The sequence below is a fragment of the Trichosurus vulpecula genome, chromosome 3 (genome assembly GCF_011100635.1).
Source record: "Trichosurus vulpecula isolate mTriVul1 chromosome 3, mTriVul1.pri, whole genome shotgun sequence".
Taxonomy (NCBI): Eukaryota; Metazoa; Chordata; class Mammalia; order Diprotodontia; family Phalangeridae; genus Trichosurus; species Trichosurus vulpecula.
This window is the reverse complement of record NC_050575.1, coordinates 303,225,334-303,802,049: the sequence shown is the minus strand read 5'-3', so window position 1 is coordinate 303,802,049 and position 576,716 is coordinate 303,225,334. Positions and strand designations below refer to the sequence as shown.

General features: G+C 38.5%; 1 protein-coding gene and 1 pseudogene across 1 annotated transcript; one reads left to right on the top strand and one right to left on the bottom strand.

Annotated features, from left to right (window-relative positions):
- Positions 1 to 229,291: 229,291 nt before the first annotated feature.
- On the bottom strand, positions 229,292 to 567,622 carry ZMAT4 (zinc finger matrin-type 4). Its single transcript, XM_036749995.1, has 6 exons — positions 567,517 to 567,622; positions 472,623 to 472,712; positions 379,207 to 379,363; positions 328,451 to 328,513; positions 317,927 to 318,160; positions 229,292 to 229,428 (listed from the first exon to the last, which is right to left on the bottom strand). The coding sequence occupies exons 1-6, from the start codon at positions 567,616 to 567,618 to the stop codon at positions 229,292 to 229,294; spliced, it is 783 nt and encodes a 260-aa protein (XP_036605890.1). The 5' UTR covers positions 567,619 to 567,622.
- Positions 487,777 to 488,987, top strand: LOC118841282 (annotated as a pseudogene).
- Positions 567,623 to 576,716: the final 9,094 nt, after the last annotated feature.

The following is a 576,716-nucleotide window of genomic DNA, read 5'->3' as shown; positions in this document are numbered from 1 at the left end:
AGGGAGGGCTGTGCAAAGTCACCAGACTCACTGTCTCCTCCTGAGCCATCTGGGTCCCATGGCCAGATAGAGATCAAGGCAACTGCAGATGGCCCAGGATACAGTGTGGCCCCTGGGCCTTTTCAAGTTAAGGTCTTTAACAGGTCTTAGTTTGATTGAGGCAACAGCCCATTCAGTGATTAAGGCTTCATAAGAAATGAGGCAAAGGGCTAGTGAAAAAAAATATATCTGAGAGGGGAAGACCCTCTGAGTTTCTGGACAAAACAGAAAGAAATTGCTATTTACATTCATTGTGAGCTAATCAGAGCCCAAACGATGACCAAGTAGGGCTTGATGAGTGCTTCTCTGTTAAACACAAAATATGGAAAGACATAAAGACTGGCCTTGAGCATGTTGGATGGATTTTTTTGTGAAGGATTTATTGGTAAACCTCGACAAAAATCTCATAGAATCAGATAGCATGAACAGGTTGCACTCTGTGTGGATGATATCACAGATTGATTAAGTATAAAAGCGTAACCTATGTGGGGGAAGGTATATATTTACTGACGTGGTGGATATGCAAGTGCTTTGGGAAGTTAAAATAAATGCTAGAGAAATAGCAGTTATTATTCCTTATGCTTATATGAGTCTACAATGAATTCCTATTTAAATTCATCTCTCTGTTTTCCTACCCCCATCCATCTCTCTCGGTATCCTTCTCCATATGATTCTGTGACTCTTTGTGTGTGTCTAAATGGGGATGCAGACTGATACAGGGATGTGGATGTGACTATAGATAGAAATTTATTTTTTAGCGCAGCTTTTTTTCCCTTTGGAGATGGTTGTTTTTACTGCCGCAAATGCTGGAGCTTCTGAAAGAAGGTCTGGATTGAATCATCCAACTCCTGTGTAGGCATAAATACTGTCCACATACCCTGTGCTCAAAGACTGGAGTGTTAGGAGGGACTTCTTGATTGAAAATGAGAACTATGAACATTGTACTTTGGACTCAAGACCAATAATTCTAATATCTGTGGAGAAGAGCACAGAATTTCACATCCGAGATCCTCACAGCAACCTTATTAGGGTGAAATGGCATGAATAACTATATCTTTTGAGGAAAGCAGAGAAAACTGAAACTCAGTTGAAGGGCTTTGCCCAAGGTCACAGAGGTAATGATAATAATAGGTAGCCTTTATTGAGTACTTTAAGGTTGACAAAGTGGTTTACAAATATTACCCCATTTGATGCTCACAACTGCCCTGGGAGGTATGCACTACTATTGTCATCCTCCGTTTACAGAGGAGGAAACTGAGGAAGACAGAAGTTGAGTTGCCCAGGCTCAGTTTCTGAGGCCAGATTTGAACTCAGCTCATGGTGACTCTAGATCTAGTGTTCTATCCACTGTGCTACTTACCTTCTAGGTAGTAAGCAGAAGAACCATGATGAATCCACATCCCTTGTTACCACATTCCCTGTCCTACCCCTATCACTATGCTCCTCTCATCAGTCATTGTTTTTGTACTTCCCTTATGGTGCTTACCAGAGTCTGATTTGTACTAGACTTATTTGTGTCCCTGCCTAAAATAGGATCATAGATTTTGGAGCTGCAAGAGACCTAAGAGATCATGTAGTATAACCCTTTCATTTTCCATAAAAGGAAACTGATGCTTACAGAGTTGTTATTCTTTACCCCTTGCCTCTCCCTCTATTTTAATAATAAGCTTTTTGACAAGGGGCCATTTTATATTCATCTTTGAGTGTACTATAGTACTTAGCACAGTGTCTTTTACTTAGTAAAATTTTAATGAGGAATGAAGGAAAGAAAGGAGGAGGAAGAAATGAGGGAGAGAAGGAAGGAGAGAAGGACAAAAAGGATGGAGGGAAGGAAGAAAAAAGGAAGAAGGAAAGGAAGGAAGAAGAGAAGTAGGGAGAGAAAAAAGGAGAAATGGAAGGAAGGATGTAAGGAAAGAAGGAAGGAGTGAAGGAGGGAGGGAGGGAAGGAGAGAAAGAAGGAGTAAAGGAATGAAGGAAAGATGGAAAGAAGAAGGGAAAAATAGATGTAAGGAAGGATAGAAGGGAAGAAAAGAGTGAAGGAGGGAGGGAAGAATAGAAAGAAGGAAGGAATAAAGGAAGGAAGAAAAAAAGGAAGGAGGGAAGAAGGGAGTGAGGGAAGGAAAGAAGGAAGCAAGGAAGGAAGGAAGAAAAGAAGGAAGGAAGGAAGGAAGGAACCTACTCATTGCAAGTGCTAAGCCCATTTGCTAAATGGGTCCCTAAAAAAGTTACACTCTTGCTTATACTATAGAACAAGGCAGGTGTTTAAAGGGAAGGATCTAAGATGGGGTGGGAAACCTGTGGCCTTGAGGCAGGTTCTGTGTAGTTTGGATTCAGTCAAAAGGCCACTCTTGAGGACCTAACGGGCCACATGTGGCCTTGAGGCTGCAGGTCACCACCCCTGGTCTGAGAGAACAGGTACTATACCTACTGAGTTAGTTTGGAGCATATTTTTTATGGCATATGATTAGTTCCTGTCAGCCAGCAAGCACATTTACAGCCATTGCCCTGAGCACATTTGAATAATGTCCCCATCTCCCAGTATGATGAGGTACAGAATAGCAACTTTGTTCTTTGCATTTTCATTGTTATGAAGACTTTTTTTATGACAGTGTGTGGATCTCAATAAAATAGACACACAAATGAAGAATTTCCAAGTTACTCCACCAGAGGGAACAATGTCCTAAAATAATATCTGGCTTGGAAACTCAGAATCAAAGGCAGGAAGAATGTCTGAGGTAGCCATTGACACTGGGCTAACCCTAGGTCAGGTAAAATTGCCATCTTCAAGTATGTCTTGCACGGTGTCTTATCTATCCATTCATTTAACAAATACTTATGAAGCACCCACTATGTGCTAGGTGTCAGAGTAGATAAAACACTAACACAGACAACTATGATGTACAATAACTCATGAGAAGTGCCTTAGGGAGGAGTAGAAAAAAATGTTATGTGAGATCCAAAGGGAAAGGTTGTTACTAACTGGAAGAGAAGGGAAGGAAAGGAAAGGAAAGTTATACGCTGTTCTAATGGTGTAAAAGCATTGTGTTAGGAACTAGCTTATTCCTAAGACACATTGTACAATGATCACCCAGCAGATTTTTTGAGATACTGTGTTGGAAATGATTCTTTCTCAGAACAGCCATCATTCATCATCATAGCGATATCTTAGGGAGGAAAAGGGGAGTTTCTTGAAGATCTAAGGCAATGGGGAAATGGGTTCAGCATTTGCAACTGGTAGCTTCCTCCCTCTTTTCCTCCTCCCTCCCTTCTTCTTTTGCTTCCTTCCTTCCTTCCTTCCTTCCTTCCTTCCTTCCTTCCTTCCTTCCTTCCTTCTTTCCTTCCTTCCTTCCTTCCATCCTTCCTTCCTCCTGTCCTTCTTTCCTTGTCTCCCTCTTATGTTTCACATGCATTTAGATAAAATGTGCTCCTGTTTTCATGGATCCTATGGCCAAATATGAAAATAAGACAACAATTTAATTACAATGCTTTATAATAAAAGAGAAGTGCATTTGAGAGGCTCAGAAAAAAATTGGGAGGATCAAGGGAGAAGCTTTTTATTAACTGAGAAAATAAGTGAAAGCTTCAGGGAAAATGTGGCTTTTGAATTGGGTGTTTAAGAATGGGCAGGGCTTCAACATATGAAGAGGAAGAGGTGGGACATTCCTCTGTGATCAAAGCATCATAGATTTAGACCTAGAAGGGAGCTTAGAGATCATTTACTCCAATCTCCTTATTTTCCAGATGAGAAAACTGAAGGCCACAGGAGTTAAACATGCTCTATGCCTTGGGTCACACAAACAATTAGTGTCATACCAGTGTTTTAAAGGGATAGAGAAAGGGCTGGGCTTAGATGCAGCCTTTGGCTCAGCTGTTTCACCGAGAATCCTGCTCCAGGGAACATGAGGGACTGATCAAGGGTAGTCTAACGAGAGGTGAGAGGGATGGGAGGTGACAAGAACAACATTTCAAAGGTGAAATCAACAGGACTTCCAAACTCATTGGATTTGCAGGATCAGTGATATGGAAGAGTTAATAACTCCTTTGTGGAGCTGGAATGATACTGGTTCCACCCTTATAAGCTGCTAGAATAGGCAATTAATTATACCCTATTCTAATGATGTGAAAGCTTTGTGTTATGAATCAACTTATTCCTAAGACATTTTATAATGATCACTCAGCAGATTTTTCAAAAAGCTATGTCGGAAACGACCCTTTCTCGGAACAGCTACTATTCATCATAATAAGGGGGTTGAGGGTGCTGGATGTTCACTCATTTTTCAGTTGTGTCCGACTCTTTGTGACTCCATTTTATTGGCAAAGATACTGGAGTGTTTTGCCATTTCCTTCTCCAGCTCATTTTACAGATGCAGAAACTGAGGGAAACAGGGTTAAATGACTTGCCCAGGGTCACACAATTAGTAAGTGTGAGACCAGATTTGAATTCAGAAAAATGGGTCTTTCCGACTCCAAGCCCAACACTCTATCCACTGTGCTACCTAATTGTCTGATGCTAGTGGAGGGAGAGGGTCCTTTGAAGATGTCCAGAAATGGGGCATTCAGAATGCTTGCCTAAGTAGATTACCTAGAAGGACTGGAATTTGAGAATACTTGGAAGGATCAAGCTGCATCAATTCACAGTGAATTTTTTTTATTAATCCAGAAGGCACAGAAAATTAAATAGGGTGAAAATGTTTATTTTAAAATAAAATTATAGTATTTTTGCAGTCCTTCTAGAGTTAACCTACTTTTGAGCAGCTCTCATTTGGGAGAATAACACTATTAAAGCTTCTTTCCAATGACAATCTTTCATATATTTAAAGCCAGTGACCGTGTGCCCTCTAAATCTTCTCTTCTTTAGATGAAACATTCCTGGACTTTTCAAGTGACTTTAATGTGACTGGATTTCAATCTCCTCACTATAATCCTTTTCTGGACAGGTTCTAGTATGGTAATACTCTCCATCAAATGGGGCAGCCATAATGGAACACTGCTTCAGATATGGTCTGACTAGGAAGGGAAGAATAGGACCATTGCACACTTTATTTGTTCTATATCAGTGGTATCGAACAACATAGAAATGGGGGCCACTAAACAATAAATATCTCTTCCCACTGTATATTCACTTGAAAAACCACACATTAACATTATCTCTCTTCTAATGTATTTTTATTTATTTTGTAAAATATTTCCCAATTACATTTTAATTTATTTCAGTGCACTGGGAGTATTGTATTCCTGAATGCAGTCTGAAGCTGTGTGTTTAGGGCCTCTTTTCTAGACAGTTTTTATTAATACAGTTTAGGATGATCTTGGCTTTCTTTGCTACCATGACCCATTGCTCACTTTTATTTAACCTGCAGTAAACTCAAAGGTAGGTGGTACCTTATGAGTTATGGAAACTTTGGGTCAGAAATGATGGAACTTGGAGGATCATAGGATTTAGAAGGAAACTTTAGAAATCTTCTAATGCAGGAGTTTTTAATTTTCTTTTTTTGTGCCATGGACCCCTTTAGCAGTCTGGTAAAGACTATGGACTTCCTCCTCAGAATAATGTTTTTAAATGAATAAAATAAAATACATACAATTGCAAAGGAAACCAATTATGTTGTAATATTATCTATCTGTCTGTCTGTATATCTATCTATCTATCTGTCTGTCTGTCCGTCTGTCCAGGGGCCCCAGGTTAAGAACCTCTCATTAATCCATTCTAGAATGCACATATCCAGTAAGTGGTGGAGCTGGAATAGAGCCTAGATATTCTTTCCCTCATATTAGCTCCTACCATTGAGTACCCCACCTCCCCTTCTAGGCAACAGGCAACAGGGAGTTAAGTCAGCTGGTAAGCAACAGATTGGCAGCTCTTCACTGGCTCTGACTTCTGCTATTGCTTACTCTGATTATTGTGTGCAGGGGCTCTGGAAGAGCACAAGTCATAACTTTGGACTGACAGAATGGTGCCAATTACCAACACGACTGCACAAGAGAAAAGGGCCAGAGTCCAAATATCATCAGCACTGCTTAGGTACCATTTGCCAACCTCACCTGGTCTTTCCCCTGCATTCACTTTCTCCACATACTCTTTCTTACTACTCTTCATAGGTTTGTTTTATATGACATCCCAGACTCTTTTCTATAATCTAGCTCCTCTAAATACCCTGGCATAAATGCCCAGGAAACTAGATGTCACTTCTATCAACTGCACATGGCAGTCGGTCAATATGGCAAGTACCTACTATGAGCCAGGCAATGTACTAAACCCAGTTTGTGAATGTCCTTGGGGATGTTCTCCTGCACAGGCTAAAACATTGCCTAGGAGCTTTTCTATCTCCAGGTGCAGCAGTGTCCTAGTTTCCCTTGGATGCTAGTTCACAGTCCAGTATGGTTTCTAAAGTGCCCTTTCCCCAGATCTCAGGTACTAAGGTTTACTCGAAAAGCCCTTCCAGACCGCTGAGTCACCTAAGTGGTGAAGCTGGTAGAGCTCTGGGCCTGGAGTCAGGAAAACCTGAGTTCAAATCAGGCCTTAGATATTTACTAGCCATGTGACTGGGCAACTCATTTTACTTATGTCTGCCTCAGTTTCCTCATCTGTAAAATAGGGATAATAATAGCACCTCCCAGGGTTGTTGTGAGGATTAAATAATAGTGCCTTCTTCCTAGGAGTATTGTGAGGGTTTAATGATGTAAAGCACATTTCCCTGGTACATGTTGTGTTAAGTCATTTCAATCACGTCTGACTCTTTTTGACTCCATTTGGAATTTTCTTGGCAAAGATACTGGAATGGTTTGCCATTTCCTGCTCCAGCTCATTTTATAGCACATAGTAGGTGCTTAATGAATGCCTGTTTCCTGTGAGAGGACAAAGGAGGAAGAAGAAAGGAGAAAGTCCTATGCCCATGGAACAAATCCTACTTGAAAGTCAATTAAAGCTGTACAAAAAGTGAGAAGGGACAGAAGCCCTGGCTTCCTGCTTCAGTGCCTACAATTATCCAGACAATTTATAAACAATTTCATGCATTTCACCTCATAGTTCAGATCAATGTCTATTTTCTATGGCTTTCCCAGCAGTTGTTAATTTACCCCTCAATTCTGTACTGACTTTGGTTATGTGTTATAGGTTCCATGACACTCAGAGTCGTCCCTGACCCTGCCTGGGACTGAGGCTAGAGGTAGCCCTGGACGGCGGCTGTATTTGTGAGCCCTTTGTGCCCGTGGCTGTGACGTTGGCAGGATGGTCTGGATGGCATAGTTCACTGTGGTAATATCTTAGATGGCACTGAGATTGAAACAAGAGGTTGGGAAGAAACAGTTGGCTAAGAATAATAGCTCACATTTATGAAGAACTTTACATTTTGCAAAATGCTTTACAACAATCCTGTGAGGTAGTTGCTATTAGCAACCTTATTATACAAAACAAACAAAACCAAAAATAAACCCTGAGGCTCAGAGACATTAAGCCCAGGGTCTGACAGCTAATACATATCTGAGGCAAAATTTGAACTCAGGTCTTCCTCAATTCAAATCCAGTGCTCTTTCTGCAACCATGATGCTTCTCTAGCTAGCCATGAGCTCAAGCAAATTAAGGCCAAAGATTGGTGGCTCACCTAGGGTACAGGAGAACAGGCTGGCAATTCACTGGGTCTATAAGAGAAGCCAACTGGCAAATGTGGCCCGAAGTCAGGCAAATATTCCAAAAACAGGTGTCCATACCAAGAGTCCATAAGCAATTTTAATCGAGCAACATTTTAGTGTCCTTTTGGACCTTGTCTGCAGTATTAATTACATCCAGTCACCTGTGGATAGCTCTTACCTGCCAAAAGCCTTATCCACATGGGAACCAGCTGTGTCTGAGTGGTGGCAGACACAGAGAAGGTAACAGACCTGTAGAGATAACCAATATGCTAGGAGAGTCTCATGCTGTCTGTCTCTGGCTGTATTAATGAATGTAGCTGGTGCTGCATTTGCCTGTCTATGGGACACTTATTGTTGCATGTCCCCGCTTACTCCAGAGGCTCCTGATGAATGACAAAGTGGCCTGACCATCTTGGAGGCTTTTGGCCTTCCGTAAGTGAGAAACAGACCTTGCTTTGTTAGGGAAACAGGTACATGGCATGTCCCTTGCTTGCTCTCTCCTGGTAAGAGGGAATGAAGGAACAGTGTCAATTATGTTCATTGATTGTTTTCCTTTTTTAGAGGAAACTGCTTTTTCACTTGTAGCTTTTTAGCTTTGTCAAACCTGTTGGCACATTTAGGATCTGAAAATGTCATGCATGTCTTAAATGCAACTGAATTTCTGGAAACATTGAACATAATAATAATGGTAAAAATTATACTTACATAACTTTTAAGTTTTAAAAAGGTGTCATATGCATTTTTTGATCTGATCCTTATCAATCCTATGACATAGATTATGGAGGAGTATTATCCTTATTTTAAATATGAAAAAAGTAAGGTTTGATTCAATTCATATTGACCTTTATTCAGTGCACATTATGCACAATTTGCTGTTCTTGCAGCTGGGGAGATAAAAAACAAAAACAAAAAAAGTAGTCCCTGCTTTCAAGAAGTTCACATTCCACTGTGGGGTATAAAATATGGACAGAAATAAGGAAATGCAAAGTATATACAAATACATACAAATACAAAGTGTGGGGGGGGTATATATGCATATATATGTATATATATTATATAAAATATATACACATACATACATACACACACACAAATACACACATATTGATGGCACTGAACCTAATTGTTATCTCTTCATTCAGTGAATCAACATATATTTTTCTTCAGAAGAAAAAACATCATCTCTTCCATGGAGTAAAACCTGAACTCCTCATTGCTGTGTAAAATCATAGCAAATACAACTCTTGCTGTATATTTATCTTTATATGCTCAGAGAGTTCAGATGTGTGGGAAGAGAGTTTCTAGAAAGATGCATATACTGGGTTGGCTAATTATCATCTGTCATCCAGAATCGTATTCTTCTTTACTCTGGCAACAACTACATAAGATCCAGGAACAAACTAATGTTAAAATTTCCTGCAGTATTTACAAGTGGTGAATACACTGTTACTGGAAGTACACAGAAGCCCATTAAAAATTGCTTCTAAATAAATTAAAAAAAAATTGCTTCTCAGTCACTCCATGGAAATGACCTGTATTGGGGGAGGAGCCAAGATGGTGGCAAAAAGCCAGGAAGTTGCCTGAGTTCTCCAGAGTTTCCCTTAGAAACAATGTTAAATGGGACCTCTAAACAGATTTTGGAGTGACAGAATCTACAAAAAGATGGAACGAAACAATTTTCCAGTTTAACATAATTTAGAACGACCTTAGGAAAGGTCTGTCTCACTTGGACAAAAGGGGACCATAACCCAGTACAGACGGTGTCCAGGCAAGTTACTGGGAGGCACTTAGCCATAGCACAGATCAGGAACTGAGGACCCTTGGTCCTGGATCAGCAGGCTGGTGGCACAGCAGGTGAGCAGTGAAGGCTCTAGCCTCAGCTGAGAAGGCAAACTGCCAGCCTCAGAACACAGGGCACAATAGATGTGACTAGGCCAGGTCACTCCACTTAAGCCACTGACACCTGAGACTCTGGCACACAAAGCGAGTGACCAGCTCCCTGGCCCCCAGCACAAGAAACTTGAGACAGTGCACCCTGTGCCCCAGGAACAGAGCCCACCTTTAAAAGAAATGAAAAAGGAGCAAAAACAGAAAAGAGCCCTAACCATAGAAAGCTACTGTGGTGACAGGAAGGATCAAAACACAAACTCAAAAGAGGACAACATTGTCAAAATGCCTACATGTGAAGTCTCAAAGGGGAATATAAATTGCTCTCAACCCCCAAAACCCTTCTTGGAAGAGCTCAAAAAGAATTTTAAACATCAAATAAGAGAGGTAGGAGAAAAATTGGGAAAAGAAATGAAAGTTATATAAGAGAGAGTCAACAGCTTGCAAAAGGAAGGACAAAAATTGACTGAAGAAAACAACTCCTTAAAAATAGAATTGGCCAAATGGAAAATGACATACAAAAGCTAACTGAAGAAAGCAATTCCCTAAAAATTAGACTTAGGCAAGTGAAATTTAATGACTCTGTGAGACATCAAGAATGATTCAAACAAAATAAAAAATGTGAAAAAATAGAAGAAAATGTAGAATACCTCATTGGAAAAACAACTGGAAAGTACATCCAGGAGAAATAATTTAAGAATTATTGTACTGTCTGAAAGCTATGATTATAAAAGGAGCCTGGACATCTTCTTTCAAGAAATTATGAAGGAAAATTGTCCTGATATTCTAGAACCAAAGGGTAAAGTAGTCATTGAAAGAATCCACTGATAACCTCCTGAAAGTGATCCCAAAATGAAAGCTCCAAGGAATACTGTAGCCAAATTCCAAAATTATCATGTAAAGGAGAAAATTCTGGAAGCATCCAGAAACAAATTGAATATCAATGAGCCACAGTCAGGATTACACAGGATTTTGTGGCTTCTACATTAAAGAATCAAAGGATTTGGAATATGATATTCTGGAAGACAAAGGAACTTGGGTTACAACCAAGAATCAACTACCCAGCAAAACTGAGCATAATCTTTCAGGGGAAAAGATGGACATTCAATGAAATAGAGGAATTTCAAACTTTCCTTATGAAAAGACCAGAGCTGAACAGTAAATTCAATCTTCAAATATAAGACTCAAGAGAAGCATAAAAATGTAAACATGAAAGAAAGAGAAATGCTATGCTTTATGGCTAAACTCTTTAAATTCCTACACACGAAGATGATACTTGCAACTCTTGAGAACTGTATCTCTATTAGGGCAGTTAGCAGGAGTATTCATAGACAAAGTATGTGAGTATAAGTTGACTTTGATGTGATGATATAAAAAAAACTAAAGGGTGAAAAAAGGGATTTTACTGGGAGAAGAGGAAAGTGAGAGGCAGAATAGGGTAAATGGCATCACATGAAGAGGTAGGAAAGACATAGTACAGTCTAGGGAAAGAAGGGAAGGGTGAGGATTGTTTCAACCTTACTCTCATGAGATTTGGCTAAAACCGGGAATAACCTACACGCTCAGGTATAGAAATTTTCTTACACTGTAGGGAATAGGAGGGGAAAGGGAAAAGAAAAGGGAGAATTAATAGAAGGGAGGGCAGGTTGGGGAAGGCAGTGGTCAGAAGCATAACACTGGTGAGGAGGGAAAGGGTGAAAAGAGAGAGAAAAGTTAAACTGGGAGGAAAATAGGGCACAGGGAATTACAGATAGTAATCATAACTGTGAATATGAACAGTACGAACTCTCCCATAAAATGGAAGCAGATAGTAGAGTGGATCAAAAATCAAAATCCTATAATAAGTTGTTTACAAGAAACACATTTGAAGCAGAGTTGCACAGAGTAAAAGTGAAAGGCTGGAGCATGATATATTATGCTTCATCTGAAGTAAAAAAAAAAGCAAAGGTAGCAATCCTGATCTCAGACAAAGAAAGAGCAAAAATAGATCTAATTAAAAGAGATAAAGAAGGAAACTACATCTTGCTAAAAGGAACCATAGAGAATAAAGCAATATCAATAAGAAACATTTATGTGCCAAGTGGTATAGCATCCAAATTCTTAGAAGAGAAGTTAAGTGAGTTACAGGAAGAAACAGACAACAAAACTACACTGGGGGGGGGACTTCAATCTCCCCCTCTCAGAACTAGATAAATCTAACCACAAAACAAAGAAGAAAGAAATTAAGGAGGTGAATAGAATTTTTAAAAAGTTAGATATGATTGACCTCTGCAGAAAATTGAATGGGGATAGAAAGGAATATACTTTTTTCTTAGTGATACATGGCATCTACACAAATATCAACCATGTATTAGGGCATAAAAAACCTCACAATCAAATGCAGAAAAGCAGAAATATCCTTTTTAGATCATAATGCAATAAAAATTACATGTAATAAAAGGCTATGGAAATATAGATTAAAAACTAATTGGAAAGTAAATAATGTAATCCTAAAAATTGAGTGGGTCAAACAATAAATCATAGAAACTCTCAATAATTTCATCAAAAAGAATAACAATGATGAGGCAACACACCAAAATTTATGGTATGCAGCCAAAGCAGTACTCAGGGGAATTTTTATATCTCTAAATGCTTCCATGAATAAAATAGAGAAAGAAGAGATCAATGAATTGGGCATGCAACTAAAAAAGCTAGAAAGAGGACAAATTAAAATTCCCCAATTAAATACCAAATTAGACATTCTGAAAATCAATGGAGAAACTAATAAAATTGAAATTAAGAAAACTATTGAACTAATAAATGAAACTAAGGACTGGTTTTATGAAAAAAAATTGTAAAATAGATAAAACTTTGATTAATTTGATTAAAAAAAGAGAAAACCAAATTATCAGTATCAAAAATGAAAAGGGTAAATTCAACACCAATAAAGAGGAAATTAAAGCAATTAGGTGTTATTTTGCCCGACTGTATGCCAATAAAACTGACCACCTATGTGAAATGGATGATTATTTACAAAAATAAAAATTACCCAGATTAATTGAAGAGGAACTAAAATACCTAACCCCATTTTAGAAAAAGAAATTGAACAAGCCATCAATGAACTCCCTAAGAAAAAAATCTCCAATCAGATGCATTTACAAGTGAATTGTACCAAACACTCAAAGAACAACTAATTCCAATGCTGTATAAACTATTTGGAAAGATTGGTGGAGTCCTATTAAATTCCTTTTTGACACACTTTTTTTGTGCTGATACCTAAGTAAGGAAGAGCCAAAACAGAGAAAGAAAATTATAGACCCATTTCCCTAATGAACACTGATGCAAAAATTTTAAATAAAACACTGGTGAAGAGATTACAGAAATTTATCATTAGGATAATACATTATGACCAAGTGGGAATTATATCGGAAATTCAAGGCTGGTTTAATATTAGGAAAACTATCCACATAATTGACCATATAAATAACAACACTAACAGAAATAATATGATTATCTCAACAGATCCAGAAAAAAGCTTTTGACAAAATACGGGACGCATTACTATTAAAATACTAGAGAACATAAGAATAAATGAAACTTTCTTTAAAATGACATGTAGTATCTACCTAAAACCATCAGCAAACATAATATAAGCTATGATAATAATAATAATAACAACAACAGTAATAAGCTAGAAGCTTTCCCAGTAAGATCAGGGGTGAAACAATGATGCCCATTATCAGCACTATTACTCAGTATAGTACTGGAAATATTAGGTAGCAATAAGGGAAGAAAAAGAAATTGAAAGAGTTAGAATAAGCAATGAGGAAACAAAATTATCACTCTTTGAAGATGATATGATGGTATACTTAGAGAATTCTAGAGAATCAACTAAAATATTACTTGAAGAATACAACTAACATACTCTAGAATACTAAAGAATCAACTAAAATATAACTAATAATGAAATAATTAACAACTTCAGTAACGTTGTAGGATATAAAATAAACCCACACAAATCATTAGCATTTCTATATATTACCAACAAAGTCCTGCAGCAAGAGATAGAAAGAGAAATTCCATTTAAAATAACTGTAGACAATATAAAATATTTGGGAGTCTACCTACTATGACTAACCCAGGAACCATATGAACACAATTACATTTTTTTTGTATTTTTGTATTTTTTGAACACAAATAAAGTCACATCTAAACAACTGGAAAAATATCAATTGCTCATGGGTAGGCTGAGCTAATATATTAAAAATGAAAATTCTACCTAAATGAATTTATTTATTCAGTGCATTACCAATCAAACTACCAAAAAAATTTACAGAGCTAGGAAAAAAAAACAACAGAATTCATCTGGAAGAACAAAAGGTCCAGAATATCAAAGGAATTAGAGAAAAAAATGCAAAGGAAGGTGGCCTAGACATACCAGATCTAAAACTATATTAAAAAATGGAAATCATCAAAACTATTTTGTACTGACTAAAAAGTGGAGTGGTAGATCAGTGGAATAGATTAGGTACACAAGACACAGTAGTAAATGACTGTAATAATCTACTGTTTGATAAACCCAAAGACTCCAGCTTCTCGGTTAAGAACTCACTATTTGACAAAAACTTCTGGGAAAACTGGAAAATGGCATGTAGTATCTACCTAGGCACAGAACAACATCTTACACCACATACCAAGACAAGGCCAAAATGGATATATGATTTAGACATAAAAGGCAATACAATAAGCAAATTAGGAGAGCAAGGAATATAGTTTACCTGTCATATGTATGGAGAAGAAAAAATTTATGACCAAACAAGAGATAAAGAACATTATGAAAAGCAAAATGGATAATTTTGATTGCATTAAATTAAAGTTTTACACAAGCAAAACCAATGCAATCAAGATTAGAAGGAAAAAAGAAAGATGAGAAACAATTTTTACAGGTAGTGTTTCTGATAAAGGCCTTATTTCTTAAATATATAGAGAACTGAGTTAAATTCTAAGAGTACAAGTCATTCCCCAACTGATAAGTGGTCAAAGAATATGAACAAGCAGTTTTCAGATTTATTTATTAATTTATTCAGATGAATAAATTAAATTTATTTATTCATTTATTTATTTATATTATTTATTTATTTATATTATTTATTTATTAATTTTTTCGGATTACTTCAGATGAATAAATTAAAGCTTTCTGAAGTCATGTAAAAATACTCTAAATCACCATTGATTAGAGAAATGCAAATTAAGATACCATCTCACACCTATCAAATTGGCTAATATAATAACAAAAGGAAAATGATACATGTTGGAGAGGATGGGGGGAAATTGGGACACTAATGCATTGTTGATGGAGTTGTGAACTGATCCAACCATTCTAGAGAACAATTTGGAAGTATGTCCAAAGGGCTATAAAACTGTGTACCTACCCTTTGAACTAGTAATACCACTACTAGGTGTGTATCCCAAAGACATCATAAAAGAGGAAAAGGACCTACATGTGCAAAAATATTTATACCAGCCCCTTCTGTGGTGATATCTCGCATAAAAGTGGCAAGAGGAAGCAGTTCTGTGGGAGGAGAGGAGAGGGCATGTGAGGGGGGAATGAGTGAATCTTGCTCTCATCAAATTTGGCCTGAGGAGCGAATACCATACATACTCAATTGGGTATCTTACCCCACAGGAAAGAAGAGGGAAGAAGATAAAAAAGGGGGAATGATGGAGGGGAGGGCAGATGGGAGTGGAGGTAATAAAAAACAAACACTTTGGAAAGGGGACAAGGTCAAGGGAGAAAATTCAATAAAGGAGGGTGGGTTGGGAAGGAGCAAAATATAGTTAGTCTTTCACAACATGAGTATTGTGGAAGGGTTATACATAATGATACACATGTGGCCTATGTTGAATTGCTTGACTTCTTAGGGAGGGTGGGTGGGAAGGGAAGAGGGGAGAGAATTTGGAACTCAAAGTTTTAAAAACAGATGTTCAAAAACAAACAAAAAAAAGTTTTTGCATGCAACTAGAAAATAAGATACACAGGCAATGGGATGTAGAAATTTATCTTGGCCTACAAGAAAGGAAGGGAAAAGGGGATGGGAGGGGAGTGGGGTGACAGAAGGGAGGGGTGAATGGGGAACAGGGCAACCAGAATATATGTCATCTTGGAGTGGGGGGGGAGGGTAGAAATATGGAGAAAATTTGTAATTCAAACTCTTGTGAAAATCAATGCTGAAAACTAGATATGTTAAATAAATAAATTTTAAAAAAAGAAAAAAAATAAATGGAAAGGATGCCCATTAATTGAACAAACTGTGGGACATGAATGCAATGGAATACTATTGTGCAATAAGAAATGATGAACAACAGATTTCAGGAAAATCTGGAAAGACTTGTATGAACTGAGTGAAATGAGTAGAATCAGGAGAACATTGAGCAGAGAAAGTATCAGCAGCATTGTGTGATGATCAGCTATGAATGACTCAGCTCTTCTCAGCAACACAGTGATCCAAGACACGTACAAAGGACTCAAGAAGGAAAATACTATCCACATCCAGATAAAGAACCCTTGGGCTCTGGATGCAGATTGAAGCATATTCTTTTTCTATTTACTTTGTTCTTTTTTGTGTGTTTTCCTTTTGATCTGTTTCTTCTTTCACAACTGTGACTAATAAGAAAATCTGCTTTACATGATAGTACATATATAACCTATATCAAATTGCCTACCATTTTTGAAAGAAGAGAAGGAATAGAGGGAGGGAGAAAAATTTGGAACTCAAAATCTTGTAAAAATGAATGCTAAAAACTGTTTTGACATGTAATTGGGAAAAATAATATACTATTAAAAATTTTAAAACAAATTAAAAGGTGCTGACCCTGAGGGAAGAACCAATAGGAATACTCCCCTAGAGTAAGCTCACATACCAAACCCATAAAAGTATTTATAGTAGCTCTTTTTGTGGCAGCAAAGAATTGGAAATTGAGGGGATGCCTATTAATTGGGCAATGGCTGAACAAGTTGTGGGATACTAATGTAATGGAATACTATTGTAGTATAAGAAATGATGAGCAGGTGGATTTCAGAAAAACCTAAAAAGACTTACATGAATTGATGCTGAATAAAATGAGCAGAACCAGGAGAACATTGTACGCTGTAACAACAGCACTGTGCGATGATCAACTCTCATAGACTTAGCTATTCTCAGCAATTCAATGATCCAAGACAATTTCAAGACTCATGATGGAAGATGCTATCCACATCCAAAGAAAGAACTATGGAGTCTGAACGCAGATGGGAGCATACTATTTTCACTTTTTTTGGCTTTTTCCCTTTTGTTTTTGATTCTTTTTTCACAATATGATGAATGTGGAAACATGTTTAGCATGATTGTACATGTATGACCTATACCTGATTGCTTGCTGTCTTGAGTAGGGGAAAAGGCAGGGAAGGGATGGGGAGAGGAGAAAAAATTTGAAACTAATCTTTTAAAAATGAATGTTGAAAACTATCTTTCCATGTAATTGGAAAAAAATGAAATACTACCACGTGGGAAAAAAATGACCTGTATTTCTGAAACTACATATTATGGAGTCCAATGTGCGCTCAGTGTCTCAAACCTGGACTGCTTGACCCTGGCCTATACCTTTCCTGAGATTTTTAGCAATTAAAAAAATTTAATTCATTAACATGCATGAATTAAGAGGCAAGTGAGGCCTAATGACTTGAAATTTCTGGTTGTATCTTTCATGAAAATGCTGAAATGGAAGCTAAGAAACACTTCCAGAATACAAACCTAAGATCGTATATGGCCTGACTCAATGTACCTCAGTGTTCTTTGAGAATCCTTCAGGCTGTTCAATTGAAGATTTCTAACTGACTTGATCAAGGTCAATAGTTATTTAAACTAGGTCTTTGTGCATTTTTGTACAAATGAAGTTGCTTAAATGCTTTTAGACTATTTTTCTATTATCATGGGGGAAATCCATATTTCTGAACGGTTAACGGGACATATCTCACCACTGTTATTGCCAAAAAGTTCATGCCACCCACAAATGTGTATTCCTGATCATGGGGCCTATTGGTCATAAAAATGGCTGTTTTATACTGTTCTATATAGACCAAGGCATTCTGCATATAATTCTCTTTGAATACCAAGTTTTCCCCTTGTACAATCTTCCCGGTTTTCCCTTTCCTTTCCTTTCCTCTTTTCTTTCTTTCTCTCTCTTTTCTTCCTTCCTTCCTTTCTTCCTGCCTTTCTTCCTTCCTTCCCTTTCCTCTTTTCTTTCTTTCTTTCCTTCTTTCTTTTTTCTTTCTTTCTTTCTTTCTTTCTTTCTTTCTTTCTTTCTTCCTTCCTTCCTTCCTTCCTTCCTTCCTTTTTGGGACTATGCCACTTTATTTCATTTACCTCATGCTGTATGTCATGGGAATCCTTTATCTGAATGTCTGTGAGTCACACCAAGCTAAGGGAATGGCCTTATGTCTGCAAATCAATCTCCTTTATCAGATGGGATGAGCCTAAATTGAATGTTGAAGCTAGTGGAGCATGAAAACAAGATGCCTTCTGTGGCTTGGCAGTTGTAGGAGGCCTGAGGAATAGTGTACCTCATCTATCTACTCTCCCGGTACTGTCAGGAGATCAGTTTGCTATAGGGCTGGGAGTAGAAGAGAGAGCGGGGGCTGCCATCCACAGCGCTAAGGATAAACTTTTTCCAGCACTCTCTCTGCTGGGGGAGCAGCTAATGGGGGAACAAACAGATGAACTGGCATTTGTGCCAGGGCGCTTAGGCATGACAGTAGTAGGAATGAAGCTGACATATGACTAATTTGGTAGAGAAGAGTAGTTTCGGAGGATTAGAGAAATGTGTGGAGGTAAGGGAAAAGTTGGAGCACAGAAATTTGGGGCAGTGGCACCCCTGGTACTTGGCTTTGGATCTTCTCTCCTTTATTAATGCTGTGTGTGTGTGTGTGTGTGTGTGTGTGTGCGCGTGTAGTGCCATCTTCACAATTGTTTGGGTTCATGATTGATTCTATTCCAGCATAGATCAGATTATATACTGATAGCTGCTGGATCCAGTCTGACATGGACCATTGGAATTCTATCAGCTGAACTTGGTTCTGGTTTCCTTCTCAAGAGAAAGAAAGATGCGGGACATTGGGCTTATGTAGTAACTAACTGATGGACAGATTGAAGATGAGGCCTTATGGTTTAAGCAAAGATTCTTAGGAGGGGCATTATGTCTAGTGAAGAGTTTGATTAAATGAAACAGCATCAAAAATCCAAGGAGTCATAGAGATAGAATAGTTCAAATACAGAATCTCTCTGAATGTAGTTCATATTTCTAAAAGTAGATATTTTTTTGAATGAAAAAGTATAGGTACATGCTGAAATATACTCTGTTGCCATAAAATGTTTCCTGAGAAAATATTTTGTTGTTTTCTTATATTCTTTTTGATTCAAGGGAGCATGACAGAATCATAAAGTGCATCCAAAAGCCATCTAGTTCATATCTGAACAGAAATCTCTTTACAATATGCCTGAAAAGCAGTCATCCAGCCTTTCCTGGAAGACCTCCAGGGAGAGCGAGCATACCACCACCCCATGAAGCTCATTTCATTTCGGGATGACTGATTGTTAGGAAGTTTATCTGTAGATCAAGCTTAAATCTGGTGCCACAAGGAACAAAATGTCTAATCCCCTGGAATTGGTTCAAATTTCACATCTGACACTTCTTCGTTGTGTGATGTTGGGCAAGTCACTTAACTTTCATGGGTTCTCAGTTTCCTAATCTGTGACATGATGTCTTTGGATCAGGTAGCCTCTCAGGTCACTTCTGGCTCTAGAACTATGAACTATGGACATCCCTCTAAACATTTGAAAATAGCTATCATGTCTCCCCTAAATCTTTTTCTTCTCTAGGACAAACATCCCTGGGTTGTTGGGGTTTTTTTTTGGTCTTTTTCAACTGGTCTTATATGGCATAGATAGATTTAAAACCTTTCTCTATCCTAATTGCTCTCCCCTAGATGCCTTCCAGTTCATCAATGTCCTTTCTAAAATGTGGCACCAGAAACTAAACATAATAAACAATGATGATAAAAATAAACAAAAATGAGAATGCAATTGCAGAATACATTTAATGCATTATATCAGCAGACTTGGGGAAAAAATGAGACCTTTATTGGACTAAGCTGGTAGGTACAAAGCCCAGGCTTGATTAAAATCACATTGGCAATATCACATGGGACTTAGACTAATGAAGCATCATTAATTACAATGTAATTTATAATTCAAGATGGAAGCCTCTCAATATGGGGGCACTTGAGTAACCATTCTCTTCGGCCTGATGTTAATGTCTTAGTGAATGTGTGGTTTGAATCTTACAGAACAGCCCCAATGTTAAGAAAATAATGTGTTTTTTAAATAAGGCTTTACAAAATGAATGTTTTGTCAGACCATGTGTCCTGATTTGGGATTCAGAAAGTGTAATTGACATAGGGATGAATCAAGTAAAGGACTTTAGGTTATGGTCCATTTAAGGCAAAATTGTGAAGGTAACAAGAAATCAGGACGCATGGAAATGAACCTCCGCTTTGTGCCTAACTAGCTGTGTGTTCTTAGGCACCTGTTTCCCCTCTCTGAGCTCTGTTTTCTCATCTGTGAAATGAAGGGGTTGAACCAGAAAGTGCCTGAGGCCTCTTCCAACTCTGACTTTCTCTGAATTTTGCCTTTTGTAATACTTCGTACTCCCTTTTCTTCAACCTATGACTAGGTCCTTACTTCCGTGGGTGAGTGACACAGTGGACAGGGTGCTTGGTCTGAAGTCAGAAGACCTGAGATCAAATACAACTTCAGAGACTTAGTAGCTCTATGGCCCAGGACAATTCATTTAAAATCTCTCTGCCTCAGTTGTAAAATGGGCATAACAACAGCACCTGCCTCCCAGGATTCTTGTGAAAACCAAATGAGATAATATTTGTAAAATGATTAGCACGGTGCCTGGCACATAGTAGGTGCTATATAAGTGCTAGTTATTGCTACTATTATTGTTGGTGTCATTAATACTATTATTGCATATGTTCATCATGAAGTTTCCTGGCTCTATGGGGCCCTCAGAAGTGTTGACCCATTTAGGTCTAGTCTCATATTCCAGACTTTTCTGACTGTTCCAGTAAAATGAACCTATCCTACATCCAGTTTAGCAGGACTTTGCTAAGTGACTGAAGCTAAGTAGGTTAAACTCATCTGCGAGAGTATGTTAATGGATCCTAATGGCTTAATATTTCCCTTAAGTACCTCCTCCTTCCAATTGTCTCACATCAATCTGAAGCAATATTTTCAAAGTCTTAGATTAAGGAGTGAGCACTGGAGGAATTTCAGGTCCTGGAGCAAATCCAGGGAGTATTTGTAGGCTGGGGGTGGGATTCTTCCTCCCCATCCCACTTACGGCTGAGCCTGGTGTCACCATTCTAGAATCACGTCTACGCCTCCAGTAGTCATAGTGCAGATCAGAAGTGAGCAGCACTGTAGGAATAAAATGGTAGCTAGGTTGCCAACTTTCAGGGCTGGCTTTGAGAAAACAGAAGAGGAACTATGAGGCTTTGAGGTTAAAGTTCAACCTCACTCTGAGGTTGAAGACTCCAAGGAGAAAATGGCACAAAGGTTGCCATCCTTTTATGCCTATGCCCATGGGAAAGCTGACATGCTACAAAAGGGAAAGCCAGGATTCTTAAGGTTATACCTGGGTTGGGATGAATAAATTGAATCCAAAGGTTTTGCGAGACCAGAAGAGGGCAGCAAAATCCCAAGCAATCAGGGGCAGTAGTCAAGCTGTGGCTGGCCTGGTGACTGCCTCCCAGAAGGGGTCTTGAGGAAACGCAGAAAGAAGTCATCCTAAGACCCAAGATTTAGAGCTGGAAAGGGGCATTTGAGGTCATCGGTACAGCTCCCTCATTTTATAGATGAAGAAAATGACATCTAGAAAGGGAAAGTTACTTATCCAATGACCCACAGATAGTAAGTGGCAAAGCCAGGGTTCAGACTCAGATCCTCTGTGACTCCAGATCTAGTGTTTTTTCCATTGAACCCCATTGGTCTGGATCTCCTTTATCTGATAGGATGAGCCCACACCACTGCTTTGCTGCTCAAGGGGAACTCTAGACAATGTTATCTGTCTCACCTCCAGAATCCTGCCCCTCCCCTCTCTGAGATAGTGCTACCTTTGCTAGGATACTACTTCATTGTCTTGACAATGATGATTCAAAATAAAGTTCCCCTCCTTTCAATTTTGTTTTGTATGTCTCCGTTATTTTATTTTGAAGTTTTGTTGATGCCACTATGATCCCTACTGCCACCACTTTAAAGAGACAGTACAACCAATATCCACAGAGATTTTGACTGAAAAAACTTTCAATATTCCATGCCCATAGTCCCTTACCTCTCAAATGAAAGGAGGCAGCTATATTTTCTCATCTTTTCTCGAAGAACAAGGCTGCTATAATAATTATACAAAATTTGCCTTGGATTATTCTTTTCATTTTCATTTCTGTAATCAATGTGTATATTGTATGTGTCTCACTAGAGACTCTGATCGAGAGAGAAGCATAAAGAGTCAAAAGCTGAATTCCAGCAATGACCTTGGGATATCTGAATGGGAGTGATAATACCTGGAAAGCTAGTTGAGAACTGGGTTAAATAGAATCATGAAGGGTAAACCAGAACTGGGAAAACAAGAGGTCTGAGTCCAATTCCAACAGAGAATGGAGGTGAGTAGGGATATTTTTCATTTTCTCTTTGGATGCCTAGAAACTAGAACACAGTAGATGCTTAATAAATGCTTCTTGGGTTCAGTTGAGATCAGCTAGCACTTACAAAGTGCTTGAAGACTTCCCAAGTGCTTTAAATACAATATCTCATGTTTTTGTTTGCCTGTTTCCTTCACTGTAAAATAGAGATCGTAATAGCACTAGCCTCAAAGGGTCCTTAGGAGGATCAGCTGAGATAACATCTGTATAGCTCTTAGCCCAGTGCCTGGTACATAGTAGAAGCTTAAGAAATGCGTATTCCCTTATTAGATTCTTAAAAAACCCTGGCTGGTAAGTCTATTATGGCATACTTATTTGAGAAACAGAGATTAAGTAACTTGCCTAGGGTCACATAGATTGTAAATATATGAGATAAGACTCAATTCTTCCTGACTTCCTGAGTATACCACTTTATCCAGTCACTGCACCACCTAGCTATCGAATTGAACTGGGATAATTGGCTCCATAATGCCAAATTAGAGGTTCCTGGTAGCACAGTGGATATAGCTCAACATGGAACCAGAAAGACCTGAGTTCAAAACCAGCTTCTGACACTAGCTGTAAGACCACGGGCAAGTCATTTAGCCTCAGTTTTCTGAACTGTAAGATTGGGATAATGATAGCACCCACCCACCTTGCAGGGTTATTGTGAGAATCATAGTACTCATAGTAGGTGCTATATAAATGCTCATTCCTTTCTCTTCTCTTCCTAATTGTTGTGGTTGTTTGTCTCCCAGTCTCCAGTTGTCCCATCCTACTGTGAATGCCAAATCCTTTTCACCAAGCTGGAAAGATCTGTCTACCATATTCTCCTTGATTTCTTAAAGGACTAGCATCTGGTGCTCATCAATTGGGGAATGACTGAACAAGCTGTGATATATGAATGAAATGGAATACTATTGTGCTAGAATACTATTGTGCTATAAGAAATGATGAGCAGGCAGTCTTCAGAAAAACCTGGAATGACTTGTATGAACTGATGCTGAGTGAGGGGAGCAGAACCAGGAGAACACTGCACACAGTTACAGGCACATTGTGTGATGACTAATTTTGATAGACTTGGCTCCACTCAGCAATGCAAGGTTCTAAGACAACTCCAGAAGACTCATGATGGAAAACGCTATCCACATTCAGAGAAAGAATTACGGAGTCTGAATGCAGATTGAAGCATACTATTTGCTTTCTCTCTTTTTTGTTTTGTTTCTTCTTTCTCATAGTTCATTCCATTGGTTCTAATTCTTCTTTACAACATGACTAATATGCACTAATGTGAAAATATGTTTAATGTGAATGTATATGTAGAGCCTGTATCGGATTGCATGCTCTCTTGGGGAGGAGGAAGGGGGGGAGGGAGGAAGGGGGAGAAAATTTGGAACTCAAAAGCTTGTGGAACTAAATGTTATAAACTAAAGATAAATAAATTAAAATTAAAAAAAAAGAACTGTCATCTGAGCAGGCCCAGGACAGGCAAGCAGGAGTCAGGTAGTGGAAGGTTTGGGGCACTGGATTGAGAACTGTATTCTTTATTCCAGAGGCAGTCGGGAGCTACTTTAGGTGGCTTCTGATTATCCTTCCCCTAATGTTGCCATTTCCTCTCCTTTCATTAAAGATGTGGGTATAGTGACTTATTCTGCCACATTACATTCATCATAGCTCTTCCTTTTTCCTCCCAAGGACACTAACGTGTATAGTCCCAACCTGAGAAAGAAGAAGTCATAATGAAAAGGGTTCCCCCTTTGAGGAAGGCTCTGGGGCAAGGTAATGCTATCGATTCCCACATGATGAGAAAATGAAGAAGGATGTAGCACATTTCATTCTATTGATCCAACCTATTAGCAACAGTGGCAGGTCACTTCATCCTCCCCAAATACTTCCTGAGTGCTACATGAGGAGGAAAGTAGGGTCTGTGTGAAGATGCTTCTGACTAGGAGACAGGTAAAGTGGGAGTGAGATACAGAGAGGGGAAATAAATGAAGTAAGAGAGATATACAAATACAGGGGACAGGAAACTCCTTTCTTTCTTGGTTTTCTTTCTTATTTGTTTGCTGGAGTGTTCTCTCATATGTGATGGACTTGGAACTGCTCCCTGGGACCTGGCTCTTCTAACCACTGCTCACCAGGCTTTGCCCTCATTGTTTGATCTGCCCAAAGCAATAGAAAAAAAGGAACAGAGGAGGGAGGTAAGGGATTCAAATAGTTCCTTGAGTCCTATAGGAAAAGAAAAATTTCTTTGGCCTCCCCTGAGAAGCCCATTATGTGATATTTGGGGCCAAGGGAACATGCACTTCTCCTTTACTCCCACCTTCCCCAAATGGTAAGAATAATGGACATTTTTTTTTAATATAAAAAATTAAGAATCAGAGGCATAGTGGATATAGAGCTGAGCCTGGAATCAGGAAGATCCAAGTTCAAATCCAACTTCAGACTCTAACTGTATGACCATGGGCAAGTCATTTAACCATTGCTTTCCTCAGTTTCCTCAACTGTAAGATTAGGATAATAATAGCACCTTCCTCACAGAGTTATTGTGAGGATCAAATGAGATTTAAAAAAAACAGCAACAACAACACAGTCTCAGAGTCTTGTCTCCTATGCTTCAAGTTGGAGAGCTGCTCTCCTGGGAAAGGCCAAATGTCATTTGCTTCAGGAAAGCTGAATTATGGAGAACAATAAGATAATGGTTAAAACCACTTGGGTGAAGATTGCCCTCTGCTGGAGGAGAGCTAAACTGAGAGCAGTGAAGCAGAGAATTGAAGAAGCTGGAGTCATTAAGGATGGAAATAAAGGTGATGAAGATCGCTGGATGCAATTTTGCTATGATAGTGTGTGCTGAAAGCAGGAGAGAGAAGCTGCTAGCAAGTAATGTGGGGATGGCACCTGGATCTTATGAAGGTGAGGGCTGGGCAAAACTTGTCTATTTCTAATGGGACCCCTAGGCAGGATTGTATTGTAAATTGTGGTGCAGGTCTTTGGGGAGGAGTGGATTATCATGGAATTTTGTTATCTTTTTTTGGGGGGGGTAGGGAGGGGATTCAGATGAGAGGTCTCATTTTTTTCTCATTAACTTTTAAATAAAATTATGTATGTTTTTTTTTTCAGATTTCCAGGCTCCCAGGTCAAGGCCCACATTTTTTTTAATAGTATCAACTTGATACGGTCTCAGTACATGTGCTTTCCCTCTCCCTAATGTACTTTCTTTTTTTTTAATCATTTATTTATTTAATATTTTAAGTTTTCAGCATTAATTTTCACAAGAGTTTGAATTACAAATTTTCTCCCCATTTCTACTCTCCCCCCGACTCTAAGATGGCATATATTCTGATTGCCTCATTCCTCAGTCAGCCCTCCCTTCTGTCACCCTACTCCCCCCATCCCTTTTTCCCTTACTTTCTTGTAGGGCAAGATAGATGTTTATGCCCCATTGCCTGTATATCTTATTTCCTAGTTGCATGCAAAAACTTTTTTTTTGAACATCTTCTTTTAAAACTTTGAGTTCCAAATTCTCTCCCCTCTTCTCTCCCCACCCACCCTCCCTAAGAAGGCAAACAATTAAACATAGGCCACATGTGTATCATTATGCAAAACTCTTCCACAATACTCGTGTTGTGAAAGACTAACTATATTTTGCTCCTTCCTATCCTATCCCCCTTTATCCAGTTTTCTCCTTTGACCCTGTCCCTTTTTGAAAGTGTTTGCTTTTGATTACCTCCTCTGCTTATCTGCCTTCCCTTCTATCATCCCCCTTTTTTTATCTCCTTCCTCCTTCTTTCCTGTGGGGTAAGATACCCAATTGAGTGTGTATGTTATTCTCTCCTCAGGTCAAATCTGATGAAAGCAAGATTCACTCATTCCCCTTCACCTGCCCCCTCTTCCCTCCCAACAGAACTGCTTTTTCTTACCACTTTTATGTGAGATAACTTGCTCCATTCTATCTCTCCCTTTCTCCCTGTCTCAATAAATTCCTCTCTCATACCTTACTTTGATTTTATTTTTTTAGATATCATCCCTTCATATTCCACTCACCCTGTCTATATATGTGTATATACATATATGTATAAATATATGTATGTATATATATGTATATGTATACGTATATATATGTGTGTGTGTGTGTGTGTGTATGTATATAGTCCCTTCAGCTACCCTAATACTGAGGTCTCATGAATTATACACATCATCTTTCCATGTAGGAATGTAAACAAAACAGTCCAACTTTAGTAAGTGCCTTGTGATTTCTCTTTCTTGTTTACCTTTTCATGTTTCTCTTGGTTCTTGTATTTGAAAGTCAAATTTTCTATTCAGCTCTGGTCTTTTCCCTGAGAAAGCTTGAAAGTCCTCTATTTTATTGAAAATCCATATTTTTCCTCAGAGCATGATACTCAGTTCTTCTGGGTAGGTGATTCTTGGTTTTAATCCTAGCTCCATTGACCTCTAGAATATCACATTCCAAGCCCTTCAGTCCCTTAAGGTAGAAGCTGCTAGATCTTGGGTTATTCTGATTGTGCTTCCACAATACTCAAATTGTTTCTTTCTGGCTGCTTGCAGTATTTTCTCCTTGATGTGGAATTTGGCAACAATATTTCTAGGATCTTTTTCAGGAGGTGATCTGTGGATTCTTTCGATTTCTATTTTACCTTCTGGCTCTAGAATATCAGGGCAGTTCTCCTTGATAATTTCTTGAAAGATGATATCTAGGCTCTTTTTTTGATCATGGCTTTCAGGTAGTCCAATAATTTTTAAATTATCTCTCCTGGATCCATTTTCCAGGTCAGTGGTTTTTCCAATGAGATATTTCACATTGTCTTCCATTTTTTCATTCCTTTGGTTCTGTTTTATAATATCTTGATTTCTCATAAAGTCACTAGCTTCCACTTGTTCCAATCTAATTTTTAAGTTAGTATTTTCTTCAGTGGTCTTTTGGACCTCCTTTTCCATTTGGCTAATTCTGCCTTTCAAGGCATTCTTCTCCTCATTGGCTTTTTGGAACTCTTTTGCCATTTGAGTTAGTCTATTTTTAAGGTGGTGTTTTCTTCTGTATTTTTGGGGGTCTCCTTTAGTAAGTCATTGACTTGCTTATCCTGGTTTTCTCACATCATTCTCATTTCTTTTCCAAATTTTTCCTCTACTTCTCTAACTTGCTTTTCCAAATTCTTTTTGAGCTCTTCCATGGCCTGAGATCAGTTCATGTTTTTCTTGGAGGCTTTTGATGTAGGCTCTTTGACTTTGTTGACTTCTTCTGGCTATATGTTTTGGTCTTCTTTGTCACCAAAGAAAGATTCCAAAGTCCGAGTCTGAATCTGAGTCCATTTTCATTGCCTGGCCATGTTCCCAGCCCACTACTTGAATCTTGAGTTTTTTGTCAGGGTATGATTACTTGTCGAGTACAGACTACTTTGTTCCGAGCTTGAGGGGCTGTGCTGTTGCTTTCAGAGCTCTTTCTACACAGCAAGCTCTGCCACACTAGTGCTCCTCCTCCCCCAAGAACTGCCAACCCAGACCAGACTCAGATCTTAAGCAGGCTCTGCACTCCTGCTCTGATCGGTCACTTAATTCCTCCCACCAGCTGGGCCTGGGGCCAGAAGCAACTGCAGCTGTAGTTCTGTAGCTGCACCACCTCTGCAGTCCCCAGGGCAGTGGCAGAACCACGAACTCCTTCCACTCTCTCCCCGCAGCTTTTCCCACTAACCTTCTCTGTTTCCTTTAGTGTTTGTGGGTTGAGAAGTCTGGTAACTGCCACACCTCACTGATTCAGGGTGCTAGGGCCTGTTCTCCCCAGCTCCCAGTCTGGTTGGTCTGGGCACAGCCCATGCTGAGCTCTGCTCCGCTCTGCTCCCAGCTCCGTGCATGATAGACCTTACCCAGTGACCATCCAGACTGTCCTGGGCTGGAGCCCTGTTTCACTCTTCTATTTTGTGGGTTCTTCAGTTCTAGAATTTGTTCAGAGCCATTTTTTATTGGTGTTTGGAGGGTCCTGGGCAAGAGAGCCCTAGGCAAGTCCCTGCTTTCCAGCCACCATCTTGGCTCCACCCCCATCAATTACGTATGGTTTTAACCTTGTGTACTTATAAGGAGAGTTGATGAATACTCTTGCGGAGCGCCAATTCCTGAAGTCCTAAAATCACCTGGGCGGGAACAATGATTCAGAGAGAGAAGAGATCCCTAAAGCATATCAAGGTCCTTTGGGTCTGGAGGAAGTCTTTTATATAAGGCTTACATATATAAGAACTTTGGAACACATGACCTGCTTTGTAAGAATAAGCTACAATGATTACACTGATTCTCTGATGTCTCAGCCTGGCATGAAGGTGACCTTGGGTGCCTAAAGTCTGTGCCCATGGAACTCAAATTCCAAGCCAACTAGAAAGGATTAGTACAGGCCCAGTGATAGACTCCACATCTACTGTCCTAGAACATCTTAGCTAAATCTGAAGAGGCTGACTTGTAGGATGGTGAACTTTGACATAGTTACTCCCCAAGACCATCTAATTGCTAAGTTATGGAGGGATTGCAGCAATGATGGAAGGAGTATCCATACCATGAAATTATGGCTCCTTGCTGGACTGAAGTATTATGGGATAGACCGGGATTTCATTGACATAGAGATTCAGCTCAGGAAAGTTGTTCTACCAATCCAGGGCAGTGCCTTATCTGAAACTTAGAGGCTTGCTAAGGATGCTAAAAGGACATGTGATTTGCCCAGGATCCCACAGTCAGTATGTGTGACCATACTGGTTCCTCAGGCTTCTTGGCTCCAAGGCCATCTCTCTATCTACAGTGCTCTCATGGCCTAAATGGAAATCCTGCCTGGTAATTTCTATTTTTATTTGAAGGATCATCCTTTTAACACACCAATTTCTTATCTTCCTACTTGGATTTTTACTTCAGGACCGAAGCTGGACAAGTGGAAAAAATGGGCTGGAGCAGAAGCACCCATCTTGATCAATAATTAAACATTTAGTTGACATAATTAATAGGAAGAAAAGAACTTTGATCCCAGGAAAGGATTTTATAAGATTTTTAAAATCCAAATAGAAATTCTTGACCTTATTTTGAAAACAAACCTTCTTGAAAGGGCTTAAAAATGAGTTAATGGTGATAAAAAGGAGACTTAGGCAGCATTAGCCTCAGGCCATGGAGTATTCCCTGGATGAGCCAGTATTTATGAAATATTGCTAATACCCAAGGATCTAAACACTGGTTAAAAGAATCATGGTAAATTCCCTGCTGAAGAGCTTTTGAAGTTCAGAGAAATCTCTCCTTGTGGGAAGGAGGACATTCCCTGCTTTGTTCTAGAACATTTCAGATATGTGGGACTCTACACCTTACCTTCTCCTTAAGGGAATCACCTGAACACTAAAGCAGAAACTCTCTCCCAGCAAAGAACACTTCTCAGAGGCTTTTTGCTTACAGGTTTAGAAATGACCTCCAGGGAAAGCAGTCAAGTAGCAGGATGCATTATGGAAGACAGAAGATTTCTCATTCCTTCAAGCTCTTTCATCCACTGAGTCTTAGAAGGCCATAGCCCATCTAAAGCTGGGCCTCTGATTTGTGTATATGGGAAGCCACAATTGGCAGAGCCTGTACTCCAACCTCTGTTTTTACCCTGTGACTGTTTGCATTTATAACACTAATTTATATATTCCTTTCAGGTTGGCAAAGTGCTTTATAAATATTAGCATCATAGGATCACAGACAGAGCTAAAATGCAACTTTGAAGGTTTTCTAGTCCAATCCCCAGAGGGCCCAAAATGCAGCCATTAAATGGAGCTTGGGCAGGGACCTATTCATGACCTTCAGGTCAGGGTCTCCCATTGCATCCTGGGCCATCTCCAGTCATCCTGATGAATATCAGGTCCCTGGATCCAGATGGGTCTGGAGGAGAAAGTGAGGATAGTGACCTTGGACAGCCATCTCTCACTCAAATCAAAGTCAGCTGCAAGTCATGTCATCATTTCCCTGATGTCATGGTCCTCTTTGAGAATGAAGGACAAACACAACCAACAACAACAAGTCCAATCCTCTCTTTTCCTTAGGCATACATAACAGCAACCTTGTGAAGAGGGAACTACAGGGTATTAATCCCATTTTCTAGATGAAGAAACTGTGGCTTAGAGACAAGGCAGCATGCTACAGAGAAAGAACATTAGATTTAGAGTTAAAGAACCTGGGTTTGAATCCCATCTTGACTGTTTATTTCCTATGCGACTTAGGGCAAGGATCATTTATTCTACTTCTCAGTTTCTTCATCTGTAAAACTAAGGTGTGGAACAGATGGCTTCTAAGATCCCTTCAGTTCTACATTCTATGGTCATATACCTTATGCAGTATATGCCTTCTACTACTTTCTCCTTCTTTACTTTCATCTCACATAATGAGGTACCTTTACTCCTTACCTGCTCAGGCAACTCCATTCCATCTTGTCTCCTCCAACAGATTGCCCACTCTGTCATTCCCACTCAATCATTTATTTTCTATCTCTCCCTGTCTATTGCCTCATTCACTACTGCCACATGCCCATGTCTCCTCCATCCTGAAAAAAAAATCCTCCTGTGATCTTCCATCACTGCCAATTATTGTCCTACATATCTCTTCAAGCATTTGTGGCTAAACTCCTTGAAAAGGCCATTTATAATAGGTTCCTCTGCTTCCTCTTCTCTCACTCTCTTCATAAACCCTTACCATCCAGCTTCTAACCTTATCATTCCACTGAAACTATTCTCTCCAAAGTTAGCAATGATCTCTCAGTTGCCAAAAACAATGGCTTCTTCTCCAACCTGATGATCTCATCAGCAACTATGGATTTAATTATTGTCTCTATGCTGATGATTCTCAAATCTACCTATCTTGCCCTAATCTCTCTGTTGACCTCCAATCTCATGTTTTTAACATCTTTTAGACAGCTGGCACTGGATGTCCAGAAGACATCTTATACTCAAAATGCCTAAAACCAAACTCATTATCTTTCTCCTAAATCTTCCTTACTTCCTAACTTCTCTGTTACTTTTGAGGGCAACACTGTCCTCCCCGTTCCCCAGCACTATAATCTAGGCATCATCCTTGATTCCTCACTATCTTTCACCATATCGACCCATATCCAATCTGTTGCCAAGGCCTGTTTATTTCACCTTTGCAACATCTCTTGAATATCCTCCTTTCTATCCTCTGACACTACCACCACTCTTGTATAGGCTCTCATCACCTCATGCTTAGACTATTGTGATAGCCTACTGCTGGATCTGCCTGCCTTAAGTATCTCTCTACTCCACTGTATTCATTCAGCCACCAAAGTGATTTTCCTAATACGCAGGTCTGACCATGTTACTCAGCCCTCCCCTCCATCCCACTCAATAAATTTCAGTGGCTCCCTGTCACCTCCAGGATCAAATACAAAATCCTCTGCTCAGTATTCAAAGCCCTTCATAACCTAGTCCTCTTCTACCTTTTCAGATTTCTCAAACCTTACTTACTGCTGGGTACTCTTTGATCCAGTGACGTTGATACTCTGGCTGTTCTACAAACAAAACATTCCATCTCTCCACTCTGGGAATTTTCCCTGCCTGCTCCCATTCCTGGAATGCTCTCTCTCTCCTCATATTTGCCTACTAGCTTTCTTGGCTTCCCTTAAATCTCAACTAAAATCTCATCTCCAGGAAGCCTTTTCTAGTGCCTTCTCTCTTTTAATTATTTTCCATTTACCCTGCATATATATATATAATATATAATATATATATATTATATATATATATATAATGTGTGTGGGTGTGCGTGTGTATGTGTAATGTTTGCTTGTCTCTCTGCTTTAGATCGTGAGCTTCTTGAGGGCAGAGACTGTCTTTTTGCCTCTTTTTTTGTATCCTCAGTGCTTAGCACAGTGTATGGCACATAGTAAGTGCACAATAAATGTTTATTGACTGACTGACTGATTGGTCCTATTTACTAAGGCTCTTACAACTAGTAAATCACAGAGGTAGGGTTCGAACACAGGCTTTCTCCAATACAAAGGTAGCACTCTAGGCATCCTGACTCTTTTTTGCATTAGCTTGGATGAGAGAGGAGTCTATTGTTTTTATGATGCTTAGTTTTTTATATAAGAAACATAATGGCGATGCAAGGATCTAAGACAACTCCAAAGACTCATGATGGAAAATGCTATCCACATCCAGAAAAAGAACTATGAAGTCTGAATGCAGATCAAAGCATACAATTTACTCTCTCTCTTTTTTTTGTTTCTTCTTTCTCATGGTTCCTCTCATTAGTTCTAATTCTTCTTTACAACATGGCTAATGTGAAAATACATTTAATAAGAATGTATATGTAGAGACTATATATCAGATTGCATGCTGTCGTGGGGTGGGGGGAAGAAAAGGAGGAGAGAAAATTTGGAACTCTAAATCTTGTGGAAGTGAATGTTCAAAACTTAAAATAAATAAATTTGTAAAAAGGAAAAAAAGAGCCATAACAATTCTATTCCATTTGCCTGTGTGCTCCCTGAAAGCAAGGACTCTATTTGTTTATTTGCTTTATTGTTTTGTTTTTTTTTCTTTTTGCCTTGTTTGTATCCCAAGTTCTTAGCATAGTTTCTGGCTCATAGTAAGTTCTTAATAAATGCTTGTGAACTGATTGGTAGGTATGATTAATGTGTATGTCTGTAATATCAGTAGTATTTGGATTCCCAAAGTCATTCTAGAAGCGCGATTTCTGAGTATGGTCCGGAAACCCCTGGAAGACCTCAAAATGCTTTCAAAACTATTCAAAACTTATCAAAACCGTACTATGACATTTTAACTCCTGATATGATAAATATCAGTAGATACAACACACATAAACAAATGTTTTTGAGGGCCCTCAGTAATTTTTAATAATGTAAAGGTATCCCAAGATCAAAAAGTTTGAGAATTATTGTCTTAGAATAATTGAAAATAGATGCTAGACCTAAACTCTTCAATCACAGAAGGGAGAAATGAAGGAAGTATTTAATCAGGGAGAGATACAGATGTTATATTATTTTGACTTGTCTGCAAATTGTAAACGTCATTGAGTTACTGAAAGCTATAGTTGTATAGTGGGGAGCAAATGGCACTTTAAGAGACCTAGGTACAAATCCCAACTTGGTTACTGGCTCATTGTCGACCAGGTTTACCTCACTAAGCCTTAAGTTCATCATCATGAAATGTCAGTCAGAAGGAGCCTCAAAATCCATGTAGTTCAACCCGACCCATAGAAAAATATCCCAAACCACATCCCCAACAAGCAGTTTTTATGTGTTTCTTGAATGCTTCCTATGTCAAGGAACCCATTACCTTCTACAATGGAAGCAGCTTATTCCACTTTGGATAAATCTGTTAGAAAATTTTTCTTGACATAAAGTCTAATTTTGCTTCTCTTTAATTTAATTAATTGTTCTCATTTCTGTCCTTTGGAGCCAAACAGAAAATTTTCACTTGATAATCTTTCAAATATTATGTTTCCCTTATGTTTTCTTTTCTGCATGATAAGCATTCCAATTTCTTCCAACCTGACTTTCCATGGCATGGCCCCTAATCCCCTTACCAACCTGGGTACCCTCTTCTTGACACTCTCTAGTTCATTAATGTCTTTCTAAAATATGTTGCCCAGGAGTGAAAATGGAACACTCAGATATGGTCCATACAATATAAAGAGACTATCATCTCATTTGGTTTTGGATTCTATGCCTTTCTTAATGGAGCAAAAGATTACACCAGCTTTTTCAGGGGTTTGAGGGACAGTAGTCATAGCACACTGTTGACTCATACTGAGTTTATAGTCCATTTAAAACCCTCAGATATTTGTCACATAAACTAGCTTCTCCCATTGTATCATGGACTTAGGGAGTCCATTGATTTTAACCCAAGTATAGAATTTTACCTATTAAATTTTACCTATAATTTGGTATAATACTTGTAATTCCTACTTTATAAGGCTATTGCAAAGATCAAATGGGATGATGTATACAAAGTTTTGTAAATTTTAAGTGGAAGAGAAAATATAAGCGATTATTTTTATAATTTCCTTCTGTATTTCATATATATACATGTATATGTATATACATGTATACATATACATATATATATATATATATATTTACATGTATGTGTGTATGTGTGTTCTTTTTTTTTCTCCAGGCACACAGAAATTTTCTTAAGGTAAATCACACCCTTTGTATGAGTCTCGGTTTCTTCATCTATTAAATGAAGGAATTGAACCTTTTTGGGTCTATGATGAAATTCTGTATAGAATCAGAGTTCAAAGAATGCAAAGTAGAAGGAACCTTAGGTCATCAGGCTTATATTTTTTAAAAATTTATTGATAGCTTTTATTTTGATACCACCTGTTTCCTAACATCTTCCTCTCCCAGAGAGCAAATTCTTATAACAAAGAAGAAAAATAAGAAAACAAATAAGTTTAGAAAAACTAATCAAAATATTAAATAAAGTCAGCATATTAGGCAGATGTCCATAGTCCATCATCTCTACAAAGAAGGAAGGAAAGTGAATTCTCATATCTCTTCTTAGGGCCAAGATTGGCCATTATAATTTCACAGCATTAAGTTTTGATGGTTTTATTTTTGTTCTTTCTGCTTACATTGCTGTAATCATTGTGTTTATTGTTTCCCTAGTTCTCCTTTCTTCATTTTGTTGTTGTTTGGTCATTTCAGTCATGTCTGAATGTTTGTGACCCCATTTTGGGATTTTCTTGGCAAAGATACTAGAGTGGTTTGCATTTCCTTCTCCATCTTATTTTGTATAGGTGAGGAACTGAGACAAACAGAATTAAGTGACTTGCCCAGGGTCACACAGCTAGTAAGTGTCTGAGGCTGGATTTGAACTCACAAAGAGGAATCTTTCTGACTCTAGGCCCTGCACTGTATCCAATCTGCCACCGAGCTGCCCTTCTTCACTTTATATCAATTCGTAGAAATTTTCCCATGCTTCTCTGTCTTAATCATATTCATTATTTCTTACATTGAAGTATATTCTATTATACTTATGTACCAGATTTGAGGGGCATCTATAAATATTTTGACAAATATATGGCTTTTCTTATCATTAACTTCTTGGGAATATTTGCCCAACAGTGGGATCTCTAGGTCAAAAGGGGTGGTGGTGGTGTGATTTGAAAACTAGAGAAGGAAAAAAAAAACTTGTCTCAGGTCACATAGTTAATGAATAGTGGATAGGACTGGAATCATACTTTCTGATTACAATGGTATTTCATAGTGTGGGGGAGAAAAAGAGAGCTAGGTGAGAACCCCTTCTGGCTATGTGATTCTGAGGAGTCTGGCTACCTGGATGTCATTTCTGTGTGCTTATGTTTATGTTTGTCTATGTTTTGTATATTTCTGAAGAACTCTATGGCTATGCTCTGAGATTCCCCAGGTTTAGGGTATGAATGAATGAGCAAATGAATGAAAAAGCATTTATTAGCATTTACTATGTGCCTAGCAATGTAAGAAGCACTAGAGATACAAAATGAGTCTCTGCTCTATAAGGGTCCACAATGTAACTGGAGAGACAACACATATAAGAGGGCCCAACTATAAGACAGAGAGAAAGACCTAGAGCTGCTGAGGGTGGTTTGGAGTGTCTGCCTGAGGAATGAATGGTGAGCCTGGAAGGGGCCAGCTTACCACCACTTTTGTAAATTTTAAGTGCAATATAAAATATAAGCTATATTATAAGGGGGTGTGGGCTTAAGGCTCAGAGTGGAGGAGGGGTTCTGGATTCCCTACCATAGATGTGGGGATGGGGGTGGGCTTAGTATTCAATCAGGAGAGGAAAAGGAGGGAGGGAGATAGGCAGGAAGGTTAAGACAGGATTCTAGTCTAGGAGAGGGATAGAACACCTACAGTACAACAAATAGCTGGACAATTATGACTTGTTTTCAAAAGATCAAAAACCATGATCATTGATAGCAGCTTCTGATCAGTTCTCTAATTCTCTTAAGGAGATCTGTATGCCTCCATTAGAGGCACCTAGGTGACACAGTGGATAGAGTGCCAGGCCTGGAGTCTGGAGGATCTGAATTCAAATCCAGCCTCAGAGACTTACTAACTGTGTGACCCTAGGCAAGTCACTTAACCCTATTTGCCTCAGTTTCCTCACCCATAAAATGAGCCAGAGAAAGAAGTGGCAAACCACTACAGCATCTTTGCTAAGGAAACCCCAAATGGAGTCAGGAAGAGTCAGATATGACTAAAACCAACTGAACATGCTAAAGATCTCTTTTGATGAGTAATCAAAGGCTATGGCAGCGTTTGCACAGGGTCCAATGGGCCTTACTGAGTTGGAAAGACTGTGTTTACAGGCTTGATGATAGGACATGTCTTTCAAAAAAGGACAAACTTAACTTCTGTATGATGGGAGAGGTTCATCAGCCAACTGTAAGACCATTTCCTAAGTCTTTATAAAGAGTCAGCACTCTCTGTTGTAGAGAAAATATTTACCAGAGATGTGCATAGACTGTCACTCAGGAAATTCACAACACTCTGAGATGGAAGACTGGTGGAAATACTCCCTCAGAGCATGCTGGTGAGCTCAGCCAATGCTTTACATAGCCCGAAAAAATAAATAAAAAAAATACAACAAATAAGTAAAATAGCCCAGATAAAAATCACAACTCCTTGAACTATTGGTGGGGACCATCCAGTCAGAGGACATTATACTATGACAGGACCACAGAAGTAAAGCCGAAAGAGTCCTGAAAGATCATTTAGTCCAACACAATCGTTTCACATATGAAGAAACATGGCAACAGGCCTCAACTTTTTTTTTCTTCCTTGCACATGCTCAAAATTTCAGAGCAGAAATTTAGAATGACAATAGAAATCAAATTTAAAATCAAGTAATTGGTCAACTGTGTGGTGAAATTACTTTTTTGTGTTGCATTACAGTTCATGCACCACAATTTAATTGCATTTGCCCTAAAGCCTTCCAATTAAAATAGTGCAGAAATAAGCATTTTTTGAGGTAGATGCAGCACTGCTACCAAATTCACACACAAGGGCAGAATTTGATAGTGTTTCTCTAGCCAGAGTATTTATGGCTCCAGAGAAGACATTTCTTTTTTATTGGATTTAAGACAGTCTGGTGCCCATGTTCTACCCATGAAAGCTACCTAATTCTAGCAAAGTTACCCTGGGGAATACAAGCAACTCAGCTGAGAAACAATTGAGTTTCAGGCTGCAGATGAAAACTACCACCAGTTTGTTGTGATCACATGGAACCAAGGCCCTAAGCAGAGAGACAATTTGGCTTTTGTATATGTTGGCTTTATGGAGGTATTCATCATTATCATCCTTTTCCAATTCTGCACTATGGTGTGGAGATTCATATAGTTTCTTGAAAGCAATGCCAGGAGAGAACAGGCTCCATGAGATCCTACCAAGATGGAAGAGCTTTGAGTATGGGCCCAATGATGTTGGTGTTATCCAGTGATTTGGGGGAAAGTGTGGCCAAACCTCAGAATCATTTCCCCTGGTAGCCCAGTGGTCTGCAACCTTTGGAATTTTCCTAATCTCTTGGATCAAAATTGGCCAACCCTGATGGGTCTTATTTATGACTAATTTAAAGTCACTGGTGCTTGAGTTTGATAGGTTCTTAGATCTAGAATTGAAAGTTGAACTTAGAGGCTATTTTGGTCCAACTATCTCATTTTTGTAGAGGAGGAAACAGAATTCCATAGAAATTAAGTGCCTGGCCCAAGGTGCTAAGTGTGGGATTTGTATCCAGGTAGTTTGATGCCAGAGTAGTGTGGTGTCACTAGTAAATATTTAAAAATGGAAATGTACATAAAGTTTAATCTACATTATTATTATTTCTTCCATCACTTTCTTAAGTCTACAAATCAATAAAATAAGGAACCAAGCCCTTATTTATGTTGGGCTCATATCTGAAGTATAAATGCTCGCACCAAAGATTGAACAACTGACTTTCCTCAGAGGGACCAAATTGGCTCCAGCACAGCTCTTCTCCAGAGAACAGCTTTCTTTTCACCGCACCATCTTGCTATAGGTCACAATAAATGAAAACACGTGAGTACTGCCCTAAAGCCTATTAGGTGAGCTTGACGAAGACATGAAAATATAAGCAAAAGGGTAAATGACAAGTACATTGTGCATTATAAATGCAACTCATTTATAGATATTTGTTCTAATTCTGCCTAACTTTCTCCACTGTTATTGTTCAGGCATTTCAGTTGTGTCCAACTCTTTGTGACTCCATTTGGGGTTTTCTTGCCAAAGATACTAGAGTGGTTTGCCATTTCTTTCTCTATCTCATTTTATAAATGAGGAAACTAAAGAAAACAGGGTTAAGTGACTTGCCCAGGGTCACAGAGTCAGTAAGTATCTGAGGTCAGATTTGAACTCATGAAGAAGTTTCTTTTTCCCCCGACTCTGGGCTCAGCGTCCTATCCACTATATAACATCTAGCTGACTCCTGGCTATAACGCTGCACAAATTTTTTAATTAAATTTTTTTTTCATTACTGGGTAAGGTTTAGTAAATCCTATTAACTTGCTGCACACTATAGCTATTCAGTGGATCCTGGATGACCAGAGGACTAGAATCTCAGCTTTGAATGGAACCTAAGAAGCCATCGAATATAAGCTATATCTGGGAAAGAATCGTCTCCATCCATAGTATATATCTGACAAGTAAGTGGTCATCTAATTTATGCTTCAAGCCATCCAGTGAAGATGAATTTACTACGTCCCGAGTCAGTCCATTCTTTTTGGGGATAGTTCAGATTGATCAGTAAGACTTCCTAGTTTCCTAGCCTCTTTTGAAATTTCTGCTCACTCCCACCTATCTAGTTTTTCTTGACACTATTCTCTTCCTACCTGTCTGCCCACTCTTTCTCAGTCTTCTTTGTTGTATCTAGTCTCTGGACCTACAGTCCCACATCACCAGCTATTTCTTGGACATGAACCATATGTCTCACAGATGCCTCAAATTCAACATGTCCAAAACTAAACTCATCTTTCCATGAAAACCATTTCTTCTTTGAAACTTCCCTATTACCTCAATGGCATTACCATCCTCCCAGTCATCTCATTTCATATTCTCAGTGTCCTTCTGTAATCCTCATACTCAGTCACCCTATATATCCAATCTGTTGCCGAGTCTTGTTACTACCTTCATATTGCACACACACACACACACACACACACACACACACAAACATACATACACATACAAGATACATACAGATATAAATACACATACATACATACATATATACATACAGACAGGTGGTATAGCTGTTAGAGTGCTGGGTCTGGAATTAGAAAGTCTCTTATTACTGAGTTCAAATCCAGCCTCAAACACTTACTAGCTATGTGAACCTGGGCAAGTCACTTAACCCTGTTTGCCTTGGTACCTCATCTATAAAAAATGAGCTAGAGAATGAACAAGCAAATTGCTCTCGTATCCCTGCCAAGAAAACCCCTTCAGCAGTCAGAAGCTGGAGTAAGCAGGCCTTTTAAGCTGAAAAATTTTTAAAAATATTAAAAAGTAGCTGAATAAGTTGTGGTGTGTGGTTGTGATGGAATATTACTATGCTGTAAGAGGTGATGAGCTCAGTGATTTTGGAGGGACATGGAGAGACTTGAGCAAGGTAGTGGCTAGTGAAATGAGCAGAACCAAGAAAATACTGCATACAATAACAGTAATATCATTTTAAGAACAATTTTGAGCAAATAAGTTTTTTTCTAATATTATAAATACCCAAATTAATTATAAGGGACATATGAAGAAAGATACTGTCTATCTGAATCCAGAGAAAGAAATGATATAAAGAAGTGTGCATAGAATAATTTCACACACACACACACACGTATATACACATATACCTATTTGGGTCTAATGGTAGCCATCTCTAGGGTGGGGAGGGGAGGGAAGAAAAAAAAGAAATATACATGATAATTTTGTTGCATATTTGAAAGGAACAGCAAGTTGTGCATAGTAGATTTGTGCAATCATCTTTTTTATTGTACTATGTTATATAAATGTTTTATTCATAAATTAAAAATAAAATTTAAATTTAAAAAAAAATTAAAAAAAGAAAGAAAAAGAAAACTGAACAACAAATATGTATAGTTATCTATAGCTATATTTATATCTATCTATCTATCAGTACAACCATCGACTCACATAGCGCACCCTAGTTCAGTCCCACAGAACTTTTACCTAGACTATTATAGTAACCTTCTAATTCATCTCCCTGCCTCAAGTCTTTCCCCAATGTAATACATCCTCCTCTTAGCTACCAAAATAATTTTCCTAAAGCATACAGGTCTGCCATTTTTTACCTCCTACCCAAAAAACTCCAGTGGCTCTCTATTATCTCTAAGAACAAATAAAAATTCCTGTTTAGTATTTAAAACACTCCATGACACTTTTCCTTCTCATCTTTCAAATCTAATACTTTACAATTTTACAATTCTACTTAGTCTTCAATCCAGCTACTCTGTCCTGCTTGCTGCCATTAGTCAAACATGACACTCCTTTTTTTTTTTTTTTTTTTTTTTTGCGTTTGTATTTGTTGTTGCATGCTCTTCCTTCTCACTTCAGTCTTTGTTTCCCTGGATTCCATCAAAGACTCAGTTTAAGTTCAGCCTTCTGCAGGTGGGTCTCTCCTGGTCCTCTTGGCTGCTATTGCCCTCCCTATTGCCATCCAATTACTTTGTAAGTATCTTGTAACTGTCTAGTTATTTACATGTTTCTTCCCCCTTAGGATGTAAAGTCTTTGAGGATCATTTTTTACTCTTCTTTGTGTCCCTATCTTAATAAATGCTTGTTGACTGACTTTTCCTATTTCTTTTTTGAGTCTAAGCAAAAGAAGATGAATCTTTTCACATAACTTAATCAAATATTTGAAAATTGCTATCACTATCTGCCCAAAGTCATTTCTTCTCCAAACAAAATGGCTGTAATAAAAGTCTTCTCACTCCAGTTTCTTCCAGTGGTTTGTATGTATCATGGTTTCTAGTCCCTTTTTGATATATTGATTTCCGCCTCCGGACACCGTCATCTTTCTCCAGAATGCCAATCTCACATCCATAATGGTCTGCCATACATCTATAGTGAGAGTTTGGAATGGATCTTCAGGCTATTGCAGCTGCATTGGCCCCAGCCCATATTTTGCATCACTGTTTGGTTTACTCCCACTTAGTGCTTGGAAGGCTTGATTCTTTGAATTATAAAAGGATTGGCCCAGGGGCAAATAGGGGATCAGAAATGCTTTCCAGAGCTCAAGAGGCCTGCTTCTTCCAGCTCCTGACTGCTGAAGGGGAGTTGTGTTTTTATAACCTTTATGCTTATATCATGCATTTTAAAATTTCCAACCTTAAAGTAATTTTAATTGGATTTTTATGGTTGACAAGTACCTTTGCATTTTAAACAAAACAGAACAAAAACAAAAACCCTTGAACCTGCTGGACTAAGCCAAAATTAGACTTATTCCTGAATGTCTCCACCTGGAAGTCCCTTAGGCATCACAAACTCAATATGTCTAAGATATATTTTCCCTTAAATCCTTCCATCCTCATAACATTCCTAGTTCTGTTGAGGACAGCAGCATTTCCCAGTCTCCCAGGTTCATAACTCATATTGATGAGCTTAGGGAACTATGTTTTTAGAGGTGCTCGAGACCCCAAAATACTGACACTCTGGGTCCTGCTCAAATGAATTCGACTCAAGCCTTCTCACAGCCAAAGAGAAAAACAAAGTTTATTACAGATTCACCATACTGGGTTGTCTTAAGAGATCTCACCATTTGTGATGCTCGTTTTGACAAGCAGGCCAGATTCCATCTGAGGTAGATGGACTCTGAGCATCTTCATGGAGGCAAGATGAAACTTATATACACAAAGATCTTGGGAGGCATCTAAGGTGGTCCTGGGTTGATGGGAGGAGGGGTTTAGGGAGGGTCTTGAGGAGGAGTCTAAGGAGGAGCTTGATAGGACTGGGATGAAGTCAGAGTCCAGGAACCGGAAAAAATGGGATTAAGGGTGGGAAGTAGCTGAAGGCTACTTGGAGATAACAGACAAAGTAGGGCTAGGCTAGTTTAAGGGTAACAGATTCACCCCTTCCCCCCCCCCCCCCATAGGATCAAGGGTGGAAACTAGCCTGACAATGGAGGGCTGGGCTAGGTTAAGAGTAACCTACCCTTGAGATTTGGGCCTAACCATAATGTAAGGCTTATGGCCTCAGGCAAATGCCTCATCTAGTGGGAAGATTCAAGGGGGTTCCCACAGCCTAGACCCCATCATTCCACCCTATCAGTTTCCAAAATTTTCAGCATCTCCTACATTTGTTTATTCTTTACCCAGACCAAAAACATTCTAGTTCAGGTTCCCATCTCCATTCACTTAGACTATTAAAATAGCTTCTTGATTGGTCTCCCTGCATCTAAGTTCTCCTTTCTCCAAACCGTCTTCCAAATAGTGGCCAAATTAATGGAAATTCCTAAAGCATATGTCTGACCATGTTACTCTCCTGCTTAAAAAGCTTGTGTCTAGAGTAAAATAAAATAAAAGCACTTTCATTTTGCATTTAAAGCCCTTTGCTCATTTGCTATCTGCTTTCAGTCTGTCTTTCAGGCAGATTATGCATGACTCCCCATGTAGACCTCAAAGTCAAACTGGCCTACTTACTGTACCTCCTACATGACATTCCATCTCCTATGTTTGTATACAGACTATCCTCCATGATTTGAATGCTCTCCAGCTTCATCTTGGTTCCTTGGAATCAACTTCTTTCAAGGCTCAGATTAAGTGCCACCTTTTCTGATTCCTCCAAATTGTCCTCACTTTATATTTATATTGTATTGTGAAAGGGCCTCTGAACTTGTTTTCTTGAGTTGCCCTATCTTCCAGAGATGAAGTTCCCCTGAACTAACTTAACAATGATCTTTTGCAAGTGAACTCTATTAAACTCTCTGTCCTTGAAGCCAAGTCAGCTATAATCCTTGCTCAGACCAGCCTAACCCAGAGTGATAAACTATTTGGGCAGCTGGGACCTGTTTAGAGAAGCAGAACATCCTCCCTCCAAGGTCTTGCATTCCTAAACCATCTTGTTCCTCCTCCCCTATCATTCCCTTCCTCCTCCCAAGGTGCTCCCATTGCCTTTGGACATTTGGGATTGCCTTTGACTCCTGTTATGTGACCTCCATTTTTTGGTAGTAGCCCATAAATATCCAAGGCATTGTCTATAGGGCAGGCTCCTTGGTATAAGGAGTTCCCCCATGCATGTGCCTTTCTCTTGTAATAAATCACATTACTACCCATATCTTGTGGGTTGTGACTTTTGGTTAACAGTATATATCTTGTTGTTATGTACTCAAGAAACATATTATATCTCCCCATGAAATCTTCTTGAGGTCAGGGACTATCTCAGTTTTCTGTTTATATCGCCAACATTTGATACATTTTTGTTTTTGTTCAATTGTTTCAGCTATGTCTGACTCTGTGTTTTTTAAAAATTTATTATTTTTATTATTATAAGGAAAAGTATTTATTATATTTTTAGATATTTAAATATAAAGTTATTGTATAATAAATAAAATTATATTATAAATAAAATAAAATAAATAAAATGTTTTTATCATTTATTTTTATTTATTAATTATTAAGTAGTTAATAATTGCTTGTTGATTGATTTATCACAAAATTTTAGAGCTATAAAAGAGTTTAAATACTACCTCCTTCATTTTACAGATAAGGAAACTGAGGCCAGAGAGTAAAATTATTTTTCCAAGGTTATAAAAGATAAGAGGCAGAGCTAGAATTTGAATTTAGATTCTTTGACTCTGAATCCCATGTGTTCTCTACTACATCGTGTCTCATTGGTAATAATACTTTAATGTATCAAAGATCCATCATTGTGTTCAGGGCAGGATTCCACCATTGGTGCAGGTTGCCATCCCTCTTTAACTTAGCAGACCATCTTTAAGAGTTGCCTTGACTGAAAAAGTCATGGTCCTGTGGTTATAGCATTTATAAGTTCTCCCAAATTAGCTCTAATGGTTCTTGAACCACAGATAGGCAATCTACCCTTGAGCCAGCCCTCAAAGTCTTTCCAGATTGGTAGCATGTGCCAGATCCTAGTTCTGTTGGCATTATTTCCAAGAATCCAGAGGTCATGTCCACGCCATAATGAGGCTTTAGAGTACAACTTTAATGAAGAGGATGGAGAGGATGATGATGATGATGATGATGAATTGCCATTTTGTAGCACTTTTTACAAAGTACTTTACTCACTTATTTGCCTCAGACCTGTGATTTTTCTGGTTTAAGGAACTTCCAGTGGAGAGATGTTCTTGTTCAATCTTCATTTTTGAAGATCGGTGACATCACTGGGTGCTCTCCTAAGGCAGACTAGCAATTTCTTTGCAGTTTGTAAAGTATTATAAAGTTGCCTGGGGCATTGCAAGATTAAATGACTAACCTAGCATTGCACAGCTAAAAGTGGGAGGTGAGACTTGAACTCATCTTATTTCTGACTTCTAGGCCTATCTGCTATCTACTAAGTCAGGCTACCTCTCATTTCTAAGTCAGAAATGAGGTGACTGAGACTCATAGAGGGTATATGGCTTACCCACTTACTCAGCAGGGCCAGTATCTAAACCCCAGGCTCAAAACTTTTAAGTCTATGCTTGGTACTACACCACACTAGCTTTCTCTATATGACACTGCATCTCCTGATAGAACTCTAACTCTACTATAGCCTCCCCAGTAAGCTTTCCCTCTTCCTCAGGGCTCCAAGCACCAGACCCGCTACAGGATCTTCCCATGTGCTCCCTATATTTTGTTTGCACTCTGGGCCTTTGGGAGAAGGGACCTATTAGAAGGATCACACCAGAGGACAGTACTTCCTCCCAGTTTATCTGACATTGTAAGGGGAAGAGTTTCACTCTTGTCCAATGACGGGGCTGTTATGAAAACTCAAACACCCAGTTTGCAGTAAGGATTATATTGAGAGGGCTATGATTCAGCTTCATCCTAGGACACAATGGGCATACATATGCCTATCCTTCTTCCTATCAGGCCCTGAGGAGTAACACCCAGGCTTGTAGATGTCCTGTCTGAAATGGGACCAATATCAGTGGTATTGTAAGTGTGATCTCTGCTTTCATATGGAGTGGACTAGTGGACTCAGAGAATCTCTGCAGATCTAAGATTCTCTGATAAGGTTACTTAACACCCTCCATATCTTTGGAGGGTACCCTGTCTCATTTAAATAGTCAAGCATCTCTGTGTTACAACTATTCATGTTGACTCACAAATATTAGGAGGTAGCTAGGGATAGAAGAAGGGACCAGGGGCAGGAAGTCAGAAGACCTGGGCTCTAATTGAGTTGGTGGCCAGACCACTAGTATGACTTCTCCCTCCTCTGTCCTCCCCCCAAATGCTTGGGCCCTCAACTTTTTTCCTTTTTGTAAAATGGAGAGGTTAGACTAGATAATGTCTTAGTCCCTTTTAGCTTGGTAATTCTTTGAAGTCCATAAAAATGTGGATTCTTGTTGCCCTATTTTTTGGTCAAATTGGGGTGGTGGTGTTAGGTGACTGAACTATGAGGTGAAGTATGATGTGTAAGGAGTAGCATTTTGCAGCAAAGTCCATTGGTAGATTTGAGGAAAACACAGCCCTCTTTTCCAGTACAGTGAGGAGGGAAGAATTCTTTGGGTCAGAAACCTCTAGGAGGGATGTCAGAGGCCATCTGGTCCAATTTATTTGTTTTATAGTTGAGAAAACTGAGGCCCAGAGAAGTTAAATAGCTTGTTCAAGGTGACAAAGGTAGTAGACATCAGAAGTAGAATTTAATCACAGATCTTCTGACTCCAGTGTTATTTCTCTTTCACTGGTGCCATGTTGTGTCCTTAATGTATCCAGTAACACCCTATTGTCTGAAGTGATTGGGTAGTTTGCCAGGCAGCTGCTGCTATGGATGGATAAATGCACATGACTATGGGAAAGATTCATTTATTCAGAATTTGTAGCATTAGATAAATCTCTTCAAATTTGTGAAACACCTAGCAAAAGGCTTGTAATACAATAGTCCCCTTAATAAATACTTCTTGATTGATTGATTGTGATTTTCCAATTCCTCATCTATAAAATGGATGTGATAATCCCTTCCCTGTCTGTGTCACAGGCTTGTGGTGAAGATCGAAGGAGACAATGAAGTTGAAAACATTTTGTAATTACAAAACCGTACAAATTTCATGTATTATTTATACACTTAAAGAAGAGATGACAAAAGGCACAGTGGAAAGAGCACTGGCCTTGGAGTTAGGAAGACCTGAGTTTAAATCTGCCTTCAGATACTTCTTCACTATGGAATCCTGGGCAAGTAACTTAACTTCTGTTTGCCTCAGTTTCCTCAACTGTAGAATGTGGATAATAATAGCATTTACTTCATGGGGTTGTTGTGAGGATCAAATAAGATAATGTTTGTAATGCATTTAGAATAGTCCCTGTCACATAGTAGGTGCTGTATAAATATTAGCTATTGTAATGGCAGCCATTTCATCAATAAACTTCCTAGATCAGCCTTCTTCTCTTTTTCGTATCCCAGCCTAGTGGAAAGACAACTTGATTTGGGGCCAGAAGCCCCATGTTCAAATCCCAGTTCTATCCCATACTAGCTGGGTTACCTTTGACAAGTAATTTAACCTTCCTTTAACCTCAGTTTCTTCTTCTGTCACATGAGAATAATAATATTACACAGAGCCATAGTCAGGATGAAATAAAATAATGGATAGAGGCCCTTTTTGAACATTAAAGAGCTACACAAATGTAAATTATTATTTTTGTTTTGAAACAACCATGTGTAACAACAACAATGATAATACTATGGCTTTCATTAACATAGTACTAAAAAGGTTTGCAGAACACTTAACATATATTATGTCATTTGATCCTTGTAACAAATCTTTGAAGAAGGAAGTGCTGTTATTAATACTTCTGTTTTACAGATTAAAAAATAGGCTTATGCATTCATTATTTTCTTCTCATTCTTTTGGTTTTGTTCTGTTGCTTCTTGATGTCTGGTGGAGTCGTCAGCTTCTGCTTGTCCAATTCTAATTTTTAAAGAATTATTTTCTTTAAGATTTTGTGCCTCCTTTTCTATTTGACCAATTCTGATTTTTAAGGAGTTCTTCTCTTCACTGAATTTAAATCTATCTATCTATCTATTTATCTTTAAGTGTATAAGTATATCAGCTTTCCCTCTTTCTCTTATCCCTTTCCCTTCCTACTTTCCTGTATGGTAAGATAGATTTATACACCCAACTGAGTGTATATATTATTCCCTCTTTGAGCCAATTCTGATGAGAGTGAGGTTCATGTACTCCCCTCTCCACATCCCCCATTTTTCCTTCCACTGTAAAATCTCTTTCGGACCTCTTTTATGTCAGTTAATTTATCCCATTCTACCTCTCCCTCCCCCTTTCTCCCAGTTCATTCTGCTTTCTCATCCCTTAATTCTATTTTTTGAGATAATCATACCATCACATTCAACTCACACTTCTGCTTTCTGTCTATGTAAACTCTTTCTAACTGTCCTAATAATGAGAAAGCTTTCGGGAGTTATAAATATCATTTTCCATGTAGGGATATAAACAGTTTAACTTTATTGAATCCCTTATGACTTATCTTTCCTGTTTACCTTTTTATGATTCTTTTGAGCCTTGTATTTGAAAGTCAAATTTTCTATTCAACTCCGGTCTTTTCATCAGGAGTGAAAGAAAATCCTCTGTTTCATTGAATATCCATTTTTTCCCTTGAAGGATTATACTCAGTTCCATGGCCTGAGACTAATTCATATTTTTATTAGAGGCTTTCAGTCAGAGATTTTGACTTTGTTGTCTTCTTCTGAGTGTGTGCTTTGATCTTCCCTGTCACCATAGTAACTTTTTGTGGCTAGAATTATTTTTCTGTTGTTTGTTCATTTTCCCTGCCTATTTCTTGACTTTTAACTCTATGCTAAAGTAGAGCTCTGCTTCCCAAGTAGAGGGGTCATGGTCCCAAGTTTCAGTTTCTTTTTCTTGCTGCTATTTTCAGAGGTAATTCTGGGGACCTGTAAGTTTTTGCCTCTTCCAAGGTGATACGTTCTAGTGAGAGGTGTGTTTACTACTCTCCTGTACTATGTATTAGTTTGTGAGTGACCACAAGAACTTTTTTCCACTTTGGAACTATCACCAGCGTCCCTGCTGTGCTGTGGCTGCAAGCTCTGCTGTGCAGCTGTGTTCACAGTCAAAGTGGGCTCTTAGCACTCAGTTCAACCAAGTGCCCTTGAAGAGTTTGGCCTTTGTTTCCTTGATTAGATTGGGAGTCCTTGGTAACTCCTTGCCTCAGGGGAGGGCCTAGTTTATATGGGTTTGGGTGGCATGCTGGGGACATCAGAGACTTTTAGACCACATGGGTTTAAGTTGCCTCTTTGTGATGATTTTAGGTCACATGGGTGAGTCGCATGTGTGACTCACCCTTGACCCTGAAAAAGATATAAAAACAGGGGTTGGCTTTCTCTTTCTCAGAGCTTTGAGCCACAGCTGGTTCATGAACTCAAATGTTGATGCTTTTTGGTAACTATGAATTGGGATTTGGTCTGTTTCTAATGTATCTTTGCATTTGTATTTGCTCTGAAGTTCAGGGTGCTGGCTTTTTCCCCTGAACTAAGTGAATGGTATTTGTATGCTGGATTAAAGTAAACTTGTCAGCCCCTTAACATTGCTTTCCTTAGCAGAGCATATCAAAAGAACCTGGATTTTTGCAGCATTCTGTGAGCTGGTTGTTGTTGATCTTACATCCCCCACAGCAGCTGCTAGACAGATTGTTGAAACAGCAGTGTTCCTCCTTGCACTGCAACTAAGACACAGGACTACAATCCATATCCAAGTATAGACAATGCAACAAAGTCTTTGTCCCTGCTGCCAGTAAAGTGACCCCTGTAAATCTTCTTCTGACTCATTGTCTGATCCCCTTACTATTTATAGGCTAAGAGGTCTGAAACTGCCACTGCTGCCACTGATTCAGTCACCCTGAGGCCTGCTTCTGGTTTGCTGGGACCCAGTCTATGCTGGCTCAGCCTGTGCTGGACTGCACTTCTCTCTCTCTCTGGCACAACAGACCTTTCCTTTCAACCTTCTAAGTTGTCTTGGGTTGGAAAATTGTTTTACTCCATCTTTTTGTGAGTTCGGCCACTCTATAAGTTGTTTAGAGTCATTATTGGAAGGTGTTTGGAGGGGTTTGGGGGACAGCCCAGGTGAGTCCCTGACTTCATTCCACCATCTTAGCTCCACCTCTGCTTCTGGAATATGCCAGTTCTATTTTTTAAGGAATTCTTCCCTTCAGCGAATTTTTCTGTATCTTTTTCCACTTGACCAATTCTGCTTTTTAAGGTGTTCTTTACAGTGAATTTTTGTGCCTCTTTTACCATTTGGTCTATTCTGTTTTTAAGGTATTATTTTCTTCAGCATGTTTTGTGTGTGCCTCCTTTACCAAGCTGGTGACTCTATTTCATGATTTTCTTGCATGACGCATTTCTTTTTGCATTTACTTCTTCTACCTCTCTTATTTGATTTTTAAAATCCTTGTTAAGCTCTTCTAAGAATTCTTTTTAGGACTTTTTGGGCCTTTCCTCTGAGGCTTTGGATGTAGTAGTTTTGACTTTGTTGTCTTCTTCTGATTTTATGTTTTGATCTCTGTAACCAAAGTAACTTTCTATGGTCAGGATCTTTTTGTGGTGGTTGTTGTTGTTTGTTCATTTTCCAGCCTATTTCTTGACTTTTAACTTTATATTTAAGTTGGTCTCTGCTCCTGGGGTGGTGAGGGCACTCTGCAAGGCTTGAGGATTTTTGTGTAGCTGTTTTCATAGCTACTTCTGGTGGAGGGGGGGGGGGCTGTAAGTTTATACTTCTTCTAAAATGATATGATCTAAGGAGAAGTGTGTTTACTATTCTCTTGACCTATGCTGTGGTCTGTGAGTGGCCACAAGCACTCTATTCTGTCTTAGAACTGTGATGAGAGTGCCTGCTACCTTGCAGATACAAGCTTGATTATGCTAGTGCTCCTCTTTGTCCTGGGACTACAACCTAGGACTGTGACTCAAATCTGAGTATGGGTAATACAATAGAGTCCTGCACCCAGTGCTGGCAAAGGGACCCCTCTAATCTCCTGACCAGTTATCTGACTCCCTTACCCTCTGTGGGTGGAGACCTTAGCTGCTGATGGTGCTGATTCAGTCACCCCCAAGGTCTGCTGCTGGTTTCCTGTGGCATGGCCTATGCTGGCACAGCCTGCATTGGGCTATGCTCTACTCTCATCAGAATTCTCTTCTAAGGTGTCTTGGGCTGGAAAATTGTTTCACCACATCCTTTTGTTGGTTCTGCTGGTCCAAAAAATTTTTAAAGTTGTTTGGAGGGGAATTTAGGAGAGGTGAGGCAAGTCCTTGCCTTTTCTCCACCATCTTGGCTCCACTGCCTCTTGCATCATTATGGAGTAGAGAGTGAGAAGAACTTAGCATCCCAAACACCTTAATCATGTACCTGGACATGAAACTGGACACAGATGCTAAGGAAGGCAGACAGTGGCTCTATTCATATCTTTCTTCAACACAATCCTCTCAGCCTTCCCCAGGAGTCTGTCCTTCCCTGGCATTTCTAGATGAGAAAAGATTATTTTGCCACCAGTCTTTAATGAGTCAGGCCTCCACAGTGATTATTAATCAATTACTGTCAAAGTTAGGACCGGTTTCTGTCAACAGAGCCAGCCCCCTTCTGTACTTGCTGCTTCCTTATCCCTTTAAACAAGGAGCTATTATGAGCTAAATATTAGGCTTGAGTGGAAATTTAGACGAGAAAAAAATTAAAAATATCCTAATGCTTGCTTTGATTTTATTGAATTTTAGAGCCAAAGGGATACTTAAAGAAAATTCCATTCACCAGAAAAAGAAACTGAAGTTCCAAAAGGTTGGTGACTCACTGAAGGTTGGGTCAGAGAGCAAGGAGGGGGTGGAGTCTGCCCTTAAAGGTACAGAAATCAGACTGGAGATAATAATCAGTATGGACAACTAAGAAGGTAATAAATAAGGGTGTCCTAAGGCCCTGGTAAGGACTGAAGGAGATGTGGCTTCACTTGTGTCCTAAAAACTGGGGACATATTTGGATGGCCAAAAAATTTTCCATAGGTTTTGAAAGGATACTTAGCCTTAATGTGCTCCTTTACTGTCTCCTCATGGGATAGACATAACCCTGAGTTCCTGAAGTTAAATGCAGTGAGAGATAGGCCTTGATAAGCTCCAGAAAAGTGAAAAGGGATTGGATAGAGATTTGGCAAAGACCTTTCATTCAGGAATTACACTAGCTAAGGTCAACTTAGCTTATGAGACAGAAGACCGACCTCCAAATAATGACTGTTTTGGGCCAGAGTAACACATGAAGACTATTTATTAGTGCCCTGGAGGGTTTGGATCCATAAATGTGGAGAGAGAAGTCAGTCAACAAGAATTAATTAAGTGCTTACTACTATCACTGTACTAAGCACTAGGGATACAATGGAAAATCAAAATAGTCCCTGCCTTCAAGGAACTCACATTCTAAAGAGGGAGATAACATGCAAATAAATAGGTATATATTAGCTATATAAAAAGTAGCAGAAGGTAATCTCAAAGGCAGTAGTATTTGACAGGATCAGGAAATGTCTCCTATAGAAAGTAGGATTTGAGCTGAGTCTTTAAGGAAGCCAAGGAAAATAAAAACAGAGGTGAGGAGTGACAGCATTCTACGTACAGAGAACAGCCAGTGGAAAGGTACAGAGAATAGAGATTGTGCAAGGAGTGGAAAATAGGGCAGTGAAAGGGAATTGTAAAGTACATGGAGGAAGCTAAATTGCAAGAAGATTCAAAAGTTAAGAAGGGGCCAGGTTGTGTGGAGCTTTAAAGAACAAATAAATAACTTTACATTTGATCTTAGAGGTAATTGGGAGCCACCAGAATTTACTGAGTAGCAAGATAACATGGTCAGACTTTAAGAAAATGACGTGGGCAATTGAATGCAGGATATTTGAGGCAGGGAGATCAAAAAAGAAGGCTACAGCAGTAGTCCAGGTGAGAGGAGATGAGGGTCTAAACTAGGATGTTTGTTGTGAGAAAGAGACATACAAGAAATGTGAAGGAAGAAATAAGATTTAACAATAGACAGGATATGCAGGAGGAGGGAAAATTAGAATCAGGGGTGACCCTAAGTTTTAATCCTAGTTGACCAGAAGGATTGTGATTCCCTTGATAATAATAAGGGAGTTCAGAGAAGAGCAAGGTTTTTGGGGAAAGATAAGGAGTTCTCTGAAGTACCACCTCAAACCTATCAGATTGGTTGATATGATAGACTAGGAAAATTATAAATGCTGGAGAAGATGTGGGAATATTGGAACACTAATGCATTGTTGGTGAAGTTGTGAACTGATCCAACCATTCTAAAGAGTAATGTGGAACTATGTGCAAAGGGCAACCAAACTGCATACCTTTTGGTCCAGCAATATCAGTACTAGGTCTATATCCCAAAAAGGTCAGAAAAAAGGGAAAAGGACCCACATGTACAAAAATATTTATAGCAGCTCTTTTTGTGGTGGCAAAGAATTGGAAATTGAGGGGATGCCCATCAATTGGGGAGTGGCTGAACAAGTTGTAGTATATGAATGTAATGGAATACTATTCCGCTATAAGAAATGATAAGCAGGATGCTTTCAGAAAAAAACCTGGAAAGACTTATATGAACTGATGCTGTGTGAAGTGAGCAGAACCAGGAGAACATTGTATACAGCCATAGCAACATTGCACAATGATTACCTATGGTAAACTTAGCTCTTCTCAGTAATACAATGATCCAAGACCATTCCAAAAGACTTGTGATGGAAAATGATATCAACAACCAGAGAAAGAACCATGGAGACTGACTGCAGATCAAAGACTACTATTTTCACTTGTTTTTTGTTTTTCTTTTTCATGGTTTTTCCCTTTTGTTCTAATTCTTCTTTCACAACATGACTAATGTGAAATATGTTTAGCATAATTGTACATGTATAATCTATATCGGATCAGTTGCTATCTTGGAGAGGGGGGAGGAAGGGAAGGAGAAAAATTTGGAACTCAAAATTTTACAAAAATGAATATTGAAAACTATTTTACATGTAATTAGAAAAAATACTATTAAATAAAAAATATTCCAACAAAAACAAAATGTTGAGTCTGAGATGTCTATGCATAAGTTGAGTATGTCCGAAAGGCAACTGGTAATATGATCAGAAGAGAGAGAGACTAGGGATAGACATTTAGTATATATCTTGGAATCATTAGCATAGAGATGATAATTGAACCCACGGGAGCTGATGAAATGATGAGATAGTATTAGATGAAGCCTTATTGGGGGTAGGGTTAGGGGACAGAGATATCGGTATGGAAGAAATTGAAGCTTTTCTAAAGTATTGTTAAAAATATCAAAAAGTACTATTGTATTATGATGGAATGCTACACTTGGAGTCAGGAGACATGAGTTCAAATTCTACCTATGACATATCATCTCTTTGACCATGGACAAATCAGTTCACCCACTGAAGCTATTTTCTTATCTTTAAAATGTTGATAATGACACCTCTATTACCTAACTCACAGGATTGTCACATCTTAAATGTGTTAATACATTTATAAAGTGCCAAATAAATATCAGTTATTAAAATTATTCAAAGACAAAGAAAGTGGCAGTAACTAGCAGACTGATATTATTCTCAAGTTATCAGAAATAAAACTACTTTTCTCCAGTGCCACGAATGTGCCCATTTTGAAGGGAGTTCAGTTGACTCCATATTTTCCATGGTAGAAAGGAAGATTGGACAAACATCTGGAAAACACCAACATGTGACCCTCTTCTGCCCCTACTTTACCACCATGTTTTCTATTGGTTATTCTCTGGAATCGTATTTTGGTTTTGTTATTCTGAGTCATGCCAAGATCACATAATCATCTTCCCTATACATGGTAGTTGCTCAGGAAGTTCATGTTGAATAATAAATGAGTGAATGTGTCTGTGAAAAAGATACGTCACAACTGATTGGGCTCCTGGATGTAGGCATTTAGGAGTAACATGGTTTGTGGAAGGGGGGCAGGTAGCAGACATTGGGAGGGAGGGGTGAGTTATGTGGGGAGAGGATTAATTACTGATGCTAAGGAAAAAGAAGGAAAGAAATTTTTAAAAAGTATCAATGAAACATTTCCTAAAGTATTCAGAAGAGAGCAGAAAGAAGTTCAGAAGAGGATCCATACAAACAGAGTAATGTAGATACCACTAGGTTAATTTAATATATATTTTAAAAATATATGGAACTTGTGACAGATATTGCTACAACTATAATCATCTTTTTTCTTATATGTGGAAATGTTTACATTTGTTAATGTGTGTCAAGTTCATTAAAAATTAAAAAAAGACCTTTCTTTCTGGAAGCAGATGTTTTCCTTAAGGATTCACAATAGCCAACCTCAAAAATCTCCTTCAGTAGCATACAGCTCTTGAGGGGCAGCAGGCCCTGCCCCAGCTTCCAAGAGATATCAGTACCTTGTGAGGTTAAGCTTTCATCAATGCTTTCCATGTGGCTCTGACCCAATAAAATTAAATGCATTTCTAGGCAACAGTGACACATCAGAACACTTCTGAACTGACACATTTCCAAATGCATGTATCATTAAGTAAATAGTACCAAACCCAATAGTACCATGTGCTCCTTTCTCCCACCCCAAATTAAGTTTGCCCCAAACCTGAGAGAAGACTGTACCACACATTCATTAAGAGGATGAAAAAGGCAAAATGAAGAAGAGGAAGAGATCCACGGTGACATAAATGGATAAAGCATCTTTAATTAAATTGAAAGACAGGTCTAACACCATTTAATAATTTATTTCGTACAGTAGTCATATGCAAGTATTTTCAGTGAATATCTCCATCTTTTACTTTTTCTCCCTAAAAAAAAAAAATCTTGCTTGGAATGTACTTATTGCATTTCCACCTACCTAGTATTATGTTCTACATGAGGCCTTCCCATATCCTTCCCCATTAATTTATTACCCACTCCTCTTAATCCTCTTTTCCTTTTGAAATAAGTTTACATTGCTTTCTATGTGCCTTGTCTTTGCTTATCTGTGTTGTACACGTTCCCATAGTCGAGCTAAGGAAGATATTTTTTTTTATCTTGGTATTCTCATACTGCAGTACACAAATACAGAAAAAATATCGAATGGAATAGTATCTTATTTCAGGGGTAAAGCCTACATTTGGGCACAGACTCACGCAGTCTATTCTCAGCCTCATAAAGAAGAATCATTAGCAGACCTGAAGTGATTAGGGAGAATGGCCCTGAGTATTAACCTCCATTCAATAATGTTGCTTGTCAATGATTCTTGCCTATTTTAACAAATTATGATTATCACCTCTGGCTGAATTATATGGCCCATTCCATGAGTGAAGGGATTAACCCATAGTTTAATAATATAATTAATGGAAATTTTTTAAAAAACATGCAAAAATAGCTTGAACTTACAAACTTAGACCTTGCCAGGAGTGAAATAACATGGAATTTATATTCAACTAAACATTTGTAAAATATGTATATACTATGTATATTTATAAAGTATGTATATACTATGTGTATTTATAAAGTATGCATATACTATGTGTATTTATAAAGTATGTATATACTATGTGTATTTATAAAGTATGTACATACTATGTACATACAAGACATTGTGCTCACTACTGGAGATATAAAGATGGAAAACAACACATTGCCTGCCTTCAAGAAGTTTACAGTCTAACATGATTCTGGCACTTAGAACAATACCTAGAATATAGTAAGTGCTTAATAAATGCTTGTTGACTTAGTTTGACTTATTGTTGACATCTAGATAAAGAAGAAGTGATCACAAAGGAGCAGCATGACTTCCCTAAGAACAAGTAATGATGGGCTAAGTTCACGTTCTCCTAAGACAGTGTTCCTAACCCTTTTAATATCTGTGGTGATCAAATAAAATTTTATACACACACATACACACACACACACACACACAAACACACTATATATATATGTATAAGCACATACACACACATAGCACTTTGCATACTCTAAAGATCTTTATAAACATGAGTTACTCCTGTCATTATGAGTAGTGCTAGCAGTGGTATTATTATAATTAGCACTATTATTATTACTATTAGCTAGTGTCTACAAAATGGTGTTGGCAATGGTGAAGCGCATCTAGAGAATGCCCTATGAGTAATGACTAGCAATTAAAGATATTGAGCTAAGAAAAGATTGTGGGGTGGGGGTCATGGGTAGGGCATGTTAGCTATTTTAAAATATATTTACTTGAAGGGCTGTCATGTAAAAGAGAGATTAAGCTCATCCTATTTGGCCCCAGAATGTAGGACTAAGAACAGTGGCCATGACCCCATTTGGATTTTTCTTGGCAAAGACATTGGGATCGTTTGCCATTTCCTTCTCTAGTTCATTTTTCTGATGAGTGACTGAGGTAAACAGGGCTAAGTGACTTGCAAAGGGTCACACAGCTAATAAATGTCTGAGGTCAGATTTGAACTCAGGAAGATGATTCTTCCTAACTTCCAATACTCTATCTATTGCACCAACTAGCTGCCCTTAACAACTGTTGTTGTTAGTCCTTTGTTCTTGAAGAGGACCAATGATATCACAAGGGTGATGTCTTGACTTGTGGATGAATTGGATTTAAGTGAGGCAGAGCTGCACAAGGTCATCAACTGCTCTCTGTCCTCAGAATTCAGTGGCAAGATAAAAGTCAAGGTGACTGACAATACCTCAACCCCACTCTGCAACAATTAGATAGAGCCTTGGGAGAGACTGAGATTAAACATTGGAAAGAAGGAAACATATATTTATTAAGCACCTACTATGTGTCAAGTATTGTGCTAAGAACTTTAAAATATTATCTCATTTGATCTCCACAACAATCCTGGGAATTAGGTACCATTAATATCCACATTTTATAGTTAAGGAAATTGAGACAGAGATTAAGTGACTTGCCAGGATCTCTTGAACCCAGGAACCTGTCTAGAGGCCTAGTCCACCCCTAAAGCTCTTTTCACTATACCACCTTCTCCTCCTATTGCCCTCCTGCCCATTTGAAAATAAGAAGGTTTAACCAAATGTCCTTTGGGGTCAGCTGTGACCCTATGTTGAGAGTGTCATAATTCTCCAAAGGGGGCAAGGGCAATGGTTGCTGCTTCCTTGTTGGGATTGGGGGATGGGGTAAGGGAGGAGAAGAAAAGCAGAAGTGAGTGAAGAAATCTTTCTCCCCAGTTCTTGGTGCTTAGCATATAGTTTCTTCACTCTGTCTCCATCGAAGGAGGAAGAATACTACAGTGGAAAAACACTGGATTTGGAGTCAGATGCTACAATAGAAAGAATTAATTTGGCTTCAGTTTAAGTGCTTGTTCTGTTATTCCCTGGTACTCTGGCCTGAGCAGGTTACCTAACCTTTCTAGGCAGGGGTATGCTGGAGTCAGGTCTCACCGACTCCGCACCATGATTATTAAATGTTCAGTTTGAGCATTTATACCTTGGAAATCTGTAAATGCTACACATGAGGGCTTAATTTATTTTTTTAATTGTCTAGACTTAATACAATGTTAATAAGGCAAATTAAACTTAAAAGTGTGCCATGAATACACCTTCCCTCCCACTCCACACCCCCCACCACCCTCAACAGTTGTTAAACATTTACCATTACACCCCTCTGGGCTTCAGTTTCCTTCTCTGTCAAATGTGATAAAGGGTTAGACTCCACAAACTTTGAGTTCTCTTTCAGCCCAAGCCATCTGCAACTTTAAAATTTCTTGTGGTTTTCTTACCCTTGACATCTTCCTCTAAAATTGGTGTTAAACATCCATCCTCTCAGGCTTCCAGGCACTGCCCCAGGTTTGACATTGTTCTAGCTGTCTCTCAGTCCTCAGAGATCTGCTTAGTGCCTTCTTTCAGAATCAAATGGAATATTTGTTTAGATGCTTTTCTCCTTGTGTCTATTTTAAGAGTTTCCTGGGGAGTCAATTTCGATCTGTCTCCCTTCCTTTTTTTAACACATCGTTCAAAAGCACACCTCTCCAGTTTGTTTAAGAAAAAAAGCCTGATGTGGAAGACTCTCTGTTGGATGGGAAAGCCCATGGATTAAATTATCATTTACCACCTCTTCTACTTCCATATTACTTGCTTCTCACTTTATAGCTACTGTTTGCTTTCCATATTAGTCTGAGGGGAATATATTTTCCTCTCATTTTCCTTCTGTGAAGCAGCAAGGTATAAACTGTCACTTTATTCCACTTGAAGCCCTGGGACAATAATAGCAAAGATATTTTTATCCCTTCATCCCTCATGCTAACCAATGGCTTCTATCACTTCCACACTCATGCCAAACAAGGCCTCAGTTTCTTTCCCATATCCAACTAAACAAGGTATCATAAAAATGGAGATCCCTTGAAATCTTTCCATGTGTACTTTCCCTGCTCACTTTATTTCATTCTCCCTTCCCCTCCCCTCCCCCCCCCCCGCCACTTTTCTCCACTAAAGTCATAACCTCTAACTATACCATGTTAGGGAGGTTACTTTGGGTTTTCAAAGACCATGCCCTAATAGTACAAATTCTCTCAAGTTCTACAATGCTAATGTAATGGGGGTTTGGTGTGTGAGTAGACCCTATCATTTTGCTAAGATGGTGTCTACTGTAAGGAAGATGCTAGGGAGCTACTTCCAGGAAAACCATGATGATGGGAGCATGAGTGAAGATCATGTAATTAATTCTTAATGGCCTGTCACATGGTTGGGAGGAGTTGCATCAGGACTGGAAAAGAATAAATGAAAAGGTTAAAGACCCAGGCATGCTTCTTGGGGGTGGGCATATGGCCTGGGGGAGTGGGAAGAGGACACCCTAATGCCCTCCCACCTTACTGAGCTCATTCACTACCCATCAGTGAAGGAGTCATCTTGCTCTCCCAGACATGAATGCAGAAAAATGTATCTGGAGCTGATTCAGATACTTTCGAAGACATTGACAGTTCTGGCTACTCATCCAATGAAAAAAACACTCCTCCCAACTATGCGGTGGACTCACAGGTATCAGTTATAGAATGTCTACATATACTCTATTCCTAACAATTCTCTTGGAAGCAGCTTCCTAAGATTCCTCATGTGGATAATGCTGTCTTAGCAAATTGTTGAAGTCTGCACATGTACTAGATACCTGTTATAGTTGAAGGGCTTGTGTATGATGCCAAGAACATCTTGACTGTTCTCTCCAAGGACCAGCTAAGTATGGAGAGGCTCATCACTGGAAGTTTGGCCGCTGGGTGATGAATTTTTTGACCAGAGCAACTCATGGAGCACAAATACAAAATGTACCACAGTACTGTGTAGCACTTCTTCCATGTCTCTAGTGCTGGTGGTGGGATATTGGCAAAATGGGCAGAAAACTTTTAGAACCTCTATGAACATTAGCTGTTGATGTGAGATTTTTGTCCAATTACTAGTGGCCGGAACGACTAAAGGAGCTCAACCATATCAGTATTGATATTCTAGCTTTAGATTAAACATGAAGACAGAGAAATCACAACCAAATAGAAAGCTGAATCACAAGGTCTCCCCACAGAGGTGAATGAAGAAGTTGTTGGAGATAATCTCACTATGCTTAAAACATAACATGAGGTATCATTTCCTGAGGGTACTTTATCATCTTGCCTAGCAGTGCTCACGTTGGGCCAAATCAAACCAACCCCATAATGACAATAGCACCTTATGTTCCAGTGTCTGTTACAGTGGCTGAAGAAATTGAGTAATCCTATAAAGGAAGTGGCAAAGGAAGCAAACTGAGTCAACAGGTCCTTTGATACTTGTAAAATACAGTTAAAGAGCAAGACATGAAAAAGGGCAAAAGTCACTGTAGTTTTCAAAAGCCCCATTTCTGTTTTTCATAAATATTTCCTTTCAGAAGAGTTTTTAGAAGGTCATGAATGTGGCAAATTTCATAAAAATTAAATTGTTTATATCTTTATGGACAGAAATTATTTATTTAAGTAGCAGTCATTACTTATTTAAGTAGGAGTCATTACTGAATTAGCTATCTGTGTGTAGTGAGACTGTTGACTAACTAGAGAAAAGATTGAAATGGATACCATGTTAGAAAACAGAATAACAACAAGAAGTCCCCACATACAATCACAAAAACTCTAATCTGGGCTATTTAAATAAGTTGTTGACATTGAAAAATGGGAGATGATGTTAGCTGGGAAAAAATTAAAGTCGCTAACTCTGGTTCCTGCCATTTCTTAGAGGAGTTTAACCAATTTTAAGAACTGCCACAATGAGAAAGTCAAAAGAATTCAAAACTACCTCAAACTGAAGACACTTACTTTTCTTATCAAGCAATAAGACATGATAAGTAACTGGAGAATTGATGCAAGGTCATTGTTAAATCGTTACAGAGGAGGAGGGGTGTAATAGAGGGTGAAATGATCTAGCAAAATACTTTGCTTGAAACTCAACTAAGCCATTTAATTTCCAGAGAATTTGTAGAAAAAAACTTGAGGAAAGACAACAGAAAACACAAAATATAATAGATTTGCTAGTGTTTATAACAATAAAGCCTAGAACATCATTGATGACAGTGAAAACACTCTTGTCCTGCATCGCCATCTGGCTATTAGATATCTCCACTTGGATGCCCCACGTGTAGCTCAAAATCAACATGTCCCCAAGAGAACTCATTATCTTTTCCCCTAAATCTACTCTACACTATGAGTTCTCTGTTACTGTTCATGGTACCAACATCCCTCTAGTCTCCCACATCAAAATTTTAGAGTCATCTTCAACTTTTCCTTCCTCCTCCTCCTGTATATCCATTCATTTGCCAAGTCTTAGCTAGCCTACCAACCCGTCTCTTGCTTCTGACTCTTCTCCCCACTCACATGGCTACTATGCCAGTTCATACCTTATTCACTTTTCACTTGGACCACTGAAATAAGCTCCTATTTGTTTTTCCTTTTTCCAATCTTTCTTGTCTCCAATCCATCCTCCACACAGATGCCACGTTGATATCACTAAAAGTCTGAGTGAATCACTTGCCTGCTCAAGAAACTTTAATGACATTTATATCCTCAAGGATAAGATGCAAACTCCTTTCTTTGTATTTATATCCCTTAAAAATCTAGTTCTAAGCTAATCTTTACATGTTGATTACATATTACTTTCCCTTACACAATCTATGTTCTGCCCAAATTGGCTGGCCTCTGTGGTTTCCTGTATATGGCATTCAATCTCTTGCCTTTGTACTTGTATATTTCCTGTTCCTTGAATATTGTCCCCACTAAGCTCACCCGTACCTTTATAAATCCCTAATTCCTTTCAAAATTCAGCTCAAGTGAAATGTCTTATATAAAGTCTTTCCTGGTTTCCTTAACTAGTTTTTAGTTATCTCCTTGAAATTAATTTGTATTACTTTGTTTTTACCCCTTTGCATGCATGTTGTTTTCTCCCAGGGCAGAGTTCCAGAGCTGAAAGGATTAACTGCCCCAGGGAGAATGGGAGTGGTCTGTGGAAATCTGATCCAAAGGATGGTATTCTGGGTGGGGAGAGGTTGGAGGGTTGTGGCAGGATGGATGTCAAGGTGTCTGGATGGACAGAGAAGCCTGGTCTCTACATAAAGTAGGCAAGGCAAGAAGATGAAGTGTGGAAGGATGACTTCTCTGTACACAGAAGAAACAAGGTAGTAATTTTAAAAGCACTGAGGAATTAATTTTTCGAAATATCTTAAAGAAAGGATAATGCTAAAAAATAAAAAAATAATAATGTGTGATATTACTACCCCAATAAGAAGCCTAATAAGGCTTCAGCAACTACTGACTCAGATGCCTACTTTCTCATATTTATAAAATCTTTATGAGAAGAGTCTATACAGGTATCTAGGGAATCCTCAAAGAAAACAGGAGAATGAAACAGACAAGATGGTTTTCTACAAATCCCATCTTTACAGTTACATGACTGACTGAAAGGTATAGAGAATGAGAAATCCAGCTGTGTTTATTATTTTTGATTACCATAAAAAAGGACATTTGACTCAATAAATCAGAAAGCTGCCTTAAAGGCTCTCCTCCAACAAGGTGTCTCTTATGCATATGTTAAGATCATAGAAAACTTCTTAATGAATTCAATCGCTTGGATAATTTTGTTCAATGAGCCACTATCACTCTCAAGTGAGGCATAATAATGGGAGACCTATGCTCACCAAACATCATTGGCAGCATCATGCATTATATGCTTAGAAGAGTCTGAATAGAAGAAGGATTGCTTAGAGATGGGGAGGTACTCCAGCTGCTTCTCTTTGTAGATAGCATTTGGCTTATTACATCAACCCCTAGAATGCTACAGGGAAATTCAATGAGATTCATGGTTACTCAAAAGAGATTGGCCCATCAATCTACATCGGGGGAAAATAAGTGGATGAAGAATGCCTTATACATATTAGGTACTTAATAACTGGTTGTCAAATTCAATTGAATTGAATGCATACTGCCCAAATTATGACATACATTTATCCAGGTAGTGCACTGAGGTACATCTTTCTTATATAAATATTACAGATAAGACAAACAGGTAGAGTTCAAAATGAATAAGAGAACAAGGGAAGGACAGAATATATTTGAGAAGTTATAAATTGCTTTCAACGATCCCAAATTGTTTGCTCCCTGACACAAAATACCATTTAAAACAATACCAATATTCTTCTGATCATGGCATATTGTATAAGAATTAAATTTATGGATAGTTCTACATGAAATGAAGAGGCACATGGTGGGGAGTATAGTAAATTGAAGTATGATGGTTTGTATATGAGAAGTGGCATCAGTCAATCAATCTCACTTCAGCTACTTCCCAGTTTCAAGATCCTGGATGAGTCACTTAATCACTTTCTGCCTCAGTTTCCTCATCTGTAAAATGGAGATTATAAAAGTACCTGTCTCCCAGGGTTGCTGTGAAGATAAAATGAGATACTTGTAAAGTGCTTTGCAAACTTTAAAGCCCTATATAAATGCTCTAGCTATTACTATAATTATTAATCAATCAACAAATATTTTATTAGGTATTATATGCTGGGCTTTGTGCTAGGCGTTAGGGATACAAGTACAAAAAATGAAACAAACCCCTAATCACAAAGACCTTGTACGTATGCTCAGTGGGGGAGACAAAAAGTATATAGATGTGTGTATATGTATTTGCATATATGTATATATGTGTGTGTATATGTGTGTGTGTGTGTATATATATATATATATATATATATATATATATATATACACATGTATGTTAAGTATTACCATAAAGTGAATAAAAAGAAAGTAGTTAACTACATATTAGTTTAGGAGAGAGGGCATAAAAGATTCAATTCAGGAAATACATGGTCAGAAAAGGAGATGGTTTAGTGACTGAGAAAACATGAAAGATAACAAATAGATGTGTCAACCAAGAGCTACACTGATATCCATCAAATGTTAAAAGACCTAGAGGAAGCCATCAAGCACACTGGGCAGATAGATTCTATAGAAAGGATTTACGAGATGGCCAAGAATTACACAGGATGAAAATATGCAGATAGGATTAGTGCCATTGGTGGAATACTTATGATGAGATGATCACAGATCCTTGGAAGAAATGAAGCACTTGTCAGTGGGACACATGTTCTATCAGCACTCTCTACCAAGTGGCAAAAGTCTTCAGCCTTCTCCATTCAATCAATGCTCAAGATAAACTGGATTATTCTCAGAGCATAACAATGATAACTACCATTTATACAGTGCTTTAAGGTCTGCAAAGCACTTTACAAATATTGTCTCATTTCATCTTTATGATGATCCTCTGTGATAGGTGCTATTATTATTCCATTTTACAGATGGGGAAACTAAAGTCGAGAGGGCTTAAATGATATGCCCAGGGTCATGCAGCTAGTAAGTGTTAAAGACCAGATTTGAACTTAGGTCTTCTTGAGTCCAGATCCAACACTCTGTCTGCTGTGTCAACTAGCTGCCTCCAACCCTCAAAAATAAACTTTAGTCTTACACTAGTGCCCTTCCTCATTTTTTCTACCATGCCAGGCATTCCCTCCTCCTTTCTCTTTACCTTTTGGATTCCTATCCATACTTCAAAGTCCAAATATGTTACCTCCTTCAGGAAGCTTTCCTCAATTCCCCATTAGACCTCGCCTAGTTATTCTTTTTTTTAAACTTCTCTAATGAGCTTAACTTGGTCTCCTTTGAAAATGAAGGATGAGCAATAAGAACAACTTAGAATTGCATTAGCTTTGTAACTGGTCTGCCTGTCTTCATCTTCTCTAACCCATTCTTCACATAGCTGCCAAAGAGGTTTTCCAAGACTGACCATGCCACTCCCCTGCCCAAGAAACTTCTATCTCATATTATCATTAGGATCAATAAGCCAATTAATATTTAAGTACTTATTTATGAGCCAGGTAAGAGACGGAAACAACAAACTTTGGCAACTAGCTAGATATGTGGGATGAATGAAAGAAAGGCATCAAGGATGAAGCTAGAGTTACAAACTTTAGTGATTAAGGAGACGATTGTAGACAACAATAGGAAATTTGAAAGTGGGGTGGGTTTGGGGGAGAGATAGTAAGTTCCATTTCAGACATGCTAAGTTTGAGATTCCTTTAGAATATAAAATTTGAAATTTCAATAGGCAGCTGTTAATATGGGACTGGAGCTCAGGAGAGATACTAGGAATGGATTTATAGACCTGAGAATTATATGAAATCAGAATAATAACTAAGGTCAAATGAGCTGATGGGGTTCCCAAAAGAGATAGTATAGAGGCAAAGGAGAAGACAGTTCGGGGCAGAACCTTGAGAGAAACTCATGATTAGTGAGCGAGAAAATTATGATGAATCATCAAAGGAACAATCAGAATGGTAGGAGGAAAATCAGAAGAATAGATTTGTGAAGAGTGAGACATAGGGAGGTAGAGAATGATGGGAGATTGGGTTCTGGTCACAGAAGCAGAACACTTGTGGGTATGACTGCCTCTGTGGGTAAGATTAAATGCAAGCTTTTCCACTTGCCATTTGAACCAGTTCCCAATCTGTCCAACCTTATGAGACAGTGTTCTCCTTTATATTCTATGGTTTATTCAAACTGTCTTTCTTCCTATTCCTCATTCAGGGAACTCCACCTCGTATCTCACAGCAAACTCTGGCTTTCTTTCATACCTGGAATGTATTCCCTCCTCCTTTGGACTCTTAAGTTCATTAGTTCCCTTCAAAGCTCAGCTTAAGGGCCACCTACCACATAAAACCTCATTCCCCCAGTGTCCAGAACCCTTCAGGAAAATTATTGTGTGTATGTGTGTACATAAGTACATACACATATATGTATATATGTGCACATGTGTATACATGTACATGTATGTATATACATACATACACACATATAAATTCTTTCATAAGAGATGGAATGTACATATATGTACATTATACATTTATGTGTGTATATATGTTATATACATAAACATACACACACACATATATATGTATGTGTATATATATATATATATATACATGCCATTCCTCTGATAGGATATAAATTCCTTAAGGGCAGAGTCTTTTATTTGTGTCTCTATATCAAAGTACCTAGCAAAGTATCCATAAAGTAGTATCATTTAATGAATGCTTGTTGGTGGATTAGTTATAATTATATATATGTATATACACATACATATATATATGTGTGTATATATATATATATGTGTGTGTGTGTGTGTGTGTCTTACCTCCTATAAATATGCTACTTGAGGGCAAGACTTTTGTCTTATTTTTAAAAGTAACTATTTTATATGTTTTATTTTTATAACACCCATCCATTCTATGCCTCCCTCTCCCAGAGACATCCTCTGTAACAAAAAATTAAAACAGGGTAAAAAAAAAATTCCGCACAACTAACCAGTACAACAAACAAGTTTGATCCCATATTCAATGCTCCACATCAAGGTCCTCTTTCTCTTTTAAAATAAATGAGGGAATGTCACAGTATCATCATAAATTTAGTTTTAAGGGACCATAGAAACTGTGAGTCTAAACCCTTCATTTATTAGATGTGGAAACTGAGCCACAGAAAATACATGTGACTTGCATAGGGTTATGTAGTTAGATGGTGCCTGAAGCAGGATGTGAACCCAGATCTTCTTGACTCCATGTTCAGTACCCTAGCCAGTATCCAGTACGCCATGCTGGCTCTCATACCTCTTCTTGATCACTATATTCTATAGCCGTCACTTTTGGTTATTTTATCAATGTGCTTTAATTTACAAGGTTGCAGTCACTGCATATATTGCTTTTTGGTTCTGTTTACTCCACTGTCCAAAGACATACATATGTCTGCATGCTTCTCTGTATTAGCCACATTATTTATTTTAACAGTACACTAATATTCCATTACATGAATGTACCACAATTTGTTTAGCAATTCCTCAATTGTTGAGCATTTATTTTGTTTCTTTGTCACCATAAAAAGTGCTGCCCTAAGTATTTTGGTTGATATCGAACCTTTCTTTTTGTCAGTCATCTCCTTAGGATATGTATGTGCCTAACAGTGGAATCTCTGGGTCAAAGGGTTTGGGCATTTTTGTGACTCTTTTTATAATATATCAAATTATTTTCTAGGGTGGTTAGATCAATGTTGATTATTCCCTTCTTTTGTTACTTCGCCTCCACCTCACCCTCCCCACTCTTCCCACATGGCTGGTACCACTCGGTATCTGATGTCTTTTGTGGGTTGGGGTAGAGGCATGTAGGGAATAAGATGTGGCAGTGAAGTCTCTGCAAAGGGGAATGGATACCAATATGGACCCTTCACCTGGACTCTCTCACTCACAATATGTCAGCTCGGACACCCCTTCTAGGAGCATGGAGGACAGGGAGGGAAGCATGATTGGGGAGCACTTTAATGATGATGTTAATAATGTTAATTCATGCCTTGCCCAGGTTCTCTATTTTGTCCTGCGTATTCAACTCTAAATATGGCATCTGGTTCCTCTTTTGAATTTTTTTGTTGAAAATTGGTGGGGACTGGGGAAAATGTTTATTTGCCATTTTGTTGGTCCTGTAGGGACAGTCTTGCCAAAACTTTGCATCTTCTTCCACTAGCATAGTGTTCTGCTTAATCAGTGGTTAATAAATGAATAAAAATTCATGAAGTACTGTATTCAGAACACAGTTCTGGGTGCTGGAAAAGACAGGATTGTTGGGGTATAAGCACTATAATTAATCAATGGATCAGCCTAGTAACATGTAGAAGATTCATCATATGAAAACTAGGAATCAAGTGAGGTTTTTTTTGGGGTGAGCAGGGTTACAGGACCTTTTGAGGGCCACATAAAAAGAGGCTGTATCTGAATTCGTGCAGGGAGTAACTATACAGAAGACTCATGGATCCTCTATATGAGAAACTCATCTCTGAATCTTATGACTTGGAAGGCCTGACTCAGTAACAATTCTTCTCTGATCATATTAGCCCATAGTTATGTCTGAACTCCTTTATTGCTCTTTTAGACCTCATTTTGTATGAACACATTCCAAGTTCTGAAAAAAGTGAATTGTGCATGACATCCTGTCTTATCTAGTAGGCCATGAGCTCCTAGAACTCACAAAGCAAGAGATAATGTAAAACATTTAACACAGTGCCTGGCACATAGTAGGCATATTTCTTCCCTATCTTCTCCTAGAGAGCAGGGTACTAGATGGCATATATTTTATATTCCACAGTATCCAGTTATATACATTGTAGGGATTCAACAAATATTTGTTAAGAATGAATGAATGAATGCATGGATGGATGGATGGATGGGTGGATGGATGGATGGATAGGTAGATAGATGAATGGATTCTCTTTTCTTGTTCTTAGTTTCCTGTAGAAAAAAATTAATGGAAAAGTACAGAAATGTTTAGATTGTAATTCTTTCATCCTGTGACCCAAGTTTCAGCCTGTTTTATTTCAGGCATGCTTTCCTGGCTTCTGGCTTTCCATCACAGATTCAGGGGCCCTGAGAGAGATTATTGGAGAATCTGAAAGTATTATAAGATTTGAGCTAGAGAAAGGAAGATTACTTCTTTTTCACATCCTCTGTCTCTCTTTTTCTCTGTCTTTCTGTACCTCTGTCTTCTGTCTTTTTGTCTATCTGTCTGTCTGACTGTCTCTCGCACGCGCGCGCGCACACACACACACACACACACACACACACACATTCATATACAGACATATATCCAAGGGAGGAAAATCCACCATAGAAACATCTTTGCCATACCTCTTGAATCACAAAAAACAAACTACATTGTTTCACGAAAATTTGCTGCCCTTTCTCTCAGAAGGTGATATTATTTCTCTTATGTATTTCGACCTATTTACAATCCAGGTGTATCGAATATCTTTCTGTGCTCAGCATATTGCTGGGTGCCATGGGGGATAACAAAAGTATGATCCCTGACCTCAAGTAGCTTATAAGCTATTTAAAGGGCAATATAATACACAATCTTCATTCTTCCACATGCTGAGAATCTTTGCTCACAATATTCCCCTTGTCGGGAATGCAATCTTTTTTCCTCTTCATCTGTTAAATTCCAACTCATGCTCTAGCGCCCAAACAAAATGTCACCGTTTTTATGAAGGCTTTACTGAAAGGTAACTTTTTCTTCCTCAGAATCTTTTGTCTTGCACCTGTCGATGAACTTATTACATATTGTCATACACTTTAGTTATCTGTGAGTGTTTCAGGAATTTATGTCATTTAAGCATTCCATTTGCCACAGTGTTACGATACAATTGCAATGAGTATAATTTTTGTTGAATTGTTATGGAATTTATCTGTGTGGTTGGGTCAATTCTGGAAAACCTTCAAAATTGGTCAAAAGAATTTTAACTGGATGTGACAGGAAATCGGGAGCCACAGAAGGTTTTTGGATTTTTGTTTATTTGCAGGAGAGAGACATGATGAAAGTGCTGCTTAAGAAAGAATAGCTGTCAAGTTCAAGTAGGATGGACTACAGGAGGAAGGGAAAACAGGCAGAGATAACAGGCTGTAATAATTGTTTACAGTTATTGTGCCACCCGATGAGACTAGCCAGAAAGGCTGTTCTGGTTGTACTAAAAACACTGAGGCTAATTGTCCTCTGTAAATGTGAGTTCCCTGAGGTGTGGAGATGTGTGGGTCAGAAATCTCTTGGTGAGAGGATCCTAATCCCCGCTACAAGATGCATGGTCATCATTCCTCATCTTCTGGCAAGGAGGTAATATGGTAAAATAGAGAGTTCACATTCTGGCCCCGAAACTTACCAGGGATGTGACTTGGAGAAGGTCACTTCATATCTCTGTGCCTCAATTTCTTCATTTGGAACAAGATTCAATAATACTTGTCTACCTCTTTTGGCATCCTCCGTAGATGGCTGCTTCTTTTCTCATATTTCTTGCCACAGAAGGTGAGGAGCTGGCATACTCCTTATTCCCTAATACCACTTCCAGACCCTCCTTCTACCCTACCTATCTCAGTGTGTTGTTATGACAAAAGTACTTTGTGAAACTTCTATTCTTAAGGTAGCTAGGTGGCACAGTGGATAGAGTGCTGGACCTGGAGTCAAGAAGTCCCGAGTTCAAATCCAACCTCAGACACTTAGCAGCTATTTGACTTTGGATGAATCATTTAACCTCTGCCTATCTCAATTTTCCTCAATATATAAAATATATTTATTATTAATCATCATTAATATCATTAATGTTTAATATTATTTCATAAGTCTTTAATATTAAATATAGAAATAAATATAGGTATAACATGGGAATAATAACGGTGCCTACTTCACAGGATTGTTGTAAGGCTAAAATGAGATAATATTTGTAAAGTGTTTAGCATACTTTCAGTTGATTTATATGGGGCAGCTAGGTGGTACAGTGGCTAGAACACCAGAAGATATGAATTTAAATCTGGCCTCAGACACTTACTAGCGGTGTGGCCCTGGCCATCTGTTAAATGAGCTGGAGAAGGAAATGGCAGACCACTCCCATTACTTTCCAAGAAATTCCAAATGGCATGACAGAGTTGGACGTGACTGAAACAACTGAACAAAACAACAAGGTGCTATATAAGTGCTGGCTGTTATTATACAAATATGACTCGTTATGCTGCTGCTACTGCCACTTTTGCTTCTGTTCCTGTTGTCATTGTTGCAGTATGTAGTAGTCGCCTGGGAGTCTGAAAGACTTTGTTCAAGTCCCATTTCTAGCACATATTACTGACCGTATGATCCTGGACAAGTCATGGAACATCTCAGTGCTCTAGGATACTCTCCAAGACTCTAAGTTGAAGAGATGATACTGAAGAGAATTGGTAAAGGAAGTTTTATTACCTGAGAGTTTCTTATAGCAAGGAGGTCACAAGACCAGTCTCTGTTCTTTATCTCTGCCTGTTACAATAGCTCTGGGATATTATCCATGGGGGCTACCTTGGAAGACAATTCTCTGCCACCGTATGTGACATTTTTTAAGGCGAAGGCTGGTTAACACTTATTCCTGTTTCAGGTAGGGGATTTATCAAATGCTATCCAAGGTCTTTTTTCAGATATGAGTACTATGATCCCATAGATTTTTTTCTTTCTTTCTTTTTTGGTGTAGATAGTATTTTGTTTTCCAATTACATGTAAAGATAGTTTTCAACATTCATTTTTTATAAGATTTTGAACCACAAAATGTTCTCCATCCATCTCTCCCCTTCCCACTCCTCAAGACAGTAAGAAATCTGATATAGGTTATACATGCACAATCATGTTGAACATACTTCCACCTTAGACATGTTATAAAAGAAGAAACAGAAGAAAAGGAAACAAAAAACATGAAAAACCTCCCAAAAGTGAAAATAGTATGGTTTGATCTGCATTCAGACTCCATCAGTTCTTTCTTTGGATGTGGATAGCATTTTCCATTATGAATCTTTTGGAATTGTCTAGTGATCCTACAGTTTTATGAAACTTTGGGTACAGATGAGGCCCAGAACAATATTAAAATAGACAAATTGTGGTATAATAGAAAGGACACTGGATTTGGAGTCAGAAGACACGGGATCAAATTCTGGCTCTGCCATTTATGCTTTTTATATGACCTTGGACCAATGTCTTAAACATTCTCCTCTTCAGTTTTTTTTATAAAATGAGTTTAGATTAGATGGTCTTCAAGTTTATTCCAATTTCTGAATTCTGTAGTTATACAAAAAGCATCCTTTTACTTTTATCATCTCGCTTTTCTTCTTCCTCTTGGTTTAGGACTCCTGAGTCATTCTCTCTTGGTTCCCCTTCAGGAAATGTGGTCTAGTGTAGTGAGGATGAAATTGACAACAGAATTAGGGCATGTGACCTTATGCTTAATGAAATATGTCTATCCTCTTGCAATCTTGGGGGTTTTGTATATGTCACCTGTGCCCATGCTGCACCCTCTTGTCTTCAAATTATTATTTATACTTGACCTAAGAACAGGAATGATTTAGGGAGAAAGGAATAGTAAATTTAGATACATTCATTCACTAGGAATCTTGGGGAACACAATGGGCAGAAACCCTCATGATAGAGTAGTAGGGGTACGAAATCTGGTTGGTGATATAATAGATCTGGTGTCCTCCTCTGTTACTCTTGAGATCCAAACTTCCTGCTTGCCACCCAGGGAATTGGCTTGACTAGTAGCTACTATTGAAGTCAGGCTTCCTGTTTGCTATGCTTCTCAGACTTCTGGGATTCCCTGAGATAGACAAGAGCAGCTGAGACAGCCTGAGAGGTTATGATGACTGTAGCCTGACCAGCCAGTGGAAATGACCCATTATCCTGGAGTAGAGAGAGAGAGACAAGAGACAGGAGGGAGAGAGGATTCTGAGTCGTTCAACTTGAAGTCTTTGAATGTCTTGTCAGTTGGTGAGCAAGGCATGCATTTTAAAACATATATCTCTCTCCTTCCTCTTGCTGTTTTCACTGGTCTGGATCCAGAGTACTGAATGTGAATCTCTTCCCTCATTTGTTCCCCACAATTCTGAAATCAGAAATGTCCTCCCTGAAGATATGGAAGGCAAGCAGTTGTTTGGGGAGATGATTGGAGGTACATGGCTCCATCTATGAGTCTTTTAACATTTTTTTCTTTCAATTTTTGATATATTTAATAAACTATACAGCCATAGTATTTTGAATATCTGAGTGACTGTGAATCTGTGGGGGGGGGGGAGAGTGAGGAGGAGGGATTAAGGTGGGCTGGCTCATGACAATGGAGGAGAGAGCTATAAATTTCATAATTTTGACATTTTAGGGGATATTCCATTTCATTCCCTAGGTAACATTGCACATGACTAACTCGTTTTAATTGCTCAGCACCCAGGAATAACCTAGGCATTCGTAGGCTCACTATGTGCTAATAGGCAGTGGGGATAAAGCCACCATTAAGAAGTCTATACCATACATGTGCCAGAGAGAAACTCCTGGAGGTTGCTCCTGAGTTGGTAGGCAACTCAGATATTATACTTTTTTACTGGATAACTGACACAGGGTCATGCTGCCTCATGGTAGGCTTATGGAAGGTAGCACCCAAGTTGTTTTGAATTGTATACAATGCTGTGTTACACTAAAGGGCCCTAAATATTACAAATGGGACATAGAACTATCTCAGGAATTTTAATAACAAACATAAGACAGACATAGATTTAGTGAGCAGCTCATAGCTAGAGTGTTTAACTACCACTCATGGCTTATATTCTTCTATTGTCCTTAGACTGTCTGAGACAGCTCCAGTTAAGTTAACATGGTTTGTAAAGAACTTTACAAAATGTTATCCCCTTTGATTCTCAAAACAACTCTAAGAGGTAAGTGCTTTTATTCTCATTTTACAGATGAAGAAACTGAGGCAGAATGAGGCCCAGCACTCCATCTCCTATGCAACCTAGCTGCCTCTCTAGCCACAGTGTCTTGGTTTCTATAATGGTCCATAGTCTCTTCTCAACCATGGGTTTCATATCTCTCATCAGTAAAAGGAAAGGCAGACCTGGATGATCTCAAGATCATTTCCAACTTTCCATCCTTAAATGAGTCACAAAACACATCTACCATGAATCCTCCTACTAGCTTTGGAACAAAAACTTCAAGAATAACTGCGTCTTTAATTTCCCTAGTTCTAATAATACATGCTCTGCTCCAGTCTCAGTGGGTCTGTCACCTGCACTCTAATTAAATCTGCCACAGGCACCATCAGGGTGGTGATGTAACTGATGGCTGTGCCCTCTCATTGCTCTACTGAGAGGTTGGCTATCTGTCAAACTGTGGCTTCCATGCCTAAGGGGTTACCATTTTCCCACTTCCTTTTCCTCCTTATTCTTTTCTTCTTCGCTTTGCTATCCTTTCTCTCTATTTGGCTTCCAGGACCTGAACTCCTATTGTTGAGTTATGCTTTATTCACAACCCTCGCTTTTCCATTGTCTCCTTTCCTTTTTGATTGTTCCTTTGTCAACTGCTCCTCTCTGCCTTCTCCCTCCAGGACTGGAGGTTTTGTTATTTTGCATTCTATAGACTGGGCCCCAGCATTTGGAGCAGAAGTAAATTGCTTTCATAACATTCTTTGTGAGTTCATTGTGGTGGTTTGGGAGGAGGGAGGTGTTTCTGCAACTTATTGTGCATATAAATCCCAGGCATGTTCTCCAGCCTATCAGACTTGTGTGTGGTATGGCTTGTAGGCTCAACAGTAATGTGCTCTTTCTTCTTGCTATGCCATGTGGCAAATTCATCCCTTGCTACATTTACTAACTGGATTGCAGTATCTTCAGCAAGTAGCAGACAGATGGATAACCCTTTTCAACTATATCAGAAAAGTGCAGATAGCAGAGGAAATGCCTTCCTACACATTTTGGGAAATAGAAATAATATGGGGCAGTGTTCTGCACAGAGTAGGTGGTTAATAAATGTTTATTGATTAACTAAATGGATGAAAGGATGAGTCTTGCACTTATTGTCCAAAGGTCTGGGGTCTAAAGGTCTAAATTTATTGTGATGTAATAGTATGACCTTAGGCAAATCATGCCATCTCTGGTATTCAGTCTTATCGTCTGTAAAAGGGAGAGATTGCACTAAGTCAGTGTTTTCTAATGTCTAGAAGACCTTGGAGTTAATGCCTGGGCTTTGCAAATTCAAGCATTATCATTTTGTCGTTGACTATTTTTTTTTTCAGTCAATGAATACTGAGAGTACTCCAAAGTGAAAGGAGTGGAAGCCACTTCTCTGGGTGGTCCCTCAGGTTCTTCCCAGCTCTGATACTCTACGTTCTACATTCTAACATCCCTTCCAACTTAAGATTTCAATGTTTTAAGGTCAGCTACTTCTTTAACATTCAATTTTTTGTATGTCAAGGTCCCACCTAGCTCTGAGATTCTCACAGAAGAGAATCGATGTGGTAGAAAGCTGAAGTTTTTCTATGATCTCCACAAGAACATAAGCTTCAAGCTAGTATCATGGAGAAAAGCTACCAGCTGTTGACGAGTGCTATGAAAAGTCCCTAAGGATCAACATCTATTTATCTGCTACTAGATAATGTCACATAGTTCATTGCTTTAAAAAAAATCAATGAACAATGAATTACTGAGTACCTAATGTTTAAAGGCAGACGATGCAGTGGATAGAATGCTGGGTCTAGAGTCAGGAAGATTCAACTTCATGAACTCAAATCTGGCTTCAGACACTTACTGGCTGCATGACTCTGGGCAACTCACTGTTTCTCTCAGTTTCCTCATCTGTAAAATGAGCTAGGGAAGGAAATGACAAACCATTCTAGTATCTTTGCCAGGAAAACCCCAAAGGGGATCAGGAAGAAACAGATAGGACCGAAATGACTGAACAATAGCAATACCTCATGTTTACACAGAATAGTGAAGGTACAGTGGGGGATAAAAGAAAAACTTTAGACATGATCCACACCCTCAAGATTTCAACATATTAACAAACAGAATACAAGGCAGTACAATCAGGTGCTAAAAATATGTGTTGCTAACTTTATGGGCTCTAAGATTTCAGAAAAGGGATGATAATGTTCCAGAGCTGCAAAGGACTTTAGAGAATACCAGCCCATCCAACTCACAGTAGAAGTTAAATATAGGTAGCATAATATGGTAGAATGGAAAGAAACAGGCAATTTGGGACCCAGATTGGAATGCTGGCTCTGCCACTAAAACACTCTTGGCCTTCTGTGTGATCTAAGACAAATAACTCAACCTTTCTAGGCTTTGGTTTCTTCATTTGGATTGGAGAGGCCTGGATTATTAGTTAGGCAATTGATCTAGATTAACTCTAAGGGCCTCTCCTCCAGCTCTAAATCTCTGATTTAACTATTGGAAAAAGTAAAAGGACTTCTGTGATGTTCAACAAAACCAGTAGTAAAGTTTTCACTCATTAAAGATTCCTTGGTCCCCATGAACAGAAAAGAGAGATGAAGAAAAGATCCTCACTTTATGTTTTTATTGTTATTGTGTGGCCTTCCTTTTTGAAGAAGACCAAAGACATCACTGGTGATGTCTTGACTTGTGCATAAACTGGATGTAAGTGAAGCAGAGTTGTGCAAAGTTGTTAGCCTTACTCTATTTTTCCGAGTCATCAGAGTCCAGTAGCAAGACGTACATCAAGATGACTAGTGATGTCCTGGAATGTAGTCAATGACCTTGGTGTCTTTGCTGTCTGACCGATCTCTAAGTGCTCCACATACCTGCTTCCACCCCCTTCATGGCTATTGGAGCAAGGTGTTCCCATCCACACGTTCTGCCCAGGAAAGTCTTGGAATAGATGTCCCCCTAACTCAGCAACAGGTTTGAGGCCCATCAGTTACCCTCAGCCTTGTTTAGCCTGCCTGCCAAGCTGGTTTAACCAGGTGTGTCCAGCTGCTGCACACGCTACAGCTTCTTGGAGCCACAGGTGAGAGTTGAGTGCCAGCTGGACACTGAAGGTGGAAGAGCAGCACTGAAAAGGGTTCAGCAAGCCCTCACACCAGAGGAGCTAGTCCTCTTGAACATCCCACATACTTTCCCCCTCCCCATTTTATGTACTACAGGGGGAAAAATACTGGCCTGGGAGTCAGAAGTCTTGAGTTCTAAACCTGGTTCTGATTGTGTGATTTGGGGGCTTCATCTGTAAAATGAGTGGGTTTTACTGATATGCCTAAAGTCTCTTCCAGTTCTGAAAAGCCATGATTTAAGGCAAGCAGTCCCCATGTTTTGGTAAATGAGATTTCTCAGACATGTTTTCTTGAGTTCCATCAATGTGTACTTAAACCCTGGGGTACTTCTCCAGACAAACTGACTGGTTTTCTCCTGGTGACACAAAACATTAGTTAAGTGCACACATTTCCCTTACCCCCAGTTTGCTGCTCAGCAGGGGCAGCTGCACTATTAAAAGCCCAGATGGCATTAGTTTCAGATCACTTATCTGTAAAGGATGCACCAGACCTGATAAGAGCCTGACAAAAGGTACCAGCTTTCCTCTCAGTGGGGTTAGCCCATTTGGAAGCCAGAGTAGGGGATCGGGATCCTTAGTGTTAATGGGCTCCAGGCAAATATCACCCAACCTCAGCTGCATCAACAGTGAGTCTCATGTGCACATAAAAGTTTTCTGGTATCTTGTTGTCTTGCTTTGGTTCCTAAAAACCTCTAGCCAGATTCTTTGCACTAGGTGCAACTTTCCTTCAAGCAAAACCATACAAGCAGCGTCCTTTGTTCTCTGCTGGGAAAGCATCAGGGAATTTGTAAACAAATTTAGTCAGTCAGTCAGTCAATAAGCTTTTATTAAGTACTTATTATGTTCCAGGCATGTAACAGTGATGAAAAGGCAAAAACCACTGTTAAATTTTAAGTCCTTGTAAGCAGGGCCTGTTTTTTGCCTCTTTTTGTATCCCCAGCAGTTAGCACAGTACCCGGCACATACTTGGTGTTTAATAGACATCTATTGATTGCCTGATAGTTCCTGCCTTCAAGCAGCTCAATTCTATGGTGAAAGAAAACAGAGAAAGAAATATTCACACGCCGGATAACATACAGAATAGATGGAAGGTGATCTCAGAGGTGAGACACTCGGTATATGTGTCAGGGTGAGGGGATATTCAGGAAAGTCCTTCTGCAGAGGCTGAGATTTGAAGGAAGCCAGAGAATCTAAAATTTAGATGTGAGGAGGAAGAGCATTCCACATTCTAGGCACGGCCAGTTATTAAATGCTTACATGAGACAAGGGCAGATAACATGCTTAAGGAAAACATAGGCCTTCTCTTCAGCCTGGTAGCTCATAGTCTACTAGGGGAATATAATATATATGTATGTGTATATATACGTACATACACAGTATATATATATATATATATATATATATATATATATATATATATACATATACAGATACAATTATGCATACACACATGCATATAGTGCATGTGTGTATGTGTATGAAATACAGACAGCTAGGTGACTCAGTGGATAGAGTGCCAAGCCTGGAGTTCAAATTTGACCTCAGGCACTTGCTAGCTGTGTGACCATGGGCAAATCGCTTAACCCTGTTTACCTCAGTTTCCACATCTGTAAAATGAACTGGAGAAGGAAATGGAAAAACCACCAATATCTTTGCCAAGAAAACTCCAAATGTGGTCAAGAAGAGTCAGACATGACTTAAAAATGACTGAATAGCAAACATTTAATTATATACATATTATATATAATTCACAGGGCCTGTGCATAAGAGACTTACAAAGTGATAAATGAATTAAGGATGGGGACGGGGAGTATATATTTAGAGCACAGAGGGAACTTAAAGACCATGTAGTAGAAGCTCCTCAGTTTACAGAGGAAGAAACTGAAGATGAGAATGATTCAGTGGATTTGTAACCACAATCATAGGAATGTTGGGAATCAGAGGCAGGGTATTTATCTCAGTCTTCTGATTCCTGAGTCAGTTATAGTGCTCTTCTCCCTACATCATTCAGCTTCCTAATGGTGGCAGTATGTGAATAGACCCTAAAATGACAATCAAAGTTCAGTAGAAAAGAAGGACACTTAGGCCTGTGGAGGCAGGATTCGCAATGACACGGGTTCTGAGAAGCATTGGTGGCAAGAGTCCTGAAGACTATGAGGAGGCCATTCCATGGGACAAGAAGAGTGAATGAAATGGAAGTGTATAATTTAAGATGGGAAACAGAGCTATGATTAAGATGAGGCAACTATAGGTTTTCCCTCAGCGTACTAACTTATAAATGTGCTGAATTTTAAGAACTCCCGGCATAGTCTTTCACTGAGATAGAAACAAAAGAAGCACCTAGTTAGTAAGATTAATTAGTTAAAATAGAAAGGAACCAGATGGCAGGCTGGGGCGAGGCTCTCCCCTACCTTACTCTATTCCCCACCTACATAATTCTGAGATTTCTGTCTCCTCTCCTCTATGTTTGCCACAAGTACAGTTTATGGTACTTACCCCAGGCAAATATATTTGTATATGTGCACACATATGTATGTATGTATGTATGTAGGTGTGCATGTGTATATACACACATATACATGCACATACACAGATGTGTATATATATATATATATATACATATACATGCATATATACATACATATTGTAATTATGGTTCTGACTACAAAGCTAAGGTGGCAGCATCTAGCCATCTGATTCCCCAAAGGAAAGAAACCTTGTTTTCCTGATGCCTTGGAGCCTTTATTTGAAAAATAGCCCACATATCCATTAACACACCCACTCCCCAAACTGTCAACCCCATTTGGCCGCTGAAATTCATTTAATACATTTAGTTTTCTGAAATACGAAGGAATGAAATGTCAACATTTGAGAAAAACAAGACTAAACTAAATAAAAAACATATAAATCCAGTTAAAACCAAAACAATAAAGCCCCCAGATGGCCAAGGATGTCAGTCGATGATAACCGAAAGCAGGGGCCTTTGTAAAAGATGTGGTTTTAGAGGCTACAAAGTAAAGGGGTAGAGGAAATAGTAGAGATGCCTGGGTAAAAGTCCTTTGGATGGACAAAGGTTTAGCCAGAAAGAAAGCCAAAGAAAGAAGCATATGTACTTGCAAAAACTGAAAATCGAGAAGCATGGAACATGTCGGAGGGGCCATTACATTTCCTACCTTTGAATCCTTAATCCACAGCTCCTTGTACATTGCATGTAATTCAAAAACTTTGTTCAGTTGAATCGAGTGACTTTTCCACACTCACGTAGAAGGGGCAGGGCAGAAGGTTTGGGAAGAAGTCAGGGCTACTACAATCTCATGGGTATAACACAGGGCATTCCCCCACTGGCGGAGTCAGCTCTCTTGACTCAATTTTATTTTAATCAGCTGGACCATCATTTTGCAAAATGATAACAAAGAATATCATGGATCTCAGGATCAATCGTACCAAGCTAGACTTGAGATTTGTTCATAAATCTTCTCTGTGAATGTACCTTCCATCCCACTACCATATTCCTCCCTTCGCTCCTTCCTTGTTCCTCATTCCCAAACTCCCCTTCCCCCTGCCCATCAGAAAGTTGCTGGGTAAATATGGACAGCTGTAAGGCCTTCCAAAAGCATTGGGCTGGCTGAGTCCAGAAAAAATGGACAAACATGGCAGAGATGCTACTTCTCAATTTGGTCCAAATCACATGCAGGAGAGACAATCCATTCTGGGGTTTTAGGAGACATACGAATAGAGGATTTAGGAAGGGGGAAAAGCTTTTCATGAGGGTCTCCCCTTCAAATAAATGGAATTGGAGGATTCTCTCATAACTAGGAAAGATGGAATGAGAGGGAGGAGGAGGAGGTAAAGAAGAGAGTTGTTTTCCACCCCTGCACCATCCCTATGGATGGAAATAAAATCAGAATTTTAACTCAGTGTCTGGCAATGTTTCTTCCTGCTTATGGTCCCAGACTCTGCTATGACTATTCCATGGCTTGTAAACAGCCTAAATAATTTGTGGAATCTTTACACTCCACCAACTGTAGCCTGTCGTTGGAAAATTGGCCTATAGGTTCACCTGTTTGTGAAGGTTTTTGTCTTCTTTTTTTTTCCCTTTTGAGTAAATATGCAGATAGTTGCCAGTCACAGAGAAGTCACTTAAGTGGGAAAAAAGACACGATTTCTAGCCAGAGGATGTGGCCTCAGATCTCGGCCCTGCCTTTGACTTTGAGCAAATGACTTATCCTCTCTGGACCATCTTCAAAACAAGGGCATTGGACTAGACCAAGGTTCTTGACCTGATGTCCATGAACTTGAAAAAATATAATTTGATTACCATATTTCATATAATGGTTTCCTTTGCAGTCCTAGATATCTTATTTTATGCATTTAAAAACGTTATTTTGATAAGGGTCCATGGGCTCTACCAAGCTGCCAAAGGGGCGCATAACATACAAAAGACTAAAAACCCCTGGACTAGATGTTTTCTTACAGAGGTGACTTGGTGTAATAAATAATAACATCCATTTGGAGTCAAGACCTAAATTTAAATCTGCCTGCACCACCACCTAGCTCTGTCAGGCTAGCCCAGCAACATAATCTGTCTGAGCCTCAATTTTTTCATCTATGAAATGGGTAGAAAAATGCTACCTCACAGGATAGTAGTGAAGTTCAAATGAGATATTGTATCTGTAGTACCTTACAAATCCCAAAACAAGTAAATATCAGCTATTTTTATTCTGAAGTACCTTTCAGCTCTGGTATATTGTGACTCCAGGAAATGTGGGACCTTGGCAAATTACTTAACTTCCCTATGTCTCAGTTTCTTTAATTATACCTGAAGCAGCTGGTGGCTTAATGGATAGAGCCTGGAGTCAAGAAGACCCAAGTTCCAGTCTGGTCTCAAACTCTTGTTGTGGTTGTTATTCAGTCACTTCATTCATGTCTGAACCTTTGTGACTGCATTTGGGTTTTTTGTGAATTTTTTTTGACAGACACTGGAGTGATTTGCCATTTCCTTCACCAGCTCAGTTTTACAGATGAGGAACTGAGGCAAACAGTGTTAAATGACTTGCCCAAGGTCACACAGCTAATAAATGTCTGAGGCCAGATTTGAACTCAAGAGGGTGAGTCTTTCTGACTCTAGGCTCAGCACTCTATTCACTGTACTACCTACCTACCCTTTTATACCATAGCTATTCCTAAAAGAAGGTAACTGTTCCATACTACACTAGGGAAAATACAATCAGGTACGAGTTGGTAAATCCAATTTCCATCACAGACTGTTGCTTTGGAATGAGGGCTCCTAACATAGGACATCATAACTAAGAGGCACTTTGTAATGGCAACCACACTGGCATACACAGGATGGCTGCCAGTGCTGGTTCTTAGATCTGCTTTACTATGGAAAGATAGCCATTTAAGGGATTAAGAATCTTACTTTAATTAAAGATACATATATCATTTGCTTAGCTTAGGGGAAAAAGTCAGCACCCTGAACTTCAAAGCAAATACAAACAGAAATTATGAACAGGAAAAATAACACAAATCAACAGACAGGCTTCTAACTGTCTGACTATAACAATACATACAGTTACCAGAGAGAAAAGCACCAACATCTGGGTTTTCAAAGCCAGAGGTGGGGGGGGCACTCCTTAACAGCTACACAGAGTCTTGTCTGGACAAATCAAAAGAAAAAATAGCAAAAAGTCCAACTTTGTTTGCCATTACAACCTTAAAGAATACCTATTTGAATGCTGTACACCTCCTTGTCCTTTTCTTTGACAGATAACAATTATAAGCATGTTTACATAGGACTTTCAGGATTACAAAGCACTTTAAAAATACTATTTCATTAGATTTTTGCAGCAGTCCTATGACGTAGGTGCTATTATTATCCCCATTTTTACCGAGGAGGCTGAGAAAGGTTAAATGATTTGCTCAGAGTCACACAGTAAGTATCTGAGGCAGGATTTGAATTGGGTTCTTGATTCCAGATCCAGTGTCACCTAGATGCCCTTGGGAAAGAGCCCTGATAGTGTGAGAGCTTCAGGATTGCCCTAGGCAAAGCTGTGAAGGCCAAGATTTTCAGCATCTCCCACTTACTTCTGTTTTATTGTTGCCTTCTTTTTGGCATGGCCCTGGGTAGCTGGGGACCAGTCATAATAGGGGAAAAAAACACCTGATTAGTTAATCCACATTTAATTGTTCGTGGTTTAATGAAAAGAATAAAGTACTATACAAAAAGCAAGAGAAGGAGTTGTATAATCATCAATAACCATTGACATTTATAGAAGCCTTAAGGTTTGCAAAGCCCTTGGTATGCAGTAGTGCTGACGATTCTCACAACACTGAGAAATAACGAATGCAGGCATTTTCTCCTATTTTAACAGATGAAGAAAATAGAGAGCAAAGCATAAATGACATTGCACCCTTGAGAATTAATTCTCAGGAGGCAGACTTTCTGAGTGAGAGGGAGCAAGGAGCAGTGGGGGTCACTGGAGACAAATTCTCACTACTTCTCAGCTTTATCTGAAGTTACCCCAACCCCTGCTCGTCCATCTCATTGTTACATGTCATTGGATCTGAGATTCAGAGCTAGAAGATAGCTCAGAGAGCAACTAATTCAATCTCATCATTCTAAAGGAAGGAAACTGAGACCCAGAGAGAGCAAGTGACTTTTCCAAGGACACTCAAATAGTAAAGCCCAGGACTTTCGCTTACAAATCCAACATCTTGTCTTTCCTCATGTTGCATTTCAGAAAAGCTCATAGGAACTGGAGCTGACATCAGTACTGGACACGAATGAACACAGCAAGATAATAATAATATCAATATATTGATTTATATTACTATATTGTTACTATTATTATGGGGAAAGTAGTAGGTCTGGGAATTCATTCAGGAGGATCAAGATATAATTAGCTTTTTCCTGAAGGAGATCAATAAAGTACTGAGTTCCAATGCAAAAGAATACCTTGAGCCTCATGACTTCATCCAATCAAAGGACTATTGCCAAGCTGCTTTGCTCAGACACATCCTCCAACATCCCTATAGCTATCACTCAAGACCTTGGCTTCATTTGTTTTTCCCTCTCCCTGAATGACTAATTTATACCACACTGAATATTCTAGCAACATGCCAATGGGCAGAGATGTTCAATAATTCAAGTCACTTAATTAATAAATATTTATTAAATGCTTACTATGTGGCAAACACTATGCTAAGCACTGGAGATATAAAGCAAAGAAATGAATAGTCCCTTACCTCAAGGAGCTTTCACACACACGCACACACACATGTATGCATATACATATATGCACATATTATATATGCACATATTTATACATACACATACATGTGTATGTGTGTGTGCATGTGTGTGTGTGTGTGTGCGTGTGGGTGTATATGTGTGTGTATAGAGCAGCTGTGGCACAATGAATAGAGTGTTGGCCCTGGAATCAAGAAGACTCATCTTTGTGAGTTCAAATCTAGCCTTGGACATGTACTAGTTGTGTGACCCTGTATCAGTCACTTAGCCTTATTTGCCTCAGTTCCTCATCTGTAAAACTGGAGAAGGAAATGGCAAACCACTCCAGTATCTTTGCCAAGTAAACCTGAAATGGGGTCACACAGAGTCAGATACAATGGAAAATGACTGAACAACCACAACATATGTAATACACACTTGCATATCTATTATATAATTATACATATTTGTATATGTGTCCATGATATGTATTCAAAGTAATTTGTGATGGGAGAGTACCAGCAATAGCATGGGAAGTAGAAGTGAACAACAGTGGAAAGTGTTGGCTCTTAATTTGGAAGACCTCAGTTTGAATTCTGCCTCTGAACTTATAGCCTTCATGACCCTGGGAAAGTAATTTAACCTCTCTGGACCTTGGTTACCTTTTCTGAAACATGAGGGAGATGGACTAGATGACCTCTATAGTCGTTTCTAGCTCTAAATCTGGGGGATATTTTTGGGTGAAGGAAGGAACTTCCCAGAAGATCTAAAGTTATTCCATGTAGCTAAGCCATAAGTTTTATAAAGTGGCATAGTACAATGGAAAGAGCTTGAACTCTGGCATTGGAAGACCTGAATTCAAATGTCACCTCTGACTCTTACATGTATAACATTGCATGGGTCACTTAATTTCATTTGGGCCTCAGTTTCCCTGTTTGTAAAATAAGTGGATTGGACCAGATCAACCACAGTTGAGCACACTTATCCTGATCCCAACATCATGATATCATTGGTCCTCTTTGAATATGAAAGACAAACAACAACAGTCAGTTAACAAGCACTCATGAAGAGCTTACTATATGTCAGGTGCTATGCAGAGCACTGGGGATTCAGAGAAAGATAAAACACAGTCCCAGCCTTCAAAAAGCACATATTCTAACAGGAGAGACAACATGTAAACAACTTTGTTCATACATACATACATACATATGTACATACAGAGTAGGGGGCATTTTCAAGTAATTTGCTAAAATAGAAATATATTCTATCTATAGCATTCTCCCAATCTACCAGGCTAGAAATCCTGTCTTAACAGGAAATGAATTTGTTCTGACATGACTTGTCCTTGATAAAGCCACATTGGCTTTTTTGTGCTCATCTCTTCCTTATCTAGGTGTCAACCAGTCAAGCACCAAGCATTTATCAAGCAGGTACTCTGTGCAATGTATTGTGCTGGAGGGCTTGGAAGGGGCCAGGTTGAGAAAGGCTATAAAAGTCAAACCGGGGTTCTGGAGGTAGCAAGGACCCACTGGAGTTAATAGAGTCTGGGCGGGGAGTGATATAGTCAGAACTGAGCCTTAGGGAAATGACTTTGGCGGAGAAGACAAGGATGGACTAGAGTTGGGGGAGGCTTAAGACAGGGAGCCCAACAAGAAGGTTATTGTAACAGTCCAGCCATGAGGTGAGGAGGACCACCAGGGTAGTGCAATGTCAGATGAGAGAAGTGGGGTGGACAGGAGAGGTTTGGGAAAAGTAGAAACAATAGGATTTGGCAACAGATTGGATGGGGGTGATGAGTGAGAGTGAGGAATCAATCAAGGATGCCACCCAACTTGTGAGCATGGGGGACTGAGAGGATGGCGATGCTCTCAACAGTAATAGGGACATTCAGAACAGGAGAGAGATTAGGAGGAACGTTCATGAGTTCAGATGTACAACAGGCCATGGGAGACATGAGACTAACTGGAGACTAGAGGTAAAGGGAGAGTGAGGGTTAGTGACTTGCCCAAGGCCGTACAACTCTCCGTCTCTCCTTCTCTTTTTTCTCCTCTCTCTTTTTTCTCCTCTTTCCCTTCTCTCTCCTCTCTCTTACTCTCTCTTTCTCCTCTTTTTCTCCCCTCTATCCTCTCTTTTTTCTTCTCTCTTACTCTCTCTTTCTCTTCTCTCTCTCTCCCTCTCTTTCTGCACCTTCTCACTCCCTCTTTTTCTTTTCTCTCACTTTCTCCTCTCCTCTCTTTTTTTCCTATCTCTTTCTCCTCTCTCTTTTTCTCCCCTCCCACCTCTCTTTTTCTCCTCTCTCTTACTCTCTTTTTCTCCTCTCTCTCATTCCCTCTTTTTCTCCTCTCACTCTCTTTCTCCTCTCTCTCTCTCTCTCTCTCTCTCTCTCTCTCTCTCTCTCTCTCTCCACTTGAATTCATTCCCCCATTTCACTCTATCCCACTTGCTAATGATTGGGATGGAGGGGGTTAGGGGAGGGCACCAAGGACCTTAGAAAAGAATTCTTTCTGATAGAATAAAGGAGTTTGTTGTTTTGTAATGTTTTCCCTTTTTCCTCTTAATCAATATCTTTTGGTTTGTTTGTTTCATCACTGTCACTTTCAAATATATGCCAACTCGTTCCCCCGCCAATCAAATTATCCTTTGAAACAAAGAGGCAAACAAAAACAAAGAAGAAATAAAAAAAGGGAAAAGTCAGGTTTGCAAAACTGACCAAAATATATGACTGAATATGCAATGATCCATCCCCTTAGTCTCCTCTTTCTCCAGTGATGGGAAGAAGGTATGGTTTCTTGTGTCATCTTTGAGGATAAGCTCAGTCATTATAATTGCAGAGTTCAGTGTGTTTTGTCCACAATGCTCACTAGTTTGTTCTGGTCAGGGGAGCTAAGAAGACTCTCCCCAGTTCTCCAACTCTCCCAGTTCTGATTTTTGTTATTTATTTTACAACTAGCTTTTATGCAGCACTTTAAGGCTTGCAGAAGGCCTTTACATACTATTTCATTAAATCCACAACAACTGTGGGAGGTAGGTCATATTATTACCCCCATTTTATAGTAGAGGAAACTAAGTCAAGCTGAGGTTAAGTGACTTGCCCAAGGTGACAACTAATAAGTGTTGGGGGCAAGATTCCAGCTCAGGTCTTCCTGAGTCCTAGACCAACACAATTCACTTGATCACCTAGCTGCCTCTAAATTGTCTTGTCAGGGATAACAGGACCCTTGAAAAATTGCCTTAGCTGTGTGTTTCCATGGCCAGAAGGATAGGCATAATTTCCTAGGAAACTTTGGCAGCAGACAGGAAAGTTACCATGCCTGGATCCTTCAGTAAGGACAGAAGAGAATGTGGGATCCCTTCTGCTGGCTGCATCAGAAGCAGCCTAGAAATTCTGTGATAAATAATAACAATGACAACTGTAACAATTATTGTCGTTGTGGTTATTCAGTCGTTTCAGTTGTATATGATTCTTAGTGACCCCATTTTGGGGTTTTCTTGGCAAAGATTCTGGAGTGTTTGTCGTTTCCTTCTCTAGCTCATTTTACTGACGATAGCTAGCATTTATATAGGGCTTTTACATAGCGCTTAAGGTTTGCAAAGCATGTTACAAATATAATTTCATTTTATAGATAAGATAAGATATAGATAAGAAACTGAGTCAGACAGAGGTTAAGTGATTTAGCCAGGGTCACTCAGCTAATAAGTAAATGAGACCAAATTTTAGCCCAATTTTTTCTGACTCCAGATCCATTTGCTGAATGCCTTCAAGTCCAGGCTTTCGTTGGAACTTGGGCCCTAAATCCATCTATTCCATTCCTTTCCTAAGGCAAGTAAAGGGCCTAAGAAGAACTATTTCAAGGAGACGTTTCTGTATATGTACCACCCAAACTGGCCCTTAATTCGATGTTCTCTTTTATTGTTTGCTATTGCTTCACTCATGTATTAATTATGACTTCTTGACCAGACTTGGAGCTCATTAAAAGGCAAGGACCATTTCTGATACTTTTTACATCTTTCATATCATCTTGTACTCAGGGTTTTGATTTATGGAAATTTTCTGCCTAGGGGGTTGGCCAGACAGTACATGCTCTCCAAACATGTTTTTGTTTTCCATTTTTCTATAGTACTCCTACATGTTTTCTTTAGTGAGACATTCATGAGACTGGAGCCCACCTAATCATAGGCCTAAGACCCTGGAAATCATGGAGGAGATTTGATTAGAGTTCCCCCACCCCCAACATTCTCATCTGGCTTCTTTGAGACTCACTTTCCCTCCAGTTCATTCAGGCCCAGAAGCATCTGCCCCCCTCCCCTTTCTCCAATTCAAGACAGGGCAGTAACAAAACTGTCAGGGAATGATTGGCACTAGACAGATCTCATTATGACTGTTCCCCCTCATCCTTATTATCACATTCTCATCAAAAATGTACTCTAATGAATGCCATAGGAAAAACTTAGCACTTTCGGCAATTGCTATGTGAACTCTTGAAGGATTGCTCGGTGTTAGCTGTCGGTCATGCCATGCTGATGTCTCCATTATCCCATCTTGGCCTGTCTTGTGGTTTGGGGTGGGCGGGGTGGGGAGTATAACATCTCATCCCATAGAGGCTGTGTCTGATTAGATAGCCTCAGGTTTCATGGGAAAACTCAGTGATGTTGCTTGGATGAAGAAACAAAATACAAAGCCAGCTGAATTCCTTCCTCATTTCTCATAGTTCTGTGCCCACTGCACTATGGGACAAGTGCCCCAGCGACAGGTTTTCAAGATTCTTGGAGCCCTTCCTTGCATAATAGCTTGTGTTCATATAAAGTGGAGAAAGATAAACACAGCATCACTGAGGCAAAAATAAAGACATTTTGCTTAGCGTTAATTTAAAGCCCTTATTATTAGATTGCAAGCTCCATAAGGGCAGGAGTCATGTCTATCTTACCTCTGGAATGCTCCTAGTAACTAGTACAGTACTCTACACATAGAAGGTATTTAATAAATGTTTGTTGAATGAATAAAGTACTGACTTCCTATACCCAGCTTAGTGCTAGGGACATAGTATTAGAAGTATAAGATGTGGTCCCTCTCCTCAAGGATTGCAATCCCTCTGGGCTAAGAGTAGAAAGGACTACTCTGAAACTTTGATGGATCTATTATCTCGCACATATGGGGACCCCCTCTAATAGCACAGATCACAAGTTAATAATGCCTTTTCAACTTGTGTGACTCCTGTCTATGCCATCTCATAAATTCTCCATGGCTCCAATGTGTTGGGCAACTTTCTGTAGATATCCTGACATTATGTAGACACCAGTTTAGAATTTGAGCTGCCCATCCAGTTACTCCTTGTTCTCACTACCTTTCTCAACGATGTATTAAGCACCTACTATGCTCCAATTCCTGTGACAGGTGCTGGGGATATAAAGACAACAGAAAAACAATTTGTGCCTCAAGGAGTTTACATCCCAGATAAGGGAGATATACACACAAAATATATACTGAATAAATTCAAGTTATTTGAAGAGGATAATCAGTACTTAAGCTGAACTTAAAGGGAATTATAGAATCACAGAGGTGAAAATGAGGAAGGAAGTGACTGTAGGCATGGGGGATATTCAATGCAAAGGCATGAGGAGCATCATGCAGTAGGAACAGCCAGCAAACCCCTTTTGTTGGATCATAGCAAACATTCAGGATAGTTGCATATAACAAGAACAGAAAGACTGGAGGGGGGTAGGTAATAAAGGCTTTAGAAGCCAAACAGCTGAGTTTATGTTTGATCCTATGGGTAACAGGAAGCCACTAAAGTTCACTGAGTAAGAGGGGAAAGATGGTGGAAATTAGACTCATGTTCTAGAAAATCTATCCTGTGTAGAGGATGAATCAGAAATGAGAGAGAAGCCTGAGGCAGGCAGACATTAAGAAGGCTGAACCTCTTTTCTAGTTATACATGTCTTTAATGACATCCTTTAAGCTCTTTTAATTTCATAATTCTTTGCTGGTAGTATGTTGTAGCCTACTCACATCTACCACACATCTTCTCCATTGTCCTTTGGGTGTTTCATATATTTAATTCTTTAGCAATTTCCAGGATTCACAACAATACATAAATGGAAGAGTAATGATAAAATTGGGTTCTTTGTTTCAGGCAACAGACTGGTATCACTAAAAGTCTTGAACATTTTCCCAAAGCATATCCAACCTCCCTTCCACTTCCAGTTCAGTTTTGTGTTTATCTCATTACCTATATGTGATTTTTTGCTCAAGATATATGTACTGATGAGTTGTCCATTTTATTCATATCATGGTCAGGATCATAGTCTCTCATCAGTAATATGGGAATAACATATATACTCAATTGAATATAGAAATCTATCTTCCCATACAGGAAAGTAAGAGGAGAGGGGGATAAATGAAGGGGATAGGGTGATAGAAGGGAAGGCAAATTGAGGGAGGCGGTAGTCAGAAGCAAAACATTTTTGAGGAGGGTACAGGATGAAAGGAGAGAGAGAGAGAATAGAATAAACAGAGTGGGGGGATAGGATGGAGGGAAATACAGTTAGCAATAGTAACTATGAAAAAAATTTGAAGCAAGTTTGTCTGATAAAGGCCTCATTTCTCAAACATATAGAGAACTGAGTCAAATTTATAAAAATAAGAGCCATTCCCCAATTGATAAATGATAAAAAGATATGAACAGTTTTCAGATAAAGTAATCAAAGCTCTTTATAGCCATATGAAAAAATTGGAGAAATACAAATTAAAACACTTCTGAGATCCTACCTCATGCCTATTAGATTGGATAATAGGACAGAAAAGGAAAATGACAAATGTTGGAAGGGATGTGGGAAAAATGAGACATTAATGCACTATTGGTAGAGTTGTGAACTGATTTAATCATTCCACAGAACAATTTGAACTATGCCCAAAGAGCTATAAAACCATGCATATCCTTTGACCTAGCAATACCACTACTAGGTCTGTGTCCAAAAAGAGATAAAAAAGAAAAAGAAAAAGGACCTACAGGTACAAAAATATTTATAGCAGCTGTTTTCTGATGGCAAAGAACTGGAAATTGAGGGGATGCCCATCAATTGGGGAATGACTGAACAAACTGTAATAGGTGATTATAATGGAATACTATTGTGCTATAAGAAATGATAAGCACATTCTCTCAGAAAAACCTTGAAAGACTTGAATGAGCTGATGCAAAGTGAAATGTACTGTGAACAAAGCACTGACAATATTATAAAATGATCGGCTGCGAATGACTTAGCTATTCTCAGCGATACAAGGACCCAAGAGAACTCTGAAGGACTTATGGCGAAAAATGCTATCCATCCCCAGAGAAAGAGCTGATGGTGTCTGAATATAGATTGAAGTATATATTTTTCACTTTCTTTGTTTTTCTTGAGTTTTTATGGGGGGAGGTCTATGTTTTCTTTTACAACATGACTAATATAGAAATATGTTTTACATGACTACATATGTTTAATCTATATAAAATTGCTTCCCTTCTCTATGAGAGGTGTGGGGAGGGGAAAAGGAAAAGAATTTGGCACTCCAAGTTTTAAAAATCAATGTTAAAATGTTTTTACATGTAATTGGGGGAAGAAAAAATACTAAATAAAAAAAATGTGGTCTAACCTTGATTATTATTTGTAAAATTCTACATGCTCCCTTCTCAAATCAAGGATCTTCTCAATGTCTGATTTTCCTAAATATTTTGTAGAGATGGTAAAGTAACATACAGGTTAGTAGTTTCATATCATCTTTAAAAAAAAACATAATAAAACCTCTTAAGTTTTCCCAAGTTTTTGCTGCCCTCATTTCTGTCAGATACCTTGAGAACTGATCCCTCAGGGGCCTCAAAACCATGTCATCTTTACCTTTGTGACCACCTATGCATTAGCTTTTACTAATTAAACTGTTTTTTCTGTCTTTGTTGTCTTTAGTCGGTGAACAAGCATTTAAGTGCCTACTATGTGTCATGTTTTCGGTGCCATTTCTATTTCTTCATGCTCTCTTCCTCATCTGGGACTGCCATGTTACAGTCCAAATGTAGTAGCCCCGTTGTCATCGATGAAGAAAGGAAATTGTTATAGACAACTTGACAGCACTTTTCCACTTTTGTCTGTTGTCCTCTTTTCATTTCTGTCTTTAATTGCTCTTAATGTGACTTGGTTTAGTTGGATCTTTCACCAAGATTTTGGTAAATCTAGGATCAAAGTTTTAGAGCTATAAGGGTTCTTAGTGGACACCTAGTCCAACTCTCTCATACTACATGTGAGGAAACCGATGCCCAGAGAGGTTAAGAGACATCCAAGGCTACATAGGTAATAAATAGAAAATCCAGGATCTGAACCTTGGTCTTCTGAATTCAAATTTAGCACTTTTTCTCTGTACTCTGCTCTCCTCTAACTTGTTTTTCCCTCCACTGGTTCTTTCATATACATACACAGACACACATATATGTATAGATAGATAGATGTAGATACATCTATATAAAGATAATACCATTTATAATTTTCTGTCACTGCCCTCTGTAAGACTTTGCAAATGAATTTATTTTTTAAAATGTTTTCACCTTTGGCTATCATACTTCTCTTCTTGGCAAGAAGATAACTTATTTGCAGAATGAATCAGTTTCTAGCTCTTTTTGGCCTCTTCATTGTGAAGGTTGATTTATTTTTTTTTAGGAATTTGTGGTAGTTTGTATCAATGTCTGTTAACTTGCCAATTTCCACTTTTTTTGGTATCACTATATCATTTGATTAGAGTTATAGCATTTTGGTGCCATTTCTTCTAATTTTTGTTCTTCCTTTCTAATTTGGTATTGATTTTGACCTTTAATGATTGGTGAGTTTAATAATGAAAATAAGCCCTTTTTTTCCTTTAAAATGTAATAAATTTATTTTTATCATGTTATTTGATAATTATGTCTTATCCATATCAACTATCTTCTTAAATTAAGTATTCAATATGCCTAAGTGTGAAGTTTCTTGATAGTCTCTAATTCTTTTACTGCTCTCACTTTCTATTCCTGAAACATATTTTCCATCTTTTCTACCCTCCCACACACATATAGACATGCATACCTTTGGATTTGTCACTGAGTATTAAGGAATATATTGATGTAGGGTATGCCTTTTTCCCAAATTCTATGGCTTGGTGAAAGTAACAAACACCAAATAAAGGGAGGAATTTGAAACAAAGAATTAAGATGGCAAGTGGTGTCTGAATGGCTCTACCTTTTTTTTCCTCTCCCATTTATTTGCATGGGAGTCCAAAAAGAAATATGGGGTTAAGAAAATTGGGGGTCCTCAGACCAGAATAGCCTTTAGAAGTTTAATGGAAAGAGAACTGCTAAAATGATTATGAGTTGGTGACATATGGCAATGAGTCTTTAAGCTGAAATTATAAGGAATTTCTAAACCTAAGTAGATAGAAGCTTTGAGCAGAGAAACTATCCTGGATGAACAAGAAGTTGAGATTAAAAACAGACTTAATGTACTATTTTTTTTTTCTGGATAGATGCACGGTGTTGAAAAAGAGCTTAGCCTAAGGAAAAGGAATCACTTTTTGAAGAGAAAAAGTCTATTAAAATCAAGGTTCTAAGAACTAATTGATCTCCTTTTTGGGGAGAAGAAGCAGCTAAGGATTTTTTTCCTGGTTCTATGACAGTCTAGAGCTCTCCCTTTCTAAAAGAGCTTAAACTTGAGTTTCTGGGATTTAAGATAAAAGAGACTTGGTAGATTCCACTTTCTTTTTATGAGTGAGAGGTGGCATTTCAGCTGAGGTGTCAAGCTGACCCTAGAAGCATGAAGTAGAAAGAAGGTGTACAATTTTGTTTCCAGTGCAGTCGCCTCTTAGTGACTAACAGAGACAACAGAATAAGTGGGAGATCATCAAACAGCAGCTACACAAAACTCCCTGGGAATAATTCCAGTTAACGACCATACAATACTTTCACACTTTTGCAGAGACTAGATGTCATTCAAGGCCATCAATGAGCAGGATCAGTAGAAGCAGCTCAAATCACCGATGGCCCTGGAGCTTCAGAGATATGAGTTGCTTCTTTGCATATTTATTGTGGACACAAATTCCCAGTGAGTGCGCCCTTGCTGTTTTCACTCTTCCCAATCAGGAGTGGGCAAGTGATATCTGAAAAGCATGCATGGCTGTGCAAAAAATGTGCCCCAGGTTTGAAAAGATTATATTTCTAGTTTTCTTATTATGTGATTTCATTGCATGCCTTTGCTTTGAATTAATTTTGTTCTCTGACTAGTTAAAACAAATATGTCAGTGGGGATACATAAGCTATGTTTATGAGTGGATATAAGTCCATAGAATACCTTGAATCATAGGTAGCTTGTATGGGAAGGCCCATGTGAAAGTTGGGTTGTGTCTCCAGATGCTACATTAATTTAATTAGGAGCTTACTAAGCTGTCTGTGGAATTATTCATTTCTCATTTTATGCCACAAGTGTTGGCACATAGGCTTCAGTTATTTTCGTGGTAGTCTTTTTGCAAATGATAATCATCAGGACTGTGAGTATACTAGGGGTTAGATACAAAGGGGTGTATTCCCAACAATATCTATGCAGTTAGGTGCCCCCAGTTAGGCATTAGGTTGACAGCTAGAACAGAAGCGGTAAAGTTGAGAGCTTGCACAGCCACAGGAGTCCAAAAGTGAGATGAAGAGCGGAGAGTGTTGGATAATAATAAGTGAAGAGGTGGTGTGATTATATGGAGACTAATCCAAGATATCTCTAGGGGAAGTTGAAGTGCAACCAATTATCTCATCCTCCAATTAGGTTGGAGGCCCCAGCTTTGGGGACCATTAGCTTAGGGAACAAGCTGAAATGGCCAATAACAAGGAGACCTCCTTTGTTGCAAACCTCCTCCTACCCACTACCCCCCAGAGCTTACAGAAGGAGCCGGGGTGCAGAGGAGATACTTTGAGGTCATGTTTCTTGATGTCAATTTCAGTCACTGTACAAGAGGAACGGGAAAGGGAACACGAGGGCAAACTTTCAGGTTTTTCATTTCTACTGTAGACAAGAGAGGTCTGACTGTGAATGGTATTTACAAAGTGAGTTACTGGGCTGTAATTAAAAATCTTTGATTCCTAGGGGACAAAGAATGAGCAAATGGACAGAGGTGATGTGGAAGGAGAATGGTGTCATCTACTGGAGTTCTCTTTAATGGTTGACACCAGTTTCCAGGGTATCCAGAACAAAGAGGGATAGCCGGACAGTACAGAGTTGGAAGAAAGAGACATTGTGACTGGGGCCCTGAAGTTTGTCCTTTGTGAACTTCTCTAGGCCCTACTACCCCAATTACTTTTGCTTCTATTGCTGGCATTTGCATGGGTACTGCACCCCATTCCCAATTCCCTCTCTCCTCCACCCCCTTAGTCTGAGAAGACCTTATACTCAACGAACCAGAGCAGAATCTATCCTGGGATGGGGCATGAGCTCCTAGGTGCAACGCCCAGCCTCCATGAGGATCTATTTTGGTGTCTCCTAAAGCATCTCTTTAGGGTGACTGCTCATGTAGATAGGAATCTTATATCCCTAGATAACTTGTAAATTGTATTTACATAGTGCTTCTATAGCCATCTCAGGACACCTCATGCCCTCTTCCTTGCATACCTACTTCAGCTCTTATGACTGATGTCATCAGCTTTTCCCCAACTTCTGAATCCTAGATTTTGGTCCCTCAAGAGTGTGCTGAGCTGAACCTGGCCCTGAAAAGAGACAAGGGGCAAGGGGAAAGGACTTAAATTTACTAGCTAGGCAGGTTCTCTTTCTTTTTAGGGAAATGACCTCTCTGTTTCATGGAGAGAAAGAGGAGAGAGGTTGTTTGGCTTAGTTGGTTTCCATTTTGAGGGTTTCTTAGGGGATGTGAACTTTGGAGATAGGGGTCTTCTTTGGGGGAGTCTGTGGGGATGTCTCTGAGGTGTTCCATGCATTAAACAGTGTTTCACCTGGGTAACTTTGCCATCTGTGATTCTAGTTTGAAAGACTAAAGCAGGGAAGATGATATCATATATTTTCTTGTATGTATGCACATTACTTCCCAATTCAAAAAGCTTCTCACTGGCTCAAAGATAATATACAAACTTGACTGGTATTTGGAGTCCTTCACCATCTGACTCCAAGCTATCTTTCTAGACATATGTCACATTCTCCCCTTCTTAGACTCTACACTCTAGCATACCTGGACTATTGGCTGTTGCCCCTACATAAATGACATTTGGTCTCTCCTTCCTCTGCACTTCTGCCCAGGTTGTACCCCTTCCCTGGAATGTTCTTCCTTTACCTCTTGAAGTCCCTAGTTCTAGTCGGCACACAGCTTCACTGTCACCTTCTAGAGAAGGCATTACCTAATCCCTCCAGTTTTTAGTTGTCAAAAGTATGTATGAGATTACACGTACACATGCCTACAACCAAAAGGGAAGTCTTTTTCTGGTCTACAATAAATTGGCTGTACCTTTTTACTTTCAGGAAATTACATTCACATTGAGATCAACTATTGTAACCTGCTTTGCAGAAAAAAAAAAGCTTTCAGGGAGCTATCTTACATTAATGTTAGCTTTTCCAAAGGGCTTAAAGAAAAAAAGGAAAACAGGAAAACACATATCTTACAAGCAGAACAATTCCCTGAACATGCAGTGTTTTTCAAAGATAAATCACAGACATAGATTTATCCCAAGTATCTAGTATTGGAGGAGAAAAACTGCCTATTTCCTAGCATTTATTACTTACCCAACATGAAAGGATAATACCCCAGTGATGGGAAAATGATGCCCAGGGCCATTGAGTATGGTTGAATTAAGCATTGTAAATATCCCCAACAACATGTTTAATTAACTAGCATACTTGGTTGATATTAAATCTACATCAACTAATATTAAAAACATATATATTGAGGCTAAACAGCTTAAGAAGGTCTCAGTATCTGATTGTGGAAGTGTTCATTTTCGAAGCGCAGGTTCATTGAATCTTTCCAAATTGAGCATTGGGGACTGGAGCATTATAGTTGCTTTGGAAAGAAAACTGGGGCAAATTATATTTTTATGCTTCATTATAAACCCTGGTAAACATAGACGTCTCACCATAACAATACACTAACAAGACATAGAACGGAGGAAAAAAAAGGAAGAGAAGAGTGGAGAGAAAAGAAGAAAGGAGAGCCAGGGAGAAGAGAGCAGAGTAGGGAGAAGAGAAGAAGAAAGGGAAGGAGAGAAAGGAGAAGGGAGGAAAGGGAAGGAGAGGATCTCATTTTACAGATAAATCAATCAGTAAACATTTATTAAGCATCTACTATGTGCCTGGCACTGTGCAAAGTGCTAGAGCTACACAAAATGCCCTGAAGGAGCTCACAATCTAATGTGGGAGGCAACAAACAAACCAATATAAACAAACAAGCTATATACAGAATAAATGGGAAATAATTAATAAATGCAAGGCACCAGAACTAAGAGGGATAGGAAAATCTTCCTGTAAGAGATGGGAATTTCCTATAGATTCTATAGAATTTGAATGGGATTGGCCTTCAGAGGTCATTTACCTTTCCTGTCAACAGAACACTGCCTTAAGTAGATATGGTTTAAAACATCCCTAGCATGTCTTATGTGATGACCTATAATGATGATGTACTCACTACTTCTTGAAGCCCAGTATGCTTTGGGATAATTAATTGTTAGAAAATTTACCTAGAAAATGGAGATGGTGTCTTCTTTTTAAAAATTTACAAACTTTACTCCTACTTTTGCCTTTGAAGTAAAATAGAACAAGTCAAATTCTCTTTCTTTCCTCTTCTTTTTGGATTTAGGATCAATTCTCTAAGAATGCCAAGATGATTATTCTCTTTCTATAAGTAATAAGGATTCAAGAATTGTCTGGCATCTTGGGATCTGTAGTTTAGTAGGTCTTGAGGCTTCTCAGACTTGAGAATTATCTTTGAGACAGAAAGCTGAATTGAGTCATGCCCTGGAATTCTTAAAGAGATGCACACTATCTGTGAGAGGCATAGGGTTGAAGAACGGGGACTCCCAGAACTTAGCTGGAATGAATCAGTGGTATAGGGGTATGAGACATAGAGGGTTGAGATGCAGCAGAGAAGGGAGAGATTGGAGAGGGTAATTATCCCTATGTTTGTTACAGAGTAGAACATTTGAGATGAAGTTCTTGATAAAATCCACCTCTTAAAGGACTAAGGGAATTACCAAGAAAAGGTCTTCCTTTCCTCCAAATTCCCCTTTAGGGGACTGCCCATTAATAATCATTGTAACATAGCATAGGGTAGATAGGTGGTGCAGTGAATATAGTCCTGGGCCTGGAGTCAGGAAGATGAGTCTTCCTAAGTTCAAATCTGGCTTCAGACACTTACTGGCTATGTGACCCTGGGCAAGTCACTTAACCCTCTTTGCTTCAATTTCCTCATCTTTAAAATGGGCTGGAGAAGGAAATGGCAAACCACTCTTGTATCTTTGCCAAGAAAACCCCAAATGGAGTCATGAGGAGCTGAACACGACTGAAAATTACTCAGTAGCAACAAAAATAGTAAAAAGAGCCCTGAAAGATTTGAAGCCTTCTTCTGACACTCATAAATTCTTTGACCCTGTGAGCCCATCTGTAAGGCCAATCAGTAAGTGAAAGATCTTTCCACACCCTTTTGCTAGTTAAGGAGATGTGCGCCTCAAACCATCAGGGCCCTAAGGGGAGTTGCTAAGACCAGAGCAAATGGTATGTGCACTGAGTTCTAGTCAATCACATGCCTACTAGGACTGTACAAAAAGAGAGCCCAGAACTGAGAGCAGCAGAACGGAAATTAGCAGAGCAGCAGAACTGAGAGCGAAAGGATTCAGAAGCAGACATCAACTGAGAGCTACGGGAATCAGAATTCACCCCAAGGAGAAGGAGCAGGAACTTGGAGTCTACAGAGCTACAGAAGAGGGCGCTGAGCAGAGAGTTAGCATTTGTGAGTGATTGTTTATAGGAAGGCCCTAGAAGGGGGGAAAGTTACAGGATGACTAGGCTCCTTGCTATAATATAGTCTGTTATAATTTCCTTTTTGCTACATTGAGGTGGGTTTGCTGGCTTTGGAATATTATCGCTACTATATGGAATAGGAATTACTGGTCCTGGGATTGGATTCTCTTGTGTCTAAATAAATATTATATTTCCTCTGCCTTCTATCTAGAGAATTTCTTACACTTCGAGATTCTGAGCCATTCAGTCATGTTCATGATCATCTTCAAGGTCATGAATCTTGCCTTACTGACATACCACCTCCAGTTTAAACCTCAGCTTTTTAATATTTTAGAATAATGATACATTTGCACTACCTACCTCAAAGTATTGTTGTGAGGAAAATATTTTATAAATCATAAAACATTATAGGGTTGCCATGATGATCACATGAAATAATTAATGCAGAGTCCTTTGTGGGCCATAAAAAGTGATATCAATATTATATCATCAGGTACAATTCAAGTTTGTGAGAGGAGACCCATAGTAGAAAATTAGCTGTTTGCTTGAAATTGAGAAGGATTCTGAGAGAGAAGGAACTCAAAAAATTGATTTGAAAAGCTCCAGTTAAGAAAGAATTTGTTAAAGGTAAGTCCCAATGGCTACTGAGTCAGATAAATCTCACATACTTAGAGATTAATCAATCAATGAACATTTATTAAGCATCTACTATGTGCCAGGCATTGTTCTAAGTTTGGGGGATAGAAAAAGAGGCAAAAACAGTCCCTGGCCTCAAGGAACTTACAATCTAATGGGAAAGAAAACAAGTATATATATATGTATATATATATATATACACATACATATATATATACATGTATACATATATATATAATGATAAAAAAGGAAATAATTAACAACAAGAAGGCACTAGAATTAAGATGGGTTGGGAAAGGCTTCCTACAGAAGGTGAGACTTTATCTGGGACTTAAGGGAAGCTAAAGACATCAGTAACTTCAGGAACAAGATACCTCTCCCAGGCTAAACTCATCACCTTCAATCTCATCATCACAGCTTTGCTAACTCAAGCCTTAACTGACACCCCTCCCTCAACCTTCCTACCCCTTGGTTTGAAAGACTTCCTTTATGGAGGGCAGAAACTGGAATTTTGCTCACTCCACTCTTTATATGCTGCTCTGCCTGGTTTTCCTTCCAAGAAACAAGGTACTCTTTCATTTTCCCCAACACCTTGGTTTCCTCTTTTTGTGTTGTTTCTTCTCCACCTCCCATATTGTAAACTACTTGAGGGCAGAGTCTATCTTATTATTATTATTAACTGTATACCCAGCACTTAGCACAGTGCCTGGCATGATATAAAGGTTTATTGGATTGGGGGGAAAGGTGGTTGAAGGAGAGGAGAAGAGCTTTATAGGCATGAGAAAGTCAAGAGAGTGTCTTGTTTGTAGATCATTGGCCACTGGCATTTATGGAAGAGTATATATTGGAGAGTAAGATGTAAGAAGACTGGAAAAGTAAGAGAGGCCTAGGTTATGAAGGGCTTTGAATGCCAAACAGAACATTTTTTAAATTTGTTCCTAGAGGCAATAGGGAGTCATTGGAGTTTATTGAGGAGAGGTGCAGAGTAACATGGTCATACCTGTGTTTTAGGGAAATCAATTTAGTAGATAAATGGAGGATGGATTGGAGTTGGGAGAGACTGGAGATAGGCAAACACATTAGCCTGCTGTTCAGTCTTTTCAGTTATGTCCAAGTCTTTGTAGCCCCATTTGGGGTTTTCTTGGCAAAGATATTGCAGTAGTTTGCCATTTCCTTCTCCAGCTCATTTTACAGGTAAGGAAACTGAAACAAACAGGGTTAAGTGACTCGCTCAGTGTGACACAAATAGTAAATGTCCAAGCACAGATTTGAATTCAGGTGTTCCTGACTCCTGGCCTGGTGCTCTATCCACTGTGCCACCTAGCTGCCCCAGTCCCACTAGCAGACTACTAAATGGTCTGCAAGAGATCAGTTGCCTAAGCAAGCAAAGAGCATGGTAGTTTCCTACAATTAAAGGATAAAGGAACAGAAGCTTAGGCTGTGGCAAGAAGTCAGGTACTCTAATATATGTATGGGGAAAGCACATACATATATTGTGGCACTATACAAAAGCAAGCTGCTACTAGTCAGTAATTCAGGGGTGAAAACAGGACCCCTTTACAGGGTCAGTCCCAGCCTCTGCAAAAAAAAATAGGAAGAGGGTCAAATTTACCTCTACCACTTTATCCTCTTTTCTAAACTCTCTTTTTTGTCCCCTCACTATTTTCTTAGAGCATCCAGTATAAATTAGTTTTGTCAGCTGGCTTTCCAGAGACCTGGAAGGATGAAAGGCATAAGTACATGGTGACTAAATGCTCTGTCTTTCCAATAGGATTTTATATTTGAAAAGCAGATTGTGTGCAAAGGGTGATGATTAACATTAAGAATGAAATGCCAATAGCAGAAAGCCAGGCATAAGTGGAAAATAATTTAGGACACTGGAAGGCTTTACTCCTAAAATCACTGGAAATGCTCCCATATAAGGACTGTCTTGACCATTTCAAGTGTAGAGGGGTGACCATTGGAATTTCCTGAGCTTCCTGGGAGATGAGCCTTTGTTTGAGACTGCTGATAACTACTCGCTATGTGGGTTGTATGTGGATATGCCTATTGGCTCCTTCTTAAAAGGACTAATGACATCTCTTTGTTAAGTGTCAGTTACAGCACCTAGGATGGTTGGCTCCTCTAACTAGGTGCCTGCATTGCAGAATCAAGCATCCCAGGAAATCCTCCCTCCTTTATTCAGGAGACTGAGGTTCAAGAACTTTCGCCATTTGGCCACATCTTCCCTCTCTACAGCTGCCTTCTCTCAGGCTGAGGTTAGTCTACTATCTCATCAAGGCTTGAAGCCAGCAACTTAGGCTCTAGAGACTCTCGTCTTGGTCTATGTGTGCCTTAATGCTTGTTGGCTCTGCCTTGAATCTCTGCCCCCAGATCATTATTAGGCTGCACCTATGGCCCCAGGATCACCTTGGACCAAGGTCCATTCTTAATTCTGCTTCTCTTTCAGCCTCTCTCCTGAAGAAAGACAAAAGGGAAAAGCACAAAAGCATCTTCCAGATCCTTTTTATAGGCTGGTGAAAAAGAGTAGCTCTTTTCACATAATCCATCTCACAAAAAATAGGAGCTAATCAATTCATCTTGGGTACAGCCCAAATTACTGAGATTTAATCAGGAGACTGTGATCAATGAAGTGCCACTGGGTCTATCCATATCCTTCATAGGGAGCAGCTCTCAGAAGTAATAAATAAAAGTTTACCTTCTGGTAATCTCTTTTAGTTGATCAAAGATTGCCCTTGACCAACTCTCTGAGAGGATCATAAGAATTATAATTAAGAGAGACTATAGGGATTATATAGCGGGTGCCATCATTCTCGTAGTTACCTAGGTTTTCAACCTCTAACTTATTCTTGATTCTCTTTAGACTTGAATCTTCCTTATGCTATAATCAAATCAGTTGTCAAGCTTTGTTGATCCCACCTTCATAATAACACTCGCCTCTGTTTTTTCTTCATTCACATGACTACCACTCTAGTTCACAAACTTTGTCACCTTTCACTTTGACTATTGTAATAGTCTTCTAATTGAACCCCCTATTTCTAGTGTCTCCTTTACTCAATCCATCCTGCAGGCAGTTGCTGTATTAGTATTACCAAGACACAAATTCTGACCATGTTACTCTTTCATGTGAAGATCTTCAATGGCTCCCTATCATCTCTAGCATAAAATAAAAACTCTGTAGCTTGGCATTTAAGGTACTCCGCAATGTTCTTTCTTTCACCTTTCCAAACTTGGTTCCTATTACTTCCACCCAAGCACTTTATGTTCCTGTCAAAATAACCTAGTTACTCCCTAAACTCAACTTTTCATTTCCCATATCTGCTTCTTTGTCACATGTCAGACATGTACTCCCTCCTCAACTCTGACTCTTAGCAATCCGAGCTTTTTTTTAAGGATCAGATTTGATAACTTCTCTTACTTAAGCCTTTTCTAATTCCAATTGTCATTGCTTACTCTCACCTTAAATTTTCTTGTATTTACTTATCTTTGGTATACCTTGTATACCTTATTAAAACATAAGCTCCTTAAGGACAGGGGCAGTCATTCTTTGTCCTCATATCATTAGTACTCAGGATAGTGCTGTGCAACTGGCACGTAGTTAATAAATGTTGGCAGAGAAGGGTGTGGGAAGACTGGATGGAAAGTCTCCTGGGTGAGGAGACTATTGATAAAAATCAGAGCCTTCTCTGTAAATGATAGTTTTAGAGATTGGCCTAGATTAATGAAAGATTAAGCGACTTCTTCTGGGTCACACAGTCAATATTTGTCCGAATCAGGAGTTGAACCCCTATTTTCCTGCTTCCTAAGTGAGTTCTCTATTGGCTCTGCCATACTATTTCCTAATAAATGCTTAAGAAACTTAAAAGCTATTTTAAGAATTGGTGCCTCCCACCTGGGACTTCTAGCTCATGTTCCTTCAAAGATATTATTTTGATTTTAAAACCAAGGATAGCATCAAGAAGCAGATGACTTAACCATCCTTCCTACTTAAGCGGGCAAACAGTTGAGATCACACATGTTCTGGAAGCCTTCAGTCCTGCATCAATTCTGGTCCCCTACAACTCTCTAATTGAACTTAAAATCAGAAAACACCTTTTAAGTGTCTGTAAGACACTAACTCTGCAGATAGCACAGAGGGCAGATACATCAAAAAGATTTTTTTTTATCCTCATGGAGTTTACATTCCTGTAGGGAGATGTGACACATGTACAGATAGCTATGATACAAACAGACAGGCACTAAGTATATAAGAGAGAGGCATGTTACTTAAGCTCCAAAGAAGAAAAGGTCTAGCCAACTTGCGGTGATCAGAGGCCATGTGGAAATTAGGGAAGAATTGATATTTAATCAGGGATTTAAAGGATAAGTGGGGATTCAAGAGACAGGAAGGAAGAGCATTATAGACCTAGGGAATGGCATGACCAACGGATAGAAGAGGGTTAGCACAGGGAATGTAGAAACTAATTATTCAGGCTTGGCTGTAGCATAACATTACATAAAATAATGCTAATAGCTAATGCTTGCATAACACTTGATGCTTTACAAAACACTTTACATACAGAATATCCTTTGGTAAAAATAGTTAACATTTCAATTTTTATAAATTGTTTTACATATATTATTTCATTCTACCTTCACAATAACCCCAGAGGGGAAACAATAGGGTGTGAGTGGCACGATCATATCAAAGCTCTGGACCTCAGTTTCCCCACCTATAAAATTTTAAGGGGATTGAACTAGACAGAAATATGCTGAGAAACAAATGTCATGCACTGGTAGATTCTCTGCTGTGGAGGTGTCCTGTTTCTACCCAATTGTAACTGTACGTATTTTTCACATTTTGCAAAAACCAGGCAGCCAGCATCATTGAGGTTCCCCAAGTTGGGATTTAAGCTTGATATATATTATTCCTTGAAGGAAATCTCAGTCGAAAACTTAAGTTCTCAATCTTTGTCCAGAAAAAACTTGCTTATTTTTTCATCACTCTAGGGCTATATTATTCAGCGACACCCAAGGCAGTGATTGAAGGGAATTTATGACCTTCCTTCCCCTTCTTCCTCCCAAAAATGAATGCTGAAAGTGAGGAGGTGGGGTCATCCCCAGGGTTTTCAAGAAGAGGTAGCCAGCCAGGGGCTGACTCACCCTCCTGAGCTTCCCCCCTCATTAGGTTGCCATCTCAAAGAACTGATGTGTACTGCCATTTCCCTCAGGAGTGGCCAAATCCTGCAAAATGAAATATCTCCAGGGCAGCGTGTCCTGCTCATACTGATGAAATTTTGTGCTGAAGGGGCAGCCACTCACCAATTGGTTGCTGTGTGGCAATCAATGCTGCTGAGGCCCCTGGCAGAGAACTTCTCCTGACTCTTTCCCAGAGGCCTCACCTGCCTCTCTCAGTGGAGTGACAAACAAGAAGCCTAGGTCCTGCATACTGAAAGGAATTGTGCCTGTGCCTCCCTGGTGTTAAACTAAAGACCTTAGCTTTAAAAGGCCGAGGTCTTCCACTGCATCTGGGGCCATCTCCAGAGATGAATCAACATAAATCTACTAGGCAGAGGAAAAACCCAAATGTGGTTATCCTAATGGCAAGTCAGGGGTGAGCCACACTGGATCAGAAGAAAGCCTTTTACTGCTATCTCTGCTGCCCAGGCCTAATGTTTTCCACAAATTTGGATGGGCACCATCCTGGCAGCTGCTGGTTGGAAATAACATCTGGCGGTTATGCCTGGAAGCAGGTGGGAAGCTACAGCCACGGAGTTGCTGATTGCTATAAGCACAGCCTGTTTTCCTCGTGTTCCAGGGAGACCAGGAGGGGAATGGGAGCAGGGTCCCAGCTGCAAATTTAATAGCCCTGGGTCAACTCATTCCCTCTTACTCTGTATAGAGCTTTGGGCCTTCTCAGGACTGTCCCCAAACAGGCCTTGGGCATAGCTGCATATTAAGAGGCAGCTGGGGTAGTGATAGGAAGAAAAATGCTGAACTGGAAAACAGAAGACATGGGTTTGAGAACCAGCTCAACATTTACTAGTTGTGTGGCCAAAGGACAAATCTTTTTAACTTTCTAAGCCTCTAGTCTTAATATAGGGGTCACAGTATTTTTTTTTAATTTAAATTTATTTATTTAACATATTTGGTTTTCAGCATTGATTTTCACAACAGTTTGAATTACAAATTTTCTCCCCATTTCTACCCTCCCCCCCACTCCAAGATGGCTTATATTCTGGTTGCCCTGTTCCCCAGTCAGCCCTCCCCTCTATCACCCCCCTCCCCTCTCATCCCCTTTTCCCTTCCTTTCTTGTAGGGCAAGATAAATTTCTACGCCCCATTGCCTGTGTATCTTTTTTTTTAGTTGCATGCAAAAACTTTTTTTGTTTTTGAACATCTGATTTTAAAACTTTGAGTTCCAAATGCTCTCCCCTCTTCCTTTCCCACCCACCCTCCCTAAGAAGTCGAGCAATTCAACCTAGGCCACACATGTATCATTATAAGTATAACCCTTCCACAATACTCATGTTGTGAAAGGCTAACTACATTTTGCTCCTTCCCAACCCATCCCGCTTTATTGAATTTTCTCCCTTGACCCTGTCCCCTTTCCAAAGTGTTTGTTTTGATTACCACCACCCCCATCTGCCCTCCATCATCCCCCCCTTTTATTTGTTTTATCTTCCTCTTCTTTCCTGTGGGGTAAGATACCCAACTGAGTATGTATGGTATTCCCCCTCAGGCCAAATCTGATGAGAGCAAGGTTCACTCATTCCCCCCTCACCTGCCCTCTCCCCTCCTCCCACAGAACTGCTTCCTCTTGCCACCTTTATGCGAGATAATGCACCCCATTCTATCTCTCCCTATCTCCCTCTCTCAGTATGTTGCTCTCTCATCCCTTAATTTCATTTGATTTCTTTTAGATATCTTCCCTTCATCTTCAACTCACCCTGTGTCTGCTCTCTCTCTTTTACATATATATACACACATATATATATATACATACATATATAAAAACACACATATATATACACATACATACATATACACATAGATATATACATACACACACATTCACTTATATATATATATACATAAACACACACACACACACACATATATATATATATATATATATATATATATATATATATATATATATGCATATTCCCTTCAACTACCTTAATACTGAGGTCTCATGAATCATACACATCATCTTTCCATGTAGGAATGTAAACAAAACAGTTCAACTTTAGTAAGTCCCTTGCAATTTCTTTTTCTTGTTCTTTTTCTTGATTACCTTTTCATGCTTCTCTTGATTCTTGTGTTTGAAAGTCAAATTTTCTATTCAGTTCTGGTCTTTTCACTGAGAAAGCTTGAAAGTCCTCTATTTTATTGAAAATCCATATTTTGCCTTGGAACATGATACTCAGTTTTGCTGGGTAGGTGATTCTAGGTTTTAATCCTAGCTCCATTGACCTCCGGAATATCACATTCCAAGCCCTTCAATCTCTTAATGTAGAAGCTGCCAGATCTTGGGTTATTCTGATTGGGTTTTCACAATACTCAAATTGTTTCTTTCTGGCTGCTTGCAGTACTTTCTCCTTGATCTGGGAGCTCTGGAGTTTGGCGACAATATTCCTAGGAGATTTCTTTTTGGGATCTATTTGAGGAGGCGATCGATGGATTCTTTCAATTTCTATTTTGCCCTGTGGCTCTAGAATATCAGGGCAGTTCTCCTTGATAATTTCTTGAAAGATGATGTCTAGGCTCTTTTTTGATCATGGCTTTCAGGTAGTCCAATAATTTTTAAATTCTCTCTCCTGGATCTATTTTCCAGGTCAGTGGTTTTTCCAAGGAGATATTTCACATTGTCTTCCATTTTTTCATTCCTTTGGTTCTGTTTTATAATATCCTGATTTCTCATCAAGTCACTAGCTTCCACTTGCTCCAATCTAATTTTTAAAGTAGTATTTTCTTCAGTGGTCTTTTGGACCTCCTTTTCCATTTGGCTAATTCTGCCTTTCAAGGCATTCTTCTCCTCATGGGCTTTTTGGAGCTCTTTTGCCATTTGAGTTAGTCTGTTTTTTAAGGTGTTGTTTTCTTCAGTGTATTTTTCAGTATTTTTTTGGGTCTCCTTTAGCAAGTCATTGACTTGTTTTTCATGGTTTTCTCGCATCCTCTCATTTCTCTTCCCAATTTTTCCTCTACTTCTCTAACTTGCTTTTCCAAATCCTTTTTGAGTTCTTCTATGGCCTGGGGCCAGTTCATGTTTTTCTTGGAGGCTTTTGTTGTAGGCTCTATGACTTTGTTGTCTTCTTTAGGCTGTATGTTTTGGTCTTCTTTGTCACCAAAGAAAGAATCCAAAGACTGAGACTGAATCTGGGCGCGTTTTCACTGCCTGGCCATATTCCCAACCCACTAACTTGACCCTTGAGTTTTTCAGTGGGGTATGACTGCTTGTAGACTAACGAGTTCTATGTTCCACGTTTGGGGGGGAGGTGCCAGCTCTGTCAGACCCGCACTACTCCTTCCCCAAGAACCCCCAGTCCAGACTGGGCTTAGATCTTCAGCAGGCTGTTGCACTCCTGCTCTGATCCGCCACTTAATTCCTCCCACCAGGTGGGCCTGGAGCCGGAAGTAACAACAGCTGTAGCTGCCCCACCTCCGCTGCCCCCAGGGCTGGAAGCCAAACCACGAACTCCTTCCACTCCCGCAGCTTTTCCCACTAACCTTCTCTGAAGTCTTTGGTGTTTGTGGGTCAAGGGGGTCTGGTAACTGCCGCAGCTCACATATTCAGGGCGCTAGGGCCCCCTCCGCCCGGCTTCTGGTCTGGATGGTCCACGCCGCTCAGGCTGGGCTCTGCTCCACTCCATTCCCAGCTCCCAGCTCCCAGCTCCGTGTGGAATAGACCTCACCCAGAGACCATCCAGGCTGTCCTGGGCTGTAGCCCTGCTTCCCTCTGCTGTTCTGTGGGTTCTGCCGTTCTAGAATTGGTTCAGAGCCATTTTTTATAGGTTTTTGGAGGGACTCGAGTACGGAGCTCACTCTAGTCCCTGCTTACCAGCCGCCATCTTGGCTCCACCTCTCGGGGTCACAGTATTTACTCTACCTATCTCGTACTTTGTATATCTTGGAGGCTAATAGAACTAGGAGATATTATTAAAGAACAAGTTGAGGAAAATGGATTGCTTTTCCTGAAATCAACCAGTTTGTATGTTCTAAATTATTTTTGCCCCTTACCTAAGAGTGGAAAGGAAAGAATATAGACTTAGGTTATAAATATAGTAGAATCATGGATTTAGAAGTGGAAGGGATGTCAAGTTCATTTAGTCCAATTCTCTCATTTTCCAGAGGAGAAAATTGAAGCCTAAGGTGATATAAGGTCACCCAAGTGGCTTAATCAAGGTTTTAATCCAGGTAATCTGGATTCTCCAAGTCAAACAATTTTCCCTGGATGATGCTACCTCCATGGTAAGCTTTCATATTATATATTGGCTCTGATTACTCCTAGTATGAAAATGGTGAGTAGCCAGGTAGTTAATAGCCAGTCAGCAAGCATTTATTAGATGCTTACTATGTGCCAATTGCTGTGCTTAGTGCTAGTCATACAAAGAAAAGCAGGAGCTGAAGGGAAGCTCCTGAAGCAAGGAGGATGTAGGTGTAAAACATCTCTTAATTAGTTAGCTAGAAAGGGACTAGCTTAAAATAACGTTCAAAGCATTCCAACTGGCCAACCCCCATTCTGCTGGGGCTCTTGGGGATGAATTACAAAAATGTTGGACAGTCACCTAGAAAAGCACTGAAATGCTTCCCAGCTTGAGGGGCTGACATTTCAAAAGGTACACTGATCTGATTGGCCTTCTCTCCTTTGCTCTCAGAGGATGGACTTACTCACTCCTATAGCCCCTTTACACTTACTAAATGGTTAGGATCATATTTGTACAAAAATATTTGTAGTAGCTCTTTTTGTGGTGGCTAAGAATTGGAAATAGAGGGAATGTCTATCAATTGGGGAATGGCTAAACAAGCTGTGCTATGTGATTGTGATGGAATATTATTATGGTATAAGAAATGACAAGTAGGATGATTTCAGAAGAACCTAGGAAGACTTACAAGAACTGATGCAAAGTGAAGTGAGCAGAACCAGGAGAATGTCAGGTACAACAACAGTAATATTGTATGATGAAGAATTGTGAATGACAGCTATTCTCAACAATATAATGATCCAAAATAATCCCAAAGGACTCTTGAGGAAGCATGCTCTCCACCTCCAGAGAAGGAATTGTTACTGTCTGAATGTAGACTGAAGTATGATATTTTTAATTTTCTTTCTTGTATTCTTTTCAAAAATTTGAGTCTTTTTGTACAAAATGACTAATATGGAAATGTTTTACATGATTGCATGCATATAAACTATATTGGATTACTTATTTCAAGGAGGGTGGAGGAATGGATGGAAGAATAGAATTTGGGACTCAAAACTTAAAAAAAATGTTAAAAATTGCTTTAACATGTAATCGGGGGAAAATAGAATATATCAAAAAAAGGCTAGGATCAATTGTGAAAGGCTAGAAATATTTATTTAGTGGAAGGGAATAGAAGTAGGGGAAGGGGAATGATAATGACAGTTAACACATCATGGAAACTACTTTTGTGTAGTGTAGAAGATTTAATTAAATGCAACCAATATTTATTAATCAGCTCCCATGCATGAACAGAGCACTCTGCTAGACACTGGGGATACAAGGTGAAAAGTGGCACCACTACCATCAAGGGTATATGGAAGTGGAGTGTATTAATACATAAGATTAAAGTTCTAATGAGATAAGGATATAGGAAAGAACCAATTAAAGTGCTATGAGAAATTTTGAGGAAGGAGAGAGAGATTTGAGCTGGTGAGTGCGGTGTTAGCAATCAAGGAAAGCCTCAAAGAGGAGGTAGTACTTGAATTAGAAATTCAAGTATGAGGAAAATGTTGCTAACTGGAGATGAAGAGGGAGAGCAAGTGTTAAGCAATGCAAGGAACCTTAAGTGCCTTCTCCATGTGCAAAATATTAAATAGCAACTGAGGATATACGATTAAATAGCCTCTATCTCCAAGAAACTTATATTCTACTAGATGCAAGGTAAGGATCAGAGACACATAATATTTACAGATTAAAAAATGCAAAGGACTTTGAGAAAGGGGATAATACAAATAATTAAGGGAGATCAGGGAAAGCTTTGCAGAAGATGTCTCACTCGGGTAAAAGGGGAGCACACCCCAGAGCAGGCAGTGTTTGAGCAAGCCAGCAGGAGACTGTTAGACACAACACAGTTCAGCATCTGAGGCCCCATGATTCTGGCTCAGCAGGCCAGCTGTGAGGCCTCCAGCCCTGGCACAGCAGGCAAACTTTTAGCTGAAGAATCTAGAGTGCAACAGGCAGGACTAGGCTGGGCCAAGCTAGTACATCAGGCATGCTGCTAGCCTCATAGGCCCTGGCACAGAAAGCCAGTGACCAGAGCCTTGGACTCCAGTAAAAGAAACTTGAGATAGTACCTCCTGTGTCCTAGGAGCAGAGCTCAATTTTTAAAAGTGAGTAAAAAACAAAAAAGAGACCTGACCATAGGAAGTTACTATGGTGACAGGGAAGATAAAATATGAACTCAAGAGGACAACAATGTAAAAATGCCTACATGTGAAGCCTCAAAGGGAAATGTTAATTGGTCAAGAGCCAACAAGTCCTCTTGGAAGAAATCAAAAAGGATTTTAGGAATCAAGTAAGAGAGAGAGAAGAAAAACTGGGAAAAGAAATGAGAGTTACATAAGAGAATTATGAGAAAAGAGTTAACAAGTTGGAAAAGGAAGCACAAAAAGTGACTAAAGAAAACAAATCCTTAAAAAATAGAATTGTCCAAATGGGGAAAAATCTACTGAAGAAAACAATAAAAGTAGAATTGGCCAAATGGAAAAGGAGGTGCAAAAGCCAACTGAAGAAACTGATTCCTTAAAAATTAGAATGAGGCAAGTGGGAGCTGATGACTATGGAACATCAATCATCAGTCAAATGAAATCAAAAGAATGAAAAAAATAGAAGACAAAGAAACAATAATTTCATCAGAAAGAAAGACAGCAATGAGACAACATACCAAAATTTAGGGTATGCAGCCAAAGCAGTAATTAGGGGAAAATGCTTCCACAAACAATATAGAGAAAGAGCAGATCAATAAATTAGGCATACAATTTAAAAAGCTGGAAAAAACATTAAACCCCCCCAAATAAATACCAAATTAGAAATACTGAAAATCAAAGGAGAGATTAATAAAATTAAAAGATAATGAACTAATAATTTATACTAAGATCCGATTTTATGCAAAAAACCCAATAAAGTCGATAAACCATTGGTTAATTTAATTTTAAAAAGAAGAAAACCAAATTACCAGTATCAAAAATGAAAAGGGTGAATTCACCACCAATGAAGAGGAAATTAAATTAACAAATAGGAGTTATTTTGCCCAACCGTATGCCGAAAAAATCTGGCAATCTAAGTGAAATGGATGAATATTTATAAAAATATAAATTGTCCAGATTAGCAGAAGAGGAAATAAAATATTTAAATATCCCCATTTTAGAAAAAGAAATTGAATAAGCCATCAATAAACTCTCTAAAGAAAATTCTCCAGGGACAGATGGATTTAGAAGTGAATTTTACCAAATATGGAAAGAAAATATTTTATAAAATATTTGGGAAAAAAAAGTGAAGAAGGAGTTCAACCAAATTCCTTTTATGATACAAATATTTTGCTGGTACCTAAACCAGAAAGAGCCAAAATAGAGAAAGAAAGTTATAGACCAATTTCCCTAATGAATATTGATGCAAAAATTTTAAATAAAAATATTAGCAAAGAGATACAGCAATTTATTATGAGGATAATACACTATCACCAGGTAGGATTTATACCAGGAAAACAGAGCTGGCTCAATATTAGGAAAACTATTAACACAATTGACCATATCAATAACAAAACCAACAAAAATCATACATAATCTCAATAGATGCAGAGAAAGCTTTGACAAAATACAGCATTCATTCCTATTAAAAACACTAGACAGTTACAGGGATAAATGGAGCTCTCCTTAAAATTATAAGCAGTATCTATCTAAAACCACCATCAAGCAATATCGGTAATGGGGATAAACTAGAAGCCTTTCCAATATGATCAGGAGTGAAACAAGAATGCCCATTATCATCACTATTATTCAATATTGTACTAGAAATTTTAGCTTTAGCAATAAAAGGAGAAAAAAATTGAAGGAATTAGACTAGGCAATGAAGAAATAAAACTATCACTCTTTGCAGATGAAAGAGAATCCTAGAGAATGAGCTAAAAAACTACTTGGAATAATTAACAAACTTAGCAAAGTCGCAGGATATAAAATAAACCCACATAAATCATCAGAATTTCTATATTTTACCAACAAAGCTCAGCAAGAAGTGATAGAGAAATTCCACTTAAAATAACAGTAGACAATATAAAATATTTGGGAGTCTACTTGCCAAGACAAACCCAGGAACTATATGAACACAGTTACAAAACTCTTTTCACACAAATAAAGTCAGATCTAAAGAACTGGGAAAATGTCAATTGCTCATGGGTAGGCTGAGCTAATATAAGAAAAATGACAATTCTACCTAAATTAAGTTGCTTATTCAGTGCCATACCAATCAAACTACCAAAAATATTTTATTGAGCTAGAAAAAATAATAACAGAATTCATCTGGAAGAACAAAAGTTTAAGAATATCAAGGGAAAAGAAGATGGCCTAGCCACAGCAGATCTAAAACTGCAGCAATCATCAAAACTATTTGGTATAAAGATTTGTTTTGTGAAGTTTGGATTCAGTCAAAGGGCCTCACTTGAGGACCTAGAGGGCTACACGTGGTATTGAGGCACCAGGTTCCCCATCCTGTTAGGTACGTAAGACACAGTAGTAAATGATTTTATAGTAATCTACTGTTTGATAAATCCAAAGACTTTAGCTTCTGGGAAAATAACTCGCTTTGACAAAAAATTGCTGAGAAAACTGGAAAACCTATGGTAGAAACTAGGCATAAATCAACATCTTGTGCTGTATACCAAAATATGGTCAAAATGGGTACAGGATTTAGCCATACAGGGTGATACAATAAGTAAATTAGGAGAGCAAGGAATATTTTACCTGTCAGTTTGATTGCCCTTTGGGCATAGTTGGTGGAGTTGTGAACTGATCTAACCATTCTGGAGAGCAATTTGGAACTATGCCCAAAGGGCAATCAAACTGTGAAGACCCTTTGATTCAGCAATACCACTATAACATTTGTATTCCAAAGAGATTATAAAAAAGGCAGAAAGAGCTGCGTTTTGTTTTACCAATTGGGCTAGCAGCTGCTGTGGGGGTGGAAAACCAACACAAGCCCAACAACAAGAACACTGCAAGCATGGGTTCTTTTGATCTGCTTTACTAAGAAAAGCAACATTAAGGGGATTAACAATCTTATTTTAATCGAACATACAAATATCATTCACTTGGTTCAGGGGAAAAAGCAAGCACCCTGAACTTCAGAGCAAATACAAACAAATTACAAATATTAACAGACAGACCTTGTCTGATTCAAATATCAATGCATAGTTACCAGGGTTTAACAAAGTCCCAGCATCTGGGTTTACAAGCTGGAGGGCTCTTAACTACAGCTGCCCAATCTCCACATCAACACACCTCCAAGAGTGAGAGCCCTAAGCAAATAGCTCTGTTCTCTTTTTATACACTCTTTTGCCATCATCGTCATCTGAGGGACCAAAACTTCAGGCTCCTACTATTGGCTCTGGTCTTAGCAGCTCCCCTTAGGACCCTGAGGGCTTCACACCCACATAGGCTTAGCACCTAGTTGATAGGGATTTGGGCCTGGGGCTTTGCACCTAGTAAGGCTCAATCAAAGACACTTAATTAATCATTCTAAAACAGTAAGAAAGTCCCAACTTAATTGCCAATACATGTGTATAAAAATATCGGTAGCCCTTTTTGTAGCAGAAAGAAGTTGGAAATTGAGGAACTGTCCACCAATTGGGGAATGACTGAACAAGTTGTGGTGTATGAATGTAATGGAATACTATTGTGCTATAAGAAATGATGAGCAGGCAGATTTCAGAAAAACCTGAATGAACCGATGCTGAATGAAATGAGCAGAACCAGGAGAACATCGTATACAGTAACAACAACATTGTGCTGGGAGCGAAGGAAAGGAAAAGATCTAGAACTTAAGCATTGCCAGCATGAAGAAGGACAATAGGAAAATCTTGAAGTGTGTAGAGGTAGGGAGGGAAAAGATTAAGGGCATCCCAGGATGAGAGGTAAAGGACAAAGACAAACTGAGCCAATTGTGACACTTTTTTCCTTCGGCTATACTTGCAGGTATTGCTAGGTGCAGTATTTCCAGTAGAAAAAGTTGTTTATTTGTTTGTTTTCCTATCAGCAAAGGCAATCAACTTGAGGCAGAAAAGGATAACATCAAGGGGATGAATTTTTTTCTTTTTAATTTAGAGATTTCTATCAACCCAGAATAATTACACTGACAATACACTCTGAGCGAATCTCAAGATGGTCTTAAAATCAGAATCGACTGGGTGAAATGGTCTTATTCAACGGCATGAAGGGGGAAAGGAGAGAACTATTTTCATTTACAAGATGAATTCATAGAAGGACAATATTAAACTCCCAAATACTTTCTACTGAGATTTTGCTGTGTTGTGACTAACTTTCTGATTGGATTACAAACTCCTTGGGGGCAGGAACCATGTTTCATTTCTATATTCTTTGCTTTGTATCTCTACCATTGTCTAGCAGACTTGTCTCACACCTGGTGGGTGTTCAATATGTGCTTATTGTATTGAACGTCACAGGCAGGATAACATAATAACAGATCTCAGGACTTGGCAGCAGAAGATTTGAGATGGAAAACTGGTTCTCCTGGTCTCTAGTTGTCTGACTTTTGAGAAGTCTATTTCTGTCTCTGGGCCTCAGTTTCCTCAACTTTCAGATGAGTATCAGATGGTCTTTAATATTCCTTCTACCTGTAAATCCTGTGAACTGCAAACCTCATTGTGATTAGTTATGGTGGCCACCCAGGAATTTCTAATTCTGGTGTCACGGCCTCTCTCTGCTGCTTTGGGATGAGGATGAAGTTTAGTCGTGCACAAACATAAAGTGGGATTGACGTATCTTCCCTCCCTCTCAGGAGCAGCCTGCATTTTCCTGATGGGCTGGGAGGTACAGTAACAAGAACTAAGCTGTATTACCAGAAAGAAGGTTGATATTGCACATTGGCAGGGAAACAGAAGGGCTCTAGTCTGCCAAATTCTGAGTGTTATTGAAAGGTGTAAAACACTCTATGACTTTGATGATGTGAAGAAATTGCTTGTTGGAAACTCACACTGCCAGCCAAGCAGAGGGAGGGAGGGGCAGTTCTGTTAGGCATTCTCAGTTTCCAGACGTGTGGGTTCTGCTTGATCCCCTGTGGTTTATCCTCATTTTGGCCCAAAGTGCTAATTTGCAGTCTGTGAAAGGCTTTGTGAACTTTGATAAATGCAACTTAACTTATTTTTTCCCCTTCAAATGCCCTGCTGCCTTACGGTTTAGGTTTTATTTTTTATTAAATCTGACAAATATGGTACGTTTTTAAAAGCTCTGCAGTCACTTCCTCTAGCTACTCCTACGGCAACATGGCATAATGAAAAACAATGTTGGATTTGGAACCAACAGAGCTGGGACTGAATCCTGGATCTGCTGCTTATTAGCTGTGTGGCCCTTAGCAAGTGCCTTCCCTCCCTTCTCTCTTACTCAGTTTTCCCATCTATAAAATGAGGTGGTTGGACTGAATGCATTTCTCAGGTCCCTTAGGTGATACAGTAGACAGAGTGCTGGGCCTAGGGTCAGGAAGAACTGAGTTGAAATGAGGTTTCAGACACTTACCAACTGTGTGACCCTGAGAAAGTCAGTTAATATCTGTTTGCCTCAGTTTCCTCACCTATAAAATGGGGATAGTAAAAGTACTTACTTTTCAGTAGTGATTGTTGTTGTAAGGATCAAATGAGATAATGATTGCAAAGCACTTAACACAGTGCTTGGCATATAAGTGCTATATAAATATATATTACTATTAATATCATCATCATTGTCATCATAATCTACCTCCAATGCCATTATCTAGCTGTTGCTTATAATAACAACATTTGAAAGATACCAACTGAGAGAGCTCCACATGCTTCAGTGTACCCCTGGCAAATCAGTATCCTCCAACAGACAGACCTCCACTTCAGCACAGCCCAGAGTAAATGGGCATCCTTCAGCAGAATGAGAAAGTAGGCCAGGGCTCCACATGCTTCATTGTAGCCCTGGGCAAACAGGCATCCTCCAGTGGCCAGACTTCCATGTGCTTCAGTGTAGCCCATCAGGAAAAACAAAAACACCCTGTTGGTCTGAGGACATGCCAGACACCCCCACTAGGACCCTAGCTCAGCACCAGGTAACCTGCCAGACCCCTATGGCCTCCAGCAGTGCCAGCCACCCCCAACCCCACCCCCTTAGCACAGCACCAGAGACAAGGGTCCCCTGGAGGCCTCAGGGCAATATCATTACAAATGGCCAAGGCTTGTAGCCCCTGGCAGAAGAAGCCTGAAACAGTGCCCCTTCCACTCTGGGTGCAGAGCTCAAGTTTCAAAGAAAGGAAAAAGCCCCCTCTCCCTCCAAAAATTGATGAGCAAAAAACAAAAATAAAAATAATCTGACAATAGAAAGTTATTATGGTGATAGGAAAAACCAAGACACAAACTCAGAAGAGAACAACAATGTCAAAACACCTATGTGCAAAACCCCAAAGAAAAATGGTAAGTCATCTCAAACCCAGAAAAAACTCATGAAAGAGCTCAAAAAAGAGCTTAAAATCATATAACAGAAGTAGAAGAAAAATGGGAAAAGAAATGAGACTTGGTGCAAGAGAAATATGAAAAAAAAGAGTAAACAGCTTGGAAAAATGCTTAAAAATTAGAATTGACCAAATGGACAGAGAAAAAATCCACTTAAGAAAACAACTCTTTAAAGAGTATAATTGGCCAAATAGATAAGAAAGTACAAAAGCTAATTGAAGAAAACAGTACCTTAAAAGTTAGAATTGGGCAAGTGGAAGCTAATGATGATGAGACATCAAGAATCAATCAAATTCAAAAAAATGAAAAAAACGGATGAAAATATAAAATACCTCATGGGAAAAATACCTGACCTTGAAAATAGACCCAGGAGAGACAATATCAGAATCATTGGACTACCTGAAAGTCATAATCAAAAGGAGGAGCTGGACAGCATCTTTGAAGAAATTATCAAGGAAAACTGCCCAGATATCTTGGAATCAGAGGGCAAAGTAGGCTTTGAAAGAATCCATTGAACACCTTGGGAAACAGAACCCAAAATAAAACTCCAAGGAACATTATAGACAAATTTCAAAACTACCAGATCAAGGAAAAATTACCACCAGTGGTCAGTAAAAAAAACAAACAAACAAACAAAAAAAAACCAAACAAAACAAAAAAAAAACCAGTTCAAATATTGGGAACCCACATTGAAAATTACACAGGACTTGGCAGCTGCAACGTTAAAGGAGCAGTGGTCATGGAACATGATATTTCAGAAAGCAAAGGAGTAGGACTACAATCAAGAATCACTTACCCAGTAAAATTAAGCATAATACATGAGGGGGAAATGGTCATTTAATGAAATAGAAGGATTTTAAGCTTTCATAAGCAGAAGACCCGAATTAAACCAAAAATTTGACTTCCAATATCAAGACCCAAGAGAAATATAAACAGGTGAAAAAGAGAGAGAAACCATAAGGGATTCAATAGAGCTAAACTCTTTATATCCCTATACTAGAAGATGATGCTGGTAATTCTATTTTTAATTAAGACTTTTTATTTTTTAGTTACAACACTCAGTTCTGCATGATTTTGAGTTCTAAATTTTCTTCCCCCTTTCTCCACTCCCTCCCTAAGATGGCATGGAATCCAATATATCTTCTACATATAACTTTGCATTAAACTAATTTACACAATAGTTAAGTTGTAATGAAGAATTATGACTAATGGAATGAATCATGAGAAAGAAGAAACAAAACCAAAAAAGAAAAAAACAAAAGAGAAAAAATAGGACAGCAAATAGTTTGCCTCAATCTGCATTCAGACTCCATAGTTATTTCTCTGGATGTAGTTAGCTCTCTGCATCATGAGTCCTTTGGAGTTGTCTTTGAACTTTGTATTGCTGAGAAGAGCCAAGTCTGTCAAGGTTAATCATCAAAAATTCAAAATATCTGTGATTGTGTACAATGTTCTCCTGGTTCTGCTCTGCTCACTCAGCATGCCCGCTCACTCAGCAGATACTTGTAATTCTTAAAAAAATTGTATCACTAATAGTACAGCTAGAAGAAATATACATAGATAAAAGGTATGGGTATAAGACCAATTTTGGGGAATGACATGAAAAAAATTAAGGGATGAGAAAGAAGACTACAATGGGTGCAGAAGGAAGGGAGAGGAAGAATGGGGTAAATTATTGCACGTGAAGAGGTGGAAAACTCCTATTACAGTGGAGGGGAAGATGGGAGGGTGGGCAAGGAGCATCACTTGAACTTTACTCTCATCAGTATTGTCTCAAAGAGGGAATCATATGCACAATCAGTTGAATGTAGAAATCTATCTTACCTGACAGTGAAGTAGGAGGTGGGGTGGGGACTGACAAAAAGGAGGGAAGATCAGGGACAAAATACTGGTGAGGAGGGAAAGGATAAAAAGAGAGAGGAGACAGGCAGGATGAAGAAAAGGATGGAGGCAAATACACAGATACTAATCATAATATGTTGTAATGTGAATGGGATGAACTCTCCCATAAAATGGAAATGGATAGTAGTGTGGATCAAAAACCAGAATCCTACAATACACTGTTTACAAGAAACACACTTGAAGCAGAGAGATACACACAGATTAAAGGTAAAGCACTGGAGCATAATCTATTATGCCTCAGCTGAAGTAAAAAAAAAAAAAAAGCAGGGGTAGCAATCCTGACCTCAAACAAAGTAAAAGCAAAAATAGACCTAATTAAAAGAGATAAGGAAAAAAACCACATCTTGCTAAAAGGTACCATAAACAATGAAGCAATATCAATACTAAACATATATCCACCAAGTAGTATAACATCCAGATTTTTGAAGGAGAAGTTAAGAGAGTTAAGGAAGAAATAGACAGCAAAATTATACTACTGGGGGGCTTCAACTGTCCCCTCTTAGAACTCAATAAATCTGACCAAAAAATAAACAAGAAAGAAACTAAGGACACAAATAGAATATTAGAAAAGTTAGATATGACAGACTTTTTGTATTACAGACATAAAGGGTGACATCACAAGCAAATTAGAAGAGCAAGGAATGGTCTACCTGTCGGATCTATGCACAGGGGAAGAATTCATGACCAAATGAGAGAGAGAGAGAGAGAGAGAGAGAGAGAGAGAGAGAGAGAGAGAGAGACAGACAGACAGACAGAGACAGAGAGACAGACAGTCAGACAGACAGACAGAGACAGAGAGACAGAGAGAGACAGAGACAGAGAGACAGAGAGAGCATTGAAAAACATAAAATAGATAATTTTGATTGTATTAACAAACACTTTGGAAAGGGGACAGGGTCAAGGGAGAAAATTCAATAAAGGAGGATGGGTTGGGAAGGAGCAAAATATAAGTTAGTCTTTCACAACATGAGTATTGTGGAAGGGTTATACATAATGATACACATGTGGCCTATGTTGAATTGCTTGACTTCATAGGGAGGGTGGGTGGGAAGGGAAGAGGGGAGAGAATTTGGAACTCAAAGTTTTAAAAACAGATGTTCAAAAACAAAAAAAAAATTGCATGCAACTAGAAAATGAGATACACAGGCAATGGGGCATAGAAATTTATCTTGCCTACAAGAAAGGAAGGGAAAAGGGGATGGGAGGGGAGTGGGGTGACAGAAGGGAGGGATGAATGGGGATCAGAGCAACCAGAATATACGTCATCTTGGAGTGGGGGGGGAGGGTAGAAATGGGGAGAAAATTTGTAATTCAAACTCTTGTGAAAATCAATGCTGAAAACTAAATATGTTAAATAAATAAATTTAAAAAATTTTAAAAAATTTTAAAAAAATAAAAAGCTTTTGTACAAACAAAAATAATACAACCAAGACTAGAAAGAAAGCAGAAAGATGAGAAATATTCTTCACAGCAAGTGTCGCTGATAAAGGCCTCATTTCCAAGAACACCCAATTGATAAATGGTCAAAGGATATGAACAGGCAGTTTTCAGATGAAGAAATCAAAGCTATCTTTAGGTAAATGAAGATGTACTCTGACTCACTTTTGATTAGAGACATGTAAATTAAAAGAACTCTGTGGTACCACCTCACACCTATCAGACTAACTAATGACAGAAAAGGAAAATGATAAGTACTAGAGAAGATGTAGGAAAATTGGGACACAAGTGCATTGATGGTGGAGTTGTGAATTCATCCAAGCATTCTGGAGAGCAATTTGTAAATATGCCTAAAGGACAACCAAACTATGCATATGCTTTGATCCAACAATACCACTTCTAGGTCTATATTTAAAGAGATCATAAAAAAGGGAAAAGGACCTACATCTGCAGAAATATTTATAGCAGCCCTTTTTTGTGGTGGCAAAATAATGGAAATTAAGGGGATGTTCATCAATTGGGGAATGATTGAACAAACTGTGGTATATGAATGTAATGGAATACTATTGTGCAATAAAAAGTGATGAACATCAGATTTCAGAAAAACTTGGAAAGACTTGTATGAACTGATGCGAAGTGAAATGAATAGAACCAGGAGAGCATTGTATATAGAGAATATCAGCAACATTGTGTGAAGATTGGCTATGAGTGACTCAGCTCTTCTCAGCAACACAATGATTCAAGACAAGTACGAAGGACTCATGAAGGAAAATGCTATCCACATCCAGAAAAAGAACTGATTGACTCTGAATTCAGTTTGAAGCATTTTTTCGCTTTATTCTTTCTCATATTTTTTTCCTTTTGATCTGTTTCTTTCACAACCGTGACTAATATGGAAATATTTTTACATGATACCACATGTATAAATTATATCAAACTGCCTGCCATTTTTGGAAGAGGAGAGGGAGGGAGAAAAATTTGGAACTCAAAACCTTGTAAAAATGAATGCTAACATTTTTCTTGATATGTGACTAGGGAAAAAGAATAAAATACTATTTAAATAAGAACAAAGAAAGGTATCAATGGAGCTATGGTGAGAGGTACAAGGATGCATTAATTCAGAATACCTACTGGTAAGAAGTCCAGGAATATAGCTTAAATTATCTTGGAAGTTATCTTGTGAGCATTTCAACACTGGAGTCAATTGAAGCAGTGGCTATAGAATGGTGGGACCATGCTTTAGGGTGGGATTGGACAGTATGCCTTCAAAAATCCCTACAATTCTATGACTCTACCTCGGTGAGTAATTAAGGATCTTATGGGCCATTAACCATCTTTTATGTGGGTAACATAGAAGCATAGTAAAATTGTCTTTTTTGGTGGAAGAGAGAGTTAAAAAAAGGATACTTTGATAATACCTTGAGAGATCCCTGGTCTTATTAATGTGGACACTCTTTCCATGATTATGGTTTACAATTCATCTGCTCCAGAGAAGAAGACTCAGGCAGGAAGGATCAAACTCAATTCATTCTTTACTTAGGATCATTCTTTGAATTGCTTATCTCTTTCTCCATGCCTTTCTTGGGTACTATGTCACTACCTCTCCTGTCCTAGTTTGGTGTCACAGGTGAAAATAGGATCTTTGGCCCTTTTCAAGGTGTTTCATTGTTTGACCAACACATAAGATTCCTATTTGGCTTTCTCCACTATCTTCCCCGCCCTGGTTGCAGTATGTTGTATTATAGTTTCCACATTGTATGGTGGATTATCATTCAGGAGGTAAGAGAGAAGGGAGAAATGAAAAAGAAGGAAGTATATGAAACTAGGAAGGAGAGTAGACTTTGAATTGTATCTGACTTTTGGATCAGCCTTCTGGTTTCATGGAATTTTTCTTTCTCCCGGGATAGACTAGTGAGGCTAAAAGTTTATGAGATACACCTCTGATCCCTTCTGACGTCCCTCTCTGTAGCCCTGGCTTGATATGCAACCATTACATTCTTTTTTTTTGAGGGGGGAAGGCAATTGGGGTCAAGTGACTTGCCCAAGGTCACACAGCTAGTAAGTGTGTCAAGTGTCTGATGCCAGATTTGAACTCAGGTCCTCCTGACTCCAGGGCTGGTGTTCTACTCAATGTGCCACCTAGCTGTCCCTAATCATTACATTCTTGATAAATACTGAAGGATATCATAGGATTCTTTGTCCCATTCCATACTGAATCCATAAAAACTCCATAAGGATAAGGGAAAATAATTAGCATTTTCCCATTTTACATAAGACATATATTTAAGAAAAATGAAAGGAAGAGTAATCCATTAAATTAAACTATTAATACATGTATCTTGGACAAGTATTGCTAATAGACAATTCAATGTCCAGAACAGAATAGGAGGAGGAGATAGGTTTGGACAACATTCAGCGAAAAGTGTAGCGATTATGAACATCTCAAGTTGCCCATTGCCACAGAAGGTCTATCCCTCTACCACACTTTCCATTTCTGTTGCTAGCACAACCATCCTTGTGGCCCAGGCCACAATCTTAGGCTCCTCCTTCACTCTTCCCACTCCCTGAATCCCCATATCTGTCTGCCAATTCCTGTAATTTCAACTTGTAGTTATCTTCAGTGTCTACCCCATTTTCTCTACCCCTACTTTAATTTAGAACCTCTAAATTTTTAACCTGCTAATTTCCAGTGTGTGAAGGGTTTTGTGAACTTTGATAAATGCAACTCAACTTTTTTTCTTAAATTGTCCCACTCCCTTATGCAGTAGGTTTTCTTTTTACTAAACATAACCGAAATGATACATTTTCTATGAGCTCTGCAGTCACTTCCTCTAGCTATTCCTACAGCAACATGGCATGAGAAACAGTGTTACGTTTGGAACTAGTAGAGCTGGGATTGAATCCTGGAAGTGCTGTTTTCTAGCCAAGTGACCCTTTACAAAAATATTTATAGCACCTCCTTTTGTGGTGATAAAGAAAAAATAAGTCCAGAAATTAAAGGGATACCAATAACTTGAAGAATGGCTGAATCAATTGTGGTCTATAAATGTCATGGGATATTATTATTATCATTATTATTATTATTATTATTATTATTATTATTATTATTATTATCTAAGAAATGAGGAAATAGATGAATTCAAAGAGACATAGAAAGATTTATATGAATTTATGCCTGGTGAAATGAGCAGATGTTGTTCACTCGTGTCTGACTTTGTGTGACTCCATGGACGTTGTCTGTGGGGTTTTCTTAGAAAAGAAACTGGAGTGATTTGCCATCTCCTTCTCCAGTTTGTCCCCATTTTACAGATGAGGAACTGAGGCAAATAGGGGTTAAATGACTTGCCCAGGGCCACACCACTAGTAAGTGTTTGGCGCTGGATTTGAACTCAGATCTTCCTGACTCCAGGTGCACTGCACCACTAGCTACCCTGAATGAGCAGAAATGAGGAGTACCATAATAATGCTAAAACAAACATCTTTGAAAGATCTAGAGTTAGGATCAATACAATTATCATCCTTGATACCAAAAAACTGGCGATGAAGTAAGTCCTTTTCTTGACAGAGTGGTGGTGGATTTGGAGTACAGAATGAGACATCTATCTATCTCTATCTATCTATCTAACTATCATCTATCTATATTTTGCATACAGGGAAAGAATTTGTTTTTCTTGACTCTGCACATTTGTTACAAGGATTTTATTTTTTTTCCCAATGGAATGAAAGGTGACAGGAAGATTTCTGTTAGTTAAAAAAAAAAACAAAAATAGAAAGGTAGAGGGAGATAGATGGTTAATGCAGCATGCACCTTTGTTTGAAGTTACCATATTATTAGTTTTACCTAATTATTTTGTTACAAGAAACCTCTCAAAAAGTGGGCATAATATATAGAAAATGAAACACATTAATAAGACTTAAAAAATACTCGCCACCCAAAACGAACCAAAAAAAGAATCTCACTACTTCTTGTCTGGATTAGTACAATAGCCTCCTAATTAGCATCCTTGTCTCAATTCTCTTCCTTATAAAATGCTTATTCCACACATTAGCCAAATTTATATTCCTATGAAATAGATCGGACCATGTCATTACCTGTCCTCTCCTTCTACAAAAGTCTATCTTAATTTCTTTTTGTTTCTAGGATAACATAAAATACCAAATCCTCAGCCTAGCATTTAAATCTTCCACAATCTGACTCCCACTCACTTTTCAACTGCATTTATATTTTCCTCACTTATGCATTCTCTCTGGCCAAAGGATATTCTCTGTACAGAGCAATTCACATCTTACCTATTAACCTTTGTGCAAGTTGCTGCCCATATCTATAATACATTTCCTCTTCAACTCCTTTTAGAATTCAGCTTTCTTCAAATGAACCTATTATATCACCTCCTCCTCCATAGACCTATCATGATTCCCCAAATTATTGGTACTCTCTCCCCGCGAAATTACTTTGTATTTAATTACTCATGTCTATACTGTACATACTCTCCCTACCCCCATAGAATATAAGTTCCTAAAGGGCAGAGGTGATTTGATTTTCACTGTTATAGCCTCAACACTGATCCTTGCATGTGGTAAGTATTTTATATATGTTTGATTAATTGTATTTTAATACTGATTTCTTCTCATTCTTCTATTAGGTAGGGTATATTAGGTATATAGAAAACTTCCTGGTGCGCTAACTCCCTCTACCAATGTAGGTTGCACTTTTTGTTCAATTTCTTTTCAAATTAGAAAGGAAAGAAGCAAGGATTTCTATTATGTGCCAGGCACTTTACTAAACACTTTATAAATATTACATCATTTGGTCCTCCCAACAACTATGGGAGGTAAGTGCTATTATTATCCTTATTTTACAGTTTAGGAAACTGAGGCAAACAGAGGTTAAGTGTTATCTAGGGTCACACAGCTGATAAGGTTTTGAAGCTGGATTTGAACTTAGGTCATACTGTCTCCAGTGTCAGCTCTCTGCCCACTGTGCCCCTAGCTGCCTCAACTTAGAGACCTGACCAGGGCATTGAAAGATTAAATGGAAACACATGTCAAAGGCATGATTTTAATCAGGTCAACCTATCTTCAAAGCTGGTTTTCTAGCCTCTATACCACATTGCCTCTGTTTCTATGTGCTTCTCCATGGTTCTGAGTCTTTGGACATGATGAGCTCTTATGAATCACCACTGTTGGTGAACAAAAGGACAATGGAAAGATACATGGTCACTGCTGTATTATTGTTCAGTCATGTTTGACTCTGTGACCCCATCTGAGGTTTTCTTGGCATCTAAGATTCTGGAATGGTTTGCACTTTCCTTCTCCAGCTCATTTTACAGATATGGAAATGGAGGCAAACAGGGTGAAGTGACTTTCTCAGGCTCACACAGCTAGTAAGCGTCTGAGCTCAGATTTGAACTCAGGTCTATTCTAATTCCGGGCCTGGCATCCTATCCTCTGTGGAGTCAGGAAGATCTGAATTCCAATCCAGCCTTGTGAGCTGTTTGATCCTGTGCAAGTCGCATAGCCTCTGTTTACCTTGGTTGCCTCATTTGTAAAAAGCAGTTAAGAATTGCACCTACCTCACAGTGTTGTTGTGAGGATAAAATGAGATAATAATTGTAAAGTGCATAGTAAAATGCTTAGCCCATAGGAAGCACTATTTAAATGTTAGCTATGATTACTAACATTTCACAAAAATTTCAAGGAAAAGACACCAAAAGTACTGGAGACCACCTTTATTTCTATTAATATTTGTGAGTTTCATTGCAATACTCAGGATATGCCTCTATTATCCCTTATTCCTCTATTCTTGTCACATGACGTTTTTCTTGGCCATATATGTCTTTGTCAATACATCTCAAAGGCATGGCATCATTGATAACATGTGGCAGGCTGATGACAGCAGCTAGGTGGTGCAGCGAATAGAGCACTGAGCTTGGTATCAGGAAGATTTATCTTCATGAGTTCAAATCCTAAGGCCTCAGATACTTACTAGTTATGTGACCCTGGGCAAGTCATTTAACCCTATTTGCCTCCATTTCCATATCTGTAAAATGAGCTAGAGAAGGAAATTGCAAACCATTTCAGAATCTTTGCTAAGAAAACCCCAAATGGGGTCATGAAGAGTCAGACATTATTGAAACAACTGCACAACTTGCTGACTCCAGGCCATGCACTCTATCCACTACACAACCTACCAGCCATGCTTAACAACTGTAGCTGAAAGAGTGGATGAATTGCAATCTATGCTGGTAGAGGGAATACCTGCATCAACCTCATGGATCAATTGAAGTATGAATGTGAGAGGAAGTGCTTCTTTATGCAGCATTGAGCTATGATGTGAAGGCAGCTGGTGTCAACAACAGAGAGATAGAGAAGTATAGTAGCTCCTACATAGTAACTCTAGAGCTACAAGTTCCTCTCTGAGTGAAACAATAACGTTCAATTTAAGAAGTGATACAGGTGGAAAGTAAAAATGGTGACAAGTCAGAGTCTATGAATGTTTAGAATAACATTATGTCACAAGAAACAATCATGGGGATAGTTTTAAAGTGACTGGGCAACATGTGTAAGAGTTGACACAGAATAAAGTGAATAGAACCGGGAAGAAAAAATTATACAATAAGAACATTCTAAACAATTTTGATTTAAGAAGATTTAAGAAAGGTGATCAGTGAAATGACAAACCATGATTTCAGAGGACCCCTGATGAAGCATGTTACTCACATCTTGACAGAGAGGTGACATTTGGCAGAATGATATATGCATTTTCAGTGCTGGAGAGTTTATGCCTGACTGTGCATTTTTTTAAAATAAATGTTTTGTTTTTTTCTCGGAAGAGAAGAGGAACACTAGGATTTAAGGTTCCCATAAAAGAAAGAAAAAAACTTTTTTAAACATACAGGAGAAAACAGAAGGAACGCCAGAAGGAATCACCAATAATCAGAATAGTTTTGAAAGCTTTATGTTGAATGTATTACATATTTAAAAAGAAAAACAAGCTGTAGAGAGTAGTAGCTTTGTGTACAATCCTCTCTGTTCCACCGTGTATATGGAAGTGCTCATCTAGCTGACGTCTGTTAAGGTTAGAATTTTGTAAAATAAAAAAGAATAAATAAAAATTATTTCAAAAATATTTAGATATATACATTACTGACATCTCTCCCTCTACTGGGCTATTTAGGGAAGTGAGGATGTTTGGAGCACATCAACATTTTAGGTTGACATCATAAGGGACAACCTATGCCACCACCATCACCACCCCACCATCACCCATTATGTTTCTTGGTGGTACAGAGACAGAATATATGTTTGGATGGAATGTGGGTCCTTGTAAGGATTTTTTTATTATATTCTAAAGCTTAAAAATGAGGAAAAATCTATGCCAAAATTCTCACAGAAAATGTAATTGATGTGCCCACTTTAGAATTCGTTGACCTACTTGGGTAGTAAGGCTCCTTGTCACCCTGTAAGTGACATATTTTATCCATATCCCAATGAAAAAGCACCATTTGAAAATTTTTATTTATTTTATTTTTAATTTATGAAAGAAAACAGGAATTTCCATAATATAGTAGAATTTAAAAAAAAAGATAATTGCACATGACCTGCAAATCTATTGTATTTAGCTTGCTATTCCTTTTAAATATATAATAAGGTTACGTAACTTTCTTTTCCCCCTTTTTTATTCCCTTCCCTCACCCTAGAAATGGCTACTATTAGACACAGATACGTATGGAAATATGGATATTTATGTAAAATTATTCTATAAGTACTTCTATCTATCACTTCTTTCTCTGGATGCAGATAGTGTATCCATTACAATAGTCACTCAACATTGTTCTTAAAACAATATTACTGTTATTGTATACAATAGGAAGATATTTAGTGATCTAGCCTCCATTTTTGCCCAGAGCAAAAGAAAGAGAAAAAGGACGATAAATAACTCAATGGTTTTTTCATCTGTTCCCATTTCCTACTCTTAGTAGAGTAAAGATGATAATGTCTTGTGTTTCTATAGGAGTTTAAATGTTTCAAACTGCTTCTTGTAAATTCTCTTACTTGATCTTCAAAATACCACTGTGATGAAGCAAAGAATTATTGAATCAAAGAACCTTATGTTGGCAGGGATTATAATAATTATAACACTGTAATAGCTAGCATCTATATAGTACTTTAAGGTTTGCCAATCACTTTACAAATATTATCTCACTTTGCATATCTTATTTCTATTTGTCTCTGCCTCTGATACCTAGCCCAGTTCTCTACAACCAGTAGGTATTTAATCAATTTTTGTTGAATTGAATTGGATGGGGCCTTAGAGTCATTTAGTCCAACCCCCTACCTGATAGATGAATTCCCTCTACAATATCTTGTTATGAGTCTGCTTGCTCAGCCATCCTTGGCAATATTGTAGTTAACAACTGACAGCAAATTACCTTCTAGCTGTTTGGAACGAAAGAAAGATAGGATAATATGTCACCCCACCTCCCATCCCCCTTTCCCTGAGTTCTAGTTAGGTAGAAGCTCTTAGGACTTTGTGGTCTTCAGGGGGTCATGGACTGACCATATTGGGAGGGTTTTCTGTTTATTACTAAGGCAGGACCCCCTTGATTTAAAACTATGGCCCTCAATCGGTTCTGCAGACTAGATTGAAGAGACCTTTTTCTATTTATCTATGGGGAAGGACTCTCTTGATTCAAAACTGACTCCTTCCTTGGAAAAGATATGTCATCTCCACATCTCCACTGACTTCTGGGGATGGCAGAGCTTAGAATGTAAAAAAAAAATAGATATTGCCTCACATTCAAGGGAGGAGCTGAGAATCCAGCCTAGATCCCAGCAAGCAGGAATACCAACAGGAGCATTCAGACTGACTTGAAAGAGAGCGATAAGTAGGACTTTGAGATAATACATTTCTTATATCTTGACTTTGCACTCTTTTCTCTCTTCGAGCTGAGCAGGGAAGCAGTTTGACTTTAACTTTAGGAAGTCTCTGTCTTGAGGGGGGCCTCTCCCTCCCTCCCCCCCCCCCCTCTCTCTCTCTCTGCCTCTCTCTCTCTATCCCCTCTACTTTCTCTTTCCCTCCCTCCTGTCTCCTTTTCTCTTTTGCTAGTGGACCAAGTAACATTCCTTGTCTTTTCCATTCCTCTCAGGTGACTGCATGCCATATCCTGCTAGGCACAGCACCATATCAATTGGTGATACACTGTCATCCTCTTTTCAAGAATAATCGTGTATCTTATATTTTAGGATTGATGTTAAGAATTCTGTTTTCATTATACAGGAGTCATTTTTGATAGATTTCTATGTTTGTTCCGAGCAGGGTATTTCCCCTGATAGTCCATTTGATGGATAAGTCTCAATTGCTACTGGATCTGTACACTCATTGTTGAAGAGAGAATTTCTCTTATGTTCTATCTGCCTGATAAATGACATCAGACATTTTTCTCTTTCTGTGGAGCACAATGGTAACTTTAATTAGTGGGGTCAGCTTTCAGATACTTTAGTGACCATCCCTAGAATACTGACCCCCAACATATTCTGGGTAGACTTGCAGAAGACTTGATAGGAGATAGCATGCAGTGTGGGCATAGAGTTTATGAAATATCAACTCTATATAAATATAAATATATCCGCCTTCTGTGGATAACAATTTCTGACAAATTTCCATCTAGCTTCTGTGGGAAGACCTCCAGTGACAAGGATTTCTCTCTTTTGGGGGCTCATTCCATTTTCAGACAGCTCTAATTCAGAGGACTTCTGCTATGCATTGAGTGAAAATCTATCCCCCTGCAAATGGCATTGATTTGTCATAGTTCTGTTCTCTGGGTCCAAGTAGAACAATCTAATCCCTCTTCTACAGGTCACACCGCCCTTTCAAATATTTGAATATAAAAAGATCATGATCTTCTTACATGTTTTTCTTTCCCCAGGTTAAACATACACAATTACCACAAACATTCCTCATAGCACATGGGTCCTAGTTGGACCAAACAAGGTTAAAGGCCTGACCCTGAATCACGTTTCTAGGTTGTGATGGATTTACCTAATTAGTTGACAATCTTTGGGTGAGACCTTTTGATAATTTAGTATATATATTATTGTATTATACATCAGTCCACACTTCTTGATTTTGTCCACCTGGTTAATGGAAAGAAAGGTGGCCAAATATCTTGCTGATTTTCCTGGTATGTATATGTATATATTCTATAACATTCCCCTTATCTACCAACCTTATCATAGCCACTCTAGAAAATAAAATGAAGTTACTCTACAATGACTTATTCTTGGTGAATCCATGTTGCCTTCTAGTCATAACCATTTATCTTTCTAAGTACTCATCAACCATCCTTAAAGTAATCCATTAAAGAATTTGGATGATATCTATTATTATCACTAATAATAACTCATATTTATGTAGAATTTTGTTTTAGAAAGTGCTTTATGTATGTTATCTCATTTTATTCTTACAGTTATCTGTGAGTTGGTGCTTTTTTATTATTCTCACATTACAAAGAAACTGAAGCTCAGAAAGGTTAAATTTGCCCAGGGTGACACAGCTAATGAGCATCTAAGACAGGATTCAAATTCATGACTTTCTGACTTCAAATCCAGAGCTCTACCTGCTATGTCACCTCACAAACTCTAGTTTAATTATAATCAAATTTACTGGTCTATTATTTTTATATCTACCTTTCCTTGTTATTTGAGATTGATGAGATTTAACTCTGCTTCCTCCATAATTCTGCAGGCCAGAATCTAAATGCCCTGTTAAGTGAATCAGTTTAGGGATACCACGAGTATGTGTTCATTATCTAGCCACACAATACTTTCATGCCTCACTCTCATGTTGAATAAAAGAGGGACCAAAAAACCAGAGATTTTGAGTTGAAAGTGAAAATAGGGGGCATCTAATCCAAGCCCCTTATTTTATGGACTGAGATCTAGGCTGACTTGTTCAAATTCACCCATGTATATGTGGCAGACCTGGGATTCAAACCTTGTCTTCAGATTCCATACTATCACAGTATGAAGGGTTGGGCTAGTAAAGGCAGTAGGGAGAGAGAGGAAGTAGAGGGGCCTTGCCTGGATAGTGTACAGTGTTAAGGAGGGTATCATGGTCATTGATTAGATGTCCATTTTGGGGCAGATAGATTTGTGTAGGGATAAATGATATTCTGCAGCCATAGTCAGGGCTGCTTTTTAAATACACAGTCTGAACCCAGATATGTTTGGAAGAAACCCAGAGAGAGAACATAGACATGTAACACTAGTGATTCAGCTGTAGTGGGGAGTGGCAAGGTATCTGCCCAAACTGTAGGACAGAGAAGTCTAGATTACATACTGGAAGGTCTGCAATCATAGCAGGCAGATGAAGCAGGTTTGATGTCAGAAGAAAGCTGAAGAAGACGTTAGGATTTAAAGGTGGAAGGGACATTAGAGAGCACTTAGTTTAAACCACTTATTTTACAGAAGCGAAAACAGACAGACAAGTTCAGTGACTTTCCCCAAGTCACAATGCAATTCAGTACCTGAAACAGGATTCAAAACCATGTATTTGAACTCCAATTCCGGGTTTCTTTCCGTTACATCAGTAATTCAAGGCACAGAAAAGTGTTTGGAATCAAGGTGGTCGGACAGGTAGATACATGAATAAAGGCAGAACAGTAAATTGCAAGAAATATTTAAATGAAAGACTTATAGGGATCTGTGGAAATGAGTCCAGCCCAGCCCAGACTGTCTCTCTACCTCTGGTTCTTAAAGAGATACTTCCCCTACAGACCCTGCTAGCTGATGGGAACATGACCCTTGTGGGTTTGATCAGTGAACCTGCAAATGCATGCTGTTAATAGCCATAGAGGATGCAGTGAGAGTATAGCTGAGTTCCAAAAAAAATTATTCTGCTAAAGGAAAAAATAACTGAAATGAAAATCTCATGAAATAAGTTGGTAGCATCATAATAGTATATAAAAGTTTGAGCAACATACATATGTAAGGATTGAAATTAAAGGTAGAAGCATGAAGTAATGGTTTTTATATTTAAACCAGTGGAAGCAAAAGCAAAGAAAGAAAACTATAGACTGATTTTCCTCATGAATATTGATATAAAATTTGTAAATAAAATATTAGTGAGGAGATAACAGGAGATTATATCACAAAGATAAAACACTATGACCAGGTTGGATTTATACTTTGAATGCAGGGCTGGTTCTTAGGAAAACTATAAGCATAGCTGATTCTTTTTTTGCTTGTTTTTTGTTTTGTTTTTTGGAGGGGGGAGGGCAGGGCAATTGGGGTTAAGTGACTTGCCCAAGGTCACACAGCTAGTAAGTGTGTCAAGTGTCTGAGGCTGGATATGAACTCAGGTCCTCCTGACTCCAGGGCTGGTGCTTTACTCAGTGGGCCACCTAGCTGCCCCCACCATAAGCATAATTGACCATATCAATAAGTAAAACAAGGATATCCATATGTTTATATCAATAGAAACAAAAAAAGCTTCTGATAAATTACAACCGCTGTTTTGATTAAAAACACTAGAAGACACAGAATAAATGGAGCCATTCTTAAAATGATAAGTAGTATCTATCTAAAATCAAGAGCAAGCATTAACTGTAATGGGGGTAAGCTAGAATTCTTTCCAATAAGACCAGGGGTGAAGCTAGGTTGTCCATTATCACAACTATTTTATTAGAATTGCCAGCTATAATTATAAGATAAGAAAAAGAAAATGAAGGAAAAAGTAGGCAATGAAGAAATAAAAATATCACTCTTTGCAGATAATATGATGCTATACTTACAGAATCCTAGAGTCAACTAAAAAACTGGTTGAAACAATTAAAAGCTTTAGCAAAGTTGTAGGATATAAAATAAGCCCACATGAAAAAATCAGCTTTTCTTTACATTATCAACAAACCTCAGCGAAAAGAGATAGAAACAGAAATTATATTTAAAGTAATTTCAGGCAGTATAAATCACTAGGGAGTTAATCTGGCAAGGCACACATGCGAACAATATGAACATAATTTACAAAACACTTTTCATACAAATAAAGACAGATTTAAGTAATTGAAGAATTATTAATTGCTCATGAGCAAGCCAAGCCAACATAATAAAAATAACATTACTACCTAAATTAACTTTACTTATTCATTGCCATTCCAGTCAAACAACCAAAGAATTGCTTTATAGAGCTAGAAAAAATAACAAAATTCATCTGGAAGAACAAAAGCTCACTAAAATGAGGGAAATAAATGGGGGAAAATGAAGGAAGGCCACCTTCCTTGTGCTGTATCAGATCTCAAACAAACTACAAAGTGGTAATTATCAAAACAATTTATTACTCAACAAGAAACAGACTGGTTGATCACTAGACTAGATTAAGTACACTTTAAACAGAAGCAAATGAGCATAGCAACCTAGTGTTTGACAAACCCAAAGATCCCAGCTATTTGAATAAGAACTCACTAATTGACAAAAACCAGAAAAAACTGGGAAAATTAGAAAGCAGTCCGGCAGAAATTAGGCATTAACCAATATCTCACACCTTATACCAAAATAAGCTCAAAATGGGTATGTGAGTTAGACATAAAGGGTGATAACATAAGTAATTTAGGGGAACACAGGAAAAAAAACTGATAGATCCATGGATAGGGGAAGAGTTCTTGACAAAATAAGAAATAGAGAGGATCACTAGAGGTAAAATGGATGCATGATTATATTAAATTAACAAAGTTTTGCAAAAACAAAACTAATTCAGTTGAAATTAAAAAGAAAAGATGAAACTGAAGAGAACATTTAGCAAATCTCTCTGATAAAGATTTCATTTTTCAAATATATAGGCAACTGAGCCAAATCAGTTGAAAATAAGAACTATTTCCTATTGATAAATGATTGAAAGATATTGACAGGTGGTTTTCAGAAGAAGAAATGAAAGCCATCAGTAGTCATAAGAAAAATCTTCTAAATCACTAATAATTAGAGAAATGAAAATTAAAACAACTCTGAGGATACCACCTCATATCCATCAGGTTGAGTAACATGACAGAAAAAAAATGACAAATACTAAATGGGATGTGGGAAAATAGATACATTATTACGGTGTTGGTGGAGCTGTGAATAGTCTGACTATTCTGGACAACAGTTTGGAACTATGTGGAAAGATCTGTAAAACTATGCATACCTTTTGATGCAGCAATATTATTACTAGGTCTATATCCCAAAGACACCAGAGAAAAAGGAAAAAGGCTCATATGGCCAAGAATATTTACAGCAGCTCTTTTTGTGGTGGCAAAGAAGAGGAAATTGAATGCCCATCAATTGGGGAATGGCTGAACAAATTACAGTATATGATTTTGATGGAATACTATTTGCTGTAAGAAATGACAAAGGGAATGGTTTCTTAAAAACTTGGGAAGACTTACATGACCTGATACAAAGTGAAGTAGGAAGAACCAGGGGAACAATGTACATGGTAACAACAGTGTTTGAACAATTAATTGTGAAAGATTTAGCTACTCTAATCAACACAATGATCCAAGTCAATTCCAAAGGATTCATGATGAAAGTGCTATCTACTTCTGGAGAGAGAACTGATAGACCCTGAGTGCAGAATAAAGCATAATTTTGCCTCTTTATTTTTCTTGCCTTTTTTTTGCAATATGGCTAGTGAGGAAATATGTTTTGCATAACTTCATATGTATAATGGGCATCATATTTCTTGACTTCTCAATGGGTGGAGAAGGGGATGGGGGAAGGGGGAGAATTTGGAACTGAAAGTAAAAGTTCAAAAAAAATTGGAAAATTAATAAATTCTTGTTGAATGACTAAAAAAAAATGAAGAAGTATGTGGTAGTGGAAAGATCCCCGGACTTGGAGCCAAGAGCCCTGGGTTGTAGTCCCAACTTTGCCCTTTACTTATTGTAAGACCTTGGGGAAGTCACTTCATCTCTGGCCTTTAATGTCATCATCTCCACATCAACAATCAGTGAGAGGTTGGCATGGGAGCTCATTTCATCATCATAAAAGGCAACCCAATATATGTTTCAAGAGTTGCCTGAAGATCAAAGACATTAAGTAACTTTGTCCATGCTCACATCACCAATCAGTGTCTAAGGCAGAATTTGAACATGGGGCTTCAAGTTCAACACTTGGTTGCTGTGTACTGCCTCTTTATTTATAAAATAGAGATAATAGGATTTGCCCTAACTACCTCACATGGTTGTTTCCAGGAAAGCCCTTGGCAAACTTCAAAGCACTATAGAAATAGGCATTATTATTATTAGCTAGGATTTTCATGACCAAGCAGCAGAAGAGAGAGAAGAGATCAGACATTCATTCACTGACTTTATTGAACAACTGCTATGTATTAGCCACTTTGATAGTGCTTTGGGAGATGCAAAGAAGAATAGGACTTGCTCACTATCCTTAAGATTACTGACTAGCATCAGTTTCCTCTTCTATACAATGAAGATATTGGTCTATTTGATCCCAATTCTATCATGATCATGTGAGAGTTTGGTGAGTGGAGTTGGCTTCAAATCCTAGTTCAATCTTTGCTCCCCAAATATCTGCTGCTGTGGTGGTTACCATTCCACTATCACATCTAAATGATCAAGCATCTTAGCTACCAGGAGTGAAGAAATAACTGGTTTTAGTTATCAAGAGTAATTCATTACTTGGTAAGTAACCAGATACATGCCATTACAATAGCCTCACATTTTCTCAGATCTCTCTCTGCACCTAAGGACTAGTAACTACCTCTTCACACACACACACACACACACACACACACACACACACACACACACACAACCACTGTCATTGATGGGTACCATTTATGGTGCTTGCCCTATATACAAACATCCCTACTTAAGCTCTGAGCCTGAGTGATTAAGAGAATGACACAAAGAAAGAACTAGCAAAGAAGACTGAGGAGAAATAATTGGCTAGGTTGGAGGAGAACTAAGAGAGCATAGGGTCCTCAAAACCTGGAAAGAGAATATTTAGGAAGAGAAGGTGATTGCCAATGGCAAGGATGGGGATTAAGAAAAGAGCATTAAATTTGGCATTTAAGAAACAATAACATTGGAGAAAATAGTTTAGGTTGAATGATGAGGTCAGGAGCCCAATTACAGTGAAGAGAGAGGAAATGGAGGCACCAAACAGAGATTTCTTTTTTTAATTTTAGGTGAGAAAGGGAGGGGTGGATTTTGGATAATTACTAATAAGGATGATAAATCATTTGAAGATTTTTTTTAAAGGACAAAGGAAAAAGAGGCATTTTTGTAGGTAGCAGGGAAGGAGCTAGTGGATAGAAAAACAATGAAGTTAAGTGACCTGGGTTGACATTGAAGATAAGAGACTCCACCTCCTTCTTCACTCCCCTTCCCCCCAGAATGTGTTTCATTTTGTGGAAGGACTTGTTTCGTTCTCCAGATTTTGCTTTCAACTGCCTTCTCCTTCCATGCATGTGGCCTTCTTTTCCCTTTGGTGAGCTTTTACTAGAACCTTCATTTTGAGGAAGGGTTGGTCGTTCTCTGGAATTTGTGACCATGCCACCTTACCTTTTAATGGGTACCTCTCCCTACTTCCTGCAGCTTCTCACACTTTTCAGCTCCCTCCTGTGTGCTATCTTCCTCCACTAGAATAGAAGGTCCTTGAGGGCAGGAATGATCTTTCTTTTTGCTTGTATTTGTACCTGTTGTATCACAGTATCTGTCACTGCGCTTAATAATTACTTATTGACTAGATTTGACTTAAAAAGGGAGAGGATGATAGTGAGGATGATATACTGGAAAAAGACATGAAGGAATAGGGTTATATGGTACATGTGAAGGAGCTGGCTTTGGTAAGGAGAAGGGTTATCTCTTCGTCTGAAACCAGAGTAAAAGAGAAGATAGTAGAAAAAGGTGTCTGTCTGAGTGGTGAGAAATGAAGGTGAAGGGTAAGAGGGAATTCTCATCAAATGGCCTCAATTTTTCTGGTGAAGTATGAAGTGAAAGAGGTTGTGCTTAAGGAGAGATGTGAAGGTTTGGAAAAGCCATTTTGGAGAGTGGGATAGGGAAAATTGGAATGGATGCCTTCCTGCAGTAAGGATCCAGTTGCGATTAGACGGCATAAATTTGTACTGAAGGAAGAGAATTTTTCCAAGAAGACATTAAGTGAGTAGTCAAAAGAATATTGTCATTTCACATATACAAAGAGGTGGATTTCAAAAAGAAAGTGATCGTCAACACAATCAAACGTGTCAGAGACGACAAGGATGGGACAAAGAATAGACCGTTGGATTTGCTAATAAGGAAGTCACTGCTTACGTCCAAGCTTGTTCAGGACCAATCTGGGACTGAGCAGGACTTTATGGCTCGTCTGTAGATTGGTGGAAAGCAGGGAATTTCGAATATTTCTGTCAGCCTACGATGAGAATTCTTTTAGCTTTAAAACAAAGTAAACTGGTAGAAATGGAATTCCCTTTTCTCCCTGTCTGACTTGCAAAGACGTGCAATGCCAAGAAAAGGGAAGAATTGTAGTTGGGGTAGGGAAAACAGTCCAGGCTGATAGATAAAAAACAATAAGACTTCAGCTGCTCTTGCATAGCTATCTACAAGTAACATATCTGAAGGAGAAGGCCGTCTAGGATTGGCAATGGTACACATGGACATAACTGAGTGAAGTAAGAGGATGGTAGCATCCATTACTAAGTCTATCAACATTTGGTTGCCTGTCTCCAAAGAATCTTGAAAACATACCCAATTTAATATCTAATGCAAATACATAAGAGCCCAAAGTCTACAGATTTTCTGTGTCTATCCTGTTTTCCACCCATTCCATCCCTAACCCCCTAAATTTAACCAGCTAGAATTCTTTTAAAAGTGCCATCCTATTCAACCTTTGAGATGAAGGATTTGCCTTTTAATGAGAAAGCTGCTTTTTTATCATAACCATAGAACAGCATGTCCTTAGCTCTGTTATTTTTCAGAGAAGCTGGTTCCTTTCTGATAATACAAAATGCTCCCCACAGAATTAAAATGACACAAAAACTCAGAGGGTAACAGACCAACACATGGTGAACATAAATAGGTCATAGCAAATTACCAATGAGAATTTGAGTGGAAAAAGCAGTGTGAAAGTCATTATCAAGAATGTAATGACCAGAAGAGGAGGTGGGTCAATCACAAATGAGCATGTAAGGCAACAGTTTTTCACCTGTCTGGTCCATCCTTCACTCAAGTGATGAGATAATTTTCCTACAGTACAGGCTTGACTCTGTCAACCTTCTGAGGCTCTGCATTGCCTATAGGATAAAATATAGAGTGTATATACTTTGGTAGACACCTCAGCCAGAAATTTAAGGTGCTCTTCTCTCTGACTCCTACCTAATTTTCTGGTTTATATCTCATTTTGCCCTTCATATCTTTTATATGTAACCAAATTGCACTACTAGCTATTCTATCACTCCTTCATGCATTGATGATGAAGGCTGTCCCCCACACCTGGAAGTTATTGTCTTATTATCTTCACTGTTCATACTTTCCTTCAAGGTTCAGCTCAGGTCCCAACTCCTCCAAGTAGCCTTCCCTGATCTCTTTTAGATAAAGGTGTTCTTTTGTTATTCTAATTTTCCTAGCCTGCCTTGGAGCTCCCTTTTGCTACCTTCATACCCTATCTTGTAGTAAATTTATTTGTATAGATACTGCATCATCTCTCAAAGAAGGGAGGAGTGAGACTGTCATTTTTCCTTCCTTCCTTCCTTCCTTCCTTCCTTCCTTCCTTCCTTCCTTCCTTCCTTCCTTCCTTCCTCCCTCTCTTCCTCTCTCCCTCCCTCCCTCTCTCTCTTTCTTCCTTTCTTTTTCTTTTCTTTCTTTCTTTCTTTCTTTCTTTCTTTCTTTCTTTCTTTCTTTCTTTCTTCCTTCCTTCCTCCCTCCCTCCCTTCCTTCCTTCCTTCCTTCCTACCTTCCTTCTTTCTTTCCTTCCTCCCTCTCTTCCTCTCTCCCTCCCTCTCTCTCTCTTTCTTCCTTTCTTTTTAACTTCCTTCCTTTCTTTCTTTCTTTCTTTCTTTCTTTCTTTCTTTCTTTCTTTCTTTCTTTCTTTCTTCCTTCCTTCCTTCTTTCCTTCCTTCCCTCCTTCCTTCCTCTTCCCTCTCTCCCTCTTTCCTCCCTCCCTCCCTCTCTTTCTTTCTTTCTTTCTTCCTTCCTTCCTTCCTTCCTACCTTCCTTCTTTCTATATTTTACTCAGGCTAGAAGTAGAGAGGGCACTAATAGATTCAATCCCAATAGTAGTTAGCACAGGAGCTTTGACTTTCTCTATTTCTCTTCTCCTTGAGCAATTTGGTAGGCCCTTGCTCCTAGGGATTATTGCTTTGATGCAAGGCTTTGTACAGACCCCCATTCAGCTTAGCCCACTGCAACTCAGAACTCCCATGTTCAAGAGATCCACATATGCCACTAAGCCTAGCTAAGTTAATCTTTCTATTTCTAACACTCAAATGTAGTGACATAAAAGGTGCATAATAAATGTCTTTTGAATCAAACTGAAAAGATGGACAGTGCAAGTGGTATATTAGGACCCTAGAAATGCTGAAGTATTAAACAGGAGTCTCAGTAGCTTATCTGTACAGATTTCTTTGGAGGAAACATGGACAAAAATCCCATGAGGATGAGATAGCATTGATTGATTGTGATTTCCGTCAGTGATAGCAGTAGACATGCTCATGAAATTGTGCCTCTACCAAAGCCTCAAAGTTTACACTGAACAGGACTATAAGAAGTGCGATTACTATAACGTCTGCTCCCAGGGCACCGAACATCATACAGAACACTCATTAGGGATGACATCAGGAATAGCTTGATTCAGAACTAGTTTGGACGTAACCTTCCAAAAATAACCCAATTCAAGAGCAAAGAAAAGTCTTAGAGAAAGCTTTTTGCACTAATCAAAGGTCTAGGTGTCCAGGAGTAAAAACTTTAATAGAAACCCTTAGCAATACAGCTGTGACCTGGGGTTATAGAGGGTCTTTCTGATCTTGTATGAGTTGGAAAATTGACCTTTGAAGTCCATTCTAACTCTGGCATCCCATGTTCCCATCAGAGACAGAACTAGTACATGGGTGTTGAGGCTATGCCATAGATGTCAATAGGGTGGGGTGGGTCTATGCTTCCCAGGGGTACACATTGCACTCCCACTCTCAGGTGGCTTACTGTCTTGCTGTCTACCTCAGGCCCCCAGAGCCCTATGGCTATCATACCTGAGGTAGCTCTTCCATTAGGGTGGGGAAGACTGCACCTCCCGGCCCCATCCCCCATTGCCTTGCTATCTGATCTGGGTACCAGTGATATTCAGGATCTCTGGGTTCAGCACAATGTTAGCTAATAGCTGGAGTGTGTGTGTAGGTGGGGAGTGGCAGCACGCCACACTGAGGGCTATGAGCTCTGGATATACCAGCTGATACCCCTATCGCATTCCCTACCTCATACCCAACTGTCTTCTTTCCTACTTCCTATTCATCTTTGACCTCTACTTCCATTGTACCCACGACACCCATCTTTTTATGTGGTATGACCAGATTTAGAAGCAAAGGACCTGAGTTTAATTGAATCAAAGCTCTGTTATTTTCCATTTCTGTGGTTTTAGGTGAGTGACTTATCTCTCTTGGCCTCAATTTCCCTATCTGGAAAATAAATGCGTATCTATGGACCTTCCACTTTCTCCCCTTATCTCCCCTTGATATTACCCTTTCCCCACAACCCCATATCTACAACCATGAACCATAATCAAATCAACTCTCCCATTGTTCCTGAATGGATTGTGTCAAATTGGGGCCAAGAATGTCTTTGGGTCAGGAACTTTCCTGACCAAAGATCTCTTCCCTGGTCTCCTCCATTAGAATGTAACCTCACTGAGGACAGGGACTATCATTGCTTTTGGTAATTGTATTCCCAGAACCTAGCATAGTACTTAGCACATAGTAAACATTTGCTATTTTTTTCTATTTTATTATCATTATAAATAAGTTCTCCATGTGGTTCAAAGTCTTCTTTGCTATGTAAATCCTTAGCACTTTCAAAGACTCTGGACTTCAATTTCTCAACTTCCTCAATTATAGCTAGCATTTATAAGACACTCTAAGGTTTGCAAAGTACTTTACCTAAGTTAGGCATCTAGGTAGCCCAGTGGATACAGTATTAGATCTTGAAACAAACAAAAAAATCTGAGTTCAAATCCAGCCTCAGTTCCTCGTTGTGTGACCCTGGTTGAGTCATATAAAATCAGTTTCCTCATCTGTAAAATGAGGATTAAAAATAGCACCTAACTCCCAGGATTGTTGTGGGGATCAAATGAGATAACATTTGTGGTACACTTCGAAAATCTTCTAGTGCTATATAAATGAAAATCATTACCTCATTTAATCTTCACAACAACTCTTGGAGGCCGGTGATAGACTGTTTCCACTTTATAGGTAAGGAAACTGAGGCAGATATAGGTTAAGTGACTTGCCCAAGGTCACACAGCTAAGAGTCTGAGTATAGGTTCAAAGTCAGGTTTTCCTGCCTCCCACTCTAGAATTTTCATCACTTCACCACTTAGCTATCTATGACTCCTTAAGTCCGCTCTGACCCAAAACTGAATTTGTCCCACGTGCCGGAGTGCCTAGTCATTGCACAGCATTTGGTACTAGATGGAATATATTGGTACAGCTATGATTCGAACAACTTTTTCAGTGTTAGAGGGACCATGAAAGGGAGATGTCAACCCAGGGTCACTAGAGAGAGTATTCTTTATGAAGCATGGCTAGAGTGATAGCCCAGGATTTAGATGTAAGACCTTGATTAAGTAAATAACCAAAAAAAAAAAGTTCTGGAGGAAGAAGGGCTCAACCATCTCTCATGGCTAAAACAACAGGGATCTCCATTATTGATTTTATTGTCAGGTTAATTAAGAACTCAGTCAGTAAAGATGTTAAGAAAGCTGGCACGTTTTTAATTCACATTGACATTACTCAGGGTGTTGGCATAACTGATATTTGCTCAATAGCTCTAAAGCACTTCAGCCAATCAGAGGGGAAAAAAGCTGATCTCTAGGAAACAAAGTTAAGTTCTGGGAAGAAGCTCAATTAAGCTTAAATTAGATTTTTCTGAAATCTCATCTAGGATGCTCAGCTAATAGTGGAACATCCTAGGTAAAGGGGCAGCTTTGTGGGCCTTGTGCCCTGGTCTACAGAACAATCAGAGGCAAGTTTTGATTATATCTATACTATCAACAATTGTGGGTGACATCGCCTGAATCAACTGCCCACGCCAAAACCAAACCAAAACAATAACAAAAAAAATCTTTGCGAAATTTGATGAAACCTTCAAAAACAGGGTCATATATAAGGTCTACCATATCAGCAGTTAGAAAGATAGCTTCCCATCCTTCCATATTTTCGAAAAAAAAATTAATGTAATCTTTTTCAATGAACAAACATTTGTTCTCACCCTCTCACCCTACCCCCATTGAAATAAAGAAGAAAGAAGAAGAAAAAAAATCCTTTTGATGAATATGCATAGTCATCCAAAATAAATTCTGGCCTTGGCTCAGCCACGTTTTTGAAATCCAAAATCCAAAAGACTTTGGGGAAGGATAGCATGGGTCATTTTGGCCTTATAGCCACTAGTGAGACCAGGCTCAGATACTAAATTCTGTCTTATTCAACATTTTAATGGATAAATTGAATGAATGCAAGTTTAGAATTTTATATATTCATCACTATTAATTTGCTTATTAGATGTTCCAGGTTCTCTCACCCATGTAAGCCATCTCTCCCAACTGCTTATCATTTTTCAACTTCACAAGACTGATAAAAATGTTAATACAATATTGAGAGCCAAAGTCTGAGCCCTGTGGTACTCCACTGGAGAGCTCCTTTTAGGTTGAAATTGATCCATTAATCGACCTTGGGCAACCTGCATTACGATGTCTGGGGATGGAAGGCAGAGGTTGGAAATGAAAAATGGTGGTTCTCTCTAGATAAAGTGAAAAGCTTACTGGACAAGAATAAGCATTTACGTAGCACCTTCTATAGAACCTCGCAACAGCCCTGTGAGGTAGGTGTTATGATTATCTTTACAGTTGTGGAAGCCAAAGCAACCAGCTGTTAAATGACTTGGTCAAGGTTATTTAGCTAGTAAGTGTCTGAGGTCAGATTTGAACTCAGGGTTTCCTGACCTCTAATTTTAAACTAAAACCAAAACAGTTAAGCTATTTGTATGTACAAAACTATTTTACATTTTAAACAGGAACTTCAATGAACAAATTGAACATATGTGATCCCCTCTGTGGCCTCTTTGCCCTGTCATTGCAATATGGATATATACAGTCTTCTTTTTTATGTTATCATAGCTAGGTGATACAGTGCATAGAGTGCTGGGCCTGGAGTCAGGAAGATTCATCTTCCTAAGTTCAAATTTGGCCTCAGACACTACTAGCTGTGTGACCCTGGGCAAGTCACTTAACCCTGTTCGCCTGTTTCCTTATAGGTAAAATGATCTGGAAAAGGAAATGGCAAACCATTCCAGCATCTTTGCCAAGAAAACCTCAATTGTGGTCATGAAGAGTCAGATACAACTGAAGAACACCTAAATAATAACAAAATTCTTATATCGATGGAAATTTTGGTTCTCTCTTTTTTTTTATCTTATGTCATTCTATGCAAGTCTTGAACACTGCTGTGTGTGTCCTATTTGTCATTCCCCAATGAAAGAATAAAGGAAACTATATTGAGTAGTTGCTTACTATGGTCTCAGACACTCTATACAGAATTCTTTTGCACTGTGATGGTAGAAAGAACATTGGTCTAAGAATCAGTAGACCTGGGTTCAAGTCCAAATTCTGCCACCAAATAAATGTGTGACCTAAGCCAGATCACTTAATTTCTGTGTGTCTCAGTTTCCTCCTTGTTTGATCTGATATTCTCTAAGGTCATTTTCTGCTCCAGTAGTTTAATTTTTTGTCCAAGGCCTCTTTTAACTATGACAGATTATCTTAGAGGTATTATGGATAAAATGGGATAGTTGCAAAGTGCTTTGCAAACCTTAAAATGCTGTATAAATGTATCATCATCATTGTCATGATCACCATCATCACTATCATCACATCATCACCATTAACATCACCACCACCATCATCATCATCATCCCCCCCACGAACCACCACCACCACTACCACCACCACCACCACCCCTACTATCCCACCTACCACCACCACCACCATCACCACCATCATCATCATCACTATCATCACCACCATTGCCACCACCACCACGAACTACCACCACCACCTCTACCCCCAAAACCCCCTCCATCATCACTATGATCATCATCATCATCATCATCATCAATATGTTCTAAGGAAAAGCACACTGAATTTGGAGTCTGAAAGCCTGGGTTCAAATCCTGCCTTGCCCCTGACTTTCTGTATGATGTTAGAGAAGTCATTTCACCTCCAGACCTCAGTTGCCTCAAATGTTTAATAAGAAGGTTAGATTGGATGATCTGCAAGGTTTGTAAAGCAGGTAGGTGACACAGTGGATAGAGCACTGCGTCTAGAGTCAAGACATCTTGACTCTATCTTCCTGAGTTCAAACCCAGCCTCAGACACTTACTATCTGTGTGACCCTGGGCAAATTACTTAAACCTGTTCACCTCAGTTTCCTCACCTGTAAAATGAGCTGGAGAAGGAAATTGCAAACTACTCCAGTATTCTGCCAAAAAAAACCCAAATGGGGTCACAAAGATTTGGACATGACTGAAAACAACTGAACAACAAGGCCTCGTGCAGATCGGACATTTTGTTTCTTCCATGTTATGGGGCCTCTTCTAGCCCTTATATACTGTAAACTACATGCCTGCTTTCCATTCTAAGGTACCTCTTACCTCTAATCTCCTATGATCCTATGACAGAGTGCTTATAAAGAAGTATGATTATACCTGGAAAGAGGATCTCTCCAGAAGAAAGTGCCTCTTTTCTCTGATTCTTATTAAGTAGAGTTTAATCTGGCTGAGGAAGCTGTCCAAGTCTTATTAATCCATACTATACTCTTAAAGTTTTGCTAGTTTGTTCCTACTTATTTATCATGTACATTCCCTGCATGATGGACACGATCAATTTCTTTAAAAAATACCCCAGGCCAACCTTGAATCAAACTGACCAGCAATCCTCTACCTACTTCTGATCCCTTGCTAGAAATCTCACTGACTTTCTTAAAATGGGACTTAATCATATTTATTGCATTCTCTTTTGTGTGACTGTATTTATTGAACTGCCCTGCTTAACAGGTGCACAGTCAAACGAGGGTTCACTATGGATGTCTCACTGTGTGCTGAATCAGAACAGACATTTCCTTCTGACTGCTTGATCAGAAGTTTGGGTGAAAAGCAGAAGAGAGAGTGGGTGTTATAATCAGGGGCAAACATGAAGCTTTCTAGGTACAAGGTTTGAATTGGAAACTTTTCCTGTGGTGATAGATTGTTTCTAGAACTAAACTGGCCTTCAGAAATTACACAGGCTTAGAAAGATGCATGGTGTAAAGGTAATCTTGATGACTGGCAGGGTGGTTGGTCCCAGTGTCAGGAAGGGATCCATGTTCACTATGGTCTCTAAAGGCTTCCCGTGCATATACTCTGTGCAGTTCTGCCAGAGGAGTGTTTAGACCAGGGGTGGGGTACCTGCAGCCTCGAGGTCACACATGCCCTTCTAGGTCCTTGGGTGCAGCCTTTTGACTGAGTCCAAGTTTTACAGAACAAATCCTTTTATTAAGGGGATTTGTTCTGTGAAGTTTGGATTCAGTCAAAGGGCCACACTTGAGGACCTAGAGGGCCACATGTTCCTCATCCCTGGTTTATACTGTTTCCTTCTTACTCCCAATTATAGCAGCACAATTACCATGTTGTTCGTTAATTGTTTTTCAGTTGTGTCTGACTCTTCTTGATACCATTTGAGGTTTTCTTGGCAAAGATACTGAAGTGGTTCGCCTAGATTATTTTACAGATGAGGTAACTGAGGTAAACAGAGTTAAGTGACTTGCTCTGGGTCACACAGCTAGTGTCTGAGATTGGATTTGAACTCAGGAAGATGAGTCATCCTGACTTCAGACCCAGCATTCTATCTACCTTGCCACCTAGCTGCCCAACAATTACCACATACTTCCACAATTATAGAGTGATATGCCAATTATGTGATTAGTAAAGGTGCTTTAATTACATAATGAGGTCTCTAAGTTTATGACTGTCACAAACCAGATTCCCTTTGGTTATGAACAAGCATAAAATCTGGATGTGCTGTTGCTCAAAAGTTGTATCACTTTCCTCCAAGCTCAGTGCCATTCTTACCTGCTAGAGTGCCACATTAAGCTGATGAGAGTTGCCCTATATAAAATTCTTCATTGTAGAAGAAAGGAAACTAAAATCAACCAAAGTGAGATTTGCTCAAGTCACTCAGATAGTAATTGGCAGGAGCAAAATTTGAAACCAGCTCCTCTGGTTTTGAAGTAAACTACCTGTTCCCCAGTCTTCAATTGAAGAACGGGTAACATTTTGTGGACATGTTTATAATGATTCTTGCTTAGGTAAGCAGAAGGTAATTACCATGGCCTTTGATGTCCCTTCCAAGTTAAAGATTCTATGTTTTGTGTTAGTTGGTGCCCGGAGAGAATGCTAGATTTGGAAAGAGAAAGATCTGAGTTTGAATCCCACAACAGACACCTACTAACTACATGTGATTGACTGAGATAATCAGACACACACATCGGCCAATGGAGAGAACAGAAAACCAGTTTAGAATCACATGGTTCAACAGTTTACCAGCCTAGTGATGGAGGAGCTCTAGCCGAGCCCAGAAAAGGGCTGTATTCTGTGGGAGGAAAAAGACTTTATCTCTATTTCTTCCTACCCTCACCAGAGGGAACTCTGTAAGTTCAAGAGAGGAGGTCCTGAGGTCCCATAAAAAGTCTCCCTTGTACCCAGAGTTGGTAGCTGGGTCCACTGAAGCCAGGAGCAGCCGCCGCTATACTGGCTGATGAGAGAAGAAACACCTGGAGATGGATATGAAAAGACATTTGCCTAAGGATCGTGGGAGCTGCAGAAATTGTTTCTGCTCATAACAGAGAATAGTGCTGGTTATGGATTCTACAAGAGCACTGTCAGAGCCTTGTTCACGAGGACTCTACAAAGGGAAAAAAATATTTTTAATAACCAGAAGCCGTTACCCCTTTCCTACGTGTTCTCTAAATTTGTACCTCACTACCATTTTTATTATGTGTGAATTCTCTTTAAGAATCTTGAGTTTGTAAGGAGAGAGTATGTCCTCCTTTGGGGGGAATGTTTTCTGCCAAATGTTTTTACTATACTTTCTCAGTAATTGCCATTCGCTGCTGGGTGATTGAGGCTACTGGGTACATTGTTGGGGCTCATGGCTGACAGGACTAAAATAACCAGACCCTCACACTGACTCTGAGAAGCAGTACCAACTGAACAGAAGTTAGGGAAGTGAGGGCATGCTATATGAGTATGATCAATAAAATTTAAAACCAAAGCAAACCAAGATCCCTTAATTCAAAATTCTAGTGGCAGGAGGAGAGTTGAAGAAATGTTTCCTACAGTGAGTATAATACCAGTTAGAGCATGATTAATTGCATGAAAGAACTCAGAGTCATCAGAAGGATTTAGGGGGGAGGGGACACTTTTAGTTAGGAAAAGCAGGAAAGACTTTGTAGAATAGGTGGTACTTGAACTTGACCTTCAAGGAAGTGAAGTTAAACAAAGATATGTAGGGTGAGCACTGAAACATGGCACATAGCATGAACAAAATCTAGAGACAAGAGAAGGCCAGATTAGATTGGGGAATGGTGACTACTATGGTTTGGCTGAAACAGAGAGGGTATTAAGGGGAACACAGCAATATAAGATTGGTAAGCCAGATTGCGAAGGGCCCCAAAAGTCCTTCAGTTTGTTTCCTTTCTGGGTCGAATGAAGGAAGAGACAAAGACATCTCTTCTCCCTTTATTATTATTACTATTTTCATCTACAGGGGACTCAAGGTGGTCTGTGTTTCCATTGTCCAAAAATCAGGAAGCTTCTCACAGCTTAGCTGTCAAATGTACAGTCACGGAAGGTTAGCTCTGATGTGGATCTCCCTCCCTCATCCTTAGAGAACAGAATGCAGCTCTGTCATTTCCCCTAGAACATTCATGCTTTTAGATAAGCCAGTGCCATCATGGGAAGTTTGCCAAAGTTGTCATTTTGGAGGAAAATTGGCTCAAGTAATCACCTAAAACATCATTACTCCATGTTCCCCCCCGCCTTTTTTTGGAAGGGAGTTATTTTTTCCTTTTCTTTTCTTTTGCCCAAGAGATCACACCTATTATTTCCAACTACGAGGAATAGAGAAAACATTTTCCCAACTATTTGATTTAGGGGATCGTTGGAAGTGTTTTCCCATCTCCCAACAAAAGGAAGCCCCCACCCTTCCCCCTTCTTTTTTTTTTGAGCAAAAATTCAGGGCACGTTTTTCAGGTTTCAGTGTTGTCAAATATTCAATTTAAACTCTCCCTGTTATTTACATTCCCGATCCAAACAGCTATTATTATATAAATGTATTTTTCTCTTGGAGTGAGACATTCATCCTCTGTGGGGCTCTGTGTTCCTCCCTTCCCTGCTCAATCTCGATGCAGCGCTTGTAGCCTGGCTTTGCTATTGTCTCCTTTGTCCTGTACAGGAGTGCGGGGGTGTTTTCCAGAACAGCACACTGTGATTTCACATAGTCAATCATCAGTCTGGGTCAAATAGGAATGATTCAATGGAATGAAAGGCTATAATCTGCTGGGGGTCCTGGGCTCATGGAGTTATGATAAGTCATCCTTCTTTCCCTATTAATTGTTGCTTTTTCTATTTACACATAGACAAAACCAATGGGATACCCAGTTGCTCTGTGTTGCTGCTTTTTCTTCTTCTGCTTTTATTTTCCTGAGCACCATTTTATTTTCATCCTAGGGAAGTTCAGGGTAAAGAACCTTGCTCTGTGTTTTTAAAAGGATGCTTGGTGTGTACTGTTTATAACCCTTTTGGTGATGCGGTAGGGTGTGAAGTAGTAATTTGGTGATTTGTTTGGGCTAGAAATACAGCAGTTTGCACATCATGGAGCTAGCCTTGGAAATGACTGATGTTTTCTCTCATGTGCTTTTGTCTGGAGCATGTGCATGAGCTAAGACCTAGGGTTGAATGTGGCCCTGGGAGATTCATCAGCATAGGGAGTCAGAAAAGCTTTTGTTCCACATGGACTTTACCCACTGGCTGATTTGAAACTATATGAAATACATGTTCAAAATCATGTCACCCTTGTTGGAAGCATTTGGGTTAGAGAATGAAAGATTTTTTTTTCTTTCTGACTTTATCTAACAACATCAAAGATGCTTCCTCCTGATGTTTCAAACCTTGCCCTATCGTTGATTCTTCCTTTTCCTTCACTTCTCATATTCAATCAGTTGCCAACCAATTCCTGTAGATTCTACCACTGCAGCATCTCCCCACACCCACACACACCCTTGCTCTCCTTTCAATGTTTGTTCCATCCATTCATTTAGTCAGAATTTGTTAAGTGTATGCTACATGAAAGGCATTATGCTAGGGGCCAGGGATACAAGGGAAAAAAAAAGGAAAAACAACTCTTATCCCAAGAGAGCTTATATCACCTGACACGCCAGGCATTTTTACCAGTTGTCCCCATGCCTGAAATGCTCTGCCTTCTCGCCTCCACCTCCTGCCTTCCACGGTTTCATTCAAATCTCAAATTTACCTCCTATATATCTTGTTTGTACGTAGGTGTTTGGATATTGTTTCCTCCGTTAGACTGTAAGCTCTTTGAAGGTAAGGACTGATTTTTATTTCTGTTTTGCTTGCCTTTATATGCCCAGTGCTTAACACAACAATGGGTACTGGGGCACAACTTTTGCACAGTGCCTGGGAAACACTTAGGCAATGGATGCTTGTTGATTTGACATTCTATTAAAACATAACAACATCTTGTGCATAATCATGTCAAAAGTAATTTCGGGAGGGAGCCAACACTATGCATTAGGAAGATTAGAAACGCTACCTGGTACAAAGTAGCATCAGAACGGAGGTAAGTCTAATACTTCTACCTTGAAGGAAGCCAAGGTCCTTAGGAGGGGGAGGGAAAGAGAGAAGGTGATCTAGTTCTGTGGCGAAGCCTGTACAAAGACCTTGAGTGGGGGATGGAATATAGAGTTCAGTGAATAGCAAGTAAATTAGTTTTATCAGAAATGTAGAGTGGGTGAAGGGGAGTTATGGGAAATAAGTCTGGTAAAATAAAGCTAGAACCTGGCTGTCAAGATTGAAATGCCAAGGTGAGAGATTTTTCTTCTATCTTAGAGGCAATAGGGAACTATAAAAGATTCTTCTGATGGGGAGTGGCATAGTCACACCTGTGCTTTAGGGAGATGATTTTGTCGGCCTGTGGAGAATGGAGGGGAGAGAGGGGACAGAAAGGAAGCAGGGGAGAGAGGGGAGAGAAAGGAAGCAGTGGAGAGAGGGGAGAGAAAGGAAGCAGGGGAGAGAGAGGAACAGGAGAGAGAATGGAGGCATAGGGAACAATTAGGAGGCTATTGCAAATATATGTGCAGGAAACAATGATGGCTGTGTGCATGGAAAATGATGGTTGCAGAAGAAAATGTCAGGGTAGAACTGTCAAGACCTGGCAATTGATTGAATATATGAGGTGAGGGGCAGAGTTGAGGACAGCATGGTGATTGTGAACTGGGGTTTTTAGAAGGATGGGGGTGTCCTCAACAGAAGCAGGGAAGTTAGGAAGAGGGGTGGGTTTGGCTGAAAGGAGAATGAGTTCTCTTTGAGATATTTGGAATTTGAGATGCAAGACATTTAGGGCTATGGACTTTTACAACATTTCGCTTTGAAACTATGTGTGAAAATGGCTACACGCTTTGTCACCATACTAGTGTTAAGACTTTCATTACCATCTGCTTAAACTGTAGTATTGTAGTCACCTCCTAAGGGCCCCTAGTCCAGTGCTCACTTTCTCTATTCAGGAGGCAATGGGGAACTACTAAAATTTCTTCAACAAAATTAAAACTCCTTTCACTAGTGTATAAGACCCCTCACTACCCCAACACACACACACACACACACACACACACATACACACACACACACACACACACAATTTGACATCACTCTATCTTACTAACCTTAACTCATATTACTCTTTTCCAGTCCCACTAAGTTCCTGCTGAACTAACTTCCTTTCTTTCCCCTGAAAATGCCCTTTATTTTTCCAACTCGGTATTTGTTTATGCTGTTCCCTAAGCCTGGGCTGTCCTTCATTTTTCCCTCTTTTCACTTGATGAATTCATGTCCAAATTTTAAAGCTTAAATTAAATTCCTCTTTTACAATGAAATTTTCCCTGATCCCCAAGGTAATAATGATCTTCCAGCTTTGAGTTATCATCGAACTTTGCTTTCTGAAATGTGTTTCTAATGCAATTAACTTTAATCTCTACATTGTTTCAATTTGAATCAGTGTCTTAAACAAGTACTAGACTTTAAGCTTCATGAGGGTAGGGACTGTGTGTGTAGATTACACATCACCCTTGGCACAGAGCTCTGCACAAAGTAGATAATGTCTGCAAAATTTAAATCTATCTTACTTGAAGCCTTCTGTCCTACTTTTCCAGTTTTATCTTTCCTTGAATAAATAAATATATAGAAAAGGAATTTATTTATTAAGTGATTACTAGGTGCAAAACACCGGTGATACAAATAGAAGAGTCATTCAATTCCTGCTCTGAAAGACCTCAAGTTCCAATAGGGAAAGACAAGATAGATATCTATAGGGGTCTCAGCTTCAAGTCAGATGGAAATACCCATTGGTCCTTGACAAGAGCAAGGCAGATAGTAATGCATTTTCATTAATATCACTTCATTCCTGGCTATCCTTCTCATTCTCTGGACATCTCTACCTACTTGCTAGTAGCCTTCCTACCTTGGCTTTACCTCCCCCATGGCCTTCTTTTCTGATCATCGATTCTATGGCCTGACCACCATTTAATGAGCTGTCCAGGCCGTACTCACTTGACTCCTATCTACATTCATCACTGCTTACATTTCTTACTTCCTCACCAGGAACATTGCCCCCATGTGGGTGTCCTCACCTTCCATCTCCACAATTTTCCTTCTCCCTTTTACGTGCTATCTTTCCCCAGTGGTATATAACACCTGAAAGTAGGGACTGTCTTGTTTACTTGCATTTGTGTCCCAGCACTTAGCAAAGTGCATGGCAAATAGTAAGCTCTTAATAAATCCTGTATCCATCATCTATCTATCTCCACTAACAAAAACTACATCTGTTTTTGATGTTGAACCATTTGGTAGTTCCAATGATTTTGGTGATGAGAATTTTCTTTTCCGGGTCTTTAGTAACTGTGGCTATTGAGGTGGGAGCTAGAATACCTACAGTGGCAATTACCACTTCAACACCGTGATTCAGCTGCCCTCATATCCTGGAACTTCAGTATCTGGGGCCTTCTCATTGTCAGAACATCCCTCTATCATGCTGGTCTCTTCCTTACATTGGTGAGTTCCTCCCAGGGCCTCCATTTTAGAGAATTGGCCTCTAATCATTCATCCCTCCCCAGCTCTACTTCTGACTTTCCAAACTTTAACACCATGCTCCAGCACTCCCAGCCCCAGTCTGCTCCATTCCACACGTTTTCTTTCTCCATTAGGATGAGGGGAAGGGCTGCCTTTATTTTTTGCTTATGTTTGTTGTATCTCTAGCACTTAACACAGTGCCTAGCACTTAACAAATATTTTGCCCTGCCTTGCCTTACCAAGTTGCATCTTTGAAAGGGTTGCTTCCCTGTATGATAGGTATAGAGTGCAGCCTGGAGGCAAGGTTGGTGGTCTGGGGGTAGTGGCCCTTTGTGTACTTTACTACTCTAGCTATACCAAGCAGCTCTTCTACCCAGCATGATATGCTATTTCTCCATGAGTTTTTGTTTATTTTATTCCCTACCTTCAGAATAGCTTCCCCCTTCCCTCACCTCTATCTGCGGAATTCTTGCAAGATGTAGCTCCAGTTCTTCCCCCATCAAAAAGCCCCACCTGATTCTAGGATTATATGGTTTCCTTCTTTCTTGGACTACAAAGCATTGTATCCTTTTTTCTTTACTCAGGGTTATAGCATAATAAACCTAGAGCTGGTTTCAGAGGCTATCTAATCTAACCCTTTCATTTAAAAATAAATGAACTCTAATTTTTCTATCACACTCATTGCCAAATACATATTTTCCCCCCATCCACAAAGCTATTCCTTCTTGCAAAGAATGAAAATCAAAAAAGAAAAAGAAACAGTTCAGCAAAACTAAGTCAGCTGAGTCTGACAGTAGATACAATGTTGTTCATTCATTTTCACCTCACTAAAAAGGGAAGGAGGTGCCTATTTTCATCTCTTTAGAGCCATGCTTGCCAACTCCTTAATTACACAGATGAGGAAAATGAGTTCCATGAAAGTTGTGACTTGCCCAAAGTCACATAGATAATGAATGTCAGAGGTAGGATTTGAATCCAAGCCCCATGACTTCAGAGCTAGTGGCCATTATTTTTTTTAAATTGTGCTATGTTGCTTATCATTTTCTATTTTTATTACTTTGTACTCATGTTTTATCTCTTCCAGAAGATGGCAAACTGTATGAGGGCAAGAGCTATGCGTTGTTTTCCTTTGTATCTCCTGTGGTTAAAAAAAATCTGATTTTCCTAGGCATCATTTAAGAGGGCATGATATCCAGAAGGAGGGGAAAAATACGTCCACTGCCCTCTGACCTGGTCAGGTCATATCTAGAATATTGTGTTTGTTTCTGTGGGCCACATGTTTTAGGAAGGATATCAACAAACAGGAAACCATCCAGAGGAAGGCATTGAAGATGATAAGGATCCTTGATATCATGCCACATGGGGATTGGTTGAAGGAAGCAATCACATGTTTAACCTGTATGTGGGGATGGGAAGAGAATGGGAAGGAGACAGGGAGAGGGGGAATGAAAATAGTCTTCAACTATTTGAAAGTCTATCATGTAGAAGAAAAATTTTATCTCTTCTCCATAAACCTAAGGAGCAGAGATAAAAACGGTGGCAAATTTAAGCTTGATGTAAGGAAAACCTTCTCAATACTGCTAGCTATTCTCAACAACGGAAGTTATCTAAAAGTAGACAATACTGTCCCGGGAGGGAGTGAGTACCCCATCACTGCAAATGGATGACCAACTAGCAGAGATCAGAGGATCCACAGATCCAGAGCTGGAGTAGCACCTTTAGAGACATTCCAGGGTTAGGTTGAGGCAATCCAATTAAAGTTGGTTCTAGATTAAATGACATCTGATATTCTTTTCAGCCCCGAGTTCTTAATTGTGCTATTTCAACACAGCACATTGCATTGCACATAATAAAAACTTGGTAAATGTTTGCTGAATTGGATTGAATTCAGAAAGTGAAATGAGCCCAGATCATGAAAACCATCAGATTATAGATATTAAATATCTGATGCCAGTGATAATTCTAATGGTCTTTTCTCTTTTATTAGTTAGTGGTTTTAGCTCAGCCAAGAGCATCTGGATATCACCGTGTTTTTTAGGGGTGTGTGTATGTGTGTGTGTGTGTGTGTGTGTGTGTGTGTGTGTGTGTGTGCATGCCTGTGCGCATACTAAAAGTAAGTATTCTTTAAGCTTTCTAGTTTAATGATATTTGGCACTAAGCATATTCTCTCAGGATCTGGGCTTATTTACTCTTCTCTGTGACTCATCTTTATATTCCCTTAATGCAAGAAGGAGCTACAAGTAGGGAAGAGGATTTTTGATGCTTTTGTATAATATAATGAGAAAAACCTATTTGCAAATTTTTGAATATTCCATCTCTTCTTATTTCATTAAATTACATAATTTTGAAATGAGGAAGGACCTTCAGGCTTATGTTTGGGGCAACAACAATACATTTAAAAGAACACTGGACTTGGAGTCACCGAATCCTTGCCAATCTATTTGACTGCAAAGCTTAGGAAGATTACTACCACCTCTCTCAGCCTCAATTTCCTCTTCTATAAAATGGGGACAAATATTCTCATTCTAACTTCCTTTATGACTAATGCATGTTTAAAAAGAGGTTTCCTATATACTTCCTTACAGTTACTGTTCTGAGCCTTTTCCTTTCTTAAACCCCAACCACACTCTTAGCTCCCATACTTATGTGACATAATTCAGCTTCTAACTTCGTTGAGAATATTGAGGTTATCCACCTCTCTAAATCTATGATCTTATCATCCTATGACCCGTAACCCCAAAGTTCTTTGGATCATTTCTCACACTCTCTTCTATTCTTCTGGTCACAGAAGTTCTTATTCGTGGGCTAAGTCCATTACTGGTCCCTTTTATCCCATTCTCTGCCACCTCATTCTGGATCATTCTAGGGCAATCTTCTCATCTCTCATCTCATCTCATCTCATCTCATCTCATCTCATCTCATCTCATCTCATCTCTTACCTCCTCTCACCTTTTTTAGCTTCTCTTCTGCCTACAAACATGCATAAAATGGCTTGATTCTTAACAGCAACAAAATTCTGTTCTTGTTATGGTTCAGTCAATCAGTTATATCCAAGTCTTCATGACCCCTACTGTCCATTGGGTTTTCTTGTCAAAGATACTAGAGTGGTTCACCATTTCTTTCTCCAGTGAATTAAGGCAAATGGAGGTTAAGTGACTTGCCCAGGGTCACACAGCTAGTAAGTATAGGGGACCACATTAATGAAATCTTATTTTATGGCATTTAATCCATCTAGTACCTTTATATCACTCTCTTATCTTAAACTTTGAGGAAAAAATTCACATCACTCAGCATCTTCATTTCCTCAACAGCTACTTTCTCCTTTATCCCATGTAATCTGGCTTCTGTTCCACCACTGAACTGAAACTATTCTCTATAAGAGACATAATATAATATAATATAATATAATATAATATAATATAATAATATAAGAGACCTCTATAAATGACCTAATTTCTGAATCAAATTGCCCTTTTCTTATTCCTCCTATTCCTCGACTTCTCTACAATTCTTTTAGTAACTGGAAAACCCAGCAGAAGGAGGGAGTGAGAAGAAAATACCTATTCCTCATGACTGATGTTGATTGCTGTGGCACCCAGGGCTCTATTCTAGGAATAAGAATAACTTAATAACAATAATTATTATCATTACTAGCATTTCTTTGGTACTTTATACAGTTTTCAAAGTGTTTTTCATACATCATCTTCAGGGACCAAATCTAGACAGAGCAGAAGTTTAATATCAGGCCACACAGAACTTCCAAATGTCACATAGGTTGTCCTCTTTTTGATGTTCATGTCCATTTTGCTTTCTCTTTTCTAAGTACAAATGTGTAAAATGAGGGAGGTTAAGCAAAATTATTTCTAAGCCCCCTTGCGGCTATAACATTCTCTGTTTCAGCTAACATTCTAACACCTAAGGATGAAGTCAGTGTCATCCAGTAGGATGTTAGATACACTGACAAGTATATATTACACTACAAAGTTAGATACACCAACAACCTACATAAGTGAAAAGAGGGGAGCTGATATGTTGCAGGGGTAGGAGCCCTTGACTTTGGATCAGGACATCTGGATTTAAGTCACAACTCTACCATTTACTGGCTAGACTCAGGGTGCCACTTCAACTCTCTCAGCCTCAATGTCCTCATCTATAAAATGGGGGTGGGAGGAGGGTTTGACAGAATGTTCTGAAGGTCCCTAGTTGATTGAGTTCACTGTTATTCTGCTTTTGGACAGAACATCAGGCCAGGCATCACTACAACTCTGAGGACAAGCACTAAACATCTTATTCTCTCTACTTTATAGATGAGAAAATTGAAACTCAGATAAATTATGTGATTAAGTACCCCTATTTTATAGAATAGAATAAGAAAGCAGAGATAAGTTGCCTGAAGTGATAAGTTGCCCTTGTGATAAGTATATCACAAGGGATTTGAGTGTCTGTTGTAAAATGTAATAGTTACTGGACTGCGAGGTTGGAACCCAGGTTCTAGACTCAACCCTTCCTCTAAATAGCTGTGTGACTTTGGTAAATCTGAAATTTTCACCCTCTGGGCATCAGTATCCTAATCTATAAAATAAGGTGATTGGATTAGTTGACCATTGAAGCCCCTTCCGTCTCTACCATTCTAGAGTTCTTCAGTTGTTAATTTTAACTCTTTCTCATCTTGGAATAGTTCTTGGCCTGTTTATGTTTGTTTGTTTGTTTTAAATGGGGAATTTTATAGCTTTGGAAAAGCATTTGCCAAGGGAAATAATACCCTATTGATTTCATGTACACAAATATTTTGATCTCTGTTGGCACAGGCATTAAATCAGAAAATGCCAAATCCTTGCCAAGAGTAGGTGGAGTACCCATTATCAACCTGTATTGGGCTCTGCATGACACAAGAAAGCCCTAAAACATGTCAACAGATTTACTACTGCATAAAAACTAACAAAAATTAAAACATGCTAAAGTAGGAAAGGTGTTATTTTAAACTGAACAAAACACTGGTCTTGGTACCAAAGCTTTTTCTTGAAGATCTTAAAAAGAGTGAACACACAACTGCTTAATGTAACCCATTCCACTTTCGATAGTTCTTATGGTTAGGATGTTTATTGTTTTCCTCTGACATTAAGCCTAAGGATGTTTCCATACAACTTCCATCCATTGTTCCTAGTCCCTCCTCTACCCCCCAACCCTGGAGATAAGCATGTGACAGGATCATGGGTCATCAAGTCTAATCGTTTTTCCACATAATAGCCCTTCCAAAACTCAAGGAGATTTATAATGCCTCTCCCCTACCAAAGTCTTTTCTTTCTAGGATAAATGTCCCTGGTTCTTTCAACCAATCTTAATGCAGTATGCTCAGAATAAACTTGGCCATCTAATTCATCTAACTTTACGGTCTAATAGAAGCCTTCCTAAAATGTGTCGTCTAGAACTGAATCTAGAACAGTGCTACAAATATGGAGTATTTGGCATAAGGTTCCAAAAGCCGAAATTATTCTTCACAATGAAGTGGAAATTCTAAATTATTGACCAAAGGATGAGTAGCCTAGAGTTGGGAGACACCTCGGTGTCCATCGTTCAACTCCTTTATTTTACAGATGAGAAAACTGAGGCCCAGGATGATTAAGTGACTTCAAATTGTCAAAGTCACACAGGTAGGAAACCTCAGAGTTGAGATTCGAGCCAATGTAGACAAATATCACATGTTTCTTTAAAATAGCCCACAGACTAAGAAAAAACCCTTCCAGGAGTATAAAAGCTATGACTTTAAAGTCCTTGCAGAATGGCATAGTACCCAGGGGAGGCCTCTTTAGGAAGCATAAGGGCCAGGAAGTTAAGTATATTCTTCAAGCCAGAAAGATAACACCCTCATGGGCATTATTACTGTATTAAAGAATGTTAAGAGTCATCTTGTGGAAGAGGGGTTATATTTGTTCTCCTTTGCTCCAGAGAGCAGAATTAAGAATAATGGGTGGGATCTGCAAAATGGCAAATGTTAGCTCAACATAAAGAATGATTTACTAACAAATCAAGCTGTCCAGAAGTGAGATGGGATACTTCAGGGGATAATGCATTTTTCATCATTGTAGGGCTTCAATCAAAGCTTTTATGACCAGATGTCAGTGACTTTGCAGAAGACATTCATACCCAAATACAAACTGGAAAGGGTGACCCAAAGGTCTCTTCCAACATTTGTTTTCTACGAAATAGGGAAACAGTGTCGTATCATGGAAAGATGAGTGGGTTGAGAACCTTGGGACCTGAGTTTTAGTCCCTGCTCCACTACTAATTTGTTGTATTACTGCCACTCTCTTGGGCTTTGCTTTCCTCCTAAGAAAAACATGGGAGTTTGACTAAACAATAATTAAATCCTATATGGGTAAGGATCCCTATGATTGCCTACATCTGTATGTAAGTCAGACCCTGAGGTCAGGACCAACTACAGGATTCTACAGCACACATGATCCTTCATACCTATCAGAAAGAAAGGAATGGTCTGCTGCCTTCCCTCTGAGGTTACCTCTAGATTATCCTGTATATAACATGCATGTACCTGGTTGTTTACATGCTGTCTCCTCCATTAGAATTGGAGCTTCTTGACAGCAGGGGACTGTCTTTGCCTTTCTTTGTATTCCCAGTGTTTAGCATGGAGTAAGCTCTTAACAAATAGATGTTTGTTGATTTTTCTTGACTTGGATTAACCATGAATCTGATCTAGCTTCATAGATGACAATGATTTCCTTTTAAAAAACAATTTTAAAGAAAGCTGGATGGATGGCTTTTGTTTTTATATCAATCATTTATACAGATCTTCTCCCCTACTTCCTCCCTATCCAGTGAGTCTTCCCTTGTAACAAAGAAAAACAATAAAGGAAAACCAAGGTACATACACACATATCTATATGTATGTATATATGTATGTATGTATGTATATAGATATATGTATATGTAAATATATACATAAACACATATATTCTATGAGTATATACACATACGTATATACATATGCATGTGTGCATGTACGTGCACGCGTTTCTGTGTGCGTGTGTGTGTGTAAAACATTGACCGAGTTTGACAGTATATGCAACATTCCACACCCTCTTTCCTAAGGAAAAGCAGGAAGTAGGTTCCAGGATGACAGTTCTTTGGCCCACTCAACACTTTCCAGCCTTCTGTTATCCAAGCCATTGCCAGCAACAAAACCATTAATATTGAAGTCACATAGCCCCCTGATTAGCACTTTCTTGCCTTATGAACAATGTCAAAAAACCGGAGATGTGATTTAAAACATATATTCTTTAAATTCAAAGAAGAATCTTCTGTAGCTAATGAGACAAGTGAAGCAAAGACCCATAGTCAGGAAGACCCATCTTCCTGAGTTCAAATCTGGCCTCCCTCAGACGCTTACAGCTGTATGACACTGAGCAAGTCACTTAACATTGTTTGCCTCAGTTTCCTCACTTGTCAAATGAGCTGGAGAAGGAAATGGCAAACTACTTCAGTCTCTTTGTCAAGAAAACCCCAAAAGGGGTCGCGAACAGTCAGACACAACTGAACAACAACAGCAACAACAACAAAAGTATACTTAGGTCAGCACAGATAACTTTTGTGTTCAAGACATCACATCATTTGAAGGGTGAAAATAAAATGAGAAGTATTGATATGGAAGTATTGAATTAGAATAGACTTGTGATATAGTGAAGATGGTGCTAGTTTTGTAATTAAAGGGACCTGGTTCAAATCCCAGCTCTGTTACCTCATACAGTTATGACACTCAGTAAACCACCATAGCTCTATGGGCTTCAGTCTTCTTATTGATAAAATGGGAAAGAGAGGAGAAGTGGTACTAGAAAAGCTTCAAAGTCCCTTTAGTTTCTAAATGAATAATTCTGAATTCTTAAAAATTATGTCAGGTCCTCCAGAACTGGAAGGACTTTAGGATGTGTGACCATCAGCTGGTGGCCATTTTGGCCCCTGTAACTCAGGAAGCCATCTTCTAAGACATGGGAGAGCGATGACCTACACACATAGCAAGGATACCCAAACCAAAGGAATCACAGGTTTTCTGAAATATTCAAGTACAATGAAAAACAAGGCAATGTTTACCACTCAAGTAGGTGATTTGAGGTGTTACACTGTGCAAATGACAAAGGCCTTGCCAATAATGATGACCTCCTGTTCGGCTGGACATTAACAACTGGTGAGGAAGTTTGAATTAGCACAAGGGAGCTGTTTAGGCAAACCTTACAGAAACAATGAAAACTGCTGGCTGTGGCCAGAAGAAAAAGGCAAAATTAGATTTTTTTCCCCCTCACATAATGTGCAGATTATAGAAGTAGGAACTGCTAATTAAGCAGAGGCAATATGAAATCAGCAAATAAAAGTGCTACGCAGAGGAGTGACTAAAGAGCAATTAATCATAGGAAGAAATGGCAGCAAAGGAGAACTAAAAGTAAAATGCCTTTTAATCCAGTTGCCATAGAGCCTTCTTTATCTTAGCAGTGAGAGGTCAGCTGTTAGAAATATTTTTTTTGTTGAATTTGTGCTATAAATGTGAAAACATTGTGGAAAAACAGGAGTATGACCCAGCGGAAAGGACACTAAATTTGGTGTCAGAGAGTCTAGCTTTAAATCTAAGCTCAAGTGTCTCTTCACCTCTCTGGGCCTTGGTTTCTTCATCTGTAAAACAAGAGTGTTAGACTAGGTGACCTCTAAAGTTGATGTTTTATTCTCTCAAATCACACTTCATAAGATTAAGAGAAGGCAGAGCTATTAGGGATCAACTAATTCAATTTCATCATTTTACAAATGATGTTTTAGAGAGAAAATTACTTGCCCAAGGACAATTGTTATTGTTGGTCATTTTTCAGTCATGTCCAACTCTTTATGACCCCTTTTAGGGTTTTCTTGGCACAGACGGTGGAGTGGTTTCCTTCTCCAGCTCATTTTCCAGATGAAGAAACTGAGATAAACAAGGTTAAGTGACTTGCCCAAGGTCACATAGCTACTAAGCATCTGAGACTGAATTTGAACTTGGGAAAAGGAGTCTTCCTGACTCCAGGACCAGTGCTCTATCCACTGCATCACCTAGCTTCCCCAAAGGCACACAGATACAGAACCAAGATGTGAACTCATTTCCTTTGGTTCCAAATATGAATTTTTCACTTGTACCGTGCTGCTTCCAAGGAGATTCCTTGACCAACAGCATTTAATTTCTCATCTTCCCTATGTCTTTATTTTAATTTCATTCTGAACTTAAGAAATGAAACAAGCATTTCCATAACATAGAATAGTAGAGAAAAAGATGATTGTACATGACATTGAAAATCTATTATGTACAAGAGACCCATGTTTCTTCTATTCACCTAAGTCCTTAGCCTTGGAGTCCTCCCTCTAATTCAGATATTCATCATTTTTTCATCAGCCCCCATTTGAAGAGTTTCCTAACTGTTCTGCCCCACCTCCCTTCTCCAATCCATCCTGGCATTCGAGACCTTCTATAAACACTTCAACCTACCTTTTCACCCATTTCCCACCATTCGCCTTCATAGTCAATGATTCCATCTAGACTAGATAAGTAATTATACTCGCATCTTGACATTTCATCTCCAGACCTCCTTTCCTTCACGTAAGTCACTCCACATGCCTGTAGTGCATTCACTACTCATTTGTCCTTAATCAAAATGAATGTTTTCTTTCGAGATTCACCTTAGGTGGCATATTCTCTATAAAGCCTCTTTTAAGCCTTCTATTTAATTGGCTCTCCTCAAATTACTGTGCGTTTGTTTCTCTGAATGTTTTCCCACTCAACAGCATACAGGCAAACACAGCTTTATTTTGGTCATCGTGTCCCCAGGATCTGGCAGAGTACCTTGCAGATGAAAGTTTATTGAACTGAAAGTTGTGATGAGGAATGTGACAAATACATATAGAGACTATTGACTTATTTTGTAATCCTATTCTAGAAAAGGAGGCTAAGGGAATGTTTCTATGAAGTTGTATATTTTTGAAGCACTTGGCTTTTATTAATTAGCTTATGCACAGCATATTCCTGTGAGGTGGCTCTGTATGATTCTAGTAGGGACTAAGAAAAAGAAAGAATAAGTGGCTTATTCACTTATATTATCAACATCAAAACTATGAATATATATTTGATGTCTTGTTGTGTTGGCTTCCTCCCTCTACTCCCACCCTCCCCCCATCATTGTGGCCACTGAAGAACAAACATAAAGGTAGACTTTTTTTTAATTGTGAAAGATATATTAGATTGAAATACTGCTTCACATTGATCAGGTTGATGTTGGAGGGGAGTTGGGAAAATTGGGACACTAACGCACTGTTGGTGGAGTGGTGGACTGATCCAACCATTCTGAAGAGCAATTCGGAACTATTCCCAAAGGGCTATAATAATCTGCATACCCTTTGATCCAGCAATACCACTAATAGTTCTGTATCCCAAAGAGATCATAAAAAAAGGGAGAAGGACCTACATGTACAAAAATATTTATAGCAGCTCTTTTTGTGGTGGCCAAGAATTGGAAATTGTGGAGATGCCCATTAATTGGGGAATGGCTGAATGTATTGGAATACTAGTCTGCTATAAGAAATGACAACCAGGAAGATTTCAGAAAAACCTGGAAAGACTTACATGAATTGACAAGGTTCAGAAATGTTAAATGGCCTACCAATTATCACACAACTAGTAAGTTGCAGAAGTAGGATTTAGACCCTAGTCTTCCTGATCACAATTGACCACATTACCTCTAGCAGTGAGTATGTCGATAGCCCTTGTACTTTGCTGATTAATTGATGACCATGTTTGTTAGTGAACTAAGCATCTAAGGCAGTACATAGTAAAACATCATTAATTTCTTTATTGTTAGGGCATTTGCCATTATTGGACAGGGCCTTTTAATAGGGGCCGTTTTGGATTTACCAGGCAGGACTTTAGAGGATCTAAAGTAAACCTCTTATTTCAGAAATCAGCCAATCTCAGCCTATGGAGATTAAGTGTATGCCTAAAATCATAAAAATAATAAACACTTGAGTCCAGGTTCTCAGACTCCAAATCTACCATTCCCTTTATAAACTATCAAAGAAAAGGGATTGTAGGAGATTATTTATCTACTTACAAATCTTTTGGTTCCTAAACATTTTAGAAGTACGCATTTGTGTGACCATGATGAAGACAGAAGCCACCACTGCTTAGAACACAGTTTGGATAAGTTGATTGCAAATTATTCTCATGTACTCGCTAAGGAATAGAAAAGGATGCAGTGTTTCCATCATCAACTGTGTAACTGGCCCATATGTTTTCTGCCATTCATGACTCCTCTTCCCTTGGGCTCAGTGATGATTCTTAGGAGATCAGTGGACCAGAACCAGAATCAGTAGGACAGAGCTTGCTTAGGTGTTAGAGAGAGTAGGGTACATGGAGAAGGCAAGGAAAAGGAGGAGTCAGTAGAATAAAAGTATGTGTGGGGCAGCTAGGTGGAGCAGTGGATAGAACACTGACCCTGGAGTTAGGAGGACCTGAATTCAAATTCAGCTCCAGACACTTACTAGCTGTGTGACACTGTGTCATTTAACCCTGATTGTCTCCAAAAAATGAAACAAAGGTAAGTGCACTGTTTTGGTGCATTTCACCTCATCACCTCATGCCTAAACTGTTGATATAGCTTCTTGATTGACTCGTCTCGCTGCCTCAAGTCTCTCCATATTCCAGTTTATCATCCGTTCAACTGACAAATTAATTTTCTTAAAGTGCAAATAGGACTATATCACTAACCACCCTCCCTCCACAACCCCATTCAATAAATTCCAATGGTTCCCTCTCATCTCTGGGATCAAATATAAAATCCTCTGTTTGGCTGTTAAAGCCTTTTGTAACCTAGCCCCCCCCCCCCCCCACCGTTTCAATCTTCCTATATATTATTCCCTCAACATGCTCTGCAGTCTAATGATGTTGGTCTCTGCTTTTTCTTACCTGAGACATTCCATCTCCTTATTCTGTACATGGTTGTCTCCCATGTCTAGAAATTTTTTTTTCCCTTCAGCTTGACTTCCTGGCTTCTTTGAAGATTTAGCAAAAATTCTACCTTCTACAAGCCGTCTCACCCCTTTAAGATTAAAGTCTTCCCTCCACTGATTATCTATCTATCTATCTATCTATCCATTATCTCTATATCTTTTTTGTAGATTATTGTTTGAATGTTGTCTTCTTCATTACACTGCAAGTTACTTGAAGGCATACTCCAGGCTTTGAGTTTTTTTGCCTTTCTTTTATTCCCAGGGCTTAGCACAGTTCCTGGCACATAGTAAACACTTAATGCATACTTATTGACTTTATTTGGCATTTAAAATAAGTTTTAAGAAGAGAAGCAAATATCTTTGATAAATCAAGTTTTATATACCAGATAAAATTTTACTGTGGGCTTGGAAAATAATATTTCTACTAGGTATTATTCAAATTACCTGATCATAGTTGCTGTATGAATTTGAAAATAATTAAATTTCTCTTTAAATGTTTCGTAATTCAGTCTTTTTTTTTGCTCCTTAATATGAGATCTTTCCCCAATTAGTTAATAGTAAGTGTGGTTTTTCTATAAATGTGTTCCCCTCTTATTCTCCTGTCCAGTATTCTTTGTTGGAATCAGATGGTACTGTGCAAAACTTGCTTCTGCTCTCTAAGGCAGATGTTTCAAACTCCCAGAGCAAACCTTCTTGAGTGCAGCCAATCCAGATTAAATTATAATTGGGAAATATTTAACAAAATAAGTAAAAAATATGATACAACATGTATAATGTTAATTTGTAATGTTCTAAGTCAAGCCTGTGGGATATATTTCTATTGGAATTCAACACCACTGCTCTAAGGCATTATGTAGAAAATGGTAAAAATGAGTATCTCCCTAAGAGTCTCTGACTTGGTTCTCTCATGTGTTAAAAGATTCCCAGTTCACCTTGTTTTTATATCTCTGCTGTCTACCGGATGATTCACATATTTCTATTTCATTTTCTTTTTTTCTTTTTTGTGAGTGAAAGGGGGAAAGGATCCCAAACTGTGATTTCATCTGTATATAGAATTCCCAGTGTAGAAACTTCCTCTACTAATAAAGATCTGTAACAACATCTTATAAAGTTACCTGAGAGCATTGAGGAGTTAATCATTAGCCCAAGATGACAGAGCCAGTATTTGAGAGGCTTAATAAAAACTCGGATTGAGTTGATTTATAAAATCTCAAACAGAAAGATAGGAAGGCTGTTTGTTTGTTTTTTTTAATCAAATATGTTCTTGCTATAATTTCAAAGTAAATATTCCTTTGTAAAACTAAGGGACGTTAAAGGGCTTTAATGGTACTGGGGGTGCTAACCAATGGGCCCTAGAAGAAGGGGGAAAACAAAGCCAGTGGAGGCTCAAGTCATGGTATTAGAGAAGAGACACCCCCCAACCCCTCAGGATGCCCTCCATGTAGATGGCCTGGCTCTGAGGGAGTGAGACAGAATGTGCTCATTACAGAGATAAATAATAAAAAGCACACAATATTATCCCTCTTCCCAGTCCAAATACCCAGACTATCTTCCCTAATTTCCCCCCATTCCTGACCCATGAAGTGGTAGCCTGAATGAGAGAAAAAAAAGGACAAGTCCAGCTCTGGCCCCGACTCTGGTTTTCCTGATACCATTGGAGAGGAAACTGTAATTGACTGGTTCTTTCTTGGGCAAAGCTGAATACTTCATCCTATATGCATGCGTTTGTGGATGTTAAAGCCCACCTCCTCCTGTGTCCCAATCATTGAGGGAAAAACTACTCTCTTTCACTTGGCAGTCAGACAGATGAAATATGGTGATATCCTTATGTAAGAGCATCCTGAAATAAATATGCCTAGGTACAAATTGGAAGACTTATCAGCGAAAGGCTTGGTGCGACTTCAACATGAAACTAGAGAATTCCGTGTTGACAGTTAATAAAATCATATGCTATATTAGGTTGTTTGAAAAAAAACAACAACACTTCAGGGTTCCAGCTCATCGACTGCACAGCTCACTCACTGCACACATAAAGAAACAAACACTATTTAATATATTTATATACATATACATATACAGACTTTGCTTACTTTATAGCAAAATTGACAAAGTGTATTTTACACAGCCAAAGGAAACCACCTTTGTGGGATGGGAGGCTGTTGGGTGTTCTGAAGCATTTACACCAGCCTTTTTCAACAGGAACATGGTTCTTTTGTTCATGTTGGACAGCCCTTGCTTGGCTATTGCTGTTTCTAAGCTTTGCACCCCTCCTTGGCTTTCATTGGTCAGTCTGTGGACAGCAGAGGCTCCTCTTCAAAAGACAGGCATCATGTTTAAGTCCAAAATGGTGTTATTAAGATGGTCATTTGCCTTCTTTTGAGATACATTTTCTCTATTTCTCACTGAGTTTCAGCATCTCCATTCTCTACAAAAATAGTGATCACAATCCAGAAAATCCAGATTCTTTTTGGGAGTCAGAAAAGGGACTCCCTGCTCTCACCACGTCCTTTGTGAACTCTACCTGGGCACCAGCTGTAGCACTGATGCATAATTAATATGAGTTAAGTGTTCATCTTTGTGGGAGCCTCCAGGAAACCCAGGACAGTGACATTAGAAAGGAATAATGAAGCATACGGAGGATTTCCACCCCAGTGCTCTGGCCAAACTGACATCTCTTCTCTTACCTTTCATTTAAATTCACTTCTGTAGGTATAACCAGAATCCCCTCCCAAATTAAAAGGTCATAACTCAAGTTCATGTCAAAGGAAACACCTGTTTACTTTCATTCTATTTAAAGGATTCTTTTCTTTATCTGGTGCCTTGGGAAAAAAATGAACTGGAGCCAACTGTTTGGGGGGTGGTGGTAAAGAGGGTGGAATCATCCCATGGGCATGCCTTTCCCTTCCTGCTTTAGATTTAACATTCTTTTATGGTCTCCTAGGGGAAAACCCTTGTTTTAATCTTGAGAAGCTGTACTTGAATGACAGAGAAAGGAGTTGGTGATTTCACTTTTTATCTCTAAACTCTCCTAGTTCAGTTGGCATAATCCATCCACATTTCTAAAGGCAGTATGAGGAGGCATGGAATTCATCCATTATACATCTCCTATTGATTGAGTTTCAGTCTGGTTCTCTGCCCGTTGACACCAATCATGCTGAACATGGTGGAGGAATAATGTTTGTTCTGGTGGAAGATGGTTTTACATCACAATCATCAATAATTTAACAGAATAATTATGCTCTGAAGAAATCTAGAATAAATACCCCAAAAGTTTTCTTTTGTGGGGTTGCTTTTGTTCTAAATCTCTGCAGTCTTTGAGGCTGAATGATATTCTTCCTCAGCCATTTGCTATAGCATTATATTTGAGAATGTGTGTGGAATCTGTTCTCTGAGAATTTTTTTTAATCCATCCAATGTCTTAACTTACCACAAAGAATTTTTTTTAAGAAAGAAAATCCAGTTGTTTCCCCACACTAAAATTACTATGTTAATTTTTGAATCCATTTAAGAAATGTTCATTGTCCAAGAAAGACTCCTCCTCCACTGGTTGGTAAGTGATTCTCCTTGGCAGAAGCAATCCTGCTTTTTTTTCCTCATCCCTTGTTTTCTCATCCCAGGTGTTTTCACTACTGATTCTTCAGGCTGTAATACAGAAGGGGAAAAAAGGCTTACCCTTCTCTCCAGAGTTATCTATTCCAACATCTCTCATGACATTTGACTATGATAAAAGAGTTTCTCAGCTATTGTGAAAAGAATCCTAAACTAGGTATCATAGGATCTTGGTTCAAATTTGGCTTTACTATTTCTTGTCTTTGCAGCCAAAAACACTGGCTTCAATTGGGAAAATTGTATTTGAACTCTGACTCTGCCATTAACTGACTGCCTTACCTTGGGCAAATCACTTTTTACCTTGGAGCTTCAACGTTCTCAGCAGTAAAAAGAGAAGGTTGGGATGGATGTTCTCTAAAATCCCTTTTACTTCTAAAACCTGTCTTCCTAATTCTAAACAATCCAAGTTTTGCAGGTGAATCATTAGGGAATAGAACTATCCGACACCAAAGAGGAATCTTGCCAGTGCAGTTGGTGTATTATAGAGAATTTCAGTTTGCTAAGCTATGACTCCAAGCACTAAATTAATTTAAGTGTCCTTAGAAGAAAACAAGAATAAACAAAATTGAATTTCTTTTGTCAGGGATGTAGAGTTAATAGTATGCCAGTGACACTGCTCAGAGAAATGAGCACATGTGGTGTAAACACCCATCTTCTAAAGAGGTAACCTTGATGACATACAATGAACATACCCTGTTGTTAGGGTAAGAATGATGTTAGAAGATTCAGGCTATAGTCAATAATAAATCTTGCAATCCATGCAACCAGATTTTCCCAAGCTAGCCATGTGGGAAGAATTGTTTTTAGCTTACCTTTCAAAGGGCATTAGTTCAAGTCAAATGGGGATCTAGAAAAACACCTGCCAGTTCAAAACAATGAACCTTTCTCAAGCTGCCATTTAATCTGATCTTTGGTGGGAGGATAGCAGGTTGGGGGGTGTGGGAAAGTAGGCTCTGCCTCGTTAGAGGCCTCTTATTTAATTTTAGAACAAGAAGCAAAACTCAGGGAGAGTTTTTAATAGGAAGATGATGAATACATCGGCTGTCCTGATTCTTCAGTGCTAGGTCTACTTAGCAAGACTGGTGATAATTCATCACTCAGCAATCAGAATCATCAGTCTCCTGAGCAAGCATACATCCTCACTCTAGGTGATACCTGTACTTTGAGCAGAAATGTTGACCACCCTTCAGTTATGAACTATTTCCAGATATTCTTTAGATTCAATTCAAGAAATGGCTGAAATTAAGAAAGTTATCTTTTACTCAAATAAAAAGGATCTTTGAACCTTGTAATATTTGGATATTTTTTTACTTAGAATCCACCTTATATTGCTGACATTAAAGAAAAAAAGAAAGATGAGTATGTCATAATACATAGAATTGGGAAGTCTTAGGGTTCAAAATCGATCTCTTTATACACACTGTGTGACCATGAGAAAGTCACTTAAGGTCTCAGTGAGCCCCAGGCAACACTCTAAGACTATAAGTCATGGGGTGAGGGTGAAGAAGGGGGAGTGTTCATGAACTGCATCAGAGGAGGGAATTTCCACATTGAGAGTTACCTACACTGATGAACTCACATGTCCCCCAATTCTAACGTAAGCAAGTTATAAATAATTGCAAATGGTAAATAATTAAAATTTTATTTTGCTTAAAAATAGGTTTCAATACTACTGTTTAAATATTTATAATGTCCATGTATTGTGAGAATTTGTCCAATTCAACTCATTAGACATTTAATGAATCCCTACTATGTGGAAGGTGCTATGCTAGGTACTGCCTATAAAGATATGCAGATCTTGTGCCAGATTATGGCAGGGTGAGCCATGTATATCTTTTCATTTGGATCTTTTCTTTATTCTCTTGAATCCTCTCTTTAACTCACATGAAAAAAACATCTTTGAGCCTTGGTATATTTGGAGAGTTTGACCCAGAATCTACTATATTACTGAATTAAGAAAGGAATTAATGTATTACTCACATTAAAGAATAAAAAAAAGAGATAGTGTGACATTGTAGAGTTGGAAAGGCTTGGGGTTCAAATTCTGTCTCTTGTTTCTTTTTCAGTTTCTGTCTCTAAGTGAAAAGCTGTGAAAGGTTTGAGGAAAGGACAATCCCATCTACTTGGTGGGGTCAGAGAAGTTTCACAAAGGATATGATGTTTGATCTGAGCTTTGAAGAAAGGAAAAGTTTGGACAGATGAAGATGGGGAATAAGGAGTTATACAGTTTAACATGTGGGAGTCCAAGGCATGAAATTTTACATATATACACATATATGTATATGCATATATATATATATATGTGAATAATATAAAATGAAACTAGGAAATAAATTTCAAACCAGACTATGGAAGGCCTGGAATGACAGGATAAGACATTATCCATTGCTTGGTAGTTTATGTGAAACTACTAAGAGTTTTTAAGTAGTGCAATGCCATTAGAGAACATTAATCTGGGGTAGGGGGATGGGGGAGTAAATATATGACATGATGGAAACAGCACTAGCCTTGGAGTCTGACAGGGTCTACTGCCAGACTTACAACTCTGTATCTTTGGGCAAATCATAGGCTCTGTGGGCCTCAGTTTCTTCCTCTTGGTGTATTCAGAGGATAAAATGAGAAACTTGGGCTAGATAATACTAACAGTCTCTTTCAACCTGAATCTATAAACATAATGAAGTTCCAAGGTGGAGACTTATTTCGGGAGAAGCTATGCAAAGGCCAAGTTTTATGATGCTGTCCCCCTGCTCAGGGACTTTCTATAACCTACTTCACGTGGAATATTCAGTATCTCTAAGAATGATGGATATATTGCCCTTTTACAGAATTTCCCTGGAGGAAGGTAGACACTTAAATGTTTGAGATGCAAAGACCTTCGCTCTGCAGAGTGAACAGAAAGGGTTCAGGTGTTGACAAACTGCCAATTCAACCAATTATTCAACTGACTCCAAAGGGGAGGCCAAGCCCATTGCTTCACTATGATTTGAAGAAGCAGAGGAGAATTCACTGAGCTATGAGGATGATGACCTGGTCCAAGGTCAGAATGAAAGCCAGAAGCATCTAGAACTGCAGATCAGAAAGAAAATTGACTTCTGGGGCAGCCAGAATCTTACCCAGTATGACTGTCCACAAATACTCATTAAGCACCTACTGTGTGCCAAGTACTGCGCTAAGCACTGAGGACACCAAGAAAGGGGGAAAAAACCTGGCCCAAGCTTCAAGAAGCTTGCAGTTTAATGGGGAAGACAATATACATACAACTATGTACAAACAATATATAGATGGGGTCCATTGGAGATAATTAGTGGTGGAAAGGTGCTGTGATTGAGGAAGTCTACAAAAGGCTTTTGAAAGCGGGCCTTAAGCTGAGGCTTGAAAACACCCAGGGAAGTCTGGAGACAGAGGTGAGGACAGAGCTCCAAACCCGAGGACAGCAAGGGAAAGTGCCCAGTTAGGAGATGGAGCATTATGTGGGAAAAATGACAAACAGGCCAATGACACTGGATCCCAAAGTACGTGAACATGGTAGGCAATTTTGCTTTTATTAAATGACTTAACATAGTAAAGCCCTTTGCAAACATTAAAATGCTGTATAAATGCTAAATGTGACTACTGCTACTATGACTACTACTACTACTACTACTACTACTACTACTACAGCAACTACTACTACTACTACTACTACTACAGCAACTACTACTACTACTACTACAATTACTACTACTATTACTACTGCTGCTGCTACTGCTACTACTACTACTACAGCAACTACTACTACTACTCAGGCCCCAGCCCAGGAGTCAGTAAGGAGCCTAGACCAACTATCAGGTTCCATTGCCTGGTTCCAATACTTAGCAGTCATGAAGGACATAAGGGTAATAACTTGTGCCTCCCACCAAGAAGTAGCCAGTCACTCACCTAAACATATATAGCTTTCCTCTAGAATTTTGTCTTCTGAAAATAATGTTGGAAGACATTCTTAAAAGGTAACCAGACCATATTTGAGCATGTAGTCATTGCAATATGGTCAAGAAGGGAATGGAAAATTTATGCATAAAATATATTTTATTGGAGAACAGAGTTTTGAAATCTTGCCTCTGTGTGCCCCCTGGGTTCCCAGAGCTTCATTTTTTTTTACAGTTATTATCATAAAGCCTCATTTGTAAAATTTCTCAACATCCTTCACTATTCAATCTATGACTTGAGGACAATCTTACAGTAGTTCCTGGCTTTGCAAATGAATGCGGCAGAAAGGTCGAAAGTCCTCAAAACACAAACAAGTAAAATCCCATCTGTATAAACTGCTGAGGCACACTAACGAATGTTCGCTTTCTCCCATTCAAACAAGCTTGCAAGGCAGCATTCTCCATGTAAGTGAGAAGACCTAATGTGTCAGCAGCTGAACAGTTTTCAAGGCATGATTACATCATTAGAGGAAGCTGGAGAAATCTTTATTTTAACTTATAGTAAAAAGGGGTGCCTTGAGAATTTAATCTCATAATGAGGGAAAATATCACACACTCCCTTTTTTTAGAGTCAGCGTAATTATCCAGAGCCTTTCAGAACATAGAGAAGTAATGACAAATTAAAATGCCTTTCAATTCCATCTCACTTTTATAATTATTCATCTGCTGCTGTTATTATTGCCATAAAGGCATCTCCATACTTTAGTCAGCCTTGCCTTTGATACAAAAGCACATGGAAATTTTTACTGTTATTAATAAGCATTCAGCCTCTTGATCTATAAAAAGAATTCTTTTTATTTGAGATGGATAAGTCACGTAATTCATATATTTTAGGAACTTTCCTTAAATAGAAAATGGAAGGGAGGGAGCAATAATCTCATTTTCTCAGCAGAAGGAGCAGTATGTGGTATGAGGCAGACAGGGCCCTCAGAGGGGTTATAAGATCAGTGAGGGGCAAGGGGAAAAAAGGAAGGGGTGTTTTCACTTACATTGTACATGCACAGACTCACACATAATCCTCCAACATATACTATATTCATTTTAGCATATCACGTACAGACCGGAAAAATTGCAAAAAGCATCAGGATCTCTGTATGACCTGAGCTGAATTGATAAAGGCATGTGATGCCAATAGCAGACCTGGCCTGCTTGGCAAGGTGAAGTTGGCTGGGGAAAAGAAGAAGAAAAACAAATGAGACATAAACACAAAAATACGAAGATATAACCAGAATGCATAAAGAGGGAGAAGATGGTGTTTGACCCAGCTCAATCCTGACCATCAAGTGAATTAAGGTTATAAGATAGGTTGGATACAGACCTGTTGTATACAGTTGTGCTCTATGGCATGCAACAGAGAACTTTCTGAAACAATACTAGAAACGATTTCCAGTTCCCTTCTACCTCATCAAACGTAAGAAATACCATAAAGAGAAATGTGAAATGTTAACAAAAACTAGAACATATATTGCAATTAGCATAGTGATAATCATAGATCTAGGCAGCTAGGTGGTGCAGTGGACAGACTGCTGAGGCTGGAGTCTGGAAGACTCATCTCCTTGAGTTCAAATCTGGCCTCAGACTCTTACTAGTTAAGTGATCCCAGGCAAGTCACTTAACCCTATTTTCTTCAAAACGTTCCAGTATCTTTGCCAAGAAAACCCAAAATGGGGTAATGAAGAGTTGAATGTGACTGAAAAATGAATGAACAACAGAGGTACATCAAATTTAGAAAATATAAACTCCCCCCAAATATTATTCTAGACCAAGAAGGGTTTCATGTGTAAAGAACATGCTGAGACACACAATCTCTAAGGTCAGTAGGGCATAGTAGAAAAGGTACTAGATTGTACCGGTAGTTGGGTAATCTGGATTTGGACTGTGGATGTGCTGCTTTCTGCTTGCATTACCCTGGGTAAGTCATTTAACATCTCTGGGCATCAGTTTCCTACCCACTAAATGAGAGTTGTGGATTAAGTTGCCTTTAAGGATGCTTCTAGCTCTCAATCTATAATCCTGAGATACCGTAATTCTTTGGGATCAGTGGTCCATCTTACTGAAATAAACGGCTCACCAGTATCATTCACTGTACCTGGGCAGTGATGACGAGGGATTTCTTCATAGAATTACAGGTTGGAGGGGAACTTGGCGACATTTGGTCCAATACTCTCATTTTATATGGGAGAGAAATTGAGGCCTATATAGAGGAAGGGGCTTGTTCAATATTACAGAAGCTTCTCATTGGCCATGTTGTACTGGTGTCATTCTGACCCTGAAGTCCAGAACACTGAAGCTCCTTGCGGGCAGGGAATGTTTTTCCTCTTATTTTTCTCTACCCTGTGTCTAGCAAGTAACCTAATGCAGAGTAGATGCTTAATAAATATTTGTTCTATTAAATTGTTAAAGTAGACCGAAATGCCCAGGGAGTTTTCATAGAAACTGTGGTTTAGTCGCATCTTTCCCAACTTGTGATTGTACAATCAATTTTTTTTAATTTAAGTGTAGGATTTTGCATTGGAGTATTTGAACAAAATTATTATATAACCACTAAGGTAAAAATGCCAACTTGTCAGGAATGACATCCTTAAAACATTGGCAATGACCAGAGCAATAAAATGAGGAATCTCTCTCTCTCTCTCTCTCTCTCTCTCTCTCTCTCTCTCTCTCTCTCTCTCTCTCTCTTTCTCTCTCCCTCTCTCCCTCTCTCTTTCTCTCTCTCTCCCTCCCCGCCCCCGCTTCCCTCTCTCTCCCTCAAAATATATGAGGGAATGGGGTCCAGGGCTCAGTTAGACAGATTAGAGGAAATATATATATATATACATATATATATATGTGTGTGTGTGTGTGTGTGTGTGTGTGTGTGTGTGTGTAAAATATAATATATATATGTTTGCCTTGGTTTCCTCATCTGTAAAATGCGCTGGAGAAGGACATGGCAAACCCCTGCAATATCATTGCCAAGAAAACCCCAAATGGGGTCACAAAGAGTCAGACATGACTGAAAAATGACTTAATAACAATATATAAATACATCCATATATACATATGCATGCATATACATACATATACACAATGTATGCAAACATACACACATACTTTTACCATGAAGAAGACTGTATACTGGTCTTTTCAAATGTGAATGTGTGTGTATACACATATATACACTCACAAATATATATACACACACACACACACACACACACACACACACATGCACACATACATATATGCACACAAATATACTGATTATATATTTCATATTTTATTATTTATTCATGTGTTTCTGGATCTGAATTGTAAAATAGAGGAAGCTAATACCTTCTATGGATTAATCTACTTCTCCTCATTAATCTCCATGTAGGTAATAGCAATATCTGCCAAGCTGTTCTTCCCATCTCTAGTCTCTTTTCTCTTTAAACCACTCTTCACAGTGCTGCCAGATGAATCTTTCTGCTACATAGATCTGGGCATGTCATCCCACTGCTCAAAATTCTGCAATGACTCCCTCTTGGCTAATGAATAAAGTTCAAAGTTTTTTGTCCACCGTAAGTCTCTTTAGTTACCTTTCACATTCCTCAAAAACTCCCCTAATCCCTCTACCTGAGCCCTGGACCCCACTCCCTCATTCCTCTGCCTGAATCACATATTGTTCTCTATCCTGCATGATTTAATTAAATCCTTTCCTCTGGTTCCTTCCCATCTGCTTACAAATATGTTCTGTTCTCCCACGTCCTAAAGAAGTCTTCCCCTTGACCCTTCTATACCATCCCTATAGCATTGTTCCATCCCTCTTCTCCCTTTCATTGTGAATTGTTTTGGGAAAAATCCTCTGCTGCAAAGAAGGTTGTTATACTTATTAGTGGTAGTTGATATTTATAAAGTACCTCCAGGTTTGCAAAATGCTTTAGATAAATGACCCCTTTTGATCTTCACAACAAGCCTGGGAAGGAAATACTATTACTGTCCCTTCTGTATAGATTTACAGTCACATCCACTTGAGGTAAATGTGAAATTGGGCAGTATTGTTTCCAAGAAGATTTCTGGCTTTGCTTTTACCAGTTGCAAGGCTGAAAAAGAGAGTTGCCTTCTTCCCTTGTGAACTTGCCCAGAGCCACAAAGCTTGATAATGTCTCTGCCTCCCTGGAGGTAGACCTTGGAGAAGTCACTTAACCCCTCTGATACTGAGGTTCTTTCTTTACAAAATGGGGACAGTAATACTTCTAGGTCTTACTTCACAGGGGAAAAATATATGTTAAACTTTGCAGACCATATAAATGTGAGTTGTTTTCATCATCTTTATCATTGTTTTGTTGCTAGACTGGGATCTCACATTTAGAGCAGCAGTTGTTCAATTAATTTTTACAGGATCCTGTATGTTATACTTCTAGCTAGTACAACCCAAGACAGAAGAGAACATGGTATAGTAGCTGCAGAGCCTGTAAGCTCCCTGTGGGAAGAGACAGTATCATTTTACACATTTATTCCCAGAACTAAGCATGACATTTTGCATAAAGACAAGCCTTTATGCAACTTGTTTTTGGAATTGATTTGTGCACATGATGGTTTCCTAAACACATTACTATTTGACTGATTGACAGATTTGACAACAGGGAAACTGGAAGAATTTCAGTAATACACAAATAGACAGAGAGAGAGAGAGAGAGAGAGAGAGAGAGAGAGAGAGAGAGAGAGAGAGAGAGGGTGGAGGAGGAGGAGGTGGTAAATAAATTATAATGTGCTCTAGTGCTCACAATCCTTCTGGAATGCCCTACTATTCCCTCAGCAGGGTCCCAGTTGAGAAACAGTGGCCTATAAGATGGTATGTATATATGTTTATCTGCATTATGTACATCACCTTGTTTTTGTGGAAGAAGAAAGAAGGAGACATTTTAAAAGTCATTTTAAAAATTTAAAATGTCATTTAAAATCATTTAAAATTTACATTTAAGAAAAAAACCAAACAGCACAAAAATGGTTTTTTTAGAGAGAAAAGAGTAGGGAATTAAGAGATATGGCTATGTATTTAGAGCTGGGAGGGACTGAGGAAACAGGCTCATAGAGATGACTTATGACTTGCCCAAGGTCATAGAGATAACAAGTGTCAGGGCTGGGATTTAAACCCAGGCTAAGCATCAAACCAAGATCCTTCCATGCTACATACAGCTCTGTTCCACTGAGCTAGAGTAAAGTGAGTGTCTTCTGATACCTGCATAAATGTGTTCCTGAAAGCCAAGCAAAAATTAATTTCTCCAAATCAAATACTATTTCAGACACACAGAAAGAGTTGTTTATTTAAAGGAACCTGGTGGTGAATCCTTTAATAAAGGAAACATCCACTCTCTTCCCCCTCCCCTTTAATTCATCCATACCTCTGATTTATCTTTTTTTTTAAGTTTTCTTAAAGTGAGGCATACTTATACTTATGCCCAGGAAGAAAAATACTAAGAATGTCTCAGATGTGAAAGGCACTTTGCTAGGCACCGAAGTAAACCAAGAAGGTATAAGGTCAAGTCCTCAGAAACCCAAGTTATTTACTTTCTTTTCATGGAGAAAAAAGATTGATCTTGGGATTCAGGGTGGAAAGCTGACTTGGTGATTGAAACCCAAGCCTACTAGCATCCTTGGCAAGCCCTGGTGCTATAATCCTCTTTGCTGACTTGGATAATACTGTAGAAAATAAAGTGAAGGCATGACTTGGATTCCAAGACTCCTCCGAGGAAAAAGTTTGATTCCTGCCAACCCATAATGATCCACTTCCAGTCGGTGACCTTTCCTACTTTGCAGCTGACCCAGAAGAAAGAGGGGTAAGGAGAGAATGCCCTCCACTGCTCCATATTCAGAGCAAATGCCACGGAATTGCCCAGCTCTGTTTCTCACTGCAGAAATGTAGGTTATGTGTGACATAAAAATGTACCACGAGTTATTGCCATGCTCTGCTGTAACTGGACCTTCTGAGCACACGCTCAGCCAGACACATTCTTCTATCAGGAACTCATCAGTGGACTATAATTCTTTAATAGTTTGCTTTTTTATTGTTTAAAAGGAAACTAACACTGAAAGAATGTAGACATGAAATCATAACAAAGAGTAATGCTAATCGAGGTATGTTTCTTGCACAATTTTTAACTCCCACTTCTGGATTATTGAGATTAAATCTTTGCTAGCCCCAAACTCTGATTAGATAGTCAAGTTCATAACTTAAATAAAACCCTTAGCTTGTATGTGTGTGTGATACATTCTTCAGCAACCTTTAAAGTAACACTGTATGAAGCGTGCTACCCATCTCTGGTGAACACTCAGGCTTTTATTCCCTGGCATTCTGCACACAATTCATATTAACCATGATTTTCTGACCTATATGTGAGACATCAAGTTGAAGTAAACCCACAGAGGTAAGCCACTATTGGAAATTTGCCTTGGGTTGGTGGCCACCATCTGACCACCTTCCAAAGCCAAGTTCCAGAGAACTATGCTTGGGAAGAACAAAGTCAGTGACAAATGTAAAGTCCTACACCTGAGTTGTTTGTTGTTTTTTAATCAAATATACAAAGATGGAGAAGATGGAAGTAAAAGAACAATTAATGTAAGAATGTGAACTCTTTGGGAGCAGGGTTGTTGTTTTTTTGCTTTTTCTGTATCACCAGTGCTTGACACAGTGTATGGCACATAGTAGGTGCTGGGTGCTAATGGTAGGTGAGAAATTGATTGACTGAAATGATCTGGAGGTTTCACTGCAGTACCCCATAATTTGGACTTGGATTTCCATTGGTGTAAGGAACTCGAAGTAAGGAAACTGTCTTTATCAATGGAAGTCAACAGCTGTTTTCTAACTTTGAGTTTTAGAGAGTTATCTGGGGCAGTGAGCAGCAGAGTGACTTGTTCTCATTCACGTGGCCAGTGTGTGTCAGAGGCAGGATGGGAAATCTTGTTCTGCTGACTGTGAGACTGGCTCTCTAGCTACTATATCATGTTCTCTTCCATCCTGGGTTATACTAGATAAAGGTACAACATACGGGATATTCTAAAAACAAATCGATCCATTGATACTCTAAATGTGAGATCCTGGTCTCGCAACAAAATGATGATGATGATGATGAAAAAAACCTCACATTTATATATCACCTGAAGGTCTGAAAAGTTTAACACATATTTTTACTCTGTGAAATAAGACCTAGAAGTATGATTGTCCCCATTTGGTAAAGGAAAAACCTCAGTATCAGAGGTTTAGTGAGTTGTCCAAGGTCATATAGCTGGTCAGTATCAGAGATGGAATTCAAACCCAAGTTTCACCTGACTCCCAGTCCAGCAGTCTATCTGTTATACCACACTGCCTATCCTCAATAATGAACGGATACACTAGAGTTGGGGGACAGTACCAATATCAGTATAGATGAAACAAGAAGACATAGAGAAGCATCTCAGCTAAATGGAAGTATGATTCATGGGTTTTCCTTGGAGAGGTGAAAAGAGATGTTGGCGGAGTTGATTTTGTCATACTCACAAAAGGCATACAATCAAATATTTCATGGGCTACTTGGCAGTCTCACCTTGCATGATAAGCATAATCAAAATACTACCATGAAAATAATTGTGTACTCATGTGCCAACATCTGTCGCCAAGAACAAAGTAAATAAAGTTCTATGAAGAATTTGTCAATATCCTCTCAATCATCTGAACACATATCTTAATACTTTGTGACTTTACTTCAAATGTGTATGGGGGAAAGGCAACAAAACATACATCAGAAAATAGGGCCCAGATTAAAAAATAAAAGTGACCAAATTTATAGACTATGCTAAAGCCACAGTATTGTGTAGCATGATTTTTTTTCAAAAACTAGAATTGAAAGACAACACAAAATTTGAAATTAACTCAATCTTAAGAAAAAGAAAATCACTTGATATTATTATAAGAGTCATTTCTGAATCAGCTCTCTATGCATAGTCAAACTGTTGACTAAGTAGAACAAAAGTCAAAATCAATACCAAGTTAGAAGAAAGGATGAAGGATTAGTATAGGAATATCTTACATGAATTTCTAGAGCTCTATCCTGATATACCTATTTGACTCTGAAAAATAAAAAAAAATGGATAAAAAGTAATCAATTAATTCCTAAAATCATTATTTTTAAAGCAATTTAACTGATATTGCCACGAGTAGGCCAAATAGCCCAGAAATCATCTCAACTAGAAAATCCTTGTCTTCTTGTCTTGACATAGCAGTCAGCTTAAGAGTATGAGCTCATTTATAAAATATTACACACGAGGATGGAGAGGATTATATGCAACCTCACTTCACAAGGCAGTGGAAAGGGAAGGGAGAAAGGAGTAAGCATTTATTAAGTGCCTACTATGTGCCAGGCATTGTGCTAAGTACTTTACAAATATTACCTCATCTGAAAAGCACAGAAAGGGAAACAAAAAAAAGGCTGCCAAAAGACCAGCATGACCCATGAATAAATCAAATCATCCAAGAGTTAATTTATAAGCAAAACTAGAAACAGGTCTACCAGTACACACAAAATGGAATTGATTTCCTGATGATTTTATAGAGATCTAATCTTATCACCAATGACGGTGGACCCACATTTAGGCTCTATGATCTTGGGAAAGCTAGGTGGCACAGTGGATAAAGCCCTGGGCCTGGAGTCAGAAAGACTCATCTGAGTTCAAATCCAGCCTCAAACACTTACTATGTGTGTGACTTTGGACAAGTCAATTAATCCTGCTTCCCTCAGTTTCCTCATTTGTAAAATGAGCTTTAAAAGTAAATGGCCAACCATTCCAGTATCTTTTCCAAGAAAATCCCAAATGGTGTCATGAAGGGTCAGACAGAACCGAAACAATGAACAATACCACCTTGGTACCTGACGTACGACATAAGAAACTGCTAGTGTACTCAGGGAGATGATTTGGAAAGAATGACTGGATTAATATATGTTGAAGGTTGCACACTTTTGAAAGCACTTGGGGATGAATTTTCAAGTTGTTTCAAAGAAGGGAAGATTCCAAGGGAATAGAAAAGATTGACAGGAATTGAGGAAAGGACATTGGTGGGCTATAAGCTGTACTAGTGGTTGGAGTCTCACCCCACCCCCACCCCCAACCCCAACCCCAGGATCAGAGATCTGTTGAAGCATCTAAATAAGTATATTTAGATCAGCTTAATAATGAGCTGTGTTACGCTGGTGTTCTACTGTATTTGAATTGCGTGAGGTAGATTCACAACTTGGAATTTTGGAACATGAAATCCTTTATTGAATCCTCTCTTGTAAATACTTCTACTTTACACATTGACTGCAATCTGCCCCCATTCCTACTGTTTATACACACCTCACCCACCCTCCTAGCACTGTCACTAAATAGATCTGCTCCATCTCATATGTTTGACTGAATCAGCCAGAGATTTTCCCCCATATTTTTCCTGTTCCTTCTGCCATTCATTCCAATACTTGTTGGCATATGGCTTTTTAGAGGTCATGATCATTCATTCAGACTTCCAGGCTGGCCTTGGGCAACATTTTGAAAAAAAGCAGTTTGTTTTCATTGCTCCCCATTTCCTCTTTTTTTTTTTATCTTTTTGTATCACCTCCTGGCACTCTCATCTCCTCCTCTCTACTTAACGAATCAAACCTCTTCACCCTATGGGTCTTTTTGTTCTCTCCTTTTTTCTCCATCGGAAATAATCTGATTAGGATTGTAAACACTAATAGTTTACACTGAGACAAAATGCTTTCAAGCTCATTCTCGGGAACTACAACTCTCAGTTAAGACTTGCTAAGTTACTCCTTAGCAAAATTTTCATTTTAACCAAAACAATGCCATATCCCTAGTCAAAGCAGTACCAACACTTGTGGAAATTTAAGCAGACCCCTGGAAAGAGAAATGAAATAGGAGGTGGGATTTTAGTAGGGAGAAAGGCATAATAAATGAATGAATGAACGAATAAATAAATAGATAAATAAAACTAGTCCAAATGGCTACCAAGGTGTCTGTAGAGTGCTGAAATCCATAGGACTGGGATGAGCAGGGTTGTGGGAGCAAAGATTCAGATCCAGAGATCTGTAAAAGATTGAGGGAGAAAGGAATAAACACTTATATAGCACCTACTTACTATATGGCTGGCGTGATGTTAAATGCTTTACAAACATTACCTTCTTTGATCCTCACAATAACTCTGGGAGGTAGGTGCGATTATTATCTCTGTTTTATTGATGAGGAAACTCAGGCAGAGGTTAAGTGACCTGCCCATGGTCACACAGCTAGGGAGTGTCTGAGGCCAGATTTAAACTTAGGTCTTCTTAAGTGAACTTGCAAGGAATATCAGGCAGTTAACTGGTGTGACCTTTCTCTTGAGAGCCTTGTTGTTTTCTTTTTAATAGTAGTAGCATTACACAGCACCACTAATCCCAGAGCGTATGTATAGGCATCCACAGGGACCCGCTTCACTAATCTATTCCTAATTTAGCTATGGGATCATATAGGCAATAGGTACAATCAAAGAACTGAATCTCTAATGGTGGAAATACAAGCATCAACTAGCTGGGGTTGTATAATTTGTGGGACAGTATCTTTTTGGTACTTTCAAACCATCCCACCATGTTGGCATCCATCCGCCTGCCTCTGCCTAACTATTTTGTAGGGTTCAACGCAACTCTGATGCAGTACATCAATGCAACATAAAGCAAGGCTTGAACTTTGTATTGGTGGGTGTTGTGGTATTAGAAATATTAAAGACCTCCGGGGCTGTCTCATCATGGTGTATGTGATCCTGGGTTCTTTAGGGCCTTAGTAGAAGAACATAAGCTCTGAAATGTTCTATAAAGAACATGAAGAACAAATCTCAAGCAATAAGAGAAAAGGCTTTTCCACCTGTTTTGAAAAAGGAAGGACCTTACTTAGATTATCAGGGATCTCATGAGGGAGGTGGTGGTGCTGGGAGGAGGGCACTACTCTCCATAAAACAGAGTGCAATCACTTTGCTTTTTCTTCCTAAGTTATTCTTGTATAGTGTTTCCATAAAACCCCACAAGATGATTCACCTATGTATTAGAGACTTCCTTCTGATTATTTTAATATATTGGTTGGTTATTATCATAGTACTTGGGTTGTCTTTTATCTTTTATGTTTGCAACATGACTGGTCCAACACCTTTGTCAGCCATGAATGTTCTTAATGTTAATTTTCTGCTCCTTGTATACAAATTATTACTGGTAACACATTGTAGGCTATTTACTCCCACCAGGTAGCTTTTTATGGACCTTTGGGTCACCTGAAATTGGTTGTTATGAAATGATGTTGATCCATCATATATGCGTTTAGAGAGATATGCATATATGTATTACACACTTGTGTTTATATAGGTACATATATTTAGATCTCTAATTTGCATATGTGTGGATGTGTACATACGTGTGGATATACACATGTGGAAAGAGAGACAGACAAACTAACCCAATAGGATATCCATCCAGTGGCATATCATCATCTGTGCTTTTCATCTATTTAGATCCTGCCAGTTCAGGATAGGTTCTAACAGTTCTTATCAATATGGGAGGATTTTGAGTATGGGACAGGCACTATGTATCTCTATCATTGATAGTATCCCTATATTACTGGTGGCCTAGTAAAGTGCAGAAAGTCTCATGATCAGGCTGACCTCAGGATGATGCTTTTTCTTCTCGTGACAATTCATGGAGATTGTCTACTAAGGCATGGAGGATCATGATCTTTGTCTGTGTGCACCACTAAAATCACAAGATGTTTGAACTAAGTATTAATACATTATCATTATAATTGAACTACTAAGGTAAAAAGAGTGAAGTATATCTAGGTTTGAGTTAGATGACTAATTTTTAAGACCCTCATTCTTGGTCCTTAGCAAACCAGGAATTGGTTTGGAGAATAGGGGAGTACTTTTGTTAGCTGTGTATTTGCATATAGCTGACAGATCAGCTGATATTTATCTTGATTGACTTCAGTCTATCTACTCTTTTGGGGATATCATATGAAAGCCTTTGTTTTGAGGCCTATAGCTATTTCATATCCATATACCTTAAGCTCTGAGACTCAATAGGCTCAAAGGGCAATCCTTTATACAAAGAGGGCCATCTGGGATGGTTTGTATTTAAACTTACTTATGTTATTCTTCCATTTTCCTATTATTTTGTGGATTCATTTTCAGTTAAAATGAGGAATAGGAAACATCCTTATAAGGGGAAAAACCCAAGTGAATAGCAACGGCTCAAATAAGGACAACTGATTTTTTTTACTTAGGTAACAAAGCAAGAAAGGACCTTTCTCTTGTTCTACTCCTAGATGATTTCCCTAGGCTTCAGACCTTCTTGTGCTAACTTGCAAGAGTCCAATTAAACCACCCCCATCCCCTCCCAGAGGTTATGATAGCTCTAGCCCCTGAAAATGCTAATTCACACTTAAAGCAGTTTGGACAAAGAAGACTTTTTTGCAGGTGACTTGCTAAGAATAAAAATAATAATAGATAGATAGACAGACAGATGTTATACAGAAAGAATGTTTATTACACACTTATGGCATGCCAACACTGTCCTTTTTATTTGCTCCTTTCTTTTTGGTTGAGGGGGGAAGGCAGGGCAATTGGGGTTAAGTGACTTGCCCAAGGTCACACAGCTAGTAAGTGTGTCAAGTGTCTGAGGCCAGATTTGAACTCAGGTCCTCCTGATTCCAGGACCAGTGCTCTACTCACTGTGCGACCTAGCTGCACCATGCCAACACTATTCTAAGTGGTTGGAACACATTGTTCTCATCTGTACATTCTGCTAGGGGAAGTCTTCAAATGTTTTGGTATATATCTTCTTACTCACCAAAGGGTTTGAGACCTGTAGGTTACTCTCATTGTGGCTTAGCTTGTCTGCTGAGACAGTTTAACAGGGTGTGGCCACTGAACATGGAGCCACAGGTGAGAGCTGAGTGCCAGGTAGATACTAAAAGTAAATAAGCAACTTTCTCTAGAATTCTACTGTGTAGGTGAAGCCATACTCTTTCTTGTTCAAAATTGGCCCCTGGATCAAGAGGTCATTTGTTCAACTTGCCATGAAACCTAGGCCACTATTAGTGAGGCTCCCTTCCACCCATCCTTTTAATCATGATGGTCCTGAGCAGATTGAACTGCCATTCTGGGTCAAAGTTGGTGACCCTTGCTGAGCATCCTGCAAAGTTCTCATTTCTTTCTTAGGGAGAGGGTACCTCTAGTCCTCAGCTCAAAGACAGAGTGAATGATTGACACTCAAGTAACATGCTTCATGTACTTCACAGCTCATCTGTTGATGATTCATCCCTTAGGCATCTTCCTTCTTCTCCCCCTTCTCATCCCACCCCCACCTCCAGGAAATTATTTTATGAATCCTATTTGTTATAGTTTAATGCCTTACACATACAGAAATAAAAGCACCACTTCCCACCACTAGGAAGAGAAAGGTCATTTTTTTTGTCCTGCCCACACCTAAAATCACAGCTCCTAACAGCTTGGTATAATAATATGTTTTACCACGAAAGTAAAATAAAAATTTCAGGGGCAAGAATAGTTCATGTGAGGCTATCCTTAGAAGGTAATACTGGATTAGAGGAAAAACATGGTCGAGTTGATAGTCGCTGCTGAGGTTTGGCTCACAAAAACTTGGCCACCAGTAATATAGGGATACTATCAATGATCTTATCTTTACTTGACAATTGGAAGTACTAAAATAAGTAACCAACCAAGAAGGTACTCATATTGAAATTTGTTTGTAAGTTTACTTTTATGGGGAAAAAAGCTGGACCTAAACTTTTCCATAAAGCTTTTTATAGTGAGGGATACCAAAGGAGACTTTAATAAGTTATTAGAATGTTCTTTTAAGCAAGCATTTATTAAGTACTTACTTTGTGCCAGGCATTGTGCTAAATGCTTTATAAATAGTACTTCATTTCATCCTCACAAAATTCTGGGAAGCAAGTGCTATTATTCTCCCCATTTTACAGATAAACAGATGCTGACAGAGGTAAAGTGATTTGCCCAAGGACACACAGTTAGTTAATGTCTGAGGTCAGATTTGAACTCAGGTGAGAATCCTTCTTATACCAACCCGCCTTTAGGATCAATGAATATGCCAGGTAGTACTTTCCAAGGCTTCTCCTACTGTCTAGTACTTCCCAGCACTCTTTTTTTTGTTCAGTGTAAAAATTAAGTGGGTATTGGCTATGTTTGGCATCATTTCCCATAGGATATTCAGGATGGAAAAGATTATTAGGTTATCTGTCTTCCAAAGACAGCACCCCAAATCTCCATTGGATCTCTGACTGCAATTCCCTTAAAAATACGTTATATACACACAGTCCACCCATGCTAAGTTCTAGCTAGGTTCTAGCCATTAAAGAGATTCTAGAGTATATGGAGGCGTTTGTGAAATATTTGTCAAAACTTCAAAAGGCTAAATAGGTTTTAGGTGGTCCCAGAGACCTTCTCTTCCATTCTGCCACTCTCACTGCAGAACCTAAAGGGGATCAAACACAAAAACCATAAACATTGGTGGGGAACCCAGAATCTCTGGGCTAACTTATCAAGCTCGTACATCTCAAAGGGAATTCAAATGAAGTCACCCAAGACTTACTTGTTTCAACTTTCTTGAAAATGTTACCCTCACAGAGAACATAAACTACATCTGTAATAGGTTTGATGAGCTCAGACATTATAGGCAATGACAACGTAGGTTGAATTTTTTAATGTTTTGTATGCCCACCACAAGGTTGAAAACTTCATAGGAAGGCAGGCAGCTATAAGACTCATGACGTTGACCACAGTTTGTAATTCCTCCCCAGTAGTAAGATGATCCTAAAGCTCTGGAGATTGGTGATGGAACATTGTTGGCATAGCCATGTGAGATCCAGCCCCTAGGTGCATGGAGACAGAATATGTGGCTATTGAGTGAGTGAAGTAAAACAAGAAGAGAAGATACAGATAGAATATAGTATGGTTCATATGTGGGGTAACTAGGTGGAATAGTGGATAGAGCACTGGCCCTGGAGTCAGGAAGACCTGATTTCAAATCTGGCCTCAGATACTTACCAGCAGTCACTGAACCCTGGGCAAGTCACTTAACCCTGTTGTCCTCAGTTTCCTCATCTATAAAATGAGAAGAAAATGGCAAACCATTCCTGTCTTTGCCAAGAAAACTCCAAATGGGGTCATGAAGAGTTGAATGTGACTAAGATGACTGAAAACAACAACCAATTGATTCATATTCTGACAATCTAAGAAGAGTACATTGGAGTAAGTACATGGGAAGAAGAAAATCAGAGCATGAATTCTTAGAGACAATTTTGTATTGGTTATATGGAAAGTGGGATCCAAGACCGAGCTAATAACAAGGACAGTAACAGTAACAACAGCTAACATTTATATACTTCTTTAAGGTTTCCAAAGTGCTTTATAAATATAATTTCATTTTATCTTCACAACACCTCTGGGAGATAGGTGTTATTTTTAGCCCCCTTTTACGGATGAGGAAACTGAGTCAGAGAGCAGTTAAAGTGACTTACTCAGGGTCACACAGTTAGTAAATGTCTGAAGCCAGATTTGAACTTATGCCTTTCTGACTCCAGATTTAGTACCCTATTTACCTGTGCTCCCAGGCTGTAAAGGCAGATATGATCTGGCCACAGAGATTGCAAAGACTAGGTTTTTAGGAGCAATCTCCATGGATTGTCATCAGCATTTTGGGAGCTGATTATCAAATCCTGGAAGTTTCTGAACAACTAGTCCTATCCAAATAAGAAAAAAGATCCCTTAAGTGTGGATGTGGGCCTAATTACCAACAAGTGGCAAGTACTTGTGATCACATGTAGGAGTGGTTCTGTGTCACATGATATAGCTTCAACACAAGAAATTACAAATAAATAAATCATTACTTGTGCCTAGATAGGTTGTTTCAATTGCCTTTACAATCCTATCACAATCTCTCTACATTTGAAGGCTCCGAGGTCCTTCCTAGCTGGAATCCTACAACTACATCTATCCACAAACATCTCATCCATCAACTAAAGGTGAAAGCTCCTGAGAAGTAAACCTGCTGCTATCAAAATTCCCTAATTCGGTTCCAAATCAGGGATGGTTCTACCAAACTATTTACACCTATTTATTTCTGCAGGCATTCTCAACTATGGGTGGGCTCAAAGCATAGTCTACACTATCTTCTATTTCCTCTCAAAAGAAAAAAAAACTAGCTGACCATCCTCTCAAGTGCACATCAGCTTTTTTTTTTTCCGCCAGCTCCAAGAGTGGTTTCTGTTAGAGAGTCTATGTGAAGAACAAGCAAGTTTAAGGCACTGCCCTTTGAAAACTGAGCACTGCTAAATCTTGTTTTATCTCATTGATAAGACAGTTAGGAACAATTTAAGTCTTTTCCAGTATCCATTGATCTTTCAAGCAGGCTTTGACTTCACAGAAAGGCTCCAAATTGAATATTCTCAAGGTAGATTCTGGGACTGGTGCTTTTGTCAAAGCCTGCTTCATAATTCTTGCTTTTAATGCTTAAAAGAAAGAGAACATTAAGATTTGTAAAGTGCTTTATAAATAGAAATTATCTCCTTTGGTTCTTACAACAACACTAAGAGGTAGATACTATTATTTCCCTCATTTTACAAAAGAGGAAACTGAGGCAGATGGCAGTTAAGTGATTTGCCCAGAGTCACACAGCTAGTTAGTATTTGAGACTGGATTTGAACTCAGGTCTTCCTGAATCTAGGTCCAGTGCTCTATCTACTGTGCCACCTACCTACCTCAGGGTTCTGTGCTTTTCATTAGTATGGATATTATACACACTGACACAGATCACAGCCCCTATACATCTTAGTAGAAAGACTTGATGAGTTGCTGGGACAAATAAAACATTAAATTAAATTAACCAGGATCTCAAAGGTTATGGCAATAGAACAGAAGGTCTAACAGGTCCTACCAAGCTGAAAAGGATTCGCATAATGGCCTAGAGACTAATGGTATGTCTGTGTCGCTTGTGACCATCGAATATGGCCTTGCCTTCCCCATGCCCTTTCCTTGACCAAGGTACCTGCATGTAGCTGCTCATTCTTGACCCTTAACTTTCTAAAACTCATAAAGGATGCAGTACACATAGAATTGGCACTGTTCCTTTTCTGCCCTGGTCCTAGGCAGGATGGCTCCCACAAAGAAAGGTGAAAAAGAAAAAAAAGACACTCTGATATCAGTGATGTGGTGACCAGAGGTTATATCATTAACATTCACAAGTGGATCCATGGAATAAATTTCAGAAAGCACATCCCTCAGGCACTAAAGGAAATCTGTAAATTTGTCACAAAATAGATGGGAACTCTAGATGTACACAATGACTTAATAAAGCCATCTGGGTTGTTGGAATAAGGAATATCCAATGTTTTCCCCAGGTGCATTTTTCCAAGAAACACAATGAGGATGAAGATTCACCAAAAAGCTGTATATATTGGATACTTGAGTACATGTCACCACTTTTCAAAAGTTTGTAGGCAGGAAATATAGAGGAAAACTATAGAGAATTTCATTCAAATAAGTTATGAAATAGATGCTAAAAAGAAAAAAAAACTAATACCTACAAGTATTACTTTCTGATCAAAGCCTTTAACATACAAGAATCTAAGATGCTGTATTTTCAGCAGTGGTGGGTAAACTTTGGGGTCCTGAGATATCTTTGATATCTTTGACTATCCCTACTACCCAGCAGTAGACTGGCAGGCAAAGTTTGTTTGAAAGCTTTCTTTAACTTATCCCCCTTGAACAATAATCATCTTTCAACACTACTCCCTTCTTTCCTCGATTCAATATTCTCCATGGAGCTCTTCCTGACACAGTGGAAAATAATATTATGTACTCATTAACACAAAAACTTTATGATATTCTTAACCCTGACAGAAGAATTTCTGTTTGAAAGAGAGTGCTTAGAAAAGACTACTTAACTCAAAGGAGTGAATCTCTAATGGAGAGGTTTCATGTTCCTTGACACCTGATTGGGCTGGACATTCTAGGGCAGAGGACTTTCCAAGAAGCACTCCAATCACATCAGATAGGGAATACCTTTTCCTTAGAACAAGATCAGAATCTTTTCTTGAAATAATTTTCTTTTTTTAATTAAGATTTTTTATTTTTAGTTTACAATACTCAGTACCGCATGATTTTGAGTTCCAGATTTTCTTCCCCTCCCTCCCCAAGACGGCATGGAATCCGATATATCTTCTACATATGACTTCACATGGAACTTATTTACACAATAGTCAAGTTGTAAAGAGGAATTATGACCAATGGAATGAATCATGAGAAAGAAGAAACAAAACCAAAAAAAAAGACAGAAAAAAAACCAAAAGAAAAAAAAAAAGGAGAGCAAACATTTTGCCTCAATCTGCATTCAGTCTCCGTAGTTCTCTGAAATAATTTTTTAAAAGGGGGAAACACGTGTGCTGAAAATTGAAATTGTTTAACATTATTTTTATTTTAGAATGTCACAATACACTCTGGGATAAACTGAAACAAACTGGGATGTCACAAAATCCAACTGTGTATCACTGTTAACTTTGCACTAGTGAGCCAGATGTCTGGAGACTGCTTCTTTCAGCAACCATAGTGTCCAGGCTCTGAGAAACTGATCAACTTGAGAATTGTTGGTGCTACTCAGCCAGTGATATGGCCATCTGTGTTCTCATGGCGCTTTTAAAAATTTGCTCTCATGCACTTATCACAGTCTATTTTAGCTTGTAGCATTTAGATTTGAAAGGGGACTTAGATATCTCGTCCAATCCCATCATTTTACAAACAAGGAAACTGAGACAGAAAAAGAGGAATTAACACCCAAAATTATACAATTAAAAAGTGACAGAGGCAGAATTGGAACCCAGGCCTCCTGACTTCAAACCCAGTGGGGTTTTTTTGCTCTGTTTGTTTTTATCATACCACACTGCCTCTCACTAATCTCCTGACTACAATGTAAACTGCCAGGAGGAAAAGATTGTGACTTTTTTTTCATTGAAACCCATAAATACCCATCTAAAATCCATCTTTTGTGCCTCTGTAATTTTTATGGGTGTGGGTTCATGCACTGACAGAGATCACAGCCCCTCTGCACCTTAGCAGAAGATCTTCATAAGTTGCTGTGACCAACAAAAAAAATAAAATTAACCTCGGATTTCAAAGGTTATGCCAATAGAATGCATGGTCTAGTAGGTCCTACCAACCTGGAGAGGATTAGCATATGGGCCTAGGGACTAATGGCACGTCTGTGTGTGCTTGTGACCATCAAGCATGGCATCACCCTCCTCACTACCCTCCCGTCATCCCAGGACCTTCCTGCAGTTGCTCATCCTTGACAATTGAATTTCAACCACCCAGAAGTGATGCAGGACATAAAGAATTGATATTTTCTCAACTGGTTCCTTAATGCAGTGGAAATGATTCGGGTTCTTGAAGGCTATGCACCTGGAGTTCGACCTCATGGGTTCTTATCAAGCTGGAGAAGCTTTGGGTATGGGCTCTGTGATAGACTGTACACCTTCTAGCCAAAGACTGGACAAGAAGATGAGAGAGCTCCTTAGGTTAGAAAGGCTCATTACCAGATCGACTGCAGCATGAAGAAAGATTAGCTCACAGCAATTCATGAAGAATATCCACTAAGTCATGAAGGGGTAGGAATGTGCACTGGTAGGACTGCCAGAAACTACAGATGTTTAAAGTATTACACTAAGTAACTCTTCCCAGTGATGCAGTGACTAAGATACTACCCTGAATAGAGTAGACCCTCAGTCTACTGGACTGCAATGATGTCGGTGATGTAGCTAGCACTCAACAGGGCTTTAAGATTTACAAAGGACTTTATAAACATTAACTCACATACTCTCACAACAACCTCCATAGATAAATGATATAATTATCCTCATTTTACAGATGAAGAAAATGAGGCAGACATAGGTTAAGTAATTTGCCAAGGTTCACACAGCTAGCAAATGTCTGAGGCTGGATTGGTACTCAGTCTTCCCATCTCTGGGTCTAGCACCGAGCCACATAGCTGTCCTTGAATGAATGAATGAATGAATGAATGAATGAATGAATGAATAAATGGTTAATATTTAGCACTCTGATAACCACCCCCACCCCAGTAAATCTGGAATATACCTAAGCCATTAATTGAGTAACTTTAGAAACACTGACTTTATCTTTGTTAAATGGAGACTCAAAAACTCTTACTGGAAAAGTAACTCAAGGAACTTGCCTTAATTATAAGAATGTGATTCTAATAGAGGGAAGCTTATGATTGGTTGATGTTATGATTGAACTAAATTAAATGTGGTTAATTTCAATTAAATTAAAGACATTTGTTAAGATCTTGCTATGTAAAATGAACTATGCTAGGTACTATTGGGTACAAAGATGGATAAGGCATTGTCCCTGCCCTCAAGAAGCTTATATTCTACTTTACCTTGACATGTTGAAAAAAAGCTAGATATAAATAAAGGCCCCCAGAACTGTGTCATAGAATTAAAAGATAATCAGGAGATTGAAAATACTTACAGTCTTTCAGCAGCACAGAAACACGATATAAACACCAGTTTAGTAGTAATGATAAGAAGCCAGCAGATGCCACACTTCCCTTTCTGGTGGCCATGCCACAGGTGCCTTCTCTGATAGTTTACCATCTCATTTCCTACCCAAGCCCCGTTAGCCTCCTCAACAGAGTTTGAGAGTATATTTCCTGTCACTTGCCCTGGGAGAGCAGCATACAACTTGCCTCAGGTGCAAAGCTTCCTAGCTAGGCCTCTGGCCAAATATCTATGATTTCATTAATCTGATTACAATTCCAGAACACAAATAATAATGAGTTGTTTTCCCTGGCTAGCTTCTGGTAAGGACCAGCTTCTCTCTTAACTAACCTGGTCCTGGGATAACAGACATAGCTGGTTTCTGTGTCCTTTCTAAAATCTTTCCAACTTGCTTGGGCCTACCAGAATTTCCATTCCATAGGCATGGACTTTAAGTGGCCAGAGTCATCTCCACAATGTTATGAGGCACTAAAGGAGGACTTTAATGGAGAAATTTTTATATTGCTTTCTAAAAATAAAACTGAGTCAGCACAGGGATATGAGCTATCTCCTGAAACCATGCAAGGGGCTATGCACCTGCTGGGCCTAATTTTGGAAATTAATGTATTAACACAGCATAAAAATACTGCACCCAACAGAGAAAAATAATTGCTGGTTGATGTCCATTCAGCCTTATCCCATGTTCTAGTCAGGTTCTGGGAACAAGAGATTGCTACATTACTTATTTACATCTATGCTTTTTATCATTCCATGTTTTATTTGTCATCCTCCCCCCTTTCAGGGATGTTGTCATGGAGATTTGGTGGGATGAGAATGCTGGTGTGCAGACATTGGCCAGAGTTCCTTAAGTTCCTGGTATTTTTTGACCTTAAGGAAACTTGCTTTACTCTAATACCATGCTGAAAGAAGGAACAAAAGAAAGACCATGAACCTAAATTGTTCCCCACACTTCTCCTACCAAGTCAACAGGGAAGATGGAAGCAACTGGGTGCTGCCCCTATTACAGAATGTAGGGAAAACAAGTGGAACTGAGACCATGTGGCATTATGGAGCAAGCCCTGAGGTAGGAGAGGACGAGGGTGGAAGCTAGAAAACTGGAGCAGAGAGCAGGCCAGGCTGAGACAATTGAAAACCAGCCCTTAGTCCTTTGCCTCAAACTCTGCCTCCCTAGAAGCTATGTTGGTGAATTTCCTCAGTATATCTGACCAATTCAATTCATTTCAATTATCTGACCAGTGGGGAGGGCCACTCTCCTACCCATTGCCTTGCAGACTTCAACTGGACTCATTTTATATTCATGTTTCTATACTATTTGAAATTGATCCTTTAGCATATAGCCTTTTACAATTATTTTAGTACAAGTAAATAGGTACTCATGATTTGGAAGCAAAAATTATTAGTCTGGGAATCAAGAAACATTGGTTCAAGTTCTGGCTCCCCCATTAATTTGCAATGTGAATTTTGTTAAGTTTCTTCTTCATTCTGGGTCTAAGTTTCCTCATTTGTAAAACAAATGGGCTAGACCACAGTGTCTGCAAGGTCCTTTCTAGCTCTGACAGTAGACATTTATTTTTTAAATCCCTTAAAATGAATTTGATTATGCAGATGAAACCATAGCTTCTAAAGATGACCAAAAATTATAATTCCTTACATATGCCCTGGGTGTATTACTTCCTTGGAGAAGTTATTTTTTTTTTTCTTTGCCACACTTAAATAAAGCAATGGAATATATCTCCATCTATGGGGATATGTTCAAGGTGAAAGAAAGGATATATCTCAACTTCCTTGCATGTACATAATGTAAAGAGGTTGGGAATGTCATTCACTATTGGAACTCCTTTTTTTGTTAATGAAGGTGAAAAAAATCTCATGCCACAATGCATTTGGATCACTTAAATTAAGACGCATTTAGAAGATGAACTTTTGGAATGTGAGCTGTCTTTGTGAAAGCACGGGTGACATTGAATCAGTGCCATGGCTAGAGCTCTCAGCAGTTCAGTTGTAGATGGACTGCTCTCTGTGATGGTTAATCATAGATCTATGATGTATTAGATTATGACAGTAATAATAGCTAGCATTTATATAGTGATTTAAGCTTTGCAGAGCAGCACATATCCGTTTATCTCAGCTGATCCTCACAACAACCCTCGGAAGCAGGTGCTCTTTGTACCCAGATTTTGCAGAGGAAAAAAGTAAGGTTCAGTGACTTTCCCAGGCACACACAATTAATGAAGGTCTCAATTAGTGTTTGAACTCAGGTCTTCCTGAGTCCAGGACTATTGCCCACTTAGCTGCCTTTCTTAGCTGTCAAGGTTATAGCTAGAAGGAACCTGAGAAATCATCTAGTTCAACCCTCTCATTTCACTGGTGACATAAGGAAGACCTTGAGAGGGGAAACAATTTACCTAAAATATTTCAGTCCTTTCTACCTTCAATTAAAATTAAGCCAATGTGTGACTTCTCTTTGGGGTATTTATACTTTAACCTCTCTCTGATTGTAGAATTTCAATTAGCTGAAAAGGAGCTCTCACTCATAAGCCCCTGAGAACATTCTTTACCACTCCCTGTCAATTCAGCTTTAATATAAGTTTGGCCTTGACTCATGCTATATCAAGTCCCTTGTGGGTATAAAGAAATCAGAATCTAGTTAACACTGAAGAGAGAAAAGAGTAGTTCTGGTTTGCCTGAGGTTAATGAGATAAGCCCTATTCTCCTCAAAACTGGCATCAACATATTGACTGCTTTCCTTCTCATAACTGTGAGGTACATAGTGAAGACATTATTTTTCTAATTTTATAAAGGATGTGGTGAAGTTTTTTGGTGTTCCTACCTCTACAACTTCTCATATCTCTTCTCTTCTCTCCAATCCCACAGCCACCACTATAGTTCAGGCCTTCATCCCCTCAGACACAGACTCCTGTAATCATCTCTTCCACATTCTAATTCATCTTTCACATGCCTCTCAAAATGATTTTCCTAAATCGGAAGCCTGAATATGTTAATCTCCTACTCTATAAACCCCAGGGGCTCCCTATGACATCTAGAGCAAAATATATGCCCCTCTATTTGTCACCAGAAGCACTTCACAGTCTTCACAATGTATTTTTGTACCTCCAATTTCTGCACATTTTCACTGGTTCCCCTTTCCTCCCTGCCCCTGGCATGGAATGCACACCTTTTTCACCTCTGCTTCTTACCATCTCTCATTTCCTCCAAGACTCAACTCAGGTGCCACCTACTTATATAGATGCTTTCCTGATCCATCCTAGCATCCGGCACTGGGGGCCAGTTTTGTATAAATCTACTCGAACACATGCTGTCTCCCCTTGCTTGAATGTAAGCTCCTTAAGGACATCTTTTTTACCTTTGTCTTCATATTACTAGTATCTATCACAGTGTATACATAGCACATAGTAGGTACTTTAAGATTCCTGCAGATTGATACATCAGAGAGGTCCTGTGGCTTTCTCCAAATAACAAAGCTCATAAATGAGCAAGAAAGGGCTCAAACTGAATTATTCCAAACCAAAGACATTTTCCATTGCATTATAGCTATTAGGAAGTGCATTGAGATTGTAATCAGAAAGATTGGTGTTTTAGTTTCAGAATCACTACTTTCTAGTCATGTAATTTTGGGCAAGTTATATAGGACCATACATAGTATCAGAGATTCGGAGCTGGAACAGACTTTTCAGATCGTCTAGTTCAGCTCATCATTTGAGAAAACTGAGGGTCAGAGAGTTGAAGTTATTTGCCTTAAAGGGTCACACAGAAAGTTAGTAGCAGATGTGAGACTTGATCTGAGGTTCTCTGATGCTAAATGTGGAATATTTTCCACTGCACTATGATGACTGACTGACTCTGACTCTCTCTCTCTCTCTCTCTCTCTCAATACTTTACTATGTACCCCATGGGATGGTTGGAGGAGCATCACATGTATGTAAAGAATGTTGTAAATATTACTGTTCAATACAGATGAGCACTCTTATCAGAGTAGTAGGGAAGAGAAAGACTATTCATTGCTGAAGATCCATTGTGCACATGGGCAAGATATTTTAATCAAGAGATTAATCCTGTTTCAAAGGTACAATAAAAGTATTCACAAGGAAAATTGAAAGAGCTCCTCAGAACAATTAAGATGTTCATTTTGTAACAATCTGACCTGTTAATCTTATTCCCTTTTGTCTATGAGTTATGCTGTAGGAGTTAATAATTCTTTATCCATCCACTGAATCACAGACTGAATGAAGGACTTCAAGAAGAAATGGAGGAAGTAGAACAATTAAGATACTTTTCAACGGAAGTTGGTCAGATGTGGGACTGTAGTCATCATTCTTTTATAATACCTGTCACACCATTTGGGTCTCATTTTCATAGTAGATTTCTGCCTCTAGTTAATGTGTATGCATTGTGTATGTATATATATATATGTATATATATGTATATATACATATATATGTATATATATACATATATACTATTAATATATTGTAACTATAAGTACAAAGCCTAACTATATAGACATATTATCCATTCCTCATATACTATACAATAAAATTTAAATTATTACAAATAACCAATGAGGTTTTTATTTAGAAGACAACAGAGAGATCGTTGTTCCACAGCAAATTCTAAGAGCAAGTGTTCTTTACTTAAAGCCCAAGTATCCTAGGCATCCTCACTGACAGGGTCCTGCAACCACTGATTGCCAGAGGCCTACAACCTATAATGTAGACATGACCCAGAAAATAAGGAAGGAAGCAGATGGGGTTGTGGAAAGTGTATCTGTCTGTTGCTGACTTTGCAAAGAAGAATCATAACTTCAATTTATCCTTATTTGTATTTTGTGCCTCAGGAAACTTGAAACAAAAGTTTTGTTTGTCTCCTAGAGATGCTTGACATGGAAGAATGCACCCACAGAAAGCTGGGGGAACAGCCCAGGCAATGGGTGGCTACTCAAGAAACCCTAAGTCTCACTGTTATGTGGAGCGAGAAATAAGGTATCCCTTAGTTTTCTTGCTGCCCATCCCTCCAACATAATCAGCTTCATAACCCTGGAATAAGGGCCAGCTAAGACAAAACTATCCATCATCAACAAACACAAACATTTCAATTTGCAGAAAGCAATATTGAGGATTGCATAGGAAACTGTGAATTTCTGTCATGACAAATTTGTATATGTCCAGGATGAGGTGGGTAAAAGTTGCAACCCATCTGTACCTCACTAGATGGTGTGACTTTTGTTTGTCCTCAATATTTTCCCCAGCATTGTTTTCTGCATACTGAATGTCTATGCTTGTTGATGAGTTCTTAATAAAAATAAAGCAAAAGTCTTAGGTTTAACATCAAATTAGGCACATACTCCAATGCATATGTACACAAAGTTACACAAAATCCATCCCAGAGAGCCTACCAAGAAAGTGAGGGCCCATCCTCCAGCTCTCTCGACATTGTGTTTACACCAAGAAAGGACACAGACTGTTCGGAAGTTATTCCTTCCTCTTTTTATGCGACGAGTTCATTTTGTTCTAGTTAAACATTTCTGTGATTATATCCCTTATTCCACATGTCCTGTATAATTTCTAATTAATTATACATTGCAGCTTACTCATACCAGCCATATGAATTTCCATGCTTCTTTAGATAGTTTAAAACTTCTATTTGTCTCTGTCTCTATTGCTATCTCTCTCTGTACACTACACACGTATGCAGATAGATATAGATATAAACATAAATATGCACGTGTATAATGTATATATGTACATACATATGAATCCTACATACAATACATACATACATACAATCCTAGACTGTATCTACTTTGCTATACTATCTACAGAGAGTTTCTGAGTTGGAGAGAGGCAGATGCCCTAATTAGGACTACTGTCAACAACACCTATCTTCTGGCTTCAACTGTTCATATTCCCTGCCTCCTAGAGGTGGCAATTTCCAAAGTCCTCTTCTTGTCTTGTCACTGGGTCCTTCTATACCTTCTCGAATGCCAATATTCATACTCAGTGATTTCTGAAACATGAGCACTGGTATCACTGGTTAAAGGGGTAGGAGATGCACCAGGCACAACTCTGGGAGAAGGGTGCTAAGATATAGTGTAAGACACAGATGAATGCACTCGAGTCCTGCCCTATATCCTGCCTTCTTCCCTGACAACTGGACCCCATCCCCCTTCTAACCCTTTCCTTATAAAAACAGTCCATAGTGACATCATGATGTCATATGCATCAGCATTATCATTTTCTGTATCTGAGGCTCAGGAAGGTAATTTATGGAGCTCAAGGGCTCCAAAAGATACCTTCCCCAGGTAGGAGATTTGCTGGTATTTCCAGAAGGTTTTCTAAAATCATTGATCTGATGAATCTTTTATATGGACTTTGTCTGTTCTTTCCAGTTGCAATGCTTGAAGGATTACAAGGTTGCCATTTTCAGCAGTCTTCAAATAGAAATCATAGAAATAGAGACCATTTATATTCTTAATTTTAGGAAAAAGTGGGAAATAGAGGTTGATGGCTTAATTAATAGGTTATATTTATAGTAGGGAAACTAGGTGATGCAGTGGCCTAGAGGCAGGAGGACCTGAGTTCAAATCCAACCTCAAACACTAGCTGAGTAACTCTGGGCAAGTCACTTTACCCTATTTGCCTCAGTTTCCTCATCTGTAAAATGAGCTGGAGAAGGAAATGGCAAACCATTCCAGCATCTTTGCCATGAAAACCTCAAATGGGGTCACGAAGAGTCAGACACAACTGAAAATGTTTATAGTGTTCTATGATTAGAGTAGTTTCCTTACATCCATTATCTCATTTCGTCCTGACTGATTTCATCACTCATGCCTTGTGAGAAAGGGAATTAATAAAAGTATCATTATACCCATTTATAGGCAAAAATAAATGAGGCTCAAGGAGTTAATAAGTCACACAGCTAAGAAGTAGCAAAGTTAGTACTGACATTTACATCTTCTAATTCTAATCAATTGTTTGATTTTTTTCCTCTCACTTTCTGGGGCTTGAGTACTCTGAACTAAAGAAAAGAAAACTAGTCACCTGAATCTCTCCTACACCTAATAGTATTACAAAATTCCTTTATTGGAACAGAAATGAATTCAGAGGCGACGGTTTTGGAAATCAAGTTAGAATAAATAGAACATGGGATCCTGCTAGTTGTCTTTGCAAGGAACAGCATTTAAAGAAGGAGAGAAAAGAGTGCTCTATATCCCTAGAGACTAAAGATAATAGCACCAGGGGCTACCAAAGGGACTTGGAGCTAATTTGGTCTCTGAGCTTAAAATATCGCCAACATTTATGTAAGATGACTTTCTAGATTTGGATTTGTACTTGACCACTCAGCATGAAATGGACTGAGATTTTTTTGAACCTGTAAGCCCTAGAAAACCTTACATTTCCTCTGCTGTGAAGACCTATTTAGGGCAATTGATATATTTTGGTGCCCACTGTTCATTTTATAAAATATGTTCTGGCTGAAACGAGAACTTTGACGATTTTTTGTCCATTCTTAACATTAGACCTGGATAAATTTAAGTCTGGAGAGTATTGTCTAGTGAAAATAGCACAGGATATGGAGTCAGGGTTCAAAGTTTGGTTTCAACACCTTCTAGTTATGTAATCACAAGTGACTATATCTCTTTAAACAACAGTTTCCTTATTTGTTATACGGGGACAATAATATTTCATTTTAGCTACCTCGCAGAGCAGTTGTGAGGAAATTATATATAAGAGAAATACTATGTAAATGAGTTATTATTGATCTCTGAAAAGGAAAAAGTTTACAAAATTGTTATCACTCAATTAGTACTGTAAAAGAACAGTAATTATTAACATTTTAGGAATTGGCTATAGGGGGAGTGAGGGGTCATGGGAGTGAGGCATTTGTACAACCTCATTACTGAATGAGCTTTCTACTTTGTAAAGTCTAACATTAGTTAGTTCTTTCTAGCTTAATGTTATGTTTAGCTAGCTAGGGCTGAAATTATGAAGAGTCTAGACTTCAAAAATAACAGAGAAGACAGAAGATTTATGGGTTAAATGCCTGGGGAAATTCATAAAATACAATGGAGAGAGTATAAATAAGCACCATATAATCAAAATGTAACAAAAAAAAATTCTACCTTGCTCATAGCATACAATGTTAGGAGAAATAATTTAAAAAACTGAATTGGAGATGCTGCTGAATTCATCTTCCCAGGATGCTTTATTTTAATCCATGGTTTTCAGGGTACATGGTGCATCCTGCAGATGATTGACGAAATGCAATCATTCATCTCAGAGCTGAAGAAAGTGGGTATCCTGGGGGGGGGCGATGTGAGCTGAAGACGTGAGGGTCATATATAATTGGTGGCATTTAGAATGTCTTCTTCCTGATGCTGCAGAGATTACAGGCTCCTTTCTTCAGGGTCCCCCTAATGCGCTGCCCAATTTGTTTCAAATTACATCCATAAGGCTGTTCCAGAGAGAAAATGATTTTCTTCTGCTATTAAAAAATAAATTAAGGAAAAAAATTAAGCCGACTGAAAATAGAATCATTTTCTCCTTTCTTCAGCATTCTGGCATGGAACAGACCTGCCATTTTTGGGAAATTCCCAAAGTGGACTTCCTGGGGACCCTTCACCATATTTTTCCCATTAGAGTGTTAGGCAGAATGCACAAGTTGGCGGAGATACAGGTCCAGAGCAACGTTCCAGGGAATACATCCTTTTTCCAAGGGCAAAGAGGAGGAATCAAGCTCATGCCAGGATAATTGTTAGTCTTCTCTCTTCCCTGAACATCCTCAAGTATCACCACGTCCTTGAGACTCATGAGGACCCCAACTCATAATGTTCATTCCCTTTTCTAGTTTCTTTGGCCTAGATTATTTATTAGGCTGTATAATTAATAACTGGCTATTCACTATTAAGAAGGTAGTATACTGGTGTGGAAGAAATGCTGTAAGGGTCAGGAGACTCAGGTTCCAGTTCTAATTCTCCTGGTAATTAGTTATGGTGTTGTTCATTCATTTTTTCAGTCGTGTCCAACTCTTCATGACCCCATTTGAGCTTTTCTTGGCAAAGATACTAGAGTGGTTTGTCATTTCCTTCTCCAGCTCATTTTACGGATGAGGAAACAGAGGCAAACAGGGTGAAGGTCACACAGCTAGTAGGTGTCTGAGGCTGGGTTTGAATTCAGAAGGATGTCTTCCTGACTTCAGACCCAGCACTCTATCCAGTGTACCACATAGCTATGCTATTTCATACTTATATACTACTTTAAGTTTGCAAATAATTTTCTTCAAAGAATTCTGTTGGGGGGAGGTAGTACAAGCATATCCCCTCCATCTTGCAGATCAAGAAACTGAGCTTGAAAAAGCTATGTTATTTGCTCAGGGTTACACAGCTAGTATACTGCTCTTAATAGCAAATCCTTGATTCCCAGTCTCTCCATCTTACCTCAGAGTAGCTTGTGACTTAGTTGTGCCTCAAATTTCAACTCAACTTCCTTTTGGGACATTGCTATTGCTTCAAACCCATCCCACTATCCAATGGGAAATTTCAGACATTGACTCTGACTATTAATTAAGAACAGCGACCTTTCTTTGCTTAGATTAGGATTCTGCCCCCATTCTCACTTCCAAGTCTCCACTAGAATGTCTCAACAATAACATTATATGATTTTCTGCAAGGCAATAAGTCTTTTGTAAATACTATGGTAAATATAGTAAATATAGCTAGGTGATACAGTGGGTAGAGTGCACAGTCTGGAGTCAGGAGGACCTGAATTAAAATACTTCAGACACTTACTTGCTGTGTGGCCCCGGGCAAGTCAACCCTGTTTGCCTCAGTTTCCTCATCTGTAAAGTAAGCTGGAGAAGGAAATGGCAAACCACTCCAGTACCTTTGTCAAGAAAACCCCAAATGGGGTCATGACTGAAAATAAGAAAACAATAACATGGAACTTATTCAAGTGACAGACCCTTTTGGGACCCTATCATGATTCAGTGGATTCCGTGATTCTAGCAGTGGAATCATGGGAATGATACATAGATAATATGATATCTCCTCTATCTCTAGATTTTGATGCTCTGATTCAATTAAACAATTCATCAAATATTTATTTAGTGCCTAGTGTGTTTAAAGCCTTGTACTAAGAATCGGGCATACACATTAAACAAAAACAAAAGACAACCACTTCCCTCAAGGAAGTTGTTACTGGCAGGATATAACATGCACACAAATAAAGTAAAATGAAAATTTGAATGTGACAGTCCAGCTTAATTCAGGAAGACTTATCAATAGAACACTGGGCAATAAGGTGATGTTTTTTTCCCCATCATAGCAACTTTCATTACTACTAAGGCCTGAAAGAGTTGAATTCTTTCTAAGTGGGAGGATCTTTGAAGATGTATTTAAAGAGAAGAAAAAAATGGATACTATTTCTAGTAAGGCCGGCTACCACATTCCTGCCTTTCAATAACATTGGTTTAGCAGTGAAGAGAGGGACTGAACCAAGAAAGCTCTTAGCATGTGGGAAAGGGCACTGCTGCTGTTATGTGGATGCCCTTTCCTTTAACAGGTGATCTGTGTGCTCTGTCAGACCTGCCAGGTCTTCCCTAGACCATACCCTTGATGGTGATGTTAGAAAATGTGGTGAGAGAAATTACTAGACCCTGGGAGAGTGGAATAAGAAGAATGAATCTATGAATAGGAGAGGAAGTGAGAGATAACGATTTAGTAAAAGTAGTGTGTCTGAGAGAGTGCCTGGACATTTGAACTTCTGTGGCATCTGTGTGGATATGGAGCAGGTAGAGAGAAACTATGTGTTAAAACTTAGCAAATCAGAGTATTGAGCTAAGACCTGCAGCCCTAGAGGGGACAGGGGACTTTTTGCCGGTGCATATGGTGGGGGCTGTAAAATGCCCTAGGTCCTTGGTGCCTCTCCTGCATGCTCATGTGATGATGCCACCATCAGGGAGCCAAGATGAGAACCTTATCAGATTCTCTCTCACATAGCAAATTTGAATGGCAAATTTCTGAGCTCCCTGCAGTTTCAAAACATTCAGCTCAACTAATATATATTAAGTGCCCACTAAATTCGAGACATTGTTCAGGGAGATGGGGGCTCAAAAACAAGAAGCAATTGGTTTTTTTTGTTTTTTTTTTTGCCTCCAAGGTGTTTACATTATATTAGGGAGCTAGAACACAAACAGTTAAGGAATCAATGAACATGGATTTCTTAAGTACCTACTATGTGTCAGGCACTGGGCTAGGTGCTAGAAATAAAAAGCCAAAGAATTAAATAATTCCTGCTTTCAGCAAAGATGATGTACACATACACAAATATATACAAAGTAAACACGGGCAGGATAAATATGAAGTAAATACAAGGTGGGTGGTAAAAGTGGGCACGAGCAATTGCGAATTTCAGGAAAAGCCACATGTAAAATGGTTGTGCTTGAGCTGTGTCTTGAAGAAGGGAGCCAGAGGCAGCTAGGAGATGCAGTGGATAGAGTACCAGGACTGGAGCCAGGAAGACCTGAGTTCAAATCTGGCCTCTGACCCTGGGTCAGTCACTTAACCTTGTTGGTCTCATCTATAAAATAAGCTAGAGATAGAAATAGCAAACTACTCCAATATCTTTGCCAAGAAAACCCTAAAAGGGATCACAAAGAGTCAGATACAACTAAAAAATGACTGAACAATAGGGAGCCACTGAATTTTACTCAACAGAGGTAGACCTTAAAAGAAAATTTAAAATCCTCTTCGGCAGCAATGTGGAATTCTGTTTTATTATAAGTGAATTACAAATACTCTTCTCCATAAGTTTCCCTACCAACCTCTTCATTGAACAGTTTCCCTAAAAACAGGATCACTAAAAATAGAGGAAGTAGGAGGGGAGTTGGAGTTTCTGTGATGCTTTTCTCTTAGCATTTCTACTGAATTTTTTATATGGGTATTTGATGCTTTCATTCAGCCCAGGAGCAGCTAGGTTGCTCAGTGGATAGAGCACTGGGCCTAGAGTTAGGAAAACCTGAGTTCGAATTTGGCCTCAGAAACTTATCACCTGTGTGACCCTGGGCAAGTCACCTAACCTCTGTTTGCTTTAGGTTCCTCATCTGTAAGATGCGAATAATAGGTAGCACTTAGCTCTCAGGGTTGCTATGAGTTTTAAATGAGATAACATTTGCAAAGTGCCTGGAACATAGTAAGTGCTTCATAAATGGTTTCCCTCCCTCTTATTTAGATTATATAAGTAATAATAATGTTCATTAATATGTATATGTTGCTTTAAGGTTTACAAAGTGCTTTACATATATCACTTGATCCTCAACCACTCTGGGGGCTAAATACTATTAGTATCCCATTTTATGGATAAGAAAGCGAGAATAGCAGAGATCATGACTTGCCAAGAGTCAAAGAGGTAGTGTCTGAGGCAGGATTCAAATTCAGGTCTTCCTGACTCTAAATCCAGTCCTCTATTTGCAACGCTGGCTCGATGCCTACAGGGAAGATAGAACCTGATATTTTGCACCAATTTTTCCTCTTATGTTTAAAGTCCTGCAATTCATTTCCTTTCCAGTCCCTAAGCCTCATGGTCCCTTCAATCAAATCTTTGGGCTACTTCGCAAATTTTCTCAGAAACCCAATGACATCCATGACCCAGATTTACTACTTTTCTAATTCCGTTGTTCCACCAGTTGGGAGGTATGGGGAGGAGTTTCTTTCACAAGGGCCAATTCAAAGACACCCAGAGAAAAGTTCCTGATGGCTAGAGGAACCCAAACCCAAACCTAAGTCCTCTACTTTACAATTGTGTGTCAGGCTCCACATGATTGTCCAGCCTCAGAAAAAGATGTTGTGTTTGTAGAGTCTAAGACAGTGACCCAGATACCTCTGCTGAAGGACAAAGCTCACAGTCCCCACATGAAAAGAGAATGTTCCGTAGAAGCAACATGAAGAGAGCCTAGAGCATATAAAATAAATGAGAGCAGCATGCTTTGGAGAGACCTTTAACAATGACACTAGTCTCTACCTCTAGGCTTGCTCTCAACCCTGAGAGCAGATGCTTCTAGCTCAGTCATTTATATGGATTATTAAGGCTGGTAGGGATCTTGGGGGAGCTATACCAGGAATTTGACACACTTAATGCTAAGGTCTTAGAGCCACAAAACTGCCCAGTCATACTGCCTGATTTCCCAATCCTCCTGACTTCACAGAGATCAATCATTATCTCCCTACCTACATACAGTCCTGGGGAAGTGTGATGAGTCTGCCATTCCAGGTTGTCACACCTGTCATGTATCATGCAGCCTGAAATCTTTGTAACTGATTAAAGTTGGGTAACTATGTTATAGGGCAGCTGGGTGGTACAGTGGATAGAGCACAGGGCCTGGAGTAAGGAAAAACTGAGTTTAAATCTGGCTTCAGACACTTACTAATTGTGTGACCCTGGGTAAGTCACTTAACCCTGTTCGCTTCAGTTTTCTCATCTCTAAAATGATCTGGAGAAGGAAATGGCAAACCACTCTGGTATCTCTGCCAAGAAAACTCCAAATGGGGTCTCAGAGAGTCAGACACAACTGAAATGACTTAACAACAATGCACTGTCATAAATAACCTTGGAGATGTTCCAGTGGGTTGGATGGAGCCTTTAATGGCAGAGAAGAATCCTAGGTTGGAAAATTACCAGTGCTTTGAAGTGGAATTTGGAGAAATGTTTAGAAACTCTCATTAGGCACAGTGCATGACAACATCCTTACTGAGCATCAGGAAGCGGTTGAGGAGCTTGCTGGAGTACTAGAAGGAGTTTGGGATCTTGAGAATCATTTTAGACTGAGAGAAGGTGATCTCCATAGGGCGTTTGGACTAAATGATGAATTCCAAGGCTCTATTGAAGGGTATGTTGCTCCCTTTGCCCTCATTGGTCTGATGGCCATCTTCGTCCAACTGTATGATAGACTAAAACAGCAAAGGAGGGGACAAGCATATGGTCCAAGGGGCTAGTTTGGGGAGGGACAAAGGATAGGAAACTAAGGTTGCAGCCTGTGATCTGTGCTAGAAATACAGGATAGGACACAGCTCATACTTTGGGGGTGACGCTCCTCATCTCTGGTTTGTCAGAAGTTGTCCTGCAAATGTGAAAAGGGAGCCTCAGGAGAGGCATGTATGAAACCAACCACTCAAAGTCAGATGGAGGCTCTTTGAGGATGTTCTGGGCCTCAGTTTTCAGTGTGGGCCCCAGGGGACCCAGTACTTGGGTCATTGCTAAAGGTGGAACTATTTCTGCCTGAGTGGAAAATCTTGGTAATGTCACTCCACAAGACCAAACTTTGAGAGCAAGAGCTAAGATATTGACCTTGGATCTTCTATGCTGAGATGAGTTCAAGTCCAGGACTTTCAAAAGAAAGAGGCTATTAGTGACCAAAATAAGGTTCTGGAATAAAAAAGATTGAATTAACGTTCTTTTACTCTCTTAAAGATGAGTGCAAGAGGTGGGCAAGTTCTCACTCTAGTGGGCAAGATTTTTGTTTTCAAGCCACTATTTTAAAAGGACAGACCAAATGGAGAAACGATAATTAGAATAACAATATTGATGACAGTGGCAATAATAATAGCTAGCATTTACATAGCACCTACTATGTGACAAATATTGTCCCTAGAGCTTTACATTCGATCCTCACAACTCTGGGAGGCAGGTGCCGTCATCTCTGTTTTACAGATAAGGAACCTGAAGCAGACAGAGGTTAAGTGACTTGCCCAAGGTCACACAGGTAGTAAGTTTTTGAGGCCAGGATTGGACTCAGGTGTTCCTGACTCTAGGTCCAGCACTCTATCCACTGCACCAAGTATGATGATGACAAGAATTGAGCTACTCACCAGCAGCTCCTTGGGGGAAAGAGCAATGTAATATAAAACTACTGTGCTGTAAGAAATGATGAAAGAAACATTTTCAGAAAAATCTGGGAAGACTAACGAGGCAGCTAGGTGGCAAAGTGAATAGAGCTCCAGGTCTGGAGTCAGGAAGCCCTGAGTTCCAATGTGGCCTTGGACACTTACTGGCAAGGAGACCCTGGACAAGTCACTTAAATCTGTTTGCCTAGGATAGCTCATCTGCAAAATGGTGCTAATCATAGTACCTACCTCCCAGGGTTGCTGTGAGGATTAAGTGAGATACTTTTATAAAGCACTTAGTACAGTTTCTGGTACATACTAGGCACTCAATAAATGTTAGCTGTTATTGTAAGAAAATTGATGCAGGGTGGAAGTGAGCAGATTTACAATTTATACAAAAACCATAATATTGTAGACAAACATTTAAAAGACTTAAGAACTCTGATCAATACCAGTCTTGATTCCAGAAAACAAGTGATGAAGCTGGTTACCCACCACCCGACAGAGAGGTGATGGATTCAAGATACAGAAGGAGAAGTAAATTTTTCGACATGGCCAATGGAAGGGAATTTGTTTTCCTTTATTATGCACACTTGCTAAAGGGAGTTTGTTTTCCTTATTTTTTTCCAAAGGAAAGAAGTAGAAGAAAGAGAAGAGTAGTTCCTGTTAATTAAAGTAAAAGAAAATGAAAGCTAATGAAAGAAAGGAAGAAGGAAGGACAGAAGGAAGAAAGGATAAAAGGGGTAAAATGAAGGAAGGAAAGGAAGGAAGGAAAAAAGGAAGGAAGGAAGGAAGAAAGGAAGGAAGGAAGGAAAGAAAGAAGGAAGGAAAGAAGGAAGGAAGGAAGGAAGGATGGAAGGAAGAAAACAATAGCCTATGGGAACAAGAAGAAGATGGGAGAAATTGAGAGCTGAATGTCTACCAAGATTGTCAAAGTCTTTATGTAACAGAATTTTGGCAATAACAACAACAAATTAAGGATGGATTTCCTATATGAAAGATGAAGTAGACCAGAGGTTCCCAAACTTATTTGGCCTACTGCCCCCTTTGAAAAAAAAGTTACTCAATGCCACCCTGGAAATATACTTTCTTTTACCCTTTAACTTTTTTGGTGAAGTTTTCATCCTTTCAGAATATCTATATCTATGTCTATTTTTAAATGATGCATCTCTTAAATTTAATAGTTTATCGTAAGTTTGTGGAGTTTTTCTTGCATTGAAATTTTGAAGATACAATATTGCATCGTGTAACCATATAGTATTACATTGTAAACAAGTCATTACACCCATATATTCCTGCAGATGCATGCTGGACTTCTCAACAATGTACAACAAGCTCTCCTGCCCACACCTGCTTGTTAAGACATGTCAGTGGACTTGAACATTGATTGAGTCTTACTTGCATTTTGTGTATTTATTTTGAAAAATAATGTAATCAGTATGACTTTAACTCTGTTATACAACAGATGAAACATGCATGAATGTTTTTTTAAAAAAAATTCTTCTCTTCTCTTCTTTCCTTATGCTTACACTGTCCACCTTTTTTTATTCAACATGTCTCAATGGCACTGGAGGCTACTACTGCCTCCCCATCAGTCCAGCACCCCCAAGGGAGTGGTATAGCCCATTTTTTGAAGCTATGAAGATAATGAGTTTGAAATGGGGAAGGTGTGGGGGCATCTAGGTGGCACAGTGAGTAGAGCACCGGCCCTGGAGTCAGGAGGACCTGAGTTCAAATCTGGCCTCAAACACTCAACACATGTACTAGCTGTATGACCTTGGGCAAGTCACTTAACCCCAACTGCCTTGCCAAACAAACAAATAAATGTTTATTAAAAAAAAAGAAGAAGAAATGGGGAAGGGGGTTGGGTAGAACTTAGGAAATTACCTAGAATGTTTGTGGATTAAAGACAAAAAAAGATGAATCTATGGTAGAAAACGTAAATGGAAATAGATGAGAAAACAAGGGAAGAGTTGAGAGAGAAGATGTCTATTGCCTTGGGAGAAGGGGGAAAATTTTGTGAATATACTAAATGGGGGGGGGGAATTTTTAGCTGAGATAAAATGCTATTCAGACATCATAAAACTCACACCGAAGAAAACTCTGTGAATGAATGGTCAATGGGGAAAGTTTGATCTCTAAGGATGTTCTGGTGGATTCACATATACCCATTCCCCACCTAGGAGAAGTGGGGAAAGATGAAGCCTAGGGTAGGAAATTCTCTTACTGTTAAATCATAAGAAAGCTGGACAAAGAAGGTACACCTATCTGTTTCAGGCCACAGAGGCACCCATCTAGTTGTAGCTGCTACCGATGCCTGTACCTATTTATAAAGTATAAAGATACATCCTTGATGGTCATGTTAGAGATAGGTTGGGAGAAACTACAGTAACCCTTGAGAATGTGAACTAGGGAGAGTACATATAAAAAAGAATAAAATTAGATGAGGTGAAATCAGAAATAGTGTCTGCAAGAGTGTAAGGAGCTTGAATTCCCAGTAGGGAGTATGCGTGTATGTACACGTATGTGCATGTGGATGTGTGTAGATGTGTCTGGAATAAGAAGAGTGAGTATATTTGTAAAGCTAAAAGAGTCAGTGTATATGTTAATGATGGAGCATGGTGCTCCAGGAGGGAAATGCAACCGGAGGGTTGAGGGGAGTCTTGTTCTGTCTTCTAGTAGAGCAGTCAATACTTGAAGCCATGATAAGAGATCTAGTCTGTTTTTCCCCCATACAGAATGTCTGAATGGCAAGTTTCTGTGGTGTCTACATAGGGAAAACATGCCTGGGGAAGGAGGGAGGCTCAAATGGAACCTAAAACATGGGACCCTAGTGAAAAAGGTATGACTGCAAGTGATGTGTCCCCATACTCACTCCTCCTCAACACTCCCTTCATCCCTATTTTAAATACATTTATTTTAAATATTTAAATTCAAATGAATTAATTCCTTAAATTAATTAAATCTAAATACATTTATCTTGGATATGTAAAATAAAATTTAAAATAAATTTTAAGTACTATCATCCTTTCAGTTACTCAGACCCAAAAAACCCATTTTTGCCTCTTCCTTCTCTTTCACTCCTTGAATCTAATCAGCTCCCATGGACGGTCTGTTCTGTGTCTACAATACCTCACAAGCCATCCGCTTACCTCCATTCGTCTTTCATCCTCCCAGCTCCTGTAAGCACTTATCACCTCCAGCCTGGATTTACAGCCTTCTAACTGGTTTTCTCCACCTTCACTCTCTCCTTTCTCCAATCCATTCTTCACATGATTTCAGAGCAATCTTCCCAGTGCAGAGATCTGACAATCTTCAGTGCTTCCCTGCTGCTTACTGAAGGAAGTCTGCATTTCTTTACCTGTGATTTAAGGTTCTCTACATCCTGATTCCAACCTCTCTTTCTACTCTCTCACATAACTCAAATAAGTTTTCTGAACACACCCTATTTTTGTTCTTCTTGAGTCATTCCAGTCATATCAGACTCTTTGTGACTCCATTTTGAGTTTTTTTTAGGCAAATATACTGCAGTGATCTACCATTTCTGTCTCCAGCTCATTTTACAGATGAGGGAACTGAGGCAAATAGGGTTAAGTGACTTGACCAGGGTGACATAGCTAGTAAGTGTCTTAGGCCAGATTTGAACTCAGGAAGATAAATCTTCCTGACTCCTCCAGGCCTGGCACTCTATCTGCTGCACCATCTAGCTGCCTAGAATACATCCCCTGCTTTTTGCCATAAGGGCTTTTGCTCTAGCCATTCTCTATATGTGGAATTCCCTTCCCACCATGTCTGTGATTTAAAACAGCACCTTTTCAAGATTCAGTTCAAATCCCACCTGCTCCATGAAGCCTTCCATGATTAGCCCACCCTTCAACCAGAAGTGATCACTCCCTTCCTCTGCCCACAGCATTTGGTTTGACCTCTTAGGCCCACACATCCTAGCTTGTGTCACGGCAATCTACACGCACGTCATATGCTTCTTACTGAGTTCTAAGCCCTTTAGTCAGCCAACAAGCATTTGGTAAGCAACCGCTTGCCAGGTGCTGTGCTAAGTGTTGGACAAGAACTATGCCTTTTTTATTTTTAACTCCCAGCATAGTGCCTGGAAACTTGAAAAAGCTCAACGAATGTTTGCTGAATTATTGAAATGAGTGAAGCTTACAGTTTTACACTTTTTCAAATGAAGGATTTATGAAGGTTATACACTAGTTCTATGGACAAAACAGGTCAAAACATCCAAGAGAAACTTTCCCAATGTCTTCCTCCCAGAATTTTTGGTCTATACTAGCTAAAAGTGATGATATATTCATCTTGAGCCCTCTCCTCTTTCTCCTACACCCTCATTTCCTAAATGGAAACCTGCCCAAAGTGGAAGATAATGTTACAGAAACTCATTTTGGCCCTGACCTAGGCAATAGTGTTCTGAAATGACTTCATTTGCCTGATTGGCTTCTCCAAGATTCATATCACTTTTGGAGAGTAGTGTTGCTTAGAATCAGGGAATACTGCGCAAATATTGGAAGACAAAAGAAGAGGTCTGAGAGGACTCTGTGCTGAGGATAAGAGCAATTCTTATAACAACCATTCTGGGCTACGTGGGCATATTCTCTGGAGCATTTCCTTTTCTATCTATTTCAGAGCTGGGTTGCAGTGACAGACTCAAGGCCAGTGAAATTTTTGATCCTGAGCATCAGAATAACTGAGACCCTAGAGGTGAAGTCCTTCTGACCTGGTTGACTGCACAGCTGTAATCAGGAGAGGCATCCGGGCTTCTATACCACTTTTCAAACTAGTCATAAGTTAACCACATATTATAGAGGTCCAGTTTTACTGGGAATGAGGATGTTTATGACCAAAGGACAATTCCTTACAGCCAGATGGCACAGTGGATAAAGTGCTGGTCCTGGAGTCAGGAAGATTTATCTTTTTGAGTTCAAATCTGGCCTCAGACACTTACTAGCTGTGTGATCTTGAGGAAGTCACTTAATTCTGTTTGCCTCAGTTTTCATATCCCTAAAATGAGCTGGAGAAGGAAATGGAAAAGCCCTGCAATATCTTTGACATTAAAAGCCCAAATGGGGTCACAAAGAGTCAGACACAATTGAATAACAACTGTCCTCTGACTCCAAAATCTTTAGGGGGACTATAGCCAGGGCTTGGGATTATGAACACAAATCTGAACAGAATTTGTCCTGCTTTAGAGGTTGAAACAATGTCTCAAGTCCTTCTATGCATGCTAATGTTTTTACATTAATGTGCTTACGTTTCTTTTATCATTTTTATTAAAATCTTTCATAAAGTGATTAGTAGCTAGTAGGCTGGGGCTCAAACTAGAAATTCAATTGATGGATGAATACACACACACATACACACACACACACACACACATGTACACACCTCAACATAGGCTTCAGAATCCATCAAAATAACACCAGGAATGTAGCTAGGAAGTGACTGGCAATCCAGTAGCTCTGAGATCCCTAGGATAAAAATACGCAGTTTGGCTTGGCTGATACACACACTTCTAGTGTTAGGCGACGGTTACTCTGAAAACTTCTTCTCTGAGCAATGGACGTTGTACTTAACCAGAAAATGGTTAGTCCATTTTCAAACCATTTAGCAGCAAATTTGTGAGAATGATTGATTGCTTTTTCTCTGTTATACAGTAAGCCTTTTGCTTCCAGGAATGGCAATGAATAGGTCAAAGACTTCTAGACTACTCTGTATGGTAGAAATAGCACTGAAATGAGTCTTTGGAGCCTAACTCTGTCCTTCACTAGCTCTATAACCTTGAGCAAGTTGTTTCATTTCCGTGGACCTTGGTTTCCCCCTCTGTAAATCAAGGATGCCAGTTTCTAACATCCTCATTCTTCTCTCTAGGTTTCTGTGACACTACGCAGTCGTGGTTCTCTTCCTACCTATCTGACTACTCCTTCACAGTCTTCTTGTTGGATCTTCATCCAGGTCGTCTTCATGCCCATTAAAGGTAAGTATCAATTTTCTTGGGCCCAGTTCTCTTCTTCCTCTATATTATTTCACTTGGCGATCTCATTAGATACCATAGTTTCAGTTATCATCTCTATGGTGATGATTCTCATACCTACTTATCCAGCTTGAATCTCTCTCCTAATGTTCTGACTCACGTCTCTAACTAAATATCTAAACATGGAATAATATCTAAGGATAAAAGTCCCATAGACATCTTCAATGGCATATGGCCAAAACTGATCTCATTATCTATTCTCCAAAGCCTTCCCCACTCCTGAACTTTACTGTTGAGGGCACCATCATCCCCCAAGTCATCTAGGCTTACAATCTAGGTATCATCTTTGATTCTTCATTCTTTCTTATCCAACCACATATGCAATCTGATGACAAGAACCATCAAACCTACCTTTGTAATATCTCTCATATAACCTGCTTCCCTCCTTTGACCACTGCTACCTCTCATACAAGCCCTCAGCACCTCACACCCAGACTACTGCAATTAGCCTGCTGGTTAGTCTCTCTGTCTCAAGACTCTCCCAACTCAATCCATCTTCCACTCATATATCAAATTAATCTTCCTAAAGAGCAGATTTGATCAGGTGACCTTCCCCACCCTCACATTCAATAAGTTGCAATGGCCCCTTGTCACCTTCAGGAATGCTGCTTGTCATTCAAAGCCCTTCACAATCTGGTTCCCCCCTTATCGCTCTAGTCTTCTTTCACCCTATTCTCCCCAACATACTTTGTCATCCAGTGATATTGGGTCACTGTGTTGTTCCTAGTACTAGAACCTCTGGATATTTTTGCTGTTTTGCATGCCTGGGATTCTCTCCCTCTTCATCTTCACCCTCTCTGACTTTCTTCAAATCCCAGCTAAAATTTCATCTTCTATGAGAAACTTTTCCAGATTCCCCTTAATATTAGTGCCTTCCCTCTATTGATTATCTCTAAATTTATCCTCTGTATGCCTTGTTTGTACATAATTGTTTGCATGTTCTCTCCCGTTTAACTGTGAACTCCTTGAGAACAAGGACTGTTATTTGGATTTCTTTGTATCCCCAGCACTTAGCACAATGCCTGACATATAGAAATGCTTACTGACTGATTTAGTAAAGTGCCTGCCACAGAGCAGGCATTCAATAAATGCTTACGGACCAACTGATGAGGTGGAATACTTTCAATGATTGTTAGTAGAGCCCATCATGTAATATAATTTTAAATCTGAAAGAGACTTTAAAGATCATCTATTCTAATTCTCTCCTCTTTCAGAAGAGGAAGAAGAGACCAAAAGAAGGGAAGGGACTTAATCTAGACACCACAGTGAGTTAATAGTAGCCCTAAAACTAGAAGCAATGCCCTTTCAACCCAATTACACTGGGTGCAATACTCAAAAAAGAAAGAGCTTCTCAGTTGTATTCACAATTAAATATAACTTATCAGACTTAGAATTACTTCAGAGACAAAGCAGAATTCTCACACGAATTTCAAATAAGGAAATGTAATGATTATGGGCTCAAACTTCCTCCTTACAAAGAAAGAAACAAAGAAATGAGAGATTACAAAAATAAAAAAGACAAAAAGGCATTAAAGAACACTATGTGTAACTCTAGAACTAATAAAGAAAGAAAGGAAATGTTCCCAATTTGGATCATCTCAAGACCACAAAGTACCTAATCTATTTACATGCAGTAATTACAATGCATCCCCTAGATGCTCCATATAGGATAGAGTACAGTAGTGAGATGCATGAAAAAGACAATAAAACTTACTCCCAACCCCCCTTCCCTTGCACATTAGTGAAGCAAAACAAAACAAAACATAAAATCTCGGAACAGTATGGGAGTTCTGAGCTCATCTAATGGCATCCATACCTGTGCAGGAATCCTGCATACAACACGTCCAACAAATGATCATCTGAACTTAGCTAGGTTATTTCCTGTAAAAGGTAAATCCCTACCTTCATGTATGGGTCATTTAGTCTTTGGAAAATCCTAATTGTTGGTAATTATGTCCTGTATTAAGCCAAAATCTGTCCCATTTGGAACTTCTACCCACTGCTCCTGGTTCTGCCTTCCAAGATCAATCAGAACGAGGCAAATCTGTTTTTTACATGCTTCCTTCATCTTGCACTTGGGCAAGCCATAATTTGAAACCAAATGTAAAACTTTTTTTCTAATTTTAATTTCATCTTCAGTCCTTCTTACCAGCTGAGATCTTTTTGGATCTCAGTTCTTCCATACAATGTGTTAGCTCTTTGCCTCAGCAACATCCTTCCAGCAAATCAGAAAAGCATATTATCTATGCCTTCATCCAAATGATTCAAAAACATTTAACAGTATCATATAAATGGGTAAATGTACACAAATCTAATTTTTTCAAAAAAGTCAGTCATTCGATAAACATTTATCAAGTGCCTACTATGTGCCAGGTGCTGTGCTAAGGACTGGGGATACAAAGAAAGGTAAAAGATTGTGTCTAATGGTTCTAATAGAATCACAAGATCTATATTCAAGTCCTGAATCCTCCATTTACTGTTGTTAGCTGTGTGACCTTGAGTAATGCATTTAACCTCTGAGAGATTCAGTTCCTCATCTGTTAAATGAAAATCAAATTAATTATATCAGATGATGTCATGAAGGTTGTTGTGAGGAACAAATAAAATCAAATGAGATGAAAGCATTACATAAATGTAAACTATCATCGATATTCCTTTTATTTTAATTTTCTTGTCCTTTCGGAGTACAGGTAGAAACAGCACATGGACAAATCAATATCTCCCTGTTAGTCTTTTATATTTAATGTGCTATGGACTATTGCGAAGGTGAGTGAAATAACTGATTTTTGTAGTTGAATAAAAGTATGAGGATGTATGCTCGTCTTCTGTAGGCTCATTAAAAATGTCCTTTGTACAACTCCAGCAGCAGGTAGGATGACAGAAATATATGCCTCTTTCTGTTGCCATGTAGTTTTGATCTTCTAACCAGGCATTTATTTTTTGAAAGCTTTTTTTTTTATATTCTAGGAAACTTGGAGATTATGAGTATTTGGAATGGCATAGTCTATTGAAGACATCGTTCTTAAGTCCATATGGACCAATGTCATACCTGGGCAACAGTCTGAGCAGCAGTTTACTCTGTGTTAATGGTATAGTTTATTTGCTGAATTCTCAAAGATATTGTGAGGTCTGTATTTGTAGTATGAAAACCCATCTGTCGGTCCATGAAAGATTGTGAATTTATGATGTACAATTCTAGCCATCAGATTCTGTCATAATACCCATTCATTATGGGCTTTTTTGTAGCCTGAAATGATGTGTTACACAGATTCTACTAATTCTTTGTATAATATACATTGATCACTGAGTCCAGTTTCCTTAAGGTTGACTCTTCTATAATATGTTATGGCAATGAACTGGTCCTGAATTGCCATCCCAACACCACTCCCGATTTCTACTGGCAGATCATTTGCTTGAAGTTTCTTTGTAAACATATTGTTGGCTGAGTGCATGTACATATTGCCCATGAAAGGCCTTTTAATTCTTATCTTGGATCTTAGTTTTTTCACAGGTTTAACTTGTTCTTTAAATTCAACATATCTGGAGGCTCGTACCTGTCATGAGTCTTAATTATTGTTTGATGAAGCGATATCTGCTTGTTCCAAGAGTATTTCTGCAGATTTTTGACCTGTTATTCTTGTGCTCTGAAAATATCTATCAAATCCTTGTTTTCATTTTTGGCAGGGAAATTTCAATCCTTCTGTAGTCTCCCTTAATGTGAAGGGCCCTGTGATTTGTTGATATTGTACTGGGTTTTGTCAGGTTACTTTCGAAATCTGTTACATTCCATTTTACAATTTCAAAGTTTTGCATTAAGGTGGGTATTGTATTGGGGTTAATTATTTCAAATGTGTCCTCAGTCAGTTTTTATTCCAGGTTGTCAGTAATTTTCTTAATACATTTAAGCACAGTCATCTCTTCGATATCTTTACCCTCAATGTGTTGTGCCTAGAGAATGTCAAGGTATTTGTAAGTATTGCCTTTGTCTACTGGTTTAATGTAACCTCAACATTTAGGCTCAAAATTTTCAGTCTTTTTCTTTCCTTAGCTTGCATTAAGATTTTTACTCTTATTGAAAATCTGTACCAGATCTTAATATTACTGGAAAAAGATTCCATGAAACTAATGAATTTGGGTTTTGGTGGATCCACAGAGCTTATTGACCCAGATTTACATACATGTTCTCTTCCATATCCACTCTTTGATTCATATCCTTCTCTACCACTATGTTGAGATACATTGCAAATTAATATTGAGTGTTTCCAAGGAGCTTATAACCAATTACTTGGTTAATAAGATGTTTCAGTTGACTCTTTAGCTTATAATCCATACCTAATACCAAGACAGATTCCAGATAGATGATAACGGATTTTAAGACTAGGAGGAAGCATAATGGACTTAAATTTTCTCCCTGAAAAAACAATTTTATATGGAGCATTTTTGAAATTATTGGGTTGGTGCCATGTTTTACATAGAGAACTGTCTTCTTCTGTAAAATTTATTTATTTTAAACATTCATTAAAGTTTTTTTTTCTGAGTTCCAAACTCTCTCCTTCCCACCTCTCCTCCAGCCATTGAGAAGGCAAGCAATATAATATCAATTATGTATTGATGCAAAACATTTCCATATTAGCCATGTTGCAAAACAAAAAGCAAAAAAGGAAAAAGCAAGAAACAAAAAGAAAATGAAAAAAAGTTTGCTTTAACCTACTCAGAGTTTACTACTAGCTGTATCCCTGGAGGTAGATAACCCTCTGCACAACATCTTTTCCTCATGTTTGGAACTGTTCAGGATCATTTTCTTTATCACAGTTACTAAGTCTTTCAGTTGATCATCATTACAACATTGTTGTTACTGTGTAACATGTTCTTCTGCTTCTGCTCACTTCACTTTGTGTTAGTTCATTTAGGTCTTTCCTGTTTGTTTCTGACACCATCTTGCTCATCATTGCTTATAGCACAATACTCTTCCATCACAATCATACTACAACTGGTTTAGTCATTCTCCAATTGATAGGCATCCCCTCAATTTCCAATTCTTTGCCATCACAAAAAGAGCTGCTATAAATATTTTTGTAGATATAGATCATTTTTCCTTTTCTTTGATTTTTTTGAGATACAGACCTAGTAGTGGTATTGCTTGGTCAACCGGTATGCACAGTTTAGCCCTTTGGGCATAGTTTCAAATTGTTCTTGAAAACATTACTCTTTATACTCTGAGGACTTATTGGCATACCCTTTTGTTCTTCAACTAATATATATACATATATATATATTATATATATATATATATATATATACGTGTGTGTGTGTGTGTGTGTGTATGTATGTATATTTGGGAGGGGGGGAGGGGGGCAATTGGGGTTAAATGGCTTGCCCAAGGTCACACAGCTAGTAGGTGTGTCAAGTGTCTGAAGCTGGATTTGAACTCAGGTCCTCCCGGCTCCAGGGCTCATGCTCTATTCACTGTGCCACCTAGCTGCCCCAACTATTATATTTTTTTTCTCTTAAGCGTTCATAGTTTTTGTTTTAATACAAGCTCTGAATATTTTACATAAAGAATATAAACATGTAATTGATCTATACTAGGATCAGCTCAAGTTTTTTTTTTCATTTATTAAGAGGGAATTGGGGTTGAGAGGTTGGGTTTACAACTGAGAAAAGGCTAGTAAAGTGCCTTACCAGTAATTCAAGGGCCATTGTAAAGTGTTTCAGCCAATAATTATTACTTAACACTTAGCTGTGTGACCCTGGATGAGTCATTTATACTCTGTTTCAGTTTCTTCAACCATAATGTGGGGCTCATAATAGCACCTACCTCCCAGGGTTGTTGTGAGGATCAAATAAGATATTTGTAAAGTTCCTAGCACAGTGCCAAGCAAACAAAAAGTGCTGTTAATAGATGCTTGTTCCTTCCCTGCCCTCTACTTCCTTATATGCCTTGATGACTCCACCTTTCCTCCTATAGTTCTTATTATAGCAATGGCCACCATAATTTCTGCTATGTATAGGTCATAATTTTTTTCATAATTTCTATAAAATACTGTAGAAATTATGTTAACTTATTATGGTTATAGCAGATATTAGTTTTTTTAATTACTCTGTTTTTGTATATTTGGCCTGCTATTTGGATTCGTGCCAGATAATTCAGACAATTTCAGAATTCCATTCTAAGTCTGCCCATTTCCCTTTTATAGTTTTTGTCATCTGTCTCATTATTACTTATAATTCATGGAGTTTGAATTAACTGAAAATGTTCAAGGATCTGAGGTTATTTTTTCCTTCTTCAGATTTTAACTTTTTTTAAAATTTCATATGCTATTTTGTCTAATCAAGGCTTAGACATGCAATTATAAGTAATGACTGTCCTGAACTAGCAACATATTGTTGCATGATTTTAAGGTGAGGGTACTTTAAAATTCTTGTTTATACCTGGTAGGAACTGTTTACATAAAGTACAAAATGTACTACATTTATAATTTTTATTATTTCTTGGCTTCTCTAAAAAAGAGAAACGACTAATCTCTGAATTAGTATCTTCTACTTTACATTATCCCATTATGTTTTATTCAGGATCTTTGTTGAAGGTGTAAATTCCTCAATGTGGTATCTAAGAATCCTTTCCTTTCATAAACCAACGTATATGGTCTTAGCCTTTCTCCAACTATTTGCCAACAGCCTGCTCCTGTAAGCAAAATGGCAGAGAGGTAGATAACCCTCTGCACTGTGTTGTTACAGCTGGATCTGAGCAAAGAATAGCTGGAATCAAAGTCTGAATTTGGATTCCACATTATCGTACTGCTCCCATTAGATTATAAGTTCACCGAGGGAACACCTACATTGCACAGAACATGGCATATACTAAGTACTTAATAAATACTTGCTAAACTGAGCAGCAGCCATTTATGACAGCCACTTTATCCTGGCCCTAGGCACATCCTTCAATACCTCAAATAATGTTATTAGAGGTTCAGGATGCCCTGATCCTAATCTTATTATGAATACTCTACTGCAGATATATTAGCCTTCAGTCCATTGGGTAAAACAGGTGGCATACAACTCCAGAAACTCTGGGACACATATCATGACCCCCTTGACACTTTTCCAAAAGGAAGAAGACACAATCAATAGACATTTATTAAGTGCTAGGCACTGTACTAAGTACTGGGGATACAAAAAGAGGGAAAAGACATTCCTTGCCCTCCAGGAGCTCACAATCTGAGGGGGGAGACCACCTGTAAACAAGTATGTACAAACAAGGTATATATAGGATAAAGTAAACAATAAATTGTAATATAATAATACAATAAATAATAAAGTGAAGACACTAGAATTAAGAGGGGTTAGAAAAGGCACATAAACCACCACAAATAAGGGAAATAACAAGGCCCTCCAACTTCTGGATTCCTGATGCCCACATGGTCACAAACCTCATCAGCCTCCTGACCCAGCCATCTGTAGAAACCATGGACATCTGCCCCATACTAACACCACCACACTTCATCTTACTGCTTAGTTCTTGAGCGCACCAGGTACCTGGAGCTCCACAGGGCAGTGCAGATGCACTGCCCAGTCCTTGCTTCATTTGGGAGTCTACAGAAAAATATTTGAATGACCCACATATGTTAGCTTCCACATTCTCTCCTTGCTCTATTTCCTTTTCTCTTACCATGCTGAAATACATTGCAAAGAAGTATTTGACCTTCCCAAGGAGCTAACAGTCTAAAAGGATCACAACATCATATACTTAGAGCTGGAAGTGGGCTTGGGGATTATAGATCAACTCCCTGTTTTCACAGAGGATGAAGCTGAGTCCTAGAACACAGAAGTTTTCACTGTTGGCTCCCCATGCTAGGAATACTCTCCCTCCTCATCTCCATTTCTTGCTCTTCCTGACCATCTTCAAGGCTCAGCTAAGTTCCACCTTCTACAAGAAGCCTTTCCCAGTCCTCCTTAGTATTAGAGCCTTTCCCAATCACCTCCAATTTATCATATATACATATACATATATATATATATATCTTATTATCTTGTACATAGTCATATGTTGTCTCCCTCATTAGACTGTGAATTCTTTGAGAATAGGGATTATCATTTGCCTTTGTATCCCCGGCACTTAGCATAGAACCTGGCAAATTACAGGCACTTATATCTACTATAGGCACTGATATCTTCTTTTCAGTGGGAAGCTTATTACTTCCAAGCAGTCACTTCAGGTTAATTCACTGATAATGGATTCTTTCTGGATTCAGAAAAGAAGCTTACACATGACAGAGAAAAAAAAGAACAAAAGCCACAAACCTCTCTGGTTGTTAATATTTTTGGTCTGGAACCAAAAGGTATCATGGGATAGTGGAAAGAATTTTCAGTTTGGAATTAGAGGACCTAACTGTGTGACCCTGTCATTCCCTCTCTCAGATTCTGGGGAAAAATTGGGATAAATGGTCTTGAAAGCCTCTTCCAGTCCCATCACTCTACAATTCGGAGGCATTTAGCCCATCTGGACCTCTGTTTACTCATCTATAAAATGGCGAGGGGAAGAAAACCTGTTCTGCCCACCTCACAATAGTTATGAGGATTAAATAAGATAAAAGATGGATAACATGTATTGTAAAGTTCAAAGCATTATATAAATGCAAAGGGTTATTATTAAGTTGAAAGTTCAAAAAGAGGAATTTATCTCCTTCAGCCTTCAGGGTAGTATTTATCTCCTTTTGAGATAATATAATTTCTTGTGCCTCCTAAGTTGCCTTTGCCAGCCAAGAATCAGGAAGGCTCTTTTTCTCTCTGACTTATTGGCATGCCTTATGGAAGTGCCTTACTTAAGATTTTTCATCCCTTAGATAATTCACGGCTATCTCCAAAGCCTACATTGTGTTCCAAAGTATCTGGCACACATTGAGATGAGGCTTAAAACTCATTCTATCTGTGCAACCATTCAAGTACATAAGAAATAAATGAACACATTTAATATGGGAATGAATAATATGAGACCTTTTCTGGAGGCTTGGGAAAATGACAAAAAAAAGATGGATTCATTTAAGTTTTCAACTCAGGGGCAGAAGCAAATTTGGAAAGGACTGCTCGTTGGCTTGTCAACTTGATTTATCCTCCTGGACACTTGTGAGTCATTTTCAACCACCTGAAGTATCAAAGTAACTAATGACAGCTTTTATACCCTCTCGTTCTAGCTAATATAAAATACTTAGGCCTAGAAGGGTTCCCAAAGCTCAAATTTAAGTATATTAGGATAGAATCATCCATTAATATATGGTATGGATTCATGTCCCTTTAAATTTCATTTTAATCATTTGTACTAATTGACAGAGTAGATGGCCTGGAAGTCCCAGAAAATCTGCTAATAGGTAATTGCTTTCCATAGCAGTGTGAACATTTGCATTTGTAAACCTTTAATGTCATTAGATCTTTAATGTTTCTTCTGCGGGTTAATGGTAGAGAGAAGCTCGGGTGCCATTATGCTGTTGACGACATCTGCTAAAGGACTTAGAAGCAGCCAAAGTCTGTTGGATTCCTGGCATGGTACTGGAGAAAAAGAACCTGGCCAGAAGGCAGGAGGCTTGAAGACCCATCCCAATTCTGCCATTGAGCAGGTGTGTGTGTGTGTGTGTGTGTGTGTGTGTGTGTGTGTGACCTTGGATGAGTCTCATGCCTGGGTCCCCTTTGCCAAAAAAAAAAAGGTCTTGAGTTTCAGAGCTAAAAGGGTCTTCAAAGGTCATCTGGTATAGGCCTCTTATTTTACTGATAAGGACACTGAGGCCCAGTATGGTGAAGGCCTGGTGTGACTGCTCTCTTTGTTCTGATTCTGGCATAGACACAAAAAGTCCTGGGCATCCAGAGAAGGAGGAGTATCTGGTCTCTATGTTATGATGTGAGGGGTCACCAAAGACTGCCTGCCCTTCCTCGCTAACTCACTGGGTTTCCCACCTTTATGGTCATTCACAGAAGTTGAGAGGAAAAGGGGAAGGGGCTACATCTAGAGTTTTACATTCAGTTCTGAGGACCAAATTTCAGCAAAGATTTTGATAAACTGGAGAGCATGCAGAGAACGGTGACCAGGTGAGACATGTTCATACTGTCTGAGAACAAGGTAAAAGAAACAGGGATGTTTAGGTTAGAGAAGAAAAGATATTGGTGGGAAGGGAGGGAGCGGGGCTACAGTCAGCTTCAAGTAGTTGCAGGGCTGTCCCCAGAAAGAGAAATTAGGCTTGTTACGTTCAGCCCTGGAGCTTAGAACAATAGCAATGGGCAGAAGCTACAAAAGGGGAGAGGAGGAGAGTAAGAACTGTGCTATGTGCTTTACGAACATCTTCTCAATTGATCAGGAAAAGGCAACAAGGTGGTACAGTGGCTAGAAAGCTGGGCCCAGAGGCAGAAGACCTGAGTTCAAATATAGCTTCAGAGACTTACCAACTGTGTGACTTAGGCTCTGTCTGCCTCAGTTTTCCCAGCTGTAAAATGGAAATAGTGCCTGCTTCCCAGGGTTGTTATGAGGATCAGATGAAGTCATATTTGTAAAGCATTTAACATAATGACTGGGATGTAGTAGGTGCCGTAAAAATGCTAGCTATTATCATCACTATTATCATCTTCATTAGCTTTGATTTAATAATTAGAGCTATCAAAAGCAAAAATGGGTTGCTTTAAAAAGTACTACTTCTCTCTCATTAGAACTCTTCAAGCAGCAGCTGGATGAACACTTACCAAATATAGTAGCTCATACATATATATATATATATATATATATATATATATATATATATATATGTATGCATGGGTTACACTCGGCAGCTAGGTGATACAGTGGATAGAGTGTCCAACCGGAGTTCAAATCCAACCTCAGACACTTACTAGCTGTGTGTGACCCTGGGCAAATCACTTAACCCTGTTTGCCTCAGTTTCCTCATTTGTAAAATGAGCTGGAGAAGGAAATGGCAAACCAATGCAGTATCTTTGCCAGGAAAATCCCAAATGGGGGAGAAGAATAGGACATGACTGAAATGACTCAACAACAACAAATGGGTTATAATAGACAATGAGGTCCCTTCCAAGCCTGAATTTCTATGACTTGCAGAATCACAGTTTGAGAGTGGGAAGAGATATCAGAAACAGCCTTCCAATACAGGAATAAAAGCACAATGGTTCTTGACCACAAGAAAATTATATTCTATAGAGGGGATGCAATATGTTTACAAAAAGTAAATGCACAGTATTACAAAATAAATACAAAGTGGTTAAGGGAAGAGGGTGGAACTAATAACTGAGGCAATCGCTTAGAGGAATGGGGCTTGAATACCTTTAAAGAAGGTAAGGATTCTAAAAGGCAGAGGTAGGTGACTGAATAAGCCAGCAAGCATTTTTTAAGCTGTTACTATGTTAATAATCAGGCACTGTGCTAAGTGCTCGAGATACAAAGCAAGACAAAAACTTGGTCCTTGCCCTTGGGGAGCTCATATTTTAACGTAGAAAGAGAAAATTTCTAGATATAGGGGACAGCACGTACAAAGCTGCAAAGGTAGAAAATAAAAGGTTGGGAAGCAACAAGGAAGCCCATTTGGCTACAGCCCAGTATAGCTGGGAAATAGATTATAATTAGCAGGTAAAGAGAGATTGGAACCAGATAGTGAAGGGCTTTAAATGGCAAAAAGAAAAGTCACGTCAGCATTTTAGTAATATCACTTTTGCAGCTGCAGAGAGTAGATTGGAGAAGCAGCAGATTAGACGTGGAGAAATGAATTAGGAGGAGGCCATTGTAATAATCCACTCCAGAGGCAATAAAGGCCAGGACAAGGGTGGCTGCAGTGTGAGCACAGAGCATGGGATGGATGGGATGGATCTGAGAGATGTTTAGGTAGAAGCAACAGTATTTTGAAACTGATCGGATGTAGGGGCTCAGTGAGAAGAGTTGGTGGTTCTTAGGTTGGGAACCTGGATGAAAAGAATGGTGGTGTCCTTGAGAGAAATAAGGTCATTAGGAAGAAGGATGGTTTTCGCTGGAAGATAATTATTTGTCTTTTAAACACATTGACTTTGAGGTTCCAATGAGATACCAAATTGAATGAGATGTCCAGCAGGAAAATGGAAATGTAGAACTGGAAAACGGGAGAGAGATAAGGGCCGGCTATATAGATTTGGAAGTCATCTGCTCACAGATTACAAATGAACCCACGGGAACTGATGAGTTCATTGAGAGTGTAGAGAGAATAGGATCCAGGGCAAACCCAGGGTAAATCTATACATAATATGCGGGTAGGAGAGAGAAAAAATTGCATAAAGATATGGAAGGGACCTCAGAATTAATATATTTAAACTCATACATGAAATATAATCCCCTGATGTAGCAACCACAGAAAATTTTCATTTGCATTTCCATTAAAGACCTCTAGTATAAAGGAGCTCACCAACTACCAAGGTATGCAATTAGACTTTGTAACAAAATTTTTTGGAAGTTTTGTTTCTCTTAAATCAATCCAGAACCTAGTTCTTTGCTTCTTCCACCTATTGCTTTTAATGAGGCTTTCTGGAACTAATCAGTCATTGTAATCCCTCTTCCACATAAGAGCCCTTTAAATACTTCTAACTGTAACCTTGTCACTTCTAAATTTTCTTTTCTCTAGGCAAAATAGCTCCTGACATTTCAATAGATCCTCAGAGAGCAAGCTCTACAGGCCCCTTCCTACCCTACCTCCCCTTGCATGTGCTACATCTTTTCTATATCCTTCCTAGCATTTGAATACCCAGAAATCAATCCAAAACTCTAGATATGGTCTGACTGAAACAGAGTACAGCAAGACTATAACCTTCCCCTTTCCAGCCACTAAGCCTCTTTTCATATAGTTTGAGCTCACGTTAGGTTTTCTTAATTGCCATGTCACACTACTGAAGCATATTGAATTAGCAGTCCATTAAGACCCCAAAATCTTCTTCAAATAAATGCTTGTCTAGCCACACTTTCCCCATCCCCCTAATTCTGAATCAATAACATGCTTTCTTAAGTTATTTTCTCTTCTATGTCAGTATGAGTGTCATGGTGATCTCCTTAAGACACATCATATTTTCCCTGATATCTCACCATCTCTTTGTCCAAGGCACCTTAGCTTTGCATTGCGGAACTGTTAGGACATATTTTACTCCTTAACTTAGGCCTCCTTTGCATTCCTCACTGGGCTTTTCTTTCCTGCTATTAAGAGTCACCTTCCTCATCTTTTCCCCAAACCTCCTCATTCCCCTTTTATTGCTAAGGGCACCATCATTCTCCTAGTCATCTCAGTAAAAATGTCAGTGGTGTCTTAGACTTCTCCTTTTCCCACTATCCACATTCAATCAGCTGCCAAGTCCTGTTCGTCTTCTGAAATAGGTGTCAAAGTAGTCTCCTCCTCTCGACTCACAATGATGACACACTTATTGAAGTCTCCACCACTTCTTGTCTGGGCTATTTCAATAGGCTGCTAACTTATCTCCTATCCTCAATCCCCCTTTGGTAAAGCTGCCAAAGTAACATTTCTAGTACATGAGTTTGACCACCAATCAATAAATCAAGAATACTTTATTAAGTACCAAACATAAAAGAGGCACAATGCTGGGAGATGAGGCTGAAAAGTGATCACTTCAATCCAAAACCTTCAACGAATAAAATCCTAAAGATTCTTCACTGACTAACATGTTATGCTCAAGCTCAAGCCTGGCATTCAAGGGACTCCAGAATCCAAATTCTAACTTTTCAGCCTATTTCACACTATGACTCTTCGTGAATCCTCTATGCCCCATCCACAGTGGACTACTCACTACTCCCTGGACTCATTAATAGCTTCCAATATTTGCTCATGCTGTACCTATATATCTCCTTATTAAAACTGTATTTGACCTTACTTAAAGGCCCAGCTCCAAGGTTACACATGCCATGAAGTCTTCCTTTGTCCCTTCAGGTAGGAATGAGCCCTCTCTCTTCTAAACCCTCAAAGCACATTATATATTTTCCTTGAACTTATCATACTCTATTTTGTACTATAGTTATTTGCGTACTTACCTTCCCTTACCAAATTTTTTAAGCAGCTTGCAGTTTCATATTCATCTGTGCATCCCTCTCCCCACAAAGTACCTAGCAGAGTGTCTTACTTACTAATTTGCTGAGAACTGGATTTGAATATCAGTAAATGTCCATCAAGATCACATAAAGGGTTACTATGTTAAGTTTCAGTCTTTTGGAAAGTTTAATCTACTCAACACTGTATAGTAAGAGTTCAATCATTTTCTTAGATGAATATCATGTCAACAGTTAAAGGATCTCTGATTTCCTTGATGTAGGTGTTCTCTTCAACAACATGGACTCTTTCATACCTCTAGTAGACAATTTCATTTCTTGTGAGTAAAGAAAACCATCACCTACCGTCCAACCTTAGTGTGATGGACTTTACTCTCAGATAGTTTAGTCCTTGGATGAGACACACAGTCAGATACTGTGCTTGATCTCAAAGCCTACCCAAAATGGTATGTATAGCCCATTAAGAATGCCAACCCCCCCTCCATATTATGATGAGGCATTCAGGTAGGACTTTGTTTTGAAGAATAATAGAAGCCTAAAAAATATTACATCTAAGCACAGAAAAGTCTCATCTCCTGGAGTTGGAACTTCTTATTTCAGTACATGTACTTTGCAAAAGTGCCTTCATTGGCTGCATTTTACAACAGTAATAAACAAGAACCTTTCCTCTGACCCTCTCTCTCTCCTACTGCCAAACTCCTCCTCCTAATTTCTCTACACAAGGACACACATCTTAATAGAGATGCACATTTGTATTTCAAGATGTGCACTTCCTTTGTTATAAGAATACCAGTCAAATGAGATATTAACTCTAGTATATATGTCTTTATAGGCATCCAGATAAATGGAAATTCATCCAAAAAAAAAGAACTGAAGAGGGGAAAGTACATACTTGGTCTGGTGTTTCGAGCCTTTCAGGTGGGCGTGATACTGTTCTATGGAGTTGAGGGTGACATGGCAGATGCTACACGTGTAACTGCGCCTCAGACCTGTGAACACAAAACCACAGTTAGGTTATCCTGGTCCCAGTCACCTATCCCCCACCTATCTTCTGTTTACAACTCAGAGGAGGCAACTGTTTAGTTAACAGGCCTCTGGCAGGGCTGGCAAACTCAGCAACTTCCCACACAATACATTTGAGGGACAATAGGAAGCCTCCCAATCTGTCATCCTTCCACTGAAACCTTTCCCTCCCCCAAAATTATAAAGTGTGGAATGCTACTATTATTATTATATTAAAATCCACTATTATTCCATTAAAATAATTATACCAATATTACATAATAATGATAATTCACATTTACTTGGTACTTGACAGTTGATGAAATGCTTTCTTCACAACAAGCCTGGGGGGGGGGGTAGGCTGTCAAGCAGTAACACCTGTGAAAGGTCTTTCTGGGTCTTCCCAGCTACTAGGGTCTTTCCCTTTTAGATTACTTCCCTCAGACTCTTGTATCTTGTATGGACCAGTCTATCTCCATGCTGTCTATTTAGAATATAAGCTCCTTGAGGACAGAGATTGTTTTTGCTTTTTCTTATTGTGTCCAGAGTTTAGCAAAATGCCAGGCATATAGTAAATGCTTAATAAATGCTTGCTGATTGACTGGTCGATTAGCATATCATTATCTTCATTTGATAGAGGAAGAAATTTAAGGAGGTCCAGAGGGGTCAGTGACTTACCCAGGGTCACACTGATGGTTGAGCAGAAACCTGAACCCATGTTTCCTGACTCCAAGTCCAGGCAGATCCCACTGCATCATGGTACCTTAGTCTGGACCTGTTCTTAAATATCAGTTTGAACTGAACCCCTTCATATAGCTTTACCACAGTCCATAGCATTATCTTCCTTCTGCTGCTTTCAGGATGGTTTCATTTATTTGTAACCAGCTTACAATGTTTTAAGAATTAACATAATGATTTAATTTTTTTTTTCTGAAAGAAAACAACTCACAGGGGTGAGAGAAACACAACATAGATAATATGGGGCAAATAAATGGCTTGTTGTCCATTTCAGTGGACCTTGACAGCCTGTGTTCAAATGTCAGACTGGGTAGTCCACTCTGACAACTGAAGTGTTCATTTATTTTCCTTCCCTTCAGACTATTGAAAAGTCTCCCAGCTAATCTCCTGGGCTGAAGTTCACAGAGCCTCCAACACCTATATACCTGCATTATGATTCAAGATTGAATCTACCTGGTACTCACATGTCATCAGCATCCCCCACCCCTCTGGTTGGACCCTCTTCCTGGAGGGCAAGGCCATAGTCTCTAGAGAATCTACTTAAAGAGGGGTCCCAGTAAGGTTTTTCCCTACTTTTTCCACCAGCTGCACGGCTTTTGGACTTCTTAGGAACTTTCCATCATGCCTGTGCCAGGTAACTTCTTTCTCATTCGCTTCCTATCAACTTTTCAGCTTCCTTTTGTGTGCCATTTCACCCCGCTCTATTAGATTGTAAACTCGTTGAGGGCAGGGATTGTCTTTGTTTTTATTTTTATTTGTATCCCTGGAATTTACCACAGTGCCTGGAACACTGGAGGAACTTAATAAATGTTTACTGACTAACATCTATGTACATCTGCTCTACTGTTCTCCCTAAAGCATAATTCTGATCATTCATTCATTCAATAGTTGTTGATTCAATGCCTTCTATGTTCAAGGTATTGGGAAAGATTAAAACTAAATAAGATATACTCTTTTTAAATATCTTCAGTGGCTCCCTATTACCTACTGGACAAAGCACAAACTCTTTCATTTGGCATTCAAGGCCTGCCATGATTTGACCTCAATTTTATCTTCCATTATCCCACTTCAGCCATCATAAGCTCTAGACAAACTGGACCACTTGCTGAACATGCCTTAAAATTTCCTAGTTTGTGGCCTTTGCTTTAGCTGTTACCTCCAGCTGGAAAGTGATTGTTCCCCAGATGCTGCATCCCTCAGATCTGCCTCATTAATTCTGGCCATTCTTATCTCCTCTATGAAGCCTTCCCTGATGCCTCCAACCAGAAGCAAGCTCCTCTTCCTCTAAAGTCATTTAACACCTCATACTTTATTGCTTTTTCACTCTGTAATTTGTATTATATTTATTTATATACATATCTTCTCCATTAAGCTAGGACCACCATGAGGACAGGAATCCTATCTTATTCATATTTTTTTATTTCTCTTAGCTTCTGGCCTAGTGTATTGTACAAAGTACAGACTGAAAAACATTTATTGGATTGAATGATAGGCAAGCATTAATGTATTGATTAGAACAATGAAGAGTCAATTAGTCTGTTTGTGAAAGTCATAGCGGCTCTAAAACAAATGGATCACAGTTGACTAAATAAAATCTAGTGAAATCAACCTTTTGTTGATTTTTTTTGACAACTCAGCATTCAACCAAGAAGCAATTGAATCGCTGCTCCTATTGGCACAGTCTGTCAGAGGCCATGTGTTCTGTTCCATCTTTATGAAAAATTATTAACATTAATATTAATAATTATTGCTAAAATAAATCCTCCAGACAGTCCTGTTCGATGACAAAATTGTGTTGGTCACATCAGATCCTGAAATGCCGCAGGACTTTCTCCATTGTATTCATAGGATATTGGCTTATTCATCGATAGGGGGGAGAAAGAAGTGGAAGGAAAACGAATATTCATTGCCCACATTGTGATAGGCAATTGGATGGGCAGCCCATTGAGATAATTTATCATTACATATATCTTGGTTAAGAACTTAATATGGCTAAAAATCTAGGCCAGAGTAAAATAGGAGGCAAAGACGAGGCCAGAGGAGGAATGAGGAATAACATGGTATTTTTAATAATCTCAAGCAACTCCCTGCTCTGAAACCTAATCTTTTTAACATCAATATTTTCCCTTTGATGCTACATTAATATAATCATAGAACACCATAATTTCAGAAGAATTAAAGTTAGCAGTGACCTAAAAGGCACCAAAGGAACATATGCCAGTGGTAAGTGGTCTGTAGGTTATTTACAATGATGACTTTCACATGAGAAGTGGCATAAAAGACAACATCATGGACATCAATGATTCAAAAAAAAAGATTAAGGTAGAAATATAGCAAAGAACAAGCCATAAGAGATTGGTAGCCCAAGCATTACACTAGAATCCGTGAAATAGTTAAAAACAAAAACCAAAAATTATGTAAAGGCCTTTATTATTCTGGCTGGGTCCTCAGTGGAAGATACATAGGAAGACACCCCCTCATCCTCAGTCTAACCATTTTGCTTTTTGGACAGCTTGAAGTGTTAGGAAACATTTTCCTCATGTCTATCCTAAGCGCGTTCTCTTCACAATTTCTATCCAGTGTTCTTGGTTCTCTCTGCTAGGCTCAAGCCGAACAAGCCAAATACACTTTCCACATGACAGCCTTTCAAATATTTCAAGACAGTTAACACTACTTCCCAGCCTTCTCTTCAGGGTCAGCATCTATAGATCCTTTCCCCCAACAGTTATACCACATGTACTCAGGCCCTTTACCATCCCTGTGGACCTCCTTTGGATACTCCCCAGACTATCAGTGGCCTCCCTAAAATGTGGTGCCTAGAACTGAACAGAACAAGCTAGATGTCATCTAGCTAGGGTTTAGAACAAGGAGGTTATTACTTCTCTAGTCCTGGACAGCACACCTCTTATTCCAGGCTAAGACTGAATTACTTCTTTTGGCTGTCATATTATACTGTAATTTATTTTTATTTTTTAAAAATTTTTAAAAATTTATTTAATTTTTAATTTATGGAATAAAACAAGCATTTCCATAACATACTATAGTAAAAAAAAAGATGATTACAACCGCAAATCTATTGTGTACAACTTTCTATTCATTTTAAATATATAATAAATTTATCATGTACATTTCTTTTTTTCCTTTTATTTCTTCCTTTCCCCCTGCCCCACCCTAGAGATGGCTGCGATTAGACACAGATAGGTATAAATATATGTAAAGTTATCCTATACATACTTCTAGTTGTCAGTTCTTTCTCTGGATGCAGATAGCATCTTCCTTCATATGGCTGTTATTTTTAATTTGTGCATTCATTATTATAAAGGTATACGATAAACTAAGTCAAAGTGACTTAGTTGTTCTTAAAACAGTTTAATTGTTACTATAAACATTATTCTTTAGGTTCTGCTCATTTAGCTCTTCACCATTTCATGCAAGTCTTTCCATGCCCTTCTAAGATCATTGAACTGATCATTTCTTATATCACAGTAGTGTTCATCACAACCATACACCACAACTTATTCAGCCATATCGAGCTTCAGTCCAAGAAAAAAATAAAATGCTACCTTGCCATGCTTCCCTGTTTTATACTTGTGAAATTGAACCCAAGGGAAAGACTTTACATGTATTCCCTATTAAATTTCATCTAATTTGATTCAGCCCAACCCTCTAACTCAAGGGTTCTTAATCTTTATAGTGTCATGTAGTGCCTTTGGCAGTTAGTCTAGTGAAACCTATGGACCCATTTCCAGAATAATGTTCTTAAATGAATAAAATAAAATATATGGGATTACAAAGGAAACCAATTATAATGAAATTGCTACCAACATATTTTTTTTAAAAAATTCTCCAAAAGTATATGGAGCTCACATTAAGAACCCTTGTCCAGCTTGATCTGGGGTCTTTTGACTATAAAACTATTCCCTATCATATCACAAGGCACCAAAATAAAGGTGGACTTTAAGTCTGGTTGACCCCAAAAGAATAGTGGATATCAACTTGAGTTTATCGTGGTAAATATGAACTCTTATATCTCTAAAGGAATTCACATAAAGGGAAATTCACAGAGAAACTGAGCAGGGGAACATTTAGACTTGGTGTGGTATTTTGAGCCTTTCAGAGAGGTTTAATATTGTTCTATTGAGTTGTGGGTGATGTCTTGCAGTTTTCTGACTGCAAATCTAGTTCTCTTTCTATCATATTACAAGCTTCAAAATAATAGGGGGTGAGATTGGTAAGAAATGTTATTCCATGAGGAAGAACCTTGCTTGCATTCCCCCTTACCCTTTGGAATATATATGGTTCTAAATGATTGTGGAGATCAAATGTAGGTACCAGAAGAAATCATAGCCACCATAGCTGGCACTTTTATGGAACCTTCCTTCATGCTCAGAATCAGCATATGCTCAAAGTAGTCGTGGGCTCCCTCCCCTGTGAATTTCCTCAACATTCTTATCATAATAAATGGCAACTGCTAAGGACAGAGGGCCTCCCTGAACTGCCTGTAGACTAAGCAAGGGCCTCTGCATAACCAGTGACAGCTGGGCAGGCTAAAAGGCATAAATAGCTATGCTTAAAATGGGCACTTTAAAGAATAGCAACAAATCCAATGGTTTGTCAGCGTAGTTACTTTCCATTATATTGCTCCTGCCTCTGAAGCCAGAAAGAGGGTACAACCATAAATATTAGGCATTTATTGCAGAGCTACAGAACATAAATGGGAAGTACTATACGGTGCACCTGAGAAGCTACAGGAAGGATCAGGAGAGTATCAGCCATGGCCATGAGTGCCCTCTCTCCACGGGACCTTTATCTCCTCCTTCTCATAAGATCTGCCTTCGGCACTTCTTGTATGACTGTGGGTCAAGTCTCTTCACTTGTCAAAAATCTCAGTTTCTTCATATGTAAAATGGGAACATCAAATATGTACCTGACCTGCATTACAAGGTTGTTGTGAGGATAGAACTTTGGAAGACAAAAAATGCGAAGGGAATGTCAGCTGCTATTGTAATTAATATCATTATTTCTATACTTAGGATTCTTCATGTGGGTTCCCATGTCTTGGTGGTGACCTTGGGATCTCAAAGTAGGCAGCTAAGTCGTACAGTGGATAGAGTACTGGGCCTGGAGTCAAGAAGACCAAAATTAAAATCCAGCTGTATTTTACTAGTTGTGTGATCTTGGGCAAGTCACTTAACCTCTGTCTGTTGACATTTCACAGATATATTGAAGTATTAGAGAAGTATAATTGTGATTTTGGGTAATCAGTATAACTAATCACCTTGAATTTGAAAAGTCCCTTTCTTCCTAGAAGCTCAAAAGCATTTATTATCATTGAAATTCTAAAGGACAAATTACTTATTTGGTTTCATATAAGTCCCATCCTCCCTCTCTCTCTCTCTCTCTCTCTCTCTCTCTCTCTGTCCTCTGTCTCTGTCTCTCTCTCTCTCTCTCTCTCTCTCTCTCTCTCTCTCTCTCTCCCTCTCCCCTTTTGAGGGGAGAAGGGAAGGCAAATGGGGTTAAGCGACTTGCCCAAGGTCACACAGCTAGTAAGTGTGTCAAGTGTCTGAGGCCGGATTTGAACTCAAGTTCTCCTGACCCCAGGGCTGGCGCTCTACTCACTGAGCCACCTAGCTGCTCCCCCCCCCCACCCTCGCCCCTTTTTAAAATTTTATTTTTGACTCAAAGCCCAGAATACAAATACAGAATAGAGAAAAGAAACAAAAACATATCGTAAACATAAATATTGAAACTTAAATACAAAGTAAGAAAGGAAAAAAAAGCAGGTTGTGTGCATGGCAGAACATAAGAGAGGATTCAAAACACGTAACAATAAATTTTCATTTCAAGGATACACATTGTGTTGAGAATTGTCCATCTTTTCTTTGCTTCCTTGTGAGTTTTCTTTTGTTCTCTGCTGTGTACTTTTTTACTTTGTTCTTTTTTGCCTCCCCCCGCCAAAGGCTACAATATAATTTAGATATAGCTGTAGATACACACACACACACATATACATATGTATATATATATATATATACACACATACATATGTGTATATATATATATGGAGAGAGAGAGAGAGAGAGAGAGACACACACATATACTTTCCCAAACATACTCTACCCTGATCTTTTTTTTTTTTTTAATGTTTGTCCATCCTCTCTTAACAGAGATCTTAAAGTCATGTCAGGTGAGTGAGTCATTTCTGATATGAGTAGCCCATGATACCTCAGGGAACCTTTTAAAGGTGAGTATCATCCTGCTCCACCAATCCTCAACAAAATTTTGCAGGAGACTTTTTAGGTTGCGGGTATTCTTATTGCCAAATCTTCCTTTGCATTGCATAAGTGTCCCCTTCCTTTCAGATATAGGTTCACTTTCTAAGGGAAGAAAATGAAGCTTTGTTTTCAGGAAATATTTTTGAAAACATGAGCGAAAAAGAAACATTTTCTGCCTCTGCTTAATCTCCTGCAGAGCTGAAAATTACCACCCTGTCATCATTTATTCCTCAAACCACATGGATAACCCAGGTTGCATTGTAAACAGATTTGGGTGCAAATTCTGCTGTCCTGGTATTAGTAAAGAATAGGGCTATATTGGCCAGGCCCTACAGTCAAGGAAACAAGTAGCCTCTCTTATCTCCATAAAATGTGTAAAAATTCCATTAGTCTCCTTGCCTACTGTGCCTTAATGAATGGCTCAGCTTCTAAAACAAAGACATTCATTATTTTCTGGGCCTCATCTCCCCAGTGTAGCCAATGAGCTGTAGAGGAAGTTCGGGTTGCTCCGAGTTCCCATTCCGCAACTCTGCCTCCAAGCACTGACCAGTGGGTACTCAATAGTCAATTAAACACAAGCATATGTGTTTTCTAAAATTGCTCTTTTAACAACTTTTCAAAATTAAAAAAATAAAAGAGAAGAAAATAGGAAGAAAACAAAATCACTGCATCATCAGAAGTTGCTGCCAAACCAACCAGCAAACCCTGAAGCAGCAGAAGAAATGTGTTCTCTATAGTCAAAATGCTATTTAGATGTGTTAGATGCCTGACCTGACAAATGATGGAGAGATGGTCTATACAAGAAAGTTATAGTTCTTCTCTCCTTTTTATTACACAATGGGGGTGAGAACTTAGGGATGATCAAATCCAACACCCTTATTTTACAGAGGAAGAAACTGAGGCTCAGATAAGAACAATAGCAGAAAGAACAGGAATAATGATAAGAAAGTGGCTACATGCTGCAAATGACTAGAGGGTCATCTTCAGAGTCCAAACACTGGGTTGAAATCATGCCTCTGACACGTACTGGCTATGGAAACACATACAGGTCATTACTTAACCTCTCAGTGCCTCACACAATTAAGACCACAAGTTACAAAGGAGTTGCCGATCTGCACTGCAGTAATGGGTCCCCATAGTGGGAATTCCACATACAGATGAAATCACAGATCTCAATCAGGAAACAAGAATTCACATTTATAGGATAATTCAGGATCTCAATCAGGAAACAAGAATTCACATTTATAGGATAATTGAGTCTTTACAAAGCACTTTCCTCACAGCAACCCTGGGAAGCTATTGTAAATTTTATTATTGGCACTTTACAGATGGGGAAATTGAGGCTCAGAGCAATAATGTATCTTACCAAACGTATCAGACCTGATATTAGAACCCAGGTTTTTCCTGACATACCCAGTGTGCAACACGCTGTATCTTGTTTTCTTTCACTATACATATCAAAAATCAACTTTAAGTGCCTATTATGTTTAAAGCAGAATGCTAGGTGCAAGAGACACAAAAATGAAATACAATCCCACTTTTGATGTTGCTGAGACAGTGCAATGTAAGACTTTGATTTGAATTGTGGTTCTGTCATGTGAGCTCTATAATTTGGAGCAATTAATCTCTCCTCTCTGGGCCTTATATAGATAAATAGAGTGGGGGGCGGGTAGAGGAGCAGTGTATTTGATTATTTCCAAGTTCCTTTCCAGTTCCATAGCCTATTATGCTAAATGTAAAAACTGCCTGCAAATCACTCTGAACATTTTCTTTCTCTTTGTATCACACACAAACATGTCAGTTCAGCAGGACCTAGGGAAAATAATAGATCACATTTACATATTGCTTTCAGTTTTATAAAGCACTTTCCTAACAAGAGAAAATCTTTCCCTTCCTCAAGCTCACTCCTCTTTCACGCTTCCCTCTTTTGGTCATGGACACCATCCTTCTAAGCTTGGGAGATTGGAACCTTCCTCACATTGTCACCCCACAGAGCAAATCAGTTGTCAAGTCGTGTGCATTTCGCATGCACAAGATCCCTTACACCCATCTCTTTCTCTCTTTTCACACAATCCCCAGTTCAAGCCCTTATCACCTCTCACTATCACAACAGCTTCCTGATTATTCTCCTTGACTCATCTCTGCCCTCTCCAATCCATCCTCCATGCAATCCAAAGTCTTTTCTAATCCAAAGTTTTTCTAAAGCATGTGTTTGACCATGTCGTTCCTCTACTCAATAAACTTCAGTGGTTCATTATTACCTGTAGGATCATGTACAAACTCCCTTGTTTAGCATTTAAAACCCTTCAGAATCTGGCTCTGGCCTACTTTTTTAAAAAAATATTTTTATTTAAAGTTTTGAGTTCCAAATTCTATCCCTCCCTCCTATTTTCTCCCCTCCTCCCCTGAGATGATAAGCAATCAGATATACGTTATACAGATATAGATTATACAAAACATTTCCATATTGGTCATTTGGTACAAGAAGACTCAAATAAAAGAAACAGAAGAAAGAAAAAAGAAATTGAAAAATAACAAACTTCAGCCTGTATTCAATCAATGTCAGGTCTTTCTCAGGAGGCAGACAGTATGCTTCATCATTGGTCCTTTGGGATTGTCTTGGATCATTGTATTGCTGAGAATACCTAAGGCATTCACAATTCTTCATCACACAATGTTGCTGTTACCGTGTACAATGTTCTCCTGGTTCTGTTCACTTCACTGTGCATCAGTTTATGTAAGTCTTTCCAGATTTTTCTGAAATCATTCTATTTGTTATTTCTTACAGCACAATAATATTCTATTACAATTGTATACCACAGCTTGTTTAGTCATTCCCCAATTGATGGACCTCCCTTTCCAACCTACTTTTGAGCTGTATTATAAATTCCTATGCAAGGTAGCCAAACTAGTCTTCTTAGTTTTTCTTGTATATGGCACATCTCCTACCACTGTGCATTTGCACTGGCTGTCCATTACACTTGGAATGTACTCCCTTATCACCTCTACCTTTTAAAATCCCCAATTTCCTTCTATTCAAGGAAATTAGTTCAAGCACCACTTTCTCCATGAAACCTTGCCTTACCCCTAGCGACCAGTGACTTCTACAACAAAAAACAGACCTTGCATTTATAGTGTGGGTATCATGCATATAGCTATATTTGCGTATGTTGCGTCCTCCAATAGAAGGTCAAAGAGTAGAGGCTATTTCTTGTTTTTATATCCCCTGTGCCAAGCATATTGACTGATACATAGCAAATCCCTAAAGTAACCCCAGTCCCAAAGCCTTTTGGCATGGGACTATCTTTTCAGTAGGGTAGAACAATGTTCTGAGCCTGCATGGAGCATGGGGTAGAGTTGGCAAGAACAAGAAAGAGAGAGAGATTCAGTCTCTCCAATTTTCTTTGGACCTTCATTGAGTTTGGGCATTTCTTTGGGCTCTGTAATCACTCAAGTACTTCTGGCTTCCAGCTTCAAAAGAGAAGATGAATGAAGCCAATCTCACTTCAGAATCCTGAGTGGAAAGACTCTGGGAAGATATGAGAGGAGGTAGCAGTCTCCATAATGTCCCTGTCCCCACCTTGCTGTACTAGAGACTTTGTGAAATTTCTCCTTAGGTGCGAACCAGGACCTTCTCTCTTGGTTGAGCTGTTACATCTCTCCCAATAGAACTCCTTCACTCTACATTATCTGGTATATATTCTCTTACGTCTATTTTCTCTGATTTCCATTTTGCTATTTGGATAAATGGCTTTCTTTGCTACTCAATATGTCTATTCATTGTGAAAATGGTATTTGTTGGGAAGAGAGTTAAGCCTTGAATATAAAGCTTAAGGTATTGCTTCCCCTCAGTAATGAACAATAATCAAATGGAAGTTTTTTTGGCTCCAAGTTTACTACCCTACATTATTTTCTTAGAATAACACAAACTGGACAAAAACCACCTTGGCTGGTGCCTTCCACTTCCCTGTAAGAGAACTTCCCCTTCATTCTGTATCTAAAGGCTATCTCTGCCCAGGACTTTATCTTGCTATCAAAACCTCATCAGCTATTTTCTGTGTTATCTGATAAAGGCTTAAATTGTAACCTCCCCTTAGGGCATTTGTGTTTTACTAGGGAATTCTAGAAGATTGAAAAGCCTTCTAAGACCAAAAGAAGAAAATTCTTATGGTTGGCACTTAGATGCTTTGGCAGGCCAGCAGGAGAGATATTTTAGTCAAGGGAGTCTTCATGGAGCTCCTGAAATCACTCTATCTGGGTGGCTGCCTATTCTAACCCTTCATGAGCACTGGCATACACATGTTACCACTGTCACATAATAAGTCCTCACTGCAGGCCCTCTATTAACACATTTCCACTCCAAGGGGCACTTCCCTGCACCGAAGCCCACATATTAAGTAAAGAATTGCTGCATAGCACAGCAATAATGATGGCATTAGCTGTTTACAGGAACCAGCCCAGTCTTCTTTGATCAATAGTGTAACTGAGGTTAATAGAATTCAATATTTTACAGATGGAAGAGAAAAAGAGGAAAAAAATCTAAGCTGTCAACATCATGAGAGAAATTCATTGTGTGAAGTCTAGAAAATTATAGACATTCAATAATTTCTAAATAAATTAAGACTTGAGCATATGAGGGAAGCAAAGAGAAGCACTGAGGAAGTATCCTCCATTTTGAGAGGAATAAAAGCCAGAAGATTGTTCACAACTTGGCATAGGATTGAAGAGGAGCTCAGATTACCAATTGATATCTGAATCAAATCAATGAGATCCTTGAAAAATTGTTCCTAGTTTTGTCCTCTGGGACCAAGCAAAACAAGTCCAATCTCTCTTCTAAGTGAAAGTTAATTAAAAGTGAACAATTGCAAGAAGGCACTGATCATGTCTTTCCTAAGTCTTTCCTTCTCCCTGAATGTGCCCTGTTTCTTCAATAAAGCCTTCCATAGACTCATTTTCAGTGTCTTTCCCATTCTATCCTCTGGACAAATTCTGGAGTGTCATTGTGGCTACAGAAGTGTGGCTCCCAGAATTAAATTACAAGATTTCATTCTGGATTCTATTTTTCTACTCTTTTTAAAAGAGGCAATGTGGCAGAATGGCTAGAGGGAATGGATGACTTCTGGACAGCTCTAGCACTCTAAAGTTAGATGCTATATATACTTTTTTGGAAGGGACATTACAGCAAACCTTTTTCAAGTTGACTAGAAAAGGGACTTGGATAATCCTCAGTGGAATTTTTAAAAGAAACACAAAACTATTTCCTCTGACCACCAAAGGAGAAGGAATGAGAAAATTGATAGCAATGGTTGAATTTCATGGAGATTTTAAACAATTTCACCCAATTTTATATGTTAAAATGTGAAATACTCATTTTTAAAAAAGAAAAAAAATATCTGGGATGTTCAAGGAGGGCATAATGTTTTCATTTCAGGTGCTCTCTGAGGAAATACATACTATAATGATTGAAACAGCAGCAGCAAATTCCTATGGGAAGCACTGTGTGTTAAAAGAGTGAAGACTCCCTAACTAGAAGAAAAATTGTTCACATGTACAACCAAAATGGTTACCAGCTTGTCACTCAAGAAATTGCCAGCTAACCAACTGGATTGTCATCCAGTTATTTCTGTCACCCTGTTACTAAGATTAGGTCTATTCTATGCTGATCTCCATGAAAGAGACTTCAGGCAGTAAATGGGCCTCAAAGGTGAATAACCTTTTACTGATGAATAAACTGAGATGCAGACAAACTAAGTGACCTTCCCAAGGTCAGTAAGTGGCAGAGACAGGATTCAAACCTAGGTTCTCAGATTCCAAATCCAACACTCTTTCTTCTCATCGTATCTCTATGCCTGCCTTATAATATTGCGGTAGAGGGGTGGGAGACTGAGAAATCATTAATTAGATGAGATACATGATTTTTCTCAGTGTTGGCGCTCCACGATGCAGATCACAACTACTCCACACCTTAGCAAACTCTCTTCCTGAGACGGTACAGACAAAAAAAATTCCAAAATTCATCACCTGGTAGCCAACTGTGGGGATAATCCTGTCGGCACTTAACCAGGAAATCCTTGGTTGGTAGAAACACAGCCATTTTGGGGAAGTAGGAAAGTTGGAAAAGCAACCCTTGATTTGCAATCAGAAGACCTAGGTTTGACTCTCAGTGAGCTACTTACCTCTGCTTTCCTTTCCATGCTGCACTCCAGACCTCCTCTATCACCCCCTAATTTTTCATTCTGAAGCCTCAATCCAAGCATGAAATTCACACACTGGAAGCTCCTTCTTCCTCTGCAGCCTCTCCCTCAGAGCCTCGATTTAATGAGGATACCCAGGCCAGCCATGTCTTACTCCTCTCCAGGGTGTACTCCAGACTTCCTCTACAGTTTTCATGCAGGAAGGTATCTTTGTTCCCAACACCGCCTTTTTTTTTTCAGTTTCCTTTTACGTGTTGTTTTCCCCCATCAGAATCCAGAGGCAAGGACTGTATTTCTCTCTGCTTTTATTTGTATTCCCAGCATTTAGCACAGTGCCTGGGACATAGTGAGCACTTGATAAATGCTTGCCGACTCTGACTCTACCTGGGGAAACTTGTGAAGATCATTGCCTCTCTTAGTAGATTTCTCCTTCTACAAAAGGAAGAGAGCTGGACTAATCCCCCCACCCCGCACCCCCCACTCCCACCCCACCAGCTCTGAATATTATGAACTATTATTGTGTCTTTTCAACTTGGTAGAAATCATCAGACCTTGTGTTCCTTTCACAGAATCTTCAAGTGCCCGGAGTCAAATCCAAACCCTGATGATGTATCACGGGAGAAATTTAATGTGGATGGTCAGTTGAATGAACACAATAACATCCATAAACAATTTTCAGTTTGGGGATTTGCAAGTTCTTATAAAATGTCAAATGTTAGTCTCTATTTTGGAATTTCTCTTTCTTTCATTTGCAGCATTTCTAGAGTGGTGCTCCCTGGGTGAGGGGCTAAGTCATCAATGGAATTTCTGCCTTCTGTTACTGTCCCAGGTCAAGTGGAACTTTCCTCATGGTAGGGCTAAAGATTCCTTCAATTTAATATACATGGAATCTTTAAGCCTGGAATCTCTAAGCTCCTGGAGAGGTGCTTCAGTTTTAGCTTTACATCCCCATCCCCTAGAACAGTGTCTTGCATAGAGTATAACAGGTGCTTAGGAAATGTTTACTCGAATTTCTTGAATGGAATTCTAACTTGGAGCAGTGGGCCAATGTTGCAGAGATATGGGTTTCATCTCAGAAAACTTCCAAGTAATTAGAGCTGTATAAAAGTGGAATTCAAATCATGAAACTTTTATCAATAACTGTGCAATAACAGCTCTAATTATTAAATTAAAATTGAATTATTAAAATGCTCAATAAGCATTTATTAAGTGGTTCCTATGTGCCTGGCACTGTGCTAGGCACTGGGAATACTAAAACAAAAGTGAAACAGTCCCTGCATCTGAGGAGCTTCCAATCTAGAGAGAAAAATCAATATACCTATACAGAACAGGAGTTCTTAACTTATGTTTTGGTGTGTCATGGATCAATTTGGCAGTTGGATGAAGCTTATGGATCTCTTCTTAGAATACTCTTTTTAAATGCATAAAACATGTATACTATACAAAGGATTACAAAGACTAAGGCAAACAAAGATGTATTTTTCCCCATCCAAATTCATCAACCCCCAAAAATCTATCCATAGACTCCCAAGGAGACTCCAGGTTAAGAACCCCTAAAATTCAAAATAGATAGTAGATAATTTTAGGGAGAAGGCACTTGTAACTGGAGAATTTAGGGAGAGTATTTAGGGAGCTTGAAGCAAAATAGAGATTCTGAAAATTGGAGGCAAGGAGAGAATGAAATCCAATCACTGAGGAGAGCCAATACAAAAGAGAAAGAGACAGGAGATGAGAAGTGTTCACCAAAAAAGCCAGTATGGTTGGACCATAGTGTTCTTAAAGGGAAATAATGTGGAATATGATTAGAAAAGTAGGAAAGGTATGCATGAAGTATAATCCATATACAAAGCATTGTGTTAGTCATTAGAGATTCAAAGATAAAAATGGTACAGTCTCATCTCTTGAAGAATTTATATCCTCTTGTGGAGGAGTGATAAGGTTTATGCACAGGTAAGTTTAGTACAAGGTAGGAAATGATGGAGCAGCTAGGTGGGTCAATGGATAGAACACTGGGCTTGGAATGAGGAAGACTCATCTTTGTGATTTCAACTTTGGCCTCAGACTCTTCTTAGCTGTGTGACCCTGTGTAAGTCACTTAACCCTGCTTGCCTTACTTTCCCCATAGGTAAAATGAGCTGGAGAAAAAAATGGCAAACTACTCCAGTATCTTTGCAAAGAAAACCCCAAATGGAGTCATGAAAAATTGGACATGACTAAACCAATGAGATCCTCACTATGTGCTCCAGGAAAATTTATCAATTTTATCAAAGAATTTCAACGTGGAAGGGCCCTCAGTGTCCATCTGGTAAAATCAATACATAATGGGGAATGGAACAAGTATTTATAAAGTACCTACTAAATGCCAGGCACAGTGTTATATGCTTCATCAATATCTAGATTGATCTTCACAACAACCACATGAGTGCTATTATGACACCTATTTTACAATTGAGGAAACTGAGGCAGAAAGTAGTTAAGTGAGTTGCCCAGGGTCATAAAGCTAGGAAGTGTCTAAAGCTAGAATGAACTCAAATCTTCCTAACTCTAGACCCAGAGCCCTAACCACTGCTATACCTAGCTTCCAAGCAGCACCCACCAGATGATCAGAGAGGGAAATACTAAAATGGTTTCTTTCCAGACCCAGGATCATGGAAGAAGAGGGAATCCCATCTTTCAAAGAAAGAAATATATGGAAACCATCACCTATTTCTGGTCTACTCTATGCCCTTGAAGGTGCATTATATTGTCACCAGCAGTTCCTTGATTAGGAGATCTGCCCCTTACTTTGTTCAAGGAGTCTTTTGATTCTCCTCTTTTGATTAGCTGTCCACTGTGAAATAAGGATTCAGATATTTCTTTTTTCTGCAATCACACTTATCTACAATTTATCCTGGCAGGTGGTCATTCATCTTGCTTTAGGGTCCCTAGTAAGGGAGAACCCTTAGTAGATGTAATGTAGCCAATTGCACTCAGAAGAACACTCACTGTCAGGAGGTTTTCCTGACATCATCGAAATTTGAGGTATCTAGATGGTATAGGAAATGGAACATTGAACTGGACTTGGAATCATGAATAACTATGTTTAAATCCTGCTTTAGATAATTACTATTAGCTAGCTGTGTGACCCAGGGTCAGTCATTTGACCTCTCTTAAACTTCATCTATAAAATATGTATAATAGTATATAGCTTAAAAAGTTGTTTAGAGGATCAAATAATATATCTAAAGTGTGTTAACTTTAATGTAATATGTGTGTTGACTATTACAAATTATTTTATTATCAATATTAATATTTGCTTTATGGAACTTTCATTTGTTGTTCCTACTTTTGCTTTCTGGGATCAGGCAGAGCACATTTAATCCCCCTTCTACTGAAACAGTTCCTCAAATACTTAAAGGTAGTTGTCATTCACTGAATCTTTGTCATTCACTGTGAGTCTTCTTCACTCCAGGTTAAGCATTTGTTGATCTTTTAGCTGATCCTCATATGTCAGGAACTTGAATTCTTTCAGCATCTGTGTTGACTTCCTCTTGATGCACCCCCAATTATCTATGTTATTCCTAAAAATGGTGCCCAGGATTGAACACAGGTCATCTTCCAAAGCAGATTATAGCAAGATTCTATCCTCTTCTTTCAACCAGTCCTATCAGTCAACAGCCAAGGATTAAGAAATTATATTCCAGGACCTATGGTAAGCATTAGGGTGTAATGGCAAGCAAAATGGGACTTTTCATTGTGTCTATGATGTGGTGCTAGAGGTTGGAGCTTTCCCACACTCTAAATGGTGAACCTCAAGTGCCCCAGGGCCCCGAGATGGGTATATAAGGTCTTAGGTTGGCATTTGACTTTGGGGGGTATACTCATTGAAAGAATATGGGTGATGACACTCTGGGCAAGCCATTGAAATAACCCCCCTCCCCAACTTTGATAACCCAGACCGATATTGGTGCTTCTCTGGTAACTATGAATTGTGATTTGAATCAGACAAGGTCTGTCTGTTGATGTTTGTGTTCTCTGTTTGTATTTGCCCTGAAGTTCAGGGGGCTGATCTTTTCCCCCTGAACTAAGTGAATGATATATGTATGTTTGATTAAACTGAGATTGTTAATCCTTTAAAGTTGCTTTCCTTAGAAAAGCAGATCAGACAACCTGTGCTAGCAGACATCTTTTTGTTGGTCTTTCACCCCCACAGAAGTTGCTAGGAACATTGTTGTTACATAGGAAAAGAAATGAAAGAATGAAAGAGATAAAGAAAGAAAGTAAGGAAGAGAGGGAGGGAGAGAGGGAAGGAGAGAAGGAAGGAAAGAAAAAAGAAAGCAAGAAAGGAAGGAAGGAAGAAAAAGAGAGAGAGAAAGGAAGAAATCTAGGAAGGAAGGAAAGAAGGAGGGAGGGAAGGAAGGAGGAAAGGAAGAAAAAAAGAATAAAAGAAAGAAAGGAAGGAAAGAAAGAATGAGAAACAAAGAGAAAGAAAGGAAGAAAAGAAAGAAAAAAGAAAGGAAGAAAGAAAGAAGGAAAGAAAGAAAGAAAAAGAAAGGAAGGAAGGAGGGAAGAGAGAGAGAGAGAGAGAGAGAGAGAGAGGAAGGAAGGAAAGAAGGAAGGAAAGAAGATATGGCCTCTGCCTGGGGCTTACATAGTAATTCAGAGAGAGAAGATGCAACTAACTGGGTACACATGCCCAGTGTGACATATAAAAAGTTCAAGAGATATAGTTATTGGATAATGAATCATCTTATTAATCATGCTAGCATATAATTAATAAAAGGGGCAATGACACTCTCAAATGCCAAAGACCCCTCATGGAACCTACTCAATGCTTACAGACACTTGGAAGAGTGGGTTGGCAATCGATTCTTACTGGTTAACAAGTCATGAAAGAGAATGAATATCATAATGAGATGTGGACCCATTCTAATGAGGGGTTGGGGGACCAGACTTAGATTGCATCATTTACTTGCAAATCACCTCCGGCCTTGTGAAGTCTAGACAAAGGATCTGTCCCCCTGCCCAAACCTGCTTGAGTGGAACACAATGGTCCAGAGTTCATCTTAGATTAAATTCTTTGTAAGGTTTTCTAGTTGGGTAACGCAACAACTACACTTAGATAAGATAGTCTAGGTAGGGTAAATTTTTAGGGAAAGTCAGGGATCTTCCCAACAATTTGTCATTTAATAATCAATTCTCTCAACAGCATATATACAGGGTAGGTGAAAGATGACTTGAGAAGGAAAGGCAGCTGAAGAGACTAGGAAAGGCCTTCTGCAAAAGGTAGAATTCGAGCTGTCTTAAAGGAAGCCAAGGGAGTTAAACAACAGAGTTGAAGAGTATTCTAAGCATGGCGGACAGCCAGTTCAAAGGCACTGAGAATAGAGATGCGTCCTGTGGAAGGAATCAGTAATAAATAGTCCAATATTGCTACATCATAAAATTCAGGGAGGGAATTAAAATATAAGAAAATTGTCAAAGTAGGAATGGGTTGTGAATTCAGGTCTATAAGTGCCAAACGTGGGGGTTTGTATTTGGTCCTGGAAGTAAGAGGGAGCCACTGAAGCCCATTGGGGATGTACTTAATGAAAACTACCTTGGCAACTGAGAAGAGAATGGATTAGATTGAGGAGAGACATGAGGCAGGGAGACAAATTAGAAGGTTTTTGCAATAGTCCAGGTGTGAGGCAAACTGGGTGATGGCCATGGGACTTAAAAAGAGGAGGACATATGTGAGAGATGTTACAAAGATAGGCATGGCAAGATTTGACAATGGATTGGCTCTCTGGGTTGCTGGAGTATGAGGAGTTTGGGTGACTGGGAGCAATACAGGTCACTATGACCTTGTTACTGCTGCCTCAGTTAACAACAGAATATTTTGTTTTGTTTCTAAATTGTGCTATTGATTAATATTGAGTTTGCACTCCTCCAAATCCACTAGAATTTTTTCAGAAAAAAAACATTTCTTCCCATGCTTCATCTAATCTTGTACATGTGAAATCTTTAAGAAAAAAATTGAAGATTTTATATTTATCTTTATTAAATTTCATTTAACTCAATTCCCATCAATATTCTAACCTGTCAAGGTCTTTTTAGATGAGATCTAGTATGTTAACTATCCCCCCCCCATCCCAGCGTTGGGTCATCTACAAATTTTATAAACATGTCATTCATGCCTCTATAGGAGGCACTGATAAGCAGGTTAAACAGGTTCCTGGGAAACTCCACTGGCAATCTCCTGCAAAGGTGACATTGAACCATTAATGATTATTTGCTTGGTCTAGCCTTTTGAACTATTCTGATTCTAACTACAAATAAATCCTGAATAGTGCAAATAATGATTCCCTCCCCACCCCCACCCCCCACCCCCGTCAATGCATTATTTGAATTGAAATTGCATATTTCCATTGTGCTGGAACCAATTACCATAATTTATATAATGATAACTTCAAATAATACAAATTCAATACATGCAACCACTTCAGGAGAATTCATTATTTGCACTTGTCAGGACCTAGCTGAAATTTGTATTTTGTCTTGCCCATGGATTGACTTTTCAACAAACATGAGAGACTTGATTCAACGTTTTACTAAGGTTTAAACAAACTACATATCCAACCTTGCCCTGGAACACAGTAGACACTTAAAATGCTTTTAGTTTAGCCATCTTGTCATAAGAGAAAATAAAATTAGGCTGCCATGAACTGTTTTTGATGAAAACTTGCTGGCCCTTTGTGATCACCACTTCCTTTTCTAGATCTTTACAAACTATCCATTGAAAAATTCTAGACTCCCCCCCATATACTAATTAAAGTCAAGATCACTAGCACATAGTCTGAAGTTTTGGAAATCAGAAATATCTTTGTCTTTCTCTAGTCATGACATATTTTTTCTGTTCTCCACAATCTTTTAAATTCCATCACAGTGGTTTAGTAATGACATTATTTCAGCATCTGAGGACAGAGTTTATCTGGGCCAGGTGATTTTAACTCATCAAGCTCAACTAAGTTCTCTCTTACTTTAACTCATTCATCTCGGGTATCAAAATCCAAAGGTTTCAGATCCAAAGGTCATACTCTTTGGCAGAGGAAACAGCAATAAAATAAAAGTTGAGAGGTCAGTTGACATTCATCATTCTTTTTCACACCCACCCACCCCCGCAGCGGCAAGCCTATCCCTTCTTTGATGCTCCTTCCCCCATCTCCCCAATATAGCTAAAACATCTATTTTATTGTCTAGCATTCTTATCCGGTCTCAGTCCTTCCTGAGCTTTAGTGGGTCAGACACTATTATTCTTAGAGAACCATAATACACTATGGTATTTATCTCTGTACCTGTCTTTGCTTTTCTCTTACATACATGCCTCTTTAAAAAATCTAATTTGGTGGCTGAGTTCCCTGGGCATTCACATTGCTCTCTTCAGATAAATCTTTTTTTTTTTGTTCCCCATTAGAATCATGTCTTCAGAAATTCAAAATTAACAATTTTCTATGCCTCTTAGACTGATTCTCCTTATTCAATTTAATCCATTGGACCTAACCTACCCTTTCTCTGCAGTCTTTGCAATCACAAATCTAGATAGGTAGGTTATGTTAGAGTGGACTATGTGGTTTTTATCTCTGCCATAACAAATTCTAATAGGGGCTGGCTATTTTCTTCCCAAGAACACAGCAACTAGTCCACAGATTTATAGTTTTTGAGCTGAAAGGGACATTAGAGGCTATCATGCTCAACCCCCTTCATTTTTTGAGTAATGACAGAAATCAGGGGTTGGGGTAGGTAGGGCGCATTCAGGGAGCAAAGTCTCTTTGGTTTGTATTGTCCCCACCAAGAGCTGCCTTGGGCATATCTCAGAATGTGGTTAGAATATAGTTTGTATCACAGTCTATACACATGTGCAAAGGGGTCCTTATATCTCATAGGAAGACTCAAAGTAATAATGCATATATGGTACAGGACAGCCTTGATTCCATTCCAAAGAAAATGCAAAACACATATGAAGATTTTACAGTAACACCTAAATAGGGATGAGGATTGTGTCCATGATTCTATTAGTTCAGAGAACTCCCACATTAAAAAAAAAAACAACAAAACTCCTTCTACCAAAGCAAGTTGACATCTTCTCTGCATCTGAGAATCTTAGAGTTCCCCAGAGCACAGAGAGGTTACCACAACTTGTCCAGGATCACATAACCATCATGAGCCAGAGGCAAGACTTTAACCCAGGTGTTTCTGCCTTTGAAGTCATCTCTTTATCCAATATGACACAATGCATCATAATGCAAAGTGAAACAAAAGAGAATGAGGATTTACATAGCACCAACTATGTATCAGGCACTACGCTAAGCACTTCCTAAATAAGCTTCATAAATAGTCAATACAATTTTCCCCCCTTCTTGAGTCCTACTGTATCCTCAGGGTCTACAGATTTTCAGTTTCATAGCAATATCCTGTGTCTTGATTCCTTTGGAAAGGTAAACAAACTTTTATGGTACTTCTCTTATTGCTTAGATTTCCTTAGAGGAAAACATCATTGAGGTTGCTGGATAAGTGGCTCCAACCTTTCACGGAATCCTACTTTCATCTCAGAGACCCATAAAGGTATCTATCTTGCAGGTTTGGACTCCCAGCCCTCATCCAAAATGGAAATTCATTTGGAGCTGTAAGAAAGGCAATCTGTTTTCCACCAGACATGTACCATCCAAAGAATTTATGGGCAACAGCACAGGGTAAAGTACAGGTATTTTGTTCCCCTCACATTGTTTGGACTCCATATCTGCTCCTTCAGATTCAGATGACACACGAGTTTTCTCTTCTCTATCTGTGAGACTGTCGCTGTCCAGGAAATTCCACCACCACCACCCTCTCTCAAAGAGGCTAAGTTTTGGGGAACTTGCTGCTCAGGAATTCCTCTCTCATCCATCAGGTGGCTGGAGCTCAAGATAGTTTTATATTCTTCCAGTAATTGGGAGCTGAGATACTCCCACAACTTATACCACACAGTTCCCTTCCCCAACGGCATTGTGGGTATTTCTCTTTCTGTGTTTCTCTACCACTGCCTCCACATAGCTTGGTTCAGACACAAGGGGTCCAATAACACCTGATAATCTACTGCTGTACCAGCAGATATCATCTCTGAATGTGAAGAGAGAGGGGAACTGAGAGGTGATTTTTCCCTTGTTGGCTATGTCTATTCCAAAGCAAGACGCCTCCAGGAATCAAAGACTACTCTCATGGTTCCCCAGTGGTAAAGGATGAACTAAAGAAAAGGTTTCTGAAAGATAGAGAAGAGGGGGAAGTATATTTTAGGTACCTGAGATGACATGGAGGTGGAAGACAGCATGGCAATTTGGGGGGAAAGCTAAGAGCCCAGAACACTGGGCCAGACACTGAGTGCAGAAAAGGGGATAATGTGAGTAATGAAAGGATGGAAAGGAAGGTGGAATACAATTCATGGAAGCCTTCAATGCTAGGCTAAGGATCTTGGATTTTCCTGGATAATACTTTTCCCCTCTGTGTGTGTGTGTGTGTGTGTGTGTGTGTGTGTGTGTGTGGTGTTGTGTAATACTGCTCTACCCTGATTCTTCTTTTACATGTCTGATTGCTCTTTCTCAGTTTCCTTTGTGGAATCATAATCTATGTGATACCCACTAACTGTGGCTATACCCATAAGCTCTGGCCTGGGCCCTCTTCTCTTATCTCTCTAAATCTGAGGTCCTTAATCTTTTCTGTGTCATGAACTCAGTTGAAAGATTGGTGAAACCTATAGACCTCTTCTTAGAATAATATTTTTAAATAATTAAATTAATAGAATATGTATAGAATAAATAGAAAGATATATAGAATGATTTACGTATATACACTGTGTATATATATATATATATATATGCATACACACATATATATGTACATATACAAATATTTGTGTCTAATGGTTACCATCTCTAGGGCAGGAGGGAGGAAGGAAAAAAAGGGAAAAGATTTATATAATAATTTTATTATATACTCAAAAGGAATAGCAAGTTGTATATAATAGATTTGCAGGTTTATGTGCAATTATAATTTTTATTATGCTATGTTATGGAAATGCTTGTTTTATTCCATAAATTAAAAATAAAAAAAACAATTGAAGGAAATATTCATTTTTAAGTTAGAGGTTAGTAGAAAATAGGATGTAATTTCTTCCCATCCTAGTTCAAAGACTCCCTTAAATTTATCCATGGACTTCCTGGGCATTGGTGGACCTCAGAGTAAGAAATCCTGTTCTGAACTTCCTCACTTTATCAGTCCCCATGAGTTCAATGATCGTATCTCTGCAGGTAACTCCCAGATTGAAATACTCAACCATACGCTCTCCTAAGCTCCACAGCCATATATTTCAATCTGGGTATCCCTCAGGCATATCAAACGCAACATGCCCAAAGAGAATTCATTATCTCTCCTCTCTCCACTGAATTTCCCTATTACTTTCAAAGGTACCATTATCCGTGTTTTGACTCTGATTCTTGACTCCTCATTCTAACTTACCCCACACATCCAAGCATATGTCAAATCTTGTCATTGCAATCTCCATGATACCTCTAACACCTGCTCCCTTCTTCCTACTCTGATAGCCACAATCTTGGTTCAAATCCTCTTGCCTGGGAATCCTTAGTTCAGGTCCTATTGTTATAGCTATATTATCATCTTTGGTCTCCCTGACTTAAGTGTCTCCCTTTTCTAATCCATTTTCTACACTGCCACCAAAATGATTTTTCTAAACTGCAGGTATGGGTGTTACCCCTCCCCTTACCCACTCAATAGTCTCTACTTCTGAAACACTCCCTCCCCTCCTCATCCCTTTCCCCTTCCACATTGGTGACCACCTCACATGGCCTGCTCTACTTAGGTCAACTCCAGCCATACTTCATTTTACTCCTGGGTCATCTTCTTGACAGTTATTTTATTGCAAGACATATATTTTCTACCCTTCAGTCACCCCTGCAACTCCCTTTCCACTTTCCTCTTCTTGAGTCATAATCCAGTTAATACTCCCATTGCTAGGGCCCATGTGAATGGCTAGAAGGTGACAAATGTGGGAAGTTATATGTAATCAACAAGATGGGAAATAATTAGTCAGTCAGTCAGTCAACAAGCATTTATTAAGCTTTTACTAACTATACCGAATCCTAGGGATACAAAAAAGACAAAAGCATAGTCCTTGCTCTCAAGCAGTTCATGTTCTGATGGGATACAAATAACTAAATATATACAAGAATAAAAATGTGAAATATAAATATCTAAGTATGTATAAGATATAGATATATGTATATATGTATAGGTGTGTTTGTACATGTATGTGTATATAGACACATATATACACACATATACATACATACTATATATATATTATATATACACGTACATACATACAGAGACAGAGAGACACAGACAGAGAGAAAAAGACAGAAAGAGACATACAAAGTAATCTTAGAAGGAAGGTTCAGGAAAGGCCTCCTAAAGAAGACAGAATCTGAACTGAATGTTAAAGGAAGTCAGAGAAGCTAAGAGGTTTCTGGAGACGAGGAGGGAAAACATTCTAGTACAGACCTTCAGTCCAAAGGCATGAATCAAAAGTTGGGGGAGGAAGGAGTCATGTGAGGGTCATCAAGGTGGTCAAGTATGATTGGATTATAAAGTACATGGAGAGGAGGAAAGTATAACCTGGAAATAATAGGGAGTCACTAGAATTTATTGAATAAAGGCATGACATGATAAGACCTATGCTTTAGAAAGATCACTCTATAAACTGAGTGAAGAATGGATTGTAGTAGGGAAAGACTTGGAGAATGGAGACCAATTGAAAACAGGTAGGAAAGAAGTGGGAATGATCAAAAATGAATGAAGAATCATGAAACCTGAGAGACTGGGCAAATGGCAGTGTCGTTTTCATGTAAATAAGAAACTTTGGAGAAGTGAAAAATTTTAGAAAAGGAAATGGTTCAGTATTGAACTGAAATAATGAAGATGCTAAGAGGAAAGTAGAGATGTGGAATTGTAGTTCAGTGAGGAGATTAGGGCATTATAGATTTAAGAGTCATCAGCATAGGGATGGTAATCATATACTTAAAAGTGTATATGTTCTATCTCCCTGTAGAATATAGTGTTATAGAATTGGTCGCAAAGGGCCATAGAGACCATCCAACACACATATAAACATACACACATACACACATACCATTATACACATAGGGAATCTAAAGCCCAAGTTTAGTTTAAGATAAATAAATAAATAAATAAAAAAAGTCTCGCATCAATACAAATTCCCCCAAACCAAAAGAAAAAAAAATTCAATTAAAAAACTTCAATGTTCACTAGCTTTTTAATTTTGCCATTTCTTTGCTAAATCTAGGAAAATTAAACATTCTTACCAAAGGCAAAAATGAATTAGTCAGTTTTTTTTTTCAAAAGGATAACATAGGATAGTGAAAAATGCATCAGACTTAGAGTCAGAAGATAAGGATTTTAGTTCCATTTTATCATTTACTTTGTGTTCCTGGGCAATTCACTTTGTTTTTCTGAGTTTCCTTCTCCCTAAAATAAAGTAGCTGGACTAAATTATTTCTGCAATCCCTTCCAGTTCTCACAGTGTATGAGTTTCTTGGTAAATTAACAGTTAATAGTAAACACCTGTGTTAACAGTAAACATCTGTGAATACCTGACTTTTGCCTTAACTCCAAGCCTTCTAAGTCCATCATGGTTCAAACAGAAAAACAAACAAACACAAATGAGTTGCATTACCTAGTCAGGTCATATATTTCCATATTTAAATACTCAGAGTAAGTCATTCAGTGATACCCTAATCAACTGGAGGATCAACAGAAAAATTATAAATTGGTATTTACATAATGTTTTAAAGTTTACAAAGCACATTTACATGCATTATCTCATTAGCTTCTCAAAACAACCCTGTAAAGCAGATACTTCCAGAATTATTAGCATTCTTATTTAACAGATAAATAAAATAAGACACAGATAAGTCACATGATTATTCAGACAGTTAATGTCTGATGTGGTGGGATTGGAATCCTAATTCAGCTCTCCGCTCAATGTATAACACACACACACACACACACACACACACGCACACACACATACCAACTCAGTAATGTCTGTCTGGGATGCTTGATTGCAATTGATCCACTTAAGGGAAAATGTGTTGTCTGCCTCTTTTGGATGAAAGGAGAAACAGCTTCTCTCATAAATGGCATGAATACACTTTAATTTGGTTATCCTTTCTGACTGGGAAACGTGCCTAGATTTATATAGAAATCAAAGTAGTTGCTTGTACATTTCCCATGTTTTCCTTGAGACTATAAATAAGGACTAGACTATGTATTGAGTATTCATCTACCTTCAGGTGCCCTTGGAAGGAAATTTCTCTTTTAAAAACCTCATTCAAATTCATAAGTATTAAGAATAACAGTGTGATAGGACTACCTCTTTCTTAGTAACTCCTCACTATTAGAAACAAATAGGATGCGGACCCTGCAGAAGAACTGAGTACACTGGGAAGGCTGAGTCTAGGATACAACGTAGAGCAGCATTTAGACCTCAAAGGAAGAACTGTAAGCTAGAGGTACTGATACTTGACTCCTACCAAGGTGTCTTATGGGAAATTTGTCATAGTTGCTTTCCAAGGGAATGGGACAAAAGAGCTAAAGATCCTGGGTCCAACAAAGATGAGTTCAAGGGTAATTTTGCAATAATCTGTATAGATGGCCAAGTAACTGCTACGTATACTCAAAATATAGGTCATTATCCTTCATAAAAAAGAAGGAAAAGGGAGTCACACACTGAATTATTGTTTGAAAAAGACAGAAGCATTTCCAGGTAAAAACAGAAGAAAATGAATCTGAAAAGGTAGAAGGGAATTTTAACATGTATTAGGAGATCAGAGGGTAGAAGAATGTGATGCAGAAAAGGACTAAAGATCACTGAATACTCAGCTCTCGTAACAAGAGAAACCCCTCTCTCAGCAGACCCAATAAAGAGAAAGCAATGGTTTGCTGCCTGTTTTCCAAGGAATGAGGATGAAAGTTCATCCAGTAAGGGTCAGAGGAAGAAGAGGTGAATAGCATCACTTTATGGATCCCTGTTGGGTGTGAGAAGGGTATTAAGGCACTTATTTGTCAATCTGACAAATCCGAGAGATTTGTTGCCCCAGGGTATGGATTCAGGCCATGATGAAGATCTTTTTGAGACATCTCAAATGGAATGATTTGTTCATTTGATGAGTATAAATTATATTGATATAAGAAAACTAAACATCATCCCTCAAGATTATGAAGTCTAGGAAAGAAACTGAATACCTTAGGGGTACAGGCAATGTTTTTATACCTTCTGTCTACTGAAGATAAGGTGAGGGGAGGGTTTCACTAGGGAAAAGTAGATTTTGGAAATGAACAAATGGTTTAGAAGATGGTATCTGATAATGGGAATTAGCTTTTTGTAATATGGTAAAGAATGTAGCAATGGCAAGTTCCTGCCCAGGGTTGGGGTGCATATAACAAGGAAAATAAGAAAACATTTACTTGAAGTCTTACAAATCTAATCAAAATGGCTTTAAATTGAAAAAAGGAGGAATACAAAGCCAGCTGTCATTATGCAAAACTACCAATTAAAATAAAAGAGAAATTGGTTAACATGTCAGAAGAATAGAAGCAGAGATAAGCAGTAATTCACAAAAAGGAACATTCAAGGAAAGGAAGCAAAAATAAAACCATGACCTCAAATGTCCGTATAACAATGTACAAAATATGGTTACTGAGCATGGTACATTAGAAATCCTAATAGAGTAGACAAGTGTAACCTCATAGGTACCACCGACACTTATGCAGATGATACCTATGATCCACATATACAAATAGGTCTCTGAAAGTGTATACCTTATTAAAAAAAAGGAGGAAGGGAGGGAAGGAGGGAGGGGGAGAGAGAGAGAGAGAGAGAGAGAGAGAGAGAGAGAGAGAGAGAGAGAGAGAGAGAGAGAGAGAGAATGCAGAACATTTGACAGAAGCAGAAAATAGATGAGGAATTTGGGAAATATTATTATCCTGGCGTAGTGATATGATATAGTAATGACAGATTACAATCACTTTGACAGCTGCTGGATTTTCTCCTGCCAAAATTGAATCATCTAATAATTTCTTGCCTTGAACAAATATCAATTTCATGATTCAAAAAATAGAAGAAGTAGTGGGAATTATTAATCAAGACCTGATTCTGACCAGCCAGGAGAAACTAGTGCCTCAAACAAAAATGAAAAGAATCATGAGGATGAGTTAAGGTCAAGATGAATGGAGAAATTTAATGGAATGCAACAGAGATCTGTCCTTGGCCCCATACCATTTAGCATTTTTTTAAATCAATGATATTGTTACAGGTATAGATGGTATTCTCATCAGATTTGAAGATGATATAAAACTGGAGGACATAGGGTGGGAGAGGGGAGGGACTAACATGTTAGATAGTAGAGTCAGAATGCAGAAAGAACAAATGTTAGAATATTTAGTAAAATCTAATAAGATGAAGTTGATTAAATGTGAAGTCTTACCCTTGAGTTCCCAAAATCAACTTAATAAATGTAATAGAGGAAGAAGTTGTGGCCAGATGGATATTCACAGGAGAAGGAAATAGGGGTTTAGTGACCTGCAGGTTCAATATGAATCCACAGTATAATTTGGCAGCCCCCAAAATCTGACGTAATCTTGGACTGCATCTAGAGAAGCATATTGCACAGAATGATGACAGTGGTAGTCCACTTGTACCATTTGCTATCACAGAATTTTTGGATTATTCTATTCAACTCTGGACACAACTTTTGAAAATCTTGACAAGCTAGAAGATGTCCAGAAGAAGATGACCAACATGTTGAATGGTTTTAAGATCATTCCATCAGTTGAAGAAAGCAGGAATGCTTAGTCTGGAGAAAAGAAGACTTATGAAGAGCAAAATGGTTATTTTCATATAATTGAAGGGCTATGTGCAAGAGGAATTTTATTTTTTTTTTTTGCTTTACTCTTAAGGACAGAATTCTTAATAAGGAGAATAATTTGGAAAGAGGAAGATTTCAAATCTGATCAGGAAAAAGAAAAAAAAAACCTCTCCTAACCAAGTTATTCAAAAGTTAAATAAATCACCTACCCTAGGAGGTAATAAGTTCCTCCAAAATAGATATATTTTTGGCACAGGCTATATGACCATTTGTTGAGGAAGCTATAGATGGGAGACTTGTTCAGATATAGGCTAGACTAGATCAGTGCATCTTAAACTGGGTTGCAACCCCATATGGGATTGCAAAAAAAATTGGCAACAGTAAAAGGTGTTTGAATGCACAAAATTAATTAAAAATTAAACGTAATGAATCCGAGGTGTTTCTGGCAGTGCTTGCCCATGTTGCATCAAGCAACTTCACTGAAGCCTTGATTCTGAACACAGAGAATGAGCACTTTGCACTGTGCATGCCATCATGCCACAAAATGCCAATGAATGGTGCCGAAACATGAAAAGGGGTAGGAAGTGAAAAATGTTTAGGAAGCCCCAGACTAGGTGACCACTCAGAGCCCTTCCATCTCTGAACTTCTGTTATCCACTCTCATTACTGCTCCCCAAAGCTACTCTAGCTTTATCCTTTTAGTAATAGTGTTGCTCTTTGGCCACCACTCCCTCTCCTCTGGTAACCTGGCAACTTAAATTAGTTTCAAAGTCTCCTCTCACCCACCAATATACTTGTGTGACTCTACCAGACATTTATGCTCTCCTAGCAACATAAAGATCTATGTCTCCCATGACTTAGAGTGACAAAATAGAGGGAAACACAAACACATACTCACAGAGGTAGGGTTGGACCAAATCTTCTGTAAAACGCTACAGGGTAAGATGTTCTCGGGGTAACATATGAGCACGTGCTATCATAGAAATCTTGCTGGACTTGTACTCAGGAGAACCTTTGGTTGGAATCTCAGTTTTGCTTATCACAGCCTCAGTTTTTTTGTTTGTTTTTTAATCTGTAAAATGTTTAGTTTGGACCACAAGACCTATTAGGTCCCTTCCTTTTCTAAGTATATCATTCTATAATACTGCCCAAGTTCCTTACTCTGTACACAAAATCACTGCTTTTCAAAACTCCCCCACAAAGCTGAGAGTAAGAATCAATTGATAAATGGTCACAGAACATGAACAGGAAGTGTTCCGATGAAGAAATTAAAGCTCTCTATAGTGATATGAAGAAAATTCTCTAAATCATTATTGATTAGAGAAATTCAAATTGAAACAACTCTGAGGCACCAAATCACACCTGTCAAATTTGCTAATATGGTAGAAAAGTAAAATGAGAAATGTTGGAGAAGATGTGGGAAAATTGGAACACTGATACATTGTTGGTGGAGTTGTAAACTGATCCAACCATTCTGGAAAGCAATTTGGAACTATGCCCAAAGAGCTGTAAAACCGTGTATACCTTTTGATCCAGCAATACTACTACTAGGTGTGTATCACAAAGAGATCATAAAAAAGGGAAAAGGACTCACATGTACAAAAATATTTATTTCACCTTTTTTGTGGTGGCCAAGAATTGGAAATTGAGGGGATGCCTATCAATTGGGAAATGGTTGAACAAGTTGTGTATAGGAATGTAATGAAATACTATTGTTCCATAAGAAATGGTTAGCAAGTGGATTTCAGAAAAAAACCTAGAAAGACTTGTATGAACTGATGCTGAGTGAAGTGAGCAGAACCAGGAGAACACTGTACACAGTAAGAGCAATATTGTGTGATGACTGACTGTTAGACTTAGCTATTCTCAGCAACATTGTATGATGATCAGCTTTGATAGGCTTAACTCTTTTCAGCATTACAATGATCTAAAACAACTCCAAAAGACTCATGATAGAAAATGCTATCCACATCCAGAGAAAGAACTATGGAGTCTGAATGGAGATTGAAGCATAGTATTTTCTCCAATTTTTGGTTTTTTTTCTTTCTTATGGTTTTTCCATTTTGTTCTGATTCTTCTTTCACAACATGACTAGTGTGGAAATATGTTTAATATGATTGTATGTGTATAGACTATGAGGTTGTTTGTCATCTTGGAGAGAAGAGTGGGGAGGGAGGGAGAAAAAAAATGGAACTTAAAATCTTATAAAACTGAACACTGAAAATTATCTTTACATGTAATTGGAAAAAAAAATAAAATGCTATTAAGTAGGGGGAAAAAAGAGTCATTCAGAATTACCAGCTCATCCCCATTATGGGTTAGATAGCATAAACCATCCTGCTTTGGACCAGAGGCAGCAGCTGATCCAAAAGCTGCTACTGGGGATGTGAGAAGAGTTCAGGCCTCTCTGATACAAGCACTGACAAAGGGGCTATATCTAAAATGCAATGGAGTCATTTGTTGACCACACTTTCCCATATTATTAAATTTTCATGAAAAATTCACCCCCTCCATTTCCCCAGAATTATAAAGGATTTCATATTGGCACTGGTCCACCTGACTGCCACTGTGACAATCCCTCCTATCCTCCTTATGACACAAACACAATTACCATCTTCAGGAAGTCTCTGCAGCAACATCTGCCTCTTTCTCAGAGGTCGGAGAGAAGCGGCCTGTGCTTAATTGACAAGCTTCTTCTAGAAATGCTAAAGCTGTGAAATACTTTGCTACAGAGAGTCACTTAAAAGTTGTTTTAATGGACCATGTAATAGCTTATTTGACTACGCTGTTTCATTTTAGCATAAATGCAAAAATATTCCATCCAAATGTTGGAAATCTATCTGAGGCAAAATGATGGGCAGAGCATGTCAGTCACAGTGGAAGTCAGATTGCCTGGCTTTCTGACCACAGAGTTGTGGTACACACATTTCAACTGCATTAATATGTGACTATTAATTATCTCCATCTGGAGCATGGCACCTGTAAGTGTGTCGCATCTCTGGATTTATACTGTAATGGGTTACCCCGGTTAAATATAAATTTATGTAAAAACACTGCTCTAACATATACCCAAACAACAGATAATTTTACTCTAAATGATAATGATTATAATAGCTAATATTGATCCAAACTCTTGAAGCATTTTAATACATGATGTCATTTGATCCCCATAATAAACGTATGAGGGAGAGTAGACAGATATTACTGTCTTGATTTTACAAATAAGGAAAAGAAGAGTCAAAGCATCTGATATATTCAAGGTCCCTCAGAAAGTAAGTGGCAAAATTAAGACTTGAAATAATTTCTTTTGGCTCCAACCCCAGAATACGTTTCATTACACCATAGAAAGTATATTTTATAGAATGTTCATTGTTCTGAGTAATATCAAATTAGTTGTGTGTGTTACAAATCAGAGTAGTACTGATGGAAAGTAAATTGTTTCTGATGTTAAATGGGGCTGTGCCGTCTTTCTGTTAGAATCTAAGAATGTTAGAGCTGAAAGTGAAATGCCTGTGAGCATCGGAAGGCAATAATCATGTCTTAGCCTAATTAGTTGTCTCTTTTCCAAACTCCAAAATCCCCAACAAGAGAACATCCAGCCTGTGTCTTCAGTTGATGGGGAACTCATTGTCTTATGAGGCAGCCCATTCAGTTTTGGAGTAGTTCTTATGGTTAGGAAATATTTCCTTACATTTTTGTTGCTATTAAATTGAATTAAATTAAGGTATTTTGCCTTCCTGTAACTTTATCCCATTTTCCCTCCCTGTACTTTCTGGGACGAAGGAGAAGTCTAAATTCCCTATATCATGACTGTCTTTTAAATATTTGAAGGCAATGATCATGTTCCCATAGCATTCTTTTTGTGACAGTAGATTAAACATCTCTAGTCCCTTCAATTGATCCCTGAATGGCAACTGTTCTCCAGACTTTTCATTTTCTTGGTCACCCTACTCAGAAGGTATTCCAGCTTGGCAATGGCCATCTTAAATTTCTGTACTCCTATATGAACACAATAATTCAAACGAGAGCCTTTCACCTACCCAAACTGTAGGAGGGGTGGTTACAAACCACATTTTTGAGTTTTCTGCTATGGTTCTTCTGACAAATAGCATTGAATCTGACACCGATTAGCATGGGAAGAAGTGGAAACTCTCCCTCTCCTTCTTCCTGGTGGCCTGCTAGAAGGAGACCTCAGAGCTAGGTGCTTCTGCACTGTCATGGTGAACTTTCCCAGTGACGGCCACTATTGTTTTGTTATAGGCTTTATGGGGAGGAAGTGTCAGTTTGGATTCTAGTACAGGGGGCTGAGTAGGAAATTTGATTCTCTACCAGCCATGCTACTAGTGGTTTCTTTAAGGGGACTGCCTCTAACTATTCTTATAGAGCTGGGTTTCTTAACCTTTTGGGGTCATGGTCCTCTTTGGTACTCTAAGGAAGCCTATGGACCCCTTTTCAGAATAATATTTTTAAATATATGAAATGAAATACATAGGATTACAAAAGATACCAATTACATTGAAATAAAATTTAAATACAGCTACATTTGGTTTTTAAAATATCTGTGTATATATTATTAAATATATTATTAAATTAAATATATAGATATATATTTAATAACAAATTCATGAATACAAGGTTAAAGAAGCTAGTATGATCCTAGTCCTAAGTAATAGAGCAGTTCTAAAAAATAAGAAAAGTGATAATCCCATTGACTTTTGCCCTGGTTGTACCACATTGTAAGTAATATATACAGTTGTATGAGCCATATTTTAGGCAGGCTAATGTTAAGGTAAAATGTGTCCATAGGAAAGCAACCAGGATGATGAGACACCTTTCTCTACAGAGAATAGTTGAAGGAATGTTTAGCCTAGGGAAGAAAGACTCAAGGGGAACATGATAGATATTTTAAAATAATTGAACAAATAATATGAAGAAAAGAGATTTAACCTCTTCTTGGTCCCAGAGGTCAGAGTATGTGAAATTGAAGAGAGGAAAATTTGGGTTCAATGTAAAGGAAAAAAAAAGTAAAAAAACCCTCCTAAAGATTGGAACTGTCTTCAGATAGAGACTGGATGCCAAATTATCATAGCTGCTGAAGTGGAGATTCCTGTTCACACACATATTAGACCAAATGCCCTCTGAAATATTTTATAGGCCTGAGACTCTTTTTTGAGAAACACAATGGTGTGGCAGACAGAGCACTGGAGTTGGAATGAGGAAACCTGGGTCCAAAGTGTGAAACCAACATTTTCTACCTGTACATTGTCGTTCAATCATGTCTGACTCCTTGTGACCCCATTTGGGGTTTTCTCGGCAAAGATACTGGAATAGTTTGCCATTTTCTTCTCCAGCTCATTTTACAGATAGGGCAACTGAGGCAAACAGAGTTAAGTAACTTTCCCAGAGTCACACAGCTAGTAAGTGTCTGAGGCCAGATTTAAACTCACAAAGATGAGTCTTCCTCATTTCAGGCTGGAAACTCTATCCACTACGCCACCTGGATGGCCCTACTAGCTGTAAAAATAGAGGTAAATTGTGCATCCTCTCTGAACTTTTTCCCTCTTCTGTAATATGGGGATGATTATGTCAGCACTGCCTATGTCATTGAATTGTGGAGAAAATGCTTTAGAAACTTTAGGGTACTATAGGAATATAAACTATTTGTTTGTTTGATTGTTCATCAAAGAGGATGGCAGATGCTCCTGATAGATGGTTCCATATAAGAGATAAATCAATTAATTTAGGAAACGCCTTAATGATTTTTGGAGTCACAGGAAGGAAGGCCATAAAATATGAATAACTATCATTTGCAGGCCACAGGAGGCAGGAAGACATACTAGAGCTTCCTGAAAAATATATAATAAATATACGATGACAAGTTATTGATACTGCTCCTGAGACCATAAGCACATTCCCTAAGTCATGAGCCTGATTCCCCAAATTTTAGGAAAAAAATAAAGTTATGAGCATTTACTTTTATTTCCCTTATCAAGAATCAGGAAATTTGGAAGTAGCTGAGCCCAACGTTTAAGCAATCCTGGAGACTCTTATATTTTTTTGGAATTTGGGTTTTCACTTTAACACTTCAACATTCATGAGAATTTGGCATCTAGCCTGTTTGCAGATCTCTAGTGAGGGGGATGTTGCTATCTCCCAAGGAAGCTCATTCTTCTTTGGATAGCTCTAATCATTAGGAGGGTTTCCCCCTCATATTGCACAAAACTTTTCCTATGTGCAGCTTTAAATCAGATAACATCCTGCAAAATCAATATGATTTCTGGGACCTCAGTGCAAATGCATCATGGGGAAAACAGAGAGTTGGTCTTGAAATCAGGAGACCTGAATTTTAGTCCAGGTTCTGCCTAATACATATGAGTTGTGTGACCCTGGTCAACTCCTTTTTCACCTCTCTGATGCCTTGGTTTTCTTATCTGTCAAATGAGTATTCTTGTACTGCCAGCCTCATAATGCTATTTTGAGGAAAGTGTTCTGTGAACCTCAGAACTTTATAGAAATGTGAGCTATTATTAATACGTATCATATTTTTGTTTGTTTCAGAAAACAGGAGATACAAATGAAACTACAATGCTATGGAAAATTATGGAGAGGTTTAGTTCAGTAAATTTTAAAGAATACTGACTTTTGACTAGGCTATGACTTTTCTGATTGTACCCTTGATCTCCCTCCCTTGAGATCTTGGTCCAACAACCATTAATCTTCCCCATATCCTTCTTATTAATATGTTATTTTAATCTAAAATATTTTAATCTAGAACAAAACCTTCCTTCCTAAGCCCACCTTTTCCCCAAGGCGTTATCCTGTTTCTTCTCTACATTGACAATTTTTAAAAAAAATAATCCAAATGCAGTACTCTCTCTTCTTCACCACCCACATCACTCATCAACCTCTAGCAATGACTTCTGTTCCCACTCTAGTACCGAAATTCCTCAGAGTTCACAATCCTCCCACCCCCCAAATCAAAAACCTTTTCCTGTTGTCTCTGTAGCGTTTGATGACGTTGATCCACAATGGTTCTTAATGTTCTTTCTTCCCCCGGCTTCTGTGGTTCTTATTTCTCCTTTTCGCCCTGCTCCCATATTGGTGTGTCCCGCGGGAGTTTGTATTTTGTTTGGAAGACAGTAGAGAATCACTGAATTTTTTGAATAGTGAATGATAGTTGAGCCTGGCAGTAGTAGATAGAGCAATGAGCATAGAGTCAGGAAGACCTGAGTTCAAATCCAACCCTAGAAACTTAATAACCGTGTGACCTTGGGAAAGTCACTTAACTTCTGTTTGACTTATCTTCCTCAACTATAAAGTAGGGATAATAATAGTACTACCTGTGAGTGTTGTTTAATGTGATGATATTTGTGATGTGCTTAGCACACTGAAAATATCTAGGTCTTTATCTCATAGTAGGGGTTATATATTCTTTAGTGGATAAAGTGGATGAGAGAGGAAAGAGAAAGGGGGCTAAAAACTAGAAGACAAATTAGGCATGATAGTTTTTTTTTAATTGTTTGCCTTGGGAGGTTTCTCTGAGATCCATAAGGCTTACTTGAGCAAACGCATTTCTGTCTGTGCTCTTGTGGAAACTTCCATTTCCTCCACGTTTTTATTCCCTATTTGTTTCCAGGTCTCTCTGGCTTCCCCTAGCCCATATCTGGTATCTCTTTGACTTATACCATCAAGATAGAAAACCAATTAACTGTCCCTTGAAAATCTGCTTTCCTTCCCTATGTAACCCATGATCTTCACTGCCTGGAGAGGGACAGGAACCTTAATTTCAACCAAGTAATGATGGAAAGTTTTGTGAAGCTGGCTGTGTCAAGCTTGAAGGCAGTTACTCTGAAGCATCATTGCCTACCACCCCTGCCACTCCCAGACATTTCATGCAATGTGTGACTGGACCCTCCCAGTAACTGAGGCTCAGTGACATACTTTCTCCTCTATCCCTCTTCTCTCCTTTTCCAAAGGTGTTTTATTTTATGCCCTGAGTTTTCCCTTATGTGACATTTTTTTTGCTGTTTTTTTAATGTGCCGTAATAAAGGCTTATTACTTTACACAACCATCTCTAAGGCCCAGCTCTCAAGGAGTAGCATGGAGATTTTTTTTTTGTTTATATACATCTTTTCTCTCTTACTAGTTTATAAGTTTCTTGAGAAAAGGGGGTTCTATTTTATTCATGTTTGTATTCTACAGAGCACCTAGCTAAGTGCTCAGTCAATACAATTATTTATTCCTGAATGTAAGGTATTATGCTAGGCATTGAGAACACAAAGATAAACACAAAATTTTCCCTGTCCTCAAGAACACAAAAGAGGAGATGGTGTGGGGTCCCTAACTTTGGGGTGTTTACACCCTATTTAGGGAGACAAACTATACTTAACCTCAAACAAAACGACAGTATAGGTAAGCCCAATGGAAGACAGGGTGTGATAAACTCTGCGCTTTGGTGTTATGTATCACAAATAAATGATTCAAAGAGAAGTCTATTTTTAAAAGTTCTTGATAAGGAAAAATTATTGCACTGATTGTTTACCTTGGAAAAATCATAAATAGGCCAGGCAACTTTTTTTTAAAATTTTGACTTCAAAAGGCAAGTTTTAGGGAAAATTGAATGCCAGAATTAAAATTCTCCACTAACTTTCCCTCCTTCTTTCTGATGGACATCTGTTTTGCATAATCTGGTCCAAATTGATCCTGCTAAACAGAATCTGATTTCCAAAGAGAATAGTTTAAAGATATTTCTAAATATCAGTTGGGTTGCATAGAAAAAAAGGAAAAAATTAGTAAAAGTTCTTATAAGATTCAGTACCCTTCCTTCCTTAATGGCTGTCTTCATCCCCACCCCCACCCCCAATCCATCTCTATGTGTCATCTGTGTCTGGTACAAAAGAAAAAATGAGGTGTTGATCTGCATCTGCAGCAGAGCACTCCCCTAGGAGCTTTTAGTATCTATCTTCCACATCCATGCTAGAAGAGGCTAAAAACCCACAAACAATTCTGTCCCAGCGACTGCCTGGGAAACAGGCAAGATTAAATACTTTGCCTTGACACCCGATATATCTCCCAATGTCTTCCCAATGCTCCAGGCAAAAAAGATGAAGCTGTGTTTTAAATATCTTTCCAAAGGACTCTGGTTTGTGTTGACAGAACATCCTCTCATACTTCATAAAGGGTTTCAATGATCTTTTGTTATTTTAAAATCTGGGTGCCCATCTCATTTGGTTAATGTGAAAATTTGAAACTGGATTGGAGAGCCTGAGTCCACTGAGGCTTTTTGTTATTATTGTTTGTTTGGGGGGAAATGCCTCTTTTAGTGGCCATATAGGGTAGACAATTGAGACAGCTGTCCAGGTTCTTCAGAACAATTATGGTTTTGTCTGAGAAAGATAAACATTTATCCTCGTCTTCTCCCTCTCTCCCTTCCTCCCTTCCTTCCTTCCTTCCTTCCTTCCTTCCTTCCTTCTTCCTTCCTTCTCTCCCTCCCTCCCTCCCTCCCTCGCTGCTCCCTTTCTTCCTCCCTTCCTTCCTTCCTTTATTCCTTCTATCCTTCCTTCTTTCCTTTATTCCTTCTATCCTTCCTTCTCTCCTTCCTTCTTTCCTTCCTTCCTTCCTTCCTTCCTTCCTTCCTTCCTTCCTTCCTTCTTTCCGCAAGGCTGGGGAAGACACAAAATGTACTTATTATATGCTCCCTACATTCATGGAGCTCATTCTTTAGAACATATTACTAGCATAGACTTGAAATAACATCTTCATACAAGCTGTATGTTTTCTCCCTCATTCAGCTTCACTCTGGGAAATGAAAATTAAGATAAGCAATTAACATTAATTAGTGCAAAGAGTCTTGGATTTGGGGTCAGTGGACCTGAGTTCAAGTCCTGACATTGTCACTGATCTTTTAGAGATCTCTGCTTATCTATAAATTGAGTCATTTAGAGCAGATGATCACTATAAAGCAATAAGCAATTATTAGATACCTGCTATGTGCCAAGTGCTGGGCTATGTACTGGAGATACAAAGAGAAAAACAGTCTCTGTCTTCATGAAGCCTATGTGCGTGTGGGTATGTGCGTGTCTACACATAACATACATATGTTTATGTATGTATATACATACACACATGCATACACATACATATATACATATACATACACATATACATACATATATACGTACACATATACACACATACACATATACATGCATATATAAATATACATAAACATACATACATATATACACACACACACATAATTAGGAATGGAGTGGGTCCCACGTGTGTAAGGAGGTCCACATGTGGCAAGGAGGACTGTCCTTGTGTGGCTCAAAGTGAGGCAGGATAGATATCTTTAGCCTCTTCTCTCTCACCTTTCTCCAAAGAGACTTTCATTCCTGCCAGGAGAGGAAGTAGGAGTTTGTGGCTGAAGGCTATGCTTTGTTCTTCTCGGAGACAGAGGGTACCGGGCTAGAAGCATATCTATCTATTCCCTTTCACCCGGGGGATACAACTGGATTCCAGTTAACTTTTGATCACTTTGTCATTTGGGGGGACAGGAGGATCCCAAGCTCCACACCCAAGGTTTGATGCCTTCCCCACCTAATACCAGTTCCACAATGAACATACATACATAGAGAATAGCAAAGAAACCTTTGTCTGAATCATAGTAAAATAGAAATCAAAGAAGTTATACACAGGGGAATATATACCAGACAATAAAAAGTAAAGGAGTTTTTCCATTGGGAGCCAGATGACTCAGCTCAACCAAGAGAGAGCGTCCTGGGTCTCACTTAAGAGGAAACTCTCCAGAGTAGCTCTTGAGGAGTAGCAAGCTGGGAATAGTGACATGATGAAGACTGCATGTTCCTCTCATGTCTTCCCAGAGTTTTTTTTTTTCCTTCAGCAATCTGAGGTAGAACTGGCCTCTTCCAGTTTCTCTCTTTAAGCTAGAAGCCTGATGCTTAAACAAGACTCTTACTTGGAGAATCCTGAAAAGGACTCAAAGGAAACTCTTACTTAGAGTCCCAAAGGGGGACTAACTGAGAACTTTAGCTCTTGCCTCTTGCCAGCTCTGCCTTACCCTTCACTAAGTGTATGTAGAGTCTTCATCTCCACTAATAAGGAGAGGGTCTCATACCAATGGATTTGGGGAAACGAGTTACATGTATAATACATAAACTTAAATTTTCCATATATATGTATGTGTATTTATGTATGTATACCAATCAAACTACCAAAAATTGTTTTACAGAGCTGGATAAAATAATAACAAAATTCATCTGGAAGAGCAAGAGGTCTAGAATATCTAGGGTATTAATGAAAAGAAATGCAAGGTAAGGTGGCCTAGTCATATTAAATTATACTATAAAGCATCAGTCCTCAAAACTACCTGGTACTGGCTAAGAAACAGAGTCATGGATCAGTGGAATAGGATAGGTATGCAAGACAGAGAAGTCAACGACTATAGCAATCTAGTTGTTGATAAACCCAAAGAATCTAGCTTCTGGGCTAAGAATTCACTATTTCACAAAAACTGCTGGGAAAATTGGAAAATGGTAGGGCAGAAACTGGGCATAGACCAATATCTTACACCATATACCAAAATAAAGTGAAAATGGGTTTATGATTTAGGAATAAAGGCTGATACTATAAGCAATTTGGGAGAGCAAGGAATGGTTTACCTACCAGATTTATGGAAAAGCAAAGAATTCATGACACAATAAGAGATAGAGAGCATTATACAATGCAAAATGGATAATTTTGATTATGTTAAATTGAAATATTTTCATATAAAAAAGCCAATGCAACAAAGATTAGGAGGGAAGCAGAAAATTGGGAGAAAATCTTTACAACCAGTGTCGCTGATAAAGGTCTCATCTCTAAAATATACAGGGAACTGAGGCAAATTTATAGGAATACAAGTCATTCCCCAATTGAGAAATGGTCAAAGGATATGAACAAGCAGTTTTCAGAGGAGGAAATTAAAGATATCTATAGGCATAGGAAAAAATGCTCGAAATCATTACTGATTATAGAAATGCAAATCAAAACAACTCTTAGGTACCACATCTCTCCTGTCAGATTGGCTAAAATGACAAAACAGGAAAATGATAAATGCTGGAGAGGATGTCGGAAAATTGGAACATTGTTACATTTCTGGTGGAGTTGTGAACTGATCCAGCCATTCTGGAAAGCAATTTGGAACTATGCCCAAAGGGCTATAAAAATGTTCATCCCCTTTGACCCAGCAATACCACTTCTAGGGTTGTATCCCAAAGAGATCACACAAGTGGGAAAAGGACCCATATGTACAAAAATATTCATAGTGTCTCTTTTTGTAGTAGCAAAGAATTGGATGCCCACCAATTGGGGAATAGCTGAACAAGTTGTAGTATATGAAGGTAATGGAATACTATTGTGCTATAAGAAATGGGGAGTATACGGACTTCATAATAGCCTGGAAAAACCTACATGATATGATGCTGAGCAAGCAGAGCTGAACCAGGAGAACATCATACACCACCACAGATATATGGATTCTGTGATGACTAACCCTGATAGACCTTGCTCTTCTCAGCAAAACAAGGTGCAAAGACAACTCCAAAGGGCTCATGATGGAGAGGGCTATCTACATCCAGAGAAAGAACTATGGGGTCTGAATGCAGATTGAGGCACCCTTTATGCCTGCCTTTTTTTCTCCCTTTTTTCCTCTCTTTTGTTTTTGTTTTTTGGGGTTTTTTTGGTTCTGTTTCTTCTTTCTCATGATTCATTCCATTGGTCATAATTCTTCTTTACAATTTGACTTTTGTGTAAATAAGTTCAATGTGAAGTTATATGTAGAAGATATATTGGATTCCATGCTGTATAGGGGAGGGAGGGGGGTACTGGGGTGGGGGAAGAAAATCTGGAACTCGAAATTATGTAGAACCATGTGTTGTAAACTAAAAATAAAAAATCTTAAAGTTTGAACAAAAAAGTTTAGACCTGGCCACTTGATTTTCCCAGAGTGGCTGCTGGAGTGAGAAGAGACCTCAAAGCCAATTTGATTGAATCCAGGCCAAAGAATTTTACAAGTGCCTTTGGTTGACTGACTGATTAACTAACTTATTGATTTACAGGATGAAACTGAGGGCCTGGTGAGATGAAATACCTTTCCCAAATACAAGCAGCTGGTTAGTGGCTGAGTGGAGATTGCAGAAACATGGTATGGTATAACACAAAGATCTGGAGTTAGATGATCTGGGTTCTATTCTGAGCTCAGTCAGTTACTACCTTTATGATCCTGGACAAGTCAAACTTCCCTGAGCCTCAGTTTCTTTACCCGTAAAATGAAGAAGACTTTAAGGTCTTTTCACCTCCAAGATCCCACAACTCTGTTTTTTGTTAGCCAATGGCCCAGGAACATCAGAATTCTAGGAATATAAAGTTGAGTGTAACCTCAATGAATAAAAATGTCACCCATTAATACAGCGGTCTGCCAAGTACTTTCATTATAGCAGCCCTATGAGGTAGGTAATACAGGTATTATCATCCCTTTTTACAAATGAGAACAGTAGGAACCAAGGCTCAGATTGCTGGTGGCTTGTCCAAATTCACACAGCTAATAGTAAGTGGCAGAACAGGAGCTCAGATGACAGGCCTCTTACTTCACATCCAATGTTCTTTCCACTACATTTCTTCCCATTGCACCAGGCATTTTCTCAGCTAGGCCTCTATTTTGTTGTTTGATGCTCAAGTTTCTTTGCCAACTTGGTTATCCGCTTATTTTTCTGCTGAAGAATCTGAGGATGTGAGCCCTGCCTCTCATTCATTTCCAATGCCTCTCAAACTATGCTGGGGATTAGTAAAGACTTGTCTGTATTTGTACCAAAATCATCAACAGTATTTTATTCTCTAAGGCTTAGCTCTGTGTCATTTAAGAAGAGAATTCCGTGATTTTTTTGTTGTTTTTCTTTCAGGTTACGTGAAGACCCAGTGAGATGAGAGATAGCTTGGTCTAGTGAAAAGTGTCCAGTGGCACCAATCCAGATGCCTTCATTCTTATTCTAGTTCTGTAACTTAATACCTTTGGGCAGTCTACTTGAAGTCACATACAGAGTTTTAAGAAAGGCAGGATTAGCCAGACTGAAGAAAGTTGGGTCAGGGAATCAAGGAAGATATACAGCACCAGGCAAGGCTAACACTTTCTGGCTGTGGGATTTGGCCAAATCACTTCACCACAATGAGACACAATTTCCTTATTTATACAATGGGGATAATAATGTTTATGCTAACTATTTTGTAGGATTAGGAGGAGCATCTTTGTGAGTTTTTAAAAGCTACATTAATATGAATGAATGAACAATGATGATGATGATGATGATGATGATGATGATAAATGTTGTGTCATCTCTCTGCATAATAACCTTCTGGGGCTCCCTAATGTTTCCTGGGTACATTTCAAACTCTTGAGACTAGCATTCAAGGTTCTACACACATTCACAATGCCTACCTTTTCAGGCTCATCTCGTATTGCTCCCCTATGCAAACTTTATGCTTCAGCCAAACTGGATTGTCCTACTGTCACACATATATTGAATGTCCCAAGCTATGTGCTTTGGATCATACTGCTTCCTGTGGGTAGATTGTATTTATTCCTACTCTTTACTTGAGAAATTCCTAACTACCCAAGGAATTGCCTCCGGGAAACTTTTCCTGATTCTCTAATTTTGTAACTATATCGACCTCCTTCCTGGGCTTTTGCTGCATTTTGTAGCTTTCTAACACATTTATGATGTTCCATCAATCAAGCATCAAGCAATTACTGAGCACTTACTCTGTGATTGGCATGGTTTGAAGTGGTGAGAAGAAAAAGGTAAAAATCAAACTGTCCCTGCCCTCATGGAGCTTATATTCTTTTTTTCACTTAATAGTATTTTGTGTTTTTCAATTACATATAAAGATAGTTTTCAACATTCATTTTTGTAAGATTTGGAGCTCCAAATTTTTCTCCCTCCTCCTCCCTCTTCCTCCCCAAGACACAAAAAATCCGATATAGGTTATACACATACAATCATGTTAAACATATTTCCACATTTGTTGTAAAAGAAGAAACAGAACAAAAGGGAAAAATGACAAGAAACAAAAAAAAGGAAAAAAAAGTGAAAATAGTATGCTTCATTCTACATTCAGACTCCATTAGCTCTTTCTCTGGATGGGGATAGCATTTTCCATCACGAGTCTTTTGGAATTGTCTTTCATCATTGTATTGCTGAGAAGAGCTAAGTCTATCAGAGTTAATCATCACACAATGTTACTGTGGCTATGTACAATTTTCTCCAGGTCCTGCTTACTTCACTCAGCCTCAGTTCATGCAAGTCTTTCCAGGTTTTTCTGAAATCTGCCTGCTCATCACTTTTATAGAACAATAGTATTCCATTACATTAATTTACCACAACTTGTTCAGCCATTCCCCAATTGTAGGCATCCCCTCAATTTCCAATTCTTGGCCACCACAAAAAGAACGGCTACAAATATTTTTGTACAGGTGGGTGCTTTTCCTTTTTGTGTGATCTCTTTGGGATACAGCCCTAGTAGTTGTATTGCTTGATCAAAGGGTATGTACAGTTTTATAGCCTTTTGGGCACAGTTCCAAATTTCTCTCCAGAATGGTTGGATCAGTTCAAAACTCCACCAACAATGCATTAGTGTCCCAATTATCCAACATCTTCTCCGGCATTTGTAACTTTCCTTTTCTGTCATACTAACTAATCTGATAGGTATGATCTGGTACCTGGAAGTTGATTTAATTTGCATTTCTCTAATCCAAAATGATTTAAAGCATTTTTCATATGACTATAGATAGCTTTAATTTCTTTATCTGATAATTGCCTATTCATATCCTTTAAACATTTGTCAATTAGAAAATGACTTGTATTTTTATAAATTTGACTCAGTTCTTTATCTATTTGAGAAATGAGGCCTTTATCAGAAACACTGGATGTAAAAATTGTTCTCCAGCTTTCTGCTTTCCTTCTAAACTTGATTTCATTTCTTTTGTTTTGTTTTGTTAACTTACTGCAATCAAAGTTATCCATTTTGTATTTCATAACATTCTTTATCTCTTGTTTGGTCATAAATTCTTCCCTTCTCCATATATCTGACAGGTAAACTATTCCACACTCCCCTAATTTGCTTATGGTATCACCCTTTATGTCTAATTGACCTTATCTTGGTATGGGATGTGAGATGTTGGTTTATGACTAGTTTCTGTCATACTATTTTCTAGTTGTCCCAGCAGTTTTTGTCAAATAGTGTATTCTTGTCCCAGAAGCTGGAATTTTTAGGTTTATCAGAGCTTATAATCTAATTGGTGATATAACATCCACATATTCACCATAGTGGCTATACCAAAACTTTTTTTTAATCATTCTTCATCCCCTTCTGCAGCTACCATACTCTTTCCAACACCCTCTTAGAAGAAGACCTTGGCTTACATTTTTCCCTCCCACACATATGCAAAAATGAGGCTGGAAGTCTGATTGCAGAAGAATTAAAGGTGAGTGAGAAAAGAAAAAGTGGAAGCACCTCTGGTGGATAGCTTTCTTAAGGAGTATAGCTGAGAAGGAAAGGAGAAATATTGGAAAATAGCTAGTAGAGATAGTTGTACTAAGTAAGTTTTAAAAACATACTTTAAGGATGGAGGTATGGACATATTTCCAGACAGAAGGTAAGCAACAAGTAGATAGGAAGAGATCAAAGATTGAAAAGATAAAGTCGGTATGATAATGGGACAACCTGCTAGGAAAGATGAGAGGGGATAAAACCAAGAAGAGTCTGCCTTGGCAAGCAGAAAGGCTATCACTTCATTAGGGACATGAATGAAGGAGGAACTAGCGGGAAAGATGTCTGAGCGGTGCAAGCAGAGAGAACGTCTTGAACGTCAGTAGATAGCCACAAGGTTCTGGACTGGGTGATAAATTTGAATAGAGAAAACCTCAAAGGAGGAAAGTTTCAGAGTGATGGTGGGAGAGGAGAGTTTATAAGCGGCAAGGTGGACCAAAGCAGCATTCAGATTTGTTCATACTTGGTATCTATGTCTTCTCTCTCTGCTACACTATAAATTCCACGAGGGCAGTGATTGTGCTAGTTTATCTGAAGTTTGTACTTTCTCCAGTGCCTAATACAGTAGATGCTTAATAAACATTTGTTGGCTAGTTAAATGGATCAATGAATGGCTGCCCTCATTCACTAAGATTATAAGAAATAAACTGCTTTATAGATTTTGGATATTAGTCACATTGATGCAAAAACTTGCATTGCTTTTTAATAAAGAGATATCCCATATCTTCCCCCCCACCCCCCCACACTGACTCTTAATTTGATTTGCACAAAAACCCTATGAGGCAGGTACTATATCTATTATTCTCATTTTACATATGAGGCACGGAGAATTTTAACTGGCATATCCATAGTTACACAGCTAGAGAATGTCAGAGATTCAATTTGAAGCCAAGTGCTTCCTGACTCCAAGGCCAGAGTTCTTTCCATGTTACCATATTGAAATATACTCACAGAATCATAGGGATAAAAGTGAGATCATAGAGATGATGGTGTCAAGCTTGATCATTTTAAATAGAAGGAAGCTGAGGGTCAGAGGACAGAAGTGACTCTCCCCCAAATCACTGGGGAAGGGGAGGCAGCACCCGGATTTGAGTCAATGTCTCCTGACTCTTAAGCAACCTACTTGCTTCTTTTACAGCCTCACACATGGAAGCAGTTTATAATTTATAAATTGCTGAAAAGAAGCAAGAAAAGCCTGGCAGAAAGTTTGAGTGTGTTTGGAATTGATAAATGATCTAGCAATTCCTTTTCAATGACCAATTGCTGTGATTTGTAATTCACCATAAAGAAAATAAAAGCTTAATCTAGAAGCACAGGGGTTAGGCATTGTCTGTGTAGATGCCAAATGAACAAGGTTTCTAAGACCAAGCATAAAACTCCTAAGTCTTACAAGGTGGTGGGATACTTATATGGTTTGTTTGAAGGTATGTGAAAGAACCCACCCCTGCTGAAAATATCTCCCCCATCAGAGTCAATTTCTCCTAGAACACCCAGGGTTCAGTACTGGGCAGTGCCTCCAATTTTCTCTGGAACTTTAAATACTCTTGAGATATTAAATATATATTATCACTAAAACAAAGTCCTTGACAACATGGTGCAGTGGAAGGACCACTGGACCCAGTTTCAGCAGGATGGAATTCTGAAACTAATTTAGCTGCATGACATTGGGGAAGTTATTTCATCTCTTTGGAGCTCAGTTTCCTCTTCTTTAGAATGAAAAGATTGGATTCAGAGATGGGGAACATGCAGCCTTGAGGCTACATGTGGCCCTCTAGGACCTCAAGTGCAGCCCTTTGATTGAATCCAAATGTCACAGAACATCCCCTTAATAAAAGTATTTGTTCTGTAAAATTTGGACTTGGTCAAAAGGCTGCACTGGAGGACCTAGAAGGCCATATGTAGCTTTGAGGCCACAGGTTCCCCGTCCCTGAATTGTTAGACGATATCTAAGGTTCCTTGCTGGTCTAAATTGATGATCCTTTATCCCCACCCTACTGCTATTTCTCCTCTGAGTCTCATTGCCTAGACAAATCAGATTCCTTGTTATATATTCTACTTCATTTCCTTAGCATCTTTAAAGGGTGGTCTTTCTGCCTAAAATGTCCCTATGACTCCCCCACAGTTCATCTCAAATGTTCCTCCTTCCGTGAAGCCTTTCTTGATGCCCACAGATATAATAATAATAATAATAATGTCATATAATTTTTGAGAGGTAGCAGGGCATAAAGACTGAACAATAAGAATAGTGAGCATGCCCTTCACTTTAAGGTTTCTCACAAAAAACTCTGAGAGGCCGGTGCTATTATTACCCCCACTTTACAGATGAGGAACCTAAGAAACAGTATTCCATTTTGTTTTAGATTATATCATATTTATCTGCCTTATATATCTGCCCATATTCATATGCCTTACCCCCACATTCCACCACCAGCTCTCTTGGAGAACAGAGTCCAAGTCATACTCAGCTTCACATCCCCTATAGCACCCAGCACTGTAGGTTTAGCATATATAGATATAGATACGCATGTTTTCTCCCTCATTAAAGGGAGCTCTTTGAGATCCTGTGGTGATTTATTTAAGTGTTGGGGAAAGTTGAATACATTTGAAGGTAGTAGGGAAGGAACTTATAGAAAAGGAGAAGTTGAAAATTCAAGATGGGGGAAGGATGACAATGATGATACTCTGCTGGCGGATGGGATGGGAGAGGATCAAGGGTACATGTAGGAATATTGGTGAGGAGAAGGGCTACCTTATTGTCAGAGAAGGAGTAAAGGAGCAGAGAGTGGTAGAGTGATGTCAAGGAGTTTAGAGATGAAGATTTGGGGAAAGAGAGAGTTCAATTTTCTCTCTAACATAAAAGGCAAAGTCTTCAGCTGAGAGGGCAGTGGAAGTATGTAAAGATTTTAAGGAGAGAAGAGTTTCAGAAAAGTGTTTTGTTTGGTCCTGTTTGGGGAAGCAAGATAGGAAATCAAATAAAACGTATAAAAAGGATTGCCTTGCTGCAGTGAGGGCCAAGCTGAAGTAGAATAACATGACTTTATAATGTACTTGGTCAGCATGGTCATAATTCTTCCTTCAGCCCCATTCAGCAGCACATAAGTAGGAGTGGGGGATTTGGATGGTGGAAGTGCTTCAGGACTAAGGTTTGAAAAGGGATAAATGGTGATAAGATAAGGAAGCAAGAGACTGGAGTGAAGCAGGGACAGCCTAGGTTAGCCTAGGTTTACAATTGATTCAGTCAGCAGGATTCTGTGATTTCCTCCAGATGTGGTCAGTGACTTTGGAGAAGGAATAGAAGAGGTATGTGGTATAATCAATGGTTAGCAGACTAGCAAAAGATCTAATGAAGAAAAGATTGAAGAGTTGAGAGGGCTATTTATTGCAATGGGTGACAATGAGTCAAGATTGGGTAGGAAAGAAATTGAGGCCAGATCAAGGTTGACAGAGTGGGAGAAGAAAGGGTCACAGTGTATGAAAATATGGTAGGTATAAGGAGCATAGAGTCAAAGATTTAGAGTTCAAAATTACCTTAGAAACCATCTAGTTCAGCTCCTTCATTTTATACCTGAGGAACTGGGATGAATAGAGATTCCTTCTCTACTGCCTTCAAGTGACTCACCCCAGGTCACAAAGACTAGTACATGCACCATCAAGATTCAGACCTAAGTCTTCTGAGTCTAACATCTACATATTCTTCAGTAGATTAGGAGTTAACAAACTATAGCCCAAGGGCCAAATTTAGCCCACTGCCAGCTTCTGTATGGTCCACAAGCTGACTGTAATCAGCTTGTGGGCCATGAGAAAGGATGAGGGCAGGCCACACTTGTCCCTTGGATCATAGAATGTTGATCCCATCACTTGACCATGCTGCCTCCTGTAATAGTAATAGTGATATGATAACAATTAAAAAAAACATGAATATGTGCTGATAAGTCCACATATAGACTATGGTGTTCAGTTCTGGGTACCACATTTTATGGAAGACATAAACTAGAAGGTGTACAATAGAGGATGACCAAGATAGTGAGAGAGGTCAATATGTCACTTTATAATTCACAAAGGGCTTTCACATGGTCATCTTAGTTTTGATTCTCACAATAACTCTATGAGATGGGAAAGGCAGCGATTCTCTATACCTATTTTACATGGGAGGAAACCAAATCTCTGTGAGAGGGAGTCATTTGTGCAGCATCTCACAGCTAGTAAGTCATAGAGCCAAGTGTCCTGATTCCAAATCCAGGTCTCTTTCTATGACATTGCTCAGAGACATTGATCCAACTCCCTTTAGATGACAAAGGGTCATTTAAGTTCACCTCTAGCCAATGCTGTGGGGTACAAGGTAGAAAAGATACATAGGAATGAGCATCAGCTAGCTACCTTTGCCCAAGTTAAAAGAAAAAGACAAATGACTCTGTAGTAATGTCATCACTAACATTGAAGAGCATTATAATTCAAATGATAAAGAAATGCTCTTCTCCCATCTTAGAGTGTTTCTATTGCTTCTAAGTGGAGGAAAAACCTTACACCTGTGAATTTTAAGCACTTTCCAAGTTGTTATTTTATGTCTGAATTGTTTTGACTTCCTTATTCACTTTAAGCACCTGGAAGGAAGATAGGGAATAGTGGGTGATATTTTTTCCTTATATAGTACTGAGTGTACTGTTGAGGTTCAACAAATAATAAATTATGATAGTAAGACAGGCTAATTTTATACAGCTGCTACAGCAGTTTTTCCCTTCTAAACGAAGAATCTAATTGAATTCGGTGAACAAAAAACAAGGGGAAGAAATAAGTTTATGGAGATTTATTGAAAATATCTCACAGGAAGAGTTTAGAAATTGTGCTTTCTTACATTTATTATAGGGTGGAGGATGGGTGGACTAAATGAGTATGGAATGTTTTATTATATTGTCAGTCATGGTCAATATGTTATTTGTTTTTTTACGTTCCCCCCCACCCCTTCTTTTTCTTTTAAAATCTGTGTTATGAGTAAGGTCCAACTGGATACAGAAGAAGAAGGAGATATATTACCAGAATATAATATAAAAAAGCAAAAGACATAAATAAAAAGTGAGAGAAAAAATAAAACGGAGTTTTCTATATCATTCTCCTCACTTTACAGAACAGTTAGGTGGTGTAGTGGATAGAGCACTGGGTTTAAAATCAGGAAGACTCATCTTCATGTTCAAATCTGGCCTCAGACACTTACTAGCTGTGTGACTCTGGGCAAGTGATTTAATGCTATTTACCTCAGTTTCCTTATCTTTGCCGAGAAACCCCAGAACTAGGTCACAGTGAGTCAGAAATGACTGAATGACACTTTACTGGTGAGGAAGTCACATATACAGGCTCGTGCAGCTATTTTATAATTAAGACAGGACTTAATTCCAGGGCTTCCAACTCCATGGTAGATGCCTTCACTTACTTAATGGTTAGGCTCTGAAAGTTCCATCTTTGGTTCTTTTTCTGGTTGTTTCAGTGATGTGCTAAGCAGGCAGGGGTCAGTCCTTCTGATTCCTCTTCAGTTCCCTGTAAGTGTGACTTTCTCTCTAGCCTTAGACACTCCATGTCTTTCCTCCTTTCATTTTCTCTCACTGTCCCCTGTGCCACATTCTGAATACTGAACTCCCTGGCTTCTGTTAAGTTCCAACTAAAATCTCATCTTTTATCGGAAGCCTTTCTCAATCCCTCTTTGTTCTGAATGCCTTCTCTTTGCTAATTATTTCCTATTTATCTACCATATAGCTTGTTTTGTATAGATGTGTATTTTGTTGTTGTTACTTGCCTCTTCCACTAGATTGTGAGCTCCTTGAGGGCAGGGACTTTTTGCCTCTTTTTGTATCCTCAACACTTAGCATAGTGCCTGGCACAAAGTACACAATAAATGCTTTTTGATGGATAGCTACTCCTTTGGTCCCTCCTCTCAGAGGAGTGGCTTTTCTTGTTTTTTTTCTTTTTTTTTTTTGTAAACTAGGCTTCAATATCAGTCTCCCTCCCTGCCCGCCCCCAACCTTAGCTAGTCATGACTGTTGCTGACTCCTTTGCCTAGAGAAGTACTGCTGAATATATTCCTTCTCTAAGCCCCCACCAGAAATCATGTTCTGAAAAAATAAAGCCATTTAGTAGCTATCTCATTTAATAGCTCTCTCTCTCTCTCTCTCTCCCAGAAATTCCTATGCACACCTCCCAAGTCTGCATTGAACAATAATACACATAGTTTCCATGAAGTTGGTTAAGAACTATATTACAATATCTGACTTAAGATAAATAAACATTAAATGTAAATGGGTAAACACACTTCCAAAAAATAGAAAAAGAAAAGCCTTTCTTACTTCAGTGACTCAAGAGAACTGGTTTTCACATTTAATCCTATACCCTGCCCCTCAGGTTTATCACTTTGGTTTCTTCACTATTCCCATGTGGCCTCTGATCAGCTTGCTTCAAGAGACCAATAAGGTCCCTTTGACCAAATGACCATTTTCATTGATGCTTTGAAATTAGTGTTCTCTATACTCTTCTGAACATAAAATATACATACTTATTTCAAGGATTGCTGTTATAAACTCCAACGATGCAGATGGCAACCTCTCATTGCCTTTATAGACATTTTCATGAGCTGCTGTGGCCAAAAAAAAATCCATTATCTGATGCCAAATCTTCCAGTAATGAGCTTCTCTGTACTCAGCTAGTCTTGTTCTTATTGATCAAAACCAAGGCAGTCAACAAGCAATTATTAAGCCCTTACTGGCCCTTGTGTTCAAGGACCTCATATTCTAACGAGGGAGACAATATATTAATATGTACGTGCAAAATATAAAAAATAAATATATTTATATACATATATTATCATATTATATATATGTATATTTATTAATTCATTCATTTATTTGTTTGCTTATTTACTTTTTAAATGAATGTCAGAGGGGTGACACCAGCAGTGGGAGCAGAGTTAGGAGGAAGAAAGAACTCCAGCAGAAGTTTGGAGTCTAGCTGAGTCCGGAAGGAATCCTGGGTAACCCAGAAACAGAAGTGTAAGAATATTCCAAGCATAGGGGGCAGCCAGTAGAAAGACAAGTTGTTGAGAGATGAAGTGTCGTCTTCAAAGAACAGCAAGTAGGCCATTGTAGCCAGACTGTAGAATATACTTGCAGGGAATAAAATGAAGAAGATTGTATTTTCAGCTGACTGATATTATTCTGCTAGTGATGGGTTCAACCTGCCAAGCAGAGTATTTTATATTTGATTCTGGATGTAACCGTCTCCTCTGGTTAGTTTTTAATGCCCTTCACCAACTGGCCCCAATCTCTCTTTCCACTTATTCCAATTATTCTCACTGCCATACTCTACACTCTAGCCAAACTGTCAATAGACAGTCAATAAACAGTTATCAAGTACCTACTATGTGCCAGACTGTGCTAAGCTTCACCTTCTTTCCATGCCTCATACATGACAAACCCGTCATCCCTCATCTCTGTGTCTGGCTATCCTCAAGCCTGGAAGCACTGCACCCCCTCCTCAACTCAGCTCAAGCACTCCATTATACGGGAAAAATGTCCTGTTTACCTCAACTACTAATGCCCTTCCTCCCTGACTATGCATAGACATGTACACATGCACGTACATAACATATAATGTGTGCAAGTATGGGCATACATATATGTATGCATTTATATTATCTGTGTAGTATGGATATAGTCACTATATAAATATGTATATACATTTATTGTCTTTATATATAGAATATATTATCTCTCTATAGTCCATGGTGTGTCTGTGTGTATACACACACACACACACACACACACACACACACATATATATAGATATAGTAACTATCTAAATATATATACATTTATTATCTTTATATATAGAATATACAATCTCTCTAAAATCCATGAGATACACACACATACATAGATACAGTAACTATATAAATATGTATATGACTATATAAATATATACCTATATAAAAATATATACTATATAATATTATAAATATATAAGTATATAATTATGTATCTATATTTATTACCTTTATATATAGTATATATAATCTCTCTCTAGTCCGTGATATATATATGCATACACATATAGATATAATAACTATATATACATTTATTATCTTTATATATAGTATATGTAATCTCTGTGCAATCCATGAGAGATACACACCCATAGATATAGTACCTATATGAATATGTATATGACTATAAATATATATATATAATATAACTAAATATGTATCTATATTTATTAGTCCATGATAGATAGATAGATAGATAGATAAATAGATGGATAGATAGATACGCACATACACATATAGATATAGTAACTATATAAATAGGTATATACATTTATTTTCTTTTTATATTGTTTATATAATCTCTGTACAATCCTTGAGAGATAATACACACACATAGATATAGTAACTATATAAATATGTATATGACTATATAAATATATATCTGTATACAATATATTATTATATTATATGAAATAAAACAAATATATAACAATATAAACATGTATCTATATTTATCATCTTTATATATAGTATATAAAATCCTTCTATAATCCATCATATAGGGTGTCCCTAAAGTCCAAGTGCAATTTGCAATTTACAACTATTTTAAATTGTGCGTAGACTTTATGGACACCCTGTATATATGTGTGTATATATGTGTGTGTGTGTGTGTGTGTGTGTGTGTGTGTGTGTATGTATGTCTACACACACACACACACACATACAAACACACACACGCAGTCTCCCCCATTAGAATACAAATTCTTTGTGAGTAGCATTTGTTTCATTTACTGTACTTGTATCCCCAGTATTGAGTCCATTGCCTGACATATACTAGGGACTTAACAAAAGCTTACAGTTTGCTTAATTGATTGATCCTCAGATGGTAGAAGCATGTTTTTCAGTCAAGTATCTACTGGAAGGCCTTCCAGCTTAGGAGAACCTGCCAGGATTTGTATCCACACCCCTTGTCTTTGAGTGCCCAAGATCCCCTCAATGGCATGCTAAGAATCAGAAGAGAGCTTTGATGGAGAACTGGACATAGACTCTACAGAATTTTTGAACTTTCTGCTTAGACATGGCTTTGGGGCACTAAAATTCGGGTGCTGCAGAGTGGCATGGGAGATGATATTCAATGGCACCTGATACATTACTATCACCAGGGTACTTTTCGAAACTGAAAATAGGTAACTTGCATTGAATTCTTGCCTTCCAGTTAGCATTTCTTTCGCTACCTCTGTGCATTCAATCTCACCCCTCTACCACACTCCCAGTGCCTTTATAGTACCTTCTTTGAAAGTATTTAACTCCCACAATTCATGTAAGGTCTGCTTTCCTTGTAAACCCCCCTTCCCTTAATAATCAATCAAAGCTACCTCTCCTTCAACAGAGTCACCTCATTTTAAGTTCTTATTTGAGGTGATAATTGAGTAAATGGCTGATTAAACATTAGTGTTAACTTCTATAATCTGGTATCTACCCAATTATCACCTAAAAGAAGCCTTTCCCTGCCTTTTGCCCACTCCTCCCCCTTTTCCTGTCTCCCACATGCCAGAAGAGGAATCCAAATCTTGTCTAAAGGGGGGCAAATTTTTTCTTTGATTATTTTGTTCCAGGGAAAAGTCATGGGAGTCACACAGAACTAAGAGTTAGGAGACCTGGGCCACCAACTTTGCAGTGGGACCTTTAACAAGTCTGTCACCTCTTTGAGTCCTGGTTTCTTCAACCAGTCAATAAGGCATTTGTGTTAATTAAATTCTAAGGTAACTTCCTGCTTCAATAATAACAACTCCTTACATTTCTAAAGTACTCTAAAGTTTACAAAGTGCTTTGATCACCTTGACCCTGTAAGTAAGAATACTATAAACTGAAGCCCCACAACCAGGAAATAGCAAAGCCAGGATTAAAACCCAGGCTTCCTTCCTCCAGGTCCAATTCTCTTTCCACTACACACCCTCTCACATTTAATATTTCAACTGGGTTGCCAGTCAATCCATTGTTGTTGAATGCCTAAACGACTCTGGCTCTCACTGATTGGCCAATAATAGGTCCCAGCCCAAGCCTTACTTGGTGATTATTTGAGTTTTGGTGGCTAATAGTGAGTATAAGTAGCAATTGTTTCTGTTCTGGCCAGAAACTCTAAGGGTCTTCCCCTCCCAGATAGATTTTTATTTTTATTTTTGAGTAGGCAAATTTAGGCCATCTTTTGCCTCATCTCTTACCTAGCCTCAAATCACTGAATCACTGAATGGGTGTTGCTTCAGACAAACAGACCTGGGAAATACCTTAGCTTAAAAAGGCCAAGGTCTCCTCATCCATGGTCATCTCTAGTCATCCTGACCTATGTCTTACCACTGGACCCAGGTGGCTCCTAAGGAGAGAGTGAGGCTGGTGACTGCACAGCCCTGCTTCACTTAAATCCAATTCACTTGCAATTTAAGACATCACCCTCCTGATATCATTGGTCTTCTTCTAGAACAGGGCTGTCCAACCTTAGGTTTTTATTGAAACAATAGAGAATATATTTTGATTTGCCATTTTAGTGAGAGCTCTTCGGTAGCTCCACTTCATTTACTAAAGCATTTATGTAAATTTCTATGCTTGTAGCCAGGCACATAAATCATGTTGTGGCTGCAGCCTACAGGCCGCATTTTGGACAGCCCTGTTCTAGGGTGAAGAACAAATACCACCACCACCAAATGAATGCTTACTGTGTGTCTGGCACTGTGCCAAGTACTAGTGATACAAAAAAATGGTAAAAATAAGTTCCCTTTCATCTTACTTTCTATGGTTACTGCAGTGGCTTCTAGTGTAGCTGTGCATTAACGAATTCTTATCACTTGGGATTCTTATTGACCCCCAGCTTGTGGCAGACACCTGACAACACAGACATAGGTGAAAAAGCTTGCCGTCCATTTATGAGGGGTCTCAATATCTCAGGCCATGTTTGAAGGACACAAAAGCATCTCTCAGAAAATAGAAATGCTCCTTCCACCCCAACTTATGAGAAAGAGGCTTGCAATGCAGTGCCTGGTTATTGTGGATAAAGTGATTCCATGACACAGAGTGTATAAGAATTTGAGGTTTGTTAAAAACCCCATGTCTCTGATTTTAATGTCAAACACATGCCTCCAAACTCTCATGCCTTATGCTGTTGCTCAATTGGCCCTGACAAACACAATCAGAAGGATCGCATAATTGGTCTTTTGGGCAAACAGCGGGTCAGTCTTCATTGCCTTCACATTTCTTTAGCTGACTCATATTACTCTGTAGAGGCAATAAACCCCCCAAACTTGGGAGATAGTTATACTGTTTCAAAAAGCTTTAAAACCAAGGAAAAAAATAAAAGAATGGGAAGAGCCTAGAGAAGCCTATAGTTAAAGGGGATGGACCCACCGAAAGCGTTGTCAGCTACTTCCTGATGAATAAACAAGACGTTCAAATATTGTCTCAGGCAATCACGTCATATTAACATAGGCATTTGGGATTTGAGGCTTGAGGAATCATTCAGAAGGGGTTGGCACGTTTGGATCAATTTTAATTTCACTCAGTTCATAAATGCCTCTTGCCAGGTGTTTTGGTCAGTTGTTTTAATGGAAATCTTTCATCTTTTCAACAGATACTTCCCTTCAGAGGGAGGCCTGTACCTCTTTCTAATTTCAGTGCTTTTGGATGCTGACGCTTGGAGCTCTGAAAATGGACGTTTGTGAGTGTGACTTTGAGAAACCAAAGAACCAACCATTTGGGGAAATGTTTTGGAATTATGCTAAGAAAGTGACTAAAACACCTATCCTCTATGACCCAGAGATCCTCTCTTAACTAGGCACATGCCCTAGAAAGGTTGACAATAAAAAAAAAAAGGTCCTAAGTGGACACAAATATTTACAGCAGCGTGTTTTATAGCGGCAAAGAAACATAAAACAAAGTGGATGCCCCTTGCTCAGGGAATGGGTAAAAGAGTTTCAGTGCGTGAATGTAACAGGATATTATTGTACTGTAAGAAACAATGAATATGATTAATGAAGAGAAACTTGGGAAGACTTACATAAACTAATGTAAAGTTAAATGAGCAGAACCAGGAAAACAGTCACTGAAATAAATGTAAATAGAAAGAACAATAATGATGAAGCAAAGAAAACTGAATACTGTGAAATTACAAGGAACTAGATTGGTCCCAAAGGAGAGACAGGGGAAGCTATCTCCTTCCCGTCTTTAGAGGGAAAACAAGGCTGTGGGTGGTGCAGTGGTTAGAGCACTGGGCTAGGAGTTGTGTCAGCCTGGGCAAGTCAGTTAACCTCAATCTCATCAACTGTAAAATGGGTTTAAGTACACCACCTAACTACTGGGATTTCTGTAAGGACTGAATGAGTTAATATTTGTAAAGTGTTTAGCATAGTACCTGGCACCGAAACTATAGGTATGTACTGTTGGACTTGGCTGATACTGTGTTCTTAGTTTTACTGAATACATACACACACACACACACACACACACACACATATATATATATGTATACATACATATACATATAAATATATATCTAACTAGAGATCTATCTAAATGGAAAAGGAGGTAGAGATCTATTGGGAAATGAAGGTAATGCAAAAGCAAAAAAAAAAACCATAAAAATTTTAAAAAAGAAATCAAGCAGAAAAACTTTGCAGCTCTCTTAAGCACGGGCAGAACTTGTGAAATACAGAACCTACATTTCTTTCACTCTTGTCTTGGGGCTACATTTGACTGCCAAAATCTTAAGTGTGAGTGTGTTTGGGAGGAGGAAGGGAGAAGGGGAAGGGTGTGGGACTGGGGATGGGGGGTCACTACAGTAATATGACAAAGAGAAATAAAATTAGCTTCAGGTAATTTTCAAAATGGAACCAATTTTAAACAGACAATAAAGGGCAAGAGTCCCCATGGGGAAATGCAACCTATGGGATCAAAGTTAATGACATTCTGGCTGACTCAGACTTTTAAAGACTGCCAACCCTGCTAAATGGGCGATTTCATAAAATACTAGCCTTCTAATCTAGCTGAGGTCTGGACAAAGTGACTCAGAACAAAGCATTAACGTGTAATGCCTTATTATCATGCCAAAAGGAAAAAAAAAACAAACCTTTACATCCATCAGAGGAGTATTGAGAAAAAAGCATAAACTGCCCCAGGACTACATAAAAAGAATACAAAGGCCCCAAGATTGCTGTGGCACCATAGGGGAAAACCACAACTATAACTGACCCATCTTACCTTGACAACTTTGATCTTGGTGCCGGCATCCTTTCAAGGACAGCTGTCAATGCCCTTGTGTAACCTGAGAGGTTTGTACGGAGTTTGTCCTGGTTCTCAAGAAAGCTTTTTTGACACCTGGCCATAACTTAGAATCTGCCATACCTTATTATAGAAATAGGCTGTGACTTACAATGGCTGCAATTCAGGGGTCCCAGGAAGGTTCTTCTGCTCACAAAATACTCACCAAACACGCTCATAGGCAAAGGATACACCATAGTACCCGATGACTGAAATTTCACATATAGGAAGGGGTTAAAATTTTTCAGTCCATCTTTAGAGATGAGACATCAAATACAAATCCTCCTGGTGGGTTGTCACATTGACTTAGATTCAGAATAGGGTGGTAAACGAATGTCTAGAAATGCTGAGGGCAGCCACAGATAGAGGGGAAGGTAACTGGAAGAAAGAAGAGTAGTGGGAAAAGGAAACCACAAAGGTGCAGAAGGAGAAGGAGAATGACACCAAGGCCAAACTTCCCATATTTCAATTTGCCAAGGACAGACTCTGGGGAAAACTTCAAAAATGCTAAGCTCTTAAAAAATGTCATTGACGCACTTGGGAAAATGCAGTATTAACAAGTGACCTAGCAATTTTTCTGTTTCACAGAGTTTCCACTAAGCATGGAGCTTCTGGTTCAACACACATCGTTGTATTAGGAGGAATGCATATGGGAAATGTTTTCCAGCAGAATATAAGCTCCTGATTTAGACTGATACTGTCTTCATTTTTGTCTGTGCATCCTTAGCATCTAGCATAGTGCCTGGCAAATAGTAAAAGCATAAAAAGCATTTATTGACTATAGTTCATTTTTATAACTATTTAAGTGTTAGATGAGTGCGTACAATACTCTTTGTAAAATACAAATTCTAGGTTATGATCTCCAAGAACCATAATTACTGTTGATTACTAAATTGTTGCACAAAGTAGTACTAGCAATACCGGCAGAACAAGCTATCTCTGGTCTGTTGTTTTCCTATATTGAATGATAGGCACCAATAGTATCTAAGGTGGTACACACACCACAGCACATTTATGTACACGATGCAAAACTCTGGCCTCTCCAATGCAATCTTTATACAGCTGCCAAAATATTCTTACTAAATCACATATCAAATCAGATCAATCCCCTGCTCAATTACCTTCAGGGGTTCCCTATTGCTTCTGGGATCAAATACAAACTTCTTAGCCTGGTATTTAAGGCCCTCTACCATATGACTAGCACCTCCTTTTCCATTTGTATTTCATATTACCTGACCTCATGAATCCTATATTCCAGTCAAACAGGCCTGTTAACAATTTTCTCTCTTCATAATATTCCAATATAGTTTCATACAACCTTTCCCCCATATATGGAATGCCTTCCCTCTTCAACTGTGCCTCTCAGAAAAGAGTGTTAGTCTTCCTTCTAAGGTTCAGCTCATGTGTGTCCACTTTTGTATCCCCAGAGCCTAGCATAGGGCCTTTGACATGACAGGCACTTAATAAATGTTAATTGGTTGATTGATTGATTGTGAAAAGCCTTTTTCTGGTACTAACAGTTGTTAGAGTTCTCTCCCTCCTCAATACATCTTTTAATAAAAAAAAAATAATTTGCGTCCATGTGGGATCTAAAGGGTAGAATGTAAATTCCTTAAAAGTAGAGACTATACTTGTTTTTGTTGAATCTCCAGCACCTAGGATTTTTCTTGGGTATTTAGGTAATGTTTGTTGAATTGAAAATTGAGCTCATCATCACTTTTCAATAGTTAATCTCTTGTTTCTGCTTTGTTATTGGGTTTGGGTCTTTCTATTTTTTCTTGCAAACTGCAATTAATTTGCATATCATAAGAGCTAGACGAAATCACGTGGCCATAATAGTGAGACTCTTACTCCAGCAAAGGTCTCCGTATATTTAGGATAGCTGAAAATTTTTGCTTAAGTTTGGGGAAGGTGCAGGTAAGAGGAGTCAGAAGCTCCCAAGCTAACCTAACTTTGTACTCCTTGAATTTCCACTCTGTGGTGGGTCTGCCCTCCTTGTTTTGGTGTGGGAGCCTCCCAATAAAAAGGGCTGGGATGAGTGAGCAGTATGCATTGTTCACCATACTGGCACATGAGTACAAAGCAGGGAACACCAGTAGCAATCATAAAAGGCCTAAGGCTGTGGGGATACAGGCTGAATCAGCCAACTCCTGAATATTTTTTAAAAGTTATTATTGCTCTAGCATGGATTTCCCAGATAAAATGTCTGTTTCCGAAATGGGCTCTTCCTTTCATGTTAGCCTCTTAGATTGAACCACTCCATAAACACACTGCTACCAATCTGAGCTGGCTTTGTTAAACACACACATGCACATATATATGATATACACACACACTTTGCGTATGGGGGGCTTTGTGATATATGTGTGATACATACACATATACACATATATATACATGCACATACATACACAGACATATATGATACATATACTACAAATGTGTGTCTATGTGTCCGTGTGTGTGTGTGTGTGTGTGTGTGTGTGTGTGTGTGTAATGTATATATACATTTCCAACTAACATCCTTCTCCTCTGCCTCAGGTAGTAAGCACCCTTTCTAGAGAGTTGCCTCATCAGCCACAAATATCAGCCCATTTCCATTTGATATCCCCACATCTGGCCACTGGACAAATATTACCAATTCCCTTACTTACACTGAACAGAGGTGGGGATAAGTTCTTCCTAATAATTTCACCCGAGTCAAAATTAAATTATATCAAAGGAACTTTTGGAGACAGTTTTTCTGATCGGATGGATAAATTCTGTGAGTCAAAAATCTCTCTTTCCAAGAAGATTTTTAAAATGTTAATAAAAACACAATGTGACAAGAGTCTAAAAACAGAAATTAAGGAAATGCAAGCAAAGAAAGAAACATAAAAACCTACCAGAAATGGACAAGTTTATATAGGAAGCACAAACTCTTGTTCAAAGCCTCGCAAACATCTAATCCCTTCCCACTTGTGGAGGGATTAATTAATTAATTAATCCCACTCACCACTTGGTGAAAGGTCACTCTCTGTATTTTACATAGAAATACTTTCTCAAGTTAAATGTTAATTAAGTTAATTAATCAGGTTAAATATTAATTTTAGAAACCTAATTCATATATCTTGGGTTGATAGTAAACTACATGAGGAAACACTGAAAATCTTTGGATGTGAGAAGCTGTCATATTACCTGGCTAGAAATGGAACTTCAATCATGTTTCTCTCTGATCCTTCTTTCAGTTATATTGTAGGTAAATAACAACTCAGATCCGTGATATAATAGAGAGAGCACTAGGTTTAGTATCAAAAGACTCAAAAGAACTGGGAGTAGTAGTATAAACTCTAGTGTTAAACAGTAGTATAAACTCTGACACATACTATATGACCTGGGCAAGTCATATGTCCCTTCTGGGCCTCAGTTTACTAACCTATAAAACAAAAGAGGGCCAAGATTATCTCTAAAGTACTTTTCAGTTCTAACATTTCATGATATTGTCATCCTACCAAATCTCTCTCCTCTCTCCCTGTTTGTATTTAACATATTTGGATAGTTTTGTGAGAATTCAAGGGTTGAGTCACGATATGATATCTAATCAGACTATCAGGATATGAAACAGAAGCCAAAGAGAGTGAGTTACAAAGAATTGTTAACATGGCTCCCATTTAATTTCATAGTAAACCACTTTTGCTGGTCCTCTATCGTCAGCATGAACTTCCTTTACCACAAGAGGAAAAGGAGGAAGAAAATAAAAAAAAAACTGGTAGTAAGAAAATAACAAAAGGCTGCTCATTTGTCTTGTTTCTTTGCTTTTTAGAAAATAAACTTTATTCCCAAACTCTATGCTTGATTTCATGTCAGATTCTTGTAAATTACATTAGTTAAATTTTCTAGCTAAATCATTTGCAATCTAGGCAGCTGGGTAGCACAATGGATATAGAACTAGATATGGAATGAGGAATGCCTCAGTTCAAATCCAGCTTTAGATACTTAACTAGCTGTGTGATCTTGGGCAAAGTCACTTGCCCCCGTCTGCCTCAGTTTTTAAATTTAAAATAGGAATAATAATAGCACCTACCTTGTTATGATAAAATGAGCGTCAGCTTGCTGCAAAGTGATTGGCAAACTTTAAAACCACAACATAAATAATGCTTGTCATCATCATCATCATTGCCACCACAAAGAAGTTCAGGGAAGCTGTGGGCATGATATTTATGATGACACAACGGGTGGGACACAACTGAAAACAGCTAAGGGACAAAACACATGGATGTTATAGAGAATTGGTTGTTTTTTTATTATTACTTCTTTCAAGTGAGTGGGGGATGGGAGGAAAAGGAAATAAATTTTTATTCACTAAAAAAAAATAAAAAAAAGAAAACTGGAAGATAGGAAAGTGTAAGGTAGTTGAATACTTTAAATGACAAATAGAAGTTTACATTTAATCAGAAAGATAATGGGGAACCTGGTCCACACCCCATACATAACTGAAGGGAATAGGAAGGGCTCATGGTAATGTGAGCTGAGAGAGTGCCTGTATGCCCAGCCCATATTCTTTGGCTACATATGTTGTGAAGGGCCATCAACAATGTAGAACAAAGTAGACCAAACATTCAGTGCATCTGATATAGCACAGCCCATCTCACATCCCCACTGTATAGGGGGGAAGCTCCATACTTACACAGTTAAGGTTGTGTCTGAGGAATTGGAAGGATAGAATGTTTGGGGGCATTCAGCAGTGCTTTTAATTGGTTTAATGGGATGAGTTCAAGAACCATCTGGACCACACAGGTCTTTTCTGTCCCAGTGCTATAGATTGCACCTCTGAACCTAACCAACTGTAGCATAGGTATGTTGCTGTTATCATGGGACCCAAGATGTGTGGATGGATTAGACCCAACTATCAACATCAGAGCTAAAGAAACCCTATGTACTGAAGATGGAAAATCAGCATCTTGTCGGTCCACCCAGGCCATATAGGCTAAGCCTTAGACTGAGTAGGGTACTCCTGGTGGGTTAAAAAATGCCCACTGCACAATAAGAGTCACATCGGCCTTTGTTTTAAGAATTAGACTAGGTACATGCTCAAGAGAAATAAAACAATGTCACAAGTCTGAGCTTCACTTTCCCCGTCTGTAAAATGGCTAAGGGCCCTTATACTATCTGCTTCACAGTGTTCTTATGAGTAAAGTATCTCAAGTGCTTTATAGGTGGAAGTTTATTAGGATTTGAATTTTCCAGAAAAAAGATCCTATGTATATATATATATATATATATATATATATATATATATATGCATAATTTACACATATATGCAGCAACACATAAGAGAGATGGATAATTTTCTATCTCTGAAATGTGATTGTTTGAGCTTCACAGTTTGTCATGGAGTAGAAAGTACTTATAAGAAGGCAAGGAGCTTTTGATTTGAGTCACTGACTGAATGCCTGAGTTTTACCTTTCCAAAATGACTGTGTGGGTTGGTGAGGAGTGAGATTTAGAAGCTACAAAGCCCTTTCTGAATTACCTGTACTGTAATATTGGATGCTAATTCAGAAGATGCAGGTGTGTATTTTTATGGGGCTTTAGAATGTCTTCCCATTTCCACAAGGCAGATGCCCTAGGCTGTTTGACCATGCACATGCATACACATACACATACATCCAATTAAACGTGAACTATAGAAGATAGCTTCTCTCTTGTGTTTTCATTCTAGAAGTTAACAGTGATGCTGATTAGGAATCATCCTTTTGTACTTTCAAAACTTGAAGCTAGATAAGTCCTATGTAAATTCCTATGCAGCCTTTATTTTACCGGAGCAAGCATCAATAACTATCTGAGGACCTTATTCACACACCTGGGCCTACCTCAGCTCAGTTTGGTTTTGAGATTTGGGGTGGTAGGGGAAGTCATAAACAGGTATATTTTATGACTATTGTCTTAATCAGATAGGCAGGGCAATTCGTGTGTCAATAAAGAAGGTAACAGATTGTGCAAGTAGCCTTCAGGAACAGGGACTGTCTTTTGCCTTTCTTTGCATCTTCAATACTTACACAGTGCCTGGCACATAGGAGGCAATTAATAAATGCTTATTATTGATTGACTGAGCTAAGAATACTAAACAGAATTGATAAAAAGCACGTAAAAGTAGGGGAAACCAGAAATTCTGGGTTAGTGTTAATTGTAGGCTGACCCATTATACGCATGTTAATGAGTTCTCCCCAGAGAGCATGCTAGGGAAGACCCATGTGTAGTAGAACAACACATCCCAGAACCTGATGTTTCTGAGTGGTTCTTTGTTAATGTACCTCTATGTCCCACTGTTTATCTTACTGGAGAAACTAATCTAGATGTGTGTTTATCAAATAATGGTATGAAGGAGTATGGATGAGTTTGAGTATGGTCCCTTACCCAGAATCTACTCAGGCCACAAAGGAAAGTGTGCTTCACATGATGTGCTAGTTCACAGACTCCCCACATCCTCAGGGCACACTGATAAATACTGTGCTATCATGAAAAAAGTGACCATCTTGTATGACATGGGCACCAATTCATCAACCCCTACCACCAATCCTAAGACATAGACTCTTCTTTCTCCAGAAAAATAAGCGTATATACAGCCGGATTAGTTACTCTATCAAGGCAAATCCTATATGTGGTATAAAATGCATTGACCCAAATATCTGCAGATCATGCTGGGAACATGAGATCATGAGCTTTTCTTTGCCAGAAATGGGCTCTCTCTTATAAATAAAAGTATGTCTTTGTGAGAGAGCTGGCAAGGGGTAGAGAGGTAATTCATGGGGCTCAGAATAGCACAAAGCTAGCTGGCCCACCCAGGGATTAAGCCTGTGATCTCTGACAAATACTTTCCGCACATAACTACAAATGGAGAGGGATTAAGTCTCTCGCTCCTAAAATATTAAAGTAAGATGATTTACTTAAAAGCATCTAACACATTGTCAGCTGGCATCCCTGAAATGGTTGTGCCACTGCATCATCTATCTGTTACCTACCTAAGTCTAACAGTTAATGCTCATCAGACTCTATAAACACTTGCCAAACTCAAATTTTTCAATTTTCTTTCCTTCTTAATGCAGGTCTGAAGTACACCTATAAATTTCCAAAATGAGATGCTGTTTTCATAAATAAATTTCAGATAATGAGGAGCTGTGCCAGTCTAAAGATGTTTGGAGTTCTATTGCTAGACATTTTCAAATGGAAGTATTTCTTTCAAGGATTGTTTGGCAAACGTCAGGTTTGGGCATAGTTAGAACAGAAACTGAGCTGGCTGTGGTAGAGTGTTATGAGCAATAGATTTGATGGCAGAGGTTCTATATTGGAGTCCCAGCTCTGCTCCTTACCGTTGCCACAATCAGCATGATGGGACAACTGATCTGTAGTACAGAAAGGCAATAGCTGACAAAAGCACCAGGCTGTCCTCAGCTCTGAGGTCAATCATGAGCCAGCCAGTAGAGACAATACAGGTTTGTGGGCCAATATTCTTAAATTGGCCCTAATAGAGGAGAGGGGAATACACTGAGAAAGTTCCCCCAGTGCGTTTTTTCCCCATGTATACTTGTGTTGTCTCCATAGAAAGGCTCTCATGAAGTGAGGTGTACTACAATTTTAGAGATTTCAGTGCTCAGCATATAGCGAAACAGAAATAACAGTGTGGCATAAGGTCAGCAAAAACTGCAGTTTTGACAAACGATTCTGAGCCCTCTATGATTCTCTTCATTATGTCAGTAGCCAAGGTCATTGACCTAATATTGAAAAACTTATTTAATCTCTCTGGGCTTCATTAATCCTTCTCCCTCCACCCATAACTACTGATTACAAGCTCTGTTTGTAGTTTGGTCCCCACAAACATCATAACGGAGAGCAAATCCTGTGCAAAAAATGCAAAGCATTTCTACTATTACCAACATCAATTGATGGAGCAGATAAACCAACCTAGCTGAAGTAGAAGACAAGCCTAAGTGAGAAAAAGGAGCTAGTATGTACCAGGTGGGCAGGTGAACCAAACCACTGCCATGATCTGCTCTCAAACCTGACTGGAGATAAGCCAGGGCATAAAGTACTGGGAGTACCTTCAGGAAAACAGTGGCTTCCAGATCACTGGTCCTATTTCCAGTCTAGCTTCTGAAACCATCATGAAAGGAAGGGCACAATGCTTGTGGAAATGCTTTCTGGTAACTGGCTTCTGCAGGGGCTGAGTCCCTGCCTCCTCAGCTGTCACAGCTACTAAAGGTATAAAAAAAGAATGTTCCCTTCACCAAAGACTTTGGTGGCATTGTCATGCAGATTGATCTCAGATATGGATGCAGTTTAAGCAATAGTTTTATTAATTGAAATAACATTAAGAAAGACCATCACCATCTGTTTTCCCCCTACACCTTAAGGTCCCCTATGCCTTTTTCTCTTACTTAGAGTCGATGCCTCCTTTATGTGTTGTTCCTTGCTCTCTTCTTTCCATTGATCACCTTCCTAGGACCACCTTCAAAACAGGTTAATCTCCAGCACCTATGTGTTTTACACAGCTATATGGTGCAGTGGAGAGAGTACTGGGCCTGGAGTCAGGAAGGCTTATCATCCTGAGTTCAAAACTGGTCTCAGACATTTACTAAGCTTGTGACCTTGGGCTAATCCCTTAACCTTGTTGGCCTAAGTTTCTTCATCTACAAAACTAGCTGGAGAAGGAAATGGCAAGCCACTTTAGTATCTTTGCCAAGAAAACTTCAAATGGGGTCACAAAGAGTCAGACATGACTGAACAACAACAACAAAAGCCTTTAAATCCTTTTTAAAAAATTCATTCCTTCATTTAAAATGATGAGATTGGATTAAATGATTTCTAAACTCCTTTCCTCTTCTATATCCAATGATTCTATGAAATTCAAAGGCAAACAAGAAAGAAACTAAGGAAGTAAATAGAATATTAGAAAAGTTAGATACGACAGTCTTAGCATGATTTAGACAGAAAGGGTGACACCATAAGTAAATTATGACACCATATGCAAAGGTATAGTCTACCTGTCAGATCTATGGGGAGGGGAAAAATTCATGACAAAACAAGAGACAGAGAGTATTAAAAAATGGAAAATTGATCATTTTGATTATGTTAAAAAAAACTTTTGTACAAATAAAACCAATGAAACCAAGATTAGAGGAAAGCAGAAAGACGGGAAACAATCTTTACAGCAAGTGTCTCTGATAAAGGCCTCCTTTCTCAAATATGTAGAGAACTGAGTCAAATGTATAAGAGCACAAGCCATTGTCCAACTGATAAATGGTCAAAGGGTATGGAGAGGCAGTTTTCAGATGACGAAATCAAAGCTATCTACAGGCATATGATGAATTGTTCTAAATCACTTTTGATTAGAGAATGCAAATTAAAATAAATCTGAGGTACCACCTTGAACCTATCAGATTGGCTAATATGACAGGAAAGGGAAATGACAAATGCTGAAGATGTGGGAAAATTGGGATATTCATGCATTGTTGGTAGAGATATGAACTGACCCAGCCATTCTGGAGAGCAATTTGGAACTATGCCCAAAGGGCAACTAAACTGTACATACCCTTTGATCTACCAATACCACTACTAGGTCTGTATCCCAAAGAGATCACAAGAAAGGGAAAAGGACCTACATGTGCAAAAATGTTTATAGTAGCTATTTTTGTGGTGGCAAAATATTAGAAATTGAGGGGAAGTCCATTATTTGGGGAATGACTAAACAAGCTGTGCTATATAAACGTAATGAAATACAATTGTGCAATAAGAAATGATGAACAGGTAGATTTCAGAAAAACCTAGAAAGACTTATATGAACTGATGCAAATTGAAATGAATAGAACCTGGAAAACATTATATACAGTATCAGCAATATTGTGTGATGATCAACTATGAATGACTCAGCTCTTCTCAGAAACACATTGACCTAAAACAAGTATTAAGGATTCACAAAGGAAAATGCTATCCACATCGAGATAAAGAACCGATGGATTCTGAAAGCAGATTGGAGCATATTTTCTTCACTGACTTTATTCTTTCTCAAGTTTTTATTTCTTTTGATCTGTTTCTTTTCCCACAACTGTGACTATATGGGAATATTTTTTATATGATAGCACATGTATAAGCTATGTCAAACTCCCTACCATTTTCAGAAGAGGGGAGGGGAGAGAAGTATGGAGAAAAACTTAGAACTCAAAATCTTGTAAAAATGGATGCTAAAATTTTTCTTGACATGTGACAGGGGAAAAATAAAATGCTATTTAAGAAAAAAAATTTCAAAGGCAGCCCCTCATTTAACTGCTCACAAATTAGCAAGTAGCCTGCCAGTTACTTGTTTGGGCTTCACAAGACACAGTAAAACAATATGGTTGGAAACAGTTTGATTCATATCCCCTACTCCAAACACCACCACACCACTTAAAGAATATTTTTTGAGTTAGTCCTTTGAAAGTTTAGTTGCTACACAGTGAAAAACATTTTTTTAAAGATTTGGAACAGCAAAGATGCTCCAAACACTTTGCAAATATTTTCCTTGCAGAAATGTGTGCGGTTAGATGCTGATGTTTAAATCTTCCCACAAAATTTCATTTGCCACAACAGACCAAACTGTAAAAACCTGCCGTATGCTGGCTCTAGAATCAGAGAATATGGTGTTCCAATACCACATCAGACACTAATTATCTGTGTTCTTGGACAAATCATTTCCATGGGCCTCAGTTTCTTTTTCTGTACAATGAGGGGATTTTCTAAATGGATTTAAAATTTCCTTCCAATTCTAGACTTAAATTTATGCATGAAAATCCTGATGTCATCAGTCATCAGCTTATGAAACATTTTCCTTCCAGAAATTTCTTGTAAGAAGATTCATGCCTGTCAGGAACACATTTTGCTATAGTTATAGTATAGTACAGAGGAGTTCAATTCCTAGGCTAATCCTTTAAAGTAGGGATTGGCAAACTACAGCCCATAGGCCCAGTCAGCCTACTTCTTGTTTTCATACAGCTGGGTGCCAAGAACTATTTAAAAATATTTTTAAATAAAGGTTTAATGCATTTTAAAACATAAAAAATTCTTGGTTCACAGGATGTATATAAGAAGTAGCAGTAAAGTCATATTTACTAATATCTTTGATAAATATCTCTTAAAGCTGCTACCACCTTAGTTCAGCTGTTTATGACCTCACCCCTAGACCCTTAGATAGCTTCCTAATTGGTCTTTCCTCGTCAAATTTCTCCCCACTCCAACCCATCCTTCACATAACTTCCAAAGAGATTTTCTAAAGCACGAGTCTAACCATATCATTCCATTATTCAGCAAACTTCAACAATAGCTCCTAAAATATAAACTCCTCTGTTTGGCATTCAAAGCCCTTCCCAAGCCTGCCCCAGACTACCTTTCTAGTCTCGTACCTTATTTCATTTATTCTACAGTCCAGATAAACCAGGCTCCTTCATGTTCCATATGTAAGAGAATCCAGTCCTGGCTTCACATCTTTGTGCTGGCTGGCAACCAAACTGGAAACGTTCCTTCCTCACTACTGCCATTTAGAACCCCCAGTTACAAAAATCACTTCTAGGTGAAGCGTTTCCTGTTCTTCCCAGCTACTAGCATCCCCAATCCCTTTACCCAGAAAGAATACAAATATACCTTAGGTGCTGTTTTCCCCCAATAAAATTTGAGACTCTTGAAGACAGGAGCCATTTCAATTTCATTTTTGTATCCCCAGGGCCTAGTACAGTGCCTGGAATGTTGCAGTTATTTAATAAATGCTTATCGATAGATTGACAAACTTATATAATAATAATATTAATAATAATAATAATACTCATTTCTAATAATACATTAAGGCTTGAAAGGTTCCTTATGGATCCAAAGATTTTTGTTTATCTTTTGTCTACATCTAGACCTTTCTAAGTGTAGAAAAATTCATCACTGGAAGGCAGCTACAGAGAATACTCTAAAAAAAAATAAGTAAACCATAGCAGCTTAGAAAGACTATCTCCTAAATCACTAAAAAATTGAATCTGGCTCAGGCAAAGGCATACTCCCACTAATGGAATCACCAATACTTGAATTATTGAAGTAACTGACATGCAGTTCAAATACAATTATAGAACTTTAGAACTATTTATAACAATGTTTCTATGGAGAATTTCATTTAGAGTTCTAGCCGGGGATACTAGGTATGGTGAGAAGAGTACTGCGAACTTGGCTTGTACTCCTGGATCTGATGCTTACTAGCTGTGTGGCAGGGCAGCTAGGTGGTACCAGTGGATAAATGCTGGGCCTGAACTCAGGAAGACTCATGTTCCTGAGTTCCAATCTGGCCTCAGACCCTTACTAGTTGTTTGACCTTGAGCAAGTCGCTTAATTCAGTTTGCCTCAGTTTCCTCATCTGTAAAATAAGCTGAAGAAGGAAATAGCAAACCACTCCAGCATCTGTGCCAAGAAAACTTCAAAGGGGGTCAGAAAGAGTAGGACATGACTGAAATAACTGAACAATGATGACAACATGCTTACCCTTAGACTAATGAGATGAATATTGTCAATCAGAAAGAAATAGGTTTGAGTACTTCTAGAAGGTTGTCCCCTCTCTGGGAACCACATAAAAGTTAGCACTTCCCCAGAGCTCCCTCTGATGGTGGGTGGGTTTGAGACTTTCTAATTCCTAATTCTTTTGATAAATAAGATCAGGTGACTGGCTAAGTATGTCATTTGATGGTTAAATAAAAAAGGAGGAAAGCGAGGGTCAAGGAGGAAGAAAAAAAAATGCCCTCGGTCAGAGTTACAGAGCCAGGATTTGAAGCTTTATCTTTTGTTTCGAAAATCCAATGATCTTTCCACTACAGTAGTTCTAAGGTGGTAGACGTGGGCCAGAATGACCTTCCTCTTCTTTCTCCCCTTGAATTTCACCCAAAACAAGTGGTTCTGAAAGAGCAGAAGCGTATGTTGATGGGAAGGGTGGTGAAGCAACAGAACTTTAGTGGAACAAAAGTTTTAAAAATTCTTGAAGAAGTAAAAGATTGGTTAAACAAAAAAGTTAAAAGGGAAAGGAAAGGCAAAAGACAAGTAGAGAAAGAAACCCCAACTCTGTCTACTTAGCAAGTGACCTTGATCGATCAATCAACCAGAATATATTAAGTGCCTGCAATGTTGATGGATCCCTATGCTGATCTCCATGGAATAAGTCTAGCAAATGGGCAAATGATGACAAGTCCCCACTGAGGCTATATATGAGGACATTCTTTTCACCTCCTTCATAGACTCTGCATGGGAAAAGGCATCAATTGGACCTGGAGACAAATCATCTAAGTGAGTGGGTCCATGTCATCAGGTGCCTTATCATATTCAATTTTGTGTAACTGTATACCACTAGTATGCCACCCCAATCCCCATTAGACTGTAATCTCCTTGAGGACAAGGCCCATGTTATTTTACATTTTTGTATCCTAAGCACAGAACTTTGACAATAGTAGGAACATAATAAAATGTTGGCTGAATTAAATTGAATTTATTAAGTAGGTGATTATTGAGTGACTAATATCTGTACAAAAGGATTTACCACAGAATTTCTTCTATAACGATGTCTCCTTGTGCATTTAAATATTATTTAATTTACAAAAATATAATTCATAGCCAGCATTTCAGGATCACATCTACCTATAAAGTGATTTTGAACTATGGATATATTAAAACAAACCAGAAAAGTCCATGATTAATATTAGCACTGTGAGGAGAGAATATAGGCCTTTGGGGAATAAACCATTTCAAAATCTTCTCATCCATGAAAGGGCAAGTTTCTCTTGATTTTATAAATCAATCTATCTATCTATCTACCTATCTATCTATTTATCTTTCTATCTGTGTATTTTCAGGAGGCTTCCTCATATTATAAAATGGATGTAGGGTATTAAGAGAACACCCCATTTAGAAGTGACAGAATTGACGTATAGTGCTATAGAAGCTTGTAACAAACACTGCTCTGCATTAAGGAAAAATGACTCAGGTGCTTCAGCTGAAATTGAACAATGGAGACCTTCAATCAATACTAACAATGAATCTCAGAGCTTGGAGGATGAAAATGAATTGTTCAGTAACTTCCTATGACGTTGCCTTCCTTCTTGCAAACAAAAGTGGAAGAAGGGGATGGGAGTGGGGAGGAGAGGTCTTTGCCCTTTATTGATGACAGTGTGACTAAAATAAGGTATTGCGGTGCTATGGTGCGGAGGAAAAAAATGCAGGGTGAGGAGTCAGGATGCCTGGGTTCTAGTTGTGGTTCTATCATTTAATTCTATTATCAGAGACAGCATATATTGTGTTATGGGATAAGGACAGAAGTGGGGAGGGGGAAGAAGGGAGAAGGGAGGAAAAAATATAAAGCTTAAATAAAAAGTCATCCTACTTTTAAGGAGCCTGAGTCCTCTTACTCTCCATGGAGCCTTTGTTGATCCCCTTAGCTACCTCTCATATAAACCTGTTTTTATTTTGTGTGTATTTATATGAAAAGCACGATGTGGTTTTCATATAGTGTGTGTGTGTGTGTGTGTGTTTCTGTATGCATCTATATGTGTATGTGTATATAAATATGCCATATAGTGTATATTTATATGAAAACCATATAGTTGGGTCCCCAGATACAATATAACTTTCTTGAAGACACATATTGTTTCATTTTTTTGTATCCCCAGCACCTAGAGTAGCTCCTGGCACACAGTAGGTGCCATAATAAATGCTTATTGATTGGTTATAGTCTAATAGGGCAAACTGAAAAGAGTGGTGAATTTGGTGAATAGATTTGAATCCTGACTCTGCGTCTCCTTACTTGTGGCAAAGTGTTTTTCCTCAGGCTTAGACATTGTTCTATAAGATGAGTGTCTCTTATGTGTACTTTATTGTGTTCAGTCATTTCAATCATGTCCAACACTTTGTGATCTCATTTTTGGGTTTTCTTGGCAGAGATATTGGAGTGGTTGGCAGTTTCTTTCTCCAGCTTATTTACAGATGAGGAAACTGAGGCAAATAAGGTTAAGTGACTTGCCCAGGGTTAAGCTAGTAGCTGCTAGCTTGCTCAGCTAGTAGGTATCTGAAATGGGATTTGAACTCAGGTCTTCTTCACTCCATGTCTAGCACTCTATCTACTATGCTACTTAGCTGCCCTTTATATGTACTTATCATGTATTATTGTTTCTCTGTGTGTATTTATCATAAGATCATTGGAGTTCAAGATAGAAGGGACCTTATATACCATGACCAGCTAATCTTATAAATTATAATTTTAATTTTAGAAAGAAAAATTATTCTAGGATAGGGCAAGAGACCTTCTAAATTTTATTAGTTTTTATTTAGAATTTTATTTTAATTTTATTTAGAATTTAAGACCAAATAGAAATGGGAAAAATCATTGGACTTAGCATCTGATTTGAGTTCCAACTCTACCACTGACTCACTGTACAACCAGGGTAAATCACTTCACTTTAAGTCTCAACTTTCCTTCTCCCTAAAATTGAAGACATTATTAAGATAGGTATATCTGCCTAGAGTTTTGTGGATCCAAGGAGGTTAAAATAGGGTACAAAAACACTTTGTAAACTTTAAAATGCTGTCTAAAGGAGTCATTATTATAAATGATAATTGTATTAAGTATATTTACTTCAAAATTCATATCTTTACAACAGTGTCTACGTGGTATAGTACACCAAGTATGATATTATTGGATACTGCACTACAGCCTTATTTCTCTGAATGGAAAAGTTTTGTTTGTAAAGTACTATTCCTGGATGCTTTCAAAAGCCCATTTGGTCTGCCCTACTGCCTGCAGGCAAGACAACTCCCAAAGATGGCAGAGTTGCAGTGAAGTTAAAATAATGATGGTTCTGAAATTTTGTTTTGCCTTCCTGTTAGTCTGGTTGCTTCCCCTGAGTGGCCATCTTCACAAATAAAATATACGTGAGCAATTATTTTGTGTGGACCATCTCTTCATACGTGCTATGCTACCATCTCTCCCCACCCCCGTCCCACCTACACCTGCACCAGATGTGCCAGGCACATAAGTCCACTTAAGCAATTTAATTATGCTATCCAAAATATAGCATATAAAGATTAGGGTGAGGATATATGTACCAGCTGAGGTGTCAAAACAAATTAAAAATAATAATATAAAAATAACCAGGTGTAAGCTAAATGGAATATTTGCTTCTGTCACCTCTTTTCCTGTTATTCAATTTAAGATTATGTGCTATAATTACCATATCTTTTTAAAGGTCCTATTTTCTGCTGAATCTCCACTACGGAAGATACATACAGTACATTATTTCAAACCCTTGGCATGAGGGAAAGAGTGTAGCATTGGAGGTTTGAAGACTTAGGTTCAAGTCCTGGATTTGGCACTCAGTATCTGAGTGGCCTTAGGCAAGTCATTGTAGCCTAACCTGCAGTTTCTTCATCTGGAAATTGTTCACTGGTACCACATCTCACAGGATTGTTAGAGAAAAGGAGATCCACAGACCTTCAGGCTTAATAGAAATGTGACATTATTAGGCAGGGATGGAAATATGATAATATGGTATTAGTTTAAATTCTTAAGAATAATATGATTGAATTTAATTGGTCAGTAATTTTAAGCCTTTATAATTTGGAAATCACTGCTCTGTATGTGATCAGGTCATTGTGAGGAACTGAAAAGAGTCCAGCCTCAGAGAGTCAGGAGAATGGGGGAGGGGAGTCATACTTGCTCTGTGGCCCTGGTTACTTAACCTTTCTTGTCCATTAGACTGTAAGCTCCTTGAGAGCAGGAATTGGCTGGTTGGTTTGCTGTTGTTGTTGTGGTTTTCTTTGACCTTCTTCATATAACCAGTCTTGGTATACAGTAGGCATTTAATAAATACTTATTGAATGACTAGGAAGTGGGGTCATGAATAGAGTAGGTAACCTCTAAGATAAAGGTAAAAGCTATTTCTAACTTTAAATTCTATAATCTTGATTCTCAAGTTAATTGAATCAGTGCCCTGTAAGGGACCCTGGCAGAAGGAGCAGCAGCAGCATTTATATAGCACCTACTATGCTCCTGGTACCGTGATATGTGTTTTACAAATATCTCATTTCATCCTCACAAAAATCCTGAAAGCAAAGTAGGTGCTATTATTGTCTCCATTTTATAGTTGGGTAAAATGAGGCACAAATTAAATGATCATTCATCTGGTGTCCAAGGCTCGATTTGAACTCAAGTCTTCTGGACTCCAGAAACCCTAGTCCTCTATCTACTGAACCACCTAGGACCAGAAGTTCTTAACCTAAGGTCTGTGAACTATAACAATATTTTAATATAATTTGTTTCCTTTGTCATCCTGAATATCTTATATTATGTGTTTAAAAATAATATTCTGAGAAGGGGTCCATAGGCTTCACCAGGGTTTGGCAAATGGGTCCATGCCACACAGAAATGGTTAAGAAGTTCTATCTAGATCTTGTTATCTCAAGTCAGGGAGGCAGAGATTTCATCTGTGGAATAGAAAGGTACAACAACCAAATACTTTATACAAATAACTAGAATCTGCTGCCAATAACCAAAGAGGGCACAGCCCTCTCCCCTGTTGATGGTATCTATAGCAAGCCTACAAGCTCCATTTCGAGGAAGGTCCTAAACCAGTCATGCTTCTTTCTTTGAACTTAGTCACCATGCCTCTTCAGCTGCCTTCTCCTTTCAACCTCATAGCCTTCTTCTATGGGTGAATTCCCCTCAGAACTTCCATTTTGAGGAAGATCCTAGTGGTAGGCTGTGCCAAGAAGGTGTTGGATGTCCTACAAAATAGCATATGGCAAAGAATTTGATGGTGATGATGATTCTACGTTCCAAGGTCAGTGTCAGTAGTGTCCTTGACTTTTGCCCCCTTCTCTGTGCTCTTTGAGATGCTCACAATCTAGACTCTGGCATTTGGAGATCCTGTGAACCTGATACCCTTTCAACTTCCAGAGTACTGGATGAAAAACTCACAGCAACAGACAGGTGACTGCTTTGAGCAATGGCAAACGTATGTTTAGTTTCAAAAATCCCACCAACCCCACTGTCCATTAATGAACCCAACCACTCTGAAAATAGAATTTCAGTGAAATATTGTTTGTGCATTTTAGCAGGTAATCAACGTCCCCATGAGTGGGATGCCTATCCTTCTCTGCCTCTTAGCATCTTTTTCTCCCTTCAAGGCACACCTCCATTGAAACATCTTCTATGAAGTCTTCCCTGAAACCCCAGATAGTGTTCTTTTTCTGCTGTTTACCTTGTATTATGCTTATCTGAGTAAGTGTTGTATCCTTCCCTATTCCCCAAAGATTAGGAACTCTTTGAGCACAGGGAATTCCCCCCCCCTTTTTTAAATTACTAGTCTTTAGTACCTTACACATAAAATAGTAGTTGTTTGCTCACTATTTGTTGAATTAAATAAAACTTAAGTTTATCAGATGGATCTATGAAAACATGACTGTCCTACATCTGAATGTACCTAGTTTATTTCTTCTGAAACATACCTGCCATTACTATGTGAGCTCCTGGAGATCAAGGATTATCTTATTTTGTTTTGTTTTGCTTTTCTTTGCATCTCCTGCACTTACTTGGCATAGTGCCTGGCACATAGTAGGTATTTACGCTATAAAGGCCAAGATTCAGGTTCAAGTTCTGCTCCCCACTAAAGTGGGGATGATGAGGACTCTAGTTAAATTGCACAACAGTTCTGTTGTTCCCATAGAACTGCTGACTACAGTTCAGATATGAACATAAGCAACCAGCTCTCAACCTCTGACTAAAAAAAATCATATTAGGCCTACACAAAATCAGGCTTTAGGTATGGAAGAAATGCAATCTACTATGTTCCTACCATGTTCGCTATTAGTTTGGTCTTCTTTGGAATGTGCCAAAATATCTGGCAAATTTAAATCCTCAATTTTATCATTATTTCATGAAGGCAGCACCTGCATTACAAGCACGTGTCCATTACCTCAAGAAAAACAGATGTTGCATATAGGCTTAGTCATGGCACATAATTAATTAATTCAAAACTGTTCAGTGTGTGTGTGTGTGTGTGTGTGTGTGTGTGTGTGTGTGTAATACTTTACCCGCCTCCCCCAAAGACCTACAGTTTCTTCAAAGAGCTACAGTTTCTTCAGTGTGGGTAGCACCTCCTTTGGTGCAAATTGAAACCTTTCCTTAACCCAATGGATGGTTGCCTTCTTGAGTTGCTGTGCTCAACAGGTATATATGATAGATAGATAGATAGATAGATAGATAGATAGATAGATAGATAGATAGATAGATAGATAGATGGATGGATAGATGGATGGATAGACAGATAGATGGATAGATAGACAAATAGATAGGTAGATAGATAGATATAGATGACAGATAGATAGATAGATAGATAGATAGATAGATAGATAGATAGATAGATAGATAGATAGATAGAATGTCCATCCCATGATATGATCCTGGAGGAGGCCTTTCCTGGAAGTGTGCACAGCAGGCTCTCAACGTCTAGGGGCTACAACTCTTTCTATTATTAGGCATACTAATGAAGTGGTACTCTGGGGTTAGTGGAATGATACCACCTCACAGCTTTGCCTTTACAGGAAGCATTAGATAAAGGACATGGATGCAGAGAGAGCCAAAGCATTTTGTTTCCTGGCCATTAAGAATTATTAATTAAATTACTGATTCTTTTTAAGAGTAAAAAGGATGTATGTAGCATGTCTATTTCCAGGAAGACCAAACCTGCTATATTAGGGTCTTTTGAAATTTAGGTTCAAAAAAAAGCAGTGTTAACCAGAGTGTGTAGACTCAGAATCAAGTACAAATTTGGTAGATCTGCAAATCTATACAACCCCAGACACTGCCCCATAGAGATGAGGGAATAAGTATTTCTATGGCACCTACTCCAGGCTGTGTTGCAGACTTTATGAATGTTATCTTATTTGAGCATAGAGCATTATTCATACAGCAAGGCTGAACCAAGGGATAGAAGTAAGAGCACTAATTCAATACTGTGACCTCTGTAGGGTGTACTCACAACTTGGGGTGGGGAGCTCCCTACTGCCACCTGGTGGTTCAAATTCAAAGTGTGAGTATGTGGGGAAAACACTGACCAGCCCTTAACAGGGGATCTATTCCTAGCTTTACCACTAACAAGTTATGTGCCCTAATTCATGTCACTTTGCTTCAAACCAAAGGCTCACTCTCCAACATGAAATAAAGAGATTTAGTCCCTTCCAACTCTGACATTCCGTGTTTCTAGGATTCATTCTCAATCTAAAAGATGAGTCCTATTCTTCTGTACACATAGCCGAGAGTTCAAGCAGCTAATTGCAGTTTTATTTGAAACAAACAAAAAAAAAGTTTATTCAAAGTTTAAAGAAGAGGACATTTTCCCAAAGGAACTCTAGCATGTGTCAGATTAACCCTCCATCTCCTCCTGGATGAATTCTCCTAACTTACACTTTAGATTTTACTTCCAATGTTTCTAAATAAGAAATTGCATTCTCTCTGGGTTTTATATATCAGATAGATTTAAGCTAGGGAGATGACCTGCAAGGTACTTTCTGGCCTGGGGAATTTTATGACTCCATAATTCAGCGACTTTTCTTTTTGTGTGTGTTATATTTCACATTTAGGAGGAGGTGGTTGTTTCCTCTCCCTCTCCCCCACTTTGAATTAGTACTGGAAGCGGAAGGAGCAATGGAGAGCTTCGGTTTTCCACAACTGCTTCCCACCACAAATTACAGTACAATCCAAGAGAAAACACTATGTCTGTTTCTACATATTTTAGCCAACCTCATTTAGGATGCCAATGTTGGGTTAGTTCAGAAAGTCCTGATTTTTTCTCCTTAATATCATAGAGGTCTCGCTCTGTTTCACCGAGTTGTTAATTTTCTTGCCTTCTTGAAATAAGTTATCATTATTATCATTGCTATTTCTGTCAGCAGTTGAAGGTTTACAAAACATTGGACATGGGATATCTCATTTAATCTTCACAATGACCTTGTGAGGGAGATGTTTTTCTATCCCCATCCTACAGAAGAAGAAACTGAGGCAAACAGAGATTAAGTAACTTGCCCAGGGTCACACAGCCAGTAAGTGTCGAAGGCAGGATTTGAACTCAGGTCTTCCTGACTCCAAGTCTGATGCTCTTAATCAGTATGGTGCCACTTAGCTGCCCCATTACCTTATGTTCTTTAGAATATACTTTGCATTTACTTATCTGTCTACATGTTATATAACTTTCTTCACAACTCCCAGAAAGTCATAAACTCCAGTGTATCTCCTATGCTTAACACTGGGCTTCAAACCTAGTAGGTACTTAATAAAAGTTTGTTGGATGGAACTGAATTTTCTAAGAAGATGCAGGCACCACACTTTATAAGGAAGAGAAGCAAAGGGAAGGAGAGGGAATAAGCATTTATTAACCACCTACTATATGCCAGGCACTGTGCTAAGTGCTTTAAAATTATTATCTAATTTGATTCTCACAACCCCAAGAATAGATATTGGTATTGTTTCCATTTTACAGATGAAGAAACTGAGGCAAAGGTTAAATGACTTGCCCAAGGTCACACAATTAATAAGTATCTGAGATCATATCAGAATTCAGGTCTTCCTGACTTCAGGCTCCGAGCTCTGTCTACTGTGCTACCAGCTTCCTATTTATGAGGGAAGGAAGAGGTGTTCCTTGAGGCCAAAGATCATGTCTACCAAAAAAAAAACAAACTTAAAATGGAAATTATCTATCTCTTTAAACCATGAAAGCATAAAGTAGCATTCCTAGATCTATTCAAGCAAAAGCTGGAGGTCTATCTGCCAATGCCTTTAGAAATGGTGCCTTTTGGGAATAATACGGAGGCCTTAGCTGGGGACTTAATACAGAGGCATTAAGAGTCAATTACAAATCATTCAATCCCTAACTGAGCTGGGACTGTAACATAGGAGTGTGCACAGAAAAATCTGGTCATCAAATCACTGGATCAGAGCTTTTCTGAAGGCAGGGAGTTTAAACAAGGTTTAGTCTAATTCTCTCATTTTACAGATAAAGAAACTGAGGACTGAAGGAGTTAAGTGAGTTATTAAAATTCAATTTACTTGAGACAAAGCAAAATAACTACATTTATTGATTCATACAATGAATCTTAAAACTTTTTATATCTTTAAACTTTTTAAAATATACAATAGGCCCTCCTTTTGCTGCAAGCATCTGTATACAATTTGGCATTGAGCTCTCAAGATTTTGACACATATTCTTTAATTCTTCTTTATGAAAGCACACCTGGACATTAACAGCTCATTTTAAAAAATCTAGCCTTGAGTATAGTCCATAAATTTTCAGTGGTGTTTAAATTATGTGAGCTCTCTGGTCATTGAAGCAAATATATCTACATCCTTTATAGATTCGACTAGATAAAGCATTTATTAAGTATGTACCACATGCCAGACACTGTGCAAGGCGCTGAGAATACAAACGAAAAGAACAACAGTCCCTTCCTTCAAGGAGGTTACATTCTATAAGGGGAAGACAAGAGGGGCAAGGCAGAAAAGCAGTGGAGAGGTTGGGAAGGGAAATGGCACTGAGCTATGTTAGAAGGGAACACCGTTGTCATGGATACTTCACCAAATGGAGTCTGGGGAGGAACTTACCAAAGAGAGTAGGAGGCTGGTGAGTGGAATCATTGTCAGGGTGAAGGAGCTGCTGGGGAAGAGGTGGGAAAGTCATGGGGGCAGAAAGAGGTTGAGCCAGGTTAGCAGTGGTATAAATCTCTTAACCTTCTGTGACATGTGGCATGATAAAAGGTCATGTTTCATTGTTCTGCCCCATGCTTCAGGAAGCTCCCTTATCAGTAAGATCTCATCAGTTTTCTAGCCTCACCTCATCAATGGGGTTGTTGTTAAGTCGTTTCTCAGTCATGTCCAAGGCCATGATCCCATCCGGGGTTTTCTTAGAGATATTGGAGTAGTTTGCCATTTTCTTCTCCAGCTCATTTTACAGATGAGGAAACTGAGGCAAACAGGGTTAATACAGCTAGTCCAGGGTCATACAGCTAGTAAGTGTCTGAGACTGGATTTGAACTCAGGAAGATTACTTTTCCTAACTCCAGGCCCAGTGCTCTATCCACTGTGCAACATAGCTGCCTCACCTCATCAATACCCTCTACCTTTCTGATTGGAGGATGGGGCGATGAACTTCAAACCTCAATTTAAAGAGAGAGCTCAACTCAGAAATGTCACCATTTCTCACCTGGCTATACTACTTTAGGACTTCTCTGACTGACTTCTCCACCATGGCCCCTTGTCATGTACCTTCTCCTTCTCCCACCCCCTTTCAGCTCCTTTTTGTGTTTTGCCTTCCCCTTTAGACCTCTTGAGGTCAGGATCTGTTTCTTTTTTCATATTTGCATCCCCAGCACTTAGCATAGAGCCTAGCACACAGTTGTTGCTTAATAAATGTTTATTGACAATTCTATCTCCATTTGGACAGTTCCACAATTATAGAATCATAATCATTTCTATAATTATATAAGTATTAAAAAAGGTTAAGAAGTGTATTTAACTGCTAACCTGGCTCAGCCTTCTATGACTTTCCCTCCTCTTCTCCAGCAGCTCCTTCACACTGACAATGACTCCACTCACCAGCCTCCTACTCTCTTGGGTGAGTTCCTCCCCAACCTCCATTTGTGGAAGTACCCATGACAACCATGTTCCCTTCTAACTCAGCTCACTCCTATTTCTCTTCCCAACCTCTCCCTGCCCCAACCCTTCACACTGCTTTTCCACCTTGCACTTGTTATCCTCCCCTTGTAGAATGTAACCTCCTTAAGGGATTGCTGTTCTTTTTCCTTGTATTATCAGTGGTTTGTATGGTGCCTGACACATGGAAAGTGCTTAATAAGTGCTTTATCTAGTCAAATCTATAAATGATGCAGATAAATTTGCTTCAATGACTTGAGAACTCACATAATTTAAACCCCATGGAAAATTCTCTCTGTCTCTGTCTCTGTCTCTGTCTCTCCTCTCTCTCTCTCTCTCTCTCTCTCTCTCTCTCTCTCTCTCTCTCTCTATGTATATATATATATATATTATATATATGTATGTATATATACATTCATATGTCATTATTTATATAATTATAAAATTTTGATTATTATAGAATGCCTATCTTTGTGTTTTTCAATCATTTCCAACTCTTTGTGACCCAATCTGGGTTTTCTTGGCAAAGATACTAAATGTTTTGCCATTCCAACTCCAACTCATTTTACAGATGAGGAAACTAAGGCAAACAGGGTCACACAGTCTGAGGCTAGATTTGAACTGAGGTCTTCCTGAATTCAGGCCCTGGATTCTATCCACTGTGCCACCTAACTGCCCCTAAGTTTGCTAGTATATCCTTACATTTATCAGAGTTCATCCTTCTCTTCAATGAATATGTCTTCCAGACCAACTTGAAGTAAAAAAAAATCCGAAAATATCTTTTTCAGTGGTATTTTCCAGCCTGATGAAGATGTCCAGATGTCAGGATTTAGTCAATGATTTTGGTATACTCTTGAATGAAAATGTGAGATTCATTAATAAAATTTCCTATTCTGCAACCTTCAGTACTTCTGTATTTGTATTGTCTGGCTTATGAGAGGCCTTGTTTCCTTCATAACCGAGGCCAGCAGCTGTTTGGATTTTTTGTTTGTTTGTTTAGTTTTTTATTGTGCTTCTTGCTGATTTTCCAACTTCAAGAAATCTCTGCCTCATTGCAGAGGTATCATTGCAACCTCTCCAACTGCCAGGTCCTTCTAGAAGTCTTTTCTTGTTTTCTGAGAATTAACTGGGCTATTATTACACAGCAATAATCTATCATTCTTGCTTGGTGTTATTTTCCATTTGGGCCCACATTTTCCTTTACATTTCAGTGCTACTGACCTTGTTTCATCACGGATTTGAATGACCTTTGACATGCTTCATTTACTCACACCAGCGCCCCAGCAATATCTCCAGAAGTCAATTTGAGAGCTACGTCTTAGAATAATATTCATTCTTTAAAACCATCAGATTAAAAACACAATGAAAAAGCAGTGAAATACATGTGTGTGGCCTGAAGTCTGCCACTCAACTGACAGAGAGCTAATTAAAGCTGGAGAATCTAGCTCAGTCTAGTTTCATGAGGTCAAGATCATCTGTTCTGAATCAGTTTGGTGTTAGCTGACAGCATGAATCACCACCGTTGTCACAAAATAAAATTTAACATGATTACCTTTCCCAAGCAATTAAAGCACTATTTATATGTACACATATATGTGTGTGTCTGTGTATATACACACACATATATGCATATATATATATATTTACATACATATATGACATGGAAGGGAAGGCAAGAAAAAAATTAATATATGGTGTGTATAAAAGACATATAGCTATATAGAGAGATATGATAGTCATATGTCCATGTACATAACTTCCATCATGCTACATATTTATGATATGAAATAATATGTCTGTACAGATATTCACACATGTATATATACACACATATAGGACTACATATCATATATATGCATTTATATTTTTTCCTGCCATTTGATGACTCCAGGAGAGTGAGAATCTGATATCTGGAGTTGGGAATTTGGGTTTGAATCCCAGATCTGCAATTTATTATCTGTGTGACCTAAGTCATAGAGGATGCAGTAGATATAGTCTCTCACTATATTCTTGTGGACAAACTGAACAAATAAAGACTGAATGACAGTCCAATTAGGGGGACAGGAATGGTGGAAGGGACAGTAATATTCTCTCCCACCTACTTATACATCATCTTACTACAATCTGGTTTCTAGCTCCATTCTTTGGAAACCTCATGATGGCTTAGCTGTCAAATTCAATGATCTTTCCTCAAGTATCATTCTTATTGGTCTTTCTGAGGAAGCATACCAAGGATCACCCGTTCCTTTTTGTTATGGCACTCTCTTCCCCAAGGGCCTCTGCTATATATCCTACTTTATTTTCAACCTGCCTGATCCCTGCTTTGAAAGCTCATAGTTCTCTTAAGATACCCTTACCCTTCATCTCTTTCCTCTCTCTCCACCCTCTCCACTGAAGACCTTGTCTTCACCCATAGCTTCAATTGTCACCTCTATAAAGCTGCCGCTCCGATCTATAGATTCTTCTCATATCTCTCCCTTGAATTCCAGACCCACATTTTCAACTGCCTCCTGAACATTCCAATCTCGATGTTCCAGCAGAACATCAAACTCCACAAGTCTAAACTGAAATCCTCATCTTCACTCAGACCCTGCCATAAATTGCCTGTTTCTCTTGATGACAGTAGCATCTCCCCACCACAAGAAAGGTTTATAACCAATAAAAATACAGAATATAAAGACCAAAAATATTGAGTAAGAAAGATAGATTATATACAAGTTTTCCCCAAAGCCAGAATAATTTTAAGGTTAAATAGCTTAGAACTAAACTAAGACATTTGGGACACTTTGTGTGTGTACATCTATATGCATATATGGATGCACATATATGTATGCAAACGTGTGTACATGTACACACATGTGTTGTACACATATGCATTTGAGCATATTGTGTGTAGATGCACATATGTGCTTATATACATACACAGATGTATGTGTGCATCTATATATATGTACACATATATAATTATATAACATATAAATATAGTACTTTCTTATATATACACACAAATATATTCATAGAAATATATATATAGTGCTCTGAAATATATACACACATAATCATATAATTATACATATACATTTCAGAGGACAGAATATTTTAGCACTTCAAAGGATCCATGAATCATTATATGACAGTGGGGTAGGAGAGCAACAGTAGCTTAAATGTGACTTGCAGATTCTGTTCTCCACCACCCCCACCCCACCCCTCATTTATTCTCCAGCCTTCCCCTGCCACATAATAGGCCTAGTGTTGAAGCCCAAGTAAGTAAGCTTTCAGATATCTTTACCCTTCCCCACTGCTGCCAAATTCATTGCCCATTTTTGATGAGAGAATCAGTCAATAAGCAGTTATTAAGTGCCTACTATATATCATGTGCAAAGTGCGGAGGATATAAAGAAAGGCAAAAGACAATCTCTGCCCTCAAGAGGCTCGCAGTCTAACAACTATGTACAAACAAGCTATATACAGGATCATTTAGAAAAAATCAATAGAAGGATGGCACTAGCATTGAAGGGGATCACAGCTAAGATCCCCCAATCACATTATTCTTTTAGTAACTTCTAATTCCTTTCCAGGCTCTCATTATGAATCCATTGGAGATTTCCCAGCAATCATGACATAATCAATATCTTTAAAAGAAACCAGGCTACCCAAGTGCTCAGCTCACAGGACTTGGCAGCATACTATGATAAAACTTTAAGTGAATGTATATAGCACGTATTTCAGGATGCTTCATATGGCTGGCAAAAAGGTTAGTTTCAAGGACAGTTTGTTCGATGCTAATCACATTCCACGTGCGACTGAGTCAGAGTCACATTGAGTTATCAAGTCAAGGTGGATCCTTTTTGTCTTTTATATAAAAGACTGACTGCTTAAATGTTAAAGAATTCAGATGCCCAAGTCATTAAGATATGTGTCTGTACATAAAAGATGCAGCACCAATCATTTAGAACAGCGAAGGAGAATTTCCTCGAGGAATAACTCTTCTTCAAGTCATAATATCTGGCAGAAAACATAAATAAAACCCTCTTTTTCTCCTTCAGTGCTCTGCCATGATGGAATCCCCTAACAAACTGTGCTCATTCCTAGGAAGAAGGAGGTGCAGCTTGGCCTTCAAATATGAGAGACTCTTACACTATTTTGGATAAACTCTATGGTAAGGACAGTCCCCCAAGAAAAAGCAATAATAACAGGTCTCCCAAGGCACTTGGAGAGGGATCATTTGTTGTTCTGAAATATTAAACCCTTTGTTTTCCCTTAGCTAAGAGACATGCATAATGACATAATATCTTAAAGTTGTTGTTTTTTTAATCACAAGACATGTTGAAGAAATGGCCTACAAGAAAGCACCAAGATCAGTTTAAACGGCTTTGAGAGAGTCATATAATATAGAACTAGGAATCACCTGATCTGAACCCCTCATTTCATAGAGGAAGGAACCTGTAGCCCGGAAAGATTAAGCATCTTGGTGAAGGTCACTCAGTGACAGAATTAGGACTCAAGACCAGAGCTCCAAAATGAATGCCCTTTTCACAATTCCACAACACCTCCGTATGAAAATACATGGTGGGAGTAATTTTTAAACAGAGTCAGGAAAAAGGAAGCAGCCACTACTTATTTTATAATACTATTTTCCAAACAGCTCAGTATTCCTCTAGCAAGAGCATGGATTCTTAACACGTTTTGTGGCTGTGGATTCTTTGGCAGTCTATGGAAGCCTATGGACCCTTCCTCAGAATAATGTTTTTAAATACATAAAATAAAATGCACAGGATTACAAAGAAAAGAGAATATGTGTGTGTATACATATCTAATATTTACCACCATATATATATACATATATATATTATATATAACAATATGCTAGTTATGTGTACAACACATGTATATGTTTATGTGTTTATATATGTATACATATGCACACACATATATGATGACACAGATAGGTAATGCGGTAAACAGAGTTTGAGCCCTAAAATCAGAAGATATGAGTTCAAATGCCACCTCAGACACTTACTAGCTGTGCAACCCTGGGGAAGTCATATAACCTCTATTTCCCTCAGGTTCCTCATCTGTAAAATTGAGATGATAGTAGCATTTATCTTGCAGGGTTGTGAGGGAGGATCAAATGAGATAATATTTGTAAAAAGCGCTTAGTACAATGCCTGGCACATAGTAAACACTATATAAATGTCAGTATTATTATTATTATTATACAGATATGTCATATACATTGTCTAATGTTAAAAAAATCGAGGTTAAATTAAGGTGCCAGTTTAAGACCCCCTGGTCTAGAGGCAGTGTGAGGTAATGAATGAATAAAGCTCTGGCCTTGGAATTGGGAGTACTTTAGTTGAAACCTAGCCTTTGACACAAGTCAATGTGTGCATTAGCAAGTCACTGAAGCTCTATGAGTCCTGTTTACCTCATCTGTAAAATGGGAATCATACTAGCTGCAGGACCTGCTTCACAGGGTCACATGAGCTAACACAGGGATGTCAGTGATCATTCCAGCCAATATACCTGCTGGCTATGACCTAGGAATGCATGCACAGAGCCTAAGGACGGCGAAGACTCAGAGGAGGAAACATCAGGACTTGAGAGTCTCCATTGTCTTAGAGCTGGCACTAAGAGCTAGTCTAGAGCTCCCAAATAATTTATCCCCCTTACCTCTCAACTCCCCCAGGTCCAGCGTCTTCCCCAGTTGTTCTAACAAATCCACCCGGGCAGCATTCTTTTTGTGTTTTTTGCCTTCATAATGTTGCTGGGCCATCAGAGGGTTATTGAACCAGGCTGCGCAGAGCTGACAGTATCTGTCTGAATCTCTTCGACGATGGGGTGAAGACATGGCCACTCCTGGGGCACTGGCCGAGTGGGGAGGCTTGAGTGGACTCAAGGGGGTTTCTGTAAGAGGAAACATTCATAAAGAAAGGCTATAATTAAGCCATGATTGCCTACATTTTCTTCCCAACACCTGAATTTGAAAGATACCCCCACATTAGTCACTGAGCTCAAGGATCAAATATAGCAACTTGAGAGCTGAATATGAAGCACAGCTACTTAATTAAAATAATGTCATGCACAATAATAATAGCTCATATTTATATAGCCCTTAATAGTCACTTCTGTACATGATCTCACTTGATCTTCACTAAACTCAGTGAGGTAGAGAGTGCATTCATATCTCTAGTTTATAGCTAGGAGACTGAGGTTCAGAATGCTTGATGGAGTTGCCTGTGTACACTGTGTAGCTAAAATAGTCCATAGGATTGTATTCTTAGATCTAGAAGGGACCTTAGAGATCATCTAGTCCAGAGGTTCAAAATCTGGAGTTCATAGACCCACCCCCAAAAGTCTGTTGGTAGATTTCAGGGGGTCTATGAACTTGGAAGAGGAGGGAGGTACATCTTTCCTTTTACTAACTTCTAGCTGAAATTTAGCATTTCTTTATGTAAGAAGTTTTAAAAAATATTATGAAAAGGGGATTCATAGGCTTTATCAGACTGCTGAAGGAGTTGTTAACAGGAAAAAAGATAATAACTAGTCTAAGCCCATCACTTAACAGGCAAAGAAACTGACTGGCCCAGAGAGATTAAATTCCTTGACTAAGGCCAGATAATAAGAGCGAACACTCAAAGCTACATTAGGCTGTGAATAGAGTGTTGGACCTGGATTCAGGAAGATCTGAGTTCAAATCCAGTCTCAGGTACTTACCAGCTGTGTGATCCTGGGCAAGTCTCTTAATCTCTGTTTGCTTCAGATACTTCAACTTGTGAAATGGGGATGATAAAGCACCTACCTCTCTGTGTTATATATGAGGACCAAATGAAATAATATTTGCAAAATGCTTAGCAAAGTGCCAGGCACATAGTAGGTGTTTAATAAGCATCTGCTTGCTTCCTCAGTAGAAAATGTAACAACCTAAGACCTTCAGACCTAACAAAATAAAACTATATTATGATTACAAAAGATTCACAGAAAAGGAAGGACTGGCCTAATGGCTAGTAACCCTAGTTATATGTTCATCAAGTGAGACAGAGACCATGGAGAGTACGCTGTCATTGTAATTCCTTAGGACTAATCCATCAATTGTCTTTGCCAACCCCCCCCTTTAATGAATTTGGGCAGTTACCAAGGCCTCATAATTTATTGATAGCTGAGTTTTCATAGAGTTATGCAAAAACCTGACAATCTCAGGAACAAGCCACCCCCAGGAGGAAAGATGCAATGTCCTTTGCTAAACCCTGAAAAGGAAGATTTATTTCAAAATCAACATTGAAGTGAATGAAGATTCATTTTTATTTGAAATACACAGAACGAGAAAGCGAACCGCTAGCGAATGAGCCCTGCTCTCTCGTCTCAGACACCTACCTGCTGCAGCCTGAATACATCAGAGAGAAAACTGAGACTTCAATAAATCCTTTAAAAAACGAGGACAAATTTTTCAGTAGTGCTATAGCCAGGGGGTAATTTGCTTCCCCAACATGGCCTCAGTTTTCTTCTCTGAAAAATGGATCTGAAATAGATGATCTATAAGGTCCATTTCCCTTCTTTTCTCTTCTAAGGCTCCTTGCTGCTCTTACAATCATAAAATCTCCAATTCTTGTTCTATTTTCTATGCTCTAATGGACTTTTCAGTTTAATAATAATGAAAATAGTAGCATGAACAACAACACAATAATAACAATAATAATTAATAATAATAATAATAATGGTATTTACATAGTGCTCTCAGGTTTGCAAGGCACTTTACAAATATTACCTTATTTTGTCCTCACAACAACCCTGGAAACGGGAACCATTATTATCCCCATTTTCCAAATGGTGAAACTGAGGCAAATAAAGGTTAAGTGACTCGCCTAAGGTCAAACAGCTAGTAAGTGTCTGAGGCAGGATTCACACTTAAGTCTTCCTGTCTCCCAAGTCTTCTGCTTCATCCACCTAGCTCCATCAGTGATAATGATATTAATAATAATGATAACATAAACTATCACATAAAATTATAATAACAGGTGCCATTTATGTAGAGCTTTAAGGTTTGCAAAGTGACCTACGTACATCATATCACTTGATCCTTATAAACACCCTGGGATGTAGTTATGACACGGAGAACTTCGACCAGAGTTTCACCTCAACAGGCCAATTGCAGGGGGCACTGACAAGCAAGCACCATGGAGCTGTTACCAGGGTGACAGAGGAGTCCCTTCAGCTGAAGTTTAGACCAGGCTATGCCAAAGGTATGCAAATTATATTAATTACATTAACTAATTAATTATATTAGCAACTTATTGACTGATATTTGAGTGATATTTTGGGAGAAGGAAAGGAAGAATGGTGCTTAAAATGATGCCAGGGATGGGAGGAGTGATGGATGTTTTACTGAATATGAGGTTGTTTTTTTAGGAAAAGGTGGGATGCATGTAATGACTTTTATACAGCAAGCTTTTTCTTCATGGTATTAGCTTGAGTTACAGGTTCCCAATAAAGTACTTGGATAAATTCAAGTTTCTTTTACACTAGTTACTACTCTGGAAAGCTATGATCAAAAGATGTTTGAGGAACAATGGGTACGAGGAATGTTTAGGAAGATGTCTGTGATATACTAACTTATCTCCATTTTACAAGTGAGACAACTGAATCTTCGATTGAATGACTTGGCCCATGGTCATCCACAGTCAGAGGTGGTATATGAATCCAGTACTCCCTTAAATCCAGGTCTGATGTTCTTTCCACCATGGCAAAATACCTGGATTCTGTTGTTTCTTCTTCTAACTCATTTTGTTTTATATCCTAAATTCCTTTCAACTTTGACATTTACTAACCATATAATTGTTGTGTTGAATTTAATTAACTTCTATGTTCCATGAAAGGCAGCATTGGCTTCATGGATGTAGAACTGGCTTTGGAGCCGCAGCGACCTAGGTTCAAGTTCCACCTTTGAGACAGACTGGCTGTGCGAGCTTTGGCCAGTTATTTACTCCTCATTGCTCTAAGCAACATTCTAAGACTATAAAATGCAAGAGAAGCTTCTGACTTGCAATGGTGGAGGAAGTTTCCTTACCTGTGAGTTCCTTATACAAAAAAAATGAAGTGCAGTTCAAATCTGTATCTATAATCTAAGGCAGAGGTTTTTAGTCTTTGTTTGTATTACAATCCCATCTGGCAGTCTGGTGAAGCTTATGGGACCCCTTCTCAGAAGTATGTTTTTAATTCTATAAAATCAAATACATAGGATTGCAAAGGAAAATAATTGTATTGAAATAAAAAAAATACATGCATATTTTCCCATCCAAGTTTATAGAATCCTTGAAATATATCCAAGGATACAGAGAGCCCAACTTAAGAAACTTTGGTCTAAAGTCATTTCAAGCTGTCAGTGTGTGTTCTACTTTCTGAGATTCTTTCTAGGTCTAACATTCTATGTCCATATTCTAAGGCTCCTTCCTATCCTTGCATTCTATTTGGTTTAATATTCTAAAATCCTTTCCAAACATTCTCTCTCTCTCTCTCTCTCTCTCTCTCTCTCTCTCTCTCTCTCTCTCTCTCTCTCTCTCTCTCTCTCCCCTCTGTGTGTGTGTGGGGGGGCAGAGGCAGAGACAGAGACAGAGAGACAGAAAGAGACAGAAAAAGATGTAGAGAGAAAGAAGGAAGAAGAGGAAGAGGAGGAGGAAGAAGAGGAGGAAGGGAGAGAGGAGACAAGGGGAAATGACAGGAGGAAAGGAAAGAGAAAGAAAGAATGAGAGAAGAGAGAGATTGACTCCTTTGAAAAATGACTTTTCTAGTTGATGCTTTAAGTAAATTTTTGTTTTGTTTTGTTGTGGGGTGGGGGGAGGAGGCAGGGAGCAGAAAGTTTGCAGGAATTGCCAGAGTACGTAGGAGTATATGTTTCTTTTCTAAATTGATAAGGAATTTATCACAAGCTACAGCATTTCAAGATGTGGACAGTTTCTGTTATTGATCTAAAGTATTCCCAGTCTGTGTGCTTACAATCTGGTCTAGATCCAGAGAATATGAATTTAAAGGGAAAGTCAAGAACAAAGACATTAGCTTCTCACCAAGGCCATTTCTCATGATTTTTTTTAAATCGTGAAGTTACAGAATTTTGAGCTAGAAGGAGCCTTTGAGGTCATCTGCAGCAGCTCAGAGATTTTCCAAGGGTCTAATAAGTGGAGGAGCCTGGAGCTGACCCCAGGTCTCCTGACTCACAGTTCAAGGCTTGTTTCCCCCACATTAGACTGTCTCTCTAAAGGCTTTGGGGTAATAGTGGTCACCCAAACAGCACCTTTTGCTTCCCTTCCCCATCTCCTGAATATTTGTCATATTCTGAACAGGACTAGATTCAGATCCAAAATGTCTTGAGGACAACTAGCAAATTCTCACATGATCTATTTAGTCATACTGCAACATAGCTGCTGCTTCTTTCGATGTGTTTCTGCAGCGTGGAATGAAGCTGCCAAAACAATAAAATATGGGTTTGCTTAAAAGAGAGGCTGAGAACTGGGGTACTACTGTTATATTCCAGAGCACAATTAACACTTAATCAGCATACCTAGCTTACAAATTACTTTTAATTAGGTCTTTCTCTTTTAGATAAAATGCCTGACACAGAAGTAATTACTTAGCAAATGACATTTTCTTAGAAGACATCTCTTGTTATGATGGGAGTAAACTCATGTTTTTGCCCTCTTTCCAGAGATTCCTTCTGATCAGAAGTTTGGGGACCAAAACAATACTTGTGAGGAGCCTGTGAGAAAACAACTTTATTGCTTGATTTTTGTCTTAAGGGCTTTTTAGCAAAGTAATCTCATCTTGGAATGCAGAAAACTACGTTGGAATACCATGGTTCAGAAGGGTTACTATTAATAATAAAAATATTGATCAAAAGTTTCTTTTGATGTTTTATGGTGGTTTGGTCCTCGGGGACTATGCTAGTGGGATCTAGAAGGTGATACTAGCAGAATGCAACCTACCATTCATTTGTTCATTGATTCATTTAACAAATACTTATTAAATACTTGCTGTGTTGAATAATTTATCTACTATATCCTCACAGAGTTTATAAAATCCTCTGCCCTCATAGAGGAAACACGGTCTAGGGCAGTGGTTCTCAAACTTGTTGCTCTTTGTACCCTATTATAATCTTAAAATTTATTGAGACCCTTCTTCAAGAGCTTTTTAATATGAGGTTTTATTCTGCAATACTTCCTCTATTCGGTATGAAAAGAGTTGATATTATTAAGAAAATATTTTTGACCTCATGGCCCTGCTGGAAGGCTCTCAGGGACCACCAGGGGTCCCTAGATCATACCATGAGAGCTTCTGTGGACTAACTATGAAAGTTGGAGTCAGAAGACAGATCTCCAGTTTAAAATCCTGAATCTGTCACTTAACTAACTTTATGACCACTTAATCTCTCTGGGTCAGTTTGCTCATCTGTAAAATGGGCATAAGAATACCTGAAATCTCTCCTTCACAGAGGTAGTGTGAGTTTTAAATGGAGACAAAGCATATAAATTGCTGTGTGAACCTGAAGGTTTTATAAACATGTGAACTCTTATTATTACAAAGCTTACAAGTCTCATGGGGTGTAAAAAATACACAAATACAAATAGGCATGACAGATAATAATTGATGGAAAGTGCATTAGAGAAGTGGGGAAAAAGTGCTATAATGGGAGGAAAAGATCCAAAGTTCACAATCAGAAGAACTGGTGGTTTTGAAGAATAAATTTACTTATTCCTAGGCGCACGCGCGCACACACACACACACACACACACACACACACACACAGACGAACAAACTTTCAAATAGGATACACTGGAATTTAGAGACAAGGTCAGAAGGTATTACCCTCTAAAATTGAAGTTAATAAGAAGCAACATAAAGATAGGACATTAGGCAACTGTAGCAGTAGGCCATTCTAAGAAACGATATCCCTAGATTAGAGGAGGGAAATCCATCAGCTTTCAGGAGCTTGACTAAAATATCCTTTTAAAGATATATTTTGCTCTGGTTCTCTGGTCACCAAACAATCTTCTCCTTTATAATTTGGTTTCTTGAACGGACCTACTGTCTAGGATAGAGCAGTCCTATGCAAAGGCTTGAGAAATTCTAACTTTAATAATTTGATATCCTACTTTACAATTCATTCTCTGTTTAGTTTACGTAGCATGGATTTGTATCACTGAGCCTGGACACCTCTGGGTGAATTGAAAGGGGGATATTTCTGAGCCTACTGAGCTGACGATCAGACCTTTGATCTGAAGTGAACCCTCCAAACTAAGGGTCACAGGATAATCATTGGCCACACCTCCTCCCCAACCTGTCATCTTTTAAATATCATCTTTTAGATGAAATAAATTGATTTTATCAATTGATACCTTCTATATAGCCAGGAAGTTAGGTGGCACAGTGGATAGAGTGCAGTAAAGTCAGGAAGACTCATCTTCATGAGTTCAAATCTGGCCTCAGACACTTAACTGGCTGTGTGACTCTGGGCAAGTCACTAAATCTAGTTTGCCTTGGTTTCCTCATCTATAAAATCAGCTGGAGGAGGAAATGGCAAACCACTCCAGTATCTTCATCAAGAAAATCCCAAATAGGGTGATGAAGAGTCGGACACAACTGAATCACAATCTTTTATATCATACAATACCAGGAATGATATAAAATCCAACATTTATCAAATGAGGTGATAGTAGCTAATTCATTTAAAAAAAACATGCCTTGCCTAATGTATTATAACAGGCAAAATGATGCAGTAGGAGAGCACTTTATTTAGATCAGAGGATCTGTGTTCAAATCACCACTGCCACTTGCCAGTCATGTGACTTTTGAGCAAATCATTTAATTTTCCTTGACCTTAGTATTCTCACCTATAAAACAAAGATAAAATTTTTTTTTATAATCTAATCACAGGGCTCTTATGAAGAGTTTGTAAACTTCAGGCTTCACTCAAATAATTCTGCTCAATCTTCCATCAAAACCCAGGTTCAGATTTTCTTTACTGTATCTTCTTACACATAAACCCATTGGATACTGATCAGGGATTTAAAGCGGGAGAGAAAGATAATGTGGCATGAGAGAAAGGGAATTGGACAAATGTGAGAAGCCCAGGGTTGTGAGGGTGAGATGAGTTAAATACAGTTCATACATTTGTTCCTTTATAGATTCATCCATCCATACACCCATTTGTTGGTTTGTTCACTGCATTTAGAGTCAGAAAACTTTGGTACAAGAAGGTTTTTGCTCAGGAAGTCCCAATAGCTCCCCCTTTCTTGTCTCTGGGATGAATAAGTCCTTCTATTTAATGTGAAAAGTTCTAAATAGTCTAACTCTGGCCAACCCTTCCAGAATTACTTCACATCACTCTCCTTTACTCATTGTTCTAGCCAAACTAGGGCATTCCATCTCTAGCCTCCAGGCCTTTGCAATCTGGGATGTTTTGCCTTTTCACCTCCATCTTGAAGGAACCCTAGGTTCTTTCAAGGCTTTCAGTAGGTGTCACTTCCTAAACAAGGCCTATCTTGATCCCCTCAGTTACTAGTCCCTTTGCTCCTAAAAATTCATAAAATGTTATATTTACTTTTCTGTGTACATGCTGCCCTCTCCCCACCTCCATCCCATCTCTCAATAGAATGAAAACTCTTGAGGGCAGAGACTATTTTTTTGTCTTTGTATACTTAGCACTTACCATGTTGACTGTCAGGTAGTGGTTGCTTAATGAATGTTTATTGAATTAATGAATGAATGAACACATATACAGGATGAGAGAAGAATTTATTACACCCTGGAGAAGGGTAATATTTGATTAGTTCAGTTTCATTGTCAGAAATCACTTGTTGCATGTTTCTAACTTTAATTGTCTCTATGTTAAGTAACGTATACAAATACACAGTAATTTCCCCCTCACTCGGAATGCCAAATTAAAAACTATTTAAACATTTTTGTTTTGGTTCTTCCCTGAATACTATCTTGTAGATAGTCTCACCCCCACGGGTGGGGAACATCCGACCCTGAGGCCACACATGGCTCTCAAGGTCCTCAAGTGCAGCCCTTTGACTGAATCTAAATTGCACAGAACAAATCCACTTAATAAAAGGATCTGTTCTATAAAAGTTGGACTCAAGGACCTAGAAGGCCACATAGGGCCTAGATGCCACAGGTTCTCCACTCCTAGGATGTATACTCTAATGGTGGACTGATTGAACCTTTCTGGCCCTTTTGTTTTTTGTTTTTTTTCCTAGAATTTCTTCTGCAAAGACTTCAAATTGAGAAAGAAATATTCGTTTGATGAGGAACTAATTGTGATGTTTCATGGATGGGTTTTAAACACAAGGTCTCATATGAAAAGAACACAGCATTAAGAGTCAGGTGACCTCGATTTAATTCTTGTCTCCACAACCAGCCAGCTGAATTTGGGCAAACCTCTTCCCCTCTATGAGACTCTGTTGCCTCAGTTAAAAAAGGGTTTTTGACTATAACATTATAGATTTTAGGACTAGAAAAAGCATTCATAGTCATCTAACCCAACACTCTCATTTTACAAATGAGAAATTGAAGCCTAAGTTGGTTGAGGGACTTGTCAATGATCACACAGACAGTGGCTGAACCTTTATTATTCTTTTGACTTCAAACCCATCCATCTTTCCACATAATCTCTTCATTTCCTTCCAGCTCCAGCAATTGCTACTAAGTATATAATAAGACTATTGTTCTTGAAATTATATTTTTAAAATGCTGGGTTTAAATCTTAGCTTTGCCATTTACTGGCTATGTGACCTTGGCCATGTCATTGTACCTCTTTTGAGAATTAGTTTCCTCATCTGTAAAATGGTGATAGTTTTTGGCATATTGTCCCTTTCCCCCTTTAGACTATGTTCTCTTTGAGGCAGTTTTCACCTCTCTTTGTATTCCCAGTGCTTGGCACAGTACCTGTCACATAGTAAATGCTTAGTAAATGATAGTTGACTTGGTTAGACTTGGTGCTGATAATACTTGAACTGCCCATATTCTGGAAGTAGAGTTAGGCTCCAACACTTCTCCGCTGTGTGACCCTTGGGCAGGTCAGTGAATCTCCGTTTGACTCGGTTTGCTCATCTATAAAATGGGGTAATGATAGCACCTCCTTCCTAGGGTTGTTATAAAGATAACAGGAGATATTTGTAAAATGTGTTGTAAACCTTTAAGAGCTACATAAGTCCTAACTATCATTTGCTTTTATTATTAGGAAAGCTTTTTCCAAACCTTAAAGCTAAAGAAATGGGTTGCTTTTTTCTTTATAATTTAGCATCAGAGATAAAGTCCTGCACTTGAGACAGCAAGGCTTAGGTTCATGCCCTGCCCTTGACACTTACTGATTATATGAGACTGACCAAGGCCATGCTTTCTGTGCCTTGCACCCACTACTCAGACAAACATTGGCAGGAAAATGACAAGGTAACGAGGTGATTGGTGCTGACATCCACCCAAACCTCTCTTTGCTGTCTCTTGTGGCACAGTGCTGCTGGGTGACTCAGTAAATGACTCACAAGTGACTAGCTCCACTGGCACGTTCCTTTCCATGATTCATGAGACTAAATTCAAACACATCATCTTGGAAATACCAAGAAACCTGTTTCCCTATAAAGATACCCTGCCTGAGGTATCAGGACTCTTGTCACTTCTATCCCAGTTAAAATTCCACCTTCTATAGGAAGCTTTGCCTTAGCTGCCACCCCCACCAATTCTAGTGCCTCTCCCCTGTTGATTATCTCCTATGGATCCCTGTTGGTACATAGATGTTTTTGTCTTCTCTTCCCCATTAGACTGTAAGGTTCTTGAGGGCAAGGATTGTCTTTTGCCTTTCTTCATATCCCCTGTGCTTAGCATCGTGCCTGCCACATAGTAAGTGCTTAATAAATTCTTATTGACTAATTGTCCTAGAAACTGAGGGGACCACACTGTTTTATTTAATGATTATGCGATTGAATGGATTCACTTATTTGCTTACACATTGTGTGGCATTCCCTTCCCTATCACCACCCAGTAAAACATTAGCCCATGAAGGGCAAAATGCCCATTGCCTCATCATGTGGCCAACCAGGAGGAAGTGGTACCACCAACAATCAGAGTTTATAAATTACAGCTGTAGAGTTTATAGTGAAGGTTGCCAGGCAGTAAGGAAGCATCCTCTGGTTGATCGTGAAGCCTTACCCCGTAGTTCTTCAAGCTGGGTGCCTTCACTGTGCTCCACTCTCTGCTCTTTGCCAGCATTCCCTGCAAAGAAGAGATGAAAGAAAAAAAATGCCAGGAATATTCTCCCTTTGCTAGAATGTGCTTAGAGAATGGAATCAGTGTGGTACCCTGGAAAGATTGATAAATTTGGAGTCAAAGGACATAGGTTTGAATTTAGGCTTTAGCAATTCCTACCTGTGCGATCTCAAGAAAGAGACTTCACTTTATTTTCCTCATCTGTGAAAAGATGGGCTTGGATAAGATTGTCTGAGACCATTTCCAGGTCCAAATCTGTAATACTAGAACTACTAAGATCTCTACAATGTCTCCCTCCTACCCTTTCCTCTTAAAATACTGTGAACACGGGCTCTGTAATAACTATATGTTATGTTAGAACTTCCCTTCTTCACCAGGGAACAGGACACTGGAGTAACACAACTACCAGCCAATCAGAAGGATTTCTGAGGCTCAGAGCTGATCCTTTGTGAATGAACTCTAATCAAAATTGGAGATGCCTCTACCTGCCAGAAACCACAGAACCAGCCTTGTTCATCTCAAGGGCAACCTTGAACAGATGCTACAGACTTGAGCCCTTATTTGGGATTTTCAAAACATCTTGGCTTATTGTATGTACAGAAGTCCCCCTCCTTTTAACCTCGGTCCCTGTTTGAAAGCCTCTAGAACCAATATTATCTCACCCCTTTTCTACTTCCTTTTGAGCAGCTGAGAAATCTCTCCCTCTCCTCTTCCTTGTAAATTCTTCTTCTCAGACAATAAGTGCTTTTAATTGGTATATTGGACTATTCCATTTCAGGTCCCTTAATAAGCCTGGGGTTCTTTTGTTAACAAGATTTAGCTCAATGAAGATGCTTGCTCCTATAGGAAACCTTTGCTCATCCCCTCTTGGTAGTAGCTTAGTAAGGCCTATTGTATTTAACTGGGTCCTGGAAGGAACCTCAGAATGCTTTAAGTTCAATTATTTCTGGAGGAATCCCATCAGGACTATGCTTGAAAAAAATGTAATGAGAAGCAAGTTCCAAAAGATATCCATTTCACTTTTTGGACAGCTCTAATTGTCAGGAAGCATTTCCTTATTTTGAACAGAACTACACCTTCCTTCAATTTTTAGCAGCTATTTCCAGTTTTGTCCTATGAGGCCAAAATAAACATTGCTAATGCTTACCCCTCTCCCCCTTTCCTCATATCATTTGTCCATGGTTACTTATCCATTTTTATGTTCCCCTTCCTTATAATAGACCATAAAATCCTGGGGGGGGGGGACTTTTTTGTTTTGTTTTGTATCTCCATTCCTATTACAATGCCTTGAATATTTTGCAGGTGCTTAATAAGTCCCTGATGAATTGAATTGGATTGGTGTGGTAGAAAGAACACTGGATTTGGAGGCAAAGGAGGAGTAGGCTTGAGTCTCAGCTCCACTAATTACAACCTGTATGGTCTCTGGCGGCACGTTACTTAACCTCTTGGGCTCTCATCTTTCTCCTCTGTAAAACTAGTATTGGACTGGCTGGACTCTGAGATCCTTCTCACCCCTAAATCCTACAATCCTGCTCTTATTTTTTTTAAAAACAGATGACATTTCACAGCAACAAAAATGAGAAGGAAAACAACAAATGCAATTTATAAGAGCAACATCACGTATTTGATATTTTAAAATATGTGACATTGAACACATGGCAGGAGTAAACAGAGGGTGAGATCACCATGGCATCGCTCCTGTTCCATTTTGGTACAGACATTCTAAGTATAATCAGACTATTAATGGAAATTGCCTTTTCACCCATGCTATATCCATAGATTATCAGTCTTAGTAAAGTAGAATCCATAGAGCATTGCTTTTTGTTAATAGAGAATAATCGTCCTTTGTTTCACTCACTGATTAGTGTCTAAATGTCTGAAAAATGTCTAGCATGTGCAGAAATATAATGTTTGAAGATCAGTTATTCAATAAAACTTTCCAAAAGAGGGGGAAAATGAAAGAGATATCCCTTTTCCAGTTTCCACTGTCACATGGAAACAGAAGAGAAGAATTCTCTGACTTCTAAAACCTGAAGATATAAGAGAGTCAAGATCTAAATTCCCAGCTTGGCTGTCTGTTGCTTTACTTCTTCATTAGGTTACATAATGCAATTAACTCACAAATGGTAAACTTTGGGGTGGGGGGAAAGTTGAAATGATTATGTAACAATATGTGTCCACAAGAATAATCATCAGCAAAATAGCAGCTCCTGGGTTTAGAGAGCTTAGTGGTTTACCTAATGTTTTGCAGATATTTCATTGGATCTTCACAGAGGAAGGGGGAAGGGAAGGGAATAAGCAGTTATCAAGTGCCTACTATGTGTCAGTCACTGTGTTAAGCACTTTACAAATATTATCTCATTTCATTCTCACAACAACCTTGTGAGGTAGGTTCTATTATTATGTCTATTTTACAGTGGAGGAAACTGAGGTAAACAGAGATATATGACTTGCCCATGGTCACACAGCTAATAAGTGTCTAAGGGTGGGTTTGAACTCAGATGACCCTGAATTTTCATAGCAAGGACACTGGAGTGGCTTGCCATTTCCTTTTCGAGCTCATTTTATGAATGAGGAAACTGAGGCAAACAAAATTAAGTGACTTGCCCAGAGTCACTCAGCTAGTAAGTGTCTGAGGCCAGATTTGAACTCAGGAAGATGACTTTTCCTGACTCCAGGACCTCCATTCTATCTGCTACACCACCTACCTGACCATAAAATGTGGAGGTTGAATAGTTCTTCTCAACTCTTCTATCTTTGATCTCAGAGTAATGATTCTAGGGGCTAGCATGCATCTGAGTGAATGGCATAGTGAGGGTTCATGTGTTTAATTTGTGTTTGCTCCAATAACTCTGGATCCTGCCCTCAACATCTCACCAAAAAATGGTACTGTATTATATGAAATGCTAATTATAAGAGGATCTTGTCATCCCAAAGACCTATAGAAATCCTACCTCCTTAAAACAGAGACATAGAATCTCAAATCTAGTACAATATAAGTTCTTTGAGGTCATATTTTACTTTTCTTTATGGTTTCAGCACCTGCCTAGCAGAGTAGGTATTTAATAAATGCTTGTTGAATGAAATTGATTAGAAAGCTGAAAGTAATCTTGGAATATTCCACATCCAACTGTTATTTCAGCAGGAATCCCTTGTATAATAGCCCTCCCAAAGTATCTTGAAAACCTCCCAGGGTTGCTCAGCTCACTTTTGATCAACTCTAATAAGAAGAATGTCCTCATTTTGAGTTGAAATATACCTCCCTGCAGCTTCTACCTGTTACCACCAATTCTACTCTCTGGAGTCAAATAAAACATGCCAAGACTCTTTGAATACTTTCCAATACTTAAGCCAGTAATCATGGCATCAGACCTTCAGAATTGAAAAGAAGGAAGGAACATCAGAAGACATCTAATCCAGATGCATTCCCAATAAGATCAGGAGTGAAACAAGGATGTCTATTATCACCCCTATTATTCAATTTGGTACTAGAAATGTTAGTTTTAGCAATAAGAGAAGAAAAAGAAATTGAAGGAATTAGAAGAGGCAAAGAAGAAACTAAATTATCACTCTTTCCAGGTGATATGATGATTTACTTAGAGAATACTAGAGAATAAAAAAAAAAAAACTACTGGAAATAATTAAAAAACTTTAGAAAAGTTGCAAGAGATAAAATAAATCCACATAAATCATCGGCATTCCTATACATTACTAACAAAGCCCAACAGACAGAGATAGAAAGAGAGATTCCATTTAAAGTTACTGTAGACATTATAAAATATTTGGAAGTCTACTTGCCAAGACAAACCCAGGAACTATATGAACACAATTACAAAACACTTCTCACAAATCAAGTCAGATTTAAATAAATGGAAAAACATCAGTTGCTTGTGGTTAGGCCCAACTAATATAATGAAAATGACAATTTTACCTAAAATAATTTACTTATTCAATTCCATACCAATCAAACTACCAAAAATTATTTTACAGAGCTGGATAAAATAATAACAAAATTCATCTGGAAGAACAAAAGGTCCAGAATATCAAGGGAATTGATGAAAAGAAATGCTAGGGAGGGTGGCCTAGCCATACCAGATAGTAAACTATATAATAAAGCAGCAGTCATCAAAACTTCTTGCAACTGGCTAATAAACAGAGTGGTGGATCAGTGGAATAGGTTAGATACACAAGACACAATAGTCAATGACTATAGCAATCTACTCTTTGGTAAACACAAAGAATCCAGCTTCTGCGTTAAGAATTCACTATTTCAGCGAAGCCAAGATGGCGGCTTAAGAACAGGGACTCATTTAAGCTCTCCCCCAAACCCCTCCAAATACCTATAAAAATTTCTCTGAACAAATTCTAGAGCTACAGAACCCATGAAATAACAGAGGGAAACAAGTCCCCAGCCCAAGACGGCATGGATGGTTTCTGCAAAGGGTCTATAGTATCCACGCTGGGAGCTGAGCACAGCCCAGCTTGTGCGGTGCCTGAAGAGACCAGGCCAGGAGTAAACCAGGCAGAGCAGGCTTCAGGGCCATGAATCACTGAGCTGTGACACTTAGCAGAATTCTCAACCCACAAATGCCAAAGATGATGGAGCAGGTCAGTGGGAAAACTGCTAGATCTGGGTGAGAGAAGTGCACGATCCGGCCTCAGCCCCAGGGGTGGTGGGCAACAGCAGCAGGAAGCTCCAGCAGCTGCTTCCAGAGCTCCAGCAGCAGCTGCTTTCAGAGTCCCTGGCCCACACGTTGGGAGGAATCAAGTGGTGAATCAGAGCAGGAGTGCAGAGAGCACTTTGCTGGCACAGAGGCAGGGTTCTCTTGCTTTACCCTGCTTGGATCTAGGTCATGGTCGTCGTTGGCAGTTCTTGGGGGAGGAGGAGCACTGGTATGGCAGAGCCTGTGGTGACTGTGGACAGGGAGTCCTCCTGGTAGTTACACGACAGAAAGGAGTGCTTGCACTCACAGACCAGAGCACAGACCAGGAGAGGAGCATCATACCAATTCAGAATAGAACTAGCTCAGAAAACAGCAGTGTAAAACCCCTGATGCTTGGGACAAAGCATTCTCTACTCTAAAAGAAGTCAGACCCTGACCAAAAGCTCAAAAGTCAAGTAATTGGCTGGGAAAATGAGCAATCACCATAAAAGGACTCAGACTCAGACTATAGAATTATTTTGGTGACAAAGAAGACCAAAACATACAGCCAGAAGAAGTCAACAAAGTCAAAGAGCCTACATCAAAAGCTTCCAAGAAAAATATGAATTGGTCTAAGGCTCAATTGCTCAAAGAGCTCAAAAAGATTTGGAAAATCAAGTGAGAAAAGTAGAGGAAAAATTGGGAAGAGAAATGAGAGTGATGCAAGAAAATCATGAAAAACAAGTCAACGATTTGCTAAAGGAGACCTAAAAAATACTGAAGAAAGTAACACCTTAAAAAGAGACTAACCCAAATGTCAAAAGAGGCCCAATAAGCCAATGAGGAGAAGAATGACTTAAAAGGCAGAATTAGCCAAATGGAAAAGGAGGTCTAAAAGACTACTGAAGAAAATACCACCTTAAAAATTAGATTGGAGCAAGTGGAAGCTAGTGACTTTATGAGAAATCAAGAAATTACAAAACAGAACCAAAAGAATGAAAAATAGAAGACAATGTGGAATATCTCACTGGAAACACCACTGACCTGGAGAATAGATCTAGGAGAGATAATTTAAAAATTACTGGACCACCTGAAAGCCATGATCAAAAAAAGAGCTTGGATGCCATCCTTCAAGAAATTATCAAGGAAAACTGCCCTCATATTCTAAAACCAGAGGGTAAAATAGAAATTAAAAGAATCTACCAATCTCCTCTTGAAAAAGATACCAAAAAGAAAACTCCTAAGAATATTGTAGCCAAATTCCAGAGCTCCCGGGTCAAGGAGAAAATATTGCAAGCAGCCAGAAAGAAACAATTTGAATACTGTGGAAATACAATCAGGATAACAAAAGATCTATCAGCTTCTAATTAAGGGATTGAAGGGCTTAGAATATGATATTCTGGAGGTCAAAGGAGCTAGGATTAAAACCAAGAATCACCTACCTAGCAAAACTGAGTATAATACTCCAGGGCAAAATATGGATTTTCAATAAAATGGAGGACTTTCAAGCTTTCTCAATGAAAAGACCAGAGCTGAATAGGAAATCTGACTTTCAAATACAAGAATCAAGAGAAGCATGAAAAGGTAAACAGGAAAGAGAAATTACAAGGGACTTACTAAAATTGAACCATTCTGTTTACATGCCTACATGGAAAGATGATATATGTAACTCATGAGACCTTTCTCAGTATTAGGGTAGTTGAAGGGATTATATATACCTATATAGACAGAGGGCACAGGGTGAGTTGAACATGAAGGGATGATGTCTAAAAAATAAAATTAAGGGGTGAGACAGGAATATATTGAGAGAAGGAGAAAGGGAGAGATAGAATGGGGTATATTATCTCACATAAAAGTGGCAAGAAAAAGCAGTTATAATGGAAGAGGAATAGGGGGCAGGTGAAAGTGAATGAGTGGATTTTACTCTTGTTGGACTTGACCTAAGGAAGGAATAACATACACACTGAATTGGGTATATTACCCTACAGGAAAGTAGGGGGGAAGGGGATATGAGGGGGAGATGATAGAAGGGAGGGCATATTAGGTGGGGAGGTAGTCAAAGGCAAACACTTTTGAAAAGGGACAGGGTCAAGGGAGAAAATTGAATAAAGGGATACAGGATAGGATGAAGGGAAATATAGTCTTTCACAACATGACTATTATGGAAGTGTTTTGCATAAAGACACATGTGGTCTATGTTGAATTGCTTGCTTTCTCAAGGAGGGTGGATGGGGAGGTAAGAAGGGAGAGAATTTGGAACTCAAAATTTTACAAGCAAATGTTCAAAAAAAGCTGTTTTTACATGCAACTGGGAAATAAGATATATAGGCAATGGGGTATAGAACTCTATCTTCCCCTGCAAGAAAGTAAAGGGAAAGGAGATAAGGTGGAGGAGGAGTGGGGCAACGGAGGGGAGGGCAGACTGGGGAAAGGGGAAATCAGAATATATGCCCTCTTGGGGTGGGGGGGAGGGTAGAAATGGAGAGAAAATTTGTAACTCAGAATCTTATGGAAATCAATGGTGAAAACGAAAAATATTAAATAATAATAAATAGAAAAAAATAATTCACTATTTCACAAGAACTACCAGGAAAATTGGGAAATAGTATGGCAGAAACTGGACATAGACCAATATCTTACACTGTATACCAAAATAAAGTCAAAATGTGTTCATGATTTAGGAATAAAGGCTGTTACTATAAGCAATTTGGGAGAGCAAGGAATAGTTTACCTGTCAGATTTATGGGAAAGGGAAGAATTCATGACCTAACAAGAGATAGAGAGCATTACAAAATGGAAAATAGATAATTTTGACTATGTTAAATTCAAAAGTTTTTTTTTATAAAGAAAGCCAATGCAACAAAGATTAGGAGGGAAGCAGAAAATTGGGAAAAAATCATTACGACCAGTGTCTCTGATAAAGGCCTCATCTCTAAAATATACAAGGAACTGAACCAAATGTATAGGAATACAAGCCATTCCGAAATTGAGAAATGGTCAAAGGATATGAACAAGCAGTTTTCAGAGGAAGAAATTAAAGATATCTATGGTCATATGAAAAAATGCTTTAAATCACTAGTGATTAAAGAAATGCAAATCAAAACAACTCTTAGGTACCACATCTCTCCATGTCAGATTGGCTAACATGAAAAAACGGGAAAATGATAAATGCTGGAGAGGATGTGGGAAAATTGAAACATTGCTACATTATTGGTGGAGTTGTGAACTAACTGATCCAGCCATTCTGGAGGGCAATTTGGAACTATGCCCAAAGGGCCATAAAAATGTGCATACCCTTTGACCCAGCAATACCACTTCTAGGGCTATATTACAAAGAGATCAAGTGGCAAAGGGACCCGTATGTACAAAAAATATTTATAGCAGCAATTTTTGTGGTGGCAAAGAATTGGAAATCGAGGGGATGTCCATCAACTGGGGAATGGCTAAACAAATTGTGGTATATGAATGTAATGGAATACTATTGTGCTATATGAAATGAGAAGCAGATGGACTTCATGATAACCTGGAATGACTTATACGAACTAATTCTGAGTGAGGGGAGCAGAACCAAGAGACCCATAAACCCGATTGCAGACACATTGTCTCCGTAAGGACTAACTTTGATAGATTTGACTCCTCTCTTCAATGCAAGGTTCAAAGACAGCTCCAAAAGACTCATGAAAGCCATGCACATCCAGAACAGGAATTATGGAGTCTGAATGCAGATAGAGGCAAATTATTTACTCTCTTTTTGTTTCCTTCTTTTTTGGTTTCATTTCTTCTTTCTCATGATTCATTCCATTGGTTATAATTCTTCTTTACAACTGGACTATTATGTAAATAAGTTCAATGTGAAGGTAAATATAAAACCTACATTGGATTACATGCCATCTTGGGGGAAGGGGGGAGGGGGAGGGAGAAAAATTCAGAACCCAAAAACCTGTGGAACTGAATGTTGTAAACTAAAACTAAAAATAATAAATTTATAATTAAAAAAGGAAAGAAAATCATACTGTTAAAAAAGAAGACGTCTAGTACAATTTGTACATAAACAAGAACACACTCCCCAACAGATTATCATGTAGCTTTCCTCAAAGACTTCCATGCTTCACCCACTGCCACCAACCAAGACAAGTTTGTTGTACTTTTGGACAGCTATCTTTTGGAAGTCATCTCTTCTCTCCAACCCCCAAGTAGACCCAAATCTGCTTTTTGCAACTTTCAGTCACTCTTACCAGTTCTTCTGCCTTCTATAACCAAAAAGAACAAGTGTAATCCCACTTCCATATCATAGACCTTCAAATAAAATTTTCTCTTCTCCAGGCCAGAAATCATCAGTTATTTCAACCAATCCTCAAATGGCATTATCTAAAAATTATGCTGCTCCACCTACTTTGTATTCTCTCCAGCTTATTATTGCACTTTCCAAAGTGAGGTACCTAGAACTTAACATAATACTCAACATATGGTCTAACAAAGGCAATACACAATAGCACCATTTCTGCCCTAGTCCTAGAAAACTGTCTTCTTAAAATAGTTGAAGGTTGCAATAGCTCTCTTGGTTGAATATCACTGTGTTTAGCCTGAAGTCCACACAATCCCTCAGATCCTTTTAGAACAAAATGCTACCTAGGTATACCTCTCCCATCTTAGGACTTTACATTTCTTTGTATTAAATTTCTTTTTTTTTGGAGACAAGTGGGGTTAAGTGACTTGCTCAGGGTCACACAGCTAGTGTCTGAGGCTGGCTTTAAACTCAGATCCTCCCTACTCCTGGCTTGGTGCTGTGTCCACTGTGCCATCTAGCTGCCCTTTTCCCACTAAATTTCATCATGTTTGATTCAAGCCAATATTTCACTTTGTCAAGAGCTTCAGGATCTTGGTTCTCTCAACCCGTATGTTAGCTCTCCTTCCCAGTCCTCTGTCATCTGAAAATTTGATAAGCATTTATGTCTCCAACCAAGTCATTAATAATAATCTCAAACAGAACAAGGCAAAAGATAGAGCTTAGAGACACTCTACTAGAGACCTCCCTCCAGGCCAACATCAACAGATTTTTTTTATCATTCTCTTTGTGTCTAGATATTTAAGCTGCTCTCAATTCACTGAATTATACAATTTCCAAGCCATAGATTTTATCTCATCAGCAAGGACAATGTAACAGACTTTGTCATATACCATTTGGAAATTCAGGTATGCTATGCCTCCCATAGCCCCCTAATCTATGAGCCTAGGAAACCTGCAGGAGGAGTGTGGGGGAAGGAAATGAGATTAATCTGGCATGAAAGAAACAGGGTGTTTTAGAGTAATATAGTGCTGAGTTTAAGAGACTGGGAGACCTCAGTCTGAATACTGCCTCTGATACTTAGTGTACATGAAGAAGTCATTTAATCTCTATGAGTCTCAGTTTACTCATCTGTAAAAGCACCTTAATTCCAGTAACACTCAGAACCAAGAATACAGCAACAGTAATATTATTCAAAGACTAACTGTGAATGATTAAGTAATTCTGAGTATTATAAATATTCAAAATACTCAAATCAGCTACAAAGGACCTATGAAGGAAGATGCTATCTACCTCCAGAGAAAGAACTGATAAATAAAAAAGTATGTATAGTATGGATTTACATGTGTGTATCCATACATATGTGTGTATCCATATATACAAATACATGTGTATATGTGTATATATGAATATGTGTGTGTGTATTTGTGTCAAATGGTGGCCTTCTCTAGTGCAGGGTGGGGAGGGAAAGAGGGAGACAGATTAGAAGTCAAATGTAACAACAATAAATTTTTAAAATATAAAAATTTCATCCCTGAAAAAATAATAATCCCCATGACACTTATGGATAGGGCTGTTGTGAGATTTAAATGAGATAATTCACATAAAGCACTCTGCAATTTCTAAGATGCTAGAGATGTATCTAGTTATTATGATTCTGACTTCTGCAGGAAACCATGCTAGCTAACAGTGACCATATAATGATTATTATGGAGACGTTGACTCCACAAAGACAAATGAAGGCAATACAGGCTTTCTTATAAATATGGGGAAATGATGAGAAAAATTATGTCCCTTAAAAAATCTACATCGGGGTATGAATTATTCAGAAGCATTATGAACAGTGCTCACAGTAGCCAGACAATTAACCAAATAATTGTACACCTATCTCTTTGCTGTGTATATAGACAGGTGCATGAGGCAAGTCATAGAATTATTCTTTGGGGAAAGTCTTCAGGATATAATAGAGATTCACCTGCCACAAGTGGTGAAGTCTACAAGCAAAAATGAGAGCAAATGAGGTGGGCAAACTCAATTGTATCCTCCTCTTAGCAATCAGTTCCTGAGAAACTTGTAGTAGATTTCCTACTTTTCCAGGACTCCTTCGAACTTCTTTCAAAGCATTACTTCAGTGGATTGCCTGATTGACTACAAGGTCTGTGATCCACACAAGAGCAGGTCAAGTCAATCTAACCTTTAATAGGAAAGGTTCTAGGCATTCCACAAAACATTTTTAATCAGTGTTTTAGAGAAGCTGGTAAGCATTGTATTCAAGGATCAGACAATTACCTGGAACCTTAATTACTTTAGACACAAAATTATTTTAGATACTTATGGACCCTGTAGTTAGAGACAACATTATATTATCCTTTTCTGTGTCGACTGTCCAGCTTCATTGACAGTGAGAAGTCCAAGAATAAGAAAAGAAAAGGAGAGGAGAGGAAAGGAGAGGGGAGGGGAGAGGAAGAAAGAGGGGAGGGGAGGGGAGAGGTGAGGGGAGGGGAGAGGAGAGGAATGGAGAGGAGAGGAAAGGAGGGGGGGAAAAGGAGAAGAGAGGAAAGAAAAGAAAAGAAATGGAAGGAAAAGAAAAAAGAGGAACACAGGGGATTTAAGAGTTGAAGTAGTCTTTAGATCATCTCATCTAAATTCCTCAGGTCATAAATGAGGAAATTGGTTCTAAAAGAGCTGAAGAGCCTCCTCAATCTGTTTGTCTTGTGTGTGTATTATGTACATATTATACACATATATACATACACACATATGTGTGTGTATGCATGCATGTATATCTGTTTGTACATATTTGCTTTCATTATTGTCTCCTCTATCATACTCTGAACTCCTTGAGAACAGGAACTGTCTTTTCCCTTTAGCCATATCCCTAGAACTTAGCAAAGGGCTTGGCAAACAGTAGGTGCTTAATAATTCTTATTGATTGACTGGCAGCACCATGATTAGAATCTACAACTCAACATCCCTCCCCCACGCTCTTGATACAACACCACTCCAATGTTCTAGGAAGCTCAGAGGGACCGTTGATGACCAATTCCGTCTAGCAATAAGCATTTATTAAATATGTGATAGACACCTTGTCAGGCCCTGAGGATACACAGACAGGCAAAGCGATGATAACAACAACAAACCACACACTGTCCTGCTGCTCGAAATCTGGAAGAAGGGAGCAAAGGCAAACAGAGAGTTTATAGCTGTGTGGCTATATGATTAGAGGCAAGTAATGTCACTTCTCTGAACTTCAGTTAAAGGAAGGTAGGGGGCCCAGTGAATAAAGCACCAGGCCTGGAGTTAGGAAGACCTGAGTTCGAATTCAGCCTCAGACACTTACTAGCTGTATGACCCTGGGCAAGTCACTTAACTCTATTTACCTCAGTTCCTTCATCTGTAAAATGAGCTGGAGAAGGAAATGGCAAACCACTCTAGTATCTCTGCCAAGAAAACCCCAAATGGGGTCCCAAAGAGTCAGACACAATTGAAATGACTGAACAACCAAAACTTCAGCTTCTTTACCCATAAAATAGTGGAACTAATACCTGTACAGAGTTCCTGTGAGGAAAGTGTTTTGAAAACCTAAAATTGTTGTATATATATATCAGTTGTTAATTACTGTTGTTGTTGTTCTTAGGGAGATTTCAAAAGAACAAGTCAGAGTAGTATACTTAATATTAGAAATACATACATGCAACTAATAGTAAGTTTCATTTAACTGCAGCAACTCAAGATCCTTCCAAAGCTGCTTATCTGTTTTCAGACTATTCTGTGAAACAACTGAGAGGGCAAAGAGGACTATTGTGGAGTCAGTTAAATTAAAAAAAGGTTTTGAGTAAAGGTTAAAGCATTTGGAATTATGTAGCCAAGAGATATGAAGCAAAAGTGCAACTTCCTAACACCTCAAGTACATAGAGGATTATAATAGTTGGATGATGGCCAGTTGCTCTCTCTATCTATTGGAGACAGAATAAGAGAACCTAAAACTGGAAAAGGAGGCTTTAAATTAGATAAAGAAATGTTTCCATGTAAATATAGATGTCCTTAGCTGGGGTGGGGGCAGAGGGGAGAGAAACTTAAAGTTTCGTCAGTGAAGGGAACTCCCTCTACTCACGTAAATCAGCTTAGAGTGTTTTGTGGGTCATTTCAAGGTTAAGTGTGAGTGTATATGAGAATAAATACATATGTATATATGGAGAGATGGGGGGGGGAGAGAGAGAGAGAGAGAGAGAGAGAGAGAGAGAGAGAGGGAGAGAGAGACTTATAGATATAATGGTAGCTACGGGGTACAGTGGATAGAGTGCCAAATTTGGAATCAGGAGGAGGACCTGAGTTCAAATCTGACCTCAAACACTTACTAGCTGTGTGACCCTGTGCAAGGCGCTTAATGTTGTTTTCTTCAGTTTCCTCATCTGTAAAATGAGCTAGGGAAGGAAATGGCAAACCATTCCAGTATCTCTACCAAGAAAACCCCAAATGGAGTCACGGAAAGTTGAACAGGACTGAACAAACAAATATAGACAGATATTTGTACTTCTAGGAGGATTAACATTGATGTCATGAAGAACCAGGTTCAAGGCCTATCTCTAACACATAGAAGCAATATGAACATAGGCAAATCATTCAAGCTCCCAGTGATCCCAAGGGATTCTCTAGGAGTATTAACTACAGAAGAATTGCCAATCTTCCCAGATGGAAGGAGTTGCCACACCAGGAATTCCCTAGATCTATGAAATCACAGATCCATATCAAGTTAGTAAGAATGATGATGACAATTTAAAATTAAGAACACATGGGGGAGAGGACCATGATAGGGTGATGAAATTCCCTCTATGATTGTAGATGAACAACTCCTTTATGATTTATACTTAGGGAATTGCTTGGAGGCATGAAGAGAATAGGTAACTTGCCCAGGTTCATATATACACTATGCATTAGGACTTAAACCCCGATTTTGCTGTCTCTAAAGCCAATGTACTCTATCCACTAAGCAATAGTGCCTCCTGCATTATATATAATACAATTTCCCTAATATTTCAATGTGACATGGAAATGGATGCTGCTGTCCAGTCATTCATTCAGTCAGTCAACACCATTTTGACTATTCTGCTCTACTGGGCAAAGAATAGCAAGTCTAATACCTATTTCCCATTATTGTTGGGGTTCAGTTGTTTCAGTCATGTGTGACTCTTTGTGACCTGATTTGGGGTTTTCTTGGTGCAGATGCTGGAGTGGTTTGCCATTTCCTTCTCCAGCTCATTTGACAGGTAAGGAAACTGAGGCAGAGTTAAGTGACTTGCCCAGGATCATACAACTACTAAGATTCTGAGGCCAGATTTGAACAGGCCAGATTTGAACAGGCCACTGTGTGACCTTGCTGCCATAGAAATGAATAGATTCTCTCAAAGGCTATGCCAGAAGAGCACAACCTTGAGTAAGTCAAATCAAAGAACACATTAATCAAATACTAAGTGCTAGACACTGTTCTAAGCACTAGGGATACAAAGAAATGCAAAAATAGACCTTGCCTTCCAGGAGCTTACATTGTAAAGGGGGAGACAATATGTAAATGACTTGGAATACAGTATAGAGAATATCTATAGGGAAAGTAGCTGGAAGGTAATCTAAGGGGAAAGATACTAGTAGCCGGGGAGATGTACAAAGACCTGGAGAAGGTAGAACTTGAGTCTTTAAGGGCACACGCCATCAATGGTTAGACAGAATGGTGTGCTCACTATTGAGTTTACTCTTACACTTTTATTTTGTGCACATCCCTGACATCTCAACTTGTGCTCTGTTCACAAGAAAATGGTGCCACAGTTTCTTCTTTTAGTTTGAGACCATATAGCACAGTTAGAACCACAGACAAGCCATCTGAAAATGTGAGTATGAATGTGGCCTCAAACACATCCTAGCTTTGTGAATAGGGATGGAAGTTACTTTCTAAGCTTCAGAAATATATCTATAAATGACTATTATTGTACTTATAATGCCAGCCTTAATAGTTTTTCACAAAGTGCTTTGCAAACCTTTAAATAAAAGAAGGTAGGATTTGATCATCCTGGGCATGGAAGACATTCAGGGCAAAAGCACCATGAGAGGAGTTGAAATGCCCTAATTGAGAAATCACAAATGAATCAGTTTAAAGTAGAAGGGAGGATAAGGGCAAGGTGACTGCAAAGGTAGGAAGAGCTAAATTGTGAAGAGGTTTAGATGCCAGGGGACCTCATACTTGATTCTTGAGGTAATAGGGAGCCACTGGAGTTCACTGGAGAGAGACAGCTAGGTGGCATAATAGATAGAACACTGGGACTAAAGTCCAGCCTCAGACACTTACTAGCTGTATGACTCTGGGCAAGTCACTTAACCTTTGTTTTCCTTGGTTTATTCATCTGTAAAATGAGGATAATAATATAGCACCTACATGCCAGGGTTGTTGTGAAGGTCAAATGAGATAATAATTGTAAAGCTGGGGGTGGCATGGTCAGAACTATACTTCAGTGCCTGTGTGGAAAACGGATTGGAGTGGGTAGAGTCTTAAGGCAGAAGAGACCACTTAGAAGGCTAGATCAGTATAGTTCAGGTAAGAAGTATTGTAAGCCTGAACAGTGGTGGTTGTAATTAGAGGAAAATTAATATACATACATATATATGTAAGTGTATATGTGTATATGGATATGTGTGTATATGTGTGTGTACAGTAGGGGAAGACAATACATATCAGGACCTAGGACAGAGCTTTGGAAGCTAGGAGGAGAAGCAAGACAGAGCAATATTACAAAAACCCAGAGAAGAGAGCATATTTAGGAGGATGTGATCGACCTCATCAAAAGTATGAGGACTGAGAAAAAGCCATATGTGTAATTGTATTGGGGATAGACCATAGCAAAAGAGAGAGAGAGAAAGATAGGAGAGATACTGACTGATTAAAAGGGTATTACAATAGTCCAGGCAAGAGGTGATAATGATAACAAGAAAAAACATTTAGATAATACATTAAGATTTGCAAAGTGCTTTCAAAGTTGGATCCCAAACCCCATCTCAGAAAAAGAAATTGAATAAGCCATCAATGAACTCCCTAGGAAAAAATCTCCAGGGCCAGATGGATTTACAAGCGAATTCTAGCAAACATTTAAAGAACAATTAATTCCAATACTATATAGACTATTTGGGAAAATTGGTGAAGAAGGAGTCTTAACAAATTCTTTTAATGATACAAATATGGTACTGATACCTAAACCAGGAAGATGGTGGCTGGAAAGCAGGGACTTGCCAAGGGCTATCCTCCAGGACCCTCCAAACACCGATAAAAATGTCTCTTAACAAACTTTAGAACTGCAGAACCCATGAAATAGCAGAGGGAAGCAGGGCTCCAGCCCAGGACAGCCTTGATGGTCTCTGGGTAAGGTCTATCATACATAGAGCTGGGAGTTGAGTGGAGCAGAGCCCAGTGTGGGCTGCGCCTGGACCAACTAGACCGGGAACAGGGTAGAACAGTTCCCAGCATCCTGAATCAGTGAGTTGTGGCAGTTACCAGATTTCTCAACCCACAAACACCAAAGAAAACAGAGAAGGTGAGTGAGAAAAACTGCAGGGTACAGAGTGAAAGGAGTTTTCAGTTCTGCCACCTCCCCAGGGGCAGTGGAGGTGGTACAGCTCAGAGGACAGAACTACAGCTGCAGTTGCTTCTGGCCACAGGCCCACCTGGTGGGAAGAATTAAGTGGCGGATCAGAGCCTGCTTAAGATCTGCATCTGGTCCAGGTAGATGGTTCTTGGGGAAGGAGGAGCACTGGTGTGGCAGAACTTCCTGTGTAGAAATAGCTCTGAAAACAACAGTGCAGCCCGTCAAGCTTGGAACAAAGTACTCTCTACTCTAAAAGCAGTTATACCCCAATGAAAAACTCAAGGGTCAAGTAGTTGGCTGGGAACATGGCCAGGCAGTGAAAACGGACTCAGATTCAGACTCAAACTTTGGAATCTTTTTTTGGTGACAAAGAAGACCAAAACATACAGCCTAAAGAAGTCCAAAGTCAAAGAGCCTACATCCAAAGCCTCCAAGAAAAACATGAACCGGTCTCAGGCCATGGAAGAGCTCAAAAAGGATTTAGAAAAGCAAATTAGAGAAGTAGAGGAAAAATTGGGAAGAGCAATGAGAATGATGCAAGAAAACCATGAAAAACAAGACAATGAATTGCTAAAGGAGACCCAAAAAAATACTGAAGTAAACAACACCTTAAAAAGCAGACTAACTCAAATGGCAAACAAGCTCCAAAAAGCCAGTGAGGAGAAGAATGCCTTGAAAGGCAGAATTAGCCAAATGGAAAAAGAGCCCCAAAAGACCACTGAAGAAAATACCACCTTAAAAATTAGATTGGAGCAAGTGGAAGCTAGTGACTTTATGAGAAATCAAGATATTATAAAACAGAACCAAAGGAATGAAAAAGTCGAAGACAATGTGAAATATCTCATTGGAAAAACCACTGACCTGGAGAATAGATCCAGGAGAGATAATTTAAAAATTATTGGACTACCTGAAAGACATGAACAAAAAAAGAGCCTAGATATCATCTTTCAAGAAATTATCAAAGAGAACTGTCCTGATATTCTGGAGTCAGAGAGTAAAATAGAAATCAAAAGAATCCACAGATAGCCTCCTGAAAAAGATCCCAAAAAGAAAACTCCTAGGAATATTGTCACCAAATTCCAGAGCTCCCGGGTCAAGGAGAAAATACTGCAAGCAGCCAGAAAGAAACAATTTGAGTATTGTGGAAACACAATCAGGATAACACAAGATTTAGCAGCTTCTACCTTAAGGGATTGAAAGGCTTGGAATATGATATTCTGGAGGTCAAAGGAGCTAGGATTAAAACCAGAATCACCTAACCAGCAAAACTGAGTATCATGCTCCAAGGCAAAATATGGATTTTTCAATAAAATAGAGGACTTTCAAGCTTTCTCAGTGAAAAGACCAGAGCTGAATAGAAAATTTGACTTTCAAACACAAGAATCAAGAGAAGCATGAAAAGGTAAACAAGAAAGAGAAATCACAAGGGACTTACTAAAGTTGAAAAGTGTTTTTTTTACATTCCTACATGGAAAGATGATGTGCACATATAGATATAGATATATAGATATAGATACAGATACAGATATATAGATAGACAGAGGGCACAGGGTGAGTTGAATATGAAGGGATGATATCTAAAAAAATAAAATCCAATTAAGGGATGACAGAGGAATATATTGAGAGAGGGAGAAAGGGAGAGATAGAATGGGGTAAATTATCTCACATAAAAGTGGCAAGAAAAAGCACTTGTGTTGGGAGGGAAGAGGGAGCAGGTGAGGGGGTATGAGTGAATCTTGCTCTCATCAGATTTGACTTGAGGAGGGAATAACATACACACTCGATTGGGTATCTTACCCCACAGGAAAGAAGGAGGAAGGAGATAAAAAGGGAGAACATAGAAGGGAGGGAAGATGGGGGAGGAGGTAATCAAAAGCAAACATTTTGAAAATTGACAAGGTCATAGGAGAAAATTTGATAAAGGGGGATAGGACAGGAAGGATCAAAATATAGTCTTTTACAACATGAGTATTGTGGAAGGGATTTGCATAATGATACACATGTGACCTATATTGAATTGCTTGCCTTCTTAGGGAGGGTGTGTGGGGAGGGAAGAGGGGAGAGAATTTGGAACTCAAAGTTTCAAAAGAAGATGTTCAAAAAAAAGTTTTTGCATGCAACTAGGAAATAAGATATACAGCAATGGGGCATAAATATCTATCTTGCCCTACAAGAAAGTAAGGGAAAAGGGGATGTGGGGGAGTGGGGTGACAGAAGGGAGGTCTGACTGGGAAATGGGTCAATCAGAATGAAAATGGGGAGAAAATTTATAATTCAAACTCTTGTGAAAATTAATGCTGAAAACTAAAAATATTAAATAAATAAATAATGATACCTAAACTGGGAAGAGCCAAAACAGAGAAAGACAATTATAGACCAATTTCCCCTAATGACTGTAGATGCAACAATTTTAAATAAAATATTAGCAAAAAGACTACAGCAACTTATCCTGAGAGCAATACACTTTGATCAGGTAGGATTTATACCAGGAATAGAAGGCTGGTTCAATATTAGGAAAACTATCAGCCTAATTGATCATATCAACAACAAAACTAAGAGAAACCATATTATTGTCTCAATAGATGGCAGAAAAAGCTTTTGACAAAATGCAACACCCATTCCTATTGAAAACAGTGGAGAGCATAGGAATAAATAGAGCCTTCCTTAAAATGATAAGTAGCATCTACCTAAAACTATCAGCAAGCTGTATATGTAATGGGGATAAGGTGGATGCATTTCTAATAAGATCGGGAGTGAAACAAGGATGTCCATTTTCACCACCGTTATTCAATATGGTATTAGAAATGTTAGCTTTAGCAATAAGGGAAGAAAAAGAAATTGAAGGAATTAGAAGAGGCAAAGAAGAAACTAAGTTATCACTCTTTGCAGTCAATATGATGATTTACTTAAAGAATCCTAGAGAATCAAGTAAAAAACTACTTGAAATAATAAACAACTTTAGCAAAGTTGCAGGATACAAAATAAATCCACATAAATCATCGGCATTTCTATATATTACTAACAAAGCCCAATAGCAAGAGATAGAAAGAGAAATTCCATTTAAAGTTGTGGTAGACATTATAAAGTGTTTGGTAAGGACCCATATGTACAAGAATATTTATAGCAGCTCTCTTTGTGGTAGCCAAGAATTGGAAAGCAAAGGGATGCCCATCAATTGGGGAATGGCTGAACAAGCTGTGGTATATGAAGGTGATGGAATACTATTGTGCCATAAGAAATGGGGATGATGCAGACTTCGTAACAACCTGGAAAAACCTACACGACATAATGCTGAGTGAGCGGAGCAGAGCCAGGAGAACGTTGTGCACAGCCACAGATATGTGGATTCCGTGAGGACCAACCCTGACATACTGCGCTTCTTTCAGCAACCTAAAGGGGCAAGGACAATTCCAGGGGACTCACGATGGAGAATGCTATCTTCATTCAGAGAAAGAACTGCGAAGTTTGAATACAGACTGAGGCACACTACATGCTCGCCTTTTCTGCTTCTCTTTTGTTTTTGTTTTTGGGTTTTTTTTTGTTTGTTTGTTTTGTTTTTTTTTTTTTGGTTCTGTTTCTTCTTTCTCATGATTCATTCCATTGGTCAAAATTCTTCTCCACGACTTGACTAGAGCATAAATTAATTCAATGCGAAGTTATACATGACAGTTATATGAGACCTCATGCTGTCTTGGGGAGGGAGGGGGGAGGGAGGGGAGAAAAACTGGAACTCAAAACTATGTAGAACCGTGTGTGGTAAACTAAAAATAAATAAAACACCTTTAAAAAAAAACTAGCAAAAAAAAAAAATAAAATAAAGTGTTTGGTAGTCTACCTGCCAAGACAAACTCAGGGCCTTTATGAACACAACTACAAAATACTTTTCACATGAATAAAGTCAGATCTAAATAACTGTTTCTCATACATAGGCCAAGCTAATATAATAAAAATGACAATTCTACCTAAATTAATTTACTTATTCAGTGCCATACCAATCAAACTACCAAAAATTATTTTATAGAGCTAGAAAAAATAATAACAAAATTCATCTGGAAGAACAAAGGGTCCACAATATCAAGGGAATTAATAAAAAGAAATGCTAGGGAAAGTGGTCTAGCCATACCAGATATTAAATTGTATTATAAAGCAGCTATCACAAAAACCACTTGGTCCTGGCTTAAGAAATAGAGGAGTAGATCAGTGGAATCGGTTAGGCACACAAGACACAGTAGTCAATGATTAAAACAGTCTACTGTTTGATAAACCCAAACACCCCAGCTTATGGGATGAGAACTCACAGTTTGACAAAAACTGCTGGGAAAACTGGAACATAGTGTGGCAGAAACTGGGCATAGACCAATGTCTGACCCTGTATACCAGAATAAAGTCCAAATTGGTACACAATCTAGGTATAAAGGCTGATACTGTAAACAAATTAAGGGAGCAAGGAATAATTTATCTGTCAGATTTATGGGGAATGGAGAAATTTATGACCAAGCAAGAGATGGAGAACATTATGAAATGCAAAATGGATAATTTTGATTACATTAAATTGAAAAGTTTTTGCACAGACAAAGCCAATACAACCAAGATTAGGAGGGAAACAGAAAACAGTGAAAGAATTTTTACAACCAGCGTCTCTGACAAAGGCCTAATTTCTAAAATATATAGAGAATTGAGTCAAATTTACAAGAATACAAGTCATTCCCCAATTGATAAATGGTCAAAAGATACAAACAGGCAGTTTTCAGAGGATGAAATTAAAGCTCTCTATAGTCATATGAAAAAATGCTTTAAATCATTATTGATTAGAGAGATACAAATCAAAACAACTCTGAGGTACCACATCACACCTACCACATTAGCTAACATGACAAAACAGGAAAGTGATAAATGTTGGAGAAAATATGGAAAAGTTGGAACACTAATTCATTGTTGGGGGAGCTGTGAGCTGATCCAATCATTCTGGTGAGCAATTAGCCCAAAGGGATGTAAAAATGTGCATATCCTTTGACACAGAAATATCACTTCTAGGACTATATCCCAAAGAGATCATAAAATGGGAAGAGATCCCACATGTACAAAAATATTTATAGCAGCTCTTTTTGTGGTGGCCAAGAACTGGAAATCAAGGAGATGCCCATCAACTGGGGAATGGCTGAACAACTTGTGGTATATGAATGTAATGGAATAGTATTGTGCTGTAAGAAATGATGAACAGGTGGAGTTCGGGAAAACCTGGAAAGACTTATATGAACTGATCCTGACTGAAGTGAGCAAAATGAGAACATCGTACAAAGAAACAGCCACAGTGTGCAAGGATTGATTTTGATAGACTTAGCCCTTCTCAGCAATTCAAGGACCTACCTTCTCCAAAGGACCCATGATGGAAAATGCCATCCACATCCAGAGAAAGAACTATGGAGTCAGAATGCAGAATGAAGCAGACTCTTTTCTCTTTTGTTTTGTTTTCTTTCTCATGGTTTCTCCCATTCATTATAATTTTTCTATGCAACATGACCAATGTGAAAATGTATTGAATAGGAATTTATGTTAGAGCGCATGTTGGACTGTGTGCTGTCTTGGGGAGGGAGGGACGAGGAAGGGGGAGAAAATTTAAAACTTACGGAAATGAATGTTGAAAATTGAAAAGAAATTAAATATAAAAAAGTTGGGTCACTTTTTATACTCACAACAACCCTAGGAGGTAGATGCTATTATTATCCCCATTTTACAGATGTGGAAACTGAAGTAGGTAGCGGTAAAGAGACTTGCCCAGGGTCAAACATCTAGTAAAGGCATGAAGCCAGATTTGAACTTGTATCTTTCTGATTCCTGATCCAATACTCTATTGACTATGCCACCTAGCTGCATAGATGCCTAAGTACCTGAACTAGGGTGGTAGCTATGGAGAGTAAAGAATGGAATGGAAGTTAGAGAAGCTCTGGAGGATGAATTGGCAAGACTTGGCAACTGATTGGAAATCTATCTATCTATCTATGTACTTAGCATAGTGCCTGGAATGCAATAAGCACTTAATAAAAGTTCATTGATTATTTATCTATCCATTCATTCATTTATTCATCCATCCATCATTTTGTAGCTTAAATAACACTTGAAATAATCCTGTGAGATAGGCAGTATCAGTATCATCATCTCCCTTCTTCAGTTAAGGAGACTGAGGCTCAGAATAGCTAGATGATTTATCCATAGCCACATAACTACTAAATGACAGTGTCAGCTGCTGAAACCAGCATTTCTGACTCCAGGTCTGCCACCCTTTCCCCTACACCACCATTCCTCTGAGGCTTCCTGGCTCTGAGACAGGTGTGTAAAATGTGAAGGTTATTAATGAACTGGAGTACACTTAAATAAAATGGATTTTCCTCTGTCTAGAATAGTTTAAAGTTAATCCTTCCTAGGGACAAGGAGATGGATAAGATGACTTCAATTCTACTCATCTGTTAGAAATTTTTTTCAATTTGGTCAGCACAACACTCTTGCATCCCTATGTCCTCTTCTGTCATTGAGATGATTAAACATTCTTAAATACTATGGCAATCAAATTTAAAGGTTTCATGTGCTTTTTCCCCCTTACCTGCGAATTAGTTCATTTTACTAGAAAGGAACTTGGAAAGGACACATGCACACACACACACACGCACACACACACACACCACACTTTCATCTTTCATTCACATACTCTCTCTCTCTCTCTCTCTCTCTCTCTCTCTCTCTCTCTCTCTCTCCTCTGTCTCCCTCCCTCCCTCTTTCCTTCCTCCCCTCTCCCTTCTCTCTTTCTCTTACATTTTTTGAAAGTTCCAAAACTAGAAACTAAAATGTTCCTTATGTACCAGTTAGTAGAGGATAATCCTAATCAATGAACCTAGCATGTCTGATACAAAAGGTCCAGGTATTATGGGTTCTTTATCACTGTTGACTAAGAATCAAATTAAGGATATCAGTGATTATCAGCTCACACCAATGAAGACATAATTAATAGGGAGAATTCATGAGTGGGCCTTTCACCCCAGTCTTGTCTTTTCGGTTAAGTGATCTCAGCAGTTGGCAGTGAAATAGTAATCATTCCTTCAAGCTTTTAAGTACCCTCTTCTTCTGAAGACCCCCATCTTCCCAGTTCTGAGAGCTACACTTAGAAGTCCTTACTCCATTTGCTAGTAGCATTAGTGATATTTGCTGCAGCTCCATGAAACAGCATAAAATGTCTTCCTGTTGGGAAGAAGTCATTCGTAGTGCTGTGTTTTCATTCATGGAAAATTCCCTAGAGATGATTTATAACTATATATTATACTTTCTAGTAGCTTTGCAAACTGTATTACTAGCCTTTCCAGATATCAATCTGCCTTCTCCCACTTCATGCAGGTTGGCCAAACCCAGGCTCTGGAGCACATACCCTCACCATTTCTAGCTACTGATATCTAGTTCAAGTACCATGACCTCCATGAGAAGACTTTCTTGACTCTATTCAATTCAACATGATTCCTCTCTTTCCAGATCTCTCATCCCTCTCTCAAATTTCCTCCATACATAACAACCTTCTAATTTGTTTTTAATAACATTTTATTTCTTCTAATTACATGTAAAGACAATTTTAAAATTTATAGTTTTGTATTTAAATTTTAAATTCCAAATTCCATCCTTCCTCCTCTCCCCTCCCCCATCCCTGAGATAGTAATCAATCTGATATAGGTTATACAACTATATTCTAATTTGTGAAATATTTCTTTGTGATTGGAAGTGCCTTGAAAGGAAGCATAATATAGTGATAGATTTGGAATTAGGAAAAGCTGTGGTCAAATTTTGTGTTATTCACTTACTATGTTGTGACCTTGGGCAAAATCACTTAACTCTGGGCTTCAGTCTCTTTACGGGGAAAATATGAAGGCTGGACTAGATAACCTCTGAGGTTTCTTCCACCTATAAACCTCTAACTTGATGACCCAACGATCATGAGGCAGAAAGAGAGAGTGAGAGAGAGAGAGAGAGAGAGAGAGAGAGAGGTAGAGACAGAGAGAGACAGAGACAAAGAAAGACAGAGAGACAGAGATAGATAGAGACAGACTGAGAAACAGAGAGGAGAAATGCTAGGAGATTGAGAGAAAACACAGAGAGAGACAGGCAGACACAAAGAGAGAGAGACAGAGGTGGAGGGGGGAGGAGGGAGAGGTATTTCTGAGTTATAATTTCATTGGGATAGGAAATATTTAGTACAGCCTCCACAAATGCATGTTAACAACTCATTTTCAACTTATGGTTCTAGAGTATTATCTGAAATCTATGAGAATCCAAGTGACTTGCCCATGGTCTCCCAGTATACAGATGTCATAGTCAGGTCTTAAATCTAGGTCTTACTGACTTCTAGCTCATTCCTCTCCTCACTGAACACTATCCTATTCCCTGCACATATTAGGCACTTAATAAATGTTTATTCAATAAACCAACATTATGCACCATAAACTGATTTGTTCACAATTGGCATGCAGCAAAGTTAGCGCCTGGCCTCCCTAATCGATGTTCTCAGTCCTTCTACTAAATTGAAAAAGAAAGATCCTAGAATTATTGCTTCAGTTCCTCTTCCAAAAGGAAAGCAGAATGAAGATGCCAGTGATTACAGGTCACACTAATCCCAGCATAATTAACCAGAAGAAATATAGCAAGAAGTCTTGCTGAATGGAGTGGGGGAAAAAGAAACAAAAAACACTGCAGATTGACTTCCCCTTAGTCTTGTGTTTCCTAAAGATTAGTACTAAAAGCTCTCAGGTCCAGTAACCATTTTTTACTAATCAGTGCAAAAATCCTTACTCCTGAAAACTTTTCAGTTTGGAAAACTGACTGCTCCGCTCCCCCCTGAATCTCCCTCATTTTCTCTGACTCTAAGTCCTTATCCCCTGAGCCACTGATAGCCCCATGAGCTCAATCTAACAAGGGCATAGGGGTCTAAGGATGAAATTCTAGATGTTTTACTGCTCTGCAGTCTAATTTCAGGTACATAGGTAGGGCAGTGAATACAGTGCCAAGCCTTGAGTCAGGAAGACTCATCTTGAGTTCAAATCTGGCCTCAGATACTCACTAGCTGTGTGATCCTAGACAAGTCATGTAACCTCAGTTTGCTCATCTGTAAAATGAGGTGGAGAAGGAAATGGCAAACTACTTCAGTATCTTTGCCAAGAAAACCCTAAGTGGAGTCAGGAAGAGTTGGACATGACCGAAATGACTGAACAGGGTAGTTTCATGGGGAGAATGGTATTTTAGACATCTAGTCCAATAATAAAAGCTCTTAAAAATGTTGTCTAGCGAAGTATGGTCACGTAGAAGGAAGAACACTGGATGGCAATCTGACTTTAAATGCCAGCTCTTCTGTTAACCAGACATGTACCTCTGGGCCACAAGTGAAAAATGAGATTATTTGAACAGATGATCTCTAAGATTTTTTCAAGCTCTAAATCTTATAATCCCCGAATGAGAATTTATCTTTCAGAAATACTTTCTGGCTCCAAATGAAGACAAGTGTTTGTTCTCAGGTTATTAATGGACACAAGTGTCCCATCTAAATTTTGCATTTTCTTAGTATCTAGCTAGGGGCAGCTAGACTGCAGGACCTAAAGATTTATCTACTAATCAATCAGTCAGCAAGCATTTATTAATCACTTACTAGTTTAGTATGTGCCAGGAACTGGGAATACAAAGATAAAAACAAAGCAAACCTGCCCGAAAGGGATTTACATTCTACAGGGAAAACACTATATTAATACTAACAATAACATTCACATGCATACTGGACTTCAAGGATTGTAAAGCACTTTATACATGTTATCTCATCTGATTCTTTAAGTATATAAGGTAAATAAGTAACTAGAGGGAAATACTACTTTCTTGGGGGATTAGAAAAAATTCGTGGGGATTGGGGAACTTGAGTTAAGCTTTGAAAGAAGTTAGACTACTTCAGACATGAAGGTGAGCCTGAGGGCTAGCCTACAGGAAGTCATGGGGATGGGAAATGACTGGGGTATATGAGCAATAAGCCCTATGTGGCTGGATCATAAAGGGCATGGAATGAAATGTGATAAATCTGTAAAGCCATATAGTGAAGAGATTTAAATGCCTAACAGAAAAAGTTTTTTTTGTTCGTTTTTGTTTGTTTTTACTTTTGAACATCTGTTTTTAGAACTTTGAGTTCCAAATTATCTCCCCTCTTCCCTTCCCACCCACCCTCCCTAAGAAGTCAAGCAATTCAACATAGGCCACATGTGTATCACTATGTATACCCTTCCACAATACTCATGTTGTGAAAGACTAACTATGTTTTGCCCCTTCCCAACCCATCCCCCTTTATTGAATTTTCTCCCTTGATCCTGTCCCCTTTTGAAAGTATTTGTTTTTGATTACCTCCAACCCCATCTGTCCTCCCCTCCATCATCCCCCCTTTTTTTATCTTCTTCCCTCTTCTTTCCTGTGGGGTAAGATGCCCAATTGAGTATGTATGGTATTCCCTCCTCAGGCCAAATCTGATGAGAGCAAGATTCACTCATTCCCCCCTCACCTGCCCTCTCCCCTCCTCCCACAGGACTGCTTCCTCTTGCCACCTTTATGCGAGATAATCCACCCCATTCTATCTCTCCCTATCTCCCTCTCTCAATGTATTCCTCTCTCATCCCTTAATTTGATTTTATTTCTTTTAGATATCTTCTCTTCATCTTCAACTCACCCTGTGTCCGTGCTCTCTCTCTCTCCCTCTCTCTCTCTCTCTCTCTCTCTTTCTATATATATATATATATATATATATATACACACACACACATACATATATACATACATACACATTCACTTACATATATATACATAAACATATATATATATATATATATGCATATTCCCTTCATCTACCCTAATACTGAGTTCTCATGAATCATACACATCATCTTTCCATGTAGGAATGTAAACAAAACAGTTCAACTTTAGTGAGTCCCTTGCAATTTCTTTTTCTTGATTACCTTTTCATGCTTCTCTTGATTCTTGTGTTTGAAAGTCAAATTTTTCTATTCAGCTCTGGTCTTTTCACTGAGAAAGCTTGAAAGTCCTCTATTTTATTGAAAATTCATATTTTGCCTTGGAGCATGATACTCAGTTTTGCTGGGGAGGTGATTCTTGGTTTTAATCTTACCTCCATTGACCTCCGGAATATCGTATTCCAAGCCCTTCGATCTCTTAATGTAGAAGCTACTAGATCTTGGATTATTCTGATTATGTTTCCACCATACTCAAATTGTTTCTTTCTGGCTGCTTGCAGTATTTTCTCCTTGATCTGGGAGCTCTGGAATTTGGCGACAATATTCCTAGGAGATTTCTTTTTGGGATCTATTTGAGGGGCTGATGGATGGATTCTTTCAATTTCTATTTTGCCCTGTGGCTCTAGAATATCAGGGCAGTTCTCCTTGATAATTTCTTGAAAGATGATATCTAGGCTCTTTTTTTGATCATGGCTTTCAGGTAGTCCAATAATTTTTAAATTCTCCCTCCTGGATCTATTCTCCACGTCAGTGGTTTTTCCAATGAGATATTTCACATTGCCTTCTACTTTTTCGTTCCTTTGGTTCTGTTTTATAATATCTTGATTTCTTATAAAGTCACTAGCTTCCACTTGCTCCAATCTAATTTTTAAGGTAGTATTTTCTTCAGTGGTCTTTTGGGCCTCTTTTTCCATTTGGCTAATTCTGCCTTTCAAGGTATTCTTCTCCTCATTGGCTTTTTGGAGCTCTTTTGCCATTTGAGTTAGTCTATTTCTTAAGGTGTTGTTTTCTTCAGTATATTTTTCAGTATTTTTTTGGGTCTCCTTTAGCAAGTCATTGACTTGTTTTTCATGGTTTTCTCACATCCTTCTCATTTCTCTTACCAATTTTTCCTCTACTCCTCTAACTTGCTTTTCCAAATCCTTTTTGAGCTCTTCCATGGCCTGGGACCAGTTCATGTTTTTCTTGGAGGCTTTGGATGTAGGCTCTTTGACTTTGTTAACTTCTTCTGTCTGTATGTTTTGGTCTTCTTTGTCACCAAAGAAAGAATCCATAGTCTGAGACCCTATCTGGGTCCATTTTTGCTGCCTGGCCAAAAAGTTTTTATTTTAATCTATAGGCAATGGAAGGCGCTAAATATTTTTGAGCAAGAGAGATGTGTTCCTACTTGTAAATGAAGACTAGTCCTTTGGTAACTATGTGTAGAATGGATTGGAGAGGGTAGAGACTTGAGTGGAGGAGACCACTGAGAGGACTATTATAATGGTCCAGATGTGAATTGAGGAGGGCTTGACATAGGGTTATTGTGGCACAAGTGAAGAGAGTGGGATGGATATGAGAGACGTCCTGGAGATCAAATAATGAAGACTTAGCAACTAGTTAACTATTCGCAAGTGGGATAAGATGAAAGAGTAAAAACTAAAAAATAAATCTTGGATTGTGGACCTGGATACTGGACAGGTAATGGTTTTCTCAACATTCTCAATGAATGAATAATGTTCTGTTATGTTGCAGGCATTATGCTGACAGAAACAAGAATGTTAAAAAGATAGTCGGATTGGGGGAAGGGAGCAGAGAAAATGATGTCTGTCTCAGACATGTTGAATTTGAAATAAATGCAGAACACCCACTTGGAAATATCCAATAAGCAACTGATGATGCAGGTCTCAAGCCCAGACTAGGGATTAGAGTTGGTTACGAAGATACGGGTATAATCTGCATAGAAATGGTAATGGAACCTATGGAGTTCATGAAATCACTAAGAGAATTTTAAGTTATTCTGTATCAGCATCAAGTAAGACTTTCAAATTTTAAATGTCATAAAGCATTTAACCCCCAAATCCTATTTGAATAAGGGGTCTCTCATTTGGCAAACATTTTAAATTTAGCATTATACAGGAGAAGGAGAAACTGGTGGTATGTCTTATATTAAAGGAAGTAATATTTGCTTACTAGACACATTTTCCATAAACTGATAGTGTACAAAAATGCATATCCTGGATATTTAGTGCAATGCCACCTCAAGTCACTTAATAGGTGGTTGCTGAATGACTAAACAGTTCAATTATGCTAGGCATTTTGTTTACAGGGACTCAATAACAATACTATCCTATGATGAGCCTGAGGGAGTCCTAGTAACCAGAGAAAGCTGATTAATCTGTCACTCTACAACTGCCCCCATCAAAAGTATGGTGAAGAGGAATTTCTGGATTTGAAGCATAACTACATCATGATAACTGCTGACATCAACAGCTTTTTTGTATGATTCAATCACCAAAAAATTAAAGATAAGCATATGGTCATTGAAAAGATTGTTAAAAATTGCTTATGCCAGTTGTCTCATTGATAAAAATCTTTACCATCATCTTGTCACTTGTTGTTGTCCTGAAATTTAAAAGGAAAACATAGTTGCCTTGATCGAATGCTCTGTCAGGCCTCAAATGACTTAGAAGATTGGAAGGCCTAAGAGATTCCATTTACCTCTAACTGCTCAGCCTGTTGAACAGGCCCAATGAATCATACATAAGATTGATTACACTGTAATGCTTTCCAAAGCAAGTGATTGCATTGGTGGTAGTTCTCCCTCTACCACTGTGAAGTGAAAACTCTTTATGCCTTGTCTTTGTTGTGACTAAAATTCTTCAGCTTCTGGCTGCCTTTCTGATGTTGAGCCCCTCCACATGTAGATAGGCCTTATCCTTAGAGAACAAACATTAGATTTTGAGTTACTTGAGGGAAGAGACCAACTGTTACCTTTCTTTGTACTCCAGTGCTTGGCACAGTGCCTGGCACATAGTAGGCACTTAATAAATAAATAAAATTATTAACTGTCTGAAGGATGAGGCATCAGAGTATGACTTATATGAAGAGATCATGTATTGTTTTAAATAATTTATTTGTAAAAAATAAAATCCAAGATATTAACCAGTCAGGCTATCTGAGTCTGTTCACTTTTCACAAGCATTTATTTGGCACCTAATGTGCAGAGCACTGTGCTAGATATTAAGAGTGGTAAAAAGTTTAATTGCCTAATCTCATGGAGCTTCCCCTAGTAGAAAGAGATTAAGCACAAACAGATGAATTATCAGGAAAAAATTGGTGGCTTTGCTATGGCCTCCTTTAATCCTCCTTCCCCCTATCATGGACCATACTCAGTCATTACTTCTCATTCCTGAAGATCACATGTAAGCTTTAGGTAGGCTACTTACAATTATGTGTGACTAATTGCTGAAGGGTTTATACTGAGACATGAGGAGGAATCCCCCTGCACCATGGCTATGCAGCCAGAAGAGTCTAACATACAAAGAGACTTGGTGAACATATGAAAGGGAAAGTCCTGCCATTCACTTGTCTCAGCTGTGACTCTCTCCTGTGTGGTTGTAGTAAAGTTTCTGTTTTGCCTTGGGGGGAGAGTGGGCAGACCTCTTTTCCAAACCCCTTAGCCTTCAATCCACCCCAACATGGATCATGGACTCAGCTTAGTGAACTGGGATCCTGTCAGGCATTTCCACTTTTTCCTGGGTAGGTGACTGAACACAGTTCTCGGTGTGGATAGGTACAGGCTTGAGGGTGATCTTGTGAATTCAAGAAGTTCTGGGTTCAATGAGAGGAGTAACTGACTGCGGCAGCAACAGGAACAGACTGAAGGCAAGGAAAGCTTCTACATTAGCTGAGCATGACGTGAGGATTGGCCCAAGCCTGGCCATTTTATCAAAGATGAAAGGTTTAGACAGTGTAGATCCAAGGTGAAATGTAAAATGCCTAACTAGTAGTCCTTAAACTGGTTTATGTTCTGGTGGGGTTTAATTATAAATCTCCCTGAAGATTGAAACATTAGCTCTAAGTTATTGAATCCTATTTTGTTAATGCACAATTGTAGGTCTTCTATTCTTAGCTTTTCTTGTGTGAGTAGAAATAAATTACTGTCCTACACTCGACTCCTACTGTACACTGAGTACCTTGCTACTCTCCCATTATGGGGAGGACCTATAGATGAGTCATAATTAAAACAATTCCTTTCTACAAGAAATGGGGAAGATACAGACTTCATAATAACCTGGAAAAACCCACATGATCTGATGCTGAGTAAGGGGAGCAGAACCAGGAGAACACTGTACACAGCCACAGACATATTGATTCTGTGATGACTAACTTTGATAGACTTGGCTCCCCTCAGCAATACAAGGTTCAAAGACAGCTCCAAAGGACTCATGATGGAAAAAGTGAGCTACATCCAGAGAAAGAACTCTAGAATCTGAATGCAGATCAAAGCATACCATTTGCTCTATTTTTCCTTCTTTTTTTGGTTTTGTTTCTTCTCTCTCATGATTCATTCCATTTGTCATGATTCATCTTTGCAACTTGACTATTGTCAAGTTTAATGCAAAGGTTTACATAGAATCTATATTGGACTGCATGCCATCGGGGGAAGGGAAGGGAAAAAATTTGAAATTTGAAACTCAAGAACATGTAAAACTAAGTGTTGTAAACTAAAAATAAAAAATCTAATTAAAAATAAAATAAATAAAAAACAATTCCTACGAGCACCAGAGTGGGGATTTAACCAATCACCCAGTCTGTATTACATGTCTACTACGTGGCAGGCACAGTGCAAGTTTATTAGGATAACAATAGGAGCCAAAAAATGTGAGAAAAGGGAACCCCTTCGTCTTATGGGCCAGTCTCCTTATTCCAAACTGAATAATTGGTTTCACAGCAAAGATACCCCCTGAGTAGCAACAGGAATACTGTAATACATCTGTCTCTGCCGGCCTAGCTGAACAGTCTTTAACTATTAGCCAGGCAATCTAGTGGTTAGAGAAATGGAGTCAGAAAGACCTGAGTTTAAATTTTACCTCAGCCCCTGAATAGCTGTGTGACCCTGGGCAAGTCACTTAACTTCTATTTAGCTCTGTTTCCTCACCTGTAAAATGAGGATAATGATAACACATACCTCCCAGGGTTGATGTAAAGATAAGATAATATTTGTAAAGTGCTTTGCAAACCAAAAAGTACTATAAAATGCTGTCTAGCTAACAGGAGTAGTAATTGTAGATGATAGGTATAAAGTACATTCTGTTACAGAAGGTGCAGTAGAAGATCATTTTCAAACATGAGATTCAAGAAAGGCTTTGTAGAGAACATAATGGAATAATCTTGTGCTATAAGAAATGGTGAGCAGGCAGACTTCAGAAAAACCTGGAAAGACCTATATGAACTGATGCTGAGTGAAGTGAGCAGAACCAGGAGAACATTGTACACAGTAACAGCCAAAGCGTGCAATGACTGACTTTGATAGACTTAGCTCTTCTCAGCAATGTGAGGACCTAAAACAATTCCAAAAGACTCATGATGGAAAATGCCATCCACATCCAGAAAAGAAAATATAGAGTCTAAATGAAGAGTGAGGCAGACTATTGTTTTGTTTTGTTTTATGGTTTTTTTTCTCATGCTTACTCCCATTCATTCTAATTCTTCTATACAACATGACTAATGTGAAAATATGTTTAATAGGAATGTATATGTAGAGCCTATATTGAATTGCATGTCATCTTGTGGAAGAGGGAAGGGGAGGAAGGGGGAGAGAATTTAAAACTTATGGAAGTGAATATTGAAAACTAAAAATAAATTAATTAACTTTAAACAAAAAGAAAGGCTTCATAGAGAAGGCATTATTCAGGATAGGCTTTAAAGGGTAGGAATCCAACAGCAGATAAGAGGGAGGGAAGGCATTCCAGACAAAGGGAACATCAGGATTAAAGGGACAGAAAAAGGTAGATTCATATTCACTCAGGGGACAGAGAGTACAGCAGTTTGGTTGAAGTGCAGAGAGTTAACAAAATAGCACAAGGCAAGAAAGGCAGGGGTGTGGAAGCGTCTGATCAATTCAATGTCCAGGTAAGCAATATGGAAGGTTTATTTGTTTTACTTGTGTTTTGATTTTGTTTTGATTTTAGCAGAATAGCCTGATGAGAACTATGTCTAAGAAAGAATATTCTGGCTGGTGTATGAATGATAGCATATGAACGATAGAATAGAATAAGTAGCAACTGGGAGTGGGAAGTCCAATTAGAAGGCTTTGGTCTGGGTGATTAGTAGTAATAATTTCTACAAGGATGATGGCAGGAAAACTAGAGAAGGGAGAATATGAGAGGTGTTGGTTGTACAAGTGGAATTGATGGGATAATAGAAATGATTGGCTATGAGAAGTAAGGGAGAGCTAAAAATCAAAGATAATGCCAAGGCTTTGAACGTGGGACTTTAGGTATATTATAGGGTCAAGAAGGAAAGAATGAAGTCTGAAAGAGGAATGATAATGATCTCAGAGTCTTCAGGGCTCCTCCATGCCAAAAACACCTGGTACTTTCTGTAACCATTAGAGTAGGCAAAAGATGTCATTAGAAAGCATGGATTGGTTGGGCAGGGTGGTAGGGATACTGTAGAATGTATCTTTTCTTACAAAAAACATCTTATTATTATGTAGATCTGCCTGTGACAAACAGACCCATTATTTACACCCATCAGAACAAGGATCTAGAGAGATTATCCTAGAAGAACCCGAATGACTCTCATCAGCTGATAGACCTGCTGTAGCATATAATACCTTATATGCAAATGGGCATCACTGTTTGAACTTTGAGTGCATGCATTATGCAAAATTTGGATTTATGTAACTTTCAAACAGATCCAGAATACCCTGATCTTTGTTAATTCAATATAGAACTCAAATAAGCAATTTTGTGCCTGGCATGAAAATTTATGGAGAAGCTCTGAAGCTCCCTCTGTCTCTCTCAGCTCTATCAGGAAAGGAAAAAGGAAATAAGTGGAAGTGTGACAGAATTCCAGGAGAAGAGGAGTGCACATTAAACATATTTACACAGACTATAACCAGTGCAAGGCTCCATCTTTCTTTACATGGGCATTTTCTCTCATTGTTCACTGCTCCTACCAATCTCAAAATATTGGTTTCACGTTTATAAATTCCCAACTCAATCAAGCCATATTAAATATTGTCCTTAGTCACCTTAATGACAGGCATACAGTTCTAAGTGATTTGCTTCTTTAGTAAGCAATCACTCTTTTGCTAATCCAACTTTGACATGTGCACAGATACAGAACAACTTCAGCCAAGCCAACCAGCTTTGCAACCTCCAAGAATCTTCAAGGTGCTTTGAAATTCTGAAAAGAGCTCCCCAAACAAAATTAACTTAAATTCATCCACAATTAATTAATTTTGATTCATATGCATTAAACACCTCATTGTTGTATGGAGGAGGCTCCTATGATCACAGATATAAAGTTTATAGATTACAGATTTACATTTTACAGATGAAGAAACTGACCCCAGGGAAGTTAAGCAACTTGGTCACAGTCACCTATGGGGATTGTTTTTCTACTGTGCCATGCTGCCTCCCAGTGATCCTAGGTTTTCAGAGTCTAACAGAGAATCAAAAGCTCCATCAAGTCCCCTCAAGATGGAAACACTTGAAGTAGAGTCCTGGTGATGGAGTGTATGTCTACTATCTGAAAGCCATTCTAGTCAAGCTCAGAAAAGCTCACTGTCAGAACGATTGGCCACAGAAATTCATGAAGACTCTCTACTACAGTGTTGAATATTTTTCACTGTCTTTGTATCCCTAGTAAACCTAAAACAATGTCTTGAAAATGCAGTGCCTTACTGGTAGGACTGGAAGGGCTGATGTTTACATGGGTGCAGAGGGTACCCATACCAATGGACTCAGAGAGAACCTTGAATCATGGAATTAAATACAAGGTGTAGCCATGAAGTATTAAGGCAGATTCAACTAGTTCATAGAGTAAGTGGAGGGCAGGGTTAAGTATAAGGTGTCTGGAAAGGTAGGAAGGGCTTTAAATGACAAACTGAGTACCTTATATTTGATTTGGAGGATAATAGGAAACCACTGGAGTTTATTGAGTAGAGACAGCTAGTTGGCAAAATGAATAAAGTGCTGCACTTGAAGTCCTGACTTCAGGTCCTTGAAGTCCTGACTCCTGACTCCTGCACCTGACTTCCAACTCTACCTAAAATTCTTACTAATTGTGTAACCCTAAGCAAGTCACTCCTGGAATAATACCTATTTTACAGAATTTCTGTGAAGATCAAATGAGATAATATACACAGAGCAATTTGTCAACTTCAACAAGCTGTAGGCTAGAACTTTCAATTGATAGTAATATTATCAGATATTAACAAAACAACTGACACAGAATCATTAATGTTGTAGCTATACCCAAGATAAGCTATAGAATGCTTTTTAAAAAATTACTGAAGGAGCAGAAAGACAGTTGCATAGTAAAACAGAAGGTCAGGTGTCACAAGGCTTCCAAAGTGAAATATCCTAACTGCTTCTTCATTTAAGTGAAAATTAAATAAACAATAAAGAAGTTTGATTGGGAAATAAAACTATAAATATTTCCATTCCTAAGCTATCTACCATGCATTCATACAACATATTAGTCACTTTTCAATCCCCTGGTGTTCATAAGCTACGGTGACTTTACAAAGGGGAATTTCAGCATGGGTACCGGTCAAACTTGAGATATGACTGGGCAGAAAACAGAATTGGATGTTTGGCAGGGGGTGAGGGGGCTTCATGGCTATTAACACACTATTCTTTGGCTCAAGATAATGTATCTATTTAAAGGAGCTCATGTATGACTCATAGAAAATTGAAGAAGCATTGTCTTGCTAATCCTAAAAATAATGCCTAACCAGCCTGAGTATGTCTAATCTTAAAATTTTATTAATAATTAATGAGTGAGAAGTGGAGAATACACATGGCTTTTCTGGGGCTGCAGTTTTTTTTTTACCTTAAATAATTCACAAACACATCTGCACCAAGAAATATTCTAATATATTATTTTGAAAGATTCTGTATCTTTGATGTTCTCATGATAGCTTATATTGCTCTGCAGGGTTTTGAATGAGACTTCAGTCTCATTCTTATTCCTATTATCTTATTTGTAGGGGTTCACTAGGTACAAAAGGGAGGGAAAAAAATCACCAGTCTGAAGGCAGGATATTTTGGTTTGTGACCTTTGTCAGTTTTCATCAGGTAAACAAGACTGAGTTTGGAATTTAGCTCTCAAAGGAAGAATTTTTTTTAAAAAAGAAAGAAAAACAAAACAAAACCTTAAGGCATAAGCTTAAATTCAGTGAATCATAACTAAGTACTAACAGGATTTCAACACAATTTAGTTACCTTTATCCCTTCCTTTTTCATAGACTCATTGATTAAGGAGGGACCTTCGAGATCCTGGGAAATGAGATAAATTCTTTCACTTTTCTAAGCTCATTTTCTTCCTTGATGAAATGAATAAGTTCCCTTTCAGCTCTGGAATTCAGATTCCATGTTTTTCCCTAAACCAACTGGCTTATTTTACAAATGAGAAAACTGAGACCCAGATATGGTAAATGACTGGTACCAAATCACACAGCTCATTAGTGGCAGGCCTGGGATTAGAACCCAAGTCAGCTGATTCCTAACTCCTAGATCAGTGCTCTGTTACCATGACACCATGCTGTCCCACATTTTTATCATTATTAATATTCAAGAGGTGCTCATGCCCATCAGCTTTATAACAGATACAAATATGAGATACTAATTCCGTAAGACAGGAACTAGAAGCCAAATGAGTGAAGCAGAGACCCTATCGCTAAAGCAACCAACGAAAGATGTGGGTAAGAGAAGACGGGGGTGGGGATAAGAGGAAATGAGAGCTATCTCCAGATATCTGAATATTTACTATGTGGCTCCATCCATCCATCAATCAACACAGTGGATGCAGCATTTGATTTAATCTACTAATTTTACCCAGAGGGAAAATTAGAATCAATGAGTAAAAGTTAAAGGGAGAAGTGTGTGTGTATGTGTGTGTGTGTGTGTGTGTGTGTGTGTACTTTTGTTTAGGAATGTGATTTTATTAGTGAAGGGAATCTCCCCTCCGTCACTCAGTATAAAAGAAAGCTAGAGGTTCATGTCAAATAATGTAACAAAATGAAATGTCTGGGAGAACAATTATGAGGAATATGGAATCAGTCTTGGGAAGTGACCATGTAAACAGACTGGTAAATGATGGGACACACCAAAGCAAGGCTAGGAGCTTAAGGACCTTCAGGCCCTGGAAACCTCCTGCAGAGAGCTATAAGAATCATAGAGCTAGGATGAGAGGGATGCAGACCAAAAGAATCTGCAGGAATAATAGTGGGTATATTGACAATGGAGTAAGGGAATGAGCAGCAGGGCACTGAGGTATCCAGGCAAGTTATGAAATGAAGAAATTTTCCCTTCACCAAAGGCCCTAATTTCAGTGCATGTTGCTAGGAATAACATCCAATGTTTTTTTCTTCTGGGAATTAAGTGCTGGACTGTGAGTTTTCATGAGGACTAGGTCCAAATTTCTGAGGGCAAGGAAGTGGAGATCACTAAAATGGAGGCTCTAACTCTAATAATGCTACAGGATGTCCAGCTGCAGGCTTATCTCACTGACTTTGCTAAACCTGTCCCACGGGTCATTTTTCTTAGCCTTTATGTTTGCAAGGTCCTTCTCACTCTGAAACTTTCCTCAGTAACTGGGGCCTTCTCACTCTGAAACATCCCTCTGCCATCCCAGCCCCCTTCTCTCATTGGTGAATTACTTCCAGGGCCTCCATTTTGGGGACAAGTCCAATCAGGTTATGATTTATTCCTCTCTCAGCTGTACTTCTGACTCTCTTGGATCTTACCACCAAGTCTTCATTTGAGTACCTTCTAACCCCACTCCCCACTCCCTATTCAGCCATTTCTTATGTATTGTCTTCCCCCAAGGAAGCTCTTCGAAGGCAGAGACTGTCCTTTTTTTTGCTTTTATTTGACTCTTCAGTGCTTAGCAGACTGTCCGAAACAAACTAAGCATTTAATAAATGTTGTTGACTGTCTGTGGAGAATCCTTTAAGAGACATGAGCCAGATTCTTATGTGCCCAGGAAAAACCCTGGGTGGATGCATAATGAGCCACAAAGATTAATGAGAGGTTCCCAAGGAAGAATAAATCAGCCTGCCTTTCAGAGAACAGACTCTGATGTTTGATTTACAACTAGAATCACAGAATTACAGAACTCAGATTTTGATGGGATTTCAGGGATCAGCAGACAGCCTTTTTCCCTAAGATCTGCTAAGACCTTTCTTAGGACCTAGTAACCATGCATCAATCTGAAGGAGAAAACACAATAGTAACAAATACTGTGAGCAAGTCCAGCTGAACAAGTGCACCTTGAGGGTGTGAGGGAAGGGGCTGGTTCACATCTTCCAATTGTTCACCTTCATCAGATGGAGTAGCCCAGAAAAGCAGTGATCTGTACTCAAACTATGCCTAACCCATGATTACGTCAGTTGAAGAGCCTTTATTTTTTAATGGAGAGGCCATATGACTAGTGTAGCTAAGAGAGAAAAACATGCCTGTCTCAACAAACTTAATTCATCTGGTAGGTTTGAATATTTTCTTTCTTTCCTTCCTTCCTTTCCTTCTTCCTTTCCTTCCTTCCTTTCTTTCTCCTTCCTTTCTTTCCTCCTTCCTTTCCTTCCTTCCCTCCTTCCTTTCTTCCATCACCCTTCCCTCCTTCTTTTCTCCCATCCTTCTTTCCTTCCTTCCTTCCCTCCTTCCTTCCTTCCTTACTTTCCCCTTCCTTTCCTTCCTTCCTTCCTTCCTTTCCTCCTTCATTTCCTTCCTTACTTCCTTCCTTTCCTTCCTTCCTTCCTTTCCTCCTTCATTTTCTTCCTTACCTCCTTCCTTTCTTCCATCCTCCTTTCCTCATTCCTTTCCTTCCTTCCCTACTTCCTTTATTCTATTCTCCTTTGCTCTTTCCTTTTCTTCCTTCCTTTCTTCCATCTTCTTTTCCTCCTTCCTTTCCTCTCTTCCCCCTTCCCTCCTTTCCTCCCTCCTTCCTTTCTTTGCTCCTTTCTTTCCTCCTTCCTTCCTTTCCCCCCTTCCCTCCTTTGCTCCTTCCTTCCTTCCCTCCTCCTCTTTCTTCTTCTTCCTCTCCTCCTCCTCCTTACCTTTTAATACCATGAATAATGAGTAATGATTAGACAAATTAGTGAGTCACCCAACTGACTTATTTCCCAAGGTCACACTGATAGACACTTATAGAAGATCATGTGGGCTTTGTAGTTGGAGTCTTTTAGAATCCTGGCAGCCACTCAGGGGGGCTACAATACCTCAACAAAGGCTGAAATCCTTCAGGAGGGAAATGCCGTGGGGCCACTACACACTATATCAAGAAAACTTCATTTGGACAGAGGGAGATCTAGTCTTTGTACAGTCCTTGGCTCTTACATTGAACCTATGTGGCTTGTCCAGGTAGATAGTGGGTGGGCTTTAGTCCATTAGGAAATGTGTAGTCAGGGCAGACCAAGAAAGGAACAAGGCCCACGGATGGTCACCTTATATGGGCCCCTTCAACCCTAACTTTATATCTAGTTGAAATTTGGTTAAATTAACAGGAAGAGCAACCTTGAAGTAGAATATAAGGGAAAGAGGTGTCAGGGGATGAAAAGGCCCCATGAAACCTCAGAAGGGTGTATACGGATGAGAGAAAGCACACAACCTATCCCAACCCTCCCATTCTCAGCAGATAAACACTGCATGCTGACTGAATGTGTTTCAATTCAACACATATTTATTGAGTATGTAATAGTGTTCTCTCCATTCACACCACCACCACTTTTTTACAGGTTCTCATCACCTCATATGTGGTATATTGCAATAGCTTTCTAATTGGTCTGCTTCAAGTCTCCCTCCACTGCAATCAATCCTCCACTTAGCTGCCAAAGTGATTTTCTTTAAGTTCAGGTCTCACCATGTAAGCCTTCCACTTAATAAACTCCGGTGACCCCTCCATTACCCCTAGGATCACATAGAAAATCCTCAGTCTGGCATCTAATCCAGCCCTTCTTACCCGTTGCTTCCCTCAACACACTCTACAATGCAGCTACATTGCTCTTCAAACTCAGTTCAGATTTCACCTTCTATAAGAGATCTCAGCCCGAAGCTAGTCTCTTCCCTCCAAGATAAATTTCCATCAACCCTTTCTATGAATATAGTCATTTACTGTCCCCCATTAGAATCTCAGCTCCTTTGGGGAAGGGACTGCTTTTGCCTTTTTTTTATACCCAGCATTTAGCACAGTGCCTAATGAGTAGTAAGTAGTTAATAAATATTTGTTGATTGATCGACTCGATATAAGATACTATATGAGATGAAAAAGGACTAAGACAAGGTCCCTGTCCTAAAAGTTCTTAAAATCTAATAAAAGAGGACTGAGACAAGTATTCATTAACAATAAGTCAGAAAATGGCAAATGCAATAAAGCAGGTAGAAAGGAAGTTCCCACAGTCGGACTAGATCACATGCAATCAAGAAAATTTATATAGAGAAGCTGGTACTTATGTTGGGCGCTTAAATATAGTTAGATTTTTTCAACATGTAGTGGGCTCCAGACAGAGCAATGGCTAAGGTGTAAGATTTCAGGAAGGCAGAGATTGTGTCTAAGTTCTGTTTGTGTCAGCTAGGTGGAGCCATGGTGCAGAGTGCAGGGCCTGGAGACAGGAAGACCTGAGTGCAAATTCAGCCCTGGGCAAGTCATTTTACCTCTGCTTGCCTTTGTACACTGAAGAAAGAAATGGCAACCACTCCAGTATCTTTGCCAAAAATCCTCTATGTACAGTATGGTCCATCTACATTTGTTTGTGTTTCCCTCAGCACTTAGCATGGTGTTTTCTACAGCAGTAGGTTTTTAATAAATTTTATTGTTGAATGAAAAGATGAACAACATTAGTAAGGGCTCAGGGGCAGAAAAGAGTGGAACGTATTCTTGGAATACTCCCTGAGCCAAAATTATGTTTTTGAGAGATAAATACATCAAGGTAAAGTGGAACCAGGCTTTGAATGCCAGGTTAAAGTATCTATTCTCTCCTCTCCCTCTCTCCCTCTCTCCCTCTCTCTCTCTCTCTCTCTCTCTCTCTCTCTCTCTCTCTCTCTCTCTCTCCCAATCATAGAGAAATGACTTATCCTCCTGATTCCAGTCCAGGACCAGCGCTCTATCCACTTTGCCACCTAGCTTCCCCTAAAGTATCTATTCTCAATGAAGCAGACAACATGGAACCACTTCTTCATATTTTTTTTTACTTTTTTGTATAGGAAAGTAACAGATCTGAATTATTCCCTGGGAAAATAATATCAATAATATCTAAAATGGAGATGGGGGGGGTCAAGTTTGAAACCTGGGAGACTAGTGAAGATGCTATTGCAACACACCAGACAAGAAAAATGAGAGCTGAATTAGAGTGGTGGCAGAGGAGATGAAATCCTTTTAGAATCCATTTGTGGCATCGTGTGCTCATCACTAGCTCTGTTCTACTCCCCACCCCCACCTTGCTTCACTGCAGCAGTAGCTATCTGGGTCTCAGAACATTTTAGAACCCCCCTTTGCCTTATATGCAGAATTTCTGGGTCCTAAGACTTCTGACTGCTATGATCCTGTCACCTTTGGCCAAAAGAATGAGGCAAGATTCAGAATATATGTCCCACGCAGCAGTCATCACTGTCCTTTTGGAATTACATCATTGTAACCTAATCCTCTATATTATGCCTAAAATCTCCAGAAGCATGCAACACACAGTATGATCCAATGCACAATCCTTTTCCTGGGGAGATATACAATATGGGAATACAGAGGCAAACAAAGAATGCCATCCAGCTCACCATACTCCCAAGAGTTATACTACTCTCTAACAGGGAGGTCTCATTGGGCTCTCTTGAGCTCCCTCCTGACCACATAGTTAGTGCTGTAGTTTTGTGCCCCCTTAGGAATACTTTCCCTGAAGTCAAGCCTAGCTTTGGCTTTATAGGATGGCCAACAGGAAGGTTCAGAGGATGAGAGAGGCTGGCACCCTCATGAGGGTAAATGGCAGAGTTGCAATCATCCTTTCTCCCCCAGTGATCTAGTCAATCCTCCATCCAGTCGTCAAAGTGATCTTCCTAAAGAGCAGGTCAGCTCTCAAGAAATTCCTGTGACTTCTTAATACCTTCAGGATACAATATAAAATTCTCTGTTCAGCACTCAAAGCCCTTCATAATATCCTCTCCACCCCTCCCCCAACCTTTTCAGTCTTCTTACTAAATATTCTTTGATAGAATGACACCGGCATCCTTGCTGTTCTTCAAACAATACTCGTCTTCTCCATTCCTGAGCATTTTTCACTGGGATGAATCAGAGATTCACATTTAAGCCCCTAATAAAATCCTACTTTCTATAGGAAGTCTTTCCCAATCCCCTTAATGCTAGTGCTTCCCCTTTATGGATCATTTCTAATTTATCCTGTATCTAGCTTATTCCTACATAGTTGTTTTCATATTGTCTCCCCCAGTAGACTGAGAGCTTGTTGAGGGCAGGGACTGTTTTTTGCCTTTCTTTGTATTCCCTGTGCTTATTAAACACAGTGTCTGGCACTTAGTGGCACATAATACATATTTGTTGACTGAAGGATAAAATGCTATCCAGATGATGTCAATACAAGCATAGGGCAATTCCCTAACTTTGTCAAAACCTAAGGACAGCTCTACAGATGTGACAGCCAAGTCACTGGGTAGAGTGCTCCAACCAGTTCTGTGGTGATGAATATGTGTGGGCACTGTGAGCTTCAGCTACATTCAAATAAAACTTAGTTTATTGACAGCAACTGCTACATTACCCTGGAAACATTTTATAGCTCTGAGGGTGTTTGAATTCATGAAAACAAACTGGTATTTTGTTGTGTTGAGGTTGTATTTAAATTCACAGAGAACTATTTTTATCATGAAGTGAAATTTAAAAAAATAATAACTTCAGCACTTGCTAATAGAGACTATAAACAAAGATATTGTTCATCTTATTCCCTCATTACTTCCAAAATCTAAGCTTAGCATAATTGTTGAGTTTAGCCATAGAAAACAAAAGGGCTGGTTAAACATACAAGGAAAATGCTTAAAGTGATAATTGTCTTCCATTGTCTATTTTGGAGTAGATTCTTTGGTGTATACTAAGACACCTTTTGAAGAAGCAAGATACGGCCTTTATCAAATGGGTACATGTTCATTGTAACATGTTGAATTTTCCAAACCTCAATGTCCTCATCTGTAAAATGGGATACTAATACTTGTACTAGTACTGGTATCTCAAAGGGTTGTGAAGAAAACAGTTCGTAAACTTAAAGTGATGTCGCAATGTAAACTATTAATATTGTCTTATGCTATTATCCAAACTGTGCCTATAAAACAAAGATGGGTTCATTTCTAAACTACATCTATTCAATACAATAGAAGTCTATATTACATCAAGCATTGAAAAAACAGTAGTCTTTGGCCAAATTATTATTATAAAGAAATTGTTTTGTTCTTATTCTTGGTTTCTTTCAATGAGCCTTCATCCATATCATGCTAATGAACTCTTCAGATCCCATTGCATTGTTTTTTTTCTTTTTCTTTGTATCCCCAACATTTACCATAGTGCCTCCTAGTGCCACATAGTAGATGCTTAATAAATGCTTGTTGACTGATTGGATAAAGAAAACAATAAATAAATGCATGAATGGATGAGTAGATGAATGGATGAATGGAAAGATGAAATAATTAATGAGTGAGCAAATAAAAAAGACTCAGAGGCAAGAAAGTTTCAGGCATGGTCAGCAAACAACTATTTGTCTTGTTTGGCCTCAGCAGAGGGTAAGATTTCCTTAAAAGAGGCACTGGTAAGGAAAAAGAGGCCAGTAGTATCTTAGACTCTAAAAAACTATGTTCTTTTTCCTCCTTTTAAATGGCCATTTAATTATATAGATGATTTATGCACAACTCATTAGACAATGAGGTAGAATGCAAAGCTTAACTTTAATTCCTCTGTGAGGGTAACTAACCTGCCACTAGCAATAATTATGAAATATTTCCCACCTCTTTAGAGGATTACAAAACAATTACACTTTGTTCAAATTCCCTCTATTCTAATTATACTGCAGCAAAAGCACTATTCCACAGAATCATAGAGTTGGCCAAGAGTTTACCTAGAATTATAGAATTTAGAAAGAGAAGAAACCATAGATTCCATTTAATCTAAGCCAAATTTTAGAGACAGGAACACTAAGGTCCAAGCATGGATAGGAAATGAATTACCCAAGATCATTCAAGTAATAAGAGGCAGAGTTGAGATCTGAACCCAGATTGTCTGATTCTGGATCCACAACCCTCAGCCAATAATTAGCTACTCCTTATAATTAGGTAAATGGTAAATATGTAAAGGATCCCTGATTTTTGATGTTTGTAGAACTCCTAACATGGGAACTCCCCCCACGTTAGACTGTACATTTCTTGAGGATAGAGGCAGTTCTTTGAATCCTTAGCACTCAGTAGAAGCCTATCAGAGGTGGGGAACCTGCAGCATTGAGGCCACATGTAGCCTTATAGGTCCTCGGGTGTGCCTTGTTGACTGAGTCCAAGTTTTATAGAACCAATTCTTTTTTTAAAAAAGTTTATTTTTAGTTTACAAAATTCAGTTCCACGAGCTTTTGAGTTTCAAATTTTCTTCCCTTTCCTCCCTTCTCCCCTCCCCCAGACAGCATACAATCTGACATAGACTCTACATATACGTTTACATTAAAAATATTTTCACATTAGTCATGTCACAGAGAAGAATTATAACCAATGGAATGAATCACAAGAAAGAAGGGACAAAACAAAACAAAAAAGAGAGAGAGAAAATAGTATGCTTCAATCTGCATTCGCATTCCTTAATTCTTTCTCTGGATGTGGATAGCATTTTTTATCATGAGCCCTTTGGAATTATCTTAGAACCTTGCATTGCTGAGAAGAGCCAAGTCTGTCAAAGCTAGTCAATACACAATGTAGCTGTAACTATGTACAATATTCTCCTGGTTTTGATCCCCTCACTCAGCATCAGTTCATGTAGGTCTTCCCAGGTTTTTCTGAAGTCTGCCTGCTCATCATTTCTTATAGCACAGTAGTATTCCATTACATTCATGTACCACAACTTGTTAAACCTTTTGCCAATTGATGGACATCTTCTCAATTTCCAGTTCTTTGCCACCACAAAAAATAGCTGCTATAAATATTTTGGTACATGTAGGTTCTTTTCCCATTTGTATGATCTCTTTGGGATACAGCCCTAGAAGTGGTATTGCAGGTTCAAAGGGTATGCACATTTTTATAGTCCTTTGGACATAGTTCCAAATTGCTCTCCAAAATGGTTGGATCAGTTCACAATTCCACCAACAACGCATTAGAAGTCACTTGTAAATCCATCTGGTTCTGGAGATTTTTTCTTAGGGAGTCCATTGATGGCTTGTTCAATTTCTTTTTCTGAGAAAGGGTTATTTAAATATTTTACTTCCTCTTCTCTTAATCTGGGCAATTTATATTTTTGTAAATATTCATCCATTTCACTAAGATTGTAAAATTTAGGGGCATACAGTTGGGCAAAATAGTTCCTAATTATTGTTTTAATTTTCTCTTCATTGGTGGTGAATTCATCCTTTTCATTTTTGATACCAAAGGTTGTCTATTTTATTGTTATTTTTTTCATAAAACCAGCTTTTAGTTTTATTTATTAGTTCAATAGTTTTTTTTTTAGTTTCAATTTTATTAATCTCTCCATTGGTTTTAAATGTTTCTAATTTTGTGTTTAATTGGGGATTTTTAATTTGTTCTTTTTCTTGATTTTTTAGTTGCATGCCCAATTCATTGATCTCTTTCTCTATTTTATTCATGTAAGCATTTAAAGATATAAAACTTCCCCTTTTGCTGCATCCCATAAGTTTTGGTATGTTGTCTCATCATTGTCATTCTCTTGGATGAGGTTATTGATTTTTTTTCCATGATTTGTTGTTTAACACACTCATTTTTTAGGATTGGATTATTTAGTTTCCAGCTGATTTTTAGTCTATCTTTCCATGGCTCTTTATTACATATAATTTTTATTGCATCACGATCTGAAAAGGATGAATTTATTAATTTGGCTTTTCTGCATTTGATTGTGAGGTTTTTATGCCCTAGTACATGGTCAATTTTTGTGTAAGTTCCATGTACTGCCAAGAAAAAGGTGTATTCCTTTTTATCCCCATTCAATTTCCTCCAAAGGTCTACCATATCTAACTTTTCTAAAATTCTTTTTACCTCCTTAACTTCTTTCTTATTTATTTTGTGGTTAGATTTATCTAGTTCAGAGAGGGGGAGGTTGAGGTCCTCCACTAGTATAGTTTTGCTGTTAATTTTTTCCTGTAATTACCTTAACTTCTCCTCTAAGAATTTAAATGCTATACCACTTGGTGCATATATGTTTAGTAATCATGTTGCTTCATTGTCTATGGTGCCTTTTAGCAGGATATAGTTTCCTTCCTTATCTCTTTTAATTAGATCTACTTTTGCTTTTGCTTTGTCAGAGATCAAGATTGCTACTCCTGCTTTTTTTTTTTACTTCAGCTGAAGCATAATATATTCTTCCCTATCCTTTTTCCTTCACCCTGTGTGTATTCCTCTGTTTCAAATGTGTTTCTTATAAACAACATATTGTAGGATTATGATTTTTAATCCATTCTGCTATCTGTTTCCATTTTGTGGGAGAGTTCATCCCATTCACATTCACAATTATGATTAATATTTGTGTCTTTCTCTCCGCCCTATCCCCCACCTGTTTATCTTTTTCTTTCTCCTTTCTCCTTTTTCCTCCTCATTAGAGTTTTGCTTTTCATGGCTGCCTCCCTCAATCTGTCCTCTCTTCTAGCACCAGCTCTCCTTTCTTTCCCTTTTCCCTTACTACTTCTTCCCTTCTATCCCCCTCCCTCCCTTTTCTTTCCCCTTTCCCCTCCAAATACCTATAGGACAAGTTCAGTTTCTATACCTAACTGAGAATGTTATTTCTTCCTTGAATCAATCAAATGAGAGTAAAGTTCAAACAATGTTCATCACCCTCCCTTCTTTCCCTCTACTGCAATATGGCTTTGTCCCTCTTCATGTGATGTAATTTACCCTTTTCGGCCTCCTCCTCCTCTCTTCTCACATTACAACCTTTTTGCAGCTCTTAATTAGGCTTTTTATCATCACATCAAAATTAACTTAAACCCACCCCCTCTGTCTAGATATTTCCGTTCTATATGATATAATAAAGATATAGTTCTCAAGAGTTGTATCATCTTCCCATGTAGGGATGTAAACAGTTTGTCCTTATTGAATAATGTTTTTATCTCCTTTCCTGTTTACCTTTTTATGTCTCTCTTGAGTCTTGTATTTGAAGATGAAAATTTTCCATTGAGCTATAGTCTTTTCATCAGGAAAGTCTGGAAGTCCCTGATTTCATCGAATATCTATCTCCTCCCCTGAAAGATCATGCTAAATTTTGCTGGATAGTTGATCCTTGGTTGTAATCCAAGCTCCTTTGCCTTACAAAATATCATATTCCTAGCCCTCCAATCTTTTAATTTAGAAGATGCAAGGTCTTGTGTAATCCTGACTATGGTTCCATGATATTTGAATTGTTTCTTCCTGGCTGCTTGCTGTATTTTCTTCTTGATCTGATAATTCAGGAATTCGGCAACAATATTCCTTGGCATTTTCAATTTGGGATCTATTTCAGGAGGTGATTGGTGGATTCTTTTGATAGCTATTTTACCCTCTGGTTCTAGGACCTCAGGGGCATTTCCACTGGTTATTTCTTGAAAGATGCTGTCCAGGATCTTTTTTTAATCATTGTTCTCAGGTAAATCAATAATTCTTAAATGATCTCTCTTGGATCTATTTTGCAGGTCAGTTGTTTTCCAATGATGTATTTTATGTTTTCTTCTATTTTTTTCACTCTTTTGATTCTGTTTGACTGTTTCTTGCTATCTCATAGAATCATCAACTCCCACTTGCCCAATTCTAATTTTTAATGAATTGCTTTCTTCAGTTAGCTTTTGTACCTCCTTTTCCACTTGGCCAATTCTATTTTTAAGGAGTTGTCTTCAGTTTACTTTTTTCCATTTTGTCAATTGTATTTTTAAATTTTTCTTCTACCTCTCTCATTTGATTTTTAAAACCCTTCTTCAGCTCTTCTAAGAAGGCTTTTTGGGCATGAGACCAGTTCATATTCCCCTTTGAAGTTTCAGACGTGGGTATATTAATCACGTTGTGCTCTCCTGAATTTGTGTTTTCATCTTCCCTGTCACCAAGATTTTTCTCTATGGTCATTTAATTTTTTATTCTTCTTGCTCATATTGTTTGTCTTTTCTTCCAGCTTTTAAATTTCATCTCTACTTCTGGAGCCCAGGGGCCACTGTCCCAGACTTCTCGTGCTTGGGGCTAGGGGCCTGGTTACTGGTTTTCTGTGCTGGCACCTCAGGTGCTAGCAGTTGGATATTGTAGTAGTCTGGTAGTTTACCTGATGCTGAGCTGGAGGTGGTGTGTGCCTGGTGTTGGAGCTTGCCTGCTCCTCCACCCTTGGGCTCGGGATCTCCTGCTGGTCTACTGAGGTGGGGGTTGGATGCCTCCCATCCTGGACTGGTCACCTCCAGCCACAGCAAGATGGACCTTTCCCATTAATCTCCCTAGCCTCCAGAGCTGAAAGACTGTCATACCCTGTCTTTCTGCTGGCTCCATTATTCCAGGATTTTTCCTGGGGCAATATTCTCTGGGTTTTTCAAGGTCAACAAGGAAGGATGAGAGCAACTTGCTGTTTACTCTGACATCTTGGCTCCCAGAAGAGAACAAATCCTTTTATTAAGGGGATTTGTTCTGTGAAGTTTGTAGTCAGTCAAAGGGCCACACTTGAGGACTTAGAGGTCCACATGTGGTCTTGAGGCTACAGGTTCCCCACCCCTGGTAAATTATATTAGGTGCTTAATAATTGCTTTCTGATAGGATCAACATATATAATAAGTGTTACAATTCACAGTTCTATGACAATAGAAAAGTACTAGGCAGTTTTCCTGAGGCATTGAGAAATTAAATGAATTCTGCAGATCCCTTGAGATTGTGAACTCCTTAAAGGCAGAAACTATCTCTTGCCTACTTTTGTATCATTAGCACAGTGCCTGGAACATAGTTGGGGTGCTAAAAACATATATTGATTAGTTGGTTGATAGTATGTGTCAGTGGTAGGATTTTTGCCCAGGTCTTTCTGATTTCCTTTGAGACTCACCTCATGAGTCATCTCTTATGGGAAGCCTTTCTTAATGAATGCCCATAGCAGCTAATATTCTCTTCTTCCTCAAATTATCATGCATCTTCTTGTCTGTTTACCTGTTATACTTCCTCAAGTAGAAGGTGAGTTTCTTGAAACCAGGAGCCATTTTTTTTGCCTTTTCATACCCATCACATAGCAATGCCTTGCTGATTAAGTAGATGTTATATAAAGGCTCATTGGATTGATTGAAAGTCCACATTTATGTCTGCTATATTAAAGCTAAATAAAGTTTCAATAATACTTTACTTTTTAAATATGAAAATAGATAAACTAATCTTATTATGATTGTGTCAAAGTCATACAATCAATGAATTCAACATTTTTTGAAGAACTATAGTAACCCCCAAATTCAAAATAAAATATGACTGGTAAATCATAAACAGGGGCTATTATGTTAATTATATGCTAAGGCATACATGCCTATGTGTATGTATATTTGTAAATACATAGCCATCAGAGAACATCTAAAAATTAAAGATTCCCAATTAAGTGACTGTGCCAGGATTCAAACCAAGGTCTTCTGACTCCAAATCCAGTATTCTTACCAACACCCAATATCTTCTAGGATACAAGCTGCTTCCCAGGTTGTGAATAGAGAGCTAATCTCAGCTGCTAAACCATGAATCAAAACAAAGCAAAATGATATAATGAACTTCTGCAATTTTTGAAGGTTGTTATGACAGCAAGAAGAAGAATCGCGGTGGTTACTTGACTTGGCTACTTATCCAGCCATTTAATAAGGTCCACCATTAAGTTGCTGCTCCAACCAATTGTACTTCTGAATAGTGAGTGTAATTAATGAGCTGTACACGTTGTTCTATTTCCAACATCTCCTGATGGTTATTGTTCATAGACCTACCTGTGGCCTTTACTGGGGTTTGTTCTCCTAGCAACAGTTTTAACCTTTTGGCATGGATTTTCCCTTGATAGTGTGAGTCAGCCACCACCGCTGATGTAAAAGACATGTTACAGAGGGTACAACACTTGTTCTTATCCACCATGTCATCATCACTTCCCTGCAAGAAAGGAAGAAAAGAAACAAAATGTTAGAGGGAAAACAAAGAAGGCACTGGGACCACGAGGCTGCAGAATAAATCACTCAACTAAAACCTATCAAAAAAACTAAGCCTTCCCCACCCCACCCCACCTTTTCATTGCAGCTGAGATTTATCACAAGACTGGTTTAGCAAAAGCTTAGCAGCTTTACTTCTCTCCTTCAATCTTTTTGAAGGACAGTGTGCAGTATAAGACTACTGGTTAGAATATTTGGGCTTTTAATCCTGGCCTGGTATTCACTAGCATTGTGCAAGCAAGCTTCTTAACCCTTCTGATGCTTAGTTGCCTAATGTGCCAAATGGAGATTATAGTGCCTACCCACCCACTTCCTGTGAGGCTCAAATGAGATGATGTAGGTAAAGTGCTTTGCAAACATTAAAATGCCATATAAATGTCAGGAATTATTATTACTGGTTACCACCTTGTGTCACTACACGTTCCGAGGATCAGGTGCTGGAAAGGATCTTGAGAATTATCTCATTCAATCTCTTCATTTTATAGATGAAGAAAATAAGGCCCAGAAAAAGTCAGTGAGTTGCTCAAAGTCATTCAGGGAAGAAAGTTGCAGTTAGATTTGACCAGAACCCTCTGACTTACAATCTTGTATTTTTTTTTAAATTTTGTTTTGTTTTTAATAACAGTGCTCATATATTTGAAGAAAAATGGGACAGACACTTACTTGGGAAAATACCATATCTAGTGCAAGGAGGGAAAATATTCCTAATAACACCAACCCAGTATACGCAATTTTAGATTTCAACCACGGCCTGAGTTCTTTGCAGAGATCTGCAAATTGGTGCATATTCAGTATTTAGCTCCACTGGTAAGCCAAACCAGTCTCACTTAGTGGGGTACTTGTCAGAGCATTGTACTTAGCTTGGCTTGCTTAATCCATTATATCAATACTCCAAAGTATTTGAGATCCCATTAACTTGGATATTCCTTCCAAAAATGCAGCTCACAACTGACCTATGCTTTCCCATCCTGTGAAAGTCCCATGAATGTTGTATTACTCAATGTTCTAGGAAGACCTTCCTCACATTCTCTAGATGTTCTTAGTATACTAAAGGAACATATTAGCAGTCCCTTGGTTATCTTGCAATCACTCTTATTTTGTGAGCATACATTTCACTGATGACAACATTTTACCTTACTTTTTCAATGTAATTACTTATTTGTAACATTCTACAGCCTACCCATTCCCACCATGAGCCTCCCCATTGGCCTTTGGGTAATCCTTAATTCCATTTCCCTTGATGGATTAGCATTCTATTTTGCACCCTCCTATAATATTACCTGAAGAATGATGGTGTTAAAAAGATATGTTTTTGATTCAAGAAGAATCTTAGGGTCATTAAAATAATCTTATGGTTTCCCAAAGGCAAAATAACCCACTTTCCTCTTCTAGGGTTGATTCATGATCAAATTCCACTACTGGTTTAAGATATATAGATATCAGCTTTTTAGGTTGTCCATCCAAGTGCTTATCATAGCCTAAGCAATAGGAATTCTTCATCTATTTAATTATTCTTCCTGTGTATAGTTAGGCCAAATTCTTTTGAGAGATTAAAGACCTAATTTAAGAAGCTCTTCATTACTTTTGGGACTTAATGCAATTAAAACAATATTATGGACAAACAGTAACATCTGGAGGGTCTCACCATACATAGCAGGGGGTTCTTGGCTTTTTTGTGCCATGGACTCCTTTGACAGTCTGGTGCAGCCTGACAGACTTCATCAAGCTAATATGGAACTTCTCTCCAAAAATCTTTTTAAATGTATAAAATAAAATATCTAGTATTACAAAGGAAACCAATTATATTAAAATAAACCTATTATTTCCCATCCAGATCAAGAATTTATGATCTAAAGGGGATCACTATTGAAATTTTACTTGAACAACTGAAAATTGTCAATTGTATTAGACATTCATTTCATCTATTTGGGTCCTCTGTTCAACAGCGTAGATCATAAGTTGTTCCTTATTTCATAAGTTACCGAGACCAAAAATTTCATCATGTTTTGGCTAACCTTTTTGCAGTAAGCCTCTAGGGTTTTTTCTCTACATGAAGAAACACAGAACTTTTGGATGCTGGTGGGAAGAAGAAAAAAAAGTATTGCTGAACCTTTTCAGTCTATTGAACCTAATTCAATCCCTGTGATTTGCAAAAAAAACACAGGAGCCATGATGATGGGGGTTGAAAAAGATTATCCTGACTATGGTTTCATCCAGTACATTTGCAGTTCTGTTTAGCAGAGTCCATGGAAGTGGTTTGCCTAGACCAGGGTCAGGGTTAAGTATGATAGCAGTTAAAATTAATTTTCTAACCATAACTCGGAGAATAATTAAACAGAGACAATCCAAAACATGGGGGAGAAGAGTTACTTGAAAATGTTGACTTTAAACAAAGAATTTTTCTATCTATCTTGATAGATGGAACTAGTTGGGTGTCTGCATCATAAAAGAGCTAAAGAAGACCTTTGGGGACATCAAATTGAAAAGAATGCTTTCTAATAAAAATTAGAATGTAAACTTCTTGAAGGGAAAGACTATCTTTTGGTTTTTTGCTTGTATATGAATCCTCTGTGCTTAACTTATATTGCATATTGTAAGTGCTCAATAAAGGCTTGTTGACTAAATTGTTGATGTCATCCCTAGAAGCAAATAGAAGCCAAAGAGTAGCAGATGGCAGCTGAGAGAAACAGCAAAATGAAGAGCAACTTTGGAGAGTCCCAGCAGAAAGGAGAAGAAACTGTAGAGTTATTCAGTAGAGAGATGAACTCAGCTGAGTGAGACAAGAGACAATTGTCTCTGAAATCTTTTCATCTTGGTAGATCTGACAAAACTTATAAGGTTGTAAGGTATTAGAAAGCGAAAGCTAGAAAGGACTTTAGAGGAAAACCTGGCAGGGTAGGGGAACCTTCAGGCTCAAGGCCATGTGTGGCCCTCTAGGTCCTCAAGTGCGGACGTTTGACTGAATCAAAATTTCACAGAACAAATCCCCTTAATAAAAGGATTTGTTCTGTAAAACTTGGACTCAGTCAAAAGGCTGCACCCAAGTACCTAGAAGGCCACATGTGGCCTCAAGGTTTCAGGTTCCCCACCCCTATAATCCTTCATTTTACAGATGAGGAAACTGAATCCCAGAGATAGAAAATGGCTTCCTTATGGTTACACAGCTAGTAAATAGCAGTGAGGATTTGCCAGTATAGCCTGTGAGAATCCAAGATTGTACTTGTACATCTTGACAACTTCTTTGATATAAAATGGTATAATTAATATATATATATATATATATATACTATAGCTGATCTATTCTCATGTGTTTATATATATATATGCATATATATATAATATATACACACACAAAATCTGTAGAGATGTGTTTATATATGCAAATATGTATGTATGTGTCTGGATATGTAAATATACATGTAAATACAATATATGGGTAAATGTATGTATCTCCACAGTTACACACATGGTAAGATCAATATGTATCTTTTTCTTTTACATGATCTATAATGCCCAAAGTAGGAGCTTGACCAAAAGGAGAAAAATTTTTAAAGGGCTCTAACCAAGATCTTATCTTAAGTACTGTCTACTCTCTACTCACTACCCATCTCCATCCCAAAATACGTCCCGATAGAACATAAGTAAGAAGTCCAGTGCTGCAAGTGGGAGAAAATTACTACTTGAGGAACACAAGGATAATGTCTTAGACAGGGGGCAGCATTCACAAGTCAAACCCTGGATTACTACACCTGATGTGTTTCTTTCTTTAATAAGCCAACAGCCCACATGTCTAAAATGGCAGCTACATTTTCTCTGTCACTGCCATAAAACTTTAGATCACTGAGTTTCCTGAGCTCTGGGCCCCAACTGGGAGATATTTAGCCTGGAGAAGAGAAAACTTGAGAAGTTTTCCTTCTCTCAAGCCAAAATCTGTCTCTTCGCACCTTTATCCTTTGGGCTTTTTTCTTTTTGCACTTTTTGGTCCGCCCTTTGGGACAAAGGAACACAAGTTTAATCCTCTCTTATAAGGCAGTCCTTCAAATATTTAATGATGGCAAACATGCCATCATTTGAAAAACTTACATGAATTGATGCCAGGTTCAATGAGCAGAACTAGGAGAACATTGTACATAGTAACAGCAAACATGACCTATAGTGTAATGGGCTGTCCCATGAAATAATGGGCAACCCAATACAGAAGACTTCAATTGGAAGCTGTATGACCACATGGCTAACATGGAAATGTTTGGCATGACTGTGCATGTACACTCTTTATAAAACTGCTTTCTCAAGGAGAAGGGAGGGGAAGGTAGAAGGTAGTGAATTTGGGATTCAAAACTTTAGAAAATGAATGATGTTTACAGGTGATTGAGAATAAACAATAAACAATAAAACAAAAAGATTAAATGTTAAAAAGTTTAATCGGCACTAATATTTTCTTCATCACTTTTAAAGCCTAGGGACAATCAACAAATCATACCCTCATTTGCAGCATTTGATGATTTCTTTTTTAAAAAAATCTTACTTAATATTTTATTTTTTCCTAATTACATGTAAAAAACAATTTTAACATTTTTTTCAAATTTTGAGTTCCAAATTCTCTCCCTCCCTCACCTCCCCCCTCCATTGAGAAGGCGAGCAGTTTGACAGAGGTTATACATGTGTAGTCGTGCAAAACACATTTCTATGTAAGTCATTCTGCGAAAGAAAACAGACAAAAACAATAAAAATAAATGAAGTAAAGAAAAAGTATCTTTGATGTGCATTAAAGCTCTATCAGTTCTTTTTTTGGTGACAGCAGCTTACATCGTAAATACTACAAAATTGTCTTGGACCATTGCATTGCTGAGAATAACTAACTTATTCATAGTTGATCATCATACAATATTGCTGTTACTATGTACAACGTTCTCCTAGTTCTGCTCATTGAACCTTGCATCAATTCGTGTAAGTTTTTCCATGCTTTTTTCTAAGAGCACCCTGATCATTTCTTAAAGTACAATGGTATTCTGTCACAATCATATACAACAACTTGTTCAGTCATTCTCCAATTGATAGGCATCCCCTCCATTTCCAATTCTTTGCCACCCCAAAAGAGCTGTAACTGTTATTTTTGTAGACATAGGTCCTTTTCCCTTTGGGATTTTTTAATCTCTTTTGGATACAGAACTATTAGTAGTATTGCTTGGTCAAAGAGTATGCACGGTTTTACAGACATTTGGACATAGTTCCAAATTGTTGTCTAGAATGGTTGAATCAGTATACAGCTTCACCAACAGTACATTAGTGTTTTAGTTTTCCCACATCCCCTCCAAAATTTGTCATTTTCCTTTTCTGTCATATTAGCTACTCTGACAGGTGTGAGGTAGTAGCTCAGAGCTGTTTTAATGTGCATTTCTCTCATCAACAGTGATTTAGAGATTTTTTTTCATATGACTATAGATAGCTTTGATTACTTTGTCTCAAAACTGCCTATTCATATCCTTTAACTACTTATCAATTGAGGAATGATTCTTATTTCTCTAGATTTGATTCACTTTTCTATATGTTTGAGTAATGAAATCCTTATCAGAGGAACTCACTTTAAATTTTTTTCACAATAACAATTACCAACTATGTATTCCCTCCAGCCTATTTTTCCCGTTATCCATCTCTCTCATCTCTCTCTCTCTCTCTCTCTCTCTCTCTCTCTCTCTCTCTCTCTTTCTCTCTCTGTCTCTTTTTCTCACTTTACCCTGAACATTCTTTTTTTCTCTAAACAATTATTTTATTATTTAATATTTTTGTTTTCAACATTGATTTCCACGAGATTTTGAGTTACAATTTTCCTCCCCATTTCTATCCTCCCCCACCCACTCCAAGACAGCATATATTCTGATTGCCTCATTCCCCAGTCAGCCCTCCCTTCTGTCACCCCACTCCCCCCCCATCCCCTTTCCCCTTACATTCTTGTAGGGCAGGATAGATTTCTATGCCCCATTCCCTATATATCTTATTTCTCATTTCCATGCAAAAAAAAAAAACTTTTTTTGAGCACCTGCTTTTAAAACTTTGAGTTCCAAATTCTCTCCCCTCTTCCCTTCCCACTCACCCTCCCCAAGAAGGCAAGTAATTCAACATAGGCCACACATGTATCATTATGTAAAACCCTTCCCCAGTACTCACGTTGTGAAAGACTAACTATATTTCCGTCCATCCTATTCTGTCCCCCTTTATTCAATTTTCTCCCTTGACCCTGTCCCTTTTCAAAAGTGTTTGCTTTTGATTACCTCCTCTCCCATCTGCCCTTCCTTCTAACATCCCCCCTTTTTGTCCCCTTCCCCCTACTTTACTGGGGGGTAAGATACCTGATTAAGTGTCTATGTTATTCCCTCCTCAAGTCAAATCTGATGAGAGCAAGATTCACTCATTCTCCCTCACCTGCCCCCTCTTCCCTTCCAACAGAACTGCTTTTTCTTGCCACTTTTATGTGTGATAATTTACCCCATTCTAGCTCTCCCTTTCTCCCTCTCTCAACATATTCCTCTCTCATCCCTTAATTTTATTTTTTTTTAGATAGCATCCCTTCATATTAAACCCACCCTGTCCCCTCCATCTATACATATATATATATATATATATATGTATATACATATATATATATATATATATATATACATATATATATATATATATACACATCTATATATATGTATATTCCCTTCAACTACGCTAACGCTGAGAAAGGTCACATGAATTACACATATCATCTTTCCATGTAGGAATGTAAGAAAAAGAGTTCAACTTTAGTAAGTCCCTTATGATTTCTCTTTCTTGTTCACCTTTTCATGTTTCTCTTGATTCTTGTGTTTGAAAGTCAAATTTTCTATTCAGCTCTGGTCTTTTCACTGATAGAGCTTGAAAGTCCTCTATTTTATTGAAAATCCAAATTTTGCCTTGGAGCATTATACTCAGTTTTGCTGGGTAGGTGATTCTTGGTTTTAATCCTAACTCCTTTGACCTCCAGAATATCATATTCCAAGCCCTTCAGTCCCTTAATGTAGAAACTGCTAGATCTTATGTTATCCTTATTGTGTTTCAAATACTCAAATTTTTTCTTTCTGGCTGCTTTCAGTATTTTCTCCTTGACTTGGGAGCTCTGGAATTTGGCGACAATATTCCTAGGAGTTTTCTTTTTGGGATCTTTTTCAAGAGGTGATCAGTGGATTCTTTCAATTTCTATTTTACCCTCTAGCTCTAGAATATCAGGGAAGTTCTCCTTGATAATTTCTTGAAAGGTGATGTCTAGGCTCTTTTTTTGACCATGGCTTTCAGGTAGTCCAATAATTTTTAAATTATCTCTCCTGGATCTATTCTCCAGTTCCGTGGTTTTTTTCCAATGAGATATTTTACTTTGTCTTCCATTTTTTTCATTCCTTTGGTTCTGTTTTATAATATCGTGATTTCTCATGAAGTCACTAGCTTCCACTTGCTCCAATCTAATTTTTAAGGTGGTATTTTCTTCACTATTTTTTGGGTCTCTTTTAGCAAGTCGTTGACTTTTTTTCATGGTTTTCTTGCATCACTCTCATTTCTCTTCCCAATTTTTCCTCTACTTCTATTACTTGCTTTTCCAAATCCTTTTTGAGCTCTTCCATGGCCTCAGAGCAATTCATATTTTTCTTGGAGGCTTTTGATGTAGGCTCTTTGACTTCGTTGACTTCTTCTGGCTGTATGTTTTGATCTTTGTCACCAAAAAAAGATTCTAGGGTTTGAGTCTGAGTCTGAGTCGGTGTCCTTTTTCACTGCCTGGTCATATTCCCAGCCAACTATTTGACCTTTGAGCTTTTTGTAAGGGTGTGACTTGTAGAGTAGAGAGTGCTGAAGGGGCTGAACTGCTGTTTTCAGAAGTACTTCTACTCCACTGTCACTGCACGCTCTGCCACAGCAGTGCTCCTCCTCCCTCAAGAACACCCAACAGGATTGCAACCCAGATCCAAGAAGGGAAAAGCAAGCCCTGCACTCCCACTCTAGTCTGCTGCTTGATTCCTCTCACTGTGAGAGCCAGGAATTCTGGAAGCAGCTGACGTTGGAGCTCCACCACCTTACCACCTCTGCCATGCCTAGGGCTGGAGCTGGACCACTTTCTAACCTATCTAGCAGTTTTCCCACTAACATGCTCCTTGGTCTTTGGCGTTTGTGGGTTAAGAAGTGTGGTAACTGCCACAACTCAATGATTCATGGCCCTAAGGCCTGCTCCATGGCCCTAAGGCCCTAAGACCTGTCTGGTCTGTCCTGGCATGGCCCATGCTGAACCATGCTCAGCTCCCAGCACCGTGCAATAGACCCTTCCCAGTGACTATCCAGGCTATTCTAGGCTGGAGACCTGCTTCCCTCTGCTGCTTCATGGGTTCCACAGCTCTAGAATTTGTTCAGAGCCATTTTTACAGGTGTTTGGAGGGATTTGGGGGAGAGCTTAAGCAAGTCCCTGCTTTCTAGCTACCATCTTGGCTCTACCCTACCCTGTCCATTCTTAAAAGTGTTTTGCTTCTGACCTTTATCTCCCCCAAATTGCTGTCCCTTCTCTCAGCTCTCCTCGCCTTTATCTCATTACCTTCCTGCTTTCTTGTATATTAAGATAGATTTCTATACCCATCTAGGTGTGTATATTATTCTCTCTTTGAGAGAGTTCTAATGAGAGTAAGGTTTATGTCTTCCCCTCTCCACTTCCCCCATTTCCCCGCACACTGTAAAATCTTTTAAGCCTCTTTTATGTCAGATAATTTATCTCAGTCTACCTCTCCATTCCTCCTTCTCTTAGTGTGTTCATCTTTCTCATTCCTTAATTTTATTTTTTTAAAGATAATCATACCATTGCATTCAACTCACACCTATACTTTCTATGTATACTCCTTCTAACTGACCTAATAATGAGAAAGTTTTTAGGAGTTATAATATCATCTTCCCATGTAGGAATGTAAACACTTTAACCTTATCAAATCCCTTATGATTTCTATTTTCTGTTTACCTTTTTATGCTTCTTTGGCATATTGTATTTGAAAGTAAAATTTTCTATTCAGCTCTGGTCTTTTCGTCAAGAATTCTTGAAAGTCCTCTATTTCATTGAATGTCCATTTTTCCCCAAAATGATTATACTAAGCTTTGCTGGTAGGTGATTCTTGGTTGTAATCCTAGCTCTTTTGCCCTTCAGAATATCATATTCCAAGCCATCTGAATCTTTAATGTAGAAGCTGCTAAATCTAGTGTTATCCTGACTGTGACTGCATGATGTATGAACTGTTTCTTTTTGGCTGCTTATAATATTTTTCTCCTTGTGCTGGGAGGTATTGAATATGGCTATAATATTTCTAGGAGTTTTCATTTGGGGATCTCTTTCAGGAGGCAATTGGTGGATTCTTTCAATTTCCAATTTATGCTCTGGTTCTAGAATATTAGGTCTGTTTTCCTTCATAATTTCTTGAAAGATGATGTCTAAGCTCCTTTTTGGATAAAGATGTTTTGGTAGTCCAATAATTCTTAAATGATCTCTCCTGGATCTATTTTCGAGGTCAGTTGTTTTTCTAATGAGATATTTCACATTTTCTTTGATATTTTATTCCTTTGATTTTGTTTGATTATTTCTTGAGATATCATAAAGTCATTAGCATCCAGTTTCACAATTCCAAATTTTAAGGAATTGTTTTCTTTGGTGAGCTTTTGTACCTCCATTTCCATTTGGCACATTCAACCTTTTAAAGAGTTCTTCTCTTCAGTGAATTTTTGTATATCTTTTTTCCATTTGGCCAATTCTGCTTTTCAAGGCATTCTTCTCTTCATTGGATTTTTGTGCCTCTTTTACCATTTGACCTAGTCTGTTTTTTGAGATGGTATTTTCTTCAGAAATTTTTGTGTCTTCTTTACCAAGCTGCTGAATCTTCTTCATTATTTTCTTGCATCACTCTCCTTTTTCTTCTCAAATTTTCCTCTTTTTCTATCATTTGATTTTTTAAAATCTTTTTTGAGCTCTTCTGTGGCCTGAGACCAATTAATATTTTTCTTGGATTTTGGATGCTGGAGCTTTGACTTTGTTATCTTCTTCTGAGTGTCTGTGTTGATCTTTCTTGTCACTGTAGTAACTTTCTATGGTCAGAATTTTTTTCTTTTGATTGCTCATTTTCCAGCCTATTTCTTGACTTTTAATTCTGTCTCAAGTTTGTGTTTCTTTTTGTGCAGCTATGTTCCTTCTGGGGAGGAAACTCTGGAGACCTGTAAATTTTTGGCTCTTCCAAGGTGGTATGATCTAAGGACAGATGTGTTAACTACTCTCCTGTACTGTGCACTGGTTTAGGAGTGACCACAAGCACTCTTTTGAACCCTGGAACTGTAACCAGGGTCCCTGATCTCCTGAGGCCACAAGCTCTGCTGTGCTAGTACTCCTCCTCCCACTGGAACTAAGACCCAGGGCTGAGATCCAAATCCAGGTATAGGCAATGCAACAGTCCTGTCCCTGGTGTCAGCAAAGAGACTATTGTAAATCTCCTTCTGACCCATTGTCCAATCACTTTACCATCTGTGGACCGAGAGATCTGGAAATTGCTACTGCTCCCACTGATTAGTCACTGAGGGCTGCCTCTGATTTTCTGGGATCCAGTCTGCACTGGTGTGGACTGTACTGGACCATACTCCTCTCTCACACTGATGCAACAGAACTTTCCCACCAACCTTCTAAGTTGTCTTGGGCCAGAAGATTGTTTCATTCAATCTTTTTGTGGGTCCTGTCACTCTAGAATTTGTTTAGAGTCATTATTTAAAGGTATTTTGATGCGTTTGGGGGAGAGTTCTGGCGAGTCTCTGCCTTTACTCTGCTATCTTGGCTCTGCCTTCAATTTACTGCATTTGATGAATTCTGAGATGGTACATATCCACAATGAAAACTTAACAATTGGCCCCCAAGACCAGCTTATAATGGCTCCAGCACACCCCTGACTTTGTTTCTTACTCTCTCTGTGTAGGTTTCAAAATGCATATTCATTGGCTAACAAAGCTTCCTTCCTGGTATAGGGTAATCCAAGACTCTACCAGCAGCTGCTCACCAAACACACCTGAAGGCAAGAGCAGTGTGACACCACTTGCTGATGATGAAAATAAGGGCACCCTGAGAGCAAGGACAGCTGAAGAAGAAATGGCCAATAAATGTGCTAATTCTGGCTTTATGGGCATTATTGCTTGTTGTGTTATTGCTTGTTTCAACAAGAGCACAGTAATTGTTCTTTCATCACCAGAAAAACCTGCAACGAGTAACAATGAATTTCTTTTCTCCTTCACTTCTGCAGTTTTATCTGTTTGGGTTTTTGTTGGGGGGAGGTGCATGGAAAGGAAAGGGGGAGTCTGTACTCGGGATTTCATTAAGGGGTGGGGTCACCCAGTGTAGAAATTCCTTCTGTCAGTGCAGAGCCGCCACCTACATATTTTTAGAGTTACCCAGGGTGCAGAGAGGTTCAATGTCTTGCCCAGAATCACACACCCTATATCTGTCAAAGAAGGAATTTGAGCCTACATCTTCCTGATTCAAAGGCCAACAAGCTGGCCCTCTATCCACTATGTTATATTTCATCTCTTTTCCATTTCTTTAACTAAAGGCCTTTCATAAATCATTCTTCTGCATTCAATACCCTAAATGTTTATTCCAGGCTTGCTAAGTACAGAGCACTGGGCTAGGTGTTAGAAAAATAATGTGCATTTTCATGGCTCTACACAATTTACAATACTTTCCTTAATTTCATCAACCTGTGGGGTTGATAATATCAATATTATATCCACCATTTTTAGATGAGAAAACAGGGAGGGAAGGGGAGTGACTTGCCCACAGTCACATGGTTAGTAACTCTCAATGGCAGAATTCAAACCCAGGTCTCTTGACTTAAAGTCAAATGTTCTTTCTCCTCATGATGGTGCTCATAGAGTTTGACTGGAGGGTTGAATATCCAGAATTACAACCCACTACAGGTGACCTCCTGCCATAGCCTCTCTCTTTGGGCTATATTACATACACTCCATGCTCCACCCTCATCCTTATACCTTTATACATTCATTTCTCTCTGCCTTCAATGTCCTCGTTCCTCTTCTACCTCTGTCTATATCTTTTTTTTCCCATGTACTTCAGTGCCCCAGGTTAATCTCATCTCTTCTATTTAGCTTTCCAAGGCTACTCTAGTTTATTCTTAGTTTATCAAATCATCTCTATCATTCCTTGCCTGTAGCAACAAATTTTGGTCCACAACTGTTACCAGTTGGGCTATTTCATAATTGTTTCATATGTGTTATCTTATTTCCCCAGTATGATTATAAGGCAGAGAAAGTATCATACATTGTGTTTGCATCTCCTTCAGTGCCTACTATAGGGCTGAGCCCATAGCTGAAGTACAATAATCAAAGGATCATTTGAAATTTCATTTAGTGGGAACAAAATAGAAGACCTAGGGACAAATGTCAGCTCTGACACTAGCTCTATTATTTTGGGAAAGTAGTTTAATATCTCTGAGCCTCAATGTTCTCATTTGTAAAAGAGAGATAGTTATATTTGTATTATCTCATAGTTTTGTGTTGAGGAAAGAACTTTATAAACCCTAAAATTCTATGTAATGGATTGATTAAGAGACTCTCCCTATCAACAAGATAAGTCACATGACAATGAAGTGTAATTTCAAATTTTTTAGCCCCCTATAGACATTTTTTGTCATGGACCTTTTTGACAGTTTGGTGAATCCCATGGGACTCTTTCTCAGAATAATGATTTAAATGAATAAAAGGCAATATATAGGATTTCAAAAGAAATTAATTATATTAAACTACAGTTAATAATAGTAATATCTGTATCATGGCTTAAGGTTTTCAAAATGCCTTAGAAATATTTCATTTTATCCTCACAACAACCTTTTGAGGTAAGGACAAGCATCGCCATTTTACAGATGAGGAAACTAGAATAAAAAGAGGGTTAAATGACTTGCCCAGCCAGACTGAAGTCTTCCTGACTCCAGATCCAGCCTTTCTCTCTGTCTCTCTCTGTCTTTCTCTCCATCTCTCACTCTCTCTCTCTCTCTCTCTCTCTCTCTCTCTCTCTCTCTCTGTCTCTGAATCTCTCTCTGTCTCTCTCTTCTCTCCCTCTGTGTGTGTGTGTGTAGATCTGTCTCTGTCTGTCTCTCTCCATCTCTCTCTCTCTCCATCTCTCTCTGTCTCTCTCTCTCTCTCTCTCTCTCTGTCTCTCTCTCTCTGTCTCTCTCTCTCGCTCTCTCTCTCTCTCTCTCTCTGTCTCTCCCCTCCAGGTTGGAATCCTTGCAGGGAGTACACACGTCTACTGTAACCTTGACAAGAGAACAAAACACAGCTATTAAATAAGTTTCAGTGACTAGGCTTCCCCCAATTTAAATAGGGGCTGTCTTCAGATAAAGTTTCTGTTGAGTCCCCCATTAAACTATGGGTTCCTTCAAAGCAGGACTGGGGCTGGGTTTTGTTTTTTGGGTGTTTGTTTTGGTTTGGGGTTTTTTTGGTTTTCAGCTTCTCTTTGTATCCCCAGGGCTCAGACCAGTACCTGGCACACAGTAATCACTTAATAAATACTTCTTGACTGACTGACAACCACTTACGAGTTGGCAAAGCCACTTAATTTCTCATAAGTTCTATATCCTTACCTGTAAAATGAGGATAGTATTGTTTGTATAATCTACCTCAGAGGACTATTGTGATGATCGAATGAGGAAATGTATGTATAGCATTTTGTGAAGCACCATAGAAATGCCAACTCCTATTATTATCAAAGTATATGTAGAAGTATAATCATGTAGAAGTCAGATCATCATCATCATCATCATCGTCATCGTCATAGTTCACATTTGCATAACTGCAACCCAGTATCCCCAAACCCTGTTTATATAGACTATGTTTTTCCTATAGCTGGCCCTAAAAGAACACTCTCTCTTTGGTTCATATAGCTCTCATCCAAAGTTTACTTTTAGAGAGCTCTTAATATCGTTTAGATACTGTGTGTGTCTAGATTTCTGAAAATAGGTATAACATGGTCTAAAGCTTTCATACAAAAACTCAGGGTAACAAATGTATCTTGTTCACAGTATTAATTTCACCCCACCAAAAATGCAAAAGATTCTTAGGAGTCCATAAACACATATGGAAAACACATATATAACTCATAGTGGTCCACTAATAGTCAAGTTAGTTCTTATCTCTCTCTCTGGAATGTATCAATTTTCCACAACATCCATCCAACATAGCTTACTCCTTGGTCCTGCTCCTGATTTGTAGTGCTACCCAGAATGGAAACACACTGTGTATCGGTTATACAAGCCATGATCAAACACTCTGATGAGTCCTTATTAAACCTCATAGCCTCTGAGGGCATGGAATCCCAGCCTGGAAAGATCACATATATCGAGGTTCATAGATCCCCTTATCATCTGATGTACATTATCTAAATAAATCATGATAATAACAGAGAGCAAAGTGGAAGTCTTTTGCTCACTCATAGTGTAACTTGAGCCCCTTGGTATATCTTCAGTTGTATGGGGATGGAAGATTTGGGAATCCTATTCTCTTTCCAAGGGGCATGCTATGAAGAAAATTTTCTTTTTCTGGATAGGAGATTAGATCCTTAAACTTTGAAGCTCAAAAATTTTCCTTGCAAGTTAAGCACTGAGGATATTGCTACCAAATACATCTCCTGTGACTAGGACAAATTCTAGGACTTTAGAATTTTGGGTTATTTACAAGACCAACTTCAAAACCGGCATTACTCATGAACTGTTGGCATGGACCCTATGAACAAAAATACGCAACACGCCATGTACTTGCACTGAAAAGCAGAACTTAGCAGCCCCTGATTAGTGTTCAGGAGTATGGGAAGGGTCTCAACAATTCCATGAAAGAAAGGCAGAAAGAAAACTGTTAAGAAACCAACCTCTTTTTAAGCCAATGCAAACAGGATGATACCTATGACAAGATCCTGCCCTCCCAAAAGTCCAAGCCAACCAATTGGTTAGGAAGTCAACAAATATTTATTAAGTACCTAGAACAGTGGCAGGCATTGTTCTAAGCACTGAGGATACAAAGAAAGGTTAAAAACATCAATCCCTACTCTCAAATAGCTCACAGTGTAATAGAAGAAATAAATATATACAAACAAGATATACACAGAATAAATTGGGAGTGGTCTCAGAGGGAAGGCACTAAGGTTAAGGAGAACTGGGATTGGCTTCTTGCTGAAGGTTGGACTTTAACTGAGGCTTAAAGGAAGCAAGAGAATCCCAGAGGCAGAGATGAGGAGAGAGCACATTCGTGACATGAGGAACAGCAAGGGAAAATGCTTAAGGTTGAGAGATGGAGTGTCATGTTTGAGCAATAGCAAAGAAATCATTGATCATATAGTTCAGGGAAGGAAGGAAGGAAGGAAGGAAGGAAGGAAGGAAGGAAGGATGGAGGGAGGGAGAAAAGGAGGAAGGAAGGAAGGAAGGAAAGAAGGAAGGAGGAGGAAGAAGGAAGGGAGGGAGGGAGAGAGGAAGGGAGGAAGGAAGGGGGAAGGGAGGATGGAGCGAATGAGGAAGGAAGACATAAGAAAACTGGAAAGTTAAGAAGGGCTTTAAAAGCCAAACTGGATTTTATATTTGATCCTAGAAGTTATAAGGAGTCACTGAAATTTATTGAATAACAATAAGGAGATGACAAGGTCAGTTGACAGGAGTTGGCAACAGACTGGATATGGGGGGCAGCATGAGATAGAGTAAGAAATTAAAGATAAAATCAATGTTATAAACCTGGGTATCTAAGAGTACAGTCCAGGGGTGGGCAACCTGAGGCCTCAAGGCCACATGTGGCCTCTAGGTCCCCAAGTGTGGCCCTTTGATTGAATCCAAACTTCATTTGTTCTGTGAAGTTTGGATTCAGTCAAAGGGATGCACTTAAGGACCTAGAGGGCCACATGTGGCCTCGAGGTCCCAGGTTCCCCACCCTTGGTGTAGTCCTACCTCCACCAGTAATGGTGAAGTTATAAGGGGAGGAGGTTCATGGAAAAGAGAATGAGTTCAGATTTGAACATGTTGAGTTTAAGATATCTACAGGCTGCTGGAGATATGACTGGAGTTCAAGAGAAAGAAGAAGGTTAGACAAACAGATCTGAAAATCATTTGCATAAGATGATAATCAAATCTACGTGAGCTGATAAGATAACCAAGTGAAATTGTTTAGAGCAAGACAAAAAAGAGAGAGAGCCTAGGACAGAGCCTTGAGAGACCCTCACAGTTGGTGGGCATGACCCAGATGAAGATCTAGTAAAGAAGATTGAGGAGGAATAAGAAAAGTAGGAGGAGAATCAGGAATGAATAAAAAAAAAACTAGAGAGAAGAGATTATAAAGAAGAAGTGTTTGGTATCAAAGGCTACAGAGAGGTCAGGAAGGATAACGGTTGAGAAATAGCAAGGCAAGGCACGTACTTTCTCTACTATCTCCCACTGATTTTGTTCAGTTTCCTCTTGTAACTGTTGTGCCAGCATTTTATCTCTCTTGTTTTGAGAAAACAGAGAACTCATATGAGTTCAGTAGAGCTCACAGAAATGGATATGGAGGCAGTGAGAAAGTACAGTATGTTTGTTCATTTACAGTGTGTTTGCTCAGGAGGGTGTAATCATCCTTTATTCATTTACAAAGGGCATACCTTGGCTGCTAGAAGGATGTAGCCATTGAGAAGCTACCTGGTAAAATTCACCAATCCTAAGTTAATGCTTCTATGCTGCTGAGTCATATGCCTATCATGGGGACAGGGCTCGACTACCCAGTGTGTGAGAATGCTAGGTCTGCCAAGCATGAACAAAGAAATGTCACTTTTTCTTGGAATGGGAACAGAGAGGACCTGTTACCATTCAGGAGGAATGGAGAAATTATTCATACACTTCTCTTATTGGAAATGTGTGTTTGTTTTAGTGGTGGCTTAAGAATTATTTAACTTGATGATCATGGTATCTATAAGACTCTAAGAAGGAAAAAAAGGAAGAATTCATGAGGCTGGATACACATATAACTACTAAGCAATAATGTTGAATAAACAGGCTATATATGAAAAAAGTATATGTAATAAATAGAGAACAGAAGTGCGGTAGGAGCAAGGCAGGGAAAGTAAGCCTTTTATAAATTTTCCAGAGTAGTCTAAAATCTCCCAGACATATACATTAAAAATCATGGAACCACCCTCTCTTAGAGTTTAAAGGGATTTCAAAATACTCCAATGTGTACCCTGACCAGAAATTCCCTGTATAATATCCCTGGCAATTGGTAATCCAATATTCATTGGGAGACCTCTAGTATCCTAATTAGCTTTTGAGCTATTGCTTACATTGATTTAAAATGTGTCTATCTGTGACTTCCACCTACTGGTTCTTGCTCTCCCCAGGTCAAATAGAATAAGTTTATTTACTCTTCCTCATGACAACCCATGTGCTCCCAAGTCTTCACTTCTCCAGGTGAAACATTCCTAATCCCTTTAACCAATTCTCATAGCTTCAACTCCAATTTCTTTATCACCCTGTCTTTCATCTTCTCAATGATCTTTACCTTGTCCCTGTCCTTTCTAAAGGTGGTAAGGGATATTGTTATAAGGAGTATTATTAGTTACTGTCAGGCATGGGAGGAATAATTCCTTGATATTTCCTGACTCCATACTTTGTATGACTACTCCCCCCACTATCCCCTCAACTGAAAATAACCCAAACCATTATGAAGTACTTTCACTTACAAGCTACCCTGAAATATGAGGAGTTTCAGACAATTTTATCTGTATACAAAGAGAATATCTGAAATCCTCTGTCTCTGTTTTATAATCCAATCTACATTTGTCCCAGTCACGTCATTTTTCCTCAGTAGGGTGTAATCACCCTTTGGCTGTTAAACCTTGTAAGCTCAGCAGGACACTTCAAGCACTTTTTGGTGACACCATATGGGATATCTGCTTAGATTCCCCTAGAAATACATTCTCATTCCCAGGTGCAAATTGTACAGTTGATAATAAACCAAGTCTTCACTCTTTTTTCTGTCCTAAGTCAAATTCTATACAAACAGCCCATCTGTTAATGTGACCTATGAAAAACAAAGAATCTAGAAGGACAATTGACTATTAATTGGATCTAAAAAGAATGTACATAGATATGCAACTCTACTGCAATTTTTAAATCTCTTTTTCTTTCTCTAGTAGGAAAAATAAATTCAGGGCAAGATCTATTCTGATTAGTGAGAATTCATCATGTCTACCCCAAGTCATGTCCATTACACTGCTCTCAGACTATCTTCACACCATATCACTACTTGTATAGACTCTTCTCCTCCTCCCTCCCTATACACACACACACACACACACACACACACACACACACACACACACTCTATATCTCTAGCTGTGGAATCTGGAGTAATGAATATTACTGTTCTTGGAAAGGACACATAAATCAATTACCCAAGTCTGCACACATCATCCCTCTTATATCTCTGACCAAAATAACCCTCCCTGTTTACCACTTCTCTATATATTTGTCTTCCTTTAGAACACAAGCTCCCTGAGAGTAGAGATGATCTTGATTTTTTTTCTTCTCTAGTACCCAGGAAAATAACTGGCATACAACTTACATTTAAATGCTTCTTATTATTTATTAACTCAACCCTCTTTTTCTTTCCCTTGAATATATAGGAAATAGCAGGTAATTAGTAAGCACTTACTGATTCATGAATCATATCTCCAATAATAATTATAACAGCTTACATTTTATAACACTTTACAACGTACCTTCCTTACAACAGTTCTGTGACTTTAGTATTCAAAATAGTATTATTCAGTCATCAAATATTAAATAATCATTTATATGTGCAGAGAACTGTTATAGACACTAGATAAAAAGATGCAGATATATTACGGGGTCAATTATTTCATGAGGTTCTTATTCTAATTGGAAGCAAATAGCTAAGGCACATAAAATTAGATGAGTGAGTTAGAAAGTTGAAAAATAAAGCCTTATACAAAGTCCAAGAAAGAATATTGTTACAAATAAAAGGAAAAGTAAAGTGCCTTTGAATTGGACTTTTAAAAAGAGGGTAGTAATTCAACAAGCAAAGGAATTTTGAGGATATGAGCAAATACACAATGGAGGAATGTTCCAGAATGTGTTTGAGGGACAAAGAACAGTCTACTTGGCTAGAATAGGGGGGATGTGGAGAGTGGAATCTTTTTTCCTTTTGTAAAAATTTATTCATTTTTAGTATTCAACTTTCATTTCCACAAGATTTTGAGTTCCAAATGTTCTCCCCATCTCTCCCCTACCGCCACCACAATGTGGCATGCATTCTGATTAACTTTTCCCCAGTCTGCCCTCCCTTCTATCATTCCCCCTTATCGCCTTCCGCCTTACTTTCTTGTAGGGCTAGATTTCTGTACCCCATTGCCTGTATATCTTATTTCCCAGTTGCATGTAAAAACAATTTTTAATGTGTTTTTAAAATTTTGACCTCCAGATTCTCTCCTTTCTTCCCTCCCCACTCCACTCTCATTGAGAAGGCAAGTAATTCAATATAGGTTATATATGTATAGTTATGCAAAACATTTCCATAACAGTCATATTGTGAAAGACTAACTATATTTCCCTCCATCCTCTCGCACCCCCCATTTATTCTATTTTCTTTTTTCACCCTGTCCCTTTTCAAAAGTGTTTGCTTCTGACTACCCCTCCCCAATCTGCCCTCCCTTCAATCATCCCCCCTCTCTTATTCCCTTTCCCCCCACTTTCCTGTAGGGTAAGATACCCATTTGAGTGTGTATGTTATTCCCTCCTTAAGCTAAATCTGATGAGAGTAAGGTTGACTCATTCCCTTTCACCTCCCCCTGCTCTTCCCCTCCATTGTGACAGCTTTTTCTTGCCTCTTTCATGTGAGATAATTTACCCTATTCTATCTCTCCCTTTCTCCTTCTCCCAATATATTCCTCTTTCACCCCTTAATTTTAGAGGGTGGAATTTTAAGATGAATTTAGAAATGAACAGTTTGGTAAAATTTTAGAGAACAGAGGAGTGCGCATCCAAGCCCTGGGGGGGGGGCGGGTCACAATGAGGTCAAAGCAAAGAGTTACTGTAGGAAAGGATAAATGGTGAAAAGTTAGGAAGTTTAATAAGAAAGTAGAATTTTAATGATAAAGATAATGGAAGCAAAAAGGTCTAATGTATAACCATTTGTTATGTCATTGAAGTGGGTTGGAAAAGGAGATCCTTGACTTTGAGGAGGAAATGTGAGGGTCAAATTGTTAAAGGGGATAATGATATGCATATTAAAGTCCCTGGGGATGGTGGGAAGAGATGGAGCAAAGAACTGTGAAATAGGAACTAATGTCACTGCAACAGAAGGAAAAATATCCTAGAGGTTACTGTCTAACTCCCAACTGATAGGGGTGGCAAGAATAATAAAAGGCAACATCAATGAGTTTATATACATATATATATATGTATATGTATATGTATACATGTGTGTGTATATATATGTATGTATGTGTATGTACTATATATATATACATATATATATATATGTATATTTTAAAATAGGGATGGTCATATAAGGATGGGGATGGGGAATTAGTCTGGAACCTGCTCCTAATGGAGAGTTGCTTTAGGTTTTCCTAAAGATTTAGGGCTTTTACAAAAGGAGACTATCAGTACAGGGGTGTAGTGGGGTTCTTGGAATTTCATCCATACCTCATTCCTGCTGAAATTCTCCATGAGTCATTTTGAGAGGAGAGGGGGATTATGGCTTCAGCAATTAAATTGGAAATTGATCCATTTAGAATTCAAAGCTTGATTAAATAGATCAAGGTTTGGTCCCAAACTAGGGAGCCTCATTTGAGGGCATAACATTATGAACAATTGTTGTCAATGGCGGAAAAGAGCATCAGATTTAGATGTGGATTTGAGTTCTGTGTGACCCTGAATTTGATACTTCAATTCTTTGACACTCAGTTTCCTCATTTGTAAAATGAAGGAAAATAAGCTTTACACAGAGAAGCTTTTCTAATAGAGACCTGTCCTTGGGCTCAGAAAGGTTTGAACTCTGGTCCTGCTTCATATTCATAAGCCATGTGACCCTTGGGAAGTCATTCAACTTCTCAAGCTCCTAGGCAACTCTCAAAGCTATAAATTATAGATCTGAATCCATGAATGAATGAAAGACATTTATTAAGAGTTATAATGTGCTGAGTCCTGAGGATAAAAATAAAAGCAAGCAATACATTCCTTGCATTCAAGGTACTTACATTCTAAGAGGGAAAGAACACCTGAATCTAGAGTTGGAGAGATGGGTGTGGTGGTTGCAGAGGTGGGTGTCTTGAGTTCCCAGCAGAGGAGGAGAAGGCTAGAGCTGCTGGTGGCATGGTATGGAGATGACTGAAAAGTGTTTTGCTGGGCTTGAGACAATGACTGGAGAACGTGAAAGCTTATCCGTCAGAGCCCAAAGTCTAAAGAATGAGAGTTGGAGCTTTAGTCAGAAGAAGAAAAAACTAAACCTACTGGTAACATGATATGGAGATGAGGGGCAGCTAGGCAACACAGTGGATAGACAATCTGCCCTGGAGTCAGGAGGACCTGAGTTCAAATCCAGCCTCAGACATTCACAAGATGTGTGACCCTGGGCAAGTGATTTAACCCTGATTGCCTCCCCTCCCCCAAAAATTACATAGAAATTGTCCTAAAGTAGCCATCCACTGTTTATCTCCCTTGGCTTCTATACCAGGAACTCCCCTTTCCAGTGAAATCCCAGGTCCAGGCACAAGGCGGGAGGGGGGAAGGGAGAGCCTTGCTTTGTCTCCCTTGAAGGGTGGTTGTGAGAAAAGTACTTTGTAAATTTTAAGGTGCTCCAGAAATTTGAGCTATGATTATTAACAAAGCCCTTGTCCAGTGAGAGCAGAGTAAGAATGTATGGATGGAGAAACAAACATAGCAACTGGGTAAAGAGCATCAAAATGAGAAAGCTATTTTTAAATCTTAAAGTTATATTGTCAGAACAGGTTTCCTGCATCACAGAGCTCGGCTTCGTTGCCAAGCCATGAAGCTACCCGTGAAAGCCATTAGTCAGAGGCATCTTGGAGAATGGGGTATTCGTTTCTATTACTAGATAAATGTATGACTGGATCACAGGCATCTCCTCCTCACTTTTTTATTTTGTCAGCATTTAGACTGGGTGCGATTTGTGGGTAAAATCTCCAACATTCTTTTTTTTTAAAAGATCCACATTTGTGTTCACCATCAAGTGTCATCTGTAGCCACAAATGCACATTCAAGGTATTTTTGAAAAATATAATAATAACGTTCTGTTCTTTTATTTTTGCTCTACAAAGAGAAAGCACATAAAGCTGTGCCCAATGAGGCACAAAGCAGAAAGGAGGGCAGATGCAGAAAGCTGAAAACGTCCATTCTGTTCTTACTTTAAGTAAGGCATCTCTGAAGAGAGAATCTGGTGAGCTGAATTAAGCTGCCATTGTATGGTATGATAATGAAAGAAGAGTTCATAACCCGAACGAAGGCAAAAAATCACACACACGCACACATATGCACACACATATACACATATGCATGTGCACACATGCATGGTTGCATATAAGATAAAGTGTAGTGAGCACTGAACATCGAGTCCAGAATCCAATTAATTTCAACTCAACAGACACTTGCTAAAACACCAACAAAATGTCAGGTGCTATGCTTGGCACTAGGAATACAGGGGAAAAAATTAAAAGTCTCTGCCCTCAAGAAGCTTACATTCTCCTGCAGGGCCTGGGGGGAGAGATAACATGCACACATGTAAATAAATACAAAATCAATATGAGGGAATTTCTTTTGCGGGGGGGGGGGGGTGGGGAGGTGAATGTGGTTGGTGCTGAAAACTGCAGACATTAGGGAAGGACTCATGAAAAAAGGCCCTTGAGCTGAGCCTTGAATGAAGATATAACTAACTGGAGGTAGAGTTGAAAAGAGAGAATAATTCATATGTGTGTCACAGTCCATGTAAAGGCATGGGGAAAGGAAATGAAATGCTGTGAAGGAAGGCAAGGTTCAAATCCAGCTTCTGACTGCTCTGCATGATAGTAAGTAAACTTCTGAGTCTTTGTATTGTTGACATGTTATATTCTGCGTACTTGTGGTGGGAATTCCCATACTAACAAAATCACTTCCTTGACATATTGATGAGACATGTATGTAAATTCATGGATTTGCATATATACACACATACATACATATACACACATATTGGTTGTTATCCTTTGTGCTTAAAGAGGAGCAAAATGACATCACTATGTTGGGGACAAGATACAGTGTGTTCCACTGTGGCTGATCCAACCAATACAAGCTCAAGGCTCTACAACAGTTTGGTCTCAAATGGTCCATATGAATGTCTGAAGTAGAGATGTCTCTAAATCTGTGGTTCACACATGTCCTTTGAGCTACTGCAATTCTGCTTTGCTCATAAAGCACAGTGCCTTTGTTGATACAGGCATGCCATGCTGGGCAGTCCTGTGCCAGTGTCTCTCGTGTCCTACAATGAATTCCAAAGTTCTTCAGAGAGACCTTCAGTATGTCCTTGTATCACTTCTTCTGGCTGCCATGTGAGCACCTGCCCTGTGTGAGTTCTCTGTAAAATAGCCTTTTAGGCAAAAACATATTTGATATTGGAACAACGTGGCCAGCCCATCAGGGTTGTGCTCTCTTCAGTGGAGTTTGAATGCTTGGCAGTTCAGCTCGAGAAAGAACATCAGGTGAGTGGAGATGCCCAGAAAGGGAATGGCTCTGCCCACCAGGTGGCTTCAGACACAGACTATTTCTTAAGAAGGCCAGTGACATGGAGGTCTGCAGTCCAGAGTTGTGAATTACCTCAGATACACAGGTTTTCCTACTCATAAGCTTCCTACCAGGTTTCTGCAAGTTTGTGCCCATTCTTCCCCAGGGAAACTGTTTGCCTAGATGAGAGAATGTGATTATTACTTATGGATGAATTAATATGTTATGATTATCCCTGTTTTGCCTTCATTATTAAGAATTAATAGTGGCATCTAGGTGATGCAGTGGATGGAACACTGGGCCTTGAGTCGGGAAGACTCGAGTACAAAAATGGCGTCAGACACTTACTAGCTACGTGACCCTGGGCAAGTCACTTAACTTCCGTTTGTCTCAGTTTCCTCATCTTTAAAATGGGATAATACTAGGGGCAGCTGGATGGCGCAGTTGATAGAGCACCTGCCCTGAAGTCAGGAGGACCCGAATTCTAATGCAGCCCAAGACACTTGACACTTACTAGTTGTGCGATCCTGAGCGAGTCATTTAACCCTGATTGCTTTGAAAAACAAAACAAACAAAATGCCCCACCAAAATTGGATAGTAACAAGACCTCCCCCCTACCCTGGGTTGCTATGGGGATAAAATTAGGTAATAACTGTAAAGTGCTGAGCACCCTGCTTGCTACATGGTAAGTTCTATATAAATATTAGTTATCATTATTATTATTATCTTGACCGATTTGTTTTAAATGAGAACAAGACCCCAGACCTATAGTTTTGAGCAGTAAGACAATTTCCCCAAGCCAGGGTCGTCCCCAAGACGCTGAATATGGGTTGTAATAGTGTGGTCACCCATTTGGAAAACCGGTTTGAACTGCCAACACACATGCAAGTGAAGAGAGTGAGCCAGTCAAACTAGAGAGAGATATTTGGAGGGAGGCGTCCATATTGCATCCCCACTAACCTCAGCCATGACAAGGGAAGGATAGAGCATGGCAAAGGCTCTTCAGTGAGGAAATTGCATCAATCCAGCTAAGCAGATCTTCCCGGGACCACCATTGATCATGATGTTGCTCTTCTGGTCAGAAGCCCTAGGGAAGCGCTAGGTGGTTCCTCAGGTCTTAGCTTTCATATTAAGAGCGCCAGTCAGCCACTTCAGTATCCTGAGCCAATTAAGTTCTTCCCATCAATGGCCAGAAGTCCCCAAGACTCTTGAGCCTAGGTCCATTGAGTTAATCACTCAGTATGTGGAGCACAGCCAGGCTATCTTGTGAGTAATGTTTTTTGTTCTAGCACTAATGATATTTCCTTGATGAAGTGTGCATTCAACTTGCCCTGGATCTCACTGACCTTCTTGAATATATTTGAAGATGGCTGTTTGTATGGTTAGCCCTCTGCCTAACCTATGACATTAGACTTGTCTTAGGACTTCACTCAGACATTAGGATGACCGGAAATAAAAAAGAGAGAAATGTAAAGAATTAGGTTGATAGGACTGAAGGGAATTGGTTAGACAAAGACTACAGGTCGATGGAAATAAACTCACTTGGCTCTCCACTATTATGACACTTCCAGGGAATCATGTGCATCAGGGACCCACAAGACTCAAGGAGATCAAGCTGGGCTTCAGCTCATGGATTCCTTCTCTGGACATAGTGGCAAAGGTCGTCAGTTTATTAACATTTATTAAGCACTGTTTGTGGTAAGTGCTGAGAATACAAGGAAAGGGGAAAAACAGTCTCTGGTCACAAAGGGCTCATAGTCTAGTAAAGGAGACAACATGCAAACAATTGTGTTAAAACAAGATATAAGGGGCAGCTAGGTGGTGCAGTGAATAGAGCACTGGCCCTGTAGTGAGGAGGACCTGAGTTCAAATTCTACCTCAGACACTTGACACACTTACTAGCTGTGCAACCTTGGGTAAGTCACTTAACCCCAAATGCCCTGCCTTCCTCCCTTCAAAAAAACCACTACACATACAGAATAAATTGGGAGTAGTCTTGAGGGGAAGACACTAAGATTAAGGAGAATTAAGAAAGGCTTTTTTGCAGGAGAGGCTTTAGTCATGGTTTGAAGAAGCCAGGGAATCTTAGAGATGGAAATGAGGAGGGAGAACATTCCAGGCATGGGGGATAGCCAGTGAAAACACCAGGAGTCTGGAGATAGAATGTCACATGCAAGGAACAAGGAGGCCAATGTCACTAGATAGATCTCAGGGTACACAAAGGGCAGTTAGGTGTAAGAAAACTGTAAAGGTAGGGATGAGCCAGTTTATGAAGTGATTTAATAGCCAAGTAGAATTTATTGAATAGAGGAGATGAGGCTCACGAGGGCAAGGACATTTCTTGATATAACAATTCTGAATATTTTTCCTTTTTTGTGATGTCTCAAATCTGGTATAATAATGAATATTTGGATGACTTCATATATCCCTGAAGGAGGTAGAGGCCTACTGGAGGTCATAAGAGAGCTGTTGTGACTATTTATCAGCTCAGATGTGTGTTTTCTTCATTTTCTTTGGGGTAAAATAAAGCCTGTTCTTTATTTGATGTATTGTTAGCCTTGGTGCTTACATCGGAGCTTAGGGTCGTTTTCCCCTCTTTATGGAGACAGAATCACTAATCAGTCCTGCCTGGGGAATGAGATAAACAGTATAATTGTTGAAAAGTCTCAAGATTGAACCTGGGATCAAGTTTCTGGGCCATATGTTAAAAAATACATAAACTTTCTGCAGATATTACGGATGGGTAATGTGTAGACCTAGGAATAGAGGAGGCTGTGTTCCATTTGAGAAATGCACAATACTTCCACTAACCCCAAGCTGCTACCACATACAAAAACCAATCTGTTTAACCCCAATATTCTCCTGAGGATGCTTTATGACTACAAATCATTGAATGCTGTAATCTTCGAGGAATCCAAATTATAGGTGACCCGATGAGTGAAGGAATGGCAAATGGTGGGTGGAGGCAGGCTGCAGCATGTTATCAACTCCTTGCATGCAAGATATAGTGGCAAATACATCACCCAGGGAATATAAGTCTGGGGGAAAGAGAGCTATTACAATCCTATAGTAAGATCAGGGGAAGAAAGACAGCTTTTCTGCTGTATTGACACTTAGAGACTGTCAAAGACAAAACAGCCATCCCTCTATGCACTGATCCCAAGTGAACGATTTATGGCAGAATTTGGATGAGAGTATCACGCTACAGAATACATGGATGGATGGATTATGATTTGCAGTACTGGAGTATATGCATTGAGACCAGGGATCTTCTAGAGCAATGGTGCTGAACTCAAATTGAAATAGGTGTCACTAATCTGCGTAAGGATCCCTGAAATTCACATATTGGCTTAGATTTTAAATGTAATATTATCTCTTTTATTGTATTTTTATTTATTTTATTAAATACTTCCCAATTACATTTTAATATAGTTCGGCCCATAGTCAGGAGTTTTGTGAACTGCTAGAGTATTGCAGTAGGAGGATTTAAACCTATGTGAATGTGTGTGCTCTCTGACGTCTTTACAACACAATTAGGAAAGAAGCAGAACAATGTACCCTACTGAGGGGTGGCAGGCCATTGAACACTTTTATGTCCCTTGGGAGAGATACCCTAAGGTGTAAGCTGGTCTTGCATTGTACTGCACAGCTGAAAAGAAGCAATCAAGGAGGACTTTTGTGGAGAAAACACCAGTAATTAACACAAATATGCTGTGTGACCCTGGGCAAGTCACTTAACCTCTGCAGGCCTCAGTTTCCTCATCTGTAAAATGGGCTAGTCATAGCACCTGCCACCTAGAGTTGTTGTGAAGATCCAATGAGATAACATTGCTAAAGTGCTTTGCAACATGGTTCACAAAATCATCACAACCTGAATACTTTAGAGAACCACAGCATTCCATCTCTCCACCTATGAGTGGATCTATCCACCTGAAGCACATTCAGAATTTCTATCACCATCAATTTTCACAACAAAGTGATATAGCACGGTGTGCAAGAGGCACCTGGGAGATAAAGGGATACAGCCACTGATTGAGATGATTCCATTGCTAATCACCACAGGAACTTTGGCTTCCTCTGTTTCAACCTTGACTGGTTCACCACTCCTCCTTAGATAGTCTGCTGTGCACCCTTCCCTTCCCCCTTGTAATAAAGGGGGGATCTGCAAAGAATGAATCTAGCAATACATGTATCATTCCACACTCGCGTACCCCTAGCACCTCCATAAAAGAGTAACGGAGAATTTTCTTATATCTTCTTTGGATCAAGTTTGTTCTTTGGAATTTTGCAACATTCATTTTCAATTGTTTTATACTAACTATTCTTTCCATGTGCATTGTTGTAGTCATCATGTATACTATTTACTTGGTCCTGTCTTCTTCACTTTCCATCAGTTCAAGGTAAGTCTTTCCATACTTTTCTGTAATCATATTTGTCATTTCTTACAGCACAGTCATATTCCATTACATTAACTAGTCTGCAATCAATGGGCATCTACTTTGTTTCCAGTTCTCTATTACCACAAAAAGTATTTCTAGAAATATTTTGATGCATATAGGGCCTTTTTAAAAATTACTTCCTTAGCATGTACAACCAGCAGTAGAATATCCTGGGTCAAAAAATATACCATTATAATCACTTTAATTGCATAATTCCAAATTGTTTCTGGAATAATTATACTCTACAACTGTACCAACAATGTATTAGTGGGCCTATCTTTCAACAACTCCTCCAACATTAATTATTCTCATTTTTTTCATTGCTAACTTGAAGCAAATAAAGCAAAACCTCACAGGGTTTTTTCCTTCTCTTTTTATTAGTGATTTGAAGTATTCTTTCACATGGAGATTAATAGTTTATGATTCTTTTAAGAACTAATTATTAATATGCTTGACTACTCAACTATTAGGGAACATAGTATTTTGGCTGGTATATTTATATTAACTTTCTGTATATCTTGGATATCAAACCTTCATCCAATAAATTTCATACAAAAACATGTTGCCAGTCAACTGTGTCCTGTGTTACCCTGGATGTATTAATTTTATTTGTACAAAAGCTCTTCAATATTATGCAATCAAATTTACTATTTTATTTTTTATAATCACTTTTATCCCTTGTTTGGTAATCTCCTTCACGTATGTATGAGTAATATGTAGTATTTCTCTTTTTAAATAATATAATCTTTAATATTTCAGTACTGTATCCATTTTGAATTTATTATGGAAAATGGCACAAATTGTTGATCTAAGCATCATTCCTGCCAGATTGGTTTTCAGTTTTCTCAGGCATTCTTATTAAATAGGGAGTAATTTCCTAAGTAAGTTGTTTTCAGGTTTATCAAACACTGGGCAATTGATTTCTATTATTTTTGATTCTAGTATAGTCTATTGATCTACTTTTTAAACCAATGCCAATTGGCAATAGTGGAAACCTATAACGTAAAGTCATGAATGTGCATCAAGTGATTAGTACAACTTTCTGGTATGAGAATAACAGGAGGTTTAAGCTGTCTCCTAGAAAAGTGCCACATTGAGTATCAATTCTTCTTGACATTGTTGTAATAGGGGCATATTTTAAAGCGAAAAGTTTTCCGTGTTGACATAAAATCCTCTAGCATTCTGACTATGCTCAGATATATTTTATATATCTGCAATACTTAACTAAGCTATGAGTTCAGAACTGAATAAAAGACTTAATGAAAATCATCACATAACATTATGGTGCTTTTATGTGGCTTGTCTAATAATCATTGTCTGTACAGCAGGTTCTTCATTTTCCTGGGACTTTCTAGCACACCCTTTATGCTCCTCAGAAAATGCACTGCTTTCTTCTAAGTTGTTTTAGATATTTTGAGCAATAAAGCTGTGAATATTTTCTATGTGGTGCATAAACACACAACTGGGCTGCATTTGGAAAGGTCATTGGTGCTGTCATCACTTGGTCATAAATATGTATTGCCTTCTGTTCAGAAAACAGAGAACATGCTTTCAACAGAGAGGAAGCTACGAAGTTGTTTTGATAGTAATTCATGTGTCTCTGTAAAGTGTTTTATCCAACCATTACAGGTTTTATCCACACCTGCCACCTAACAGTATTGTGGGAAATCTAAGAGTTTCAGTTACCTCATTTGACATAATTCTTCTATTCTTCATCATCTGAATTGTACACATTCTGTCTTGAAGTAACTTGAGCTTTCATTGAATTTGAGTTTTTGACCATATAGATGTCTAGTCATATAGATGACTAGAAATTTTCCATATCTTCCTTCTCCAGTTCTCTCTCTCCCTAATTTTCTGTTTCTCAAATCTCTTTAGCATCATTTTTAATTGATATGAAATTGTTTATTCTGTTCTTTGCACTACTTTGACTTGTGAAGTTGTCTTAACATTTTGACTAACCCTTTACTTTTTATTAAGGATATCAAGAATTTCAGATAAACATATTTTCCAGGATTTATTGTACATGTCATGTTTTTTTAATAGTGTGTTTAATAGTCAATAACATGTTGAAGTTTTCTATTGAACAAATGGGCTAGATGTTGATGTCAAAGGCTTCACACACATATACACACATATGCACAAAGATAATGTGCTTTGGGTAGTTGATATGTATAAAAATAAGAAAATATATATTAAGTTGTTCTTCATACCTCTTTTACACCTTTTACACTTGTTTAAATCACACCTTTTTTGCTCCTCAGAAAATATAATTTTCTTACAAATGTAAATATTTTTAGCAATAAATATGAAAAAAAAATTTCTTCTGATACTTTTCTTCATGTCTTCAAATAATTTTCTTAAACCATGTGTGCTATGGTAGCATTTTATACCTGTCCTTTGGAGTATTTTTACCTAGCTCCACCTCTCCCCCATGATTGTTAATGAACCAAACATTCCCAGCTACCATTTCTCAACCATTATGCTTTGGCCATTATCAACATCTTGTTCATCTCTGTCCCATTAGAACTTTGGGATTCTGCACCTAGAAATGCTCTGGACTCTGATTGGTGAGCTTTCACTTTGTTTTGCCCAGAACCAAGCCTCTACTTTACTTCTTACCCATGATTTCAAAATGATGTCACTATATGTTTACTTCTCCCTAACTCCACCTCTGCTTTCCAGCTCACTTTCATATGTCATCTGCCTACCATTAGTATGTGAGTTACTTAAGGGAAAGTACCATCTTTCTTATATTTGTATATCTATGATTTATCATAGCACCTAGCACATAGTAAGCATTAAAATGCTTTATTATCCATCCATCCATCTATTAGTTGCGTGAAGATCTTAAAATGATTTATATACACTGCCAACTATTGCAGGGCAATATATTCATACATTGTGATTGTAAGTAGATACTACCTTTTTGATATTGTTTATTTATTAGTTAAATCCATGCTATCAAATTAAAAAAGAGCCCTTCAAACCAATCCAATCTAAGGATGCCAATCTTTTCAAAATCTTTGGAGATGTCAGCATTATTCTCAACATTTATTTCATAGTTAAATAACACTTTTCAGTTTCTGTTAAATATTGATTTTTTTCAATGCCTTCTGGTTCTTCTATGTTTTGGTCATTAGATTTAAGTAACACTTCAATTTCTGTTATTGCATCTCATTTGGGCATAGGAATACAGATATTTCTGATAATTGTCCTACACGGATCAGCAAAATACTATTGTTTAATTTGGAGCTGAGTATGTTTTTTTTAAAGCAGTATGAAGTTTCTTTCTGTTTCTAAATTTGATATAATTTAATATAGGCAAGTAATAAAAGCAGGGTTGATAGATTGGACTTTGAAGGGGATGTTATCATTATGTCTTTCTCATTCTTTTCAATGAGCTCCAAATAGAAACAATTCTGAGTCACGCCAATAACCTACTATTATTCTTTTCTATTCAATATTCTAGAGGCTATCACATAGATTTATAAAACTATTGATTTTTGCAGTTGAATAAGTCATTAGGATATAAACTCATGCTCTCTAGAATCACTGAAAACATTCTCATCAGAACTCCAGAAGTAGACAGAATGACAGGAATAACATATACCTGATTCCACTGCCACATGATTTTGACACCCTCTGCTGATCTTTACATTTTGAAAAGTATTCATTCCATATGGCTTGGAGAAAATATTATGAGTATTTGGCATAATGAAATATATAAAAACCTTGTTTTTAAGTTTGGATGGACCAATTTTATGTCTGGACAAATGTGGACAACAGTTAAGTCTGTGATAAGGGCTCAGTTTCAATACTGTTTAATGAATGAATCCTCAAAGATATTTTGAGGTCATTATTCATAGTATGGTGATTTTTACTACGATAGTCTATGAAAAATAGCTTCTGATACACAATTTTAGCCACCAGGAAATGACTGGCTGAGTATCCAATAGGTGTTCATTTTAATAGCCTGAGGTGCTATGCTGATGAGTTTCTAGGACTGCTGTGAGGATAAACTGCTAGAAAATTTGTAAAGTGTTTTGCAAACTCTAAAGTACTGAGTAAATACGAGCTTTATCATAATCATCATCATCATCATTATTTTCCTTCTATAATCTACATTGATCACTAATTTCAGGATATATAAGTATAAACTTTCTGTAATTTCTAGTAGGCCTGGTTCTGAATTTCCATCATAACTAACATGTTATTTTCACAAACTAATGTGTATGACATCCATTTGCTGATATATATTTGTTAACATATAGCAGCTATGGTGACAGTGTAGAGTGCTAGGCCTGAAGTCAGGACTCCTCTTTCTGTGTTAAAATCTGGCCTCAAACACTTACTAGCTGTATGAATCTGTTTGCCTCAGTTTTCTCATGTGTCAAATGAGCTGGAAAAGGAAACAGCAAACCACTGCAGTATCTTTGCCAAGAAAACCCCAAATGCGGTCACAAAGAGTTGGACAGCTGAACGATAATAACAAATTTGTTAACATATTGTTTGGAAGGTCATGTGTTTATTACCCATAGAGGGACTTTTTCCTCAATTCTTGTATCTAGGCTATTTCATAGACTTTATTCAGAAGTAACCAATTTTGGCTGTATTTGACAAATCCAATGATATCTGTTATCAGCTTGGCTTGTTGAAAGGGTGTCTGCTTGTTCTTCAAGTATTTCTAAAGATTTTTGATCTCTTTATCCTATGCTCTGACAATGCCTCTCAATTCTCTTTTTCAATAATGAAGTTTTCATTTTTTTCTAGTTAACTTCAGGAAATGGGCTGTGTATTCTGCTAATGTTGTATGCATTCTGGTTTTGGTTTTTGGTGAGGATACTTTTGAAATCTCTTCTGGTTCATTTTACGATTCTGAAAGTGTACATTAAAACTGCTATTACATAGGTGTGAATTGCCTTAAATGAGCTCTTACCTTTCAGTTTTTATTTCAGAATATCAGTCTCTTAATGTATTCGGTCATAGCCTATTCCTTTATTATTATTATTATTTTGCTTAATGTATCTTGCCTTGAGGAGATCAACGAGACTGTAGGCATCACCTTTATCCATTGATTGAAGGCAACTTCTGGATTCAAGCTCAAAGCTTTCTGTCTCTCTTTTTCCTTGCTGTATACTCTTTTATTATTGAATCCAAATGACATTTTAATATTAGGAAAGATTCTACTAGATCAAGGATTTGTTTAATTTTTGTGAGGGATCAGGGAGCTTGATTTTATAGGATCATAGATTTAGAGCTAGGACACTTAGAGGCCATCTAGTCCAACCTCAGTTTTATAGAAGAGCAACTGAAGTAGTGACTTGTTCGATATCACCAAGGTTGTAAGTGGCAGAGCTAGGATGCAAACTCAAACCGTCTTATTCAACATCCAGTATTCTTTCTGCTATACTTCACTGCTTTCAACAAAGGATAAGAGGGGGTCTGGAGGGAGGGGAGGGAGATATGGTTCAGGTTCTTAAGAATTCTCAAATTATGAATCATCATGCATATGAATACGACTTGAAATCTTTTGTTATCATTCAGAATACTTGGGACTTAAGGTGCCGTCTCTAATTCAAACAGATATACAAGGTGTGATTTTCTCCTGTGTAGATACAACAGAAATAAAAAGTTATGGAGTTATTATAATTACTAAATTGATCAGTAGTATTTCTTTGCTTCCCCCCACTTTCAAGCAATCTTCATGCATCATTTTCATTGTCGCTGATGAGAAATGTGTGTCCCCGGACTATGGTGGAATGTTGAATGAATTTCCCATAGAACTAGCCTTCACAGACTCACAGAATCTCAGAATCTGAAGAGACCTCAGAGGCCACCTAGTTCCACCTATACAGGAACAGAAACTCCCTCCACAATATACCCAAGAAATGGGCAAAAAATGATCTCTGCTTGAAGACCTTTTATGATGGCATGGAGAGAACCCACTACCTCCTGTCTTAGTCCATTCCACTTCTGTATATCACTAATTTGTAGGAGGTTGTTTTTTCTCCCTTACATTCAATCTGAATCTGCCTTTCTTGTAACATTTGGCCATTGTTTTTAGTTCTGCCATCTGAGACCAAACAGAATAAATGCATTCCCTCAGCCACATGACAAGTCTTCAAAGGTGTGAAGATATATGACATATCCATTCTCTACTATTTTTTCTAGGCTTAAATCTGTCTAATTCTTCTATTAGTACCACATATCAATGACCTCATTGGTGATGACTGTATTACATACCAACGACCTCATTGGTGATTACTGAATCCTGCCACATGTTTATTCATAGCAGGGAATAAGACAATTACTCAGAGTTTAGTGGACCACCTATGGTGGGACCAGGACTTGCAGCAAATTTGAAAGCTTAGAGAATTGAAGGAGTTTTTGACCTTGAGTTCAGTTGAGGATTTGGTGCCAAGATGGTAGAGAGGTAGTGTGATGTAGTAAGAAAAACCTTGGAGTCAGGAGGTTTGGGTTTAAATATAAGCTGCAAAATTTACTATGTGATATTGATCAAATCCATATATTTCCCTGATTCTCAGTTTCTTCATCTACACAATGGCACTGGCACAACAATGGTACAAAGGTTGTTGGTATACAGTGTTTTATAAATGTGAACATATTAAAGATATTTGAGTTATTATTACCACACTCTGTCTATCAGCCTCTCAGAGAACATCCATTGATTCTTTTCTTTACTCCTTTGTCAGTCAGTGAATTGTTGTATAGCACAGAATAATACCTGAAGGTTCCTCCCAATCCCATCAATTGCTGACCCCTCTTTAGTTACTGAGAGGATTCTCCATCCTTCCAGACCTTCCGTGAAATAGATTTGACAAATGCAAGCATTAAGAATCAAACATGTTTCTCTTTCTTGATCAAAATTTTTCACTGATGAAGCTGAAATAATTACTCTTCTCTCTAGTTGCAACGCACTTTAAGAAGAAATCCTTCAGTTTGTAAGGATGTTGATCCACAAGGAGGACAATGGTTATAAAAAGATGCTTATGAAAAACCAAGCCTTTTCCTCTTTTTCCTAAGAGTGTTATACCTGTCGTTTGGTACTGCTAAGTCATCAGGTGTCAACTTAAAAGCATAGTATTTTCAATTAACTATAAAGTGCCTAACAGAAACAGTGGGGGCAGAAACACCAGAGCTGGTAAGCACAGCCTATCCAACAGCACTGTTCACTCTCATCCTGCACCATGACATGATTCAAAATTGATAAAAGATAATGTCTTTCCTGAAGTGGTTGCTGCACATTGTTAGGCAGTGGTTTAAGGGGTCATAGCGAGATTCCTTAGGGAGAGAGAGCATAGAGAGGGAGTCTTCTGGGTATGTTTTCATTTAAATCAACCAACACTCTGAGCAACCAAAAATTTGCAAATGTATTTGTCAGCAGAGGTATATGCTACATTTCTATTAAATTTGATCCTTTCAAGAGGAGTTTCAAAGAACAGTCACTTGAAAGGCAAGTTCCGAGTCAAAGATGCCTATACCTCACTGATCATTGATGGTTGCAGCGGATGGAGAAACATCAAGGGAGACCTTTTTTTCAAAAACAGACTTGCTAGAGAAGTTGGGGGAACTAGAACCTCTATGTACTAATCTACTACTTCAATAATATGACTTTGTTTCATTTTGCTTTCATGAGTAGAATTGTATCAGGGACTGGGGAATATTTTCCAACTAATTCACATGCATTTAATTTCTTTTGATGCATTAGTATGCCTTTAATAACTAGCAATGAAGCATTTATCTCATATAATTAAAATTAAAGTTAAACTCAAAATTTTACTTCTTTTTTTGTTTTATTATATTCTTGGGATTTTTTTTTCATACAGAATTGATAAATTTCTATATATACTGCAGGGGATTCTCTGTCAACTGTCATCAGTGTTCTGACTATCCATTTTGTTACTTTGGACGTTTAGTCTCTACCTGCACTTCTTAAATAATTTTCCCATTTTACAGAATATATAGCTTTCACTCAGGGCATAATTAAGAAGACTAGTACTCAGTCTTCCCTGAAATCTCTAGGGAGGGCATATGAGAAAACATGGACAAGGATAGCATAAGATGAGAAGGTCTGTTATCTGCCTCAATTGAGGGAAAACCTAAACTGATGAAATCATGAATCCATCTAACTATCTTCCCTAATTTAGCAAATACACATCTGTAACACTGCACTGGCAATAGTTCTTTCCTTATTTGCTCAATTAAAGCAAATTCCTTACACAAAAAGAGTCCAGATGCTGAATCTAAGCTAACAATGATGGATAATTATGTTGTTTTTTGCTTGGTCGGAGATATTTTATGTGTAAACAGATAGGCTGCAGAGAACATGCTCCAACTCTCTTGTTCTCAGTCATGCAGTGGCATTGAGTTGACAGCACTTCCTAGTCAGATTTTTTAACTCAATAAACAACAAGACATGCTACTTAAATGTAATGGAATATTAATGTACTATAAGAAATTATGAACAGCAAGAAGTGTGGGAAAGCTTATATGAACTGATACAAAGTTCAGCAAACAGAACTAGGAAAACAATATACACAATAAATACACCAAGGTAAATGGAAAGAATAACAACAGAACAATTGAAGTTGAATGCTGTGAAATTATAATAACCAAAGTTGTCCCCCCCAAAAAAAGACATGTGAAGGCACTTCCTCCCCTTTATTGTAGAGATGAGGACCTACAAAGGTAGAAGCCTACAGGAAAATGTAAGATTTTTAATAGGTTCATTGGCTTTGCTTAACTGTTTCTTTTTTTCTCTTTTATTTTATTTTTAATAAGGATGGCTCTCTGGGAAGGCAAGAGGATGGACACATTGAGAAATACAGGATATAAAAACAAAATATGTCAATAAAATTTTATTTTGAAGAAATAAAATACATCCACTAACCAATCATCCATAGGCTAATGACTATGGCTTCATTCCTCTTCCTTAATGACTGACTTTAGGATTGTTGATACCTTCCTTGCTGACAACTGTCTCCTTAGGAGCAAGGAAGCAAATAAAAGAGAAGAGAAAATGTAAGCCTGTTAAGTTAGTTCCCTAGGCACAGCCCAAGGGAGATGCAGACTTTTTTTTTGAAAATGCAGGTATTTTCACAGTACTTTGAAGATAGTGGGTACTGAATAAATAGTTATTAAAGGAATGAATGAAGTTAGCCAGGGCAGATTCAAAACCCAAACAATTCTAATAATGCAGAGTTAATAATGAATGTGCCAAGTTCAGCTTCTCATCAGATTCTTCCTTCTAATAGTAGTTAAAAATTCAGGATTTTGAGATGCAGACGTGAGGCAAAAAAAGAATAACCCAAGGCTCTTCCATCACTGAACTCAGAGTTCTGGTAGCTTTACTAAGTCAGGATGACTCTCCAAATAACTATATCCTCACACAGAGATGAATAGACAAACAGGGGTTTGCAAGGTAAACCTACTCTCTTAGAAACAGAATATATAAGATAGAGATGCCCAGGGGACTATGTAGGAGGACATATATACTCATAATTCTAGGGAAAGAAGAACTGAGCACCAACCAATGTGAGGACAGAGTTTTTTTGGAAGACAGGTCCAACAAAATCTCACTCACACAATATTCTTCTTGAGTCATTGCTTTGATTTCATGCTCAACTAGGTTAAGAAGTGATGAGTAACGATGATAATACTGATAATTATTATAATAACTGACATTTTATAATGCTTTAAAATCTATAAAATGTATCAGTGAGAGATCATGAGTAAGGTATTGAGAAGGAACACAAGCACACAAAGGATCATAAGTCAAACAGTTTATTACTCACAGACATGCAAGTAAGTAGCTCCCCAACCCTTTAGTTCAGAAACAAGCATGGGTGGCAGTGGTGCAGGTGTACAGTGGGATACATACCCCAATAGAGAGCAGAGAGCTCAGGGTCTCTACCTTTATATCTGATTGTTAGTGCCAAGCAGATTCAAAGTGACTGAGTGGTTGGGGGATCTTAGGGGCAATCAATCACTGGGTGGGCAAAATGGCAAACCACTCCAGTATCTTTGCCAAGAAAACTCCAAATAGGGTCAAAAAGAGTCAGAAATGAATAAAATGACTAAACAAAAACATTGTATTTTTATTTATTTTCTTAAATATTTCCCAATTATATTTTAATCTGGCTTAGGCCACACTTGGGAGTGTTATGGGTTAAATGCAGCCCACAGGCCATGTCTTCAAAACCTCTACACTATACCATGTTTCCTCTCAATAATTGCAAGATACTTTACAAATATGATTTAATTTAACCTTCACAACAACCCTATGAGGTAAGTACTGTGGGTATCCCATTTTACACATGCAGAAAATAAGGCTTAGAGAGGTCGGAAAGTTGACCAAATTGGTAAAGCTAATAAGTATCAGAGGTCAGAGTTAAGTCTATATTTTCTTGGCTTTAAGTCCAACACTCTTATAACTATTGCACACCTCCTAAGAAAACTAGAAAGGCATTCTTGATGGGTTCCATGGGCATAACTGTACCCTGGGGAATCTCCCCAATATATGAGGAGTTAATTTGGAAGAAGTGTGCAGTGTGCCAATCTGTATCTATACTATATCTGTATATATAGTCATAGACTATGCCATCTACTAGCAGCCTAACTGTATGGGCAAGTGCATAATCACACAATTTCTCTAGCCATCAGTACATGTTTATGTGCATTGACCAGCTATTTCAGAGGATAAAACAAGGGCCTATCCCAAGGTAAGACATAAAAGGCAAATTTTAGTTCAATATAGAATTCTCCCCCTCCCCCATAATCAGAGGTATAGAAAAGTGGAATTGACTATCTCAGTAGGGAACATTTTTTAAGTTCTTCAGCACTAGATGTCCTTTAAGTGGAAGCTGAGTGAGCAACAGTAAAGGATGTTGAAGAGAGGGTTCCTGTCCAAGAACATTTCACCAAGGTGACCTAAAAAGTCCTTTCCAACTCTGAGATTCTGTGACTCAGTGAAATTACAGCAAAATCAATGTAAATCCTTTACTAGAACAATAACTCAAACCAAATACTGTGAATAAGTTGACTCTCATATCTTTAACCTTGACACACATAACCTGTGTTAAACATGTGAGTCTTCATACCAACATCTAAAAATTGAGCTTCTAAATTGCCACTCTAGGGTCTCATTGCCACTAAGCTTGGGTACCTGGGAAAAGAGGAACCTGCTTAGGTGTGGTTGTCTCCTTTTCATGCATATGACTAAGTCATGAAATGTGGCCTAAAATTATTAGCTAATTAAACATTTTTTAAATGAGAAATGGAAATGTAATTTAAAAAAATACTGTAGCTACATATCCACATTGCATGGCTAAAGATGAAACAACATGCTGATGGTCAAAGAAGGGAGGACAATTAGATATAGATACAGACATAGATTCTTGCTCCATTTATACTTAGGATCATAGGATTTAGAACTGGATAAGACATTAAAGATCATTTTGTCTAACCATCAGATTTTTACAAATGAAGAGACTTTGGCCTAAAGAAGAAGACAATGTGACAGAGTGGAGAGAACAAAGACTCTGGAGTCAGAGGACTTGGGTTCAAATTCCACCTGTCATGCTCACTACTTGGGTAACCTTAGGCAACCCACATAAAATCTATTTCCTCATTTACAAAAAGATATAGTTGAACAAAATGGCTTCTGAAATCCATTCCACCTCTAGATCTATGATACAGTGACTTTTTTGTGTCACATGGAAAACAGATGTTTAAAAAATATAGACTGGAATTTATTAAGATATTTAAACTCCATCAAAGCTATTAAACAAAATATGTTTGAATATTCATGTCTATTTGAATTCAGTGCTCCTATATAGGCTCAGTCAAAATGTTCTTGTGTGGATAGCACCAGGTCTTACTTAAATTACCTAATTATTATCCTTCTAGTAGAAGTATAAACAGAAATCAGATGTGTCAATGTATTAGCATATTCATGAATACATATGCAGTAAAATCTTGTTCTGACCAAATGGACTGGGATCAGGACCAAGCCATAAAAATGGATTTTCTGGCAAAACAGACATTGGCAATTTATCCTCCAACATTTATTGGAAAAAAGAGGCTATGCTATTCCATTTGAATAATGATTAAAGATCATGGAGACAAGTGATCTTCCTTTTTCTCTCTTTTAATGTATTAGGACACAAAACAATCCCAATAAAATAAATAAAAATAATAAGTATCATTTAAATCTTTTATAAAATAGAAATGACTGATTTATGAGAAACACATTTCTATTAAAACAGTATTTCAAATATGAGTTGTACATTATATACAGAGAGAGAGAAAGAGAGAGAGAGAGAGGGAGAGAGAGAGAAAGAGAGAGAGAGAGAGAGAGAGAGAGAGAGAGAGACAGAGAGACAGAGAGATTTTTTCTTTTAAAAGAACCCATCTATTTGGGAGATTAATATATTCACAGGAAATGTGGTATGGTTAGATGTGATTGAATGGTTAGTCAGTCAGTAATCATTTATCACAGGGCAACTAGGTAGCACAGTGGATAGAGTGTTGGGAGTCATGAAGACCTGAGTTCAAAACCAGCTTCTGACACTAACTGCCTGACTCTGGATAAGTCATTTGACCTCTTTTGCCTCAGTTTCCTCATCTATAAAATGAATATAATAATAGCACCTATCTCCAAGAGTTGTTGTAAGAATCAATATGTAAAGCACTTAGCACCATGTCTGGCATAGAGTAGGTACTATATAAATATTGGCTATTATTATTAAGCACTGGTGATACAAAAAAAAGTCAAAAGTCAGTCCTTGCCATGAAGGAACTCACAATGTAATGAGAAGCTCATAGTTGAATATGAATAGAGTTCTTAACTGAGAGTCAGGACATCTGAAATTGAATATCAACTCAGACACTTTACTAACTGTGTGATCATAGGTCTGAACTTCATCTCTCAATCTCAGTTTATAATCTCATTTTTAAAATGGGGAAGATTGTACTTGTACTACTAACCCAACAGAGTTGTCGAGAAAAACTTTGCAAACTTTAACATTTTATACAAATATGTTATTAATATAGTATGGAAAAATGGAATTTTAATCTACATTTATATAGACATATGTAGGTATAGATATATTCCCTTCAATATTGCTCCATTGTGTACTAGGGTTAGTCGTGCTATAGCGGCCTAAGGTGGCTTAGAGATCATTGGCACATCAGGGAGCAGTAGACGCTTTCTGGAGACACCCTTGTACCTGGAGATCTCCAGTGGGGAAGCAAGAGGCTGACTTGTGATATCTGAAAAGGGAGACATAATTGTGTCTGAAATACAGATAAGACTGTGATCAATTGGGGACAACCTTATCATTCAGGCAAACTTGTCCAGTGAAGGCAGTCATCAAAACACTAAGAAGGAGGGAAAAGAAGTGTGTAGATATTAATTGGGAAAGAAAACGTTTGTTGTAATGTTGTAAATGTTGCAGTGTGCCCTAGAAGTGTGATTAATCAATTGGCATATCCTCTCCTGGTGGTCGGTAACCAAGAAAAATGAAGTTGAAGTAAGCCCTGATGGCCTCAAACGCTAGATACGCTGGTAGGAAAAATAGCTGTATAACTGAAACTTCAGAAGCATAATAATAATGATAGCAATAAAAATAATAAGTGTATCCTCTCCTAGCAGAAATTAGAGTCTCTGTTGGAGAAAGTGGGGGGAGGAAAAATATAGAGATATGTATACATAATATATATGTGCATATGCATATACATAATATATATGTATGTGTGTGTCTTTTCGCCCCCCTCACATTCAAGCCACATTGAGATATCCACACCACAGAAAGGCTAATTGACTTCCCTGAGGTCACACTAGTAGCATATGTCAAAATTATGATGCCAAATCAAATCATTTTACTCTAAATTCAGAATTCTTTCTACTGTACCATGATGCCTCATTCAAATTATCCCCCTCAGAAGGCTTCTATGACTCATTCTTTACTATTAAATAAGTATGACTATCATCATGGCATTAAGGCCTTCCAGTATCTGTCTCCATTCTACCTTTCCAGCCTTTCATACTACTTCCTTCTATTTATTCTATATGCTAGTAATTCACTCAATTAACATTAAGTGTCTACTAAGCACCGGGGATACAAATATGAAAAAGACGGTCTTTCACCTGAAGGAGCTTACAGTTTAATGGGGAGGAAAGCAATGCACAAAAAGAAGCTATAAAGGGGAGTGATAGAGTACAGTTTGAAGTATTACAGCCAGGTTGGAAATGAAGAGATGGCTTATATGGCAGCCCTCTCTAAATGAAGGCTTTGGGAGGAGTTCTTTGTTCCTCCCTCCAGCCATCCAATCAGAGAGGTAGAGGGTACTAAGGATACTGATGAGGGTGTGAGTACCAAGGCTGTGACAATCTTGAAGATGACTTTGGATGAGTTTGGTTTGTCATATGAAAAAAAAGAGATGATGAGGTTCCTGGAAGCATGACATAGTATAGCCCAAAGGAGTGTAGCCAAGTGGAATGAAAAACCATTACCCAAGCTTATTTTGCTTTCATTTGCACACTCCATCCCCTTTTCTAGAATAAATTTCTTTCATATAACTACCTATGAAAATCCTTTCCTTTTTTCAAGACCCATTTCAGAGGGTTTCCTACATTAATCTTTTACATCAATAAATCCCTGATCCCTCCAAATAAAGTGATACACCCTCAGATTTCATGGGCCGCCCTGTTTGGTCTCTCAGATGAATTAACTTCCATTCTGTCTTATATTGTGATTTATATGTATGTATATATAACCTCATCTTTTCAAATATAAACTCCTTGAGGATATCACTGGGATCTTATTCCATCATTGTATCCCTAGTACCTAGCAGTGCCTTAAATGCAGTAGGTGCTTAATTGATCTTTGTTGAATTGAACTGAAATGGGCTTTAATTTTTTCTGCTTTGTTTATAGCTGATGAGAGATTACAGAAAATATCTTTCCTGATCTGAGCCCCAACTGAAATTCCCTCAAAGAGAATGTCACTGCCAGGGGGCTTATTGGCTGGGTTCCATCCATTTTCTGGCCTCTTAGAAGACTGTCTCTTGTTTTTGCATAAATTAAAAGTCTGATATATTTCATCTCTGACTCTAAATGGCTTGAAATTCCATTATGTTGCACTTAAAAGAAAAAGAACCCTTCCCTAGAATGAGGGTAACTGCCTCTAATCTGCTATGCATGCTTGGTCATAATGTCAATTTGCAGGACTTGTGTTAATAATATTACAAACTTCAAAGCAAATCCTGTACATCCAACAGAATTGACTTCAGTGGCTCTGCAAGCCTGTTAACAAGGTGCTAAGATGCAGGAAGCTTTGAAAATGTTGGGCAGTCACAGTCTAACACAGACTATTACCACTTCTGTCTGGGCCTTTGGATAATATGGGCAGGGAAGAGGTGGTTAGAAAAAGTAAAATAGAATCTATTCAATATAGCCCTAGGTTCTACTTTCAGATTTCATTATCACTAATATCTGGTTTGGATACTTAAGGATGACAACGGGGGGACCTTGTTTTAAGAAACTGGAAAGATTAAAAATCCCAAATTAGAGAAAGGATTAAGGGAAAGTTCTTATCCTCACAAAGGGTTTTCTAAATTACCAAAAGATTCATTTAAAGGTTCCTTTAAGCACTATTCTTCTTAGTACATTTAAGCAATGGCTTGTCCTTTGCAAAACTGTGAAGCAGACAATGTTCATTTTCACACATGGTGAAAGAAGGGGCATCAGGGATGCCACTAAGAGGATAGAAAAAAAAAACCCACAACAACCTGTTCTCAGTTATGGACTAATTCCCTGAGAAAAATGTTAATGTCTGATAATGACTTAATGCATCAGCCCTGCAAAGGAGATTTGCATTTTAATGGCACAACATTTTAGGAAGAACACTGTCAAACTACAGCATATCCAAAAGAGGGCAATCTGAATAGTGAGAAAACTGGAAATTAGGCTGGCCCAAACTTGGGTGTTGATTGCTGGTCAACAACTACAGGGGTTCACCAGATGGCTGGACTTAAAACTAAGTTATAACAATCAGTGCCAGCTGAGGCTCACCAATCGTTCCAATTGAGGCAGTTTTGAAAAGCTGATTGCTCCCAGCAGTCTTTGGGGGGAAAATGGTGCATTACTCAGTTGCCAGAATATTTCATGGACTTTATCTTATCCATTTTGAATTTCTCATATCTCCATTTGGCTAACTGGTAGAATTTCCTAGTCTGTTCTTTGCTTAGCACTCCATACTATCCTTCCCCCTATCCCTTGTTCTATAGAAAAATTCTCTGTGAAAAAGAATGGCTTGAACTTGTTGGATTTCCTACCCTGGTCTTCCCTCAGAACCTCTCATCTGCCATTTTAGGTTTTCTTAAGCTTTTAACTCTCCTCATGTATTAGCCAGAAGTAGTGGTAGGGTTTGAAGGAGGAAGTAAGGGTGGAATAAGGATGAAAAAAGGTTCACTACAGATCCATCTGAAATGGAAGCAAAGAATTTTGGAAATTATAATGCAAGTAAATGGAGAACTATGAGTCTAGTTACAAAGATTCATTTAACAAACAGGTTTTTAGAAACAAATATACTAAAAAGTAATATGTATTATTGTTTACTATGAAATGAAAATTTTAAAATTAAATTCCTCTAACAATCAAGATAAAGAGAAATGAAAGTCAATTGAATTCAACAATCCAGTATTCAAGAAACTTGAGAACGTAAGTTACTTGGGGAACAACTTTTTATATATCAAGAACTGTTGGGAAAATAGGGAAGCTATTTGGCAGAAGTTATGTTTAGACTAATTTGTTCTACCACATACCATATTAAGCACCAAATGAATATGTGATCTGAATATTAAAGGTGACACGACAAAAAATTTAAAAGAAACAGATCCAAGATGTTTCATAGCTATGGATAGGGAAAGAAATTTTAATTAAACAAAGGCGCAAGGTGATTGCAAAGATAAAATGATGTAAAATTAAGATGCTTTTGCATCTACAAAGACCCATAATAAGAATAGAAATGGTCAAATTTTTTAAAATAACATTGAATTATCTCTGATAAAGATCTGATATCTAAGATTTAAAGGGAAATCAAATATATAACATTAAAAGCCATTCTCAAATGGATAAGTAAAGGATATGAACAATAGTTCTCACAAAATTGCAAGTTATTAACAGTCATATCCTAACTACCAACAATAAGATAAATGCAAGTCAATACAATTTTGATTTTTTACTGTCACACAGAGCAAATTTGTAAAGCTGATAAAAGTTAAAAGCAGCTAATGGTGGAGAGGTTGTAGAAACTCATTAAAGCACAACTGGGAGAGATACCAATTGGCCCAACCATTCATGAAATCAATTTAAAATTGTCCTAAGAAAGTGAAATATCCTTTGACTTAAAGAATATGCCCCTAGGCATGTGGTTCAAAAAGGTCAAAGATAGAGAAGTCCAATATACATCAAATATTTATAACATCATTTTTGTGACAACAAAGACTTTGAAATAAAGTAGATAACCATTGATTGGGAAAAGCTAAACAAATTATGTCATATAATTTAATGGAATATTACAGAAGCATGAGATGGCAAATATGAAGAGCATGGAGAGGCAAAGGAAGATATAGATGAATGTGAAGTGAAAGAAGCAGAAGTAGAAAAAAAAACTATAGCAATATAAATGAAAAAAATAAAAACAAAAAGAATAAAAACTCAAAGCTGTACAACTACAACCATGCTGGGGCCTGGATAAGAGATACGATAATGCATATCTTTCCCTTATTTGCAGATATGGGAGTTTATAGATGTGGAGCACTGCATATACTGTCGACTTTGAATTAGCTGGTATTAGTTTTAATGATTTCTTCCCTTTTCTCTTTGTTCTAAATGAGGATTCTCTGTGTGGGAAAAGGGGAGAAATATATTGAAGAATAATGTGTAGTGAAGAAACAGATATTAATGAAGTCAATTGTAAGCTAAAAATCCTCTGAAACATAAAATGCAGGGTTGCCATTTTCTCTTCTTTGGTCAATATTTTTATAATTGTAAAAATACCCCATGTGTGCTGACTCATGATGATCTTAATCTGCCATTACAATGACTGGTACACCCTAGAATAACCCATTTTCAAAGCATACCATTAATGCATTCTAAGTTAGTGATTATAATTTTCGAAAAATAGTTCGTTGTAGTTCATCTTTAGGAGCAACATTCTAATTTAGAGAGCTGCTAGATTTTCCTCAGTCCTAAAGTAGTTCTGCCAGTTGATACTCATTTGATGCCCTCTCTTGGTGTCCTATAAGTAGAGTCATTACTAGATATTCTTGTGCCTATGGTAAATTTGTGGTTGGGGATAGTCTATCCTGGTCAGATATAGTTGCACAGAAGTGGGAGATGACTATCAACCAGAGAGTTTAGCCTAAGCCAGGATAAACCCTGAAACCCTCAAGCCCTTAAGGATAAATAGATGGGAAGAGGGAGTAGAAGTGGTAGGCAAAAGCAGAATGTTTGAGGTGGTGGAAAGAAAGTTCTGTGATGCTAATGTGCTAATGGAACACTCAGGGCTGAGAACCTAGTACTGGGTGAAAGAAAAAGGACATTTTGTGGATTTATATTCCTAGAACTAGAAGGGACCTTATAAGATATCTGATCCAACTCCCTCAATTTACAGATGAATAACCTGAGTCCCAGAGAGGGTGTGGATTCACTCAGGCCACACAAGTAGTAAGCGAAAGAACAAGGGATTAGAACTGAAGCACCATGACCTCAATATCAATATTCCATGATAAATAAGCGTGGTAATAATGCAGCCATGGACGGGCCCCAAAGCTCTAAGTCAACAGTGGTCCTCACCATTGACCTGTCATGTCAACAGAAATACCTAAAGACCAGGATTTTTGTCATGATTCTACACCCATCTAATTTCTACACGCTCATGGAAAGTGTGATTATACCCTTTAGAAATGAGATTTAAGTATTATCTAATCTGGGCGGGATTTGAGATTGGGAATTAGTGTGACTTTTATATTCAATTAAGCATTAAGAATTGAGCCTGGAATAATTATAGCTCTCACTGAGCAAATTTTATAGTGTTCTGGAGATCAATTAATTAGTACTACTACTACTATTGATAGCAAGTAGTAGTAGTAGTAGTAGTAGTAGCAGTAGTAGCAGTAGTAGTAGTAGCAGAAGTAATAGTAGCAGTAGCAGTAGCAGTAGCAGTAGTAGTAGTAGTAGTAGTAGTAGTAGCAGTAATAGTCATAGCAGTAGTAGTAGTAGCTGAAATTTGTATCATGCTTGCAGATTTGCAAAACGTTTTAAATAAATGATCTCATTTGAATCTTAAAACAACATTGTGAGTTAGGTGCTATTATTGTTCACATTTTGTTCACACATGATGAAACTGAGGCTGAGAACTGTTAGCAAAGATTTTAAAAAGGCAGGAAAAAAAAAGATCTGATTGAAAGACTAGCACTATATTCCATTGCATTTGGTTTGTCTTCTGCAAAATAAGAGGATTTGGAGAACCTCACTATTGATAGGAAATCCTTCATTTGTTTGAAATTTGCATGGGAAAGCTTACTTAATACTAATAAACACTTTAACTGAGTATATCAAAATGCTCAAGGACTCAATATGTTTTGAACAAAGTAATCCCCAAAGTCATAACTGTTAAAGACTGTCACAATAGTTTCACTGGTGATATGTTATTTCTAGAGTCTTAAAAGCTATGTTATATTCTATCATGTCAGATGCTATTTTTGAGGTCACCAAACAGAAAATGTGCTATGGAGAATAAACAACATACTCTATACTTCTAGAGTCAGTTGTGTAACTATAAATATGTGGTCTGAGATAGAAAATGATCCGAAAAAGCCTTCCTGTTCTACTCTGATGTTTTCATCAAGGATACCTTTGGTACATACATAGACCATTTTTATAATGATTTTATAATGATTAATAAGTTGGCATATGGATGAGCAGTTACTAATGTCTTCTTGGTTGCTCATCCACCTTCTTTTTTTTGTAAAAATCATTTTCTAATTACTCAAAAGAGATATTTGTTTAAGCATCTATCTTCTCAAATACACAAATGGAACTGTGACTTCAGTGAAGTATATTATCCCTTCCTTCAATGATGCAGACAGCTGATCCACATCTGCCTATTGAGTGTGATTATTGTCCATACCATCTCTTAAGTTCATTATTGGTGGGTAGGAGAGGCAGGTAGGACCTACCAATGTACTGGGATTAGGAGGTTCCTTGCTTTTTTGTCACAAGGATGTCAGTGGAACACACAGGCTATCCACTGGTTATTATTGCTCACTCTTGCCATATTACCAGCTTGCTTTTTTCAAATTATACATTCCTTTGATGACATCCTTTACTTTGTTTTTCTTTGGTAGTTCTTATGTATTATTTGTTACAATTTGCTCACACTCACCCTACACTTCTCCATTAGCCTCTATGTGATAATTAGCTTTTAATCCTTTGGGGATTGTAAAGTTCCCTGTCTTATAAACATGCAACAATGCTCGAAAAGTATCTGTATTTAAAAGGTGGTCCCTTGTTTCTGGGAGATCTTCAGTGTCAGTAAAGAAGCACTACAGTTTCCTGTAAACAATGAAACTTGTTCTTCTCCTGTTCAGCAGTAGAAAGCGTGTTGCCCTGAGAATCATCGCTGCTGAATTCCAATGCCAGCTTTGGTTTTTACTAGGTGTTTGACTATACGCAAGTCACTTAAGTTCTCTGAGCCTCAGTTTCCTCATCTATAAAATGGAGTTAACATTGCTTGCATCTTCTGCCTCATAGGACCATTGTAAAGAAAGTGCTTTGTGAATCTTAAAGAACTATGGACGTGTAAATTATTATTACTATTTATCTTCAATATAGTTCTTTCCTTGAACACATTGACAGAAAGCCAACTCCTTGTGCTCTGCCTTCTTGATAGACAGTGAATGTTCACGAGGAAAGTGCAACAGAAGAAAAAGAAAACACACCCAGAAATCATTTTTCTTGACATACAGGAGAATATTCCATATGTCCCTGGTTCCATCTTGAATCTCTTTCTCCTCAATTATAGCCCTTTATTTAGTAGATAATGAGAGATCAAACAAACTAATTTGTCCACAATACAATTTGACAACAGGGCTGTTAATTTCTGGAGGTTGTGAATGCAGCCAGTGACCTTTTCGGCACATGTTTCACTGAAATGTTAAGAGTAAATTTAAAAGAAAAAGGTCAACAATCACTCAATGTACCAAGGAAACAAGAATTTTTTTTTCTTACAATAAAATATTAATAACATATTTTCCAAAATTGTGCTACGTGTCTGGCATCTGAACCTCATGCTTTTATAAGAAAGGCATTAAGCCTGTTTAAGAGTCAGCTCCTGCTTAAATTAGCACTGGATCTCAGCAAATATTATGCTCCACCTAATCTAAAGGTCAGATGGGAAAAATGGTATTGGTAAAGTAGCAAGATAAATGTTGTCCACTATCAGGAATGCACAATAAGAGACAATAGTCCCCCTACAGAGTTTCTTCCCTTCAATGCACTTAGCCGAAAGATAAGGCACTGACCAAATAGAGAAATTTGGACAATTACATCAGGATTTTGTTATGCCACATTATACGTAAGGAAGATTGGTGACTTTTCCAAGCAGGCAAAGCCCATATTAGCTGTTTTAGCTCCGATGCAAAGCTTCCAAGGGCTCTACAAATGCCACACTAAAGTAATGGTATTCTAAATAGCCACTGAAATGACCACAACAAGACTGAAGTGATGTTACTGGACAAGTGGAATGAGTGGGATATTACTGCACACTATGCAAGGAAATCATGCTTTCATGTTGTCACTGGAAACTAGTTTCCATCTCTCACCTCTCCCCTGGCTAGACGTAAATGCTATGGCTGGATTTGATCCAAGGAATGACAGGGAGCACAAAGCCCAGATGCCTAATTGCCCGCACAGCATTTTCCCAGTTTTCATTTGTTTGTTCTCTTAACCGCAAATGGCACTGTGCAATTATAACATATTATTTTTCCCTCTATTTCCCTTCATTCCTCAGAAAATCTCTGGAGCCTTAATCTGAGTATCTATATTGTTTTCTACTTGTATAATGTGAGCATGGTACATACACAGAGTACCTAGGTGGGCATTTCCTCATACGAAGAAGACTACATCTTGAAAAGAGTGCTTTGAAAGAACAGTGGAGCATACATAGATATTCCTTGGCTGGTTCTAGTTCCAAGTGGTTAGGCGTAGGGGTAGAGATGAATCCTCTTTCAATTAGCTGTGTGTTTAGAAATGGGAGTGTCTTCAAAAAGCCAGGTAAATATCTTCCTAATCCTTTTGACCATTCTCTATTCAACTGAGTTCTGGCCACAGGATTCCTGTCACAGAATTTAGTGAGAGACAATGGTATAAAGAGAGAAGCCTTTGAAACATGTGGCCTCAGGAAAAGGCCTGGGTCCTTGGTCTCTGCATTTGTTCTTTTCAGTCCTAGGGAAAGGGCGTGGATACTCTGATCTTATGAGATTCAAAATGTCAGGAGATGAGGCCACAAGAATCTGGGAGTAAGAACTCAGGTCAAGTTTGGCAGCAAGCCCCAAATCAATGCCTAGGGGAACAAGGAGTGACCTTTAGGAATGACCATTGGGCATCAGGCCAGTGGAAACTAATTGAGGACTCATCCAACAGTCAGGCCACATCTGAACACGAACTTAGTGTGACAAATGTTATGCATTAACTAAACTAAATGTGTATCCTTGAAGTACTGAGGGAAAATGTTTATGCATTTGTTTTTGCTCTGTTTTAGAAATAAACATCCTTTTGATGTTAAGTGCTTAAATGGAACTGGAGTGCTAGTCATTAGTGTCTAATGGTGGAGGGAGAAAGGAAACACAGCATGTAGGAGCTTGAGGCAATTTTAGTAGAGAAAAGACCCCCATCAAAAAAAGAACAAAACCTTTTAAGATGCCCTAGGACCCCGAGGGTCAGGTGTAGCCTGCCAAGATCAGAAAGAGATAGCAAGAATATCTTGCTACACTTGTAAAGGGAGCCAGCCTTACGATATGAAAGAAAAAAAATGTTACAGAGGCAGAGGATATGGATTCAAATCTTTCCTCTGACACTTACTACCTAAATAATCTTGGATAAAGCATTTTAATTTCCTCATCTGTGAAACGAAGAAGTCGTACTAGGTGACTTCTAAGGTCCCTAAGGGTAGGAAGCCAACCTTGTTTGTATCTGGTTTTCTTCTCTCTATGTTAGCAGGAATGTGAGGCCGTTACATATCAATTTAGGATGACTTATAAACTCTTTTGAATCACTCTCTGGTTATGGCCTGAGAGACTATTTGGTACAGTGTGGCCAGCACTGGAAAAAGAGTCTGGAGACCTGAATTCCTATACTGATTTTAACATTTACTGGTTGTACCCTCCTGGCAAACTACATCCTGTCTCTGGGCTTCAGACTTTCTTATTTTGTAGAACAAGACGGTAGAAAAGATTTCCAATGTCCCTGCCAGTTCTATAGATTTTTAAAATTTATTTATAAGTTGGGAGCCAGATCACAAATCCACATACAATATGAATTTTAAATTAAAGTTGCTTAACTTCAAATGTCTTTCAGTGTATTCTGATCCTGCTTTTCATGCAGAATGCTTAATGCAACACAACTTTGATAAAGACATGAAAGTTGTATTTCTCCCTTAGTGATTACACAAAGATGGAAAAGCAAGTTAATACACTGAATGACAGAACTGGGTCCTAAAAAGATGTGGATAGGTTGGAACAGAGGGCTAAAATTAACAATATGAATACAGAGTAAAGTGAGCAGAACTAGAAGAACATTTTGATAGTAACAACAACATTGTAAAAATGAATAATTCTAAAAGATTTAAGAACTCTGATGAGTGCAGTGACCAAACATGATTCCAGAAGACTGATGATGAAGAAAGCTACCCACCTTCCAACAGAAAGGTGGTAGACTAGATATAGAGGAAATACTCATTTGTTAAGCCATGACTAACGTGGAACTTCATTTTGCTTAATTAAGAATATTTATTATTAGGGTTTCATTTTCTCTTTGTTTTTTTAAGTGGAGGGGTGAAGGAAGGAGAGGGAAATAAAAATATTTGTGAATTGAAAAAATAATTTTAAAAAAATATTAAGTAGAACTAAATAGCAAGTCCTGTACCAGTTGCACTAATAAAGGATAAAGCTAAATGGATATGGGGCAATTAATATGAAAAGACCCGAAAGATGTAGTAGAAAGAACATTCTATTTGGAGTCAGAAATCCTGGATTTGAAATATGACATTCCTCCCAATCTAGTATCTTAAAAGTCCCTCCTAGTGCCTAAGCTACGTTGCTTAGATTCATAAAGATTAATCTCTAGTTAGAGTAGCTGTATTGAAACAATAAGTATGAAATTCCAGGTCCTCAATATCACTAAAATATTGATATATTGGTTCAGCCTACCCATGAGCAATTGGTATTTTTCCAATTGTTTAGATCTAACTTTATTTGTGTGAAAAGTGTTTGTAATTGTGTTTATATAGTTTCTGGGTTAGTCTTGGCAAGTAGACTTCCCAAATATTTTATATTTTCTAAGTTATTTCAAATGGAATTTCTCTTTCTATCTCTTGCTGCCGGGCTTTGCTGTTAACATAGAAATGCTGGTGATTTATGTGGGTTTATTTTATATCCAGCAACTTTGCTGAAGTTGTTAGTAGTTTTTTAGTTGATTCTCTAGGATCCTCTAATTAAACCATCAAGTCATCTACAAAGAGTAATAGTTTTGTTTCCTCATTGCCTATTCTAATTCCTTCAATTTCTTTTTCTTCTCTGATTGTTAAAGCTAACATTTCCAGTACATTATTAGTGTTGATAGTGGTGATAGGGGGCATCCTTGGTTCATGCTGATCTTGTTGGGAATGCTTCTGGTTTATCTGCATTACACATAATGCTTTCTGATGGTTTAAGATAGACACTGCTTATCATTTTAAGGACAACCCCATTTATTGCTATGCTCTTTAGTGTTTTTAAGAGGAATGGGTGCTGTATTTTGTTAAAAGATTTTTTCTGTATCTGTTGAGATAATCATGTGCTTTCTGTTAGTTTTGCTATTGATATGGTCAATTGTGCTGATAGTTTTCCTAATATTAAGCCAGCCCTGCATTCTTGGTATAAATCCTACCTGTTCATAGTGTATTATCCTCATGATAAATTCCTATAATCTCTTTGCTAAATATTGTATTTAAACTTGTTGCATCAATATTTATTAGGGAAATTGGTCTGTAATTTTCTTTCTGTTTTGGCTGTTTCTGGTTTAGATATCAGCACCATTCATGCCATAAAAATAATTTGGTAGGGTTCCTTCACCTCTTTTTCTAAATACTTTATATAGTATTGGAATTAATTATTCTTTAAATGTTTGGTAGAATTCACTTGTAAATCCATCTGACCCTAGAAATCTTTTCTTAGGGAGTTCATTGATGGCTTGTTCAATTTCTTTTTACTGAAATAAGGTTACTTAAGTATTTTATTTCCTCTTCTGTTAATCTGGGCAATTTATATTTTTGTATATATTCATCCATTTCACTTAGATTGTCAGATTTTTGGCATACAGTTGGGGAAAATAGCTTGTAACTATTGTTTTAATTTCCTCTTTATTGGTGGTGAATTCACCCTTCTCATTTTTGATACTGGTAATTTGGTTTTTTTCTTTCTTTTTTTAACCAAATTAACCAAAGACTTATCTATTTCATTCTTTTTTCCCCATAAAACCATCTCTTAGTTTTATTTGTTAGTTCAATAGTTTTCTTACTTTCAATTTTTATTAATCTCCCCTTTGATTTTCAGAATTTCTAATTTGGTATTTAATTGGGGATTTTTAATTTGCTTTTTTTCTAGCTTTTTTAGTTGCATGCCCACTTCATTAATCTTCTTTTCCTCTATTTTATTCATGTAAGCATTTAGAGATATAAAATTCCCCCTAACAACTGCTTTGGCTGCATCTCATAAATTTTGGTATGTTGTCTCATTATTGTCATTCTCTTTGATGAAATTATTAGGAGTTTCTAAAATTTATTGTTTGATCCACTCATTCTTTAGGAATAGATTATTTAGTTCTCAGTTAGTTTTTAGACTATGTTTCCTTGGCCCTTCATTATATAAAATTTTTATTTTATCATGATCTGAAAAGTATGCATCTAATGTTTCTGCCTTTCTGCATCTGATTGTGAGGGTTTTATGCCCTAATATATGGTCAACTTCTGTGTAGGTGCCACAGACTGCTGAGAAAAAGGTATATCCCTTTCTAGCCCCATTCAGTTTTCTCCAGAGGTCTATCATATCTAACTTTTCTAAAATTCTATTCACCTCCTTACCTTTTTTCTTGTTCATTGATTAGGTTTATCTAGTTCTGAGAGGGGGAGGTTGAGGTCCCCCACTGGTATAATTTTGCTGTCTACTTCTTCCTGTAACTCACTTAACTTCTCCTATAAGAATTTGGTTGCTATGCCACTTGGTGCATGTATGTTTAGTATTGATATTACTTCATTGTTTATGGTAACTTTTAGCAAGATATAGCTTCTTTCTTTAACTCTATTAGTTTGATGTTTTTGTTTTTGCTTTGTTTGACATAAGAAGTGCTACCCCTCCTTTTTTTTAATTACTTCAACAGAAGCATAATATATTCAGCTCCAGCCTTTTACCTTTACTCTGTGTGTGTCTTTTTGCTTCAGTTGTGTTTCTTGTAAACAACATATTGTAGTTTTCTGGTTTTTTATCTACAGTACTCTCCACTTTTGTTTTATGGGAAAGTTCATCCCATTCACATTCTCAATTATGATTACTAACTGTGTATTTCCCTCAATCCTATTTTTGTCCCCATTTATACTTCTCTTTCTCCTTTCACCCTGTCCCACCTCAGCAGAGTTTTGCTTCTGATCACCACCCCCCTCAATCTGCCCTCCCTTCTAACAGCTCCCCCTTTTCTTCCCCCTTTCCCTTTTATTTCTCTATGGGGTAAGATAAATTTCTATACCCAAATGATTGCATGTTATTCCTTCTTTGAGCCAAATCCAATAAAAGTAAGGTTCAAACAATGCCCGCCCCCTCATTTCTTTCCCTCTACTGTAATAGGTCATTTGTGCCTCTTCATGTAATGTAATTTACCCTATTCTGCCTCTCCCTTTCCTCTTCTCCCAGTACAATCCTTTTTTTTAACCCCCTTTTTTAGATCATTACATCAAAGTCAACTTATACTCTCTGCCTATGTATACTCCTTCTAACTGCCCTAATAGAGATATAGTTCTCAAGAGATATAAATATCATCTTCTTGTGCAGGGAAAACAATTTTAAATTTAGTGAATAGCATATGCTTTTTCCGTCCTGCTTATCTTTTTATGCTTCCTTGAGTCTTATATTTGAAGATCACATTTTCTGTTCAGTTCTGGTCTTTTCATGACTAAAGTTTGAAAATCCCCTATTTCATTGAATATCCATCTTTTCCCCTGAAAGATTATGCTCAGTTTTGCTGGGTAGTTGATTCTTTGTTGTAATCCAAGCTCCTTTACCTTCCAAAATATTATATTCCAAGCCCTCTGATCCTTTAATGTAGAAGCTGCTAAGTCATGTGTAATCCTGATTGTGACTCTTCGATATTTTAATAGTTTCTTTCTGGCTGCTTACAGTATTTTCTCCTTGGCCTGATAATTCTGCAATTTGGCTACAATATTCCTTAGAATTTTCATTTTGGAGTATCTTTCAGGTGATCAGTGGATTCTTTCAATGACTATTTTACTTTCTGGTTCTAGGATATCAGGGCAATTTTCCTTGATAGTTTCTTAAAAGATGCTGTCCAGCCCCACCCCCCTTTTTTATCATGCCCTTCAGGTAGTCCAATAATTCTTAAATTATCTCTCCTTGATCTATTTTCCAGGCCAGTTGTTTTTTCCAATGCTATATTTTACATTTTCTTCTATTTTGTTCATTCTTTTGATTTTGTTTGCTTCTTGATGTCTCATAGAGTCATTGGTTTCCACTTTCCCAATTCTGATTTTTAAGGATTTTTTTTTCTTCAGTTAGCTTTTGTACCTCCTTCTCCATTTGGCCAATTCAAGGAATTGTTTTCTTTGGTCAATTTTTGTTCTTCCTTTTCCAAAATGTTGACTCTGTTTTCATAATTCTTCTGCATAACTCTCATTTCTTCCCCTATTTTTTTCTTCTCTCTTTCTACTTGATTTTTAAAGTCCTTTTTGAGCTATTCCAAGAGGACTTTTGGGGCTTTAGATCAATTAGTATTTCTCTTTGAGGCTTCACATGTAGGCATTTTGATGTTGTCCTATTCTGTGTTTAGGTTTTGATCTTCCCTGTTGCTGTAGTAGCTTTCTTTGGTCAGGGCTCTTTTCTATTTCTTGCTCATTTTTCAGGCTATTCCATGACTTTTAAAGTTGAATTCTGCTCCTGGTGCACAAGGGGCACTATCCCAAGCTTCTTAACCTGGGGACCATGGACCTGATCACTGGCTTTCCATGCTGAAGCCTCAGGTGATTGAGGCTTGCCCACTGCGCTGGGGATGGCCCCTCCCAGTCAAGCCTGTTGTGTGGGGGTTATGGTGTTTGCAATTTTCCTTCTGCACTGGGGCTGAAGGCCTCACTGCTGACCTGCTGAGACAGGACCATAGAGCCTCAGTTTCTAATCTGTGCTGTGGCTAATAGGCTCCTGCTGGCTTGCCCAGACACTGTTTGTGCTGGGCTGAGCTCTCCTTTTACCAAAGTGAGACAGAGCTTTTCTGAAGTCCTTCTAAGTTATCTTAAGCTGGAAAATTGTTCCACTCCATCTTTTGGGGGGTTCTGTTCCTCCAGAATGTTTAGAGGCTTGATTTTACATTGTTTCTGAGGGAAACTGGGGAGTGCTCAGGCAACTTTCTGGCTTTTCTCTGCCATCTTCATTCTGCCCCCCCCCCCTTACTAAAATATTGAGAGTCTCAATGACAGTCTCACATGCTGGGGAATCAGAGGGTCTCGGCAATGAAATGCAATTGGATGACAAATTGTGTCCATGCTAATATTCTAATTGTACCTACTTTTTTTGAGTTTCATGTGGGCTTTGATTCTAACCACTTAACTTCCCAGAGTCTATTCTTGCTCACCCTGCTCTGATTTTTCTCAGCCTGGTTTCTAATATCCTGTATTATTGGTTATTATTTGAATTTACCATATTGGCTAGATTCTCCCTCATGAGACAAGGATGTATGGGATCTTACTCAACCTTCCTTGAGACCAATATTCACTAGATATGAGCGGTCACTAAATCAACCCCACAGCCCAGGCACCTTTATCCGGCTTGACCATGGTTTTGCTGGCCTCTACTGAATACTACAAATCATATGCATATGAAGGATCCATGGAGCTCAGTTTAATTCCATAAGTCCCACTTCAGGGCATAGTAAGAAATGCACAGGAACATAGGATTATAGAATGTTAATGACAGGTGATCTATGAGACAGTCTGCTCAGACTTCCTCCTGACACATAGGAGATAACATATAGTAGGTACTTAATAAATGCTCATTAACTGATTAGGTTCCCTCTTTTTCTTGAAGAGAAGACATAGACAGCCATAGAGACTGATGAGTCAATAAGAGTAGCAGCTGAGTGACAAACTGATTTCAATTGTCTAACAAGCATTTATTAAATACCAACCAGTAGGTGTTAGGGACACAAAAACAATTCCTGCACCCAAATGAACATTTTCTACTGGAGAAAAAAGGAATACATAATCAGAAAATTGAAGAAAAAATAATTTGAAAATGGAAAAATCATTAATGGGAAATTGGGGGGAGGAGTTAAGAAAGACTTCCTCTAGGAGGGAACACATGAGCTGAGCCTTGAAGGAAGGTAAGGATTCTAAGAAAGAGGTAAGACAAAAGTATAATCCAGGCATAGAGGCAAAGATAGAAGGCCAGGAAAAATTGGAGATGAACAAGTAGATCTGTTTGTTTGGAATACAGAGTGCATGAAGTAGAATATGAAGGAAAGAGAAATCAGTCAAGTCAAGCAAGCTAGATTTAGATTGTGATGAACTTAAAAGGAATTTTGCCCACAGCTATAATTAGGGTGGAGTCTTCAGTATTTTATCCAGGGGACCAAAATTTAGGAATCATTGAAATCATACTTATATCACATTAGTAGTATACAAACACTTTAGTAGTGTAAAAACCACTTTAGTAGTGTAAAAAGAGGTGTGCTCAATACCCAACTAGGATGAATGATTGGTTCAAATTGAAAGCTTTCTATGTACCCTTGTGTATGTAAGGTGGATTTTAGTGTGTTTAAAGTGGATTTTTGTTATTCTTTCTTAGAGTTTAGTTTCCAGGGTCCGTGGCCATAACAATCTCTATTTCCCAGGCTCATGACTTGTAAACATCTCCACCACACTTGCACAGTATAATATAATGATAAATAATATAAACATTTATGCTTAAAATGATAAATATTTACTGAGACTTTGCAGTAAGATATAATGGTGAGATAATGTAAACTTCTGAGGCTATTGATGGCAGTATGCCTTCTTTGTCTGTTGCTCTATAAAACAGGTAGGCACTGGTCAGTAAGTGGGGAACCCATAGGGAAATATGACGGTGTAATGCTGTGTGTGCCTTGATCAGCCCCCATCAAGGCTTGGGGGAACCCATTTGGAATTTGGGTAATACATAGAGGAATGCATATACCTGCCTCAACTGGCCCCCATTGAGGCTTAAGAGGACTGAGGGGACTGCACAAGCTGGAAGGCTGTGCTTGTCTTGATTGACTTCCTTGAGATGCAGGGGTAGTCGCCCCCCCCCTTTCTTGTCAGCCCCTGCAAGAAGGGTGATTAGGGAATGCTATAGGAATTGGTGCTCCCGTTAGCAGCCAACTCCCTTTGAGAAGAATAGACTAGAATAAAGTAAGATTATTAACCCTTCTGAAGCTGTCTTCCTATCCTTCCTGTCTGACCAGATCAAGAATGAACCTGTTAGAGGCCAAAGTCCAAAAGCTCCAGTGCCTCCCATGTATTATTTGTGAAACATCTTGGCTGGCACATTCTACATAAGTTCTATCTCTGCCTTCAATTCTACTCTATGGTGCATCCTCCCCCCAAAACACTCACTCACACACACACACACACACACACACACACACAGTCTCTTTGATTTGTCTCTTGGTCTCTATCTCCTCCATATCTCCCTTGGATACTTATCTTAAAAAGTTGATTGAAGAGTGAGCTTCGTGCTACTTGCTGCCTTTTGCATGGAAAAATCCCAGTCACCACTTGTGATTTTACCAACCTTGTGGGCATTCTTATCTAACTTCTTCAGGATAAGTGTATTCTAGGGTGTTTGGCAGCTGTTTACCCTAGATTGTTTGTGTGTGAAGTGCCCTCCTTCCCTTTGTCCTCCTGAATATAAAAAGGTCCAAACTCCCAAATGAAGAAGCTCTTTAAGTCAGTCTACCATCCTGGAAGAGCTAACCAGCACTTCTGTTCTGTGGTACATCCCAGATCAACACAAAATGTTCCTAAGCAGCCACACCACAGTCTGTCATATATTTTCACCATGTCCTTTATTTTAACATCAATAAATCTTGCCTAAGTAAGTTGCTTGTGAATATGAGCTATTTCTCTTCCTTGGGCCCAGACAATTGTATTCTTAGAGAAGGAAACAGAGGCATTGTGGGGGAAGAAGCTACTTAGGTTCATGTAGTGAATTAACAGGGGGGTAAAGTTTTGTTCCAATAATGCTGAAAAAATGCCGTGTAGTAAGAGTCTCCCTGACATTCTTCCACTAAGTATTAAAACAAATTAGTAGCATGAAATTACCTGGTCCTTCCTATTTAAAAAAAAAATCTTTTCACCAAAGGTTTTTGGTGTTTATCTAAGAATCATCCATCCTTAACAAAGCATTGCAGGAGCCCAATCCAGGGCCATTAAATGTATGATTGTGTCTTCCATTAGAATTCAGATTTCATAATACCACCTGCCAGTATAGAAACAAACAAAACAAAAATCACGAAAGGAAAGCTAAAAAAAAAAAAGACCCTGTAGCAAAGCAGGTCCCAATCTGAAAATATGGTGCTGATCACATCATATTCTGTTGCACAAGAATAATACCTGATGTATAAAGGATACCCAGTAGTTACTAAGGAGAATTAGGATGATTGGGAAGATGCTATCAAATGGGAAACTAAGAAGATGCCATCAAATGGGAAACTAGGAACCAGGATATATTTCACAATTGTACCAACTGTGCTTTTTCTTTGCGTCCTCAGTGCTTAACACAGTACTTGGCACTTAGTAAATATATTGATCAATTCCTTGGTGAAGGACAAAGGAAGGCACAGTACAGTATAGTGGGAGAGAGTGCTGCCTTTGGAGCCAGAGCATCTAGGTTTACAATAACTGTCTTCTGCTCACTATCGGTGTGACCACAAGCAAAACATTTAACCTCTCTGGCCTCTGTTTCTTCATTTGTAAAATGGTCAGGTGGGACTAGATGGCCTGAGAGGTCCCTTCCAGCTCTGAATCTATGAAATTATAAAACTATAAGACACAACTAGAAATACAAGAAAACACAGACTGCAGCACAGTAGCAGGGCTGACCAAAATCTATTGCCTATCAATCCAGCCACAACCTAGCCTACAGATATTGGGAATTACTCTTCCCTGCCAGCTTCATCTTATACTCCAGCTATGCCATGCTGCAGCAAACAGAACTGTTCTGCATCCTGAACATTCCCTGACCTTTCCACTTTTATCTCTTTTTAAATTTTATTTTAAATTATGAAATAACACAAGCATTTCCATAAAATAGTAGAATTTTTTTAAAAAAGATGATAGCACATGAAACTACAAATCTATTATGTACAACTTGCTATTCCTTTTAAATATATAATAAAGTTATCATGTGACTTTTTTTATACTTTTTTCTTCCCTCTGCCCCCCACCCTAGACATGACTACCATTAGACACAAAATTATGTGTATGTCTGCATGCATACACACATGTGTATATACATGCATATGTGTGTATATGTAAAACCATTCTATACGTATTTCTATTCATCAGTTCTTTCTCTAGATACAGATAGCATCTTCCTTCATTGGGCCTTTGTAACTAAGTTTTTTTAATAGTCAAAATGACTTGGTCGCTCAAAGCTGTTTTTAAAACAATATTGCCGTGACTGTATACAAAGTTCTCTTGGTTCTGCTCATCCACCTCTATCCCTTTATTCATGCTATTGGTTTCCTATGGTCGGAATATTCTCCTTTCCCTTTTTGCTTGCTGAATTGCTACCTGAAGCTAGGTGACACAGTGGGTAGAACACTGGGACTAAAGTCAGGAAGACCTGAGTTTGAATTGAGCCTCTGACACATAAAAACTGTGTGACCCTGGACAAGTCATTCAACCTCTGTTTGCCTCGGTTTCCTCATCTATAAAATGGGGATAATAATAGCATCTGCCTTCCAGAAGAGTTGTGAAGATCAAATAAGATAATATCTGTAAGAAAAGTGCTTAGCATAGTGCCTAGAACATAGTGGGTGCTTAATAATGCTAATTCTTTCCTCTTTATTTTCTTATACAGGATAGCTTTCAGAAAGGAGGAATGAGCAGGACACTGGGAGAAATTATCATGTTGTGAGGATAAAATGAGAAAATAATTATGAATTGTTTAGCATAGTCCCTGGCACATGTAAACACTGTCATGTTAGCTCACATTATTATCATTACCCATTAAATCTTTCCTGCTACCTTCTCTTGTCATGAAGGCTTCTTTAATTCTCTAGTGGCCTCTGCTATTGATGCTAATCTTACTCAAGATCACATAAAAGATTTTGTTTGGAAACTTCAAAATATACTTATGCAACATTTTGGATCATGATATACATACATATATATATATATATACACACACACATATATATAGATATATATGTGGATATATATATAGATATATGTCTTATCTGTTCACTGGACAGTAACTTGCAAGAAAGCAGAAACCTTGAGTGGCAGGGGCAGACCCAAGATGGCGGCTGGAAAGCAGGGACTAGCATGAGCTCCCTTCCAAGTCCCTCCAAAAACCTATAAAAAATGGCTCTGAACCAATTCTAGAACTGCAGAACCCACAAAATAGCAGAGGGAAGCAGGGCTCCAGCCCAGGACGGCCTGGATGGTCTCTGGATGAGGTCTATCCCACACGGAGCTGGGAGCAGAGTGGAGCAGAGCCCAGAGTGGGCGGCAAGGACCAACCAGACCAGGAGCCAGGTGGAGCGGGTCCTACTGCCCTGAATCAGTGAGCTGCAGCAGTTACCAGATTTCTCAACCCACAAACACCAAAGACAGCAGAGAAGGATACTGGGAAAAGCTGCTGGGGACAGAGTGAAAAAAGGAGTTCACGGTTCGGCCACTGTCCCCGGGGCAGCGGAGGTGGGCAGCTACAGAACTACAGCTGCAGTTGCTTCCGGACCCAGGCCCACCTGGTGGGAGGAATTAAGTGGCAGATCAGAGCAGGAGTGAAGAACCTGCTGAAGATCTAAGTCCAGTCTGGGTTGGGGGTTCTTGGGGAAGGAGGAGTGCTGGTGTGGTAGAGCTGGCACATCCCCCCAAGCTTGGAACATAGTTCTCTTAACTCTACAAGCAGTCATACCCTGCTGAAAAACTCAAGGGTCAAGTTAGTTGGCTGGGAATATGGCCAGGCAGCGAAAACACACCCAGATTCAGTCTCAGACTCTGGAATCTTTTTTTGGTGACAAAGAAGACCAAAACATACAGACAGAAGAAGTCAACAAAGTCAAAGAGCCTACAACAAAAGCTTCCAAGAAAAACATGAACTGGTCTCAGGCCATGGAAGAGCTCAAAAAGGAGTTGGAAAAGCAAGTTAGAGAAGTAGAGGAAAAATTGGGAAGAGAAATGAGAAGGATGAGAGAAAATCATGAAAAACAAGTCAATGACTTGCTAAAGGAGACCCAAAAAAAATACTGAAAAATATACTGAAGAAAACAACACCTTAAGAAATAGACTAACTCAAATGGCAAAAGAGCTCCAAAAAGCCAATGAAGAGAAGAATGCCTTGAAAGGCAGAATTAGCCAAATGGAAAAGGAGGTCCAAAAGACCACTGAAGAAAATACTACCTTAAAAATTAGATTGGAGCAAGTGGAAGCTAGTGACTTGATGAGAAATCAAGATATTATCAAACAGAACCAAAGGACTGAAAAACGTGGAAGACAATGTGAAATATCTCATTGGAAAAACCACTGACCTGGAAAATAGATCCAGGAGAGATAATTTAAAAATTATTGTACTACCTGAAAGCCATGATCAAAAAAAGAGCCTAGATATCATCTTTCAAGAAATTATCAAGGAGAACTGCCCTGATATTCTAGAGCCACACAACAAAATGGAAATTGAAAGAATCCACAGATCACTTCCTCAAATAGATCCCAAAATGAAATCTCCTAGGAATGTTGTCACCAAATTCCAGAGCTCCCAGATCAAGGAGAAAATACTACAAGCAGCCAGAAAGAGCAATTTGAGTATTGTGGAAACACAATCAGAATAATACAAGATCTAGCAGCTTCTACATTAAGAGATCGAAGGGCTTGGAATATGATATTCCAAAGGTCAATGGAGCTAGGATTAAAACCAAGAATCACCTACCCAGCAAAACTGGGTATCATGCTCCAAGGCAAAATATAGATTTTCAATAAAATAGAGGACTTTCAAGCTTTCTCAGTGAAAAGACCACAGCTGAATAGAAAATCTGACTTTCAAACATAAGAGTCAAGAGAAGCATGAAAAGGTAATAAAGAAAAAGAACAAGAAAAAGAAATTGCAAGGTACTTACTAAAGTTCAACTGTTTTGTTTACATTCCTACATGGAAAGATAAAATATATGATTCATGAGACCTCAGTATTAGGGTAGCTTAAGGGAATATTCATATATGTATATATGTTTATGTATATATATATATATAAGTGAATGTGTATGTATATGTATATATGTGTATATATATATATATACATATATATATATATATACACAGAGAGAGAGAGAGAGAGAGAGGGCACAGGGTGAGTTGAAGATGCAGGGAAGATATCTAAAAGAAATAAAATCAAATTAAGGGATGAGAGAGGAATATATTTAGAGAAGGAGATAGGCAGAGATAGAATGGGGTAAATTATCTCGCATAAAAGTGGCAAGAAAAAGCAGTTCTGTAGGAAGAAAAGAGAAGTCAGATGAGGGGGAATGAGTGAATCTTGCTCTCATCAGATTTGACCTGAGGAGGGAATACCATACATACTCACTTGGGTATCTTACCCCACAGGAAAAAAGGAGGACGAAGATTAAAAAAAAGGGATGATAGAAGGGAGGACAGATGGGGGTGGAGGTAATCAAAAACAAACACTTTTCAAAAGTGACAGGGTCAAGGGAGAAAATTCAATAAAGGGGGATAGGTTAGGAAGGCGCAATATATAGTTAGTCTTTCACAACATGAGTATTGTGAAAGGGTTATACATAATGATACGCATGTGGCCTATGTTGAATTGCTTGACTTCTTAGGGAGGGTGGGTGGGAAGAGAAGAGGGGAGAGAATTTGGAACTCAAAGTTTTAAAAACAGATGTTCAAAAACAAAAAAAAAAAAGTTTTTGCATGCAACTAGAAAATAAGATACAGAGGCAATGGGCGTAGAAATTTATCTTGCCCTACAAGAAAGGAAGGGAAAAGGGGATGGGAGGGGAGTGGGGTGACAGAAGGGAGGGCTGACTGGGGAACAGGGCAACCAGAATATACACCATCTTGGAGTGGGGGGGAGGGTAGAAATGGGGAGAAAATTTGTAATTCAAACTCTTGTGAAAATCAATGATGAAAACTAAATATATTAAATTAAAAAAGAGAGAAAAAAAAAGAAAGGGAGTGGGGGAGAATAAGGGAAAGGCAGAAACAAATACAAAAACTTCCAGTGGCAATAAAACTTAGAACCCTATTAAATGTGAAATGCTTGAAAAAAAAAGAAACCAGAAACCTTGCAACCACAAAAGAATCAGTTTTGGAAAATACGGGACCTTCCCTGCTATCTTCAGCTTCCTCGGTATTTATGCCTAAAGATAGAGTCCCTATGCCCAACATACGTGTATTTTATTTATGTTTAAGCATAATTATGTGTGGCATACCAGAGTGGTTAGAACAGTTTATAGCTCCATGGACAGTATGTTAGTGTACTTATCTTCTTGCATCTCCACCAATGCTATTTCCACATTTTGTTAACTTCATCAATTTGTTAGCCAGAACGTGAAATGTCAGAATAACTTTGATTTGCATTTCTCTTATTTTATTTTGATATGGTTCTTAATAGTATACAATTCTTTTAAGAACTATTTTTTCCATGTACTTTGTTTATTCATTAGAAAATGATGCTTTGTCTTATATGTTTGTATTTATCTTGACATCAAACCATTTGCAGAGATACTTGATAGTTTCTCTCCCTCCCCCCACTCAACAGTTTTCCCTTTTATTATAGTTGCATTAATTTTGTGCATGTAAAAATTTCTCCATTACACATAATCTAAATCATATGCTTTATCACTGATGATATTTCTTATTTGGTTAAGAATTTTTGCCCTAGGGATGGACAAATTATGATATATGAATTTAATGGAATATTATTATATTATAAGAAATTATGAAAGGGTTAGATTTGGGGAAATTTTGAATGAAATATAAATTGATGTAGATCAAACTAAGAACCAAGAAAAATGTATGTGATAACTGCAACAGTCATAAAAGAAAAAAATTCTTAGAAAGACTTAAGAATTCTAATCAATGCTATGATTCACTAGGACTCTAGATGATCAATGATGCATCATACTTACCACTGTGGCAGAGAGGTGTTGGCCTAGAAATAAAGAATGAAACATATCTTTCCTGACATCATGAAGCTATGGATCATTTTGCTTGCCCGCACTTATTTGTAACAAAAGAGAATATTTAGGGTTTGTTTCTGTTGTAATTTCGTTGTGTTTTATTTTGAATGTGGGCGAGGAGAGTTTGGAGGGGAAGAAGGGATATTAATAATGATGTCCAAACAAAGAAGAAAAGAGCATTAGTGAAATATTTATAAAATATATGGAAGAGAGCAGAAGAAAGTTCAGAGCCACAGATAAATGGAATAATCTTGGAATTACATTTACGTTACATTTGTTAAATACATAAAAATAAGCTTTGCAGACCTGATATTTATGATCTCAAACACAAATCTCTTTTGTATTCTTCTTGGCACATAAAAATTCCTGTATTTGTTGATGACTCTACAGTTTCATAATAATTTTTTTAGAAAAATAATTATTTCCCCCATAAACATAATTGTGAAAAATTTTGTTTTGTTTTGTTTGGCCAAGTGAGGAAAATCCCTCTGCCAATGCAGACTAACAACTGTTCTGTCACTTAAGAGTATTTGAGAGTTGTTGGTGAAATCATACTGTCTTTATTTGTCAGAAGCAGGATTTGAAACCAGTTCTTTCTTTACTGAAACCCTAACTACTAGTGTCCTCCCCACTGAAAAAAAGTTACATTGCACTTATTTTGTATATAGTCTGTACTGGGGAGCTAAGCAACACAGTGGATAGAATGCTAGGCCTGGAATCAGGAAGACCTGAGTTCAAATCCAGCCTCAGATACTTACTAGCTGTGTGACCCTAGGCAAGTCACTTAATCCTGTTTACCTCAGTTCCTCGTCTGGAAAATGAGCTGGAGAAGGAAATGGCAAACAACTCCTGCATCTTTGCCAAGAGAACACCAAATGAGGTCATGAAGAGTCAGATACAACTGAAAAACAGCATAGTCTGTACTTGCTCTATATATGCCCACATTGTCTCCTCCCCCTTCGCCCCATAGAATATAAGGTCTTTGTGGGCAGGGATGGTGTCATTTTTGTCTTTATAGCCCTGGTGCCTAGTATAGTGACTAGCTCGTGATAAATTCTTTTCTTTGATTTATTGACTCCTGACGCCTTGAGCTGCTTAGCATATACTTCACTAGTTTGCATATTCTTTGCTATCATGCATCTGTCTTGTAGAAGATACCTCAATCCACTTTCTTCCATCTTTCTTTTTTGTGATGTTACCTTTCACAGTTAACTCAAGTATCCATTTGGAATATGTTGTAGTATATGGTATAATGTGCTAGTCTAATTCTAGATTTGTTCAACTGGTTTCTTAGCAGGTCTTGTCACACAAGGAGTCCTTCCCCAAGCATTTTTATTCTTGTTTTTATCAAACACTGCAATATTCAATTTATTGTTTCTGATCTTCCTTGACTAGTTGGCTCCACTTATCTACTTTGCTATTTTTTTTAAAGAAATAGCAATTAGTTTTGATGATGGCTGTTCTATAATTTGATTTCAGGAAGTATTATTTTACTTCCCACTTTCCCCTCTACAATGTCCCTTGAAGTTCTACACCCTTTATTACTCCAAATGAGTTCTACCTAGTGTTACAAAGTAACCAAACTCTTGTTAATTTAATTTGAATAGAATTGTTTTTATTATTTAGCAAGGTTCAGCCTTGAGCAATAAATATCTTTCCCATTACTTAATGCATTCTTTCTTTAAATAAGACTTTGCTATTTACAGATATAATTATGAGGGTGGCTTGTTAGATTAACTCCAAAATAAATTATGCATTTTTCAAGTTTTTTTAAAAGGGATTTTTAATGTTTCCTCTTGGTTTTGGTTATTATCAGCATATAAATACTGATGAGTTTTATAGATTTAAATTTATTCTGTTACTTTAACAAAGCTATTATCTCAATTTGTTTATTTCTGAGTCTTTATAAGTAAACCATCACGCCATATGCATATAGAGATAATTTTGTCTGCTCTTTGACTTCATAATTTTTATTTCCATATCTAGTCTTATCAGAATTATTAGCATCTCTAAACATATGTCAAATAATAGTGGAAAAGAAGGCATCCTTGCTTTACTCTTGTATTTATTGGTAAAAATTCCAACATATCCCTGTTTCAAATAATGCTAGGATTTTATTTTATAGATATATTATTTTACTGTATTAAAAATGTTTCTATGTCTATGCTTTGTAGGACTTTTTAACATAATTATTCTACATAAAAATTTTGCAACTTTTTATGTAATTATGCAGTTTCCAGTGGTTATTTTAATATATATGATTCATTATATTGTTTTCCTAATATTGAGCCATCTTGGTATTAATTAATGTATTTAATCCAACTTGGTCATAGTGAAGAATTTTGGAGGGATGTATTGCTGTTATTTTGGCTAGGATTGTATAGATATAATTAGGAGGGTAACTTTGTGGATTAACTCCAAAATCTACCAAGCTACCCTCATAATTATATCCACACAATGGCAAAGTATTATTTAAATAATTTATAATTTTATAAATTATTTATAATTACTTTTATAATATTTATAAATTTTGTTGAGAAGGTAAAAAAATAATTATCCCTTCTCTGCTCACCTATAAACTGGCTGAGGAAGCCTCCAGCTTTCCTCTTCCCTCTGTGTTATCTTTCAAAATAATATAAGGATTCACTTAAAGCATGGGGTTTAGTCTAAAATTCATCACTTTCTCTTTTCCTTCACCTGATTTTTAAAGTATCTTTAAATATTTTATTCTCTCATTGTATCTTTGTTCTTCGTTTTATCAATCAATTCAATTTTTTCTTGAAAAAAAGCCTCTAATAATGGAAAGATTGATTTTATTAGATTTTTCTTCATAATTATACTGACTTGCTTTTCTTGTGTTTCTCTAGTATAGAGTGCTTAAAACTGACTCTCTTTTGTTGAAGATTTAAATTTTTTCTTGATGATCAGGATTAGCTTTGCAGGACATGTTATTTTGTTTTACAACTTGAATTTCTTTATTCTTTTGAATGCTAGGGTCCATTGTTTTCTCAAGTTTTTTGTGTGTGACTGTGGAATTATCCTAGGTTATTTGGATTCATATTTCTTCATAGCCCACCATTCACTCAATCAACAAGCAGTTTTAGGCTATGTCAGGTACTGCATATTCATTAGAAATACTCATCTATATAGTTCCTTTTATTTCCTTTATCATTCCCTGGTTTAGGTTTCAGAACCAAATGGTTCCCTTAAAAAGAGTATGGTAGAGTGTATCTCAATTTAAAAAAAATAATAATTTATATGCCATGGGTATTGACTGCCTTTTAAATACTAGCTAGAAATCAATTATAAATAAATCTAGACTTGATTTATCTCCCTCTTTGTAATTCCTTTATAACTTGTTCATTTTCATTGCCTCAGATTGGGTTACTTAAGATCTCTATTTCATGTTCTTTTAATTTAGGTATTTCATGCTGTTGTAGGTGATCCAGTTTTTAAAAAATCTTTTTTTCTCACATAGAAATATAAATATATGTGCATAGCATGTATACATATGCATTTTGTATATATGTGTATATATATATATATATACATATATATGTACACATTTAATTCTGATCATTCTCTGATCATTTTCTTTCTGGGTTTTCTCAAGTACATCTTATTCAGATGTTATTTTGGCACTTTCATTTTGTTCTTTTTTTTAATCAGGTTAGCTAAAGGTATATCAATTTTGCTAGCCTTTTCAAAGAAACATAATTTTGTTGATTCTTTTTGTTTTCCACTTCATCTTTATCTCTTCCAATTTTAAAGGTTTCCTCCTTTGCGCTTATTATCCTCTAGTTGTTTTTCTTTTTTTAATTGCATATTCAGTTCATTAATTCTCTGTTTTCCTATTTGGTTAATGGATGTTTTCAGAGAGATAATTTTTCCTCTGAAAACTAATGTAGCTACAACCCCAAAACTTTGGTATGTTGCATCACTATTTGTTCTCTTTCACATAGTCATTAATTTTTCTATTATTTGTTCTTTGACCTACTCATTATTCAGAATGTCATTTAGCTCTATGTGTTTTGTTTATGTTCTCTCTATTAATAACTATTTTAATTGTGTTATAAGCTATAAAGAATGTGTTTAGTATTTCTGCTTTTTTACATTTATAATTGCTCAGTCATAACACATAGTTTTTTGGAAAAGAGATTATGTGGTGCTGAAAAATTTATACACACATAAGTGTATGTGTATATACACATATATGTGTGTATATATATATATATATGTGTGTGTGTGCACACATATGGGTAAAATTTGTGGCAGTGTTCACAGTGGAATGAACACTAGATTGGGCATCAGAGATCATCAGAAATGCCAAGTATGAATCCTGACTCTGTCACTTACACCTTGTGCAAGTCACCTTTCTCAAATGCCTCAGTATCCTCATCTCTAAAATGAAAAGGTTTTTATTGAATGACTGTGAGGTCCCTTAACATTCTAAATATAGAATAGTTAATGTTGCCATTCACAATACGCCATAAGTCTTTCAGCTTTAAATTTTCCATCAGTTTGTTTAGTTCAATATTTTTTTCTTTTTTATCTTTATATTAGGTTTCTTCAGCTCTGAGAGAAGATCATTAAAGTTTCATATAACTATAATATTACTACCTCTGTCTTTTCACAATTCAGTTAGATTTTCCTTTAGGAATTTATATGCTATGCCATTTGGTTCACACATGTTTTATTATCAACATTAGCTTTAAGCATGACGCTGAATCTCTGCTTCTCTGGACTTTGTGACTTTTTATTTTTCTTTATTTGATGATATGATCAAGACTCTTGGTTTTTTTTAATTACTTAATGCACATCATTTTTGTCCTGCCTCTCATTTTCATTCTGTACATATGTTTATTTTTAAAGGTATTTGTTAGGTTATAAAAAGGGAAGTAAGAGAAACATATGCAAAAAATGTTGAGTTTGTTTTCTTATTCATCATGTCATTTATTTGTTTTGTTAGATTGTTTAATCCACATTATAGTACTGTCTAACCTACAATAAATTTTAGTTGGAAAATAGATAAATAATAATAAAATAGATAAAAATACAATTCAATATAGATAATGTTACTTTATGATTTTCTTTTTTTTTTCTTTAATGCAATTTATTTATTTAACATATTTGGTTTTCAGCATTGATTTTCACAACAGTTTGAATTACAAATTTTCTCCCCATTTCTGCCCTCCCCCCCCACTCCAAGATGGCGTATATTCTGGTTGCCCTGTTCCCCAGTCAGCCCTCCCCTCTATCACCCCCCTCCCCTCTCATCCCCTTTTCCCTTCCTTTCTTGTAGGGCAAGATAAATTTCTACGCCCCATTGCCTGTGTATCTTATTTTTTAGTTGCATACAAAAGTTTTTTTGTTTTTGAACATCTGATTTTAAAACTTTGAGTTCCAAATTCCCTTCCCTCTTCCCTTCCCACCCACCCTCCCTAAGAAGTTGAGCAATTCAACCTAGGCCACACATGTATTATTATGTATAACCCTTCCACAATATTCATGTTGTGAAAGGCTAACTACATTTTGCTCCTTCCTAACCCATCCCGCTTTATTGAATTTTCTTCCTTGACCCTGTCCCCTTTCCAAAGTGTTTGTTTTGATTACCTCCACCCCCATCTGCCCTCCACTCCATCATCCCCCTGCCTTTTATTTTTTTTTTTATCTTCCTCCCTCTTCTTTCCTGTGGGGTAAGATACCCAACTGAGTATGTATGGTATTCCCCCTCAGGCCAAATCTGATGAGAGCAAGGTTCACTCATTCCCCCCTCACCTGCCCACTCCCCTCCTCTCCTAGAACTGCTTCCTCTTGCCACCTTTATGGGAGATAATCCACCCCATTCTATCTCTCCCTATCTCCCTCTCTCAGTAAGTTACTCTCTCATCCCTTAATTTCATTTTATTTCTTTTAGCTATCTTCCCTTCATCCTCAACTCACCCTGTGTCTGCTCTCTTTCTTTTACATATATATATATACACATACATACACATAAATACATATACACATAGATACATGCATACATACACATTCACTTATATATATACATAAACATATATATATGCATATATATATATGCATATTCCCTTCAACTACCCTAATACTGAGGTCTCATGAATCATACTCATCATCTTTCCATGTAGGAATGTAAACAAAACAGTTCAACTTTAGTAAGTCCCTTGCAATTTCCGTTTCTTGATTACCTTTTCATGCTTCTCTTGATTCTTGTGTTTGAAAGTCAAATTTTCTATTCAGTTCTGGTCTTTTCACTGAGAAAGCTTGAAAGTCCTCCATTTTATTGAAAGTCCATATTTTGCCTTGGAACATGATACTCAGTTTTGCTGGGTAGGTGATTCTAGGTTTTAATCCTAGCTCCATTGACCTCCGGAATATCGCATTCCACGCCCTTCGATCTCTTAATGTAGAAGCTGCCAGGTCTTGGGTTATTCTGATTGGGTTTCCACAATATTCAAATTGTTTCTTTCTGGCTGCTTGCAGTATTTTCTCCTTGATCTGGGAGCTCTGGAATTTGGCAACAATATTCCTAGGAGATTTCTTTTTGGGATCTATTTGCGGAGGCGATCGATGGATTCTTTCAATTTCTATTTTGCCCTGTGGCTCTAGAATATCAGGGCAGTTCTCCTTGATAATTTCCTGAAAGATGGTATCTAGGCTCTTTTTTTGATCATGGCTTTCAGGTAGTCCAATAATTTTTAAATTATCTCTCCTGGATCTATTTTCCAGGTCAGTGGTTTTTCCAAGGAGATATTTCACATTGTCTTCCATTTTTTCATTCCTCTGGTTCTGTTTTATAATATCCTGATTTCTCATAAAGTCACTAGCTTCCACTTGCTCCAATCTAATTTTTAAAGTAGTATTTTCTTCAGTGGTCTTTTGGACCTCCTTTTCCATTTGGCTAATTCTGCCTTTCAAGGCATTCTTCTCCTCATTGGCTTTTTGGAGCTCTTTTGCCATTTGAGTTAGTCTGTTTTTTAAGGTGTTGTTTTCTTCAGTGTATTTTTCAGTATTTTTTTGGGTCTCCTTTATCAAGTCATTGACTTGTTTTTCATGGTTTTCCCGCATGCTTCTCATTTCTCTTCCCAATTTTTCCTCTACTTCTCTAACTTGCTTTTCCAAATCCTTTTTGAGTTCTTCTATGGTCTGGGGCCAGTTCATGTTTTTCTTGGAGGCTTTGGTTGTAGGCTCTATGACTTTGCTGTCTTCTTTAGGCTGTATGTTTTGGTCTTCTTTGTCACCAAAGAAAGAATCCAAAGTCTGAGACTGAATCTGGGCGCGTTTTCGCATCCTGGCCATATTCCCAACCAACTAACTTGACCCTTGAGCTTTTCAGTGGGGTATGACTGCTTGTAGATTACAGAGTTCTATGTTCTACCTTTGGGGGGGAGGTGCCAGCTCTGTCAGAGCCGCACTCCTCCTTCCCCAAGGACCCCCAGTCCAGACTGGGCTCAGATCTTCGGCAGGCTGTGCACCCCTGCTGTGATCCGCCACTTAATTCCCCCCACCAGGTGGGCCTGGAGCCGGAAGTAACAACAGCTGTAGCTGCCCCACCTCCGCTGCCCCCGGGGCTGGAAGCCGAACCGCGAACTCCTTCCACTCCCGCAGCTTTTCCCACTAACCTTCTCCGCAGTCTTTGGTGTTTGTGGGTCGAGGGGTCTGGTAACTGCTCACGTATTCAGGGCGCTAGGGCCCCCTCCGCCCGGCTTCCGGTCTGGATCGTCCACGCCGCTCAGGCTGGGCTCTGCTCCACTCCGTTCCCAGCTCCCAGCTCCCAGCTCCCAGCTCCGTGTGGAATAGAGCTCACCCAGAGACCATCCGGGCTGTCCTGGGCTGGAGCCCTGCTTCCCTCTGCTGTTCTGTGGGTTCTGCCGTTCTAGAATTGATTCAGAGCCATTTTTATAGGTTTTTGGAGGGACTCGGGTACGGAGCTCACTCTAGTCCGTGCTTACCAGCCGCCATCTTGGCTCCGCCCCTGTACTTTATGATTTTCTAAAGCAATATGTAGCCCATAGGAATCTGCTTCTATTTGATCTTGATAGCACAATTTTAGTCTATTTATAATTAGGGATGTGATTATTAGTTGTTTTCTCCCATTTACTTCTTTTGATTTGATTTTTATACCCTTATTCTTCCAAGTCAGTATTTTCTTCCTGAGATTAGTTTTCCTTATATTATTTTTATACTAGTCTGTTCCCTTTTTGTCTGCCCTATCTTGTTTTTCAAATTGATTTAAATTATCAATTTATCTGAATTTTTATCTGTCCCTCCGCACTTTTGACTTGTTTTGCCCCAGCCCACCCCCATCCCTAGCTACTTGTATGGATCAAAATCATCTCTTCAGTTCCTTTGTTTATTAACATTCTTTTGTAGTATCCCCTTTCTAGGAAATTTTCCTTGACTTTTCCTTCTAGTTATGCCTCTCCTTGTTATTCTGTTTTGAATTATATCCTGTAATTCTTATGTCGAAACCTTACTTCTTCTTCTTTATTCTTTCCAACTTCATAAAGGTAGAGTTTACAGACTTCAAATTTGAAGTTGCTTTTTCATGTTGTCCCATTTGGAGATCTTAAACATCCTCCCCTGCTTATACTATGCCCCACTCTTAGAAATATCAATTCATGGAGGAAGTAATGGTGAATGAGAACAGTTTTGTGTCTTTAATCATTCACTGAGATGAGGCCTCCTTCCTCATATCAAGATCACTTCTAATGCCTAAAGTAATCAATCTTTGGTCCTATTTTCCCCCTAAAACCCTGGATACTGGCTGCCCTTGGCAACTTATATCACCTCCTGGAATGGGACGTAATTCTACTATATAATAATTTTTTTTAGTGAAGATGGTCACTTATTGTACAAATTACCCCCAGACATAACAGTTATCAGACCCTGCATCATAGAAATGACCCTTAGTGTCATCCTTTCTTTTCCCATTCAGAGGGAAGACCCACCCTCAATACTTTCCATCTAACTCCCTCCTATATGCGGCTTTTGTCCTATTCTCTCACAGTCCCAACTTTTGCTGAGAAAATAGAGAAATTATTATCCCTTCTCTGCTCACTTATAAACTGGCCAAGGAAGCCTCCAACTTCCCTCTTGCCTCTGTTTTATCTCTCCAAAAATATATGGATTCACTTAAGGGGAAGCATGGGATTCAGTCTATAATTCATCACTTCCTCTTTTCCTTCACCTGATTTTAAACATTTTGCTCTTTATATCATTGTTTCCTTTTATCAACCAGTTCAATTTTTTTCTTTAAAAAATACTATGATAATGGGAAGAACAGTTTTATTACTTAGATTTTTCTTCATAGTTATACATAGTTGCTTTTCTCAAGTTTCTCTGATGTAGTGTTTACAAACATCTCCTTTTTGTTGAAGGTCTACATTTTTTCTTGATGATCAGCTTTAGCTTTGCAGGACGTATTATTTTGGTCTGTAACTTGAATTCCTTTGCTCTTTTGAATGGTAGAGCCATTGTTTCTTCAGTTATTTTTTTGTGACTGGAATTATCCTAGGTTATTTGAATTCTTATTTCTTCATAGCTCACCATTCAATCAATGAACAAGCATTTTTAGGCTGTATGTCAGGTACTGTGCTAAGCCAAGAAAAATAGAACACAATTCCTACCCTCAGCAGAAGGACTTCTGATAGTTTTCAGGCTACTTCTAAAATTTGAAGTTTTTGTTACTGAAATTGAGAAATTTACTGTTTTCAGTCGTATCTGACTCTTCACAACTCCATTGGGGTTCTCTTGGCAAAGATACTGGAGTGGTTTGCCATTTCCTTCTCCAACTCATTTTACGGATGAGGAAACTGAGGTGAACAGGGTTAAGTGACTTGCCCAGGGTCATGTACCTAGTTAAGTACATGAGGCTGGATTTAAACTCGGATCTTCCTGACTCCAGGACTGATACTCTATCCACTGTGCCACCTAGTTGCCCTGTGAAATTTACTATTTGTCTTTATATTTTAAACATTTTTCTCCTTTGTTACTGGCTATGATTTCACCTCCATTTTGGGTTAAACAACCAACTTACATATTAACTTTGGGAATACAACTGTTGTATTCCATAGTGAGGAAGGCAACATAGTATAAACATAGGCAGGGAGCCAATCCAGCCATTTGTGCCAGAAGATGGCATGGGCTCCAATTTCTACCCAAGCTGGATCATATGCAGATAGTACAGTTCACCAGGGTAAATAATATGTAACAGAAGCAATGTAAACAGCTGGTTATGGTAAGCAACATGAGGAAGCAGGTGGGATCTTAGTGGGAGAGAAACAGCAAGGTGGTAACTAGAGGCCTCAGGGACAGTTTCCCCTGAGTGAATTTTTGTGTCCTGCTGGGATTTCTCCACTATGGAAAAGGAAACCAATATATCTAATTCCATCTGTGTCCCCTCAGTTCACTAGGCATGTCTGCAGCTATATACGGCAAGTTACTTGTGAGTCTGGTGCCCATTACACACATAGAGAATTGGCCAGTGATAAGCTAATTCCTGCAGCCTCTGCCTTGCTGGCTGACTCATACGACACAAATGGGACCATTGCTCTTCCCTTAGGGAGTGTTAAAGGACAGGGTACCCTAACCACAATGCAAGGTATGGCGAAAAAGAAGTGGTAGGCTTTAAAGTGACAGGAGTTGGACAAGACTAATTCTCAGAGACTCACTTAGAGACTCTAATTCTCAGAGTCTTTGATTTACCCAGGAGCATTGATTCTGGACTTATTTGGCTTCTCTATCCTGCCCCCTTGTTCTTGCTCTCACCCTTCTCACAGTAAACTCATCACTTGGAAATCTCATCATGTGTAAGATCCAATCAGGCTTGCTACTCTCAACCTCCTCAGAGCCCTGGTTCCCTCTTATTGGAGGGTAGAGCTATAAATCCCTTCATTTAAGGATCAGAACAGCACCTACACCTCCTGAAATACCTCCTCACTTCCCACCTAACAGAAATAATGTTAGATTTTGCCTCTGCTTTCTCAACTATAAAATGGGGCTACCTCCGAAAGTTTTCAGGAGGATCAAATGAGATGATAAAGCATAGTGCCTGGTACATAGTAGATGCCTATTCCCTTCATTTCCCTTCTGAATCCAGGCTCTGCCTTTATTCATTCTGTAACCTTGGCCAAATCACTTCTCTTTTCTGGACATCAGCTGCATTATTGACTCCTCGCCATAGGCCTTCCTCTACAGTTTCCTTTTCAACTTCCTCTTATTCATTATCTTCTTTGATTAGAATATAAACTCCTTGGGGGTGGAGACTATCTTTCCTTCTGCTTATATTTGTATCCCTAATATTTAGCACAGCCCCAGGAATGTAGTAAGTACATAATAAATGTTTGTTGACTGACTGATTTCTAAATCAGAGGATTTGTATTAGACTGTGTATCTTCCAATTCTAAGGCTTATAATTTGGAGACCGCCTCTAATGAAATTAAGGAAAAGAGAGATGCAACAATAAGTCTAGGTAAAAATGCTGGAGAAGGTTGTTTTCAGTACTGGATCTTGGTGGTCAAGGGATAGGCCAAATCGGGAACTGCCAGGACCTGAGATATTAGGATATAGATATCTGTGTTTATATCTATATCTATGTAGATATAGATATAGATATATATGTAGATATAGATATATCTCTCCAACAAGGTCCTAGCAGTAAGTGCTGAAGTAGGTTTAGATATGTAGTAGAGACATTATGAGAATATGGCAATCCGTAGTAAACAAAGACCTGGGAGATCTAATAGTGGTCAGTAGCAGGTCCAGTTGGAAGTAGATGGTGCCAGGGCAACAGTAGTAGTAGTAGCAACAGTAGTAATAGCAGTAGTAGTAGTCATCGCCATAGTGGTAGTAGTTAAAGTGGTAGAAGGATGAGTAACAGCAGTAGCAGTAGGAGAAGGAAGAGAGGAGAGGAGGTGGCACAGAGGATAGAGCACCGGGCTTGGAACCAAGAAGACTCATCTTCCTGAGTTCAAATCTGATCTCGGACCCTTCCTAGCTATGTGACCCTGGGCAAGTCACTAAGTTTCCTCATGGAAAATGAGCTGGGGAAGTAAATGGCAAACCAGTCTAGTATACTTGCTAAGAAAACCCCAAATAGGGTCATGAAGAGTTGGACACAACTGAACAACAACAACAAAGTCGTGATTAAAAACAACTGGCTTTATAGAATTTTACTGTGTGCCAGACACTGTATTAATCACTTTAGAATTATTATCTCACTCAATCCTCACTACAACCATGGGAGGTAGGTGCTATTATTGTTCCCGTTTTACAGATGAGGAAACTGAAGCAAACAGAGGTTGAGTGACTTGCCCAGGGTCATACGGCTAATAAGTCTCTGAAGCTATATTTGAACTCAGATCTTCCTGACTTCAGATTCAGCACTCTATCCACTGCATTACCTAGCTGCTGAGTAAGGTAGCCAGGTAAGCAATCAGTGGGCACTGATATTACTGTGTGAACATATAGACAGCCTGCAAAACCTAGCAAACCTAGGAACAAAGAGCAGGGATTGGGCTGTGGTACAGTGTCCTTGTCTGTGAGAAACTAGGCTGTAAGCTAGGAGACCTAGAGAAAGACTTAACCCAGGAAAAAAGTGATAGGATTGTGAGTGGGATAAAAGGTGAGGCCTTGATAATGACAGATAAAGCAAGAGCCCAAGGCCACAGTGGGACCAGCAGCAGAGTAGATGCTCTGCATCCCTTAAACTACGACTCTAAGGGACAGCGTTTCTTTGTTTCCCAAGGTCAAGAATGAGTCAAGGATCTGGAGCTCTCTCCCCTGGTACCACTCCAGAATGTACAACTGGAGTTATGTTGTAGAATTATAGTAATAGAATTGTAAGAATCTCAGAAACCATCCAGTCTTATTTCATACATGACCAAGAACTCTTTTTATAATATACTCAGTAAGTGGCCATCTAGTCCCCGCTAGAAGACTTCTATTGAGAAAATACCTACTTCTTCTGGGGTCATCTATTCTGAATTTATAAAGTTCTGTTAAGAAGGTTGTCTTTCAGCCCCAGAAGACCCATGATTGAAAAAGGTATGCAGATACAGAGAAAGAATAATGGAGTCTGAATGCAGATTGAGGCAAACTTTTTGCTCTCTCTTTTTTTTCCTTCTTTTTTGGTTTCATTTCTCCTTTCTCATGATTAATGAATCATGAGAATGTTATTGGTTATAATTCTTCATTACAACTGAATTATTGTGTAAATAAGTTCAATGTGAGGGTATATGTAGAACCTACATTGGATTACATGCTGTCTTGGGGGATTAGGGAGAAGAATGGGAGGGAGAGAAAATTTGGAACCTAAAAACTTGTGGAACTGAGTGCTGTAAACTAAAAAAATAAAAAAAAATAAATTTATTTTAAAAAAGGTTGTCTTTGCATCAAACCTTAATTTGAACATTATCCAACTTCTGCCTTTTGCCTTTACATCTCCCCACTGGGACCAAGCAGAATAAATTTAATCCCTCTTCTAAGTCACAGAACTTCAGATCCCTTGAAGGCAGTTATCATGGCCCATCCCAAGTCCTTTGCACATAATAGATATAATAGATGGTAGTTGCATATAGTTGTATTATGATATTGTATTAATAACCTCTCTCCCAAAATCCATTTATACAAAATGAGGACTCCCTCCTCATTGGTAGAGATGAAGGCCCTGCCCTGTATGATGGGCAGGGCAAGAGGTTCAGTTCTCACATGGTTCTACTTTGGGAAGACATCATTTGGGTGTTCCTGGCTTCCAGCTTTGAGAGAGAATATGGAAGCCAACATCACTTCAAGTTACTGAAGGAAAAGACACCGGGAAGACATGAGAGGACCATTATATCCCTATTCTCAGCTGGCTATTCTAGAGATTTTGGGAAGTTTCCCTTGGATCACGGACACTCTCTTCTTCATTGTCTGGTATATATTCTCCTATACATATCTTCTTTGGTTTCAGTTTTGCTAATATTTAAATAAACTGGTTTCTTTGCTATATATGTTCCATATATGATCATTGTGGATAGTAATTGGATAGAGAGTTTTGGATTCTCCTTCCTGCCAAAATGGCAAAGTGTTCAAAAGTTGCATGGAACCCAATCATATCCCCTAGATGAACAACATTTAAAGGAACAGATATAATCTAGCCCAGTACCCCTTCTCTCGGAGAAGAGTAGAGTTGTGGCCTCCAACCCCACTTCCTGCTTCTCCTTTCGGCAGTAATGATTGTTTCTCTTGGAGAAGGGTGGGGGGAGAAGAGGCTAGAGATTTCTATCCTGGCTCGCTTTGAACGAGAGCCCCTTGCCATAAATATGGGCCTCCCTACATGTGTAAGGCCCATACTTACTCAGCATAAAGATATAATAAGTAATTTTTTGGATAAATAAGAAGGACCAATCAATCAATCCTGACATGTGATTTCAACAGTATATGGAAACCACAGTTTGAAAATTGATTCCAGTAGCAACTCACATATAAACTGAAATCTTAGAGAGTCTCCTGTGACATTGAGAGGTTAAAATATTTGCCCACGGTCCCCAGGTATTATTGTCGGAAAAAGACTTGAACCCAGATTTTCCTGATTCCAAAGACATCCCTCTATCCACTATATCATGCTACTTCTTCACACTGTCAATATAATATATAATAATTAATATTCCTGCCTCAGACTCTATTACCTTCTGCCAAATTCCCCTGACACTCTGCCCACTGGCTGGGACCTCTGCCTATTGTCTAGTCCCACACTTCTTTGTTGCCAACTACCCACTTGCCTGGACATTTTCCTATTGCCTATCGCTGGCATAACTCCTGATCACCTGCTTTTCCCCTGTGGAAATAACTGTCTGGCCTCCAGATCCAGGTCATTACCAGCCTGACCTGCCCAAGAGCCAACTAAGCCCCAATTGTGATAATGATTATGTTTTGGGCTAGACTTTCTATCTCCCAAGGTATTTTGTTCCATTAAAAATGACAATCTAGAGCAGGATAGAAAGACTTTTGAATCTAACGGGAGTACAAAATGAAGACAGAGTCATGCAGGATTCAGTAACACTACAGAGAGCTCTTTCAACATTGGTTAATTAGAAAAGGAAAAGGAAAAGAGATTAGAAGGATTCAAGAGGATAAAATAAGGAAGAATATGAGTGTTACCTTTGATGAAATCAAGGAATTTAAGTGATTCAACCTAATTCAGAATCGAAAAGAAAGACCTCATGGGTAATCAATATGTCTAAGTGTCTTCACCACCATAATTGTCACTATGCTGACCCCAGAACTTCCTAGATAAATTTATCAAGTCTGGATTGTCAAGTCACTTCCCTTCTCCAGGCTTCAGTTTCCCTATATTCCTAATAAGAGAATACGTTTTATTTTTTCCAATTTGACCATTTTATGATTTGGATTTACCATGGTCTCTCTTTTTCAATGATCTATAGTGATTCTCTACTGCCTACCTCATTAAATCTAAAATCTTCTGCCTTGCTTCACCTTATTTGCTCAAGATTATTGCTTCCTATTAATATTTAATATGTGATCATTACTTCATCCAGGTCAGAGTGATTATCTCAGTACCATACCATGTTCAATTTATCCATAACTTTGCTCATGCGGCTTCTCCAGGTTGAAATTATCTCCTCCTTTTCTTCCCTCCTCCTTTCCAAGTCCTACACGACCTCCAAGACTCATCTCCTTCAGAAAATCTGGTGAAGTGCAAAGAACACTGAATTTGAACTCAAAATACACTTGTTTGAATTTCAAATTTTATTTTCTTCTTGTGTGGCATTAAATAAGGCCCTTCTCTTCTTTGGATACAGTTTCTTAATCTGTAAAATGAGAAGGACTGTTTGAAAAAATATCTAATTTCTAGTTCTAATTGGATAATCCCTTTTCTGGCCTATCCCTGCCCAGAGTGACCTCTTCCTTCTCTCGGCTCCTATTGAATTTTTAGTCAACATCAACTGTCTTATGTCCATTACAGTGCTCTTTCTCCATATCTATGGTTGTTGTTGTTGTTGAGTCCTTTCAGTTGTGTCTGACTCTATGTGGCCTCATCTGGGGTTTTCTTGGCAAAGACACTATAGTGGTTTGCCATTTCCTTCTCTAGCTCATTTTACAGATGAGGAAACTGAGGCAAACTTGGTGACTTGCCCAGGGTTACACAGCTAGTAAGTGTCTGAGGCCAGATTTGAGGTCAGGTCACCCTGACTCCAGCTGGAGCTCTATCTATTGCACCACTGAGCTGCCTTCAGATATATTATAAGGTCCTAAGGACAAGACCTAAACCTTCTCCATCCTTATGATAAAATACCTAGTCCAGTGCTGAGTACATGGTAGTTGCCAATTAAATAAGTGTATTGACTAGTTACACAGAGAGCTAGGGCTCAGTAGAGGAACACCCTGAAAGGGAGATTGTTGACTTCTAGATGGGTTTAGACCCTAGAGTTATGCTGACATCTCCAAGCTATTACATCTCACTGGTGGGTAACATTACCAACTGACTTAAGCAACTGAGAACCAAAGGAATTAAGGAGTGAAGCAGTTTAGTTCTGATGATACTAAAGAGACCTGGGAGATTTTGCAGGTCAAAATTTCAATGCAGTTTATAACAAGTACTATGGAGTTAAAACAAAGAACTGACAGGCCCCATTAGGGGTTTTCTTGGCAAAGATACTAGAATGGAGAGAGGAGGCCTTTCTCTTTGTTCCTAAAGTAAAAGCGATGGATTCTTCCTCTTTACTTCAAGGATTCTTTAGATGTCTTAAAAAACAAAATTAATCTCCCAGGAACCTTGTAAAAACTACTAATTGGCTTTGCCAGCTTGGGCTGCCTATTTAACTGCTCTGATCCCCGACCTTCCTTATCAACCTATCACCATTACTGAAGGTTGGATGATTGAACCCAAACAAGAAGAGAAAAGATGAGAGAATGGTAAAAGAAATACACCTGTGTTTATGTGTAAAATGAGGAAGGTGTGTAGTTATTACTAGATGACCTTTAAGATGTACCCCGGCTCTGAAAATGTCTGATTCTGTGTTTATTTCATCAACTCTTGAGATCTAATATTCCTGTCTGGCAATGGAATATAAAATATTTATACCCTTTTTAGTTTTCCCTTATGGCCAGAGAGGAAAACAAGTCACATTAGAACTGCAGAGAAGAAAGTATATGAAGAAAAATGCAGAAGATAGTCTGATAAAATATTTAGAAAATGGCACGAATATGGTGAAAGGAGTCAAAAGCCAAAAGTGGAAAATAGCAACCCAAAGAGTGGGAGATGAAAAACAGAGAAGGAGGAGAAAAACAAGAAGAAAAAATAAGACAGAAAAATGTGCAAAGAAAATGGCAGAGACAAAGACACAGGAATGAATAAAGCAAAAGTCAAAGCCCGCACCACCAGCAACATGGATTCAGCATGGCTGATAACAATGGAGTATCTTGGGTGCTATGGGTCACAGATGCTTGGTAAAAAGTCCATTTATACTCAGCAGAAGTTACATCTTCCTTGCCCAAAATCAGGTCTGCAGAGAAGGGAACATATAGGATCTAGATGTAGAGAAGACCTTGTTGTTCAGTTGTTTCAGTCATGTCCAACTCTTCATGACCCCCATTTGGGGTTTTCTTGGCAGAGATGCTGGAGTGGTTTGCATTTCTTTCTCCAGATCATTTTATTTCTTTTTTTTTGCTTTTTTTTTTTTAAATTTAATATATTTAGTTTTCAGCATTGATTTTCACGAGAGTTCGAATTACAAATTTTCTCCCCATTTCTACCCTCCCCCGCACTCCAAGATGGCATATATTCTGGTTGCCCTGTTCCCCAATCAGCCCTCCCTTCTGTCACCCCACTCCCCTCCCATCCCCTTTTCCCTTCCTTTCTTATAGGGTAAGATGAATTTCTACACCCCATTGCCTGTGTATCTTATTTTCTAGTTGCATGCAAAAACTTTTTTTTTGTTTTTGAACATCTGTTTTTAAAACTTTGAGTTCCAAATTCTCTCCCCTCTTCCCTTCCCACCCACCCTCCCTAAGAAGTCAAGCAATTCAACATAGGCCACATGCATATCATTATGTATAACCCTTCCACAATATTCATGTTATGAAAGACTAACTATATTTTGCTCATTCCTAACCTATCCCCCTTTATTGAATTTTCTCCCTTTACCCTGTCCCCTTTCCAAAGTGTTTGTTTTTGATTACCTCTACCCCCATCTGCCCTCCCTTCTATCATCCCCCCTTTTTTATCTTCTTCCTCCTTTTTTCCTGTGGGGTAAGATAACCAAGTGAGTATGTATGGTATTCCCTCCTCAGGTCAAATCTGATGAGAGCAAGATTCACTCATTCCCCCTCACCTGACTTCTCTTTTCTTCCTACAGAACTGCTTTTTCTTGCCACTTTTTTGCGAGATAATTTACCCCATTCTATCTCTCCCTATCTCCCTCTCTAAATATATTCCTCTCTCATCCCTTAATTTGATTTTATTTCTTTTAGATATCTTCCCTTCAACTCACCCTGTGCCCTCTCTCTCTCTCTCTCTCTCTCTCTCTGTATAGATATATATATACATATATATATACATATATATACACACACACATGCATATATACATACATACACAATCACATATACATATATATATATGTATATATATATACATACATAAACATATATATATATGCATATTCCCTTCAGCTACCCTAATACTGAGGTCTCATGAATCATACACATCATCTTTCCATGTAGGAATGTAAACAAAACAGTTCAACTTTAGTAAGTCCCTTGCAATTTCTTTTTCTTGTTCTTTTTCTTGATTACCTTTTCATGCTTCTCTTGATTCTTGTGTTTGAAAGTCAAATTTTCTATCCAGATCATTTTACAGATGAGGAAACTGAGGCAAAGAGGGTTAAGTGACTTGCCCAGGGTTACATAGCTAATAAATGTCTGAGGCCAGATTTGAACTCAGGAAGCCTTCCTGAGTCTAGGCCTGATGCTCTATCTATTTCATCACCTAGCTGCCCAGGAGAGGGCCTTAGTGAACATCTAATTCTATCATCTTCATTTCATGGATGAGGACTTCAAGGTCTAGGACAAAGGGAACATTCTCTATCCTTGGGCTCCCAGGAGTTCAGGAATTCCCGACTGGAAGACTTTATCCATCTGTAAGTAGTGGTAAAAAATAAAATAATAAAATAAAATAAAATAAATAATCTGAGCTCTTCAGGTTGCTAAGAGTAATGGGCACAGATGAGAATGTCCCCAGACTAGATGAATTAGGTTTTTGTTAGCAAGGGCTTCTCAAAGGCTTCCCCTGTCTCTGTTCCTTAGAGATGATGCCTAAGAAAAAGATATTACTCTTTCAAACACTAAAATATAAATGGTGGTAAATAAAGACTGTAATAAAAGTGTTAGTTTTTATTTGTTATAAATTGCCTTGCTTTTATAGAATTAAGGAAGTCTAGGGAAAGGGTCAATATTATGTAAAACAATAAATTAGGATAAAAATTATGTCATTTCTATTCCCTCCCCGCCCCCACCAACAAATACACTGACAGGTTAAACTACTGTTCTAGAATTCAGTTGTAAGTAGTAAGATAAGGATGAGTATTCAGGAGTTTTCCAGAACAGAGTTTCCCATTCCTCTTTGCTGAATGGTACAGATGTCCATTTTCCCCTGACACATTAGGAAGCAATGTAGGAAAATATTTCTATCAAAGACCTCTGAGAAGATTTTGATATCTAAAATATATAGACAAATAATAGATAGAGATAACATCATATCTATATCCCACAACCATTCCTCAGTAGAGAAGTGATCAAAGGATATAAACAGTTCTGAAAAAATTACAAACTAGTAAAAAATATTGAAAATTCCCCACATCACTAATAATGAGGAATTTTATTCAAGACAATTCTGAAGTTTCACCACAGATCCAGCAAATTGGCAAGGATGATTGCAGATGGCAGTAGTCAATGTTGGTGAAAAGATAAGCACACTAATGCATTGTTTGTGGAGCTATGAATTGGTATATTCACACCACTATTCTGGAAAATAATATCATTATGCAAATAAAATGACTAAAATGACCATACCCTTTGAGTGAAGGGCTCCACTATTTGTCATATATGCCAAGGTCATCATCAAAAGGAAAGGTTCCATATAGACCAAAATATTTGTAGTAGCATTTTTTGTGGTAGCAAAGAACTGGGAACAAAGTGAATGTCAGTCAATTGGGGAATGGCTAAACAAATGGTGGTATGTGAAGATAATGGAGTATTACTATGCTCCAAGAACTAATAAGTGTGATAAGAAGCGCTGAAAGACTCATAGGAATTGATACAAAGTAAAGTAAACTTTGCCAGGAAAACAAAATACGCAATGATAAAAGCAATGTAAATTGAAAAAAAAAATAAAGAACACAAAATAAAGCTGAATTTGTGAAATTATAACAAATAATTTGTCATTGTTCAGTTGCTCAACTGTATCTGACTCTTCATGAACCCATAGAGCATAGTACAACAGGTCCTTTCCCCCTTCCCAATCTCTCAAAGTCTGTACAAATTTCCATCACACTATCTATGTACCTCATCCTCTTACATCTCCTTTTCCTTTTTGCCATAACAAATAAGCTTGCTCCCAAACAAGAGATAAATTTTCCCCTGCCCCTCTTCCTAACTGTTCCTGACTCTCTCTGACTTTTAAAACTATGACTCCTTGCTGGGTATCTTCATACCTTCATTCCTCCTCCACCCCAGCTCTATTTGTGTGTGTGCTGTCTTAACCCCATTAGAATGTAAGCTCCTTAAGGGCAAGGATTAAGTGAGAGAGAGATGGGGCTGGGGGGGGGGGGGGGAGAAACCCAGGTGATATAAAAACAAAAGATATCCATAAAAACCTAGGGTTGGGTTTTTTGTTTGTTTGTTTCTTTGTTTTGGCAAGAAAACCAGATTGAGCTGAGTGGAATAAAGAGTACTCATGGGACCCAAGACCATAGACTTAGGCAGCAAATCAACTTCCAGGTGCTGTAATTACTAGAACACTTTTTTCTCATATCATATTTAAGTACTTTGCAATTTCTACCCAGTGATCCTAGTGCTGCCCTTTGTGGCTAAGCAGAACATTACTAATCCGTCTTTCATAAGACAACCCTTCAAATACTTAAAGACAGCTAAAGGTTTATATTCTCTAAACAATACAAATTTCTTGAAATGTTCCTCCTATGGCCTGACTTCCTATGCTCTTACCAGCCTGGTGACCTTTGCCCTTCCTGTGAAGCTTTTAAGCTTCACATCTAGTCCTAGGTTTCAAATCCAAGAGCAATTTCCATGATTTTAAAAGTGAATTACTATAAGAGAATCAATTTCCAAAAGGCCACTTGCTGAAAGGCCATGAACCCTCTTATTTTTTACTTTCAAAATGATGAAACATTGCAAGGGACTCTTGAAGGAGATTGTACAGTTTACACCACACAGAGACCTCCATGAAGAGATATGACAACTACTTAATGAATAACTAAAAATTCTATAGCATTTTAAGAATTATAAAGCACTTTCCAAATGATGACTGTGTCAGGTTAGGTAACCCAAGTATTGTAGTCACCAAATCAATTAGTAAGCATTTATTAAGTATCCACTGTGTTCTAGACACTGGGGATACAAAGACAAAAAGGGAACGATTCCTAGTCTGAAGGATCTTCCATTCAAATAGGCAGGACAACAAGCACATATATAAGCATATACAGAATAAATTTAAAGAGAATAAATACGAAGTATTTAATTATAAAGTAGTTTGGGAAATAAGTCATAAGTAATTGGAAGATATCAGGAAAGTTTCATGTAGAAAGCAGTATTTTGAACTGCATCTTGGTGGAAGAGAGGTATTCTACAAGATTAAGCTAAGGAAGGAGCACATTCTATGCATCAGGGATGACCAAGGCAAAGGAATGGCTATAGGAAATAAGAAATGGAGCACAATGTGTGAGGAACAGAAGAAAAGTTTGGATGGATCACACAGTGAAGAGGAAGTAATGCATCATGAAGATGGAAAGTTATGTTGAGGCCAGGTTTTTGAATGCTAAACAGGGCAGTTTATATATTATCCTAGAAGTAAGAGGAGGACACTGGAGTTTATTGAGCAAGAGAGTGAAACAATCAGTTCTACACCTAAGAAAAATTTCATTGACAGCTATGTGGGAGATGAGTTACAGAGGGGAAATATTTGAGACAGGGAGATCAGTGAGGAGTCTTGCGAAATAATCTAGGTGAGCAGTTATGAAGGCCTGAAGTAAGGGGGTATCACAGTGAGTGGAAAGAGTGGGTCAGGTGTGAACTATGTAACTATGTTGGGGTAGATATGTATAGATTTGGTAATTGGATATTGAGAGTGAAGGAGAGTGAAGAGTTGAGGATGACAAGAGGTTACGATTGTGATCAACCTTTTTTCCTTAGAGAGAAAAAGGGAAGCTTAGAAGAGGGGAATGTTAGAAAAGAAAGATAACGAGTTCTGTTTTAGACATGTAAATTTTGAAATACCTATGGATTATCTAGTTTGAAATATCTAATGGGAAGGGCAAAGACAAGATAGCAGAGATCTCTAACACAACTCCATAAAATCTGGAAAATGTACCAGACTGAGTCTTGATTGGGAAAACTAAGGAAAATAAAAACAATCACAGTGAGTTATATTTCTAACCATGGACATCATAGGGGAACTGAGAGACCTGAAGAGAGTGGAGATGAGGGCTAGCCAGGAGTGTGCCACATGGGGTATTCCAGTGTTCAGAAACTGAAAGAAGACCAAGACTGTGCACTAGGGCAAAAAGAGGTCCCAGACCCATATAGATTTCAGAAAAAGAAACTGGACTAGCTATAAATAAATGCCCAAGGCAGGGGGGGGAACCCATGACCAGATAGATTTACAAGAAATTCTATTAAACATTTAAAAAAACAATTCCAATATTACATAAGCTCTTTAGGAAAAAAAATGGGAAAATAAAGGGTTTCAACATATGCCTTCTATCATACAAACATGGTCTTAATACACCTATATTCCTAATGCCTAATGATTAAAAAATTAATAATAATATTAGCAAGGACTCTACAGCAATATATCACAAAGATCATACTCTATTCCCACGGATTGGATTTATATCAGTAATATAGGATTATTTCAATATTTGGAAAAAAATATATAGCCATAATTGACAATATTAATATCATGAACAACAAAATCATGTGGTTATATCAATAGATACCCAAGAAAGCTTTTGATAAGATACAACACACATTTGTTAAAAAAAAAAAATGGAAAGCATAAGAATAAAAGGATCTTTCCTTAATGTGATAAGTATTATATATCTGAAACCAAGAGTCAGCATTATCTGTAATAGGGAATTAACTAGAGGTTGTTCTTATAAGATTAGGCATAAAGCAAAGATGTCCATTGTTATCATTACTATTTGATACAGTACTAGAAATGATAGCTTTAACAATAAGACAAAAGAAGGAAAGTGAGGGAATAAGCACAGTAAAAAAAAAGAAACAAAATTATCTCTCTTTTAGACAATATGATGGTTTAGAGATCTTTGGAGAGTCAACTAAAAATCTAATTGAAATTATAATAATAGCTAACATTTATATAGTGATTTAAGCTTTGCAAAGCATTTTAAAAACAAGTATCCCGTTGAAACAATTAAAAACTTTAGCAAAATTGCAGGATATAAAATCAACCCACATAAATCACCAGCACTTCTGTATATTATCAACAAGATCCAGCAAGAAAGATAGAAAAAGAAATTCCACTTTAGATAACTATGGAAAATATAAAATATTTAGTATCTACATATTCCTAGATACAAACAAGCAGTAAAGAAACAGAAAGATTAATAATACCATGTAGAGATACACAACATATAATAGCAAATGAACCTAGAAGCCTAATGAAAAGCCCAAAGATACCAATTACTGGATCAAGAACTCACTATTCAACAGAAACTGTAAGGAAAACTGGAAAGCAGACTGACAGAAATAAGCTATAGTTCAATATCTCATGCCATATGCCATATACACTATACCAAGATAATTTCCAACTGGGTACTTGGCTTGGACACAAAGGGTGACATCATAAATAGATTAGAGATGCAAGGAAGAAGTTGCATGTAAGATCTGTGGATAGGGGGAAAGCTCATGCCTAAATGAGAGTTAAAGGTGATCACAATGGATAAAATGAACAATTTTGATTATGTGAAATTAAAAAGATTTTGCAAAAACTAATGCAGCTAAAATTAGAAAAAAAATCAGTAAATAGGAAAACAATCTTTGCATCAAGCTTCTCTGATAGTCTCATTTCTAAGATATACAGAAAATTATTCAAATTTATAAGAATAAGATCCATTCTCCATTTGATAAATTGTTAAAGGATATTAACATGTAGTTTTTAGAGGAAGAAATCCAAGCTAACAATAGATAAATGAAAAAAATGTTCTAAATCACTAACATGCAGAAATGTAAATTAAAACAATTCTGAGGTAACATCTCATGCCCTTCAGATGGGCACAATAGACAATAAAAGGAAAATGACAAATGCTGATGGGGTTATGAAAGCGGGTACATTAATGCACTGTTGGTGGAGCTGTGAACTAGTAAAGTCATCTTGGAAAGCAATTTGGAACTATGCCCCAAAGGCTATTGAAATATGCATACTCTTTGACCTAAGTGATACGACTGCTATTAAGTTTATACCCCAAAGATAACAAAGATAGAGGGAAATAAACTATACATACATTAAAAAAAAGTTTTATAGCAGCTTTTTGTGTGGTGACAAATAATTGGAAACTGACTGATGGGGTTTTATTAACTAGGGAATGGATGGACAAGTTATGGCATAGAAGTGTGATAGAATACCATTGTGTTGGAAGACATTTGATGAGGATAGTTTCAGACAAACCTATGAAGACTTATATGAACTGATATAGGGCAAAGGCAGCAGAACCGAGAGAACAATTTGTACAATAATAATGATACTGTAAAGACAAACAATTATGAAAGACTCAGGAATACTTATCAAATACAATGACTCGCAATGCCAGAGGACTCATTGTGAAACATTCTTTCTACCTCCTGAAAGAAAAGGGATGGCCTCAGAGTACAGAGTGAGACATTTTGTAGGCATGGTCAATATAGAAACTTGTTTCGATTGACTATACATGTTTTTAATAGGGGTTTTGTTTTCCTGGCTTTCTCAATGAGGGTGTGAAGAGGTAGGAGGGAGAGAGGGCGGATTTTCATTAGAAAATAACTGATATTAAAAAAATTGCAGGATTGAAGTTCAAGAGAGACTGAGGCTGGATATATTAATAGAACTCTGAGTTATCTGCAGAGAATTGACAATTATAACCATGGGCACCATTGAGGTCACTGAGAGAGGATAGAAAGAAAAAAGAAGAGGGACCAGGACAGTTGGCAATACCCACAGGCCATGACATGACTGATTCTGGAGTGGAGGGAATTGAGGAACAGAAATGTTAAGTGACGTGTCCAAAGTTAAGTTTCCAATCCAGGTTTGAATTCGGGTAACTTCAAATCCAGGGATCATTCCATGATATCAGACATCTTTACACATTATCTTTCTTTCTAAGCACAATACCCACTCTTTACATGGCTATACCTGAGCAGATCACCCCTATTTTGAGGCATAACAGCATTCCAACAAAACAACACTAATTTGAATCCTCTTATGCTATGTCAAAACATCATCCTTTTTCCAAAAATGCAAGAGAAATCCCCATGCTCAAGATACTAGTGCTTATAGGCCATAAGCTTGGGCCTGCATTCTGGCTGCCTAAAACTATGTATGTCTATAGAAGCCAGGAAACAGATTTAACCAAGATGAATTAGGGCTTCCCCAAATGGTTTTAGGGTAACACTTCTCTAGTAAATATCAGTCTTGCTGCAACTAAAAATTGATGAGTCAGGCAGGCAGCACAGTGGGTAGGACACTGGATTGGAAACAGGAAGACTCAAGTTCAAACCCTGCTTTAGACGCTTATTAGCTATACGATTCTGGGCAAGTCATTTACCTCTCCCAGTCTCCATTTCCTCAACTAAAAAATACGTATAATAATGGAATCTTTCTCCCGGGGTGTTGTGAGACTCAAATGAAATAATATTTGTAAAGTGTTTTGCAAACTTTACAATACTCTGTAAATGTTGTTGCTGTTGTTCTTTTTATAAATTAAGTTGTTTCTTTGAGAGTAGAATGATGCAGACTCAGAAGACCTGTGTTCATATCCTAATAGCTTCAATTTCCTCATTGGTAAAATGGGGATAATATTCCTGGCTCTACTTACCTCCCAGGGCTGGTATGAGAAAGCCTTAAAGAGCTTCTTTTGAAATGTGAGTTCTGCCTCTGGTGAGCTTTGGTCTTTCCCCTGCCTGTCTCTTGCTTTGTATTCTGACTGTATTTTAACCCTCTCTGTGTCTCAGACCTTGCCTAGGCTTACAATCTCTTTATGGTCAAACTATCCTTTCATTCCATTGCTCCCAGGGCCAATTCATCACAAGGTCGCAGTTACTATTCATGTTTATTAGTCTGTGAGTCCTATAAGAGCCAGGATTATATTTTAGCTAAATTCTGCATCTCTGTCAGAGTCCAAAATAATATTCTGCATGCAGCAGGCACTTCATGAATGTATGTTGGCATTATATGTTATAGTGATGATGTGCTCTGGCAGACAAAAAAAGACCAGGTACATATGAAATGTTTTATATTATGTTTAAATGAAAAGTATTTCTATTTACTTAACATTTCGACTAATCTGAACACGGCCTTCAATTAAGATGATGATTTAAAATATCAACGGGGGTAAAAATGACTTTTAGAATATTAGGCCTAATCAGCAATGGAATCCTCTAGGTGCATTGTATACTCACATTTTCTGATCGCAGCTTCTTGGCTGGACACCCACCATCTATAGGGTGGAGCATGTAATAAAGTCGGACTTTGCTTGCATGTTTTCGACTCTGTGAAAGAAAATTGAAAGCATACATGGGTGAAAAGGGGTTCCATAACCATGGCAAGATAAGAACAAAAATACCAGTGAATTGTAAAGATTACAGGATTTGGAGTCAGAGGGTCTAAGTTCAAGTCCCAGATATGCTACTTGCTGTCTCTTATAACCTTGGTAAAATCACTGAATCCCTTTTGGCCTCAGTTTCCTTATCTGAAAAATGAAGGTGACTAAGTAGATGTCATCTAAAGTCCCTTGTAGTTTGATATTGTACATCCTTTTTGTTTCTTGCAAAGCACTTCCCTACACACACACACACACACACACACACACACACACACACACACACATACACACACACATACACACACACACACACACACACACACACACATACAATCTCACCTGAGTGGCACAGTGGATTGAGCACTGGACAGGAAGTCAGGAAGTCAGGAAGACTGAAGTTCAAATCTAGCTTCAAATGTATACTAGCTGTGTGACTGGGCAAGTCACTGACTCAGTTTTCTTAGTTGTGAAATGGGGGATATTACTATCACATACTTTCTAGGGCTGTTGTCAGGATAAAACAAGATGATATTTGTAAAGCACTTTGCAAGCTTTAAGGTGTTATACAAATGTCAGCTATTATCAGACAGTGCTACTTAGCTCAATGCTGGCACAGAGAAGGCACTTAATAGTTGTTTATTGATTTTATTATTAATATTTTACATTTATAATAAGCCCATGAAATAGGTGGTGTGGAGAGTATTGTTCTGGCTTTACAAGAAAAGGCCATGAGTGGTTAAGTGACCTTCCTAGACATCAACTTGGGAGCTGTCTTCTAGGAGTGAGTTTCTTAGGCAAGATGCCCTTCCCTCCAGGGTCTTAGGAACTTGGAATCAATATTCCAGAGTTTAAAATCCAGTTCTAACATGAGTTCTATGTTCTAGGACAAGTCACTGTTCCTTTGAACTTTAGTAACTTATCTGGAACCATCACAGAACAGCACTTCTTATACTAAGTAGCTCATAGAGTTATTGGAAGGAAAATGCTTTGTAAATCTTAAAGTGCTATACAAATGTAACAATATTATTTTTACTTGTCCTCAGTAGCAAGATATTAAGAGGCAATGGGGGAATGCAACTTCAAGAGGGTGGAGAAGATACAGTCAAATTATTAGGAGGTACGTAATCTAAGATCTATTGTTCCCTCTGTATAACCCCTTGAGCTCAGACCTGTCTCTGCCTAATAATAATAGCTGCTATTTATATAGCAATATCCACTTTGCAAGGTGCAATACTTACATTATCTCATATGAGCCTCACAAACTACAATACCTATTATCTCCATTTTGTAGACAGCAAACTGAGGCTCAGAGAAGTTATTTGATTTGAGTATAGTCACATAGCTGGTGTCAGAGATGGGATTCACACCTAGATGATACTGATTCCAAGTCCAGAATTCTGTTCGTTTAGGAGGGAACTTCCCAAAGAATTCACCTTAAGAAAGTTCTACACTCACTTTCCCTGAGAGCCTGGCATAAGCCCAGTCCAGTCCCAAAGGCCACAGGGATCTGCACCTTTTTCATCAGAGAAGGAGAAACCATGAAAGATCTTTTTTCATATGTTTACATCCAGAGAAAAAATGGTAAATCAATCCACTCTTGGAAACAATCCTAACAGTGTGACCAATAAAACAAAACAAAACCTACTGCTTTGGAGTCAGGGGAACGGGAACAAGAATTCCTGCCACTATCATGTGCTACCTTTGTGACTATGGAATTAATTTGACTTCTTTGGGCCTCAGCTTACTCATTTATATAAGGAGGGCTTTGAGATAGATGGTCTCCAGGGTCCCTGCAAGCTCTCGATTTATGATTCTATGATCAAGCCCACTAAATGATTGGTGATTAGAAAGGATGGGTTATAACAACCCACATATCATGTATAGTTTCATTTGGGCAAACTGAGACTTCTGTGACTGCAGGAATATTACCCTCCATGGCGTTCAAAGATTTTGAGTTTTAGAAGAGACCAGAGAGGTCATCTACTTCAGAACTCTCTTTTCAGATAAGAACAATGAGTCTCAAACATTTGCCCAAGATCACAGAATTAGTCAGAGGTGGAAGTAGACTCAAATCCAGGTCTTCTTTCCAGTACATCATTCTTCATCCTGCACTAAAATGCCATGTAAAATTAGCCACAAGCCCTAAGCAAATTTTCTGTACTTCTAGCTCAACTTAAAGAGAACTTAAGACTTTTACAAGGAAATTCCATTGGTAACAATTTTGGCTGAATTTGGAGATCTCTCCACACTGTACTGGTGCCAACCCTTAAAAGAGAGCTATGCAATAATGGAGATGCTATTCAAGAAGGGATGCTTACTCAGTTTTAAAAAATCAGGTTCTCTTAATCCTATATCCTGAAAATCCTTAAGGATTTCCTCACGATTCTACACATGTGTATATGGAAAGGGTTTCAATAGTCCATGATTCCAACTCATAGTTGACTAAGAATTCCCTCTTCAACAACCTCGATTATTAAAATAATAGACATTTAGGTATATGTTTATGTCCCTTACATTTCCTCTTGGATTTTTCTCCTGTCTTCTCCAAGACAGCCATTCTTAATAAGAAAGAATTTTTCAAACAAATAAATATTTTCAAAGAGGAAGAAAAGAAAAATAAATCCATAAGACTGATCAACATTTTAAAAATATCTGATTTGACAGCTCTGATAAGTAGTCACCTAGTATTCATTTGAATGCTTCTAGTGATGGGGAATTCACTACCTACTGAGGGAGCTCATTCCACTGAAGACTGCTCATTTCAACTAAGAAACGAGTTGAAACAATAACAACTTCAGCAAAATTGAAGGATATAAAATAAACCCTCACAAATCATGAGCAATTCTATATACTACCAACAAAACCCAACAACAAGAGATAGAAAGAGAAATTTCATTTAAAATAACAAGTGTCCTGCTGACTACAGGGTTGTTCACTCCCTTTGGGGCAGCTGGGTGGCACAGTGAGTAGAGCACCAGTCCTGGAGTCAGGAGGACCTGAGTTCAAATCTGGCCTCAGATGCTAGACACACTTACTAGCTGTGTGACCTTGGGCAGTCACTTAACCCCAATGACCCTGCCTTCCCCCCTCAAAAAAAAGAAAATAACTACAGACAGTATAAAATTCTTGGGTGTCTACTTGCCAAGACAAACCCAGGAATTATATCAACACAATTACAAAATACCTTTCACACAAATAAAGATAAATCTAAACAATTGGAGAAGTACTAATTGTTCATGAGTAGGCTGAGCCAATATAATAAAAATGACAAATCTACCTAAGTTAATTTACTTATTCAGTTCCACACTGATCAAACTACCAAAGATTATTTTATAGAGCTAGAATAAATGGTGTCAAAATTCAAAAGAATAGCAAAGGAATCAATGAAAAAAATGTGAAGGAAAGTAGCCTAGCCACTCAAAATTTTAAACTATATTATCGAGTGGTAATCATCAGAATAATTTGGTACTGGCTAAGAAATAGAGTGGTGGATCAATGGAATAGATTAGGTACACAAGACATAGTATTAAATTACCTAAGTAATCTAGCGCTTGATAAACCCAAAGGTTTTGGTGTAAGAACTCAACATTTGACAAAAAATGCTGGGAAAACTGGAAATCAGTTTCACAAAAACTAGGTATAGACCAATATCTCCCACTTATTACAAAAATGAGGTCAAAATGGATAAATGATTTTGACATAAAGGGTGACATAATAAATAAATAAATTGGAGGAGAATGAAAAAATGTACTTGTCAGTTTTATGGATAAGAAAAGAGTTTATGGCCAAACAAGCAATAGAGAGGATCATGGGAAGTAAAAGAGATAATTTTGATTACATGAAAAATGACAAGTGATGGAGGAGATGTGGAAAAATTGGGAAACTAATGCACTGTTGGTGAAGCTGTGAATTAATCCAAACATTCTGGAGAACAATTAGGAACAAAGTCTAAAGGGCTATAAAATTGTGCATACTCTTTGACCCAGAAATATGACTACTAGGTCTGTATCCCAAAGAGATCAAAGATGAGGGGAAAGGACCTATTTTTTTATTGAATTTATTTAATATATTTAGTTTTCAGCATCGATTTTCACAAGAGTTTGAATTACAAATTTTCTCCCCATTTCTACCCTCCCCCCCACTCCAAGATGGCATATATTCTGGTTTCCCTGTTCCCCAGTCAGCCCTCCCTTCTGTCACCCCACTCCCCTCCCATCCCTTTTTCCCTTCCTTTCTTATAGGGCAAGATAAATTTCTATGCCCCATTGCCTGTGTATCTAATTTTCTAGTTGCATGCTTCTCTCCCCTCTTTCCTTCCCACCCACCCTCCCTAAGAAGTCAAGTAATTCAACACAGGCCACATGCATATCATTATGTAAAACCCTTCCACAATACTCAGGTTGTGAAAGACTAACTATATTTTGCTTCTTCCTAATCTATCCCCCTTTATACAATTTTCTCCCTTGACCCTGTCCCTTTTCAAAAGTGTTTGTTTTTGATTACCTCCTCCCCCATCTGCCCTCCCTTCTATCATGCCCCCCCCCCTTTTCTATCTTCTTCCTCCTTCAGAAAGGACCTATATGTACAAAAATATTTTAGCAGCTTTTTTTTGTAGTGGCAAAGAAATGGAAATCTAGGGGATGCCCATCAATTAGGGAATGGCTGAACAAGTTGTGGTATATGATTGCGATGGAATTTTATGTCTTATAAGAAATGATGAGCATAAAAACCTGGGAAGACTTATGTGATCCCATGCAAAGTGAAGTGAGCAGAAGCAGGACAACATTGCACGTAGTAACAGCAACATTGTAAAGATGATCAATTGTGGAAGAGTTAGCCACTCTGATCAAGAAAATGATCCAAAGACAATCCCAAAGGACCTATGGTGGAAAATGCTATGCACCTCCAGAGAGAGAATTGGTGAACTCCGAAGGCAGATTGAATCACTTCGAAAATTTCTTTATTTTGATTATTTTATTTGATTTTTGCAACATGACTAACATGGAAACATGTTTTGCATGACCTCACATGCATAATCAATATCAAAGTGCTTGCCTTCTCAAAGATGGGGAAGGGAAAAGATCAGCGTGGAAAGAAAGAGAATTGGGACCAAAATGGTTTTTAAATTGTTAAAAAATACATGTAATTGAGAAATATTTAATGAGCTAAAATCAAATTTTGAAAAAAGAAAAAAAAGAACGCTTTAATTGTTTTCAAATTATTTTTCCTTATGCAAAGACTAACTTCCAAAAACTGCCCTTAGTTGTAACCTATGATACAAAGACAAAAAAAATCTAATCCTATTCTAGACCTTGACATACTTGAAGACTTGATTACATCCCCTCTAAATCCTCTCTTCCCCAGGCTAACCATTACCCATTTCCTTCCCCATCTCCTTTTACAATGTATTCTCCAGTCTCTTCATCATCCAAATCATTCTTCCTTTGAATGAACTCCAGCTTGTCAGTGTCTCTTCTAAAATATGCTGCAAAAGCATGAATATAATACTGAACATGTGGCCTAACCAGTGCAGAACACAGCAGGACTATGACCTATGTCATTATGGATAACACTTTGATTCTATTAATGAAGCTTAAAGTTGCATTAGATCCTTTGGCTGTTATGCCACACTGATGATTCATGTCGCTTAGCCGTAGGCAGGGTGCCCACTCACAGGAGTGTTGGTGTCCACCTTCATCTAATTTCATTCTGGGAGGGAATCATAAACCTTGGATCCAAGAGAAAGAGCCTTCTCATCTCCAGATACCAAAGGGAGTACCTAAATCTCTATTAACTAGTCTAAAAGATGTAACAAATGATCTCTAAAAGTCTCTTTCTATTCTAAAACTTTTGATCTTATGATTTACTGCCTATAATTACTTGGAAGTTATACCTGGAAAAGGAGATCTTTCCCATAGATTCTTCCACTGACCTCAGTGAAGTTCACCTCTTCCAAAAGATGCTGCTAAACGGTGAGTTAGGATGCACCTGGCTTTGAATCCTGAAACTGACACTTAATAAACATATGACCATGGACAAGCAAGACATTTCAGCTCTCTGATATCCCATTCCCTTCTTTGTAAAAAGGGGATAACAATTACTTTAGTATTTACCTCACAGGGTTACTCTTGCAAATTTTAAAGTGCAATATAATCGTAGACTATTATCATTATTATTACTAATAAGAAAATTCAGACTTAAAAAGCCACTATTTGAATTGTGGCAAGGACCTCTGAATCTCAGAGACTGGGATCATGGTCAATGCTGTCTTTTTACAGTTTTGATGCATTTAGTATGCACTTCAGGTGGCCTTCCTTTATAGGAATATTTTCATTATATCAAATTTGTCTCTTTGAAAGAAGAATATTTGAAGAATTATAACAGCTAACAATAATACAGTGCCAGGCACTGTGTGAAGTGCTTTACAATTATTATGTCATTTTTCATGATGGAAAATGCTACCCATATCCAGAAGAAGAACTATGGAGTCTGAAGGCAGATCGAAGCATGCTATTTTCACTTTTTTATTCGTTTTTTCTTTCTCGTGATTTTTCCCTTTTGTTCTCATTCTTCTTTCGCAACATGGCTAATGTAGAAATACGTTTAATGTGATTGTACATGTATAGCCTATATCAGATTGCATGCTCTCTTGGGAATGGAGGAGAGAGAGGGGGGAAAATATGGAACTCAAAAGCTATAAAAGTGAATATTGAAAAGCAAAATTAAATGAATAAGCAAACAAATAAACAATTATCATGTCATTTAACCCTCATAATAACCATGAGAGGTAGGTGTTATTATTATCCCCATTTTACAGATGAGGAAATTGGAACATACAGAGGGTAAATTACTTGCCCAAGTTTACACAGCTACTAAGTGTCTGAGGTGGATTTGAATTTAGGCCTTCCTGACTCGAGAATCTGTGCTCTATTTTTGTTTTGTTTTGTTTTTGGAGGGGGAGGTAAGGTAACCAAGGTTAACTGACTTGCCCAAGGTTACACAGCTCATAAATGTCAAGTGTCTGAGGCCAAATTTGAACTCAGTTTCTGCTGACTAGTGCTCTATTCAATGCACCACCTAGCTGCCCCAATTGAAATATTTTTAAAATAATTTGCCTCTTTGACACACGAGCCCATTTTCCCTAGTTTTGTGCTCAGAGGCCAAGCAAAATAAATCCAATCTCTCCTCCCAATGTTGGTCTTTAACATACCTGAAGAGACAGTTATCATGTCACTCCTTTCCTAAGGTTTTCTTCTCTAGGCTAAGCATCCTCAGTTCCTCAACCAAGTAAATGTCCCTCACAAAACTGGTCTCACTTTTCTGGACATTCATTAATGTCTACAAGATGTGGTTCCTAGACCTGAACACAAAGCTCCAGAAGAAGTCTGGCCTCATCATAGTCATTCATTCTCACATAAAAATAAATACATGCGTAATTTAGCAGGAGGGGCAACAGTAGGGGAAGAGGAAGGAATCACTCAATAAACAAAAACCCTAGCATTAAATTACAAACATGCCTCAATTACCAACATCTTTAGTCACTAATGGATTTACAGCAGTTTTGATCATTTCTTCCCCTGTGCTTTTCAGTTAATGAGTTGTTGGTTTTGTCAAACAGTGAATAAGTCACTTGGCAGTCTTTGCCTTTGATTGAGAGCACCCTTTTACCAAGGAACATAATTTGGTAAAAAGAGAAACACAAAGACAAGACCCTTGTCTGCCAAAGACACCACATTATGTGACTTCCATATCATTACAACTCTGTTCACTGTGAAAGCACAGTAGTGAGCAGATAAATTATATAAAGGACCATAACATAATATCCAGTTTGGATCAGAACACTTAGGGCAGCCCTGTTTTAGACTATACCTTCACTGTTCTGCTTTCTGGTGACCATTGTAGGCTACCCACGTGTGCCCTCCTGACCTGTGACTATCCCACAAAAGATTCAATGAGCTGTGGTTGCACATTTTTAAATGATTGGTTTTGATGAAGTGACATCATGTAATCCAATTTCTATAGAGCTTCATACTTTACCAAGAGCCTTCTTCATGACTGCCCTAAAGTATAGGTATTCACGTATGATTATCTGCAGTTTATAAAGGAGGAAACAAGCTAATGAAAGGGCAATGTTGCTCATAATCACATAAATTAGTGAGTGGCAGAGTAAGGATTTGAATCCAGACCTTCTGACTCTGAGTCCAATGTTCTTTCCAATGCACTCTAGTACCAATCTGGGAAACTGCATTTCAATTAACTCTATCCATGGAAAATAAGATAGATACAAAGAACTATAACTAGTAAATGTTGTGCTTGGAATAAGTACCATAGAATTCCACTAGGGCAACCACAAACAAGCATGCCCTCTGCTGGGGGTAGACAGGGTATCATCCTGTTAAGGTTGGTAGGGAGTGAGGGGCAGGGGAGAATAGGACCAACAGATACTCTGAAACATTTTTACAATGCAAGGCTACTCAGAAACCACAGCTTGGGGGGGCATCTAAGACCACCCCGGTCTGCCATTTGGTAGCTTTCTACTTTAGGTAATTATTCTTGCCAACTGGGTTCTCAGCTCTCTTGTTTCTATGCTGCTGAGGACCCCGTGACTGTTAGCTCCCTCTAAATTTGGGGCCCAGAAGCAAAACCCTAGTCATCCTGTCCTAGTTATGACCCTATATATAAATACTCTAGGAATGGCTGTTGCTATTTGTACTGAACTTAATGAAGCTTGCATATTTTAAGATGTTTGTAAAAGGTACATATAGGTGGAGGAACACAGTGGACATTGTACACCAGAGAGGAGAGTGATGACACATTTTTTTTGTCATTTTATGCTCAAAACATCCTTGTGAAATAGGGGCTACTGTTAGTATTATTCTTTTTTATACATGGAACCTGAGGTCCAGGGAACTTAAGTCACCTGCTCATCTTCATATAGCTAGCTACAAAGGTCATTGATGGGATTTGAACCCATATCTTTCCTGACAACAAATCTAGTGCATTGGCTGCCTCTTTACCCATTGCTTGGGCTACAGGAAAATATTACTTGGGATTTGGGGGCAATGTTGCAGAATAGTAATGGTGCTCAGACATCAAACCAGCTTTATCTTTGGGATATTCACCATGTAGTATATGGGAGGAAATTGTCAGATGAGACTCAAAAGAGAATTTCAGGAGCTTAGATACAGGGACTGGTATTCCTTGACATTCCCCCTTCATTATATTTGGTCCAGACTGCTCACTCTCAGGTAGAAAAAGGCAGACTTTGTTGGCATGTGTCTATATTCTCTAGGAGGTCTATTGGTGGGTCCCTAACTGGGTCTTATGCTTCTGTGAAGCCTGGATACAAAAGGCATCAAGAAAAAGGTTTGTGCAATGAGGATGCATGTGCTGAAAATTCAATCTAGAGCTGCCTGTTTGAACCTGAATAGCTGAGTTCAATCCTTCTCTCCTCAGCAGCTGGCACCAGAACATTTAAAAAATGTAGCTTGGGGAAGCAAATGTAAAAAAATATTCACTATTTTTATAGTTTGCTAAGAACCCCACATGCAGTCTGATAAACATAGATAGATAGATAGGTAGATAGATAGATAGATAGATAGATAGATAGATAGATAGATATATGTTTTATATTTCCTGCAAATCCCAAACATCCCCCAGGTAAATGAACACCCACATGACTTCTCTCTAAATTTAGTGGGTAATAGTAATATGATCATAGGCCAGGATCCTCTAAGTTTCAAATTCCTGACTTATTTTGGCCTAAGTTTATACTAAAGCTTTTTTTCCTAGCCAATATTGAAAAAGAGTTTCTGAGATCCTGCCCTACTACTTCATTGATGATGCTGAAAGGGTGACTTCAGAGCCTCAGGCATCACCTAGTCCACAAGTCAGACCCAGAACTACCCAGCTAGCAGCAACCAACTTCCCTAGAAAGTGTCATGAGTGACTGAGATAATTTCTGCTCCTGTTTTGTTTGAGAAATGTGAGGTTTATGGGAAGCCCATAAATATCCATGGCTTGATCTGTGGATTGGACAATCCTTGAAACTCTGGACCATATCTTCTAAGTTGAGGGATTTTAGAAATGCTCCTCAGCTTCCCACCACTACCACCAAGACATATACAGTTCCAGCTGCTCTCAGCTAGAACCATCCTTCTGATCTAAAAGTCAAAGCCAGAAAACGTAAAGGATGAGGGGAACCTTCAAAGTCTGCCAAATGAGGAGGCAGAAAACATCAGGAACCAATTTGCTTTGTGGTCATTATCTCTATTTTATTTTTTTCCTCTGTGTCCCTCTCTTCCTTCCCCCTCACCCTACATTCTTGAATTCTGAGGCATCAGAAGTAAGTTGCTACAATTAGAGTATTCTTATTGTTCATCCTTCATTCTCAAAGAGTACCAATGACATCTGCAGGGTGATGTCTTCACTTGCAAGTGAATTAGATTTAAGTGAGGCAGGGCTATGCAGAGTCATCAGCCTCACTCTCTCCTCCAGAGTCATTGAGGTCCAGTGGCAGAACATGAATCTGGATGACTGGTAAAGGCCCCAGATGCAGTGGGCAACCTTGACCTTTTTAACCTAAGGTCTTTCTCAGGTCTCAGTTTACCTGGGGCAACACCCATTCAGTAATCAAAGGCTAGGTAAGTCTAAGTTAAGCTTCTATGACCATTAGTCATGGTGTTCTCCTCCTATGCCAGCCCCTGCACTTGGGGCACCAAGCATTCCAAGAAGAGAGAGAAGACAGCTCAGTAGCAAATAATGCCCCTCTCCCATGGGTACCAGTGAAACAAATAATATGTCCATCTATCATCCTTCACTCTCTCTCTGCACGATCACCTCACCTCCTTATCTAGCCATACATCTATTTGTTGATAAATTTTAGACCATTTAATGTGCACCATTTATCATTGTTAAAGTCTTGCAACCTATTTAAACCCACTATACATCACTCCATTGTCCATGTGATGACTTGCAAATTTGATTCCTAGAAGATTCCTTCTACTTCATGAGTCTCACCCATAGAAAATCACTAAAACAATAATTGCGTTTTTAAAAATGAAATTTTTTGTTTCAGGAAATAGTTTGAGGACATCAAAAGTGCTTTGAGTTCCCAAAAAAGAAGACTGTAAATCCAAGATGAGTTATCAGAGTGATGTGGCAACCAATTTTTTTTAAAAAAGAAGCTAATGTGATATTGGGCTGCATTGAGAGGCAGAGCTTCCAGGAAAAAGGAGGGGACAGTCCCATTGTACTCTGATGTGGTTAGATCATATGTGGAGTATTGGATTCAGTTCTGGGAAGCACATATTAGAAAGAATAGAAATAAGCTTGGAGACAAAACTGACTCTCTGCCATGTGGAGATCACCTGACAAATTAGGGATATTTAGCTTGAAGGAGAGAAGACTTGGGGTGGATATGTTCCAGTATTGAAAAGACTGAATTCCTATGAAAGAAAGATCAGAAACCTTCGGTTTGATCCAAAGAATGAAAGTTATAAAGAAGCAAATTTAGGTTTGGCATAAGGAAAAACTGCTAAAAGAATGGGTTACCTCAAGAGATGGTAGGTTTTCCGTTCCAGGAGGTCTCCCAGAAAAGGCTACAATGCCTTTGGGGACATGTTGGAGAGACTGTTCTTTTGGGACTGTGGTTTGGACAAGATGACCACTATGGTCCCTTCCAAATATAATATCCTAGAACTCTGAAAGATGAAATAAAATCATTTTTACATGTAATAGGGGGAAAATAAAATATTTTTAAAATGATGAAGTACAGTTTCTTCTATTGCTCTGATTTTCTTCTGAGCTCTGTTGATTTCAAAATGTGCAATGTGTCCAAAACCTATGACCTGATGCACTTTCTTTGTGGATTGTCCTTCAAAGCAACTAGCATAAACTGAATAATACACATTCTTTATTTGCATAATTTTTTATTGTATGAATTGTGAGGATGAACATGAGTGGTGGGAATTGGGAAGAAGCTGGATGGCACAGTGGATAGAGCTCTAGACCTAGAGTAAGGAATACCTGAGTTCAAATCTAGTCTCAAATATTTATTAGCTGTGTGATCTTGAGCAAGTCACTTAACGTGTTTGCTTCAGTTTCCTCGACTATAAAATGGGGCTAATAGTACCTACTCAAAAGATTGTTATGATGATCAAATATATATATATATATATATATATATGTATATATATATATGTATATACATATATATATACGTGTGTGTATGTGTGTGTGTGTGTAGCATAAATATATGTAATATGAGTATATAAATATAAGTAAAGCACTTAGCCTGGTGCCTGGCATATAGTAGGTACTATATAATTGCAAGTGTTATTATTTTTTTTCTGTGTTTCAGGGCTTGATAAAATCATCAGAATGCAATCTGAAAATAGGAGCATCTGGAGGACCTACCCCTATATCCAGAATCCCTCTTCTACTGGGACCATATGTTGGACCACTGCCATAACAATGGCAAATACCTGTGGTGAGTATAGATCTCCCTGTTCTATGTCTGATCTGTTATGAACGATCAGAGGGTCAATCAAAGTTACTGCCATTGTTATATCTTTCAAGGGTCCTGTATTAGCTTATTCATGGAAGAAACCTTGTTAGGGAAAGGTTTATAGGACTGCATTCTGCTCTATTAAATCAAATACACTTTTTATGTAGTCAACAATCAAGTGAAGTGAGATGCTATGTTCTCTGTCCTTTTCGATTGCATAACTAAGATGTGGTAGAATATCAGAGGTGAAATTGCGGCTATTTCCTTCTGACATTTTCATCAAGGACAACTTCAGTATATATTGAGTTGTTTCTCATAAGATTTCGAGGGGTGGGAAAGTAAGCATATGGGTCAGTAGTTACTGATATTCTCTTCATCACTATTTTCTGGGCATGAAAAACACTAAAAAGAATGTAATTTAAAAAATACCTCAAAGCACCGAGTAAATTTTTGAACCAATTTTGATGTGCCTTGTGCTTCTAGTGAATACCTTTTATGACTTAACAGCAATTATACTATATCTTTACTTCTTCCAGTATCCTGAGAAATGATCAACAGCTTCAAAATTTCATCACCTCCAGAATTAACCTCATCTGTCTATGCTTGGCTTAGTGTAGCTGCTCTTCCCATCTTTGCCCCCTTCAATGCCATTTCTACTTCCCTATGCAGTAGTATATCAAAGTTTGAGATGTTAGAGTGTCAATGTGGAGGCTCCATTGACATTGATAAAAAAATTTATTTTAGAAATGTTAAATGGTTTTCTCTGGTTTTGTTTTTGTCTATTTTCCTCCCTTCAGTTATATGTTCAAGTGCTTAATTGAATCTACCATAGGTAAGGAATGGAACTGAGCTATAGATTTTTGGTAAAAATAACCAATATGACAGCTGTCATGAGACAATGAGGAGTTACCCTGTGTGGATGATATGGTGTTAAAAAACAGGCTCTCATACATGTAAACATATAACATAAAATAAATAGAGGAAAGGAACCTCTCCAAGGAGGATATAGGAACTGCCTCTCTGCCCCTCAGGTCTCACTGAACAATAGTATGGACCATTATCATCTGAAGTTGTTGAGAGAGTAAAGAAAGGCATTTAGTGTGTATATGTGTGGTAAAAGTAACCACTTCAAATACTACAGGTCCTAGTGTTCCTATTGTATCAGATTAGAAAAAAACCCAGAGTGAGACAGGATATCACACCAAGCTCTCTGAAAATATCATTGTTTTCTTTCTCTAACTCTTCTCAGTTTTATAAGCCAGTATTCTTCATAATCATCCACCATCTTCTTCCGTAAGATTTCTAAAATCTATTTATATCCCAAGTCAGTACTGCCCTTGGCTGCAATGGGTCTCTGATTCACAATCAAATCCTCACTGCTTGATGATGTTATTCTTTTGACCTCCTCACTGTGGTCATTACTTTACGTCAGTTAGAGTTCAGTCCTAATTAGTGCAAATAATGAATCCAGTAAAAGGATCACATATATTTTGTTTAATTCAAACTATTTGAAGGTTTGCTTATACAGAACATAGTAACTGGTTCCAGCCTAATGGAAATATATGATGCAAACTCAAATAATGCCAGTACTTCACAGGATTCATTATTGTCACTAATCAGGATCTAGCTATAAAAGTCTATGGAGAATTGTGGTAATATTTGACAATGTCTGTTCTTTTACCTATGTCCCATTTTTTAATGTAACAGCATATTTAAATAGGTCATTTTAGGGCTATTTCAATTTCATAAATTATTCACACCATAACTTATCATCTTTATTCTTGTTTCTAAGTTGTCAACTTTCATTTACCTTTTCCCTAAAAAGATGATAAAACTATAATGATGATAAAAATAAAATGATGATAAAAAATAATCTATATGGAAAGCTGATTTGGAATGATTTCCACATTAGGAAGGCAAGGGCTATTTTGTCTTCCCCAACCTTCCTCGTATTAGATTCCTATATATGTTTGTTGAGTTTAATTGAAACCATGTGATATGGCAGCCCTAAAAGATAATATGATCCTTAGGCTGCTATATTAACATTGCTCATGGTATCCAGAACAAAAGAAGTTTAGTCCAATCCTTGTCAAACTATATCTGATGACTGTGATTAGTTCTGGATATATATTGGCAAGTTCAACTCTATCCATACAAGGATGATCAGGATGTCAGGATGTCAGAAAAACTGGAACCATGCCACAGGAGGATTGTTTGAAGGGAATGGGGATAATTTGCTGTCACATGGATGGATGATACTTGTCCTGGTTGGCCTGAAGGGACAGAAGTAGTACTCATGGGTAGAAGTCGCATATAACAGATCCTGGCTTAATGTAAGAAAAAAAAAAAACTTCTTAACAAATTAGACCTGTCCAAGAGCAGAATGGGCTTCCTTAAAAGATAGTGAGTTATCCATCATTGAAAGTCTTTTAGGCAGAAGTTCAGCTCCCAACCATAAGCAGTCTGCTTCCTGCCGGAAACTTCCAGCACAGCCAAAGAAAACATGCCTTGCCAATACCCGGCATTGACACCAGAGCAAAAGAAAGAACTGTCTGATAAAGCTCATCGAATTGTTGCTTCAAGCAAGGGAATCTTGGCAGCAAATGAGTTCACTGGTAGCATTGCAAAGTGGCTGCAGTCCATTGGAACTGAGAACACAGAGGAAAATTGGTGTCTCTCTAGACAGTTACTTCTGACAGCACACGATCAAATGAACTCCTGTATTCAAGGTTTTATGCTTTTCCATGAGACACTCTACCAGAAAGCTAATGATGGTCATCCCTTTCCCAAAGTCAGAAAGGCAAAGGGTGCCATTGTGGGCATCAAGATGGACAAAAATGCAGTGCCTCTGGCAGGAACCAATGGTGACACTACCACCCAAAACCTAGATGTGAGTGCTGTGCCAAGTATGAGAAGGATGGGGCTGACTTGGCCAAGTGGCACTACATATTGAAGTTTGGGGATAATATACTCCCCCACTTGCCATCATGGAGAATGACAATGTGCTGGTCCAAAAGGCCAGCATTTGCTAGCAGAATGGCTTTGTCCCCATTATGGGGACAGAGATCCTCCCTGATGCAGAACACAATCTGAAGTGTTGTCATTACATCCCTGAGAAGGTCCTGATTCCTTTCTATAAAGCTTTGAGTGACCACCATGTCTATCTGGAAGTGACCTTGCTGAAGCCTAACAAGGTCACCTTTAGCCATGCCTATACCCAGAAGTATTCACATAAGGAGATCACAATGGCAACTGTAACTGCCCTTCATTGGACTGTGCTTCCTGCAGTCACTGGTATCACTTTTTTGTCTGGGGGTCAGAGCGAGGAGGATGCCTGCATCAACCTCAATGCCATCAATACCTTCCTCTCACATAAAACTATGGACCCTGACCTTTTCTTATGGCCAAGCCCTACAGGCATCTGCCTACAAGACCTAGGATGGAAAGAAAGAAAATGTCCAGGCTGCCCAAGAGGAATATATTATGGCTAACACGGCTAACAGCCAAACTGCTCAAGGCAAGTATACTCCAGGTGGAAAGTGAGAAGCTGCAGCCAGTGAGTTGGTGTCTCTAACCATGACTACTGAGTCAAGGCCTTCCACTTGGGTATGCCCTAACACTCCAGGCTATCCCTCACAATTGAGGAAAAAGCTGAGCTTTATGCTGACCTGTTTCATCACTCCTAACTTGTGTGGTGTTATTGCTCTCTGGTGAATCTAGTGACCTCTCTCCAGCCCACTTTTTCCAATAAACATTGTTTACCAAGGGGTGGGGCGAGTCTTTTTAGAGGCCAATGACCACTTGTCAGGGTGGCTAGATTGGGCATTATTTTCATATGTAATTAACATAAGATAGCCTCTGAGGTTCTTTTCAGCTCTAGAGTCTGTAATCCCATGGCAACTATAATGAGAAATCCAAGGAGTAAAAGGACTAACTTCATCAGCATGTTGTTATTTCACTCAAGTAAATACGGAAAATAAAGCCTCACCATTACACCTTTTTCCTGAATTTGCACGAATTGAAGCTTTCTGTGTAAATGGCATTTAAAAAGAGGCATTTATATTTGCTTTTCCATCTGCTAAGAATAAGGGACTCTTTCTTCTAACTCACAACTGAAACCTTCCATACCTGTTGTCTGTTAGAATGTAAACTCCCTGCAAAGTACCGTCTGTATAAATAGCTTTGCACAGAGTAAGTGCTTAATTTTATTTTTCTTTCTTTCCTTCTTTCTCTCTTCTTCCCTTCCTTCCTTGCCTTCCTCCTTTTGCTTTTTTTCTTCCTCCCTTTCTTTTTGCTTTTTTCCTTCCTTTACTTCTTTGGCTTAAAAAAAAGAGGAGGGGAAGGAGAGAGTACTGCCAATCTGAAAGCAAATACAAGAAATTCCAATACCTTAAAGGTGTTGTTTGCTGTATTTTGATCAAAAGGAAAAAGTACAATTCTTAAAAAGGGGGAGTGGGGTCAGTAAAGCAAGTCTGTGGTGTCTTTAACATGAATATTTGTATTCTCAGTAATGTCACTTAAGCCAACTTGGTTTTTAATACTGGCTATGGGCCAGAAATTAGTGAATGTATCATTTTTAACAGAATTTCTCTCTCTGAGGGCTTTACATCATGCTGGGGTCAGAGCTTTCTGCAGGTTTGTTTCCACTACTGAAATACACTCCTAGCACTCAAAGGCAAAGAGCCAAAAGCAGAAACTCAGGGCAGCTTTTTCATTAAGGGGAAAAGGAACAAAACAAGTCACTCTTTGCAGATCTAACCCTGGGAAAGGAAGGAGGTACAGCACATGCGAATGGTCTGATTTTACACTTCCCCTCAGTGACCATTCTCACAATCTTTTAACTTTCTCCTTTCAAAGTCCCAAAGCAACTGTTTTTCCAGAAGCCAGACTTATTCCTGGAATCAGGGGGAAAGTGTTCCCTGGCCTTGGTGCTGATCTTTCAACTTTTTCGAAAGGCTTTCCATTGAGGATCATGACAAATCTGAAAGGCGGATTTAATTCCTCTGATCTGACAAATGAGTAGCTCAGTTCAAAGAAGATAAATTATTTGCCTAATTTTATCCCCTAGTTAGTAAATGGCAGAAGCAGACATAGAACCTAACATCTTTGTCTATGATTCTGCCACTGTTTGCATTCAACAAAGAAAACCATAATTATGGTCCACATGCCCACCATCAGTCACATTTGAGCTTTTGCTGGCCAACTCTGAGAACTGGGATTCTGGACGATACGTGATTCAGTGTAAGGAGCATTTATTAAGTTCCTATTGTATATGATACACCATGATAGAAACTTGTGATGTAAGAATAAAGTAAACGTTGTCCTCAGGAGATTACCTTGTACTACTAGAGGGGGATGAAGTGCCTACAATATATACACAAATAATTAAATATAAAATATTCAAACAAAATTCAAAAACAACTTATAAGTCATTTGGTATAATGTGTTGTGATTTATAAAGTGTTTTTTTTTTCCAAATAGACTTTGTGAGTTAGGTATTGCAAATATTCTAATCTCTATTTTACACATGAGTAAACAGAGACTCAGATAGTTCTAGTGACTTGTGTACAGTCACAATGCCAAGTTGGAACCTTTACTTAGGTCTTCCAACTTCTAGTTCACTGTGTATTTTGCTACAAACTATCAGAATTCTCTATAGTCATTTAACCAACATAAATTAATGGCTACAATGAACATAGACCAAAAAGACCTAGCAACTGCCTGAGCCAATGAGGACGTCCTTGCCAATAAGAAAGCTTTGGCAGTGGATATTGAGAAAAATGATCATTTCTCTCTAATATTAGTTACCAATTATTGAATTGGGGCTAATTTTATTCTCCTTTTCTACTGCCTCATTCAGAAATCTGAAATTATTCAGGCAGCCTTCAAAGTACAGGCCTGATAATGAGAGGGAAAACTCAGATCTGATCAAAAGGTAAAGAAATTTTAGTTTAGGCAAATCTATGGATTCTGGCACATTGTGTTTTATTGTGTTTATGTCTGGATAAAAGCGGGTTCTCCCTTTTCTCTAGATTACCCAAGATAGGGGTTATATGGGTATAGATAAGTCTCCTTGACCAAGACTGAGTGATCAGAGTCACATGCCCCAGAGTTCACCTCTCATTATATTATTTATTCTCTCATTACTTCTTAACCTATCAGAGTTGATTACCACCCTCAGGAACACCCACACTTCCAAGGGCATATAAGTGTTGAGTGGGTTCCATAAAGCGTATTTGGCATTCAAGAGTGTCACTGACCCTTTTATTAATTATATGCTATCATGGTTAATAAAATGATTAGTTACTCAAAAACCATGTCTCTCAAACTTTTTATATGTCATAATATATACCTCTGTATCGTATGCCTCATGAAAGCAGATCCCTCATCTCTGTACTCTTCCTCAAACACAACAACACTCCATTTCCTATAGTGACACTTTTACATTTGCTATCCTTATCATGCCTCATTCCCACTTCCACCTCTTAGAATAGGGTTTCTTAACTTTTTGGTTTTTGTTGTTTTTCTAAGATCCCTTTGGCAATAAACCTACAGACTGCTTCTCAGAAGTGTTTTTAAATCCATAAAACAAAATACTTAGGATTACACAAGGACATATTTCTAAATTAGTAGATATATATTTAAAAGGCAATATTTTAAAATTCATGAATTCCAGATTACAAACTATTTAGAACCCTTTTTTCTCTTCAGAACCATACATAAGCAATGTCTTTTGCATGATGCCTTTCCTGACATTGCAATTTTTAGTGCCCTCCTCCCCAATTGCCTTGTGCTTATTTTGAATGTGTTTGTATACACTTTTTTTATAAACATATCAGCTCCCTTATTAAATGAAAGCTCCCTGAGAGCAGGGTCTGCTTCCTTTTTATCTTTTGTATCTCCAGTGCCTGGCATATAGTAGGTGATTAATAATTGCTTCTTGACTGAATATCTTTCCTACTGTCTAACCCAGGCACTGGGTTAAATGCATTTAACAGGCATTTGAGCAATTTTTATTGAATGAAGTGCGCACTGCCACAACCTCAGACAAGCACCTTTTCAATGACCATGGAAAGAGCTCCATTGATGAGGCAAGGGGATTTTCAAGGCTGCTGGAATCCCTAATTAGAGTCATTACAATGCAGAGCTGTAAAGAACTTTATGATCATAGGATCACAGATACAGAGCTGGAAAAGGCCACAGAGGCCATTTAGTCCACTCCATTTTACAGATGAGAAAACTGTGACCTGAGTAGGTTTTTACTAGCCCAAACTCACACAGGTGACAAAACTAGAATCCAGACCCAGATCTTTCAACATAAATCGGCAGCCTTTCCAGGATGTCATTAGATTGGGCCAACCTCATAAAATCTGTGATCAAGCAACTCCATCAAGTGCTTATAAACAAAAAAGGCAGGCAGTTCAAACCTTACAAATTTATTGAGACACGTGGATACCAAAATCTTTCCACGGCAGCGTTTAAAATGAATGGCTCCTGTTTTCAAATCATAATTGTAAAAATAAGCCTAAAATTTTTCATGGAGTGAACAGAATGCAAGTGTTGGAGCCAGAAGATCTGGGTTCAAATTCAAGCTCTGCCACATATGACACATCTAACTTATGACCTTGGGCAAGTGATAGGCTCTCTCTGATCCTCAGTTTTCTCCATCTGTAAAATGAAGGAAGTTGTACCAGGAGATCTCTGAAGTTTTCTCCAGCTCTAAATCTATGCTTTCTTTTGCAGATGGAAATGACAACGATCATAATGAAGGGCTAACATTTATATAGCACTTACCATGTGCCAGGCACTGTATCTAGCTTTGGGGCCCTGGGCAAGTCACTTAACCCTTTCTTGCCTCAGTTGCTCATCTGTAAAAATGAGCCCCAAAAGGGGGTCATGAATAGTTAGACATGATTGAAATGCCTGAACAACAACAAAGGACCTATTTCAAGTACTTTATAATTATTATCTCATTGGATCTTCACAATAATCCTGAGAGGTAGGTGCTATTATTATTCCAACTTTACAGAAGAGAAAACTGAGGCAAACAGAAGTTAAGTGATCTGCGTAGGTTCACAGTAAGTATCTGAGGCCAGATTTGAACTCAGGTGTTCCTGATTCTGGGCCCAATACTCTATCCACCGTACCACTTAGCTGCCCCAATAAAAGAAATATACTCTATCAAACGCTTAAAGATCAACTAATTTCAACATTAAATAAATTATTTGGAATAATAGGTAAACAAAAATCCAAAATAAAACACTAGCTAATATATTACAAAAATTATACAATGTGATCAAGTTGGATTTATACCAGGAATGCAGGGATGGTTTAACATAAAGGAAACTATTAACATAATTGATAACATAAATAATAAAAGTTTAAAAAATCATGTGATTATATCAGTAGACAAAGAAAAAGCTTTTCATAAAGTTCAAAATTTATTTTTATTAAAAAAACACTTGAAAATATTGGCATAAATGGATTTTTCCTTAAATGGATGAAAGCTTTTATCTAAAGCCATCAGCAAGTATTATTTGTAATGGGGACAACCTAGAAGTCTTTCCAGTAAAATCAGGGGTGAAACAAGGATGCTCACTGTCACTAATACGATTCAATATTTTATTGGAAATCCTAGCAATAGCAATAAGAGAATAAAAAGAAATAGAAGAAATCAGAATAGAGAATGAATTAATAAAACTATCTCTTTTGCAGATGATATGAAAACACACTTGGAAAATCCTAAAGACTCAAGTAAAAGTTAGTTGAAATAATTAATAATTTTAACAAAGTAGCAGGATATGAAGTCAATCTACATAAACCATCAGCATACCTATATGCCACAAACAAAACCCTACAAGAAGAGATAGTAAAAATACCCCATTTAAAATAACTAACTATAAGTATATAACTAACTATAACCAACTTGACCCTGGACAAGTCACTTAACCCCAAGTGCCTCACAAAATAAAATAAAATAAAATAAAATAAAATAAAATAATTGTAAACAGTATGAAACAGCTGGGACTACACCTGCCAAAATAAACCTAGGAACTATATAAACAAAATTATTAAAAATGCATTTTTATAAAAATAAAATCAGATTTAAATAATTGGAAAAATAGTAATTGTTCATGGTTAGGCAAGGCCAATATAATAAAAATGACAATTTAACCCAAACTAACTTATATATTCAATGCTATCTCAATTAAATTACCAAAAAACTTTACTGAATTAGAAAAAATAACAACCAAATTCATTTGGAAAAACAGAAAGTCAAGAATATCAAAGGAAATAATGTCAAAAAAGTAAAGGAAGGAAGTTTAGCAGTACCAGGTCTTAAATCATAAGGCAATTATCTGGTACTGGCTAATAAATAGGTAGATCAATGGAATACAGTAGACATACAATTTACAGCAGCAAATAAACATAATAACCTTATATTTGATGAGTGTAAAGGCTTAAGATTTTGGAATAAGAATTCATTATTTGGTAAAAAAAAAAAAAAACTAGAAAGCAGTATGGCAGAAACTGGGCATAGACCAATACCTTATATCATTTACCAAGATAAAGTCAAAATGGACACATGACCTAGATATAAAGAGTGATTTTACAAGAAAATTAGAAAACAGAACATATTACTTATCAGACTTATGGATAGGAGAATAATTTGTGAATAAATAAGAGCTAGAGAGAGCAAAGTTAGTTAAAAATGGATAATTTTGATTAAATTAAAGTTTTTATACAAATAAAAAATATGTAGCCAAGATCAGAAGGAAAGCAGAAAATTGGTGGGGGGGAGGGAGGAATTTATAGACAGTTTCTCAGATAGAGGTTTCATATCTCAAATATATAAACAGCTTTGTATAACCTATAAGAGTATGAATCATTCCCCAAATTGATAAATGGTCAAAGGATATGAATACACAGCTTTCCCAATGAAGAAATCAAACAATTTGTAGTCACATGAAAAAATGCTCTAAATCATTATTGATCAGAGAAACGCAAATCAAAACAACCTTGAAATATCATTTTACACCAACCAAATAAAAGAAAGGGAAAGTGACAAATGTTGGAGGAGATGTGGAAAAATTGGGACATCAATTTATTGTTGGTGGAATTGTGAACCAATTAGACCATTTTAGAGACCAATCTGGAATTATGCCCAAAGAGTTATTAAACTACCCACTGCTTGGTCAGTTTTGGAATATAATTAGGGAAAAAAGAAAAAAACTATTCTAAAATGTTTGTAGCAGCTCTCTTTGTGGTGGCAAAGAAATGGAAATTGCAGGGATGCCCATCAATTGGGGAATGGCTGAATAAGTTGTGGTATATGATGGTGATGGAATACTACTGTGTTATAAAAATGATGAGCTCAGTAATTTTAGAAAAAACATGGAAAGATTTGCAGGAAATAGCGAAGAGCAAAAATGAGCCGAACCAAGAGAATATTGTATACAGTAAAATGACTTTGAACAAATAAACTATTTTGACTGTTATAAATATCCAAATTAATTATGAAGAAAGATGCTATCTGCATGCAGAAAGATGCTATCTGCATGCAGAAAAAGAACTGATAAATAGAAGTATGTATAGAATAATTTCTAATGGTAGCCATTTCTAGGGCTGGGGGAAGGGAAGAAAAAAAAGAAATTTACATGATAATTTTGTTACACATTTGAAAGGAATAGCAAGTTGTGGATAGTAGATTAGCAGTTTCATGTGCAATCATCTTTTTTAATGTACTATGTTATGGAAGTGCTTGTTTTATTCCATAAATTGCTCCCACAAGGGAGCAAAATCTTCATTGCTGCCAACATATTTGCAACAAACTTAGATTTCTGACTACCTACATGAATATCTCTGCAAGTTATCCTTTCAAATACAAGCCTTGAAGCTTTCTCCCATTGCATTAACGACACCAAAGGATGATGTCCTATTCTTGGTTGTGGCATGCACTGGGAGCTAAACATGCCTTCTTGTGCCTATGCCTCGGGAGAAAGGTCACACGAGGAAACCAAGGCATTCAGGATGATGAATAATGTCACTTATTCCAAGCTGGTCTTTTGTATTGCTTGGAGAAAATGTGCTATCTCCTAGCAGTCTGTTCAGATCTGTATGTGTAAAGCAGATCAAGTCAGAGGCAGCCAGCCCCCAGCCCCTAAAGCCAGTGTCATCGGTGATTAGAGCAAAGGGAGATGATGAGGTGATTTTAAAACGACAGTACAGTCAAATCCCTCTGAAATATGACAACCCAGACTACAGGAGCTAATCCCCAGCTATAGTTTCCCAAGAGCCTCTGGGTTCCTCCAAGAAAATCTACAATTGTGCTAAGGAAACCTCTCTCAATTCTTTAAAAGAAAACTTATCAGTGTTACTTTCATGGATAAAACCCATCACTCATGGCAAAGATTTATTCAAATGATTAAGAATTTATTAAGTACCTACTATGTGCCAGGCACAGAGAGAGGCTTTGGGAAAACAATGATGAAAATGAAAGAGCCCTGCTCTCAAGAAGCTTACAGCATTTTAAAGAGGGGTAGCAGAGAGTGTGGAACAACGTTGGTATAAAGTAAATACAAAGTAGTTTTGTTTTTGTTTTTGAAGAATAGGTCTCCCCATCACACCTTGACTGGAAGTACAATGGAAGTGGCTACTTTCAGGCTTGATTCTATTGATAACCGTCATGGAAACTTTGACCTATTCCCTTTCCTTCTCTGTAGGTAGCCTGTTTGCCACCCATCCCCCACTCCAGAGCTCACTATACTGGCAGCGGACTTACTATACATAGCTGATTAGCTTTAGCCCTACTGCAGCTCAGAACTCTCCAGCTCAAGCAATCCACCTGCCTCAGACTCCTTTGTAGCAGTGATGGCAGGAATGTGCCATCACATTTGGCTACAGATCTTTCTGACTCCAGGCCCAGCAGTCTATTTACTGTGCCACCTAGCTGCCCTGACCTCAGATATAATCTAGTGCAAACTAAATCTACCTAAGAGTCCCTTCTACAAGATCCTAGAGAGGCAGCTTGGTACATTGGCAAAGGAATTGTATTTGGAGTCAGAGGTACCGAGATTAAATACTAACTCTCCCACTTATTACCTGTGTGACCTTGGGCAATTCCCTTAATCACCCTGGGGCTCAGTTTCCTCCTCTGAAAAATGACCTCTAAAGTCTATTCCAGCTCTAAATCTGTGATTCTGTGATCCCTGATAAGTGGTCATTCATCATATGCTTGAAGACCTTCAGGAACAGTGAACTCACAACTTCTCAAGGCTACCCATTCCAACAAAGGATAGGTCTAATTGATAAGAAATGTGTGCTTCTATCTAGTCAAAATCTTCCTCTTTACAATTTCTACTTTCTAGTACTAGTTGTATTCTCTAGGACAAAACAAATTAACCCTTTCTGTATGACAGCCCTTCAATATACTTAAAAATAGTGATTATGTCCCCATTAAGTCCTCCCTTTGACCAGAGAAGCATCCAAATTCCTTCTACTGATTTTTCTGTGGCACAGTTTGGATTTATCTCATCGTCCTTCTTTTGGGTACATTTCAGTTTGTCAGTCTTTTCTAAATGATGGTGAGAGTATGATACACTGGAAAGAATATAGGATGTAGAGACAGTGCTTGAATTCAATTCGCAACTCCTCCACTTGTGACCTGTGTGCCTTTGGTTAAATCACTTCCCCTATCTGGACCTCAGTTTTCATTTGTAAAATAAGGGTAAGAGGATTAAAGGACTTCTGAGGACCCAGTTCTATATCTACGATCTGATGGTCCCATGGGGCACCCAGAATGGAACACTACATTCCAAGAGAAGTCTTGTAAAAGCACAATAAAAAAAGATCACCTCCTTACTTGAGACACTAATTTTTAAACATAACGTAAGATCACATAGGTGATTCAGCACAGTGAAGCAGATAGAATGCTGGAGTCAGTAACACCTGGGTTCAAGTCATACCTTAGGCATATACTGGTTGTAAGACTGTGGGCAAAGCATTCAACCTCTCAGTGCCCTGGGGAACTCTCTAAAACTGAATCACAGAGGTGTTGATATGTTAGGAGGTCCCAAACATGGATGAAATCACAATTACAGGAAAAAATAGTATTCACTTTTTAAAGTTGCTACATTACACCACTAACTCATACTGAACTTGCAGTCCACTTAAAATTAGCAAGATCATTTTTGTATGAAAGGTTATCTAACCAAATTTCTCCCCCGCCCCACCATCCCTGCATTTTTTACTGACATTTTTTTTGGTTTTTTTTTGACTGATATTTCTGGTATAACATATAAGGGAAAATGTAACATCTATTGTTCAAATACTCTTTAAACCTCACAGCAACTTCTAGATTCTTCTTCAAACGTCATCACTCAGTAGCTTCACACTCTATATTTCTTACCCAATGCAGAGTCTAGTGACTGTTATCTAATGATGCCTGGGATACTCTCCTTCTTTCCTCAAAAATTGAGTATTTTGTCGTATTATCCCTCCATCCCAACTGCTGCCCTCATAATATGGGAATTTGACATAGATGTTAATGTTTTTTCAAATAACTTCCCAATTTCTCAGTCTACAGAGTTCACATGATGTATTTTTTCATTCAGCCTCAGCCACACCAAGAGACAGGTATAACCTTGATCTTGCCATCACATACAAGGATTCCACTTCCATCTTCCTGAACTCTAAAATTCCTTTATCTGATCATAGCCTTTTATCAGCCCACCTTCCCATATGTTTGACAACCCCAACCCTGTTCTTCATTCTCTCACTCTGTTCTCTGTCCCTTTCATACACACTCCTTTTATTTCTCAGGCCATCACTGCTGCATTGGTTCACTCTTTGCCCATCCCTATTCTGACCCCTTGATGAAACAGGCAGTCAATAAGCATTTATTAAACACATCCCGTGGGTCAAGCACTGTGCTAAGTTCTGTGGATACCTAAGAGGCATAAGATAGTCCATGCCCTTAAGGAAGTCATAATTTCAACTCTATACTTTCTTCTCAAGACCCTTGTCCCTTTTCCCTGTAACCAGTTAGACCTTTCCAAACCCCAGTCTAAGATCACTATCACAATCTATCTCCTGGGCTCCTATTACTTAGCAGAGCTGGAAGAAATCTTGAAAACTCTCTGATTGCGTCTGCTACAAATTTATGTTACATGATTTCAACTAGGCCCTCACTATAGCAAAGAAAGGATTCTATTCCCTAGTTGGTTCACTCTCCCACTCTCCACATTGGCTTTTCCAAGCCTTTTCTTCTACCCTCAAGCTTTCCTTGCCCACCATCTCTCAGCCAAGGACATTACATCATAATTTACTGAAAAATGGATGCTATTCAATGAGAGTTTCTTCTTCCTTCTTCTTCATCTTTTATCAACCAGAAGTATTCCTCCACTATCTCATCCTTCACTTCGAGATAGCCCTTATTCCCAAGGCTAATTCCTCCATGTATAACCTTGATCCCATCCCCTCCAAAATTTTGGAACAGATTATTCCCACAATCACCTGCCCTCTCATATTTAATCTCTGCCTATATAGTGACTCTTTCGCTACTGCCTACAAACAAATCCATTCTTATAGATTTAAAAAAATTCCTCATTTGTTCCTGCCATCCCCACTAGCTGTCACCTCATGTCATTTATCCCCTTCTCTGTTAAACTCTTTGAAAAAGCCATCTCTATTTTGTGCTTTCCCCACACTGTCTTCTAAACTTTCTGTGATCTGCTTTCCAGATGGATCATTCAACTGAAATTGGTCTTTCTAAAGTCACCAAAGATCTCTTAATTGATAAATTTAATCGCCTTTTCTGTCTCTGCAGCATGGGACATTGTTGATCCCCTTCTTCCCACTGAAATTGTTTTGTCGCCTCATGACGCCTATTGCACCTGGAATTTTTAAGATGTAAAACCACTCAACTTCTAAGAACACAGACCTGCCTAAGATTCCATGGCTATTGCAGTGACCAACTTCAATGACTTTTGATGGACAGAGTAAGATCAAATAGCCAAAAAGACTGGAGATCCATGAATGCTTTCCTGATTTGGAAAACGGGGAAGACAGAAGGAAAAAGAAAGGAAATAAGCATTTATATAAAGTCTAGTATGTGCCAGGCACTACACTAACCACTTTACAGGTATCATCTCACAACAACCCTGAGAAGTAAGTTGTTATTATCCCATTTTACAACAGGAAAATAGAAGTTAAGTGACTTGCCCAGTGCCTGAGGCCAGATGTGAACTCAAATCTTCCTGACTCCAGGCTACACTCTACCCAGTGTGCCATCTAGCTACTGGAAGAATTATTGAACTACAGTTTGGTGAGTTTAACCCTGATTTTCCAAAAGGAAATTAATTGTGAGTGTTTATAAGAGTAAACAATGATCTTTAAAAACACTTGGCTTGAATTCATCTCAAGAATATATCCATGCTAGGCTTTCCCCATTTCCTCTTTTGGTGGAGTTTTCAGACTGAGAGACTGGGGGGAGTTGAAAATGCAAACACAACATGTCTGAATTTCAATGAAGATTTTGACAAAGTCTTTAGTAATATCATGGTAGAAAAGATAAAGAACTTTGAGTAGGGGATAATCAGGTGGATCCTAGAATGGGATGAATAGTCAGATCCAAAGAACTATGATCAATAACAACCTGGACAACTGTGGGAGGACCAGAGGGTTCTGGGTAGGCATGTCTCATGTGATTTAGGTGAAAGCAGAAGGTATGTTGATCAAAGTTGAAAATGACATAAAGCTGTGAAAGTTAGCGACACTAAATGTGACAGGACAATGCTTGAAAAAATCTTAATAGACTTTTATTTAATAGAATCGTAGGCAGAATTTACATTTATTTCTATCAAATTTCGTTTCATTGAGGTCTATTCTGGCACTAGATATGATAATTTTTAAAAATCCTCCATTTCGCTGATAGAATGACAAATGGTAGGATCTTCTTTGGAAAGCTATTTAGTAGTACATTGCAAGACTTAAGAAAATAATCCTGCCTTCGAACAATACCTTTGTTGGGAATACACCCTAAGAACCTCATCATATTTGTGCAAAGATGTTATGTGTGTGTGTGTATGTGTATACACACACACACACACACACACACACATATATATATATACATATATATATGTATATATGCGTATGTTGGTGTAAATATATATGTGTGCCTGTATGTGTGTGTCTGTGTGTATACATATATACATATATATTATACACACACACACATATATATATATATATATATATATATATATATATATACAGAGAGAGAGGGGGAGAGAGAGAGAGAGAGAGAGAGAGAGAGAGAGAGAGAGAGAGCTGAATCATGAATAATTGTTAAAGACTGGAAACAACCAACCGTCCAACAGTTGGGAAATGGCTAAACAAATGAGTATATCAATATAATGTAATATAAAAAGAATGAAAGGAGGAATATGAAAGAGAATATGAAAGATAATGGAAAGAGATAATGCAAAATGACAAAAACAGAAGTAAATGAATATCATATAAACCACATACTCACATTTTAGTGCATTTCAAAATTTTATGAATTGCTTTCCCCATAACAACTCTATGATGTAGACAAGTAGTATTATTCTTCCCATTTTACAGATTTGGGAAAGTCAAGAGATGTGAAATTGTTTGCCCTGGGTCATCCAGTTAATGACAGAGCCAGAATTATAACTTAAAATCACTCTAGATTTCTGACTCTCTCTCAGACTGTACTGAACTGCCTTTCGTAATTTAATTTTAAGCTTTTAAAATTGTTTAAAATTAAATTAATAACAAACTAAGTGTTTTTTAAAAGAACAAGATAAAATAACAAGGTTCAAGTACAAGATTTTTCTTTTTTCTTTTAAGTGGGGCATACAAGTATGCAAATATATAAATAAGGTGATAAGGAAGAAGGTCAGGGGGAAGCAGTCGATATTTGAACCATACTTTCATTTAAACTGGTCAATTGGAGGGAAAAATACACATACATAGTTGAGTACAGAAATGGAATTCATTCAACAGTGAAAAAGGATGTAAAGGGAAGAAAGGAGAAAGGGGAATTAAAGGAAGGATATTTTAAACAATGGATTCATCCTCAGGAAAAAAAAAAACAACAAAAAACTCTCTAAGGATGTGCCAAAATATTTGTAGCAGCTATTTTTCGGGTGGTAAAGAATTGGAAAATAAAGAGAGGTCCCCCAATGAGGGGAAGGCTAAACAAGTTTTGATATATAAATGAAATGGAATGCTATTATGTTGTAATAATTGATGAAAAGGATGGTTTCATCCTGGAAAGTTTATATGAACTGATGCAGAATTAGGTGAGCAGAAGCAATGGAATAGCTTATACAGTGACAATAATATTGTAAAGACAAATAACTGCGGCATTCAAAAAGGTTTGTAAGAGATATAATTTCTGGGTAATTTAATCATTTTATTAATAATGTCAGAATTTTAATAAAAAGGTGGTCATTTGGCCATCTCTGTCTTAGACCAAAGACAAGCATGGCAGTAGCTCAAGGATCAAATTCCCTTTTGGGAGAGGAGTGTTCTCTAGGGTAGCAATCAACTCTGTTGGCTAACAATTAATGAGAGAATGGACATTACAATGAGGGGATGGACCTGAACTTTGATCATGTCACTCACTTCTTAAGCTAACCTATGCCTGAGCAATCTATCAAAGAATTTATCCCCCGAAACAGAGTAGAACACAATAGCTATCCCACCTGAGTAGGGCCAGAATAAGAAAGTTAGTCCAATCTCATTATCAGCAACCTCCTTCAAGAGACTGAACTTTTAAAATCAGGACTTTAGAAAAAGGGGGAAACTCTGGATGTCCCCCATATCATCGGTTATTAATAATTCTTTCCCTCACAACTTTGAAATATGTCACAATTCTGATCAATACAATGACCAATCACAGTTCCAGAGGATTTATAACACATGCTATCCACCTCCTGATAGAGAAGTACACACCGAGACATATTTTTGGATATAATATGTGATTAGGCAGCTGTTCATTTAGGGGGAAAAAAGACTTAGTGGACAGCTAGACTGGTATGACTCAAAACGGTGGCTTGGTAGCCTGGGAAGCTAATGTTATCTTAGTGCACATTAAAAAAATATAATGAAGCCATAGACCTTCTGTTGGCCCCCTGGTAATTTGCAAAGTTTGCCTCTAGTTAAAGAACAGTGGAGAAATGGTGGGAGTTGTAAAATGAATGGAAAGCGTGTAGAAATGTAAATTGGTGCAAAGCTTCTATCGTTTACAAGTCTTCACCTTTTAAAAATTTTTTAGTTTGTGTGCATATGTGTGTGTGTTTAATATGAACTTTTTTCTATGCTTCTTTCTTTTTTGGGGGGGGCAGGGCAGTTGGGGTTAAGTGGCTTGCCCAAGGTCACACAGCCAGTACGTGTGTGTCAAGTGTCTGAGATCAGATTTGAACTCAGGTCCTCCTGACTCCAGGGCCCATACTGTACTCACTGCACCACCTAGCTGCCCCTCTATGCTTCTTTCAATTCAAGTAAATATGTTTTATTCATTTTTATTACCCCTACCCTCTTTGTCTTTGTCATTTTCATTGTCTACCTTTTACTAAGTATACAAAGAGAATGACTAAAGGCTATTCTCCATTGTTGTTTTTAACAAGTCAGAAGTGGGAAGGGTTGGGGGGTGGGGGGTGGTTTTGTTTTGTTTTGTTTTCTAGACCAATATGGCACTCAATAATTGGTTAGCTCCCGTTATATGGAAATAGTTTATGATTCTGATCTCTGGATTGAGTTTAAAGTAAGGCAGACAGAACTGTTGGAAAGAGAATGTTTAGGGGAAGCTAGGTGGTACAGTGGAAAGAACACCAGTCCTGGAGTCAGGAGGACCTGAGTTCAAATCTAGGCTAATAAGTGTCAAACGCTTTCTAGCTGCATGATCCTGGGCAAGTCACCCCAATTCCTGAAAGAGAGAAAGAGAATTTTTCACAAAGTTTATCATCTTTCGCAGTGACTGAATCTTGATTCAGATTTTTGTTTAAAACTTAGCCTGTTCATCAGAGCCAGTGAATATAGAGAAACTGGATCTATAAACTAGGCTCTTGCGCAGATAGCCTGGCTGTCTAAACTAGAAACATCATGCCTAGAAAACAAAAGGATATGGGAGGGTGATATTTTTTGAGCACCTAATGTTTCTAGGGACAACACAGGTTACCCTCTCTCTAGGTATTTTTGAATATGGTTAAATCAAAATGTTTATATCTCTGTTTTCATATCTGATGTTTGATTTACTCATGCATGAGAAATTAATTTGAATTTGAAAGTAATTAATAAATATGAAAATGATTTTTATTAAGTTTCTATGAATATTTTCTGTTTCTTACATCATATTACATGTATCCCTCCCCCCTCCCACATAGAGAGCCATCCCATATGACTAATAGTATTTTGAAGAGAAGGAAAAAATGTAAGTACAACTGATCAATACATATCAATACATGTCCAAAAATATGTGCAATGTGCAACACCCATGGACCTCCCACCAACAAAAAAACGTAGGTTTGGGGAGTCCTTCTCACATCTCTTCATTTGCATTCTATTTGCTTGTCTTAGTTGTGTGATATTTATTCTTGATTGTATTTGGTGTGCTGTTCTCTCCATTTATATTACTGTAGTTATTGTGTGTATTGTTTTCTCGGTTCTCTTACTTTACTCTGCATCTGTCCATATAGATCTTTCTTTGCTTCTATGAATTCATCACACGTCATTTCTTACAGTACAGTAAAACTCTATCACATTCATATATACAATTTGTTTACCCAATTGACAGGTATCTACTTTGTTTCCCATTTTTAGCTATTACAGTAGCTACTATAAATATTTTGGAGAATATGGTGATTTTTTTTTGTCAGTGGCATCCTTCAGGTATTAGCTCAGTAATGGAGTCATTTGTTCAAATGATATGGACATTCTAGTTGCTTTATTTGCATAATTCCAAAGTGCTTTTCAAAATGGTTGTACTATTTCATAGCTCCATCAACAATGCATTAGTGTGCCTCTCTTTCCACCTCCAACCCCTCCAACATTAACTATTCCCATTTTTTGTCATCTTTGCCAATTTGATTATTTGCATTCCTCTTATTATTTGTCATCTGCAGCATTTTTTTTCATGTGATTGTGAATACTTTGAGGTTCTTCTTTTGAGAGCTGTTTGTCCATATCCTTTGACCATTAATCTATTAGGGAACGGCTACTAGTTATATATGTGGGTTTCTATTCCTTTGTTTTCACATCTAATGATTGATCTACATATGTATTTATGCATATATATTGTTAATTGCTTATAGATCTTGGATACCAGACCCTTATCAGAAAAATTTGATACAAAGGATTTTCCCCTATTTGTTTCTTATCCTAGATGCACTGATGTCTGTACAGAAGCTTTTCAGTTTCAAATTCCCTCTTTACATTCCTTCAGTTATTCTTCTTTAATCTTTTCTTAAGGTAGTCCTGTTTCCATTAACTTTCTTCCCCCCACTCCTGATGACTTCTTGTTTAATACCCCTTTCCTTTTAGAATTTTATTTATCTGGGAGACCTGTGATATTTAGGTTATCTCTGCACATCCTGTCTTTGAATTCAGTATGTTTTGCTTGCCTAGTGAGCATATTTTCTTTTTAATCTTACTGGGTTTTGCTTCTCTTTTTCTAGGTTACCTTCACTTTTGTGTATTTGCATTCCCAATCTATTGTTCTCTCTTGTTTTTTTGATGAGGTTTGCCATTGCACATTCGATTTATTCTGTTCTGCTCATTATTTTTTGCTGTGCAGGAAATAAATTCTGCTCTCATGATTCTCATTTCTCCTTTAAACCACTCAGGAATAGCATGCTGTGGTTCCATGTTCTCCTCAAATTCCACAGGGTCCTCTGTCTCATCAAATATTGTATCATCTTCCTTTGTTTTGCAGTATTTATCCCTAGATGCTTGAACTTTCTTGCCAGATCTGGAGGCCATATTTCCTTCGGTTGTTACTGCTTTGCCTGTCGATTTATTTGTTGTTTTCAAGATCTTTGGGATTTCTTCTTGAAATTTTTGATACTTTCAGTGTTTCCCCCTACCATCCTATTTTCCTTTTCAATCACTTCCTGATTCCCTTCTCTATGATTGTAGTTTCTGTGAAGGCTGGATCTGAAAATGTCTCAGCTTCCTTCCACACCATACAATTTACAGTTAATCAGCCTAAGTCTCTGTTCCAATTAACTTTTGGGTGGTCAGAACTGGCCCCAGCTGGATACTGTGATCGTCCCTGAGGCTTGATGGATTGCTACACAGTGCCCTTATAAGTATACGGTGTCCTGTCCTGGTGACCTATCCTACTCCCTCAGTTACTTAGTTCTCCGGCTCAGGCACCAGCAGTTTAGAGTCTGCTTTCCCCAGTACCAGCAGTTCAGAACTTTGTAATGTTGGTACTTCTGGGTTGCAGTCCCCGGCAGGCTTTTGCTCCTAAAAGGATGTAGCCAATTTGGCTGTCGAGATCCAAACAAAACTTCAACAGCCTGAAGCCGAGGTCTTCACGGTACTGGAAAGAAGGAAGGGGGAATGGGGTACAGGAGTGGGTTGGATGTAAGCCTGCGTTTTGATTTTGGGTCACGAGTGCAGCCTCACTGCTTATAGCATGGGAGTTGGTAGAGAGAGCTAAGGGTCAGTGATGGTCAGTGCCTGCTTTTTTAACCTTCTTTTGGATTCTGGGTATTGTAGACCATGAAAACAACTCACATTGCTCTATCTTTAGAGCATAATTTCAGTTTTGGAGATGTATGAGAGATCCTGGGGATTTCTCAGACATGTCTAGTCTACCATTTTATCATTCAGGTGACCCAGAAACCCCCTGATCATCATTATCATTATTATTATTATTAAAAAGGGACTTATTTTCCCTCTTTTTCTCAATACTCCACAGTCATGCATCCTTACTTACATGAATAAATATGGTTGTCATCCTTTCATTCTAAACAACAAAACTGCAATCACAGAAACACAGGATTTGAGAGTTGGAAGGGACCCCAGTAACCATCCATCAACTCATGTAATAAAGGAATCCCCATTATGCCAGATCTAAAAAGTGGTCATCCATTTTCCTCCTGAAGAGCTCCAAGGAAAGGGAAAAACTCAGCAACTGTTAAGGCAGCTCATTCTAATTATTGAAGCTCCAGTTGTTAGGAAGCTTATTTCTGGATATCAATCTTAATTTGGCCTCTTTGCAACTTCCTTCCATTGTCCCATTCATTCCAGGGCCAAACAAAGACATCTAATCCCTCCTTCATCTGAAAGTCCATCAAATACTTGAAGCCAGGGATCAAGTTTCACTGACTCTTCTCTTCTCTATATTAAGCATGTTCAATTCCCTCTGCCAGTTCTTACATCAGATGGATTTGAAGTCCTTTGCTATTCTGCTTGTCTTTGTTGGACATTCTCCAGCTTATCAGAATCTGTCTTAAGCCCAGAACTGAACACAGCAAACCAAATGAGATCTTATAAGGGCAGAGTATAACGGAACTATCCCCCTTTTATTCTAAGAAGATACCCCTCTCTTAATGCAGCCCAAGATTTCATTAGCTTTCTTTGGCTACCACATCAGACTACCAAGTCATTCTGAGCTTGCATCTTGTTTTCAGAATAATTGCTATCCAATGATGCTTCCCCCATTTTGTAATTGTAAAATTGTTGTCATTTATACTCAAGGGTATGACTTTATATTCATGTCTACTGAATGTCTTATCAGATTCAACCCAATGTTTCCCTTTCAATATGCTCAAAGATCCTTACTCAGCCATCCAGGACATTATCTAATTTTCCCAGTTTCATATAAATGCAAATTTGATTAGCATGCCATCTATGATGCTACATAAATCATTGATTAAAAAAAGTTAATCAGTATAAGACCAAGCATAGATGCCTAGGAGTACCCACTAGAGATGCCCTGCCATGATGACACAGTGATTAATAACTACTCTTTGAGTCCAGCCATTTAGCCAGTTCTAGATCCAACAAACTGTGTTCTAGCTTAATGTATATCTCCATATCTTCTCTACAAGAATAATATCAGACACTTTATCAAAAGTTTCACTAAAATTGAGGTAACATACATATATAATATATATATATATATACACACATACACACACACGCACACACACACACACACACACACGTACAACATTTCCCTTATGTAACAGCCTAATAACCCTGTGTTGAAAAAATGACATTAACCTAATAAAACCTGCTCATAATAAAACCATGATAGGATCTTTGTAATTTCTGCTTCCCTTTCTAGATGTCCCCCAACTACCTCTTTAATAGTCCATTCTGGAATTTTCTAAAAAGTCAACAACAATTGATCTGTAATTTGCAGGCTATATTCTCTCTCTCTCTCACACTCTCTCTCTCTCTCTCTCTCTCTCTCTCTCTCTCTCTCTCTCCCCCCCCCCCCCTCTGTCTTCTCAATTGGGACATTTACTTTTTTCCAATCTTGTGGTACTTCTCCTGTTTTTCATAACTTTTCAGATATCATTGACAATAGCTCATATCTATATCATGTCTTGTTTTCCAGCTCATAACAATATCTTCCAATTCTTTTGATACCCAAGAATGTGATTCATTCAGTCCAAGTGACTTGATTGTATCGAGGGAAGTTCTCAGGTTACTATCTCTATCTTTCATATCAACTCCATATGAGCTATTTTGTTCAATAATCTCAAGTAAAAAGAATAAAATTAAATAAAACATTCTCCATGACAAGAGGAAACAGGAGCAAGCTAAGAACGGAGCAGCACTGTCTTATCTCTGTTGACAGTTATCGTTATTCCATCAATGTCAAACTCCTTATTCTTTCTTTGATCTTGTCTCCCATTTAAACTAAAACAAAAAATCGTTTTTTTGTTTTCCTGAATTTACTTTGATAACCTCAACTCATCCTTTGTTTTAGCTTTCCTTTTTCTGTTTAAAAACATTGTTTTTATTTATTTTTAACCTTCTTTTCTTTTTTAATTTTTTTTCAATCTTGAGCTCCAAATTCTCTCCCTCTCTCCCACACCCTTCCCCACCCACCGAGAGGGCAAGCAATATGATACCAATTATATCTGTGAAATCATACAAAACATATTTCAAAAAGAAGGCAAGAAAAATAAAATGAGCAAATTATACTTCAATTTATACTCAGAATTTTTCATCACTTCTCTAGAGGCAGATAGGATTTTTTCATCATGAATCCTTTGGACTTGTCTTGGATCATTGTATTGGTCAGAGTAAGTCTTTCACAATTGTTCACACTAACAACACTGATGTTACAGTGCTCAAAGATCTTCTGGTTCTTCACCCTTTACTTTGCATTAGTTCATATATATCTTGCCATTTTTTTTTTGCTTTTCTTTCTGAAAACAACCCTCCCATCATTTCCCTTCTGAAAACTTCATGTTTTTATCCTTTGACCACTTATCAATTAGGGAATGGCTCTTATTTCTATAAATTTAATTGTTCTGTGCCCAGTATATATTTGGGAAATGATGCCATTATCAAAGAATCTTGTCGTAATTTTTTATGTTATTCCATTGTCTGTGGTAACTTTCAGCAAAATTTAGTTTTCCTGATTTCCACTTTTAATTAGTTCTATTTTTGCTTTTGCTCTATGTGAAATCATGATTTCTACCCTTGACTCTTTTTAGTTCAGTTGAAGCATATCAGATTCTGCTCCAGACCTTTATTTGAATTCTATGTGTATTTCCGTTTTAAGTGTGTCTCTTGTGAACAAGATATTATAGTTTCTAATCCATTCTGCTATCCACTTCCATTTTATGGGCAAACTCTTAGCATTCACATTCACAGTTAGGACTAACAACTGTGTATTTCCCCTCCATTACCTTTTCTTATGTTTCTCCTTTTCTCTCCCTCTCTCTCTCTCTCTCTCTCTCTCTCTCTCTCTCTCTCTCTCCCTCTCTCTCTCTCTCTCTCTCTCTCTCTCCTTATTCTGTCCCTCCTCAAAAACTCAAAAGTCTATTTTGCTCCTAACCACTGCCTCCATTACTCTGCCTTCACTTTTACCATTCCTTTCATTTTCTGTTATCCTTTTCCCCTCCTATTTCCTTATTGAGTAAGTTACATTTCTATATACAACTGACTCTGTGTGTATGTGTGTAGATAGATAGCCAGATAGACAAACAGATAGATAGATACATAGATAGATAAATATATATATATAAATATATATATATATATATATAAAAAAAATATATATATATATATATATATATATCAGAATTCTTCTGAAGAGGGAAATATGTGTGTGCATATTTCCCTCTTTGAAGCAATTCTGATGAGAGTGAGGTTCAAGCATTACCCACACTTCCCCCATTTTCCCCTCTACTGTAAAAGTTCTTCTTTACACACCTCTTTCATGTGAGAAAATTTTCCCCATTCTACCTCTCCATTGCCCCTTCTCCCAGTGCATTTTTCTCACCCCATCATTTTTTTAGAGATCATTCCAACATAATCAACTCACATCCACGATGTTTACCTATGTATATTCCTTTTAATGCACTAATAATGATAAAGTTCTTAGGAGTTACTTGTATCATCTTCCTGTATAGATATATAAACCATTTAACTTTATTGAGACCCTAATTATGACTCTTTCATGTTTACCTTTCATGCTTCTCTTGAGTCTTGTGTTTAATGCCAATATTTTTTTTTATTCACTTCTGGCTTTTTTATCAGGAATCCTTGAAATTCTTCTGTTTCTTTAAACATCCATTTTTCCCCTGAAGGTTTATACTCAGTTTCTCTGGGTAGATTGGTTGTAACCCTAGCTCCTTTGTCTTCTAGAATATCATATTCTAAGCCCTCCACTCCTTTAATGTGGTAGCCACTAAATCTTGTGTGATCCTGTCTGTGACTCTACAATATTGGAATTGTTTCTTTCTGGTTTCTTGAAGTATTTTCTCTTCTACCAGGGTGGTCTGGAAATTGGCTAGAATGTCCCTGGCAGTTTTCATTTGAGGATCTCTCTTAGGAGGTGACCAGTTGATTCTTTCAATTTCTATTTTACCCTCTGGATCTAACATATTGAGGCAGTTCTCCTAGATAATTTCTTGAAATGTGATGTTTAACTCTTTCTTTGATCAGGACTTTCAAGTAGTCCAATAATTCTTAAATTTTCTCTCCTTAATTTATAGGTCAGTTATTTTCTGATGAGATATTTCATGTTTTCTTCCTTTTTTCATTCTTTTGACTTTGTTTTATTGTTTCTTGATGTCTCATTGGGTAATTAGCTTCCACTTGTCCAATTCTAATTTTTAAGGCATTATTTACTTCATTGAGAGTTTTGTACCTCTTTTTTCCATTTGGCTAATTCTGGTTTTTTTCAAGGAGCACTTTCCCTCAGTGAATTTTTGTGCCTCTTTTAGGCCAATTCTGTTCTTAAAACATTATATTCTTCAATATTTTTGTGCCACTTTTATGAAGCTATTAATTTTTCTCATAGTTTTCTAGCATCTCTCATTTCTTTTCCCTTTTCTCTTTGAGGCAATATAACCTCTACTTCCTCTTCTGTGCCCTAAATTTTTCATACACACACACACATATAATATGTATGTATGTATGTATATATATATTATATACATATATACACATACACATATATATACACACACATATATGTGTATATATATATACACACACACACACACACGTGTGTGTGTGTGTGTGTGTGTGTGTGTGTGTGTGTGTGTGGACACTGAGGCCAGGTGTTTTACAACTGTCTCTTTTCTTGACTTTGTTTACAATGAACTTTTCGATGTCTCTATTGTTATTCATCTTCCTTATTTGTAGCTAGCTTCTATGGCATCTAACTTGGGAGCATACATAGATCACCATCACCCTACCCCACCTTTTTAGTTTAAAACCCTTTTGCTCAGGATTTCTAAGACATCTGGCAAATACACTCCTAAAAACCTATGTTAGGTATAACCTTTCTCTGGCCAGGAATCTGTCATCTCTATATTTTAAGGGATATGATTTAGAAACCTCACAGCCACGCTTCAGACACCATCTTCTAAGTCAACTGTTCACTTCCCAAATTAATTTTTTCTCTTCTGCCTCCCTTCTGTTCATTGGAAAACAGTGTGAAAAACATAACCTGTGACCTTATGGCATTCAGTTTCTTGCTCAAGACTTTGCAATTGTGGGCAATACCTATAGGCTCCTTCTGACCATGTCATTTATAACCACACAAATCACTGGAAGGGAGTGTTTGTCATCCATTCTGATATCTTGGGAGGTTCTCAGTTATGTCTTATACAAATGCCCCAGGAAGACAACTGACATCTCCATTTTTATGAGGCCAACAAATAACTGCCTAAATATTCCTGAGTCAGGACTCGCCAACTGCTATTCTTCTCTTTGTTCTCTCACTGTTACTGGATGGACCATCATCTGATAGCTTCTGTAGCTCTGCTCTATCATTCTTTGAAGGATAACAGCTTCTTCTCCATTTGTAGTTATCACATATTTATCATATAATTTATTATTTATATAAACAATGAATTATCTTCAAATATGTGAGTGATAGAGATGTTAACACACATCATTATAATACTTTAAAGTTTGCTCATGACAACCAAGTGAGGAAAGCATGGCAAGTATTATAATCTCTATGTCAGATTGGGAAATTGAGACTCAGAAGTAATAAGATCTGAGGGAAGATTTGATCCCAGTCTCTTGATTCCCAATCTAGAGCAATATTTAATATAAAACACTGTCACTTAATCACAGAATTTTGAGATTGAAAAGGACTTCAGCAGCCATTTAGGCCAAGCCATAACCATACCTATAATGAAATCCTCATATATCCTGACAAACGGTTACCTGGCCTGAGTTTGTTGATCTCCAATGAGGTGAAGTTGCAGCCACTTTTGTCAGTCAGTGAGTCAGCTAGCATTTATTAAACACCTACCATATGTCAGGCACTAGGCTATGTGATGGGAAAACAAAGAAAAACAAAATACAGTACCTGCTCTTGAAGAGCTCACAGTCCAACAGGGAAACATTATGCAAGCAACAACTTTGTACAAACAAAATATATACAGATTAAATTAAGGGTAGTCTCAGAGGGAAGGTACTTAGTTTAGGAAGTAGAAAAGACTTCTTGAAGGAAGAAAGACTACTGAAACTTAAAGAAAGCCAGGAAAGATAGGATGTGGAGATGAGGAAAGAGAGTTACCAGGGATATGGGGACACAAAATGAAAATGATCACAGTTGTGAAATGGAGTGCCATGTGCAAGGAACAGCAAAAAGGCCAGTGTCACTGGATCACAGAGTATACAAGCAGGGGTATAAGGTATATGAAGACTAGAAAAGTAGGAAGGGATAAGATTATGAAGGGCTTTGAAAGCCAAAGAAAGAATTTTGTATTTGATCCCGGGGGTAAGAGAAAGCCACTTGAGTTTAGGTAGGAAGAGATCGAAGAAAGGGCAATGTCAAAAAACAAAAACAAACAAATAAACCTAGAGAGGAGAAACTATCAGGGAAAAAGGGAGATCAATAATGTCAAAGGCTGCAGAGAGGTCAAGAAGGATGAGGATTGACCAAAAGCCATAGATTTGACAAGTAAGGCAGTTATTAGTGACTTTAGAGAAAGGAGTTTTGGTTGAATGATTAGATCAGAAACCAGATTGTGGAGAGTAAAGAAAGAATAAGGAGGAAGCGGAGACTCCTATTACAGACAGCCTTTTCAAGGAATTTAGTCTTAAAAAAAGAGAAGATACATAGGATGACAGCTAGTGAGAATGGTGAATAAAGGGAGGAGGTTGTTGCTGCTGCTGCTGCTGTTGTTTCCAGAATAGAAAACACAAGAGCACATTTGTAGGCAGTAGGGATGCAGTTAGTACACAGGGATAGGCTGAAGGTCAATGAGAGAATAGATATGATGGAGGAGGCAATCTTCTGGAGAAGGCAGGATGGAATGGGATCGCTTGAGCATGTAGAGGAATTTGCCTTGGCAAGGAGAAGGACTATCTCATTATTTGAAACAGGAGAGAAAGAGGAAATCATGGGGAAAGATAAAGTGAGGAATGGGGAGAAGGAGCTTTCTGTGAATAGCCTCAATTTTTTATAGTGAAATATGAAGCAAAGTTCTCAGCTGAGAAGGTGAGGTGCGAAGGAGCTGTGGGAGATTTGAGGAATGCTAAAAAGATTTGGAAAAGCCACTATGGTGAGTGGGATGGTGAGTTAATTAGGGAAGTATAAAAAGATCACCTTGCAGCAATGAAGGATCGATTGGAATTATGGAAGATAATATTGTAGTGGACCCAGTCAGTGCAATTTCTTTTGAATGTCTCTTTTTTTTCTTTCCTGACAGGAAGCCTAAATCTGCCTTTTCTGCACCTTCCTCTCAAGGCTCCTAGTTCTGCCCTCTTGGGCCTAGCAGAACAAAGCTAATTCCTTTCCACATGATAGCTCTTCAAATGCTTGAACAGAACTATCACATACACACACACTCCAAGTCTTCTTTTCTCTAGTAATTGAATGAACTTCAATAAATTAAGACATTATTAATATTTTAGATGTAAAGTACTTGAAGTTATAAAATATCATCGACTTCACTTTTGTATATACTATGAGTTGAAAATCCTCATAATATGTACTAACTCTAATAAAGAAACCAATTTTCATTAGAATGCTTATTGTCAAAATCCACTTCCTGCCACAGAAAAAAAAGTCGCTAATAGTCAAGAGTTCTGCAAGCCAGAGGCTGGATATGGCAGTGCTTGACAGTCTATCACCACTATTCATTCATTCCCCCACCAACTTCTTTCATGGAGTGGTCAGTCCTTATCTCTTATCCCTGCTTCATGCATTCATAAATTGTGAGTGGCTGACTGTTCCTTTCTCCCAGCCTGCCAAATGGCACATTCCTTTTGAATAGTTTCTGATCCTACCTACAGATAATGTGAGGGTGAGAACATTTTATAGGTTTATAATATCACCTATTTTAATCAAAGACTGTTTAAGGCAAAAAAGACCTCTCATTTTAACATCTCTCATATATGCCCTATATTTCCACCAATGTTTCCACCACCTTGGGGCAGGCCTTGATCATCTCATACCTGGACTATTACAATAGCTCACTATTTGGTCTTCTTCTCTCAAGTGTCTTCCCCACTTCAATCCAAATTCCACTCAGCTGTCAAATTGATCTTCTTAAAGCAAAGGTCTGACCATATCAAGTCTTAATTCAGTAAATTCCGGTAGCACTATTACCTCTAGGATAAAATATAAAATTCTTTATTTAGGTTTTAAAGCCCTTCATAACCTGGGTCCATTCCTACCTTTGCACTGCTGTTACATCTTACTCCTCTCCTCACAGTCTATGATCCAATGACAGTGGCCTCCTTGCTATTCCTCATGTCATCTCCTACCACAAGGACTGTCCCCCAGGCCTCAAACACTTTTTCTCTTCATCTCCACAGCCTAGCTTTCTTGGTTTCCTTCAAGTTGCAACTAAAATTCTACCTTCCTCAAGATGACTTTCCCAGTCCTCTTTGATTTTTTTCTCTTCCCTCTATGATTACCTCAATTTAACCTACATATATATATATATATATATATATATATATATATATACATATATATATATATATATACATATATATATATATATATATTGTTTGTACAGTTGTTTGCATGTTGTTCACACATACACACACACACACACACACACACACACACCATTAGACTGTGAGGTCTTTGAAAGCAGGGACCGTTTTTTGCCTTTCTTTGTTACCCTAGTTCTTAATGTAGTACCTGGTATGTAATAGGCACTTAATAATTGCTAAAGGCTCAAACACTAGTTGTGTGACCCTGGGAAAGTCACTTAACCCTGCTTACCTCAGTTTCCTCACCTGTAAAATGAGCTGAAGAGGAAAATGGCAAAGCACTCCAGTATCTTTGCCAAGAAGACCCCAAATGTTCTCACAAAGAGTCAAACACAACAAAAAATGAGTCAATAATAATAATAATTGGGGCGGAGCCAAGATGGAGGCTGGAAAGCAGGGACTAGCATGAGCTCAATACCGAGTCCCTCCAAAAACCTATAAAAAATGGCTCTGAACCAATTCTAGAACTGCAGAACCCACAAAACAGCAGAGGGAAGCAGGGCTCCAGGCCAGGACAGCCTGGATGGTCTCTGGGTGAGGTCTATCCCACATGGAGCTGGGATCTGGGAACGGAGTGGAGCAGAACCCAGCCTGAGCGGCGTGGACCTTCCAGACCCGAAGCCGGGCGGAGGGGGCCCTAGCACCCTGAATCAGTGAGCTGCGGCAGTTACCAGACTCCTCAACTCACAAACACCAAAGACTGTGGAGAAGGTTAGTGGGAAAAGCTGCGGGAGTGGAAAGAGTTCTGGTTCCGCTTCCAGCCCCGGGGGCAGCGGAGGTGGGGCACCTACAGCTGCGGCAGCTTCTGGCCCCAGGCCCACCTGGTGGGAGGAATTAAGTGGCACATCAGAGCAGGAGTGCAGAGCCTGCTGAAGATCTAAGCCCAGTCTGGGTTGGGGGTTCTTGGGAAAGGAGGAGTGCTGGTGTGACAGAGCTGGCGCATCCCCCCCAAACGTGGAACATAGAACTCGTTAGTCTACAAGCAGTCATACCCCAATGAAAAACTCAAGGGTCAAGTTAGTTGGTTGGGAATATGGCCAGGCAGTGAAAACACACCCAGATTCAGTCTCAGACTTTGGATTCTTTCTTTGGTGACAAAGAAGACCAAAACATACAGCCTAAAGAAGACAACAAAGTCATAGAGCCTACAACAAAAGCCTCCAAGAAAAACATGAACTGGTCCCAGGCCATGGAAGAGCTCAAAAAGAATTTGGAAAAGCAAGTTAGAGAAGTAGAGGAAAAATTGGGAAGAGAAATAAGAAGGATGTGAGAAAACCATGAAAAACAAATCAATGACTTGCTAAAGAAGACCCAAAAAAATACTGAAAAATACACTGAAGAAAACAACCCCTTAAAAAATAGATTAACTCAAATGGCAAAAGAGCTCCAAAAAGCCAATGAGAAGAAGAATGCCTTGAAAGGCAGAATTAGCCAAATGGAAAAGGAGGTCCGAAAGACCACTGAAGAAAATACTACTTTAAAAATTAGACTGGAGCAAGTGGAAGCTAGTGACTTTATGAGAAATCAAGATATTATCAAACAGAACCAAAGGAATGAAAAAATGGAAGACAATGTGAAATATCTCATTGGAAAAAACCACTGACCTGGAAAATAGATCCAGGAGAGATAATTTAAAAATTATTGGACTACCTGAAAGCCATGATCAAAAAAAGAGCCTAGATATCATCTTTCAAGAAATTATCAAGGAGAACTGCCCTGATATTCTAGAGCCACAGGGCAAAATAGAAATTGAAAGAATCCATTGATCACCTCCTCAAATAGATCCCAAAAAGAAAACTCCTAGGAATATCGTTGCCAAATTCCAGAGCTCCCAGATCAAGGAGAAAATACTGCAAGCAGATAGAAAGAAACAATTTGAGTATTGTGGAAACCCAATCAGAATAACCCAAGATCTGGCAGCCTCTACATTAAGAGATTGAAGGGCTTGGAATGCGATATTCCGGAGGTCAATGGAGCTAGGATTAAAACCTAGAATCACCTACCCAGCAAAACTGAGTATCATGCTCCAAGGCAAAATATTGACTTTCAATAAAATAGAGGACTTTCAAGCTTTCTCAGTGAAAAGACCAGAGCTGAATAGAAAATTTGACTTTCAAACACAAGAATCAAGAGAAGCATGAAAAGGTAATCAAGAAAAAGAACAAGAAAAAGAAATTGCAAGGGACTTACTAAAGGTGATCTGTTTTGTTGACATTCCTACATGGAAAGATGACAAGTATGATTCATAAGAACTCAGTATTAGGGTAGCTGAAGGGAATATGCACACGTATATGTTTATGTATATATATGGGTGAATGTGTATGTATGTATATATCTATGTGTGTGTGTGTGTGTGTGTGTATATATATATATATATATATATATATATATATATATATATATATATATATATATATATATATATATATATATACAGAGAGAGAGAGAGAGAGAGAGAGAGAGAGAGAGGACACAGGGTGAGTTGAAAATGAAGGGAAGATATCTAAAAGAAATAAAATCAAATTAAGGGATGAAAGAGCAACATACTGAGAGAGGGAGATAGGGAGAGATAGAATGGGGTGGATTATCTCATATAAAGGTGGCAAGAGGAAGCAGTTCTGTGGCAGGAGGGGAGAGGGCAGTTGAGGGGGGAATGAGTGAACCTTGCTCTCATTAGATTTGACCTGAGGAGGGAATACCATACATACTCAATTGGGTATCTTACCCCACAGGAAAGAAGAGGGAGGAAGATAAAAAAAATAAAAGGGGGGGAATGATGGAGGGGAGGGCAGATGGGGGTGGAGGTAATCAAAAACAAACACTTTGGAAAGGGGACAGGGTCAAGGGAGAAAATTCAATAAAGCGGGATGGGTTGGGAAGGAGCAAAATATAGTTAGTCTTTCACAACATGAGTATTGTGGAAGGGTTATACATAATGATACACATGTGGCCTATGTTGAATTGCTTTACTTCTTAGGGAGGGTGGGTGAGAAGGGAAGAGGGGAGAGAATTTGGAACTCAAAGTTTTAAAAACAGATGTTCAAAAACAAAAAAAAAAAGTTTTTGCATGCAACTAGAAAATAAGATATGCAGGCAATGGGGTGTAGAAATTTATCTTGCCCTACAAGAAAGGAAGGGAAAAGGGGATGGGGGGGTGATAGAGGGGAGGGCTGACTGGGGAACAGGGCAACCAGAATATATGACATCTTGGAGTGGGGGGGAGGGTAGAAATGGGGAGAAAATTTGTAATTCAAACTCTTGTGAAAATCAATGCTGAAAACTAAATATGTTAAATAAATTTAAATTAAAAAAATAAAATTATGAGGTAAAAAAATAAAAAATAAATAAAAAATAATAATAATAATAATAATTGTTAGTTTACAGACTGACTATAATCTTTGAAGTAAAAGATGAGAACAGGACAAAATCAAGATGGGATTTTAAGCAAAACAAACAAACAAAAATAGGCAACATTGCCAATGGTTTCAAAATAAGTCATTAGATCGACATGACTATGATATGTCATTTTAACCGTAGTATTAAGATCGGATTAGCTCTGATTTTTAAAGCCACTAGTTCTAATGGAGAGACACCAAAATGTATGTACCTCCAAGTGTTTGATGGTAATTTACCTACTGTAGTATTTTTCTAGGGTAAATACTAGCTAAAATAACTTCCTCTTCTCTACCCAAAAAAAAACTTCTGGCAAAATGGCAAATGCAAAAAAGGACACCAAAATATAAATATATCTTGAGATTCCACAACTACAGGCTCACTGAATGAGTATCTTTTATCTGCCTTTGATCATGGCAGTAGAGAAACCAGCTTCCCTAAAGGCTTATTGAGGCTTGGGAAATGGGAAGATCAATCGGCAAGCAATGAATTAGCAAGCATTTATAAACCACCTGTCATGTGCCAGGCACTGTGCTGGGCTCTGGAATACAAGTGTGAAGAAACAAAACCTAATCTCAAGGAGCTTACAGTCTAATGAAGAATCAGCCTCAGAGAGTGACAATCAACTGTGATCACTTTTGTCTCCTATTTAGATGCAACTTTGATTTCCACTGGTACAGAAAGTAGCCTTTCCAGGACCCTTTTTGATACTGTATGATTCTCATCCACCTCTGTCTGGATATCACTCACAGAGAATATATCCAACATGCTGGAGGCCATGCCATAATTATTTTCAGGCTACTAATATGGCAAGAGGAAGGGAGATGTGGAAAAGAGAGGACTGGCTTATGGGTCAAGAAGATCTAGACTGAAGCCCTGCCTCCAACACTTTCTAGGAGTGTGACCCTTGGCAAATCACAGAATCATAATATCCTTACTGCTGAACTTGAAAGGGCCTTAGATTCAATTTAGTCTAACACCCTCATTTGACAGATGAGGAAACTTGTGTAAGGTCTTACGGAGAGTAAGTGACCAAAATAGGATTTGAACTCAGGTTCTCTTACAAACCAGTACTATTTCCACTATAAGATACAATCTCAAGTCATTTAACTCTGATGAAATGACAAATCTAGAACCCTCCTTCCCCACCCTCACCAATAAAAGCTATCATAGCACTCAGACTGTCCTTCCGTCCTTTCTTTTTCTCACCAGGTAACAGGTGAATCTCTTTCCCCTATCACATGATCATAACTAGAGGTGTTAAACACATGGCCCACAATACTCCTAAATTAACCCCAACTAGATTAAAATGTAATTGGGAAATATTTAACAAAATAAACAAAAATACAATAAAAATAAAAGTACATTTTCAAACTAAGTCAATATGCAGCCCATAGGAATCCTGGTGAATGGTTTTAGTGGCCCTCTTTCTATTGGAGTTTGACACCACTGATCTTGATGATGTTTCTGAAATGCAAGTCATCTCTGGTTGCATGCTGCATCTTTCTATTACTCTTTGGATCACCCAATTTTGATTCCTTGGAGACCATGTTATTCTGTGAGCCATAACTTTGGCATATCCAGGAGAGTAAGACTTGTGAAATATATTTTCCTGTACTACTTGCAAACATGTGTTTCTTGACTATGTTGTCAGGCAATGGATTTTGCTAACTGTAAGCACACACATGAAAACAGAAGATCCATTATCACATAAGGGATCCCAAGGTCCTGAGGATATGGAACATCGGACAGTTACATTCATTTTTCTTTCAAGTCAAGGGGTTGGAAGGAGTTCAGATCTGACATGAGGTCACTGTCTGAGCCTGGAATGGACGGACCAGGGAATCTAAGGAGCAGTATGAGGGCATAAGACACTTGAACGGAAGAGAGAACTAGCTAGGGATAGGAGGATTGGCAGAAATGAACTTCAGAATTCTGCCTAGAGGCAAATTTTTGATTCTCCATGCATACAGCATGACAGTAGTCCCAGATCTGCTGACGAATGGAGGACAAAGTTTCCATTTGGGGACTGTTCAAAGGTCCTGATGATTTTTAACTCCATCCCCCAAATCGTCTGAATCCTGCAAATATTAGAGTAAAATCAGTAGCTGTGGCCCTAGAGGCTCCTGGGCCTATTGGTCTGTGAGCAGTGAAGGGAATCTTTTGTATCTGTGTCACTTTCCTAAGCAAGATGTTTCACAAGGGTGAGGGTCCCCCCCACCTCCACTTACCCCCAGGGACCTGACATTTTTAATTACAATCCACCCAGTTATTCCTCCAGTGCTCTTCTTTAGGGAATACAGTGGCACGCCTGTCCTCTCCTTTGCCATCTGGGGCAGCAGCTAGATTTCCATATATTTCCTGCCCCAGATTCATACCTTCCCTAATGAGGCCTGAAAATTGTAAACCTCCCTAAATGAATCATGTTTACTTTTCCCTATCCCCCTGGCTCTCTCATTTGTGGGAAATGAAACTTCCCACTTTGACTGAAAGGAGGATCATTTGAAATTAAGGTTCTCTGAAAGATGATTTAGGAGCTGTACAATTATGGAAAGGCAGTGTAGAGAGATGTTAAAACTCTCTAGACTGGGATCTAAAGATCACAGATTCAGAGCCAGAAGGAACCACAGAGAGCATCTAATCTTCTCGTCTTATAAAGCAAAGCATTGTGCTAGAGCGTCTGAGACCATCAGCTTTGAAGTCAGGAGGACCTGAATTCAAATCCATCCCCCAACGCTAGATGTGTGACCATGGGTGAGTCACTTAACTAGTGTCTGCCTCAGTTTCTCGTCTCTAAGTGGAGGATGGAGGATCGTCCCTAAAATGGAGATAACCATAGCACCTATCTCTCAGGATGTTGTGAGAAAAAAATGGGATATTCTTTGGAAACCCCTTTGAAAACCTTAAAATGATATATAAGTGCTAGTTACTATTCTTATTGCTATTTCATTTTCACTGTTAAAGGCAACTCTCTAAGAATATTAGTTGCAGAAAAGCAAGCACCTGCATTGACAGCCTGAGAGCTCTGTATTTCAGGGAAATCACTGTGCAGTCCCTAGCCCTATTTAAAAGAAGAAGAATAGAGATTCTCCAAAAGCAAAATGAGGGAGTTTGGCCCAGGTCACACAGGGAGTGAGTGACCAAGCCAGGATGTGAACACGTCCTCTGACTCCAAGTCCAGTATGGAAAGAGGTCCATTGTACCAATGCTGCACATTTTGGATTCAGAGAAGCTCCGCTTCTTATGTCTAGCATGACTTGGGCAAACCACTTTATATATCTCTGGTCCTCAGTTTCCACATTTATAATATGAAAGTGGTTGGGCAGGGTGTTCTCAAGGTTCTTTTCAGCTCCCTATGTGATTTCTGATCTGCTGTGTCCCACCCCAATAGAATTTCTATTGCAGTTAGAGAAATGCCATTAACAAAGTCCTTTAGTGCAGGTGCAAAATTCCCCATAACGATAACGAGATGATAATGCTGGTGAGGTTCATTAACAAGAGGACTGAATACATCAAGGAAGGAACAGCCACAATTATTATAGATGGAAAAAGCACGTCGAGTCCAGTAGTATGCATAGATTCCATTAGTGTTAATGGAACACTGGGTATGTACTGATGAAGACAATTTAGTGCCTACATAATCGTGGGATTTACACACCTGTATAATAAAGGGAGTCTATACCATTAATGTTAGCTCAAGTCTGGCAACAGCCAAGGAAGGAAACGGACATTATTGTGTTTTATTATGCATTTGTACTGTCCAAATGATCTAAGGAACTTTTTTATTGGTCAAAGACTAACATAGCTTTTCTCCTGAATTTCTCTGTGGAAAGAAGCTGGACTAGCAGTCAGGACCCCTGGGTTCTAGTCCAACGACTTTACCCACTTTGCTGTGTGACCTCAGGCAGAACCCTGCCTTTCTCTGGGTCTCAATTTTCCTCAGCTATAAAATGAAGGGAGTAGTACCAGAAAGGGAGGCAGTATAGTATAGTGGAAAAGGAGCTGGCCTTGTAGACAGGAAGATCTGGGTTCAAGTCCCACTTCTGACACACTTAGGCAAGCCACAAAACCTTTGAGTATCCTCAGTCAACTCTAAGACTCAGGAAGGTGTCAATCTACATTGATAAATATTTCTTACCAATAGCTCCCTATACCAATGAAATCGTAGTCCAGTTAAAAAAATACCAGATGATATCTATGGTCCATTCAGTGCCACAGATTCCATGCCACTATTTCTACAATTGAAGTAGCCTGCTAATTGGCATTCCTGCCTTAAGCCTTTCCCCACACCCATCGGTCCTCCACTGAGCTGTCAAAATGATCTTCCTAAAGCAGAGATCTGACCATCTATGTGTGTGTCTGTCTGTCTCTTTCTCTCTCTGTCTCTGTCTCTCTGTCTCTCTGTTTCTCTCTGTCTCTCTCTGTCTTTCTCTCTGTATGTGTGTCTCTCTGTCTCTGTCTGTGTCTCTCTGTCTCTCTTTCCTCTCTCTCTCTCTCTCTCTCTCTCTCTCTCTCTCTCTCTCTCTCACACACACACACACACACACACACACACACACACACACAAACACATACACGCACACACCACCTCTACCACCACCACCCCCATTCAGTAACTCCAGTGGCTTCCCCAAACCTCCAGGATCTAATGTAAAGGCCTCTGTTTTGGCATCCCTTCATAACCTGACTGCTTCCTACCTCTCCAGTCTTCTTATACCTTACACCCCTCCACATACTCTGCACTCCAATGACACTGATTCCCAGCTGTTCCTTACATAAGATACTCCCTCTTTAGACTCCAGGCATTTTCACTGGCTGCTTCCCATGCCTAGACTACTCTCCTTTCTTATCTCTACCTCCTGGCCTCCCTGGCTTCCTTCAGCTAAAATCCCATTTTCTACAAGAAATCTCCCCTGATCCCCTTAACACTAGCACCTTCCCTCTGTTGATTATCTCCAATTTATTCTGCATATATCTTCTTTGCACATAGTTGCTTACACATTGTCTCCCTCATTAGCTTGTGAGCTCTTTGAGAGAGCAGAGACTGCCTTTTACCTTCCTTTGTATGTCCAGCGCTTAGCACTGTGCATGCTATGTAGTGGGCCCTTAATGAATATTTACTGACTCACTGGTTGACTTGGAGTCTGAGAACCTGGGTTCCAATCTCATCTCTGCTACTTACTATCTATGTGACATTGGGCAAGGTATTTAATCTCTTTGGGCCTCCATTTCCTCATCTGTACAATGGGGTGATTAAACTGAATGATTCTTGGAATCCCTTCCAGATCTAAATCTATTATTCTATTATTACTGTTCAAGTCAACAGTCACAGCAGGGCAGTGAATGTGGGGATCACAGTGTAAAGCAAAGAGCAATGGATCCCAAGTTGGAATCCCAGCTCTCCCACTTTCTATCTTTGAGTCAGTAGTTGACCAGACAAAGGTTAAGTGACTTACCCAGGGTCACACAGCTAGTAAGTGTCTGAGGTCAAATTTGAACTCAGGTCTTCCTGACTCCAGGTCTAGCATTCTATCTTCTACACCACCTAACTGTAACTGTAGATGGCCTCTGAGACCCTCTCTAGGTTGAAATCCTCTGAAGTCTATTAAACTGAGAAATAGCCATTTAAACAATGACCTCTGGTCCAGTCCAGGAAGGGGGACACTTTGGGCCTCTGCACCACCAGCACGTGTTCCTTCTCTAGTTGTCACCACAGAGTGGTCCTAGCAACGACCCTAAAGAGAATAAGAGTTGGGGGTAGGGAAAGCAGTGGAGCAGATTTAGCAAAAAGAGTCCAACCCCTATCACCCTCATAGAGGCCACAGAAATGGGAGCTAGATTCTCAGGATTCATAGGGAAATGAAGCATATCTGGAGATTGACCAGTTTGGACTTGGCAGTCCTCAACCAAGATAGAATTCCCAGCATTAGCAATGGAAGGAACTACAGGATAGAGCCAAACCAAGAGAAATACAAAATTCATAGCATTCCTCTGTGAATGCAGTTCTTTCCTCTGAAAATGGAAGGGGTTGAGCTAAATAATCTTTAAGGGCCCTTCTAGATCTGACATTATCCAAGTTCATGATTCTGGGTTCCATTTAGACCCGTGTTCAACCATACTCCTGGCCATATCCCTCTTCCCAACTCTTGTTTCAACATCTATTTTCATTCCTGTTTCTGAACCTCCTTTCCTCCCATCCTCTCCCTACCACCACCTTCTTACTTTACTTAGTTGCAGTCCCTCTTATATTCCAAATGTTCAATGCATAAAATTACTTTTTTTTTTCTTTCCTCATAGGTAGGTGGAAGTCACTTAACTTCTCAGTGCCCCAATCAACTCTCTCAAACTATAAGGTTTGGCTGAGTTATTGCTAATCTATAGTAATAGAGAGGGTCTCCTCACTTGAAATGTGGTATCAGACTCAAATAGAAACTGTGGGATGCATATTGATTTACAAAGCCACAAATTTGCATTATCTATGTTATATAGTATTTGTATTTATTTTGTTAAACATTTCCCAATTATATTTTAATCTGGTTTGGGCCCAGAGTTTTGCAGGCCCCCTGAGGCTGTTTCCACAATTGGCTAGCAGCTTCTGTGGGGGTGTAAGATCCACCCACAGCCAGCACCCAGAAAGCTGCCGGCATGCTGGGAAAGCACAGGTTCTTTTGATCTGCTTTAATAAGGAAAGCAAGGTTAAAGGGGTTAACAAGCTTACTTTAATTCAGCATACAAATATCATTTACTTAGTTCAGGGGAAGAGACCAACACACTGAACTTCAGAGCAAATTACAAATATCAACAGACAGACCCAATACAGATTCATAGTTACCAACATCTAGGTTCAGCCCGGGAGCTCAGAACAAGGGCTGGCCCAGAGTCACGCGCCACCACTGCTGCGGCAATGAGTTCCAAAGAACAGACAGCCAACCCCTCGTTTTTATATCTTTTTCAGCAGCAGGGGTGAGTCACACATGCGACTCACCTACATGACCTAGAATCGTCACAAAGAGGTGACTTAAACCGATGTGGTCTAAGAGCCTCTGCTCTCCCAGACATGTAAACTAGGCCCTCCCTGAAGTTAGCCCTACCTTGGGCCCCACCTTAGTTGCCAATCCACACCCACTAAGGTTTTACACCTAATAGGGGTTTGGGCCCTGGGGCTTAGCACTTAGTAAGACTCAATGAAATACACTGAATTAATCAAAGCAAACAAAAGCCAAACTCTTCAAGGGGACTTGTTGAACTAAGTGCTAAGGAGCCCATTTTGCTTACCAACACTGAGGCCCAGGTACCTCACATCTGATATCTCTGCCCTACATCAAAGAAAATGTAAGTCCATTAGGAACAGAGGGCAGAGATAGAAAAGGCTTCTGCCAATACAAAGCCTTTAGGTGACTTCAAATTGAATAATTATCTTATTTAGATAGATTTTGGTGGTTACAAATCATGTTCACATACATAAACATATTTGATGATCAAAATGGTTATGTGAGTCAGCTATTACAGATAAAAAACAACTGAGGCTTAAGGTCACACATGGCCCATGGATTTGGAACAGGTTTTCTAACTCCAAGACCTATGTGCTTTTCACAATACCATGCCTCTTTAGTAAACTGCTCAGGTGAAAAGGAAAATTGACAGTCTCAGAACAACAGCTGAATACACTGGCTTCTAAAGCAATCTACAGAAATATTTCCAGATGCATAAAAATCTGGGTATGCTGCACCCCAAAGCTCATCCATGTTTCTGAGAACCTGTCCTTGCCTTGCCCCAAGCCTATTTCCTCAATCTTGGCAAGGGTCATCCCAAGACTTACAGAGTTTGAGGATGTTTTCCATTGGACTGCTAAGGATTCCTAATAAATCCCAACATACATTTCAAGAGCCTCAGACAACCCCAAGGATGAAACAGCTCTTCCTTCTCCCTCCCCTGACAGCAATCTGCTATGTACTTTAACCACCAGCTCAGTAAGTCTCGCCTCTCCTTCCCCTCAAACCTTTGCCCAATGAAATGGAGCTCAGAATTCAGAACTCCCCTTAGCAGTAGAGTGATTCAGCCTCATCTGGAGACGTGTCTGGGAAGGGCTTGCCTTGCCACTATTCACTACCCTCTGCGCAGAGAGGTGGTGATCATGCCCTTGAGGAAGAGGCTCCCAGAGGCTGATTTCCACAGAGCCTTTCAAGCTACCAGGAAAAGATCTGGTAGAGCTGCTGAGTTTTATCCCCATCCATCCCATTAATCTGACTATGCCTTAGCCCTAATCAAATGGGCGACAGTCCTGCTCTCTGGTCCTGGTTTGGCTGGGTCAGTTTTGCAAGCCATATGCAGAAGCTCCAGTGCATCCAGCTCCTAAAGGTGCAAATTAAAAATCCATCAGATTCCTGCCATGGGATAGTCAGGGGCTGAAGACAGAGGCTGCAAGGAATTCATTCGAATTCAGCCACCTTGTGACTACTTCTCACTGCAGTGTCTGGCCAATGTGCTTAACGCTAGAATTTACAGTTATAGGAATCCAATTCTGATCCTTGGCTGTCCTCACAGGCTTCTGTGTCAAAGGAAGGATTTAGTGGCACATCTGTTTTCTCCCAGGGGCTCCTTTTATATCTTGAATATCTACCCTAATATATCAATAGTGCAGAATGTTAGTATCCGTGGAGTAAAGTATTGATTTAAAAGGTCTCCAAGTCTGGGTTTCAGGGCATAAACTTTCTATCCGGATTTATTTTATATAATCTTCTCTGTTAATGTTGCATATAAAATTTTTCCCATACCCTATGATAAATATTTCCTAGTCTGCAAATTGAAAACTGATGGCATTTTCTTGAGTAGAGGACGTGGGTGGCATTTTATAGTCCGATTACTATTGCCTTAGCACTGGGTGCACTGAGGGGGAGGGAGAGAGAGAAAGGTTTATTGGATGGAAAGAGAGCTGTCCAAACAAGACTTTGTCCCTTTCTATTACAAAATGAAAGTGATAAGGAGGAGGGGCAGAGAAAGGGTTTAAAATTAAGGGTTTAAAATCTTTTCAGCTCATCTTTGATTTCTTCTTTTCCTTCCCTTTCCTTCCGCTTAGAGTCTTAAATAGCATCTGCAATTTGGACGGAAACGGAGAGGTTTTTTAAGATACTTGTCCACCCAGGAAAACCTCAATTCCCCCCTCCCCCATCCCTGGCTGTCAGAGAGGGGAGCATCTCTAAAGCAGGACGTGTTTTACTCTCCATATTTAACACAGTCAGGAAACAAGTGTATCAGCAGACACTGCGCATCTGTACTGGTGTTAACATCTAACAGCAGCCTGAAAGCGAGCCAAAGAAGATTGATACATCAGGCTGCTCTAGTAAGCGAGCCTAGCACAAAAGCCTTCCACAACCCCAAATCCTATTTCCCCCGTTTTTTGCTACGAGTAAAATGCACTGTGATGATTTACTTGGGTTAGTAATAAGAGTGAAAAGGAAAATTGATTTTTTTTTCAATCTCAGGATGTTTCCTCCTTATACTTTTTAGCACAGGCAGGGAAGTGGAGTCCAAATGGGGTAAGAGTTTGCTAGGAGTATATGCTTGAGTCAGCGATTCTTAAAATTGTTGTCCACCAACCAGAAGCCTTTTGAGTTGCACTCAGCCCTTTATCATTGTCTCTGTGGCATTTAAGAAACCTTTCAAACCTGCAACCCTGCTGATCCACTTTTAATGCACTAATTAGAATAGTACCTTTCCCCCTGCCTGCAAACCACCGCTCACAGCTGCTCCAGTAGCCAGAGAGGAGAAACACAATCACATTTGCATGGCTGACACTTTGTTTTTCACCATATTCCTTTTGACTTCTTCATTAAATCCAATGTGGATTTAATTTTGCTTTTCCTTCAGTCCAGGGTCACTGTTCTCCCTCCTTTCTAATGCTAGGAAGGGAGGCCAATTCAACAGTCTTGCCCCAGGAGGGCAAAAAAGGACTAGCTGTAGAACACATCAGGAGAGTCACTGGAACGTAAGGCCACCCCATCTTTTTTCTCATATTTTTGCACCCCTCATCGTTGCTGTAGCATTCTCCCCATAGTCTCTGGACTATTGTCTTAAGACTTTCCAAATGGATAAGCAGTGTCCCATTTGGTAGCTCTGCTAAAACAGAGAAGAAATGTATAATAAGATAGTGGCATCCCCTACGAGACTCTGCAATATCAGATGCTCAAGGAGTATGTGTTTCTAGGTTACCTGGCTCCCTGCCAGATGCATTACTAGATAACTCTAATGAACTAGGTTAATGGTTGGCTTAAGGAATCTCACACAGGCTGGAAGCAGATCCTAAAGACAAGGTCAAAGGCCACAGTTTGGGACAGAAAATAAGAGAATGACTTTGCCATGGACACTAATGTAGCCACTAAACTGTCCACTAATGAAGCATGGCACTCATAGGCCACTGGTGGAGCATGTTTCTGATACAGATTAACGACCCTGGCCACTTAGAGACACTCTGAGGTCTCAATAAGCCATCACTGAATAATGCCTAGTATTTATATAGCATTTTAAAAGTCATAAAGCATGTTGCCTATGTTACCTCATGCAATTATCACGATGACCTTGGGAGGTGGGTGCTATTATTTATTTCCACTTTGCAGACTAGGACAACTGAGTCTGAATGAGACTAAATGACTTGCCCATGGTCACAGAACTAGGCAGGATTGGAACTCAGATATTCCTGACTCCAAGTCCAGTACTCTACCCACTAGGCCATCTCATTACCCCAGATACTAACTGTATGACTCAGAGCAAGTAACTTAACCTCTCAGCTTCGGTCCTTTCATCTATCAAACAGGAGCAAAGGATTGTTGCATAAAACAAAGACTTATTTCTCTCCAGTTTAACTAGTCCTAACATTAAAACAATAAATGACAGAACAACTGAAAAGTTGTCTCTGTATCCACCATTGGAGGACCATTCCCTTGGTCCACTTCTCTTGCTCCTGCTCATCGGGCTTGCAGGGCAACACAAGGACAATAGTAGTGAGCATCTTCTCTCTTCCCATCTTCAAGATCTTCGCAACAACCTTGGGAAGTAGTTGCTATAATTATCCCCATTTTACAGTCGAGGAAACTGAGGCAGGCAGCATTTCAGTGATTTGCCCAAGGTCACATAGCTAATAAGTGTCTGAAGTCATATATGAACTCAAGTCTTACTGACCCCAAGCCCAATGCTCTACGTACTACATCTACCTATCTCTAAGAAGGCCATAGTGTACCACATGACAGAGGCAAGGAGTCTCCAAGCAATGGCATGGTTAAAAAGTGTTTTTCATCTAGTAGATTCCTAACTTTTTAAATAGAAAAATAACATTTCTATAGTGCTTTGAAGTTTACAGCACTGGGAGATAAGATAATGCATGTCATTTTATAGAATAGAAAATGATACTTAGAGAGGTTAACTGATTTGCCAATATTCACACAGCTAATAATGTTAGATTATTACTTTTTTAATTATTAAGTTATTAATTATTAAATTAATAAGTTTCAGAAGTAGGATTCAAATCCCGGTCTCTTGACTCCATGTCAAGTATTCCTTACACTATACCAGGCTGTACTTGCACACACACACACACACACACACACCCCTGACAAGTGTTCCAGATTATTTAAAATCAGAACTTCCCAAAGCCTATTCTTAAGAAACAATATTTCTATACTATCTAAACCCAGTAAGGTTGTGTCATGTTTAGAGTATTAGTCTATGTATCAGGCAAGCCCAATCCATCCTGTTGAACTATAGACTACAATAAGCACCCATGTCTTTCTATGGACTAAAGATAGCCAGCTCTTTCTGAGCAAGTAGCACATTTCATTAACATTTTTCCTCTTAAATAATAGGGTTCTTAATTACATTTTCCTCCCAACCAATTCATATCCTAAATTGTTGAGATGGTGCAGCAGGGCTATTCAACACTTATTCTTCAACAGTGTAGAAAATTTGCAATCAGAGGTAGGCTACCATAGACATTGCTTTTTGCTAGCCTGGAAAGACAACCAGTTTTCTCCTATGAACTATCCCTGCTCTGTCCCCTCCCCCATCTCAGGCATGCACAGAGGAGGAAGCTGCCTGGGCAGCTCCACTAGATATGTGCCCACCTTGGATTGATGCCCCCTCTTAGGACAGTAATGGGACTACCACAACAGGACAGGGAGCACTTGGGGCACCAAACAGGTAAAAGTCCATGCTTGGGAATCACCATCTTTCTAATCACACCGGCTGAAATCCTAAGTTAGCTTTGATTTTTCTCTCTCCTTCACTTTACACTTCCAAATAGTTGCCATAGCCTGCTGATTCTCCCTCTACAGTATTTTTAACACCTGTCCCTTCCTCTTCACTCTCACTGACATCACCTTACTTCTTTCGTTTTCTTCTCCCCTTTCAACTTCCAATTGGTCTCCTCAATTCTAGTTCTCCCCCTCATCAATCCAAACATGCACAAAGTTTCACTAGCTGTCCCCTATGCTTTACATGCACAACCTCTTAACCTCCAGCTCTTGGAATCTGTGATTTCCTTCGAGCCAAATACCAGCTGCTACCCTGATCCCCTCACACCCCGAGCTAGTCTAGTGCCCTCCCTCCTGCTAAATATTATGTATTCGTTGTATGTATGTATATATATATATGTATACATATATGTATACATATATATGCACATACACACACTATATATATGTATATATATGTATATATGTATACATATATATGCATACATATATGTATACATATATATGCACATACACACTATATATATATATATATATATATATATATATATATATATATATATATAAAGAGAGAGAGAGAGAGAGAGAGAGAGAGAGAGAGTCTGTGTGCACTTATATAGGGCAGCTGGGCAGCTAGGTGACACACCGGATAGAATCATGGCTCTGGGGTCAGGAAGACATCTTCTTGAGTTCAAATCTGGTCTCAGATACTTACTAGCTGTGTGACTCTGGGCAAGTCACTTAACCCTATTTTCCTCAGTTTCCTCATCTGCAAATGGGCTGAAGCACTGTTCCAATATCATTGCCAAGAAAACCCTAAATGGAATTTGGAAGAGTCATACATAACTGAAATGACTGAACAACAACAATATATTTACATAGGCAGCTAGGTGGCACAGTGGATAGAGCTCTAGGCCTAAAGTCAAGAAGATTCATCATCCTGAGTTCAAATCTGGTCTCAGACACTTACCAGGTGTGTGACCCTGGGCTAATCACTTAACCTGGTTTCCCTCAGTTTCCTCATCTGTAAAATGGTCTGGAGAAGGAAATGGCAAACCACTCCAGTATGTTTACCAAGAAAACCCCACACGGACTCATGAAGAGCTGGACATGACTAAATTAACTGAACAATCCAAATATACTTATACATGCACATATTCTCTCCCTTTTTAGAATGTAAACCACTTTAGGGCATGGATTATTTCACTTTGTGTCTTTTGTAACTCCAGTGCTTAACCCAGTACCTGGAATATAATAAGTGTTTTTTGATTGATTGCTCATTCTCATAGTTGCAAAAAACCAATTTTCCTAATGCACAAACCTGATGATGTGATTCCCCTGCTCAAATACCTTCAATAGCTCCATATTGCCTCTTGGACAAAATAGAGATGCTTGATGTTGACCTTCGAGGCATCCACAATCTAGTTCCCACTTCACCTTTTTAGCCTTATTTCATATTGCTCCACTTGACAAAGTCTACATTCCATCTACAGTGATCTGTAGCTCTTCTCCAATCACATTCTGCATATCCCTATCTATGTCTTTATATACATGATGATTCCACATAGCTAGGGTGCCCTCCCTTCTCATCTTTATCTGTTGATAACCATTTCTTCCTTCAAGTACCAGTTCATTTGCCATCTCCTGCTTCCCCCAGCTAAAAGTGATCTCCTTCTCCTCAAGTTGCAGTTGAGCACTTTGTCTGGATTTCTTCTTTGCTCCTATCACAGTCAATCCTATAATTTAGGTATTTGTATACATGTCATATTCAGTCAGTCAACAAGCACTTAGTAAGTACCTCATATGTGTCAGACACTGTGCTTAGTACTGCAGATACAAAAAAAGGCAAAAAAAAGAAAAGAAAACATTCCTTGTTCTCAAGGAGCTCACAGTCTAACAGGGGAGACTATACAAATAACTATATACAAGAAAATTACATACAGGATAAATTGGAGAGAATCTCAGAAGAAAAGGACTAAGGACTAAGAAAAGGACTGCTTAGGGGTTTGGGTTTTGTTTTTTGTTTATTTTGCAGAAGGTGTGTGACTTTAGCTAAAATTCAAAAAAAAATGCTGAAAGCAAGGAAGTAGAAATGAGGAGGGAGAGAATTCTAAGCATAAGAGACAGCCAGTGCTAACACTCAAAGTGTCAGATTCAAGAAACAGCAAGAATAGAGAACTGAGCCAAATTTATAAAAATACAAGTCATTCCCCAATAGATAAATGGTCAAAGGATATGAACAGGCAATTTTCAGACAAAGAGATCAAAGCTATCTATAGTCATATGAGAAAATACTCTAAATCACTATTGATTAGAGAAATGCAAATTCAGAACAACTCTGAGGTACCACCTCACACCTATCAGATTGGGCTAATGTGACAAAAAAGGAAAATGTTGGTGATTGGAGGGGATGTGGGAAAACTGAGACACTAATGCACCACGGGCAGAGTTGCGAGCTTAAACCACCATTCTGGCAAGTAATTTGGAACTATGCCAAAAAGGCAACCAAATTTTGCATACCCTTTAATACAGCAATACCACTGTTAGGTCTATATCCCAAAGACATCCAAAAAAAGGAAAAGGACCTATTTCTACAAAAATATTTATAGCAGCTCTTATTGTTGTGGCTAAAATTGGAAATCAAAGGGATGCCCATCAATTGGGGGAATGGTTAAATAAGCTGTGGTATATGATTGTAATGGAATATTATTATGCTATAAGAAATGATAAGCAGGAAGATTTCAGGAAAACCTGAAAAGACTTACATGAACTGATACATAATGAAGTGAACAGAACCAGGAGAATGTTGTACACAGTAACAGGAATATTGTTGGATAAAGATCTGTGAATGACTTAACTATTCTCAGCAATACAATAATTCAAGACAATTCCAAAGGACTAACGATGAAGCATAGTGTCTGCCTCACAAGAAAGAACTGATATTAATTGAATACAGACTAAAGCATGCTATTTTTTACTTTCTTGATCTTTTTTTCTTTTATTTGACTATTCTCATACAAAATAATTAATATGGAAATGTTTCACATAATTGAACATGAATAACCTATATCTGATTGCTTACCTTCACAAGGAGGGTAGAGGGGAGGGCAGAAGGGAGAGAATGTGGAATTCAAACTTTAAAGAAAAAAAAAGAAACAGGAAGAAGCTCCATGGAACTGCCTCAGAGTATGTGGATGGGAATAAGGTATAAGACTGGAAAGGAAGGGGCAAGTTATGAGTGGTTTTAAAAGCCAAACAGAGAACTATATATCTGATCCTGGAAGTAAAAGGGAGCTACTGGAGTATATCAAATGAGGTAAGTGATGGGCTGAGGGGGTGGGGGTAGGGAATACATTTTCTCCATTAGAAAATAAGGTCCTGGCCGAGATGGTGGCTGGAAAGTAGGGACTTGCTTAAGCTCTCCCCCAAATCCCTCCAAACACCAGTAAAAAATAGCCCTGAACAAATTCTAGAGCTGCAGAAACCATGAAATAAAAGAGGGAAGAAGGGCTCCAGCCCAGGAAAGCCTGGATGGTCGCTGGGAAGGGTCTATCACATGGAGCTAGGAACGGAACGGAACACAGCCCAGCGTGGGCTGTGCCAGGACCAACCAGACTGGGAGCCAGGCAGAACAGGCCCTAGCAACCTGAATCAGTGAGCTGTAGCAGTTACCAGACTTCTCAACCCACAAACATCAAAGACAACAGAGAAGGTTAGTGGGAAAAACTGCTAGAACAGAGTGAAAAGAGTGCACAGTTGGCCCCTGCCCCAGAGGCACAGAAGTGGTGCAGCTCTGGGGCTGCTTCCAGAGCTCCAGCTACAGTTGCTTCTGGCCCCAGGCCCACCTGGTGGGAGAAATTAAGTGGTGGATCAGAGCAGGAATGCAGAGCCTGCTTGGATCTTGGCCATAGTCCTGGTTGGCACTTCCTGGGGTAGGAGGAGCACTGGTGTGGCAGAGCTTGCTGTGTAGAAGTAGCTCTGAAAACAGCAGCACAGATCTTCAAGCCTGGGACAAAGTACTCTCTACTCTACAAGCAGTCATACCCCGACAAAAAACTCAATGGCCAAGTAGTTGGCTGGGAACACGAACAGGTAGTGAAAACGCACTCGGATTCAGACTCAGACTTTGGAATCTTTCTTTGGTGACAAAGAATACCAAAACATACAGCCAGAAGAAGTTAACAAAGTCAAAGAGCCTACATCAAAGGCCTCCAAGAAAAATATGAATTGGCCTTAGGCCATGGAAGAGCTCAAAAAGGATTTGGAAAAGCAAGTAAAAGAAGTAGAGGAAAAATTGGGAAGAGAAAGGAGAGTGATGCAAGAAAATCATGAAAAACAAGTCAATAACTGGCTAAAAGAGACCCAAAAAATACTGAAGAAAATAATACCTTAAAAAATAGACTAACACAAATGGCAAAAGAGTTCCAAAAAGCCAATGAGGAAAAGAATGCCTTCAAAGTCAGAATTACCCAAATGGAAAAGGAGGTCCAAAAAGACCACTGAAGAAAATACCACCTTAAAATTTAGATTGGAGCAAGTGGAAGCTAGTGACTTTATGAGAAATCAAGATATTATAAAGCAGAACCAAAGGAATGAAAAAAGGGAAGACAATGTGAAATATCTCATTGGAAAAACCACGGACCTGGAAAATAGATCCAGGAGAGATAATTTAAAAATTATTGGACTACCTGAAAGCCATGATCAAAAAAAGAACCTAGACATCATCTTTCATGAAATTATCAAGGAAAATTTTCCTGATATTCTACTACCAGAGGGTAAAATAGAAATTAAAAGAATCTACCGATTGCCTCTTGAAAAAGATCCCAAAAAGAAAACTCCTAGGAATATTGTCACCAAATTCCAGAGCTCCCAGATCAAGGAGAAAATACTGCAAGCAGCCAGAAAGAAACAATTTGAGTATTGTGGAAACACAATCAGAATAATACAAGATCTAGCAGCTTCTATATTAAGGGATCGAAGGACTTGGAATATGATATTCCGGAGGTCAATGGAGCTAGGATTAAAACCAAGAATCACCTACCCAGCAAAACTGAGTATCATGCTCCAAGGCAAAATATGGATTTTCAATAAAATAGAGGACTTTCAAACTTTCTCAGTGAACAGACCAGAGCTGAACAGAAAATTTGACTTTCAAACACAAGAATCAAGAGAAGCATGAAAAGGTAAACAAGAAAGAGAAATCATAAGAAACTTAGTAATGTTGAACTGTTATGCTTACCTTCCTATATGGAAAGATGATGTGTACAATTCATGAGACCTTTCTCAGTATTAGGATAGTTGAAGGGAATATACATATACATAGACAGAGGGCACAGGGTGAGTCGCATATGAAGGGATGGTATCTAAAAACATAAAATAAAATTAAGGAATGAGAGAGGAATATATTGAGAAATGGAGAAAGGGAGAGATAGAATGGGGTAAATTATCTCACAAAGAAGTGGCAAGAAAAAGCAGTTCATTGGAAGGGAAGAGGGGGCAGGTGAGGGGGAATAAGTGAATCTTGCTCTCATCAGATTTGACTTGAGGAGGGAATAACATACACACTCAATGGCATATCTTACCCCACATGAAAGCAGGAGGAAGGAGATAAAAAGGGGGGGATGAAGGAAGGGAGGGCAGATAGGGGGAAGAAGTAATCAAAAGCAAACACTTTAGAAAAGGGACAGGATCAAGGGAGAAAATTGAATAAAGGGGGACAGGATAGGATGGAGGGAAATATAGTTAGTCTTTCACAACATGACTACTTATGGGAGTGTTCTGCATGATGCATGTGTGGCCTATGTTGAATTGCTTGCCTTCTTAAGGATAGTGGGTGGGGAGGGAAGAGGTGAGAGAATTTGGAACTCAAAATTTTAAAAGCAGATGCTCAAAAAAAATTTTTGCATGTAACTGGGAAATAAGATATACAGGCAATGGGGCATAGAAATCTATCTTGCTCTACAAGAAAGGGGAAAAGGGATGGGTGGTAGGGGGAGGCGGGTAATAGAAGGGCAGGCTGACTGGGGAATGGGGCAATCAGAATATATGCCATCTTGGAGTGGGGGGAGGGTAGAAATGGGGAGAAAATTTGTAACTCAAAATCTTGTGTAAATCAATGCTGAAAACTAAAAAATATCAAATCAAAAAGAAAACAAACAAACAAACAAAAACAGAAAATAATGTCCTGGAGATCAGGAGCTGAGGTTGGCCGTTTTGTTTTCTTTTGTTTTGTTTTTTCATCTTTGTATCTCCAGTGCTTACAACAGTGCCTTGCCCACAGTTGGTACTAAGTAAGTATTTGCTAAATTTGAATTGATAGGCATCATAAAGTGCTATTAAGTAGAACAGCAACTGTTCATGTACACAATGTCAGCTATAGTAAAAACTAGAGGAAGAATTTCACCTATTGCTGATGTGGTCTCCTCCTATCTACAGCTTCAGCTCAATAACCTTTTCTATTTTCCCTTGTTATATGAATCTTGCCCACGGTCAGGAGCTTCAATCACTGCCTCAGTAATAGATCTGACTTGTTTCTACTCTTTGGGTAATAATGTCTTACATATTGTAGGTCCTTTAGAAATATGTTATTGGCCTCTGTTTGTTTAGCTGGATTGGAGAAAAGGGCCTTATTAGGAGATCCCACTAGTGTCATGAGCTGTCAAAAGTGCAGTCCAGAGCAGGGTAACTGGGTGTTCCAGGGCATTGAATTTAGAGGCTGCTGAGAGCATTTGTTCTTCGGTGGCATCTACACAACAGAGGTTAGCATGTAGATAGCAGGAATAATTCATTGAAATGGGAAGTTAAAGGCTAGCCAGTTTCTTCCTCCTGGAAGCTGCTTGACTGTCTCCAGAGGTGACCGCCCCAGCAGTAGCATTTGTGTTATCCTAGGACCTCCTCTTGCCTGAATCCCAAGTCTCAGATTAGAAAAGTTTATTTGAGGTATCATTTTGTTCTACTTACCCCTAGGCATCTATCCAAAGCTACCCCAGTGCTATGTTCAATAGGGCTCTGCTTAGGGGTAGTCAGTCATGAGTGAAGAGAGACACCTCTAGGTTCAGAGACTTGGCTCACAGATTCTCACATGAGTCAGAACAATCTGAGTCCCTACCCTAACTTAAAGGGAGGATGAGAGAAAAACAAAAGAATTACTGGACAAGATTTCTTCCCCCTGTGGGGAATTAGGAGACCCACTTGAATTATGAGCATTTGAATGGAAGGGAAAATGGATTAGGATAAATGGTAATAGAAAAAGGCAGTCATTCTGCAGGTGCTCCATGCTGCCTGAGGGATCCTGCATGAAATATTTTTTTTCCCAAGGATTCAAGGAATATCCTCGTAAACCTTATACCCCAGAGTAGCATATTATTTTTAATAAAAAGAGTATGTGCATTTCTGCCACATTAATATTTTAGTTACAGGATTGTTTTTCTGGGCAAGCACATTTTGGGCTTTAAGGCACTAATATTGTAAGCAATTCTTAGTATTCCTTTACATAGAAAACAGTTCATAAAAAATTCCATATCCTACAGTGTTCAACTGACAGCAGATTAACTTCAAACTCCCCTTGACCATCAACAGAGTCAGAATATTGATTAGCTCATAAATACCATTCACTGGAATCATTTAGCTGTGGTATGGCCAAGAATCCAAAGGCAGCTCTGAAAGCCCTAATGCCACAGGGCAAGGTCTTTCATTAGTTCTCTAAGATTAGGCAGCTATTAATTACCTCCTCAATTTTAGCCTACATTCCCTTCATACACTCAGTCACCAGAAAAAGAGTACTTTAACTCTAAATTTCACACTAAGACATGAGAATCTCAACCTCCTCTGACCAGCAGAACTTTTATTTTTTAATATAGCTTTTTATCAGATGGATTTTCATCTACTCCTCTCTTGAAGGCACACTCCATTGCCTTATCTTTAGATAGAAGAGACCCTAGGTTCTCAAAGATTATGCCAGCAAAACACAAGTACAACCCCTAGCTCCTGACTATCACCACTGACTGCTCACACATTCCTTAGTAGTAAAGCAAGCTCATTATTCTGGGAAATGGTGTGGGGTGGGTCACAGGCACTGGTCCAGACAATAATTGATCATAGGAAGGTCTTACTAAGATGAAAGGCTTCATGCATAGGCCCTTCTATGCCCTCTATCTGTCTTCTAAGGTTCAGTCTATTTTAAATGTGCAAAGAGAGTCATCAACAAAGCACTGACTGCTAGGAGATTCTTTTTGGTAAAAGGTACTCATGAAGACTACATAATGTTTTAATCTCCATCATTGAGGGGGAAGGGGGGAAGAACGCATTCCAGTGAAATCATGAATCCTTGAAATATCTAAGCACATGGCATGTGAATTACTTAAGAAAAGCAATATTTTTTGTGACATCAATGCTTGTGTGTGTCTGCTGACTAGCCTGACTCAGAACCTCTGTCTTTGACCAGATGAAATTATGTTGAGCTGTTTTTGCATCTTCAATGAGTTCTTCTTCAGGTCAGTTCTGAATTCTGTGCCATACACATTTTATCAATGAATTTAGGATTTTATAAAATAGGTAGTCTCCCAAGGAAATGTGCAAAAGTTGTAGCTCTTAAGGAATACATTGAAAATAATGTTAACTATATTGGTTACTTTACTTTATGGGAAAATATTCTTGAAGTTGGAAGATAAATGAGACCAGTCAAAACAAAACATAACACAGAACAAACAAACAAACACAAAAAAGCCCAAACCGAGTTGTTAACTTGCTCTAAAGAAAAATGAGTACCATGGAAAAGGCCATTCAAATTCTGGAGCACTGATACTTACGAAAAAGAAATTTCTACTGATAAAATTCATACTTTCATTTAAGGCTATACCAAAAATGTTGTCAGAATAAGTCCAGGTCAGCTAATGAGATCTTTATCAAGCTATAAAATATCCACCAAAAACGGAGTGGGAGATTAAAAAAAAAGTCAAGTGGCCCTTGAAGGCTTGATTCCAATGAGGAATGAACTCTGAACAAATATCCTGAAGAACTGTTCCAGAATTACAGAAATTCCTATATAGAGGCAGGATGCTATAAGATGACTTTGAATTCTCCCCTACCAAATCACAAAAGGTTCTGGAATTTATCCAAGACATACAGAATCATTTTTCAGTAGCTTAGGGACTGCCTTGATTTCCAATGAAAATATAACAAAATTAAGAAAGAGATTTGATAAATAAATTTAAGAGTTATTTTTCTAAATAAAAGTGATAAGGTTAGATCATCTGATTTTAAAGAGAGAGTAAAGCCAAATTGTACCAAAAATGAAAAAAAAATAATTCTCAATTGAAGGTGAAATAAAGGAAACTACCAGAAACAATTTTGGCTAGTTACAAACCCCACAAAACAGTAACTTAGATGAAATTTTGAATATTTGCCAAAATAAAAATACAAAGATTAAGAAAACAAGAAATGGATTTAAATGCCCCCTTTTTTAATAAAATTATTTGAAAAAGCCATAAATGAACTCCCTTAAAAAATCTGGGGCCAGATGGATTCATAAATGAATCCTATCAAAGAATGATTTATTCCAATATTACATAATCTATTTTGCAAAAAAAATAGGAATAGAACGGATTCTTCCTGTATTAATTTATGTTACATAATCTCAACTGGGCCTACACTGCAGCAAGGCAAACCTTTCATATGTCCTTGATTGATTTACTGTCCCATTCACCACAGCAGTCTTTCCAAATCTTTTCACCCCTCCTTAAATGTCTCATGGCACCCCTTCCTCCCACCTTCTCAGCTAAGAACTTTGCTTCAAATTTCACTAAAAACAAAATGAATCTATTTTCTAAAAGTTCCTTCTCTCCTCTTCCTCATCTCATGTCACTCAGATGTCTTCTTCACTATTTTTCTGTCGCCTCTGTCTCAAATAGAGGGGTGACTCTTCTCTTTGCTAAGGCCAACCCCATTACATGCACAAGTGACCCTATTCCATCTTACCTTTCCTAGCATGTTGCCCCCTCTCTTATCCCTACTCTCTCAATAAATTTCAATTTCTCCATCTACTGTCTGCTTCCCTGCTACATACCAACTTATCTATGTTTCCCCTATCCTTAAAAAAAAAATCACCTCTCACTTAATCTGTCCATCCCTGCTAGCTATTTTCCCCATATCTTCCTTCCTTTTGTATTTAAATTCTTTGAGCAATCCACCTACATTAGGAGTCTCCACTTCATTTCCTTTTATTCTCTTCTAAACTCTCTGCAACTCTTCTGCCCTCATCATTCCACTGAAACATCTTTTCTCAAAGTTACCAGTGATATCTTAATTGTCAGATCCAATGTTTTTTTTCTCAATCTTCACCCTTCTTAAACTCTCAGCTGCCTTTCATACCATTGATCACCTTCTTCTCCTTGATACTCTCTCTCTTCCAAGTTTTTGTGACACTGCTCTATCCTTTTTCTCTCACTATATGTCTGACCACTCTTCCTCAGTCTCTTTACTGGATCTCCATCCAAGCCATTCTCACTAGCGATGGGTATCTCCCAGGGCTCTGTCTTGGGCCCTCTTTTACCTCTATATTATCTTGTTTGGTGATTTTATCAGCTCCCATAGATTAAATGATCTTTTCTATGAAGATAAGTCTCACATCTGTTTATCCAGCCTTAAGCTCCTTCCTGACCCTCATACTTAAATCTCCAGCTGTTTATTGGAAATCTCAAACTATTTTTTTCCTGTAGATATCTTAAACTTAACATGTGCAAAACTGAACTCATTATCTCTCCCCCCAAAAAAAAAATCCTTCTCCCTCTTCCAAATTTCTCTATTACCGTAAAGAGCGCCACCATCCTCCCAGTCAGTCAGACTCACAAATTAGGCATCATTCTTAATTCCTCATTCTCATTTATTCTTCATATCCAATCTTTTACAAAGTCCTGCCTATTCTACTTCACAATGTATCTCATATACACCTCCTTATTTCCTCTGGCACAATAACTAGCCTGGTGCAGCCTTCATCTCCCCACACTTGGACAATTGCAATAGCCTCCCTGCCTCAAGTCTTTTTTCACTACTATCCATCCTCCACTCAGCTGCCAAAATGACTCTTCCTAAAGTGTATGACTACGTCATCAACTCCAAACCCCAATTTGATAAACTCCAGAGGCCCCCTGTGATCTCCAGGGTCAAGTATAAAGTCCTCCACTTGGTTTTTAAGACCCTTCATAACTCATTCCTATCTTTCCAGAATTCTTATACTCTTCTTCCCTCCATTTACTCTATGATACATTGACCTTCCTGCTTTTCCTCATGTACAACACTCTAGCTCCGAACTGTGCATTTTCTCTGGTTGTCCGCCATGCCTGGAGGTGTTCCCTCCTTGACTTTCCCTCTGTCTTTTCAGCTCCCCTGGCTTCCTTCAAGCCTCAGCTCAAATCCTACCTTGTACAGGAAGCCTTTCTGGCCCCTTTCAATGTCCATGTCTTCCCTCTGAGATTACATCCAATTCATCCAGTATATTTCTCCATCATGTATAGTTGTTTACATATTGTCTAACCCATTAGAATGTGAATTCTTTGGGAGGAGTAACTGTTTTTGCCTTTCTTTGTATCCCCATTGCTTAGTACTGTATCTGGATATCATAAGAGCTTAAAAATGCTTGTTGATTTTACTTAACTCTCTGATGCAAACAACCAAATATAAATATTTACAGCAGAAGACTATGAATAAATATCTTTAATGACCATCAAAACAAAAATATTAAATAAAATAATAGTAAAGAGGCTACAATATATTAAAAAGATTATTGTTAAGTCAGATTTGTAGCAGGAATATGAGGTACATTCAATATAAGGAAAACAAACATAGAAAGCCATATTAATAAAAACAATAAATATTACATGGTAATATTAGTAGATACTGAAAATCTTTTGACAAAATCCAATATTTTTTTCCATTAACAACAAAAAAACAACTCAAAAGCATAGGAATAAATGGACTTTTCCTTAATACACTAAGTAATACACATCTAAAGCCAAGTACCAAAATAATATATGACTAGACTAGAGGTCTGTCTAGTAGAAGCAGGCCCTGTTATCAACACTATTATTTAATGCAGTGATACAAATGTTATAAATATATACATACATAAACACATACACATACATACTCTACACATATCAATAAGATAAGAAAGACAAATATCAAGAATAGTCATAGGAAAAAAGGAAATAAAACTATCACTTTTTGAAGATTACCTGATGGTATATCTAGAATAGAATCCTTAACCTTTTTTCCATGCTGGTCCCCTTTGGCAGTTTAGTGAAGCCTATTGACTTCTTCTGAGAACAATGTTTTTTAATGCATAAAATAAAAGATATATAACAAAAGGAATAAATTATATTGAAAATATAATTATCAAAATATTTTTAAACAAGGGCAGCTAGGTGGCGCAGTGAGTAGAGCACTGGCCCTGAAGTCAGAAGGATCTGAGTTCAAAGCCAGCCTCAGACACTTGACACATGTGTGTCTAGCTGTGTGAGCTTGGGCAAGTCACTTAACCCCAATTGCCCCATCCAAAAAAAATAAAAATAAAAATACAGAGAATATATAGATTATTAATAACATAAAAACCAGAGAACACAGAATTTCTTATAAAAAATATTTTTAAACAAGTTCATGGACCCTAGGTTAAGACCTAGGTCTATATCTTAGAAAGATCATAAAAAATGGAAAAGGAGCCACATGGACAAAAATATTTATAGGAGCTTTGTTTGTGGTGGCAAAGAATTGGAAGTTGAGGGGATGCCTATCAATTGGAGAATGGCTGAACAAGTTGTGGTTATATGAATGTAATGGAATACTATTCTTCTAAAAGAAATGATTAGTAAGCAGATTTCAGAAAAACCTGGAAAGACTTACATGAACTGATGTTGAGTGAAGTGAGCAGAACCAGGAGAACATTGTACAAAGTAATAGCAACATTGTTCGATGACCAACTTTGATAGACTTAGCTCTTCTGAGCAAAACAATGATTTAAGACAATTCCAAAAGATTCATGATGGAAAATGCTATTCAAATCCAGAGCAAGAACCATGAGGTCAGAATGCAGATTGAAGCATACTATTTTCCATCTTTTTGTTGTTTTTTTTTCCTTTCTCATGGTTTTTCCCTCTTGTTCTGATTTTCTTTCACTACATGACTAAGATGGAAATGTTTAATAAGACATTTACAGCCTATATCAGATTGCTTGCCATCTTGGAAAGAGGGGAGAAGAGGGAGGGAGAAAAAAAAATTGGGACTCAAAATCTTACAAAAGTGAATGTTGAAAACTATCTTTAAATGTAACTGGAAAAAATAAAATACCATTAAGTAGGAAAAAAGAAAAGGAAATGGAGGGGGGAAGAAAAACAAAATACATTTTAAAAATTTAAAAAGAACTCTTGATCAAGAGAGTGCAAAGGAGTAAATTAAAATTTAATTTATTTAACAATTTCAGCAAAGAATCGGGATATAAAATAAATTCACGTGAATCAATAGTATTTCTTTATAGTACCCACAAAATCCAGCAGGAGGAGATAGAAAGGGAAAATCTTTTTAAAATAACTATGTAATGTATAAAATATCGAAAGTCTATCAGTGGGCACTCTAAGAAAAATACAAACACAACTACAAAACATTCTTTGTAAAAATCCAAATAACTAGAGAATCACTAATTGCTTTAAGATAAGTCAACTAAATGGAATGAAAATGACAATGCTGCCTAAATTAATCAATTTAGTCCTATAACAATCAAACTCCCAAAGGACTATTTTATGAAGGTAAGGGGGAAAACGAAATTCATCTGACTCAACAAAAGGTCAAGAATCTCAAAGGAAATAATGAAAAACTTGCAAGGGAAGGGGACCTAGCAGGACTTCAAACTACATTACAAAATAGTCATCATCAAAACCATTAATACTGATTTTAAAATAGATCAGTCTAGCAGTAGAACAGATTAGGTACATGAGGTGAGTGTCAAGGCATAATGTTTGATCAACCCAAATACCCAAGCTAAATGGCATAAGGACTTGCTATTTCACAAACACTGCTGGGAAAACTAGAAAGCAGTGTGGCAAAAACTAGGCATAGACCAACACCTCACACCATATGCCAAGATCAACTCCAAATGGATACAGAGCTTAGAGATAAAAAGGTAACTCCATAAACAAATTAGAATAGAAAATGAAAAAAGTAACTTCAACACTAGATAGGGAAAATGCTCATGACAAAGAGGATGGAAAAAATCACAGAAGCTAAAGTGTAAATTTTGATTACATAATTTTTTAAAGCTTTGCACAAAATCAATGTAGTCAAGATTATAAAGGAAACAGGTAACTTTGGGCAGATGTGGGGGGAAGTCTTTAGAGCAAGTTTCTCCAACAAAGGTCTCATATTCAAGTTATATAAAAAACCACACTAGGACTAATGGGTAGAAATTACAAGGAGGAATATTTGGGAATTCATATAAGCAAAAACTCCCTATTAACTGTAGCTTTCCAAAATGGAATAGACCGCCTTAGAGGATAATGATATTTCTATCATTGAATAGGTTAAATCATGACAGACACTTATTTTCTGTGTTACTCTGTGCAAGTCACTTTACTGACTTTGCCTCAGTTTCCTCGAACATAACAATAAGAATAATACTAATAGTGCTTCCTCCTAGGATTGTTGTGAAAACCAAAAGAGACATTTGTAAAAGACTTAGGACAATGTCTGGCACATAGAAGGTATGTAATAAATGCTTATTTCCTCCTTGACTTCCTTTATTCCTTCTTTTCCCTTATTCTTTTCCTCCTTCCTTCTTTCTTTCCTGCCTTCCATGTTGCCTCCCAAGAACTACATAGGGTGAAAGGCTAAGCAGATAAGCAATGGTAAGGCAATGGTAAGCAACCAATGGTAAGCCTGGAAGGCTGGGGCTGTCATACATTATAAAGAAGCTCCATTGTAGAGCTTTTCTCTTATGGCTTTTTTTCAGTTTTAAGAATTTTAGATCAAGAGGAGGATATTTTGTGAACACCTAAAACAATAAAGCTTTCAGTAAGAAAAGAGCTATAGCACTTTGCAAAGCAAATGTTGTAATGAAAATGCAGCTTAAGGGTAAATGCAAAGAAAAAATAAAGGCCTATTTTGGCTTTTTTATTTCAAGGTTCTAAAGAAGCAGCTTGGAAATAAATGTTAACATCTTCCTAATGGTTGTGAATGCAGTTGTATCGAACTAGAAGCCTACAGAAATGCTAGATTCTCAGAGGTGATTAGGGGACTTATGGGCCACTTAGTCCAATGTATGCCTGAGCAGGAACTCAGAATCCCAATCTCAGGAAAAAAGTGGACCTCAAAGGTCATCAGGCACCTGTACCTAAACACCTAATCCAACCTGTAGCTAAGTAGAAATCCACTTTAAATTATAGCCTACAAGACAAGTTGTCACCTGGTCTCATGTGGAAGGCCTCCGGCAATGGAGAATTCACTACCCTACCATAGCAAATCATTTATTTCACTTCTAGAGAGCTCCAATTGAACATCACAGTATTTGGGGGTGAGGAGACCTCCTAGTTGAACTCCCTGTTTCTGCTCTCTCCCCACTCCAATTAATTCTCAACCCAGCTGCCAAATGTTTGTTCCTAAACATGTGTATGACTATGTCACTTCTCTACTCAAATGTCTTAAGTTTCTCTAAAGAAAAACAAATTCCATAACCTGTATTTACTATCCTCCCTGATCTGACTCCAGCCTACCTTAGCAGCCTATTCATGCTTTCTCTGTTCCAACCAAATTGGTCTATTGTCTGTTTCCAAACTAAACAATACATCTTTTGCCTCCAAACCTTTGCACAAGGTAGATCCCACACCAAGAATAATTATCTGCTTCATCTTCCTGCTTGACTACTTAAATTCATCCAAGTCTCAGCTGAGATGCTAGGTACTATGTGAGGCCTTTGCCAATCAATACCCAATCATTACTACTCTCTTCTTCCTCACGTTACTTGGCATTTAACTATTTTGTATTTCTCCCATCCACTCATCTCCCAGTAGAATGGAAGCATCTTGAAGTTAAGGAGTGTTTCATCTTTGTCTTTGTGAAATTAATAATAAGAATTATATTAATAACTGTTATAATAATTATGATAGCATTTAGCACATATTTAGCATATAGCACTTAAATTATACAAAGCACTTTACAAATATTATCCTATTTCACCCTCACAACAACCTTGGGATGGAGATGCTATTATCATCCCCATTTTACAGATAAAGAAATCAAGGCAAGCAAATGTTAAGTGACTTGCCTAATGTCACAGCTAGGAAGTGCCTGGGGCTGAATCTGATCATTGGGTTTTCCTGACTCTTAGTCCAGCATTCTATCCAAAGAACCATCTTGCTGTGTCCCCAGCACTTAGCATCAGGACTTGTGCATAAGACTACAGCTCATAAGACGATAGGTTTAGCATTGTAAGAGACCTCAGGGTCATCTAATCCAATTTTTTTTATTTTATAGATGAGGAATCTGAAAAAGAAAAAAATGAGGTAACTTGCCCAGGATTCACACAGGTAATGACAGAGTTAATATTCACAACTGGGACCTCTACCTCTAGCACTCTTTCCAAATGACCACACTTTCCCATAGCAGTCATTTAATAAATATTTGAGTTAAATTTAAATTTTACTGGTGGGTAGTTGCTTCTAATGGTCTACAACCAAGAGCAATAAACTTCACCAGCCACATAACTAGGTGATCAACCTCCTTTCCAGGCCCTGGAAAATCTATAGCCATTTAAGAGTATAAAAGTTACTCCAGACTTGAATCACGGTAATCACATCATGAAACTCACAAAAATGAATCAAACTTTTGGGGGATGGAGATGATGGAGACGTACAACCAAAAAAATGCTAAGTTTTGAGACCAGGTGACTAGAAAAATAGTTATATCATCAACTGAAATGGGGAAGGCTGGAGGGAAGAATTGGTTTAGAGTGTGAGAAGTCAGGCCAAATTGATTTTAAATATGTTTGAATTAGAGTTTCTAGAGGGATATCTTGATGATTATATCCACCAAGCAGTGGGAAACTCAAGCCTAAGGGCCAAGAGAGAGGTCAAAAATGGAAATTTACATGAGTCAGTTACACAAATGTGATCATTTAAGCCATAGGAGTGGACAAGATTGCCAAGGGAAAGAATGTGGAGAGAAGTCTAAGAAGAGAACTCTGGGTATTGCCTGCATTTAAAAAGGAGGAAGAGAAAGAAAAATCAGAGAGTGGAGAAATGTTCTCTCTTGGGGCAAATTTCCTCCATTATAAGGACCCCCACACATAAGCCTTTCCCTATGAGCTTCTCGAAGGCTGAGATAGTTTTCATTTTTTTTTCTTTGTGGCACCAATGCCTAGCTCACAGTAATGCTGATTTAATGGTTGTTAAATTGGATTGAATGAACCATGGAAGTAGTGCATATACTAAAGTTGGGATGATACAGAGAAAATTAATAGGATGATCATTGTGTGAGGAGAAATGTTTGTGAAGCATTCCATATCCTCCTGTTCTTTCTACCTCAAATAACCACATCTGCTTATCTCTTTCCTTGTTGTATCCATCTAATAGACCTTAAGCTCTTTGAAGACAGGCATTGGGTTTTGTTTATTTGTGTGTTTCTTTTTGTCCTAGGATGATGCCTTGCACCTAGTAGGTGCTCAGTAACACTTATTAGATTGAATTGAATGATGCCAAGATATCCAAAATGAAATCATCGTTAGTCTTACTTTCCCTTGTCTTGGTCATACCATATATGGACTATTCTGTTGAATGTGTAATGCCACACCTCAGGAAAGACAAATTGTAGAGAATTAAGAGGAGGGCAACGGGAACTGGAGATCATGTCATGTGTGGATCAGTTGAAAGAACTATGGGTGTGTATGTGGAGAGGAGAATATGGGGGGAGACAACAGATTTCTTCAAGTATTTGAGGAGCTGTCGTGCACAAGAAGGATTTGACTTACTCTGCTTAGTCCCATAGGGAGAACTAGTGAGCTAGTGGAAATCACATTGTGGTAGATGTAGATGTAAAGTAAGGAAACAGAAGATTCTAAACAATTGGAATTTTCTCACTGTGAAATTATAATCAGCCTTAACCACAAAGAAGAGGAGTAAGTGCACCTCCTTTTTCTGCAGAGGAGGTGACTGTATGGAATGTTGCATATATTAGCAGTTATAGTCAATGTATTGATTAGTTTTATTAAACTGCTATTTCTTAAATCTTTTTTTTTGTTTTGTTATAAGCAAAGGTTCTCTAGAGAGAAGAGAGGGCAGGAATATATTTGGAAATGTGAAGATATAAAGACAAAAGAAAGGGGCATTTAGGTGGTACAGAGGATAGAGTGCTGAGCCTGGAATCAGGAAGACTTGGCTTCCTGAGTTCAAATCTGACCTTAGACACTTATGAGCTGTGTGACTCTGAGGAAGACACTTAACCCTGTTTGTCTCAGTTTCCTCATCTGTAAAGTAAATTGAAGAAGGAAATGGCAAACCAGTCCAGTATCTTTGTCAAGAAAACCCCAAATGTGGTCATGAAGAGTCAGATACAATTGAAAAATGACTAACCAACAAAAAGATGAAAGAGATATATTTATACACATGTGTATAAATATGTGTGTATATATTCATATTTAAACAATATGATCCAAAAGTAAAATGGGCCATTTTCAAGTGGTAGTTAGTGCCCCTTAACTGAAGGCCTTTTTAAACGATATTTCAATAGAGAATTCCTGTTCAGGGCCAGGGTGGAATTTATGACCTCTGACATACCTTCCAATTTTGTGATGCTATGATTCTCTGCTTCAGTGGGAATGGTAGATATAAAATTAAGTTTGCAGTTTACCATGTTGTTGTAATTCCCACCATTCCATATAAAGTACCTTGAAGGGTTGGAAAAATACCATAAATACTAACTGTGGAAAAACCTTTGGACCAAGTATATTCATGGGCACTCACGATATTCTTCAGCACTGATTATCAAATGCCAGATTCTCCAGGCCAGACTTGTGACCAGAATGTCTCACTCCGTTCTCCCAAAATAAGTGCTGTGCTCCCAAATGAACCAAGGAATATGTTTAAAAGGAGAGAGAAAATGTTTTAGATGGCCTCCAGATTCCGTTTTTAAAACTGTGAATCAGATATAGCATCTTAGGAGAATATGGCCTAAGAACATTCCATATGGAAGAGAAATGTAGGACAAAGAACTCAATATTTTGAAATTTTATGCTTGCCAAGGTAGGTAGGGGGAGGGAAGCACTGGGCTGAGAACTCTTAAGTGAAAATGCTCCATGAAACTGATGTTCCAGTTGCATCTAAATCTGATCACTGTAGAGCAACCTTTAAGCACACACATAAGCACTTTAGGAAATATTACTGATGAAAAAGGTTCTGCAGGTTAAAACAAACAAGAGTAACAATAACAAGGCCCTCAGGCTACCCTGAACTGACCCAGGGGCTGTCTCATTTCCATTCATGTCAGGAAGTGTTTGAGGAAAGCAGCAATATCAAGTATCTAACTCTGTTCAAGAAGCAGAGATGCATGGTTATAATCTAATGAAATGAATTGTGAAATCATATCATGAATGTTAGAAGACCTCCTTAGTGAAATCTATAGCTATTGTCTAAGAATACACATTGAATAAACAAAGTGGATGAAAAAAATTCATGTTGCTTGTACTTTGTATCATATGTGGTCCACTTAATTTTGACATATAAATATTTAGTTGTATTCACACATGTTAAAGGACAATATAGAGATATTGATACATATATGCATGTATACTAACATCTTAGACAGACACTACAGATAGATAATGAGAAGAACCTAGAATTGAGACATAAGTAGGAGGAAAACCTGAGCAGAGATTACAACTAGAAAACTACACAGTTCTTTTCAAAGATTTCAAAACGCTTGCTTCTAGGAAAGCCAATCTCTTAACATAAATATATGTTATAGAGTTCAAAAGCATGGAGCACTATAATCTCAAGTGAATTACCAATAACCTAGTTATCATAAATGGGTTATTATAAATAACCCAAAGAACAAGGGTCAGATGCACAGTTGGAAGAAGCAGGTTGTAGCATGTTATCAAGGATGAATTCTATGCAAGAAGTAACATAAAAAACATTATCAGGGAAATATATGGCTAGAGGAGGCAGTAGACAAGCCATACGTCATGAATGAGACATAACAGATAGGCACTCTGAGGTATAGTGGTGCCTCTGAGATACTAAGGGAAAGGACTCCAATGCATTGGAAAGATGTACTATGAAAGCCATAAGGGAAATCATGGATAAGAAAGCCTGGATAGGAATTAATGTACCTCTAGGATAGGGACTCCTATGAAAACAACATCCATCTAAGTATTATTCCAATCGACAAACATGTATCATACAATTGCGATGGCAGAGATTGCAACAAGAACATGGAAAGCAAGCTTATTTGCTGGGACAAATATATTAACCAAGGACAATTCATGTATGTTGTCCAAAACTTGACCATGACATTTTACCAGTCAGTTTAAAATTGAGTATCCGTCGTTAACTCCTGAAGTTTGTTTAGATAGTATTCTCATATTTACCTTCTAATAAATATTTAAAACATCTTTTAAATTTAATTTTTTTTAATTTGGTCTGAGTAGCCTGAAACAGCAGCATCTGGACTGCATCTCTGCAGACAAGATGGCTCCTAAGTGTCACAAACTGAAATTAACTCAGTTTATTCCTGAGTATATTTAAACAATCCCTTCACCAGTGAACAAGATCCCGGACTGTGTTAGAAAGCAAAGAGTTTTCAATTCCCTGTCAATCCAACAAGTCCCTACTGTGTTTTAGGCACTATGATCACTACTGGGATTTACAGAGGAAAAAAACAAAGGAAACACTCCCTGGCATCAAGGAACCCCCCACGTACACTGGGAGAGAAGATAAAATGTATGCACAGTTTAAACAACACAAGGTAATTGAAGGAGAGAGAGGACGTTTCCAACTGTGAGAGCTCAGGAAAGGCTTCTATATTACCTGGAGGCCTTGAAGGAAGTAAGGGTATGGGGGCGGAGCCAAGATGGTGGCTGGAAAGCAGGGACTTGCTTAAGCTCTCCCCCAAATCCCTCTAAACACCTATAAAACATGGCTCTGAACAAATTCTAGAGCTGTGGAACCCATGAAATAACAGAGGGAATCAGGTGTCCAGCCCAGGACAGGCCTGGATGGTCACTGGGAAGGGTCAGTGATGGGAGCAGAGTGCAGCCCAGTCTGGGCCACACCAGGAATAACCAGACTGGGAGTTGGGCAGAGCAGGCCTGGGGGCCATGAGTCATTGAGCTGTGGCAGTTACCAAACTTCTCAACCCACAACTCCAAAGACCAAGGAACAGTTTAGTGGGAAAACTGCTGGGTCTGGGGGACAGCGGTGTGGTCCCAGCCCTGGGGGCAGTGGAGATAGTGCAGTGGTGGCAGCAGCAGCAGCAGAAAGCTCCTGCGGCTGCTTCCAGAGCTGCAGTGGGAGCTGCTTCTGGAGTCCCTGGCTCACACGGTGGGAGGAATCAAGTGGCAGATCAGAACAAGAGTGCAAGGCGTGTTTTGCTGGTGCAGAGGCAGGTTCTCTTGCTTTGCCCTGCTTGAATCTGGATCGCCATCCTGCTTGATGGTTCTTGGGGGAGGAGGAATGCTGCTGTGGCAGAGCTTGCTGTGACCGTGGAGTAGAAGTAGCTCTGAAAACAGCAGCACAGCCCCTACGGCTTGGGACAAAGTACTCTCTACTCTACAAGAACTCATACTCTGACAAAAAGCTCAAGGGTCAAGTAGTTGGCTGGGAACATGAATAGGCAGTGAAAAAGGACTCAGACTATAGAAAATTTGACTTTCAAACACAAGAATCAAGGGAAGCATGAAAAGGTAAACAAGAAAGAGAAATCATAAGGGACTTACTAAAGTTGAAGTGTTTTGTTTACATTCCTACATGGAAAGATGATGTGTGTAATTCATGAGACCTTTCTCAGTATTAGGGTAGTTGAAGGGAACATATATATATATATATATATATATATATATATATATATATATATATATATATATATATATATATATATATATATATATTTATATATATATTTTATATATATTTATATATATTTTTATATATATTTATTTTTAGATATATTTATATATATATATTTATATATATACACATACATATATATGTGTGTGTGTGTGTGTGTGTACATAGATAGATAGATAGATAGATAGATAGATAGATAGACATAGAAAGAGGGCACAGGGTGAATTAAATATGAAGGGATGATATCTAAAAAAATCAAATAAAGGGATGAGAGAGGAATATATTGAGAGAGGGAGACAGGGAGAGATAGAATGGGGTAAATAATCTCACATAAAAGTGGCAAGAAAAAGCAGTTCTGTTGGAAGGGAAGAGGGGGCAGGTGATTTGACTTGAGGAGAGAATAACATACAAACTCAATTGGGTATCTTACCCCACAGGAAAGAAGGAGGAAGGGGATAAAAAAGGGGGGATGATAGAAAGGAGGGCAGATAGGGGGAGGAAGTAATCAAAAACAAACACTTTAGAAAAGGGACAGGGTCAAGGGAGAAAATTGAATAAAGGGGGACAGGATAGGAGGGAGCAAAATATAGTTAGTCTTTTACAACATGAGTTTTGTGGGAGGGTTTTACATAATGATATATGTGTAGCCTATGTTGAATTGCTAGCCTACTTAGGAAGGGTGGGTGAGGAGGGAAGAGGGGAGAGAATTTGGAACTCAAAGTTTTAAAAGTAGATGTTCAAAAAAACCAGGTGTTTTTGCATGCAACTGGGAAATAAGATATACAGGCAATGGGGCATAGAGATCTATCTTACCCTACAAGAAAGTAAGGGAAAAGGGGATGGGGGGAGTGGGGTGACAGAAGGGAGGGGTGACTGGAGAAGGGGCAATCAGAATATATGTCATCTTGGAGTGGGGGGGAGGTAGAAATGGGGAGAAAATTTGCAATTTGAAATCTTCTGGAAATCAATGCTGAAAACTAAAATATTAAATGAAAAATGTAGATACTGTAAAAAAAAGAAAATTTGACTTTCAAATACAAGAATCAAGAGAAGCATGAGTAAATGTAAACAAAAACAAGAAATCATAAGGGACTTAGTAAAATTGAACTGTTTTGTTTACATTCCTACATGGAAAGATGATGTGTGTAATTCTGAGACCTTTCCCAGTATTAGGGTATATACATATACATATATTCCCTTCAACTACCCTAATACTGGGAATATATGTATATATGTCTGTGTATATATATATATATATATATATATATACATATGTGTATATATATATATACACATATGTATATATATATATATACACACATATGCGTGTGTACATAGATAGATAGATAGATATAGACAGAGGGCACAGGGTGAGTTAAATATGAAGGAATGATGTATGTATATATGTATACATACATATGCGTGTGTAGATAGATAGATAGATAGATAGATATAGACAGAGGGCACAGGGTGAGTTAAATATGAAGGGATGATATTTTTAAAAAATCAAATTAAGGGATGAGAGAGGAATATATTGAGAGAGGGAGAAAGGGAGAGATAGAATGGGGTAAATAATCTCGCATAAAAGTGGCAAGAAAAAGCAGTTCTGCTGGAAGGGAAGAGGGGACAGGGGAGGGGGAATAAGTGAATCTTGCTCTCATCAGATTTGACTTGAGGAGGGAATAACAAACACACTCAATTGGGTATCTTACCCCACAGGAAAGTAGGGGGAAGGGGATAAAAAGGGGGAATGATAGAAGGGAGGGCAGATAGGGAGAGAAGGTAATCACAAGCAAACACTTTTGAAAAGGGACAGGGTCAAGGAAGAAAACTGAATAAAGGGGGACATATAGGATAGAGGGAAATATAGTTAGTCTTTCACAATATGATTATTGTGAAGTGTTTTGCATAATGATGCATGTGTGGCCTATGTTGAATTGCTTGCCTTCTTAGGAAGGGTGGGTGAGGAGGGAAGAGGGGAGAGAATTTGGAACTCGAAGTTTTAAAAGCAGATGCTCAAAAAAAAGTTGCTTTGCATGCAACTCGGAAATAAGATATACAGGCAATGGGGCATAGAAATCTATCCTGCCCTACAAGAAAGTAACAGGGAAGGGGATGATGGTGGGGAGTGACAGAAGGGAGGACTCACTGGGGAACAGGGCAATCAGAATATATGCCATCTTGGAGTGGGGGGGAGGGTAGAAATTGGGAAAAATTTGTAACTCAAAATCTTGTGGAAATCAATGTTGGAAACTAAAATATTAAATAATAAAATATGAAAGCAAAAAAAAATAAAACAAAGTATTTTCCTTTGATTTGAAAAAAACAAGGAAGTCAGGGTTTCTAAGAGGCACCTGCATCCCAGGCCTTGGGGAATAACCTGTGCAAAGACCTAGAGATGGTAAATGGAAAGTCACGTTTAAGGTCTATCTAATAGGAAAAAAGAATGTTTAAAAGAGTCATTGATGGCTTCTAACTAGGCTGATGATGGAGAAGTCACCCCATACAATTTATTTCTGTACATAGATATGGGAACAAAACACAATATGTCCAGATGGAATACTTGGATGTTAGGAATGTACGGTATACATGTGCATGTTTTCAAATCAGCCCCAAAAATGAAGAACTGAGAGAAAGCTTTGTACCCTGGGCCACAGCTTTATCTGACAAGCACTTATGAAGTGCCTACTACATCCCAGGAACTACGCCAGCAGCTGGGCATATAGAAACTTAACAAAAACAATCTCTGTCTTGAAGGAGAGCAAGTGGGGAAAACAAGATGTATTGATGTAAGCAAGTATAAAAGTAACAATGGAGAGAGGAGGGGAAATGGCAACTCAATGCTTAATAAGCAGAGATTATTACACTTCCAGTTTATCCCGGTTCTAGGCAGGGATCAGCCTTTTAATATCCTGAGGGAGCCAAATGGTGCCAATGTCCATGGAACCCATCAGGGGACGATTTATCCTCAACATTTGGTATTCTACCTACCTGTTTGCTTTCAGGACATACTCTTAATTCTCTAGTCTCCCCACTCTTTTCCCCTCCCAGATCCAGGGTGAGTTCTGTGAGACAGGTGGGTGGCACAGTGGATAGAGCACTGGTCCTGGAATCAGAAAGACTATAGTTCAAATCTGGCTTCAGACGCTTTCTAGCTGTGTGGCCCTGAAGAAGTCATTTAACCTCTGTTTGCCTCAGTTTCTCCATCTGTAAAATGGAAATAATAATAGCATCTACCTCCCAGGGTTGTTGTGAGGCTTTAAGGAGATAATATCTGTAAAGCACTTGTCATAGTGCCTGGCACATAGTAGGAGCTTTAAAAATATTCGTTTCCTTCCTTTTTTCTACAGAGCCAAACTGGCACAATGAAAAGAGCACTGTCCCTGGAACCAGATAAACTGGGTTCAAACCCTGCCTCTGATGCAATTCTATATGTGGCCTCAAACAAGTCAGTTCACATTCTAAGGCCTTAGTTTCCTCATCTGTAAAATGAGGAAGGTGGACTAGGTGACTTTTAAGATTCCTATAAACTCTAGATCTAGATCTAGATTAACCTTTTTGAGTCATGGATCTTTTTGGCAATCTGAAACTCTAGAATAATAATATTTTTAAATAACAGGAGAAAATACTATATCTCAGAAGTTAGTGAAAATGAAGATTTAATTTTTTCCCATTCAAGTTCATGGAACCCTTAAAATCTAGCCATGTATCCTTTTGAGGTTTACAGACCCCAGATTAAGAACCCCTGGCTAAGAGCTATGATCTTACAAATGAATCATTTTGTGGTCTAGACCCTCAGAGTCACCTGAACCCTAATTCTCAACCAGTGTCCTTTTGACCCTACCTGCAGAAATTAGGCACACTGGCATATTAAACACCCCCTCTTTATTCACACAGCGAGCCCGTACAACTATCATAACTCAAGATCTATGTACTTTTTTATACTGATCAACCTGTGGTACCCATCAATCTACAGTGATCCTGGAGGAGAGACATTTGGCTACATGCATTAAGCTGTGGCTTGCAGGGACACAGAAACACAACCCAATACAACATCCACAACTCGAATCCATTTATAAAGAATCTCTCAGCTTGTACTTTCTCTCAGGAAATTGGGGGTAGGAAAGGAAAGAAAGCGAGGAAAGGGGAGATTGAAAAGAAAGGAGGGGGCAATCTCTTGGGGGAAATACAGACAAAGGAAAGATAACTCATGAGAGCAAGAAAATAACCAAATGTCAGCCATCAAAGGTTTGGGGACCTATTTTTCACATTTCAGTGTCTGCCTATTGAAAGCTGAGATTGGGTTCTCCTTACAGCCCAATAAAAGCAGAATAGAGCTGCTGTCAATTGTTCCTTTATATTAAGCAAAAGCTACAGAAGGTCAGTATTCCTTTCTAGGCCAGTCAAAATAGCTGAAGCAAGAAAATTAGGTTTTCAGAAGACTCCCTGGACCAATGTGCCTATCACTAAATGGACGGAGGTATGATGATAGTTTTCACAGTCTCGGGTACTGAGTTAGGCTGATGCATTTTTTCCTATTCTCAAACTGTGGCCAGTGAAGCCAGACTCATGGGTAATGTTGCTACTTCAAAATTTCATTCTCTAAGTTCTTTTGCCATAAGAACTTCTTAGACATCTGGACAGTTTCCCGACATTGCTAAGAACTTCCCTTATCTATTACTGCAAAAATGTCACCTCCCCTTTTAAGGTACTTTCCTGTCTGTTATCCCTGAACTCAAATGTATATTTACAATATAACACCACCCTTCAGTGCCATCTACCCTCCTATATAGGAACAATATCTAAAAATCAACAAAACAAAAATCCATTTATTCAGTGCCCTACTGTAAGTCTATCACTATGCTAGAGACTATGGGGAGATATAAAGACACATAAAATCATATTCCTGAGTTTAGTAGGGGGAAGGGAAATAATTATATGTGTGTATACATACATACACAGATGTGTGTATGTATGTATACATACGTATATGTTAAATACAAGGGCAGAAAACTCAATGCAATCTAGGAGAATATCATTATGCCATAAGACAATGAATATGAGAAATTATAAGAAATGTGGAAAGACTTATATGAAGTGATACAGAGCAAAAAAAGCAGAAAGAAGAAAACAATATACCCAATGACCACAATAATTTAAATGGAAGTAACACTAAAAGACATTCAAACTCAGATTAAATGCAATGACTGAACAAGAATCCGTGAAAAACACATTTGCCTTCTCTCTATAGAGAGATTGTCAACCACAAGTGTGCAATGCTCCACAAGCTGTCAGATGTCATTGCTGTGGTGGTTTGTTTTGCTTAATTGTCTTTCTTTGTTCCTATGAAGAGTTCATAGGGAAGGCATGGTAGTTATTGGGAAGTAACAGTGGTGTAAAAAACTAAAGCATCAATAAAACAAAGGAAAGGCAAAAGAAGGGAAGGGAAGGGAAGGAAAAGAAAGGGAAGGGAAGGGAAGGGAAGGGAAGGGAAGGGAAGGGAAGGGAAGGGAAGGCAAGGGAAGGGAAGGGAAGGGAAGGCAAGAGAAGGCAAGGGAAGGGAAGGGAAGGGAAGGGAAGGGAAGGGAAGGGAAGGGAAGGGAAGGGAAGGGAAGGGAAGGCAAGGGAAGGGAAGGGAAGGGAAGGGAAGGGAAGGGAAGGAAAGGCAAGGGAAGGCAAGGGAAGGCAAGGGAAGGGAAGGGAAGGGAAGGGAAGGGAAGGGAAGGGAAGGGAAGGGAAGGGAAGGGAAGGGAAGGGAAGGGAAGGGAAGGGAAGGGAAGGGAAGGAAGAAAAATAAAAGGAAATGAACTTGGGGTCAAGTGACGTGAGTTCAAATCCAAGCTTGAGACTACATGAACTGTGTGACCATGGGCAAATCACCTAACATCTCTGAACCTCAGTTTCATCTTCCATAAAATAGTGCTAATGATACTTATACTTCCTGGCAAGGTTGTTGAAAAAATTATTGGGCAAACCTTAACATGTTATATTAATGTGAGTCTTCTTTCCACTCATACAGTCACAACCAGGGTAGCTCAAGTCTTTGTCATATTTCTTGGACTACTGCAATTGGCTTCTAGTTGGTCTCTCTGTCACAGGTCTCTCTCTCCACTCCAGTTTATCCTCTACTCCAACACAAAGGTGAATTTTCACAATTACAGGTCTTACTATATCTATCTCCTATTTGAGAATCAAACACATACACCTCTGTTTACCGTTTAAAGCTCTTCCTAACCTAGCCCCTTTTTCCTACTTCTTCTGTTTTCTTTCACCTTACCTTACTCCCCTCCATCTACTCTTATGATCCAGGTATACCAGGTACACTAATTTCAGTACCTAGAAAATGTCAATCCATCTCTCATTTCCATGCCTTTATAATGGCTATCATCTCTGCTTGGAATACCCTGCTCCCTCACCACTACTCTTAATTTCCATGTCTTCCTTCAAGATTCAGCTCAAATCTCACCTTCTACAAAAGACCTTTCCCAGTCCCCACCAGATGCCAGTGCTTTCCATTTTCAGATTGCCTTCCATCTACTCAGTAAACATTTTGCATATACCTAGTTTATTTTCATCTTGTCTCCCCCAGCAGAGTGTATTCTTTTTGAGGGCAGGGACCATTTTTGTTCTTGTTTTCTTTTTTTAGCTTTTTTTGTGTGGGGGGGTTGTCTTTCTTTGTATATCTAGCACCTGGCATAGTGTCTCAAATGTTGTTGTTGTTCAGTCAGTCAGTCATGCCTGACTCTTCATGACCTCATGGACTATACTGTCCATGGTATTTTCTTGGCAAAGATACTGAAATGGCTTGCCATTTCTTTCTCTAGTGGATTCAGGTAAACAGGGGTTAAGTGACTTGCCCAGGATCACACAGATAGTAAGGGTCTGAAGCCAAATTTGAACCCAGGTCCTCCTGACTCCAGGCCTGGTACTCTATCCACTGAGCCACCTAGCTGCCTCCATATAATAAGTGCTTAATAAATGTTTTTTGACTGACTAACTGAATTATGATCATGTGATGACCTTTAAAAAAGTAGTATGGACAGCATGCTATAGATAGAAGAGTACTAGGTTATGAATCAGTGTCAGATCTGGACTAGAACTAAGGCTTTCTGACCAGCTTCATCACCTTGGACAAATTGATCTCTCTCTAGGCCTCAATTTCCTCATATGCAAATAAGGAGGCTGGAGTCGATGATATTAAGTCTCTTCTGACTCCAACAGTCCACAAATCTATGACCTGTTCTTCTAGGACAAAGATTTCATTGTGAGTCGATATAACCAGAGAAGTGGAACGGATAGGAAAATTAGGCTGAGTCTTGAAAGATAGGTAGCATTTGGACACTCTGGGAAATTACTTACTTGGACCCAGAGGGTGTTAGAGCTGGATGGATATAAAAGTTATATAGTACAACACTTTCATTTTATAGATGAAGAAACTGATGACCCTCAAGGAGATGGGACTTTCCCAAATAGTCATTCATAGGGCTACAACTAGAATACAAATCCTTTAAATGCTAACCAGCTCATTCTTACCCATTATAATCCCATCCTGCTTATTCTAACTTCTATGTCTTTGTTATTAGATTGGAAGCTCCTCCATTACGCTGCAAACTCCTTGACTTCAGGAACTGTCTTTTGCCTCTTTTTGTATCCTCAATACTTAGCAGAGTGCCTGACATTTAGTAGACAATTAATAAATATTTATTGTTTTATTACCCTTTCTGGAATACTCTGCCCTCTGATTCTTGGTTTTCCAAATGCTACCTATTTTTTAAACTCCCACAAAGTTTTATATCCACTGAGAAACCATTCTAGACAACTTCAGTCTTCACCAATTCTTTATCAGGAATCATTTCATGGGATTCATTATTTGCACTAATCAGGACCTAGAGTACATCAAAATATTTATAGCAGTATTTCAGGTGGCAGCAAAGAACTGGAAACAAAGTTGATGCCCATCAATTAAGGACCATAAATTATAGTATGTAAATGTAAGGAAATATTGCCATATTGTAAGAAATAATAAATATTAATAAAGAAGCAAGGGAAGACTGATGTGACTCAGCTCAAGGTGAAATAAACATAATCAGAAGAGCAACACACAACGAATGCAATAATGTGAACGCCAAGAATTATAACCAAACAATTGAAATTGAATGTTGGGAAATTGTCATGATCAAGCTTGGCCCTAGAGAAGACAAAGCATTTGTCCTCCACTTCTTTTCAGAAGGGGTACAAAACTATGAAATATTACATCTCCTTCATTGCTCCTTGAGGGCAAGACTGTTTTTCCTCTTTCTGTTTCCCCAGAGCTTAGCACAGTGCCTGGTACATAGTAGGCATTTAGTAAATATTGATTGCATCTAATATTAAAATGTTTTGATAGGTTGGTTTGTGTTGCTGAACTGTTTTCTCCCTCTTTTATGTTTAGCTATTTGGGTTGTCTCTTTGGAAGGGGTGTGGAGAGGAATACATTGGGAATCGCAGGTGAAATAAAAACAAAAGATGAGTAAAAATGTATTTTTAAAAAAGGAAAAAAGATTTATTCTTTCTACAGAGGCTTTCCAATTCTATGCTTATGTCTATATAATGTCAAAACAAGTAAATACGCAAAATATCCTTGATTTTTGCACTTGGAAAACTTCCAGTATGGGAATTGGCTCCACCAATACAGATCAAGAACCTATTTTTCACTTGGTAAAAAAAAAAATGTCTTAAGAAGTTACCTGGGGACCATAAAGGTTATAAGACTTGCCCCAGATCACATAGCTAATAAAGAAGAAAAACGGAACCGAGGTCTTTCTCGCCCCAAGCCTGTCATGATACCCACTACACTAGGACACCCTGCCTCTATAACGCCAAAATGAAAAATTGAAAAGTTAAGTAGCAAACCGGTTTCTGGAGCCATACAGTGCCAAGTGCTAAAGAGCCAGGCTGACTGATTTCCCCCCCAATGAATAGAGTGGTTGTTTGGACGTCATGTAGACACAGTTTATGTTCACAGCTCCATGGGGGAAAAGAGTGGTTTGTTTGGTCTGGTTGAGTTTTGAGGTGAGACAGAACGTTGCACTGTCTCAGTGACAGAGGTATTTAAGCTCTGCCTAGAGCTCCTCCGTGGAATATCATTCAGCTGTTCTCATCCGTGTTTAATGGGGAGTTGTGTAATGTCTGGATGATCTGCAGCAGTGTTGATTGCAGAGCTTACATGCTTCTAATGATATAACGTTTGTCATTGTTTCTATTTTCCTTACCTCTTCTGTGCTCTGATACATTCAATAAACACTAATACATTTCGCACACAATCCTCTCCTCCTCAGTAAGGGTGCAATACAATGACTGCATCAACTGGAGATTGAGGACAATCCAATCCAACAGATATTTATTAAGAACCTAATGTATCAATCAGTAAGCAAGCCTTTACTAAGTGCTATGTATGAAGTTAAGGATCCTAGGGAGGGAAAAAACATCTCTCCTCAAGGAGCTCACATTGTAATGGGAGAGACAACACAAATATGTACAAGTCTATGTGGACTACACGAATGCAAGGCAGTCTGGGTAAAAGGTTCCCTGGGAGCTGGTTGAAGGGGGAGGTTGGAAAGGATTCATGAAGAAGGTGGGCACTTGAGCTGAGTTCTGAGAAAAAAAGGGGAATTCTAGGAGGTGGAGATGAGGAGCATGTATTTCAGGGCTGGGAGATAGACAATACAAAGACAAAGAGATAGGAGATGGAGCATTGTGTGTGCAAAACAACAAATAGGCCCAGGTGACTGGAATACAGAGTTTGAGGTGGGCAGTAAAGTCTAAGAAGGCTAATTAGGTTGTAAACCAAATAGATGGGTTTACATTTAATTATAAAGGTAATGAGGAGCCACTGAAGTTTGTTGATGGAGGGGATATGATCAAACTTGCACTTTAGGAAAATAACTTCGGCAGCTGTGTGAAGGACAGAACGCTACCACAATAGTCCAGGTGAGAAGTAAGGAGGATCTGAACAACAAGAGTAGCTGTATAAGTGAAGTGGAAGGGCATATGCAAGAGATATTGCAGAGATAGAAATGATCACATTTGGCACCTGTCGAGTATATAGGGTGAGAAAGAGCAAGGGATGGGGACATCCCACTGGGAGTTAGAGATTTAAAATCAAACCAGTCAAAACTAAACCAAACCAAACAAAAGAAAATGGTCCCTGCTCTCCAGTTCACATTGACTGAAGTCCAAGGTGATCAGTTTAATAAGAGACTGGGAACTGTGTGTTGGGAAGATCACTTGAAGGAACTAAAGGATTCTTAGCCTGAAGAAGAGAAGGCATAGGGGATACTTGGTAGCTGCCTTTAAGTATGTGCAGGACTCTCATGTAAAAACATGGATTGGTCTCAACCTTCCCGGCTCCCCAGGGCTTAACCAGAAACAATGGGTGGTATTTACAGAAAGAATAGAAGCAAAAGCTACCTCACAATAGGAGCTGTCCAAAATTGGAGTGGGCTTTCTTAGAATATAATGTGTTACCCTTTCCTGGAGGTTCTCAACTACATTCTGGAGAATCACACACCAAGGATGTTGCTGCTTATATATGGATTGACTAGGTAACTTCTCAGATCCTTCAAAATCTGAGATTCTGCAATTCTGTAATTGCACGTCTAACTAATTGGATTTTTTTCAAACACTTTTTCCCTTAGTTGTCATCAAATCACAGACCTGAGTTGGCAAGTTCACATGGCAACAACAAAAGAAACAGTGGGCAGGGTCACAAGGACACCGTTTAAATGTGGCATAAGCGAGATAGCACAATACACCCCACAATAACACACGTCTTTATTTAAACCCTGCTGTTCTTCTTTTAGAGCCTGCTTTTTTTGTTTTTGTTTCCTTTCTCTAACACTTGGTTGCCAAGTAACAATACCAAAAAAAAAGTCTTCTGCCATCTTTTTTTTCTTCCCTCACAAATGTTTGTCTTGCAAGAAATTTGTGGAATCCTCATTTGGAGAGTAATTTTTTTTTGCCTTCATCAAAAATATTGACTCTGGTAAGCCATGGCAAAGATTGTCACATCAGGCATTTGTCAGACTTAACAGACAACAGGAAAGTTGCTGGCTCATTTGCCAATCAAAAATAACTCCCGAGCTGTTACACTTGGGATCTCATGTTTCCACTGATAGGGATTCTTTGGAAAACAAAAGGGATTCGGTCTGGACCAACCTTCATCAAAATGCAAAGCAAGTCATATCTCTGTCATAGGAGCCCTCTTCTCTCCCTGTTCTCTCCCTTTCTCCCACCCACTACCTATGGCATCTATCTTTTTTTTTCATATCACCCTTCCTAAGCCATGAAATACCCTCACACTTTTTCCCACCATCCCTTGTACATAGCCAACTCTGATTTCATTTAATTATAAAGTTCAGAAAGTTCAGAAACCAAGTAGTCCAACTTATTCACTTTACTGATGAGGAAACTGAGATCCAGAGAGATTAAGTGGCTTGCCCCAAAATATGCAGTTAATAAGTATAGAGAGAGGATTTGAACTCAAGTCCTTTGAATGGCACAAGTATTCTTTCCACCATACCAAATTGCCCCCCTACATCTGTCTAACTGAGATTCTATGGGATCATAGAACTTTATATTGGATTTTAAAATGGGAAGGGACCTAAAAGATCATTTATTCTAACCCCCTCCATGTGGAGAAGTTGAGTCCCAAAGAAAGGGAAAGAGGGATTTATTAAGGGCTTACTATATCCCAGACAGTGTGCTAAGTGCTTTACAAATATTATCTCATTTGATCCTCATAGCAACTCTGGAACGTAGGTGCTTTATTATTATCCCCATTTTACAGTTGAGAAAATTCAAGCAAGCAGAGGTTAAATAACTTTAACACAGTTGGGAGGTTTCTGAAACTGAATTTGAGAGCTCAGGTCTTCCTAACTACTTACTGAAAAAAAAATTACTCTTCAAATGATTTCACAAATTTCTTGTAAGATGAACATTCATGAGGGGGAAAAAGATGGCAGAAGACTTTTCTTTTTGGTTACTTGGCAACCAAGTGCCCCAGCAGTCTATCTACTGCCTCTAGAAGTTGAGTGATTGCCCATAATCACATAGGTTGTAAACAGAAGCTATTGGAAGTATCCAAAGAAAGAAGAGAAAGAAGGAGAAGAAAAAAAAATTTTAAAGGCTGATTACTCAATCTCGGTCCTCCTCCTATCTGTCTGACTGTGCCTTCTTATGTGCCTTCTCTGGTTCCTCATGCATGTCACATCCACAAGGTGCTTTCATGGTCTGTCTCTCTGTCTCTGTCTTCGTGTGTCTCTGTTTCTGTCTCCATCTGCCTCTGTGTCTGTCTGTCTGTCTGTCTGTCTGTCTGTGTCTTTCTGTATATGGCCTAATTTGGTCATCTCGTCAGCATACGTGAGTTCAGCACTCACCTTTATGCAGAGAACTCCCAGATGTATATCTCTGGCCCTAATTTCTCTGCTGAGCTATTATGGTCATATACTACAACTTCCTCTTGGACATTTCAAACTAGATGTCCCATAAGAATTTCAAACTCACCCTCTCCAAAACAAAACTCATTTGATTTCTCCCTAGTCCCTCCTCTTTTTTAAGCTATCCTATTACTGTCAAAGGTTCCATCCTCCTAGTCTAACAGGTTCACAAACTCTATGTTATCGTACATTCCTCACACTCAATGCACGTATCCAATCATTACTAAATCTTATTTCTACTCTCATCACATCTTTCATATATTTCCCATATCTTCACTTACATGTCCACCACCCTCATCACCTCTATCCTGGACATTTGCAATAGCTTTATGGTTGGGTCTCTTGCCTCAAGTGTCTTCTCACTCCAATCCATCCTCCATTCACCTGCTAAGGTAATTGTTCTAAAGTTGAGGTCTGATAATGTCACTCCATTTCCAAATGAGCTCTGGGGAGTTCAGAACAAAATATGTACTCCTCTGTTTGGTTTTTAAAGCCCTTCATAACCTGGCCCCTTCCTATATTTTCTATCCTATAGTAACTTTCTCATTGTATCTATGACCCAACTAGATTGGCATACTCAAAAATGTCACTCAAAAATGCCATTCCACCTTACCCATCTCTATGTATTTCCACTGGCTATCTCCTATGCCTGGAATGCTCTGTGTCCTTCCTCATCTCTGCCTCCTGGTTTCCCTGTCTTTTTTCAAGACTCGAGTGCTGCCTGCACGAGGCCTTTCCCAATCTCCACAGCTGCTAATTTCTTGAGATTACCTTCCCCCTACTCTGTATGTAATCTTACACATTCCTATTTATTTGTATTTTATCTTCTCCATTAGAATATGAGCTTTTTGAGAACTGGGCTGGTAAATGACTTGCTCAGGTGAAACAGTATCTTAAGCAGGAATGGAACTCAAATTCCACAGACTCTAAGTCTAGAACTCTTCCCACTACACTATGCCATGACTGGTACAAAAGAATCACATAATCATGAATTTAGAACTAGGAGGAACCTCAAGATTACCTAGTCCAACCCATTTATTTTAGAGATGAAGACGCTGTTGCAGTTGTTTTATTTTTTTTCTCCTGGCAAAGAAGTTTAAGGCATGAGTGAACAGAAGAGAATAGAATACAGCCAGGACAAGAGGCCTTTCCTAGTTCTTCCAGATAACCTTTGCACTTGGTTTCTAACTGAACATCCGTCATGCATCCTTGAAGCTGGCTTATCTCATAGTTCAGAAGGGAGCATTCTAAAGACTCCAGCACATCCCCAGAGCCAAGGGAAATACCACTCTTTCTTCCATCTTTATGCTGTGAAGGAAAAACAATAACTGACCTCATAATGAGCCACACGCTGAGATTCAGAGATCAGCTGAGCACTGCACACCTTGCAGTAACTTTCTGTAAACAAATCCGGGTCCAAGTCAGGGGACTTCATCTGGCTAAAATGAGACCAACAGAAAAAAACAGAAATGAATCTATTGTCCTAATATTTCTATAACTCTTAAGTAAGATTTCATAATCCTAGCCTATTAATTATTCAATCAATCAACAAGCATTCATTTAGCACCAATCCTATGCCAAGAAAGGTGTTAGGTGTGGGATAAACAAACACAAAACAAAACAGTCTCTGACCTTGGAGACTTTACATTCTGATAAGAGTAACAACTCATCCTTGTAGTTCCCAACCTGTGACCTATATAGGCCCTTAGGGGATCATGAAAACTATTTAGTGGAACTGTGAATCCATAAATAAGCAAGGATATCTTCCACAGATAAAATAAATATGCCTCCTTTATGTATGCATTGCTATTTTTCCAAAAGTATATCGATATTGTCATAATTAATAAAATATAAAACCATTTAGAAGAGCTCATGAGTTTCTAGTATATATTTTAGCATTATTTATTTTCTCAATCACTCAATACTGATCATATATCATGTAAGAGTTTATGAATTTTCCCTTTTTACATGTAAAAGATCTTATATTAGAAAAGATTAGGAACTATTTCCCTATACCATTAGGAAAATATGATCATAAGTTCATAGATTGAGAGATGGGAAGAACACCCAAGGTCATCCAGTTCACACTGTCATTTGAGAGCAGAGGAAACTGAGACCCAGAAAGGTTAAGTGACTGTTGCAGGTAACATAGCTGATAACTACCAGAGTTGAAATGTGAAACTTGAACCATATTTTAGTCGAGAAATTGACCACGGTTTCCTTCAACCTTTCTACTATTCTTTATAGGGGAGGTGAGGAGGGAGAAGGGAATGAGTATTTATACAGTACCTACTATGTGCCAGGCACTATGCTAAGTGCTTTACAAATATTATACAATCCTCACAACAACCCTGTGAGGTAGGTGTTATTAAGATCTCCATTTTGCAGTTGACAAAACTGAGACAGAGATTGAATGACTTGCCCAGAGCCACCCAACTAGGAACTATCTGAGGCTAGATTTGAACCCAGGTCTTCCTAAATCCAAGCCCAGTGCTTTACTGACTGTGCCATCTAGCTGTTTTGTTATGGATCCAAACTAGGTCATAGAGAATTTTTTTATTCTCATAAAAACACCTAACTATGCATTCTGTTCCTATAAAAAACAAGAAGTCTGGATAATTCTTCTACTCAAATAAATTGAACTGAAATCTACTGCCTCTAAGCAAAGTAAAATTAAGTCCCTGACTTTAGTTGCTATACTGAGAGGCTGAAGGCTGAATTAGATCTGCCATTCTTCCTTAATATCGTGTACCACAGTGTGCAAAGAATGTGCAGTGTAGTCATATGTTAACACTGAATTATAGCATCTCTCTCCCTCTCCCTCTCTCTCTCTCGCTCTTTCCCTCTCTCCCTCTATCCCCCTCTCCCTCTCTCTCCCTCTCCTCTCTCTCTCTCTCCCTCTCCCTCTCCCCTAACTCTCTCCTTCCTCCTCCTAGTCTCTCTCTCTCCCCTCCTATCCTCTCCCTCTCTCTTTCTCTCCTCTCCCTTTCTCATTCTCCCTCCTTTTCTCCCTCCATACCTTAGCCTGGTTCCAAAGACCAAGTCAACATAAACCCAAATTCTTTTTTTGGGTGGGGGGGAATTGCTTTATTTAATATTCATCATATGGCTCTATTTTGCTGTCCATTTTGATATTTCTTAAGTGCCAGGGCATAAGTCTTCCATTTATCTCAGCAGAACAAACTTACAACTCTAGAGATGCTTTTATCTTGAATGATTCTAGCACCTTTTCCTTGCTTGACTCTTTTTTTTAAATTTATTTAATGTGTTTAGTATTCAGCACTGATTTTCACAAGATTTTGAGTTACAAATTTTCTCCCCATTCCTACCCTCCCCCCCCACTCCAAGATGGCATATATTCTGGTTGCCCCATTCTGCAGTCAGCCCTCCCTTCTGTCACCCCACTCCCCTCCCATTCCCTTTTCCCTTCCTTTCTTGTAGGGCAAGATAAATTTCTACGCCCCACTGCCTGTGTATCTTACTTCCTAGTTGCACGCAAAAACATTTTTTTTATTGTTTTTGAACATCTGTTTTTAAAACTTTGAGTTCCAAATTCTCTCCCCTCTTCCATCCCCACCTACCCTCCCTAAGAAGGCAAGCAATTCCACATAGGCCACATGCATATCATTATGGAAAACCCTTCCACAATACTCTTGTTGTGAAAAACTAACTATAGTTTGCTCCTTCCTAACCTATCCTCCTTTACTGAATTTTCTCCTTTGACCCTGTCCCTTTTCTAAAGTGTTTGTTTTAGATTACCTCCTCCCCTATCTGCCCTCCCTTCTATCATCCCCCCCCTTTTTTATCTCCTTCCTCCTTCTTTCTTGTGGGGTAAGATAACCAATTGAATGTGTATGTTATTCGCTCCTCAGGTCAAATCTGATGAGAGCAAGATTCATTCATTCTGCCTCACCCGCCCCCTCTGTCCTCCCAAAAGAACTGTTATTTCTTGCCACTTTTATGTGAGATTATTTACCCCATTCTATCTCTCCCTTTCTCCCTCTCTCAATATATTCCTCTCTCATCCCTTAATTTGATTTTATTTTTGTAGATATTATCCCTTCATATTCAACTCACCCTCTGCCCTCTGTCTATATATACATATATATGTATATACATATACATATATATGTATATATATACATATATACACACACATACATATGCATGTATGTAAGTATATGTATATTCCCTTCAGCTACCATTATACTGAGGTCTCATGAATCATACACATCATCTTTCCAAGTAGGAATGTAAACAAAACAGTTCAACTTTAGTAAGTCTCTTGTGATTTCTCTTTCTTATTTACCTTTACATACTTCTCTTCATTCTTGTGTTTGAAAGTCAAATTTTCTATTCAGCTCTGGTCTTTTCACTGAGAAAGCTTGAAAGTCCTCTATTTTATTGAAAATCCATATTTTGCCTTGGAGCATGATACCCAGTTTTGCTGGGTAGGTGATTCTTGGTTTTAATCCTAGCTCCATTGACCTCTGGAATATCATATTCCAAGCCCTGCGATCCCTTTGTGTAGAAGCTGCTAGATCTTGTGTTATCCTAGTTGTGTTTCCACAATACTCAAATTGTTTCTTTCTGGCTGCTTCCAACATTTTCTCCTTGATCTGGGAGCTCTGAAATTTGGCAACAATATTTCTAGAAGTTTTCTTTTTGGGGTCTTTTTCAGGATGCAATTGGTGGATTCTTTCAATTTCTATTTTACCCTCTGACTCTAGAATATCAGGGAAGTTCTCCTTGATAATTTCTTGAAAGAGGCTCTTTTTTTATCATGGATTTCAGGTAGTCCAATAGTTTTTAAATTATCTCTCCTGGATCTATTTTCCAGGTCAGTGGTTTTTCCAATGAGATATTTCACATTGTCTTCCACTTTTTCATTCCTTTGGTTCTGTTTTATAATATCTTGATTTCTCATAAAGCCACTAGCTTCCACTTGCTCCAATCTAATTTTTAAGGTAGTATTTTCTTCAGTGGTCTTTTGGACCTCCTTTTCCATTTGGCTAATTCTGCCTTTCAGGGCATTCTTCTCCTCATTGACTTTTTGGAGCTCTTTTGCCATTTGAGTTAGTCTGTTTTTAAGGTGTTGTTTTCTTCAGTGTATTTTTCAGTATTTTTTGGGTCTCCCTTAGCAAGTCATTGACTTGTTTTTCATGGTTTTTTCTCATCATTCTCATTTCTCTTCCCAATTTTTCCTCTACTTCTCTAACTTGCTTTTCCAAATCCTTTTTGAGCTCTTCCATGGCCTGAGACCAGTTCATGTTTTTCTTGGAGGCTTTTGATGTAAGCTCTCTGACTTTGTTGACTTCTTCTGGCTGTATGTTTTGGTCTTCTTTGTCACCAAAGAAAGATTCCAAAGTCTGAGACTGAATATGAGTCCGTTTTCACTGCCTGGCCATGTTCCCAGTCAACGTACTTGACCCTTGAGTTTTTCATTGGGGTATGACTGCTTGTAGAATAAAGACTACTTTGTTCCAAGCTTGAGGGGATGTGCTGTTGTTTTCAGAGCTATTTCTACACAGCCAGCTCTGCCACACCACCACTCCTCCTCCCCCAAGAACTGCCAACCTGGACCTGACTCAGATATTAAGCAGGCTCTGCACTCCTGCTCTGATCCACCACTTAATTCTTCCCACCAGGTGGGCCTGGGGCCAGCAGCAACTGCAGCTGTGGTTCTGTAGCTACACCACCTCTGCTGCCCCCGGGGTGGTGGCCAAACTGCAAACTCCTTTCGCTCTGTCCCCCTCAGCTTTTCCCACTGACCTTCTCTGTTGTGTTTGGTGTTTATGGGTTGAGAAGTCTGGTAACTGCCACAGCTCACTGATTCAGGGTACTAGGGCTTGTGCCTGGCTCATGGTCTGGTTGGTCCTGCCACCACCCATGCTGGGCTCCACTTCCCTCTGCTCCCAGTTCCACGCATGATGGACCTCACCCGGTGAGCATCCAGGCTGTCCTGGGCTGGAGCCCTCCTTCCCTCTGCTATTTTGTGGGTTCTGCAGTTCTAGAATTTGTTGAGAGCCATTTTTATAGGTTTTTGGAGGGACCTGGCAGGGAGCTTATGCAAGTCCCTGCTTTTTAGTTTAGTGGGTTTTAGCCCACTGGCCTCTTCTGTGGCCAGAGCCGATTTGGAGCATTGTTCAGTTCTTGGCTCCCAGTTTTAGAAAGGAAACTGAAAAGCCAGGACATGTTTAAAGGAGGATGAGTAGGATATCTAGAGAGACTCAAAACCACATCATATTAGAAAACTGGACAGGTTTAACCTGGAGAAGACTTGATAAGGTTAGGGGGAAACTAGAGCAATCTTAGAACAGGGATTGGCACGTAGTAAGAGCTTAATAAATGATTTTCATTCACTCATTTAAATAATTAAAAGGTTCTAGTATGGAAGAAGGATTAGACTTAATCTGCATTGCCCCAGAGGGCAGACCTGGGAGCAATGAGTAGTGGAAGTGACTAAAATCATAATCTGGGTAGGCTTCAGGTAAGGAAACATTGTCTCACAATTTTAGCTACCCTCAGGCAGAATGGGCTGCTTCAGAAGGTGCTAAGTTTCCTTTCACTAAAGTTCCTTAAGCAGAGCCTAGGTGAACAGCTGTCAGTGTTTTTTAGGAGACAGTATCTGATTAGGTAGGAACTGACCTGGTTAACCTCTGGGACTCAAATCTCAGCTCTGATCCTTACACCTGGGTGACCTTCGGTGAACTCCACCTAACTCTCCTGGGCTTCAATTTACTCATCTGTAAAATGCTAGGTTTGGAATGTCCACTTTAGCTCTAAGACTCTGAGCTTATGATAAATATATCCAAGGTGTTCAGGTTCATGAAAGCTACACACAATTCATATATACCCAAACACATAAAATCAAATGCATATAGATATGCCGTATATACCTGTATACATGTATATGAATGTACATATGTATGCATATATGTATGTATATAAAGTACATAGATAGATAGATAGATAGATAGATAGAGATCACAGATAGATAAAGTATAGTCTTTAACTTTCAGGCAGGAAAAGAAATCACAGTCAATGTGTTTGATTGAAGCTTCCAGAGTGTGATGCAATTGTAAAGGAAAATAAACGTAGGGGAGACATGTTGCTACATGCACACCTCCATTTCTCCTCTAAGACATCCTCCTCCTGAGCCTCATCCCTTTCTCCTTAACTTTCTATCACACTTCTTTGTTGTTGTTCTGACCTATCCTATCAGTTGACCTAGTTTACTTCCATTTTTCCCCCACAACCACCTCCTTCTTACTGCACAGCCAGCTGTTTTCCAATTTTCTGAACCCCTATAAATGTCTGCACGAACCTTTGCAATTGTGTTGCACTAGAGCAAAGGAACTGCAGAGTTGTAGGGCAGAAAGTACCCATAATAACAGAATCTCAGAAACAAAACCTTTGAGGTCATATGACCAACTTGCCACTCAGTTCACAGATTGATCCCTCATTGTCTTCCACAGGTTATTATCAAGCCTCTCCTTGAACAACTCTGATAATGAGCACAAGACTGCCTCAAAGGCAGCCCATATCTGGACACATCTAAGCATTGGCAAGTACTTCCTTCCAGAGAGGTCAATTGAAGCTTAAAATAACTTACCCTTTATTCTGCCCTCAAGTAGGTCACAGAATAAATCCACCCTCCTACCTCTACGATGGTGGATCTTGTCAGTCAATAAGTTAATTGGTTAATGAGCATTTATTAAATGATTACTGTGTGCCAGGTACTGCAGCATAATGCTGTAGATACCAAAGTGCAAAAACTGTCCCTAACCTCAAGCAGTTCACATTCTAATGGAGGGATACAACATGTAAATTACTTACGTAAATACAAAATACACAGAGAGTATATTAAAGGTGATCTCTGAGTGGAAAAGTCCAGCAGTTGAGGGGAATGGAAAAGGGGTCCTCAAAAAAGGTAGGATTTGAGCAGGGTAGCCAGGGAAGCTAAGAGGGAGAGGCAAGGAGAAAGTGCTTTCCAGGAACAGGATACAGCCCATGAAAAGACAGGAAGACAGGAGATGGAGGGTGATGTGTGGAGAATCACAAGGAGATAACATAGCTGGATTTGACAATGGATTCAGATGTGTAGGATGAATGAAGACAGACATGAACATTGCTAGTCTGGGTGACTGAGAGAGTAAAAGTGCACCAAACAATGATAGAGAAGTCTAGAAGAAGCTAAGGTTTGGGGGGAAAGACAATGAATTCTGTCAAGGAGATGCTGAGTTTGAGATGCTCACCAAGACTTCTCCATACCTAACAACATTTCAGATATCCTCATAGGAAATTGTTTTGAGATTCTCTCACCATTTGCAGCAGCCCCCTTTGGACTTGCGAAATCTACCTTCTTTGAGAAGGAAATGGCAAACCACTCCAGTATCTATACCAAGAAAACCCCCCAAAGAGGTCAAAAATCAGACACAACCAAAATGACTAAACAACCACCACCACCACCTTCTTTGAGGGGAATCTCAAGCATATTTGTCCAATCTTTCACTACCTTTTCCCTTCTCCACAAAGATCATTATCTGGCATTCGCTATATTATCTGCCTATTGCTTCTATGCCCTAGAGGATGATCTCTAATCTACTTAGGCCAAGAGAATTGAACAAATTTGGAGATGCTAGGTATTCCCTTACTATACCTAGTTTTAATTAATCCTTAACCATATTTATCTTATCCTTTCAACTCTAAAGATAGTTCTTAACAGAAAAGTCAGAAGTAAAAAGGAAGCAGAGTAGTTATTCTTTTCTTAGGACATCTGTTATTATTATCTTAACCATCCTAAGAAATAGGTCTTTCCCTTCTTTGTTCTTAGTCTTGCCCAGATATAATTAGAAAAATCCCTTTTGCTATCCCTAGGACTTTTCAAAAGCCCTATTTTTTTTTTTAGAATGTTGGCCTTCCTGACACTATTCTTATAGCTCCATGTAACTCTTTTGTGTTCTTCAGTTATATGCTCCTGATTATAGCTTCTGCATGTGTCTATTATGAATTTTAACTCAATACTCTACACCATAGGGGCAGCTAGGTGGCTCAGTGAGTAGAGCACTGGCCTGGAATCAGGCGGACCTGAGTTCAAAGCTGGCCTCAGACACTTGACACACTTACTAGCTGTGTGACCTCAGGCAAGTCACTTAATCCCAATTTCCCTGCCTTCCCCCCTCAAAAAAAAATACACCATATCTCTATACTACTATACTATATACTCTATATACTATATACTCTATATATATACTATATACTATACTCTAGCAATCTCCCATTTTCCTTGCCATCAGCATTGACATCAGATTGATGTCAATCAATCGACAGTCAGTTGACATTTTAAGGGCCATTATAAATTAAGAATTTTTTATATGCTCTTTAGCAGAATGTGGCTTCATAACATGTGTAGGCAATAGAAGTCCTCCACAAGCTCATAAAATATTAAGAATTGAAAAATAAGTCAGAGATCATCTTGTCTAGACCCCTCATTTTGGAAATGAAGGAAACAGACCAGGGAAGATGAAGTGGCTTCCCTCTCACTACTATGGCTTTCTTCTATTAGTTTTATGACATATCAGAAATTCATTCTCTCATTTCTTCCATAAGACCTGGTGCTCTTACCCCTCCCCTTTTCACTTTATTTACAAATGAGGAAATTGGAGCTGAGAAATGATGAAAATTATCTCATCAGTTACTGGAAGAGTCAAGGCAAGAACCAAATTCCAGTACTTTTATTGTATCTTAGTACTTAGACCAACCAAGTAGTCCTGGTCTAGAGACCAAAGGAAAAAAAAAGAGGGTTAAGCTACTATGTCCAATGATTTTAAAATATCTCAATTACTAAGCCAAATCATTTCTATCTGCCTAAACTGGTCAGACCAATAGTCATAATGGTTCCATATTCACCTTTCTCTCCTCATTTGGGTCACAGTGGCCTATTTCAGGATATTTTCTTGCTCATGGGCTAAATGATCCAAATTCACCATGTCTACCTCCTAAAAAAGTTTCAAGAAGTCAGTGAATATATGCATAGTTATGTCTACTCCCAAATTATCATACAGGGCTAGAATCCATTATGTTTATCTTAAATACAGACTGACATGATAAAAAGAGCATAGGATTTGAATTCATGGGACCTGGGTCTGAATCCCATCTTGGATGCACCCTAGATATGTGGCCATTAGTAGATTAATAACATGCCTTGAAGGAAGGTCATCTATAACTGAAGCTATTTTGTACCGTTGGATATCTGACTGGAGCCACAGATACAGAATCTGTATTGTTCTTACTGAAACACAGCATGGAATTAACATTAAACCTAAGTAAAACAAACCTAAATTTAAAATGCCCCAAAAAAGTAAATTACTTATTCTCTAAGCATTTGTTTACATGCCAAGAAAATGGAAAGCACACTTACAATACCTACCTCACTGGGCCATTTGCAAAGAAAGAATTCTGGGGAGTTTGCAATGGATACAGCACCAGCCTTGGAGTCCGGAGGACCTGAGTTCAAATCTGGTATCACAC

Coding starts and splice junctions, on each gene's coding strand:
- ZMAT4 (XM_036749995.1), bottom strand. CDS start 567,618: ATGAAGTCCCCTGACTTGGACCCGGATTTGTTTACAGAAAGTTACTGC. Junction 472,713..567,516: donor AGCGTGTGGCTCATTATGAG/GTCAGTTATTGT, acceptor TTTCTTTCACAG/AGTCGAAAACATGCAAGCAA. Junction 328,514..379,206: donor AACCCCAGTAAAGGCCACAG/GTAGGTCTATGA, acceptor TCTTCTTTGCAG/GGAATGCTGGCAAAGAGCAG.